The sequence below is a fragment of the Caretta caretta genome, chromosome 6 (genome assembly GCF_965140235.1).
Source record: "Caretta caretta isolate rCarCar2 chromosome 6, rCarCar1.hap1, whole genome shotgun sequence".
Taxonomy (NCBI): Eukaryota; Metazoa; Chordata; order Testudines; family Cheloniidae; genus Caretta; species Caretta caretta.
In genome coordinates, this window is record NC_134211.1 from 85,026,560 (window position 1) to 85,603,275 (window position 576,716).

The 576,716-nt window shown below is 43.6% G+C and overlaps 4 protein-coding genes and 1 long non-coding RNA gene across 13 annotated transcripts; 2 read left to right on the forward strand and 3 right to left on the reverse strand.

The window, feature by feature from the left end:
- Nucleotides 1-52,123: 52,123 nt before the first annotated feature.
- Nucleotides 52,124-56,800, reverse strand: NFKBIA (NFKB inhibitor alpha). Its single transcript, XM_048854843.2, has 6 exons — nt 56,388-56,800; nt 55,716-55,824; nt 54,753-54,963; nt 54,095-54,183; nt 53,711-53,971; nt 52,124-52,861 (listed from the first exon to the last, which is right to left on the reverse strand). Exons 1-6 carry the CDS (start codon nt 56,645-56,647, stop codon nt 52,814-52,816), a joined length of 978 nt encoding a protein of 325 aa, XP_048710800.1. The 5' UTR covers nt 56,648-56,800; the 3' UTR covers nt 52,124-52,813.
- A 108,005-nt stretch (nt 56,801-164,805) lies between these two features.
- Nucleotides 164,806-167,297, forward strand: INSM2 (INSM transcriptional repressor 2). Its single transcript, XM_048855279.2, has one exon. It carries the CDS (start codon nt 164,888-164,890, stop codon nt 166,328-166,330), a length of 1,443 nt encoding a protein of 480 aa, XP_048711236.1. The 5' UTR covers nt 164,806-164,887; the 3' UTR covers nt 166,331-167,297.
- Nucleotides 167,298-169,284: 1,987 nt separating this feature from the next.
- Nucleotides 169,285-407,433, reverse strand: RALGAPA1 (Ral GTPase activating protein catalytic subunit alpha 1). 9 transcript variants are annotated; one of them, XM_048855931.2, is made up of 42 exons: nt 407,083-407,433; nt 389,277-389,387; nt 388,327-388,376; nt 386,846-386,903; nt 384,956-384,999; nt 384,149-384,326; nt 380,697-380,812; nt 373,696-373,834; nt 371,379-371,590; nt 370,190-370,429; nt 367,065-367,256; nt 365,532-365,669; nt 356,405-356,553; nt 354,245-354,374; nt 352,055-352,292; nt 351,582-351,743; nt 343,940-344,080; nt 322,410-323,969; nt 320,326-320,450; nt 314,780-314,996; nt 312,930-313,106; nt 309,704-309,856; nt 307,102-307,295; nt 306,896-306,994; nt 306,625-306,780; nt 287,545-287,673; nt 285,746-285,871; nt 284,691-284,749; nt 274,995-275,103; nt 262,156-262,266; nt 261,653-261,721; nt 259,499-259,630; nt 256,708-256,891; nt 246,058-246,919; nt 243,838-243,909; nt 242,222-242,345; nt 239,991-240,146; nt 222,930-223,088; nt 220,324-220,451; nt 179,969-180,093; nt 174,395-174,459; nt 169,285-170,636 (listed from the first exon to the last, which is right to left on the reverse strand). In XM_048855931.2, the coding sequence occupies exons 1-42, from the start codon at nt 407,186-407,188 to the stop codon at nt 170,568-170,570; spliced, it is 7,764 nt and encodes a 2,587-aa protein (XP_048711888.1). In that variant the 5' UTR covers nt 407,189-407,433; the 3' UTR covers nt 169,285-170,567. The 9 variants fall into 9 exon arrangements, with proteins under 9 accessions (XP_048711888.1, XP_048711887.1, XP_048711892.1 ...); XM_048855933.2 differs by lacking the exon at nt 174,395-174,459 and adding an exon at nt 179,296-179,326 and having other exon boundaries at nt 170,499-170,636; XM_048855934.2 differs by lacking the exon at nt 169,285-170,636 and adding an exon at nt 179,296-179,326.
- Nucleotides 407,434-419,061: 11,628 nt separating this feature from the next.
- On the forward strand, nt 419,062-460,844 carry BRMS1L (BRMS1 like transcriptional repressor). The gene is made up of 10 exons (XM_048853666.2): nt 419,062-419,274; nt 434,671-434,761; nt 436,312-436,439; nt 442,701-442,780; nt 447,616-447,712; nt 449,602-449,685; nt 453,655-453,719; nt 455,778-455,817; nt 457,247-457,373; nt 459,266-460,844. The coding sequence occupies exons 1-10, from the start codon at nt 419,139-419,141 to the stop codon at nt 459,387-459,389; spliced, it is 972 nt and encodes a 323-aa protein (XP_048709623.1). The 5' UTR covers nt 419,062-419,138; the 3' UTR covers nt 459,390-460,844.
- A 21,692-nt stretch (nt 460,845-482,536) lies between these two features.
- Nucleotides 482,537-494,442, reverse strand: LOC142072357 (uncharacterized). The gene is made up of 2 exons (XR_012668754.1): nt 493,919-494,442; nt 482,537-483,496 (listed from the first exon to the last, which is right to left on the reverse strand). It is a non-coding gene; the product is annotated as an uncharacterized LOC142072357 (long non-coding RNA).
- Nucleotides 494,443-576,716: the final 82,274 nt, after the last annotated feature.

The window sequence follows — 576,716 nt, forward strand, 5'->3', positions numbered from 1 at the left end:
TCCTGAAAGAAATCCCTTAGGTGACTAAGCTGCCAGACTCCAAGTGGCAGGTTCCCTGTTCATGGATCACTAAGCAGAGAACCCTGACCAGGGGTATTCTATCTGCTACCCAAGATCCATAAATCTGGAAATCCTGGACGCCCCATCATCTCCGGCATTGGCACCCTGACAGCAGGATTGTCTGGCTATGTAGGCTCCCTCATCAGGCCCTACGCTACCAACACTCCCAGCTATCTTCAAGACACCACTGACTTCCTGAGGAAACTACAATCCATCGGTGATCTTCCTGAAAACACCATCCTGGCTACGATGGATGTAGAAGCCCTCTACACCAACATTCCACACAAAGATAGACTACAAGCCGTCAGGAACTGTATCCCCGATAATGTCACGGCAAACCTAGTGGCTGAACTTTGTGACTTTGTCCTCACCCATCACTGTTTCACATTTGGGGACAATGTATACCTTCAAATGAGCGGCACTGCTATGGGTACCCACATGGCCCCACAGTATGCGAACATTTTTATGGCTGACTTAGACAACGCTTCCTCAGCTCTCGTCCCCTAATGCCCCCACTCTACTTGCGCTACGTTGATGACATCTTCATCATCTGGACCCATGGAAAAGAAGCCCTTGAGGAATTCCACCATGTTTTCAAAAATTTCCATCCCACCATCAACCTCAGTCTGGACCAGTCCACACAAGAGATCCACTTCCTGGACACTACGGTGCTAATAAGCGATGGTCACATAAACACCACCCTATACTGAAAACCTACTGACCGCTATACTTACCTACATGCCTCCAGCTTTCATCCAGACCACACCACACAATCCATTGTCTACAGCCAAGCTCTATGATACAACCGCATTTGCTTCAACCCCTCAGACAGAGACAAACACCTACAAGATCTCTATCAAGCGTTCTTACAACTACAATACCCACCTGCTGAAGTGAAGAAACAGACTGACAGAGCCAGAAGAAAGAAAAGGAGTACTTGTGGCACCTTAGAGACTAACCAATTTATTTGAGCATAAGCTTTCGTGAGCTACAGCTCACTTCATCGGATGAGTGAGCTGTAGCTCACAAAAGCTTATGCTCAAATAAATTGGTTAGTCTCTAAAGAGCCAGAAGAGTACCCAGAAGTTACCTACTACAGGACAGGCCCAACAAAGAAAATAACAGAACGCCACTAGCTGTCACCTTCAGCCCCCAACTAAAACCTCTCCAAAGCATCATCAAGGATCTGCAACTTATCCTGAAGGATGACCCATCACTCTCACAGATCTTGGGAGACAGGCCAGTCCTTGCTTACAGACAGCCCCCCCAGCCTGAAGCAAATACTCACCAGCAACCACACACCACACAACAGAACCACTAACCCAGGAACCGATCCTTGCAACAAAGCCCGTTGCCAACTGTGTCCACATATCTATCCAGGGGACACCATCATACGGCCTAATCACATCAGTCACACTATCAGAGGCTCGTTCACTTGCGCATCTACCAATGTGATATATGCCATCATGTACCAGCAATGCCCCTCTGCCATGTACATTGGCCAAACTGGTCAGTCTCTACGTAAAAGAATAAATGGACACAAATCAGATGTCAAGAATTATAACATTCAAAAACCAGTCGGAGAACACTTCAATCTCTTTGGTCACTCGATTGCAGACCTAAAAGTGGCAATTCTTCAACAAAAAAACTTCAGAAACAGACTCCAATGAGAGACTGCTGAATTGGAATTAATTTGCAAACTGGATACAATTAACTTAGGCTTGAATAAAGACTGGGAGTGGATGTGTTGTTATACCAATAAAATAAAAAACAGCAGGATCTTATTAAAGGGGAAAAGGCAAAATACCACATTTATTGTGGATACAGAAAGAATCTTAGTAAGCAGTTAGTTATAGCTATAACATTCCATTCAATCTCATATTTATTCACACAGTCATTCATACAAACACACACACACAGGTTCTGCAAGGTTGTTATCATAGTTGCCAGCCTTAGAGTTGCTCATGCCAAGCCACTGGCCAGGTGGCCTCGACATAAGGAGGGAGCAGGACCTTGTCAGATGCTCATCTGATGCTCCTGGAAGTTGGTTTGCAGAATCAGACCCCAAAGTTCTCACTTTCTAGAGTCCATTTTTATAGGAATTTCTTCCTATGCCAGTCTATGGGAATTGCTTCATCATGCTGTTGCTGAATCAATCAGCAGACAGCACACTCCTGACGGCTCCGTGCTGCCAGATGTTATCTTGTTCTTTGGTTCTCCCGTTCTTGAGGCTGTTGGGTGGATTCCAGTCTGCCCTCTGCGGGTCCTCTGGTTATTTCCACTTGATGCCTTCTTCAGCCGATAGACACTGGATTCTTAGGCTGGCACCTCCCTGATCATTCAGTTATTATCCACACCAAACATCCATCCACATACATCCTCTATCTCTATTTTAATCACAATTGTTAATACAACAAAAGGGCGGGGAGTCTCTGGGTGCTGTTTCTGTTGTTAGAGTATTGCTTTGAGTCTCTCTCTCTGTGTGAATTGCTTTGAGAACAGACTGTCTTAGAATGTACTAACGCAATTAGCAGCTTGCAAGTTTCACACATAGAGGGAGAGAAACAGTACCGAAAACCAAGAGACCTCTTAATTAGTAATACCCTGGAATTTAAACTACGGGGAATCAAACTCATTTATGATTTTAATACAGAACTTCTTTAATATGATCCAACAGTGTCACTACACAAAGTAAAACTATTTTCCATTGTTTATTTCCCCTCCTACTGTTCTTGTCAACTGCTGGAAATGGCCCACCTTGATTATCACTACAAAAGGTTCCCCTCCCCACCCCCGCTCTACTGCTGGTAATAGCTCACCTTACCTGATCACTCTCGTCACAGTGTGTATGGTAACACCCATTGTTTCATGTTCTCTGTGTATATAAAATCTCCCCACTGTATTTTCCACTGTATGCATCCGATGAAGTGAGCTGTAGCTATGGAAACCTTATGCTCTAATAAATTTGTTAGTCTCTAAGGTGCCACAAGTACTCCTTTTCTTTTTGCGAATACAGACTAACACGGCTGCTACTCTGAAACCTAAGCAGAGATAGGTGTGTCTCCCCCCCTCCCGGCAGCCTGGACTTGGGTGGCTATGTCCAGGAGAAGGGCGGGGCTTAACACAACCCCCTTTCATCAGCATCTCCCATTGGCTAGCTTAGGTGGCTCCCCCCTCAGTGTCCTGGCTGTGGGGCTTGTCTAAGGTGCCTGCCTGGTCCCATTCATTATATAAGGAGCACTTAACTGGGCTTGGTGGAGCTGAAGTGTCGTTCCTGTGATTGTCTAGATGCCTGAAAGTTAGGTGCTATGAGACTCACTGCTGCAATGCCTGGTTTCAGAGGAGCAGCCGTGTTAGTCTGTATTCGCAAAAAGAAAAGGAGTACTTGTGGCACCTTAGAGACTAACCAATTTATCTGAGCATGAGCTTTCGTGAGCTACAGCTCACTTCATCGGATGTTTACCGTGGAAACTGCAGCAGACTTTATATACACACAGAGAATATGAAACAATACCTCCTCCCACCCCACTGTCCTGCTGGTAATAGCTTATCTAAAGTGATCAGCAGGTGGGCCATTTCCAGCACAAATCCAGGTTTTCTCGCCCTCCACCCCCCCACACAAATTCTGAGTCCCTTCGTGGATCCCCTCCAAAGCGTTTAACTGTATGTAGGCTTTGGTGCTGATTCCACGTGGCTGGACAGAAAACCTTTGCAGCATGACCTGGCAACTGCTGCTAGAACTCTTCTTTGAGCTGCTTTAACTGCTATTGTGTATGTGACCTTTCCCCCATTTAGGAGCAGATGCAATCACAAGGTGGGGAGGGTGTGGGAGCACTTGTGCACTGTGGCAAGCAGGAACTTGCATGTATGGCTGCATGGTGTGGTACAGGTACCACACCGTGCAACAGTGCTGGCGGTGCGAAAAAGCTCTAAAAAGAGCCTGATGGGAGTGGAGCATGAGGATGGGTTCATTGTTTCAGCTTCCGGGGTCAGCGTCACTATTTCAGGCTTCTAGAGGACATGCCTGAAGAGTGCTTGCTCAGTGCAGGCTGGATTTTCAGCAGTTGAGGCCTGTCAAAATGTAAAAACATGACCCTGAACTTGTACATGCAAAAAGGGGTCACACACAGCAGATTGCTGAAGTCTGAGGGTATTTTTTTAAAAACTAACTTGAGATGGAAGGCTTCACCTAGGACAAATAGCCACTTTCCCCCTTTTCTCTCCCACCCCACACCAGTATATCGACACTATACTGCAATAGCACTGCCCATCAACAAAAGTAAAATCAGGTTTCATCACTGCAACCGGAGTAAGTGTTCCACGACTTTGGCCCAAATGTTCAGAAACACACATGGAGGAAAAAGTCACATACAAAACGTACCCGCACAGTTATTACACTTGTGTGTAAAACTGGCTCATTAAGGACTAGATTTACCAGTTTATTCTCAGTGGACAGCTGAGTTGCCCCAGGAACACACCAGGGAATTAATTGTGACAACTTCCAGGTTTCCCTTACTCTGGATGGAAGAATTCACCACTGGTCTATACCAATATCAGGTTACCTTGGCTGCTTCGTCAGCTCTGCTGCGTTGGGAGGAGGGGCAGAGTCAAGGTTCTGCCCATTCCCCACCTCTTTCCATCCAGCCTCTTCTGCCAATGGTCTCCTTTGTTGAGGCCTGTAGGGCAAGCCCTAATCTTGCTCAAATCTCTCTCTGGCCCTTTATGTATACTACTACCATGACTGTGCATTTGCAACAACTGTCTATGAGCAAAATTGTGCATTCATTTTTGTTCATCCACTTTTGTAAATCTGGAAAGAAAAATAACCATATCCTAGTTTAGCAGCAGTCCAAGGCTGTTGCCCTAGTCATCCATCAGCGAGCATCCCACCTAGAAACAGCATTTGTGCCTCACTACAGCACTATCAGTGATCCCACTGGCCCCATTTTCATTGGCTGTAGAACAGTGTTTAGAAACAGTGGGTAAACATGGTTGTATAGGGCTACCAACCCTCCAAGATTGTCCTGGAATCTCCAGAAATTAAAGAAAATGAAAGATTAGGTCATAAGATTAGGTGACGAAACCTCCAGGAATACGTCCAACCAAAATTGGCAACCCTATGGCTGCAGCAAAACCTGTTTAGCTTGTTTCAGCTGTATCTGTGCTTGGTTTTGGTGGCAAACATTTCCCATTATTATTAACACTGGTGTAGCTTCCCTGGTGATACCGCTAGCGTGCACAAGGCTCCCACTGGCCTAATACTGTCATCTCACTCTGCTCACTGGCTGCTGCAGGAGCCTTTGGTTATGTCGCCAACTATTGTAACCAGTGGAGAAACTGTGCCCCACTGTTAGCAATTATGGGAACTATTTATCCAAAACACCTACCATTGGCAATGCCAAATATATATTTTTAACATGGTTTGGCTGCTGTCCACATCGGCTGATAAACTGTTATGAACCAGTTTCGATTGTGACCATGTTTGAAACCCTTTATGCACATGTTCTAGATGTGATGCTTTGATATGGATGAGAGGGGATCAACAAAATATTCCTTCACTTGATGTGAAAACTATGATGAACCCAGACAAACTTCGTAGCTGTTGTCTTTAAAGGCATCAAGAAAGTAGTAAAGCAGCAGACCAGCAAAATGATAGAATCAGTCAAACTACCTAAAAGTTAACAGCTAATAGCCACTAAAATGCTAATCATCAGCGGGGTAGCCGTGTTAGTCTGGATCCGTAAAAGAGGCAAAGAGTCCTGTGGCACCTTATAGACTAACAGACGTATTGGAGCATGAGCTTTCGTGGGTGAATACCCACTTCGTCGGATGCATATTCACCCACGAAAGCTTATGCTCCAACACATCTGTTAGTCTATAAGGTGCCACAGGACTCTTTGCCGCTTAAAATGCTAATGACAGGGAGGATTCAAAGCAGGCTTCCCCCACCCTCCAGCCCCCCCAAAGGGAGCAACAAAAGAACTGTGCTTAATCCTATCAGTGTCACGCCCTTTGAAAAGGCAGGACTACACCCTACTGGGAATTCCGATGATCAGCAAGTAGCAACATCAGCATTAGGTTTCAGAGTAGCAGCCGTGTTAGCCTGTATCCGCAAACAGAAAAGGAGTACTTGTGGCACCTTAGAGACTAACACATTTATTAGAGCATAAGCTTTCATGAGCTACAGCTCACTTCATCAGACGCATTCAGTGGTAAATTCAGTGGGGAGATTTTATATACACAGAGAACATGAAACATCAGCATTAGGATACCGAACTCTACGACAGTGCTTAAATGTAAAATAAATACATTAGTGCACACAGCCATCTAGATATCCTTCATGCCTTTGGAGATCCTTTATCCAAATACCTTTTAATCTATCAAAAATGGACTACTCTGAAACCAGTCTGCTTGGAAGTCATCCTAAACTCTGCAGCTATCTCAATATTTATTTCAGTTGCAAGGTGCAAACACTGATACTTCCTCCACCAAAAGTGTAGTCCTGTCCACATACATCGTCTATGTTGTGACCTTGTTAAAATACATTTCTTTTTGGTATTGTAGATAGAACCTCATCATGTTTTAAAAGTGTGGCATTTATAACCAGGTCCTTAACCATAGCTGATCGTGCAGTTTTCAGAGTAGCAGCCATGTTATTCTGTATCCGCAAAAAGAAAAGGAGTACTTGTGGCACCTTAGAGACTAACCAATTTATTTCAGCATAAGCTTTCGTGAGCTATAGCTCACTTCATCGGATGCATGCAGTGGAAAATACAGTGGGGAGATTTTATATACACAGAGAACATGAAACAATGGGTGTTACCATACAGACTGTAACAAGAGTGATCAGGGAGTGGATGTGTCATTACACAAAGTAAAACGATTTCTCCATGTTTACTTCTCCCCCCCCCCCCCCGCTACTGTTCCTCACATGTTCTTGTCAACTGCTGGAAATGGCCCACTTTAATTATCACTATAAAAGGTCCCATCCCTCCCCCACTCTCCTGCTGGTAATAGCTCACCTTACCTGATCACTCTTGTTACAGTCTGTATGGTAACACCCATTGTTTCATGTTCTCTGTGTATATAAAATCTCCCCACTGTATTTTCCACTGCATGCATCTGATGAGCTCACGAAAGCTTATGCTGAAATGAATTTGTTCGTCTCTAAGGTGCCACAAGTCCTCCTTTTTTTTGATCGTGCAGTGTAGATGGAAACACAACTAAGCTCAAACTACATTAGACCACTGTTAGGTTACTGCCACAGTCAAACACTGTAGCTTTTGTCCAAGGTGATTGTGTGATTTGGCAACAATTAAAATGTGGCTAGGTCCTGGTCTACATTGCAAGATGGAACCTGGTTTTGGTTGATTTTGTAAGTAGTCGGGACCAATGTGGGCAGAACCAAACCATGTTATATCCATAGGAAAGAACTGTAGTCTGACCCTAGTCCTGCCGGTAAACTCTTTACTGTAGAAGCATCTGGATTTAAAATTAATTCATTTGCCTGTGGAGGGTGCTTTGTGTGCATTTGTCACCTTTCAATCTTCATCCCATTTAATGCTTTGTGTGAGCCCTCTGGGCTCAGAGTAGGACTCACAAACCCATCTTCCTGTCTGAGGTGGGAGAGGTGTCACAGAACTGGAATCCAAGCTACAGTAGACATCAGTGTGAAGAAAAAAAAGGGGGGGGAAACCCTTCTGGTTTCCATATTTCCAAACTTTCTGCTAGTTCAGAAGCACCCTTTTATGAGACACTTCTGGAGTCTGGGAAATCCCAATTTTACACAGCTTCCTTCCTGATTTCAACTCTGCCTCCTGAGGAAATGCAGTGGCTTTGACAATACAGAACAGTAAAATGTTCTGTTTGCAAAATATGAGAGATCATTATCAGATTTTGCCCTTGGGCTTTGTATTTGGTACTGGCTGGTTTTATGCAAAAGTACACTCTTGTTTTTCAGAGTACGGGTCGTGACCCAGTACTGGGCCATGGAATGTCAGGCACTGGGTCGCCTTGCTGATCCAAATTATAACGGTCATTGCATTGCTGTAGCTCTAAAGGGCCGCACAGCACGGACCTGGAGAGGAGAGAGGTAGGGAGTGGGCAGGAACTGGGGAGGGGAGCAAGTAGGGCCTCTCCCGCAGCCCCAGAGCTCGCTGCTGCAGGCGGGGAGAGCGGGACCCTTCCCCTGGAGCTCCGTGCTGCCTGCCAGCAGGGAGAGAAAGAGGCCCCTTCCCCGTAGCTAGCTGCTGCCAGTGGGGAGAGGGCTGGGGGGAGTCCTCTGGCCCCAGCCCTGGGGCAGTCTGCCTGCACCCTAAACTCCTCATCCCTGGCCCCACCCCAGAGTCCGCACCCACAGCCAGAGCCCTCACACCCCTGCATCCCCACCCTCTGCCCCAGCCCTGAGCCCCCTCCTGCATCCTGAACCCCTCATCCCCAGCTCCACCCTAGAGCCCTCACCCCTGCACCACACCCTCTGCCCTACCTGGGCCACCTCCCACACTCCTTACCATAGTCTTACTAAGGCTAGTGTCTAGTGTTAGTTATGTAAAGTGAGTTAAGCTGGAATGTATTGCAATATTATGATTTTATGAAAACTCTAGTCAAAAGATATAAATATGTTGGATCACAGGCATCAACAATTTTCAACTGGGTCACGAGGAAAAAAGTTTGAAAGCCACTGCCCTATGGGATGCTGGGGTCTGCTGTTGGCTGAGTGTACTATCTGGCTCTTCACTAGCTATACCTACATTTAGGCCAATAAGAAGGGTGCAAGGGAAAGCTGCCTGCAAAGACGAATCTTTGTGGAGGTCTTCAAATTTCCAAAACTGGTCCTGCTTTCAAGCTCAGCTAAATATGCAGGCAAATTAGAAAATAAAAACAAACCAAACTATAGGCTTGATCCTCCCACGCTAGATATTAAAATGCATACTGATGGAATGGCTATCAAGCATTCCATAGCAGTGTCACCATTTTATTTCATTTCTTCCCCAGAGGCCTGAGGTTGGTTTGACTGCAATAAAGGAAGCTGGGTTTTGAGACAATGCTGATCATCTTCCTCTTAAAGTCCCCCTGCAGCAGGAACTGAGTAAGCTGCAAAGAGCCATGTGCACTGAGGTTAAAGCTCATCTTGCTCTTTTCTTGCCCCATCTCTGCCACAGTGGACAGTAAGCCAAAAAAAAAAAAAACAACAACAACCCAAACAAAAAAATAGCCAAGTGAAAAAATAAAGGGAGGGGAAAAACATAACCCTCTTTTGCTAAGTTCAGCTGTGGGGCAAGGCCACTAAAAACTTGGGAGGAATATGCCCCATTTTGGAAAACATTGTGGAGCTGACATTCTGAATTTACAATAGTTAAAAACAAAAATAAAGAAAACCTAACAAGTCAGCAGAAAAATCTGGCTCATTCTTTTCACATTTTCACCACGAAGCTGCAGATTGTTAACTTTTTAACACACACTTTAAAGTACGTAGCATCTTTTGCAGAGGTCCCCTTAAATAAGAGTTACCTGAAACATTGTAGACCTAGTGACCCACCAATTTGGTCATATTTGCAAACATGCCTATTATTTTGTTATTATAGCACTTGGGAGCCTTATACATGGTCCAGGACCCCATTGTGCTAGGTGCTATACAAACACAGAACAAAAATACAATCCGTGCCCCATTCCTAATAATTTTCACATCAGTTCAAATCAGCTAAGAAAGCAGGAGATCCAAGGTGACATTTGGAATTTTGGGACCAGATACTGGCGCTCAGTCTAGCTTCTTTGTGGTAAAGGAAAACTTAATTGCTTAGTAATTAATAAATGGAATAATAAGGTTTAGCACTTGCACACAAGGGTCTACATGCTCCTTAGCAAGCCAGGCCTAAATCCCGCACAGGCTTTCTCGCTGTGACAACACAGCAGTGCAGCAGACTGAAAATTCAGTGGCAGCTTCATTAAAACACAAAAATGAATCAGGAGGCCTGCTGTTACCAGAGCGGAAGCATGGCTGGAATCAGGGAACAGAACCTGGGGTGAAGGGGGACAGACGTTGTCATCTTAGCCAGCACTCCACAGCTGGATCAGCAGTTACAGCATGGGAGAGCAGGTGCTGGGAGATTTCACAGATGGTGTCTGAGTGACACAATGATTGGGGGTGGCGTGTTAAGGATGCACAGCTGCTGAACTAATAAGGTCTACTGGCTGAGGGAGCTGGCAGCTCTCATTTCCCAATAGGATCCCTGTGCATCATTCACACTGTCATGCACTTGGCTGAGTTTACACCAAATCAGGCTACCCTAATTCTTTCTCCTATACAATTTTGGGATAAGTTGTGCTAATTTCTGCTTCCCCCAAAATTAACTGCAGCAGATTTGTATGTGGAAACAAAGTGCGTACTTTGCAATCAATACTGAGCTAGGGAAGGGACCAGTGTAACATCTCCTACCCAGACAAGGTGTAACTCCCCTCTGTAGCATGGCCTTTTACCAGAACTTTGCCCAGCTTGCCTGTCAGGAATTAACTCACCCTTTAGATTGGGCAGAGCTAACCAGTTTTGCCTTAAATTGGCAGTTAAGCAATTGGCAGCTGCTAGCTGCAGTGTTGCCAATTGCCATAATATTTGGTGGTTTTCTTAAAGCCCTACATCAAATCACAGGAATACATGAGGATCTCAGGTTTGGGTTGTTTTTTTTTTTTTTTTTTTTTTTAAAAGCTTGCTAGATCTTATGGTTATGGAGAAACGTGAACTTAAAGGTTCAAAAATAAGAAGGTAAATAAAAAGAACCCTAAAAGTGTTATTTTTAAAAATCTTATGATTGTGGTGGGAGAGGGATTGACTCATGTTTTTTGAACACAGCAGTGCGAGTATTGTTGCTGTTTGTCTGTTCTAGCTGGAACTTACCTGTTTTTCCTTTTTAATTGCTCAGGAAATAGCTTATTCTCACAGAATGCTTGATTAAAACCTCTTTATAGATGTTAACAAATGTGTGTGACCCTCTAACTCAAGCAGTTAGCAGGCAGAGACTGTTCTATTCTTGAAAGGAATCATAACAGCAGACCAGAAAAAAATGGTGACACGGACTGTAAACAGGAACTGGCAAAAGGTATGTGCAAAATAGTCTTTTTAAATAACTATCAAAACTAAAACACAGTCACGTGTTTGGTCTGAAAATTAAGGCAGGAATCCCAGTGGGCCTGGTGACTGGCATTTGGCCAGAGCTTCATATGTTGAAAGCTTTGATTGTATTTCAGAACCCTATCTAAGGTCTGGTTGCAGCCACAGTATGCATCTGATGAAGTGAGCTGTAGCTCACGAAAGCTTATGCTCAAATAAATTGGTTAGTCTCTAAGGCGCCACAAGTACTCCTTTTCTTCTTGTATAGGGAGTTATTTCAGGTCAAACCCCACAGCCTCTGTAGCTATTTCCAGCTGTAAATGCATGGGGCATTTTAGCTCTATGGAAGGCTGGTTGCACCTACCTCCATGTACACCTGCAATAGTGCAGCACCACTTTCAATAAGTGGCTATTGCACTCCCACAATCCTCCTACCCCGCTTCACTAAAAGCATTGACAGCCCAGAGCTCTGGCTCTGCGACACCCCTACTGACTGCAGGTATCCCTAAAACCAGCCCACGCACTTTCAGTTCTGCCTAGCCCCACTTACCCCCTGTTCAAGCAGGCCTGAGAGAATCTGAGGCAACGCTTGTTGTCCCCCGTCCCCCCCCCGCACGCACACACGCCCATCACAAAGTATCAGAGCGGGGCTGACAGCAAGGCTGTATGGAAGGGGCCAGGGCCGAGACCAGACAAGTGTTGCCTCAGATGCTCTCAGGCCTGCACTGAACAGTGTGTAGGTGCGGCTAGGCAGAGCCAAGTGCCAGGGATGCTCTTGGGGGGGATGGGGTGGGGGAAGAACAGTTTAATAAGATTCTTTAACCGTTGTACACTTTTCTGTTTGCTTTGTCCCATGGTGATTCACTTGAAAAACACAATGGACAAAAGCAATGGCTAGTTGGCAGACACTCAGGCGTCACCTCCAGCCACGTACATGCTAGAAGGGGTTGCCATGGCAATGTGTCCATTGCCTCAGCAGTATCTCCCACGCCCCTGAGATCTGTAAGAGAGAAAAACCGAAGAGGGTTGTTAGTTCAGATGCACAGCAAGGCCCTAATCCCACTCCCGCATCCAAACCCCAAAAGCACCTGCTCACCCAGGAGCCCCAGCACGTACTCTGCACTACTTGTCCCCTTGACACAACCCCATGCCTGGTACTGAGTATGGTGTCAGGTGGGGGAATCTCACTGGACTGCATTGAAGGGCCTGGAAGAATGCTCCACCTCCAAATTCTGGTAAGAGGGAGTTTGTCCCAGATTCCTAGAGGGAAATGCAAGCGAGAGGGAAACAATAGTGCAGCTGCAAAATAAAGCATCCAAAAAGAAGAGGAAAAATAACAGCTCAGTTGCACAAATCGCTGACTAATAAAAAGAGAACATGATGCTTCTGATCTCCTTGAGCAGTAAGAGCGTTTGCCATGATGGTCAAATGCCGTGGTCATGTGTCAGTGGGTGCCATAGGAAATGCTGACCCTCTGCCAGAGCATATGTGTCCCCTCAGATGTTCTTGTTAAACCCTGGATTTGTGCTAGAAATGGCCCACATTGTAAGGAGAGTGATCACTTTAGATAAGCTATTACAAGCAGGAGAGTGGGGTGGGGGAGAGAAAACCTTTTGTAGTGGTAAACACCCATTTTTTCATGGTTTGTGTGTATAAAAAGCTCTTCTGTACTTTCCACAGTATGCATCTGATGAAGTGAGCTGTAGCTCACGAAAGCTTATGCTCAAATAAATTGGTTAGTCTCTAAGGTGCCACAAGTACTCCTTTTCTTTTTGCGAATATAGACTAACATGGCTGTTACTCTGAAACCTCTTGTCACAGGAGCAGATCCTGGTGTAGTACAGGACCATTCATAGCAAGGAACAGAACAAACCCAAAATGTGAATAGGTGCAAATATACTGTGAACATTATGGGTGGGATTTTCAAAATGCTCAGAGTTAGCCTAACTGTGCTCCCATTGCAGGCAATGGTAAAATGCCTAGGAAGGACATGGGAGCTGCCTGTAATAGCTTATGAATATTATAGGTTTTGTTAGTCTGATTGTTATTGTGGTGTTTACTGTAGGTCTATAAGGGGTTAATTCATCACAGGCTGATTGCACATTTGGAGGAAGTGGGTACAATGTCCTGATAACAGTTGCACCACAGACACCAGAGAAAGCTTTGAAGTACAACTGAGTCCCTGGGGAGCCACCCAAACTGGTTTAACCAGGCTCAAGCAAGACAAGAGAAAACCAAGGCTTTTGGCTGGTCTTAAAAAGAGCCACACTCCCTGAAGGGGGGAGACAGGGTGAGTGAGCTAATGTATACTCAAGCTTCAAAGATTGCAGTGTCTAGGGTATGACAGGCCAACCTAGGACTATGGGTAAGACAGATGTGTGTGTCGACCTTTTATTGTGTTAAACCCCTTTTCTCTGGTTCTGCTTTATTCCTACTGTTGAGATTAAACAATTCTTTGTTTTAAGAAAAAGCTGTTTGGGTTAGTGCGTCCACCACTGGTCAGAGCTTCCTAAAGGAAGACTGGCAGGTGTTGAATCCAGCTGAACCAATTGAGTAATCACAGTTGGTGCACAGGGGGACCTGGTCTGTGAGTGGGAGAGTCACAGGAGTTCACCCAAGGGCAGGTGAAGGCAAGAAGCCTAACACATTGGGGAGGAGGGGGGCACTCAATGAGACCAGACGGGTACAACTAGCTCTGTAGCATGATGCCCATTGATTTTAATGGAAGCAGAGTTAAACAAATGTTGAGCAATTTTGAAGATCCCAACCCATATGCCTACTGCAGGAGGCAGTGCCTGGACGTGTAGGATGGGGCAACAAGCCACAGACCCTGCATTGCTTGCAGGGAGTGCTGGGGGCATAGGCGCTGAATCTATGGGTGAGCCAGGGCTGGAACAACCACGGGGGGGCGGAAATACTGGGTGCTCAGCAGCCACAGCTGTTTGGCAGCGCCCCTAGTCAGCTGTTTGGCAGCGCCCCCAATGAACTGATTGGAGACACAACCAAACAGCTGATCAGTGGCTAGGGACGAGCTTGCAGGAGGGTAGAGAGCAGTGAGCAGGCAGGGGCTTTGGGGAGGAGTGCAGAGCCGGGGTGGGAAGAGGCGGAGTAGGGGTGGGGTTGCGGGGGAGGGGCAGAGTGTGGCCGGGGGCTCGGTACAGAACAGGGGTGAAACACCCCCGGGGAAAAGAAAATCTCCGTGCCTATGCTGGGAGGATACAATGCACTGTGTGCATTTGAATTGCAATTGCTGGCGTGGGGGGCACTGTACTGTTCCAATCACACTGCAGTGCCAGTTGCAGGAGTGAAAGCCTGGCCAAATGGAACTCTAAACAACAGCTGCCTCCAGCAGAGACCTGCTTTCTGTGTTCTGCATCTCTCAATGTACAGAAAACTAAATCACAAGTGTCGGGGAGCTACACACCCCACACTGATAGGTTCAGAGCCATAACTAAGCATTTTGGCGCCCAGGCTGAGCAATCATATTTGAGCCCCCTAGAGGTGATGCATGAGGTGGGGAGGGGTTGGGTCAAGTACCCCCCCCATATATCTGCCTCCCATTTAGCACAGAGGTTTTCAAACTGTGGGGCACACCATCCTAGGGGGATGTGCGCTACCGTTTGAAAACCATCACCTCCTGCCAGGAGCCGACAGATCGGAAGCTGGTGGGAGCTGCCTGCCCTGCTCGGGCCCTTAGTTCTCCGTGCTGTGGGAACCAGGGTGCTGGTTGGCTGCGCCTGACCGGCAGCTCTTCCTGCCCTGCTACCCGAGCCAGCCGCCTCCACACAGCTGGGCACTCCCCTGGCAGGGCAGGCAGCACAACATTGAGCTGCACCCTGACACGTTCTTGCCTCTGCCCTGAAGGAGCTTGGCACTGGCCAGCAACACCCCCTGGAGCTGGGCTCTGCCCATGGAGCCTGAGATGTTGGGGAGTGGAGGGGCTGGCTTAATGGGAGAGCCCCAGCTGCTGCTACTGCCGATGCTGAGGGGATGCTGCATGGGGGGCCCCTGCTCCCCTCCCTATCCCCTTCTCTTTCCCATCCCTCTTCCCCACTGTCCCTTGCCCCACTTTCCACATCCCCATCTCAGGCCCCTTTCTTCCCCACTGCCTCTTCCTCCCACCTTTGCCCCATAGTCTCCCCTTGCACCTCCCAGCACTCACCCTTGTGCAGTAAACAGGATGCTGGCTGTACAGGGAGCCCAGCACATGTGGGAAGGGACAACAACCAGGGCCAGGAGGCAGCGTCCAGTTGCACAGGCACCAGTGGGCAGGAGAAGCAGCTCCATACTTCACTTCCTATCCAGGCCTCTCTTGGGGGGGGGGGGGGCGGGGCAGCGCCCTACCACCCCAAATTACAGCCATGGACTCCACCTGATGTTGCTAGGCCCAATCCTGCAAGGGGGGAGGAGCTTACGCTGCTGGCCCCGATCCTGCTGCCCCATTTTTGTGCCCTCACCAGCTTGACACCTTGGGCAGCTACACCTCTCGCCCCACCCTAGTTATGGCCCTGGATAGGTTGCTAAGAAAAAGACATTCAGTTTTACAGTAAAACTACCTACTTTTGTCAGTTTCTCTCCATGTTGCATCCCTTTCTCTTAGTCCCCTAGCCATTTGGTTAAGGTGCAGCGTAGCAGCGGATTAAGGTTTGATAAATCTCTGTCAATATCTTTCAAATACAGGCTGGTTTTTCCCTTGGTGCTATTGGACAACAAAACACTACTGCCATCTGCAAACAGTTCAGATGCAGCCCCATTCTGTTGACACTTTCCAGTTACCCTGTTTGATTAAGTCAGTTTTCCCATTAAATTTCTTAAACCCCTCCGCTTAGGATGGGGGGAACACCACATTTTCATTTTCTCAAAATGATCTACCCTTTTGACCACTGGTATGGAAATCACAACACACTTTTTAATATTGGCTGGCTACAGCAAGCCATCTAAACACCTAAACACACACACGGGATGTAAAAAGATGTGCATGCATGGGGCTAACAAGATAACCCTCTAAAAATCAGCTTTAGTAGTTCTCTATAGGTTGAAATTCTGTCTGAGGCTCCAGCATTTTGCTCCGACTACATGGACTATTGTTATATAGGCATGCCTACACAACAAATTTGCGGAGGGGAGCAATTAACTTGTGGAGGAGGCTTGGAAATTCCCAATGTTGACAGCAATGGCTCTATCAGATGGTTTCCTCCCTAAGATAATTGGCTTCCATTTTGTCTCTGTGCCTCCCACTCTCCAGGCTGATGGAAAGCATTCTATGAAGGGACTTGTAAGAACGTCAAGCAGAGCCTGCTTTTATTTGATTAATGGACGGACTGATGAAAAACCCCTGCAGGCTGAGGCTCAGTTCATCTGATATCAGGGGTCTTTTCGAGGTAAACCAGCTTGCCATCTTACCTGAGCTAACTGAGTGCATGGAAGCCCCAACAGTATCATAAATTAACAGTTGAAGGCCGCCCAAACACCAGGAAATAGAAGTCGATGATATGGGACAGAACAGCTTTACATTGGATAAGAATGGCTTACGTCAAGCATAACTAAATTCAAAACACACTCAGGTTTCAGAGTAACAGCCGTGTTAGTCTGTATTCGCGAAAAGGAGTACTTGTGGCACCTTAGAGACTAACCAATTTATTTGAGCATGAGCTTTCGGATGAAGTGAGCTGTAGCTCACGAAAGCTCATGCTCAAATAAATTGGTTAGTTTCTAAGGTGCCACAAGTACTCCTTTTCGTTTTGCGAAAACACACTCACTGTGTCTCTCAGCTGTGATGACACCAAAAGCCAATGGACCCTTCTCCAGTTGTAATTGTTAGTGGCCTTTCCTCAGTTCAGCACAGCAAGTCAAACACACTTTCATGTGATTCAGCCCTTTGTTTGAGTTTTGTGGCCTGACAGCTCCTCATGCCTGCCTACGTTCCCCTGGCACCATTCTCAGCCCTAGCCCTTTTTCCTCCCTGACAGACTCAGCTTCAGGGTTCCCAGCCTCTTCTCTGTTTTCACAAGCTGTTGTGCAGACGGACCTATTGGCTCTCCTCCAGGTGCCCACAACTGTCTTCCAGATAGGCCTACAGAATCCTTACCCCAGCATTCTTCTTGGCTTCTACCATGATACAATGACAGCTTGTTCGATCTAGCATTAGCTGCCAGCAGAGATGAGTTACAACAAAACTCTGGATCCAAAGACACCTGAGCTCTGGGGAAGCTGGGGTCTAAGCCCTGGTCTACACTAGGACTTTAGGTCGAATTTAGCAGCGTTAAATCGATTTAAACCTGCACCCGTCCACACAATGAAGCCCTTTATTTCGACTTAAAGGGCTCTTAAAATCGATTTCCTTACTCCACCCCTGACAAGTGGATTAGCGCTTAAATCGACGTTGCCGGCTCGAATTTGGGGTACTGTGGACACAATTCGATGGTATTGGCCTCCGGGAGCTATCCCAGAGTGCTCCATTCTGACCGCTCTGGACAGCGCTCTCAACTCAGATGCACTGGCCAGGTAGACAGGAAAAGAACCGCGAACTTTTGAATCTCATTTCCTGTTTGGCCAGCGTGGCAAGCTGCAGGTGACCATGCAGAGCTCATCAGCAGAGGTGACCATGATGGAGTCCCAGAATCGCAAAAGAGCTCCAGCATGGACTGAACGGGAGGTACGGGATCTGATCGCTGTTTGGGGAGAGGAATCCGTGCTATCAGAACTCCGTTCCAGTTTTCGAAATGCCAAAACCTTTCTGAAAATCTCCCAGGGCATGAAGGACAGAGGCCATAACAGGGACCCGAAGCAGTGCCGCGTGAAACTGAAGGAGCTGAGGCAAGCCTACCAGAAAACCAGAGAGGCGAACAGCCACTCTGGGTCAGAGCCCCAAACATGCCGCTTCTATGATGAGCTGCATGCCATTTTAGGGGGTTCAGCCACCACTACCCCAGCCGTGTTGTTTGACTCCTTCAATGGAGATGGAGGCAATACAGAAGTAGGTTTTGGGGACGAAGAAGATGATGAGGAGGAGGTTGTAGATAGCTCACAGCAAGCAAGCGGAGAAACCGGTTTTCCCGACAGCCAGGAACTGTTTCTCACCCTAGACCTGGAGCCAGTACCCCCCGAACCCACCCAAGGCTGCCTCCTGGACTCAGCAGGCGGAGAAGGGACCTCTGGTGAGTGTACCTTTTAAAATGCTATACATGGTTTAAAAGCAAGCATGTGAAAGGATTACTTTGCCCTGGCATTTGCGGTTCTGCCTTTGCAAAAGGTTTCTGGGGAGGGCAGCCTTATTTCGTCCTTCATGGTAGGACACTTTACCACTCCAGGACAGCAACACGTACTGGGGAATCACTGTAGAACAAAGCATTGCAGTGTATGTTTGCTGGCATTCAACCAAAATCCGTTCACGCGGTGGGAGGAGGCAAAATGCGACCTTGTAACGAAAGCACATGTGCTATGTATGTAATGTTAACAGCAAGGTTTACCCTGAAAGAGTGTAGCGACTGTTTTATAAAATGTGTCTTTTTAAATACCGCTGTCCCTTTTTTTTTCTCCACCAGCTGCATGTGTTTCAATGATCACAGGATCTTCTCCTTCCCAGAGGCTAGTGAAGCTTAGAAAGAAAAAAAAACGCACTCGCGATGAAATGTTCTCCGAGCTCATGCTGTCCTCCCACACTGACAGAGCACAGACGAATGCGTGGAGGCAAATAATGTCAGAGTGCAGGAAAGCACAAAATGACCGGGAGGAGAGGTGGCGGGCTGAAGAGAGTAAGTGGCGGGCTGAAGAGAGTAAGTGGCGGGCTGAAGACAGGGCTGAAGCTCAAAGGTGGCGGCAGCGTGATGAGAGGAGGCAGGATTCAATGCTGAGGCTGCTGCAGGACCAAACCAGTATGCTCCAGTGTATGGTTGAGCTGCAGCAAAGGCAGCTGGAGCACAGACTGCCACTGCAGCCCCTCTGTAACCAACCGCCCTCCTCCCCAAGTTCCATAGCCTCCACACCCAGACGCCCAAGAACGCGGTGGGGGGGCCTCCGGCCAACCAGCCACTCCACCACAGAGGATTGCCCAAAAAAAAGAAGGCTGTCATTCAATAAATTTTAAAGTTGTAAACTTTTAAAGTGCTGTGCTTAAAGTGCTGTGTGGCATTTTCCTTCCCTCCTCCACCACCCCTCCTGGGATACCTTGGTAGTCATCCCCCTATTTGTGTGATGAATGAATAAAGAATGCATGAATGTGAAGCAACAATGACTTTATTGCCTCTGCAAGCAATGATTAAAGGGAGGAGGGGAGGGTGGTTAGCTTACAGGGAAGTAGAGTGAACCAAGGGGCGGGGGGGTTAATCAAGGAGAAACAAACAGAACTTTCACACCGTAGCCTGGCCAGTCATGAAACTGGTTTTCAAAGCTTCTCTGATGCGTACCGCGCCCTCCTGTGCTCTTCTAACCGCCCTGGTGTCTGGCTGCGCGTAACCAGCAGCCAGGCGATTTGCCTCAACCTCCCACCCCGCCATAAACGTCTCCCCCTTACTCTCACAGATATTGTGGAGCACACAGCAAGCAGTAATAACAGTGGGAATATTGGTTTCGCTGAGGTCTAAGCGAGTCAGTAAACTGCGCCAGCGCGCCTTTAAACGTCCAAATGCACATTCTACCACCATTCTGCACTTGCTCAGCCTGTAGTTGAACAGCTCCTGACCACTGTCCAGGCTGCCTGTGTATGGCTTCATGAGCCATGGCATTAAGGGGTAGGCTGGGTCCCCAAGGATACATATAGGCATTTCAACATCCCCAACAGTTATTTTCTGGTCTGGGAATAAAGTCCCTTCCTGCAGCTTTTGAAACAGACCAGAGTTCCTGAAGATGCGAGCATCATGCACCTTTCCCGGCCATCCCATGTTGATGTTGGTGAAACGTCCCTTGTGATCCACCAGAGCTTGCAGCACTATCGAAAAGTACCCCTTGCGGTTTATGTACTCGGCGGCTTGGTGCTCCGGTGCCAAGATAGGGATATGGGTTCCGTCTATAGCCCCACCACAGTTAGGGAATCCCATTGCAGCAAAGCCATCCACTATGACCTGCACATTTCCCAGGGTCACTACCCTTGATATCAGCAGATCTTTGATTGCGTGGGCTACTTGCATCACAGCAGCCCCCACAGTAGATTTGCCCACTCCAAATTGATTCCCAACTGACCGGTAGCTGTCTGGCGTTGCAAGCTTCCACAGGGCTATCGCCACTCGCTTCTCAACTGTGAGGGCTGCTCTCATCTTGGTATTCATGCGCTTCAGGGCAGGGGAAAGCAAGTCACAAAGTTCCATGAAAGTGCCCTTACGCATGCGAAAGTTTCGTAGCCACTGGGAATCGTCCCAGACCTGCAACACTATGCGGTCCCACCAGTCTGTGCTTGTTTCCCGAGCCCAGAATCGGCGTTCCACAGCATGAACCTGCCCCATTAGCACCATGATGCATGCATTGTCAGGGCCCATGCTTTCAGAGAAATCTGTGTCCATGTCCTGATCACTCACGGGACCGCGCTGACGTCGCCTCCTCGCCCGGTATCGCGTTGCCATGTTCTGGTGCTGCATATACTGCTGAATAATGCGTGTGGTGGTTAATGTGCTCCTAATTGCCAAAGTGAGCTGAGCAGGCTCCATGCTTGCCGTGGTATGGCGTCCGCACAGAAAAAAGGCGCGGAACGATTGTCTGCCGTTGCTCTGACGGAGGGAGGGGCGACTGACGACACGGCTTACAGGGTTGGCTTCAGGGAGCTAAAATCAACAAAGGGGGTGCCTGTACATCAAGTATTTCAGGCAGGACTGCACGGAGGGTTCCAATAAGAAATGGTGCACCTAAGTTATCGTTGTTATTGGAACAAGGAGGTTAGCCTGGCCTCTGATTGATACATGGCTAGATTTACCTCACTGCACCTTCTCTGTGAGTGACTGCAGTGTGACCTAGAGGAATGAGTCCCCTAGACAGGGGAGGAGGCAAATGAGTACAAAACAAATCTGGTCTATTTCTTGTTTTGACCCACTCCATCTATCTTTTACATCTTTGGCTGGCAGCAGACGGTGCAGAAGGACTGCATGCCATCCACATCTCATGGCTGCTCGGCAGAAGATGGTACAGTACGACTGCTAGCCATCCCCATCTCTTGCCTGCCTGGCAGAAGATGGTGCAATACGACTGCTAGCAATCCTCATCTCTTGCCTGCCTGGCAGAAGATGGTACAGTACGACTGCTAGCAGTCCGTATCGCCTGCCCGCTCACCATAAGACGGTTCAATAGGACTGACTGCAGGACTAAAGAGAATGACCTGGTCAAGTCACTCCAAATTTAGTCCCTGCGCCCATGTCTGCCCAGGCGCTCCCAGCCGACGTGGCCAGGAGCACCTCGGACACGATGAGGACGACTACCAATCGTATTGCACCGTCTGCTGCCAGAAGGCAAGGGGTTGCTGCTACTGTGCAGCAAAGCCGTACCGCGTCTGCCAGCACCCAGGAGACATAGGGTGACGGTTACCTGAGCGGGCTCCATGCTTGCTGTGGTATGGCGTCTGCACAGGTAACTCAGGAAAAAAGGCGCGAAATGATTGTCTGCCCTTGCTTTCACGGAGGGAGGGAGGGAACGGGGGCCTGACGACACGTACCCAGAACCACCCGCGACAATGTTTTAGCCCCATCAGGCATTGGGATCTCAACCCAGAATTCCAATGGGCAGCGGAGACTGCGGGAACTGTGGGATAGCTACCCACAGTGCAACGCTCCGGAAGTCGACGGTTGCCTCGGTACTGTGGAAGCACTCCGCCGAGTTAATGCACTTAATGCACTTAGAGCATTTTCTGTGGGGACACACACACTCGAATTTATAAAACCGATTTCTAAAAAACCGACTTCTATAAATTCGACCTTATTCCGTAGTGTAGACATACCCTAAATCAAATGGTATAAGGGCCCTAGCAGTAAACTATGCAGAGTTTCTGGACTCAAACAGACTTATCTCTGTGGGGGTTTCTGCCTTCTTGGGCAAAATGCTTTAACGCTAGATACTTCCATGTATTTTGACACAACTACAGGCCTAACAGTATAAAGAATTAAAATGGAACAGAAAAGCTTTAGAAAACACTTAGTGATGCCCTTGCAGTCCGAAGAGGAAAACACTGTTCAGTATGTTCCTGTGGTGAAGTCACCCTGTCCGCTCTCTGCCGCAGAAGTCTCTGGTTGGTGTCAACTTCATGTGCATGAATCTCTGGCTTTCTAGGAGGAATCTCTGAATCACATAAGCCACAGTAATTCTCACTAACGTCTCATGAATACATTACGGAATTTACGCTCTGAATGGCAGAGACTGTTTGACATCATGGTTGCTAGTTTCCTTGTGTACTTAATCCACCTGCCTATCTAATCTTAGGGTTTTTTTTATAGCTCCCAGCACTCTGGTATCTAAGTGCTGACTTACCCTGTGTAACTAATGAATAAATGCAGGGTTTTTTTTGTTTTGTTTTGTTTTTTGGAGCAAAGACAGAATGACAGAGGCATTTCAGTGGCATTGCAGATTCATCCTACAGTAGCTACACTAGTGAGGATCAAATTACAGAGGCTGATAATCCTTCTGCTGCAGGATACAAGAGAGTCACCAGCTGGGTTCAGGAAGAAATCCCTCCCTGTTAGTTCTGTACAATTAGTTGCGATTAGTAATTAGTACAATTAGTTATGCCTTCCTCTGAAGCTTGTAACATCGGTCACTACTTGAGACACGATGCCAGGATAGGTGCTGGAACTAAGGGTGTGGGGGTGCTCCTGCACCCCCTGGCTTGAAGTGGTTTCCATCATATACAGGGTTTACAATGGCTGTCAGCATCCGCAATGTACAAATTGTTTCACCAGCCTCTAGATACCAGATTAGATAGATCATTGCTCTGGCAATTCCAAAATCCCTATGAAGTGCTGAAATCCAAGTCCTTTGCAAAATGTTCTGTCTTGTTCATGCAATCCATTCACCCTGAAGCTGCTTGAAATGGCTTGTGTAGCACATAGAGTTCAGTAGCAGTTCAATGTGACTGATGCACTTTGTGATTCAAAGTGCTCCCAATATTGGGTATCCCCAGGTTTGCTAACCTTTGAGACACAGGTGAATAGGCCATTAGTTTGCTATACAAGTAACAGCAACTTTGACCTCAGAAGGTGCTAGGCAAAGTGCTGGTTCTGATGTTGTGCAAAGATTCATACTAATCGTGTGAGTCTGTATTCGCAAAAAGAAAAGGAGGACTTGTGGCACCTTAGAGACTAACCAATTTATTTGAGCATAAGCTTTCGTGAGCTACAGCTCACTTCATCAGATGCACTGAATGCCACAAGGCGCCACAAGTACTCCTTTTCTTTATACTAATGAAAGCAGCTCCTTGTGGAACTGCTCGAGGACAAACTGAAGATGAATGGAGAAGAGAGGCTGTGGAAGCTGTAGTCAAAGTGCTGTTTTATTGGAGATGATGTTGCAAATAGTAGTGACATAAGGTTCCCTGCATGTATAAATATGGGCACCACATCCATATATATCTCCAATGGCTGGAGATGGGACTCTAGATGAGGAGGGCTCTGAGTTACTACAGAGAATTCTTTCCCAGGTATCTGCCTGGCGGGTCTTGCCCACATGCTCAGGGTCTAACTGATCACCATACTTGGGGTCTGGAATGAATTTTCCCTGGGTCAGATTGACAGAGACCCTGTATTTATTTTTATTTTTATTTTGCCTTTCTCTTCAGCATGGGGCACAGCCGGGTCACTTTCAGGTTTAAACTAGTGTAAATGAGGGATGCTCTGTAACTTGACATCTTTAAACCATGATTTGAAGACTACAAAGAATTCTTTCCTGGGTATCTGGCTGGTGAATATTGCCCATATGCTCAGGGTTTAGCTGATGGCCATATTTGGGGTCGGGAAGGAATTTTCCTCCAGGGCAGATTGGAAGAGGCCCTGGAGGTTTTTCGCCTTCCTCTGTAGCATGGGGCATGGGTCACTTGCTGGAGGATCCTCTGGTCCCTGAAGTCTTTAAACCACGATTTGAGGACTTCAATAGCTCAGGCATAGGTGACAGACGTTTTTCGCAGGAGTGGGCGGGTAAGATTCTGTGGCCTGCGTTGTGCAGGAGGTCAGACTAGATGATCATAATGGTCCCTTCTGACCCTAATGTCTATGAATCTATTACTTCACTAACTCAGCCAGAGGTCAGGTTCTAGTAGAGGAGTGGGTGGGTGAGGGTCTGTGGTCTGCAATGTGCAGGAGGTCAGACTAGATGATCATGATGGTTCCTTCTGACTTTAAAGTCTATGAGTTCTCTCAAATGACCAAATGAAGGGTTGGCAGTTCCTGCTACAAAGGTTGTAAGAAACTGGCTTGGTTATCCCCTAATCTTCCAGATCTAATCATGCGAAACAAAAGGGCAGACAGGCTCCTAAATACTCCTTTGAGGGAGCCAATGTGCTAAGTATGCGAGCTTCCATTTGGCAAGGCTTTTCACTTTCTCAACAGCTGGAAGCTGTTCCATAGAGCTGGCTGCTGCTCCCTGAGTAGAAGGAAACTGCAAAGAGGCATTATAATTAGATCAATGGCTCTCAAACTTTTTTACTGGTGTTGCTGGTGTAACACCAACAGATCCTGGTGGTTGATAGGTGGGTGGGATCGAACCTGGGACCTCTGAAGCTTAGTGTATGAGTCTCTACAGCAGGGGTGGGCAAACTTTTTGGGCTGAGGGCCACATCTGGGTGGGGAAATTGTATGCAGGGCTGGAGCAGGGGGTTGGGGTGCGGGAGGGAGTGTGGACTGTGGGACAGAGCTCAGGGCAGGGGGTTGGGGTGCAGGAGGCATGCAGGGTGCAACAGGGGGCTCAGGGCAGGGAGTTGGGATGCATGGGGGTGCGGCGGGGGCTCAGGGCATGGGTGCAAGAGGGGTGCGGGGTGCAGCAGGGGGCTCAGGGCAGGGGGTTGGGGTGCAGGAGGGGTGCGAGGTGCAGGCAGGGGGCTTAGGGTGGGGAGTTGGGGGGCAGGGTGCAGGAGGGGTTCGGGCTCCGGCCCAGGGCTGCTTACCCAAAGCGGCTCTGGGGTGGCAGCGGTGTGCACTGGGGCCAGGGCAGGTTCCCACACAGCCAGAACCACATCCCTGCACAGCCCCTGGTGGGGGGGCGGGGCACAGGGCTCCACGTGCTGCCCTTGCCACCAGGTACCTCCCCCGAAATTCCCATTGGTTCCCCGTTCTCGGCCAATGGGAGCTGTTGGGGTGGTGCCTGGAGGCAAGGGCAATGCACCGAGCCCTCTGCCCTGCGGGGACATGGTGCCGGCCGCTTCTGAAAGCAGCATGGGGCCTGCAGCACCACAGGGGCAATCCCGCGGGCCAGATCCAAAGCCCTGATGGGCCAGATCCAGCCCGCGGGCCGTAGTTTGCCCACCCCTGCTCTACAGCAAGAGCTAAAAGTCACATGGCTCTTAGCTCAGGCTGTAGCAGACTCATCAATCTCTAGCTGGGTTAGGTGCCACTAGAGGGGGATAGAGTGCCCCACCAAGCAGGCATGGGTTACACTGGGAAAGGGAAAGATTGTACTAAAACTCTGAGGCTGGCTGTTGACTCGGCAAGCAACACTGTGCAGAAAGTCACCAGTATCAGCCAGCCTTGCCTAGAGTATCACAGGGTGTATTGACATTGCTGCGGGGCGTGAGCCTCCCAGCCCAGGTGAGACAGACTCGCACCCGCAGGGCTAGTGCACTAAAAGTAGGAATGTGGACATTGCGACCTGGGCTGCAGCTCAGGCTCTCAAGCCTTGGGGTTGGGTGGCTTTAGGCCAGTGGAGTCTCTGTAGAGCAGCTCCAGAGGCTGTCTGAGAGGATTCCTCCAATCCTTCCCGTTATGGAGATCTTTAGAGCGCAGCCCAGTGACCTAGGCTGGGTGCTGAGATTTCGCCTTTGGGAGGAAATTGTGGCTTGGACATTCATTGCATTAAATAGTTTGTCACATTACTTTTCCTTGCAACGGAGAAGCCCTCATGCTAGAGTGCCCAGCACTACAACTGGGAGGTGGGGCTTTTGGGTGACTTGCATATATGGGACCCTGCATTGTGTTGACTTGGATTTGTGAGAACTGGCTAAAGTGGGGCAGGTGCAATACCCGCAGTGTCCTATCTATGCAGTAGAAGGAATGGTCTAAACTAGCAATTGTCTTGAAATTTCTCATGGTTGTATTAGCACTGGTGTGGGTGGGAGCATAGGTGTAGACCAGCCACTAGTGTTTTTACCACAGTACCATCTAACCCTGCTCAGAGCAGGTGTAGGCATTGTGGTGGTAAAAATACCAGAGTCCTCTTTACATTATAGCTTCTGCTGCTCACTAATGGAGCTGCACCAGTAGTGAATTGTGGTTATGAATGTGCTAGTAGTGTAGACAGAGCTAATGTATTCCAGCCAAGCTTTCTTTTTGCAATGTTTTTTTACCTTGGGTACACAGGGCTCTGATGATGAGTATTAGAGAATGTTACATTCACACACACAAAGAAGCTAAATAAAACATAAATACTTACACTGCAAACCTCCAGTAGAACACTGCTTTATTTTTTAGACTTCAGAACAATAACAAACAAGAACCCCAAAACAGAGAGAGAGAAAGCAGGCTGCTTCCTAAAACACAGCAGCTCAGCTCATCCCTCCTTACTCTATGCTGGCTCTGTGCAAACTGACTCTGATTACACACTTCCCTACAGAGCTTCCTAGCCTGCAAGCAGGACCAGGAAACCCCCCTGAGCATTTAAAGCCATAGCTTATAGTTCTAACACAGTTTTCTATACACCACAGAGAAGGACTGTAATATTGTAGTAAGAGGTGGAAAAAGCACATCTCTATATGAGGGCAGTGCAAATCTTGTCCCTCCTCTGTTTGTGGAAGCCCTTCTGCTGTATAAGAGAGGCAGGCTGCACAGGCCCCATGTTATGCATATCCCAGTTCTGTTGAGAACTGATCTCTGTGTGGCTGACATCAGGGATATAAGGATGGGCCAGGAGTGGGGTGGGGCTGGAGCGGAGGATCTTTTGCTATGTAGCTCTCCAAATCTTCTCTTCTTCATGAAGGGGTATGTGTGTGCTGGGGCCATAGAGGTAACAGACACAGCAGCTTCCACAGAATAACTCCTCTCAGCTCCATCACCTGATTCTTCTCTCCTTCCCACCATAGAGCTCCCCAGCCTCCAGCTGAGTTATTCATGATGGGCACTAGAGAGAAAATGTATCCCTTAAAGCCACATCCTGCTTCCCATACTCACAGGAGCAACCCAACTGACTCTGATGGACTACTCAGATGAGGAAGAGAAGGGTTTTTTGTCTGGACAACGTCATTGACTTTAACCCACTCCTTAATGCTGGAAAACAACTAATGGTGCTGCAGTCAGTCATGTGATAACAGCTCACTGAGGCGTAGCTTTAAATAGACTAGGCTTTGTCCCGCTGACAGAGCTAAGGAGCAGGAAGTGGAGGCCCAACCAATGGGAAGGAAGCCTCACCAGCGCTTTATGGATTTTACCATCATGCTAGCATTACAATTGTGCATTTCTCTTTTTAAACCCGATGCAAGGATGATTCATGTGATGTTTCCCAGCTCAGCCCCAAGCACTGTTAGAGTAGGTCCCTAGATAAATCATTTCTTTCTCCCTCTGATGCTGAGATAGGTGGGAGTGAGGCAGGGGGTGATTAAGTGGGCAATTCTCAGCCTCAAAAGAAATTTGAACCTGGTCCTGGGTGATTAATAAAGCGACCTAAGGGGCTGTAGGAAAATCTGATCCTTTGATTTTCGAAGAGAGTGAGCCTCTCGAAAGCTGCATGTATTAAAAGTTAAAGATTCGCATTTGTATGCAATGCCTTCCTGAGCAGGGCTGAGCAAAGCTGAAACCTACTGATGTGCAAGGCCCCGGTTTGACGAGAAATCCTGCCAAATTTCCAAATGACTGGGGCATTCTGAATGACTTGGTTTACGTGAATCCTAAGGCTTTTTCCCCTTTACATTATTCTAGGTTTAAAAAATCATTGATGGAGAACTATCAATTATGATTATTCTTTATTGATATTGCACTGCTGCTTAAAGCTCCTAACTGAGATCAAGGCCCATTGTGCTAGGTACCGTGGAAACACACATTTACAACCAGTCCCTGTCTCAATGAGCTTACACTTTAAATACACAAAGCATGGGAAAGGAGAAAGACTCTGCCAAGGTCACACAGCAGGTTTGTTGCAGAGTTGGGAACAGAACACGACTCTCCTGAGTGCAGGCCAGTGCCCTGTCCAGTAGACCAGGCTGCTGCTTCTCTGTTGGGAGCTGCCTTTTTAAATAAACATTTTGACTCTCTATACGGTCTTGAGAAATGGTGTCCTGCTTCTCGGAACTCCTCTTTGATCACCAGTCCTTGTTCTCTCTGAGCGCATGGGAAGAATGAGGAAAACCTGCCTTTTAGTGAGATTAAATGGATTTAGACTATTTGGTGTTTATAGTGATTTAAATCTACACTCTCCAAACTGTTCGGTTCAATTTGTTTAAAAAAGATGGGAGTGGCATCCTGCTTCAGTGGACCAAGCCCATGACTGGAAGCCAGGGCTCTCTTTGGTCTCATCCTAACTCTGCCACTGGCTTGGCTGTGTGGCCTTGGGCAAATCACTTCACCTTTCTGCATCAGTTTCCCCCAGCGGAGTATAATAGTACCTTGAGTGCTGAGAGAATTTTATGCAGTGCTCTGAACATACTAACTAGTACTACTACAGGTCCTAGCTAAAATTGCCTACTATTTATCAGTAAAAGATTTTTTTCATGCTTTTAATAAAACTGAATAAAGAGCTCAATTCTGTCACTTCTCCTTCTAGTTGGGTTTGACCGTCAGCTTTCATCAAAGTCAATGGGAGCTTAGGTAACCTTCGGGGCCGGGGGGGACCAAACACCCTTCAGAACTGAGCCACATAACTCTACTCTTGGTAGCCCACACACCTTTAAATATTATACAGAAACTTAAGGCTTGATTCTCCTCTCACCCACTATACATCCACTGACTACACCTGAGTGCCTCTTGATTTACACAGGATCGTGCTTAGCTCCAGAGTTACAACTGTGCAGCCAAAAGCCAAGGGAAGCGAAGATTTGTAAGCAAGACAGGTGGTTACAACACAGCGTCTTATGAGAAGGGGCTAGTGTGTTGTTTCACGCAGCTTGGGCAGCATACGCACGGCTCAAAAATAATTTCCTCTTTTTACATTGTTGCTTACGTCTAAGGCAGCTGGGTGTATCCAGCTCTCACTTTTCAGCGTGCATCTTCGTTGCACGGTTCTTCCCCATCTCATGACTGACTGCTGGAAAAAGGATCCTTATGGAACTAAAGAGACATGTAGAACCATGCTTCTGGACAAGAAAAATTGCTTTCAGTACTAGATCCATGCAGTCAATGAAGTGTCATGATCAAATGGTATATGTACTCAGATGCTGCAGTGCTGCACATGCTAGAAATGCCTTACATGTTGGGACTTTGCTGTGCTTCAAATATTTGCATTTACCACCACTTCCTGCTTTCCTCCACTTCCTTCTTTCCTGTCCTGGACTTTCCATCTAGTAAAAGAAAGGAATCTGCTATCCAGGCAAAGTGGGTCAGTCACTTGAAGCCTGGCTGTGCATTCTAACAAAGCCAAACCCCTAAAAGCTAAGGGTTTGTCTATATTCAGAGTTAGTGCCCAGCAAGCTGGGAGTATAAATCTACAGCATTCTAACCTTCTGCACACTAAGGCGTGGGCTACAGTAGAAAAGTAAGTCAGTTTAACTGACAGTCAGTGGTGTGAAAAACCTATACCCATGAATGGTGTTATTAAGCTGAACTAAGTCCCTGTGTAGATAGCGCTATAGCGACGGAAGAATTCTTCCATCGACCTAGCTACTGTCTCTTGGGGAGGTAGGTTACCTATACCAGTGTGAGATCCCTCCCCTCCACATTGGTGTAGGTAGTGTCTACACTGAAGCACTACAGTGGCGGTAGTGTTTTAAGTGTAGACATACCCTAGTCACTGTGTGGATCCTGCTGCCATGCACTAAAAGTTCCCTTCTGCTGTTTGAAACAGTCCTACTAGTTACTGCTCACTCCAGAACTTTTAGCATGTGGTAGCAGGGTCCACATGGTGACTTAGTGCACAGCAGGCTAGAGTGACGTAGATTTACATCTCAGCTTGCTGGGAACTAAGGCCAGGTCTATGTCACTCAGGGTGTGAAAAATCCATGTGCCCTGAGTGATGTTATCAAGATGATCTAATCTTCGATGTAGACAGTGGTAGGTTGCGGGAAGAATTCTAGCTGCCACCTCTTGGGGAGGTGGATTACTTATGCCGACAAGAGAATCCCTTCTGTAGCCCCCAAACCTGAAGCAAATACTCACCAGCAACCACACAACAAAAACACTAACCCATGAACCTATCCTTGCAACAAAGCCCATTGCCAACTGTGTCCACATATCTATTCAGGGGACACCATCATAGGGCCTAATCACATCAGCCACACTATCAGAGGCTCGTTCACCTGCACATCTACCAATGTGATATATGCCATCATGTGCCAGCAATGCCCCTCTGCCATGTACACTGGCCGAACCGGACAGTCTCTATGTAAAAGAATAAATGGACACAAATCATACGTCAAGAATTATAACATTCTAAAACCAATCGGAGAATACTTCAATCTCTCAGGTCACTCGATTACAGACCTAAAAGTGGCAATTCTTCAACAAAAAAAACTTCAAAAACAGACTACAACAAGAGACTGCTGAATTAGAATTAATTTGCAAATTGGACACCATTAAATTAGGCTTGAATAAAGACTGGGAGTGGATGTGTCATTACACAAAGTAAAACTATTTCCTCATGTTTATTTCTTCCCCCCCCCCCCCCACCTACTATTCCTCACACATTCTTGTCAACTGCTGGAAATGGCCCACCTTGATTATCACTACAAAAGGTTTTTTTCCCCTCTCCTTACCTGATCACTCTCCTTACAGTTTTCAGAGTAGCAGCCGTGTTAGTGTGTATTCGCAAAAAGAAAAGGAGTACTAGTGGCACCTTAGAGACTAACAAATTTATTTGAGCATAAGCTTTCGTGAGCTACAGCTCTCGTTACAGTGTGTATGGTAACACCCATTGTTTCATGTTCTCTGTGTATATAAAATCCCCCTACTGTATTTTCCACTGAATGAATCCGATGAAGTGAGCTGTAGCTCACGAAAGCTTATGCTCAAATAAATTTATTAGTCTCTAAGGTGCCACAAGTACTCCTTTTCTTTTTGCTGTAGTGAGTGTCTCAAGTGTGGACAATCTCTAACTCTGCAAATCGACAATCCCTGAGAGGTGCTGAGCACCCACTGATTTCAGTGGAATTTGTAGGCACTTAGCATCTCTCAGGATCAAACCCTTTAACAGTGATGTTTCAATGACTACTCTCATTTTGTGCTTTCCTTTCTCCTGATTATCATTATCACTGTGTGTCCTCAGCTCAGTATAAGACTTACAAATCCTGTTTACACGACTGAGTGTGTTAACAAAGAGGACAATTCTCTACAGCACTCCTCTGATCTCAAGACATCTACTCTTTGGCTTCCTGTTGTGCACCAAAGCAGGCTCCTTCCAGTTAACAGGGTCTGGGCCTCCATAGATGGACAAAGAGGCTTTGATCTTGGAGTATGTTAGTGGCTGTGAGGCCTACTGGTCTGAGCACAGCACTGGAAGCCAGGAGCACCTGTGATCTAATGTCAGTTCTGACAGTGACTCACCGTCTGACCCAAGACAAGTCACTTAAACTCTCCTCCTCGGTTTCCCAATTTGTAAAACCATCGGAACAATTTATCAAGTGTTGTGGATTCTCCGTCACTGAAAATTTTAGAATCAAGATTGGATGTTTTTCTACAAGATTTGCTCTAGGGATATTTTGGGAAAGACCTATGGCCTGTGTTTTACAGGAGGTCACACCAGACACAATGGTCCCTTCTGGGCTTGGAATCTGTGAACACAAATAGCAATTACTTCCCTACATCATAAACCTGTTGGGAGGATCCATGTGCGGGGAAGAGATGTATTATGATAGCACGGTGCATTTTCTCAGCCTGTTGGGCCCCCAGGGGAATTCTTTTCTGATGGAGCACAGCAGTGCCTCATTGTTACTCGTAAAAAGAAAAGGAGTACTTGTGGCACCTTAGAGACTAACCAATTTATTTGAGCATAAGCTTTTGTGAGCTACAGCTCACTTCATTCTAGTTTCTCCCTTTATTTGGCTTGTGCCAGGTGGCATCTGTTGCTTTGGACAGAACCAAATTCTCTTCAAATCACAGCTTCCCAGCTCTAGTCAGGGCCAACAGCGGAAAGAGAAATAAAGTGCTCCTGCTCACCAACAGCATGAATGTCAGAGTCAGGGTTCAACCTGGATCCTCATTTGTCAGTGAAATTTATTCCAACTGCTAGGCAAACTGTGGAGGGAGGGTTGTTCTTAGAGCGGTTCCTCTCTGTTTTCAGCATTCAGTAAACACAGGATTTGAGGGTCCTCAACCTTTTACAGGCTACAGATTATACTTCATAAAACATTGAGCAAAATATTTGGCTGACCTAAAGTGACCATGTCAAGGTTCCTCCCCCACTCTGAACTCTAGGGTACAGATGTGGGGACCTGCATGAAAACCTCCTAAGCTTATCTTTACCAGCTTAGGTCAAAACTTTCCCAAGGTACAAAATATTCCCCCCGTTGTCCTTGGACTGGCCGCTACCACCACCAAACTAATACTGGTTACTGGGGAAGAGCTGTTTGGACGCGTCCTTCCCCCCAAAAACTTCCCAAAACCTTGCACCCCACTTCCTGGACAAGGTTTGGTAAAAAGCCTCACCAATTTGCCTAGGTGACTACAGACCCAGACCCTTGGATCTTAAAAACAATGAACAATCCTCCCAACACTTGCACCCCCCCTTTCCTGGGAAATGTTGGATAAAAAGCCTCACCAATTTGCATAGGTGACCACAGACCCAAACCCTTGGATCTGAGAACAATGAAAAAGCATTCAGTTTTTTACAAGAAGACTTTTAATAAAAAATAAAAGTAAATAGAAATAAAGAAATCCCCCCTGTAAAATCAGGATGGTAGATATCTTACAGGGTAATTAGATTCAAAAACATAGAGAACCCCTCTAGGCAAAACCTTAAGTTACAAAAAAGATACACAGACAGAAATAGTTATTCTATTCAGCACAATTCTTTTCTCAGCCATTTAAAGAATTCATAATCTAACACATACCTAGCTAGATTACTTACTAAAAGTTCTAAGACTCCATTCCTGTTCTGTCCCTGGCAAGAGCAGCATACAGACAGACACAGACCCTTTGTTTCTCTCCCTCCTCCCAGCTTTTGAAAGTATCTTGTCTCCTCATTGGTCATTTTGGTCAGGTGCCAGCGAGGTTACCTTTAGCTTCTTAACCCTTTACAGGTGAGAGGAGCTTTCCCCTGGCCAGGAGGGATTTCAAAGGGGTTTACCCTTCCCTTTATATTTATGACAGACCATATGTCCTGGTTTTTTTCATACAAAGTCCTATCAACTTCTTTCAGGACGCCTGAAATGCCCCGGTTTTATGTGTCATCAATCTTTTTTTTTTTATAACTACAAAATGTATGTTTAAGACATCCTGTTACACAGACCAGTGTTTATTTTACCAGGTTGAAGTAGTTCAGTGGAATAAGACTTCACGCTGATGAATGTTGTTTGTAGTGAAGAGAAAAGGTGAATGGGTACAGATATCAGAGCTGCTTTCTTGCTTCAGATGAATGTGAACTCACTGGTTCAACTTTTCATGAAAAACTCACTCAGGGCACTAAATTATGGAGAAAATCTTCTACTCTGAGAAATATGCCGCTTTTGACTCAAGCTGGAAGGACTGATAAAGGTTCACATTTAAAAGAACAAATGTAGGTTGGCTCTAGAAGGACTGTTTGGCAACCAGAAAAAAATTTCACCCACCCAGGTTTTGATTTTGAAAATAGGGTCCCCTTCTGCTGACTGGGTCTGTCTTTATTCTTGTGTGCAGGGTACTTATGACAGCTAGGACATGCATACATTTCTCTGTGTGACAGGTTTTCTGCATGAAATCACTTTATCCATTTCTTGGAACAAGAGGTGACCAGTGCTAAAATTCTTGGTCACCGTGGGCCAGATTTTCAGATCTGGGCTTTGATTTTGATTTTGTACAACCACTTTTGTGCATGCAACTAGTACTGTGCACTTGTTTTGTGTGTGCAAACCCTGTATTAGCATATGCAGGTCAGGTGAACAGGAAATGTGGGGTATGTGTGTGTGAGGTGGGTGGGTGCCTTTCATTAGGAGGTGCAGTCTGTCACCCACAGTTGAAGACCATGTTGAGGCTGGCTGAAAATTTGGCTCTTCACAAAACCAGGGATTTTCATAATAGGCTAACCATCTATGAAATACAAAATATGTGACAAATAGAGGGGAATTCTGGGGATATCACTCCACTGAGGTGACACCATAATCCCTCAGACAGGAACAAGCCCAGTTCTCAAGACCATGAAGTGGAATTATAGTTCCCAAAGTCAAAATGGCCTTTCTTTCACTTTATATAATACATGGGTCTCACTGACTCTCTTGCTTTCCTGTTCCAGCAAGGCTATTTTTAGGGATAGGCAAAAAGGATTCCTAGATCACCACATCTACAGGGAGTGTCTGTCAGTGTTTCCCTCCACTTGCTTTTCAAAGGTTTCAGAGGAACAGCCGTGTTAGTCTGTATTTGCAAAAAGAAAAGGAGTACTTGTGGCACCTTAGAGACTAACCAATTTATTTGAGCATGAGCTTTCGTGAGCTACAGCTCACTTCATCAGATGTTTACCGTGGAAACTGCAGTAAACATCTGATGAAGTGAGCTGTAGCTCACGAAAGCTCATGCTCAAATAAATTGGTTAGTCTCTAAGGTGCCACAAGTACTCCTTTTCTTTTTGCTTTTCAAAGGGAGTTGGTTGCAAAGTAACTTAGTCAGTTTCCCTTTCCAACTGTGTAAAGCCTTTGATGCAAAACAAAATGAAGTTCCTGTCTTCGTAAAGCTCTTTAGCCATAGAACTGACTTACAAAGGGGAGCTGAGAAGGGCTATTCAATCCTAGTCAGCTCACTTTGGCATTGAACTCCCGTCAAAGAGCTTGATGCAGAAAGGAAACTGACACAGCACTTTGAGATCCTGAGATGAAGGCACTATATACGTACGTGTAATAGTTATTATAAATTTCCCATTGAAGCATGGGCAGAAGCTGAGTATGACCATGAGAGATGATGCAGTGGGGAAAGTTTAAGCCCTTTGCATATATAAAGTGCTGAGCTGTTGACGCTGCAGAGATGAAATAAAATTTGAAATGGAAAAGGGACTAGCCAGTATAATCTGTACCTACTCAGTGACATGGAACTTGCATACCCATGTGAAAACAATATTATAAATGTCCATGATTTTCCTATGTGTGCTATGAAATTTCCCTCACCATCCTGCAGTTTAATTGCCTATTTAAACAAAGCTGACTGAGGGCTAAGCCGGCCAGGTTTGTTGCCTGCCCTTCCTGCAGGGTTGCCATGTGCCCTGATTTCCACAGAAAAGTCTCAGTTTCCCCTGAGCTGCTAAAATAGTTTGCAAGAAATGAAATATGCAAGGGTACTTCAGGCGCAGGAGGGAGATATCCCTCTTTTTTTCCCTTTATGATGCGACATTGCAACATCTCAGTGTCACATTTTTTCCCCCTGCAGGGCAAAATTACAAAGTTGGGAGCAAGTGCACCTCTAAGCCAGACAGCTGCTGTGGGATGTTGTACTAGGCCATCAGGAAATGCCACAGGCCACTAGACAGGAGGCAGAACTCAAATATGTCTGAATGTTTGGGGCAAGTGGGTGGTGTGAATCCCCCTCTGCAGAAGGGTTTTCCCCAGACTGAGGTCAGCAAAGGTCCAGCAGATCTAGGCTTCATGTAGTTTGTTTGGGCAAAGTCTCAGTGAAGATGCTATTACTAGTCAGATATGACTAGTAGACTAAATCCAAAAACCAAATATGACTATCAGCCTTGATGTATACTTGAATGGACACCCATTGGCCAGGAAGAATTGGAATGAAACCAGCCACTGCTTTCACATACTGTACATCTCTGAACAGCCATCAGATGATTCTGACTTCCAGTCCCTACCAATCGGAGATATATTCAGACCTGTGACTTGGCACTGCAAGGTTCAGGATCCCTTTAACAGGGACACTGAAAAATTGCAGGGAATATTGCCATTTTCCAGTAGAGTACCTCACATACTGTATAACTGAACAACACAGCTTCTTGAGTAAAACTCATCAGCTCTTTGAGGCAGGGTCTGTATCTCGCTTTATGTTGGGGGCAGCACCTGGCAGCAAATAAGTAATAATAATAAAGCATGACTGCACAGTCAGCAACGGTTTTCTTCCAGGGATGGGGTCAGGGTGCTGGGGACTTCCCCTGCTGCCCTGTGGCTTCTGCCCAGAACGTGGTCGGGGGACCTGGGGGCTTCCTTTGCCACCCTGCAGCTTCTGTCAGGGACAGGGTTGGGGGGCACTGAAGCTTCCCTTGCCACCCTGTGGCTTCTGCTGGGGAGCGGGGTCAGGGCATGGGGGCTTCGCCTGCCCCGCCTGCTTGGCGCTGCTGCCGGGGAGCGGGTTGGAGCGTGGGGGCTTTACCTGCCCTGGCCGCCTGCCCAGTGGCTGGGGCTCCGGGCTTCCGCTGCTGGGCAGTGGACTTTTTCCGGGGCCCCCCAGTTGACTGGGGTCCCTGGGCATGGGCCCTGTTGGCCCAGGGGCTAATCTGCCACTGCCAGCAGGTTGTGGCCTGCTGGGGCTGAAGGCTTTAGATCCACAGCGGGATGGTGGGGCTAGAGGCTTCTGCTCTGTGGCAAGGGGAATCTCGGGGCTTCAGCCCCATAGGAAGCACCTACTGGGGCCTGGGGCTTCTGCCCTGTGGGGAGGGAGGTCTCAGGGCTTCAGCCTTGTGGGAGGTGACTGCCCAGTCTTGGGGCTTCAGCCCTGCTCCTGTTGAGGCCCCGAGCCCCGGCGGGTGCGCCCCACGGAGCTGAAGCCCTGTGACCCCCCCCCCCACTCTGCTGGTCAGAAGCCAGAGGAGACCCGTGTGTGTGGGGGCCACGTGAGGGTCATGTGTCCTCCCAGATTTTTGCCAGGGTTTGCCGGTGTCCTTGGTCACATGCTGCCGCCAGGCCCTGTCCCTGCACAGCAGCTGCTGGATAGGGTTGCCAGGTGTTCAGTTTTTGACCAGAACGCCAGGTCAAAAAGGGACTCTGGTGGCTCTGGTCAGCATCGCTGACTAGGCTGTTAAGTCTGGTTGGCGGTGCTGCGGGTCTAAGGCAGGCTAGTCCCTACCTGTCCTGGCACCACGCTGTGTCTCGGAAGTGGCCAGCAGGTCTGGCTCCTAGGCGGGGGGACCATGGGGCTCTGCGTACTGCCCTCGCCCTGAGCACTGGCTCAGCACTCCCATTGGCCAGGAACCGCAGCCAGGGGGAGCTGCGGCGAGCGGTGCTTGTGGGCGAGAGCAGCATGCGGAGCCTCCTGGCCCCCCCCGCCTAGGAGATGGACCCGCCGCTGGCCGCTTCTGGGGCACAGCGGGGTGCCATGACAGGCTCCCCACTGTGCTGCTGAGAGCCTCCCGAGGTAACCCCCTGCCCCAACCCTGAGCTCCAACCCCCTGCCCCAGCCCTAAACCTTCCCAAACCCAGGGCCCTCTCCCACACTCCGAACCCCTCAGCCACAGTGCGGAGAACTCTCCTGCACCCTGAATCCCGCACCCCCAGCCCCACACCAGAGCCTGTACCCCCACCCAGAACCCCCCCTGCACCCTAACCCCCTGCACCAGCCCAGATCACCCTCCCGCAGCCTGAACCAGTCATTTCTGGCCCCACCCTAGAACCTGCACCCCCAGCCCAGAGCCCATACTTCCTCCCACACCCCAACCGCCTGCCTCAGCCCAGAGCCCCCTCCCATACTCTGATCTCCTCAGCTCCACCCCCCCAGCCTGGAGCCCCCTCCTGCACTCCCCCTCTGAACCCACCCAATGAAAATGAGCGAGTGAGTGGGGCTGGAGAGTGAGCAATAGGGGGTGTGGGGGTGTGTTTGTGAAGTGAGTGGGAGGAGGGGCTCAGAGAAGGGGAAGGGCATGGGCAGGGGCTCAGAGGAGGGGCAGGGCAGGGGTGTTCAGTTTTGAGAGAGTAGAAAGTTGGCAACCCTACTGCTGGAGCCGCAAGCTGGGAGCTGTGGGGAGAGGAAGCAGCAAACAATTGGGAGCTGCAGGGAGAGCTGCTGCCGCTTTCTGCTGAGCTAAAGCTTTTGCCCCTCCCTGCAGGTCCCAGCTCTTTGCCACCGCCTTTCCAGGAGGAGTAATACCTGGGAGCTGCAGGGAGGGGCCGCTGAAGGCAAAAGGGGGGGCATGTCTGGGGGATGTGTGACTCAGGCTGTTGGGGGAGGTCTTTAAATTGTGCCCCCCCCCCCATTCTCAGCAGGTACCAGTCGTCTCTGACAGAAGCCACAGGGCAAAAAACCTGAGCTGCTCCCCCCCTCCCAGTCAGCTGCACTGTAACTGTAAAAGAGCCGCATGCAGCTTGCGAGCCCTAGTTTGGCCACCCCCGCTCTAGAACATGGTAGTTAAGGCAAGATGTTTTGGGCTCCAGTGTTTGCTTCCACCCCAAGCCAATTCTCTTCCTTTGGTTTTGCCTCACTAAGCTGTACAAAATGGATAACTCTGAAACCTCCTTTGCAGATGTGCTGTGAAGGTGGCTGCATGTTCATGTAGCATTTTAACTCTACAGATCCATTCTTAGTGCCACATTTAGCAGAATCAGCCAGTAACGCAATGAGTAGTCAGCAAAATGGGAGCCCCATCTGGATTCTGTTTTCCACCCCCCCAGGCCTATGGGATGGTTCTTGTCAAAGTTTCAGGGCTGATCTCTTAACAGCTCACCACGCCCACTAGGAATTTTACCAGGAAATTCCCACTACTGCTATCAGTCGTTCAGCTGCGCTGGTGGGAGCCCTAGGCTACATCAGGCTCTGGTGGCTCCTGGCTTTTGTACCAACATGTCAATTAAATCTGCAGTTCAGTGTAGACTGTATGCAGAATCTTATGACAGTAGCTAGACAAAGAAGTCATGTGCCTGTTAGCTAGAGATGTAATGAATGGACCATGTTGCAACTGCTGCTGGGCTGTCTAAACTGGGAAATAAAATGGAAAAATCCCAAGCATGGCTGAGTGGGGAAAACCCCAATCGCCTTCCTGTAGAGACAGCTTGACTGGAAAGTCCTGTTTGGAAAATGTGGGGAAGGAAACAGTCCTGGGAAAATGTGAGTGGTGGGGCCAGGGGAAGGGAGACAAACCAAGGTAAAGCCAGAATGGGGGCTTTTGCGTTCAGCCCGGAGTGGGTGGTTTGTTTCTTACACTGCTCTTACTTGATAAATGTGTCAGCATTTAAATGGGCCCATCTAAACTCTGATGTGAATGTAGAGAGGGGAGTAGGCGAGAATTCACACGTTAGTGCTGTGACAGAGATTAGCTGAGGACTGTTTCCTGAATATCTGGGTTAAGCCAGCAACAGGGTATCAGTTCACACCTTGAATGCCTTTTGAGCTGAAGGAGATGATGGGGGCTTTCCTGCCTCATTCTCTCTCCCTGCATCCTACACAACCCCTGCCAGGGCTGATTTTTAGCCTGGGCTCACACGAGACTTGCAAAGTGTTTTTTGCCTTGCCTGGATCAGATTTCACTGGGAGAGGATACTCCTCCTGCTCTGTCCCCAACATTGGGACCATCGACAACAATGTCCCTCCTTCCCACTGTTTTTCACACCAGAAAGGGCCAAACATTTAATGTGAATTAATACACAAATTGAAGTGTCTTCAGAAGTACTGTTTTGTTTGATTTCAGAGTAACAGCCGTATTAGTCTGTATTCGCAAAAAGACAAGGAGTACTTGTGGCACCTTAGAGACTAACCAATTTATTTGAGCATAAGCTTTCGTGAGCTACAGCTCACTTCATCGGATGCTCACGAAAGCTTATGCTCAAATAAATTGGTTAGTCTCTAAGGTGCCACAAGTACTCCTTTTCTTTTTGTTTTTTTTTAATACAACACCTAGCATGATGGGGCCCTGATTGGTGCTCTATACTATAAATACTATTAATTAATAGAGAGCATAGAAAATATTTGCTCACCACTCAGCCTCCAAAATCACAGTGTCCTTGCCCATTCATTGCTGGTTCCCTTGAGGCATCTAGCCCCTAATGCTGATCTCACTTATATAAGTACAGGAAGTGGGTGGCAACCCTTTAAATAGTCTGTGAGCTCTCTGGCAGCCCTCTCTGTCTTCTACACTCCAGAAGCCACCAGAACCCTGCAGAGCAGCAGTGTACATATTTCAGGAGGCATTGCATGTTGTGTATACAGTAGATTCTGCTTTCTAACAGCCCCTTGGTGGACAGCAAAAAGTTGCCAATAAGCAGGTTTGAGGGCCTGCAGCCAGGGATGGAAGTGCTGGGTCATTCCAATCCTGGGCCCCAGGATAGACTTCAGGCCAGGTAGCAATGGGGAGGGGGAGATGCTACTTGTGCGGCGCTGCACTGTACTTCTCCCTGCAAGCTCCAGGCTGTGTCCTGCCCTGGAACTAGGGGCCTGGGCTCAACTCATCCCAGTGCCCTCACTGCCCATGGAAAGCCACAGCCAGAGGTGGTTCACAGGGCTGCAGCCGGGGAAGAAGGACTTTGATGTGTCGAGCCCAGCACTGCTTCCCCCCGCCCCCAGCCCCGGTGGCAGGGCAGGATGTAGCCCAGAGAGCGCAAGGAGATGTATTGTGCAGTCCCAGAGCTTCCTTCCCTGGCTGCAGCCCCAGAAGGAAGCACTGTGGTGTGTGGAGCACCGGCTGCAGGTTGATTTAGGGGGCTTGCAGCCAGCAAAGGAGGCGCTGGGATGTGCCGAGCACTGGCCACAGATAAGTTTGGGGCTACAGCCAGGGAAGGCACGTCCCAGCACTTCCTTCCCTGGCTGCAGCCCCACAAACCTGCTTGCACGCACAACTGCGGCTTTCTACAAATAGCGGCATGCCTGTTGCTCACATCTGGAGCAATTAACATTACACTAAGTTTGAAAGTATTGGTTCCAGACAAAATGTTTCTATTACTGAAAGTTGTTGTTATCTAGGTGTTCTATTGTAGATGGGGTCTATTGTAGATAGTAAACACAGTTATCAGGACCACAGTGTGCCTTTGTGGTCCTTTGGTATTCCATTTGTTGCATAAAGAGTGAAAATCCCAACAGGGAGTAGCTCCATTGAAGTCAACAGGCCTGATTATTATTATCAGCATTTAAGTAGTGCCTAGAGCAGGGGTGGGCAAACTTTTTGGCCCGAGGGCCACATCTGGGTATGGAAATTGTATGGTGGGCCATGAATGCTCACACAACTGGGGGTTGAGGTGCAGGTGGGGGTGAGGGGTCCAGCTCAGGGTACAGGCTCTGGGGTGGGGCTGGAGATGAGGGGTTGGGGATGGAGGAGGGTGCTCTGGGCTGGGACCGAGGGGTTCGGAGGATGGGAGGGGGATCAGGGCTGGGGCAGGGGGCTGGGGCACAGGAGGGGGTTGAGGTGCAGGCTCTGGGTGGCACTTACCTCAAGCTGCTCCCAGAAGCAGCGGCATGTCCCCCATCCAGCTCCTATGTGGAGGCACTGCCAGGCAGCACAGCACCCTGTCCCATTCTCAGGCGCTGCCCCACTGCGGTTCCCAGCCAATGGGCGCTACGGGGCAGCGCTTGGGGCGGGGACAGCCTGTGGAGCCCTCTGGCTGCTCTTACGCATAGGAGTCAGAGGGGGGACATGCCACTACTTCCAGGAGCCACACAGAGTGGGGCAAGTCCCCAACCCTGCTTCCTGGCTGGAGTGCAGGAGAGGGATAAACCCCGGACTCCACGCCCCGGTGAGAGTTCGAGGGCCAGATTAAAATGTCTGGAGTACTGGATGCGGCCCCCAGGCCATAGTTTGCCCACCCCTGGCCTAGAGGCCCCAACTGAGATAGGTCTGCATCATGCTAGGCCCTGTATGACATCATTTCAGTTTGGCTCTTTGTGGCTCTGTGTAGGGTTGTGATTTTCTTATGTCTGTTTTCAGGAAATGTCATGAGGCGGAAAGGGGAAAGGGACAAAGGTTGTGATAACAAACAAAGAACTAAAAAGTCACAGCCATGATTTTCTGCTCAGAAACCCTGTTCTCTGTGTCTCAGTAAGAGCACAGCATGTGCCATAATAACAGTTCTGAATACAAGGGTTGCCGTACTGGAGACATCCCCTATTCACCCAGTCTGATTCTCCAAACTAAGGGCCAGATTTTGGCTACTCCTCCATGGGTGTGTAAGGGAGGTGAGAGGGTAAGGGTAGCCCTTCCTGCCACCTTGCACACCTGCATGGAAGGCAGCCAGAATGTTGATGCCACCCCAAAGCACAGGAGTCAAGAGCATGATCTGTCTTTATCTTTTGCCATCCTCAAAAGTCACCCTGCTATATAGCTGACCTGCAGCTGATTATGAGTTTCTTCTTTTCTTGATAGACTGATCAAATTATATTATCAGACACCATTCTAAAGAACTGCCTTGAATTTCAGTGCGTTAACAGCAGATACATGACAACTGCAAACAAATGACATTCCAGACACCTATCGTAGGACATGTCTACACTTGAAATTTGTTGTGGGTTTTGTGTATCAGGGTCAAGTGATCCACAACAATTGTTGAATAAGCAGTGTGTCCACTCCACATTGTTATCCAGGGATTAAGGCACTTTTGCCTCATATCATTGTGGCCACACAGCACTGCAATGTTCTGAAAGAAATGCTCAGCATTCTGGTCAGACGTTCCATGGTGCATTGCTCCATTGCTGTGTTGTCTGCATTCTGGGATTTCTCATGCTGTGCATTGTGGGATACCTACCAGAAAGTGATGGAATTCTGGCACTTGGGGCCAAACGAAATAATTCCTTTGAGTCCTCTTCTTTCATCCCATCAGCCATCAGTTTTTTATGAGGCATCCAGGCCCATTTTCGAAGTGCTGCCAGGCAGCATGGAGGAAAAAATGGGACATGCTGCAATCCTCCTGGTGATGAACATAAGCAGCCTGCTGCAAGCATATCTAAATGAATGCAATGACTTCAGAACCAAGGAAATGAGGGTGCCAAAGGAGGAGGAGGTGGAAATTGAGCACATGCTTCTCCTAGATCTTTTTCCTAGAGCAGCTTTACTTGGTGGAGTGCACATGGGCAGCACATGGCCCTGGCATTTGGGGAGGCTGGCCTGAGCATCAGAAGCTCCCCTGGCACCTGGACCATGGCCCACCCCCTTAGTAGTCTGCAGTGATCCGCTCAAGGTCATTCTTGGCAGTATCATTGGTGCCCACGTGGAGAAGCAGGAAGGGGTAGCGATCCGAGGGCTTGATGAGTCTCGACAGTCTCTCCGTCACATCTTGAATCCTAGCTCCTGGCAAGCAGCAGACTTCTTGGTTTTCCCGGTCGGGGCGGCAGATAGATGACTCAGTCCCCCTGAGGAGAGAGTCCCTGACCAGCACCACCCGCCTCCTTCTTTTGGGAGTGGTGGTCGTGGAACCCTCAACCCTAGGACAGTGCATCTCATGCCTTCCAATCGGCGGAGTCTCCTTCTGTTCCCTTCCCTCAGATGTATCATCTAGTCCACTCTCCGCATTAGTACCTGTGGAGAGAACATGAAAACGGTTACTTACCTATATCTGCATTGCTGGTATATGGAGGCTCCCCTTTCTTCTTCTGGCGGTCACATGCTGCCAAATTTCTTCACCGTCCTCCTGTCCCCGCTGCGCAGCCTGCTCTGAACCTTCAGAACGTTGTGTCTGTAGAAGCATATCCTGATGTCTGTCCAGGAAATCTTCAGTTTCTCTCATGCAACGCAGGGTCGATACCTGTTGCTCCAGACCTTGAAACTTCTCTTCCAATATGGAGACCAGCTTGCACTTTGTACAGACAAAGTCGCTTTTGTCCTGTGGAAGAAAGACAAACATGGCACATCCAGTGCAGGTCACAACAGCTGAACACCCCCCATCCATATTACCTTCCTTCTACGAGCTTCCTCAGGAGTTGTAGTAACTACTCAGAGAAGCCGGCAAGATGTAAGCCTCAGCGGGCTCTCCCCAGGCGAACTCCCAGGCAAACTCCCTCTGTTAGCCGCTCTGCTGTTTGCTGCTCAGCTGTCCCTCCTCTTCACCACCCCCTGAGACCCCACTGCCTGCCAAGTTGATCCAGCCCCTTCCCCCGACACCCCCATCACCCGCTGCTTGCTGCATCTCTCCTTTCCTCCACCCTGCCACTCACCGTGTCCCTCCTCTCCTTCACCCTCCCTCCTCCCTAGAACTCCCACCCACTGAGACAGTCCACCCTTCCTCCCCTGAGACTCCCACTGCCCGCCGCTCACTGAGTCCCTCCTCTCTTCCTCTCCTTCACCAGCTCTTTACCAGGGTGGAGGAGAGGAGGGACTCAGTAAGCGACGGGTGGTGGGCATCTTGAGGGAAGAGGAGAGGAGCAGGGACAGGAAGAGGTGGCGCATGGGTGGGGCAAAGCAGGAAGGGGCCTCGGGGCAGAGCGCAGGCAGGGCCATCATGGTCCAGGTGTCCACACTCAAAGGCGACAGGTTGGCGGCTGCACTGTAGGGGAGACTTAGCTTCCCCTGGCCTATTATACCTGCCATCTACGAGACCACAGCTTTTGGGATTAGCCAACTAGCCCTAACTGGTGGGACAGGATAAAGCCACTTTCCTAGAAATCATTGCAGCGCTCGCCCAGAGCTGCAGTGGTGGAAGACCTTCATGAGAGCTCCCCTCCGTGTGGAGAAGCATGTAGTCATCACCATCCAGAAGCTCACCTCCCTGACTGCTACAAGTAAGTCGCTAACCAGTTTAGTATTGGAGCTGTCAGAGCTGTTGTCATGGAGGTGTGCGCTACTGGCAAAGTAGCCATAAGGCTGGACAATGCTCAAGAAGTAATTGATGGGCTTGCATGGTTGGGGTTCCTGAATTGTACTGGGGCCATTGATGGGACATATGAACCTGGTTGATCTCCGTGGAAGGGTCACCAGTATTAACATGAGATAATCTGGAAAGGCCCATGATGCCAATTCCCTTTGGAAACTCTGGACAATGACAAACGGTACTTTGGCTCCAATAATCATTATGGACATTGATGGTGTTGCCATTTCTTCTGGCATTCTGGGAGACCCAGCTTATCCTCTGCTCCTGCGGCTTATGAAGCCTTTTATTGGACACTTGGGCAGAAGAATGGAGCTGTTTATCTATACCTTGAGTAGTTTCAGAATGACAGTGAAATATGCAATTGGAAGATCGAAAGGTAGGTGGAGAAGCCTGAGGCTGGAGGCTGTTGAGAGACACATGTTTTTCATGGTCTGTGTGTATATATAAAATCTCCTCACTGTACTTTCCACTTTATGCATCCGATGAAGTGAGCTGTAGCTCACGAAAGCTTATGCTCAAATAAATTGGTTAGTCTCTAAGGTGCCACAAGTCCTCCTTTTCTTTCTGCCTCTTATGGTAATTGCCTGCTGTGTTTTGCACATTTGTGAGAACAAGGGAGACAGCCTGGCTGAAGGGTGGAGGGGGGCAGGCTTGCTGAACATTTTGCACAGCTAGAGAGGAGATGTCCACAGAATGCTGCAACTACTCAAGGGCAGAGTCAGGGCTGCACTGTTTGAGTCTAGAGGCCATTTGTGAACAATGTACATACTTTCATATAAGGCTGTAATCATGATGACTGCACTTATCTTCATATATATTAGTGCAAGGATTTTAACATACTTAATGTGTGGCTTTTAGTATAGTGCATGTGTGGATTTTATGACAGTGAAACTGGGCATTTCAATGAATTGTGCAGGACTCACACCATGATTATAAAGACCCTTTCAATGGTTTCTTAAGAAATAACAATGGACACGCTGATACCAGTTCAATGTTTTGACCAGTAAAATGTTCTTGAACATGCATAATGCTGTGCAAAGCTAAAAGCCATTTAAAAGTTAAACCAGTTGTGGGCAGACAAGTTTGGGCTTTCAAGGTCAGGAGAGGTGTATGCCTCTCCATTATCGTCAGCTACTGTATTTGTGTCATCATCTTCCTCGGTTGTCTAGAACCCCTGGGCCTGTGGTAGAGGAGTGTGGCTGTGGTTGTTGTGGCAACTTGGGAAAAGGGCTAACAGATGCCAGATGGCCTATGTTGTTCGGGGAAGATGGCTAGCTAGAGAGTGCTTTGGAGGCTGTTACCCTGAACTGTGTCCCCCAAAATAGAGAAGGATTCTGATTAAAAAAGGCAATGGGCAAACGAGGAAGAGATGCCGTGCTACTGTTTGCCCAGGTGGTGCTCCCGGGCTGGTGCAGATGCTGGTGGGTCAACCAGGCAGAAGAGAGAGCAGTAAGCATCAAGGCGGAGTGGAGCATTGGTACATTCTCTGGCGTGGCCACCATTTTGAGCAACTGGTGGTGGCGTGTGTAGCCCAGGAGGCAGAGAGAGGATAGACCAACATGGCAATACCCTGATGATACCTGAAACTAAGTTGTTTATATCCCACTGTACAGTTGCACTGTAATATATTGCACAATTCTTACTGGATGTGGTCTCCTCCCCAGTTTGGGTTTCAGGTTGATCCTCTGGCTGTGATTCAGGTAGGTCCTGGGTTTCCACATCTGTGTCTGGGGAGTCAGACTAGAATCTGGATTTCAGGCAGAGGTGAAAGTAAGCTGGTACGCCCCGGTATGGTGTACCAGCAAGAGCCGGTGCACCGTACCGGGGTTGGGTCGGCTTCCCCATGAGCAATTTAAAGGGCCTGTGGCTCCCAGCAGTGGCTGGAACCCCCGGTCCTTTACATTGCTGCCGGAGCCCTGCTGCTGGAGCCCTGGGGTAGCGGAGGCGGGGCTGGGATTTAAAGGGCCCGGGGTGGTAGCGGCGGCTGAGCCCTGGGCCCTTTAAATCATCCCCGGAGCTCCGCCGCCGCTTCTCCAGGGCTCCAGCAGGCTCCAGGGACGATTTAAAGGGCCCAGGGCAGTAGTGGCGGCTGGAGCCCCATCCCCGGAGCCCTGCTGCCAGAGCCCTGGGGAAGCGGTTTCAGGGCTCCGGGGACGATTTAAAGGGCCCAGGGTTCCAGTCACCACTACCGCCCAGGGCCCTTTAAACCACTGCCAGAGCCCCCCGGCTACTGCTGTTACCCTTGGGAGGGGGAAGGAGGCACTTGCCGGTACAGGGTGGGCCGGGGCTGGCTCTGACCCCAAGCCCCGCCCCTTCTGCCTGAGGCCCTGCCCCTTTCGGGCACGCCTCATCTCAGTCAGTGAATATTTTTATTTAATATGATTTCTCACATTAAATTAAGTGCTTTTGATGATGCTTTGGAGAAATTAACAAATGCTTTTGTAACTTGGCAGTGATTTGTTTAGTAGCATAACTTCCTTATATGATGAAGTAATTTCATTGGCACATTTATTACAAGGAAATACGATCTCATTGATAGGTAAATTATATTTGTCCACATGTTCAACTCTGTAGCACGGAATACTTCATTGCTTCCAAAAACTTCCTGAATAGCATAGTACCACTGTAATTTTTCTGAATTGTCCTTTTAAGTTCTTTTCATTTGCCCTTGTAATAATTATACTTTACAATTACATTGTAGCTATGTAGTTTTTTTATATCATGCCCATCACTGGTATCTGAGCACCTGTAGAATACTTTCCAGCTGTAGATTTCAGATGTCTACAAAGCATTTTTATCCACATTTTATAGATGGAAAAACTGAGGCAGAGAGAGGTTGAAGAAACAAATCAACTTTTTTGTTATAGGCCATTATTCTGGAATCAAGAAAAATTGCAAGTCATGTGGATACTTTCCTGTGCAAGGCCTGAGGGGAGGCAGGGAGGGCATGTGAGTTTATATTTATATTTCACCACTGCTGTGTAGTTCACTTGCCCACTGACAATGCTGTATCGCTCTAGTGGATTTTGCTTTTTAAATTTATGATTACAGGCCTGATTCTGCATTCTTTGTGCACCTGAATCTTCCATTGGATTCACTAGAAGTTTTGGATACACAAGAGATTGGACTCAAAGGCCATCAATGAATCTCATGACCAAGTGTGTGAGATGGACTGTACCCGCATATTCACCCCTTGCACACTATTTTAATAATCTTTGTGCAAAGAATGCCTTATAAGGTATCATTTGAAAATGCATAATTTTCTGGTCGTTATTGTCCTGGTAAAATAGGTGTGGCAACATGTAAAGTTGTATGGTGTTACTAACACATGTTCCAAGTCTGGGGAGTGGCCAAACCAGTTTATCAGAGACAAAGGGCATGCTGACACCTCAGCCAGGTGTAGACAAGGCTGATGAACCATTACCAGCTAACTGGCCATTCTTTGGCAGGAAAGTGGGCTTGGGTGAAAAATTCCACATTTTAACAAAGAAACAGCATGGGGTTCCTGTCCACACAGACTGCCTGAGACTGCCTGTTGCCAGGCTCTCAGCTGGAGATGCTTCTGAAAGTGGAGAGAGGACTATAAAAAAGAAAGGGGAGGCACCCCTCTCTTTCTGTCCACTGCATCCACGGCACTGACAGGACAAAAGCAGCGGTGTTGGACTCGGGGAGGGGACCCTGATGTAAGAGGTTGGCCAGTAATCTGCTAAAGCATGTGGTGAGAAAACTTTGCTTTGAATTTAACACAGTTGAAGTTAGGCACTAGTTGCATTTTCTCTTTTTTTAACTTGTAACCATTTCTGGCTTTCATGCCTCATTACTTGTACTCATTTAAAATCTCTCTCTGTAGTTAATAAACTTATTTTATTTCAACCCAGTGTGCCTGAATTGATGTGTCTGGGAAAGGCTATTTGGGGTAACTAGACATGTACAGCATTTCTATTAATTAAACAACGGAGTTTATATAAACTTGTATTGGCCAGGAAAGAGCTGGGCAGTACAGGATATACGTTTCTGAAGGAAAATCTAAAAGTGGGAGTGTGTTGGGGGGAGTGTCACGCTGCAGTATAAACAAGGCTAATAAGAGCCAATACATGACTGGCTGCCTGCAGCACACACAGACATAGCTGGGAGGGACTTACATGCTGCAGCATAGGCACGGGACGTAGGGATGCTGCAGCACCCCCAGATTTTATGCGAGGTGCTGGCTCCTGGCCTCACTCCAGGCTATGGCCAGGGTCCCGGCTGCTGGCCACGCTCACGGCAGCACATGCAGGGGTCCTGGCTGCTGGCCCCGCACGCGGGGTTCTGGTACTGGCCCCGCACCTGCCTCCAGCCTTGGCTCCTAATCCCTGTCCATGTCCCCCCTTCCTGGAGACACGGCCCTACTCTTGGCCTCAGCTGGGAGTGGGGGTGGGGGTGTTGGCACGAGATAAAAAGTTTGGGGATAGTTTTGCTGGGTTTCAGCACCCCCCCACTATAAAAAGCGTTCCAGTGCCACTGTGCAGCAGGCTGTTTATGAGCAGTCTAGACTGGAAGTTACAGCAGCAAAGTAGTGTAAAAGGTAGGCGGACACAGCTACTCACTAGTCTGGATTGTACCCTTGGTGTGTCACTGTCAAGTTCTCAGCCTTTCCTCAGAAAGGAAGCTCACACAGGCTTGATGCTCAATAATGACCTTTTCTGCCAACAGGAAGTTTCAAAGCATGCACCTTAGAAAAAAGGGTGGAAGAGAAAAAACACTGACTCAGGATGACAATTTCCATGTAATCATTTCCACACTGGCCTTTGGATCCAATGCAAATCAGCAAGAGCCTAGCCCTTTGAGCCATTCTTCTCCATGCAAAGCAGTCACTGGACCAGGGGGCATGTCTTGAAACAGTTCTTGTTCCATGAAGCCCAGAGTGGAGATGCAGGTCCCTTCTTAAAGTTAATGGGCCAGATGCTCCAATACAATCCAGCTCCTTTGTGCCTCTCAGGTGGTGCAAAGGAGATGGAGTCTGGCTGTAAGTGGCCAGCTGAGAATTCCCCAGGTAAGAGGGGAATGCCTTGCTGGCATAAAGGTAGCAAAGCAGGCTCCTGCTGGAGATAGCAGGCATGTTGGAGGTGAGGAGGGACCCCTATATCAGTGACTTAAGTTAAAGCAGCCTACCATCCTCTGAGCCAAGAGGTGCTCATCTGCAGAGGAGAATTTGGTCTAGATGATTTTTGCCTCTGCAGATGCTGAAGAGAACAGGCTGATGAACTCTCGAGCGGATGAGACCCTCTTTCCCTCTATGAACTGAGAAGAACCAAAACCTGCTGTGGCTCACAGCTTAGGGAGCCAGAGATGGGGCCATGAGAGAGGGATGGAAGAAGGCAGTGCTCACTTCATTGCTCTCCCTAACCCTGCAGAAGCCCCCGCCATGAAAACTCTGCAGGTACATGGATTCATAGGATGAGGGAGGGTTGGCTGTGCTCCGTAGAATTAGCCTCACTCTAAACCCACCGGACAAGCCAGTGCAAAGTACTGCTGATTGAGTGGCCACTCTTTCATGAGTTTCCCTTTTCTGCTGTGACACCCACCAAGAGACGGGTTCTGTGGGTGCTTAGCTATGCTACTGAGGGGGCCACAGGCATCTGAGGGTTAGGGCAGAATGTAATGTGAATGCACAAGGGCTCCAGACAATCCCATCTCAAGGGGACCGGGTCTGTGTGTTCTGTTGGCTGAACTGTCTGACTCTTCTGTGAGGAGAAAACCAGATCTATACATAGTTGTAAAATTAGTTGCAAGTTTCTAGAAGATGACTAAGGCCCCCAAAATATTAGGAGCATAAAGCTGCTGATAGGCAAACATGGGGTCAAATACCCAATTGGCTTAATGGAGAGCAGGGACTTGAACCAGGTCTTCTGCTTGCTACACAAGAGAACCTAAGCAGTGGGCTATGGGATATTCTAGTGTGTCTTGTTCTCAAGCTATCCTGTTAAAGCTGTTCCATCGTGTATAAATAATTAGCTATGCCTCAGCACCGAGACTGGCCTCTGGGCCTCCTACATCCCTGAACCCCCAGCATAGAGAGTCAATGTCATTCTTTTGCACCCTCTATTATTCCCACAAACCCTGGTTTTAAATCCTGGCTGGTCTGGCTTAGCCCTGCAACCTCCTGAAGTAAATCATGTGCCGGATGGGTCGCTATGCACAGGTCTATTGCCTGAGATCTTGAAACACGCATTAAGGAGGCCATGGCACATTTTCCAAAGCAATGCTCTGCTCTGGCATCTTTGGCCAAAATTCCCCAGCCCACCCTGTTGTCCAGAGTGCTGGATGCAGGTAGTACTCTTGTCTGCTGCTTTCTAACCCCACTACAGCACCATTTCAGCAATGAGGCTGCACAACGTATCTAGTTTGTGAAGCCCTTGGGATACAGAGTCATATACAATATTATTATATTTATAAACACATTCTTAGCTGGTCCACAATCAGCATAATTAACTTTGGCCTGGTGGACTTAGGAACAATTCAGGTGGGACCTCTAGGGACTTCATAAGTGAAGGGGGGGACTGGAGAAAATGATGTATTAGGGCTACACCTTCTGACAATTCATGTAGTGGATTTGGTTGGCTCTGGAGCAGGTGTCTCTATTCTTGTGGGAGAGGAAAAATATTTACTATCAGATTTGTAAGGCAGGAAGAGGAACTGAAGATGGTAGAAATGTTGTTCCCAGAAAGAAAGTTAACTGAAGGCTCTTGTCCAGCAGAGATTCACTGCATTAATATCTCTGGAGTTAGGGTCTGAATAAACTTTCCTCCTCACAGCTGCAGATGAGAGATGGATGGATTGGTAGGCTAGCTCTCCTCTAAAAGACAGGACTATAAACCAGTCCAATGACAAACCAAGAACTTGACATTTTTTTAATAAATATACATCTCTCAGGTACCAAAATAATTATAAACAAAATATACAATATATACATGATATACAACCGCTAAAAGTGAAGCAATTATGCCACATATATAGGGAAATACACTGTTTCCAATGCACACAGTTAACATTATTGCTACCTTTCCCATAAAAGCTGAGAGGTCATTCTTTTGTTTCAATTCCTCTCTCTGCATTACAGTACGAAGAACAGCTGAGGTCAGTCATTAGGAGCAATTATAATCAGCCCAACAGAAATCTATGCAAGTTCTTCCAGCGGATGGGATACTCATGTGAACCTGTCCAGCCATGTAGGGGGAAGCAACTCCACAGAAAAACTCACTAGTCATCTCTCAAATGCATTCTTTCACCCAAAATGAATATTCAGGTGGATCCAGTAGTCTGTTGTCCTCATACTGTTCATACATTTTGACAACCAGTTATGGATTAACTGGCACAAATAAACAGAGTTCTACTGATGTTACACATCCAACTCCTGTTAGTAAAAGTATGGGTCGGAATGCGAAACCTGCTGTTATAATGATGTAGTCCATGGTGTGCAGTGTAGTATTTCAACTTTTTTTTCACATTTTATTATTTTTTTAAGAAAATATGTCAGCTTCCTATACATATATATATAGTCATGTCCTTTATGAGAAACCTCTTCTTCAAAACGCCAACTGTTGTCCTCCAATTACACAGTCATCATACATTATCTGGAAGGAAAAAAAAAATATATATATATAGGTTAATGCAAAGCTGTACAAGTAGCACTCAAGTTCACCTTGGGGAATATCAGGCCAAATTCTGCCTGCCTTGACTTCAACAACACTGCTCACAAGAGTAAGGCAAGCAGGATGTGAAATGATCTCTTTAGTAGTATTCAATAATAAATGATAATATAGATTCTTAAGAGGAAAAAATTTGAAGGTCATGTGGAGAAATATATACTTGAGAAGGAAACAAACCAAAACCTTGCATCACAAAAATGCGGTAGATAAACTAGCTATCTCCAACAGAAGACTATGGAGAGAGAGGCACATACTGTGACACTAGTTTTAGCAACCTTCTTTCCCTTATATATTTATATATGCCATCTGTGTGCTTTTATATTTGAATTTCTAATGCTCATTCAATAAAATCCTGATAACAGAGTGCTAGATTTCATGTTCCTTAAATGAACAAATTTCTCTTTGAAATAATGGGATAACGCTAGAAGAAGGTTTGCTTCATTTACACCTGCAAAAATTGGCCCAGAGTAAGAGGAAAAGCTGTCTAATTTACACTTGGATTTTGTAAGTAAATGTTATAGAATAGCTCTGGGTGTCCAATGCTTGGGTCTTGTACTGTATTCCCAATGCTTGCTATTTAAATTTTTTAGTTTACTTTGAGTTTGTAGGTGAATTATATGTAATACAGTTAATAGGCCATTAAAGCATCAGGAAAAAACGCAACCTAAGAGTTGTGTGCGTGTTTCCCCAACAACTTTAATGGGAGCCATGTAGATGCATATAAGGGAAAAATGTAGTCCTTCCTTATATAAAAGGGTGAAAATAACTACTTACTTCATCCTCTGTGAATTCTGATTCTGATTCACAGCTCTCCTCATCCTCACTTTCTGGTAGCATCTGTAGGTCAGCCGTGGTTAAGTGCTTCAGCTGTTCCTGTATGCTGAAGCTGTCTCTTCCCCACGTGAGCTGGTATGGAGAATAGCCCTGGTAGGTCACTTTGTTCACATCAGCCCCATGTTTTACCAGAAGCGACACCAGTTCTGAATTCTGCAGGTCTACAGCTAAGTGGAGGGCAGTTCTGCCGTTACAAGGCTCCTGGTTAGTAAAAATAAAACAGGCCATTTAATGTCAGGATAGTTAGGCTTGGTACTACCAAAACTGTACATTCCTACTCTAGCACTATCATGTTTGGATAAACAAAGAGCTTCAAATACACACCTGAGCATTGACATCTGCTCCCAAGCACAGCAAATATTCTACTATAGCCAGATACCCATGAATAGATGCCAAATGGAGACATGTGTGCCCTGTAGAACAAGAACATAGGTAAAAATTAAGTACTTCTGCTCTAATGCATTATCAGTCACTTTAGCCTAAATACTCTTCTAACACACTATCATATCTTCAGTTTGAAATACAATCACCATTATCCAAACTGAATATAAATTGTCCTATATGAACTTTATACTGTACATGGATGAACAGATAAATTAAAAGGCATCTTTATTTCTTAGATGCTATGTCTTTTTTTCCCACCCAGTGTTAAACTGGAACTTGTTTTAACAAAAAGAAACAGAAAAATGTAAAAATGTCTACACCAAAAAACCCCCAAATAAATAGCTAAACAGTGCTACCTAAAAAACAGAGGATAAAGTTGAAGAGCGTGAGAGCCTGAGTAAAGCACTGGCAGTTAGGAGGCTGGGACTTATTCAGCTCCAGCACTGACTGCAGTATGATTTCAGGAAAGTCACTTTACTGCTAGGCCTCAACCTCCCCATCTGTAAAATGGGAATGATAATGCTTATCCTCCTTTATAAAGCTCTCTGAGATCTATGTCACAAAAGCACGAGATGCTAAGAATTATATTTATGCATACCATTATAGTTGGCAGACTGTAGGACTGAATATAGGTGGTGCTGCGGGCAGTACTGAGTGAGGATGCCGACAGCTCTGAGAGAGCCCTGCTCACAGGCAATATGAAGTGGTGTATTTCCTCGGAAGTCTCTGATCTCTGGGTCACATCCGGCCTTGAGAAGAATCTCAGCAATTTCAACCTGATCTGTGATTACTGCCAGGTGAAGTGGAGTCTACAATAAAAAAAAAGAAAAACAAAACTATTGTAAAGTACATTACAAACAGGAAATACATTAGAGGCAGCATCTGAACACACAGCCCTTCAACCACTTGGTTATTCTAAAAAGAAAAGGAGTACTTGTGGCACCTTAGAGACTAACCAATTTATTTGAGCATAAGCTTTCGTGAGCTACAGCTCACTTCTGTAGCTCACGAAAGCTTATGCTCAAATAAATTGGTTAGTCTCTAAGGTGCCACAAGTACTCCTTTTCTTTTTGCGAATACAGACTAACACGGCTGTTCCTCTGAAACCTTGGTTATTCTAGCTCAACTTCTTAAAAATAACATAAGCATTTGCTTAATATTGTGTGCTCACCAGGAACACTGTATTCAAGAATCAACAGAGTTCCCTTTTAGCCTGGGAGTGACTGATTTAAGGCTCTCTTGATAGCAGAAGGACAATATAAATAAAAGGTATCTTTTGTATGGCAAACAATGGATTAGTGGAACCCACCAGAGTATATTTAAAAGCAATTGTGCTTTAAAATGTCAGTGTCAAGGAGGAGAGTATTGGCTGTACACAAGCACAAGTTTGTCCCCAGGGCAGTCTTGTGCCTTTTTTTGAGGGGTGTGTGTGTGTGTGTCATATATGAGTTGATTAAATATCTGTCAATTGTAAACATTTGTTTTAGAAAGTTACTGAAGTCACCAAGGGGGTCGGGGCCGCCTGGCTTATTTGGGCTGGAAGGTGGATGGTTTAAAGTACCTGGTTTAGGTTATTCTGAAAGTTCAGGAAGGCAGGATTGGCAGCTACCTGGCGAATAACCTCCACGCTCCAGGACTTTTCTTCGTGAATAATTGCCAAGTGGAGAAATCTACAAGAGGGAAAAGAAAAAACACAACCCCTCAAAGTCGGTCCGTGAACGAGGAGCGGTGGGGTGGGGGGATCCCATCAGGCCATGGTTCCAGCAGCCAGCCCCGGGCAATGCCCCAGCAGTCACGTGCGCAGGCAGCAGGCGGCTTTCGCAAGCCCGGGGTTTTCAGAGGCCGCTGCCGGGTGTTTTCCGCGGGGTTGTTATGAGCTGAGTGTTCCTGGCAGCGGGCCAGGGACTTTCCACGGCACCTTCCCCCTCCGCCCAGCCGGGCGCCGGCCCCGCCCCGCCCCGCGCCGCCAGCACACTCTGTACTTCCCCCTCCCGGCCGGCCTGGCGGGCGGCCAGCCGCGGACACCAACCTCTACGGCCAAAAGCCCGCAGCCCCGCGCGCCCGCCTGGGTGCACACGGCGGCGAGCAGGGCCGGGCCAGGGTCTCCGCGCAGGGCACACACCGCCCCGGAGGGGGCTGCCCCCCCCCCCACAGCTCCACATGTTCCCCTCGTAACGCCCCGGGCCCGGGGGGGGGTCGTCTCCGTACAACCGGCGCAGGACACACAACTTACGTGTCTCCGTCTTCAGTCACTTGCTGTTGCCAAGGCTGGGCCGGCTGGTGCGTCGCCCCCGGCTCCTCCTGGGGCTGGAGCCTGATGTCCGTCAGCTCCTTCACCAGCAGCTCGTACTCCTCCTCCTTCATGGAGCCCAGCCCGCTGTCGTGCCGGTCGTCCTGCAGCAAGCCGAGCTGCCGCTCCTTCTTCAGCGGCTCGGCGCGGCTCTCCATCGCCAAGTCCCGCCGGCCCCCCGGGCTGCAGCTGGGGTGCAACATGGCTCGGCCTCCGCTAGCACAGGGCGCGCAGCGCAAGATCCCCTTCGGCTCCTTCGCAAGCGACCCACGCCCGCGGCTCAGCGGCGGCAGGCGAGCACCCGTGTGAGAGCGGCGGCGGGCGGCAGCGCGGGATATAAGCCCTCTGCTGAGGGGATTTCTGCAAGGGGCGGAGCCGAGCCGCTGGGAATTTCCAGGCAAGTCAAACGGCAAGAGCCAGCCTGTGCCTGTCTGCGGCGTTACATAAAAGCCCAGGCGGGGCTCGCAGCGGAGGAATCCCCTGACTTGCCCGCCCCACCTTCCCTCCCATTTTTTCAATCACAAGAGGGAAAGTACTTGGTGCAGTACAGCTCTGTGACTAAGCCCCCGCCCCCCAGGTACTTCCCTGGGGAGCCGGCCTTAGGGAGCTTGCCGTCTTTTCCCCACCCTGGGGTTTCCCTTCACCTCTTCTCGTGACCCCGGCCTCACACATCCTCTCTTTGGGGCTAATAATACACCCCGCGCAGCTGGGGGCGGGAGGGGGGTGCAATTACTCCCGCCACTAGGCTGCTCCCCCGCCAGTCCCCCTTCCCTGCTCGCCTCGGGATGGGCTGCACACAAGCCAGGTTCCAACCTGCTGGCATTCATGAAGATCCCGCGGGGATCTGGGTGTGCGCAAGGAGTAGGGTGGTCGTGGCCACATCACAGCTCACATGCTGCTTACCTAAAGGCCCCTGGAGTTGCAGCTGGATACTGTAGCGGTCCTGATGTGGCACTGGTGCAAGGCAGCCGCTGTATTTCACTCCCGTGCTGGGTGGGTCCCCCTCTCTCTCATATGCCCGTTTGCTGTGGTGCAAAGCACTATTTAAATGGAAGACCTAGCATTAATAGTCAATAGCAGTAACACTACATACATCTAAACCCGAGATGAGTTTGGAATATGACAATCTTTTAACTATTCGGAAGCCCTAATTTGCACAACTGTAGCCCATAAACACTTCTTTAAGCGTAAAACCTACTCTGTACCAGTGACTATAGGACTTTCTCCAGCACCCATTGAAATTAATGGTAAATCTCCCATTAACTTTTCCGGGGCAGGATCAGGTTCCCTTTCCAGCCCAGTTGAGACAGTACCTGTCAAAGATTAATTCACTTTTTTCCCCTCCCAAAAATGTAAGTATTTAAATAATTTTCCTCAGGAAAAGTGACTCATTTTGCCAATGGGTATGCTGTTTATTGTTACCCATTATCTAGATATCCCTCTCTGATAATTCCTATTGAGTGCAATGACATCCACTGATAAAGATCAAATGAAAAATTGAAAGCACCTAGACTGATAAAAAACACCTCTAGGTCAATGTGTGGATTCAACAAGCTAAACTAAGATGAATTTTACTTTTTCTCCTCAGACATGGGGGATTTCCCCATGAAGAATTTTTTCCTGCAACTACACTGAGTAATAATGTCTGAGAAATTTTCTTGTCTTCCTCCCCTGGGATGGTGCCGCTGAGAAAAAAAATTATGAGAAAATCCAAAGATAGAGGAAGAGGTAGAGGGGAAAGAGATGGTGCTCGTTGGGCAGATGGTCCAAATTTTTTCAGGCTAGCTGCAATATTACTGGACTTTCTTATAAAAAGTAACTATATTAATTGCTAGGCCTGGAAGAACAAAGTAGTGCCTTTTGGAAGGGTCCATAAAAGCTCCACAACTGTTTCTTTCAAAATTTCAGGGTCATGGAATTTTCATGTGTTTGCCCTTTTTGGTTAAATCATTGTCTTTCAAGGGGTGAAGTGTAATTTAATAAATCCATCTCTTTCTCACTAACTGGAAGCCTGTGCTGTACAAACAGCAATGATTTTTTGTTCTTGTCCTTATTGCTATGGCAACCAGAGGAATAAAATATAACAAGAATCCTGCAGCCTGCAACCAGTGCTTTGCTGGAGCCAAACAGAAATTAAACTTCAAAACTTCCCATTCTGGTTTAAATGGGTGGGTTCTCCAGTGCCTTCCATGCTTCCAACACTTGGAGTTGTCAGTAGTAAACACTGAGTTACTTTTAAAAAAATAGGTTTCAGAGTAGCAGCCGTGTTAGTCTGTATCCGCAAAAAGAAAAGGAGTACTTGTGGCACCTTAGAGATTAACCAATTTATTTGAGCATAAGCTTTCGTGAGCTACAGCTCACTTCTGTAGGTCATGAAAGTTTATGCTCAAATAAATTTGTTAGTCTCTAAGGTGCCACAAGTCCTCCTTTTCTTCTTAAAAAAATATTCTCCCAACAGAAAGACATTTTCAGATGTATCAGCATTTAGATTTGCCTATTTTAAGTTTTTATGTTAGTATAGTCAAGATTAAAAAGTGTAGGTGGCAGCAGAAGGATGGAAAATGACACCAGGGTCAACCCACTTCCTGACCAATGGGAATGGAAGTGCCAGGCTTTCACAGCCATTTCATGCTTTCATATACACTCTTCAGCAAGCAGCAGTTTAGGTTTTGGAGGCTACAGTACCTCAGAAGCAGAGCATCACATTACTTAATCATAAATAAAGACAAATCATATAAAGTTAGATGTTTTGATCTCCCCAAAAGTGCATGTACAATAGCAAAGCTTCTCTGATAACTTGGTTCATTTGTCTCAGTGGTTTGACAGCTGTTACACAGACTGCCTTTAGCTTTGGTAGCAACCTTAAGACTTGTGTCTGCCAAGCTCGTGAAAGGTGGGTATGATGCAGCAGCCTCTACCTAAAGAGGCAGCTAGTCAATGTCTACAGTGACATCTGCTGGGCGTTTGTGGAATATCATTGCTCAGACCCTAGATAAGTTTCAGAGTAACAGCCGTGTTAGTCTGTATTCGCAAAAAGAAAAGGAGTACTTGTGGCACCTTAGAGACTAACCAATTTATTTGAGCATGAGCTTTCGTGAGCTACAGCTCACTTCATCGGTGCCACAAGTACTCCTTTTCTTTTTACCCTAGATAAGGTTTGTTAAGGCAGGGGAGAGAGGAGTGTGCAGTACATCATATAGCGTGACCCACGATGGTCTTGCATTTAAGTAGTCAGATGGGAAACCAGCCAGGTAGTTGGAATATGGGGAACTTATTTTTTGAGGAGCAGGAAGTGTTCTAACTTGTACATCTACAAGACATATGGACCAGACTAGATGGTTGAAGCATCAGTTACATTTTGCTAGCGAAAAGAAAAGGAGTACTTGTGGCACCTTAGAGACTAACAAATTTATTTGAGCATAAGCTTTCGTGAGCTACAGCTCGCTTCATCGGATGCATGCAGTGGAAAATACAGTGGGGAGATTTATATACACAGAGAACATGAAACAATGGGTGTTACCATACATACTGTAACGAGAGTGATCAGTTAAGGTGAGCTATTACTAGCAGGAGAGCGGGGGGAAAAAACCTTTTGTAGTGATAATCAAGGTGCACCATTTCCAGCAGTTGACAAGAACATCTGAGGAACAGTGGGGGAAGGGGCGGAATAAATATGGGGAAATAGTTTTACTTTGTGTAATGACCCATCCACTCCTAGCCCTGGTCTACACTAGGACTTTAGGTCGAATTTAGCAGCGTTAAATCGATTTAAACCTGCACCCGTCCACACAATGAAGCCCTTTATTTCGACTTAAAGGGCTCTTAAAATCGATTTCCTTACTCCACCCCTGACAAGTGGATTAGCGCTTAAATCGACGTTGCCGGCTCGAATTTGGGGTACTGTGGACACAATTCGATGGTATTGGCCTCCGGGAGCTATCCCAGAGTGCTCCATTATGACCGCTCTGGACAGCACTCTCAACTCAGATGCACTGGCCAGGTAGACAGGAAAAGAACCGCGAACTTTTGAATCTCATTTCCTGTTTGGCCAGCGTGGCAAGCTGCAGGTGACCATGCAGAGCTCATCAGCACAGGTGACCATGATGGAGTCCCAGAATCGCAAAAGAGCTCCAGCATGGACCGAACGGGAGGTACGGGATCTGATCGCTGTTTGGGGAGAGGAATCCGTGCTATCAGAACTCCGTTCCAGTTTTCGAAATGCCAAAACCTTTGTGAAAATCTCCCAGGGCATGAAGGACAGAGGCCATAACAGGGACCCGAAGCAGTGCCGCGTGAAACTGAAGGAGCTGAGGCAAGCCTACCAGAAAACCAGAGAGGCGAACAGCCGCTCTGGGTCAGAGCCCCAAACATGCCGCTTCTATGATGAGCTGCATGCCATTTTAGGGGGTTCAGCCACCACTACCCCAGCCGTGTTGTTTGACTCCTTCAATGGAGATGGAGGCAATACGGAAGTAGGTTTTGGGGACGAAGAAGATGATGAGGAGGAGGTTGTAGATAGCTCACAGCAAGCAAGCGGAGAAACCGGTTTTCCCGACAGCCAGGAACTGTTTCTCACCCTAGACCTGGAGCCAGTACCCCCCGAACCCACCCAAGGCTGCCTCCTGGACTCAGCAGGCGGAGAAGGGACGTCTGGTGAGTGTACCTTTTAAAATGCTATACATGGTTTAAAAGCAAGCATGTGAAAGGATTACTTTGCCCTGGCATTTGCGGTTCTGCCTTTGCAAAAGGTTTCTGGGGAGGGCAGCCTTATTTCGTCCTTCATGGTAGGACACTTTACCACTCCAGGCCAGCAACACGTACTGGGGAATCACTGTAGAACAAAGCATTGCAGTGTATGTTTGCTGGCATTCAACCAAAATCCGTTCACGCGGTGGGAGGAGGCAAAATGCAACCTTGTAACGAAAGCACATGTGCTATGTATGTAATGTTAACAGCAAGGTTTACCCTGAAAGAGTGTAGCGACTGTTTTATAAAATGTGTCTTTTTAAATACCGCTGTCCCTTTTTTTTTCTCCACGAGCTGCATGTGTTTCAATGATCACAGGATCTTCTCCTTCCCAGAGGCTAGTGAAGCTTAGAAAGAAAAAAAAACGCACTCGCGATGAAATGTTCTCCGAGCTCATGCTGTCCTCCCACACTGACAGAGCACAGACGAATGCGTGGAGGCAAATAATGTCGGAGTGCAGGAAAGCACAAAATGACCGGGAGGAGAGGTGGCGGGTTGAAGAGAGTAAGTGGCGGGCTGAAGAGAGTAAGTGGTGGGCTGAAGACAGGGCTGAAGCTCAAAGGTGGCGGCAGCGTGATGAGAGGAGGCAGGATTCAATGCTGAGGCTGCTGCAGGACCAAACCAGTATGCTCCAGTGTATGGTTGAGCTGCAGCAAAGGCAGCTGGAGCACAGACTGCCACTGCAGCCCCTCTGTAACCAACCGCCCTCCTCCCCAAGTTCCATAGCCTCCACACCCAGACGCCCAAGAACGCGGTGGGGGGGCCTCCGGCCAACCAGCCACTCCACCACAGAGGATTGCCCAAAAAAAAGAAGGCTGTCATTCAATAAATTTTAAAGTTGTAAACTTTTAAAGTGCTGTGCTTAAAGTGCTGTGTGGCATTTTCCTTCCCTCCTCCACCACCCCTCCTGGGATACCTTGGTAGTCATCCCCCTATTTGTATGATGAATGAATAACGAATGAATGACTGTGAAGCAGCAATGACTTTATTGGCTCTGCAAGCAATGATTAAAGGGAGGAGGGGAGGGTGGTTAGCTTACAGGGAAGTAGAGTGAACCAAGGGGCGGGGGGGTTAATCAAGGAGAAACAAACAGAACTTTCACACCGTAGCCTGACCAGTCATGAAACTGGTTTTCAAAGCTTCTCTGATGCGTACCGTGCCCTCCTGTGCTCTTCTAACCGCCCTGGTGTCTGGCTGCGCGTAACCAGCAGCTAGGCGATTTGCCTCAACCTCCCACCCCGCCATAAACGTCTCCCCCTTACTCTCACAGATATTGTGGAGCACACAGCAAGCAGTAATAACAGTGGGAATATTGGTTTCGCTGAGGTCTAAGCGAGTCAGTAAACTGCGCCAGCGCGCCTTTAAACGTCCAAATGCACATTCTACCACCATTCTGCACTTGCTCAGCCTGTAGTTGAACAGCTCCTGACCACTGTCCAGGCTGCCTGTGTATGGCTTCATGAGCCATGGCATTAAGGGGTAGGCTGGGTCCCCAAGGATACATATAGGCATTTCAACATCCCCAACAGTTATTTTCTGGTCTGGGAATAAAGTCCCTTCCTGCAGCTTTTGAAACAGACCAGAGTTCCTGAAGATGCGAGCATCATGCACATTTCCCGGCCATCCCACGTTGATGTTGGTGAAACGTCCCTTGTGATCCACCAGAGCTTGCAGCACTATCGAAAAGTACCCCTTGCGGTTTATGTACTCGGCGGCTTGGTGCTCCGGTGCCAATATAGGGATATGGGTTCCGTCTATAGCCCCACCACAGTTAGGGAATCCCATTGCAGCAAAGCCATCCACTATGACCTGCACATTTCCCAGGGTCACTACCCTTGATATCAGCAGATCTTTGATTGCGTGGGCTACTTGCATCACAGCAGCCCCCACAGTAGATTTGCCCACTCCAAATTGATTCCCAACTGACCGGTAGCTGTCTGGCATTGCAAGCTTCCACAGGGCTATCGCCACTCGCTTCTCAACTGTGAGGGCTGCTCTCATCTTGGTATTCATGCGCTTCAGGGCAGGGGAAAGCAAGTCACAAAGTTCCATGAAAGTGCCCCTATGCATGCGAAAGTTTCGCAGCCACTGGGAATCGTCCCAGACCCGCAACACTATGCGGTCCCACCAGTCTGTGCTTGTTTCCCGAGCCCAGAATCGGCGTTCCACAGCATGAACCTGCCCCATTAGCACCATGATGCATGCATTGGCAGGGTCCATGCTTTCAGAGAAATCTGTGTCCATGTCCTGATCACTCACGGGACCGCGCTGACGTCGCCTCCTCGCCCGGTATCGCGTTGCCATGTTCTGGTGCTGCATATACTGCTGAATAATGCGTGTGGTGGTTAATGTGCTCCTAATTGCCAAAGTGAGCTGAGCGGGCTCCATGCTTGCCGTGGTATGGCGTCTGCACAGGTAACTCAGGAAAAAAGGCGCAAAATGATTGTCTGCCCTTGCTTTCACGGGGGGGGGGGGGGGAAGGAACGGGGGGCTGACGATATGTACCCAGAACCACCCGCGACAATGTTTTAGCCCCATCAGGCATTGGGATCTCAACCCAGAATTCCAATGGGCAGCGAAGACTGCGGGAACTGTGGGATAGCTACCCACAGTGCAATGCTCCGGAAGTCGACGCTTGCCTCGGTACTGTGGAAGCGCTCCGCCGAGTTAATGCACTTAATGCACTTAGAGCATTTTCTGTGGGGACACACACACTCGAATATATAAAACCGATTTCTAAAAAACCGACTTCTATAAATTCGACTTAATTTCATAGTGTAGACATACCACTAGTCTTTATTCAAGCCTAAGTTAATTGTATCCAGTTTGCAAAATTAATTCCAATTCAGCAGTCTCTCATTGGAGTCTGTTTCTGAAGTTTTTTTGTTGAAGAATTACCACTTTTAGGTCTGTAATCAAGTGACCAAAGAGATTGAAGTGCTCTCCGACTGGTTTTTGAGTGTTATAATTCTTGATGTCTGATTTGTGTCCATTTATTCTTTTACGTAGAGACTGTCCAGTTTGGCCAATGTACATGGCAGAGGGGCATTGCTGGCACATGATGGCATATATCACATTGGTAGATGATATATTGTAGAGGTTGGCTGTAGACAATGGATTGTGTGGTGTGGTCTGGATGAAATCTGGAGGCATGTAGGTAAGCATAGTGGTCAGTAGGTTTCTGGTATAGGGTGGTGTTTATGTGACCATCTGCTACCCAAGATCCATAAACCTGGAAATCCTGGACGCCCTATCATCTCAGGCATTGTTACCCTGACAGCAGGATTGTCTGGCTATGTAGACTCTCTCCTCAAGCCCTACACTACCGCCACTCCCAGCTATCTTCAAGACACCACTGACTTCCACTGATGGAAACTACAGTCCATCAGTGATCTTCCTGAAAACACCATCCTAGCCACTATGGATGTGGAAGCCCTCTACACCAACATTCCACACGAAGATGGACTACAAGCCGTCAGGAACAGTATTCCCGATAATGTCACGGCAAACCTAGTGGCTGAACTTTGTGACTTTGTCCTCACCCATCACTATTTCACATTTGGGGACAATGTATACCTTCAAATCAGCGGCACTGCTATGGGTACCCGCATGGCCCCACAGTATGCCAACATCTTTATGGCTGACTTAGAACAATGCTTCCTCAGCTCTCGTCCCCTAATGCCCCTACTCTACTTGCACTACATTGATGACATCTTCATCATCTGGACCCATGGAAAAGAAGCCCTTGAGGAATTCCACCATGATCTCAACAATTTCCATCCCCCCATCAACCTCATCCTGGACCAGTCCACACAAGAGATCCACTTCCTGGACACTACTGTGCTAATAAGCTATGGTCACATAAACACCACCCTATACCGGAAACCTACTGACCTCTATGCCTGCCTACATGCCTCCAGCTTTCATCCAGACCACACCACACGATCCATTGTCTACAGCCAAGCTCTAAGATACAACCGCATTTACTCCAACCCCTCAGACAGAGACAAACACCTACAAGATCTCTATCAAGCATTCTTACAACTACAATACCCACCTGCTGAAGTGAAGAAACAGATTGATAGAGCCAGAAGAGTACCCAGAAGTTACCTACTACAGGACAGGTCCAACAAAGAAAATAACAGAATGCCACTAGCCATCACCTTCAGCCCCCAACTAAAACCTCTCCAATGCATCATCAAGGATCTACAACCTATCCTGAAGGAAGACCCATCACTCTCACAGATCTTGGGAGACAGGCCAGTCCTTGCTTAGAGACAGCCCCCCAACCTGAAGCGAATACTCACCAGCAACCACACACCACACAACAGAACCACTAACCCAGGAACCTAGCCTTGCAACAAAGCCCGTTGCCAACTGTGTCCACATATCTATTCAGGGGACACCATCATAGGGCCTTATAACATCAGCCACACTATCAGAAGCTCCTTCACCTGCACATCTACCAATGTGATATATGCCATCATGTGCCAGCAATGCCCCTCTGCCATGTACATTGGCCAAACTGGGCAGTCTCTACGTAAAAGAATAAATGGACACAAATCAGATGTCAAGAATTATAACATTCAAAAACCAGTTGGAGAACACTTCAGTCTCTCTGGTCACTTGATTACAGACCTAAAAGTGGCAGTTCTTCAACAAAAAAACTTCAAAAACAGACTCCAACAAGAGACTGATGAATTTTGGAATTAATTTGCAAACTGGACACCAACTTAGGCTTGAATAAAGACTGGGAATGGATGTGTCATTACACAAAGTAAAACTATTTCCTCATGTTTATTTCCTCCCCTCCCACCTACTGTTCCTCACACATTCTTGTCAACTGCTGGAAATGGCCCACCTTGATTATCACTACAAAAGGTTTTTTTTCTCTCCTGCTGGTAATAGCTCACCTTACCTGATCACTCCCCTTACAGTGTGTATGGTAACACCCATTGTTTCATGTTCTCTGTGTATATAAAATCTCCCCACTGTATTTTCCACTGCATGCATCCAATGAAGTGAGCTGTAGCTCACGAAAGCTTATGCTCAAATAAATTTGTTAGTCTCTAAGGTGCCACAAGTACTCCTTTTCTTTTTGCGGATACAGACTAACACGGCTGCTACCCTGAAACCTGACATTTTGCTAGTGATTTGTGATTAAAAAAATTAAATATACACTGTAAACATGTACATCCTACATACTTTTATATTGTAACTGACACAGATGCCAGGTCAGTCTGGGTAGAACTCCCAGACAAAAGTCATTAGGATGGAGCTGAGGTTTTTTTAAAGGAGAGAATCAACCCTCAAGAATGTCAACATTTTAAAATAACGAAATACTGGAAAGTTATTTTATAGCCTCTTCATTTCCGTCCAATCCAGTCCTCAGGATAGTCAGTGGAAAGACTCCTCCTTGACTTTAGTGGGAATTGGCCTGAGTCCATACAATATTGTACATTTATTGGAGTCAGATTTGTTTATACTGAGAGAAGTTGCAATTATTATTATTTATTCATTTATTACTGTAGCACCTTATCACAGACCAAGACCCCATTGTGCTAGGTGCTGTACAAACATAGAACATAAAGACAGTCCCAGCCCCAAAGAGTTTACAGTGAAAGTAAATGACAAGAGACATACATGCAGATACAGACAGACAGCTGGATGTATATTTAAAACAAAGTAGTTCTCTTCTGTATCTCATGACTTCACCCACCACAGCATACACAATGGATAAAATAATGTCGGTGTTAAGGCAGAAGCAGCCAAAGAAGGAACTGCTGCAGTGGAATAGAGGGGGTAAAGTGGGGTCCAGCTGGACTGAGAACTGTGCAGGGGAGACCCCCATGCTGTGGGTGCATAAGTAGCTAGGTGGTGCCTCCCCTCCCCACCTCAGGCCACGTGGTCTTGAGAGAAAACTGCTGTGGAGTTTCCAAGCAATAGAAGAAGAAGAAGAAGCAGCAGTCAAAGCCGTGGCCTTTGGTCATTCAGATAACATTCTGCTGATTTGACTGGACTTTCTCTTCTCTGTGCTGATTGGCTGCTTGCTCCAACCCTCCCCCTTCGTCACAATCTCTTCACTTCAGTTTCACTCCACACTCTCTTCACCCCTGACCTGCCCCCTTCCCTTTCCTTTAAGAACATAAGAATGGCCATACTGGGTCAGACCAAAGGTCCATCCAGCCCAGTATCCTGTCTGCTGACAGTGGCCAATGCCAGGTGCTCCAGAGGGAGTGAACCTAACAGGTAATGATCTAGTGATCTCTCTCCTGCCATCCATCCCCACCCTCTGACAAACAGAGACTAGGGACACAATTCCTTACCCATCCTGGCTAATAGCCATTCATGGACTTAACCTCCAAGAATTTATTTAGTTCTCTTTTAAACCCTATTATAGTCCTAGCCTTCACAACCTCCTCAGGCAAGGAGTTCCACAGGTTGACTGTGCACTGTGTGAAGAACTTCCTTTTATTTGTTTTAAACCTGCTGCCCATTAATTTCATTTGGTGGCCCCTAGTTCTTATATTATGGGAACAAGTAAATAACTTTTCCTTATTCATTTTCTCCTTACCACTCATTATTTTATATGCCTCTATCATATCCCCCCTTAGTCTCTTCTTTTCCAAGCTGAAAAGTCCTAGTCTCTTTAATCTCTCCTCATATGGGACCTGTTCCAAACCCTAATAATTTTAGTTGTCCATTTCCATTTAGCTGATCACCTCCTAGTAAACCCACCAAAAAACCCTGAAACCAAAACCATGGAACTGATGTGCCATATGCTGCCATCACGTTGCTCACTCCGTTTGTGTGTTCTATCCCTTTCCCCACCCTGTGTCTGTCTCGTCTATTTGGAATGTAAACTCTTTGGGGAAGAGACTAGCTCCTTTTTTTTGTTTGTACAGCATCTAGCACAGTTGGCCCTTAGGTACCACCATAATGATTATTAATAATAATAATAATAACAGTACAAAATGATAGAAAAGAAAGGAGTTTAAGTAGTAATGCAAGTTATTGGCACTACTTTTATATTATTGTAAACATTACTTTTAGAAATTGTTAGACCAGTCTAAACTGATTATTCATGAGTTTTCTATGAAAGCAGCAAGATTAATTAATACAAATGGAAACAAAAACCAACTTGATCAGCTTTTGATTATATGTTTTTTGCCCTTTTAGCTATGTACACTATATCACATTTGTTTTCATAGGCAATCCACCAACAGAATGTAAAAGTTGTGTCAGAGGCTTGGATGCACTTTCATAGAGTTCAAATGAAACTGAGCGTGTGGACCCAAGGACAGAATTTGGCCCACAGTTCATAAGATAACATTAAAAATCAAATTTAGTCCCGGTATAAGTGAGTATAACACCCATTAAAATCAATGAGAGTTGCAACCATTTACAGCAAACTAAATTTGTCCTAGGGGCCTGATTCTCCTTTCACTTAATCCAGTTTAACACCGGTGAAACCCTATTTACTTCACTGGAATTACTCCTGATTTACACTAGTGTGAGAGGAGAATCAGTCACTATATCTTTTTTATCTCAGACCACTGAAGTCCCCCCACAATGAAGTGTGTGAAGGCTGGCATGGCATTCAGTACTGAAAAGGGTGAATTTGCCTGCGTTTTCCTTATTACATGGAGATAATAATACAGGGGCTGTATTGCTTATACAACCCTTTGAACATATAAAGGGCTATATCCATGAGAAGTAATATTATGTATAAGGTCGGAAACATATTTTTGACACCGGAGAGCTAGATTCAGTAAAAGTCTGTTCAGCTCTGGCTAGCCTGGGAACTCAATTTTCAGCACTGCTGTGCCACAGAAACCATATATTTGTATCAGCTCTAACTTCCGTAAAACAGGTGAGAGAGATTTTAAAAGCAGCCCTGAGTACTGTAGCACTGAAAAGAGGCAGCATGATTGTCATCAGTTTTAAGGAAGATGAAATGTTCTCGTGCCACTTCCATAAGCAGAAGCATTAGACTGTGATGTCCTGATTTCCATCCTAATAGACAGAACTGTCTAGTGCTGTGCCTGTGATTTACCAGAATTGGTCCCCCAGCTGCATCCCTGCTGAGGCCTTTGTGATTATCATTGCACAGACCTGTTAACTGTTTCCTTCCACTTCATCTTAAGGACTGTGCAGGTAAGCAACAAACATAGCAGGAAAAGGCAATTTATACCACTCATCCTGACCCCAGATAGTGTAGTGAAACCAAAAACAAAGGAGCCCCTCAAAAAAAGGTTCAGCTAAAGCTGAATCACTTGGTCAGCATGGCAATCTGAAATTTTACATGGGGAGATGCATTTACAGATGCACTTGTTTAGACTATGCTCTTTAGGACAGGCCCTCATCTCCTGACTGTCTGCAAAGCACTGAGCACATTGCTGCGTGCAATGTAAATAATAATACAATAAAAATTGTGTTCAGATGACATTTTCAATTAAAATCAACATTCCTGAGCCTGCCAATTTCAGCCAGCCCCGCACCCCTTTGCCAGCCAACCCCACACCCTCCTGTCTCCAGCCAGCTCCGCACCCCCTGCCCTGCCTGCAGCCAGCCCCTGCTGCACCCCCTGCCCTGCCCACAGCCAGCCCGTCTCCAGCCACCCCCGCACCCCCTGCCCGCAGCCAGCCTCTGCCGCACCCCCTGCCCTGCCCGCACCAGCCCCTGCCGTACCCCCTGCCCTGCCCGCAGCCAGCCCTGCACCCCCCTGCCCTGTCTGCAGCCAGCCCCTACCTCCAGTCAGCCGCTGCCCTGTCTCCAGCCAGCCCCACACCCTCTTGCCAGCCAACCTCACACCCTCCTGTCTCCAGCCAGCTCCGCACCCCCTGCCCTGCCCGCAGTCAGCCCTGCACCCCCTGCCTCCAGCTATCCCTGCCCCACGCCCCTGTCTGCAGCTGGCCCCACGTCCACTGGTGCCCTGCACTTCCCAGGGCAGTAACCCTGCACAACTGCTTCAATGAGGGGGGCAGGGAGCAGCTGGGACCCACAAATGTGCACACCCTAGGGTGACCAGACAGCAAGTGTGAAAAATCAGGACGGGATGGGGGGTAATAGAATAGCTATATAATAAAAAGACCCCAAAATTGGGATTGTCCCTATAAAATTGGGACATATGGTCACCCTAGCACACCCCCAGGGAGTGGCGGGGACCCACACATGTGAAACGGAGCTCATTTCTAGTTCAGTGCTTATAGTTTGCCCTCTGCAAGGAGCACGTGAGTACATAAACCACAAAAACCACAAAGGGTCCTACTCCATTATTATGTAGGTCATTGTTGACCACAGGGGCAGATCCATGGAAGCTAATTTGGGATGCACTGGGACCCTACCTTCATGGACAAGCTGTAACATTATTCCTACTGACTGACGTTGTTATAAATGAAGTCACTGTTCTTCTAAGGGACCCCGCTTAACCCTAGTTCCCCTGTTTTCAGAGGATCTGGTAAAAGGAGATTTGGTTACACACTCAGTAACAGTAGGATAGTGATGGAATGTGCATTTGACAGATTGAAGTCCCATTGGTACTGTCTTCAAAACTGTTTGGATACCAGTGTCATCAATGCAGAAAGACCTTTCTGTTGGGAGAATATTTTTTTTAAAAGGTAACTCATCAATGCAGTCTGCATTATTGTGGCCTGCTGTGTTCTGCACAATGTCTGCTGGATTTCTGAATTGGTACACACAGCCAGAAAGTGCACCTAACATGACTGGCACCGGATCCACATGCGCAATGGAAATCAGGCATGCTTTGTGTCCCCACATAATGAGTTTGCATGGTTCCATGCCTGAGGGGGAATGAAATGGTATTTGAGGTTGTGCTGGGTATGGATGTGGGGCAGTTGTGGGATTAAAAAAAATGTATTGGTATTATGGATTATGAATTTTGTAAACACACTTTATCAATACTGGCCATGTAATTCAACTCACAGTTTATAGATTATTGTGGAGGAGAGTTTGTAAGTTTTTATTATGAAATCTTTGAGAATGGGCATGTGATGCCATTCATTACAGTTTGTGCCACTTTTAACATTACATATAATAAAACTTGCTATGTATCCATGTGTGCAAATCCAACACTTTATTTTACAACTGTATTTACATATCAATGTAAGATCCAGAAAGGTAGAGCTGCTCCCAGAAAAACTTGCAACACAATAACCAAACTCAGTGCCAAAACAGGGGAAGATGCATGTTCTGAAATGATATGGACAACTGCGGGTCCCCTGTCCCTTTGTTCTCCTTGGCTTTTCTGGTGCATTTTACATGTGCTGGCTGAGACTGGACTGAAGTGGATGAATGCACAGAGTATATTTGTCTGTGCCATGTGCCACTGTTCATTGCCTGTGACATGATCCAGCGCCGAACTGTCCAAAGGCTGCATAGTCTGCAGGGCATGAACAGCACAGAGGGGAATGAGGGCATGAGGCTGGAGCAGGAGCTGAAGGTGGCAGTGGGTTCTGCAGTCTGGTAGCCATGACTGCAAGTCATTACTCAAACAGCTCCTTCTGCTGCACTGGGTCTTCCTCTCTCAGCCTGTGGTTATGCTCCATGAATCTGTCACCTCGTTCTGTGCAGCCTCTGTGTCTTTCTACCCTTCTTGAATCCTTATCTGTTTGATATTCCATTTGGTCTTTCTGGAACTCTGTCTGCTGATTCATTTTATCTAGAATCTCTCCCATCAACTCATCTCAGACTCTTTCTTCTTGCCTGCAGCAGGTGGGTCTGCCCCCCTATCCCTGGCTCCTGGTGCTGTGTGTTTGCCCTGAGGAGGCAGTAGGGCCTTGAATGTGTTCTTTCATTTTCCTTTATTGTCTGACCATGATAAAAAATTACATCTTCCACTCTATCAAAGGCCTGCTTTAATTCAGGGTCAAAAGGTGATACTTTTTATTAATGGACTTTATTTTATTCACATAAAAACCACCAGTCACTTCAGATGTCCTTTGGGGCGGCACTGAGAGCCATCATGTATTATGCAAAAAGAAAAAGGAGTACTTGTGGCACCTTAGAGACTAACCAATTTATTTGAGCATAAGCTTTCGTGAACTACAGCTTCATCGGATGTAGCTCACGAAAGCTTATGCTCAAATAAATTGGTTAGTCTCTAAGGTGCCACAAGTACTCCTTTTCTTTTTGCGAATACAGACTAACACGGCTGTTACTCTAAATCATGTATTATGGAATATACATACAAAATTCAATTGAAGTGATTTGTACACGCTTTTCATTTTTTTTCTGGGGTGGATGAGAAGGGGAATTTCTGAGTGTTCTAATCACTAGCTATGGTTTTTCAGTCCTTTCAGGCAGGGTAAGCACTGGAGAACATTTATATTCTGGCAGTCCCTGAGTGGAAATGTGAACCTCTGTATATTAAGGAGTTGTTTAGACGTCTTGTGACTGACCAGCATATCTCGGGATGTAGGGCCTTGTGAATTCCAGAGGTGGCCCTAATAAATATGCCCTGCTTCAGAACATAAACCAACCATCTGGAGTTCCTACTACTTGAGAAGTTCACTTTTATCACATGGCAGCAGAAACTCACCATTCTCCAGTTCTGGCTCTTGCTCTGATGTCAGTTTTGCAGTTAGCTGTTCCCCAGGGCTGTCCCCAAACTCCTAAGAGTATGGACCCAGAATGTGCTGTAGCTGCTTCTGTGGCATAGCCTCTTCAGTTACTAGCCTTAGCACCACCAGGGTCATCTCTTGCCATTCATCCAGTGGCTGGCCAGCTCTCCATCACAGGTACCGCCGTGCTGGCCCTATCTATACACTTGAGTGCTAATGGTGTTTCCAGTTGAGCAGACTGCATGGAAATGAAGGGTTAAATGCCAAGCAGCTGTATTTGCACCAGAAGGTTGCTTCCAGTCCTTGGGAAGTGTTCAGATGGAAGGGCTTGGAAGCACAGGCCTGGTGAATTGTGGGATAGCATTGGTGCACTGTCCAGACCTGAGTCTGGCAACCTGGATTTGAGCTGTGTCCATGCTGCAAAATGCCTGGGCTTTGACCCATGTTACAATAGCACTCTGACCCACCTACCAGGCTCCAGGGGCCTGAGTCCAGAAGGATCCTTGGACCAAGTCAGGATGATTTCTATATGGATGGAAGCAGGGGCTTGGGCTAAACTGATTCAGAGCTCAGGCTTAGCGTGCTGTGCAGTCATGTACTCTGAAGCACCTGGATGTCAAAGGGGGTGAGTGGTTCAGTAGGTGGCATTCATCGTAATGAGTCAGGACTGAAGTAACATCTGAGCATAATGGTGGAAGGTACTATTTTGCTAGAAGTACCATCTTTTGGTCCTAACCCCTTGTGGTCACTAAAACCCCATTGCAATTGCCACAGAAGTATAGAAGTTGCTAATGCAGATGTCTTGGCCAAATTCCACCTAGATTGGTCACATTTCCCCTACCTAAATTCACCTCTCTGGTTTCAATTGGATATCCTGTTCTCCTTCACTTTCAGTCCAATATGGTTGCACAGTGTTTGTATAATTGCCATATGCCATCCGAGGGAAGATTTGCATTTCAGGGAGTGAAGAGATCCTTATGCATTGTTTGTGTTTCAGTTGGTTATATTTTTAGAGTCTTTGGAATCCCTCAAGACTAAATGCATCTTATAAATGTAAGGTTTCAGAGTAGCAGTGGTGTTAGACTGTATCCACAAAAAGAACAGGAGGACTTGTGGCACCTTAGAGACTAACAAATTTATTAGAGCATAAGCTTTCGTGGGCTACAGCCTACTTAATCGGATGCATAGAATGGAACATACAGTAAGTATATATTGTGGCAAACTGCCGGCACTACTATGATGGGTCTCACCCTTCCTTTGCTGGGGAGGGGGGTGGGAAGGGAAGGAGGGGGAGTTCAGGGCACTGTTTCTTGCCCCTGAACTGGGGTATTAACTGCCCCACTAGTGTCCTAGAGGAGGGGAGTGGAGAGGGAGGGACCCGGGCCCACCCTCTACTCCGGATCCCAGCGGTTCCTTCCCCTGGGCTACTTCCCTCTCCTGCCCTTCATCTTGTGGGGCTTCCTGCCCTCCCTCTGCACAAACCAGGTGTCCCTTTACCTAGGGTCTTGGTCTTCTTAGCCCACTGCAGCACTTCTCCAAACTCTCCTCTGCTTCCCTCCAAACTGCTCTCTGTTCCAACACCAAACCACTCTGCTTCAACTCCTCCTCTTGTCTGATTGAAGCCGGGGTTTTTTTAATCAGGTGACCGGCTTCAGGTGCTTCAATTAATCTATAGCAAACTTTCTTCCCTCTACAGGGAAGAAGGCTCCCTTCTTACACTCTCCTGCTGCCCTCTGGCCTGGGCTTTCCTTGCTTTTTGCCCCGCTTTAGTTCCCCGCCCCCCAACCAGGCCAGACGCTTTTTCTTCATTTTTTTTTTGCTGTTTTTTTTTTTGCTGCCGTTCGAGTGCCGGTCGGTTGCCAGCTTGCCTGCCAGCCCCCCCACGCCTGCCCTCTGACGCTGCTACTGCTTCAGCTGCAACCCCTGGAGGAGGGGGGGAGAACTGCCGACCCGCTCCCCGGAGGAGGAGAGTGGACGCCCCCAGACCCAACCGTTTTGCTGTTTGTTTGTGGATCCGTAATTAATAGTCTTCTTAGCTGCTTGGCATTTATGGAATGCTCTACAAAGCCCGGGAGAGAAGACAGCCGACAAAGACATCACCCAGGGAAGCTACAAATCATCGTGGAGGGGGCCGTAAGACTGAGTAACTTTTGAACTGTACTCTCGTGTGGGGGGAGTTTGACTGTGTTTTAACTGCGTTTGTAGGGGCACAGGAGGTGTGGCACGGAGCTGCCCCCTGATCCATCGGTGCCCCCTCCCCAACACTACTACAACCATCATGGCCCCCCCGCCGTCCGTCCCTGCTGGCAACTTGCCATCTGCCTCTAGACTCAACTGCTTGTTCTGAATTTCATCATCCGGACCAGACACAACAGCCGACCAAACGAGACTCTTTGGACAAACGCGCGTGGGTCCATGTCCCAACCCCGGACTGCCCACCCCACAGTTTGTCCCTACTACCTGACCCCAACTCTTGTTCCTTTCCCCTGTCCAGTCGGACCCATTTGCCCCCCCCCCCGCCCCCCGCCTGCAGCCCAACAGGGAGAAGTGGTTAATCTGCTTCCCCCTCCCCCTCTTCCTTCTGGTGTCTCCCCCTCTCTCCTTGCTCACGATGGTGGGGAATGAGAGGGGTGAGGCCCCTCTAACAACCTCAGTTGCCCCTCCCCCACCTACCCCCTGCCCAACCCCCAAGCCTCCCCCCCCCCCCACTGCTGCCAAAACACCTGCGACCGCCCCTGCTGGGGCATCGGCAGCCGGAGGCACCGGGGCAACTATTGCCGCTGCTATGCCCACCGCCCCCCAAGATTCTAGAAAAGCCCCCCTGGTTAGCCGGAAAGGCCAGGGTGCGAAGAAGGGGAAGGGCCCCGCCACAACCACCAAGCCCTCCATGGCAGGTGCTGCCCCCACCGCTGTGGCCTCATCAATCGACCATGGCGTCCCCCCTTGCTGTTCCCTCCACCAGCTCTGCGAGCGTCCCTCCCCCGGCCCCCAGGGCATATGCCCGGGCAGTGGCAGCCCCTCCCCCCCGCCTGCCGCCTCGTCATCTCACTGTGGAAGTATAACATTGTATAAGTATAACGTTGTATAAGGGGACATGCTGGATACATTGTATATGAGAGGGCATGCCAAAACATGTTACAAAGTATCTGAGGGAGCACACATAGGGACAGTTAGCTTTTGAATGGAGAAGCAATTAAGATAGAGCCAGCACGTCTAAGAAGCAGGCATCAGAATGGAAGGTGTGAAGGGCAATTAGTTAAGTTAACTGGAAGCTGTTAAAGGAGATTGTTAAGGGTGGCAGGTAATTGAAGATACGTGACTGGTCTCAGGGATCTCGAAGGGTGGTGACTAAAATCTTTTTCTTCTTTTGTCTGTAATTTCTCTGTAACTTGTTCTCCAAACAACTGTATAAATTAAAAGACACAAGCCCCACTTGGGGGGCTCACTTCTAAATGTATTAGCAGAGCAGCTTTGCTAATAAAACAGAGTGGTCTGATAAATTGTGAGTCTGAGTCAAACTTTGACAATTTGGAGGTTCCACCGAGATGGCAAGCGGCTTCACTGAGGCTGTGTGATCCCTGACTGCCTTGCAGGACGATCGTGGCAGCCGGCGCCTGGACGCTTAGTCCAAGTGATCCTCCACAAGACAGAAAGGTATACAGCAGCAGCGCAGTCTACGCCATTGAACTTGTTGGTTCCCACTCTGTTCGGGTAGGGGTCTTTGGATCCAGCTTCTGGAATCAGACGTCTCAGGTAATTATTATTTTTGTGCTTTAACCGGTTTGAGGACTGTCTTGTCTTTGTGTCTATCCGTCTTCCCCGTGGTGTGTGTGTGAATCTGGGAGCCATCTCTGTCCGGAGACTGGCTGACCAAGGGGTCCCCGTCCCCACTGTCTGAATAAGTGGAATCTGCACAGCTGCAGCCGCACCACGCCTTGGGTATAACCCTTGGTGTGAAAGCAAGGGCAGTTGAGGCAGTAGCCTGTGGGCTCCTTTCTGTGTGTTGCACCGGGTACTGCTCTGCTGAGCCCAAATTTCCTTCTTGTGTGAGTGCTGTGTGAAGTCCTCCTGGATGGGTAATCAGAAGTCTAAGGTAGAACAGTTCCCTAAGGGAACTCCAGCTTATTTTATGTATTTTAGGAGGGGTCCGGACTCTTGTAGGTTTCTTGAAAAATGGTCCATATTAGCTCTAGAGAACCCCAAATTACAGTGGCCACTGTTAGGTTCTTGGGACAAGGATCGAATGGACGCTTTAAAAAGCAAACTCATCCTCCCAAAAACCAAATTGGAGAGAGGAGAAGTAGACTGCTTCATGCAGTGGTGGGAAGAGGCAAATCGTAGATGGACTGAGTCAAAACTCACCTCTCTCAAAAATTCTATCAAAAAACTAACAGTTCAATTGGATGCAGTCTCTCCCACCACTAGTCCGAGCGCTCCCTTTGCCCAGTCCTGTGCAATGATCCGGATCAAACCCGACCCCCACCATACTCCTGCGCAAATAAGAAATCAGAAAAGGAAAAATCTTCAGTGACTACAGATAATGAAAGTGAAGAAGATACCCTCATTGGCCTCGCAGCTCTGCAAAATATTATGAAGAAGAAATCCAAAGCAGACTGCAAAGATTCTCTTGACATCTCTTCTTGGAAAAGAGAACCTGATGGGAGGTTAATGAGAGACTCTGATCAAACTGTTGTGGCACCCTTACGAGTCCTTAAGATGGGAGAAAGTGAGTCCATATGGGTTTATAAGCCCTGGACTCGTACGGAACTTTTATCTATAGTTAAAGGTTTTCCCAAACCACAGGAAAACTGTCAAATTTGCTGAGGAGTTTCTGTTAATCTGTGAAACCTATGAACCCTCTGAGACAGATCTCCTCCAACTGTGTAAATTGTTAGCTCCTGCCAGTTATTATGAAAAATGGTTGGCTACCGCAGACTGGCCAGCTGAGGCACGCCACTCAACCATAAAAAGTACTGGCCCAGATTCAGCATACAGAGTCCGGTGTATGGCTCTTTGGAAGCGCCTGCATCAAGCCATTCCCAAAGTGTGGTCTCCTAAAACAAACTGGACAGCAATACGTTGCTGTAAGCAAGGGCAAGGAGAAAGCCCAGGCGACTATAGGTCCTGGCTAACTGATATTTTCCTACAACATTCAGGAATACAAGAGCCCGATGTAAATGGGCAGGGGGCCTTGGCACATGCATTTGTTGATGGTCTTCTCCCTGCCACAGGCAGCATGTTAAAATGAATAAGTGTGGGATGGGAGACTGAAACCATGGACAAATTGCTGGCAGTAGCAGAGCATTGCCACCGCACTTTAAAAGGAAAGGAGGAACAGTCCTCCCAAAAGTTAATGGCTCTGCAGATACAGCATTATTCAGGACTCAGCAGACCACACCGGGGACAGGGACGGGGTTGCGGAAGGGGGCGGGGGGCTGGATTAACTGGGGTTTGTAACTACTGTAAACAGCCTGGACACTGGAAAAAAGAGTGTCCAAGACGACCTAATAATTGTATGGGAAATCAAGTGAACCCCCCGCTGGTTCCTCCAGCTGATCCCCAACCCTATTTTTCACTCCAACAATGACAGGATGCTGGGGAACCTCACAAAGTTTTAGCTCCCTTATTACCTCTGTCCCCTACTAGAGAATGTGTCCTGACTGTAAATGATCTCTCTCTCCCTTTCCTTGTTGATATTGGAGCTTCTCTTTCTACAATCCGCACCACTGACTTGCCTGAGGTTCCCCGATCTGGAAAATCTGTGTCTGCTGTTGGCATTACAGGGATCCCTACCTCTTTTCCCCTCTCAAAACCTTTGTCTGTTCAGGTCGGTCCCCTCTCTGAGGAGCATGCATTCCTCCTCTCTGATTCCGCCCCTGCAAACCTTCTGGGACGGGACTTGCTATGCAAACTTGGCTGTTCTATTTACTGCTCCCCAGATGGTGTCTATCTGCAAATCCCTCAGTCTTCCTTATGTGATTCTGTAGCCTCCCTGCTGTCTGAAACTTCCCTCTCCACTCCGGTCCCTCGCTGTCCCTTAACTCCGTCCCTAGAGCACCTAATCTCTCAGGTTCCTTCCTCCCTATGGCCATCTCACCCATCTGAAGTGGGCCGATTAAATACTGACCCAGTTCAGATTACTGTAGACAATTCCAAACCTCTGCCTCGCCTGTCTCAGTATCCTTTGAATCCTGAGGCAGAGGCTGGGATTGCTCCAGTTATATCTGCATTAAAAGAACAAGGAATTATTGTCCCTTGTTCCAGCCCCTGTAACACCCCTATCCTCCCAGTTCAAAAGGCTGATGGCAAATCGTGGCGATTTGTTCAAGACCGTCGAGCTATTAACCGTATTGTCGTACCTTCTTTCCAATGGTTCCTAACCCTGCTACAATACTAACATCTATTCCTCCAAATGCAACCCACTTTACTGTTGTAGATTTGTGCTCCGCTTTCTTCTCTGTCCCAGTTCACTCTGAATCCCAGTATCTCTTTGGCTTCTCCTACAAGGGTCAGCAATATACATGGACTACCCTTCCCCAGGGGTATACAGAGAGTCCATCCTATTTTTCTCAAGCCCTATCCAGGGATCTCGCTGATCTGGTTTTCCCATCAGGATCCACACTGATCCAATATGTGGACAACTTATGCCTGTGCTCCCCCTCTCTGTCTGCCTCAGAAACTGATTCACTAACACTTCTCACAGCTTTAGCAAACAAGGGTCATAAGGCTTCTCGCACAAAATTGCAGCTCTGCCAAACCTCTGTCACATACCTAGGCTTCCTTCTCTCCCAGGGCTCCCGTACACTCTCTCCAGCCCGGGTACAAGCCATCCTTAGCTTTCCCCAGCCTTGCTCTCCACGCCAGGTCAGAAAATTCTTAGGCATGACAGGGTTCTGTAGGCAATGGATTCCCCAATATGCTTCTCTGGCTAAACCACTCCAAGAACTCACTCGATCCTCTGTACCTAACCCCATGCCATGGCCACTTGAAGCAAATGCTGCTTTCATCTCCCTTAAGCAGAATTTAGCCTCTGCCCCTGCTTTAGGGTTACCTAACTATGACAAGCCTTTTACCCTTTTCTGTCACGAACAATCTGCTTGTGCCCTCGGGGTTCTTACTCAGGAGCACGGTGACAGAAATCGCCCGGTGGCCTATTTTTCTGCAACCTTGGACCCTGTAGCCCAGGGTTTACCCCCTTGCCTACACACTGTAGCTGCTGCGGCGCACCTGGTCGAGATGTCTGAGTCCCTTGTCCTCTGCTCTCCTCTCACTCTCATGGTTCCCCATTCTGTGGAAACTCTCCTTCTGCAACGCAACACTGCTCACCTCTCCTCTGCTCGCCTCACTAGGTATGAACTTTTGCTGCTATCAGCCTCACATATCACTATTAAGCGCTGTTCCCAGTTAAACCCTGTTACCCTCCTTCCTTTACCTAGTGATGATGAACCCCATGACTGCCTTGCAACTGTTTCCGCTATCACTGTCCCGCGCCCCGACCTTTCAGATGTACCTCTCCCTAACTCTGACCTGGTATTATTCACTGATGGGTCCTGTTATAGAAATGACCAAGGCCACCTTCTTGCAGGGTAAGCTGTGGTCTCTCTCTCTGAGACCATAGAAGCTGCGCCCTTACCCTCTGTGACCTCTGCCCAGGTGGCTGAACTGATTGCTCTAACTCGTGCCTGCTTTCTAGCCGAGGGGCTCTCTGCCACTATTTTTACTGATTCTCGGTATGCCTTTGGGGTTGTGCATGACTTTGGCACCCTCTGGCAGGCTTGAGGTTTTCTTACCTCTACTGGTACCCCTATCAAGATGGGCCCCTACATTGCCACCCTCCTGTATGCAGCTTTACTACCGTCTGCCTTGGCAATTGTTAAGTGTACTGGCCACTCAGCGGCAGACACCGAGGTGGCAAAAGGTAATGCACTTGCTGATGCTGCTGCAAAACATGCCGCCACTATAAAACCTTCACCAGAAGCGTTTCTTGGTCCTCTCTCTGTCTCTGTAATGCCACCATCCCTGTCTCATCTCGCTCAGCTCCAGGATTCTGCCCCAGAAACAGAGAAAGACTCCTGGAGTGCTTTGGGTTGCTCTTTGCATTCTGATTCCCTTTGGCGATCGCCCACTGGTACCTTTGTAGCCCCCCTCTCACTCTACCCATCTCTAGCCGCCCTGCTACATGGTGTTTCGCATGTCGGCAAGGAGGGGATGGTCTCTGCTATGAGTAAGGCGGGGTGGTGGGCTCCCCATTTCAGCTCCTTTGCAACCCGCCACTGTGCTGCTTGTGTTACTTGTCAAAGCCACAATGTAGGCAAATCTGTAAAAGTAACACAAGGGTTCTGGGGTTTGCCTCAAGCACCTTTCCTACACTGGCAACTTGATGTTGTACAAATGCCAAAGTGTCAGAAATATGAATTCATTTTAGTTATAATATGTCTGTTTTCGGGTTGGATTGAAGCCTTTCCCTGTCGCAAAGCTGATTCATTGTCCGTTGCAAAATGTCTGTTAAACCACATTATCCCTACCAAGAGAATTCCTGCCACTTTGTCTAGTGACTGGGGAACACATTTTACTGGAAAAATTGTTCAACATCTAAACCAGGTATTACATGTCACCCACCTGTTGCACTGCCCTTACCATCCACAGAGTGCAGGGGCAGTTGAAAGGCGAAATGGTGCGCTTAAAAATAAGCTGGCAAAAATCTGTAGTTCCACAGGGTTAAACTGGCCAGCTGCTTTACCACTGGACCTTATGGAAATTCGGTCATCCCCATCCCAGAGACACAAATTGAGTCCATTTGAAATCATCATGGGACGCCCTATGCGAACAATGGCTACTATTACCCCAGCCCCAGACCTAAACCTAACTCACAGCATGCTCCTCCAGTACTGCAAAGGGTTAATGCAAGCTGTGAGCTCCTTCCATTCGCAGGTGCGAGCAGCTTGGCCGACAGAACCCACCTCTGCTGCCTGTCACACTCTTGAGCCTGGTGATTGGGTCTACCTGCGGCACCACCTTCGGAAGCAAGCCTTGGAACCCCGGTGGAAGGGTCCATACCAGGTACTGCTCACCACCCAGACAGCAGTGAAATTATCCGGCATCGCTGCATGGATCCACGCCTCACAGTGTAAGCCAGCGCCACCTCAAGGGGACCAAGCACCTCTGCAAGACCACGCAGAACCAGCTTCAACCCCAGAAGACAAAGAGGAACAGCCTGCAATACCTTACAATCTGCGCTCTCATAAGGGTTGCCAGAAGCAGAGGGTAAGCAGACAGCAGGACCCAACAAACAAGAAGCAGTAGTGAGCCTAGCACCTGCTGCCTGGTGGACATAAAACCGTGACTGCGGTTCCCTCGAAAAGGGTTGTCGGAACCAGAAAGGGTCCTGCTTCCAACATGCGTCCTTTGAGAAGCTTAATCCTCAGCTACTGTGTCCTGAGGGTCTGGGGAATCCAGAGTGACAGTGACAATTCTTTCATCCAACAACAGGTGCAGAGAGCCCAGATCCTGAATATTTCTAATTGCTGGGTCTGCAGCCACATCCCAGCTCACTCACAAGCTAGTATCCCCACCATGGCAATCCCTTTGAATTCCTCAGAGCTTGCTGGAGAACCCTATCCACTTAAAAGGACATGGAAGGAAAATGACACTTGGGGGCTGGGAAAAACATATGTTCCTAAACTTATAAGTGTGGTGAAAGGAAAGGGCCACTGGTGCTGGGTGTGTAATGGGACAGGGCTGAATCTAGGGAGGAGCAGCCGTCTCCAATACATCGTGTCCCATGGTGTATGGGACTATTCAAACAAGGTTGGAGAATGGCAAACCGGGTATGGAAAGATAAACTTCCTCTCAACCTGGGATCAAACCAAAGATTCAGTCTCTTGCTCCCCCTACAGCCTCCCTGAGAAAAACAGCACCATCTACAAATGTCATGTGAATGCTACCTCTTCTCCCAGTGAAAATCATCCTGTGCCCTTTGGGGGATACTAGTCCTCCTTCGTAAATTCTTACATGTCAAAGGGTTGCAGTCAACCCTTCCCAGCTTTAATGGGACATCATTGCGTTTGTGGGGAAAATGCTTACACTGTGTTACCAGCAAATTGGTCAGGTATCTGTTATCCTGCTCAGCTTTTCCCACAATTCCGGGTGCTTCAATCCCTCCCACGAAATCGCCTCCGTAATTTCAGGCGAAAAAGGAGGGACTTGCCAGATGCTAAATGGTATGTGAATAACATAAACCCCCTAATTTGGGAAGAAGCTGTTGGCATTTCTTTAGTCCCAGTAGGGGGGGTAATCCACCATGCAAAAAGGCTTTTAAGGTTACAAGCGGTGGTTGAGATCATGGCCAATGAAACAGGAGAGAGCTTAAAAGCTCTAGCCAAAGAAGCAGGAGCAGTCCGACAAGTGGCCCTCCAAAACCGTCGGGCATTAGATATAATACTGGCAGCCAAAGGAGGGACCTGTGCTCTAATTGGAACAGAATGCTGTGTATACATACCTGATAATACTAATGAGGTAATAAATCGTGCTAGCCATCTGGAGCAAATTGCATACCTTCCCCACGAAGAACCAAGTTCCTTGTGGAAATGGATAAGTAACTTATTCAGTTTCTCTAGTCTGGGAAACTGGTTGTTTCAAGGAATCCTGACTATCTTATTTGGAATTCTAATAATCTTTGTGTGTTTTCAATTGATTTCTTGTTGTATCCAAAACTGCACAAGACACACCATCCATCAGGTTACCCCTAACCAGAGTGCTAATCTAATGTTGTTAAATGTCACCAGTGAAAGTAATGAAAAAGAATGATTGATGTATGGAATCCAGTAAGTCATTGGTCATGGGCGTAGCCTTGACCAAAAGGGGGGATTGTGGAAGTATAACATTGTATAACATTGTATAAAGGAACATGCTGGATACATTGTATATAAGAGGGCATGCCAAAACATGTTACAAAGTATCTGAGGCAGCACACGTAGGGACAGTTAGCTTTTGAATGGAGAAGCAATTAAGATAGAGCCAGCACGTCTAAGAAGCAGGCATCAGAATGGAAGGTATGAAGGGCAATTAGTTAAGTTAACTGGAAGCTGTTAAAGGAGATTGTTAAGGGTGGCAGGTAATTGAAGATACGTGACTGGTCTCAGGGATCTCGAAGGGTGGTGACTAAAATCTTTTTCTTCTTTTGTCTGTAACTTCTCTGTAACTTGTTCTCCAAACAACTGTATAAATTAAAAGACACAAGCCCCACTTGGGGGGCTCACTTCTAAATGTATTAGCAGAGCAGCTTTGCTAATAAAACAGAGTGGTCTGATAAATTGTGAGTCTGAGTCAAACTTTGACAATTCGCCCACCCACCGCCTCCGCTACCATCAATAGCGGCCGAGGCCCCTTTCCCACCATGACCAGGAAGCATGGCATCCGTTGCCTCCTGGTGCCCGCCTCGCCCCACGTGGAGACATACGTGCAGGCGTTGGCGAAGGTGGTAGGACCCACGGCTATTGTGGCGGCCTCCAAAATGTATGGGAAGGTCGTCTTTTTCTTAGCATCAGAGGCTGCTGCCCAGACGGCGGTGGAGAAGGGCCTGGTGTGGGGGGGGATGTTTGTCCCCCTGGAGCCGCTAGAGGACCTGGGCGTCCACCTCATCCTGACCTCCGTCCCTCCTTTTCTACCCAATGCCACCCTGTTACCCGCTCTCTCCACCCTGGGGAAACCCGTTTCTGTCATCAGCCCTCTCCCGTTGGGCTGCAAGGACCCCACCCTCTGTCACGTCCTTTTGTTCCACTGGCAAGTGCAGCTTCTACCACCACCGGCGGCGCGTGACGGAGAGGCGCTCGAGGGGTCCTTCCTAGTCCCCTACCAGGGAGCCCGCTATCGGGTCTTTTACTCCACGGGAGAGGCCCGGTGCTACCTCTGCCGATCAGTGGGGCATCTCCACAGAGACTGCCCCTTGGTCCGGCGGGGAGGGGCACCCGAGACCCGGCAGGACAGCGGCTCCGTCGTTGCCGACACCCCTGGCCGCCCGACATCTGAAACCACCTTTCCTCCTGCTCGATCCACTGCTGCTCCTGCCTGGGCCCAAGAGACACCTCCCCTACAACGCCCAGACGAGCGAGGGAGCCCCGCCCTTGCTGTTAACAATCCAGCAGAGCCTATGGAGGAGGGGGCAGCAAAGATATAACCGGGCATCGGAGAGGGCCCGCCCCAAGAAGAACCCCCCCCCATGCTGCCTTACCGTTACCCCCCTGAGCCCCTGAACCATCGCCTCTTCCCCCCGACACGACCCCTGCTAACCAGCCCCCAGACGATGCTATGGCGGGCTGGACCCTAGTCCGGGGAAAGCGAGGCAAGCGGAAGGCTCGAGCTCTGCTGCACCCATCCGATGCGGAGGACCCCCGGAAGACCAGGAAGGGAGGCACTGACACTGAGCCTTCCGCTGTGCCCATGAGTGAGATCCATCTGCCGGTGTTGGGAGGGGGAAGACAAAATAGCACTGGAAGGTAGAATCTCCCCTCCACGGGAGACCCTCCCCTCCGAGACCCCTGAGGAAGCCCCTTCTGCCCGAATATCACCCGAACCCCCCGTGAACCCCGAAGTGACTGTCGTAGCGGGCGCCAGAGGGGAGACCCCCGGGGTGGCAGAAGACGACCTCTCCTCCATGTATGAGGAGATCGAGGCCCTAGCTTTGACCCCGGTCACCCAGGGAGAGAATGACCTACTGCTGGCTGGCCTCGATCCGGGCAACCTTACCCCAGTCCCCCTTTCCCCATGCTCCCTCCCCCTAACCGCCTTCCCGGGCGAGCACCCTGCAGAAGGTGGTCCACCACCTGAGGCCATGGCTGCCAAATCCACCACAGAGCCTGCGCCTAGCATCACCCTCCCCACCCCCTTAACCCTCGAATCTGTTCGGGAGGCACCACCTCTCAGCTGCTTGCCTCCCGAAGCCCAGAGCCTTGCCTCTGCCCCCGCCCCCACCCCTGTCCGTGCCCAATCCACCTCCTCCTGCAATGCCGCCCCTGGGGTTATTTCTTTCCCATTTTTTGCGGATCCCCCCCAAGGAGCAGCCTTTGCATTTTCCTGCCGCAACCCATTAGGAGCTGCAATTTTCCCTCTGCCATCCTCTTCTACCCCAAGGCTTGAGACGGACCTAATAACTTTAGCCTGTCAGACGCCCCGTCGGTGGTCTGCACCCTGTCTGCCCGCCTCAGCGGACCACGAGGCTGCACCAAGAGCCCCACCAGGGAATAACCCGGAAATCACAACCCCCTCCCCCCGAGCTGCGAAAAGCGTTGCGACAGTTTTTAGAAGACATCCGTGGCTCCCGCAACAGGGTACAGCTAACTCTCCAGCTATGGGGGGGACTTTGATCAAATCCTCGAGGTCACAAGGGCCCTTATAAAGGAGGGTAAAGGGAAAGGAAGGCACGGTCCCGCGGCCTGCGGGCGGGCCCGCAGCTTCTGTGACGATTTACTCACTTACGGGATGGGTCACGGATTGTTGCGTGACCTGCCGGGGGCTGCGAACGCCCCTGCCAACAAGGAACCCCCACCCTCCCAGCCCTCCGCATGACGCCCCTTATTATTGCAACTTTGAACACCAGGGGCTGTAGGATGGCTCTCCGCAGGTCCCAGGTACTCTCTTACCTTTGGGAAGGGGGATACTCTGTGGTTTTCCTGCAGGAGACCCATACGGATCCGACCGCCAAGGACAGCTAGCGGCTGGAGTGGGGGGACGGGGTCTACTTCAGCCACTTCACGATTCGAAAAGCTGGAGTGGCGACCCTGTTCTCCCCCAACCTACGGCCCAAGGTGCTAGGGGTCACCGAGGCCGTGCCAGGCCACCTGCTGCATCTCCGAGTCCGTATGGAGGGGCTTGTTGTCAACCTCGTTAACATCTATGCCCCGACAACGAGCCCAAAGCGGCCGCAATTTTATCAGCAGGTGTCTGACTTCCTCAGCACCCTAGATTCTCACGAGTGCTTAGTCCTGGGAGGGGACTTTAACACCACCCTTGAGGAACAGGACTGCTCAGGGGCCGAGCTGAGCCCGGCCGCTGCGAACATTCTCCGAGAAATAGTCGAACATCACTCCCTAGTAGACATCTGGCGTGACCACCACCCAGATGACACTTCCACGTTCACCTTTGTCCGGGTGGAGGCCCATCGGTCACACAACTCTCGGTTGGACCGTATTTATTTATCCCGTTTCCATCTTTCACAGGCCCACTCCTCCAACATTCGGCCGGCCCCATTTTCCGACCATCATCTAGCCACCATAACAGCCTCCCTCCGTGCAGAGAGGCCGGGGCTGGCCTATTGGCACTTTAACGACAGCCTGTTGGAGGATGAGGGCTTCATGACGTCCTTCTGGGAGTTTTGGCTGGCCTGGCGAGAGCAGCGGCGTGCCTTTCCCTTGGTGCGGCGATGATGGGATCTAGGGAAGGTGTGCGCCAAGCTCTTCTGCCATGACTACACCCGGGGCACTAGCCGACAGAGAAATGCAGCAATAGAGCAGTTGGAACGGGAGGTCTTAGAGATGGAGAGGTGTCTGGCTGCCAGCCCCGAGGACCCGTTCCACTGCGGAGTGTGCCGAGAGAAGCGGGAGGAGCTCCGGGCCCTCGAGGACCATCGGGCCCGAGGTGCCTTTGTTCGATCCCGCGTCCGCCTTCTTCGGGAGATGGATCGCGGCTCCCGTTTCTTCTATGCCCTGGAGAAAACGAGGGGGGCCAAGAAACACGTGACCTGCCTTCTAGCAGAAGATGGCGCCCCCCTCACGGATCTGGAGGAGATGTGTGGGAGGGCCTGTGACTTCTACACAAGCCTTTTCTCCCCGGATCCGACTGATCCTGGCGCTTGCAGGGTGCTCTGGGAGGAACTCCCCACGGTCTTCGTGGGTGACCGAGACCGACTAGAGCTGCCTCTCACCCTGGCAGAGTTCTCGGAAGCCCTCCGTCGCATGCCCACCAATAAATCTCCAGGCATGGACGGGCTGACCGTGGAGTTCTACCGCGCGTCCTGGGACATCCTTGGCCCAGACCTAGCCACTGTCTGGGCTGAGTCTTTGCAGGGTGGGGTCCTCCCTCTTTTGTGTAGGCGAGCAGTGCTCGCCTTGTTGTCGAAGAAGGGGGACCTCCGCGATTTATGAAACCGGCATCCTGTCTCGCTCCTTAGCACGAACTACAAAATTGTAGTGAAAGCAATCTTGCTGCGGCTAGGGTCCATGATGGCGGACGTGATCCACCCAGACCAGACCTATACTGTCCCGGGTCGCAGCATTTTTGACAACCTATTTCTAGTCCGAGATCTTTTGGAACTCGGGCATAGAGACCGTCTGTCGTTCGCCCTCCTGTCTCTCGATCAGGAGAAGGCGTTCGATAGAGTGGACCATGGGTACCTCCTGGGCACTCTGCAGGCGTTTGGATTTGGACCTCAGTTTGTGAGTTTTCTCCAGGTGCTGTATGCTTCCGCGGAGTGTCTGGTTAGGCTCAACTGGACCCTGACTGAACCGGTCAGCTTCGGGCGAGGAGTACGGCAGGGGTGTCCTCTCTCGGGCCAGCTGTACACTCTAGCGATTGAGCCCTTCCTCTGTCTCCTCCGCAGGAAGTTGACGGGGTTGGTGCTGCGGGAGCCGGAGCTGCGGCTGGTCCTGTCAGCGTATGCCGATGACGTGCTCCTCGTGGTCCAGGACCCGGGCGACTTGGCGCGAGTGGAGGCATGCCAGGCCATCTATTCGGCAGCCTCCTTCACCCGAGTCAACTGGGTCAAGAGCTCTGGCTTGGCGGTGGGGGACTGGCAGCAGGTGAGCTCCCTCTCACCTGCACTTCAGACCATCCGGTGGAGCGCGGGTCCACTGCTCTACCTAGGCATTTACCTTTCTGCCACGCACCCTTCTCCGCCAGAGAACTGGCAAAATTTAGAAGGCAGGGTGATAGAGCGGCTCCGGAAATGGACGAGGCTACTCTGATGTCTCTCCCTCTGAGGGAGAGTACTGGTGCTTAACCAACTAGTCCTGTCCACGCTCTGGTACCGGCTCAACACCCTGGTCCCGGCCCCGGGTTTCCTGACCAACCTCCAGACATCGTTTCTAGACTTCTTTTGGTCAGGAACGCACTGGGCCCCTGTTGGGATTCTTCATCTACCCCTGAAGGAAGGAGGGCAGGGCTTGAAGTGTCTGCACACTCAGGTCCTTGTCTTCCGCCTCCAGGCCCTCCAGAGGCTCCTTTATAGTGCAGGTAGTTCGACATGGAGCATATTGGCGCACGCCTTCCTGCGCCGCTTCCAAGGGGTCCGATATGACTGGCAGCTCTTTTATCTTTGTCCGAGAGGTTTTCCGCGAGACCTCTCCGGGCTGCTGGTCTTCTACCAGGACCTCCTCCGGACCTGGAAACTGTTTTCAACGACCAGGTCCGGGGCGGTCACCGTGGGAGCAGATCTCTTCGCGGAGCCCCTGCTACACAACCCCCAGCTCTGTGTGCAGGCGGCGGAGTCCCGCTCGGTGCGCCAGAGTTTGGTCCTGGCGGAAGCCACGAGAGTCAGAGACCTCCTGGACTACGACCAGGGAATCATAGAAGGTTAGGGTTGGAAGGGACCTCAGGAGGTCATCTAGTCCAACCCCCTGCTTGAAGCAGGACCAATCCCCAATTTTTGCCCCAGATCCCTAAATGGCCCCCTCAAGGATTGATCTCACAATCCTGGGTTTAGCAGGCCAATGCTCAAACCACTGAGCTATCTCTCCCCCTAGCTGCGGCTAGGGTCCGTGATGGCGGACGTGATCCACCCAGACCACACCTATACTGTCCCGGGTCACAGCATTTTTGACAACCTATTTCTAGTCCGAGATCTTACTATATGTTCCATTCTATGCATCTGATGAAGTGGGCTGTAGCCCACGAAAGTTTATGCTCTAATAAATTTGTTAGTCTCTAAGGTGCCACAAGTACTCCTGTTCTTTTTATAAATGTAAGATATCTGAAGGGTAAAACTGTATATCATTTCATTTTGGTCAATCTAATTGAAATCTGAAAATTTCTGGCTGGTCCTGTTCACTTTCCCCATATACTAAGTTGTCTAAGGGTTATTTTGAATGTATGATGGCCACTAATTTGTCAGAATGTATTGATGATACCCATTAACATGTGGAAGGAGTATTGGTCTGTGTATCATGTCGTAAAGCAAAGCTTAGGGGGTGGAGAAGAGCCAGCTGCAAAGGGAAGCAGATGCAAGTCTGTTGAGCTTCCAGCAGAGTACTCACTTTGTGTTAAATATAGTGTCTTTAGCTGGCAATACAAGGCTCCTTTTTGGCTGAAAAAGAGCGGAAGAACCTGGCAGGGAATAATGAACCTGAAACACGCCAAAAATTAAAACAAAAAAGGGACTTTCACCTATTTTGTGTGGTATTGCTAACTTCTCCAGCTTCTCTCAGCCTGTGTCTTATGAAGCTATTACAATCACTTTATACAAATTGTTGAATCATTGCAGGAAACCCACTTCAGTAGAATCTAAAATGAACAGTTCTGTTAAATGGATGGTTAATATGGAGCAGCAAGTAGAAGAAATTGAGGTGAAGCTCCAAGCAAGAGGTGAGACTGACTCGCAACATTTATATTTTGGATCTGAATTTAAACTTCTCTGAAGTTCTGGGGTACATATATAAGCTTGCTTACATCATATAAACTACCAGTGGCTGACAGTGTATGTCAGCAACAGCAGCAGCCTAACTGGTGCTAAATAGGGCTTAGGGTCAAGTATAGGCCAGGACAAACCATGTTCAGCAGTGTTCAGACTTTCGTTGAGCAGATTTTAACCACAGTTTCTTGAAGCTAAGGCCTGTTCAATATCAGTTAAACTGCACCAGCTGCTTACAGACGTTTTCAGCAGCAAGTGGTTTATGCAGAAGTGCTCACTGCTAGGTGTGTTTCAGATTCAGTGTCATGTTCAGGCCCATCCTCTCTCTATGAAAAAGGAGATTAGTGAAAATAAAGCTGCAGCTCATATGGTGGCTAAAAATTACTTTCTGATGGAACAGAGTTTGAAAATGCTGGAGGATATAATAGCAGTTACACCAGTATAATTCTGGAACAAATCCACTAAATCCCAGATTATACACAAGAATAGCTTCAGGTCCACTACATGAAATAAAGAGTGCAGCACTGGTTGTAGGCTGAAACAATAGGAATGTTAGACATGTTTTTAATTTATAGTTACTAAAAACGCCATCGCGTGCTCTGGGTGTCCCTAAATCTCTATCTGCCAGAAGCTGGGACTAGATGACAAGGGATGGATCACTCAATTCCCTTGTTCTGTTCTTTCCTTCTGAAGCATCTGGCACTGGCCACTGTTAGAGACAAGCTACTAGGCTACATGGACCATTGGTCTGACTCAGTATTGCTCTTCTTATATTCTCATCTGTGTGCATTTTAAAAATTTCCCTGCACATCTGTGTACCACAGCACTCTTTTAGAGCCCTGGCATACAAGTAACCCATGTGAGGCGGCTCTGTTTAAAATACAGAAATATTTAAAGAGACACCAAGACATCTTCTGCTGTTAGTTACACCAGCGTAAATCTGAAGTAACTTCAGTGGTTTCGACAGAGACACTCTGGATTTACACAGGTGTCCTAGCAGAAGTTATGTACAGGCTTATTGTCCAGGACCCTCAAACTACACACTGCAGATGTGTTTAAGAGCAAATCACTTGCTTTTCTTTAGGATGCAGATACACTGACTGCTCTGGGAGTTGAAAGACATTATAAAGATATAGACTTGCCAGGCTGGGTTTTGATAAATCTATAATTTTCACATAAACTTCTTACTGCTTTCATAGCTTAGTTTACCCTGTTGCTGCTGAATATTTATTCTGTACATAGTGTTACTTTCCTAGCCCATGGACAGTTTAAAAACTGGAGCGTTATTAAACTTAGTATCAAAAACCAAATAAACAGCTTGCACAAACCCTACTGCTGCTGAGTCCTTTCAGATCACACCAAAGTCTGTTGCTGCAACCACACACTGCTCCCCAGAACTGCCCCCTTTGACATCTTCAGCAGAGCTCCAATCCTCAAAGGGACAGGGCGCAGGTAAACATAACTGACGTTCCCTTATAAATGTGCCAATAATCTGCCAAAGTGGAGTTGTGCCATTGTCAACAGGCCATTGCATTTCACCCTCTTCGCTGAGCAAACTGAACAGTGACATCAAATAGCGCCACCTTGTGTTGATGTGTATTTCTTGTTTGCTGAAAATGGTTCCTATGTTATACAGGCTTAGAGAGTTGTGCTAGGATCTCAGCTATGGGAGATACAGTAAAGAGGAACTGGAAGCAACACTCCTGCCCTCTCAAGGGACACTGGAACTGATGATTCATAAATAGAATTGTATCAGTTAGAGAGAAGAACAAAAAGAAACAGAAGAGGGAGGACAGAGCAGGCTTTCACAATATGGACTTGGGCTGTAAAATGGGTGGGCACTGCAGGGAAATGAAGAGGTTTTTTGTGATTTCTTCCCCTCCAGACGCTGATGCATACATCTACAGGATGATTTCCTAACAGAGAGAGAAACCCTTCTCCCCAAGCCATGTATTATTCTTCTCCTTAAAACAAGGAGTACTCATATTGTTATACCAATAAAATAAAAACCAGCAGGATCTTATTAAAGGGGAAAAGGCAAAATACCACATTTATTGTGAATACAGAAAGAATCATAGTAAGCAGTTAGTTATAGCTATAACATTCCATTCAATCTCATATTTATTCACACAGTCATTCATACAAACACACACACAGGTTCTGCAAGGTTGTTATCATAGTTACCAGCCTTAGAGTTGCTCATGCCAAGCCACTGGCTAGGTGGCCTGGACATGAGGAGGGAGCAGGGCCTTGTCAGATGCTCACCTGATGCTCCTGGAAGTTGGTTTGCAGAATCAGACCCCCAAAGTTCTCACTTTTTAGAGTCTATTTTTATAGGAATTTCTTCCTATGCCAGTTTATGGGAATTGCTTCATCATGCTGTTGCTGAATCAATCAGCAGATAGCACATTCCTGACGGCTCCAAGATGTTATCTTGTTCTTTGGTTCTCCCATTCTTGAGGCTGTTGGGTGGATTCCAGTCTGCCCTCCGGGGGGTCCTCTGGTTATTTCCACTTGACGCCTTCTTCAGCCGATGGACACTGGATTCTTAGGCTAGCGCCTCCCTGATCAGTTATTATCCACACCAAGCATCCATCCACATACATCCTCTATCTCTATTTTAATCACAATTGTTAATACAACAAAAGGGCGGGGAGTCTCTGGGTGCTGTTTCTGTTGTTAGAGTATTGCTTTGAGTCTCTCTCTCTGTGTGAATTGCTTTGAGAACAGACTCTGTCTTAGAATGTACTAACACAATTAGCAGCTTGCAAGTTTCACACATAGAGGGAGAGAAACAGTACCAAAAACCAAGAGACCTCTTAATTAGTAATACCCTGGAATTTAAACTATGGGGAATCAAACTCATTTGTGATTTTAATACAGAACTTCTTTAATATGATCCAACAATATTCAACAATTACATTATTTTATTCTTACTTAACATGTATCTAACTCAAGAAAAAACAGAACCTGCTCTTAGCTGCAGTCCTGTGCCGTGCTGAGGCCTGCGTTCCAATACGGAACTGTTTGGCCTTTGCAAACTTCCTCTCCCCCCCACCCCCCGGCAATAACAGCTGCTCCTCACAACTGTGCAGGATGCTAGGCATCTTTAGGAGTTAAGTGCCCCCCAACTCCCATTGAAGTCAGTGGGAATTGAGGGCATTTGGTACTGTGCAGGATACATCCTCTTACCCTTTGCATACAAAGCAAAAATCTGTCCTTATCCATTCTTTAGTGGTCAAGGACCATGTTATTTTCATCTTACCTTCTAAATACAATTCTGTCTCCCACCAAAAAGAAAAGGAGTACTTGTGGCACCTTAGAGACTAACCAATTTATTTGAGCATAAGCTTTCGTGAGCTACAGCTCACTTCATCACCAGTAGCTACTATTCATCCACAAGTCACAATGCTGCATGTCTCCTACAACCATCTCTGTTCTTTCTTCCACATCACCTGCTCTGCATGGGGGTACTATCCCTATGCTGCTCTGCAAGGCCACAGACCTTTCCACATTAGGATCCCTCCTTAAGACCCATGTCTACTGTGATGCCTACAAGGGATTAGCCAACTAATAATAGTTAAATAGAGGATCATGGGGATAGTTTATATACACATAGCTCAAAACTCCCCTCTCCCCCAATGGAGCTAACAAGCTGCATGCCTTTCTTTACCCTGATCACTTAGCTTGTATGTTGTATCCCTTTCCCCAGCCTTCAGCATTTTTGTTTTGTTTTAGATTATAAGCTTTTGGAGCAGAGACTTCCTGTGTGTCTGTTTGGTTGTTAGCATAGTTTGAGTGCTATTGTGATATAAATAATAATACATGGTATAGCCAAGACCCGAGAAATTCAGATCTATCCTGTCACAGCTGTCAGTATAGAGATAAGAATATCACTATATTTATTATATCACTGAATGTGGGTTGGAGAGCCAGTCATGCGCATATGACTAGCTAGTTACCCTAACCCCATTCATTGTATGAATACAAACCACAAGCCACAGAGTATCTCATTCTGTAAAACAGACTGGATAGTCTAGACAGGCCCTATTGCTCACAGAGAAAGGAGAGGAGTTAACAGTAGAAATGTATAACTTTTTTGTTGGAGCAGAATTCAGTTTGTTTATGGAACATCATCTTTGAATTTCCAGATACTTGTATTTTCCCCTCCCAGCCCCCCAAACTTTAACTTTAACTCTGAATTTTCTGGCTTTTCAACTTTTGTTGCTTTATTATATAACTGGAATGTCCTGATAAGGGTCACTTCTGAGTGTAGTGGCATCATGCAGAGGGTAAAATAGTTCCTAAATTGTTCCAAAGAACAGCCTGAGAGCCAACATGTCCCCTCTCAAAGTACTAGGAGTTGGATAAGGCCCAGAAACATGTCTATAGAATCCACAGCTGCAAACAAGTTTCACCTGCATTCTCCAAATGAATTCATTCAATAAAAACCATTAGCTAAAGAAATATCACTAGACAGCAATACTTATCCAAATATCCTACCATTAGCCATTTAAATGACTAAATCCAAACAATCAATTGTGTTAATGAATGCTAATTAAAATCTAATAACCTTCAGGTTCATCTGATTATGTATAAAGGATTCATCTGCAGTTATAGTGCATGGAATCATGGCCGGCCAGTCAGGTGTTCCAGTGGCAGCTGCCCAGTAGTGCATCTGGCCTCACATTTATGACTTAGCCCTGGATTCGCTAGCTCATCTGGATCTGCAAACAGTACAGCAGCAGTGCACTCAAGCTCTGGATCGGGAGAGAGAGCTTTGTGTCATCCCTCTCTAGTGACCCCTTCCTCCTGTTCTAAAAGCAGCAATAACAGTCGCTGGAAGGAGTTTAACCCAGTCAGAAAGATGGGATCTCGGCATGATAAGCTTTTTAGGAGGGAAAGGGGAAGACTCCACTAGATTTTTTTCTTCTGCCTCCTCCCTAAAAAAAAAGGTTTCAGAGTAGCAGCCGTGTTAGTCTGTATTCGCAAAAAGAAAAGGAGGACTTGTGGCACCTTAGAGACTAACAAATTTATTTGAGCATAAGCTTTTGTGAGCTACAGCCCGCTTCATCGGATGCATTCAGTGGAAAATACAGTGGGGAGATTTATATACACAGAGAACATGAAACAATGGGTGTTACCATACACACTGTAAGGAGAGTGATCACTTAAGATGAGCTAATACCAGCAGGAGAGCGTGCGGGGGGGGGGGGGGGGGGGGGGAGGGAGAGCGAAAGAAAACCTTTTGTAGTGATAATCAAGGTGGGCCATTTCCAGCAGCTGACAAGAACATCTGAGGAATGGGGGGGGAATAAACATAGGGAAATAGTTTTACTTTGTGTAATGACCCATTCCACTCCCAGTCTCTATTCAAGCCTAAGTTAATTGTATCCAGTTTGCAAATTAATTCCAATTCAGCAGTCTCTCATTGGAGTCTGTTTTTGAAGTCTTTTTGTTGTAATATTGCGACTTTTAGGTCTGTAATTGAGTGACCAGAGACATTGAAGTGTTCTCCGACTGGTTTATGAATGTTATAATTCTTGACATCTGATTTGCGTCCATTTATTCTTTTATGTAGAGACTGTCCAGTTTGACCAATGTACATGGCAGAGGGGCATTGCTGGCACATATCACATTGGTAGATGTGCAGGTGAAGGAGCCTCTGATAGTGTGGCTGATGTGATTAGGCCCTATGATGGTGTCCCCTGAATAGATATGTGGACACAGTTGGCAACGGGCTTTGTTGCAAGGCTAGGTTCCTGGTTAGTGGTTCTGTTGTGTGGTGTGTGGTTGCTCGTGAGTATTTGCTTCAGGTTGGGGGGCAGTCTTGTTCCAGGGGTGTGTCTGTGCAGATTTGTTCTTGTGCTTTTGCAGCGAGTTTCTTGATCAAATGGTGTAGTTTCTTTCGGTAACCCTCAGTGGGATCAGAGGGTAATGGCTTGTAGAAAGTGGCGTTGGAGAGCTGCCTAGCAGCCTCTTGTTCATATTCCGACCTATTCATGATGACGACAGCACCTCCTTTGTCAGCCTTTTTGATTATGATGTCAAGAGTTGTTTCTGAGGCTGTGGATGGCATTGTGTTCTGCACAGCTGAGGTTATGGGGCAAGTGATGCTGCTTTTCCACAATTTCAGCCTGTGCACGTTGGCGGAAGCATTCTATGTAGAAGTCCAGTCTGTTGTTTCGACCTTCAGGAGGAGTCCACCCAGAATCTTTCTTTTTGTAGTGTTGGTAGGAAGGTCTCTGTGGATTAGTATGTTGTTCAGAGGTGTGTTGGAAATATTCCTTGAGTCGGAGACGTCGAAAATAGGATTCTAGGTCATCACAGAACTGTATCATGTTCGTGGAGTTGGAGGGGCAGAAGGAGAGGCCCAGAGATAGGACAGATTCTTCTGTTGGGCTAAGAGTATAGTTTCATATGGGGCTGCATCACATAAATTGACCGATGGTGCTAAATCACAAAAAACAGAATGCCATGAAATCAGTTTGAATATAACTGACAAACAGAGAAAGAGATCTCTTTTATTTAAGAGTCAGTATTATTTCAACCAAGAGCAATACACATCAAATACACTTATATGACTAAGCTAGACCTTTATTCTAGGCTTATCACTGTGGTATCTGGATGCTGGACATTATATTTTTGCAAGGTACTAATTAATTATATGAATGGAGTAAAATCCCTGTCTTGATTACGTTCTAACTAGATATTTATCCTGTGTCATCACCACATTATATCATGGAAATTATATATTCATCAGGATTCAACCTGGTTCCAGAGTTCCACCGCGACTTCTCCCAAAGGTGCTGTACACACATTCATTCTAGTCCAATACACTTCAGTGCATGTGGCTCATGATGTACAAGATTAGTATTTTGACCCTGGCTATGTTCTTGCCATTTATTTTGCAAGAATGAAGAAGCCTGAACCCATATACTACAGCTCTAGTATAACCGTTTACAAAATCTTTTATCTTAAAAATTCTTTCCTTACAAATAGTTGCTAAAATATTGTCCTATAAAAGGTGATGGGATTACCATGCCTCCTCTTGACACACCTGTGGGAAGCATGTGATATCTGTGGGTAGCTAGTTACTGTTTGTGCAGGGCTTTGAAGGTGTAAGGTGCTAGCTAAAGGCTGAATATTAACCATGCATTTTTACATTTCAAATGTAGGGCTCAGGGAAGGTACCAAATCAAATGACCTGAAAACTGCAATTCTACAGCTTTTTTTTTTTTGGTAGATCTCATAGCACTTTTACAAAGGTGGGTAAGAATTGGCATCCTTATTTTAAAGATGAGGAAACTATGACACAGGTTAATTTTACTAGTCCAGGTTCACACACACACACAAGCTGAAATCCTGGTCCCATTGAACTTTATGGCAGAACAGGGAATACAACTCAGCTCCACCAACTCCCATACCAGTGCTCTATTCACTGAATTTTGTGGCCTCTTTTAGAAGAGGTACAGCACCGGAATCAGCAGTGAAAACTGCCACACTACTCACTGTCAGTTCCCACCGTGATGTTCCTGGCTCTGCCAGGTGAAGATGGCTAGAACATGGCATGAATTATTGCTCCCTGTCTTTAAGCGTTGCAGAAAGTGTGATTATTTTATTCCCCTTTCATAGCAGCTTATGGCTATAAATGGTCATCCTCATAGCTACATTTGTGGGGCACACATTAAAATGCAGCATCAGTAGCTTCATTCAGTTCACTGGCACAGTATCCTGACAGTTTAGCAAAACAGCAGGTCACTTAGCTCAGCTAGAAGCAAGAAAGGTTATACCAAGGCAGATCCTTCACACTCCACTAGGTGCCACCAGTACACATGTACACAAGCTACTTCATCACAACTTTTATAGATTGGAATAACAACAATTACAAAAAGGACAGGTCTCTTCGGCTTGTCCGTCAATGTTAGAATTAATTTTCTCTGGTTCAGGCTATGGTTTTTTTAAAAAGTCATTCTGTGTAATATAATCATATTGGAGTGGAATTCTTATAGCTAATCAAATGAAACTAAATGTTGTTAGTTTGTAATTAGCATTCACTAACAAATTTAATTGTGAGGATTTAGTCTCTCACATGGTTAATAGGAAGGCATTTAGATAATTGCAGCTGTCTAGTGTCATTCCATTGCTAATTGTTTTTACTGAGTGATTCACTTCAAGGCTGCAAGTGAAACTTTGTTTTACAGTTGTGAGGGGAGAATGGTCTCATGGTTAAGACATGTGTGTGATCCCCAATTAGATGTGAGTTAGGTGGTCTTAATTCCATCAGTACCACCCTCTCTTATTTACTCATATTACATGCCTTTTCTTTACACTGGTTAGTACAACAGCCACCTGTTTTTATAGTTAGTTATAATACTGTCAACATGCAGCTGCATATAGGATAGAGCTAATGAATTTCAGCCCAGGAGTTCCTGGTTGGATTGCATATTTAAAGCCTCTTTCCAGTGTCTTCCATGCAAGTTTACTTACTGGCCTGAAGCTCAGATTAAGTACTTGATTTCTTTACTCATATGCCACCATTCACTTTATATATCTGTATATTGTATATGTAACCCGTTTGATATGGCAGGCACTCTGTCCTCTTCTGGTAGTTGCTGGGCCACAGGTAGAGGTTGATGAACTTGCTGCAGCCATAGCTGAGAGCTTTGTCTGTTTGCTTAAGCAGTTGAGGCTCCTGTCTTCAGATGCAGAAGTTACAGGTTCAATTCCCATGACAGTAGTGTCATGTACGTGTGTGTCATGTGGTAGGTACACCTCGTCATGGGGTGTCAGCTCATGTATGGTCAAAAACAAGGGTGATGCTGGTGCTGGCTAGATTCTACACTGGTGACCCTGACTATAGAGCAGGGTAGTATGGTCTAGTGGCCAGAGTCCCTGGGACTGCCCTCACTCTCAGGGTAGTGTTGCCTGATGGCCCAAGTCAATAGGCGGCCCTTCCTTACAGGGCTGTGTGGCCCAGTGGCTGGGGTCAATAAAGTTGCTCACCTTTGTGGGGTTGTGTGGCCTATTGGCCCATCAGGGAAGAGGGACGTCACCTAGGGGAGAGTGGCATCAGGGGTAGGGGGACTCAGACCCTCCCTGCTCCTCTGAGTCCTAGCCCAGGGCCCTGGCAGGGGCAAGGGTACTCGCTGCTAAGTCAGTGGGGATCCCCCAGAAACACGCTGACCTGTTCCCTGGAGCAAGGTATAAGTCTCCTGGGCTGCTTCCTACCCTGTCTTCCGCTGCGGTGGTCCACGGTTCCCCTGGGTTTCTGGGGTCCTTGGCAGGTGCAGCTCCTGATGGCTTGGTCTCCTCTCTGCATTCTGTAGGCAGCCTGGGATCTGTCTGTGGCTCAGCACGCCTTGGCTCTGTGGTCAGGGGGCTGTAGCAGCTCCAAGGAAAGGGCCTACAATCTGCATCCTTCCCCTTCAGCAGCCTGCCCAGACTGAGCTGGGCTGCTTCTTTTTACATCCTGTCTCCAGGCTGAGCGTGCCCAGCAGGGATGGAGGGGCTTGGCCTCCTCAGCCTCCAATGCACAGTTAACCCTTTCTGGGCCAGGGTGGGATAGGTACACCCCATCACAGTGTGCTTTTCTCAGCTGAGTCCCAAAGTATGTGATATATTTTGTATTACATAAAATGCTAAAGAATATCTCATCTGTCTATAAAAAAGAAAAGGAGTACTTGTGGCACCTTAGAGACTAACCAATTTATTTGAGCATGAGCTTTCGTGAGCTACAGCTCACTTCATCGGATGCATACAGTATGCATCCGATGAAGTGAGCTGTAGCTCACGAAAGCTCATGCTCAAATAAATTGGTTAGTCTCTAAGGTGCCACAAGTACTCCTTTTCTTTTTGCGAATACAGACTAACACGGCTGTTACTCTGAAACTCATCTGTCTATGTATTCATAAAGTGCCCATTCACAATGAGATCTAGCTAGACAGTATAACTGACATGGCTGGTGTTTATGTAATGCCAACAGTCTCCAGTCATCATCAGGATCAAACACCTCTGAAGCTTAGTGTATGAGCCTGTATGGCATGAGGTAAAAACCACATGCCTCTTAGCATGTAGTAGGCTCATCAATTTCTAGCTGGGCTAGGTGCCACTAGAGAGGGACAGAGCGCCACACCAAGCAGGCCTGGGTTACATTTGCACACCCAAAATCTTGTCATCAATAATCCTTATTTTGTTTGGATACAGTGCTCAGGCCTAAGGGTTGTCCCTGATCCCTCTAGGAGGTTACAATAATGTCTTTGGAGAATGTTAAAATTGGACTACTTCCTTCTCTCAGGAGAGTGAAGTGGGGGGAGAGAAAACCTTTTGTAGTGGTAAACACCCATTTTTTTATGGTTTGTGTGTATAAAAAGATCTTTTGTACTTTCCACAGTATGCATCTGATGAAGTGAGCTGTAGCTCACGAAAGCTTATGCTCAAATAAATTGGTTAGTCTCTAAGGTGCCACAAGTACTCCTTTTCTTTTTCCTTCTCTCATTAATTTGCTGTTCCTTAGAGCAATAGGCACAAGTCAAGGGAAAATGACAAAAATAAATGTGTTCTTAACTCTACACAACACATTTCAGGTTATAAGGTATGACCGCCTGCTAGGCGTTATTAAAAAAAGAGACTAACTATAAACATACTAAAATAGAGGTAAAATGCATTCTATAGACAATAAAAATACTTTACAAATAACATAACCAACAGTGTTAATTAGACCTTATCAAGACCTCTTCCAATAAATACCTTACCTCCAGCCGCTCATAGGGATGTATGTGACCCTGACAATATCTTTGTTTTTTTAAACTCTTGGAGAATGCACCCTTTATCTTTCAGGAAGGAGAGGGTTATCTAAATATTTCAGCTCCTTCATAGGCTGTTCAACATGTCCCAACTTTTCCCATGAACATTATTTGATTTGGACATAGTTTTGTTACCAAACTTTAAAAAAATGAACAGAATTAGACATACTTGATCTTAAATATTATATGTTCGGATATAAATGTTCTTTTGTATTCTGTAATGTGAAACATTAGTCAGACCAAAGCTCAGATTCCAACACTGCACGATTCAAGACCCATTCATCTGCTGGGCCTAAACCTCCTGCGGTTGTGCTTGCTCTGTGGTCTGCCCCTCAAGCTCCCAGCCTATTCTCCTCTGTCACCCTGTTTCATAGTCACCCTTTCAAGTCTCTCCCCTTGCTCACGCTAATTGTAGACTTCTAATACACTTTTATTTTTTTGGGCAGCCTGTTGCTCCTCCACGTCACAGTTGGCTTAGCCATCACATGATCCTCACATTGGCAATCTCATTTAGATCCTTCTGCATAACCCTTGCCCACACTTCCTCATTATACACTTTCTCCTGATAATATATATCAAGAACTCTTCTTCAGCATCTGTTGGAAACAATTGAATCTTCTAATCAGTATTTTGGTCTGGATCCAACTTCCTACACCACACAGCACTAACTGCTTTGTTGTAAATCCTCCCTTGGATTTTATTACGCACATGATGTTTTGGAGAGGTTGTCAAAAGTGCTCCTAAAAACACCTAACACATGACTCCTTCTTAATGCCTCTTTTCCCAAAAGGACCACAGTTTGGAGGAGGGAACATGGCACGGATCCTTCATTTTGGCAGATGAGTATGTGAAAATATTGACTCTCTCTGATAGGGAGACCTGATTATTGTTTTGCTCCCTGACAGCTAGTAGATAAAACTTCCAGTCCTATGATTCTATTTTTTCCATAGGACCCCTGCTTCTTTCCATACATAGAATAGACCTGCTCTGGGGATGAATCTGGCTGTGTAGTAAATGTGGGTAGGATCCCTGTCTCATTTTCTGGGTGCCCAACTTGAGACACCTTGGGGCTGGTTTGAAGAAATGCTGAGTGCTCACAGCTAGAACTGAAGTCCCTGAGAGTTGTGCATTGCCGACAGCTCCATCTGTTATTCTCTTGAATTTCTCCTGAAGGGTGTGTTTCCACTAGACACCCACCTCTGGCCTGTGCTAGCTGGCTCGGACTTGCGGGGCTCAGGCTGCAGGGCTGTTTCATTGCTGTGTAGACTGCTGGGCTCAAGCTGGAGCCCAGGCTCTAGGACCCTCTGGGATGAGGGGGTCCCAGAGCTTGGGCTCCAGCCTGAGCCCAGAAGTCTACACAGCAATGAAACAGCCCTACAGCACACAGTACCAGACTTACTAAGGCGCCATAGCGCCGGGCCCAAGCTCAGAAGGGGGCCCATAGCACTGGCTTCCTCCCCTCTCGCAGCGTTGCAGAAGCTGAGGCTCTGAGAGCAAGTGCAGCAGCAGGGATCCAGCATGGGAGCTGAGAACGCAAGGGGCACTGGGAGCTGTAGTTCCTTAGCCAGCTCCCTGCCTAGAGAGCCAGTGCTGGAGCAGGGACAGAACTATATTTCCCAGCATTCCCTTGGCCACGATCAACAGGAAAGGGAGGGGGAAAGAGTGGGGAAGCTGTGAGACCCCATGTGCTCCAGCTTGCTGTGAATGATCTGGCTGCTAGATGGAGGTAGCACTGTGAATGGGGAACAAGTATTCCCAAGGAGTAGAAAGCTTTGGCCCAGATATCACTGTTAGAAAACTTCCCCAGACTGGCTTAGGGATGGTGGTGTGACCTCACCTGGCAGTCCCCAAAGAAGGAACTGGGTGGAATGAATGGACAGTGCACTTCTCTATCTGAAGCCTAGCAGGAGAAGTTAAAATGAAAAGTAAGGGAGGAGAGGCTCTACTAGAGGACTGGGCAGTTTTAGATACAGTACCAGGCACACAGGAGGATTTCCACTTCTGAGCCATGGAAGCAGAAATTGACATTTCCTTTCCAGATTTATCCAGTATTCAGAAAGGGAATCTAGAACATGTCTTCCAGATTGGAACACCCTCAGAATTCAGGAGTGCTCAAGCTCAATTTGGGCAGCTGTTACTTCATTTCTCCCAAATCAAATATACTGATCCACTGTAATTTGCTGTAGAAAAAGTAGGATAAAATTGAGCAACAAATGCTGGGGTCTTCCCAGTGTGAACTAGGACTGGAATTGCTATTTTCAATAGCCATTGCCATTTTTTTTAGTTTTGTTTGTTTAAAAAGAAGACCATGATATTGCATTGGCAAATTCCTCACAGAAATGAAGAGTGGAAGAAAAGAATAACGAAGGCACCTCAACTTTTCCTCATTTATGTAGGACAGTCTTACAATATGGATCAGATATCCTCCAATCACACAAGCTGAAAATTGTTCCACATGACTGCAGTTCTGTAACCAGACGGGAACCATTCCTGTCTGTGTTCTGTGCACATCCAAAATTCCTGCTGAATTCAGAAGTGCCTGGCTTTTGTGACCATACTACCTGATATTTTCAGCCCTGGTAAGCTAAGCAGGAGGCCTCTCAGAAAAGGTTAGGTGCTGTGGGAAGTGTTGCTTATTCACTAGGTAACGTGAGACCTTCCTGGTACAATAGTAAACCAGTGCAGCATAGAATGCACTTTGCTTCTACACGCAGCCCATTGAAGACAATGAAAAGACTCCCACCTACTTCAACAGGCTTTGGACAGAACTGGTTATACACGGTAACTCCACTGTCTTCACAGGGTCCTGGTCCCACAGCGGAGGGGGACCATGTGAGCTTGTTGCAGAGCTGCTGCTCAGGGATGGGAACCTCCTGGCACTCCAGCCTCCAAAATCATTCAGGCTGCACTTTCTGCATGACTATGTGCTAGCTGAGAGGTGCATGGGAATTGGTGGCCTCTGCTGCAGGTGATGGGCATCTCAGGTCCTTAAAGCCATAGCCTAGAAGAGGGAAGCGCTTAACTCCAGAGTCTGCAGCTGCCTAGGGCCAGTGCTGAGAATTTAGAATCCCCTAGTGCTGCCATTGCAAGGTTCAAGCATGCTCAGCCTTGGAATTGCCACCCCTCCCTTGCTAGCAGCTGCAGCAATCTAAGGCTGGCCTCTGACAATTGGCCCCATGGCTGTAGCCAGAGAAGTTGCAGGTGGCTCTGTGACTACTGGGGGCCATTAAGCTAGGAGCAGATAAAGAAACTGGAGTTAACCTCAAGGAACAGAGGTCTCCAATAGGAAAGGAATGTCAAGGGGAGCAGGGAAAGAGGAAGCAGATCAGGCTTGCAGGAGGAGAATAGCCCCAGCTGGCAAGGGAGCATGTCCAAGGTAGAAGGGAAACAAGCATAGGGAGAGGTGGTGGTGACCAAGTAGTAGACTAGCATGTAGATGGGAGCAGAGGGAGAAAGGCTGGTGACTTCAGGTTCCCAGGGACTAAGTCCTCACTTTGGGGAAATGGTGTTTGCAAGTGGCTTGCCCAAATGGCAGGATGAGCACTGAGGGAGGGATTTGTCAGAATTGATCAGGTATCTGCTGGCTGTGAAACTTTTATTGAGCTGAGACAAGAACCACATACAGTAACAGGTGACATAGGGTGGTACTGGAGACATGGCTATTGAAGGTCTGAATGAGGAAGGAGATAAATCTGTGGGGAGTTTCCCCTGATCACTGTGAAATTACTGCTCACTGTGGACACTGGTAAACCCACATGGATATACAGCTTAATGAGAAAAACTGGGGGCTGAGGGAGCTGTGTATGGCAATGCATATAGTCATGCAGAGGTGTGTGATCAAAATGAAAAATGTCTCTGAGATTCAGTACTGGGTATACTATGGCACCAATGGCACTGCTGCACCAGGCCCACACTCGGAGCCCACAACGACTACATGTTTGGTGCCAGGGCCCACAAAAGGTTAATCTGGCCCTGAAAGCACAAGCCCCACAAGCCTGAGTCGGCTGGCAGAGGACAGCCCTGGGTTTTTCTTTGCTGTGTACACATACCCTAAGGGCCCAATTCTACAACCCTTACTCATGTTGAATAGCACTGGCTCTGTTAAGTGCTATCAGAATAAGTGAAGAGTTGAAGAACTGGGTCCTTCAGCGCCAAACAGCACGTTATTCCATGTAGGCAGAAGCCTGTACCAATGCAGAGCAGAATCAGAGCCTAAAGCAAGAAATGAATTCTCTTTCCTTGTATTTCACTGATATGCAAAATACAGACATCCAGAATATTCCTACACCAGAGGGAAAACATTCTTCTGTTAACTTTAATTTAAAAAAAAACCTGTTACTGACTTCCCTTCATTTCCTGCCTTTCTTGAGAAGTGTCTAGCACACTTATGGATAGTATAAACTAAGTATTAATACTGTAAATATTAATTAATATTAATTAAGGAGCTATAGGGACTTTGTGGGTGCTGACGTGTTGTACGGGGGGGAATAATTCTGAATATAAGCTAATAAATATTTTCAAGGTTATATCTTTTATATAATAGTAACTGTGTAATATCTATTAGTATTGGACTTTTTACCAGTATTTGAATAATACAAAAGTGACGTGAACAACTTTTAAAATGTAGACAATGGCTGTAACCACAATATGGACTAATCTTGGAAGAGCTTTTTACAGCTAATGGTGAAGAGTTTCCTTACAAAATGGTACATTCCTATGTAACCTATTGTGTGTATACATGTTTCTGCAGGTAACTTTTGTTAATCTAACTGGAATTTCCTGTGCAAATCCTATGCCGTGACATAGGACATACACATTAACTCTCCAATATATAATCTGTGTTCCCTGAATCTTGAACTGGCATTCAGTTACTGTGGCAACAAAGGTAAAAAGAAAATGCCAATATTGTAACCAATTAAAGGATGCTTCAGGACCAAGAAAAAAACCCTGCTTTTGTAGTGCTCTACTTTAAGGCAGCATTGTATATAAAAAAGAAGATTCTTTGTCATCCTTTAGAGGAGGAAAATGGTCTCACCTAAAGAAATTGGTGACACATGAAGTTGCCACCATCTTGTTCAATTAAGTTAAAACATAGATATGCGAGCAGCTAAGATGGAAATTTGGTTATAAAGCTTTGGAAAGCAAAGTCCATCTACAGTGCAGCTGTTATAATATGATTACATAGTTCATCTACACTGTGGCTGACAGAAAGTAGTCCCTCAGACTGCTATAGGGAGCCATCCATAGATCAAATGTGTTAAATGAGATGCACAAAATGTAACATTTTTGAGGCATTCATTGTAAAATCTTGGTTGTTATTACGACAGTGTCAGCTGGAGGGGTTGGTATTTGGAGGACCATAGTCAACTGACCTGAAAATAGATGACAAACAAGCAGACTGGAGAGATAGTTAGCTAAAATAGTACTTGTGATCTGACTGATTTACAAGTTAGGAAGGAATTAAATCTAAGCAGATTATTTTTTGAGGGGTGGGTAGACAGTTAGTGCATGATAAGATGTTCTATGAGATGTAAAGCAGGGAGCAGGAAAGATAGCTGTATTTATTTATTCTTGTTTCCAGTCTCAGTTATTGTAATTAAAATGACTGGAAGCTAAGTCTTTTAGCACCATTAAAAAACAAAACAAAACAACCCTGCATAGGTGTTGACACATCTTATCATCAGGTGTAGAAGATAAGTTCAAGAAAAACGATTGTTATCAGGTGTAAATTAACATATTGTGGGTTTGCTTGTAGCTGAGGAAGGTGACAAAAATAACACATGCATTAATAAAACTCCAAATGAAAGGTAGGAGTGTCATTAGGGATGGTAGTTGGACAACTAATATTGATTCCAGAAATTTAATTTGATTTGATGTATTTTTACTATAATTAACATAAGGATTTGTACCCACACAGAACTCTTAACATTATTATCTAAGGAGATAAATTATGAAATTAACTGTGGATTTAAAATGTAATTCAAATTTTATAAAGAGTTTCTACAGTAAATGGGTCTTAGTTAATTTCCTTAAACCTAAGAGACCTGAATTTCCTCTCATAGTGGTTTTACACCATTAACTTCAGTGGCGCTATTCCTGATTTACACCAGTGCATGAATCAGGGTAATGTATACAAATGAAGCAGAAATAGATTTTGAGGAAAACTTGATAGGCTGCTAGCATGTATATTGTGCAAGCTTGAAATATATTTTCTTTGTAGAATTACATTTTAAAGGCATTGACTAAAACTGGCAAATATAATAATAATGGCCAATTATATAGTGCTTTTCATATGTTCACACATTTTAGCCTGTCAAACATCTGCTAGACCCAGGGCCTCAGTCTCTTTTCACTTACACCTGTTTCACACTAGGGCCAGTGCAATTACTTCAGTGGAAAGAAAAGGAGTACTTGTGGCACCTTAGAGACTAACCAATTTATTTGAGCATGAGCTTTCGTGAGCTACAGCTCACTTCATCAGATGTATACCGTGGAAACTATTCCATGGTATACATCTGATGAAGTGAGCTGTAGCTCACGAAAGCTCATGCTCAAATAAATTGGTTAGTCTCTAAGGTGCCACAAGTACTCCTTTTCTTTTGCGAATACAGACTAACACGGCTGTTCCTCTGAGGCAGTTTCCACGGTATACATCTGATGAAGTGAGCTGTAGCTCACGAAAGCTCATGCTCAAATAAATTGGTTAGTCTCTAAGGTGCCACAAGTACTCCTTTTCTTTTTGCGAATACAGACTAAACACGGCTGTTCCTCTGAAACCTGTCATTACTTCAGTGGAGTTACCCATGTTTTACACCAGTGCAAATGAGAGGACAATTTAGTCCCCAGAGTTTAAAACAGTGCTTTGAACCAAGCCTGCTCTTCTTAGGACCTACCATCAATGTCAAAGCCTGGGCATGTGTTTTTTTTCTTTATGAAGACACAGGCATGAGGAGTAGCCCAGGTGTTTCCACTGTGTATGTTCAGACTGTAAATTTGATAGAGTCTGTCCTGAAAGTTGGTGGTGGGTGGTGTATTTAGGTATTTATCTGCTCTCCATTGCCAGAGTTTTTGAACACCTCAAAAACATTAATATATTTATCCCCACAACGTGCTATGAGGCAGGGAAATGCTATTATCCCTATTTTACAGAGAGACCGAGGGCCAGCTTTCCAAAAGATTTAGGTTCCAAAAAATGCAGATAGGCGCCTAATGGGATTTGCAAAAGCACCAGAAACCTGACTCCAATTAACTTCATTGGTTTTTGGATCAGGCCCATAGTTCATATAATCACAGAAGCAAAGACACGTTAACCCAGGAAAAGTTACCCTCAGAGCTGGACATTCTACATGTCCCAGATCTGGCCCACCTGAAGGCCCAAAGCAATGCTAACACTTGGGTGCTGCCCAAGCCTGACCTTGCTCTTTCAAACATCTCCCCAGGAAACTAATTAACAGAGCAGTAAAAAAGGCAGGATCATCCCTTGCCTCCCTTGTTAGGGTGTTTAAAAAATCCAGAGTAGTTCTAATTAGCAATAATTAAAATTTAATTAAGAAACTCTCTGTAATTCCCCCCTCCCCACGCGCCTGGTAGCTCAGCGTTGCAGGAGCTGTTCTTGTCCCTGTGGTGCTGAATCATGGTTTAATCACAAAGCCTTAGATCACGGCTAATCCACACACCAGCCTTGAGGTCTAATCACTGCCGCCCTCCAGCAGAGACGAGTAAGTACTCGGGACATTAAGAACAAGGGCCAATTAATTTTTAAAGTACATGATCACACATATAGATTGCAATCCCTCCTTATTTATCGGCTGATGATAGATGTAATTGCTTTGCTATTTATCCTTGCAATAGCTTCCCCCTGTAATGGGGGATAACAGCATTAGCAGGCCTCAAGAAGAATACTAATTACTTAAACCCAAAACTTCAAGTTTCAGGTCTTAAAGGCAAACAGGGGAATTAAGGCAAAAAGAAGATTCAAGCCAGGATAAATGTCGAATGTACTGATTCAATAAATATATACACACAGCTGCCTCCTTTAACAACAGTCTTTAAATGTGACAACAGCAATAATACGATTTTATGGAACTAAATGAATATATATCTACCTATATCTATATCTATATCTCTATCTCTATAGCTATAGCTATCTATATCTATCTATATCTATCTATATCTCTCTCTCTATCTATCTATCTATAGATCTATCTATAGATAGATATATAAATATATATAGATATATCTTAAAGTAAACACACAAGTACATATCACACTTTGGGATGCTAGTGTAATGTGAATTAGTAAAGAAGAAGACTAGCTACTCTGGAAACTGGAGCATTTCTTTAAGTTATAAAAACTGAAAACTAAACTTTAGTCCCAGTATTGGACATTAAGGTTTAATCATATAATTTTCAGGGGCCAGAAAGGAATATATAAAATAAATAATAAATTACATTATAGCAGGGCCCCAAACTATGTTGCGATGAATAAAATAGTAATAACCAGAGAAAACAAAACATTCAGAAAAGGGTTGTGGAATATTTTTTAAATGACTAAGAAATCTTATCCTACTGTATGTCAGTAATTGTTAAAGGAAGGGCCCCCATTATCTTAATTATGTTTCTGGAGCAAACATTATTTCAATGCGATAAAAGATGACATGACACTAAAGGTAAAGCTAGAGCAGATGTTCCATGAGTAACAAGCCAATATGCCCACATGCTGGTAATTTCTCCCCCACTAGACATGTTCTCATTAATCTGTGATTAATAGGATTTGAGTATAGTAAATGATGATGATCTATTGTCTGTCTTTGTCCAACACCATGGAGAGAGCAATTTGTCAGCTCAGCTTTTGTGTGACTATTTAATAGCAAAGAGGGAGAGAGAAAAGACGCTAATCTTCTAATTGGCATCTATAGAGAAAGGTCTAAGAACAGTGCCTGCCTGGAAACAGCTAGTATGCAATTCCTATGCCTGTGAGGCCGAGACAGACAGATAGAGGGAATTGCATGGATCTTTTACATAAACACATCCTATAAAAAAAACAGAATGAAAAGAAAGAAGCACCATAAACCAATGCATAATTGCGTAACTCTTCAAAGTCTGTTATGTTTCAGCCTGTTACACGTCAAGAAAGCACTTCTTGACTGGTGTGATTTTAATAATGACAGGAAGGTTCTTCATGTACAGAGCAGAGAACAGAACAAGGGTTGGGGGACCAGTCACTTTGGTACGAAAATAAAAATCACCTGAGTGACAAAGAAGAAAGAGAACAGAGGGTCCAAAAGCCTAGCCACAGAGTCAAGTGCAACCCCAGATTCAGACAAAAACATAGTGTTATTTATTATATAACTGTGATTTGGGTGCTAAAGTTTATTAATAAAGTGATTGTCCCCTGCCCACAATAAAATACAAACAATAAAGTGATTATGGTTCCAATTCAGCAAAGAATTTAAGCATGTTCTTAAAACTAAAAATGTGCTTAAGTGTTTTGCTGAATCAGAGCCTATATAATATTTTGCCTCAAGGTCCTCCACTGGTCTCTATATGATACCCTCCAAAGTGTTTAGAATCCAAACTTAATTTTGGAGTGGAAACAATGAATAGTCTGATCCTGAGCCATACACAGTTGTTTATGCACATACTTCTCTCATATAAAGAGTGTATAGATAAAATTCAGAGTCATTGTTTTAGAATTAGGTAATTTTTGGCTAAATCCAGTGGCATCTGGTAAGTGGTACAGATTGGGTGTGGAAACAGGTCACTGTGGGAACAGCAATGCTATAGACAAATAGATTGAAACATAAAATGGAGTCTAGTTTAGATTACCAATGATAGACATAAACTGGATATCCAGCCAGACCACCTTAAAGACCTTAATGACCACCCAGACCACATTAAGGAGATTGATTCTTATGGTGCTTGATCTGCAAGGAGGCTACATCACTTTGGGATTTGCCATGATGACGATGATGATGATTGATGGTAAAGAAATGGGGGAATGACTTAATGGGCCAAGTGCTCAAAAAGTGGCCTCCATTTGTGTGTATGTAATTTTATATGCAAAATGCCTACAAATGCACTTCTCAAGCAATAATACCCATGCATAAAGCCACTAGAACCCACTACTCAAGTATATCTGTTACAGACTCCGTGTGTGGAAAAGCCATTATGACAAATGGGTTTCATTGCAAAAATGCTGTCAGAACTGAAAGAGTGCACAGACAGTGTTGTGTGCACGCAAATGGAGGTTGTGTTGGCCCATTTGGAAAGTCTGGTCCATTAGCTCTTTTCCATCTCCAGTTTCTGATTCTGTGAGTAGATCTGCATTTGGAATTTTTCCTAACAACAGTGACAGAGAAAGACCGGCACATCTCTTGCGCAATACGTTTTGACATTCAATAGGCTTCACTCTTGGGGGCGGAGTGGTGATATTCTCAGCTCCAAGTTCAAACAGAGCTCAACCAACTGCACATACTGAATTGTAAAATAGTTCCTCCTGGTGACTTTCTGTCATCAAGCACACTCCAGCCTTGATATAATGCTAAACCTCTGTGTACAACATGAGGGGGCCAAAAGACAAAGGTGTGGTTATTGAAGATAGTAATAACAACAGGCTCCATTCATGAGTAACAATTGCCTTTGTATGGTAGGAAGCCAGCAAGAATCATGAAGCCTGGCTCTGCAGCATGCAGAACTGTTTACAGGCAGGATGGCTGGCCAACCGGGAGCCTCATCTACAGCTCATGGAAGCCAAAAGAAAGGCTGCTATTGACTTCAAAGGGCTTTGGATCAAACCCAGAGTTATATTCATCAGTAATGTGAGAGCAGGGGGATGAAGAAGTCAAACGGTTCCATTACATTTGTATTTATTCGTACATTTAAGCTGAACACTGCTCCTCTCTGGTATAATAGCCCAGTGCCTCAGACACCTTTTAACATTCACTGATTTCCCCCCTTAATGATGGTTCCCATCAAACACTCTGAAGATCCCCTGTTTCCCCCACCCTGGACCATAGCAACCACCATCACTCCAGCAGAAGCAGCCTGGCTCGGACTCACTTTGGAGCCAAGCAGCATTGCTCCTTAATTGGCAGGAGGAGCCTGTATCAAGTGATGCAAGGTTCTCTTCTGCCTGCAGGTGATGAAAGCACTGCTACCACAGTACCTCTTCTCAGAGAGCAGAACATTAACCTCAGAATGGAAGCCAGCGCATTGCACTAATGCCTCCCTTCTGGGTGCAGAGGAGCTCTAGAATGACTTTATTTCCATTCATAATAAAAATATCAAGCCCAAGTCAGGATCTTTTCCTAATGCCCCAAACACTATAATGTCTAGGCAACAAGTACCTGAATACTTAACAGAAGTGGAAGCGCACCTCGGCTTGAATGAATTATGGACTCCAGAGTGCTTTGCTATCCTCACAACCATATGTTATTCACCTGCCCCTGTGCTCTACATACATGATTGGACAACACATTTGCTTCCAATGTAGGACACTCCCAGGTTAAATGCTTACTTTCTCTCCTTTAGTCTCTGATATTTTCTTGTGTGAGAGTTTTCTCATTTTGTGAACACATGGTGTAAAATAAATGAACACCAGTATCTAACTGCTATATGTAAAACCACTAATGACGGGCACCTGCTGTGAGAAGAGAAATTACTCTCCCCACAGATGACTAAAGTTAAAAACAAAAGTATTCATATTTATATACGAGCCAGACTGCCTCCTTCCACATGTAACCAATGGCTCCCACATCATTTTAAACCTATATGTATTTACAAAAGGAAACATTTCAGTAGTGCTCAATGACCTTTGTTCTGGATGTGCATGCCACACCAGCTTACAGCATCCAGGGAACATGGCATTTTTCTTTTTGGGGTTACAATGCCAGGTAAGAACATCACATTTATCTTCCCATTTTGCTACACCAAATTCAAAAGCCAGCTATTATGATCAGTCTTCCTCTAATCAAAGCCTATCAGTGCCAACCACAGGAGGTCAGTCAAAGGAAACACAAACACTTCCTCTCTGCAGGGCCCAAGAGAAGTGCTTACACTGTGTCTTCAGCTCCTGCCAGCCCTGGTGTCTCCAAACTCTGATTGCCTGGCCTGACAGTGTTGCTATTACACCAGGTCATCCTAACCCGTGTAGCTCTAAGATGGCACACATATGCATCCACACTCATTGTCTGTTGAGTGCTGGTATACAAAAGAATGAATAACCTTTTAAGGAGTTGTGACATCTCTTTTGTTTAATCCAAGATACATGCTAGGTCAAAGGTAAGAAGGATGGTTTAGAGGCGAGTGCACTGGCCTGGAACTCTGGACTGATGGGGAAAGCTGGGCTGAGTTCATGGCTTGGGCACAGATTTCTTGTATGAGATTTAAGCAAATCACTTCATCTACCCTATGCCTCGGATTCCCACCTGTGAAGTAGTGATAAGGCTTCCCCTCCTACTGAGCATAAAACCCATTAAGGATTGTGCTGTGCTCAGATGCTATGGTGATGAGGGCCATATAAGTAGACAGCAATTTGCCTTTGGCATAAGCAGTGGCCATTCTACTGATGCCAGTGAAGTTGTGACTGTTTATGCCAGCAATGAATTTGACCTGATGACTGTATTATATATGGATAATTGCTTCCAGAGATATCTCATGAGATAAGGGTGACACTGTGTGAGCACTGTGGGTGGGAACCGAAGGGCTGCCAAACCAATCCAGGAACACCCTGAAATGGAAAGATATGTGGTTGGGACCAGTTATGAAGAGCATATAGAAGTATTCAGAGATTTTAGTGTTAAATATCTAAAAATGGAGATGGGGGTGGGGAAACTACACCTTCCCGGACACTGACTACTAACATGTCAACAAACAGGGATTTGATTGATTGGGTATGAAATTATTTATTTATGTTTTATTTATGTCTCAGGCGAGAGCACCTTTCCCTGACCTTGCCGGGTACTCACCAGATTGTTCTGTATACCCTGCCTCCAGTGATCAGGGAGGGAGGGAGGGAGGGAGTTAGTCCTTCTAGAACTTGCAGATTCTGGGGGATCCACTGGAGGCCAGAGCCATCTCTACAGCAGCCATAGATGAGCCGACCACCTCCAGCTCCCTGCATGGAGGGGCTCTGCTTAAAAATACAGCCTCAGTTTGCATTAACTTTTACACAGATTGCCCATAAAGTTGGCTGTGGGGAGGAAAGAGAACATTCATCACTAATCCACATCCTTCCTGGCCCCACAGAGAGTTCTTTGTGGAGGCCAGAGACAGTGCCACAGAGGTAATGCCACCCCTAACCACCACCCCTCACACAAATAATAACACATACTATTTGTTAAGTGCCAAATGTGATCTGTCTGAGTCACAGAGGAAGACAGAATCCCAGCCCCTCGGTGTTTACAGTCTAAATACATGCTAATTTATATAAATACTGAAATCTAAGACTTGTAGACTAAGGATTTGCAAACATATGTACTTTGGCCAGTTCCAAACTTCACAGATTGTTTTTAACAGGCTAGAATTTTATTTTTAAAATGTTCAGAATCATGACAATGTAAAGGGTTGTTAAGCTCTCAAATGCACAGACTGCCCTCAAATACACACAGAAAGCTCACACTGTAATGGAAGCCACTGGGCAGCCAAGAGGGGGATTTAGCTCAGATGCTTTTCTGTGGTCTGGAGTTCAGTGAGGAAGTTCTCTTCGTCTTAGAGCATGAATACATTGCAGCCATCCATCAAAGCCACTCATTATACGGAACTTGAATTTAAGTTGTCACATATTTTCCAATTCATTCCCCTCTATCTAGCATGTGAAGTTGTTGTTAGCATTATCTGTTATTTGATATTTCATGCTTTCATAATGTTCAAAAGATGCTGACTTAAGGAAGATCAAAACCTGGAGTGACATTTTGCCGTAAAGAAACTATTATCGTAGAAAGACTCCATGGCTGTTGCAATGTGATACTAGAAAGTGTTAGAAAAATGTTATTTAGAAACATGATCTACTTTATACCTGCCCTCTTAAAATCATCTAGTTTAGAGAGAGAAAGGCTGCATTTGAAGCAGTTATCTCCTGTGTAGGCAATAGCATCTGGTGATATTAAAATGTCATCAGATGAGAATATATGCAACAGTGTCAGCCTCATTTGAATATGAAACACAGCAACAATTCAGGGTCAGACAATTGCTTGTCTCGTATTAAATCTGAATCCAAAAGCTGGCTCATCAATAATAGATTAAGATTTTGCTTGTTGTAAATTAGAGATTGGTCTTGTGTCTTGTTGTTTTGTTTTTCTAAATTATTTATACAGTTAGCAAGACTGACTGTTACAAAACACTGTATATAGTAAAAAATGTAAAACTATGGAGTGGGGAGAATTAATTTTAAAATCTGGTACTAGAGTAAAACTACAAAACCTTGCATCAGCTACACTGAAAATTAGATGGTAACATTCTGGTAGTTCTGTCAAAGTCAAATACAAAAGCAATTGTTAAGTGTTGATAGGCAGTGGGTAGAAGGTGTAATCTACTGGGAAGGTTTTGATCCAGAATGAAACAGTTTTCTACCCCTGCTAGTCAGGCAGAAATCTAATTACTCCCTTTTGATTTCTATGGAGAGGTAAACCAAAGAGTTGTATGTTATGGACAGTTTTATTGATTTTTACCTCAGAAATCAACAAGTGCAGGCTTTACACTTTACACATACTTGCTTAACTGGTGTTAGGAATGAAACATTTCAAACTGGCTTTCCCTGCTACCAAGTCAATAAGCATTTTGGTTGTTTTGTTCAAGTTGTATTGTTGATGGTAATATTACAGAACTTTCTTTGTGCTTGGAAGCTTTGAAAAAAAAAGAGGTTGGTTTATATTTGGGCATTTTAAAGTAAACTATCTAGGCTTTTATTTTTCATGCTTTCTCTTCAGAACTAGAGCAAACATACATTTTATACACACACATACACAAGTTTCTATCTATATTTCAGTGGCAATTCTTGCAGCAACGATACTCATTGTGAGTAAGGACAGAAGACCTGCAGTTTTCAGAGGAACAGCCGTGTTAGTCTGTATTCGCAAAAAGAAAAGGAGTACTTGTGGCACCTTAGAGACTAACCAATTTATTTGAGCATGAGCTTTCGTGAGCTACAGCTCACTTCATCAGATGTTCATCAGACCTGCAGTGTGAGTGGAGAGGGAAGGTTGATTCTCAGCATCCCATCGCCTCTCTCTTGTGCTGATGGAGAGCTTCAGCTCAAGTTACCCCATCATTTTTCAGGTTCTTCCACGATCTTGCTATGGTTCTCTATAGCAGAGAGGGAAGGGAAAGCTCATATTCCTAGTGTTAGCAGTTCTCCTTTAAAACACACCAGCTCTAGTATATCATCATGACTGAAGTGGTCTATGTTCAGATGTCTGAAATACACTATACAATTCCCTTTTGCCCCATCTCTACTTGGTGCAGATGCCCCCACAAACCCCTATATTCTCATCAGTCCCCGTTTATTGAAATATTTAATCTTAAAACTATTAGTCCTCTCTCTTCCAAGCTGACTACCATAAACCCAATGCAATATTGTAGGGCAAGTTCGACATGAGTGTAATGGGCCAAATTGGGAGGTAAGTCTATGTTTTTCATGTGAGCCTCCCATATGCATGTTAAGCAAGTTTAAAATTTTGGGAAACCACTCAGTACTGCTCTAATAAAATCCTGGGATGAACCCTGGTCTCATTAAGGTCAATAGGAGTTTTGGCATTAAGTTCAATAGGCTCAGGATTGCACCCCAGATATTAAGAGTCAGGGGTGTTGGAACAATTTGTATAGTGGAGGTGCTAAGAGCCTTTGAACCAAAGTGTAAACCCTGTCTATGATGGAAACCACTTCAAGCCAGGGGTGCTGCAGCACCCCTAGCACTCCTAGTTCCAGCACTTATGTTGAGTGCTATAAATAGTTTGGTTCAGTTCTTGGCAATTACACATTTTCATGCAATGTAATCAGCCTTCAAGAATGTGCATAGAGTCATGTCGTTTTGTTCATTCCCACAAGAAAGCCAGCAGCTTGTATATAACTCAGCTGTCAGTTCCATAGACATAGACATATAAACTGGAAAGAGTATAGTCTTGAGAGTATTTTGATAGCTGCTCTTCCTTGTGTCCTGGGAGATAAAGCCATTTCTCCCACAGCTGCATTTTTCCTGAGTGACTGACAACCCCTTTAGAGGAGATCAACCCCTCTGTGTGCCCTTTCACTCACTTGGAGGTTATCAGCTAAAAGTGCACTCAGCATTCAATCACATTTTCCCCTTGTGGCCGTAACTCCTGTTAACACAATTAACCTTCTGATGGGAACATAAAATGAATCTAGGGAGGGGAAAAGAGCAGAAATGCATTCCCATATTATGGATTAAATGGCTATGTTTCTTGTATCTGTGATTTTTTTCACTTCTTTCTCCTGCATCGTACTGTACAAAAGAGGTGCTTAGAGAAAGATACCTGTCACAGAATTCTTTCTATTTGAACCAGCACCCCTCATTTTCCCAGTAATTGTTTGTGTTTAGGACTGATCAAAAATTTTACATTGAAACTTTTTTGGGATCGAAAATTCAGTTTTCAATTAAGTGATTTTTTGCGTGGAAAGTATCTGTTTTCCTTGAAAATTTTCATTTTTTTGTTGGAAAATCCAAAAATCCAAAACCTGAAAAATTTTTGGTTGACAACTGAAAAGCTTCCAGTCTGGGGCCAAAAATATCATTTTCAGTTGTTTGTTTCTGTTTGTTTTTTGACAAAAGGTCAAAATATTCCATGGTAAAGGAAACCATTTTCTGACCAGTCTATTTGTGTTTACTTGGAAAAGATTCTGTCTAAACATGGTATTTCTTTACATATGTGTCTCCACACTGACTACATCCTACCACATTGCATAGGTTATTTTTGTTATAACATGTGAGACATTCAGCTGTTAGCAGCATTGTTTTTTTGTTTTTTTTTTTTAAATAGAGATCTCCAAGCACATATTCTTCCCAAAACTGAAATACAGTAAGAGGCAGGGTCATGAGAAAGCCCAACATTCCTCCCTTTTAAAGTCTGCCCTCTGCAATGTCCTAAATAACTGCCACACCTCATAGCCCTTGGGCAATAGGATGAGATTCCCTTTGGAATTGTGCAACACTGCTCCTTGATTGGCAGTCAGATATGTACACAGTGTGGTCCAGGAAGCGGAGAACAGGACTAGTACTGAGGAAAATCTGTGTTCTATTTCTGACTCTGCCACAGACTCATTGTATAACCCTGGGCAAATCAGTTCTCTGAGCCTCCAGATTCTCTAACTAAAAATAGGTCTGATCCTTCGCCACCTTTGTGAAGTGCTTTAAGAGCCACTGATGAAAAGTGCTATGGCAGTGGTAAGTAGTTGTTGATATAAAGCATGTTGAAGCTCCCCTTTCCTGTTATTAAAGCCATTGGGAATTTTGTCATGCAGCACTTTTGAAAATCAGGCCCATGATGTCAAGTGGGGCAATCAAAACCAGAGGCCACTTGTGAAAACTTTGGTCTAAGTGAGTTGTCAGGACAATGCAATGAGTGAAGTAAGAGCTGGGACTAGCACTCAGAAGGTTCCTGCCTCTTAGTCCTGTTCTCAGACCTATATGCCGAAATACATTTTCCCATTGTAATGAAATCATTGCCATACTTATTTTCATGTACCTAACTAAATAGTAAATAATTCTCTCTGAGGTGTAGGGCCTTTGCTAAGGTTGAATAAAAATATCTAACAAACATTTAAATATTTTAAAATTGCCTTCTGAGTATACACCTTCACAAAATCTGGGCATACTGTCAACTAAAAGGGCAGATATCAGCCATGATAAGGTTTCTGTTAAGCAAGAGAGTGAAGATCTCTAGGTGAGAAACATTTTTGTTAAGTATTATTGACTTACAAAGTTAAAATCTCATCCAGGTTAATTTAACTGGCCCTGTTTGATCCTGAAATGTAATATGAAGAGCTGAATAAATAATTTACTACATGAATTTGGCCTCTTTTCCAGTTTATTGCAATGCATTTTTGGCATATTCTTGTTTATTCTATGGATTGATTGTTGTGAACAATTTGCTGTATTTGAAACTCTATATTGAAAATTCAAGCTGTGTTGGTTATTAAGGATTGGTCACTTAAGTCACATGATATTGTCTCTGTTCCCTGACTGGTTGAGTATAATCATTTTCATTTGCAGGAGCCTTTCATTGAAGAAGCCAGTGTGGCTTTGATTCTCTCAGGCCTGTCTACACTAAAATGTCTTGTACCTGTTGTCCAGCATCAGGTTAGCTGCAGCAGTGCTGGTAACAGGGTGAGTGTTAGTGTAAACAGGGATCTGGCGCTTTCATCACCATGTGTTAAAAACCAGCTTTGAGTGGGCTGCACCAAGGCAGCAGCACCATTGATGGAAAACAGGTAGCACATTTTCTAGCATAGGCACATCCTAGGGCAGAGGTAATGGTTTTAGAAGAAGCAGCAGCAGATAAACAGGATTATGACATTTTAAGCCTTTCCCCCTCTGGGTTACATATATGTTTCCCAAGGCATCATTCCCCATAAAATTAGGCTACTGTAAGATTAGCTGGGTGCTGATTTTAAATGAAATTCTTTTGTCAGATTTGAATAAAGTAATTGAGTTTCCAGTCCTAGCTGTTAAGGGTGCAGTTGGATGCTGCCTTGCTGGTTTAATTATCTTTGTGCAAGGCCTCTGGTGAGGGATTTTGGGTCCCCGGCCCTGTATTGTGTCACATAGCTTCCCAGACCTATAAAATATCCACAAGTACTTGCCCTTCCCACAAGTAAAGCTGATTGCCTCAATGGTAACAAAAAGCAAATACAAAAGGGGCATGAACCATTTTAAAATCTGGGCAAATACTCATGCAAATGGTTCTGCAGTAGTTACCCAGTTCTAGTTATTTGTTTACATGCAGTGACATGGGGAACAGAATTATGATGTACCTTATATTTTGAAAGCAAGTGAATATGGGTAAAGACTATAATTTAGAATTTGGGGATAGAATTCAGTTACTTTTAGATTATTCAGTTTTAATTCCGAGTTTCTTCCCTTACTCTTTTGATCACTGTTCTGCTCTTCTCTACAAAGGGGCAGGAAAGACGTTTGAAGGCCTACAGTGCATTGTCAGACTCTTTTGTGCTGTTGCTGTGGATTTGGAAAAGCCCTGCCAGTGCAAAACTTACACTGAAAAACTATAGTTAATAATACTGGAACTTTTCCCAGATAGAAAGGACTTTACAACAGATTCCAAGTGTCTGGTGTTGCTGGCTGGGAAGAGCTGGACCTTGGTAAATATGAAGAGCTAACAAGATGCGGCCACCCTGTCAGTTTCTAGAAGAGTTACCATCTAGCTGGATGTCCAAGAGAAGAAGAATAAGAAAACAAAATGTATGGGAGAAGGAGGAAGCTCAACTAACAGCCAAAGGCTGAACTCATTGTAATAGTTTTGGGGGCAAAGTCAAAAAACAACAAGTAAACCTAAACTAAAGAGAGAAACAAAAGGAAGAAACTAAATGAAATAAAAAAAACAGACTCACATCCCTGGAAAACGGTTGGGATGAAGAAGACCTTTACTGTAGTTAAAGAGGGAAAGGCTGACTTTCTTGCGTGTCCATTTCCCTTCCGCTTGCAAAAGAACCAAGAACTTAAACAACCACAGAACAGGTTGATTTCAAAGTAATTTGCATTACACTGCAGCATATGAACCATACTGACAATTAAAATATGACCTGTCATAGAGATAAAATGCCTACGGCTCCAGAGAGTTGGAGAGAGCACAGCTACTGAGCTCAGTTTGGAAGACGCACCTTTAAAAGCTGGGTAAGAGGTATAACAAAGGTATAACACAATGATGGGCTGGTGGGAGATTGGTCTTTATTTCTTGGCAACAGACACCTGTCATCAGTCAAGATTACCACAGGTTAATGCCCCCTGGCATGGGTCAGTATTCATTGATGCCAGTCTCACAAAAGATACCAATTAGCTTGTCTCCTTTCCCATGCCGCTGCCTCTGCCTGCCCACTCGTCTGACTATTTCTCATTCCTGTCTCTGTACAGTTTAGAAAACACCTGGCTATTGAAGAAAGAATGTACCATAAAATGATGGGACTTGCGCCAGGACAGGGAGTTGTGTCCAATACATTTGGCATGGCCTGCTTTCCCGTGGCTTGAACTGGCCATGAAGTCCATAACATGCTGTGATGGCAGACAGAGGATACCAGTTTGCATTTCAGTAAAACAATTTTCCTCATTGGTGAGAAGTACCACAGATATAAAAAGGATTGCTGTAAAAATATGAATTCAGGACAAGCTAAGTGGCTCTTATCCTTCCAAAAGACATATGTGTTTGAGTTTTATATAAATCCTGAAAGGATACGATTCCCAGCTCATCCCATTGTTGAAAGAGATTACCTTCTGAGAGCTCTGGGCCTTCGGGGATTATGGATCAGAGTCCAGAGAGGGATGCACCCTGGTGTGATATACAGTGTTTAAGGTCTTTGTGCCAGATAATAGTGCAATTCAAACAGCACTTAGTGCTAGTAAGATGTCTTTTACTTGGGTTTTAGTGATCATAGATAATATATTCTTAACTTATTATGGTTCCATTAACTCTTGAAATATAGAAAAGTGTGGATCCTTTCTCTCCTCCTGGAGCTGCACCACCAGCAAATGTGACACTCGAGAGTAGTATTTAGAAGAAGGAACTACCATTCCTCTGCTTAACATACCTGAGCTGTTCACAGATTGAAGATAACAGTGAAAGGTTGCTCCTCCTTCCCTGGGCTCAGACAAAACCAAAACCAGTTGGAGCTATTAAAACTCAGGCTAATCCACTGCCTCACAATATTCTAACCATCCGGGGCATCTCATGAATACATTTCTATGTAAGAGATCAGTGCTGTAGCCCAATCCCGGAGAATTACAATGCCTTAGGTAGCTCTCCTGTACAGGATACTGTGGTTATCAATCCTTCAGATAAGGCTGGAGCAGTTGCTATTTGGTATGGAGGCTTGAATATTACTGCATCATGCATCAAACCTCTTGCACTGCTTTCTGCTGTAGCTAGTTCTAAAGAGCAGATAAATTCTCCACTGACATCTCAAATGCTAACAAGCCAGAACTTTTCTCCTGCTTAGGACTCCCCTACACTATAGTAAGAATTATGTCAGGGGACCTGGCTACAAAGTTGTTTCCAAACAATCATTTGGGGATTGGTTAAAATATGATTAGATCCCATATAGTTTACAAGACAGACCTATGTTTTAAGTAGGTGGGGTGACAATAACCATGTTGGAAATGAGTCTCTTGATACAGTTCTTGTAGTAAAGTAGATATGCCTTAACTGGGAAATAAAAATCTCAATGAAAAAGAGGTAGATAAATCTCTCACCCGTTCTCCTGGTGGAGGCAGCATGGCAGTCTTTTACATTGGCAGCTGAATGGGGAAAGCCATGCCTTCACTAGGTCTTTTATTTTTTTATTCACCCCTGTTGCTACCACCCATGACAATAATAGTGGCTGTGTGAATATAGGCTGGGCCTTGGAGTTTTATCCACTGTTTTGTTTAACCTCATCAGAGCACATCAAGGTGACATGGTAGTTAAAATGCTGGTGGCCAGTCTATGCTAATTAAGGCTAAGATTTTGGCATGGTTATTTTTAGTAAAAGTCATGGACAGGTCACAGGCAATAAGCAAAAATTCACAGAAGCCGTGACCTGTCTGTGACTTTTGCTGCTGCGGCTCCATGGTTTCACCCACCACCATGGTGGCTGGGAGCTGTGGGGTTCCCCCTCCGCTCACCGCAGCTGGGAGCTGCAGGGTGACCCTATTTCCCAAAGAGAAAATGGGACACCCCCAGCCACTTGCCTGAGGCATCCCCCTCTTCCATGTGCGAGGCTGTCGCCCGTCGCTGGAACCCTGAGGAAGGCCCCCTCAGAAGTCTGTCACCTGTGGCTGGAACTTTGCAGGGGCCCCCCTGTGGCTTGTCGCTGCTGCTGTCGCCTGTCTCTGGAACCTTGCCAGGGCCCCACTGGCTGTCTGCTCCAGAGTCCTGCAGCCCCTTGGGGCTGAAGCAGAGAATGTCACGGAGGTCTCTGGAAGTCACAGATTTCGTGACTTCCATGACCTTCATGACATAAATGTAGCCTTAATCACCATTGCTAGAACTGGTAGGAAATGTTAAGAAAAAAAGACTGGTGACTACCAGGCCGATATAATTCAGTTTTGCTATGTAGAAAGAGTGTCCAAAGCTCATGCCTTCTGCTCCTCCCCTTCCATTAGGATTTTCAAAATTAAACAAAAGAAAAACATATTGGGATGCATTTTTAAAAGTAACCTTTACACTTGCAATACCAATGATGTATGTGCATTTTTTTCACCTCTATTTTACATGAACAAAAGCAGGATGTGAAACAATATTAGACCAGAATTGCTGGTGCGCATTTAGCAGTCTCTTTGAAAATCTGATCCATTCTATCAAATCTATTTTACCCTCTGTCTTAAATAACAGATTTCCGCTCAAGGCCAATTTCTACAGTAATCTTCAGTTCTTTTACTTTTTTTTATTAGCTATTTTCCTTTCTTGAGCTCTTATTCATTTCCATTTACTTCAGCAAAATTTTTCTCAGTTGCAAAAACCATTACAGATCTACCAGCTACTCCCTTTTTAAGTGCTCTGTTCTTTATCTTTTGATCACTAATTATAGTTGTCTTTTTGACCTCTTTTTTGTTAGCCTCCTCATCATATTTCTGCCTGGTATCCCTTGATCCCATTCAAAACTTTTTTTTTTTCACCTTTCCTCTCTGAATACCTTTGTTCTTGTTTTTTAGTCATTTCTGAGAATGGCCACAAAGCCGAACCTTTGCCCTTTATCTCATTTTCTGGATTTAGGGCCTATTGTATCAAGGACTTTAAAAATATATATATTTTATGGAACACTGAAACCACACCACCCTCAAGCTTTATAATCATGTTGACTACAATTTAGGTAGTCATCTCCATATGCTTTCAGTCTGACTATGAGGCAGTTAGCGCCTCTGGAAGCCATTCAGTTTCTGCTGTTGGGATGTAGCTTGGTAGAAACAGAGAAGGTGCCCAAGACTGATTTTGGGGTTAGGAGGGTGGAATGTGAGTATATACTGGAATAGCACAAATCCAACTGCAAGCATATTGTACTGGAGGAGGCATGTTGTAGAGTTGAAAACTTTTCTGCAGAAGGCTGGTATGACAAGGTGTGCAAGACTTTCAGGAGTAATGGGAAGAACTTTATTAGGACAGGGACATTCCAGTCTATTCTTATACACAGGGCTCTACCAAATTCACAGCCAGGAAAAATGTGTCACAGATCATGAAATCTGGTCTTCCCCCTGACATCTGGCTGTTGTAGGGGGGGTTGTGGTATTGCCACCCTTACTGCTGCACTGCCTTCAGAGCTGGGAGACTAGAGAGTGGTGGCTGCTGGCCAGGTGCCCCGCTCTGAAGGCGGTGCCGCTGCCAGCAGTAGTGCAGAAGTGAGGGTGGCATGGTTTGGGGGGTGATACTTTTTTGGGGGGACAGGACCAGCCTTATGGGTGGGCGACATGGGCCACCACCCAGGTTGCTGTGGTTGGGATGTGTGTGAGTGTGGTGTGGTCACCCCCCCATACACATACATCCAGCCCAAGGCCTCTTTAACCCCCCAGCGCTGGCCCTGGAGCCGGGGAGGGGCAGAGCGAGGGACATCTCTGCCGGGGGCACCTACTGCACGCTGGGCTCCAGCTGCTAGTCCAGGCTGGGCTGGGAGGGATGGGACTTCCTCTTCCCTAGCATTGGTCACTCCCAGGGCTGGGTCCGACCTATCTCTGGGAAACTCCCCCAGCTGCAGGCTGGGAGTGAAGCTCTGAAGGCAGCGCCGCCACCAGCAGCAGCACAGAAGTGAGGGTGGCATAGTAGGGTATTGGTGCCCTTACTTCTGCATTGTTGCTGGCGGTGGAGCAGAAGGATTGCAATACTGCAACCCCCCTTACAATAGCCTTGCAACCCCCCCCCACCCCGCCAGCCCCCCTTTGTTTTGGGACCCCCATGGTTACAACACGTGAAATTTCAGATTTTAATTTCTGAAACCGTGAAATTTAAGATTTTTAATATACTATTACCATGAAATTTACCAAAATGGAGTGTGAATTTGGTAGGGCCTTACTTATTCATTGGAATTCCTCCTGTTTGACTGTTCCAAATGCACCACTTTTCTGTGCTTTACAGTAGCTGCCTCATTTGCTTCTCTCCTTTTAATGGTACCTGGTAGGTTAATAAACTTTTTTATAAAGGTTTGACAAATGTCATATATTTCATATTATATGTTAAATATTTCTCTCATTGCTGAAAGCTCCCATTAACTTCTATGCGGTTCCATGCATGGAGTAAGGATAGACGATAGCATGGTTTTCACATATATGTTTTTCCTCAGTCAGGGGTGATGGTTATGAAGAGAGGTCAGTTTTTCTTTTGAACCCTTCACAACAGAATTCAAGTCTTTACATTGAAATACATCTTACAAATATGTGAATGAAATCATGATAAATTCAAGGGGCAAGGTCTGCTACAGGATTTTGGTGCCTAACATCTGCTTTACGTGCCTAAATCTAAAATTTAGATCCTCAACCCCCCCCCCACTCCCCAGCTGCCATCTAACCCTGTAGGTGCCAAAAGTCCCAAGAGGCCTAAGTTTCCATCATTAAAGTCTCCAACATGCCTAAAAATCTGCCAGTGAGTATGTACATAGCTGCCTAAATTGAGACACCTATCTCATGCCTAAGTAGACTCCTCAAACTAGGCATACCCCAAATCTACCTTGCCTACGGGCTCCACCCCGCTCCTCAGCATTTCCTATTGGCTGCTGTGGTTGGCTCCCTGATCAGGTTGCTGGTTTTTGTGGATTCCATTTTTGCCTCACTCCCCCATGCATTGTGTGAGGAGCCTGGGCACTTAACTCAGGTCTGTGGATTCCATTAGGCAGCAGGGTACCTACAGTTAGGCAGTGTAACACTCAGCCTAAGTCAGTCCCCTTTGTGATCTAGCCCAAAATGTCTACCTGTATTTTGTTCTTCTAAACAAATGACTGAATAAAACAAGAGTCTCAGGCACAAAGCAAATATAGTGAACCTCCAAAAGAGTTAGTATTTGGGTGCAATATTTACTACTGAGGTTGGGATTGCTACAGAAACAAAAATTGCTTTGACTTCAGTGGGTGAGATAAGAATCCATTAAATGAATTAATAGCTAAGATGATTCATCACACAATTCTACTTATTTGTAAGAGACACATGAAAGACAGAGATTGCAAAACATTTGTGCTAGAAAAACATCAATAACAAAGCCTGCTGATTTAATTTTTCAATCCCTCAGGCTTCAAAAGAAGTTGTGACTTGTCCACATTTGCCCTAGGATAAAAAAATACTGTACTGTAAATTACCAATGGCTTTAATTTGCCCGGATGCTTTTAATTTTTAATTTAGTCATATATGCATGATATTTACATGCATCTTTTATGCTAAAAAATCTAGCAATTATTATTCATTTTGGTGTGAATCAGATTTCTGATGAATCAGTTTTACAAAGGAGGGAAAAGTTTCTCTGAATGCAACCATTAGCACTGCTGTGGCTTGAGAAAGGTAAAGCATGTGTCGTACTTCTTTCTGCTTCTCATTCACCTGTTTGCACACAGTGTAATTCTCAGTTTCACAAACTGCTTTTCAGTCTGAAGCTTTGACAGACAATAAAACATCTACTTATTACAAATGTTAGTGTAGTCATTCAGATGCATAAGCTTGGAACAAAGAACATACTTTGGGGCAACAGATTTTGCTTTCCACTGTTATTTGTTTGAGACCATTTCAGTGAATTATTGCATAGATTTTGGTATACTGTGCTGAAATGCATTCATTTTACAGGTTATTCTTATAACAAGTAAAAGGAGTATTGTGGTAATGGCTTATAGCATAACTATTGTTATGTAATATTTTTATTAAGGTGTTATTTATACAGAATGAAAATAGCACTGACCTCTAAAAAGCTGCACATGACTGATAAGATTTGTATATCCATGTATGTTCCAGGAGTGCAGAGGCAAATATAATAAAAATACAAGAGAGAGAAGAAAAAGAAAAGGAAACAAATACCTGTAAAGATGTAAATAGAGAAGAAACTATTATGTAGAGCACTCACTATGTTAGAAAAAATAGGAATTACAGCTTATCAATTTGAAATACCTTTTGTTATAGAATCATAGAATCGTAGGGTTCGAAGAGACCTCAAGGGTCATCTAGTCCAGTGGCTCTTAACCTTTCCAGACTACTGTATCTCTTTCAGGAGTCTGATTTGTCTTGCATACCCCCAAGTTTCACTTCACTTAAAAAGTACTTGCTTACAAAATCAGACATAAAAATAGAAAAGCTTCACCATACCCTATTACTGAAAAATTGCTTACTTTCTCGTTTTTATTATATAATTATAAAATAAATCAATTGGAATATAAATATTGTACTTACATTTCGGTATATAGTATATAGAGCAGTATAAACAAGTCATTGTCTCTACGAAATTTTAGTTTGTACTGACTTTGCTAGTGCTTTTTATGTAGCCTATTGTAAAACGAGGCAAATATCTAGATGAGTTGATGTACCCCCTGGAAGACCTCTGCATAACTCCAGGGGTACGTGTACTTCTGGTTGAGAACAACTGATCTAGTCTAACCCCCTGCCAAGATGCAGGATTAGAGTCTGGATTTTTTTTTTTGGTGCCATATTGGTGCCAAATCATGGTCCATCCTGCCCAGTAGCCTGTCTCCAACAGGAGCCCATACCATTGCTTCAGGGGGATTGTACAGAACAGGGCACTTATGGAGTGATCCACCCATCTTCTAAGCCTGGCTTCTGGTACTCAGAGATTTAGGGTTGCCCAAAGCATGGGGTTGCGTCCCTGACCATGTTGGCTAATAGCCATGGATTGAACTATCCTCCATGAACTTATCTAGTTATTTTTTAACCCAGTTATATTTTTGGCCATCACAACATCCCAGGGCAATGAATTCTACAGGTTAATTGTCCACTGTGTAAAAAACTACTTCCTCTTGTTTGTATTAAACATGCTGCCTTTTAATTTCATTGGGTGATACCTGGTTTTTGTATTGTGAGAAAGAGTAAATAACACTCTCTATTTACTTTTTCCACACCATTGATGATTTTATTGACCTCTCTTGTATTCCCCCTTTGTTGTCTCTTTTTTTAAAAACAAACAGCTTTGATCTTTTTAGTTTCTCATATGGAAGCCATTCCATACCCTTGATCATCTTGGTTGCCCTTTTCTGAACTTTTCCAGTTCCATTATATCCTTTTTGAGATGGGATGACCAGAACTGGATGCAGTATTCAAAGTGTGGAATTACCATGTATTTATACAGTGGCATTATGATATTTTCTGTCTTATTTTTTATCCCTTTTCTAATGGTTACTAACATTCTGTTAGTCTTTTTGACAGCTGCTGCACACTGAGCAGAAGATTTCAGAGAACCATCCACGGTAACTCCAAGATCTCTTTCTTGGGTGATAACAGCTAATTTATAACCCATCATTCTAAATGTATAGTTGGGATTATTTTTTCCAATGTGTATTACTTTGCATTTATCAATGTTAAATATCATCTGCCATTGTGTAGCCCAGTCACCCACTTTTGTGAGATCCCTCTGTAACCCCTCACAGTCTACTTTGGACTTAACTATCTTGAATAATTTTGTATTGTCTGCAAACTTTGCCACTTCTCTATTCAGTCCACTCGTCAAATCATTAATGAATATGTTGAACAGCACTGGTCCCAATACAGATCCTTGAGGGATCTCGCTGTTCACGTCTTTCCATTGTGAAAACAGACCACTTATTCTGACCCTTTGTTTCCTATCTTTCAACCAGTTACTGATCCATGAGAGGACTTTCCCTCTTATCCCATGACTACTTAGTTTCCTGAAGAGCCTTTGGCTTACCTTTATCCACATGCTTGTTGACCCCCTCAAAGAATTCTAATAGATTGGTGATGGTGAGGCATGACTTCCTTTTACAAAAGCCGTGTTGATTCTTCCCTAACAAATCATGTTTATCTATGTTTCTGACAATTCTGTGATTTACTATAGTTTCTACCAATTTGCCCAGTACTGAAATTAGGCTTACCAGCCTGTAATTGCCAGGATCTCTTCTGGAACCCTTTTTAAAAATTGGGATTACATTAACTACCTTGCAGTCATCTGATACAGAGGCTGATTTCAGTGATAGGTTACATACTACAGTTAGTAGTTCTGCAATTTGAGTTTGTTCTAAAATCTCTATTATTAACACATCAAAAAAGAATAGCTCTTATGTGGATATCTCCTCCACATCCTCTGCAGGAAAACCAAAGCAAAGAATTCCTATTAGCTTCTCTGCAATGGCCTTGTCTTCCTTGGGTGCTCCTTTAGCATCTTTGTTGTCTAATGGCCCCACTGCCTGTTTGGCAGGCTTCCTGCTTCTGATGTACTTAAAGAAATTTTACAGTTAGTTTTTGCATCTGTAGCAAGTTGCTTCTCAAATTCTTTCTAGGATCTACCTTACCATACTTTTACATTTTGCATGCCAGAGTTTGTGCTTCCTCCTATTTTCCTTATTAGGATTTGACTTCCTAATTTTAAAGGATGCATTTTTACCTCTAAGGGCCTCCATTACTCTGCTGTTTAGCCCGGCTGGCATTTTTTTGGGTCATACTACTGTCTTTTTGGATTTGAGGTATACAGTTAGTTTGAGCCTCTATTATGGTGTTTTTAAGTAGTCTCCAACATGCTTTCAGGCATTTTACCCTGGTGACTGGTCTTTTTAATTTCCATCTAACTAGCAACCTCATTCTTGTATAGTTCCCGTTTTAAAAATTTAATGTTACTTTCGTGATTTTTTGTGGGGATTTCCCCCTAGAAAGATGCGAAAGTTAATTACATCATAGCCACTAGTAGTGAGCAGTTTTTGAGTTATCTTTTAGACCAGATCCTGTGCGCCACCTTGGACTAAATGAAAAATTGCCTCTCCCCATGGGCGGCGCATTGCATAGGCTGGGGGAGGTGGTGCCTATCCAAACAGCCTGGCGTGGCCCTGCCCATGCTCCTCCCCGAAGCCCTGCTTGCCCTTCCCTGCTTGGCCCCAGCCCAGGCAGGCTGCTGCCTGCTCCTCTTCAGGGAAGCACTGTGCTGGGGCTGGGGCTGGGGCTGGGGCTGGGGCGGCCAGGACTTGGGGTGGCTGGGGTTGCCCAATCCTCGGGGTGGGGCTGGAGGCACTGGGGATGCTTCCCTGTGCTTGGGGGTTCGGAGGGGGTGCGCAATGGGCGGCCACCCACTGCCCACCCGCCCTGTGCTTTGGGCCGGGGTGGGGAGGGCTGGTGGCCATGTTGGGGGAGGAGGGCCTCGGGTGGGGGAAGGAGGGCAGGTCCTCGGGTCAGGGGCGGGGCTGGCTGGGGGCTAGCCTCCCCCAGCTGGTGTTAACCCACTGCCCAGGCCTCTCCCCTAAAGGGTTCCAAGACTAACTGCTCCAAGAAGCAGTCATTTTATCTCTGCATATCTAGAAATATCATCCCTGAGGTGACATTTACTCAGACAATATGAGGATAGTTGAAATCACCCATTATTATTGTGTTTTTTGATTCTGTAGCCTCTCTAACCTCCCTTAATATTTCAGTCACTGTCACCAGGCTGGTCAGGTGGTCGGCAGTATATTCCTACTGCTATATTTTTATTATTCAAGCATGGAATTACTATCCATAGTGATTCCATGGTACAGTTTGAGTCATTTAAGATTTTCACCTTATTTGACTCTATTCTTTTTTTAACATATGCTCCCCCACCCATGCAACCTACTCTGTCATTCCTATATATTTTGTACCCTGGTATTTCCACATCCTATTGATTATCCTCATTCCACCAAGTTTCCATGATATATTATATTATATCATATTATATCAACACCCTCATTTAATGCCAGGCACTCTGGTTCACTCAACTTGGTATTTAGACTTCTACCATTTGTATAGAAGCACTTGTACATTTTGTCAATATACAGTTGCTTGCCTTCATGTGTTAGATTTAAATGGGACTCTTTTACATTTGACTGTTCCTCACTAGCTCCTACCTCTACTTTACCTCTTTCCTATCTTCTATACTAGGATATAGAGTTCCCCCTTTAATAAATTCCTCACTAAGGGATGTCTCCACCCAAACTGTGTGCTGTTCCTCACTTGTTGGCTTCCCCCAGCCCTTAGTTTGAAAAATCCTCTAAATTCTTTTTATTCTACGTGCCAGTAGTCTGGTTCCATTTTGGTTAAGGAGGAGACCATCTGTCCTGTATAGGATACTCCTCCCCCAAAAGGCATTTTAACATACAATTTTGAATGTTTCCAGAGAGAAAAGCACCTATTACACCTATACAGCAGAGCCTCACTGTCCATTGTTTGCACCAGCTTCTGCTATCTGAACCAGGTGGAAGGGTCCCTGGTACTGAAAAGTCTTTCAGTTGGAAGACTGCAATAGTGAAAAGCAGCTGCAAGCTTCCCACAGCTGGAGGTTGCAGTACCTCTTCAAGGAGCTTGCACAGCTGCAGTATGGATGGACTGATTCAGCATGTCCCTTCTGGTGGAGACTGCAAAAGTGTTCCCATGGAGCACACAGTGGAACTAAAGCAGCCCCCTGAACTTCACAGGAGAAAGGCTCCATAGTATTGAGTAGTCTTGAGACATTAGGATCTGGGCAGGAGCTTAACTGAAGGAGTAAAGCTCTGACTCAGCACAGCACATTAGTATTTGTGTAACTCTAAATGTATGTTTAAATCTTGGTGATTTCAATGGGACAAAATACATTCTCAAATGAGGAATATGTTTAAGAACTGTGTTCAGTTGGGGGTTTCAATTCTGAGAAGTTTCTAAGCTTCACAGGGTCAGCGTTAAACTTCTGCAGAGTTTCTACATGCTTCAAGAGTAGAGCTGGCAGAGGAGCTGCAAGCCACCCTGTCTCCCAGCCCTATGCACATTCCCCAAGGATTTTGGTGGGGGAAGCAGCAGGAACAAGGAAGATTTTAGAGCAACTGGGAGATCTCAGCAGTTTACTGCAAAGCTAAGTTAGTTACACATGCATGTATAGCACAGCATTCCTCAGGTATGCACTTCACAAACTCAAATATCTGCTGCACTTGCTCTCTATATAATTTACAAACAGTGAAATCAAACCCAATTCCTCTGAGCCAAAGCTATGCACTGCTCTGCAGTAAAGACTTTCCCTTCCAAATTGCAACTTACACAAACATATAAACAAAAATAAATAACAACAACAAATCCCAAACAATCCTTCAACCCAACCCCAAAACCAGAACCAAACCAAACCAAAAAACCCTAAATAAATTAACAAATACACAAACCAAACTTCAGCAGCTATTTTGACTGTGATGCTGTTTACAATAATCCTTTTTTATAATGGTGAAATGTATATTTTCCATAGCTCCTGTCATTGAAAAATGGTGGTGCCATTTTTGCTCAAACTGTAGAGGAAAATCATATCTTCATGCAGAGACCAGGCCTGGGAAATTTCAGCCCAAAAGGTGAATATTTTGAGAATCATAACTGTCTGAAAAAAGACCCTCAGAATAGAAAATGCCAAGCAGCCTTCAGCTGCAATGGTCACTGCCTTGCCCGCTATAATACCTAATTCTTATGTTAAGTATTAGCTCTGCTATTTTTTATTTCTATTTCCATTTCAAATATATTTCTGTCTGTGTATCTTCTAGCTGAACACACTGTACCTCTGTTTAACTATCTATTTATAGTCATAAAAGAAATAAACATATAAAATAAATGCATCTTGATGCATAGCTGTGCAGGAGTACAGATGTTTTATTAATGAAAATGAATCCAGCTTTTTGTAAGTCATGGCAGCAATATAACATATCATTGTTTGGTTCTCTGCTAGACAGTCCCTGCTGTTTTTACATAGAAATTCCTGTAATACTTAATGGACATCTGGAAGAATTCAGCCAATTAATCGAATTCACGCAGGAGCTAGGCTAATGGCTGTCTGAAAGGCAGATTACATTAAATCAAACTTGCAATATGAATGAAAGTACTTAATCATACATGCAACATTCATTAGATGCGGCACAGCAAGTGTTTTGATTACTTTAATGAAAGATCAGGTAAAGTGCATCAACTGAACAGATTGAAGAGACAGCATGCTTACAAATGTTTGATTATACTGACTATCAACAGAAACAGTGCCAGTAATTTATAGCAAAACATATTTGTATGAGGAGAAGTATGGAGCTAGTGAACTTGGTAGGGATAAGTGATATTTGGGCCTCGCCTCCAAACACTTTAATTAAGAGACAGGATAGCAACACTTTAATCAGATGTCAAGAAAGAAGCTAAACCGATGTATTTGGAGATGCGTGCATGGCAACTGCCAGTGAGCATTTTTGCCTGCAAGTCTAATGACTTGATTTCTTGTTGAAACTCCATGTTTTCTTTTCCTTTGCAATAAAAAGGTATTTTTTTGGTTGAAAAGACATTTTTCAGAAAGATGAGATTAATACTGGATATCTGGGTTTGAGAAAGATAATTTGTGATTTGGGGTGACCTCCCCTTCATGCAACTGGGAGAGATTCCTTCATCCCCTTGTGAATTGCCCCAGATATTTGTTCATTTAAAGCAGAGACCAATCCCCAGGAAGGAAATGGATTTTGGGACTGAATTGAGGAGGGGAGCTGGGCCCAAATCTCCAGAGGTATTTAGGTGCCTAACTCCCACTGAAATCATTGATAATTAGGCATCTAATACCTTTGAGGACCTGGGCCTTAAGCTTAAACCTTAGACCTTCCTGAAATACCATCACATTTTCCCTGTCCTTTAGGAAGGTGTTCCAACTCTCTGGATGGAGTATCATCACAGCATCACTGCACAACCCTGGACACAAGACCCCTATATTTCCTGTGCCATACACCAAGAACTTAGGCAGAACTTCTGTTTTGATGGAACCACAAGAGTCCAATGGTGTAGCAGGAGAAATCCTCCAGCCTCATCTGTCTGGTATTCCCAACGATTAGTGCATAATGGGAGTTTGTAGGGTCTGGCCCTCCCTCTAGGCCACCAGGTTGGCTTAGCAAAACTTTGGAAGTGTTAATTTTTTTAAAAAGAAGCAGGTCACTCCACCAGAGCTCGCTTTAAGTCACCATGCCCCAGATTCTTTGAACAATGGTTTATACAGCAAAATGAATTACATCTGTTATTTTCTTTCTAAATCTAAAGGTTTCACTTTTCCCTCTCTGCTACTTTTGTGATTCATGCAGTCACACAATCTTCTGCATGCGTTTTACAGTATTATTTTTTATGATTTATAGTTTTCTGGATAGTTTTTATATGATGCACACTAATCTGCTTCCTACACTGGTTTCCTCCTCTTCTTCTTGTCCTCCCCTTCCCTTCCACTTTTTCCCATCCCCCTGTCTCTCTCTCCATCTGCCCCCCACTCCTATTACATTTGAGTTTGTGTCTTTGCTCCTGTGCTCCCATCTGTTCTGAAGCTCACTTCTTTGCAGCTTATTTCAAAATGTGGATGAGAACCCTCTGCATGAGAAACCAAAGCCTAGGTGATATTTTCCCAGCAGGAGTTATGTACGTCTCAGGCAGGAGAGAGATTTCTGAGGATGATGAAAATGTGGAGAAACTGGGGGGATATGGTCACAAGTTAGGTGGGTGGGAGAAATCATGGATGACTGCCCTGCTGCTGTGTGCTTGCCCTGCAAATCAGAGGAGCTTTTGTTAGAAAAATCAGTGCTAGTTAATCCTGACAGTTTCCATATTAACTCTCCCTCCTTGAGAGGGGGTAGGAACACAGAACAGCCAAAGGAACCAGCTGACAGCAGCACAGCACAGAAAAAAATAAAACAAAACTGCTAGCATTGGGAGGCTGGGAACCACATGTAGACAGCTGGGATATGCTCAGTTTTCCCTTGCACAAAGAGCAAAGCCTGATGACTTACTTCAGTTTCTGTGAAACAATGGAGGGAAAGAACAAATATAAAGTCTCCATGTGTGAGAGAGTACAGTGACTCAGTACCTTTCTGTATCTGAAAGTAAACACAAAATGGCAGCTCAAAGTCACCTCTGCAGCTCTCCATTTAAAGGTGCAGTACACAGAAACACCTCTCCTTTCAATTTCATAGCTACAAGCACCACAGATAGCAATCATACTGTATGAAATCCCTAAGGATAAGGAGATCGTAGCTGTGGCCAGGGCCTAGGGTTTGTCAGCAAGGAAACAGATACACTAAAGATCCAGGGTTACGTAACAATGGCAACATAGTCTATTCTGCTATAACCTTTATAGGATGAAAGACTCACAGAGACACAGGAAGGTCAGGCCCTAAAAAAGACACCCACACAGTACACACAAAGAGATTTGCACTGCATCTTTTCCAGATGACTTCCCCTCCTACTCTGAGCATCACTAGACCCCCTTCCCCAAAGTATGGCAAGAAATATGCATTATCCTGGTGATAATCCCACAGATATTCAAATATTCTTCTCTTCCTTGCACTATTACATGGGAGGAGAGCATAAATATTTTAAATGAGGAAGTAACTATTATTATGGCACTACTGAGTGGTGTCAGCTCTACTTGCTACTCTCACAATATCCTGTGTGTGCTATGTGGCTGGCTGGTATGAGCAACACACTGGCACATTTCATGGCTGTCTCAGGTGTGTAAATCATGTCTCTGTGAAGAGACTATATTTCCAAGCAGCAGGGCTACACTGTGGGATAAAGCATTAGCTGCTAGTACTGGGGCCCTATGAGTTAAAATCCTGCTGTGAGCCTTAATTAATTAATTTTGAATTGTTTAATTACTTAAGATGAGATGAGGGAGTGGGGAGCAGTTTGATGTGTGTGTGTCGTGTGAGAAGCAAGAGGAAGAGAATGTGTGCTAATTCAAGGTAGTGGGGAAAGAGAAATTCTTTCCCCCCATGTACAGGGGCCAGCAATAGATGAAGGGAAAGACTGTCCTACTATAATAAAAGATATAGAATGTAATTAATAATAATGACAGCAGAGGAGGGAAGGCGAGGGAGACCAGAGATGGAGCTCATTGCAGGATTGATACCCCAGGGTCCAATCCTACAAAAGGATGCATGAGAGTGGACTTTTCTGCTTGCACTAGAAAGAAAGGGTTAATCCCTTTCTTGCATCAGGTCCTAAATTAGACCAATGATAAAATTTTCCAAAGCACCTAACACCCAGCTCCTCAGAGATATTTAGGCACCTAACTCCCTTTGAAACCAGTCTGATTTAGGCTCCTAAAGGCTAGACCCACAAAAGGATTTAGGCATCACCACACCTAACATTTATATGCCCTGCCACCAAATGGAATACACAGCCCTGAGTCAGGCACCTAGGCTCCATATACAATTCATGGGGAGAGTGAGGTGCCTACAAATGAGGGGATTCACAGAAGCCAGTGAGCTGAGTGGGGAGCTGCCTAAGCTAGTCAATGAGAAATGCTGAGAAAAGTTGGGCTTAGGCCCTGCCCCCCAAAGGTAGTTAAGCGCTTAACTGAAGGCAGGAAGGGGGCACATACCTCTACTCAGGGTTCACAGGCATGAAGTCTCTCCTGGAGTTAAGCACCAGGTCAGTCCTTTCTTGAAAAACTATGGTGATGACACTGCTGTTCCCTTATAACCAACAGCCCAGTAGTTAGGGTACTCATGTAGGTTGTGAGAGACCCAGGTTCAAATCCCCGTGCTTTCTGATTTAGAAAAAGGATTTGAGCACAGATTTCCTGCATCCCAAGTGAGTGCCCTAACCACTGCCTATGGAAGACTTCAGTATTCATTGAGCCAGGTAGTTAGGGCACACACTTGGGAGTCCAGGGTTCCAGCCCCTACACCAAAAAATATTTAATTATTTATACAAAGTGAACAGCTTCAACAGAAGAGATTGAGAAAATCCATCACCGAAATATCCCATAGTTCAGTGACTAGGGCCATGAAAAACACATCACAGATCATGAAATTTGGTCTTCCGTGTGCTTTTACCCTATACTATACAGATTTCATGGGAGAGACGAGCGTTTCTCAAATTTGGGGTCCAAAAGGGAGTTGCAGGGGGCAGGGTTGCAAGATTATTTCATGGGGGGGGGGGTCATAGTATTGCCACCCTTACTTCTGAACTACCTTCAGAGCTGGGCGGCCAGAGAGTGGCAGCTGTTGGCCGGGCACCCAGCTCTGAAGGCAGAGCCCTGCTAGCAGCAGTGCAGAAGTAAGGGTGGCAAAACCATACCATGCCTACAGAGCTGGGCGGCCAGAGCATGGCAGCTGCTGATTGAGGGCCCAGCTCTGCAGGCAGCAGCGCAGACAAAGGATGGCAATACCTTGCTGCTCTCCAGCTGCCCAGCTCTGAGGGCAGCACTGCTGCCAGCAGCAGCACAGAAGTAAGGGTTGCAGTACCGAAAGCCCCCCTACAATAACCTTGAACCCCCAGCCACCCCACAACTCCTTTTTGGGTCAGGATCCCTACAATTACAACATTGTGAAATTTCAGATTTAAATAGCTGAAATCATGAAATGTACGATTTTAAAAATCCTATGACTATGAAATTGACCAAAATGGACCATGAATTTGGGAGAGCCCAAGGCATACTGGGAACTTGAAGCTGCATCTCCTACATCCCAGGGAATGCCTTGGGCATAAGAGCACCATCTCCTCCTCCCTTTGTGAATCACTAATGGACTGGGCCCCAAAGGTGAGATAGTTGGAGAAACGTTTAGCTTTAGAATCCCATTCGGGCTTAGGGGTAACTGCACTAGATACAGAGCAGGTCGGAGGCATCAGGATTTAGGAAGTGTTGAGCTTGCTCACTGGTGGAAATTTACCTGCCTTGGGGACTTTACTGTTAGAAACATAGATGCCTCCAGGGTTAGGCAACAGCTGAGTGAGGGTTTTGAAGATTTCAGTGGCACCTAAATATTGTATTTAGGCACCTACGGCCCAGAACCACAAAGGTATTTTGGTTCCTAACTTCCACTGAAATCAATGAATGTTAGGAGTCTAACTACCTTTGTGAATCTGGGCCCTAAAGTAGCAGTGAGATGCCTAAATCCCTTTGTGGATCTAAGCTGTAAGTCACCTTTGAGAATGGGACTTAGGGTATGTCTACACTACGAAATTAGGTCGAATTTATAGAAGTCGGTTTTGTAGAAAGCGTTCTTATGCAGTTGATTGTGTGTGTCCCCACACAAATGCTCTAAGTGCATGTAGTCGGCGGAGTGTGTCCACCGTACCGAGGCAACCGTTGACTTCCGGAGTGTTGCACTGTGGATGGCTATCCCACAGTTCCCACAGTCTCTGCCACCCATTTGAATTCTGGGTAGAAATCCCAGTGCCTGATGGGGCTAAAACATTGTCGCGGCTGGTTCTGGGTACATATCGTCTGGCCCCCGTTCCCTCCCTCCCTCCATGAAAGCAAGGGCAGACAATCGTTTTGCACCTTTTTTCTTGAGTTACCTGTGCAGACGCCATACCACGGCAAGCATGGAGCCCGCTCAGCTAACTGTCACCGTATGTCTCCTGGGTGCTGGCAGACATGGTACTGCATTGCTACACAGCAGCAGTTTATTGCCTTTTGGCAGCACACAGTGCAGTATGACTGGTAGCCGTCATCGACATAGTCCTGGGTGCTCTTTTAACCAGGCGCCTGGGCAAACATGGGAGTGACTCAGCCAGGTCATTTCCCTTGTTTCGTCTCATGGCAATTGAGTCCTACCGGCAGTGCACTGTCTTTTAATCTGCAGCTAGCAGAAGATGATGGCTAGTCATCATTCTGCACCGCCTTCTGCCGAGCACCCAGGAGATGATGATGGCTAGTGGTCGTACTGCACAGTCTGCTGCCAGCAAGATGTATAAAGATAGATGAAGTGGCTCAAAACAAGAAATAGACCAGATTTGTTTTGTATTCATTTTCTCCTCCCTCCCTCCCTCTATGAAATCAACAGCCTGCTAAACACAGTTTTGAGTTCTGTCCTTGAGGTTTTGAGTTCTATCCTTGAGGGGGCCATTCAGTTTCTCGCAAAGCCACCCGCTTTGTTGATTTTAATTCCCTGTAAGCCAAACCTGTAAGCCATGTTGTCAGTCGCCCCTCCCTCCGTCAGGGCAACGGCAGACAATCGTTCCACGCCTTTATTCTGTGCAGACGCCATACCACGGCAAGCATGGAGCCCGCTCAGATCACTTTGGCAATTAGGAGCACATTAAACACCACGTGCATTATCCAGCAGTATATGCAGCACCAGAACCTGTCAAAGCGATACCGGGCGAGTAGGCAATGGCATCATGGTGCTAATGGGGCAGGTTCATGCAGTGGAACACAGATTCTGGGCTCGGGAAACAAGCACAGACTGGTGGGACTGCATAGTGTTGCAGGTCTGGGATGATTCCCAATGGTTGCGAAACTTTCGCATGCGTAAGGGCACTTTCATGGAACTTTGTGACTTGCTTTCCCCTGTCCTGAGGTGCAAGAATACCAAGATGAGAGTAGCCCTCACAGTTGAGAAGCGAGTGGCAATAGCCCTGTGGAAGCTTGCAACACCAGACAGCTACCGGTCAGACAGGAATCAATTTGGAGTGGGCAAATCTACTGTGGGGGCTGCTGTGATGCAAGTAGCCAACGCAGTCAAAGATCTGCTGATATCAAGGGTAGTGACCCTGGGAAATGTGCAGGTCATAGTGGATGGCTTTGCTGCAATGGGATTCCCTAACTGTGGTGGGGCCATAGACGGAACCCATATCCCTATCTTGGCACCGGAGCACCAAGCCAGCGAGTACATAAACCGCAAGGGGTACTTTTTAATAGTGCTGCAAGCACTGGTGGATCACAAGGGACGTTTCACCAGCATCAACATGGCATGGCTGGGAAAGGTACATGACACTCGCATCTTCAGAAACTCTGGTCTGTTTCAAAGGCTGCAAGAAGGCACTTTATTCCCAGACCAGAAAATAACCGTTGGGGATGTTGAAATGCCTATAGTTATCCTTGGGGACCCAGCCTACCCCTTAATGCCATGGCTCATGAAGCCATACACAGGCTCCCTGGACAGTAGTCAGGAGCTGTTCAACTATAGACTGAGCAAGTGCAGAATGGTGGTAGAATGTGCATTTGGACGTTTAAAAGCGTGCTGGCGCAGTTTACTGACTCGGTTAGACCTCAGCGAAACCAATATCCCCACTGTTATTACTGCTTGCTGTGAGATATCTGTGAGAGTAAGGGGGAGACGTTTATGGTGGGGTGGGAGGTTGAGGCAAATTGCCCGGCTGCTGGTTTCGCACAGCCAGACACCAGGGTGGTTACAAGAGCACAGGAGGGCGTGGTGCGCATCAGAGAAGCTTTGAAAACCAGTTTCATGACTGGACAGGCTACGGTGTGAAAGTTCTGTTTGTTTCTCCTTGATGAAACCCCCCGTCCCTTGCTTCACTCTACTTCTCTGTAAGCTAACCACCCTCCCCTCCTCCCTTTGATCACCGCTTGCAGAGGCAATAAAGTCATTGTTGCTTCACATTCATGCATTCTTTATTCATTCATCACACAAATACGGGGATAATTACCAAGGTAGCCCAGGAAGGGTGGTGGAGGAGAGAAGCACCAGGAGGGGTGGTGGAGGAGGGAAGGACAAGGCCACACAGCACTTTAAAAGTTTAAAACTTTAAAACTTTTTGAATGCCAGCCTTCTGTTGCTTGTGCAATCCTCTGGGGTGGAGTGGCCAGGTGGCCGGAGGCCCCCGCATCGCGCTCTTGGGCGTCTTGGGTGAGGAGGCTATGGAACTTGGGGAGGAGGGTGGTTGGTTACACAGGGGCTGTAGCAGCTCTAGTGGTGGTCTGTGCTCCTGCTGCCTTTCCTGCAGCTCAACCATATGCTGGAGCATATTGGTTTGATCCTCCAGCAGCCTCAGCTTTGAATCCTGCCTCCTCTCATCATGCTGCCGCCACCTTTCAGCTTCAGCCCTCTCTTCAGCCCGCCACTTACTCTCTTCAGCCTGCCACTTACTCTCTTCAGCCTGCCATCTCTCCTCCTGGTCATTTTGTGCTTTCCTGCACTCTGACATTGTCTGCCTCCACGCATTTGTCTGTGCTCTGTCAGTGTGGGAGGACAGCATGAGTTCAGAGAACATTTCATTGCGAATGCGTTTTTTTCGCCTTCTAATCTTCACTAGCCTCTGGGAAGGAGAAGATCCTGTTATCCTTGAAACACATGCAGCTGGTGGAGAAAAAAAAAAGAGACAGTGGTATTTAAAAAGGACACATTTTCTAGAACAATGGCTACACTCTTTCACGGTAAAGCTTGCTGTTAACATTACATACACAGCACATGTGCTTTCGTTCCAAGGTCGCATTTTGCCTCCCCCCACCACGTGGCTAGCCCCTCCCCTCTCCCCGTGGCTAACAGTGGGGAACATTTCTGTTCAGCCATAGGCAAACAGCCCAGCAGGAACGGGCACCTCTGAGTGTCCCCTGAAGAAAAGCACCCTATTTCAACGAGGTGACCATGAATGATATCACTCTCCTGAGGATAACACAGAGAGATAAAGAACGGATGTTGTTTGAATGCCAGCAAACATACACTGCAATGCTTTGTTCTAAAGTGATTCCCGAGTACGTGCTACTGGCCTGGTGTGGTAAAGTGTCCTACCATGGTGGACGGAATAAGGCTGCCCTCCCCAGAAACCTTTTGCAAAGGCTTTGGGAGTACATCCAGGAGAGCCAGGGCAAATTAATCATTAAACATGCTTGCTTTTAAACCATGTATAGTATTTTAAAAGGTACACTCACCAGAGATCCCTTATCCGCCTGGCGGGTCCGGGAGGCAGCCTTGGGTGGGTTCGGGGGGTACTGGCTCCAGGTCCAGGGTGAGAAACAGTTCCTGGCTGTTGGGAAAACTGGTTTCTCTGCTTGCTTGCTGTGAGCTATCTACAACTTCATCATCATCATCTTCCTTGTCCCCAAAACCTGCCTCTGTGTTGCCTCCATCTCCATTGAAGGAGTCAAACAACACGGCTAGGGTAGTGGTGGCTGAACCCCCTAAAATGGCATGCAGCTCATCATAGAAGTGGCATGTTTGGGGGTCTGACCCGGAGCAGCCATTTGCCTCTCTGGTTTTCTGGTAGGTTTGCCTCAACTCCTTAAGTTTCACGTGGCATTACTTCGGATCCCTGTTATGGCCTCTGTCCTTCATGCCCTGGGAGATTTTGACCAATGTTTTGGCATTCAAAAACTGGAACGAAGTTCTGATACCATGGATTCCTCTCCCCATACAGTGATCAGATCCCGTACCTCCAGTTTGGTCCATGCTGGAGCTCTTTTGCGATTCTGGGACTCCATCCTGGTCACCTCTGCTGATGAGCTCTGGCCAGCGTGGCAAGCTGCAGGTGACCATGCAAACAGGAAATTGAAATTCAAAAGTTTGCGGGCCTTTTCCTGTCTACCTGGCCAGTGCATCTGAGTTGAGAGTGCTGTCCAGAGTGGTCACAATAGAGCACTCTGGGTTAGCTCCCGGAGGCCAATACCATCTAATTGCGTCCACAGTACCCCAAATTCGACCCGGCAAGGCCGATTTAAGCGCTAATTCCCTTGTCGGGGGTGGAGTAAGGAAATCGATTTTAAGAGCCCTTTAAGTCGAAAAAAAGGGCTTCATCATGTGGACGGGTGCAGGTTTACATCGATTTAACGCTGCTAAATTCAACCTAAACTCCTAGTGTAGACCAGGTCTTAGACTCCTAAATCACTTAAATGTTTTTGAAAATTTTAGTCCAAAAATACACAAAGTGACAGTATATGAAGGTGGGAAGGGAATTGAGGTTGAGGACAGAAAACAGTAAGGCCTGGAAGACATGTACTGCTGTTGGGAGCATATATTGTCGAAGTTGTTTCATATATTTCTTGTTAGTTATGCTTTATAATTATTTTATTTAGACTTTTTTCCCTCTTTTAGGACATTTGCCTTTCAGAAATATTGATCAGTTAGGATTTTTTTTTTTTAAATAAATCTCATCTATTGAGAGGAAAGATGATCTCTGGTTATGCACTGGACTGGAACTCAGGAGATCCGGTTCAGTTCTCACCGCTGACCACCAGCAAGTCATTTAATCTCTCTGTGCCTCTGTTCCCCATCTATACAATGGAGAGTTCTTTTCTTCCACCTTTTATCTATTTTGTCTTTTTGTCTTTTCTGTTATGTTTTTAGACTGGAAATTCTTCAGGGCAGAGAATTCTCTTATGTGTATATCAGCATCTAGCATAACTGGGCCCTGATCTTGATTGAGGCCTTCAGTGGCCATTAACTTTACTTTAGAAGGAAAAACAAAAACACTGGAAAACCATGCAAAATGTTTTAAAAGTATTTTAAAATCCCTTTGTCCTGTAGCCTGAATATCTTCACAGAACAAAGAGTTTCACATCCTGTACTAAGCAAGCCTTTTTTTTTTTTTTTTTTAAACATTTGTATTTGAGCAATAAGGAAAACAAAGCAGCTGTTAGCATAATTTCCCCCCTGAAATAAAGTGTCCTCAATTAAAACAAAACACAATTAATTTACCAGAAAGGTCAGCTATACTAGATAATATATAGTCTCAGACTGCAGATATTTCCTTCAACCTCTGTCACCAACCCCTATCCCCACGTGTAGCAAGATAACTAGCAGCCTACTGCAAGAAAGAAGAGTAAATGTTTCATGCTGCCACTAAAACAATCTGTATTTTGTTTGCATAAAGTGCTCTGGCCTAGGGGCTGTATCTCTGATCTAACTATGTTGTTATAGAGGCATGAATCATACAAGGCTGCTTCCCTCTTGCCTCCATTTACTGTTCCTTTAATTATAAAACAGATGACAGATGGTGAGAGAAGATTGAAAAGTCAAGTTTATTCTGAATTCTAACACATAAAAAAGCTTGTGGGGTAAGAATTCACAATAACACCACACTATGACGGGGAGGAAAATGAGGTGAAGGAGGGAGATTGTTCTTTAGTTCTTTGCCTATATTCGTCTTCTACTTTATTTTTAGTGATCACCTTTTTTAGCCCATAGCTACTTTCTCTTTGATGAAGTAGCCACAGGAGCTCACCTCTCCCCCATCTAAGTCTAGCAAGGAGTTTTCAATCTTTCCTCTTAGATCCAGACCTCACCATAGTTATTCAAACCTTTGACATCTCCAGCCTGGATTACTGTAATGCATTCTCATTCATTTTTATCCCTGAGGACCATTCAGAAACATGAAATGCAGCTGCCCACTTAGTGGTGGTTTCATTCAGAAAGCATATTACACGTGTCCTCCAAAGCCTGCACTGGCTTCCAATTAATTTCCAGGTACAAATCAAGATATTGGTGTTGATCTATAGAGCCCTATATGGCTTAATTCCAGACCCTTTGGAACTGCCTCTCCCTTAGTGCTCTGTTCTGACAGCTGAGATGCTTGAGTTAACAAATCCCAAAGTTAAGCATAAGGGCTGGAACAACACATTCCTGTCCTCAGGAGCTTGCAGTCAAATGGTACCAGTGGTACAACATTTAACTCTGAAACTCAGAGCCGGATTAACTCTCCTGTGGGCTCAGGGCTATTAGATTTTGTGGGGCTCTTGTGTACAAGACTTTTTCCTGGGAGGGAGTTTGGGTGCAGGAGGGGGCTTCAGGCTGGAGCAGAGTGTTGGGGTGCAGGAGAGGGTGAGGGCTCTGGGAGGGAGTTTGGTGCAGGAGGGGATTCTGATCTGGGGCAGGGGGTTGGGGTGCAGGAGGGGGTGTGGGCTGGTGCAGAGTGTTGGGGTGCAGGAGAGGGTGAGGGGTGTGGGCTCTGGGAGGGAGTTCGGTGCAGGAGGGGGCTCCGGGTTAGGGCAGGGGATTGGGGTGCAGGAGGGAATGCGGGGTCTGGGAGGGAGTTTGGTGCAGGAGGCGATTCTGACCTGGGGCAGGAGATGGGGTGCAGGAGGGGGTGTGGGCTGGTGCAGAGTGTTGGGGTGCAGGAGAGGGTGTGGGCTGGTGCAGAGTGTTGGGGTGCAGGAGAGGGTGAGGACTCTGGGAGGGAGTTTGGTACAGGAGGGGATTCTGATCTGGGGCAGGGGGTTGGGGTGCAGGAGGGGGTGTGGGCTGGTGCAGAGTGTTGGGGTGCAGGAGAGGGTGAGGGGTGTGGGCTCTGGGAGGGAGTTCGGTGCAGGAGGGGGCTCCGGGTTAGGGCAGGGGATTGGGGTGCAGGAGGGAATGCGGGGTCTGGGAGGGAGTTTGGTGCAGGAGGCGATTCTGACCTGGGGCAGGGGATTGGGGTGCAGGAGGGAATGCGGGGTCTGGGAGGGAGTTTGGTGCAGGAGGCGATTCTGACCTGGGGCAGGGGTTTGGAGTGCAGGAGGGAATGCGGGGTCTGGGAGGGAGTTTGGTGCAGGAGGGGATTCTGACCTGGGGCAGGGAGTTGGGGTGCAGGAGGGAATGCGGGGTCTGGGAGGGAGTTTGGTGCAGGAGGCGATTCTGACCTGGGGCAGGGGGTTGGGGTGCAGGAGGGAATGCGGGGTCTGGGAGGGAGTTTGGTGCAGGAGGCGATTCTGACCTGGGGCAGGGGGTTGGAGTGCAGGAGGGAATGCGGGGTCTGGGAGGGAGTTTGGTGCAGGAGGCGATTCTGACCTGGGGCAGGGGGTTGGGGTGCAGGAGGGAATGCGGGGTCTGGGAGGGAGTTTGGTGCAGGAGGCGATTCTGACCTGGGGCAGGGGGTTGGGGTGCAGGAGGGAATGCGGGGTCTGGGAGGGAGTTTGGTGCAGGAGGCGATTCTGACCTGGGGCAGGGGGTTGGGGTGCAGGAGGGAATGCGGGGTCTGGGAGGGAGTTTGGTGCAGGAGGCGATTCTGACCTGGGGCAGGGGGTTGGGGTGCAGGAGGGAATGCGGGGTCTGGGAGGGAGTTTGGTGCAGGAGGCGATTCTGACCTGGGGCAGGGGGTTGGGGTGCAGGAGGGAATGCGAGGTCTGGGAGGGAGTTTGGTGCAGGAGGCGATTCTGACCTGGGGCAGGGAGTTGGGGTGCAGGAGGGAATGCGGGGTCTGGGAGGGAGTTTGGTGCAGGAGGCGATTCTGACCTGGGGCAGGGGGTTGGGGTGCAGGAGGGAATGCGGGGTCTGGGAGGGAGTTTGGTGCAGGAGGCGATTCTGACCTGGGGCAGGGGGTTGGGGTGCAGGAGGGAATGCGGGGTCTGGGAGGGAGTTTGGTGCAGGAGGCGATTCTCACCTGGTGCAGGGGGTTGGGGTGCAGGAGGGAATGCGGGGTCTGGGAGGGAGTTTGGTGCAGGAGGCGATTCTGACCTGGGGCAGGGGGTTGGGGTGCAGGAGGGAATGCGGGGTCTGGGAGGGAGTTTGGTGCAGGAGGTGATTCTGACCTGGGGCAGGCGGTTGGGGTGCAGGAGGGAATGCGGGGTCTGGGAGGGAGTTTGGTGCAGGAGGCGATTCTGACCTGGGGCAGGGAGTTGGGGTGCAGGAGGGAATGCGGGGTCTGGGAGGGAGTTTGGTGCAGGAGGCGATTGTGACCTGGGGCAGGGGGTTGGGGTGCAGGAGGGAATGCGGGGTCTGGGAGGGAGTTTGGTGCAGGAGGCGATTCTGACCAGGGGCAGGGGGTTGGGGTGCAGGAGGGAATGCGGGGTCTGGGAGGGAGTTTGGTGCAGGAGGCGATTGTGACCTGGGGCAGGGGGTTGGGGTGCAGGAGGGAATGCGGGGTCTGGGAGGGAGTTTGGTGCAGGAGGTGATTCTGACCTGGGGCAGGGGGTTGGGGTGCAGGAGGGAATGCGGGGTCTGGGAGGGAGTTTGGTGCAGGAGGCGATTCTGACCTGGGGCAGGGAGTTGGGGTGCAGGAGGGAATGCGGGGTCTGGGAGGGAGTTTGGTGCAGGAGGCAATTCTGACCTGGGGCAGGGGGTTGGGGTGCAGGAGGGGGTTTGAGGTCTGGCCAGGAGGTGCTTACCGCAGGGGGCTCCCAGCCGGTGGTGCAACAGGGCTCAGGCAGGCTGACTGCTTGCCTGCCATCGCCCCACGCTGCTGCTGGAAGTGGATGGTTGCTGGCACGTCTTTGTGGCCCCTGGCGGGAGGAGGACAGCGTGTCTCTGTGCGTTGCCCGCACCCGCAAGTGCCGCTGGGGATGGTGCTGGGGGTGGGGGCAGCACGCAGAGCTGCCTCCCCCTGTGCCAGGTGCCGCAGAGATGTGCCAGCAGCTAGCCACTTCCAGGAGCAAGGTGGGGACATGGCATGCAGGCAGCCACCCTGAGCTCTGCTGTGCTGCAGAGAGATATCCCTGCCAGTGATTTATTTTTGTGGGGCCCCTCCTTGAGCCAGGGCCCAGGGCTGCAGCTCCTAAAGCCCCTGCCTTAATCCAGCCCTGATGAAACTCACTCCCCTCAGTGGTCTAACTTAGTTTGTTGACCTTCAGAGAAAACTGCAAGGCATGTCTATTTGCACGGGGCATTTGCTAGGGGAATCTAAAGTTCTTGTTTTCTTTGGGTGGTCATGAAGACAGCTGACTGAATTATCATTGAGTCAACTTGTTTTGAATCCTGTACATGTGCTTAGGGAGCCCAACAGGCATGTTGTATCTATAAAATAATAACCAGTGGTTAAAGTACATCTGTCGAGGAGGGAAAGCTCACCAATATTGGTGGCTGTTGTCACAGGTTTCAACATCAGCTGGTGATGAGGTTTTGCATTATCTCGCGGTTGCAGGAGAAAACAAATGGAACAGAAGAAGTGTATCTGAAAGGAGCTGCTGTCCTCAAACAGGCACACAGCAGACGTCAGAGTGACAGAGTGTATGCAGAGCTGGGTAGTGGCACATGGATCGTTTCCAATGCATAGTATGATAAATGTCAAATGTTTAGATTTTGTATGCAGTGTAGTTGTAGCTGTGTCGGTCCAGGATATTAAAGAGACAAGGTGGGTGAAGTAATATCTTTTATTGGACCAACTTCTGTTGGTGAGAGAGACAAGCTTTTGAGCCACACAGAGCTCTTCTTCACCTGGGAAAGGTACTCTGAGCGTCACAGCCAAATGCAAGGTGAAACAGATCGTTTAGCATAAGCAATTAGCACATATTGTAAGGAACCATTCAAGGTAGAGTGGCCTGTTAAAACCTACCTGCCACTCTACCTTGAATGTCCCTTACAGTATGTGCTACTTATGCTAAACAATATGTTCCATCTTGCATTTTGCTGCGATGCTTGGAGTAACTTTCTCAAACCTGAAGAAGGTTAGGCTCAAAAACTTGTCTGTAGCATGGGTCAGGGAGTGTGACAGGGTCAGGCCAGATGGCTCCAGGAGAGTGATAGAAGGCAGATATATTAGCCCCAGGTGAAGTAGGTCCCTTTTTCCTGGGTAAGGTGACAGAGAAGGTTTTTTTTTTTTTTTTTTTTTTTTAATTGAAACAGAAAAAAAATTTGTTTGTAACAGTTACAGAGAGTACAAAAGGATAAAGAAAAACTTAGCAACAAAACAACGCAATCAGAAGGTATAACACAACAGCTTTCAGGAGGGAGAGGTGTTCAGGTTAGCCCAGGCCCAGAGCGGGGGGGCTTCCTCGACACTCGTGGTCTTCCACCCTCCTGAGTTACCTGGTGGCCTAGAGCGGGGGGGCTTCCTCGACACTCGTGGTCTTCCACCCTCTCGAGTTACCTAGTGCCACACCCAGGGTCACCGACCCTCCCTCTCCTGAGAGTGCCCGACAAGATGGGCACGGCTGCGGGGTGGGTGGTTGGGAGGGAGGGGGGTACACCCATGTATTATAGGACCCCTCCTAGAAGACAGTAATGATGGTATTCACAGCAACTAACGGCTGTCGCTGGCGGCTCTCGCTCTTTCCCTCAACCAGAGGGTCAGACGGAGGGAACCGGACGGGGTCACCGAGCAGAGAACCCCGGACAGCGCCCACCGCTCCTCAAAGGTGTCAAGGGAGTCGGTGGACGCTGCCCAGAGGAACTCCGCCCGGATACGTGAATGTACTGAGAGTCGGAAAACGGCCTCACAATCGCAGGACGCCTCATGAGCCAACCTCCGCTCTCTGGTCTTATAAATGGCTGTTTTAGCCAAGGCTAGGAGGAGGTTAACCAGGAGATCCCGCGACTTGGTGGGGCCACGGATGGGGAGTGTATAGATAAAGAGGTGGGGGGAGAAATGAAGCCAAAAGCGCAAAAGAATATTTGTGAGGAGCCGAAAAAGAGGCTGCAATCTGGCACACTCTAAATAGACGTGCGCCAGGGTTTCCCTCACATTGCAAAAAGGGCAAGTCTCCGGTAGGGAGGTAAAACGTGTCAAAAACACGCCCGTGCTCACAGCCCCGTGAAGGAGCCGCCAACTGATGTCCCCGACGGGCCTCGGGACCAAGGTGGAGTACAGGCTGGCCCACCGAGGTTGCTCACCCTCCAAAGGTGGTAAGAGATCTCGCCACTTTGTATCGGGGCGGGACACCAGGGTGCGGGCATGAAGGGTATGAAGCGTGAGTGTATATAAATATTGCCGTGATGCAACTTGAAAACCGACCGGTTGCAGTTCATGCAGCCGGCTCGCAGTGAAAGGATGAGGGGTGTGTTGGGATCGGCAGGGTAGGGGCCCGATGGAAAGGTCCGGCGGGCCTGGGGTAAGGGATGGGCGGGGCGCGCCCTCGCGCAAGGCTCGGCTAACATAAGCCCGAGCGGCGGGGGTCAGAGCGGCCTCCACCTCCTGAAGCACGCGCCGGGGGGAGCGAAGGCTGGAGAGCCCCATGCGTCGAGCGAGCGTCAGGGGATCCAGCCAGTCCCCCCGGTCGTAGTCCAGGAGGTCCCCGACCCTCGTAACTCCCGCCAGGACCAACCTCTGGCGCACCGTGCGGGACTCCGCCGCCTGCACACAAAGTTGGGGGTTGTGTAGCAGGGGCTCCGTGAGGAGATCTGCCCCCACGATGGCCGCCACGGACCTGGTCGTTGAAAACAATTTCCAGGCCCGGAGGAGGTCCTGGTAGAAATCCGGCAGCCCGGAGAGGTCTCGCGGAAAACCTCTCGGACAAAGATAAAAGAGCTGTCGGTCATATCGGAGCCCATGGAAGCGGCGTAAAAAGGCATGCGCCAATATACTCCACGTCGAACTACCTGCACTATAAAGGAGCCTCTGCAGGGCCTGGAGGCGGAAAACGCGGACCTGAGTGTACAGACACTTCAGGCCCTGCCCTCCTTCCTTCAGGGGCAAGTGGAGAACTCCAACAGGGGCCCAGTGCAATCCCGACCAAAAGAACTCCAGAATCAATCTCCGGAGGTGGGACAGGAAACCCGGGGCCGGGGCTAGGGTGTTGAGCCGGTACCAGAGCGTGGACAGGACTAGTTGGTTAAGCACCAGTGCTCTCCCCCGAAGGGAGAGACATCGGAGTAGCCTCGTCCATTTCCTGATCCGCTCAATCACGCCGCCTTCCAAATTTTGCCAGTTCTCCGGCGGAGAAGGGTGCGTGGCAGAAAGGTAAACGCCGAGATAGAGCAGAGGGCCGGCACTCCACCGGATGGTCTGAAGCGCGGGTGGGAGGGAGCTTACCTGCCGCCAGCCCCCCACCGCCAAGCCAGAGCTCTTGACCCAGTTGACTCGGGCGGAGGAGGCTGCCGAAAAGATGGTTTGGCATGCCTCCACTCGCGCCAAGTCGCCCGGGTCCTGGACCACGAGGAGGACGTCATCGGCGTACGCCGACAGGACCAGCCGCAGCTCCGGCTCCCGCAGCACCAACCCCGTCAACCTCCTGCGGAGGAGACAGAGGAAAGGCTCGATCGCCAGAGCGTACAGCTGGCCTGAGAGGGGGCACCCCTGCCGCACCCCTCGCCCGAAGCTGACCGGTTCAGTCAGGGTCCAGTTGAGCCTAACCAGACACTCTGCGGAGGCGTACAGCACCCGGAGAAAACTCACAAACTGAGGTCCGAATCCAAACGCTCGCAGGGTGCTCAGGAGGTACCCATGATCTACCCTATCGAACGCCTTCTCCTGATCGAGAGACAGGAGGGCGAACGACAGACCGTCTCTCCGCCCGAGTTCCAAAAGGTCTCGGACTAAAAAGAGGTTGTCAAAAATGCTGCGACCCGGGACAGTATAGGTCTGGTCTGGGTGAATCACGTCCGCCATCACGGACCCTAGCCGCAGCGAGATTGCTTTCGCTACGATTTTGTAATCCGTGCTGAGGAGTGAGAGGGGACGCCAGTTTCGTAAGTCGCGGAGGTCCCCCTTCTTCGGCAGCAAGGCGAGCACCGCTCGTCTGCACGAGAGGGGGAGGACCCCGCCCTGCAAGGACTCAGCCCAGACAGTGACTAGGTCTGGGCCAAGGATGTCCCAGAACGCGCGGTAAAACTCCACGGTCAGCCCGTCCATGCCCGGAGATTTATTGGTGGGCATGCGACGGAGGGCTTCCGAGAACTCGGCCAGGGTGAGAGGCAGCTCTAGCCGGTCTCGGTCGCCCACGCTGACCGTGGGGAGTTCCTCCCAGAGCACCCCGCAAGCGCCAGGATCGGTCGGATCCGGGGAGAAAAGGTTTGCGTAGAAGTCACGGGCCCTCCCACACATCTCCTCCGGATCCGTGAGGGGGGTGCCGTCTTCCGCTAGAAGGCAGGTGACGTGTTTTTTGGCCCCCCTCGTTTTCTCCAGGGCGTAGAAGAAGCGGGAGCCGCGATCCATCTCCTGAAGGAGGCGGATGCGGGACCGGACAAAGGCACCTCGGGCCCGGTGGTCCTCGAGGGCTCGAAGTTCCTCCCGCTTCTCCCGGCACGCTCCGCAGAGGGACGGGTCCCCGGGGCTGGCGGCCAGGCGCCTCTCCAGCTCTAAGACCTCCCGTTCCAACTGCTCTATCGCCGCATTTCTCCGTCGGCTGGTGCCCCGAGTGTAGTTGCGGCAGAAGAGCTTGGCGCGTACCTTCCCTAAATCCCACCAGCGCCGCACCGAGGGAAAGGCACGCCACTGCTCCCGCCAGGCCAGCCAAAACTCCCGGAAGGACATCACAAAGCTCTCGTCCTCCAACAGGCTGTTGTTAAAATGCCAGTAAGCCGGCCCCGGTCCCTCTGCACGGAGGGAGACCGTGACGGCAACCAAATGATGGTCGGAAAAAGGGGCCGGCCGAATGGTGGAGGAGTGGGCCTGTGAAAGATGGAGACGGGATAAATAAATACGGTCTAACCGAGAGCGGTGTGACCGACGGGCCTCCACCCGAACGAAGGTAAACGTGGAAGTATCATCTGGGTGATGGTCACGCCAGACGTCCACTAGGGAGTGATAGTCGACTATGTCTCGGAGAATGGTCGCGGCGGCCGGGCTCGGCTCGGCCCCCGAGCGGTCCCGTTCCTCGAGGGTGGTGTTAAAGTCCCCTCCCAGGATCAGGCACTCGTGTGAATCTAGGGTGTCGAGAAATTCGGACACCTGCTGGTAAAATTGTGGCTGCTGTGAACTCACTTGCGGGGCATAGATATTAACAAAATTGACCACGAGCCCCTCCAGACGAACTCGGAGGTGCAACAAGTGGCCCGGCACGGCCTCAGTGACTCCTAGCACCTCGGGCCGCAGGGTGGGGGAGAACAGGGTCACCACTCCAGCTTGCCAAGCCGTGCAGTGGCTGAAGTATACCCCGTCCCCCCACTCCAGCCGCCACCTATCCTCGGCGGTCGGGTCAGTGTGGGTCTCCTGCAGGAAAACCACAGAGTACCCCCCCTCCCGAAGGTAGGAGAGCACCTGGGACCTGCGGAGAGCCATCCTACAGCCCCTGGTATTCAGGGTTACAATAATGAGAGGTGTCATACGGAGGGCTGGGGGGGTGGGGAGTTCTCATTGGTGGGGGTATTCAAGGCCCCCGGCGGGTCGCGTAGCAACCCGTGTCCCATCCCGTGAGTAAGTAAATCTTTCCGGAAGCTGCGGGCCCGCTCGTAGGCCGCGGCACCGCCCTTCCCTTGCCCTCTACCCTCCCTCATAAGGGCTCTCGCGGCCCGAAGGAGTTGGTCAAAGTCCCCCCACTGCTGGAGAGCCAGCTGTGCCCTATCGCGGGCACCACGGCATTGTTTTAAGAACTCCCGTAGTGCATGCTGCAGCTCATGGGGGGGTAGGGTTACAATTCCCAGAGCAGTCCCTGGTGGGGCTTTTGATACAGCCTCGTGGTCCGCTAAGGCGGGTAGGCAGGGTGCGGACCGCCGACGGGGTGTCTGACAGGCTGGGGTTATTAACTCCATCTCGTGCCTTGGGGCGGACGGGGATGGCAGGGGGAAAGGTGCAACTCCTGGGGAGTCGCAACTAGAAAACGTAAAGACTGCTCCCTGGGGGGAATCTGCAAAAGGCGGAAAAGAAATAACCCCAGGGGCGGCGGTAGCCTTGCAGGAGGAGGGAAACTGAACCGAAATAGGGGTGGGGGCAGGGGCAGAGGTAAGGCCCTGGGCTTCAGGAGGCGAGCAACGAAAAGAAGGTGCCTCCCGAGCAGGGTCGGGGGTTAAGGGGCAAGGGAGGGGGCTCCGAGGAATGCTAGGTACTGGCTCCGGGGTGGTCGTGGCAGCCATGGCCTCAGGTGGTAAACCACTTTCCGTGGGGTGCTCACCCGGAAAGGCGGTCAGGGGGAAAGAACATGGGGAGAGGGGGCCTGGGGTGAGATTGCCCAAATCAAGGCCGGCCGGCAATAAATCATCCCCTCCCTGGGTGACCGGGGTCAAATCAAGGGCTTCAATCTCTGCGTACACAGAGGAGAGGCCAACTCCCACCACCCCAGGGGCCTCTCCGCTAGGGCCCGCCTCGACGATCACGTCGGGGTTCGTTGGGAGTTCAGGTGGTATCCGGTTAGAAGGGGCTTCCCCCGGGGCTTCGGAGGGGAGGGTCCCCCGCGGAGGGGGGATTCCACCCTCCAATTCTGGTCTATCTTCACCTCCCGACACCAGCGAATGGATCTCACTCGTGGCCGAGGCGGGAGGCTCAAGGTCGGTACCTCCCTTCCTGGTCTTCCGGGGGGCTTCCGCGTCAGATGAATGCAGCGGAGCTCGAGCCCTCCGCTTGCCTCGCTTCCCCTGGACTACAGTCCAGCCCTCCATGGCGTCGTCCGGGGGTTGAGTAGCAGGGGACGGAGCGGGGCGCGGAGGTAGAGGTTCAGGGGTTTGGGGGGGTAGCGGTAAGGCAGCATTAGGGGCGGGGGGTTCTCCTTGGGGCGAGCCCTCTCCTGCACCCGGTAAAAGCTTTGCCACACCCCCCTCCATAGGCTCTGCCGAGGTGGTTACGGCAAGAGTGGGACTCCCGTGGTCGCCCGGGCGTTGTTGGAGGGGTGCCTCTTGGGCCCGGACGGGGGCAGCGGTGGATCGGGTGGGAGGGGGGGTGGTGTCGGGTGCCGGGTGGCCAGGGGTGTCGGCAACAGCAGGGCCAATATCCCGCCGGGTCTCGGGGGTCTCAGGTGCCCCTCTCCCCCGGGCCAAAGGGCAGTCCCTGCGGACATGCCCTGCCGAGCGGCAGAGGTAGCACCGGGCCTCTCCGGTGGAATAAAAGACCCTATAGCGGGCTCCCTGGTAGGGAACTTGGAAGGACCCCTCGAGCGCCTCTCCGTCACGCACCCCCGCCGGCAGTAAAATCTGCACTTGCCGGCGGAACGAAAGGACGTGACGGAGGGCGGGGTCCTTGCAGCCTAACGGGAGAGGGCTAATAACAGAGACAAGCTTCCCCAGGGCAGAGAGAGCAGGTAACAGGGCAACATTAGGCAAAAAGGGAGGAACGGAGGTGAGGACGAAGCGAACGCCCAAATCGTCTAGCGGTTCTAGGGGGAGAAACACCCCCCCCACCACTAGGCCCTTCTCCACCGCCTCCTGGGCGGCAGTCTCCGAGGCCAGAAAGAGAACGACCTTCCCATACATCTTGGAGGCCGCCACAATGGCCATGGGTCCTACCACTTTCGCCAACGCCTGCACGTATGCCTCCACGTGGGGCGAGGCGGGCACTAGGAGGCAACGGACACCGTGCTTCCTGGTCAGGGCGGGAAGAGGGCCCCGATTGCTAGTGATGGCAGCGGAGGCAGTGGGTGGGCGAGTTGAGGAGGCGGCAGGTGAGGGGGGGCCTGTCGCCACCCGGGCATACGTCCTGGGGGCCGGGGGAGGGATGGTCGCAGAGCTGGTGGAGGGAACAGCTGGGAGGGGTGCCGCGATCGATGACGAGGCCACTGTGGTGGGGGCGGCCTCTGCCACGGAGGGTCCAGCGGCATTAGCGGGGCCCTTCCCTTTTGGCCCGCTTCGATTTTTCCGTCTAACTGGGGGGGGGTTCCTAGAATCTAATGGGGCAAGAACCAGAGCAGCAGTAGTAAGCGCCCCGGTGCCGCCCACTGCCGATGCCCCAGCGGGGGCGGTGGCAGGGGTTCTAACAATGGAGGCGGTGGGGAAATCTTGAGGGGTGGGCAGGAGGGTAGATGGGGAAGGGGCAACCAATTTCGGTGGAGGGGCCTTGCGTCCCTCCTTCTCTGCCATTGTAAGCAGGGAGAGACAGGGAGACACTGGGAGGGGGAGGGGGGGCAAAAATCGGGGTCCGGTAGTAGGGGTAGGCTATGGGGTAAACAATCCGGGGGGGGGGGGGTGGAGGGAGGACAACCCACCACAAGTGTCCAAAGAGTCTCGCTTGGTTGGTTATTATGCCGGTCCAAAAGGCAAAGTCCAAAGCAAACAGCTGGATCCGAAGGCAGATGGCAGATTGCCAGCAGGGACGAAGCAGCGGGGGCCGTGATAGTCGTAGTAGTGGTGGGGGGGTTGGGGGCACCGATGGATCTGGGGGTAGCTCCCTGCTACACCCCTGTGCCGCCGCAGACGCAGCTGAAATGCAGTCAACTCCCCCCCCCCGAGGGTAGAAATTCAAAAGAAATCCCTCAGTCTTACGGCCTCTCTCCACGATGATTCGTAGCTGCCCGGGCGAATTCTCCGGCCTCTGGCGTCTGCTACAGCTGTTGGCTCTGTCCCAAGGCTCTCGGCAGCTAGGAATGTTGTAATGATAGGAGAAAAGTCCAGGCAAAAAACAAAACAGCTGGGTCTGGGGGGGTCCACTCCCCTCTCCGGACAGCAGGTCGGCAGTCCTCCCCCCCTCCTCCGGGGGTTTCAAATAAGCAAAGAACAAAATCCAAAAGCAGGCATCGGGGGGGGGGGGGTGCTGGCAACCGGCCAGCACACTAACGCAGCTCAGAAAAACGGGAAAAAACGAAACCAAAAAAACAAAGCGTCCGGCCCAAACGCGGGGGGGGAAACTAAGCAAAAGGAAAAGTGTGAAAAATCCGGGCCGGGGGGCTTTAGGAAAGAAAGGAAAGCAGATAGCTCAGGAGCGAGTGAAGAACGATTCCGGCTCCTTAACAGGGAAGGGTCCAGAACAATCAGGAACTTTCTGGAAACAATTAAGGCAGACAGGCTGATTAGAACACCTGCAGCCAATCAAGAAGCTGCTAGAATCAATTAAGGCAGGTTAATCAGGGCACCTGGGTTTAAAAAGGAGCTCACTTCAGTTTGTGATGCGTGTGCGAGGAGCTGGGAGCAAGAGGCGCAAAAAGTTGAGAGTGAGAAGGCTTACTACTGGAAGACTGACAAGTACAAGCATTATCAGACAGCAGGAGGAAGGTTCTATGGTGAGGATAAAGAAGATGTTGGGAGGAGGCCATGGGGAAGTAGCCCAGGGAGTTGTAGCTGTCACACAGCTGTTACAGGAGCCACTGTAGACAGCTACAATCCACAGGGCCCTGGGCTGGAACCCGGAGTAGAGGGCGGGCCTGGGTTCCCCCCATCCCTCCATCCCCCACAACTCCCTACTTGATACCAGAGGAGTTGACCTGGACTGTGGGTTCATGAAAACAGCCAAACTGAGGGCTGCCGTGAATCTCCGAGGTGAGCAAATCCTCCAATAAGCGCAAGACCCACCAAGGTAGAGGAGGAACTTTGTCACAGGAGCTATACTCCCTCTTATTTTAACTCCCACTATTACCCTTATAGTGAGGATACACCTCCTGTCAAACTCATGAGATGTACTCCTTTTCAGCTTTGTACTGAAGGTTGGTTAATCCCCAAGGAAAAGGCATCTCTGCTATATCAGCAATAACAATGGAGACAATTTTACAGGTCCAACAGCACCTAGATGAAATCTTCTTCCACTATATTCAATACATATCTTGGGTTTACACATATTTATCATGTTTCTTTCATTTTCCCTTACTTTCTGCTAGCTGTAGAATTTACAGAGGCATCAAAACTCAAACAAAAGCCTTCTATGCAGATTCTGATGGTTATTTTTGTCCACATCGGGAGAGAAACTACCACGTGTGCCCTTCCTACCTGTAATCGCTCCCCTGTAATACTCATTCCTGATTCTGGATCACAGGATGCCATTCAAACTGACTTCCAGTACTAAAGCAAATATCATCCTAAAAAATCCCCACAGAGTCTACAGACAACACAAAGGGATCATCGCTTGCCTATCACAGAAATGCAACACCTGTGAGTTGGTACATACAAGCCTTTCTGAATCAGTAGTACCACAGAATTTTCAAGAAATGAAGAATAATTTATCAATTTGAAACCATGGGAGGAATTTCTGAAAAGAAGAATTATTACCCAAGTTGGCAGTAAGTGAACAGATCTCTAAATGCTTCGACAATCATAACTTGATGGGCAGCGGCATGTGTTAATAGCATCATGATAGGTTTATAAATACAGGTCATACCAGGCAAATCTATTTTTAAAAATTTTTTTAATTAAATAAATTAAAAGTAGATAATGGGAACATAATGCATATACTATATTGTAGGCCAAATCTTGAGATCATTATGCAGGCAAACTCCCATTTAATTTACGTGGAACCTGGATTTCAGTTCTGCCTTTGAAAAGTTCTTGCATGAGATATTATCATCATTTATTGTTGGTAGCACCCACCATGTGCTAAACACTTTGTAGACATTCAAAAGAGGATTGTCCCCAACTTGAGGAGCTTACAGTTGCAATTTGAAAAACTGGAAAGATGTCTAGATAAAGTAAAAGCATGAATATAAAACTGAAAAACAGATGAAAACAGTCAATAGCCATAAATGGCACATCAAACTTGGATGAAGTATCAAAGAAGTTTCTATAGGATTCTTTATTGTAGCTAATACTATTAAATATTTTAATAAATTATCTGAGATTTGCTGATGGTACAAAAAAATTAGGAAGGGTTATAAACAGAAGACCATAAAATAAAACTGTAGAACAATTTAAAGAGCTTAGAAATTCAACAGAACTCAATGTAACAAGAATCAATATGGATAAATTCAAAATAATTTACTTAGAGATGGGTGGTGAAATAATATACTGCAAACATATAAAATTGGAAACAGCTGGCTAGAAACCAGCAATGCAAAAAGGGGACAGGGTGGGAGATAATAGGAGATATTGAATTAAGCATAGGCATGATACATAATGTAGTTGCAACACCCAGACACAAATTTCACCCATGTATTTGTAGAATTCTTTTATAAGACCACTGGAAGTAACAATTCCTCCCTACACTGTTATGATGAGACCAAAGGTAGAACAAATGTGTTGGGTTTTGGGTCCCACAACATAATACACATTCATAAACTCCTTGGGAGACCCTTAAAATTCTGCCCCCAGATTAACAGAAAGATTGACATGAATTCCCTGTCTCTAACAGAATCACTTCCTCTTAAAATACTGCAAAATCACTCCTGCCAGAGGTGATTTATTCCTAGCGCTCATAAAAGTACCTTTGAAGAATAATTTTTTGCCTTTGGAACGGGCCACATTACACTGAGCATACTCTGCTCCTGGGGGAATTTTGCACTACTGCGCGAGCACAGAATTCATGTCCCCTGCAGATGTCTTTGCTTCCTCACAGAAAAATGACGTTCTGACAGGGAAGCAAAGGGAAGCTGCAAGAGCAGTCATGCACAACTCCCTAGCAGCACATGTACATCATTCCAGGCATCCGGAGCAGCTGGCAGAGAGGTAAATCACCATGGGGCTGGGGACACCCCAGCCACTGGCTCCTACGCTGAGCTGGGATCAGCTGCTAGTCCTGGCTGGGCTGAAGGCAAGAGAGGATGGGACTTCCTTTTCCTCTGCAAGGAGTTACTGAGGCTGTGTCAGAACCATCCCCAGAAACCTCCCACAGCCGCAGGAAGCTCAGCAGCGTCTCCTGCTTCCTGCCCCCATTGCTCTTCAGCAGTGGGAGGAGGAGTCACTGTACAGGGAGCTGTTCCCCCATCCACCCAACCCCAGTGCATCTGGACCTCCCATACCCAGACACCCCTGCTAAGCCTCACATGATACATCCAGAACCCCCCATGCCCTCCATACCTGAAACCCACCACACTGAACCTCAACCCCTGTATCTGGAGCCCCCTGCACCCAGACCCCCTACGTCCGGACCCAGACCACCCCCTACTGAGCTCCCTGCACTCAACCCCTCACCCCCTGCCCCACACCCAAGCCACTGACCCCCAACTAGCTGCACCCAGACCCCCACCTCACCAAGCCCCACTTCCCCAGCACCCAGACCCCCCACACCAAGACCTGTCCACTGAGCCCCAACCACCTTCATCTGGAAGCCCCTGCAGAGTCTCATTGCCCCTGCACGTGAAACCCCCTCAACAAGCCTCTGTGTATCCAGATCCCCCCACACGCCACACCTAGACCCCCTCACTGAGCTGCCTGCACCCAGATTGTCCCACACAGAATCCTCTCACCCCACATCTGGATCCCCCCACACTGAGCCCCTCCACACTTGGATCCTGCCGGGGTGAACCTGCCTGCCTCACAACTGGTGTGCCTAGCACAGAAAGGCAGGGGGCCAGGCCTTCTGCTGTGTCAGGGTCGGGTGCAGCCACAGCACTGAGTCCATGTCGTGGGGGCTGCAGGGTGACCTCCCACCTTCGTGCAGCCAGTAGCCTGTGCCCCCCACTGCCATGCTGGAGCCTCTGCATTTATTTATTAACAAATAAAACTTGCAGAATTTTAAAATATTGTGTGCAGAATTTTTAGGCATAGAATGCCCTCAGGAGTAATACTCTAGACATTTCCATTGGGAGGATAACTCCAGATAGGGTGACCAGACAGCAAAAGTGAAAAATCTGGTGGGGGGTGGGGGGTAATAGGAGCCTATATAAGAAAAAGACCCCAAAATCAGGACTGTCCCTATAAAATCAGGACATCTGGTCACCCTAACTCCAGACCTACGCCTCTGTAAGATTTTCAACTCCTGCTTCCACTGCAAGTAATACTAGTTGAACATTGAGTTACATTATCAATAGAATCAGTATAGTTTTCGGGAAAAAAATGATAGATTTACAGCAAGTGCACTTACTATATTTGTTTTCCAACTGGTGTTAGCTCCATCCTTGCTTATTGATGGGGAAACTTTTGTTGTTAAATAGAAAAACACATTATTAGATTTCCCAGTCCTCACCCCTGCTGTCTGTAGCATCTATACCTAAAATGGACATATGTATGACAATCCTTTGTTTAAATACTGGTAGCACACAACTGGTTTAAAAGAGTGAATGAATGATAAGAGAGGCTATTTATAAGGAGAAATTGAAAGAATTCTATATGTACAGTTTAGAAGAGAGGTATAACATGGGGACACAATATCAAAGAGGCATATTTATTCAGTAACAAGTACAATGGGAAAGTGCTAATTACAATGACCAAAGGAAGCAATGGCAGCTAAGAAAAGGAAAAGTCAAACCAGATATCATGAAAAATTTCCTATCAGATCAATTAATGGAATAATCTATTTGTATTATAGCAGAGATGACAGGTCTCACTTAGGACCATGCTGGGTGTTGTAAAAAACATAGGAAGATATGGTCTCTGCCCCTCACAGTTTTCAATCCCATTTAAGACAAGATGCCACAAGTGGCAGTAATAAACAGTGGAGGGGAAAGAGAGAAGGAGAAAGAATCTAACACTAAGAAGTACTCATCATGGTACCATCACCACATGTATTCAAGAGAAATATGAAATTAGTGTTATGAATCAGCATAGGAAAGCTTTGAATTTGCACCAGGGCCCTGACCAAAAGACCTCATCCTTTCTGCTATTCGTCATAAGTTCTTGATTTAAAGGCACTGCTTGCACTAGTCCCCTTCTTCTCCACATGCCCCATACAATTTTTTTTCCGGGCTAAAGAACATTCAGCAGGGGATCATTTGTATTTTACTGTATTGACAAGCTATGTTATTCCATAATTTAATTAGAAATACATGTACAACCCTTCATTTTGCCATACTCTGACATATGTTATGCTGCACATAGATTATACAGTATTCACACACACTAGATCTACATACAATTCACCTCTCATTGTGGATGTCATAGACTCTTAGGGTATGTCTACACAGCAAAGAAAAACCCAGACCCCCCACAGCTGACCTGTGCCAGCTGACTCAGGCTTGCAGGGGTCAGGCTACGGGGCTGTTTCATTGCTGTGTAGACTTCTGGGCTTGGGCTGGGGCTGAAGCTCTGGGATGCTCCCATCTCGCAGGGTCTGAGAGCCTGGGCTCCAGCCTGAGCTGAGAAGTCTACACAGCAATGAAACAGCCCTGCAGCCTAAGCCCAGTGAGCCTGAGTCAGCTGGTACAGGCCAGCTGCAGGTGCTTAGTTGCTGAGTAGATATATTCATAGAGTTTGAGGCCAGAAAGGACCACCAGATCATCTAGTCTGACCTCTTGTATATCACAGGCTACTAACACCCTATGTCTTTTTTAAAAATTATTTTAGATAAATGAGTCAATTCCAGTGTTCAAGAATGTGAGAAACTGATAGCATGGGCTGAAGCCAGGGAGAATTTAAACAATTCTTCCCCATATAATTCTATCATTGCACTTTTACCTTGTTCTATTCTCAGACAACAGCATTTCTAAGGGAAAATGATTACTGAATTATTAAACAGCACCACCACTCTATTTGCTATACTCACAAACTGTCCACCACACATACAGGGCCATGAATAAGGTGTGTGAGTATGTATGGGAAATGTATTGCAAAAGAACCAACCTGATGTGGATGAAATGAAGCAACTCAATTCTGCATAATTCTCCTCTTCTCCCCTCAACACACAGATAGTCTAGGAACTCCCTAGAACTTGAGGAGTGTTATACTCTTGCAGTTATGCATACAGCCTCTCTCTTTAATCACAGATGAATTCTCATGTTAGGACAGATATACAGAATTTCAATCACGGCTAGACACAGGTTGACTGTGCATTGTGTGAAAAAATACTTTCTTTTGTTTGTTTTAAACCTGCTTCCTATTAATTTCATTTGGTAACCCCTAGTTCTTGTGTTATGAGAAGGAGTAAATAACACTTCCTTATTTACTTTCTCCACATCAGTCATGATTTTACAGATCTCTATCATATCCCCCCTTAGTCATCTCTTTTCCAAGCTAAAAAGTCTCAGTTTTATTAATCTCTCCTCAGACAGAAGCTGTTCCATACTCCAAATTATTTTTGTTGCCCTTTTCTGAACCTATTCCAATTCCAGTGTATCTTTTTTTGAGGTGGGGCAACCACATCTGTATGCAGTATTCAAGATGTGGGCATACCATGGATTTATATAGAGGCAACATGATATTTTATGTTTTATTATCTATCCCTTTCTGAATGATTCCCAACATTCTGTTCGCTTTTTGAACTGCCACTGCACATTGAGTGGATATTTTCAAAGAACTATCCACAATGACTCCAAGATCTCTTTCTTGAGTAGTAACAGCTAATTTAGATCCTATCATTTTATATGTATAGTTGGGATTATGTTTTCCAATGTGCATTACTTTGCATTTATCAACACTGAATTTCATCTGCCATTTTGTTAGCCAGCCACCCAGTTTTGAGAGATCCTTTTGTAGCTCTTTGCAGTCTGCTTGGGACTTAACTTACCAAGGTGCGGTAGCTGGCAGACAAAAGCCCTTTCCCCTGGAGCTTTTAGGAGGCACAGTTTGAAATGCAAACACAAGCCAATGGTTCAGTGCAGTAAATTGTCCCGTGTCTCCATCCCTCTCTCTCTCCAACAGTGTGAAGCTGCAGCAAGCAGCTGTATGGTAATGAGAGTGCTGGTGCCTGGCAGTAGAGGAAGTACCCCTAAAGAGAAACACAGTGACAGACACACAGCCCCAATTCCATCCCAAAGTGCAACTGCAGACACCTTAGATCATTTCAAACTAGACTGGACAAAGCTCTAACAAATGTACAATAGGGACCACCAACCCTGCACTGACAAGTGGGATGGACCTGATAGGAGCTACAGAAGGAAAAACCTATGATTCACTTGCTGAACAAGTCAAGTGTAGCTTGACACACATAGAAGCCAATCTCCCACCTTTACAAAGTTCTGGTGCTTCTTTTCCCAAGGAGCCCTGGAATGGGGAGAGGCTGTAAGTGCATGTGCTTTCTGTTGCCTTTTTTCGGGTAGGAATAAAAACCTAATTTAGCAAACTATATCAAGACTAGACACATGTCATTTAGATGGGAGATAACCTGGTAATTAAATAGAAAACGACCCTTACATTGATATATTTCACCTACCTTCACAGGAGGAGGACATCTTCTAAGGCTGGGAGCGGACGACTTCCTGTTAAGTTTATCCCTTTTCTTGATGTGATGGATTAAATTCACCTCACAGGATTCACTTCATGACGGGGGATATGAATTTGATCCATTGCTATAAGAAGATCTAAAACGTCTTAGTCCATGAGGCAAACGCCTTGCAGAAGAGGGAGTAAGTGATGGTGGGGCCCCGAGGAGGGAGGAAATAGCGAGACAGATACACTGAAGAACCAGCTACAGTCAGGACATAAACACGTGCAATACATTAATTCAGATCAATCTCCAGAATTTTAGAGGGAAGAGAAATTGCTTCTTTCACTTTACCAACCTCCCTAGCTTTAAAGAACGGTCATTCCAGGAGAAGCTCCCCTAAGGTAACTCCCTAGACTCCCATGGTCTTGGGAACTGTAGGGTAAGCATCGCCGAGAGCCTGCCTGGAACTCCCAGGGTGGGTCTCTAGTCAAGATCACATTTGGTAGCCGTCAGACCAGACACCTGGGGTTTCTGTGGCAGCCCATACCCAGCGCTGGGCTGGGGGGAGCTAAATTGGTCTAGCTACAGAGTGGTCAGAAGGGGGTACTCCCCGTTGGATGGGTGTATTGGTTGGTGTTATTCCAAACCCCAGGCAGGGACCATGAAGATCCAAGGGCAGAGTCTGCGTGGGCCCTGACCTGCGTGGGACGCCTTGTGCCTGCTCAGACCCTCTGTCCCTAGCGGGAAGGATGTTCAGAGGAGCCGGAGGGGCCCACCAGCTAGGACTCAGAGGGCCCCCCGCCGCCCACACACTTGAAGCTCCTTCCCTTCCCAGCCCATCCTCCTCCCCTCCCTCATCCAGCGGCGGCTTCAACTCCTCATTGGCCGCCCTCTGCTGAAGGGAGGATGACGCCTTGGCAAACAATAGGCGCCTTTAGGTATAAATGCACCTCGGGCAGGCGGCGCCGCGATGCTCAGCGCTCCTGGGGGGCTGCAGGCTCAGCCCGGTGCCCTGGCCCGCGCCACCGCCCCGCACGCGGGAAGATGCCCCGGGGGTTTCTGGTAAAGCGGAGCAGGAGGGCGGGCGGCTCCTACAGGGTGCGCCGCCAGGAGAGGGACCTCCAGCAGCCTCTGCAGGTGCCCCCCGCCCAGAAGCCCCCGCCCCCGCCGGCGGCTGAGGCCGGCCCAGCCTTGTCCCCGCTCCCCAAAGCCGCCCGGGAGGAAAGGGAGCCGGTCGCCCCGCCGCCGAGCCCAGAGCCTGCTCCTGGGATAGCCACTTGCCGGCCAACTCCGCCCGGGGGCCCGGCCGCCTGGGCTGCGGGGGGCGCCTGCAGCGCGACGGGGCTGAGGAAGGCTTTCTTCGAGCGCTGCCTCAGCTCGCCCGCCCCCGCCGAGTCCTTGCCGCCCGCCGAGAGGCTCCTGCTGCCGCCCCGCACGCCCCTCCCCGCCCCGGGCGGCCGGCTGGCCCAGGAGCCGCTCTGCCCGGCGCTGAAGCGGCCGCCCCGGGCCAAGGCGCCGGCCAAGAAGCCCAAGGCCCTGCGGAAGCTCAGCTTCGCCGACGAGGTGACCACGTCGCCCGTGCTGGGGCTGCGGATCAAGGCGGAAGGGCCGGAGGGCAGGGCCGGGCCCCCCGCGGGCGGGCGCACGCCGCTGGGCGAGTTCATCTGCCAGCTGTGCAAGGAGCAGTACGCCGACCCGCTGGCGCTGGCCCAGCACCGCTGCTCGCGCATCGTGCGCGTCGAGTACCGCTGCCCCGAGTGCCACAAGATCTTCAGCTGCCCCGCCAACCTGGCCTCGCACCGCCGCTGGCACAAGCCCCGCCCCGCCGCCAGCGCCGACGGCCCGGGCGCCAAGAAGCCCCCGGGCGCCCCGTGCCCCTCTGAGGGGAAGGAGAACAGCAGCGAGCCGCGCCCCGCAGCCCCGGAGGGGCCGCGCCAGCCGCCGCCGCCGCCCGAGCAGGATCAGCACCCCAGCGCCGCGGACAGCTCCTGCTGCCGAGACCTGAAGCCCGCCGGCCAGAGCGCCCTGTGCGGGGCGGGCGGCGAGGGGCTGAGGGAGGCGGCCCCTCCGGGCCCGATCCCCGGCGACAACGAGGTCTTCGTCTGCCCCTACTGCCACAAGAAGTTCCGCCGCCAGGCTTACCTGCGCAAGCACCTCAGCACCCACGAGGCGCCCCGGCCGGCGGCCTACAGCCCCCTGGAGCGGGGCCAGATCACCTTCCCCTGCCACCTGTGCGGGGCTCACTTCCCCTCGGCGGACACCAGGGACAAGCACCGGCTGTGGCACGCCGTGCGCGAGGAGCTGCTGCTGCCCATGGGGCAGCCCGAGAGCAGTGCCGCGGAAGGGGAGCAGCAGATCTTCTCCTGCAAGCACTGCCCTGCTACCTTCTTCAGCTCGCCGGGGCTCACCAGGCACATCAACAAGTGCCACCCCACGGAGAACAGGCAGGTCTTTCTGCTCCAGATGGCGGTCAGACCTGGCTGCTAATGAGTAAGAGGGCATGGGAAGGCACGGGCGCCGACAGGGGACTCTCGTTCATAGGCATTGAGCGGTCACCTTTCCGAGTCCCTTTAAACTGGTGTTTGAAATGTGTAGTGCTCCCGGGGGAAGGGGTGGATTTGGTTGTAGTCTGCAGTGTTAATGACTCTCCTATAGTTTAAATAGTTGATTTGATAGGATTCTTCAAAACCACCAGTAAACTAAACGAATCCTATCCAAACTGTAATTCCTATGGAAAGTCGCAGTGTGTGCATACATGTCTACGAAGGAAAAATCAGGAAGGGGCAGGGGAGAGGCTGCCAAGTGGCAGCGAACGAAAAGGCCCGTTGCCATCATGCCAAAAGTTTAATAAGTCAACCCCAAGTTGACTACGAATTATCCTTGCTGCCTTAATGGACTTAGACTGCAATGTGTGTTCTGTAAATCCAAGAAGTGAGAGAGAATTAGTGACAAGAGTCATATTTTCAGTAAAATTGGGGCGTTGGTTCTAGGCACGCCCCCCGTCCCCTTACCACTGAAAGTTAGTAACAGTATTTTGAAGAGCTCTTATACAATGCTTGAAAAGACGAAAACTATCCCAACATAAAAACCTCGGGCTGGCTGTGGGCTTTGGGGAGTGCTGGGGAAGCGGCTACTGACAAAGTGAAAGTAAATAATCTCCTGTCCCCTCTCCCCCAGGATAGAAGTAAATATCCTATTTAAAAAGAGTATTATTTTTCGTTAAAAAGGGAGACTGGCTTAGTTAAACTGTTTTAATAGAAGCCCCGGCTCCTCAATTTTAATAATTTATTATGAAGTGTTTTCTTCGCTGTATCCTGTATTAAAAGTACATAAAGTTAAATGTTCATATTAAGTCAGTGTCAAGTCCTATATAACTAGCAATACTTATGGAGAATTAACCGTACTGTCTGCTGTTGGTTATTATTGGCTATTAAAATATGAAGTGTTAACTGCTTGTTAGCTATTTGCGCATTTTCTGATCACTCTATGTTGTATATTCTAGAAAATGTAGTGTAAGCGAAACGCTCCCCTCTAACAAGTGGAAAGCTTTTGCGATTTTAGTGGGTTGCTAGTTTAGCTACGACACTACACAGAAATGGGTACATTCCTTGCATTGTGTTTTATCCAGAACTAGGGCAAAGAGCACCAGTACAAAACCACCACATAGGATGCCTGTAAACGATCCATTTCAGCGCCCAGGATTCCAAGCGGCTACGATCCCGAATCCCCTCTTTCTCAATTAACTCACACTCCAGCCCCTCCACTGCTTTTGTGAACACTAGCTATGTTTAGAAGACACAATCCTTCTACCATGTTGCTAAAGAGCAGATGTGATAGGCGCCCCTTCTATACTGACACGCAATATTAAGTTTCCAGTATTATGGCCATTGGGACCCAGGGTATTAGAGAGACAAGGTGGATGAAGTAGTATCTTTTATTAGACCGACTTCTGTTGGTGAGACACAAGCTTTTGAGCCCCAAAGAGCTCTTCTTCAGGTCTGGGAAAGGTACTCCATGTCACAGTTAAGCTAAACAATCTGTTTCAACTTGTATTTAAGTAGTTAACACACATTCTAAGGGACCATTCAAGGTGAAGAGAGGCCTGTTGAAAAATAAGATTCTCTCACCCACCTTGTCTCTCTCTACATTAATAAGTGCATTGACTATATATTTCCCCACATTGTAGGGCTCTGTCTAAAAGTTTTAGAATATCATATTCAGAGTGCAAAGATAGTGATGTTTCCTCCTGAATCTCTACATACAAAAACTTATTTCAAAATAGGATGGTAAAACTTAGGCAAAAATGATATTTTAATAAAGGACTTAAAACTAATCCTTTTCCTGAAGCTAGCTGATAGGAATGGGTTAGCAGGTGATTTTGTATAGACTAATGGATTAAAATAATCAACACCTGTACCCTCTCAAATGAGCAGAAGAATCAATTTAAAATAGCTGGATTGGCATCCTCTACAGTAATTATTTCTTCACAGTTTAGCATCTATACACAAATAAAAGTACGAAGACAGAGTAGTGAGACTTATATAACACAAGATTAAAGAGACAATATTAGTTTCCTGAGTACAATTATGAATGAGAAGGGTGTTTCTCTTGTTTGGCTCAAGAACTCAGAAGAGTCAATCTATAAACGGGGGAAAACCTTCACACAAAACTCCTGCTGAAGCAAAAGTTTCAGCTCAATAACACCGTTTTGTCAGAACTTATCTGAAGAGTGCTATTATTTCAGAAGTGCATCTTTGCAGTGATCTGTTGAGAAACCAAAATGGCTTTTTTCAGAGTAACAGCCGTGTTAGTCTGTATTCGCAAAAAGAAAAGGAGTACTTGTGGCACCTTAGAGACTAACCAATTTATTTGAGCATGAGCTTTCGTGAGCTAAGTGAGCTGTAGCTCACGAAAGCTCATGCTCAAATAAATTGGTTAGTCTCTAAGGTGCCACAAGTACTCCTTTTCTTTTTGCAAAATGGCTTGTAATTTGGTATTCCAGGAAGGCTTTTAAAAAGTACCAAAAGTCTAAAGGGAGGTTTTACACAAATCTAATTAATTTCCTTAAAGTAAATTCTCCCTTGGAGAAACTCAATGAATGAGACTATCGCACCGCCAGCCTTAATCTTTGCTCTTACAATCAAACAGAATGAACTAAGAACAGACTAAAACCATATAATGACCATCAAATGCTGTTCCTGCAACTAGGTAAGAGCACATAGCTCACACAGCAAGATGTTCTCATGTTTTCAGAGGATCTGTGCTGGAAGCACTATGAGGGGCTAAGGCTAGAGATGTAAGAATTTACACCAAATTTAATAAGGATGAAAACAAAATCACATATTACACCAACCCTTCCCAAACCCTCTAATATATCTGATAACAGACTAAGCCACTCATTGATTTGAATAACAAGAGTCCAATCTTTGCAGAGGAATGGATAATATAAAGAAGGTGGTAAGAATAATTTTATTGTATTATTAAATAGCATGTCTTCTCTTTAACCATTACAAATTTGTAGATACTACATGAATGACAATACATAATTTATACTTCTATTGTTGCCTTATGGTATATTTACACATGCAGTTAGTACCAATGCCATGCTACATTTCGTTATAACAGAATATGCCCAACTCAAAACAAATGTGAGCATTTCATCGCCTGTAGGAAAATAACTCTGGGTGGGTGGTATGTGTACTAATCTGCACCTATATGGTTAGAAAACCTCCCCAGCATTTCAGGTCAGACTCCTGGAGAATGTTCCCTTTTCTTCAAAAGTACACATCACTGTAGCAATGAATTTACATCAGAAAAGTGCTTTTATGTAAGAAAGAGTAATATAGATCTAAACTCTGCAGCCTGATGATAAAGGCCACAGCTTCAGAAAAGAATTGACTATTGATACCACTCAGAAAAACAAACGTTATAAAAATATTTGGAAGCCAAGCATAAATAGAATTTCAGCACAGTGATTTTTCTTGTATTTGGGCATAGGTTATGGCATCACCTGCGCAGTTATGAAATGATACATTACATTGTGAAGGAGTTGGTGCTGCTAGCAAATTCTCTTATTTGAACTCTGAAATGCTAAAAGACCATTTATTTTAAGTATTTTATTCTTATAACATAAATAATCTGTACACATCCTGTGCATTAACACTACCTGTGACATTTGATGAGGACGTTACAAATGCATTTTCAATTTAAAATTGTACATTCATTTTCAAATTGTACATATTTATTTATTTCTGTTACAAAGAAAATTTCAATGGGGGCACAATAAATATAATGTAATAAGACTGCAGTCTCCAATTCTGTGTGTGCCTTGAGATTAACAACAGGGTTAAAAGTGGCTATGTTAGACATCATCATCCTGGAAGGTAAAAAGTGCAGAGAAGAAACTACACTGAAAATAATATGGCAGCCTGGAGTTTTATTAAAAAAATAACAAAAGCTAAAATATTAAATTACAAATAAAATTCCAGTGTCGCTGTCTAAAATAAATGTACAGGAAAAGGCTGTGCTAGCTATGGGAGACACACATATCAGGGACATTTTCCTTTAACTGAAAGCAGAGAGTCAGTGCGTTAGGGGGTTGCTGATCACTGTTTATTAGAAAGCTGCAAGTTTCTCAATGTTTAGGATTTGTTGGCTGAGCCAGAGGAGCGACGAAGTTTCATGGACATTCGGCTCTTGCTAGTCCGAGGAGACATTGGAGAGGCTAAATCGGTCCCGTCCACCTGCACTGCTGCTGCTGGAATTTCGCCTGGCTGGGTCTCTGGGCAGAAGCCTGCAGAGGACACCAAGCTTGTTAGTACAGTCTTCCTCACTCACAGCAAGGAAATCTACAGACACGGAACAGATGGGAACTGGAGCTCCGCCATCAGTGCGCAGCATATACTAACCCTTTACCAACTGTGGGAGACTTCACTGCACATGAAAGTAGCAACAGAACACATTAACCTCGAGAGAAAAGACTATACCAAAAACTCTGACTAGTCTACAAGGTACTGTAAACCTCAATCTCTGCAATGAGACAGGGTTGAAATGGGCAATACCCCCATTCCCCTCACCATGAGGGCAAGCACCACAGCTTTCTTCAAGGATGGAGAGTTATTATTCCTACTATAACCAGAGAGAAAGCGAGTTCACTTGGCAGTCAGAATGTGAAGGCTTAACAGCTTGGTGAGCATGCAGTGAATTCTAGGAAAGCAACTGAAAAGGCAGAACTGGGGGAAGGGGATCAGTAAGGAGCCCTTTTTGATAGGACCTAATCTTTAGTAAAAAGCACCAGAAGAGAGATTCCTCCAGATGCACAAGGCAGAAGCTTGAACAGATCTTACTAATTGGATGTGGTACATGTTTTATTTTCTTTATTAAAGGAACAAGATGAATTTAAGATTACAGAAGGCAACTCATTACCTGAGCACCCTCAGTGGGCCCAGAGCCTTTTTTTGAGAGCTAATTATGAAAACCACACCACCCAACTCTTCTGTCCTCAACATCCTTTCCCACAAAAAGATGCCAAAGGAAAAGTAACAAACGTGATATCAAATTTGCGTTCTCTCTAATTATTTCTGCGTGCAGAGATTTATAACTGTGTTCATCAGTCCCTCTTGAGCATCTACAATAAACAGGGTTGGGTGAATTTTTTTCCTTGAATAGTTTATTAGCCAAAAAATGCAGTTTCAGCTGACCTGAAACTATCAGTAATGTGTTGAATTTGCTAAATAGTTTTGACCAAACTGAAGAACTTGAAATGTTTAGATAATGTCAGAACTAAGCATTTCATCTTGAAATATTTTGTTTTGATTTCAGGCATTTTCATGTAAACAAAGTAACAGATTAACAAAACATGTACAGGGGTGGGGAAGACGGTGTCCCTTATAACCTTTAGTCCAGTGGTTCTCAACCTGTTTATCATTGTGGGCTGCAGGTTGAGAACCACAGCACACTCCTCCCATCCTTCCCCCCCACAGTCCCTATGCCCAGTGCCCCCCTGTCCAGAGACCTCTCCACAGAGCGGGGTCAGGAGCGAAGCCCTGGGTGTGGGACCAGACAGCTGGGACCCAGACCCGCTGCATGGTGCTGGGCAGCTGCACTGGAGACCCTACAGCGTGAGGCTGGACCCTGCCAGCCATACCCTACCGCGTGGGGCCGGGCAGCCAGACCCGGACCCCGCCATGGGGGGGGCTAGGCAGCCGGGACCTGAGTTCCACTGTGCCTGGCAGCTAGGACCCCTGGCGCCAGACCAGGAACGGAGCGCCAGCAGCCAGACCCGAGGCATTGGGCCAGAAGTGGAGCCCCACCTAAAACCTGGGGGTGTTGCAGCACTCCTGCAAACCGCTAGTTCCAGTGCTCAACCCCCTCACTGCCCAGAGCACCCCCAAACCTGCCCAAAGACCCACTCTCCCCCGACAGCAATGCTCCTGTAGGCTGCCTTATGTGGTCTTCCCCTCAGCCAGCCCCACCCCGTGCCAGACCAGAGCAGCACATTTTGAATTTCTTTTAGCGCACAGCTGGTCCACATGCAGCCTGCGGGTTGAGAACTGCTGCTTTAGCCAGTGCTTAGAATACTCTCCTGGCATGTGGGAAACCCAGGTTCAATTCCCCCGATGAAGCAAAGGGATTTGAACTTGCACCTCCCACACTGCAGGTGACTGTCCTAGTCACCAGCCTATGGGACATTCTGGTGCGGGTCTTTCTCAATCTGTCCTGTTAAAGCTGTTCTACTTAAAAACAAAACAACACACACAAAAAGTTAAAGCAGTCATTGAAGCAGGAACTTGAACTTGCGTCTCCTACATTCTAGGTCTAATCACTTGGCTTATCAGGTCACTCTCACGCTCTTTCCCTGGCCCAATGACTATGGATTGCTCCTATGAATGACAATGAACAGGTCAACAGACTCTATAGCAGAGGTTCCCAAACTTTTTACCTCATGCCCCCCCTTACCCTGGTCTGTGCCCCTCTCCCTCCCCGAGCTGGGGCCGGGAGCAAGGTCGTGGCTCTGGTGGGAGGTGTGGATAAGGATAAGGGGGCTGATGCTGGGGGCAGGGGTGGGAGCGGAGCCTTGGCTGGGGCTGTGGTGGGGTGGCATTTCCTCCCCATCCTCCGTGGATGCTGGCCTGAACCCTAGCCATACCCCTGAACATTCCTCCCCTCCCGCAAGGGGCATGCCCCACAGTTTGGGGACCTCTGCTCTATAGCCTGGTAGTTAGGGGACTCACTAGGATGTGGGAGATGACCGAAGTTTAAGTCCCCACTCCCGTAACTATTTATAATAAATGGAACAGCTTCAACAGAACAGATTGAGAAAGATCCACAGCAGAATATCCCATAGCTCAGAGACTAGGACACTCTCCTGCACTGTGGAGATGATGAAATTCAAATGCCTTTTCTATGCCAGGCAGAGGGGAGAATTGAACCTGGGTCTCCCACATCCCATATGAGTAACCCTAACCACTGAACTAAGTAGTATAAAAGAGGGCCTTTCCTTCCCCCCGCACATTTTATGAATCTAAGCCTTTGCTACTGTGAAAATGCCTGAAATCAAAAAAATTGAAGTTGAAATTAAACATTTAGTTTTTGATCCAATTCATTTCCCCCCCAATTTTTCTGATTACAAAACAAAAAAAAACAATGCCCCCCCAAGAATCAAGGAATTCTATTTTCATTTCAACTCAAAACCATTTTTTCCTGAATTTTCAGAATTGCCATCAAACCACAAACTATTATTCACTCAACTCTAACAGATAAACTTAACTAATTATAATTAACTTGTAGCACAGCCAGGCCGATTGATTTAGCTCATTACCTGAATCCTTTCTGATCACTTTGACCTGTAGAAACTATGGGTGAAAACCTGATCCCTCTTAAATCAAAGGTAAAACTTCAATAGGCTTCAATGGGACCAGAATTTCAACCTATATTTTTCCTGTACCCTGGCCTCTTCTGTACAACATAGATGTAACAATCAAAACTGAGGCTACCACTCCTCAGCGTAAGCTCAATGCACGGAGCGTATCACTTCATTACACATATACATCTCTGAATATAATTTATTCTGATGATGCCCTAAAGTGGCCAGTGAAATCACATACTCAAGTCAGAAGTATGCACCTAAAACATATTGCCATAAACCAAACTGATTAAACAACTCAGATGTTCTATTTGACCACAGTACTTCCCATGTTGTTCAAACTGACATGACTCACCCAAGTGACAGGGGGAGGAAAAGGCACTGTGTTATTTGTTCCCCAGCTGGTGACAGTAATTCTGTTCATGAACTAGGTACTGCACTGCCAAAGAATCTGGAATGGTACTATAGTGCCTAACTCACTATGCCTTATAAAAAATGCAAGTGGGGAAACACTCCCCCCCCCACCTTTTCATTTTCTGAAATTCTATCTTGCTCTAATTTTATAAGGAATTAAAGTACTTCAAATCATGGGAATTAGAGAACAGAAAACAACCACGGATGTTTTGCACAGCATGCCATTCACAGCTAGCATGGAAGACTTTCCGTTTCAAGCCTTTGCCCTTTACCTTGATGTGGCCAGTGCTTTCTAGTGGAGGTTTTAGAAGGAGAAGAAATATCACAGCATTTCTTTCTTTGTTGAGAATGAAGAAGTGATGAGGAAGGAGTGGACACAAGTGGGGGGGAGGGGGAGAAAAGATAAAAGTAACAGGTGTGAGACACTAGACACAAACCGCAAAGATTGAAGGGCATTAACAGATGAGCACAGATGACAGAATAGATAGAATTTCATTATGTAACTGCTGTTCATGCTACAGGTTAAAGAGAATGACAGGTTAGTATGCATAATGAAGCAATAGCTCTGAAATCAGGAGTTCTACTTACCAACTAAAGGTTACAAGGAAAAAGAAAGAAAAAAAAAGAGTTCTATAAAATAACCTAGATCCAGCAGCCTTATTTACTACAAATGCAATACATGCCAATCATCTATCTTAAGCTCTTTTAAAAAGTTTGTGAAAACAGTTAAATACTTCCCTAAAAAAACCTAGAAGGAAAAACAAAAATGGAAGTTTGATATTTGGTTTCTGTTCACCATCACTGTTTCACATTTTTAATATGCTCAGAATTACACCTAGCATAAAAAAGGAATGAGCTGAAAAGATGAAATAGGGAAAAATATCAGTGTAACATTTGAGCTGTATTGTGAAAGTCAAAGGGTAAATCAGCGCATGGTGTTTTACCTATAGTGTCAAGAGAATTCTAACATTCACCAACTTTCAAAGAAAAACCACCAATTATATTGGATAAAGAAATACTTCAAAAATAACATAATTTTGATGGAAGTATTACTCCAGTATTGCATCATATTTTGTTTACAGTTCTTAAACAGAATTTTTTCCCCAAAATTCTCTTTTCTAGGAAAGATTTTGCATTTCTGGTCTTTTGCTCAGATTTCGAATGAAAAAATCAAAGATTAAAAATTTTCTGTAGGATGGAAATTCCAGTAATGCACAGCCATAATTATGATCCTTGCAAGTACCTTGACCTAAAGCAGGGATAGGCAGGGGAATTCCTGAGTTCTCTCCCCAGCCCTGCCAGCCATGCAGCCTTAATAATGAACCTTTACAGTTCTACAGTACCTTTGCTACTGAATTTCAAACATCACAATCCATTGTAATTTTCAATCCCCTCCCACAGAGAGGTGAGCATCTTTATTCCCATTTATAAGTGGGAAATAGAAGGGAAGAGAGAGAGATTAAGTTACATTGAATTAATGAAAGAACTGAGATTAAAACTCAGTCCCCTCCATCATAATCCCCGGTACCAAAACTAAACTACTAAATCTCACGGCCTTCTGTCAGGTGGACAAGTCACAACTTTGATGTTCCCCAGTTCCTCTACCTGTAAATTGGGATACATACCTACTGCACAGGAGGCCGGAAGAACTGTGTGAATATTGTTTTGAAATGTTCAGTCACTAAACTATTCTCTATGGGATCAAAAGGCTCCTGCCCTGTTCAGGGATGGGCTAAATGGTTATAGGATCCAGACTGATCTCATGACACAATATTGTGACTAAATGAACTGTGCTAGAGGAACACTTTGTTTATAGGAATCAGCATAATTATCTACGGTGGTCCGCGGCATTGGAGTGAAAAACAGGAAAGGGAAAAAGCTCTTCAGTAACAAGCTAAGGATCTGAGCCTCACTTTGTCAATAAGCCCTTCCACAGCCATGATTTTAACATTGACAAGTATCCTGGCCTGCTCTGCATCAGAGAAAGCTGTCTTACTTTGGGGACTGGTATTAGCTCACCTCAGGTTACTGTTACAACCTCCCAGGTTACTGTATTCAAAGATATATTACAGGTTACTGTATTCAAAGATACAGGCAGGACAAGCATGAAGGCAAAATAGCCATTCTATTCTGTTTGTCTCAAACACACGGTAAAGCTCACTTAAAACAAAATCATTTTAGCGTGTCCACCTATTCTGCAAGTCCAGCTCCTATTAAGATAAACAAGCTATTTCTCCTATAGGCAGAGAGAGAGAGAGAGAGATATTACTTCAATTTTTAAACACCTGGGAAGTGCTCAGATACTATCATCTTCTAAGAAACAACTGTAGTGACCAAAATGAAGGTAACAGCTCTTTCTAAGGTTTGCATCTTCAGTAAAGTTAACCAGTGTGTTGAAGCACAATGTTGAAAACATTCAACAGTGTTTAATTTGCCTGTTTTTCAAATATGGTCAAAACATTGGCACATCAAAACTAAACAACAGACGGTCAGGGACAAATGTATTTACAACAGTTGGTGATTTTGTCTTAGCTTCACACTTTCTGTAAGTTTAATCTTCCCCTAAAAGGTGAAATTCTATGTACTGCTTCCTTATAAAGCCTATATTCATCAGCTGTACTAACATATGACTGGTCTTGGAGATCATGGTTAGATTTAAGAAGACATTTGCCATAAGGTTATTAAAATAATGAATTGGGGGCCCAGAACACTGAAAACCTAAAAATATTTTGCGCCCCTCTTCAGCCACCCCTATTTCTAGTCAAGAATGGCCATAAACTGTGGAATTAGTGAGCATTTTAAAAAAATCAGATATCCCCATTATATATCTTGAATTACCAAGCATATCAAATTTAACAAATATCCCACATGGTTAAGTAGAATTTAGACCTGTCAATATATTTTAAAATGAATGTAAAAACTCCAAAAGAAATCTAATACAATAATATTTTAACCCAATTTCTAAAAAATACAACAGTTAGTGAGACAGGATGCATCCTTAAGGTTGTTGAGAAATTAGATGTAAAAATGGTTCAACCCATGGGACCAATTCTCCACTCTGTTATGATGGTTTTAACTCTCATATAACTCCATTGGCTTTAATGGTGTGTAAATGGCATAACAACATAGTGTAGGCCTTATATTTGTATCAGTGCTTTTTATAGAATCCTTTTGAGAAAGCATTTTGAAATCCAAGTTTAGGATTTCAATATTTACCTGGAACAGTGATATTTATTTCTGTCAGACAAGAGAGGGTTCAGTAAGTTTGTTAATTTACTTGGAATAAAGAGGAGAAAATCCGAATTTAGTTTTAGCCATCTGCCCTCAAATTGGTACCTGGTAATTTTCCAGATTTCAAAACCAATTGATTTAAAAAAGTGATTTCTTCATTGTTTCTCTTATAATTTATAGATTACTCTGCACACGTGAAGCTAGCAAAAATAAGTAACTGCTGTGTAAGATGTACTCATTTTCATTCAATGACCACTAATATTTAGACAATGATTGCATAATTTAATCTATTCGATTTTTTAATAATAAAAGAACCAAGTACTCAGGGCTCTGATCAGGGATGGCAATACTTCTTTATCATATTTGTATTAACATAGCTTTTATCCATGTAAATATGTAACATTTATAAAAAGACACTTGTTTAATGTAAGTTATTTGCAGAAATTAAACTGTGTCTATAACTTTTTTTTTAATGAAGTCTATAATAGATACAGTACATACATGGTTTATATATTCATATGTAAGAATAATTATAATATTCCTGTTGAGATTGCCATTGAAAAATAGTTCATTTGGTAGAACTGTTTAACCTAAAATAAAGTTTTAAAAGTATTTGTTCAAACTGCAGTTAGAGAAAATCAAGAAAGATTATTTTAAAAGGAATACAGGAATTGCCATTCCAGAACAGACCACTGGTCTAACTAACCAAGTGTTTGATAATCGATGCTTCAGAGGAAGGTGGCTTTGCTCCACTTCTCCCCAAAAATACACCAGACAAATTGTGCATACTATACCCTCTAGTGCAGGGAGGTAACTGAAAGCGAATAGATACAATTGAAACAAATATCTGAGTAAGTACAAAAAAAAAAAAAAAAAAAAGAAGAGAGAGAGAAGGCAACTCCAACCATGTGGAATAACTACTGAATACCATTAGGAAGGAGGAAGCACAGGTATTTTTCCTTTAAATAAACACTAGTAGTGTAAATATAAATGTTATTTCTAAATTTCTTAGGAATCCTGTTTTGAATCTCAAATAGGTCAATATCCTGTAGCAATCAAGTCTGCTGATTAAGAGATGTGTAAAAAACATGTTACTTTAACATATTTCTTGTATTTAGCTTATTTGTTCAGTTTAACATTTATTGTCTTTAAATTTAGCTTCCACTTGTTCTTGAGCACTTGTGCTAGATTTCACTATCCAATTTCCAATCCTATATACCTCTATTACATTCCTACTTCCTGTCACATTTTCAAACAAAGTAATCTCAGTGTTTTTAAGCTTTTCCAGTATTTTTAAGATGTCCTTAATCTTTTCTCGACCAACGTAGCCCATGTGTTTTAGAATGTATTTATGTAGATCTTAGACATTTTTGCAATCAGAAAACCAAATATAAAGAAGTACCAATTTACCAATTCTAATCTCATTTGATTTCCATCTATTGTTTTAAGAAGAAAACTGAACTGATTTTACTCAACTGCAAATGTGTGAATCATGGCATTTTGATTTGCTTTGCATTAAAATTACACAAGTTTATCAAAAAAATTTCAAGTGTTATACATTCTTCTCCTCTTCCTCTCCTACAGCACCATTATGGAACATCAACGCAAGACAGTACAGGGTACAAAACACACCACTGCCATTCAGTACTACTTGTTCATGCTGAGAAACAAAAGGTCAACACAATAAAGTGTTACTAGTTCAACAACTGTGTCTACCATTAGTTGCTTTAATCCCATAACCCCTGTTAGTGTTTCATGCAGACCTGGGATTAGTAAAAGACTAAAACTTGAAGAAAATGTAGTGGTAATTTCTCAATCAATGTGAAATTCTTTTTAGAGTGAACAAGGGTAACAAGAAAAGTTTGCATATAACTTGGTTACAAGTTTAGTGCTTTAGTAAAAGTAGTAAGAACAGAGGGTGTTTTTGGACATTTTGTCTTACCTTCAGATAAACAGAACTGATATTTAATGATCTAAAAAGAGGGGAAATAAAATAAATGAAATAATCATAAGGAGTCACAAAATCATCATCAGAACAGGAAGGCCCTGAGTTTCTCATTTTCTTAGTGATTATTATTTTTATTAGTAACTGAAAATGCAGTACCTTCTTATAAAACAGATTCCTAAAGATAAAAAATGGATCTGAAACAATTTTGTTGCTTCTTAATATTTTGAAAATATAAAGTTGGTGAATGTAAAATTTTCTTGGCATTTTAATTGACCTTTTACATTACAGTAAGATAGCAATCTAAAGCTGTCTTAGAGAAGGTCTAGGAATAATACTTGAGGATTCATCAGCCCGCAGCCCAGAGATTTAGTTTGAGCATGTGATAAACATTCATTGTAAAAATACAGAACTTGGTTGCTCTACTAAAATGTTTTGCCAAATCATAGTGCCAGGCAACAAACTAAGGAATTAAAGGCAACTCTTCTGTGGTTATGAATTACACAGTTGCTCAAATATGAAAATATAACATCACTTTGTACATTTTCAGATTAATGATCAGTCTTCATAATACATAAAAGTTTGGAATTTACAGATTTTATAAGTAAGGATACTGCATTTTAAGTGTCATTAAACACTATGGAAAGAATTTCTTTATTGAATTTCTTACCTGAATCAGAGGGCAAATGGTGATAGGGTGCTGGACAGAAAACCTGAGCAGCAAAGTCCTCAAAAGTTGTGGGTTCTAGATGGTGTTGAACAATTGTTTGCAGATATCGAGCTCTCTCCTCATAACTGGTTTACCCAAGAGTTAAGGATCAACTTTAAATCACAGCACACATTTGCTAAACACTAAAGCTTACTCAGTAATTCAGCTATGTTATTCCCTTTAACAAATTTATTCATGTATGTGCATATTATAAATTTCAATGACCATTTGCAGTTTACTAACACTGAAAGTATGGCATTTTTGGATTAAATTAAATTATTCTCAAATCTTTATATAACATTATTTTAGTTAGCCAATAAAAATGATAGTTAAATAGTGCAACATACATTAATTAGAGATGGGTCTGAACCTAAACTCTGGATCTGAACCCCTTCTGAACACTGGGATAGGTTATGTACCTGATGTGTACCTCATGGCTCAGGCTATTTCAGTTATAATACTGTTCCAACAGCTGGATGCAGCTAAAGTAAAATATCTTTGAATAAGGCTACACACTGCCTTCAGGTCAATTTTACTTTCTTTTCTTATGCACCTCAAAATTGTTTCAATCAACCTAAGATTACAGATTATTTTCTAAAGCAGCAAACTGACTTGGTCATAACACTGTTTAAAATTAGGTTTTAAAAATTCTGTAATTGTAATTTGTAGGGGTATAGTGTGAAAAATAACTATCATTAACAAACAACAAACTAGAATCCTTCTCTCAAAAAAAATCCTAGTTATTTTCAGTGAAAAATAACTGTTTCCATAATCCCTAAACAAATTCATGTAGTTAAGATAAATACATAGCTTAAAATGAGTATCAGAAAAAAAATACATAGTCAATTATGCCATTAAAAAAAGCAGACATATTTGTAAAGAATCTGCAGGACCCCTAAATACTGGCTAACAGAGTGTCGGAGGGCACTGACAGCAAAATACCGTACTTCCTTTTCACCACATTCTCCCTCTCTGATATTATTGACTGGAGACCAGTATCTTGAAGTGTTGTTGCTTTAGAAGAACCCTCTCCAGGTTTCTTGTTCCAGCAGGCCTGATTGTGCTGTTAGCACAGAGAAAGCGAGAAAAAAAAAAAGAATATTTCTGCTGTTCATGAAAGCAAGTATGGAAATGGCTGTCAAAATGTAGAGCAGCAGGTAGCAACATACAATTATCAAGAAAAACGACCATGCTGACTTCATGTTGTATAGATCCTGAACTGAGAAATCAGTTAACCTTTTCTTCCACAACTTTTAAAGTTGTCCAGCTGGACTCAGTGTGTTGAGTTAGGCAGGCCATATTTAAATATCTTACATGAGCATAAAAGAAAAAAAACACACTCCTACAGTATATTCTCATTAACATGTGTATTTTTAACAAATGATTTACTCTTTGCAAGTATTAACATTTTCCATGAACATATTTTTGTTTTCATATTTTAGTAAGAGGCCTCACAGAGTGGAAGAACAATCTGAGGGTTGGCAGTTCGGAAGTCCTGAGTTCTAAGCCTGGTTGTGCTGGTGACTTGCCATGTATTTTTAGGGAAGTTATTTTACCTTTTTTGGTCTCAGTTTCCCTTTCTGTAAAATGGGGATAATAGCTACCTATCTTTCTCATTGGTGTGTTGTGAGAAGTAGGCTGAACATGTAAAATACTATATATAAGCACTAAATACTATTAAGTAGATGAGCCTGCCATTTTCAATTAGGATGAGCAATAAAATTTCAGCCCTGAATTAGGACTGAAGATAATACATTTTAGGTACTCTTCTGGCTTTCACGATTATATTTCAGCAATTAAAAGGGATATGTAGTGATAATCCTTATATGTAACTATAGCACAGGAAGCGATTACAACAAACGAAGTATATTTGAGTAAATTACTCTAAGAAAAAATGTGGCCAAAATCAATAAATACAATATACTTTGTCTAAAATAATTTTCCATCAAAAAATAGACACCATAGTATTCTTTGCTTATACCACAACTTGAGTATATATAAATATTGAAATCAACTGTCTCTCTGGAATTTTTGAAATTCTTTCTGAATACTGAGATAGTTGAACCTCAGAAGAATTCTACTCCGAAAACATTATAATGGAAACACTAGGAAAAGAAGAAATAAAAAACCCTCCATATAAAGTTCTTAAGTTGGGGGACATACACAGTACTGAGCCTTAACACAGGAGACTAATATAGCACAGTTTTTAAGAGGCTATATATAAGTGACAGGGGATGAAACTGATGGTTGAAGTCTAAATAATACTACATATCTCACAACTTGTTGAAAAGCACTTTTTTCATTGGGGGAGATTCACAGCTGCTGAATTTTCTGCAGTTAATAGAGTCCTTTGATTCACAGCAGTGCCCCTTACACAAAAAATACTGGCCTTTATGTATTACCAGAAGCTAATTTTCTATTTGGCTGAAAAGAGAAAAATGGGGTTATTGCTTCTCCCTCCTACGGAGCTTTTCATTATGCCTGATGCACTCAACTTCTAAGCTCTTCTGAGAAAAAAAAATAACTGAAGAGGCAAGAGGTAGAAAAATGAGCTTGTTAGCACATTAGAAGTGAAGTATCTTGGTGGGCCCTAGAAATTCCCAGTGGTGTGTTAACTTATCACTCTATGCATGCTGGCACTGATAGTCTCCCAATTGATCACTCTCTTTTCGCACCAAAGGTGCTGCCAGGAAGCAAAGGCTGAAGGCCCACAGGAGAACAAGCTGCTATCAAAACAAGCTGTTTTTAAAAGTCTGCTTGAATGGATAAAATGTTTCATGGAAAACTAGGGTAGAGACACTTACCTGCTTTAAAAATGCTCTACTTTAAGAGGTCTCTAAATGAAACCTTTTAGTTTATCTTGTTACATCTGAAGCTTATACATAAATAAGGCAGAAATTAGGCAAAAATTAATATTTCGAAAGTAACCAGGACATTCCCAATCTAAATACATACCTCCAAGTCTAAGGGGAAAAAAGTCCTGGTACAGTTTCTGATTTAGTAGGGCAGTACTTGTTTTTATTATATTATCTCAATACTGCAAGACTAATATAAACCTTCACTTAGCAAACCCAGCAAAATCATCCAATTAGCAAACTTGCTCATTTTAGCAACATTTAATAGAATTTTTAATAGCTGGCTGAAAACAGCATCCTGTGTCAAGCTTTTTTTAAAACATGAAAGCCAAGGCCAGAATTACCAATATTTCATATTGTATGGATACAATGCTCAATTCTTTAAAACAAACAGCTTTCATATATTAAGAACAGAATAACTGAGTGTTTGGGTTTTATGTAGACTAACATGGCAGAATTTTGAGATTTACTAATTCACAACCCAAGAGTAATTTTATTTTTTAAACCTAAAAACAAGTTGATTTTCATGGTTGAAATGCTCTGATTATAAATTGCGTATGGATCTGAATATCTGCAATAGCAACTATAAGATACAGTAGTTAATTTCTACATCTATTCATAATAGGCTAGATATTTATCCTTTAAAAGGCTGCTCTCTAGGGAAGAGTTATTAGCACCTATAAATTGAGTGGCACATATAAACTCAATGGCTAATAATAATAGGCCAACTCAAGCTGTACTCTCATTGTGAATGGATGTTGCCACTAGCATTGGGAGGATGCAAGAATGGACCAAAAGAGAAAGAATCTGGGACAAGAAGTGTCGACATAGACAAGCAGACAAATCTAAATCTGGAATTCTTTCAAGTGAAGCAAATGAAGATTCACAGGTCTAAAGCAAAATCTACAGATTTTGCAGAAACTACTAAGCTTTATTTATTGCAGGAACAGTTATTCTTCAAAATTTTATCAATACAAGGAAGAAAACAGTAGCAGTACCCTTACACATTTTAAATGCCACTCACACTTCAATCATTGCAATTAACAACACTGGTATTCATTAACTAAATCATTTTACACATGTATTCATTATCTTTCAATTACATCAATACTGTAAATATGGAAGCAGTTTTAGGACTACTGATTTGCACAGGGGAACCACCACTGAACTCTTGGTTGTCACATTAAATATGAGTAGGCAATCTTCTCCCTCCTCTATCACTGTTGACAATCTTAGTATCTTTATCTTCAACTTGGACTACTCATTAGGTCCTCACATCCAGGCTGCGTCTAAATTTTGCAGATTCTTTCTGCATCACATCTCTAAGATACAGCCTTTCACATTCATCCACCCAGCTAAAACTCTCATCCAAGCTCTCATCACATAGTATATTGATTACTGCCTTTTCTCTGGCTTTGGCAAATGCAGTCTTACCCCATTCATATCCACTCAGAATGCTGCTGCAAAGATCATTCTAGACCACTGCTTTCAACCATGTCACCACTCTCTTTGCATCCCTCCACTGGCTCCCCATTTTCTATTGCATAAAACATAAGCTGCTGGTCTTCATTTTTCTGGTCTTTCATGGCTTACTACCACCCTTTCTATAATCTCTTTTTCACTATCAAAATGTTGGCTCCCATCTCTGATTGCCCAACGATATCAGCCTCCATCAGCCACTTGTCAAATTTTCCAGCAAGCACTTTTGTGCTTTTTCCCATACTGCTCCTCGTGAGTGGAAGAAGCTCCCCGTAAGCATCTGTAAAACTACAGAATTGTTCTCCTTAAAATCTCTTTAAAACTTTTGCTGTGATGACTACAAAAATATTGATCACAGTTAGCCATTCATGCACTAATACTACTGCCTATCATGCTGACCAGCATTGTCTCAATGTTTCCTTATACTAACCTGTGTCTGTCTCCATGTGTTGTCTCGTCTTATACTTTGATTGTAAGCTTTTGAGCAGGGACTGTCTTTTTGTTCTGTGTTTGTATGGCACCTAGCACAATGGTGTCCTGGTCCATGACTAGGGTTCCTAAGTGCTATGGTAATACAAATAAATCGTACCCTAGATGTTTTGTGAATTTTAGGTTTTCTTCCTTTGTATCGTAACTAATTCCTCTACATTCATCCTTTCTACCCTCTCTTTACTACTACTTAAACTTCTAACCATGGTGTTCTCATCTTTCAACTTCATTAGTACAACCTATCCTCTCTGGCCTCCCCACTTCTCACCTCGGTCTCTCACATTAACAAAATGCTGCTGCTAAAAACATCTTCATCTCCTGCACTTTTGAACATGAACTCCTCCTCCATAAACACCTTCACTGACTTCGTTCCCACTACATTAAACGCATCTCCTCAAATTCACTTTCATTTATTTAAATAACTTGAACTTTGCCTATATCTTTTCTCAGTAACAGCTCCCCCAAAACTTCTAGAAACAGGCCAGACTCCATCGCTGTAGCATATGAATACAATTCACTATTTATCTATATAACCTTATTTTACAGATAAGAGAGAACTTGGATTTTATATCCCCACAATAAGCTGGGAAGACCTATGGTAAGTACTAGTTTGACTGAGGTAGTAATATGCATCCTATTTTGTAGGTCAAATAAGTATTAATTTCAAGTGAGAAAAAATAAAGAAAAAACAATATCAACATCTAGCTATGAATATTAATATTATAGCTAATATTTCATTTGACAGCTTTATAATCTATACATCATTACCATAATCTCAAAGTACTTGCAAGATGTTGGAAGAAACAAAGAAAGAGAATAGTTTGGTTGAGATGGAATTCCCAAACAACCTGTGTTGTGGAGACCTGATTCCCATTTATGAAAGTTCATACTGAGGGAGTCAGCTGAGAGACGTGTGTCCACTAATTCAAATTGAAATGCTAACTCAAATAGTTGAAATATATGAATAAACATCTCCTGAAAAAGAGCATGTGAAACTACATTAGTATAAGAGTTCAAGAGAACTTACAGGGAACAAATTTAAATGGTGCACTTGAATCACAAATGATAGTTAATCTATAGTATTTTTCTAAGGAACAGAAAAAGTGACCCATCATTTCAGAGACTTGACATCAATAAGATGTTTATGTTCAAGCCTATGCATTATCAGATGATTTTGTAGTCTTTGAGAACATTTGAAAATAAGTCAAAGACCAATTTGAACTCCTGAAATATCCTAGGCTCACACAAAGGTTCCAAGATTTTGGCTCAACAGTGTTATGATACTGGAGGAGCAAAATTTGCCTACAAGAGAGGAGATCCATGCTGACAGAAAGGTATCTCTGGGAAGACACCAAAAAGCTGTTTTTCCATCACTGAGATGATCTCCAGTTAAGAGGAAAGGCACTTGCAATGTAACACTGCTTTCTACAGTCCTCTGAGTTGATTCACCAATCCTTTGTCATATGAAGTGGGAGCTCCAATCTGTACTTAATTTTTAAATCATGCCAACTGTTTAAACCAGGGTTTCTCAACCCATGGGTTGAGAGAAAAAATTTTGGTCACCAAAATGTTTCAAAGGATTAAGTGACAGCTCCTGTCCCATGGAGCTGTCTGGGCTCGCCTCCCTGCTCCAGGCACAGCAAGCTGTGGGGTCCCAGCGCCACTATGGTTTAGCCCAGCTGTCATGACGACGAGTCCGGGTAGGCCAAATTTGATTGAGTGGCACTCCAATCCTATGAGCTAGGTCACAACTCCGCTCACACAAATTTGAGTCAGGGCCAAACCTGAGCCGTGCTGCAATCCCAGAAATTGCAACACCTGGAGTGGAGAGCAAAGCCCAGCCAGCCTCATAGCACAGGAGCTGCAGGAGCCGCCACTGTGGGGTGAGTGCTGGGCAGGACCCAACCCCCCCATGGGGGGGCAAGATCTGACTGAAACCACCCCAGGGCCTCCACCCCCAGATTATTTACTGGGTTGCCACAGGCCAAAAATATTTACAAATGGGTCTTGAGCATCTCTGTATAACTATCAATTTATCTAGACATTTGTACTGCAACATCACCGTATTGCATGAAAGTAGAACCTTTGAGCACCTATGAGCACATTGCCTCAGGCGAAAGAGGCTCTTTTAAGGGTAGGCTAAAATTACTCCCTGTGACCAAAACATAGCTTAGAGGACATTTTTAAGAAACAAGAGAAACTCAAAATGTGGACATTACGAATGATCATCAGAAATACAGGTACCGCTGCCTCTCTGGATGCTGTGATTTGATTGTAGATGGCATGGCTATGACTGAGCCCTAGTCTAACCTACGAGGTTAGGTCGAATTTAGCAGCGTAGATTGATTTAACCCTGCACCCGTCCACATGATGAAGCCATTTTTGTCGACTTAAAGGGCTCTTAAAATCGATTTCTGTACTCCTCCCTGACGAGGGGATTAACGCCGAAATCGACATCGCTGGGTCGAATTTGGGGTAGTGTGGACACAATTCGATGGTATTGGCCTCCAGGAGCTATCCCAGAGTGCTCCATTGTGACTACTCTGGACAGCACTTTCAACTCAGATGCACTAGCCAGGTACACAGGAAAAGCACCAGGAACTTTTGAATTTCATTTCCTGTTTGGCCAGCGTGGCGAGGTCATCAGCAGAGGTGACCATGCAGAGCTCATCAGCACAGGTGACCATGCAGTCCCAGAATTGCAAAAGAGCTCCAGCATGGACCGAATGGAAGGTACTGGATCTGATCGCTGTATGGGGAGACGAATCCGTGCTATCAGAACTCTGTTCTAAAAGACGAAATGCCAAAATATTTGAAAAAATCTCCAAGGGCATGAAGGAGAGAGGCTATAACAGGGACCCGCAGCAGTGCCATGTGAAACTTAAGGAGCTCAGGCAAGCCTACCAAAAATCCAAAGAGGTAAATGGCCGCTCCGGGTCAGACCCCAAGACATGCCGCTTCTATGATGAGCTGCATGCAATTCTAGGTGGTGTCCCTACCACTACCCCACCTCTGTGCATTGACTCCTGCAAGAGGGGAGTCTCACGCAACAGGGATGAGGATTTTGGGGACAAGGAAGATGATGAGGAGGAGAAGGATGAAACCGTTCTCCCCGACAACCAGGAACCGATTATCACCTTGGAGCCAATACCCTTCCAAGGAGGGCTCCTGGACCTTGAAGGCGGAGAAGGCACCTGGTGAGTGTACCTTTGTAAATATAATACAGGGTTTAAAAGCAAGCATGTTTAATGATTAATTTGTCCTGAAGACTTGGGATGCATTCACGGCCAGTACAGCTACTGGAAAATTCTGTTAATGTGTCTGGGGATGGAGTGGAAATCCTCCAGGGACATCTCAATGAAGCTCTCCTGGGGGTACTCCCAAAGCCTTTGCAAAAGGTTTCTGGGGAGGGCAGCCTTATTTCATCCTCCATGGTAGGACACTTTACCATGCCAGGCCAGTAGCACGTGGTCTGGAATCACTGCAATACAAAGCATGGCAGCGTATGGTCCCGGTGTTTGCTGGCATTCAAGCAACATCTATTCTTTATCTCTCTGTGTTATCCTCAGGAGAGTGATATCATTCATGGTCACGTGGTTGAAACAGGGGAATTTTATTAAGGGGACATTCAGAGGTGGCTGTTCCTGCTGGGCTGTTTGCCTGTGGCTGAAAAGAAGTCATCCCTGCTGTTAGCCACGTGGTGGGGGGAGGGGTGAAGCGATCATCCCAGAAAATTGTGCATGTGTGTGGGGGTGACCTTGTACCGAAAGCACATGTGCTATGTAATGTTAACAGCTTGGTTCACCATGAAAGAAAGTCTACCCATTGTTCTCTAAAATGTGTCTTTTTAAATACTACTCTCCTTTTTTCCCTCCCGCAGCTGCAAATGTGTCAACGCTCCCCCATCATCTCTGTCCCAGAAGCTAGCGCAGATAAGAAGGCAAAAAAACCGCACTCGCGATGAAATATTCTGAGCTCATGCAGTCCTCCCACACTGAAAGTGCTCAGCAGAATGCGAGGAGTCAGAGTCCAGGAGAGCACAAAATGAATGCGAGGACAGGAGGGATGCGCGAGAGGAGAGATGGCGGCAGCATGATGAGAGGAGGCAGGAGGCAATGCTGAGGCTATTGGAGGATCAAACTGATATGCTCAGCGTATGGTTGAGCTGCAGGAAAGGCAGCAGGAGCACAGAGCGCCGCTGCAGCCCCTGTATAACCAACTGCCCTCCTCCCCAAGTTCTATAGCCTCCTCACTCAGACGGCCAAGAACGCGGGGGGTCCGGGCACACAACCACTCCACTCCAGAGGACTGCCCAAGCAACAGAAGGCAAGCATTCAATAAGTTTTGAAGTGCAGCATGGCCTTGTCCTTCCCTCCTCCCGCATCCCACCTGGTACTTCCCTCCTCACCCACCCCTCCCGGGCTACCTTGGCAGTTATCCCCCTATTTGTGTGACGAATTAATAAAGAATGCATGAATTTGAAACAATAATGACTTTATTGTCTCTGCAAGCAGTGATCGAAGGGGGGAGGTCGATTGGCTTACAGGCAGTGGTGAGCTGGAGCCGGTTCGCACCGGTTCACTAGAACCGGTTGTTAAATTTAGAAGCCCTTTTAGAACTGGTTCTTCCAGGAGGAACAACCAGTTCTAAAAGTGCTTCTAAATTTAACCAGCCCAAAGTGGCGCCTTAGGCACCGACTCCATGGGTGCTCCAGCCCTGGAGCACCCAAGGGGAAAATTTGGTGGGTGCAGAGCACCCACCGGCAGCTCCCTGCCCGAGCTCACCTCTGCTCCACCTCCTCTCCTGAACGCGCCACCCTCTCCTGCTTCTCCGCCCTCCCAGGCTTCCCGCGAATCAGCTGTTTGGCGGGAAGCCTGGGAGGGCTGAGAAGCAGGCGGCAGCTTCCCGCTCAGGCCGAGGGTGGCGGAGGTGAGCTGGGGTGGGGGGGCGCAAGAAGGGCCGCCCATGCCGCAGCGGGTAACCCGGGGGGGGGCATGCAGGGGAACCGCTCCCCACCCCAGCTCACCTCCGCCACCCTTGGCCTGAGTGGAAAGCTGCCGTCTGCTTCTCAGCCCTCCAAGGTTTCCTGCTGAACAGCTGATTCGCGGGAAGCTGGGGGAGGGGGCAGGGAAGCAGAGCGGGGCAGCGTGTTCAGCGGAGGAGGTGGAGCGGAGGGGAGGTGATCTGGGGCTGGGCGCAGGGTGGGGAAGCTGCCCGGGGGGTTCTGCACCCTCCAAATTTTCCCCGTGGGGGCTCCAGCCCAGGAGCACCCAGGGAGTCTGTGTCTAAGGCACCCCTTTTGATGTGATCAGTGGGGGGAGCGGCTGCTCCCCCTGCTCCCCCCCTAGCTACACACCCCCACCCCTAGGAGCCAAGGGACCTGCCGGATGCTTCCTGGGAGCTGCCCCAGGTAAGCACTGCCGGGACTCCCCACCTTGCCCCCTGGCAGGTGCCTCTGGCTCTGAGGGGTGGGCACCCACTATGGTGGCCCACGAGACCCTCCTGCCCAGTTCTGGGGGCAGTCAGGGGACGGGGAGGGGGGTGGATGGGACAGGGGTCCTGGGGGGGGCATCAAGGAACGCAGGGGGGTTGGATGAGGCAGGAGTCCCGGAGGCAGGCAACGACCCCCTCATGGGGTGAAGAGGGAACCCGTTGTTAAGATTTTGGCAGCTCATCACTGCTTACAGGGAAGTAGAGTGAACCAAGTGGGCGGGTTTTCATCAAAGAGAAACAAACAGAACTGTCACACCGTAGCCTGGCCAGTCATGAAACTTGTTTTCAAAGCTTCTCTGATGCGCACCGCGCCCTCCTGTGCTCTTCTAACTGCCCTGGAGTCTCGCTGTGCTTAATCAGTGGCCAGGCGATTTGCCTCAACCTCCCATCCTGCCATAAATGTCTCCCCCTTACTCTCACAGATATTGTGGAGTGCACAGCAAGCAATAATAACAGTGGGAATATTGGTTTCACTGAGGTCTAAGCGAGTCAGTAAACTATGCCAGCGTGCTTTTAAACGTCCAAATGCACATTTTACCACCATTCTGCACTTGCTCAGCCTACAGCTGAACAGCTCCTGACTACTGTCCAGGGTGCCTGTGTATGGCTTCATGAGTCATGGTATTAAGGGGTAGGCTGGGTCCCCAAGGATAACTATAGGCATTTCAACATCCCCAATGGTTATTTTATGATCTGGAAAGTAAGTCCCTTCCTGCAGCTGTTCAAACAGACCAGAGTTCCTGAAGATACAAGCGTCATGTACCTTTCCCGGCCACCCCATGCTGATGTCGGTGAAACGTCCCTTGTGATCCACCAGTGCTTGCAGCACCCTTTCGGTTTATGTACTGGCTGCCAAGGTGGTCCGGTTCCAAGGTAGGGATATGCGTTCCGTCTATCGCCCCACCACAGTTAGGGAAATCCCACTGCAGTAAAGCCATCCACTATGACCTGCACATTTCCCAGAGTCACTACCCTTGATAGCAGCAGCTCAGGGATTGCGTTGGCTACTTGGATCCCAGCAGCCCCCACAATAGATTTGTCCACTCCAAATTGATTCTCGACTGACTGGTAGCTGTCTGGCATTGCAAGCTTCCAGAGGGCTACTGTCACTCGCTTGAGAACTGTGAGGGCTGCTCTCATCTTGGTATTCCTGTGCTTTAGGGCAGGGGAAAGCAAGTCACAAAGTTCCATGAAAGTGCCCTTACGCACGCAAAAAAGTTTCACAGCCACTGGGAATCATCCCAGACCTGCAACACTATGCGGTCCCACCAGTCTGTGCTTGTTTCCTGGGCCCAGAATTGGCGTTCCACGGCATGAGCCTGCCCCACTGCCACCAGGATGTCCAAATTGCCGGGGCCCGTGCTTTGAGAGAAGTCTGTGTCCACGTCCTCATCACTCATCACTGCACTGCCGTCACCTCCTCGCCTGCTTTTGCAGGTTCTGGTTTTGAACATACTGCAGGATAATGTGTGAGGTGCTTACAATGCTCATAACTGCCACAGTGATCTGAGCGGGCTCCATGCTTGCCGTAGTAGAAGAACACTTCAACCTCTCTGGCCACTAGGTAAAAGACTTATGGGTGGCAATTTTGCAACAGAAAAGCTTCAAAAACAGGCTCCAACTGAGAAACTGCTAAGCTTGAATTAATATGCAAACTAGATACCAGTAACTTGGGTTTGAATAGAGACTGAGAGTGGCTGGGTCATTACACATATTGAATCTATTTCCCTATGTTAAGTATCCTCACACCTTCTTGTCAACTGTCTAAATGGGCCATCTTGATTATCACTACAAAAGTTTTTTTCTCCTGTTGATAATAGCTCATCTTAATTAATTAGCCTCTTACGGTTTGTATGGCAACTTCCACCTTCTCTGTATATATTATATCTATCTTCTTACTATATGTTCCATTCTATGCATCCGATGAAGTGGGCTGTAGCCCACGAAAGCTGATGCTCTAATAAATTTGTTAGTCTCTGAGGTGCCACAAGTACTCCTGTTCTTTTTGCTGTGGTATAGCATCTGCAGGAGAGCAGAGTTGCAGCGGAAGCGGTAGCCCTGACAGCCAACATAGAGAAATTCGCTCTCGAGACAAGAGCAGAGTTGCAGTGGAAGCGGTGGTTCGATGACAACAGTTAGCAGTACTGCGCTATCTGCTGAAAGCAGTATGGCGTCCATACGGAAAAAAGGGGTGAAATGATTGTCTGCCGTTGCTTTCACGGAAGGAGGGGCAACTGACGACATGTACCCAAAACCACCCACGACAATGTTTTTGCCCCATCAGGCATTGGGAGCTTAACCCAGAATTCCAATGGGTGGCGGAGACTACGGGAACTGTGGGATAACTACCCACAGTGCAACGCTCCAAAAGTCGACGCTAGCCGCGGTACTGTGGACGCACTCTGCCAACTTAATGTGCTTAGTGGGGATACACACAATCGACTGTATCAAATCGCTTCCTAAAAAATCAACTTCTATAAATTTGACTTAATTTCATAGCGTAGACACACCCTGAAAAACATTTGCAGACTACTTTAGGGGCAAAGGAACAAAGTTTCATTTCACTGCTAACTGGAAAATGGGAATCCTCAACTTGCAAATACTTTCTAGTAGAATGAATGGACTAGGACGCTGGTAGGCTGGATGTCAGCTCTTGCAGGCATTAACTAAAAACTGACACCCTCATAGTTGGAGACCAGTTGAGGTCACCCATATGTTAGTTTTGCTCAAAATTGGTATTCATATTAAAAAAATGTATTTAGTGTTTAGACTCTATGAAATGCTTGTATGGTGCTGCATGCATTAATGACTTATAATATCGATATCCCATGTTATAAAGCAATACGTTTGCTCTTTAACTGTAAAAGTGTTTGCTCTGAAACTATAAACTCCCATAGTCAGGACAGAAACATTACCAAGTGTGAAATGCTAGTTTGCCACAGGTGTTGTCTCCTGCCCAACAAAAGCAGGTCCATAGACACCAGACAAACCATTGTGGAACATCATAGGACAAAAGACTTTGTTGATTGCTTCTCCCCCACACACCCACGAAGAGGAGACATTCAGGTGAACTCATCCCATTATCTTGAACCCTTGGGAAAGGGAAGGGAATAAAAATCCCTGATAAGAAGAAAAGGAATCTTTTGGCTGTCTGAACTCTGAAGGGCCAGAAACTCTACACCAGCGGTTCTTAACTTGCGGCCCAATCAGCACACAGCTGTAGCCCATGTGACAACCGCAGGGCCATACAGTAGTATATATATTGTGTGGATGTGGCCCACATAACACGGATTGCTGCATCTGTTGTTCACAATGGTAAGTAAGTTGAGAACCACTGCTCTAAACTCCTCACCCTCCTGGGTCTGCCCCGAAAGACACTTTGAATAGACGGATCACTACAACTCTTACGATTTAGATGGTAACTCATTTTTGTGTTTATGTTTGCTTGCTTTAACTTGTAAATAACTCTCATTCCTTCTTCCTAGTTAATAAACTTTTAGACAGTCAATTACAGGATTGGCTTTATGCATTGTCTTTGGTATAGGACCTAGAGCAGTGTTTCTTAACCTGGGGTGCACACACCGCCTGGGGGTGCGAGACATGCCAGATTTTTTTAGAAGGTAAATCATTGAAAACACAAATTAAGCACAGGCACGTAAGTACAACTACTTTGTTTCATCAAACCTATGTATTTATGAACATTATACATTTTTAACGATTACTGTAATATACAAACAGGTTTAAAGAACTGACCTACTTCAACAATTTTTGATAAGGGGGGCGAGAACATATTTTGATTTTTGATAAGGGGGGTGAGAACATATTTTGAGAACCAAAGGGGTTCAGGCTGCAGTAAAGGTTAAGAACCACTGATCTAGCGTACCAGTTGATCTGGGGTAAATGACAGGTCTCTTGGTACCAGAAGCAATATGGATGTGGTATGATTTTTGGTGTAACTGACCATTTATCACTAAGTCCAGTTTGACTGGGTGGCAAGATAGACTGGAGAGTTTAAGGGGACAGTCTGTGACTCTATGGTAAAACTGTTAAAGTAATCTAGGAATTCACATGTGTTACTGGCTTGGTGAAATCTAATTACAGAACACTACCAGTTTGGAGTGTTTGCCCTGAGGTTGTGAGCCACTCCAAACAGTGTGATATAGGCATTTAGAATTTCTTTTAACTGCATAAAGTCAATTTCTATAAAGCATGGTTACAGTTAGAAGAGCAACTATGAGAAATGGCACCTTCTTCATCAACATATCTGCTCCTCATGAGTCTTGGGAGTCATATTTGCCTACTTTACGGCTAGAAACAAGTTTACAGTATTGACAGTGTACAGCGAATATAATTAAACAACCTGCTAAAAATGCTATTTGACATCACAAGTCAAAGAAAAGAAAAAGATCACCCTGTTGGTTTACTGGCAGCATATGTTGGGGATCAGAGTTTTGGCTTTTTGCTCCCTGGCTCGGAAGAGGCAGCAAGAAGCACAGAGGCAGTTATTAAACAGAAGATATACTACAATTTGGGGCCCTGAGAATGATGGTGGTGACAGATATTTTTGGATAGATTCCCCCAAGTAAGTTGTGATTTTTACGGTCAAGGGGATAAGGATGAGTCCATATGGAAACAGGACAAGACTTTTGTAGTAGGTAAAGATTTCTGTGGAGGATCGTGGAAAAACATTGCCATAATAGAATTTGACTCTTGAAGGAAGCCAAGACAAAAAATTTAATAAATATTTCTCGACGTGAGAAATCTCTCTCTGAAAGAGAGGATTGGCCAGCGGCTGTCAAAACAGCTGAAGTCACTTTGAGTCATTGGAATTTGTGCTCCTTATTGGCTCTGAGAATTAAAGATGTAGGATGGACAGCTACTGATCCAGTGTTGGAAGCTCTACAACTAAAACCATTTCATCTGTGGGTGGGTGACCAGTATCAACCAAACACACTGAGATGCATAGGTGAAGGTCTTCTGTATTCTGAAAAGTGATTCTGTTGAAGAGGCATTATGGCATTCCCTATTTGTTCTGCAAGGATTTCCAGATCTAATTTGCACAGTTTACAAATAAAGAAGTATTTTCCCCCTAACTGCCACTCCTGCTAACTCAAATCAATCTGGCATCTGAAAGTCAAGCTGGGTTCTTTTCTGCTTATCTTTAACCATTAATGAAAATGTGTATGACAAATTCTGCATTGTGTATCTGTGTTTTCTGTGGGGCTGCACAGATGTACTGTAACTGAGTGGAGAATCTGTATCTGCAACTGAAAGTTATTAACAACTCTGCTGATGCATAAAATAGAATCCAATTCATTCTCCCATTTTTGTGTGCCAGCTCTGAAACGCTGACAGAAGTAAAAAGGTAATTTTGTCACTAACGCAAGCACATAAGGAGTCAATCTATGGAGTAAGACCACCCTATTTTCAAATGGATCAATCATCAGAGTAGAAACTCACTTTCAAACAAGAAATCTTGTCTTGACCACACTGGACAGTGACGGTCAAAGGTTTAATAATTTTATAGTGCTATGTTTTTTCCACATGAACTGAGCTTGCAGTATTGGGGACAATAGCTTTGCCATAACATGCAATAATTTCTTTCCTTATGTCATGTACCTCAGCCAGAGGTTAGGGATCTATTACAGGAGGTGATAGGTGAGGTTCTATGGTCTGCAATATGCAGGAAGTCAGACTAGATGATCAGATGGTCCCTTCTAGCCTTAAAGTCTTTGAGAGCTGAGCAAAAAAACACAGAGAATTCAATGTTGGCTGATGGTCAATTTCTCTTATCCACATTTTATAAATATTCTATTTAAAATGCTACAAAATATATTAAATAAGTTATCCAAAAAGATCTTAAAAATAAATGTGCATATTATATAAGCATCTGTATTCATTAACCTAAATATCTCATGTTTTAATAAAACATTCACATGTAAAACAAAATTATCCAAGAATAAAAACTCTATAAAACAACTGAGTATTAAAAACAGTATCACATAGTATCAGGTAGGCGCACTACTGATACAAACAAGTTAGCCTTTGGTGTAAATCTTCTATAATTAAAGGCTGCTAGTATCAGGAGATGCTCTCTGATGTAACCTCCAGGAAAATGTAAGTATGCCTCCCCGAGGATAAAGTAATATATATGATAGCTTTCACATATGTGGTTAAATATCAGTTCCAATATTACTAATTTTTTATGTTGGCTCATTTACTTTTTTTTTTTTTTAAAATCAAAACATTTATGTTAATTATACCTTAGGAAAATGAAAAAGGAGAAAGCATCTGGGCCAGATGTGCTGAAGTCATTGGGAAGGCATCAAGTATTTTACAAATTTCTTCAATGATATTCTTAAGAAAAAGAAAATGTTGGATGAATGGCATAAAAGCTTTGGAGTGGCTATTTTTTAACAAAGGAAATATTAGACTGTTCTAATTATTGCCCAATTAAGCTGATGTCACATGTTATGAAAACATGGGAGACAATTATTGAAAAGTGTCTGCGTGGAATAATTGAAATTTGGATGGGTCAACATGGATTTATGGTGGGAAGGAGCATAGCTGATGCCACATTTGTACATAAATCCTTATAAAAAATTCAAAGGAAAGACAGCAACTTGACATGGTCTTTGTGGATATGGAGAAGGTATGTGATCACACACCAACAGAATTAGTTTGGTGAAGTTTGTCTTCTTCAGGATATGATGGAGTGACTACTGTAGTCAGAACTAACTGGGACTATAGTAGAGAATTTCCAGTAAACACTGGCCTGCATTAAGGGTAAGAGTTAAATGCCTTTTTGTTTGCAGTTGTCACGGATGTAATAAATGAGAATATATGAAGGGAGCTACCTGGAAACATGCTGTTTGCTGATGTTTTAGTGATAGGTGCAGAAGACTGTGAGTCCTTGTCAGTCAACTCTGAATTATGGAAACATAATTTTGAGCAGACTGGACAGAGTGAACGCTGGTACGACCAAGGCTATGATAACTGGGGGAGAAGGATTCATCATAAAGGAGATCACAGGCAGATAGCTTAGAAAAGCAAAATAACTTAAATACCTAGGATCAATGGTGCCCTCCTGAACGATGCCTGGCATCATTCTAAAGCTGCTTGGTAGAAATAGCAGGAGCTGACCCCAGTTCTTTGTGACAAATGATGTCAATAAATTTAAAAGACAGAATGTTTAAAACTGTAATGCACCCATTCTAATGTATGGAACAGAGACTTGGCCAGCCACTAGAAAAGAAACTAGTACACACACTGAGACAAAAATGAAGATGTTGAGATGGTCAAATAGTTGGACACTATGTGAGAACAAATGAAATGAGGCTGTAAAGGGTTTAATACAGGTAGCTCCAATTAAAGACAAGTTGCGGGAGGCTAGGCTATGTTGGTATGGGCATATTTAGTGGAGACCTGAGAGCTAGATTGATAGGACGGCTATTGCAATGATCATGGATGGAAGATGACCAAGCAAGAGACCAAAGTCTCGGTACGCGGATAGGATATCACCAGACCTCAGACCGATCAATCTGCATGACAGCCTGGCATACGATCATGAATTTTGGAAGAAGGCTATGAAACTCACCACTCCCAAATAGGGAATTGTCAAGAAAGAAGAGGACACCTAATGGTTACTTTTTGTTCCAAAAAAGGAGTTCAATTTATTTTCAATTACTTTAAAAAGCCTTTATGAGACCTATAATATAACAAAATGCACATCTGCCATTGCAGGGGGGTTCACTTATTTCCATTTAGTGATAGGAGGCCATGAGGTCACAACAAGGACAGTAAGCTAACGATGTAAAAGGTTGAAAATACTGCAAAACAAGCACAGTGTAAATAAAGTTATATCCATTGGACCAGGGGTGGCCAACCTGTGGCTCCGGAGCTGCATGTGGCTCTTTATAGGTTAATATGCAGCTTGTTGCATAGGCACTGACTCCAGGGCTGGAGCTATAGATGCTAACTTTCCAATGTGCTGGGGAGTACTCAGTGCTCAACCCGCTGCTCTGTCCCAGTCCCTGTTCCCACTCCACCTCTTCCCCCAAGCCTGCCATGCCCGCGCTCTTCACCCCCTCCCCACCAGAGCCTCCTGCACACCGCGTAACAACTGATCGCAGTGGGTGAGAGGTGTGGGGAGGGAGTGAGGCACTGATTGGTGGGGCTGCCGACGGGCAGGAGGCGCTGCAGGTTGGAGTTGGGGGAGCTGATGGCGGGTTGCTGACACATTAGTGTGGCTCTTTGGCAATGTACATTGGTAAATTCCGGCTCAGGTTGGCCACCCCTGCATTGGGCTTTTCCAAGGAAATGATATTATAATTATCTGATTTATTGACAAATAATATATTAATAGACATTTTCTTAACATATACATTCATTTTACATGAACTTAGGCTTAATAGGAGGAGTGTTCACTTATACAAAGTAAGTACTTGCCACAAGTGCTATATTTTTGTCAGAAACTGTAAATGGAGCACGCATCAGCAGCAGTACAGTATATTTAATATACTGTTGTACAATCCTTCTAGAAACACTCTAGATATAGTACAGGCTGGGGCACAGTGTTTATTTTTTATGTTGTTCCATCAGATTTTATCACTAAATTCTTCAGTGGTTTATGATATCTTCCATGAAGGAAAAGCAGTGACTTGTCAGAGCAGACAAAGCTGAGCTTTAATCCATCCCTATAACCATATTGCCAAGTCTATATTGTTTACAATGCGTCTCAATTAAGAGACAAGCAGGACACCTGGTACTTCTTTATCTAAGTCTCACGGGCTGCCAGATGACTCAAAATCCATAACAGGTGCTAAGGCAGTGTGAGTGTAGGCACATTAATACAAGCTGGGTAGGATAAAATTTGGACCATACTTAACCACTTACAACACTCAATTACTAAATGAAAAATGTCAGAAAAACTGCAGCAAGCTACAACTCATTCTCTTCTAAAGTTCATATGAAAACATTTTAACAGATTAACTGTATCTGTGGAGAATTCTAAATTGAGGATTTAGGGTCACTCCTGTGGACTTACATTTGTAATTAATATTTTCAGAGTATTAAATAACAAAACATCAAAATTGTATAAAATTTTATATAAATATTAAAATAAGAATATATTCAATATACTTAACTGTTGATTTGGTTAGTTCCTTAGGTAACAAATATTGCAAATATTTTAAGCACCAGTTCTGTCAATTTTGCAGTAAAAAAATAGCCATTGATTCAGCAACAATGTAAAACAATACTTCTACCCTTTAGAATTCTGAAGTAATTTTATTAAGCTCACAGAAAAAATGCAAACATCAACCAATTCTGTTCTTAAATATTTTTAAAACAAACATGGGTTTCAAGTGAGAAAAGCTAAGGGATAAGGGAGATTACTTGCACGGAAAAAAAAAAGTAGAGTTCTTTTCAGCACAAAGATGTTTTAGTTCAGCTAACAAATAAAGCAAGCATCTGGAGTTAGTATTAAACTTAGACACTGACAGACCTAAAAAAAATAAATTTCAGAAATTTTACAGTGGGCAATTACTTAAGAGCTATCTGTATCTAAATGTGCAGTAATCAAATTAAGTTTCTACTTAATATTGTAATTATCAAGAACACAAAATAGTGATTTTATTATGAGAGTACGCAGTAACAAAGTACAGTAAACTGTCATTTAAGACAGTGTCATAGTATCTATGATAAGCAGCATACTGGCTTAAACTAATGCACTATATGCCTCTAGGGAATGACAGGCTCAGAGACTGGATTTTAACATTAAAATCTATCCATTAATCTTGACTTAAATATAATCTACTCTACAGTAAGAGGAAGAATGGGCATTCAATGAATTATCTTTTTGAAATACAGCAGGGGCATATTTACTAAATCATGTTAGTAGAAACTCTAAATTTTACTATAGTTTGCTGGTTCTATGTTTCTCATTCTATAAATCTTGCAGAGCTGAGGATTCCCATTTTTGGTATACTCGCCATTGGATCTCCATACCACAAAGACCAATTTCTCATGTCTATAATGGACTACCGATTAAATTCATGAGTAGAGAGGTTGAGACACTAATGGTTGTGTTTATAGATACTTCAAAGTTTGTATTTTAGTAACAGACTATAGGAGGTGAAAACAAAACAGTGAGATAGACTTGGATAAAAATGGTCCAGTCCTGAAGTCCTTATTCAGGCAAATTTCCTATTTTGACTTGAGTAGAATCTGTCTTATTAAAGACTTCAATATAGGGATCAGTGTGACTATAGGACAGTATGTGTTAATTATTAGAACTAGCACCACATAAGCTCCTCTTTGGGACTTATGCTGGCAAAAGCAGGCACAGTGTCTGCACACAGGCAGCCTCTTGCATGTCTATGTGAGACCCACAGAAGCAGCTCTGGAGGACAGGGATGGGGCAGGCCAGTAGACTGATGCTTAAACTGGTGGCTGAACTTTGTGACTTTGTCCTCACCCATAACTATTTCACATTTGGGGACAATGTACACCTTCAAATCAGCGGCACTGCTATGGGTACCCGCATGGCCCCACAGTAAGCCAACATTTTTATGGCTGACTTAGAACAACGCTTCGTCAGCTCTCGTCCCCTAATGCCCTTACTCTACTTGCGCTACACTGATGACATCATCATCATCTGGACCCATGGAAAAGAAGCCCCTGAGGAATTCCACCATGATTTCAACAATTTCTATCTCACCATCAACCTCAGCCTGGACCAGTCTACACAAGAGATCCACTTCCTGGACACTATTGTGCTAATAAGCGATGGTCGCATAAACACCACCCTATACTGGAAACCTACTGACTGCTATGCTTACCTATATACCTTCAGCTTTCATCCAGACCACACCACATGATCCATTGTCTACAGCCAAGCTCTACAATACAACCGCATTTGCTCCAACTCCTCAGACAGAGACAAACACCTACAAGATCTCTATCAAGCGTTCTTACAACTACAATACCCACCTGCTGAAGTGAAGAAACAGACTGACAGAGCCAGAAGAGTACCCAAAAGTCACCTACTACAGGACAGGCCCAACCAAGAAAATAACAGAACGCCACTAGCTGTCACCTTCAGCCCCCAACTAAAACCTCTCCAATGCATCATCAAGGATCTACAACCTATCCTGAAGGATGACCCATCACTCTCACAGATCTTGGGAGACAGGCCTGTCCTTGCTTACAGACAGCCCCCCAACCTGAAGCAAATACTCACCAGCAACCACACAACAGAACCACTAACCCAGGAACCTATCCTTGCAACACAGCCCATTGCCAACTGTGTCCACATATCTATTCAGGGGACACCATCATAGGGCCTAATCACATCAGTCACACTATCAGAGGCTCGTTCACCTGCACATCTACCAATGTGATATATGCCATCATGTGCCAGCAATGCCCCTCTGCCATGTACATTGGTCAAACTGGAAAGTCTCTACGTAAAAGAATAAATGGACACAAATTAGACGTCAAGAAGTAGAACGTTCAAAAACCAGTTGGAGAACACTTCAATCTCTTTGGTCACTTGATTACAGACCTAAAAGTGGCAATTCTTCAACAAAGAAACCTTCAAAAACAGACTCCAATGAGAAACTGCTGAATTGGAATTAATTTGCAAACTGGATACAATTAACTTAGGCTTGAATAAAGACTGGGAGTGGATGGGTCATTACACAAAGTAAAACTATTTCCCCATGTTTATTCCTCCCCCACCCCTGTTCCTCAGACATTCTTGTCAACTGCTGGAAATGGCCCACCTTGATTATCACTACACAAGGTTTTTCTCCACCCCCCCCCCCCGCTCTCCTGCTGGTAACAGCTCACCTTACCTGATCACTCTTGTTACAGTGTGTATGGTAACACCCACTGGTTCATGTTCTCTGTGTATATAAAATCTCCCTACTGTATTTTCCACTGCATGCATCCGATGAAGTGTGCTGTAGCTCACGAAAGCTTATGCTCAAATAAATTTGTTAGTCTCTAAGGTGCCACAAGTACTCCTTTTCTTTTTAAAAGGATCCAGTTGCTCTAATCACTTCACTGCACAGGCAGTGCAGAGGGATTGCAATTGCTTCTCTACTCCAGAGGCTGGTGTAGATAGAATGGGGGGGTGCGCTGCTGCCCAATACCCTGATTCTAGATACGGAGAGGTGAATTTCATCTCCCCAAACTCCTTGCACTTTATCTGTGTAAAGCTTATGTATGTGAAATGATCTTCACTCTACCCTGTTTTTCTTTTAAAAAAATCCTTAAAGATTTTGCTTGGTAACAGTAGGATTGGATCACTGATGTAAATCTTGTACTCTTTGCAGAGACTACATTTTTAGCTAAGGTTAACTGTCTGGAAGCAAACTGACTGTTTACCCTGTGGCTCTAACATGAATGTAGAGTTCAAATGTTTTCATATCATCAGAAGTATAAGCTTATATTGTACATATATACAGACAGATAGGGACAAGAAGAAAAGTATTAAAAAGTTTCCTGTGAAGACACCACTACAAAGGATAGGACTTTATAGAAGTAAATTAGAAATACTGAAAATATGCCAAAGTGCCCAGTAGAAATAATATTACATTTATACACACATAAATGAATTAACTGTTTTCAATACAACACCAGTACAGAATAAGTAAACTTCTAACAAGAGAAATTTTGTTACTAAGTCCAATCGACTATATTTTCTTCATGCTTTTGCTTCTCCCATCACAGGAGAAGAAAATATTTTTCCTTTCACAGGCAAACTCTTGTGCAGATATTAGATTATCAAGTATTAAGCATGAAATTATGTAAAGGCAGCTGTGTAATTATGCCATTTCTGTTTGATTTTTGTAACAAAGTTCTTTTATGCAAAAAACCTTGAAATAAGTATCAGTTCTCAGCTATTTTCCCCTTCCTTATTTTGAGCAGCAATTAGCAAAGCAAGCCTTTTACCCCTCCTTCCTTGTGCTGTCAAGCTGTTCAGAGCAGTTTGCAACCCTACAATAGTACTATTGTGAACAATGTCTGAGCTTCCTTCCCACAGAGAGTTAAATGGGCAGTTCCTGCTGCCCATGATTGGTGTCCAGTGAAACAATACTCAACAGCCGGGTTTTATCTGCTCCACGCCAAAGAAGTGAAGCCAGGGAACCAAAGCCTTCATATCATGCTGAACCATATGCCAACCCTGCTGGCCCCAAAGGTTTATCACTAAGAATCAGGATCCATCATGTCCCCTGTGAAATTTCACTTCACATAGCTTCTGTGAAATGCATGGCTTTGCTGAAAATTGAACCTTTTTCACAATTGGCAAGAACAGATGGATGGTAACTGTGGCTTGTCAAATGGAAATTAAAAGATTTTTAATAGCCTGCATTCTTATATGTTTGAGAGGAGAAACATTCAGAAGGAAAGAGATAAATTTGTGACCCACATTTGTCAGATGGAATTAATCAGCAATTAAAATATTTTTAAAGTATTCCTAAAAAGAGTCTAAAAATGTATTGGGTATTAATTTTATTAGCAGGGCCAAGATTAGGATTCATGATCTCCTGAGTCTTATATGGTAATTCCCAATTATTGCAAAACTGATTTTTAATACTTGTTTTATAATGACTTCTTGAGTTTTTCTGTAAAATACGTGGCATAATACACAATGGTGTGTATATGGTTTTACTGGTACCACTTCAGGATGGCCCGATCACTTAATCAGCACTGTTACATCAACAAATCTATCTCTAAATAGTTACATGCGCGCGCGCACACACACACAGGTTTAGATATATAGTTTTTTTTTCCTTAACAGTTGCAAAACACAGAAGACAAGTGGGCATGTAGATACTACCTTTTTTCCAGATTTCTTAGTAATATATATTTTTAAATCTCTCAGCTGGTGCAGGATAGTATGATCTAACTGTTTTGATGACCATATGTAAACACATGCAGAAATAGATTTGACAATATTCTCAACCAACTCTTTTGAACAGGGCCGGCTCTAGGTTTTTTGCCACCCCAAGCAAAAAAATTTTTGGCTGCCCTCCTTCCCCCCGCCCCTTTTTTTTGGCTTTTACACGTTTGCACTTTGCAATTTTTTTTGACTGTTTAAAATAAAAAAAAATGAAAAAAGAATTTGTAGTTAGTGAAATAAAACAAATTTCCTACTAGTGTACTCATTTAATTTTTAAAAAATCACAATTACAAACAATTTGGGTTTAACTATACACTGTAATGAAAAAAGTTCGTGTCTTCCAGTGCGCCCCGTTTCTCATAAATTAAAAGAATTTATATGAACTGAATTTTTCTGGTTTTTATACTTGCATAGACCTTTAATAATTCAGTGAAATCTAAATTTTTTGCAACGGTACTTTCAACTGAAATTAATGAGAGTCCTAACAAATGATTTTGAGACATGGTGGACCTCAAATAATTTTTTGGTAATTTCAGTTTTGAGAAACTGTGCTCACCAGAAGCCACTGATACTGGTAATGTTAAAAGAATGCGGAATGCTATAGCAGGGTTTGGAGTGAAAAAATAATTTCTTGCTATAAATTCTAATACTTTTAGAGGAGAAGTTTTAGGACTTATTAGCTCAGATAAAGCTATTAATTCATTATACAATTCTACTGCATCAATGTCAGCAGCGTTATCAGTACTGAGCGCTAAATGTAGGTCTTGGCAGTGCTTCATGAGGTCTTCTTTGGAAAACTGATTTTTAATGTTTCTAATACTGTATATAAATTCAAAAGTTTCACAATGACCATGCAACTGATAAAATCTTTCTTCAGTGGAAATTATAGCTACATCCAAAATACAATAGAAACATTTAACTTTAAACCTTTCTTTTGGATCGAGAATAGGATCATCATGAGCCTCATAACAAAACTGTCTTGTTTTTTTCGAGAACAAATGAATTGTTGAGGTGTAAACGTTGGTTCCAAATCAAGATAATTTGCTATTGTTGTTGCTTCTTTGACCGTATCGTCAAATCCTTCATCTGAATGGTATTTTTTTAAATATTCCAGCGTTTTATTCAAAATCGTCTTTGCCTCGGATACGTCTATGGTTATATCCTGCATAACTTTGCTGGTCAAATTAATTTGATTTAGAATATTATGACAAATAACTGCAACATGAAAATTGAAACTGCATCATTTTCTGAGCCAATGTTTCAGCTTCATGTCGAAATAAAGGATCATACGACAAGTCCTGGCTTATTTCGAATAGTGCATCGTAAATCTCTCCTGATGAACATCGGAATGGTCTAATAGCATCTATCCTACTTTCCCATCTCGTTTGACTTAGAGGTTTGTGTGTGAGTTTTTGTTCAAGATGCTTCTTCAAGACTGCCCAACAGTGTGTGGAACCACTAAAAAAGTTGTAAATTGCTTGCACTGTGGTAAAATACGAAACGGCATCTTTAGATGATTTGGCAGCATCACTGACAACCAGATTGAGCGAATGCGCATGGCAAGGAACGAAAAAAGCTCGATTTAAATTCAATATTCTTTGCTGTACACCTGCATGTCGTCTTCGCATGTTTGAGCCGTTATCGTACCCTTGGCCACATATTTTCTAAAGGTATTCCATAGTGTTCCAGTCTCTGTAGAATTACATCTGAGAGGGCTTTCCCAGTAGTTTCGTTCACTGGTATAAATTCTAGAAAGCGTTCACAAATTTTCACTTCTGCATTTTCATCAATTTTCACAAATTGTAAAACTATTGACATTTGCTTGGTTTTGCTCAGATCTTGAGTACAATCAACTATAATTGAGTAATATTTGGCATGTTTCAAATCCGATAAAATTTCATTACACACTCCATTAGAAATTAATTGTATTCTCATTTTGTGTATTTTTACCCAAATAATGGGTGTGAATCTGTCCATCTTTCACTCTTCATACATGCTCAGCCAAAACACTATCAAAATTTTGCCAATAACTCAACCAATTTCAAGAAATTTCCATTGTTATTCTCATATAAAATATCCGAGGATCCACAGAACGCAAGATACTGTTTGGCTAGGAAATTAATGATTGCCAGTAAACGTTCCAACATAGCTTGACTACGTAGAATTTCTGAATTTAGCAGACATTGCTGTACCGCAATCGATTGTTGTACCGGAACGTAATCTGTTTGACAGCTCAATCCAATTTGTCAATGAGTGTAAATGATTTTTTGATGTTTCATGTTCTTTCAAAAGCTGATGCAAATTTCACCAGTCATTAAAACTTGCAGTTGCTAGAAGAGTTGTCCAAGTTACAGAACAGTTTGCAGAAAAAAAACCAAAAACTACATCTTTGGTCTGTGAATACACTAACCACAATCTATTAATTTGTTCCCCATTTTTCATTTTTTTCTTCATACTGGATGACATAAATCGACGATTCGACTCATTTAATGGATACTCAAATGTAGGATCTAGTTTTGAAGGACCATTTTTCACAGTAATCATTTGCATTGCATCAGTAATTATTGTTGGCCATGTACTTGGATCCGATCCTATGTCAGTCTCTCCACCTTCCAATAATTGTACTTCAGTTTTACATTTGGATAACAGTTCTTTGTTTCTGGACTCTTCAGCTGAAGTAGTAAACCTTTGGATGGATTGTGATTGTTCGTCTTTCTCAGTTAGTGAAGATAATCTTTGGTCGGACTGTTGTTCATCTTTATCAGTTGATAAAGATAATCTTTGGTTCGATTGGTCTTCATCAGTTGATGAATAACCACTTTTAATGCATTGCTTGGAGCTTTCTCCTTGATTGTCGACTTTTTAAAAATACTTATATGAAGTACGAGAGAGTTTTTCTAATTCTTTTTGCTATTTCTCTCTTTGTTGCCGGTAGGCAGCACCGGAAAGTCGTTTTCGTTTCTGTCCGGGAAATTTAGCCCTATAACCACTGGCACTGATGCGACACGGAGTTGGCACAAATGGCGCCGATATGGTGGTACAGTACACACAAGTAATCATGATTCCTGATTTAATCAATCAATAACCCTTAACATTAACACAATTACGCATGTTCAAATTGAGTGACCATGTCACAGCGTGACACGATATTTTTCACGTCTCCTATCGCACTACTGTACTTGGCCGTAGGTAAGGCACTAGTCATTGGGGCGAGAGTGCTCCCTACGAGCTGGGACACACACTGGACCCAGCCCTGCCTGGCATTTTCCCAGAGCTGAGGCCGCCCAGCTGGAACTCTGAGCTTGAGGGGCATGCAATAGAGAGAGCTCCGGGGCTGGGCTTCGGCCAAAGAAGAGGCGCTGGGCTAGCTGGCTAGATGCTGTCCCTCTCTGCCCAGTCACTTGCCCCCTGCAGGGGGGAGGCAGGAGGAGACCCCAGGCACCGGCGCGCTGTGCGGGGCTGGGGAGGTATGCGGCAGCCTCTGGGGCTCCAACAGGCAGAAGCTCCCCAGGTATCCTGGGGACCATCCTGCCCAGCCCGGCTCTTACCTTGCAGCAGATATGGCCTGTGGTGGACACTTTCTGGACGAGTTTCTGGGGGCCCTCATGCTCCCCCCTCACTGTCCGAGGACTCATCTCCCGCCACCAACACTCCCGACGCTGGCGGTTGGGGCTGCTGCTGGATCCCGGCCCCGCTCATTCTTGCCTTGGCCCTGGCCATCTTCTCGGACTCCTGCCGAGAGAGAGCACATAAGTTCGGCTCAGCCCTCCCCTTCCCAGATAGGAGGCGGCGGCTGGGACAAACTGAGGAGGAGCCCGCAGCCACTATGTTCCCACCCAGCCACTATGTTCTGCCGCCACCTCATGCGCTCTGCGGCCGGGGCAGGGCCGTGCTACCGGCTCCCACCTGAGGGGGTGTGGCTGCTGCCCGTGGGAGAGCGACGGGGACACCCCCCCCACTGAGCTGGCTTCTCCTGCCCTGCCGCACAGCCAATCAGAGCACCCAATCAGAGCAACAGGCTGGTTACCGCCCCCCGGGGCAGTCAGGATCCAGCCCAGAACACTGCCTCAGGTCAGAGCTGGGGCCCCAGCATTATGCTGCCTCTGGTAATTTTCTGCCCCAAGCACCTGCTTGCTTTGCTGGTGCCTAGAGCTGCCCCTACTTCTGAAACCACTGTTATATTCTACCAGACTGCTGTCTGTTAATTTTGCTTGTAAAAAACAAAAAAAAAAGCCATGATTCATAGAATCATACAAAACAGGACACACACATCTTTTGCATACCCATAACTTTTCTAATTTTTACCATATTAATCCATATTTGAATTGTATGTGAAGTCCACATCTATTATTGCTGATGAAGATGACCTGCAAAGGATTAAATCAATATTTATACTGTTTTTTGCTTCTCTATGATGTGTAAAAGAAGGCCTCTTTTTTTTTTTTCATTTTTTTATTTTTACATTCTGATTGGGTTTGTTTTAAACCTTAAAAATATCACGAATATCAAGTCTAGTTTTCCCTGGTTTTGTTGGAGAACTTCTGGGAGGCATCAGGGATGTTTGTACAAGCTATAACATTTAAAAAGGACAAGAATGTTAAAACTTGAAACAGAAGGCTTTTGTTACCCCAAAATGTTAAATTAATGAGGTTAAACAGGTATCAACAAAAACTGTAATTTCCTGCTAGCTATGATGAGATCATACTTCATAAGATTGAATTAGTCATCTTGTCTTACAGCAAGAGAAAATCCCATATTTGTTTTTATAAAACCATTTCAAGTATATTTTACAATGGTGTAATTAAATATTGATTACGCCACCGAGTTCAAGAACAGTATATTTAAATTTCAGGCTTTAAAACAGGAGTGAGAGACTAACAGGTATAAATGAGACCTCTCCAAGGCAAGCACTAACTCCTCACTATTAAGCCTATATATGCAGTTATAATTCCAGAACTTGTATGGGGGTCCCAGAGAACAATAGGATTCAGAACTACCTTACTGCTTTTCAGGGCACGCCACAGAAATTCTGTTTAAACAGAAATTCTCCTGACATAAAACAGTAAATACATTGAAGGAATTCTGTGTGTTGAATAATATATATCAGATATAGGCAGGTAGATATGGGAATGAACTGAAATATTCATTTCATTTTGTAGGGGGGCAAAGTCAATCCATACAAAAATTGAGACAAGAACAATCTACAGTACAACACTCTATCAACGATATGAAAAAGTATGTGGCTCTGAAATATTTTTTTCTGTAATAGAAAGTGACCAGTGATGCCAGTAGCCCACCTTGAAAGAGTTTCATAATACAGCTTTATGAGCGGCAAATTATGCTAGCACAGACAGGTCACTTTTGCCTCATTTATATTTAGCTCTTTCATCTCTTTCCAACATGTCTCCTGAAACTGGATAACAGAAGAATTGATAACAAAGCTGTGTTACTAATTCAGCAACAATTATTGACAACCTGTGTTTTTGATGCTAAAATTGTTATACTAAACTAATACTGATCTAGCTAATGAAAAGAAACAAAAGCTTGTGAAAAAAAGTCAGCATTTTTGAGTTTGGGGAGGGGCAGAATTTTTAGCTTTTGATAATTTCACTTACTGTTACCATTCTAATATCCTTTGTTCTGAAGAAAGAAATACGCAATGAAGAAAGTGAAGTAAAGTACTTATGTGTCCTTACAAAAATACACATATGCTTGATACACACATCCCCAACACAGCTATTGCAGTTATTTGAAGTGTTTATGTGACAAACACCAAGATAAGAGTTTAAAAAACAATCACAAATGCTGGTTCAATCAGTGGTCTCTAGTGGTTAAAATCAAGGCATTTAAAGTGATGCTCTGGAATTATTCATTGCAAAAAAATTCTATCCTTTCAACAGGTTACTAATAGATGATGTCTGAGAACAAGCTTGTACTACCCTTAAGGTCCAGTTGTTACTCAGAACACTGCCTAATCTTGCTCCCCAGTGTTGCATTTTAACGCTAATTGCATGATCAAGCCAATAAATTGGACTCAAGGGACAAAAAACACTATCAAGTACCTACCCTGACAAAACTAGAGGTTGCAAGAAAATGCACTTCAAATACAAGTAAGGCAAGACATGATAAGCGAGGGAGAGGCTATCAAAGCTTGAAAGACAGTCATCAATACTGACAGATTACTGTAATTCTGGCTGTCAGGATGATCGATTTAAGCAGCATATGCCAATCAATACTCTCCTCATTTACTGAACAACATTAGATATATAGTTAGGTAAGATGTCCCTGAGATAAGACTCAAACTACATTTAATGAACATAAATAGCACAATTTATGCTTTGGAATTTTAGTCTTTTTTTAAAAAAATGGGAATAAAACATCTTACATAGCAGTACAATTATCCATACAAAATTTAGTTTACATAGTTTTATCGTTTTGAATTTTCACTCTTTATAGGACTACATTATCATCTGTAATATATTTTAGAAATAGCTGAGTTTATAACATAAAATCCTAAAATGATTTGTTTGATTTTAAAATTTTTAAATATATGATTTCTTATGAATTAAAAGACATTTTCTTGGGTTTTCAAGAGGTTTGCTGTTCTGAGTACTTGAGCTGACTTTAGTTTACAGAAATCAAAATCCTTCTGATATATTTCCTTCAGTATTCTTTTTATAACTACTCATTATTGTTTAAATGTCCTTCTGAAATCAGTGACAAATGCATACATTAAACCAGTTTGCTCATAATAAAAAAACTATACAAAAATGGTTTGAACTTTTATTAGAGTTAAATGTAAAACAATTTTAACCCCACCTCTGCTCTCTAATATTTAGGTAATCTTACTTTAATGTAGAAAGTTGTACACTATGCTCGTTGCTTTGAAACTGGAATACCTGAATAAACTATTAAAAATAATCTGATATAAAATTAGCATACATCTCCAGATACTCCCAATTTTTAAGGGTAAATAAATTCTTATATTTCACATGCGAAACTAACTTATTTAATCTTGAACTGGTTAGAAGATGAGAGTTTTTAGTACAATTTAGTTCTGCAATAATTGTCAAATCTATCCATGAAAATGTGCTAGTGAGTCTGGATAGAAAATGCATAACTGTTGTGATTTTTTCTTTGGACTTGGGAAGCAATTTCCTTCATGGCACAGTGGGAGGGACTTTGGACATCCGGCCTTCCTTTGGCGCACTCAGCAGGGATCATCTGTTTGGATCATGTAGCATAAATCTACATACACAATCTCTTATGGTTAGGGATGGTGTGAATATTCACCTAAAATAACAGTATTGGAAATGCCCAGATATCTGTCTGGGGCAAAAAATCATCAACACTGAACACCTAAAATTAGCTTTGTTGTCCATTCCTCCCCATCTGTGCAGTGCCAGATCTACATTTTTTGCCGCCCCAAGCAGTGAAGCAAAAAACAAACAAACAAAAAAAACCCGAACAGTTGCCGCAGAAGTGCCGCTGAGGAAGTAGTGCCACTCCAAGAATGGCTGAAGTGCCGCCCCTTCTGATTTGCTGCCCTAGGCACCAGCTTCCTTAGCTGGTGCCTAGAGCCGGCCCTGCATCTGTGGTAGGGGAGAGTCAGAGATGTACATTTTACCCCAGGTATTTATGCCCTAAACTACATTGTACTTCTGAAATCCCACAGCCAAATCTTGGATGCTCTGGGTTTTCAGAAATATGGTGCAATATGATGAGTGTCCTAGAGGTGTAAGGTAGTTTGAACAAAACTGCAGCAGCAAAATTCAGTGCAGGGGCAACGACAAGAGGATGTATATTTCCCCATTTTCAGGAGAGGCCACAGTGATCAGTGGTAGCCTGCAAAGCTATCCCTAGGCTATGACGAATGTGGGCAACCGCCCCGAGCTCTGCGCTTTGGGGGTCCCCGTGCTTCCCGAGGAAGCGGGAGGGGAGGCAGGCAGGAAGGAGCCACCCCTACCAACCTCCCACTCTCCCCAGCACCTCCGGCCTGCCGACAGGCCCCACTGATCAGCCCTTCCCCTTCCTCCCGGTGCCTACAGCTGATCAACTGTTTCGCGGCATTAGGAGGCACTGGGGGGGAGGGAGCAAGGGTGCAGCATGCTCGGTGGAGGGGGTGGAACTGGGCGGGGAAGAGACGGGGCAGGGGCCTTGGGGAATGGGTGGAGTGGGGGCAGGACCTGGGCAGAACTGGGGGGAGTTCCCCCCAGCAGACAGCAACTCGCACCTATGTCCCGGGCCCCACACCTCCCTAGGGACAGCCCTGGTAGCCTGGAAACTCTTCTGTCACTATTTGGGGATATATATATTATATATATATATATATGTGAGAAAAAGAGAGAGAGAGAGAGAGAGAGAGAGAGCGCGAGCGCGCACGCAAGCACCGCTTATGACATTTATATTGGGTATTCAACGACTGATGCAAAATATATGATATTAATTGAATACAAAATGCTGATATTTTTCTTTTCTAGACTTGAGAAATATGGTGGTTGGGGTAGGAGGAAAAAAGAAACTGGCATTAGTGAACCAGTTTCCTGCCTTCTACTTTTATATTTCTATGTTAGCAGTACCCATGTTTAAGAAGAAACCTATGATTAGAATTGTGAATAATAAGCAATTCCAGATCATACAAGACAAAAAAACCTCAGATTATTGCAAGTTGTACTTAAAGTTGTTCAATTCGTGAATTAAAAATACAACACGCAGAAAAAAATAAAGTGCTATAATATATCTTTGTTAAAAGGTTATTGAAGATACTAATTTAAGACCCATTATTCCCCCTACTTTGGTTTCTCTGGCATAGAGGACTTTCCTGTGTTGTGTCATGGCCTAAACGCACAGATTTCTCATTATCCAGCTAAATCAAGGCAATCCAATGTTGTCTATGTTCAGCTCTCTGTAGTCTCCTGACAGAATGGCTCCTCATGGAGCCGGATTCACAGTGCAAAGGAAGAACCTCAAACTCAGTCTGCAATAACCTGAACCATTTTGCACAGAAGTATGCCATGTTGTGTAGCTGGCTACTTCGCTCACCAGCTCCCAATCTGTGGATTTAGATTGCTGCAGAGATTCTGCAGGATCTAGGAAAAAGGAGAGAGCATCCTGTGGAGCTTGCACGAACCCAGTGGTTCTCAAAAACTTTAGCAACCCGAGGACCCCCATTTTGATTTAAATTTTTTTGCGGACCCCAAGTCCCCTGCTCAGCCCCAGGCCCCACCTCCACCCCCCCTCTTCCCCCAAGGCTCCACCCCCACCCCACCTCTTCCTGCCCCTGCTCCACCCCTGCTCCTCCTGTTCCCCACCTTTTTCCACCCCATCCCCCAAGTGCACCCCATCCTCCTGCACACCGGGGAACAGCTGTTCTGCAGCATGCAGGAGGCACTGGGAGGAAGGGAGAGGAGCTGATCCTTGGTGGCCCCGGACATGATTCCACCCACTTCCCTGAGTGCACCCCCTTCCCACTCCTTCCCACCACCTCCTGCATGCCGCTGAACAGCTGTTCCCCGGCGTGCAGGAGGCGCTGGGAGAGAGAGGGAGGAGTTGATCAGCAGGGCCTGCAGACCCCCTGGAGTACTCTCATGGACCCCAGTTTGAGAAACGCTGCACTAACCTTGATCTGTTGGTTTCAGTTCCACTTGTGGAAGCAGAAGAGCTCTTACTCACTATTTTCTCCCCCCAGACATTTTTCCAGAGCTTGAGAATCTTTTATTTTTATATTCTGATTTAAAAATACACATCTTAGAAGTGACAAGATTAAAAAGAATTGGCTGTAGAAAGCAGAAAAGGATAACATTGCTCTCTAATACTTTTACTTTAGTAATAAAGACAATTAAAGTATCAAGTCTGGTGGAAGAGGAATACCTCTATGAGCCACTAACGTTCATTTGGTATAATACCCTTCAGTTCACTGTTCAAATAACTACCTTAAGGTTATTTTTTAAATCTCCCTTCTGACTACTCACAAATCACAACCTGAAAACTTAACAGATCAATATGAACTTTTCTTAATTAAATGAAAAAAATCTGCCCCAGAACTTGAATGGTACAAAATTTCTCAGTTTACGATATATTGTTACTTCACACCATTTTTAATTTTAAGATAAAAATAAGATGGAATTTCAAACATGGAAAGATTATCTGAAGGCAGATGTTAGTCTAAGAGGCACAACAAATATGAGCTCTGTTTTCCTGTAAAGCCCTTTTCTGGGCAAATCAGTAGAAAGCATATCAAATAAATCAAGTAAGCCCCTCTTCATTAGAAGTTTGAATTTTACAAGTAACTTCAAAGTATTTTCAACCTTTAAGTGAAACCTCAAAACTATCTCATGAATAAAACAAGTGATGGAAACTATAAAGACTCAAAATGAATATGAAAAACAAAAGATGTAGGGAGAAGAGTAATGTGTTGGTGTACAAGGAAGATTTTTTCCATTCTCATTAAAACAAATATGTTGAAAGGCTAAAGGTTTGATCACAATGTTTCAACTACTAACTCTTCAGGAATATACTATAAAGAAAATGTAAGACCAGTTAGTGTCCAGGCAGAAACCAGGTGTTTATAAATAGAAAGGCTAGGAAACACTATTTTCCTAACTATTTAGCAACCCTGCTTTATATATCTTAGTTTATTGATATTGCCTCCTTTTCCTTTAAATTTTAGGCAGAATTCTTAATGGACATTAGCCCATATTACAAAATCTCCAAAAACATTTTTCATGATTGTCACTCTCTCCTAGCAGAGAGCTGCAAGAGCAAGATCATGTTATAGTTCAAGACCTATATGCACTGGCAGAATGGTGTGGAAAGATTCATACAGTGCCTATTTCCAACACACTTAGAGTTGCTAGCACTGCAAGCCTCTTACGAAAAAGTTTATCAAAGTAAACAAATTATTTATATTGAATGGCAAAGTTTTTGAGTCAAGAATAGAACTACCCCCTTTTCTGTAAACCTACATGCATGTTTTCTGAAACATTTTCTCCATGAAAGCTTATTTTTAAATAATGGAGGCCCCCACCTTTCCTCTTCTAAGCAAGCAGGTGAGTTATGGGCTAACTCAGCAATCCAACAGCATTACATGTACTACCCCACGGATATAAAGATCCTAGATTGATCATTTGCTCTGATGGTGGCTGTAGCATACTAACAGTATGCTTAGCTGTTGGAGAGAGAGTGCCTTTCATTATTTTGCCAGCAACTCTTTTGGTGGGTCCAAGAATGGCATTAGTGGCACTAGAAGGTGCTATAACAAGTCTTACTTATCCAAAAGACTGACTTTTTGACACAAGGATTTGTGGATTGGGCAATAAAGCATGGAAATTCAGGGAACCAAGGATTTTTGAGATCTAAGAAATTGAGGGGGATTGAGGGAACAACTGTAAAATAAGATTCTAAATTCCTGATTGACCCAAAATGAGATTTTTAAAGGCTTCTGTATTGGTACTATGAATTAGAACAAACATCCTCTGACTTTACCAAATTCAGATTAGCTCACTGAACTGTATGGAAATCCCTGATCACATATTCTCACTAAAAATCCACAAATGAGCAAGACCACTTAATATCATCACATTCTATGTACTGAACCTACCTACTGATAGGAAAATCAGAAATGGTGGAGAGTTTGAACATTCCATTGTTCATGAGACATAAGCTGAACACCAGAAGAAAAAATGATCTACACTTGTATCATGCAAATACTGAAGCCACGTGGACTGAGAGCATCTTGCTGGGCTGAGGGGTTAGCGGGTGGTGTCTCCTGCAGCTGCTGCTGCCGCTGGCACCTTGCACACTGGAAGGCAGATACATTAGTCCTAGAATATTAAAGGCCCTCTTCCCTACTAGCTGAGAAGGGGCTACCTCAGGTCAATTAGGGACACCCGAGTCCAATTAAGGGCTGCCTGAGACCATTTAAAACCCCTCCTTTGGTGAGAGAAAGGGGGAAGAGAGAGAAGCAAGCTCCTTCCAGGCTAGTGGCAGCAGAGAAATAAGCTGCTCCAGGAGAGGCTGTGCTCCTTCCCATATGGGAAATAGCCAAATCTGAGTGCCTGCTAGGGGAAGGACTGACACCCCAAGGCAACCAGCAGGACGACACCCTGCACCAGTGAGGAGACAGCGAAAGGTGCCCCCCTGAGTTTTTGTGTTTATGAGACTGTTTCCTTTTTGTTTGGTGGAGGATCACCCCCTCAGGCTGATGCTGAGGCCTATCCTGAAAATATGACCAAAGGAGCACAGAAGGGGGAAGACAAACCCTGCCCTGAGTGGGGCTGATTACCTGAGGACCCACCAACACCAAAAGGGGAAGTGCTAAGTCTGGCGAGACGAAGGACGTGCCATGCCACACTGACCCAAGATTGTGTCTCTAATCCTGAGACCAACACAGCTATAACAATACTGTAAATTACAATGGTAGTTATTTATAGACTGTGCTCAAGTCACCTCTTAATCTTTTCTTGAAGCTGAATAGACTACTGAGCTCCTGTAGTTTCTCACTACAAACATATTTTCCAGACCCTGAATCATTCTTGTAGCTCTTTTCTGAACCCTTCCCAGTTCTTAAAAAATATATATATTTTTTTAAGTGTGGACACCAGAACTGGAGACAGTATTCTAGTAATAGTCTCATAAATGCCACACACAAAGGTAGTACCAGCTTCCAGCTCTTGCTTGATATTCCTGTGATTACACATTTAAGGATCATGTTCATGCTCTTAGTTACAGCACTATACTGGGAATTCCTGTATAGTTGGTTATCTTCCAATAGAATAGCAAAAACATTTTCAAGGGTGATATCTATAATAAAATTCCAATTGCAAAGCAGTTACAGAAATCTACACGCACACACACAAGAGCCATAACATTTTGAAACAGTAAAACACAAAGTTAATGAAATCAAACTACATGCACCTAGACAGCGACACCAGACTCTTCCCTTCAGTCACCATTACTCTTTCAGGTTCAAATCCTGCAAAGACTTGCAGATAGTAAGTAGTCCCAGCAAGCATGTATGTGGTTGAATAACTGGGGCTCTCGAGATCTCCACCTTGGCTTTTTATATCACTAAAAAGCCCCTTCCGGAGACGGAGAAGTACACAGCTGGGTATCACCTGACCAACAGTAATCCAAAAATGTCTTCCAGGTAGCATATACTACATACTGAATGATGGTATGGCATGGTGGGATGAATATCAGACTGGAGTCAGACTCCTGTGTTCTAATCATGGCTTTGAAATCAACTACTACAGTGGTTTTGAACAACTTTACCCTCTCTCAATTTCTCCAGCTTCAAAAAGGAGAGAATACTCAACTACAGGGCACAGCTGCCAACTTTCACGTGGTAAATAAGCACCCCGACTTTCACAATAAGCCAAAAATCAAGCAAATCCCATTTCAAAACAAGGCCAAAACAAGCCAATCCCTAAAAACCCCAACACTCTATATGACTAGATCCCCCCAGCGTGCAGTCTGGGCCTGTGGTGAGCCTGCTATGCACCCGTGACTCTCTCCCTCTCTTTGCCCCCCCTTTCCCATGTTTGCCAGGAGCGGAGCAAAAAAACAAGCAACAAGCTACAAGACACACAAGCAAAACCTACAGGCCAAAAAGTAGCCAACAAGCAACTCACAAGCCAATTAAGCCAAAACCAAGCCCAATTTCTGCGTTTTTTTCGCAGGTTAGGCATGTCTGCTACAGGGTTTGAAGAATGTCTCTGACACTCATTTTCCAGAACACTCATCTAATCTGTCATGACTTGTCCCCTCAAAACCCAGTCTAATTTAATTACTATTGCCCCATCTTCAGTGTCATTAATAAATCACAATGCTGCTCACAATTAAATCTGCCCTCCTGTCCAAATAAACAAACAAATATAAATAAATAAAAATCAATTTGGTTCCTGCTACTTCTTTGTAGGGTTCTGTTGTGCTGCAACTGCCCCACTGCTGGACATTCAGAAGGTCCTTGACCTATCATAAACCTCTCCACCTGGGCCCTCTGCTCCTCCCTCCTGATTACCCTCTGAAAAGTCAAGGCTCCAACTACTCTGGTCTCTTTCATCCTCTCCCCTCCTAAAAATGGACTAGTATGCCTGAGCCACTGTACTCCCTCTTTCTCCTTTTCCCTCCTTCTAAAGGAGCAGCAACAGGGCTATTCTGTCCTCCTCTTCTCCACAGGAGCAAGCAGGGGATTCTCAGCCCAATTCACCAGGGCAAACATTTTATTCATCCTGGGAAGGAAGATATTTGAAGCCCTGCTCACATCCTTCACAGAGATATCATGAAGATTAGATAATGCAAGTGTTTGCATTTACAGTAGTTAAAAACTTTTATCGTCAAAGTATTATGAAGAGCAGTGAACACAACACATAATCTGAGCATAGGCAGATGACAATTCACACTATGTCACCAATTAATAATGCAGTCATTTAAAACTGGTACCCAGTACAGTACATTGACACTTAATGTGCATGCTAAATGGGGTCACAAATTCCAACAACATACAGAGGATATCTTTCATACCAAAGCAATGCTAATGATTTAAAATGATAAATGTCCATATTTTAATGATGACCACTGTATATAATAATGATGTATGATAATATGTAGATAAGCAACTACAATTAGGAGCACAGAATCTGCAATCTTTGCAGGATTTCTTGCAGTATATACAACCTTCAGGTCCTGGACAAATTCAGGGCACAGAATTTAAAACCTGCAGATTACATCTCTGGGATTTGTTACATGCAAAAGTACTCCTCACAAAAGCTCAGATACACTGCTACTTTGCATAGCACATAGAAGGTTATTTCAAGGCAAGTAACTTTCAACTGTCCACCCTGCATGGTTCAGTACACACGTAAACCCCAGATCTTTCTGAGGTCAAATGACGACAACACATTTGAAATTCCGAGTGCAAGCCACTTTGAGAGAGAGCCAAAAAACAAAAACCCATCAAACAAAAATTCAAACAAAACTCAGACCTCTCCAAAAGTGAAATAATGGTGCATCTGCATATCTGTCAACAAAAAGAGACTGCAGAAATGTCATTAAATGTGATCAATGTGATACCATCATCCATCTATAAATCTATATCATCATATCAAATGGGACAATAAAAGCAAAATTACACAACTACTACAAAGTCAATTTCTGAAAGAATACAGAACATTTAAGTAATAGTCTATCGGCTGACAAATGCAAGGCAATAAATCTACACTGCAGGTAGAAGTTAACATACAGAGTTGAAAAAAAATCTTAATTCAAATTTAACTCTCCTGTTCATTACTTAAAATAGATACAAGAGCATACATTTACTTGGTCAAAAACAATAATAGGAGAAGTCAATCTTAGAAAGGGGAGAAATGTAAAAAACAACAAACCATTTACTATGTAATGATATATATGGATAAAAGTATGTAGCTATATTACATCAAGTGGTATTAATTTTTTTCTTTTCTTAAAGTGGACTAGTTTACCTCATGTTTTTATTTTCACTTCATGCTGTTCTGTAATTTTATTTTCTTGGGAGCGCCTAGTTCTGAAGTTTACAGAAATATAAAATTCCAACAGGAAAAGGCTATAAACTTTTCAGGCATCTCTATAAAGACATGCCTATGTAACTCTGATGATGGCCTGGTGCTCTTAACTGTATTATACAACTATGTATCGGGTACCACAATAATCAAGCTAATAAGCAGCAATAATAGAAAGTAATTTTTCTCTTTTTGAAACAAAAACAATCCTACTGGGATTGAAAAACAAAATTACACAATGTTAATGAATAAATATCTACTTTCACTAAAGGAACAAGCTGCTAATAATACCACAAATCAGCTATTTTTGGAAAAATCTGTATATGAAATGGACTTGTATGTGAAACCATCATTCCTTATTTAAAAGCATAAAAGGGTCTTCATTTGGGCAATTTTAAAGCATTAATATGAAGTTTCTTAAAAAATATCAGTTTAAAATATATTCCCTTAATTAAGTTGATAGAAATCTAAGATTTAAACAAAAACATGAGAAAAATGTCTTTAGCCCTAAAAAGTCAATGTATGTGAAAACTGTACAGGTGAAAAGGATACAAGTTTTGGTATAATGGAATCAGTGATTTCAGCGCTCGGCTTGCATTTATAGCTGTTGCACGAACCATAATCGGAAGAATTTTTCCATTAACAATAGCGCCATCGAAGAGTGGACCAAAGAATGGAACCTGAATCAGAAATTAATAAATTCAACCCTCATATGAAATCTCTGCTATAACAATTGGAAATCAACATTAACAATGGAGAGCGCATCATTTTTTCCCCTCCTCCTCATCTCTGGTTAATCAGAACAATTATTTGTGATAGACCTATTATTTCATGAAAATACACAGCCATATAACTACATCATATCCTTGGTAACAGGTAATTTTTCTGCACATTCTGTTTTAAGTAACCATTTGAGTATTGTGTCTCATAAAGGCTTATTTTCAACACTTTCTGCCAAAAGCCTAATAGTACGTCATGTATGTGACACTTGTGAAGTTCAAAGGCTAGGTGAGGGGAAATGACTACCCACTTTAAAAACAATTACATCTTCAGATACAGCATGCATCTATAGCGTGGAACCATCTAAATGTGCACATAACGGTCATCTGACTATTATTAGATCTTCATTCACCACTCTTTCCCCCCATTTGTTGCTCTCATTTTTTATATCACATCTACAATTAGACCTGTATGCTTTTTGAAGCAGAAACCACACATGAAATCTTGATCCCCCACTGAAGTCAATGGGAGTTTTGCTGTTGATTTGAAAAGGGCAAGGATTTTACCTCCATGTCTACTTTGGGTGCGTAATGTATTTTAGCACACTTTGGGAGCCAAGTACCTGAATAATAAAATCAGTCTGAATGCTTTTTGCTTATATGTTAAACAAATTGAAAATAAAAAAGTACGATTACAGGTGGAAGGCCTGATTCCCTATTTGCTCTCATGTGTTTCCTTCACTGCAGTATTAATTATGATAACTTCATGTGAAACTCACTGATGTCAAATCTTGCATTTGTGTGTACATGATGAATTGATATCAGATATGTCTGCAAATTCAGGAGTTGCATACACAAACTTATAAGCACAGTTTTAGAAGTTAGGCTGAGACTAGCAGAAAGTTTGATCCTTAATATAGGTATATCCCCAAAAGTCCACAGAATTATCTGGCTCTAATATTTTGACATCGTATTTTTCACTGACCAGTTAGCATCTGGGACTCTCCCATCACTCTGGAGCAGCTGTGTGTGGACCTCTGGGGATCTGTGGAGCACTTGCTGGTGTTTCACAGATAGAGGGCTTGTTACACAGTACTGGGTCTCTACTTTGTTTTTAGCTACTAAATAGCATCAAAAAAGTAAAAATATATGAAATACCTTCCTTTTTGCATATGTAAACAATTGCTGTAGTTACCACCACAAGGATTTTATATGACTACAAAAAGGAAGAGAAGTTGTCTATATGGTGGTCATGAAGGGGAGAGGTACCCAATAGGCAATCTGCTAAGATGTGATCCATTCTACAAAAGAGTTTTAGTTCACTATTTTTGCCATTACTCTTGCCATTACTCAATTTTGAGAATCTTGAAGTTATCTAGTTTGATTGGTGAAGTCATTCATTTTCCATGTAATGGAAGATGCTATTAGAGCGGGATGTTCCCTTCTTAGTTAAAGCAATTAAAATAATAATAATAAAACATGGCAATAATGCAACCCCTCATACTTTCTAGTAAGAAAAAAATGTAGTTTTAATTAAAATGTGTGCTTCCTTGGTAGTACCATACCATTTATGGCATTAGTGTTATACTGAATGCCATATGAATGCCACTACCATGCCACATTCAGTGCCATATGGTTGACTTCCCATTTCTCTCATGTAGCATATTAGTATTAATATTTATAGTAAACAAAATCCAGTGTAGTGAAATATAAATCTGTAAATCCATGCCACTGCCATCACACCTATGAATTAAGCGATCCAACCATTCATTGCTGCTTCTATTCCAACAGCTGCTCAATCCACATTGAATGGTTGATCTGGTGCCGTTAAAGAGTACTGCTATGAGAAAGACAGGGAGGCAACCACACTAAGTCCCCAGTTCAACAAAATATTTAAGCATATGCCTTACTTTAAGCAAGGCAAATAGTCCCATTAAAGCTAACATGCTTAAATACTTTCTGGGCCTGAATTCCTGTGTGGCAGTCTAAAGGAAAGGTAGAAATGGCTGAGAGAGTAAGGCAAGGAAACCGGTAATAGTGAATGGAGCAAGGAGGAAGAGGTAGCCAGCTCAGGACATAGATCTAGGATTTGGATTCATGTGCTAATACAATACAATAAAAATCTAACAAACCAGACTAATTTAATTTAATCTAATCTCAGAGTTAAAGTGACTACATAAAATACTCTAACCTTTGTTCTTGCAGTTTATATTAGTTATCAGAACTGCTTGATGGGATTATGGCCCTTTTGTTCACAGTTGCTTATTTTCCTCTCTACACTGCACCCAGTATACATGACTTCTATCTTGTAGCTATTACTACTGTCATTATTAAAGGAGGATTACCTTGTTGGATTAATATATCACACCATAAAAAACAGCAACATATCTAGACAACCCAAAAGTTAGTCAACACATGAGGGAAAACAAAAAATTTTACCTCTGGTTTTTTCATGATCTGGATACTGAACATGTGGTTTTTCATTGGATAGATAACAATAAGAACATCACCGAATTCTGTAGGAATTATTCCTCTTCTGTAGTCTCGAGTATGCTCTGACCAGACAATGTGCACTTCATCATTTCCTAAATGTCTTAGCTGGAAAAAGAAGGGAAAAACAAAATTATTTTTAACAGCTGAGTACACAGTACTGCAGCTGTACAGATATAGCCAAGGCTTGTATTCCAAATGACAATGAACTGAAGAAGAATTTGTGGGGTGCAGAGAGAGGACACATCCAAACCACATTGCAATGTCCCTGATTTAAATGCAAGTCAAAGCAAACATTCACAATTAGGTCTGTGTTTAGTATGTTGATGTTAGGTATGACTTTTTAAAAATGAACAGCTGTGACAATATAGAATATTTCCAAGTTAAATCTACTATTTTCCCTAATAAAATTGGTAGAAGATGCTTAGTGGCTTGTATTTGATTTACCAAAATACCTTCAATCCTCACACCTAGATTAATAGGGACTAAGTTTGTAAGTGTGAAACCTTTCTATATCAATTCTCAAAGCAGTTTGAATGCATCTGTGGCTACAAGATTTGTATTTGAGGAATTTGGAACTTTGCTCCTCTTGTCAGATTGGAAATGGGCTACCATCAAATAAAATAATCATAGAGAAGAATGTAATCTGGATTTTCCATGGCCCCAAAACCACTGAAACTAAGTATGTATTTTTTCTTGAAACCTGAATACCTTTGCAAATTTTCAATGGCCAGAAGTTTTGTGATAAACAACTTATTCAAAATGTGCACCACTGAAATCATTCTGAACAATAATATACTAGGTCAAAAGAAATACTTTTAACTCATTTAGGGTATGACTTTTAAAACTGCTCAAGATTGGCTGAATTCTTCCATTAAGTCAGTGGTAAACTCCCATCATCTTTCGTGAAAGTAGAATTAGGCCAATGATGATCCGATGAAGTGATCTGTAGCTCACGAAAGCTCATCTTCAAATAAATTGGTTAGTCTCTAAGGTGCCACAAGTACTCCGTTTCTTTTTGCGAATACAGACTAACACGGCTGTTACTCTGAAACTTTTGAAAATCTCAACCTTATGCTCCAAAATTCATCTTCTGTTAAAATGTATTCTTTCCTGAAAAGTCATTGCAAAAATGGCATGAGGTGGCTCCATGTTATTATTTCTCAATTGATTTCCTGATCCAATGAGTTCAGTGTACAGATAAAATGATGTTTCCTTCCACTAAGTGACAGCCCTGAAAACTCAACCTGGCATCTGAAAAAGCAAACTGCTTTCCCTCTCATACTTCATCACCAATAACAAAGGTTGTATGTGGCAAATTAAGTCTCCAGTTACACCTGTTCTATCCCAAAGTATTCCACAGATGACATCTCTGTTGGCCCATTGCCTTCAGTTAGCTTACACAGCATTACATGATTGGAATTTAGTAAACTATTCTGTTGATACTCAAGGAACAGAATCCAACTCACTCTTTGAACTGTGCCGGCTCTGCATTGATAATAAGAGTAAGAAGTAGTCAGCAGACACTACCCTGAAAACACCCCCCCCCCCCGTTAAATAAGAAAGGGCCTCTTTTACAGTCATTTTAAGAGCATATCTGTACTTTTATTTAAAGTAAAACCTATGCAGCATCTCTGGATAATAAACAGATACCTCTGAGTATAGGATGATTTAACAATATAACCTACAAACCTTCTAGAATACTATTTAGGATTTACTTAAAAGGGAGTAAATTTTAGGGCCTAAACAGGTTGTTAGTGGCCTTCTTTGCATTATTACAAGTTTGTGCTGTTCTCTGTTGGTTTGTAATGGGATACAAGAGTTTTTAAAATAAAGACTCAGTGAAAAGAGACTCTCACATTTCTAGCAGACAAGGAGGATGTTCTTGTGGCCCCATACTGTACTGAACCTACATCTCCTGAGTCTCAATTCCTGACTCAGGCACAGACTTCTTGTATGATCCTGAACAAGTCAATTCTCTCTCAGGGCCACATAAAACAGTTACTTACACTACAGTGACTGGTTCTTCGGGATGTGGTGTCCACACAGAGTTGCACTCTGATGTGCGTGTGCCCCATGCACACAAGAGGATTTTTTTTTGTTCATGGGGGCCACACCTGCACCCTAGCACTCTTTATAACAGAGTGTATAAAGGGTCAGGTAGCTGAAAACCACATTCAGTTCCTTTAGTCAGAATCCCATAGGATCAGGACTCTGATTAGCAGGGAAGGAAGGCAGGCTATGGAATCTGTGTGAACATATCTTGAAGCAGCACAGTTACTGTAGGGTAAGCTACGGTTCTCTCTTCTTCTAGTGAGTCTCCACACAGATTCCACTCTTGGTGACCTACAAGCAATTGCCTATTGCCTGGAAGTGGATTAGAAGAGTTCTATTTGAATGAAGATTGTAAGAATGCCCTACCAAAGCTAGCATCTGATCTGGACTGCTTGTACCAGGCAATAGTGAATGGTAAATCATAGAAATGTAGGACTGGAAGGGACCTCACTAGGTCATCTAGTCCAGACCCCTGCACTAAGGTAGGACTAAGTATTATCTAGACCATCCCTGATAGCAGTTTGTCTAACCTGTTCTTAAAAATCTCTAATGAGGGAGATTCCACAACCTCCCTCGGCAATTTGTTCTAGGGTTTAACTACCTTTACAGTTAGGAAGTTTTTTCTAATGCCTGACATTGCTGCAATTTAAGCCTCATCACTCCTTGTCCTGTCCTCAGCAGGTAAGGGGAACAATTTATCACCGTTTCTTTCTAACAACCTTTTATGTACTTGAACGCTGCTGTCATATCCCCTCCCCCGGGTCTGACGGGGGACAGGAGGAGCTGGATAGGTGTGGGAGTCCTGGGGGGCCTGTCAGGGAGCAGGGGTGTGGATAGGTCAGGGCAGTCAGGGGACGGGGGGGCTGGATAGGGGGTGGGGAACTGAGGCCAGGGGGTCCTGGGAAGGGGCAGTCAGGGGACAAGGAGTAGCAGAGGTTGGATGGGTTGGAGGTTCTGAGGGGGGCGGTCAGGGGGTAGGAAGTGGGAGGGGGCGGGGGACCAGGCTGTTTGGGAGGAACAGCCTTCCATACCTGGTCCTCGATACAGTTTCGCAACCCCGACGTGGCCCTCGGGCCAAAAAGTTTGCCCACCCCTGTAATTACAGTCTGAGACCCACTTAGTCTCTGAGGTGACACGCGTTGTCCCTTAATCCTCTCAACAAATGCCATAAAGAGTAAAGGCATACACCTGAATGGCCTAGTCCTATGCAAATAAAAGGACAACGCTCTTACAACATTGAGCTTGTGGAGTTTAATTTCTTCTCGGAAAGAGAGCAGTTTATGGAAGAAAATGGGGAGATGAACGGACTGATTGATGTGAAAATTCTAAACTACCGTAGGCAGAAAAGTTGGGTGAGGACTCAGAGTGTCTCTGTCTTTGTGAAAGATCATATATGGGTGACCTGCCATGAAAGCCTAGATCTCTTCCATCTTCCTACCTGATATGATGGCTACCAGAAAAACGGTCTTCATTAACAGGTGGTAGAAAAAGCAGGTAGCATAGGCTCGAATGTGGACCCATCAGTCCTGTTAAGGTCCCAGAAAGAAGAGGGTGGGAAAGCATGAGTTGAGGTCTCTTAGAAATTTCATCCATGTGGGATGTGAGAAGACTGTGATCGTGGGCAGACAGATTATCACAGATTGCTGCCAGGTGCATGCTTATTGAGCTGAAGGACAATCCCAATTGCTTTAGTTAAAGTAGATAGTCCAATACTGATGTAATTAAAGCTTCAATGGTGAGTTGCTGCTGAAATGCCAAAATAGAATCTGATTGCCAAAATAGAATTTGCAATCTGGTTGAAGGTTTTCTGCTTTCCAGCAAAATGTCTTGAACAGCAGCAGAACAGTTTCTCTGTGTATATTCATCCATCTAACATCCAGGCTGTCAGGTCTAGGGACACTGGGTCAAGGTGTAGGATCCAAGCACTATCCTAGGAAACCAGGTTGCGGCAGTACAGATAGGTGACCTGTCTTCATAGCGACAGTCAGTACATCTGAATACCAGAATTGTGTGGTCCATACCAGAACTATCATGATGGAAGATGTATATTATATCTGGAGCCCATGGTATGAGAAAGGTGTCCATGAGGGAGCCCAGGGTTGGGCACTCTCTCGAATAGAACATGAGAAATTTGTTTTTCTAAAATATTGCAAATGAGTCCAGATTTTGGAAACCCCCACCTGCAAAAGACCCTCAAGTGGTCCCTCCACAGGGGGTCTTCAGGGAGCACTCATGGTTCTTAGATAAGTCTCTGCTGAGTTGGACTGCCAGGATGTTCTGGAGACCAGGGAGATGTAGCATTTCTGGTGTGATGTGAAGTCTGATGCACCCGTGCCAGAGCTGCATGGCTTTCTAGCAGAGTGGAGATCTGGCTCCCCCTTCCTTACTGATGTGCACTGCCAGTGTTGACCATAACACCTGGATTGTCAGGTCCTGAAATAAGGGGTAGGAACATCCTGCATGCCAGCCAAATGGCTCTGAGTCTCAATATATTTGTATGCAGTACTGCCTCCTGAGGACATCATTTCTCTTGGATATGCAGTTGTTCAGGTGCATGCCTTACCCATGGATGGAGACATCTGTTACTAGAGTTTTTGAGAGTAGTGGTTCAGAGAAGGGCACCCCACTCCACACCTGTGTTGGATGCATCCACCAATTTAATGAAAGAACTTCTTGTGGGACCATCATTCAATGTTCCATGCTGTAACTGTTGGATAGATACACGGATCTCAACCACCTTTGTAAATGTCAAGAGATAAAGTCTGGCACACATTATGACATAGGTACAAGCCATGATGTGCCTCAAGAGTTTGAGGTAGATCCTCACTGGTGTACTGGGATTAGCCTGAAATCTTTATGGGGAGAGGTATGCTCTTGCTGACCTGGAATCTAACACTGCCCCAATAAACTCTATGCTCTGGGTTGTGGTCAGTATGGATTTTTCTACTCAGTGCCAGTGCAGCAAAGACATTTAGTGTCCACTGAAATGATTCAGTCACTTGCTGTGGGGATTTCTCCCATACCAGCCAGTCATCCAGATAGGGATATGCCAGGACTTCTTGCTTTCTCAGGTAGGTGGCCACCATTGCCAGAATGTTGGTGGCCTTGGATAGGCCAAAGGGTAGGACTTTGTACTGACAGTATGATGTTCGTATCCAGAATATCTGATAATTCCTGTAAGGTGGATGTACTCAAATGTGGAAGTGGACATTTTGTAAGTCAAGAGCTGTGAACCAGTCCATAGGATCCAAATATGGGATAACAGAAGACAGGGTAACCATAAAGAATTTGAAACTACAGACGAAGGTGTTCAGATGTTGAAGACTGAGGAAGGGTCTCCATCCCCCTTTCTTCTTTTGGATTAAGTAGCAGTGGAATAAATGCTTCAGACTCTTATCACTGCAGGCATTTCTTCCACTACTGTCATGGTATAAAGGAGTGTACCCCTTGCTTCAGTAGTATCCCATGAGAGGGGTATCACATTCTGGGGTGAAATTCAGACCAGTGAGGGGTTGTGTCACTGATTGCCTTTGTCAAGGTTCCTCCCCGACTCTGAACTCTAGGGTACAGATGTGGGGACCTGCATGAAAAACCTCCTAAGCTTATCTTTACCAGCTTAGGTCAAAACTTCCCCAAGGTACAAAATATTCCACCCTTTGTCCTTGGATTGGCCGCTACCACCACCAAACTAATACTGGTTACTGGGGAAGAGCTGTTTGGACGAGTCTTTCTCCCCAAAATACTTCCCAAAACCTTGCACCCCACTTCCTGGACAAGATTTGGTAAAAAGCCTCACCAATTTGCCTAGGTGACTACAGACCCAGACCCTTGGATCTTAAGAACAATGAACAATCCTCCCAACACTTGCACCCCCCCTTTCCTAGGAAATGTTGGATAAAAAGCCTCACCAATTTTCATAGGTGACCACAGACCCAAACCCTTGGATCTGAGAACAATGAAAAAGCATTCAGTTTTCTTACAAGAAGACTTTTAATAAAAATAGAAGTAAATAGAAATAAAGAAATCCCCCTGTAAAATCAGGATGGTAGATACCTTACAGGGTAATTAGATTCAAAACATAGAGAACCCCTCTAGGCAAAACCTTAAGTTACAAAAAAGATACACAGACAGAAATAGTTATTCTATTCAGCACAGTTCTTTTCTCAGCCATTTAAAGAAATCATAATCTAACACGTACCTAGCTAGATTACTTATTAAAAGTTCTAAGACTCCATTCCTGGTCTATCCCCGGCCAAGACAGAATATAGACAGACACACAGACCCTTTGTTTCTCTCCCTCCTCCCAGCTTTTGAAAGTATCTTGTCTCCTCATTGGTCATTTTGGTCAGGTGCCAGCGAGGTTACCTTTAGCTTCTTAACCCTTTACAGGTGAGAGGAGCTTTCCCCTGGCCAGGAGGGATTTCAAAGGGGTTTACCCTTCCCTTTATATTTATGACAGCCTTGTAGCCTTGAGCGACTCAAAATGCTCTGCTGCTTTAGTTCTCTTCTGGACGCTTCCAGCCAGCATACAAGCAAGCAATATCTTGAGTGTCTGTGTGCTATGCAGCCCTGGTTCACTGCTCTGCCTACAATACAACAGCCCGACTCTGGTCTCTACCATCCAGTTACCTTATGCAGGCGTGACCCCAACACACTCCCAGTCCTGAATTTTCCCCAAACTGTGTTTTCTGCAATGTCCAGCTCTCTCCTGGACCATTCAGAGAGATAATAAGGTTCATTTGTTCCTTTAAAAAGGTACAATACCCAGCAGCTTACATATTAATTGGAGTTAACATTCCTTTATATCAAAACACAGCACTGGGATGGTTTAGAAAAAGTAAAACAAGTTTATTAACAAACGGAGATAGGATTTTAAGTGAGTTCAAGTATAAGGGATAGAGTTAGAAACGGGTACAAGCAAATAAAAATGAAAAATGCTTTCTATAAGCTAAAACTTAATCGAAGAAGCTACAGCCTTTGTTCAAAGTAGTTTTCTCACCAATCTACCTTTCAGCAAGATGGCTGACCACCCGTCTACTCAGGATCACCCACAAAATCCAAAGTGCTCTGTTGCTTTGTCTTCTAGATGAAAGATAACTTGGAGTTCTTTGTCCCTCTCTTTACAGTTCAATGAAGGTTTGAAATGGATTCTTCTGAAGATTACCTCCCAAAATAAAGTTCATTCAAGTTGTGAGGAAGGCAACATGGAGTCTCCTGGTGAAGGAAGTTCCATACGGGTTTCTTGCCCTGCTGGTGTTTGCTAAAATACAAATTGATCAGTCTCCTGCAATCTCCTTCCACTACTGTCTTGATGGTTGTAAGCAGGCATGGCTGTCCCTCCATGTCTGTCTCTGAGGGATGCCACACCTCCTAACAGTCTGGTCTGCTAGAATCATAGAATATCAGGGTTGGAAGGGACCCCTGAAGGTCATCTAGTCCAACCCCCTGCTCAAAGCAGGACCAATTCCCAGTTACATCATCCCAGCCAGGGCTTTGTCAAGCCTGACCTTAAAAACCTCTAAGGAAGGAGATTCTACCACCTCCCTAGGTAACGCATTCCAGTGTTTCACCACCCTCTTAGTGAAAAAGTTTTTCCTAATATCCAATCTAAACCTCCCCCACTGCAACTTTGAGTATGCTCAAAACAAAGAAAGGGGGAATTAGCAGTACTCAATGGGCCTTGAAGCATGGAGGGGCCGCAAACAGTCTGGGCTCTGGCCAGTGGTCAAGACAGAGCAATACTAAGTTATAAGCCCAGTCCTCAAGCAGGGTGGGGCAATAAACAATCAGGGTTCTGGCTTGCAGTCAGGCAGAGCTGTACTCCCAAACACAGTGTCTATGAGGCTCCGGCAGGGGTGAGCACCCAAACACACAGCCTATGGGGCACAGGCATAAGGAGCACAGACCTCCTGGCCTAAGGAGGGGGGAGTACTGTCACCCCATGGGTGGGATGGCAGGGGTAGGGGGACTTGGGCCCACCCAACTTCACCGAATCCCAGCCCAGGGCCCTAACAGTTGCTGAGTGGTCTGCCACTGGATCAACGGGGAATCCACCTGCAACATGCTGACTGTGTTTCCGGTGGCACCACAGACAGATGGTAGTCTGGTTCCCCATAGCTGCTTCCTACTCTCCCCCCAGGGTGTACCTGCATCCAGGGGTCACCATCACTCTCTCCAGGATATATTGCCAAGGATAGCAGTAACAGCTCCTCAGTGTTGGGAGTGGCAGGGCTCTTTGGAAGGTTGGGCTGGTACTTGGGGCAACAGGAGTTCTCCTTAGCACCCCGCTCCAGCAGTGGGGAAGAAGCATCTGTCTCCCTCAGCAGCTCCCTCCCAACTGAGCTGCTGAGCCAGCCTTTTATACTTCCTCTTTCTGTCCTGCCCCTCTGCTTCCACCCACCAAGCAGCTTGCGGCGTTCCCTCCGCGTCCGCCTCGAGGGAGGCCACACCTCCTCGCTACAATGGTCCTATTTACCTATTATGTAATCTGCATTCCCATTGTCTCTGAGTGTACCTTAGAGATGCCTTCCAGGTGGCAGAACCACATTCCGTTGTCTATGGTGGAGTAACTTCAGCCCGGCCTGGCAGACACACTTGGATAACAATTTCCAATATTTTTGTAATTTTGAATTTGTCCTATGTACATATACCACACAAGATATTAATGATCAGTATGTTATTAGCTTTCTATTGATATCTGACGTGACACCTTTTAGATACAAGTTATGCCAGTACTGAGTTGGGGTACATTAACTAGTCAGATCAGCTGAAACTCACTACCATATACCAATGAGCCCCTTGTCCTCGTGCACTGGGATGCTGTCAGGGTCACAAGGAGTCTCTGAAGAGGAATGGAGCAGACTAAAACTGGATGGGATACCCCATGCTGATTCTCTTGAGGACTCTAACAGTCCAAAGTTATTCCAGTTCAAGCCTACTGGAATTATGAAAGACAGTTACAAAAAGATGACTTGGAAGTGGATCCCACGGTGTTCCAGCCAAATTCTCGATATGAGAGTCAAAACTGGATCTTGCCTGGGGCCTTAGATTGTGGGGCAAGCCAAAGACAAGGCAGAGGGTCACCTCAAGTGAAATCATTAACTTTCTTAGGGGCTCCGAGGACCATTTCCGTGGCTAATATTGAGACAGTAGTCTCCGTCTTAAAATGGTTGTTTGCCTTTGATGTTTCCTCTTTGGGGCTGTGACATATAGCCCTAAGGACCTTATGAATGTCCTGGAGTCTTTTAGTATATGGAGTGCTTCATCCATGCCACTATTAAAGAGCTCACTGCCCTCAAACGGGTGGTCTCCTATAATCGCTTGGACCTCCCTCCAAGACCGTTGCAATCTTCTCATTTGCTGCAGCAGAGCCCATTGTCTTGTCTGCAGCATCTGATGCATCAAGTGCAGCCTCTAACACTGTTCAGGCTGTGAGCTGGCCCTCAGCCATGAGGGATTTCAGTTCCTCATTCTGGTCCTTCAGAAGCCTCTCTATGAAAATTAGAAAGTCTGCCCAAAGCAGGAAATTGTATTTCAAAAGCAGTGATAATTTGCTACCTCTATTTGTAGACTTGCTGAGAAATATATTTTCCTCCCAAAGAGATCTAATTTCTTTGGGTTGTTCTCCCAAGAAGTAGATTTGGGTTGTTCTGGTTGCTATGATTCTTCTTGAGTTGCTTGAACCACGAGAATATTGGGGTAAAGATGTTGACAGAAATATTCATCTGGTGCAGATACAGAGTCCTCAAATGACCGCGGTCAAAGTCTCAGCTGGTGCCAAAGATGTGGCCAGTATTGTAGTGATGGGCCTTGGTACAGAGGTACTCAGTACCATGGTTCTCAGTGCAGAGGCAGACAGTACCAAAGTACTCTGTGCTAGGAGATTTGGTGTCATGGTCAGTGACTTGCTGATGGTACTGGAGGCAGTACGGTTCTTGGCGTGGGAGAGACCACCGGTGCTGACTTGGGTTTCAGTGCAGGTACACAGAGATGGGACACCATTTCTTTAGGCATTTAGAATAGTAAGCTTCAGGGGAGGCTTTTCGTCCCCCATTTACAGAGGGGATTTGGTGTCTGTTCTGATCCCTAGTGCAATGCTCCTTACAGACCCTTTCCAAAGACGTCACCAATGTCACTGATGAATGGTGCTTATGAGGTTTCACAGGAACCAGGGGTGGTGTCTTTGCTCACCAGGTCACTCAGTGCATGGGATGAGCCTGGTACCTAGAGCTTCTTGGAAGGTCTGCTGGGGTCCAGTAGGGCTTGCATGGACACTTCCAGGAGGAAGAGTTTCAGTTTTGCCTCCCTCGCAGCAGTTTAACACACACAAAGGACCCAAGGCACAGTAAACCTGTAGAACTCATTGCGAGGGAATATTGTGAAGGCAAAAGCATAACTGGGTTCACAGAATAATTAGATAAGTTCTTGGAGAATTGGTCCATCAATGACTGTTAGCCAAGATGGTCAGGGATGCAACGCCATGCTCTGAGTATCCTAGCCTCTGCCTGCCAGAAGCTGGGATTGGACGAAAGGGGATGGGTCACTTGATAATTGCCCTGTTCTGTTCATTCCCTCTGAAGCACCTGGCATTGGCCACTGTTGGAAGATAGGATACTGTGTTAGATGGACCACTGGGGTCTGACCCAGTATGGCCATTCTTATGCTTTTTGAATCCTCTTGGAAAAGGACTTGTAAACTGGGCAGTGCTCCAAAGCACAACCCTCTTCCAGGCAGTATAGACATTGGGAATGCCCATCATTTACCAACATTGCTGCTTCAGAGGAGAGGCAAACCTTGAACCCCTGCAACTTGAAGTCAAACATTTTAAGTTCTTGTAGGGAGGTGCACTTGTACAGGGGAGTGGGCCCTTGTACAAGAAAAGAAAACCTATCACTACTCTGAATAAATCTAAAGTTTTGGAGTTTTTTTAAGCCAGTAGGCAAAGAAAATTTATTTAAGTTAACAACTAACTACAGAAATGAACCAGCTCAGAGCAAGGGATGTGGACACTACAAGGTTTTGTCTTGCTGCCACACGTGGTAAGAAGGAAATTAGTGAGAGTTGAGGCTGCCCCACCCTTTATACTCTCTGGTGTAGGGAGCGAGAGGATGCCCAGGGTGAATGTGTGGCCCCCACAGACACAGCTATTTAAAATAATCCAATCTTGTGTGCCTGGGATGCAAACACACCAAGAGTGGAATCCGTGTGGATAATCACTCAAAGATTATGTTTATAAATTGTCATAGCATAATTGAAGTTGACGGAGCTATGACAATTTACACCAGATGAGGATGTGGCCCTTTGTGCCTCAGTTCCCCACCTGAAAATCAGGGTAACAACACTTTCTTTTTTCCATGCTTTGTCTTGTCCATTTAGATCATAAGCTCTTCAGGACTGAGACTGTCTCTTCTTATGTGCATGAACAGTGGCTAGCATAACGGATCCCCAATCTGAGTTGGGAATTTAAGGCATGACCATATATAAATGATAAACAATAGAAAGATAATTTACCCCTTTCAGCTACAGTATATGCTTTGAACCTCTTCTTCATTGTTAAAAATAAGTAAAAACACTCAAAAATTTGGAAAAGCCAAGTTATCTGCAATTTTAAATCAAAATGCTTTAAAATATTCTTACTATACAGCCATCACCATGTGTCAGCTTTCCTAATATGTTTATGTTAACTGAATACAAAAGAAATGTGAAATAAATATAACCAGGAGGGATGATCAAATCTAATTTTGATACATTAGTGTCATATGCTGTACATGTTACAATACCAGCCAGACTTAATACTAAGCTGCAGGCTACAATGAGATTTCCAAATGGCAGATTGTTTTAAGTGATACCAAGTATAATTGAAGTAATAAACGATAGAAAAAGCAAAGCACACTGTCAGGAAAAATTTAAGTATTTACTTTTTAAAATTAAATGAGTTAGGTTTGGAAAGGCAAGACAACTGAAATAATGCAGGGCTCAATTTACAGAAAATTCCTTTTATTTATCTCTTGCATTAACCCTTGAACTCTTGCCAAAATTATTTGTAATTTCTAGTACCCACTTATCTAAAGAAGGAAAGGGAAAAAAACTATTTCCTTTTATAACGAAAGCTAGTCTTCAAATTTTATTTTGTTTACTTCAAAAATAAAGTTCACTAGAGAGGTACAGCAGGAACACAACACAGCAGAAAAATTTAGGAAGCAGCTTCTTATTGCAAAAAGAAAAGGAGTATTTGTGGCACCTTAGAGGCTAACAAATTTATTTGAGCATAAGCTTTCGTGAGCTACAGCTCACTTCATCAGATGCATTTAGTGGAAAATACAGTGGGGAGATTTATATACATAGAGAACATGAAACAATGGGTGTTACCATACACACTGTAACGAGAGTGATCACTTAAGGTGAGCTATTACCAGAAGGAGAGCGGGGCGGGGGTGGGGGGAAAAACCTTTTGTAGTGATAATCAAGGTGGGCCATTTCCAGCAGTTGACAAGAATGTGTGAGGAACAGTGGGGGGGTGGGGGTGGGGAACAAACATGGGGAAATAGTTTTACTTTGTGTAATGACCCATCCACTCCCAGTCTCTATTCAAGCCTAAGTTAATTGTTTCCAGTTTGCAAATTCATTCCAAGTCAGCAGTCTCTCGTTGGACTCTGTTTCTGAAGTTTTTTTTTTGTTGAAGAATTGCAACTTTTAGGTCTGTAATCGAGTGACCAGAGAGATTGAAGTGTTCTCCAGCTGGTTTTTTAATGTTATAAATCTTGACGTCTGATTTGTGTCCATTTATTCTTTTACGTAGAGACTGTCCAATTTGACCAATGTACATGGCAGAGGGGCATTGCTGGCACATATCACTTTGGTAGATGTGCAGGTGAACGAGCCTCTGATAATGTGGCTGATGTGATTAGGCCTATGATGGTGTCCCCTGAATAGATATGTGGGCACAGCTGGCAACGGGGCTTTGTTGCAAGGATAGGTTCCTGGGTTAGTGGTTCTGTTGTGTGGTTGCTGGTGAGTATTTGCTTCAGGTTGGGGGGCTGTCTGTAAGCAAGGACTGGCCTGTCTCCCAAGATCTGTGAGCGTGATGGGTCGTCCTTCAGGATAGGTTGCAGATCCTTGAGGATGTGTTGGAGGGGTTTTAGTTGGGGGCTGAAGGTGATGGCTAGTGGTGTTCTGTTATTTTCTTTGTTCTCTGGGCCTGTCCTGTAGTAGGTGACTTCTGGGTACTCCTCTGTCTCTGTCAATCTGTTTCTTCACTTCAGCAGGTGGGTATTGTAGTTGTAATTAGTTGTTATTGCAGCTACTTTTGGCAAAGTTACATGTTTTTAGCGTCTATCTAACGCACCTTCAGACATTTGGTTAAGTTCTTCATAAAATGTTGTTTTAACATTAATTTTTTTACTCCTGTAAAATAATGGATGTGATTAATTGCAATTTTATAAAAATATTAATATTGCACTAATGGCCATGCTTTATGGTCTTATGCCTTTAACCATCCAGTTTGTATTAAAATCAAAGCAAAACAATTAGCTATGAATTATGGGTCTATAATTCTTTTGAAGGGCTTTGACAATGTCAAACTAAGCTTGAGCCATTTATGTAATCACCAAAAGTTTCAGTTGGATTAATAAGCTGCTAATTAGAAAATGACCTCTTTTGTTTTAACACCATATGTATAATATATTAATTAAGACACTTTCACACCCTCCCCCTCCAAATTTCCTCAAAGTGCTAGCAGTAGCTAGATAAGGGGGTAAGCTGCATGGGTGAATGTGATATCACTCCCATGGTGAATTGTGAGATTTTATAATTCTTTCTTAATTTTGACACTTTCATCATAATGTTACCTTTGTAACTGTATTTAAAATATTTTCTATTTTGACAAATCCTTTCACTTAGAAAAATTCAAAGATGAAGGATACATATGCATTAAAAATTTTATTTTTAATTCATCGTTTAAATTTTAATCCGATCTCTAAAGCATTCCCTTCTCTTCCTTTTCAATTCATCTTTTTTTCTGCTCTCTAACTGTTCTCTTTTGACTCCAGTGTTTCTAAGGTATCTAAGATACTTAAAATTTTATTTACTATTCAGAAAGATTGATAGAAAATAAGTTTTAAATTGGCCTAGCATCTGAAGCACTAGAATCTTGATACTGCAGTGGTTGGGCTGGCAGGAAGAAGTTTTATTTTAATTAAATTTAATTTCCATTTATAAGATGAACCTATCATCTACCTCTAGGCACATTACAATATAGAAACCAGCAACAATTCTTCAGCCAACCAAAGTACAATAAATAAATTGTTCAAATTATAGAAATAAAACACACACTTAAAAACATGGCTAAACACATTCAAAACCCTCAGTGAGTTCAAGATCCAAGGTCTTCTTCCACACAATTAGAATATGTCTATGCTGTAAAAACAAAAATAAACAAAAAACCACAGCAGTAAGTCTTAGACCCTGGGTCAATTGACTTGGGCTCAGTAGCAGTGTAGACATCCCTGATAGGGCTGGAGTTTGGGCTCTGAACCCCAGAGACAGGGATGGGTCTTAGAGACTGTGCAGAAACGTCTACACTTCTATTTTTAGCTGTGTAGTGCAAGCCTGAGTCGATTGACCAGGGCTCTGAGACATGTTGCTGCAGGGTTTGGGGTTTTTTTCAGTGTAGACATACCCTTTTTTATCTCCCTTCATTTCCTCCCCTTATATCACCATTTCTGTGACCTCAGTAGCGACAGTTTATTTTTATTTCACATTTTATATAATCTTCTGCTGTAAAAGGTCACATGCTGCACACTGTATTTAGCACGTCTTAATAATAAAGAATAATATTGCGGATTACTACTGTGAGTACTGCTGAAGTGTCTAAAGGTTCCAACTGGAATCAGAGGCCCAGTGTGCTGAGCACTGTAAAAACACATGAGACATTCTCTCCCCTGAAGAGTTTAAAATCTAAATAGACAGACAGAAGATGGGAGGAAAAATAGAGGCAAATAGAGGTAAAGTGACACGACCAAAGTTACACAGCAAGTCAGTGGCGGAGGCCTGGTCTACACTGGGGGGTGGTGGGGGAGGGGAAGGCGGAATCGATATAAGTTATGCAACTTCAGCTACATGAATAACATAGCTGAAGTCTATGTACTTAGATCTACTCACCGTGGTGTCTCCACTGCGGTGAGTTGACTGCTGCCGCTTCCCCGTCGACTCTGCCTGCGCCTCTTGTGGCAGTGGAGTACACGAGTCGACGGGAGAGCGCTCAGGGGTCGACTTATAGACATACCCTGAGTTAGGAATGGAATCCAGGTCTCCGGACTCACAGTGTAGTACCCTATTCATTAAGACCATACTGCCTCTCAGAATAGTCTAAATCATTGAAGAATGTGATTACAGGTGAAAGTGGAAACAAATGGGGTTTAGGTGAGAATATCAAACTGTAACTGTGAAAATGGTGACTGATTTGTACTTTTAAAAAAAAATTTATATCACCAAAGGACTGGACCAACTCTGAAATGTGGCTAAAGGTATTAGCTATGTGGAAAGGACTGAATTCTCTTGAAAACAGATATAAGATTCAGACTGCGCTTTCTGCTGAAACCTGTAACGTTTAAAATGTTGGGGTTTTTTAGTTATCTAACGAATAGTGGAAACAAATTTTCATTATGTTTTCCCCACATCACTTTTTAATCACTCTAATCCAAAAAGGTTATTGATACATATTTCTGTATGCAAAGTACACTGGTTTCTTCAAAAAGGCTGAGACAGGAATCATATCGTTACTTTAGTTATACTCATTAAAAAATTATGTTGTTTTTGCTCTTAAGATACTTTAATAATTTGGTTAGGAACCTAAATACATTGACTGCACTTTATGAAATAGAAGAGTAGAGTAGGAAGTACCCATCTTAGGCATGCAAGAAAAATATTTTAAATAGTTTAAAAAAATTGTATAATACCACTTTTAGAATTAAAAGTCAGTTTATAACAACAATAATGATAATAAAAAGATATAAATTATTTTCTTCAAGTTGAACAAAAAGAACAAAAAAAGTCATTAATAATTGAAGTTGCCAGAGGCATGGCTATTTCTCTCTATACTGTCAACTATCTAATTTAATTACAAGTATTAAACTCCATGCTGAGGTCAACCAGCCTCACTTCCTCCAATATTACACTTCAGCCAGTGCTCATTAATGTGTCTACTGAATGGATTAGCACATCTGAAGATATATGTACAGAGGATAGGGGGACAGTCTAATGATAGCCAATTGTTCATTTGTAATAGGACACATGTTTGAGGCCTCAACTTATTATCACTAATGTGGAATTTATTAAATTCTAAAGAAAAAATACCAATACAGAAAGCCATTTTTCCCTTAAGGTGGATATAAGAGAGCAGACTTCTGCTGAACATTTGTGTCATCACCAAAGCTATACAACTAAATTCACTAAATGTTGTCAAGTTCCGAACGTTTTGATTTTCTTTTAAAGGCAAATGTTCTATGAACATGCTTAGCTGCAAGACTTGCAGAACAACAAACATTCATCTTTGGACTATGTATTCATCAGCTATTTCGAGAAGTTAACAGTTCACGTCCAGAAGTCTCAAAGCACTAGAACATGTCATTCAGATTTGGAGCTTTTTCTTCCACATAGACTATTAACTCTGTTCCTTTTCCTTTCCTTACATCACCATTCCTGTGACCTCAGTAGCAATAAGATGTACAAATGTGACAAAATGTGACATCTTCTGTGTCAAAATAATTGGTTGGTAGAAAGTAATTTAATAACACTATAGTCCACCCACCCAACCAGCTTTAATAATATATAAACTGTTAGAGGCACAAGCATTGTATTCTTTTTAGAAAAAACCTACAAATTATTTTAAAGGAATGATTTCTAAAATCCCGTGATATACTGTTACCTAAGGGAAAAGCTGTATTCAAAATCACCTACCTTTTTTGTTAGAGAGTCATCTGAATCAGAAGGCATTCTTGTTGACACATGAAACATTACTTCCACTGTAGAGGTAGCAAAATATGGAGTGGTCAATCCAGTGCTTTTGTTTTTTTGCAATCCTCCCATAAAGCCACAATGGTTTGTGAGATTCACCTAAGATCAAAGCCCATGTAACATTAGGGGGGGGAAAGTAATATCCGGTGACAAAGATACTCTTCAGAGAAAGCCTTTTCAAGCATCATCATATACATTTAAAAAACCCATAATTCTCTGCTGATGCTAATCCTTTTGTACTATTAAGTTTATCTAAAGGAGCAGAGACTTCCTCATTAGAACAGGTTTCAGAGTAGCAGCCGTGTTAGTCTGTATCCATAAAAAGAAAAGGAGTACTTGTGGCACCTTAGAGACTAACAAATTTATTAGAGCATAAGCTTTTGTGAAGCTCACAAAAGCTTATACTCTAATAAATTTGTTAGTCTCTAAGGTGCCACAAGTACTCCTTTTCTTTTTACTAATTAGAAGGATTTAATTAGAAAAGAAACTAACTGCAGTGAAGGAACATCTGTATTTATTGGCACAAGAGGGTAGAACAACAATCTCAGAGACTGGTGGGAGGTAAAGGTTAAAGGGAAAAAAGCAAGAGTGGTGTCTTGACACTCTCCTGGGAGCCAGTACTAGCAGTTGCTTTTCTTCTCCTCAGAAGACATGGGGAACCACCAAACAGAGAATCGATGGTGATTGTTCTGGCTTTCCAACAGGAAGGAAGGGCAACTGCTATAGTGCTGCTGGCCCCATCACAAACTCAGATATTGCTGTCCCATATTTTTTCCCATTCCTGAACACTGAGGAGGGAAGTAAGCAGTAATCCTTTTGCAGTGGGTTATTTCTCTTTGCATTATAAATCTAAATTAAATGCCTTTTTAAGTCGGGATTACTTTCCTTAACTGCATATTAAATGTTTTAGCCTCTTGGCATGAAATTCTGGATTTTTTTGTTGGTATAATAGCAAATACATTATTGCCTAGTGTGAGATTAAATATGTTTGAATCTGCTTGATTTAACTTTGTAAAAATGTTGCTGCAGAACTGCAATAATACATTATAATACGTACCAGGTTTACAAAACTTCTTTAATTGTAAAAAAGTGTGTTTCCATCAAATTTAAGACTTATTTGCAAATTTCCATCATATTTGCAAATTTTCAGTTATGGCTTTGAATTTCAATTTTCCATTCTTATAAAGTGAAAATTGATGCTTTCTGATAAGAAAAATTCCCTACACTTAGAATGTGTGTGGAAAGTCACTAAGCAAGCCAAAATTTGCCAGCTTTGGTCAAAGCTTTTTCATAGCTCAAGTCAGGAGCTGATATATTGCCTTGGAATTAACATACAAATTCAAAAAGCAAGCGTTAGTCATCTAAGCTACTACTGTTTCTTGATCATTAAGCAAACTATTAAATATTAATTTCAGGTGGCACTTCCAAGAAAGCCAGAAGCAGTGATGATTCCTGCACTTCCGTGGGACAGGTCTGTGCCTGAAGCTTCTTCTTATTGGTGCTAGTGGGGGATCTGTCTTGAGCAGCCAGAAAGAGATGGTGATGAGTGTAGAAAAGAGAATTTGGACCAGGGGAGAGTCAGTAGAATAGAACTACACTGAACTAATGCTCTAATGGTGGTAGTGGTACTTATATGATTATGCCATACCATCCACTTCCGACTGGTGAAAGAGATGGGGGTGTGTGTGTGTGTGTGTGGGTGTCGCTCTCCAGTAGGCAGGGAGAAAAGGAGAGAGAAGCAGCATGCCATTATTTCTCCAACTCTCAAATCTGAGCAATGTGCAGGATCTTAAATGAATTTAACACCTTTCAGGCCTACACAGCAATACAGACATAGTTTAGTTAGTGTATAAAAGTCAGGAACAGGGTGGCTTATTGCACACTATTGAACAGCCTCTGATTATGTAGAAGCTTCCACAGGTTCCCCTTTCAAAGCCAGTAAAGCTTTGCTGTGTCAACAGTTTATCTACATAGCATCACTGACATAAGTATAACCAGAATTTCCCTCTTAGTGTCCTATTTTCAGGATAGGATGTTTCAGTAATTGTGAGCAGTAATAAGGAATAATAGAGATGGAAGATTAGAGAGAAAAACAATAAGCCTCCCGTTCTATATTTGTTTTCTACAATCTAACACAAAACTCAGAAGTTATAAATAAAACTTAAAACACACACCTCCCAACCCAGGCCTGCTACAAAATCCTCATAGGCTTGGCTTCCTCCAGTGTTAGTGAGGATGGAGTGTTTATCTTCTTGTCCCTCAGCAACATAAAATACTGCAATCTTGTGTGTCTCTCGGCTGTAAAACATAGGGTTGTCATTGGATTGTCACAGAGTATGAGTTCACTTTCAAGTCTTAACACAGACAGAAAATAAAAGCACTATGCACAGATCACAGCTTTCAGAATCAAAAAGGCAGTGAAAGTGTAGTATAATTAAAAAAGTTTTTCTTTCTATTCTTTGACCATCTTCTATCTTTTCATGTTCTTATCCTCTTCTATTCCTTTGCCTTCCCTTTTACAGTTTGCTAATAGGAACTTTCACGCGTGAAGGACCAATTCAGCATAGTGGGACATCGGCTGAAATCAGCAGCAACAAATGGTATAATAATGTAGTCAGAAAGTTGAATACGAGTTTTACAGCTGAAGACATGAAATAAACAAAACCTATGGGTTGGGCATTATTTTACATTATGAAGAAGACCCCTCATTACCATTAATAGTGGTAATCCTTGCGAATGATAAATGTGTCTCAGGAAGATGAATTTAATATCCTCAAGTAGCAAGTTAACTACTTGTTTCCCTGGACTGCTGATTGGTGGATACAGAGTTGAGCAACTTAACACAGTTTCCCACAACTGCCCTACTAATTCTGATACTACTAATTCTATAGCTGTTGAGACAGTCTCTTGATCCTTGGAGGACAACTGACAAAATGAAGAGTAGCCAGCAAATTGTAAATTCCTTGGCCCACTCTTTAATGTATTAAATACAGTCTTTCATATTCAAAAATACCCTTCCAATAAAGAGAAAGAGCACTGAACAAAATTTAAGATCTTTTAAAAACTAAATGCATCTCCAAAACTTGCACTTACTCATCTTGAAGCTAACCTACTGATGGGAATAAATACTGAGATCTCAACAATGATACTTGTGTACTAGATTATATTTCTCTGACATTCACTACTGAGAGCAGATGCTACTTTGGCGTCCATTCATAAAAGATTTAATAAAACATCTTAAAAGAGAAACTACAAGCTTGAAAAAGTGGCTTGCAATGGACAGTGACTGAAACCTTTGTTGGTCACGATTTCATCCTGAAATAGCTTTAGCTCTCCATGAGAACCTCAACTCTAATCACTTTCATTCATCCTCAGATATTGATGGCTTTGATCCACAGCTATAAAATTAGTTTCAAAGCTACTGTAACTGAATTTTAGTATGTTTCCCTTTTATTAGATATGTAAGTACAGCATTTGGGCATTATAGCACGTTTTGCATAAGGATTTTCATGGAACACAACAAAAATAGTATTTGACAAATGAATTACTTGTTTTGGGGGTGCAGGGTTTATTCTCTTTTATGATAATCTATTAATTAAATTTTCATTTCATTTTAGTTTCACTTAATTTTTAGCATGTACTGCTTCCAAAATTTAGTGAACATGAATCACTTATTGGAATATAAACTAGTCTCCAATTCCATATAAACAATAGTTCAAACCCACTTTGAAAAATAAAATGATTAAATAAATTAGTAAGGTAATTAGGCAATTTTTAAAAGATAACTTACCATTGTCTTGAGTCCAAATTTCTAAGTTCTCGAAGTAACTTTTCATTTTTTTTCAGGAGATGAAAGCTCCTTCTAAATAGAGAAAATTAATAACATTTGTATTACTTGTCCAGTAATGGGTATAGGACAATACAAAAACATATTTCAGTTCCATTCATGCAATCACCCACAATTTTCTTGCCTTCTCAAATTTCCTTTAAAAATAAATTATACACATTGTCAATTTTATGCCAGAAGGTCTTCTGCATCCTTCTTGAAGTCCTCTGTGTAACTCTACTTTTGCCAACTTTCCCCTCTCAACCTAGTGACTTCAGCTCTCTGCCGAAGGCTGGACAGGACTCCCTTTGGAGCCCACACAATTTACTACATAGTAGGCCTGAGGATAGCTGCTTAGTGATACATGACAGATTCATAGATCTCAAGGCCAGAAGGGACCATTTGTGATCATCTAGCCTGACCTCCTGTATAACACAGGCTATAGACAGGTTTCAGAGTAGCAGCTGTGTTAGTCTGTATCCGCAAAAAGAAAAGGAGTACTTGTGGCACCTCAGAGACTAAAATTTATTTGAGCATAAGCTTTCGTGAGCTACAGCTCACTTCATCCGAATAAATAAATTTGTTAGTCTCTAACGTGCCACAAGTACTCCTTTTCTTTTTACAGGCCATAGAATTTACCCAAAATAATTCCTAGAGCATATCTTGCAGAAAACCAACCAAACTTTATTTAAAAATGGTTAGTGATAGAGACTTCACCATGAGCCTTGGAAAATTGCTCCAATGGTTAACTAGTTTCACTGTTAAAAATTTACACCTTATTTCCAGTCCGAATTTGTGTAGCTTTAACTTCCAGCCATCGGATTGTGTTATATTTTTCTCTACTGGATTGAAGAGCCCATAACAAAATATTTGTTCACCGTGTAGACACTTATAGACTATATCCAAGTCAACCCTTAACCTTCTCTTTGTAAAAATAGATTGAGTCTACCACTATAAAAACTGAACTCTACATTCCTGAATTGCAGAGCAAAGCAGAGTATATCAGCCCACCTAGTCATCTGTAATTCTTTTTGTCTTTTAAGAAACAGTTATGTTTCAGTAAAATAACCACTATTCAATTTTTAAACCTTCTTGATATTACCCATAAAATACACCGAAGTGAGGTTAAGAGCAGTACCCATTGGAAAACAGGCTGCTTTGGCAAACTAAAGGCCCACTTAAGTATTAAGAATGGTTGCAACACATTTGCTACCAAAGTTCTTTGTGATCAAAATGTTTCACTCATATGACTGCAATATTATTTTATTGATCCAGACTTATTCTAGGTCTATAGAATATCCATTTTCCCTTCACAGCAGGTAAGTATCTTGATGCTTAACCCTGATCTTCTAATTATGAGTTCCAGATTTCACTCAGAGATATGATTTTAGAAAGGCCCTTACATTCTGAAATACTAATTCTATATTAAAAAAAAAGGTACAGTCAACACAAAAAGTACCTTTCTTTCTCACAGAATTTTTTTCACCCTCTATTGTTATTTGCAACATTCAAGATTATCCAAACTGAGAGAAATGAGTGGAAAAAAATCCCTCTACTTTTCAGATTTACATTTGTGCACTTTTCTAGGGAGAGGATATGTGCATCCCCTTTCCTCAGGCAGGGCAAGAGAATGTTTACCAGTAACCCAGCAACAACAAACTTGCTGCTATTCCACAGCTTGGGTCTGGTAGGGAAAGGTGCCTCGTCTTCCCCATATTCCTACAGACGCATAGAAGGACAGCAGAGAGGAGGCAGTAAGGGTGTCTTTCTCCACCAATCTAAGGCTTCTTAATGGAGCTGCTGAGGAGAGCAGAGTAGGGAGAGAGAGCATTCTCCCACCAATAGCATCCCTGCACTGAGCTGGAAAGGACCTGTCTTCAATCCCGTCTGCATGGATTTTAGGGAGCAATAAGATCATCAAGCTGTTCCCTCCTCTCCCCAGTTTCTCCACACAGTGGGTTGAAAGTAATAAAAAAAGTTTCTTCCCCGTTAGTAGATGCCCACTCCCCCATCTCAAAAACTCTGCTGTCAATTGGCCAAAGGCATTCTTGGCCTAACCAGTTCTACTGCCTAAAGTTAGGAGGATTAATAAAATGATGAAGGAGAGTTACATAAATTGTTACCAAACACTGTACTTTTAAACAAACAGTAATTTGTGTTAAACAGTTTTTTTTTTTTTTTTACCTTTTATCCCACGAATTCATTCCCAATATACTGAGAAGTAATCTGCAATAGTAAAATGCTGATTGGGGCTTTTGTGGAGTTGGCTCATCCTGTTCCACAGCCTTCATGTTTAAGTCACTGAAGTGTTTTTCAACAAATTCTCTCTCTTCTGTGTGTTGTTTAAGAATTGCATTGATGACGTCATTTTCCTGTTTCTCTGAGATACAGACAGGTTGAGGAGCAGGTATGTTCAGTGAGACTCCTGCTCTCTGTAAGCATTCAGGACTAGTGACACCTAAATAATGTAACAGCTCATCAAGAGCATCTTCTTCATCCCTAATTGTATCCCAAGTTGGCACAGTTTCTCTAAATTTCCTTTTTACTTCAAGTGCAATTCCATCCCTTACACATACAGCCTCTACATGATCAGATGATGGGGCATCTTCTGGTTTCTCTTGCTGAAATACAGAAAGCGCCAAAAAAGTATGTTCTGATAATCCACATAAAGACGATGGCCCATACAAAATGGCAGAATCCCATGAGTATTTACCAGACAGATCACGCACTATAATTCTGACATTCGAATTAGCAGATGCAAGTCCAGCAGACAAACCTCCTCCAGGCATATTCTCTTCTGCTTGGATTTGTATACAAGAGACTAAAGTAGTGTTGTTTAATACGAAGAACTGGAGGTTTGGGCTCTCAAAAAGTTCAGGAGAAAGCTCAGGACTTTCGCTGTAAGGATTGTCATTGTTCTCACAAACTTGGCTGGTTAGCATAGCAGGGCCTCCACTCATTGGATAGTGGCCTAAATGGTTCACCAGATGTGTTATCACAGTACGAGCAGCAATGGAGATTAAGCCTTGTTGCATGTGAGTTTTCACTGTAAGACAAAGAACACTGTATTTAAAATTAAATTTTGGGGAAGCAACATGGAGATTTAAATATTTATTTTGGATTTTTATTGCCTAGATTTTTCAACAAAGAATGAGCTTTATGAGACTAGGACACACCTAAAACAACCAGGGAAAATATGGATTTCCAGGAACTTTAGTTCTAAGTGTGAAGAAAAAAGTGAAATAATCACCACAGTTATAGAAAGAATAAACATTCTATAATTGTAGAGCGTAGCCCATTTTCTCACCACAGCTTTTATGAAGAGCATAGGTCCACTTAGATATACAATAGTGATTCTTAAACTATTGAAAACAGATCTTAAGCTGCTGCTGAAGTAGAAGCTATTGCATGATAAGCAGTCCAACATCCAAAATTGCAACAGATTTTTGTATTTTGGCACAGTAGTACTTTGATGAGGAAAAACACAGATATAAGTGTGTGCAAAAAAAATCTAATCACCCTAATTGCCCAAGGGAGTATACAGCTGCAGGTTAATTTAAGAATGACAGTGGATCATTGGAAAACATTGATCAAAGTTCAGGCTATTTATATACAGGAAACTCTAGCAGTAGCAAAACAGAAAATAAAAATCTCACATTGAAACTGAAAAAAATATGTACATATAAAAAATTTCAGTCTGAAAAATTTCTGGGAAAATCAGCAGGGAAAAGAGGTAAGTTAATCCTGTCAATTCTGCCTAAGTTTCATTTTGCTAAAGGTACTCGAGAAAATTCTTACTTCTTTGCCAAAGATTTTCCACTCTTATGGAAATTATATTAATTTGTAACAAAGGTTTCATAATTTTTATAACAAGCCAAGCATGCCTAAGAATTATTTTTTAAACCACACTCTGGGCTGGATTTTCTGGTCCATTAAGTCTATACTCATACAGTGCAAAGTGGCCTTAAACCCGTTGAAGATAACTGGTGGAGAATTCTTCCTGCAGAGGGGAGCTCTCCAATGGTACTACTAACCCCTTTCCTCTCTCCCTGCCCCCTCCACAGTGTAAATGGAAGGAGTGGGTACATTGGGAGCAGAGAACAGGGAGTGGAGGGAGTGTGCCAGAGCAAAGCTTTAAGCCACAGCTTGCACCAGAGAGGCTGAGGCTGAGTAGTCCTGAGCAAATCATACCTGGACTCCCTGCAGAAAAGAAACAAGGCTCCATTTCTCAGAATTAGGTAGTCTATACATGATTGTAAAATATTACTAGAAAGTGTGGGTTTCTTTGGATTTTTAGTAAAAGTCTATTGGACTGCCTATTTCATTTCTAGCCTCTTCCTCTTTCCATGCAAAATTTAAGAGAATATATACCCAATGTCCAGTTTATGGTATAAACTGGAGTAAACCAAACCATTTCCTTTTATACTATACAAGTTACAGTAATTTTTATACTAAGCAATAAATATTGCTTAGTAGATATAAAACAGTTTAAGGCACAAGGTTTCTTGAGCGCTTTGGCAAAATAAGGGTAAAATGCATAACCTATAATGAATTTATGTGAAAATGATTTAATGCCTGAATTTAGCAAAGTGTTGAGTGCACGTTGCTCTAACTGTTGACAGTAATTACTGATACATATATCTTTGTCTTCTGAGTGCAACAGAAAGCATAAATACGACAATGTTTAAAGTATCTAAAAATCATTTGAGAATGTTAATTTACACAAATCTTCACAAAAGCAAAGTCTGAGTTTGGAATAGCTGTACAGCATCACCCAGATGTTAACTATTTAAATAATTTAACAAATTCTACTACATGCCAAAAAAATAGGCAAAATTCAAGCTCCTAGTTAATGTTTACAAAATGATTTCAAAACAGCTGAAAATATAGTATCATTACATATTAAGTGGATTTGACAATGTAGACAAGAGAACAAGAAAAAATATTCTGGCTTCTCTAGTCTCTCTCATGGTTGAAAACAGAGACTCTTTGAAAACAATCAGCTAAGGTGAATTCCATGCCCAGATATGGAAAGCAAGCAAGCAAATTAAGTTATAGTGCCCTCTGCTGAAAAGTAGCAAGGACTTGCAAGCAAGTTTGTACAAGTCTTCTAGTGAAAATGAATGGGAGACTCTGAAAGTGAAATTTATCAAAGATTGTACTACCCATACTTCTGGGGGAATTCTGCACCAAAAAATTAAAAAATCTGCACACAGTATTTTCACATTCTGCAAAATTCTGCATATTTTATATGTAAAAATAACACAATATAATCACACCAGTTTCAATTATTTTTGGTCATTTATTTCAAAATACCTGTCAGCCAGTATGTCTATAATAATACAGACAACAAAAAAGATTCAGAAAATGTTTTTTGACAAATAGATCCTTACTAGGCATATTAATACAGAACCCTGAGTAATAATTCATTTAAACTACAATACGGAACCATATTTCCTGCACCTCTCAGAAGGAGTGCAAAGGCTTGGGGGAGTCAGGGATAACAGAGGAGCTGAAGGAGAGGGAAGTAATTGCTGGGTAGGAGCCTGGATGTGAACTTGAAAGATTATTGGGTATTGGTGGGAAAAGTATGGAACAGGATTTTTGGGGGTGCGGGGAGGAACTGTTAGGTAGCTTCCCCCATGCAGACCTTGGCTGACACCTAGCCTCTACCCTTTAGTCAGGCACATCTGCCCCTGCACCCCCTTGTGTCCTTGCAATCCCTGGCCACATGTGTCCATTCACCCCCACTCAGCCATCTCCCTTCACCCTGTAGATCTGCACCTCCTTCCCCCCTCTGCCCATGTGGCCCTGCACCTCCACTCCCATTCAGCCCCTGCCACAGTTTGTCGTCCCCCATGAGCCCCTGTCTGAGCCCCCCAGCAGCTCCACGCTGTCTGTCTCCCCATAGCCCCCCGTCTCCTGACCTGGCCCAACAGGCACTGTGAAGACGACAGGCTCTTTCTCTTCCCTAGCTGGCTGGGAGCAGCTGCTGTGTTCTAGTGCCAGAGTGCCCTCTGGTGGGCAAAAGACAGAACTGCAGCAAAATTCCAGCAGAAGCTTTTTTCTGTGCAAATTATTAAAAATATGCACAGCTCATTAATTATGCACATGCGCAGTGGCACAGAATTCCCCCAGAAGTATAACCAGTAAAGGAAGCTCTGCTATTGGATCACCTTTGCTGCAGATATTTACTCTAAGTGACTAGTACACTGTTGGTATTGTACAAACAAATAATATACTACTACTACTTTTGGGTTCCCAGGAGCACAGCAACTTTAGGCTTCCAATTTGTTGGCATTTCAAATTTGAGTCACCCTTAAGTGCTTTAGTTGATGCATCTCTGAAGGGTCAATCCATCCTTGTCTGTATACATGTCACCATAGAGTAAAAACAGATCTACTGAAAACTTTCAAAAGAAATGAAAGCTTGATAATGAGATGAGCAAGTGATTGCTGCTCTGTGAATTGATTATTAGTAATTTCTATATGGTATTGCCTAAAGACCCCAAATGAGATCAAGGTTGCATTGTACTAGACATTATACACACTTATGCATGCACATGCTGCACAGAGAGTAACTTGTGCCATGAAGAGCTTACAGTTTAAACAGACAAGACAGAAAAGTGTGGCGGGGTACCACAGAGAGGTGAAGTGACTTGCCCAAGGTCATGCAGCAGTTCAATGGCAAAACCAAGAATAGAATTCAGGTCTACTGACTTCCAGAGCAGTGTCCTATTTTTTTGAGCACCCTGCCTTTCAAGAATGCCACTTATTGGAAACCCATTAACTTCCTCTCCAAACTTCGAATTTCTTTCTTAGAGTTCCCACTCTTTCTAGAAAAGAAAGAGTTCCCTGAAGAGGGAAGGAGGGGCTGAGGGTTCACTATAATTTTAGTCAAAGTGTATTTTAAGAATTGCTCTACCAAAACGAAATGTCCAAAACAAAAACAGTTACATATTACAAAAAAAGTATGCAGAACACTCCAAATGGCTGTTTAGCATATATCTGACAAAAATTAGCTTAGTATATATTGCTCTGGCCCACCTACAATTTGTAGTTAGCTCCCTTCAAACCATCTTTACTGTAAGTGTGTAATAACTGATCTACTCTGATAAGTTATTAATCCTTTTAGAACATAAACACCAAATTATATAAACTGAGAGATGAGAAACCACCTTAATGAATACATTCCAGTTCCTTCTCTCCCTTAGACCATTGTACTCTGTTTTTTTTCCCTTTATTCTGCCCACTTCATTGATCTACATAGGAACATTGGACATGTGACCAGAAAGGACCTCCTAAATCATCAAGTCCTGTCCTTTGCTATCACACACAACTTCATCATATAATTCCATCATAAACTTCTGAAGCTTCATCTTAAAACTCTTCTAATGGTTAGACATCTACTTCTAATTTCCATCCTAAATTTATTCACATCCAGTTTATACCCATTTGTTCTTGTGCCAACATTTTCCTTTAGCTTAAATAGAGCAGTCATATCCCCTTTCAGCTTTTGTTTTGCTAGGCTAACCAAGCCAAGTTCTTTTAGACTCCTCTTGTAAGATAAGCTTTCTTCATTCCCAATATCATCCTAGTAGCCCTTCTCTGCACATGTTCCAGTTTGAATTCACTTTCTTGAACATGCGTGACTGGAATTTTTCACGGACACATAAGATTGGTGGCTATTAGTCAGACTGTGATCTATTAATACCCCCAAGTCTTTCTCCTCTTTTGTTTCCAACTGAGAAGCCCCCAGATCTGCCTTTGTGGTTTACACTGCCGCTCTCACTATTGTTAATATCAGTGGAATTGCACCAGTACTACAGCAACAGTGGGAGAATTTGACAAAAACAGTGAAGACAAAATCCAAATTTAAAACTCACCATTCTTTCTGGGAGAAAAGACTGGACATGATTCGCAGGAACAGAGGAGGTGCCAAATCAAGAAGTAGGAATATCAGATCTGGTAAGCCAATTTCATGGTGCCCAGAAAAGGGAAGTAGTACAGGAGGGATTAACTGCATTGTAGACGGGACACAGCTTTCATTTCTATAGTCACCACCCAAAATCTGATCCTCATGAGAAACTTGTTGAACCTTTTCAGGCAGTTTACTGGTGCAGAAAGGACTCCAGACTTCTTTAGAGTGAGAAAATACTAAAAGTAAACAACTCTTGCTAATATGAAGGAACTGTATGTGTTCTACTGCTCCCGTTTCCAGAAGGGAGGCAATTGCCTATCTCAAACTCACAAGGCCCCTTAAAGCAATATGGAGGAGGATGCAGCACAGTGGTCTTGTGAAGAGAAAAGCTGGTGTAGTGGGTAAAGCACTGGACTGGGACTGCTATTCCTAGCTCTCTCTCAGACTTCCTGTTTGAATCATGTCCTTCATTTCAAAAGGGAGCTGGACTGTGCCATAACTCTCTCTGTGCCTTATCTGTAAAATGGGAATATTTCCCAACCTCACAAGGTTTCTGTAGGGATAAATTCATTAATATTGGTGAGATGCTGAGACAAGTGCCATAGAAAAACTTAAATATACACATTAAATAATAGAAAAATAACGTCAGGCTATAGCCCTTCTCTATTGTACCAAGGAACCGGATGTATAAAGTGATACATGGTAAAGTGATATGCTGGGGAAAACTAAATCTATTGAACCCAACAGTCTTTATAAAGGAGACCCACACAGCAGTTCTGATTGGTTCTCTTTAGGATCGCTTCTTAGAAGAAGTAGCAGAGACTAAATTGTTTTGAGATCACGGGATAAAATTTACTTTCTTAAATATAAGTATTATGATGTTATTAAAGAAACCTGTTTTCTACTGAGGCTGAAAGGATGACTGTTGATGCTCTCCTGAATATTGTGAATGACCCCAAGAACAGTAAAGTGGTTGGATGCCATGATATTGTTTCCTTCAGTCTCCTTGTTTAGCATCAGTCTACTGTTAAATAAATTAGGACCCTTTAAGCACAAATCCAGTATCTTACCCTCTCTTTCATGAATGGACCAAAGTATGTAACCATGAAAACCTCCATAGCATTACCACAACTACTATTGGCTGATCACAGTGTCAACCTAAAATTCCACATTAAGGGACACATGCCCAGAGTACACCTTTTTGTTCTATGTATTTATGGCTCAATAGCAGGCAGCATCTTAGTTAGTGATTATAATCATACTTGCTCATGATCACTTGGTAGTTTGCCAGGAGATTACCCTAGCTATTTTTTCCAGACTCTGAGATTCCTTCTTTTATGGGAAGGCTTGATGGTCTTTCACCAATGATCTAACAGAGGCTGCAGAATCTAAGACAATGCATGGAATGGAGGATTCCATGTCCTCTTTATGATATTTTGATAATCTTGGATCAGCAGGTGGCCATGTGGGCTTATCGCTATTGCAGTGGTGCAGCTGAGTGGGAAAATAATGACTGAGTGTCTCTCCTACTCCCTTTGAACCTCCTGGGCAGATAAAGACATAAGCTAGCTGTACACAGTCTAAAGAAACATCCTTTCCCTAGGCATGCTAAGCGCAAGTCGTTCTGGTCTAACTGCAGCCTGTCAGAAGTGAATTAAGTGCTTTCTCTCCACCCACCCCCAGAAAAGATACATGTTACACCTTCAACTGTAATAGCAGATGGTGGCAAGACTTTAAGGAAAAAATAAGTTCTATTATTTTATTAATTTTAAATAAAAGAACGAACTCAAAAAAAGTTGAGGAAACCTTTAGTTAATTTTAGAACCTAAAATCTACAAGGAAAGATATCTACAGTAGGTTGAATATTTGTTGAGAGGAATACGAAGAAGAGAATAGAAAAATATTCCAGAACAGTGTAAAAGCTGAGCACCTTTTAATAATTTTGACCCTGGAGTACAGTTCTGTGTGTGCAGTGGCTCTCAGCCTTATGTCCCAAGCACCAGCCTGTAAGAAGGTCTGAGGTCCAAGAGACCCAGTACACAGATCCCAAAAGTGGGGTCTGTGGATGCAGTTTTGTAAGAGAAAATGATTTTGCCTGCAGCTGTGGAAGAAGTCCCCCCTTTGAAGGTTTTATACAATTGTCTGATTTTTGCCAGCAAGCGACACTGCAATAGCTATGTAATATTTAGTATGGGTTTTTTTTGTCTTAGCCTAAATACATATTGCTTTCACACACTTATCATAGGAAAAAAATCCTGCAACAAAAGTTGAAAGATCAGGACTAGGTAAACAAACAGATTTTTCCCCCCACTTTTAACATTTAGAATGCTACAAACTCTTGACCCTGGAAAAATAATACAAATTGATTTAACTTTGCAAGATCTGTTAATATAGGAAAAGCCTTCCTACTATTTTTTTTTATAGATTTGTATCTTGTAATTCCAGTGGTATTTAAACAAAACTCGAATATAGATTTTCATTTAATTTCAGAACTGTTTCTTGTAAAGGTCAGCTATACTACCACTTTGCCACAGACACATGGAAGGGAGGACATGGACACAGATTAACAAATTCTATATACCTCCTTAATCCCTACTCTTGCCTGCTTCCTAGGGAATTCAACAAGACTTTGCCTACTCCCTCATTGGGATGCCTGTATCAGTCTCTGAGCAGATGCTGACTCTAGTGCATACCAACATGTAGAGGGTTGCTCTGTGGATAAGCCTCCACAAGTCCCTTAATGGTGGACTTGTCCCTGAACAATGGGAGAAGTAATATGTCCCATCTCCCAATCACAGCGGTCAAACCTGCAAGGACTATCCTGCCTTTAAAATGCTAAACACATGACAACTGCTTATCTGATACAACAGACTCATGAATGAGCTTTCGTCCTAAGTAGAGTTTGGCACACTTTCTCCTTCTCCTTGTACATTTTCCCCACTAATACGCCTGCCCATTCTACCTATGTCCCCCAACGGAGTTGTATGAAAGCACCTGTACACTGCTAAGCCTATGTCTAGTGAGAGGAGTGTTGTGTGGTTTGGCTTCATTGTAATTCAAATAGTGTGCTTCTGCTCCAAATACAGCCAACCAGCATGCTCCTTTGCAGCTGAGATGCACTACTTGGCCCCCTATTTGACCTGGGTTCTGACTACTCTAATCCAAAAACTTTGCTTCTATCACATCCACCACAATGCAAACAAGAGAATATGCTGTGGGATGGGTAAAACAGTGCTTGGTACTGTTCCCTGGGTGATGGCACAGGCAAGGAGTACCAGGGGGCAATTAAATCTATATTATGGTTTGTCAATTACATTTGGTAATCTAGCCTACTCAGATTTACAAAGCCTTGAAACTTTAAAGAAAACATATAAGGTTACCATATCTCATCTAAAGAGACATAAGGAACACGGGGAATTACCTTTATTTAGAAATTTAACAAGAAATCAGAAAAGAACCAATCATGTGAGGAAATGCAAAATGAAGAAATCGATGCTAAGGCTTTGTGCAACTGGCATTCATTTAAAAAAAGTCTATTCAGGGTTGTCTTTTCAGATTGTCAGATTAAACAAGCCACATAGCGTTTGTTGCAAACCCATAATTACAGATTATTATAGTATACAAAAGATGCAAGGCATAAAAAGCTGCTGCAATTCACTACACTGTAATAGAACATGCAGTGGAAGTTAATTCTGGCAAATGCTTTAAATATTAGCTTTACATAATACGTATAGGTGAAACTGTAATTAGGACAGAATGAATCCTTCAAAGCTGCTTTCATTCTGACCCTGCAGATGATTACTTTTTGCTAATAAGACCACTGCCATTTGACAAAAAGCCAAATACAGTACCTTTCTTCATTCTTCAGTAAATTTAATAATTACAGCTCCTCCTGCCAATAGTTCTCAAATCAGACTTGTTCAATCCAATACTGAGCTTATTAGGGGGCAGCTCTATGTTTAGAATTCTTTGGCCAAAAAAGTACTTGAGGATGATGAAGCGTGTCTTAGACAAGGGCACAATGATTAGCCATTTTCCCCACATAAAAAAACAGCACGTAGTCACTACAGACCACAAAATCACCTGCTGTTAGCACACAGCTGCTACAAAAAGGTTCTGCATTTATCTGGCTCTTAATATCTTTAAGGAAGCCTACAGGGAACAACTTAATATGGAGGAAGAATAGCATTACAGAGAGTATTTGGTATCAATATTAAACTCATCTTTTTCAATTTTCTTTCCATTGAGGCCATTTGATAGATACATTTTACAAGAAATGTGTCACTACTTTAAATCTTAGTTTCTCGTGTCTGCTGTCTTTATTTCAGAAGAAAGTGTTCTTAATTTCGGACTCTGATAAAGTTTGAAGTAGATGACATAAAACTGTATTCTAGAAATTAACTCTTTTTTTTACAAATGTGTAAAATAGGCACAGAATGAATTATGATAGGTTTCAATAATCCATTTTTAAATATGGAAAACTTTCAACAGTCTTTCAAATTCTGTCATGTCAGTTTAGTGATATTATAAAATCACATTAGGAAGATCATAAAAAACAAAATTATAAAAAAAAAGAGCAAAATTAAGACTTAAGTGCACTCATTTACCTAAAACAAAATGAGAAATAAAACACTTACACATCACATTGCAGTATTTTACACTTTTAATACACATGAACAGAAGGATCCGTATAAGACTGATTTCCATGTTGTAAAGGATCTATTCATTTTAGTTAACTGAGTTGTAATTGTTCAAAATTACACTGTTTCATTCTATATTGATGAACACTACGTATTGTCTAAAATGACATTAAATATAATTTAAAATTCATTATGTAGACACACTTCAGTATTGGAAACCAAGAGACTGTCTATTCTCTTTTAAATAAGAGTTCATCCAGACAATTTGACATACCTTCTGTGACAGGCTGGAGCTTAGAAGATCGCTCTGAATCAGGGGAATGTAGTGGTTCTGGTTCTTTCAGGCTTTCTAAATGCATAAAAGGATCATAATCCACAGATGCCAAATCAGAAAGGCTTAAAGGAAAATATTTTGGGTTGCTGAAACACTGAGCTCCATAGACACATCCATGCAGAACCTAGAACAAGATCAGGATTTCAAGACCAATTACTAACTTTATTTCATTTTCTGATTAATTTGTTAAAAACAGAAAACCTACGACCAAACAATGAAACCTACTCAACAGGGTAAAAAAAAAATGTGGGCTAGTTTTAGACATTGTATGTTCATGGATCTGAACTCCTGTCTGCAAGTGCTATATTTAAGGAGGCTTCGTAAAAACAGCAGCATGTGTAAAAGGGATATGTAATAAAAATACAGTAAATATATAACTTATCATAAACCAGTAAGCAACCTCTACCTCTAGATTTCCTATTCTCTATGTATGTACATTTCAAATGTAAGATTTTTGGGGGGTAAAGTCTGTCTTTGTTTTGTACTTAATGTGTGGTGTAAATATATGGTCAGTGCCAAATTAAACAAAGGTTAAAATAATTCAATCTGTAAGGGTTACATTCCAATCTACATACATTGTCTTGTTTGTAGGGTTGACCTTCACCACGGCCCAGGGCCAGCTCTAGGTTTTTTGCTGCCTCAAGCAAAAAAATTTGTGCCCCCCCCCCCTTTTTTTTGGCTTTTAAACAAGTTTTCACTTTGCAATGTTTAAGTTTGGTTTTTTTTGACTGTTTAAAATAAAAAAAAAATGAAAACAGAGAATTTGTAGTTAGTGAAATAAAACAAATTTCCTACTAGTGTACTCATTTAATTTTAACATTACAATTACAAACAATTTGGGTTCAACTATACACTGTTATGAAAAACGTTAGTGTCTTCCGGTGTGCCCAGTTTCTCATAAATTAAAAGAATTTATATGAACTGAATTTTTCTGTTTTTATACTTGCATAGACCTTTAATAATTCAGTGAAATCTAAATTTTTTGCAATGGTACTTGCAACTGAAATTAATGCAAGTCCTGACAAACGATTTTGAGACATGGTGGACCTCAAATAATTTTTTGGTAATTTCAGTTTTGAGAAACTGTGCTCACCAGAAGCCACTGATACTAGTAATGTTAAAAGAATGCGGAATGCTATAGCAGGGTTTGGAGTGAAAAAATAATTTCTTGCTATAAATTCTAATACTTTTAGAGGAGAAATTTTAGGACTTATTAGCTCAGATAAAGCTATTAATTCATTATACAATTCTACTCCATCAATGTCAGCAGCATTATCAGTACTGAGCGCTAAATGTAGGTCTTGGCAGTGCTTCATGAGGTCTTCTTTGGAAAACTGATTTTTAATATTTCCAATATCGTATACATAAATTCAAAAATTTTACAGTAACCATGCAACTGATAAAATCTTTCTTCAATGGAAGCTATAGCTACATCCAAAACCAAAAAACTACATCTTTGGTCTGTGAATACACTAACCACGATCGATTAATTTGTTCCTCATTTTTCATTTTTTTCTTCATACTGGATGGCATAAATCGACGATTCGACTCCTTAAATGGATATTCAAATGTAGACTCTAGTTTTGAAGGACCTTTTCTCACAATAATCACTCGCATTGCATCAGTAATTATTGTCGGCCATGTACTCGGATCCGATCCAATGTCAGCTCCACCATCCAATAATTGTTCTTCAGTTTTAGATTTGGATAACAGTTCTTCGTTTCTGAACTCTTCAGCTGAAGTAGTAAACCTTTGCATGGATTGTGATTGTTCGTCTTTCTCAGTTAGCGAAGATAATCTTTGGTCGCATTGTTGTTCATCTTTATCAGTTGATAAAGATAATCTTTGGTTTGATTAGTCTTCATCAGTTGATGAATAATCACTTTCAATGCATTGCTTAGAGCTTTCTCCTTGATTGTCGACTTTTTAAAAATACTTATTTGAGATACGAGATAGTTTTTCTAATTCTTTTGCTGTTTCTCTCTTTGTTGCCAGTAGACAGCACCGGAAAGTCATTTTCGTTTTTGTCCCGGCATTTTAGCCCTATAACCACTGGCACTGACGTGACACGGAGATTGGTGTGAATGGTGCTGTTAGGGTGGCACAGTACACACAAGTAATCGTGATTCCTGATTTAATCAAACAATAACCATTAACGATTACACATTTACACACATACACATTATGAGTGACCGTGTCACGATGTGATACGATATTTTTCACGTCATGCTCCTATCACACTACTGGAGTGTTTTTTGATCTTCATGTATTATTTTTTTTTCAAACATTGGTGGATTTTTCTGAAAAAAAGAAGAAGAAGAAGAAAAAAAAGAAGGATGGCCGGAATGCCGCCCCTGCTTGCTTTGCTGGTGCCTAGAGCCGGTCCTAGGCACTGCCCCTGAAATGTAAACCCTTTGAGTAGTATTCTATTATTTGTTTGGCACTGACCTTCTCCTGGACCAACATTATCTACAGCACTATATGAATGATTAAACTTCTTTAGATCAAACATCACAAAATGAGGCAAAACTAACTATTTAGGATACATCCCAAGATTAAGTAGTTCTGGGTAAAATGCATAAGTTTACAGGCAGAAGACGCCTATAGTACAGTCACAGAATTTGAGTCAAATGAACAGAAGGGTTCTGTCTTCATTCCCCATAACTGACATCACCTTCAGCTTTACAAGTTTTCATTAAAAACAAAACAAAACAATGTAAAGCACAAGTACCTTATACACACTATTAAGAACAGATTGTTCGGTCTTATTTTCAGCTCCTGTGGTGTGAAGAGGTTGCAGTAAGGTCTTTAAAGGCAAGGCCATTATCCAGTCCAATAAACAGAGAAGTAAAGAAACCACCAGCTGTAACAACAGTATTTTTAGTTATAATTCACTTAAAATAGCAGCCTGCGACTTTACATTTTTGACTGTATTTTGTTTTCCTGCTTTAGACTCTCTTCCATACAGGTAATCAACCTTAGGCAATACCACCACATTAAAGTTACTTAAAAGCTATTGTATGCCTAAACTCCATATTATAGGTGAAAGCTCTAGCTGCTGAGACCCCAACTTATATTCTGTCCAAGGACTATCAATATGAATAGCTTTTCATTAACATCATCGTGATAGGTGGGTGAATAGATGTGCCTGTGCTGATAAATTTCCATGATTTTGCAAAGTTCGTTGAAAAACAAATTTGTTTAAAATGACAGATCAACAACATGTAAGTGGAGCTGGTGGAATGTTTGCACTTGAGCCTCATGGTAAAGAATAAAAGATCATGCAAGAGTAAACTATCTGAATTGCCTTTACTACTTCATAAATATGGTTATTATTCCTTCATAATCTGCTACTATAACTATACAGCACCATATATTCATTGAAGGATATCCAAATGCTTTCCCATCTCAACAACTATTTTACTCTATAATACACCCATCTTCCTCTAGTGGCTATTTTTACATTGTCCATTACACAACAAACACTCCAAGGTTTCAAACACGGATCAGACTACTAGTTCAATAATAATGGTAAATTCATGTCAAACAGCTCTCTCATAACACAATTAAACTTATTTGTAGTTTAAAAACCTAAGGAAGTGGCCATCATGAAATAAATAAAACTGAGTTCAAATAAACAGCAACAAAATTCTTCAAAATACTTTAAATATGTTTTAGAGAGTCTTTATCAATGTGACAACAAAAAAACCCCTAACGCGATTTCTGAAACTATATTTTATTATAAGACATATAAGCATAATACCCATTTCGCAGCAATAATCTTAACTTTGCCCCACAGTGACATCATGCAATAAACACATGACGATTAAGGGATTTTAGTGTTTATGGTCCCAGATTTAGATGACAGAACATAGCTTGAGAAGAAATCTCCTTAAATAGAGGAATCACCTGCCAGCGTAAACTTGGTGGAGGTGGAGCTCTGCCGTGCCTTACACCAGTTGCTGCCCAGCCCCAGCATAAGGGTTCTATTATTAGCATAAGGAGAAGGAGGTGGCATCTTATGTGTGTTTTGGGTCTGAGTGTGGAAAGAGGAAGGAATAGCTGTGGGGGAGGAGAGGAACTCTATGATCTTCCACGGCTATGAGGACTGATGGAGCTTACGACAGTGGCAGAAGTTAAAGCAAGTCCCCTACTACTCTGCTTTCCACCAGGGCCAGGTGACCAAGGACAAGAGAACCACAATCAACCACATACTGCCCTGAGTTGAGATGCCCCTTTCAAAAATGGCCATTGCCTTTCATTGCTCCCAATAGAAGTGGAGCCAAACTGCCCTTAGGGGATGGTAATCCACTATGTTATGAAGAGGCAGAAAGGAGCACTGACGAGCAGCTGAATGAAAGCAGAGGCCATCTTTGTTAAGGGCCTCAGGCCCACTCAGAACAACAGGAGATTGCCATCTTCAGAGAATTAATGAAGAATTATGTGCTACTCCTAAAGAATGCACTTTAAATTGTTCTTGGTAGCAATACAAAATGATAATTAATCCTAAAGTGGTCTTCAAACGTAGTCTATGCACAAGGTTTCAATACATTAACTATATAGAAAGTTTGAAAAGTCTACAATACTCCAGTATTAGGATCTTTAGGGACAAGAAGAAAAGGCCTGACACAGGGTGCTAAGTTTATTAATGGAAAAATTTTAAGATTAATTTTAACTCTAATAGCTCTACTCGTAAATTCTGAGAAAACTCATTTTATTCTCAAAGAATAAATGCTGTAATTTTGCGGAGAATATACTATATTTTACATACAAAGAGTCTGAATCCTTAAGGCAAAAGTCAACCGTAATCATGGAGCCATGACTGGCAATTCCATAGTTATATTAACAGTAGCATATAAAAAAAGCATGATTAATGTCTAATTACCCTTTTGTCCTGTTCATAAGAGGAAGCTTCTGTATTGGGTAAAAGCTGAGTAATAGTTGCTATCAGGATCTGTGGACAATAAGTAGTTTTCTTTAAAAGTTACAGTTCTTTTAAACTTAAATATCTTATCAGGCAAATGTGATACAATACCATACCTATGGCTAAATTCTTCTAAAATTATGTCAAACTGTAGCATTCAGTTGGGTTGTTGCTTGTAAAACTATTTTTATTGAACTTCAAAAAGACACTACCTAATGAACATTAGGGGCTAAGTTATATGTGCCTCATGCAGGTGTGCAAGGAGGTAACAGAGGCCTTCCTCCACCTACCTAGTACATCCATGAGGGCAGCAAACTTAATTTGACTAAAAGCACGCTTTATACTTAACATCTATAAAAACACTCACATCACAATCTTCAGTTTGCTACTTCAATTTCAATTATATGATTTCCTAAAATCCCTAGAAAACTGCAAATTGTTTAAAACATTTTGTAATTACTTACTTGAATAATTTTTAAAGGTGAATCAGCTTGGTATGTTTGAAGCCTATATACATAATGAATCAGCATGTTAAGCATATTGCAGGCAACATGTGCAACTGTTTTATTTGGAAACTGTAAAAAAGAGAAATGAGTGATAATTACTTTATGACTCTCCATGGTTTCAAGCTATGACACACTGAATATGATGGACAAACATCTCATTAATAGTATTACAGATTTAGAAAGAGATTAGCAGGACCTGTGGAATGAGTCCATTGCTTTATACTTACTGATCTTCAATTTAACATGAATTACTTTATGATCAGAGACATAAATGGAGTCACTTGATTTCATAGGAGAGGAAGAAAAGACCCATGGGCTGCACATCAAAGGGAAAAAACCTTAAGATTTATATTTAGGCTGGCTAATAGTCCCTAGTTCAGAATTGAAGCAGATGACAAGTAGCTGTGCCTTCTTAGAGATTCTGTCAAAACCAAAAATGAATGAAGCAGTAAGCTTTTGTGGGTAAAAACCCCACTCTTCAGATGCATGAAATGGGTTTTTTTACCCACGAAAGCTTATACCCAAATAAATCTGTTAGTCTTTAAGGCGCCACCAGACTCCTCGTTATTTCTGTGGATACAGACTAACACGGCTACCCCTCTGGTACTCAGTAAGCAACAGGATCATGCAAGTAAACTGGTAGATGAAGAGAGAAAAGATTCAGATTTACAGAACATTCATTTTCCTTTTGTTGGAGAGGTGGTGGCATGGATTGAACAGACTTTTTATGAACAGGTGGGAAGCCAGTTTTCAGAGTACCAGGACAGCAGGGCTGACGAGGAAAGCTTTAAACAAGGAAGCAAAGACAGAGAGCTCAGGTAAAAAAAAGCAGGACCTAGAGTAGCAAATGGGAAGACTATCAGAAGAGGGAGAGAGTGGAGGGAACCAAATGGTGCTGAGCAGACAGTTTCAAAAGGAACTCAGGGATACTGAGAGATGAGAGAGAGAACGGGTAAAAATGTAACATGGGGAATTGAGAGGCAGGGGAGAAATGTATTTTTTTTTTTAAAAAAAAACCTAAGGTGACTATAAAGAAAAAAGTACAACATAATGAATAAGTATTTCTTTTACTTAGGACACTCAGGTATAAAGGATGTTTTCCAAATCTTTTACATAGTTAAAGTGGCAAGTGTTGAAGCAGATAATGTTAGAATCTCTTCATCGAAAAATACTCAATGAGGAAAAAACTTCAGGGACTTCACAACATAAAGGAGATGCAGACAGCTGACCAGGATACACAAGGACAGCAGACCCTTACTTGTACCCGAGCCTAGGCGACATCTGATGGTATGGGAAGGATTGAGACTGAGAACCATGTTAGGCTATTTCCCTTCCTATACATTTTACTGTTCCTTAAACTATTAACTGCGGACACAGGCTTTGGAAATTTAAGAGAAATAAAATTTAAGAGAAATAAAAATTTAAATTTAATTAAATGAAATTTAATTTCATTCTTAATTCTAACATACCTCTCTCTCCCCAAACCTAAGCTAGATATACACAAAAAGCACAGTGTTATTAACACGAATGCAACTGTAGACAACCATTTACAGAGAGCATAAACTGCACAGAAGAAAAACATTTATACATAATATACAGGAAAAAGCACGCAAAGGAATTCTTACTCAACAATATAAACTTTCTGCATCCTTAATTAAACCGAGTACTCTAATCCATATTATCTCTGAATCACAGATCACCCAGAAAATCATTTTAAGTGATTCATGGATGAACTATATAGAAATAACAGGGCTGTAGTTTATGTTACTGACATACAGAATGAGCTCAGACATGACTTAAGGATTTTACATTTTTCTTCTTCATAGTTGTTTAATGTTGAAGATCTAGAAAATAAATCAGTTCAGAGTGTCTTTTATTAAAAGATTAAGCAGAAAGTTACAGAACAAATATTACTTTAAGCGAAATATGCCACTAGCTAGGTGAAGTTGGTTCTCCTGACAATTTACAAGGAATACAATACAATGGTCAAACTGATATTACAGTTGGAATACAATCTATAAGTCAATGGTCTGACTTATCTGGCTTGCCAATTAGTAATGAAATAATACTAAGTTAAGAAAAACAATCCTCAAGATTTTACAGAAAGGTTGATGGGAGAATCCCTTTACCTTAACTTGCTTAAATAACTCAAAGTCTGCTGAAAGTAACAGCTGTTATTTTGTCTTGATTCTAAAGACATACAATTCAAAATAATTTCCTGGTAGCCTCCCTTTTGGCTACCTGTCTCCCATTAAACTTTGCTGTTCACAAGGATTATATTAATCTTGGTTTGTCTAATATATTTCCCTCCCTATATAAACATTGTCTATAGTTTGCTGAAAGTCTGGCACAAACACCAAATATTTTCTAAAACTCCAGACTAACAGCAGCTTTAGAATAACACTGGTTTAACCCAGGGAGCCCTCACTGTATCAACACTTAAAACACAAAAACATATGTATACATACACACACGCACGCGCTGGTGGGCACTGGAATGATTTGAGGGCCCTCTAATTGTTCTACAGAAGGATCTTCACACTTTCTTCTCTTTATAGTCTCTAACTACGTGGTTGGTCCTAGTTGATATTTACCGGTATCTTTGTTGACAAGATGTGATCTGTGCTTTTGCATGCAGTGGGGCTGTGATCTTTACCTTTCTTGGTTATACTTCAGACTTGGCTTAGTTGTTCCAGTGCTCTTCACTTCTCCTTCCCTGGGTGGCCAGTCCACAGAATAGAGCAGGATACAGCTCAGGTATCTTGTTGGTGAGAGAGAAAGTTACCCCCCCTTTTTCTGCAAATGGTAAGCATCTTTTGTAGGGATCAAGGATTCTTCTACTCTGCCCTAATAGATATTCTTGCTTAATTAGCAGTTCCAGGCTGGTATAGATCATCAGGGACTAATGACTTGACACCTTTGTCTTGGAGTTACATGGAAGGTTTCCAGACTAGGATGTATAGATTGTAACCCAAATCATTACTAAATGCAAACAGAAGTCTCCTGAAATCAGCACACAAGAAGTTGTCATGTGATAAGAAACTGTTAGGCAAGCTTCCACTTTAGGCTCCAGATTCAAATGTCTTGATTGTTTAAATATAATTAACGACTTATTCAAGGATATGCATTCACTCATTTCCACACATTCTCATGACAGTGAGTTAGTTCTGACACTGGGAAAATAGTTTAAGAAGTGGGGTAGTGGCTAGGACAACTATACAGCCTTTATCCTAATAACCCTTTGCCTATGTACAAAAAACTGCTTTAAACATCTCTTAGCAGTGCTAACCTTTGTTATATATTTGGTCAAACAAAGTCACTCACAGGCCTAAGTCCATATACAGCCTATGTTCCTTACGTATCCCTCCCCTCTTTCGAATAAGGGGGGGCGGGGGGGACATTGTAACACCGTAGTCTGGAGGGGAGACCTACGCTAGAGAACTTTAGGATCAATCAGTTGTCTTTACATTATTCATAAATTAACTATAATTTTAATAATAAAGCTGTTTATAAACTTATAATTTTAGAATAAAGCTAAAATAATTTAAAACATTATAAAAGTAAGGATTACATCATCTTAATGCGTGTTAATTTTCATTTGATCATCAGTTCCACCAGGTGAACTTTGTATGTCATTCTGAAACCAACAGAACTCCACTGGCCATCACATACAGTCCTCAGCTAAAACCTCTCCAACGCATCATCAGTCTTCTACAACCCATCCTGGACAACGATCCCTCACTTTCACAGGCCTTGGGAGACAGGCCAGTCCTCGCCCACAGACAACCTGAACCATATTCTCACCAGCAACGACACACCACACCATAGTAACTAACTCAGGAACCAATCCATGCAACAATCCTCGATGCCAACTCTGCCCACATATCTACACCAGCGACACCATCACAGGACCTAACCAGATCAGCCACACCATCACCGGTTCATTCACCTGCCCGTCCACCAATGTAATATACGTCATCATGTGCCAGCAACACCCCTCTGCTATGTACATCGGCCAAACTGGACAGTCCCTACATAAAAGGATAAATGTACACACATCAGATATCAGGAATGGCAATATACAAAAATCTGTAGGAGAAAACTTCAATTTCCCTGGACACCCAATAGCAGATTTAAAGGTAGCCATCCTGCAGCAAAAAAATTTCAGGACCAGACTTCAAAGAGAAGCTGCTGAGCTTCAGTTCATTTGCAATTTTGACACCATCAGCTCAGGATTAAACAAAGACTGTGAATGGCTAGCCAACTACAGAAGCAGTTTCTCCTCCCTCGGTGTTCACACCTCAACTGCTAGAAGAGGGCCTCATCCTCCCTGATTGAACTAACCTTGTTATCCCTAGCCTGATTCTTGCTTGCATATTTGTACCTGCCTCTGGAAATTTCCACTACATGCATCTGACGAAGTGGGTATTCACTCACGAAAGCTCATGCTCCAGTACGTCTGTTAGTCTAGAAGGTGCCACAGGACTCTTCGCTGCTTTTACAGATCCAGACAAACACGGCTACCCCTCTGATACTCGTATGTCATTGTGGTTTTAAAATATCAAAAATTTTCCACTTTTGTTCTTTGACCTTTTGAATTTTTACCTAAGTAGTAGGGGTCAAGAGGAAAGAACTTTTATTCCACTTCTATGTTTCACAGTTTTGTGGGATAATAAAAGAAAAGTTATAAGTGTAGTGCTCAAGTTTCCCAGTATGTTTAGAATTACATATTTTGATGTTTCACAACCTAAAATTTGAATTTATTACATTTGATTTTTATTATTTCTGTTTATTGGATACCCTTAGTTTCACAGCATGGAAGTTCCTATGATCCAACAATAGCCAAATGTAGTTTAAAAAATAATTGTTTCAAAGAATTCTACAGTTGCTCTTTGAACCTTGGTATCCAATTATAAAAGACTATAGCTTTTAAATTTAGTTAAAACACATGGTTAGGATTACAGTCAACATCAGGAAATTTGGGAATGGTATCTTATGGGGGAGGGATAGCTCTAGTGGTTTGAGCATTGGCCTGCTAAACCCAGGGTTGTGAGTTCAATCCTTGAGGGGGCCATTTAGGGATCTAGGGCAAAAATTGGGGATTGGTCCTGCTTTGAACAGGGGGTTGGACTAGATCTCCTGATGTCCCTTCCAACCCTGATATTCTATGATTCTAATCTGTGTTTTTGCCAATCTTGGCCATCTAATTGAATTTGATGGAAATGCCACTTCTGTTTTCTTGTATCTAGTGTGACAGACCCAGACCAGTGGGGTACAGGAGTCTGGTAGAAGGCAAATATACTGGCCACTTGATGAATAGTTTTCTGTTCCCTGAGTAACCAGAGCAGGGGCTGCACTAGAGCAATCAGGAACCTGCTAGAACCAATTAAGACAAGCAAGCTAAGTAAGACACCTGAAGCTAATTAAGAACATACGAGAATCAATTATGGCAGGTAGACTAATCAGGACACATGGTTTAAAAAGGACCTCCCATCAGTCAATGGAGGGCATGCAAGGAGCAAGGAGTGAGAAGACATGTTGCTAGAGGACTGAGGAGTACAAGCGTGATCAGTCTTCAGGAGGAAGATCCTGCAGTGAGGATAAAGAAGGTGCTGGGGGGAGGCCACAGGGAAGTAGCCCAGGGAGCTGTACCTGTCATGCAGCTGATACAGGAGATATTGTAGACAGCTGCTATCCACAGGGCCCTGGGCTGGAACCTGGTGTAGAGGGTGGGCCCAGGTTCCCCACATCCCCCCAACTCCTGATCGGACACAGGAGGACTTGACCTGATCTGTGAGCAACACCAGAAAGGAAGGTCTAATTTGGAAAGGGATCTGGCCTGTTCCCGACCCTTTAGGTGGGACATCAGAGACTGCAGAGATTGTTCTCAGTTTCCCCCATGCTGGCCAGTGATGAGGTTAGCTGAGTGAACGGCAGGTTTGAGTCTCTAGCAGAAGGAAGCCAAACTGAGGGCTGCCGTGAACCTCTGAGGTGAGCAAGTCCGCCAAAAAGCACAGGAACCACCAAGGCAGAGGAGGAACTTTGTCACACTAGTACCACTATAATTTTTTGGCTTTATATTCAATAGTCTGAGGTAACTTCCTCCTATTGACCTGACCACATGTGAATTTTCTTGGTCATTACTTTACTTAGAGTATCACTGTGACTTGCACTGGAAATTAAGCTAAATCATGTATTAGTTATATGTTAACAAGGACTTAATTACCATCATGACTGGGTTTTTTTTTTTTTTTTTTTTTTTTACACCTTTCCTGTGTGGTACGTGAATGATTCCATAACACTAATATTTTCACCACCATAACTTTCTAACAAAGCAACAAGGCATTCTATGCATATGCTTAGCACTCTAATTTATTTGAAATTTTACTTCTGCTTTCTCCTCCACTCCCCACCTTGCCACACTTTGCCAGGCAGAAGGGTGGCGAGTAGCGTTTTGTTCCATATTGCCCCCACCTTCCCCTTGCTGTACCTGTAAGACAGCTTTGTGTGAAATTTCCTTCAGAGGAATTTTATTTTAAAGGATTTATTTTAGAGGATTCTGACATTTTTAATAAACTTCAAATACTTATAGACTGCAGCAATATGATGAACTGCGCATCATCCTGCCTGAGAATCAAGAGATCTTACTTGGTTAGCTTCTTCTAAATAATCTTGTTTATCTAGGTTCCCTTCCTCAATTTCTGCTTCATCATCACCACCTCAAGTTATTTTCTAGATCACCTGAGTCTGTCCAAGTCTGTTAATAATTCTTGTACCTTTTCCTTACATTGCATATTAAATCCTTTTAACTTTTTCACTCTTCAGTTTTCTTACTCAGGGCTTGTCCACACTTACTGGGGAATTGATGTGTGGTGATCGACGGTCAATTTAGCGGGTCTAGTGAAGACCCGCTAAATCGACCTCAGATCACTCTCCCGTCGACTCCTGTACTCCACCGGATTGAGAAGAGTAAGGAGTCAATGGGAGAGCGTCTCCCATTGACATCACGTAGTGTGGACCCCATAGTAAGTAGATCTAAGCTATGTCGACTTGAGTTACGCTATTCACGTAACTCAAATTGCGTAGCTTAGATCAACTTTTCCCTGTTGTGTAGACAAGGCCTTACTCTCTTATGTGCCTCATCCAAGCACTGACTGAGTACTCTATTTTTATATTACAGAGAGTTTATTACTAATGCAGCAAGTTCAACATCAGAGAGCAAAGAGAGTGATGGTTGACCGCACGACTAAAATTGTCTGGAATAAGAATGGAAGCGTTGGATGTAAATGTCACTAGTTGGAACTGTGACTAAAAGAAAATTTGCACTTAAAAATATTTTTTTTGTCCCAATATAAACCGATTGTTTCTCTCCTGTAGCTCTACCTTGGGACCTCCGTGAGACAATGATAGCAGTTCTAACAATGGGTTTCTTCTTGGGCATAAGTCTCTGAAGCTTAGTTTAGGGAACTTTAATAGTTCCCTAAACAAAGCACTCAAATTCAATTAGTTTGAATAGCAACAAGAACCACTGCTTTTTCCTTAGCAAGAAACTTCACCTCTGATCTATTAACAGTAACTCCTAATTGGAGACATCCTCTTTTTCCTTTGGCTGAAAGCAGACATTTGCAATTGTGCTGGCGGAGTACAAACTGGACCAGATTTTTCTTCAGGCTACAGGTCCGATATACACTATTCAAAAACACATTTTAAAAGGTTTATTTCTCAAAAATTCCAACAATTCGACTCCTGGTTGGCTCACCATAAGACTCAGTTAATTATGACACTCGAATAATAGCCTAAGCAATAGGGTAGCAGCTAAGACAATATTATAGCCTAATAACCCTTTGCCTATATACAAAAAGCTGCTTTAAGTATCTCTTAGCAATGCTAACTTTTGTAATACATTTGGTCAACCTAAGTCACTCAAAAGCCTAAATGGCCTATGTTCTTTACAACTAGGAAAAATCCCCAGGCTCACTGTGCTTATTTTTTTTGCAGTATGGAGGGGAACAGTCATTTAGCATAGGTTTCCAACACTGTCAAAAGGCTATCAGATAGGTTTAGATCTTTCATTTACTTTCCTTTTACTTACCAGTGAACTAGAATACACCTTCTCTCAAATTCAGGGGATGCACTTCCATGTGGTTACGCGTCCAGCTCTGAACTGAACCTAGGGTCAATTACCCCAGTTGTAAAAGACGCTTAGAGAGACAGCATCTTTGATTTCCAGGAGATCCCATGAGGTCATTAGTCCTGTTCTATGACTCCTTGTTGGAATGCTATACCTTACAAACTTCAAAAAGGCAGACTTAAAAATGAAAGTTAAGAGTCGGTAAGGGAATACAGGTAGAGAATTAAGAGGAAGAGGAATTTAGGGTAGCTGTAACTTTCTGAATAGCAAAATATTCATGACAGAAAAGAACTACATTGCAAAAGAAAATAGTAGTAAAATAAATTATGGTTGTCACAATGGCTTTTTGGAAACAATATGAAAAGGAAATTACAGTGCACAATAAAACAAGGAGTTAGACATTTCATGTGGCATAAGTAAAACAGCAGATGCTCTGAGAGGAAGCTGTATCCTGGGCCAGCTTCTTACCGCCACAGATGCTGCATTTTGAATTTTTCATATCTTCAATATGACTGGGAAGAATGGGTGAAGTTATACACTTTGATGAAGCACAAGAAAAGGTGCTGATTGCAAACTTTAATTTTCTTTATCTGCATCAGAATCAAGAGATCTCGTGGATGACTCTTGTGAGTCAGTCAGAGGGATCCAAATGAGCGAGCAGATATAAGCAGTTACTTCTCTTCTTCTGTCTCTCAAACTATTTAGTTTTGCACTTTTGTTTATAAGTGGCTACAGATTCTGCCACCTTTTTGCATTTGACTGAAAGAAGGCAGACATTTGCAAAAGAAAATTTAAAATCTGCAGGAGAAGCTTCAGAGGTTAAGTCTAAAACAGAACTCTCTTCTATTCCTGATGAAATAATCTCTTCTGATCTGCTAAACAATAATGCAGAAGTGGTTGAGAGTACAATAAGCAGACTACAGATTCTCTACTTATGTGCCTGGGTGACCTTCATAGTACCTTAACATAAAAAAACCCTGAAAGCTTGACAACTGGCTTACAGAATTTGAAATTAAATCCAGACTGCTGGAAGTATCTTTAAAAACCTGCATGACTACCCATCAAGAAACTCATTAATACTATGTGAGACAGACAGTGGGGTGGAGGAACTTGGGGACTGTATGGACATCCTGAATGTCCAGATTATTGAATTTAAGAATCCTTCCTGACCTCTGCTGGCAACTAACTGAAGCCCTGAAGCATGAGATTCAATTATGGTTATTGCTTTAATGCAGAGTTGCAAGTGCTAAGAGTATGCTGCAGGCAATGCAAGCATTCCTGTTCTCCCCACTGCCCAGGAAGAAAGGGGATGAACAGGGGGCACTCAGTCACAGATTTTAAGGCCAGAAGGGAGCACCATGACCACCCAGCCCAACCCCCTGCACACATACAGGCAATACAATTTATCCAAGAAACTGAATTAAAGCACATCTGATTAAAAAAATAATAATCTAATCTTGTCTTCAAGACTCCAAGCCATGGTGAGTCCACCACCACCCTGGTAAGCTGTTCCAATGTTCAAGTGCTCTCTCAGCCAGGAAACTGCATTTTATTTCAGAGCTGAATTTGTCTAGCTTCAACTTCCAGCCCTTGGATCTTGTTGTGCCTTTGCCAGCAAGGTTGAAAAATCCCCTCGCTATCAGATACATTTTTTCCATGTGTAAGCACTTATGCACAGTGACCAAGCCACCTCTTAACCATCTCTTCAATAAACTAAATATATTGAGTTCCTTAAGCCTCACACTGTATGATACATTCAACACTGGTTCAGCTGAACCCATTTCTGATAACTGGTGTCAGCAACAGGTATTTTTTGGAAGGCTTTGAAGTCACTCCAAGCCCAAAATATTATTGAGTCGTACATAACCTCTAGCTGCAGTGGTACAGATGGCCAATTAGCATCTTTCATGCTGAGACTTTCAGTGTGGTTAAGAGAGAGAGCAGCATCTTCATAGTGTTTACAGAAAAACTGCTGGCTACAGTTGGACATAGCTTATTGGCTGGAGTTCTGAATGAGTTTCTGCATCCGAGTTATAAGCAAGCAATTTGCTTTTGACATCTACACTCCTGTTCAATGGTGTCCATACTGTACTTGTCAATACTTTAGACTAGAAATATAGCTTCCTGTATCTGTAGCCATTCATTCCTCTCCCAACAAGAAAATAACCCACTCTGGGAGTCCAAATCCTTGACGATGTGGAAGCCAAGACATTATTGATGTACCAATCTACATCTGGCTTGTTTCTCCATGACGCAAAACTGTATTTAAGAACTTTTCATATTAGACAGTACATTTGCAAATATTTTACCCCAGTGTTCAAGGTGACAGAAAAGGTGGCATGCTCCAAAGTTTTTGCCAACTTGCAGCAGTGTTTTTCAATTCAAGCACCAACTGGTCCATACTTAATAAGTGCACTTATTACAAGATACTGGTTTAAAATAATTGTTAATAAAAAGAATGGGAGAACAAACGGGAAAACAAATTATTTTGGATGACAGGATTAAAATATTGCACAAGTTTGATAAATTGGAGAGATGAGTTAAAATCAATTGTGACATTTGTCTAATATCAAATTCACACAGAAATTGGCTCAAACCATCAAATGTACAAGCTATAGGATACTGGAGAGACTATCAGGTCACTGAGAAGGTGTCACACCTAAAACGTGATGTGGCAAAACAGGCAATGGCAATATGGTGTTTAATTACTAAAAGAACAGTGCTGAAAACATCAGAATTATTTAGCTCCACTTGGCAAGGGTTAGCCTCCAAAGGTGCACCACCATTCTGTTTACCACAGACAAAAAAGACCATCTGTAGAGAGTTCAGGTGAGAATAAGGAAAATTAAGAAAGGTTTTGAAAATAAGACTTATTAAGAAAGGTTAAGAAAACAGAGCATGCTGTTGAGAAATATACCAGTCTGCAAAATGTTTAGGTAATAAAGATGCTATGAAGTGGGTAGGAGCCAGGTATTCTGATTATTCAATAAATGACAGAATAGTAAGGAATGGTTTTTAATAGGGAAAAATATAGTTTACATATTTGAGTTGGAAGGTGGGGGGGAGAAGGAAGATTGGCTAAAGAACAAGCTTGGCAATGGACAAGATTGTCAAGGAAGCTATAGAATACCATCATTAAGGCTGCAAGTCTTTCACAGAGGTCACAGAAGCCGTGACTTTCCATGACTTCTGTGACTTTTGCAGCTGACCCCAGGGCTGCCCAACCAGGCAACTAGTCCCAGGCTGCCCCGGAGCAGCATCCCCCCAGCATCTAAGACTGAGTTAGGGGTATTTTTAGTAAAGTCATGGACATGTCACTGACTGTGACTTTTTGGTTATTGCCCATGACTTTTACTAAAAATACCAGTGACTAAGTGTTAGTCTCTAAGGTGCCACAAGTATTCCTCGTTCTTTTTTCAGTGACTAAATCGTAGCCTTAATGATCACTACAGAAACTTAAGGCTGTTTCAGAATAATGAGGGTCCTACCACTCCCAAAGGAAAGGACAAGATCACTCCACAATAAATCTCCTCCATCAAGTAGTAATGCGGTGATATTGGTCCACAATTGCTACTAGCTATATTTGAATATAGTGCTTTTCAAAATATTTGTGTATAGCACCCATGTCTAAATAAGGTACAAATGAGTGAACAAATGCCAAAATAGCAATCACATGGACAATAATCCTTCACCCCACCTGGCTATCCAGAACACATGAAAATCTAGAGGTTTTTATAACAAACATCCACACAACCTAAAATTGTAAAAGTTTTAGTTTTATAAATTACCCAGATCATATTGAGGGGGAAGTGAAAAACTTTGTGAACAAACTGTAAAATTCCTCATCATTAACAAAATGTACTTGATAATTTTACAAATATATTCTAAAGTAAGACAGTAGTAAAATCAATTCTTCCTTTACTTTTTTGCCAAAATTAGAGTTCTGTTATTCCTTTCCTATAGATGATTTCATCATAAACTACAACAGTGCAAAGTTGTGACCTGCTTTAGGTTCATATTATACGTTGTGCTGCACTGCCCCAATGTGAGCTCTGAGAGGCACTTTGCCCCAGAAAGGCATAATACCTCTTGGAGCTCTCAAGTGCACAGGTAACACATCCCTTAGGATGGTACAGCATACTCCGCTTGCACATCTCATCAGAGCTGCTGACTGGTCAAGAGTAGAGACAGAGCTATTGTTCTGCCTCCTCTGCTCCATTTAGGGTGGCTTGCACTATGAAGAAGAAGTTCCTGAGGCTCAGTCCGCAGGGACTATAAATGTGACTGGCACTTGTGCAAGTGTGTAAGGAAGGGATACTCCTTGTGCCTTCCCCTTCAGCACACAATCTGGCCTTTAGATATTAAGCAATGACTTGCTTTGGCAGGTAATAAAAATGTTAGTTTCATCTTTAAAATGAATTAATTCTTTTGCTTCAGAGTGAACACAGGACTGGAAGCCAGGGACTTCTGTATGTAACCCTGTCTGACACTAAATCACTAAACTGCGTAGGGCAAGTCACTTAACTTGTATCTCACTCTCATCATCTGTAAAATGACACTTGACAAATTCAGAGTTGAGGATTAACTAGTTAATTTGCACACTGGACTTTGATGTAAATAATTTTTAATTTAAGTTGTAACAGATTGCAGTACACCTAGTCTCTTACCTTCAAAGAGACACAAATCACATTCAGTGCTTCCTTGATCTGAGGATGATGTGATTCATGAACCAGTTCCTCACAGATCCAAATGCCAAGGCTGCAAAGAGCAACACATCTGCAAAACAAGGTTAGATAACAAAAAACAGATAAGGAATGGTTACTTACCCTGCATTAACTGTAGTTTTTTGAGATGTTGCAGTCAGTGTGGTTCTCTCTATGCGCATGAGCTCACAATCTTTTGAATAGCAGTGTCCGTTGGGACTGCACATGCATCCTCTGCTTTCTCATGCTCCTGTATAAGAGCATAAATAGCAGAGTGGCCGCAACACTCCCTAGAAAGCTTGTGTTAGCCAAAAGCTCCTAACGCGGGGATGAAAGACAGGTTGCGGGATCCATGCATTACCACATCTCAAAGAACCACAGGAGTATGGGTCAGCATGGATCCCACTGTAGGTGACTGGCAAGTAATATCCTCCCTGGATGGTTGGAATGAGGAACATCAGCAGAATCAGTTGCACAGAATTTGGAGTACCGCTCTCCCAAATTTGGAATCTGACCTAGTAGCTAAGTCCAGTGTATAATGCTTGACAAATTTGAGTTTATTGCTCCAGGTAATAGCCTTTCAAATTCCTGATATCTGTATGTTTTGGAAACAAGCCAAGGATACTACATGGGCACTGGTGGAAAGGGCCTTAGTAGTTGGTGGGAGAGGTACAGCAGCTAACTGGTACTACAGTGAGATAATGACTTACCCATTTTGTAAGTCTTTGTGACACAATGGCCTGATCCTTTGGAGCAGTCAACAATAGCCACAATAGATTTGGTCCTGTTGATGCAGTATTGAAGAGGTCTGGATATTTCTAGGGTGTGAAGTTTCTTCTCCGCTTGTATGGAATGTGGCTTTCAGAAGAACACAAGTAAGTTGATTGACTGGTTTAAGTGGAACTTAGAAACCACTTTGGGGATAAATTTTGCAAGAGGTCTCAGTACAACCTTGTTTGTTGAAACAAAGTGCATGGGGGCTCTACCACAAGTGCCTGAAGCTTGCTCATTCTTCTGAGGTGACAACTACTAGAAAGACTATTTATAGTGTAAGATGATCGATGGAGCGCCCCAAGAGGGGCTTTAGAAAGACAATGTTGATTTCCTGTGCTAGAGTAGATACTCTAAATGATGAATATGCATGTAGAAAACCCTTAAGGAATCTGAATACTGTTGGATGAGAGAGGACTGAGAATGACTGTATTAGAGGAAGATACTGCTGCAACATGAACCTTGACTGAATTAAATGGAAGCCCAGAGTGTTAGTTACAGCAAATAGTCCAGAATCCTCAATATCGGAGTGGCTGCAGTGGGTTTTGGCCACCGTGAGTCTGTTCTATTTGAAGATGTATGTCTCATGAACAGTTTTCTGCTTTGTATTAGGATTTCCTGAACATGTGAGGTGCGGTTCTTTCCAGGCACTCAGCCAGCCAACATTCTCGCCAACAGTGGCAACAGTTTCAGTTCTGGGTGCAATTTTTGACCCTGATCTTGGAAAAACAGGTCTGGGCAATCTGGGAGCCTGATCAGTGGTTGCATGAACATCTGCTACAGGTCCATCAGCCTGAAATGTCTCAGCCAGTAACGAGCTATGAGAATAAGCCTGGGCTAGTCTCATCTGCCTGTAGCAATCAACCTGGAGATTAGGAGAATCAGTGGGAAGGCATAAAGAATGTCCCAATTTCAATGCAGATGGGTGTCCAGCAAGCATCCCAGGCTCATGTCTCCTGTGGAACAGAAGTCTAGGCAATTGATGTTGTCCTTGGTGGCAAACAGGTCTATCACTGGATCCTCCCATTGGTGGAATATCAAGTAGGTGATGGATTTCAGCAGTGTCCACTCATGGCTGGTGAGAGATTGTCTACTTAGAAAGTCTGTCAAGTCACTGTTCGCTCCCAAGAGGTGCATGGCTAGTGGGCATGTCATGCAGGTAGCACCAGTTCCAGAGTTATTGTTTTCTGGCAGTTACTGCTTCAGAGCAGGTACCCCCTCATGTATGTCATTTTACATCCTCTGAGGACCACATCTCTTGTATTTGCAGATGATTCAGGTGGGATTCTCAGCCTGTTCCACATGCTTCTGTGATTAATGCCTTGGGTGGTGATGGGTCACAGACAGTACCCCATTTTTAAACACTGTTGGGATGCAGGTACCAAATCAGCTCTGCAAAGACACAAGATAGAACTGAAGCTCTCGCTCATCTGATTCTTCGCAGGAGAGTACACTGATCTGAGCCAGAGCTGTAGAGGTGTGAGATGAAGTCTGGCAAGCAATGTCCCATATGTACATACAGACATATGGCCTAATAATGTGAGGCAAGGCCATACTGTTACAGCCAGGTGCAATACCACCATGTTTATTAACAACTCCAGTGAGAGGATTCAGTCCTAAGATAAGCATGCCCTCACCCTCATGGAATATATCCTGTCCCATATGAATTCTATCATGAGATGATTTCTTGTAGTTTGCCAGGAGGCCCAGCTGGCAAACAGAGGTAGCACATAGTTGAGGTTTGTCAGAGAACTTCCTGATGTGATCTGCTTCTGATCAGCTAGTCGTCTAGATATGGATATACATGGATGATTTTTTTCCTTAGGTGTGCATGTACAATGAGGCACTTTTGTAAAGACTCTCGATGCTGCAGAGAGTCCAAAGGGCAGTCCCGTGTACTGATAATGGCTTGGCCCCACCGTAAATCTCAGGTACTTCCTGCAGGCAAGGTGGATGGCAGTGTGGAAGTATGTTTTCTATAAGTCAAGAGCCATTAACTACTCCTGAGCCTGCAATGACTGGATAATGGAGTTAAGTGTTACCATCCTGAATCTCAGGCAGTATATGTATCTGTCAGTTTCTTCAGGTCTATGATAGGATGAAGATCCCCTTTCTTCTTTGGAGTAAGGAAATACCAGGAACAGAAGCCTGCCCCTCTCTCTCTCTGAACTTCTGCAGAACCTCTTCTATGGCTCCTAGATGAAGCACTGAGGCCACCTTTAGTAATAGGCTCCTGCGAGAAGAGTTCCAGAAGAGGAATGGGTGGTGATGTTTAGCACTCCTGTGTTGGCCATAATCTCCAATCATGCTCAATAGAAAGGGGAAAGATGGCTTCCAAAGGTCAACTCTGGGATGGTTGTGAGGTAGCTCTCAACTGTCTTGTCAAACCTGCCTTTGGGAGGAAATTTGATATGACAAAGAAGACTAAAATGGTGTTTTGTCTTTAAGGGGGCTGGTACCAGAAGGACATACAGGATGGTACTGGAGTGTAAACACTTAAGACTTCAGCACTGCCCTCAAAATCATTCTCTTTAGGGTATCACTCCTGTCTTTGAAGAAGGTTCCCTGCTTGTAGCAGGTTCCTCAGAGACAGTGAGGAAAAGTGTATCTCTGGGGATGGCAGTGTCACAGGCTAGGATTCTAGCATGGATATTGCTGGTGCCAGTGAAAAGAGGACGGTGGTGGTGTCTCCTTGAAGGCATACCTGAGTTGTCAAAGGGCTTGCTGGTTGGTGCCAGGATCTGTATTGGGTTGGATCTTGCCGTCAATATTTATACCAGTGTGACAGTTGCTCAAGCCTTCTTCGCTGACTTTGCCTTCAACATCATAGACAGTTGAGCACTTATCTCTCGGCCTCAAGTCCTTGAAGGATGGTTGTTTGACCACTGTGAGTTGTATTTGCACTCAGTGTTGGTACCTTACTTGTCAAATCACTTTCCCTGGATGTTGGTGCCAATGTGGTCAGCTTCGGGAAACCCAGCCCTGATGTTGATCGTCTTGGAACCCTTTTAGATTTCTTCTCTCTTCTGGAATCAAAGATGTAGGCACTTGCAAACCTCAGCTCTGGTTTGGAGGACGTTTCAATGCCTGGATCAAATGCAACTTCATGGATTGCTCCATGAAGTGTAGTTTGAGTCCTGGTCTCAAGATTTTCCAGTGTGAGATGAGAAGGACAGGCATATGAAAATCTGTTAGGGATATTACCTTCCCCAAGGCAGAAGAGGCATCTGCTGTGTCCACCAATTAAGGGCATCAGACCATTGCAAGTAGTACAGCATTTAAACCCCGTTGGCTTAGAATCTGCCATTACCAATGGTTGGTGCAAAGTATTTCACCCTGGTATATCTGAATGTATAGGAGGGTCTCACCTTGCTTATTCACTTCCTTTGGGAGGGAAGGGAGGGGCGAAGAATGCCCAACTAAAAAAAATCTCAATAAGGGGAAAAGAGATTTCGTCATGACTTGGAATTGGGTCAGACAGTCAGAGTTCTGTCTTGCGGCCACAGGTGGTAAGAGGGAACTGAAGGAGGGTTGTGGCCACTCCGCCCTTTATGCCCTCAAACAGGGCACATGAGAAGCCCTGACAAACACCGCTATTCAAAAGAGTCCAAGCCCATGTGCATGAGGCACATGCACACCTACAGCAGGATCTACACTGACACATTAAAAGAAGAACTCAAGATTCTAAGAATGCTCAGCTACCTGCAATAAAAACTATATAATATATGACATTTGTGATTTCTGGACTGCCTTCCAAGATACATTAAATACATAACTACAGTTTCCAAAACAAAAACCTTAATTTATGATGCTATATAAATGATTTTTAAAATTACAAGAATCTCAATTCCTCACCCCAGAGGCTAGAATAGGGTAAAAGTGGCGTTCCCTGCCAAGCAGTTGAAGGCCGGGGGAAAAGGAAGGACACCTGCAATTGTGCATATACTTTTCAGATTAAAAATTCAATCTGCAATTAGCACACACAATTTGTGGGTTAGGGCTACCCTCTACAGGTTAAAAAAAAATAATCAAGAAACAGACCAAAACCAAACAGATCAGTATTTTTAAAAATCTCATGATTTTTAAGACATCCTATTTATTACTATTTGCATCATAATAGCACCTAGGAGTCTCAGTCATGGACCAGTACCCCACTGTACAAACACAGAACAAAAAGACAACCCCATGGGTTTAGTTTTGTGTTTTGGGTCTTGCTCATGGATGTTTTAATACTTTATATTTGCAATAAAGAGGAGATGGTGAATCTTAGTGGAAGAAATCTACATTGATTTTCTTTAGTGCATGAGTAGAGCAAACAGATGTGAGGTACAAGACAGGACAGGAATTTGGAAGGGTGGACTTTATGGTAGGAGAAGTCTAAGGAGTTGATTACAGAGTCAGTGTGGATGAAGGAGAGAATCAAGGGCAGTGGAGAGGAGAAGATGGTGGTCAGAGAAAGAATTCAGCAATTGATAGGTCAGGGAGAGAATATTGCTGAGTGAAGATAAAGTCCAAGGAGTGGCCATTTTCACATGTGCAAGACATGACTCAGAGATGAAGGCTAAACATGAAGATGAAGGAGAGGAAATGGGAGAAGAAATGATTGAATGGGAAGTTAACATGAAAAGTTGCAGTTGCAAGGCTAATGTGGGAAATTGAAAGACAATGAAGAGATAGTACAGAGTCAAAATAAGTAAGGTGAGAAGGAGAGAAGTGGGTAGCAATTGACAGGTACATCAAGGGAAGGGGAAGAGTACAGTATGATAGATAGAAGTTCAAAGGCAGGAAGGGGGTTGGATCGCAGTGGGGGAGATATGTGGAAGCTGCAAGAATAGGAGTGCACTGAATCCCTGAGGGAAGCAAAGAGCTGGAGAGTCTGCTGAATAGAGTCAATGAGGAGACTTGCCTCAGGTGAGCCAGTTACTGATCTATGGGTAAAGTATGACTCATCGATTACTCAAGTAGGTTGTTACTACAGCCAGGCATTTGGTGAATGCCCTCGGTGTCCCTGACAGTCCAAATTGCAATTCCTGGTACTGATAATGGGAACTGACCACTTGAAATCTTAGATATTTTCTGTAGGTATGATGGACATCTATACAGAAGTAGGAATCTTGAAGGTCAAGAGCTGAGTATGACTCCTGTGGATCTAGGGAGAGAATTATGGAGGCCAGGGTTACCATCTTTAACTTGAATCTGCAGATGAAAGTATTCAGCTGTCTCAAATCCAGAATTAGTCAGGAGACCCCCTTTTCCTTTGCTATCAGAAAATATTGGGAGTAAACCCCTTTCCTTCTGAATTCTGTTGGAATCTCTTATTGCACCAAAAGTTACAAGTGATTCAACTTCTTGATGCAGCATGCTCTAATGGGGAGGGGATCCCCTGGAGAAGGAGGGGGAAGATTCAAGTGGAAAGGGTGGGTATTTAATGGAGTATCCTGGTTTTACTACCTCCATAGCCCCATGGTCTGTTATGGTTCTCCACATGCGATGAAAATAAAAAAGATGGTTTCCAAAAGGGGGGAAATAACAGAGTGAGCAACTAGAAGTCATACATAGCTCTTGGCAAATTTTCTTCCTCTAGGATGTAGATGAATGTGAAGATGATATAGAGGATGCTGATGGTTTTTTCCTCTGGAACTTCTGATGCTTTCTTGGGGGCTGAGGTGGTCTGTATTGAGGGTAATATGAGTGTGTAAGGTAAGACTGAGGCCTACCTGCTTTCCTCTTCAAAGCAGATGAATACACTCCTAAAGAATGCAAGGCCTCATTAGTCTTCTGAGTAAGATGATCTTTTTTTCCCCTGCAGTCCTGTGGGATTTTATTAGCAATTTGGAGAGGTTATCATAATTCAAATAGTCAAATGTTGCCAGTAATGCTAGCAAATTGGCTATTCTCATCTGTAGGCTTGCAAAGAAGCAATTTTTGCACTTAATTAAGTCTACTTCTTAAGTGCCTTATCTCAAGTGGTAGATTTGGAAGGACCTTGATTCATCTTTTCATGGACTGCTAACACTATGAGAATCTTGGAGCAGGATGTATATAAAACTGTATGAAACCTGTAGATGGTACTTGATATTGTTGCTGTAAATGCTTGCAAGTTGAAGCTAGAGAGGCCAGTTTCTGCCAGAGCAATTTCACAAGGTGCCTTCATTAGCAGGCATCACTAGACCACCTGGCATGGTTGTATCCAAGCTATCACAGAGCTTGTATGACTTCCCTTTGACAACTTCTACTAGGATCTCTAGCACATCTGCCATTCTGCTGAGAAATGCCCAAAAAGATGCTTTGCCCTCTGGCTATGAAGAAGGCATTAACAAAACTATAGCCATATGAGGAGATGGCAAGGTTATGTGAGCTAGAATAATGAGATCATCATTTTAACTTCTTCAGAGCCTTAGTCTAGATGTTCAGCAGAAGCATCTGGTTCTTGAATAGTTAAAAGTGCTATTCTTTGCGACAACAGAAGTGGAGATATAGGTCTGGAACATGTTGCAAATGCTGACCAACTGGCACACTGAAAGCCTTATCGAGCCCAATAGGGCAAAGGGTTCTGTAAAACATAGGGAGCAGGGGACCATGGTGGAAGATACCAAGAAATAGGGTTCATGTGAACTTCAGAACGAGGGTAATGATAATGAGACCTAGACTCCCTATCAGAGATGTATGTAATTAATTCCCAGGGAATGAGAGGGAGAGGGCTCTCCACCATCATCAGAAGCTGAGAAGGAGAAGCAGCACTCCTCCTTTAGTAGTGGAGACATTGTGACAGAGATGCTAGACAGACCCTCTATGCAACTTCTGGCTGGTACTACAGGTGTGCTCTGTACCAGGGTCTAATAAGCAGTCAGTACCACTATGGGGTACCTTAGTGAATGCTAATAGTGAGACCACTATCAAAGAGACAGATTACTCTCTAGGTGCCATGTAAGTCCTCAGTACCAAGAACTCTGGTACCAAAGGTAAGTGAACAGACTGCATTGGTACAGGGATAGTGAGTACTATGCGCTTTGGTGTGGGCAATTTCTTATGCACTGAAGAGATTGGTACTAAGGATTGGTGACAAGAGTCTGCATGTGTTGCAGAAGGACCCTTTCTGGGCTTTGCATTACTCTTCTCCAAGGGTAAATGTGGAGTTTTACACTTTTTAGGGTTAGAATCTTCCTTTCCTCCCCTGCTAGGACAGCTATTATCAGCTGAGAAGGAAGATCCTTAGGCTATGTTTACACTATAGCCTATGCTGGCATAACTTCTGCTGCTCAGGGGTGAGAGTATCCCCCCTTCTCCCGAGTGACATAAGTTACACCGACATAAGCACTTGGTGCGCAGCACTATGTTGGTGGGAGAGCTTCTCCTGCTGACATAGCTTCTGCCATTCATGGAGGTGGTTTTATTAGGCCGATGGAAGAGCTCTCTCTTGCTAGCACAGAGCTTCTTCACCTGATGCGCTGCAGCAGCACAGCTACATATGGACAGTTGCACCGCTGTAGGCATGCCCTTTGTTACTTGCACATCAAAGCAGTGCGCTGATGAGATGATGGGAGTATTTTTAAAAGATAATTGCTCTAGGTTTTCAGCCTTCGTTGCTCCTGGATCTGAGGAGGGATGCATTGATCTTTCCATAAACCCATTGGTGAGTGTGGCTCCCTAGCTTTTTGTGTTCTTTTTGAGAAGGACTTACAAATTGAGTGCCTATCAACAATATGCCCTTCTCCCAAATACATTTAGCATCTGGTGTTCTTATCATTGAGGGGCATTATTCACATGAAGGACAGTTCTTAAACCCCAGACACTTCTACTCTGATACAGCAGAGGCAGGATAAACTAAAGGAATGAATTAAAAAGCAACACTGCACTAAACTATTCACTAAATCGGGGTGGGCAAACTTTTTGGCCTGAGGGCCGCATCTGGGTATGGAAATTGTATGGTGGGCCATGACTGCCTGGTGGGGGAGGGGGGCTCTATAAGGAATGTTACTGAGGTGGGGAGAGGGGGGACTCGGAGTGTGGCGGGGGGTAGGGGGAGAAAATGCTCTACAAGGGCAGTATCAGGGACTCCTAGGGGCCCTGCCAGGAGCGACACCAAGGCGGCCGTACCAGGCACCGCCATGGAATGCTAGCTGGGACGGTTGCGGTCCCTGGGTGGTTTCGAGGCTGTTGAGGGTGGGGCCGTAGGAGACTGGGAAGGGATTGGGTGCGCTGCTGCATGGGGCGGGACTGCCACGTAGCAGCGGGGTTACGATCCTGGAAAAAGCATGGTGAAGTCACGCCTACGCAGCATGGCTATGCATGCCAGAAGATGATACTCATCAAGGGAATTGAGAGTCGGGGAGCGCCGAGCGGAGCGGGGCAAGCCCCTGACCCCGCTCTCTGGCAGGAGCTTGAGGGCCAGATAAAAACGTCTGATAGGACAGAAGCGGTCTGTGGGCCTTAGTTTGCCCACCCCTGCACTAAACTAACAACTACCTAACAATCACTACCTAGAGCTATTTACAAACTATTAGGAGGCTGTCCGGTGAGCAAGAGTTCAAACACTGCAAAGTTCAGTGAGGGCTCAGATATTACGAAGTTCTGACCCAAAGCCACAGGGTGTGAGAAAGAACTGAGGAGCAGTTGGGGTCATCCTGCCCTTTATGTCCTTGGACAGAGGCATGAGGGCTCTCAGGGTACAGACGCAGTCCCCAACAGATACTGCTGGCAAAAGTGTGCAGGGTGCATGTGCACCATTAGTGGACTATATGGATAAGCACTAAAAGGAGAACATACCTACTTGAATATACTGTAATTATACAAGAACTATGGGGTACCTTAGTGAATGCTAATAGTTATTATTATAGAAATTATCTAATAATATGGCAGCCTTTCATCACTTGTTAAAGTATGACCTACCGTGCAGGGCCCGATGGCTCCTCTCTTGCAGAACTTAATACAGTTTTGATTGTGAGTTCCTAAAACAGAAGATGAAAATGTTCAAACTCAGTTGCCAGAAATGTCTCCACAAAAATCTTTAGAAAAAAATAACGGCCCTGCTATAAAATACACGGGCATATTCTTTTTTTTCTGTTGCACGAATAAGTCAACAATCCATTGTAATAAGAGCAAAAGCAAAACTGTAATTGTGGTCAATGCGTACAATTAAATGTGCACACTTCATTGTAGCAAATGGTTTAGGGTACAGATGGCAATGACCTTGTATAACGCTATACAAGCTTACTAGAAATCCATCAAAATGCACAGTGCCATCTAGAGTCAAATACATAACACTTTCTGAGGACTTGATGTGTCTGAAGGAATCAGCCTTGGTAATTATTCATTGCTGTGGGTAAAATGTGCAGCAAGTTTTTTTTCCTAAAGCTTCTCACAACCTGCCCCAGAATACATTCCGCGACCCCCAGTTTAAGAACTTCAGAAGTACACAGATCCATGACCCAGACTGCCTTCAGCTATGCTAAACTGTCACAGAGCCAAAACTTCATGTGCTGGAGTCTCCCTGATTTTATGTATTGTGGCCACCATGAAGGTGCACATTGGGGCTTTTGGCAGCCCCTAAGAAAATAAACCGCAAGTGGAATAAATAGTGCATCTAGAAACTTCAAGTCTTTCTCTTCTCTTTCTGAGCTGTTTAAAGCTGAGAAACTTTTCAAGTGATCACAATGACCAAGCATCAAAATGGTCAAAATAATGCATATTTACTTTTAGGAACATATGCAGAGACTTTTGATGGTTTTTGTTGATCAACAATAATTTCAAAATAACTACATGTTTAGAAGTTTAAAGCCTATTTTGACAAATTTTATGGACGTAAATCTTGTTTTCTACACACAAAGATCTAAAAAGAATATTAGAATGTCTAAATATTAGTAAAAATTACCTGGAACACTATACTACTAAAAAAAGACAGCTTGGTAGCTGCAGTACCATACACATATTCTCAATATTCCCACCTTAACATCTGTGAAATGAGACACAACTATGCCAGGAGTGTTTGGGTGTAGAGCTGGCAATTCACAATATAAGTTGGGAAAGCAGACCAGAGATCCCAACAGAACTTGTGCTTCTACTCTTGGTGCCTATGGATGGGGAAAAACAAAAATATTTACTCATGTTGCACTAAGAATGTGAAATATACAGCTACTTTACCTAAGGTTGAATTTTTGTTAAGTTTATCCTGGTGACAATATGGAGGCCAGAGAGAAACTCAAGCAGTTTGTATTTATCACAAAAAGTACAGCTGTGTGATATACACTAAGACTGCTTAAATAAGCTGCTGTGTTGAAACGGATAAGTCAAATTTCCATTACCACGTACTGGCTCTACATCCCGTATTACCACAAGAGAGAATAATTTAAATAGCCTTCGTGATGAAACACTGTTTCTATATATTTTTCTTACAAACACAAAATAGAAAATTTAAAAGGATAAATAATGCCTCTGCCAATCAAGCTGATCAGAAATAATGGAAAGGTATAAACATTTAAAAGTACAAACGCAAAAGCTAGCAATTTTAAGAGCCACCAGCCCCATTCTTGGAAGTCACTGTACAGCAACAACATTGAAGAATTTCAAGTATAACCCACTTTTAAGAAGAAAACACTGTAAAAATGAAAACATAATCCACCGTGTAATTTAAATTAATCCAATTTAAAACATTGAAAGAATTATTAAATTGTCTGCACTGGAAGCAGAAATGCTTCTCCCAATACAAACTAACAATTATGTAAATAACTGTACATGGCAGTCATTATAATTTTAAAAGGTGAAGGTTTGAGCTTTTAGTAATTGGGTAACCATAGCAAACTCCACAGAGATTATACTGGATGGTCCAAAAACTAAGCTGACATCATCTCAACCAATATACAGGGGAAATTATTTACCTTCAGTAGTTGTTTTCTAAGCTTTTTGCCAAGTATTTTGCCAAGAACCCCATTCTTGAGGCAAGAGGTCTCCAACATACACCACCAACAGAGCTCTGAATATTTCAAGATTTTGAAGAGAGCCAACCTTGCTCAGTTAAAAATTAAATATCTCAGGGTGTATACAGAGCAAGATGACACCGACTCATGGTGAGCATTAATTGAAGGTTGTAGTATTATATGAACATCCCTGGCTAAAAGGTATTTAATTGCTTCTGTGGATCATGGAGTGTTTTGTATAATTACAATGTAATATCTATGGTATACAATGCACTTCTCCTAAAATGGAGGATTATCAACACAAACGCCAACTGCAACATTTTTACTTCTTAGTAGTCCCAAAGGATACATTGCAACATCAGTACAAAACCTACTACATTTAAATTGCCATGTATAGGATAAGCAGCTATGGACCAATAAAAAGCTTTCCTTCCCCTTAAAAGTTTGTTAATGTCACGTCTTCTAGAAATTAAAACAAAACAAAACAAAACCTCTGGATATGCATGTGGGTGATGACAGATGAAATAAACACCTTTATGTGTGGTCTCTTAGTTAAGAGTTATCTCATAATTGTTCCTGAAATTCTGAGGCTAAACAGACATCAGGAATAAACAGCAAATTTTTGCATTCTTTATATTATACCTGCTATATAGGATTTTTATAATGTCATGTATTAATGAACTGCTTGGTGATTTCAATAATAAAGCATTAAGTTCTCTCTTTGGGACAGGTCAATACACACTAGCTGAAGAACAATGTTGCATAGTATTCTATTAAACTTCTCATGATTACATATAATCACAAAAGAGAATGAACTGATGAACACTTACATTGAGAAAAGAGGAAGAAGCCACTCTACCAGCTGCAATAATGAAATCCATAATAAGCATGGTAGCACCAGGCAAACCAAGTGAAAAGAACTGAGGAGAGCAGTGCTTGATGATTGTATTAACAATATCCTTGGAGAGGAGAAGGGAAAGAAGTATATCACATTCATTAGATAAACAAAAAAGCACACTGACAATGGTAATTATGCTCACTACTGAGCAAAATCTGCATAATTTAAAAATTTACTAATCAACTGTAGAGTTCAACAGGTTGCTTATAACCATTCATTACACTTTCTACTGAGGTACTTATAATCAACTATAGCAAGTACTGCTTATGACTGTAACATGCTTATAATACCTATTAAGCATTTATTAATCCATTATAAATTATTTGTAAATGGAATCTTAATATAAAGAATGACATATTAAAGTGTCTTGAAATGATTTTGTTTGCAGCTGTACATGACATGCTATATTAAGTGAATGCAGATTTAGTGAACCCATGAAATATATCATTAATAAAGATTTTAAATTTCTAAGTGTGACAAAGTTCCTCCTCTGCCTTGGTGGGTCCTGCGCTTATTGGTGGATTTGCTCACCTCAGAGGTTCACGGCAGCCCTCAGTTTGGCCACTTTCGTGGCTCAAATCTGCCGTTCACTCAGTTAGCCTCATCACTGGCCAGCATGGGGAAAGGAAGAACAATCCCCGAAGTCTCTGCTGATTCACCTAGTGGATCAGGGAACAGGCCAGAGACCTTCCCCTCTGGTGGAACCCACAGTCCAGTTCAACTCCTCCAGTATCAAGTGGGAGTTGGAGGGTTGGGGGGGGGGGGAACCCAGGCCCGCCCTCTACTCTGGGTTCCAGCCCAGGGCCCTGTGGATTGCAGCTGTCTACAGTGGCTCCTGTAACAGCTGCATGACAGCTACAACTCCCTGGGCTACTTCCCCATGGCCTCCTCCCAACACCTTCTTTATTCTCACCACAGGACCTTCCTCCTGATGTTTGATAATGCTTGTACTCCTCAGTGTTCCCGTAGTACGCCTTCTCACTCTCAGCTTCTAGCGCCCCTTGCTCCCAGCTCCTCACACACAGGCCGCAAACTGAAGTGTGCTCCATTTTAAACCCAGGTGCCCTGATTAGCCTGCCTTAATTGATTCTAGCAGCTTCTTGATTGGCTGCAGGTGTTCTAATCAGCCTGTCTGCCTTAATTGTTTCCAGAAAGTTCCTGATTGTTCTGGAACCTTCTCTGTCACCTTACCCAGGAAAAAGGGACCTACTTCACCTGGGGCTAATATATCTGCCTTCTATCACTCTCCTGGAGCCATCTGGCCTGGAGGGAGAGGGAGGGCGAGGGGTGCTGTTCCTGCTGCTAGGCTCTGGGCTCTCCCTTCTGCTGTTGCTGCTCTAGCTGCTCCCCTGGCTGGGCCAGATGTCACGCCCGCTTCTCTGCCACCTGTTTGCTGGCTGGCTGCTGGACCCCCCCACCCTCGGGTGCTGCTACTGCCCCAACTGCAGCCCCTGGGGGGGGGGGGGAGCCTGCTGGTCCGCTCCCCAGAGGAGGGGAGTGAGGGACCCCAGCCCCAGCCGTTGCTGCCATGGACATCACCACCTGAGAGGGGTCCTTTCTGCCTGCCTGGACCACCACCTGGAATTCCTGGAGCTGCTGCTGCGGAGTTTGCTGCCTGGAGCTGCTGAAGCCCCGAGGAGAAGAAGAGGACCATCTACCAGTGGAGGAGCACCTAGAGACTTCGCAGACCACTGTGGAGGGGGCCTTTTGAACTGAATAACTTTCAAACTGTGCTCTTGTGGTGGGGGCTTTGACTGTGTTGGTGGGGACACAGGGGGTGTGGCGTGGAGCTGCCCCCCGATCCATCCGTGTCCCCTCCCCAACTCCCACCACTACCACCACCGTTGACCCCTCCACCACCTTCCCTGGCTATTTACCATCTGCCTCAGCTCCTGCCTCTGGACTCAGCTGCTTGCTTGGCTTGCCATGCAATGATTCCACCATTTGGGCCAGAAGCAACAGCCAGCCTAAACAGACTCTTTGTGCAAGCGCACGTGGGCACACATGCCTCCCCCGGACTGCCCACCTCACAGCTTTGCCCTTTGCTACCTGCCCCATTTGCCCTTTGCAGCCTTTTGCTCCCCCTTTTGCCCCAGCCCCCCTTTTTAGCTTCAGATGGCTTGTCTGCCCACCCATTTCCCTCTGCAATCTTTGTTTTGTTTGCCCCGCCCCAGCCTCTGAAGCTAGCCCCTTGGTTTTCCTGTCCTACCTCCAGCCCGCTTAGCCCCTTGCTCCGTGCGCCCATGTCCCCTCCCATGCGCTTGTGCCACTCCCCATTTTAGTTTAGTCCCTCTTCACTGCACCCTCAATGCTGTTGTATCCCCCCTCCTCTAGTGCAGCTAGAGGAGCCGGAATCCCAACTTATGTCGGTAACTGACCCCTAGCCCCTTTTTCCCCTCCCATCCAGCCCACCCCTTTTGGCACCTTCCTCCCCTGCCTGCAGCCTCGCGGGACAAAGTGGTCGACCTGCTTCCTCTTTCCCCTCCTCCTTCCAGTGTCTCCTCTTCCCTCCCTGCTCATGATGGCGAGGAATGAGACAGGTGGGGCCCCTTCAGAAAACCCCACCGCCCCCCCACCTGCCGCCCCATTGCCCCCCCGAGCCTCTACCTCCGCTGCCACAGCCGAACCACCTGCTACTGCCCCCGCTGGGGCACCAGCAGCGGTGGACACCGGGATGACCTCCGCTACTGCCACGTCCCTCACCCCCTCTGACCTTGGGGAAGCCCCCCAGCTGGCAGCAAGGGCCAGGGTAAAAAGAAGGGTAAAGGCCCCGCAAAAAAGACCAAGCCCTCCATGGCAAGGGCTGCCCCCACTGCCGCGGCCCCACCACTGGCCGCAGCGTCCCTCCCCGCTGTTCCCTCCACCAGCTTGGTGGGTGCCCCTCCTCCGGCTCCCAGGGCGTACACCCAGCTGGCGGCAGCCCCCCTGCTTGCCGCTATATCATCTTTCCCGCCCACCGCCTCTTCTACCATCTATAGCGGCTGGGGCCCCTTCCTGACCTTGACCAGGAAGCATGGCGTCCGTTGTCTCCTGGTGCCCGCCTCGGCCCAAGTAGAGACCTATGTGTGGGCGTTGGCGAGGTTGGCGTGTGAGGGAGAGGCGCTCAAGAGGTCATTCCTGGTTCCCTACCAGGGGGCCCGTTACCGGGTGCACTACTCCACGAGGGAGGCCCGGTGCTACCTCTGCCGGGCGATGGGGCACGTCTGGAGGAACTGCCCCTTGGCCTGGCAAGGAGGCGCATCCGGGACCCCTGAGCCCCGGCAGGGCGCCGGCCCCATCATTGCCAGCGCCCCTGGCTGCCTGGCGCCCGAAGCCACCACTCCTCCTTCCCAGTCCACCACTGCTCCTGCTCGGGCCCAAGGGGCACCTCCCCCACTATGCCCAGACGAGCAGGAGAGTCCCGCCTCCACTGCACGCAATCTGGCAGGGCCTGTAGAGGAGGGTGCGGCAGGGACAACGCCAGGCATGGGAGAGGGCACGCCCAAGGGGGAATCTTCCCTCCCTCGTGCTGCCCCACTGTTACCCCCCTGAGTCCCTGACCTGACCCCTGAGAGCCAGCCCCCAGATGATGCCATGGAGGACTGGGCCTTAGTACAGGGGAAGTGGGGCAAGCGGAAAGCTCAAGCTCTGCTCCTTCCATCTGATGCGGAGGCCCCCCGGAAGACCAGGATGCGTGGCACCGATGCCGAGCCTTCCGCTTTGCCCATGGGTGTGTTTCATCCACCAGTGCCAGCTGGGGAAGACTTGGCAGCACCGGAAGGTAGTATCTCCCCTCCACGGGAGTCCCTCCCCTCCAGGGAGCCCATCCTGCCCTGGTACCCTCTGAAGCCCCTGTGAGCACCGAGGCGACCATCGCTTCGGGTGCCAGCGGGGACAAACCCGGGGTGGTGGAAAGCGATCTCCTCTCCATATATGAGGAGACCGAGGCCCTGGGTCTGACCCCGGTCGCCCAGGGGGAGGATGACACTTTGCCAGCGGGCCTCGATCTGGGCAACCTCACTCTAGCCCCCCTTTCCCCATGCTTCCTCCCCCTAACAGAGGGTCCCACCTCTGAGGAGCCCCTGTACTCCTCCATCAACCCAGCCACAGAAGGCACCCCGCTGATGGCCACCAAGCCTGTTGAGACGACAGCCAGTGGCACGCGACCGGGACCCAAGCCACCAGGGGCACCCCTCGTTGGTGTGGAGCAATCAACCTCCTTCCCAGGCGTGGCCTCTACAGAAGACAGTCCACCTCCTGATGCCGTGGCTACCAAACCCACCAAAAAGCCTGAGCCCGGCATCGCTGAGAGCCCCCTTCCCACCCCCCCAACCCTTGAGCCTGACTGAAAAGTGCCACCGCCCAGTTGCTCGGCTTCTGGAGCTCAGAATCTCGCCTCTGCCCCATCCAGTTCCGGACTGCAGCCCTGCCCCTGATGCCGACCCCGTCCCTATCTCCTCCACCTCCCGTGATGTTACTGCCACCCCTAGGGCTGTCTCCTTCCCATTTGCGGTAAATGACCCCCAGGGAGCGGTCTTTGTGTTTCCCTGTCCCGACCCACTAGGGGCTGCTATCTTCCCTCCGTTGCCCCCTACTGCCCCAGAGTTCGAGGCGGGCCGCTTGGTGCCAACCCATCGGGCGCCACGTTGGTGATCCGCACCTTGCCTGACCATCTCGGTGGGCCACGGGGCCGTGCCAGGGGCCCGGTCCGGGGATAACCAGGAGTCAGTAATCCCACCCCCCCATGCGCTGCGAGAGGAGCTGCAGGAGTTTTTAGAAGATGTCTGTGGCTCCCACAACAAGGTACAGCTTGCTCTCCAGCAATGGGGGGACTTTCATCAGATCTTCTGGGCTGCGAGGGCCCTTATGGGGGAGGGTAAAAGGACCGAGAAGCAGGCCGCCGCGGCCTACCAGCAGGTCCACGGCTTCCATGACTCGTTGCTCACCTACGGGGTAGGTCACGGTTTGCTGCATAGCCCAGTGGGGGCCGCGAGCGTCCCTGCCAGCTAGGATCCCCCCCAGCCCTCCTCATGGCACCATTGGTCATCGTAACATTGAACACCCGGGGCTGTAGGATGGGTCTCCGCAGGTCCCAAGTGCTCTGCTTCCTTTGGGAGGGGGGATACTCTGTGGTTTTCCTGCAGGAAACCCATACGGATCCGGCTGCAGAAGACAGTTGGCGGCTGGACTAGGGGGACAGGGTCTACTTCAGTCCTATGAACCGTGAGATAGCTAGAGTGGCAACCCTGTTCTCCCCCGACCTACGGCCCGAGGTGCTGGGGGTCGCCGAGGCTGTGCCGGGCCGCCTGCTGCACCTGCGGGTCTGTATGGAGGGGCTTGTGGTCAACCTCGTTAACGTCTATATCCCGACATCGAGCCTGGAGCGGCTGCAATTCTATCAGCAGGTGTCCGCCTTCCTCGGCGCCCTGGAGCCTCATGAGTGCCTGGTCCTGGGCGGGGACTTCAACACCACCCTCGAGGAGCGGGACCGCTCACGGACCGAGCAGTGCCCGGCCGCCACGGACGTCCTCTGGGAGATAGTGGAACATCACTCCCTGGTGGACATCTCGCTCGACCACCACCCAGATGACATTTCCACGTTCACCTTTGTCCGGGTGGAGGCCCATCGGTCGCGCCACTCCCAACTGGACCGCATTTATTTATCACGCTTCCACCTTTCATGAGCACACTCCTCCAGCATCCAGCTGGCTCCATTCTCTGACCATTGTTTAGCCACCATGATGGCCTTCCTCTGCACGGGGAGGCCAGGGACGGCCTATTGGCATTTCAACAACAGCTTGTTGGAGGATGTGGGCTTCGTGACGTCCTTCCGGGAGTTCTGGCTGGCCTGGCGAGGGCAGCGGCGTACCTTTCCCTCAGCGCAGTGGTAGTGGGACCTGGGGAAGGTGCGCGCCCGGCTTTTCTGCCATGACTATACCTGGAGCGCCAGCCAATGGAGGGATGCGGCGATAGAGCAGTTGGAAAGGGAGGTCTTAGAGCTGGAGAGGCGTCTGGCCGCCAGCCCTGAGGATCTGCCCCTCTGCGAAGCATGCCGGGAGAAGCGGGAGGAGCTCCGGGCCCTCGAAGATCATCGGGCCCGGAGCGCCTTTGTTCGATCCCACATCTGTCTTCTTCAGGAGATGGATTGCAGCTCCTGCTTCTTCTATGCCCCGGAGAAGAGGAGGGGGACCAAGAAACACGTCACCTGCCTTCTGGCAGAAGACAGCACCCCCATCACGGATCTGGTGGAGACGTGCAGGAGGGCGAGAGCCTTCTACGCAAGCCTTTTCTCCCCAGATCCGACCGATCCTAACGCTTTCAGAGTGCTCTGTGAGGAGCTCCCTAAGGTCAGTGCGGGCGACCGAGACTGGCTAGAGCTGTCTCTCACTCTGGCCGAGTTCTCGGAAGCCCTCCATCGCATGCCCACCAATAAATCTCCGGGCATGGACAGGCTGATCGTGGAGTTCTACCACGTGTTCTGGGACGTCCTCGGCCCAGACCTAGTCACCGTCTGGGCCGAGTCTTTGCAGAGCGGGGTCCTCCCTCTTTCGTGCAGGGGAGCCATGCTCGCCCTATTGCCAAAGAAAGGGGACCTCCGCGATTTACGAAATTGGCATCCCGTCTTGCTCCTCAGCACGGACTACAAAGTTGCGGCAAAAGCAATCTCGCTCTGGCTAGGGTCCGTGCTGGCGGACGTGGTCCACCCAGACCAGACCTACACTGTCCCGGGCCGCAGCATCTTTGACAACCTATATCTGGTCCGGGACCTTTTGGAACTTGGGTGTAGGGAGGGTCTGTCGTTCGCCCTCCTGTCCTTGGATCAGGAGAAGGCATTTGACAGGGTGGACCACGGGTATCTCCTGAGCACTCTGCAAGCATTTGGCTTCCGATCCCAGTTTGCGGGTTTTCTCTGGGTGCTGTACGCCTCCACAGAGAGTGTGTGGTCAGGCTCAACTGGACCCTGACCGAACCGGTCAGCTTCAGGCGAGGAGTACGGCAGGGGTGCCCCCTCTCGGGCCAGCTGTATGCTCTGGCGATCGAGCCCTTCCTCTGTCTCATCCGCAGGAGGTTGACAGGGTTGGTGCTGCAGGAGCCAGAGCTGCGGCTGGTCCTGTCGGTGTATGCCAATGATGTGCTCCTCGTGGTCCAGGACCCGGGCGACTTGGCGCGGGTGGAGGCTTGCAAGGCTATCTATTCGGCAGCCTCCTCCGCCCGGGTCAACTTGGTCAAGAGCTCTGGCCTGGTGGTTGGGGACGGCTGGCAGGCGAGCTCCCTCCCACCCGCGCTTCAGGCCATCCAGTGGAGCGCGGGTCTGCTGCTCTATCTCGGCGTTTACCTTTCTGTGACACATCCCTCTCCGCTGGAGAACTGGCACGATTTAGAGGGCAGGGTGATAGACCGGCTCCGGAAATGGACAGAACTATTCCGGCGCCTCTCTCTTCGAGGGAGAGTGCTGGTTTTAAATCAACTAGTCCTGTCCATGCTCTGGTACCGGCTCAACACACTGGTCCCAGCTCCGGGTTTCCTGGCCAACCTCTGGACATCGATTCTGGAGTTCTTTTGGTCAAGACTGCACTGGGTCCCTGCAGGAGTTCTCCATCTACTGCTGGAGGAGGGAGGGCAAGGCCTGAAGTGTCTGCACACTCAGGTCCATGTCTTCCGCCTCCAGGCCCTGCAGAGGCTCCTTTATGGTGCAGGTAGTCCGGCGTGGAGCATACTGGCGCATGCCTTCCTGCACTGCTTCCGAGGGCTCCGATGCAACTGGCAGCTCCTTTATCTCCATCCAAGAGGTCTTCTGCGAGACCTCTCCGGTCTGCCGGTCTTCTACCAGGACCTCCTCCGGACCTGGAAACTGCTTTCAATGACCAGGTCCGTGGTGGCCACTGAGGGGGCAGATCTCCTCGCGGAGCCCCTGCTACACAACCCCAGCTCCGTGTGCAGGTGGCGGAGTCCCCCTTGGTGCGCCAGAGGTTGGTCCTGGCAGAAGTCACAAGAGTCGGAGAACTCCTGGACTACGACCGGGGAGACTGGCTAGATCCCCTGACGCTCGCTCAGCGCATGGGGCTCTCCAGACCTCGTACTCCCCGGAGCGTACTTCAGGAGGTGAGGGCTGCTTTGCCGCCCACTGCTCGGGTTTACCTCGACCGGGTCCTGCACGATAGCACGCCCTGCCCACCCTCCACCGCAGGCCCACCGGAGCTTTCCATCGGGCCCCTGCCCTGTGGACTCAACCGACCTCCCCGCCCCTTCACCGTGAGCTGGCTGCACTAGCTGCAGCTGGTCTGCTTCCAGACCGCGCCAAGGAAACATCTATACACGCTCATGCTCCATATGCTTCACGTCCTCATCCTCACGTCCCACACCGATACAAAATGGCGGGACCTCCTGCCACCTCTGGAGGGCAAGGAGCCCCAGTGGGCCAGCCTATATTCCACCTTGGTCCCAAGGCCCGCCGGGGATACCAGTTGGCAGCTCCTTCATGGAGCCGTGAGCACGGGCGTGTACTTGGTGTGGTTCACCCCTATTCCAGACACCTGCCCCTTTTGCGGCGTGAGGGAAACCCTGGCACACACATATTTGGAGTGTGCCAGGCTACAGCCCCTATTCCGGCTCCTCACGAATATTTTATTACGTTTCTGGTTGCACTTTTCCCCTCACCTTATTTATGCACTCCCTATCCGCAGCTTCACAAAGTCACGGGATCTCCTGGTCAACCTCCTCCTGGCCCTAGCTAAAATGGTCATCTATAAAACTAGGATGAGGAGGTTGGCCGATGGAGTCTCCTGTGACTGTGGGGCCTATCGCTGATCCTCTGTCTGTTCACATATCCGGGCAGAGTTTCTCTGTACAGTGTCCACTGACTCCCTTGACGCCTTTGAGGAGCAGTGGGCACTGTCCGGGGTTCTGTGCTCAGTGTCCCCGGCCGGTTCCCTTCGTTTGACCCTTTGACCACACTCCTGTCCCTGTTATTTCATTAGTTGTCCCCCGTATTTATTTGGTGTCCAGGTCCATTAAATCCCCCTATTAGGCTGGGGGGATCCTTTAGCAGAAAGCCCGCCCACTTCCCAGATCCCAATAGGATCACTCTCCTGTAGCCATCTGGCCCGACCCTGTCACATAAGGTACATATTGTGATTTCTCTAAGAATCTATGAATTGCTTAAATCTATGAATCTGCATGTGGACAAGATACAGTCAGTATAAAAAACTCCCCAGTTCACATGCAAATAAAGAATATAATCCTTCTCTGAAAAAATTCTCTAAGAGACAGACTTTGTAGCATACCTTGATGATCAATCTTAACATGCAAATTTGCAATTCAGTAGGAGAGAAAATGTAGTTTAGTGGTTAGAGGAGGGGAAAACTGGAAGTTAGGTCTCTTCAGTTCAATTCCTAGCTACATGCTGACTGTCGTCTTCAGCAAGTCTTATTCTGCCTCCATTCAAATCAGTTAAAATTCTACCATTGACTTTCATGGGAGCAGAGTTGTTCAGGCCTTTAACCTCTGTGGGATAGATCCACAAAGGGATTTAGACACCTAACTGCTACTTTAGATGCCTAAATCCAATATTTTAGCTCCACTGAGATCTCAAAACCCCCACTCAGTTGCTGCCTAAACCTGGAGGTGCCTAAATTCTCTAGGTGCCTAACTTGCTGATGGTGGGCATGTGAAAAGCTGCCATGCTCCCAGGGACAGTGGACTGAATATCTACCAGTCTCTGTGTGCTCTCCTGAAGGAACTCTGCCTGGATGCCCAGTGATGTGGCTATGTGGAGTAAAAGGTCCTGGAACACCTTAAAGCCCTTCAGAAGAGAAGGGGAGGATGAACCAGGCAGCACGGCATCATCCAGTAATGAGGAAGAGGGTCTTGGCTGAGCAAAAATTGGCTCTCGCCCGCCCCCCAAAAAGATGTATCTGGAAGTGATGACTCCGGTGGCTTCTCAGGGAGGAAGACAGCTGATGCCTGGGCTTTTGGCTGATCCAAAGTCACCACCGTTGACCAGGCAGGTGACTTCAACTTTGAATAAGATGAAGAGTGGGATCTCTGCAAGCGAGGAATGTCCCACTGAGTCCAAGGTGGCCACTGATATGGGTAGGACATTGGTGACCAGTAGAAGCCTGGCGAAGGACCTCTGTCCTGGCCACATGCCAATTCTGGGAGCCACATTGGGCCATTGGCAGCCCCCGGAGTTCATTAGGAGATGCGTAGCAGGAGGGTGACAATTGACTTGGAATCAGAGCCCCTGGATCTCGGAGACATGAGTGGAGCAATGCCTGAGGGAGCCAATAGGAAGTCCAATTCATCCACTGTCCAAAACACGGCAAGAATCAGCTCCCCCGATGAATGCAGTGCTGTCAGTATCGAGCATGTCAGTGCCGCAGGCAGCACTGGTCCTGGAACAAACAGTGATACCAAAGCATCCAAATGCATCGATGTCCAGGATGATGAGAGCCCCCATGGGAACAGCCGAGGTGTCAAATGTAACAGAGCTAAAGAGAACCCCGGTTCCAATGTCCCCCGCACTGATTCCAGTACCAGCTCCATGCCCACCACCAGGAGGAAGTGTCTAGGTGCAGTGCTGAGGGGCACAAAGGTTCAGCGGGGCGCTCCACTGGAGGGCTGCTGAAGGCGCGAGCATCGCAAAGTCCTGGACCAGCGGTGAGGACAGAATGGAAAGGTAGAGCAGGTCTGCTAGACTGGTACTGGCATCACCCTCCTCGGGACCTGGAGGCCAGCACTGTAGTCAATGATACAGGGTTTATGCCCTTCCCACTTGGTATCTGTGCCATCCCACATGCCAGAACTGGTCCCATGCCGGTCTGTGCTTTTCTTGGGTGAGGCAGAGGAGTTGCCCCGCGACCTGGAGTAGTCCTGATTGGTCTTATGAGACCTCTTCCTTGGCACCAATAATGGAGAGCAGCTCCTTTGCCTCTTCGGAGAAGCACTTGCTCTGGAATGAGAGCCTGAGGGCCATCTTCAGCCTGAGGAGGGCTTCAGTACTGGATCAGGATGCATGGCTTGTTCAAGCAGATGCTGCTTGAGGGGAAGGTCCCTGCGCCACCCGAGTACACTTCTTGAATGATCTACAGATTGAACAATGCTCTGTAAGGTGGGCCTTGCCAAGACAAAGCAAGCACCTCATGGGGGGGGTCACTGTTAGGGATCGCCCCTCCACATGAAGGACATTTAAACTCTGGTGTGGGCATCAGCAGGGCACACTATCAAATAACACTCTCTACTAACCACTAACACTGAGTATATACAATAAACTAGTCTAAAACTAATGGTGCCGCCCCTCTATGGGTACTGCTAGGCAAAAGTCTCTGGTTATGGAGCGCTGGCCACGCATACACCTAAGTGCAATACATGTCTGCATCTACTCACGCAAATATGAGCCACTAAGAAAAAAATTTAAGCCACGAAATGTCTTTAGTTTCTTTCATGCATTTTAACACTAACTGATCTGTTCTATATTTCCTTTCTCTAAAAGGAAGAACATAAGGGGAAAATTTACTTCATTTAATTCCTACAGCACAGCTAAGGGAGAGGATTTCAACTGTCAGCTAAAGAATCACACTAAATGGTTCCCTGGAAATACAGTAAATTCTGAAAAAATAGCAGTGTTGCCCAGTCTCACAATATTTGGTGTTTTTCTAAAAAGCACCCCCTGCTCTCCTGGGTCCTCCTATTTCATGAGAACCTCAGCTTTCATAAAACAGTAAGTTTATAGACTTCATGGGTGTGGAGAAAAGCTTGAAACCATGACCCACATGTGTCCTAAAGGCTCAGAAACAAGAAAAAACTGCCAATTTTTTTTTTTTAAATCCTATGGACTTTGGGGCCTGACCCATGACTTTTGAACACTTGGATGGCAACACTGAATAATAGTTAAAAAGACTCTAAATACTGTAGCATATAATTGCTTTAATATTTCTTCAGCCTTCTGTTTACTTTGTGAAGATAATTTCAAAGTTCTTCTGTCATATGGAAGACCTAAGATTGGAAACGAACCGTTTTGCTGTTGCACAGGAACAAGTGAAATTTCATTTTTTACAAAGCTCACAAGTGATATCTCAATAAGGCAGAAATAGCATCAGGGAATGAGGGAAAGAGAAATTAAGACAGAGGAAAAGAAAGGTAATCAAAAGCAGCACAATATATGAAAAAAATGTAGATAGGTTCCTTTTGTAAAAATGTAAGATCACTGCTAAATCACTCATAGGAAGATTCTGATTTGAATAGGTTTACCAGAACTAACATCTTCCTTACTGTGATGGGTTTTACCAACCCCACACTGAGGAGGAGAGGGTTAGGGAGCTTCTATGGATGCAGGAAGCTTTGCTCCCTCACCTCAGCTGGGCATGCTCCCAGTGGAGGGAGCATTCAAAAGGGAGCAGCTCAGTTCAGTCTGGGCAGATGGAGCAGGAGAGCAGTTGGATGCAGCAGCCTCCTGTACAGGGCTCCAAGAAGCCAGGACTGGGCCTCACAGCTAAGCCACTGCAGACCTTCAACTACAGGGACTGCGGGTGATGAGTCACTGCCAGCAGGAAAAGGTGCTCCACAGACAGACCTGAGAGGACATCAAGTGGGATCCCAAGGCAGATCAGTGGCACTGAGAAGAACAGAAGTTGGGGGTAGGAAATGACTCAGGGAACTGGAGTAAGGGTGCCAGTCCCTAAGTCACCTGTATGACAATTATTTTGAAGTCAGAACACAGTGGAGCAAGGTGGGCTTGGGTTCCCCTACTCCTTCCCCATCCATACTGTAGCCACTAGGCAATGTGACCGTTCACTCTCACCATTGGGTGATATTATCTTGAACTGTAGCTGCTAGGCAAGGCAGCCATTGACTCTCACCATGGGGCAGCAGTGCCTCAGACTGTAGCCACTAGGCAAGGAGGATCCTGGCTCTTGCCATTAAGTGACATAGTGGCAATATTCTGGGCTAAGTGCTACTGCTGGCCTTGGACACCCCCCACCTGCCCGACACTCACCATCTGCCATTGAATCACATATGTCTGGGAACAATCTTAGCCCTGGTCTACACTAGGAGTTGAGGTCGAATTTAGCAGCGTTAAATCGATTTAACCCTGCACCCTTTTTTTGACTTAAAGGGCTCTTAAAATTGATTTCCTTACTCCACCCCCGACAAGGGGATTAGCGCTGAAATCGGCCTTGCTAGATGGAATTTGGGGTACTGTGGACACAATTAGACAGTATCGGCCTCGGGGAGGTATCACAGAGTGCTCCATTGTGACTGCTCTGGACAGTGCTCCCAACTCAGATGGACTGGGCAGGTAGACGGGAAAAGGCCCGCGAACTTTTGAATTTCAATTTCCTGTTTGGCCAGCATGGCAAGCTGCAGGTGACCATGCAGAGCTCATCAGCAGAGGTGACCATGATAGAGTCCCAGAAGAGTAAAAGAGCTCCAGCATGGACCGAAAGGGAGGTATGGGATCTGATCGCTGTATGGGGAGAGGAATACGTGCTATCAGAACTACGTTCCAGTTTTCGAAATGCCAAAACATTTGTCAAAATCTCCCAGGGCATGAAGGAAAGAGGCCATAACAGGGACCAGAAGCAGTGCCGCGTGAAACTTAAGGAGCTGAGGCAAGCCTACCAGAAAACCAGAGAGGCGAACGGCCGCTCCGGGTCAGAGCCCAAAACATGCCGCTTCTATGATGAGTTGCATGCCATTTTAGGGGGTTCAGCCACCACTACCCCAGCCGTGTTGTTTGACTCCTTCAATGGAGATGGAGGCAACATGGAAGCAGGTTTGGGAACGAGGAAGATGATGATGATGAGGTTGTAGATAGCTCACAGCAAGCAAGTGGAGAAACTGGTTTTCCCGACAGCCAGGAACTGTTTCTTACCCTGGACCTGGAGCTAGTACCCCCGAACCCACCCAAGGCTGCCTCCCAGACCCGCCAGGCGGATAAGGGTCCTCTGGTGAGAGTACCTTTTAAAATAGTATACATGGTTTAAAAGCAAGCATGTTTAATGATTAATTTGCCCTGGCATTCGTGGTTCTCCTGGATATACTCCCAAAGCCTTTGCAAAAGGTTTCTGGGGAGGGCAGCCTTATTCCATCCACCATGGTAGGACACTTTACCACACCAGGCCAGTAGCATGTACTCGGGAATAATTGTAGAACAAAGCATTGCAGTGTATGTTTGCTGGCGTTCAAACAACATCCGTTCTTTCTCTCTCTGTGTTATCCTCAGGAGAGTGTGATCATTCATGTCACCTGGTTGAAATAGGGTGCTTTTCTTAAGGGGACATTCAGAGGTGCCCGTTCCTGCTGGGCTGTTAGCCACGGGGAGGAGGGAGAGGCTAGCCAGGTACCGGGGGGAGGCAAAATGCGACCTTGGAAGGAAAGCACATGAGCTATGTATGTAATGTTAACAGCAAGGTTTACCATGAAAGAGTGTACCCATTGTTCTAGAAAATGTGACTTTTTAAATATCACTGTCCCTTTTTTTTTCTCCACCAGCTGCATGTGTTTCAAAGACAACAGGATCTTCTCCTTCCCAGAGGCTAGTGAAGATTAGAAGGCGAAAAAAACGCATTCGCAATGAAATGTTCTCTGAGCTCATGCTGTCCTCCCACACTGACAGAACACAGACGAACGCATGGAGGCAGACAATGTCAGAGTGCAGGAAATCACAAAATGACCGGGAGAAGAGGTGGCGGGCTGAAGAGAGGGCTGAAGCTGAAAGGCGGCGGCAGTGTGATGACTGGAGGCAGGATTCAATGCTGAGGCTGCTGGAGGATCAAACTAATATGCTCCAGCATATGGCTGAGCTGCAGGAAAGGCAGCTGGAGCACAGACCGCCGCTACAGCCCCTGTGTAACCAACCGCCCTCTTCCCCAAGTTCCATAGCCTCCTCACCCAGACGCCCAAGAATGCGGTGGGGGGGCTCCGACCACCCAGCCACTCCACCCCAGAGGATTGCCCAAGCAACAGAAGGCTGGCATTCAATAAATTTTAAACTTTTCAAGTGCTGTGTGGCCTTGTCCTTCCCTCCTCCACCATCCCTCCTGGGATACCTTGGCAGTTATCCCCCTATTTGTGTGATGAATTAATAAAGAATGCATGAATGTGAAGCAACAATGACTTTATTGCCTCTGCAAGTGGTGATCAAAGGGAGGAGGGGAAGGTGGTTAGCTTACAGGGAAGTAGAGTGAAGCAAGGGGCCGGGGGTTTCATCAAGGAGAAACAAACAGAACTTTCACACCATAGCCTGGACAGTCATGAAACTGGTTTTCAAAGCTTCTCTGATGCGCACCGCACCCTCCTGTGCTCTTCTAACCGCCCTGGTGTCTGGCTGTGCAGAACCAGCAGACAGGCGATTTGCCTCAACCTCCCACCCCACCATAAACGTCTCCCCCTTACTCTCACAGAGATTGTGGAGTGCACAGCAAGCACTAATAACAGTGGGAATATTGGTTTTGCTGAGGTCTAACCGAGTCAGTAAACTGCGCCAGTGCGCTTTTAAACATCCAAATGCACATTCTACCACCATTCTGCACTTGCTCAGTCTATAGCTGAACAGCTCCTGACTACTGTCCAGGGTGCCTGTGTAGGGCTTCAGGTGCCAGGGCATTAAGGGGTAGGCTGGGTCCCCAAGTATAACTATAGGCATTTCAACATCCCCAACTGTTATTTTCTGGTCTGGGAAGAAAGTCCCTTCTTGTAGCTTTTGAAACAGACCAGAGTTCCTGAAGATGCGAGCATCATGTATCTTTCCCGGCCATGCCACGTTGATGTTGGTGAAACGTCCCTTGTGATCCACCAGTGCTTGCAGCACTATTGAAAAGTACCCCTTGCGGTTTATGTACGCGCCGGCTTGGTGCTCCGGTGCCAAGATAGGGATATGGGTTCCGTCTATGGCCCCACCACAGTTAGGGAATCCCATTGCAGCAAAGCCATCCACTATGACCTGCACATTTCCCAGGGTCACTACCCTGGATAGCAGCAGATCTTTGATTGCGTTGGCTATTTGCTTCACAGCAGCCCCCACAGTAGATTTACCCACTCCAAATTGATTCCCGACTAACTGGTAGCTGTCTGGCATTGCAAGCTTCCACAGGGCTATTGCCACTCGCTTCTAAACTGTGAGGGCTGCTTTCATCTTGGTATTCTTGCACCTCAGGGCAGGAGAAAGCAAGTCACAAAGTTCCATGAAAGTGCCCTTACGCATGTCGAAGTTTTGCAGCCACTGGGAATCATCCCAGACCTCCAACACTATGTGGTCCCACCAGTCTGTGCTTGTTTCCTCGGTCCAGAATCGGCGTTCCACCGCATGAGCCTGCCCCATTAGCACCACGATGCCCGCATTGCCAGGGCCCGTGCTTTCAGAGAAGTCTGTGTCCATGTCCTCATCACTCTCGTCACCGCGCTGACGTCGCCTACTCACCCGGTTTCGCTTTGCCAGGTTCTGGTGCTGCATATACTGCTGGATAATGCACGTGGTGTTTTATGTGCTCCTAATGGCCAAAGTGATCTGAGCGGGCTCCATGCTTGCCGTGGTATGGCGTCTGCACAGGTAACTCAAGAAAAAAGGCACAAAATGATTGCCTGCCCTTGCTTTCACGGAGGGTGGGAGGGAACGGTGGCCTGACGATATGTACCCAGAACCACCCGCAACAATGATTTAGCCCCATCAGGCACTGGGATTTCTACCCAGAATTCAAATGGGCGGCGGAGACTGCGGGAACTGTGGGATAGCTACCCACAGTGCAATGCTCCAGAAGTCGACAGTTGCCTCGGTACTGTGGACACACTCCACTGACTACATGCACTTAGAGCATTTGTGTGGGGGGGACACACAATCGACTGTATAAAAACGCTTTCTACAAAACCGACTTCTAGAAATTTGACCTAATTTTGTAGTGTAGACATACCCTTGGTTGTATTAATTACTACAACAAGGTCTTGAAAATTATGCTGACGAGGCACTCTCTTACCAGAACTTTTCTAAATTAGCTATTAGATTGCTTTGTGAGCAAGAGAAACTACTGGAACTTACATCTCTCTACAAGAAGCAAAATAACCAAAAACGTATAGCTGTCTGCTGTAGCCTGGACTCACTGTTCACACGTATTATAGTTACATAGCACCAGAGGTTTCTATGCCATTTTACAGGCAAATGAAGACTGCCCCGAGGAATTAAATCTAAATTACATTGAAAATACTCAGATAGCGACAAAATCAGAAGATTAAAAGTGAGGTCAGAAAAGAGGAAACTGGAAAACAAGTTCAAACAAAGGAATGATGTGGTCTGAGTGGCAAGGGATGAAGATGATTTTCACGGCAGTATTTTGCCTTCAATTTCTTTACACCTCTCAACTAATTATCAACTACATTTAACTCTGCAAGATTGCTTCTTCCAGTATTTTCAGAGAGGTATGGGGCTTGATATTGCTCCTACCAAAGTCACTGGCAAAACTGTAACTGACTCCAATGGAGGTAGGATTGTGTTACTGGTGAAACTCAGAAAAAGTACCAAAATGTTTTGGATTTGTAAGCTCCTACTTACACTTCTCTAATAGCTCCGGAATGAAAAATTTTTATTTGACTGAAAGACTGCTAATAAAAATCAAATCTGATCTTTAACTTCTCCTACCTACTTTTTCGGAAAGAATTCAGTCTTCACTCTGATCAGCTCATAGGCCTTCATTTGTTTGTAAAAAAAACCTAACAGTTACCCACCTTTTCGTTCTTCAAGGATGTGTTGCTCATGTCCATTCCATTACCCATCCTCCTGCCCCTTAGTCAGAGTTGTCAAGAAGGAACCAAGAGGGCGTAGAGCTGGCAGTGCCTGATATACCAGCGTATGAGCGCAGCACTCAAGGGGGTGACACAACCAGCCCTATGGATACCGCTAAGGCAAAAATCTCAGATGGCCATGCATGTGGGCGTGTGCACACTTACAATGGAATTGACATGAGCAAGTACTTGAAGAGTGGGAGTTTGCCTATATTACCGATCTGACAGGTATAAGGAAAAAGCTTGACCTTCACTGAAGGGATCCTGACCAGAAAAAGAAAGAAAGAAGAAAAAAAAAAAGATGCTAATCACTTCAAGTTTTAAAAAAATACTCCAACAAAACCAGCATTCTAAATTGGCTTGGATTACCATATGGAAATAGGACAATGGTATCTTGGGCAAAGATCATACTTTCTTTATGCATTTGAATAAGTTAATATGATGTATGGTTTGTTAACTGTTTCCTTTTGTACGGTATACTTTCCATGGGTCAGCGATGTGGTCTATATATAGAATGGGGAGCTGGCAGCATCAGGGGTCTCAACCCAGCTCTGACAGTCACTTAACCTTTTCATAAAAGGTTCCTCCACTGAAAATTAGGGACAATACTACCTATCAAATGGAAGTTAATACTGTGAAAATTAGCTAATTATTTCTATCAAAGTAGTGAAGATTTATATTATGTATACTAAGATAGATTTTGGTTTTACTACAAGCACTAGGTATGGCGCAGCATGTAATTGCACCAACCAAGTAACAGACCAAGAACCATGTTGTGACTCAGAGCCAATATGGTCCTTTGTTCCTACTTTGCTCCTGGGATGGGAGGAAAGGGAAGTAGCAATCTGAACCAATTTTGTACTTGGCACAATTTCTTTCCCACCAGCCCAACTGCAAAGGTCGGTGCAGTGAAGGGAGGAAGGGAAGTCTCCCAGAAGTTGCTTGTTTCTCCTTCCTCCATGCTGCAACCTTTAATATGGATAGCACAGCCTGTGCAGATGAAAAACGGGGCACCTTTTGCCTCCTTACACCCCTGCACAAATGTGTATAGCAGGTTATGATTGTGCTCATTACTATGAGCATGATTTACCAAGGCAATTGCTCAGCAATAGGATATAAGCCAAAGTACTGATTTTTAATTACCAACTTATTTTAATTGAAAATCCACCCAGTATTTTCTGATAGAGAAGTGACTCCATTTCAGTTATACTGTACATCCTCATCTGAATTTAAAAAATATATATATAAAAAATCTACTTACCTGATCAACATGAAGAAGTCCACAGTGCATTATATTGTAAAAATGAGTTAAAAAATCCCTGTTTGGGGAAACATCTTGTCTTCGCTTCATTGTATTACAAATAAGCTTATAAGCATGTAGCTTGCCTTGTTTGTATTTATCAGTCAACATGGTTGCCTACAGTTTTTTACAAAAAAAGTACTTATTACACAAACGAAGTAACAGGTTAATATTAGCATTGTTCTATATTATATGAATGTCTCTTATCTACTGAATGGTTTATTGTATTTACCTTGAAAAGCCATGGAGTTAGAATTCTCAGTGGTGGAATTAAAACTGGTGGAGAGGGTGAAGTCAAGTTATCAGCTGAAATACCAAGATTATCTCTGATCTGTAATTATTTAAGAACACAGAGGCAGTATGTCAGAAATTTATAGTTTTTGATCCATTCTCAAGCTCTTGCCCTATCAAGCTGGTTTATAGAGAAGGTTCTTGTACCTTAGCCAGGTTCTGCCAGAGTTCACACAAGTAATCAAAAACTTGCGCATGAATTTCAGGATCCATAATGGTGTTTACATCTCCCAGAATCCCTAGCATTCGTCTCCACATTACAGTAGCAACATCTGCATGCCATCCTGTAAGGGTGCCCCCTGCCATCACACTGCAACATTCTGATGGGAATTCACTAGTTTCTGTAATAGGAGAAAAAACATACAATAAGAACGACCTTTGGTAAAGTAGGATAAGGTCTTATATTTAAATCCTGAATAGTTTCCTTAAAACAAGTAATAAATGGATAAGGCATGTATGTAGACTAAGTACAATAAAGATATTTCTTATAGAGCTGGCCACCTTAGCACTGTGTCATCTGATCTTGCTATTAAATTAACTACACAAGTCTACTCTTCCTTACTAAAAGACATTTATGCTTTTGCTTCAATGAAGATGCAAATCTCCAACATTCCCTGTGCAAAGGATCGTCAGAAAATTAGCTTTTGGCTTTAAATCTTACTCACTAAAGCAGTTGGACCTTTTTCTTTAGCATTTACCACGATCGACTCTTACTTGCAAATTAGGGAAGAGAACAGAGAAGAAAGTGTGAACTGCTGTATCTTGCCACTAGTCCCTCCTTAGTCAGCTAGTGAGGTGGCAATATTCAGTAACTCAGCCCAGGAGCCTGAAAGCATCAGACAAGATGCAGTTCTCTCCACTTCAAAATAGAGCAAACAAAATTTACTTTTCCAGCTGGCAGATAGTTTATCTGCTTTTCTTAGCCCCCCCCAAAAGCCTAAATAAGTTAAGAATGGTAAATATCTATCAACTGATATTAAACATTAAAAACTGTCAATTATAAATATTATGCACAAGCACTTGAAAGTCAGGATAGTCAATGCTGTAGTTTCTCCAAAAACAAAAAAAACCACACTTCACTATTATCCCATATCTCAGCTGCCATCCATATGTAATATTTTATGGTACAGTATCTAAACTCTTATTACAAACAGAGGATATATTTTTTGGAGAGAGAATGAGGTTAGATTTGAATTTTTGATACATAGGATTAGTTTTTCAAAATACCTAGGATTTTAAAGTGCTCAGCACACACAACTGGAGACATATTTTAAACAAAAACACCCAACCCCACCCCACACTGGAGCTGGCTGGAAACCAGAATTTCCACAATTTCATAAACAAACTAAACAATGCTCTGAAATGGAAAAAAATAAAATTTTGAAATTTCCTGCAGAATGGGAATTCCAAAATTGTGTTTTGAAAAAGTTAAAAAATTTCCACCCTTTCAAAACATTTCTGAGGCTCTCCAAGCTGGCCAGAGCCTTGGGTAGCCTGGCATGTGGGGAGAGTCAGGGCTTCCAGGACTTAGCCAAAAGCCTAGAACCCCTGAGCAAACACTGGGGAGGCAAGCTAGAAGGAAACTGAAAGAAACCTGCCTCTCTGGAAGGCAGGGTTTTGAAAGAAACGTGCTTGATTTCCATTGGAATTTTGTGAAAATCAACATGCTCCCACGGAATGTTTTGATTTTGACAAGTTTGCATTTTTTGACAGAAATATGTTCCATCAAAAAATTTCCAATCCTCTCTACTCAGTTCACATTTAGGCAATTATATAAGGGCGAGACCGTCAAAAGTGTTGGCGCACCACAGCTCCAATTGTGACACTTATGGTCAGATTTTCAAAACATTTCACAGCACCAGAACATATTGAACTCTTCTGAAAATCTGGCCACTTATTTAGATGCCTAAATAGGATCTGCGTTCTCTTGAAAATCTGGCCCCAACTGGATACTGTGCTTTTAAAAAAAATCTCGCACATAGTGGTTATGAGAAAACACTATTAAGATAAAATAAAAGGATATATATATTTATTTCTGTCTGTCAGTGAGTTGTAGAGGAGGGTCTGGAATTTGGGTCAGTGGTTCATCTATGATATGTGGGAGGAAAATGCAGCTATGTACAATAGGGTAGATATTCTCTATATACCTTTACTGCATTTACACCATAGTAGTTAAGGGTTTGTTGTGCATGAAGTTTGGCAGTTAGGTATAGTTGATCCACATAGGGTCAGAGAAAAAGTTACCTTTCCATAAACTATCAATTTCTAGACTTCCAAACATTTCAACAAAGCAAGTGTGCCACACGATTAAATGGGTACCATTTATCCCCAACTAAGAGTTTGTATAAATCAGAAGAGAAAAACAACAGATATTCTAATATTACATTATAGCATCATATAAATGTAATGATGCTTCATTACTTATGTATTAGTGAAGATGCAGTTCTGGATAATTCTGCACATTAAATTGAACTGCTGCGATTTTAAACATAAAAAGAACCATTAAAAGGTTTTTTGGACTGATAATCCAAATAATCCACTGATAAGCACCTGCAGTGATATACAAAAAACACAGGGCTTTCTGTAACTTTAAGGAACTTATTTTCATTCAAAAATTTCAAAATCTATCAATGTAAATTAATATAAAAGCCTTGTATGAGACTGTTCCATACTGAAGGGATATTAGCTATTAATTATATTGCATTGAAAAAGAAAGAACAATTTTAAAGTTTTCTATTCCAGATATTGCCTAGGTCATCTGGCGTCTGTAAAACTGAGTGGTGGAGCTTCTCATCCAGCTGCAGATCCTTCTGCTCAATATGATCTGCATTCAGAGTGGCAGGAGAAGGTGTCTGTGATCGGGATCCAAGAGCAGACTGGACTGGAGAAGCACTTTCAGAGCCTGTAAATGCAATTTTTTAAAAGTTACCTTAAAAATCTTTTCTATTTCTTAGAACTTCTGAAAAGCTTTCTAAACATAACATTAAAAAAACCTGAGCTCTTTTTATAATCATATTTGGCCAAGAAAAGAAATACACAACAAGCAGATGTCCATGTGAATAGTGCTGTGAAAGAAGTCATCAGGCAAGTGATAACCTGATACCAAAATATGTAAATGGATTAATTGGCAAATGTCTACATTAAGTACAAATAGTTTTAAAGTACTTATTTTCTCTGATAATACTTTCAGTGTTCTCAGCCAAACAAGTTTCTTCCCACCTTCCTTCACCAAGATCCCAATTCAGTAAAAGCATTTAAGCATGTGTTTAAGTCCCAATGAAGTGAATATTTTTCTCAACAGGTATAGATTTTACATATATGCTTAAGTCATGATTTAATTGGTGCCCAAATCCCTGAATGTGAAAAATAGGGCCAGAGAAAATTCAAAGAACAAGCAAACTGTAGTTAAATGAAAATTCTTATTCCTTCAACTACCAAGGGAAGTAAAATTCTGTGCTGGGGAAGCAATGCTGCAAAGACACCTCCTGATATTTTATTATTTCTTGGTATCCTTGTCAGGTCTCCATTACCAGCAGGCCTGGGAAAGGAGAGCAGGTTTCTGCTTCTCTTGCCTCACAGTTCACCTTGCCTCTGAGTCAGGGGCTGGCTAGAGATCCCCATAAGCAGCAGAGCTCAGGCAGCTTATTTAGTAAAGTAGCAGAGAACATGGGAGATCAGTGGTTAAATCATGTGCTTCCCTAAGCATAAATAAAGTTGTTACAATGAAAAGGCTGAAACTTCTGAATTTTAAAATTTACACAAATGTAGCCTATATTTGAGATGTCAAGATAAACGTGTATGTATGTGAAGTTCCAAAAGTAACTAATTTAGCTACCAGAACAAAAAAAAAGAAAGAAAGAAAGATAAGGCTAACTTTCAAAACAATGATTTTTAATTAATTGTTCTCTCTTGAAAAGTTAGATTGATCATATCCAGAAAGCATTAAAGTAAATTCAATTGTTGTCTGAACAGTAATTATGTTAAATCAGGAAACTACATTAAATTGCTCAATTGTGAAATACTGGGATTTCTATCCTGCTTCAAGTGAAAACCTCAACACAACTTTAAATATGGAATTATAATTAATGCCCTTATAATAAAAAGATAGTAGCAGTTCACGAAAGTGGACATTAAATAAAAAAAGTCTGAAGAACACCACTGATATACCATGGGGAAGTATTTTTCCCCCTTTCAGCACTGCTCTGCAACTGTTTCCCTCTGGTAGTTAAAAGGTAAAGGATTTTTATTAGCTACTGATTGCTTGTTCTCCATCTTTTCCTCAGACCTTATTTAAAATGCACATTTCAAGCTAATAAGCTCCAGGACTTCTCCAAAAAGGACATGTACAACTTTCCACACAGAAGCAGAAAATACTTATTTTAGTGCGAGGGAGGCATGGGGAAGAGAGTACATTAAGTACTGTATTTAAAACCTCTTAAAATAAACTTTATTTTATTTCTTCTCCTGTTTTCTGCTCTCTCCACATAGAAAGATATAGTGACCAAAACAATTCTGTATAGGAGTTGGAAAGGAAGGGGCAGATTAATTATGCAGAATATGATAAGCCATTGGGTTCTTTTGAGAAAACTGAAGGATACTCCTTCACAGTTGCCTCTAATTCTTACAAAGCGTACTGCAGAATCACTTTGCTCTAATGCAACTGAATGAACAATAATTGACAAACTCATTCATTTCCTGTTAATTTTCCGGTAAGAAAATTTCCCACTAAAACTGGAAAGCAGAGCTAAAAACAACAAAAATAACTATCTCTGAAACAAAAATTGCCTATTCCTGAAACGTTGGCCCAACAAATATCCAAAATGTCAACAATTTCAAGGAAACAAGGGCAGTAAGATTAATCCTCATAACACTTCCATGCCAAAGAAAGAATTAAGACTGCAAGAGTACAACTGAACAAAGCCACTTCAGTTTATAAATATGGAGGGAACTAAGAAAAAAATGTCTAAGGAAGCTAATACCATGCTTCTCTGAGTATAAAGACAGCTTCAGGAAAGGAAAATAGAGTATTTCTATGGCTCATCTGCCAAAAGTAGAGATGTCTTCAATATGTCTGAAAATGCAGGCGTTTGATTTGTTATAGGACCCCCCGCCCCCAACAGCCCAGGGTACAGATGTCCTGTCACAAAGAAGAAACTTCAAAGTAGCAAGCGTGTTTGATCCTTGGCTTGCAACTAGCACAGCATTACACAAAACAGCTAGAGAACAAGGGATGTGAACCTGGCTGTGGAATCCATAAAACCTGGCCCTAGTAAACTCAACAGACACCTCCTCAGGACGCACCTTGGAGAAGCTTCTTTCCTACAAAAGGGAGTCTACTCACTTTAGGCTCACAATCTAGTTCTTAAGAGGTTGATTTTTACCATGTTAAAAAGGGTGGGGAGAAGAGAAAAATGTAATAACTCAACATTCAAATGAACATGGATTGTATGCAGCACATATGTTAACGTTTTACATATCAAAAGCATCAAGCTCCATAACAAATCACACCGAGAGAACGTTAAGAGACAGGAGTGTCTCAGGCATCCCATGATGTAGCTGTAAGTTGATCTGAAAAAGTACTGTATACCAGAGTACTTTAAAGAGTTATTTATATAAAAAAATTAGTTGTTTTTCTAGTAATGATAAAAGTAGTTGGTAACACTTCATCGGTGAGATACAGTATATTACGTGCTCACAGTTTTGCACGATAAATCTGTCAGTTTTTCCAGAGAAGACTAAACATATACGTAGCACTCTATGTCAATATTTGCTGATCATGTAAGTCAACAGGAAGTTTTTCCTAGTCATGTTATTTCACTCAGTTTTCATAAGGATTTCAATAAACACAATACCTGAATTTCAAATATCACTGCACACAGAAAATATACTAAATTGCAAAGTTGCTACCTGTATTCTTCAGCATAAATAGGAAAATATTTGAAATTAAAATATATTTATTTTTACAACGACTTTACCAGTAATAGTTGTAGCTTCAGCAGACAATGGTTGCTGGTTAAGACTGCTTGTTTCAGAATCAATGTGGAGTGTAGTTAGACTAGCCACTTCCTGTTCCTCGGCACTGTGTTGATGTCCTGAAATTGCATCAATCTCACTGGAAGCTGGTGTCCCAGCATCAGTGCCAAAACTGAAATCTACAGTAAGGAAAGAGCTATGTGGTTAATTAAACCATTGTTGATGAACACGAACTTAAAGAACATTGCCAACCAAAGACACTTCCAAAATGGCCTATGTAAAAATGTATACACCCCTTTATGTTAACAACAAACAGCTCAAGAAAATTACTCCAAAATCCAACCATTTAAGTAGGAAACCATTTACTATTTCAAATGATTCTCCAGTTTCAGTCACAAAACTGAGTTATGTAAAACACACCGCTATTGCAATTCTATTTAGTTGGCAAGGTCAAATATTTTTACTTCGTTCTCACCATTTAGGTATAATATAATGCACAAATTATGGAATCTCCTCTCAACAACACTGATGGCTTTTCTACATGGAGACAGTATGCAGCAAACCAGGGTGTGAATATATGCCACACCAGTTTGCCCAGTGCTAACTGGCCATGTGGATTCTGCTACTGTGTACTGAAAGTTCCACAGTGCACTCGAAGTACTACAGAAATTTTAGGGCATCATAGTATGGTCCACACAGCATGCTGTGCGATGTAGATTTACATCCTGGCTTGCCGAGCACTAAGTCTCCACGTAAACAAGCCCTATGGTGCCTAAAAGACAAACATTTAAGTATTAACTTTAATTGATAATATTATGGCAAATGACAGTTTTCTGCAAATAGCACTAAATCGATTGTTTTGTATCCTGAATTTTAGATTTAACGCTGAAGACAAAATTTCATGCTCAAATCAGTTTGGCCAACATAGCTTTTGTTGCTCTGCTATAGTTAAGGCTATACAGTAAGATTCCAGGATTGTCATTCCACGTGTCGCTCTGAAGCCTACAATGTCTGTTGAATCAGTGTAAAGCGATGGAACAGCTACAAGCATCGTTTAGGGCTCTTTTTGTTGTAAGCATCACCAGGTTCAATCATTACTGAGATTCACAATCTCTCTTTGTAATTTTAAAGTTCTCACCCATTTTTGGCTTTTTTACACTTTACAAAGTACACCAGTAAGACAGCACAGGTTTTATCTGGTAGTTATTTAACTTCTAAAGTGAATAATTAATTCCCATGCTTTACGTAGATTTTCCAAAGAAAACCCATCACATCTCGCTTGTACAAGCTGTGAAGTCATAGTCCTCAGTGACACCTGAAGCCTCTTTCCATTAACAAGAATGGGAGTGGCATGAATAAAAAAATGCAAAAAAAATGGTTTAATAATTACCTATGTCTTATCAGGTAGTATTTTGCTTCACTATTCCTAACTACATAGTCAAATAGATTGCTATACTAAGAAAGGTTTTACTTTTTTATATTTAAACCGATGTTTCGAGGAAGTAAAAAAAGACTTCCAAAATGAATGCATGAAGATGTGTCAGTGTAGGGACCATATCTTCCTAGGTATGTCGTGTGGTGTTTTAGGGGGAGGGAGGTTGTTCAACACATTACACAGTAAGGCTCCATTTCTGCTTTGGGCTCTACTACAATACAAATAGTGAATAAAGCTATTTTAATAAGAATTACTGCATGTTTCAAGAACTATATTACTTCACTAACTAAACTACTGATAACATCAATGGATGTTCATATGAAATCCTCTTCATGAGACAGCTGTATACAACCTATTTTAAAATGGAAATGAATACACAGATAAAAAACACTACTACTTTCGGAAAAATATACTTGCTTTCAAATTTGCGGCCATCATACTGGAAAGCACTGAATGAGTCAGAATGGCTATCTGAACTGATCAAGTCACTGCTTCCTGCACTGGCAGGAGATGTCCATTCAGAAGGCACACCTGGATCATCTATAGGGCGCATTTGGCTCTGCTTGTTTAATATATCAGGAAGGTCTTTTGGAACTTCCAGGCTGCCAGGACTGCTCCCTCTTCTTGTCACATTCTATTAATTGAAGAATTATAAAGTATTTTACAATCTAATAACGTTTCCTTATTCACAACAAGCAGTTATCACACATTTACAAATGTCAATATTCAGGGAAATAGTTCACAAATAACCAAATTTAAAATGTCTAAATATTATGAAGTATATAAATATTTTTTAAAAGTATATTTCTTTTTAGAAAATGCACTTTAGTTTATTGAAAGTATTCAAGTTACAATGTTTTGATTAGAAATTACCTCCTTTATTAAAATAATTCAAAAGTAATATTAAAAAATAATTGAACCCATTCTTCCAGTATTTACAGCTGTATCAAAAAAAATGCTCAGTGCAGAGAATTCTAGGGCCTACATTTTGTGAGTGCCTAACTTGTGTGTGCAAAAAACCCAATGAGCCAATAATAAATGTGGATCTTGCACATACATATAACATTGTGCACACAAATCCCTTACCCACACTTGTTCATTGGGCTTTTTGCGCACCAAAAATAGGGAACAAACAAATGTGCATGCACTTCAAAAGACTGGGAATGAGGCCAATATGTGAAACATATTTGCTAAAACTAGAGAGATGCAAATAATATGGAGAGAGAATATTTTTAAAATTATCTCCAAAATACTAAACAAATTTTTTAACCTTAGATTTCTTTAAGTATTTGTGAGAAAAAACTCCATAAAACCTTGAGAAATTTTGACTTGCAGCCTACAAAACTGAAAGCAAAATCTCAATATGCACCAAGACTCAAATCCTATGTATATCTTAATGCCCTAGACACTAAACATAATACTCAATATTCACTTGAATACCTTTTCAGTGTATTGTGACAATGGAACCTACAGATCCTTCCTTATCCAGAAGAGACTAAAGTATGTGAAACCTTGTGTGTGTGTTCCTGGACTCTCACAACTGCCCTTTTAACAAGTTTTTATGAAACATCCTGAACTTTTCTATGAACTAAAAGTTAAGAGACTAAAGGTAACTGGTGACAGGATTTTTTTGTTTTGTTTTTTAAACACTAGACCTGATCTGTTCTTTCCTTTGTCCTTTCCTTATTACTATCTGATCTTAAATTACAGGTTTCACTAGGTTGGTATAGTTTTCATGACGTAAGTTTGATGTTTCTTGTATCTCCAACTACCTGAATGGGGGTTCCAAAGAGGATGGCGCTAGGCTGTTCTCAGTGGTGGCAGATGACAGAAAAGGAAAAAAGATCTCAAGTTGCAGTGGAGGAAGTTTAGGTTGGATATTAGGAAAAACTATTTCACTAGGAGGGTGGTGAAGCACTGGAATGGGTTACCTAGGGAGGTGGTGGAATCTCCATCCTCAGAGGTTTTTAAGGCCCGGCTTGACGAAGCCCTGGCTTGGATGATTTAGTTGGGGTTGGTCTTGCTTTAAGCAGGGGGTTGGACTAGATGATCTCCTGAGGTTTCTTCCAACCCTACTATTCTATGATTCTATGGATCTAACAATGTAACACTTGTTGGGCTAACGATCTGGACCTTGCCTGACATTCCCTTTATGAATCTGCCATAAGGTCAAGGGGGAATTCCATCCAGCAACTGGGTCTCAGTTCCTCATTCCAGCTGACCTCAGCAGGGACCACAACTTTCTATAACACTGAGGTAAGAGCCATGTTTGCTGCCTGAACTGATAACAGGTACAGCCAACATGTTTGACCCCCTACTTATAAAAGAAAGTTTTTTCCTCACTCATCTGTCCTCTGTGTCTATTTCTGTTTTGTTTGAGTAAACTGATTTACCAAAAACACAGAGTGAGTTTATGACGTTGATATAATCCAGTTAACATTTTCCATTTTATAATAAGGGTTCATTTGATTTTATGAATAGAAGGTTATTCATTCCTTAGTAACACCACATGATGTTCAACTTTGAATCATATAGAGCAGGGGTGGCCAACCTGTGGCTCCGGAGCCACATGTGGCTCTCCAGATATTAACATGCGGCTCCTTGTATAGGCACTGACTCTGGGGCTGGAGCTACGGGTGCCAACTTTCCAACGTGCTGGAGGGTGCTCACTGCTCAGCCCCTGGCTCTGCCCACACTCCACTCCCCCCTCCCCAAGCCCGCCATGACCTCGCTCCTCCCCGCTCCCCCCAAAGCCTCCTGCACGCCACAAAACAGCTGATTGGGAGGTGTAGGGAGGAAGGGGGAGGCGCTGATCAGCGGGGCTGCCAGGGGGTGGGAGGCACTGGGAGCAGGGTGTGGGGAGCTAATGGGGGGGGCTGCTGACGTATTACTGTGGCTCTTTGGCAACGTACATTGGTAAATTCTGGCTCCTTCTCCGGCTCAGGTTGGCCGCCCCGATATAGAGAAAGAACCAGATCCTTTTTAAGAATGGAGGTGCATAAGTAACATCTGAGTCAAATGATTTTGACTCAGCCCTCTGTGGAGATAGAGGTGGTTAGGGACTATTTAGAAAAGCTGGACGTGCACAAGTCCATGGGGCCGGACGAGTTGCATCCGAGAGTGCTGAAGGAATTGGCGGCTGTGATTGCAGAGCCATTGGCCATTATCTTTGAAAACTCGTGGCGAACCGGGGAAGTCCTGGATGACTGGAAAAAGGCTAATGTAGTGCCAATCTTTAAAAAAGGGAAGAAGGACGATCCTGGGAACTCCAGGCCAGTCAGCCTCACTTCAGTCCCTGGAAAAATCATGGAGCAGGTCCTCAAAGAATCAATCCTGAAGCACTTGCATGAGAGGAAAGTGATCAGGAACAGCCAGCATGGATTCACCAAGGGAAGGTCATGCCTGACTAATCTAATCGCCTTTTATGATGAGATTACTGGTTCTGTGGATGAAGGGAAAGCAGTGGATGTATTGTTTCTTGACTTTAGCAAAGCTTTTGACACGGTCTCCCACAGTATTCTTGTCAGCAAGTTAAGGAAGTATGGGCTGGATGAATGCACTACAAGGTGGGTAGAAAGTTGGCTAGATTGTCGGGCTCAACGGGTAGTGATCAATGGCTCCATATCTAGTTGGCAGCCGGTATCAAGTGGAGTACCCCAAGGGTCGGTCCTGGGGCCGGTTTTGTTCAATATCTTCATAAATGATCTGGAGGATGGTGTGGATTGCACTCTCAGCAAATTTGCGGATGATACTAAACTGGGAGGAGTGGTAGATACGCTGGGAGGAGTGGTAGATACGCTGGAGGGGAGGGATAGAATACAGAAAGACCTAGACAAATTGGAGGATTGGGCCAAAAGAAATCTGATGAGGTTCAATAAGGATAAGTGCAGGGTCCTGCACTTAGGACGGAAGAACCCAATGCACAGCTACAGACTAGGGACCGAATGGCTAGGCAGCAGTTCTGCGGAAAAGGACCTAGGGGTGACAGTGGACGAGAAGCTGGATATGAGTCAGCAGTGTGCCCTTGTTGCCAAGAAGGCCAATGGCATTTTGGGATGTATAAGTAGGGGCATAGCGAGCAGATCGAGGGACGTGATCGTTCCCCTCTATTCGACATTGGTGAGGCCTCATCTGGAGTACTGTGTCCAGTTTTGGGCTCCACACTTCAAGAAGGATGTGGATAAATTGGAGAGAGTCCAGCGAAGGGCAACAAAAATGATTAGGGGACTGGAACACATGAGTTATGAGGAGAGGCTGAGGGAGCTGGGATTGTTTAGCCTGCAGAAGAGAAGAATGAGGGGGGATTTGATAGCTGCTTTCAACTTCCTGAAAGGGGGGTTTCAAAGAGGATGGCTCTAGACTGTTCTCAATGGTAGCAGATGACAGAACGAGGAGTAATGGTCTCAAGTTGCAGTGGGGGAGGTTTAGATTGGATATTAGGAAAAACTTTTTCACTAAGAGGGTGGTGAAACACTGGAATGCGTTACCTAGGGAGGTGGTAGAATCTCCTTCCTTAGAGGTTTTTAAGGTCAGGCTTGACAAAGCCCTGGCTGGGATGATTTAACTGGGAATTGGTCCTTCTTTGAGCAGGGGGTTGGACTAGATGACCTTCTGGGGTCCCTTCCAACCCTGATATTCTATGATTCTATGATTTTGGATGGTGTAATTAAAAAAAAAGACATCTTTAAATACACACAGAGAATGGCCAAAAATTCAGTGGTTTTGGAATTGAATAATGGAACATGGCAACAAGATAAAGGATTGGCAATTTGTTCTATACATGCTGTAGGCTGTATTGGGACTATGCAATATACTGTGCACCAACAGTTAAAATCTGATAAACATGGGATGTACTTTTGAAGGCAAAAAGAACCAGCATTTGAACAGATATTTAAGGCAAATCACCTGCCACTTATCTATCATTCATCAGATATGAAGATAAATCAATCCAAACGAACTACATGGAAATTGTTCCTCTTTTACCCCATACTATTAAGGAGCCCGACTACTCTTTGCAAACTTTATATGTGAGCAAACCTTAGAACGGCATTGGATACATCCACCACCTACTGAAAAGGAATTTGCTAGCCACACAAAATTGGAGTGATCAGTAAGTCTGAAATAATAATAAATTTAAATTGCTTCCCATTCTGTCTCTTCGTTGACAGAAAAACTTGCAATAAAATAGTAATTTTATATTTTTCCTTTCCCATCGCTGTCAATTCATAAAACATTTATCTTCTCCAATCAGCTGCCTCTTTTCATAATTCTTCAGTGACAACTCAATCCAATGCTTGTAATACAGAACTGCCTACATGATTATGAATGAGGACATCTCAAACATTGCATTACTGATCAAAGATGACAAGAGTGAAAAAGTCAGGCTCTAGAGCAGAAAGCTATTGATACAAAAATATATTGATAAGAAGTGAAATGAAAAGAAGTGAAGGCAAACTATATACCATTTAAAAATATTTAGTCTTCTAGATTGTGCCAATGAATACACCTTCACAGAACAATATACAATATCACACTGTGTATGTTAATACACACATTCAGGCTTTGATCGTGCAAACACTTATGCATACAAGTAACTGTGCCCAGGATTAGTGCCATTCAACTTGGAGACGATGCAACAGAATACTCATTTGCGTGAAGTGACATATATTGTTTGCAGAATCAATAATAATGAATAATGAAGAATTTTAGCATAAAAGAGTGTGTGTGCATATTATGTCACTGCCCCTTAGATTGTAAACTCTGTTTTTTAAGTCATGGTGTGCGACATAATATGCATGCAACATGACTTAAAAAACAGGATTTACAATCTAATGGGCAGTGATTTTCATATAATTTATTTCTGGTTCTTAAATCCAGAATAAAGTATTTCTGTAACTTGAACAATAATTTTATAAATGTGTTTGCATATTGTTTTTACATGTAAAAAAGTCGTAAAAGCTTACCAATGCACTACCACTGCGGAGTCTCTCAGCTATAAACTCATCCATGAGGTCAGGAACATTTGTATTGCTACTGCCAATATCGCTAGCAAGAGGGTGCAGCTTTTGACTCATGTCCTCTCTATTGGCTAAAAGCAAATGAATGACTACATATAGTAAGGGATACTTTTAAAAATACATTTTAGAAAACAGAAGTCAAATCAAGAAACCTAGTCAGTAAAAAAAAATTACTACCCAAACATGCATTTATGAGTTTTCTCCTCTTGAATAGGTTCAATTTTAAGAATTAGTAAATCTCCTTTTTCCTCCCCACTAAGCAGGTGTTAGTCAATTTCCACTATAACCTTAAAGAGCAAGAAAGCTTACAGATAAGCACTACTCAAAGTTGTTAATGCTTGCTTTAAGGATACAGCATACACCCCTCCTCCCTTCCTCCACATTACCCTCCCCCCCAAAAAAAACCCTAGGAATTTTTATTATTTCTAATGAGGAACAATGTTGGTGAAGAAAGTACACTAGATAAAGAAATATGATAAATGTCAATGTAGTACTGTATACAGTTAGTATACTTGCAAATAAAATGTTATGTAACAAAAATAATGTATGGTGCAACATGGAATACAAACTCAAAAAACTCTTTAAATGGTCAGTGATTTATGAACAATTAATTAATTGCTATATTTTTTAGTTTCCACATTATATAGAATTACGTTGCCTTAATTATACTATGAATGTTATACCTAATTATAGCATTTTAGCCTTTAAGGAGCAATTTGTTCAAGTTCATATTCCTACATAAAAATTATCCCTCAGGAGACTACAATGAAACTTATTATATGAATTTAACATAAGACCTTCATATCAAAATTTCAAATAAAATGATATTTTGGAATCATTTGTGTCTCAATACTTTTGCAAATGTAAACAGTTTCTCTTGGAGAAACTACATAAAATATGTTAAAACAAATGATACAGAAATAATCTTTTTTTCTGAGACATTATGATAATAGTACCACTGCCCAGACTGTTGTGCTACGCCTAAAAGACTGCCCTCAGGTGGCATTAACATCTCAATGCAGGATGCATGACAGAACATTCTGTTAATCATGCTAGCATAACAGTGTAAAAAGGAAAACCTACCTTACTGCTGAAAGTTAATTTATTGTTCATTTAAGGTTATTTAAGATGTAAACTAAGATGATGAATATTATAATGATAGCCTTGTTCTGTCTGATCGATCAAGTCCACAGAGGTCCCATATTCAGCTGACAGAAGACTACCATGAGACCTTTATGCACATCCATGATCCCAAGAAAAAGAAAGCAATGATAGAGATTGCCGAGATGTTACTGCATCCACTTCAGTGAATGCATACAGAAAGGCCTAAAGCATGTTTTGAAATGGTTCAAACAAAAAATTACGAAAGCCATATCGGATTGTTCTAATGAAGCCATCCAAATAAGAGGAAATTTCTCTGTTTTACTTAATGTTAAAAATATTCTGTATGCGTTACATAACTGATTAAAAGCCAGGTCTCAACTTCAAAGCCTAATTTTGGGAGAATTTTTTGTTTTGGAGGAGAGGAGGAAGAAAACATACTAAATGAACTAGCAATTTTAATAGCTCAGTTTAACTGGCTGACAGCAGAGTCTTTTTTCCCAGACAGACAAACTATAGGTACCAGGACTTACTATTCCACTAGAAATAAAAAAAAAAAAAAAATATCTGAAAGCCATACAGTAGGCTGAATTTCAAAGCCCTCTAGCGTAGGCTATGATACAGGGAGACTTGCATTTGATCCCTTGGTAGGTCATTTACTGTCTCTTCCTCTTCCCTAACTTGATGGTCTTCAGCAGCAAAGAGGTTCAACTAAGTATCTTTAAAAGGGAAATTAGTAATTTAAAGTACATAAACATAACTTATGCTGGGAAAAATTTCAGCTTGCTAAAGGCGCATGCATAACCAAACAGGGAAAGCAGTGATCATCCCAAAGCCTTTTGATTGCTTATAAGAGCTTGCTTCAGTTGCATTAAGCCAAACTGGTGCTGCCTTTCTCCTTTTGCACTGTGCACACTGTTAGTGCTCACCTGCAGCTTTCCTTCCAAAATAGCCCATTACATGACTGTACAGATCCCTCAGTGGAGCCTCTGCTGGTATTCTGTTCTGCCTCTGTGGGGAAACATTTGCCTTCGGCTTCGAAAGAGCATGTACAACAGTTTTATAAACACCACCCAGGGAGCCCTGTTGTGGTCCTGACTCCTGACCTGATGACCTAGGTGCACTACGATTATGCAACTGATTAGCTGCAATACCTTCTTTCTGCAACACGGGTGTTCGAGCTTCTGTGGATTCCTTAGTCTGTTTACTACTAACTGAAGCTGCATTGGCTGCATCTAGAGGTCTATACATTCCTGGTCTGACTAGCTCCAAGACCGCAGATGAGCCGGTGCTTGTGTTGCTACTGCTGCTGCTGCTACCGCTACTACTACCACTACTGAAGCCACCGAGTTTGCGAAGTCTTGCCCTCCAGGGGGCCTCTTTGTTTTCTAAAGGGTTATAAAATTGAACAGATTCAGTGGATGGTCTAAAAGTAACATGAACGCTATTTCGTTTCTTAGCCGTTATTTTCATAATTTTGGCCTTATGGGTTACTGTTTCAGATATACTCCTTTTAGTTGGTAAAAGTTTGCCTGGAGCATGAGGCATTTCAGGGTTAACTGGTGCTTTAGGTAGAACTTTCTTTGCATGCATAACACGTGTGTTGGTTATTTTTTCGTTAAACTGGGCACTTCTAGGCTTCTCAGCTAAAGCTAGTTCCACAGCTATATCTACATCAACTTCAGTGGCTGTTTGTCTGTACAGGTATCGCTTTCTTCCTTTGTTATCAGGGCTACTTGACCCATACTCAAATAAGCTTTCATTTGGTTTATCAATATTTAACGGTTTGGCTTTTTCGATCGCTTGATTTCTTGTAAAACTCTCTACCCGGGTAGGTGCAATGTTACTTATAAAGCCACTTTGGTTTTGTTCTAGTTCTACATGTTCAGCTCTTTCGGCAACAGTGTTGCTACCTGCACATTTAACAGTCTGATCTCTATGCTCTAATTCATCCAGTTGTAAACTATCATTTCTATTTTCTGTTGTATTGACTTCAGGAGGAGAAGCCTCAAATTTATCTATCTCATAGTGACTGCAAGGTTCTTCTTTTTCCTTAAGATATTCTCTCAGAGAGGAAAGAAGATCATCTTCACCTTCAAGGTCAACATACTGGCTTTGTTCAAAAGATGTATTTGCAAGATCTACCGGCCCTATCAAATGACAGAGATGGTCATAAATACTATCCCCAACTTCCAAGGAGGACTCTCTGCTATTCGTATCAGTAATATGACCGTCAGTGGATCTATATATTGAAGAGGTCTCAGTGGAACTCTGTAAGCTTGGCGCATGATGGGATGAACTGTCAATGACAGGAACTGCACCTTTGGCTCGTTCAACTGTGAATGGTTCCAGGATGTCAGACGTGCTGCTACTTCTTGGCAGTGGCTGTTCCTCATTCAGTGCACCAAAAACTTCGCTTGGAGGGTCCTCGCTCTGTGAAAAATGTCTGACTCGAGATGGACGTGGAAGAATTTGAACATCATCAATGTCTGTAGAAAAAAATTATAGGTAATGTGCACAAGGTAAGTCTATTCAGATTATTATTATTATTTTTATTCACTGCTATATCCTAATTATAGGCTTTTAAGAAAAAGCCCAGAAGAGCACAGAGCCTTGTTTCTTAAGTACAAAGATATTTTATCCAATATTAAATGTTGTTAAAAATACATACACAATATTCACTACAGAATATGTTATAAATGAGTTAGACCATCAGAACACAGTTTAAACGTTAACATGCATGGAAATGGACAGTGAGATCATGGAACATTTGGAAGTACAGTTAAAGCTAGAGCTGTGCCAATAAGTTAAATAATTTAAGCAAATTATTTTAACTAACGTTCAAAAGAGAAAAAGGTACTTGTAATATTAATTATCTCAACAACAGAACTCTTCATGGATTTAAACTCTTGAGAAATATATAATTCAAGAGGAGAACATGGCAGTTATCTGGAAAAATAAGAATGTTCAGTACACATGGGTGACACCTAATATTTATCAGTCTAGTAATTTTTTTTTTTAATCTAACACATAATGCATACACAAAGGCTTAAGTTTTAAAAAAAGAAGATGTGGACGAGTTTGGGTCTCTGGGACGCACATGTACAAATGAAGCACAAGTTAAACCAACTTAATTCTTTATTGTTAAAAGGACATTTCTTAATATTTCTAGTCTTCAAGAATGCAAAACTAAAGGGATATCCGTTATCTATGTATCAGTTATTACCACACTAACTGTTAAAAAAATCCCATTTTGGGAAGCCAAAAAAAACAGACCAGGACCGGTACCAGACCAAAAGACAAAACAAAAAAACTTCCTTCGAAAAACAAAAAAAAACAACAAAACACCACCACCACAACAAAACCCTTGCCCGCTCCCAAAAAACAAAAAACAAACAAAACAAAAAAACCAACCCCCCTAACAAAACTGTTTTATTCAATTAAATTTAAACTTTGTGAGAGTTACCAAACCTAATGACCTAGAAACTGAAAGCTTACATCCACAGAACAGTTAATACAGTTAAACAGTATACAAGAAAAAACTATCTTTAACAGTGAAAGGAGAAAGCACTCTATGCCCGTTCAATTATTAGTTCTTGGCCCCATTGCTGAGCCTGCTAATAAAGTGAAAGTTAGTACTAACTGAAGTGCAGGGCTGCTGCAGGTCTAATATATATCCCCGAGCAAATGGGCAGAGATCACACCAATTCATTTCACATAATCCATTGAATTGAGAAACTATAACTTCATCCCTCAAATTTCCTAAAAATCTAAAGGAAACACTAACATTACAACATATATACTATGAAATCAGCAAGGTAAGATACAGAAAAATGGATAACAGCAAGTCTGTTGCAGATGCTCAGATAGTATCAGTTTCCTGAGAGGAATTACAGCTATTCGAGGCAGTATTTTTAATGGAATGTGTAAGAATTTTATTATAAAAATATCTGCCTCATTTTTGTTAGAATCACTCACTTCCTGGTTATGTTTTTTAATTGCAGATTCTTTTTAAAAGCCAGAAACAATATTAACGAGGTTGAAGGAACACCATTAAGGTTACGTGATCATAAAAATGGAGGAATTATTAAGGTTAAATTAATTAAAACAGTCATCTTCAGGACTGCAATGGTTTATTTGAAACCAGGATATATTCCACCCCAAAATTTAACAAGAGAGAATCTGACATGTTACTGCCAGATTAACCGTCCTATGTTAAAGAAAGTGGGCTGGCTTCACTTTAAAATTTTCTGAATTACTAGTTCCTAGTCACCTAAAACGATGACAGCAACATTTAGTTAAGACTGAGGCTGAAAAGACAGTCACCTTTTCAGTAACTGGTGTTCTTCGAGATGCGTTGCTCATGTCTATTCCACAATAGGTGTGTGTGCTTGCCACATGTACTGGTGCTGGAAGTTTTTCTTCTAGCAGTACCCGTAGGGGGGAGCGCCCCCCCCCCCGTGACCCCTGGAGTGGAACCTGCCTGGCAGGGTATAAGGGGAGCTGCGCACTCCTCCCACCCTCAGTTCCTTCTTGCCAGACAACTCCGACAGAGGGGAAGGAGGGTGGGATGTGGAATGGACATAAGCAACACATCTCGAAAAACACCAGTTACAGAAAAGCTAACTGTCTTTTCTTCAAGTGATTGCTCATGTGTATTCCACAATAGATGATTCCAAGCTATATCTGTTGGAGGTGGGTAGGAGTTCACAAGTTCCCAGGATGGAGGACAGCCCTGCCGAACCCAGCGTCATCCCTGGTTTGGGGGACGATCACATAGTCCGAGGTGAACGTGTGAACGGAAGACCACATGGTGGCCCTACAAATCTCCTGGACGGGGACGTGGGCCATCAAGGCAGCCGATGAGGCCTGCGCCCAAGTCGCGTGTGCACTCACAATAGGTGGTTGGGGGACACCCACCAGCTCATAGCAGGAAATGGGCTGGCCCCTTGCACACTCAGCCGAGGTGACAAACAGTTGCGAGAAGTCTCTGAACGGCTTGGTCCGCTCGAGTTAGAAAGCCAGAGCCTGCTGCACATCGAGCGTGTGGAGACAGCGCTCCTCACTGGACATGTGAGGCTTGGGGCAGAGGACCGGTAGAAAAATGTCCTGACCCATGTGGTAGGCGGAGACCACCTTCGGGAGGAACGCAGGGCGTGGGCGGAGCTGGACCTGGTCCTGAGAGAGCAGGTCCGGGCGGAGCGACAACAGCCACAGCGGAACTACCGCCAGGCCTGTGAAGGTCCCGTACCAATGCTGCCTGGGCCATGCCAGGGCAATCAGGAGGACCCAGGCCTTGTCCATCTTTATCTTCTCCAGGACACTGCTGATTAGACGGAATGGGGGAAAAGATGTAGAGAAGCCGGCCTGACCAGGACAGGAGAAAGGCGTCGGAGATAGCGCCCCTCCCCAGACCCCTTCTGGAGCAGAACGGTGGGCATCACTGGTTCTGCCGAGTCGCGAATAGGTCCACCGGGGAGCTCCCCACCTTCGGAAGAGCCAGTGGGCACTTCTGGGTGGAGGGACCACTCGTGTTGCGAGGAAAAGTCCCTGCTCAAGCAATCCACCCTCTCATTTCGGGTGCCTGGTAGGTGGAAGACCTTCAGGTGGATGTTATGGGCTATAGAGAAGTCCCACAGCCTGAGGGCTTCGTGGCAGAGGGCAGAAAATTGGGCCCCGCCTTACCTGTTGACATAGAACATCGAGGCAGTGTTGTCCTTGAGGACCCTGACTACCTTGCCCTCCAGGTGCGAGCGGAAGGCCATGCACGCCAGCCGCACAACCCTGAGCTCCTTGACATTTATATGTAGGGTCAGGTCTTGAGCCGACCACAGGCCTTGGGTCTGAAAGTTCCCCACATGGGCCCCCCAACCTAGGTCCGATGCATCGGACACCAGCTCCAACAACGGTGCCCTGTCCCTGAATGGGACCCCTTGGAGCATGTTGTTTGGGGCGGACCACCACCGTAGAGAGGTGATCAGAGTCCAGCATGGTGAGGACCTTATCCATCCTGTCCGTGGCCTGGGAGAAATTTGAGGCCAACCAGACCTGGAGGGGGCCTCATCCTGAGTCTGGCATGATGGACAACGTACTTGCACGCCGACATGTGACCCAAGAGTTGCAGGCAAACCCTGGCTGTTGTCACTGGGAACCTTGTGACCAAGTCGATGAGACCTTTCAGGGACTCGAATCTGTCTGGTGGGAGAGAGGCGCTGGCCGACACTGCGTCCAGGAGTGCCCCGATAAACTCTATGCATTGGACTGGGACCAACATGGACATGGTGTTGTTTACCAACAGGCCCAAGGTGCACGTGGACAGGAGGAGCACCACGTGATCCCTCACCTGCGACCGGGAGGTGCCCTTGACAAGCCAATTGTCCAGATAGAGAAATATCTGGACCCCACACCGTCTGAGGTAGGCCGCTATCACCAACATGCATTTTGTAAACACCCTGGGGGGCAGTGGACAGACCAACCAGGAGGACTGTGAATTGGTAATGATTCTGTCCCACCACGAAACGGAGGAAGCACCTGTGCCCCTCGAATATGTGGCTGTGGAAGTACGCGTCCTGGAGATCGAGGGCAGCATACCAGTCCCCGGGATCCAGGGAGGGGATGATGGAGGCCAGGGAGACCTCACGGACCTTGAGTTTCACAATATACTGGTTCAGACCTCGCAGGTCCAGGATAGGCCTGAGCCCCACCTCAGCTTTCGAGGTAAGAAAATAAAAGGAGCAATACTCCTTGCCCACGAACTTCTCGGGCACCACCTCTATCGCTTCTAGTCCTAGGAGCTGCCCCACCTCCTGCTTGAGCAGAGCTTCGTGCGAGGGGTCCCCCAAGAGGGACAGGAGTCGGGGGTGGTTGGGCGGGGAGGAAGTAAACTGGAGGGTGTAACCCTGGGAGATGGTGTTGAGGACCCATCAGTCCGAGGTTAGCTGCAACCATTCTGGGAGGAAAGCACACAACTGGCTGGAGAAGGGTAGCTTTATTAGGGGTGGATCTTTGGCGAGGACTGGCAGGGTGCCCACGAGCATCCCGTCAAAAATGCCTTTTCCCCGCCTGCTTGCCCTTGGAGGACCCAGGCTGGGGGGCAGGCCGAGACTGCCTCTGAGGGCATCTCTTACAGTCCCGCTGCTTCTTATGGGTGGCCTCGTACTTCGGGAGGGTAGCCTGTGCAGGAGTCTGCTGCGGCTTGAACTTAGGTTTTGCCGGAGCCGGGACAGAGAGGCCCAGAGTCTGGAGGGTCATGCAGGAGTCCTTCATGCCATGCAGCCTTGTATCTGTTTCCTCCGCAAACAGAGCCTTCCCATCAAATGGGAGATCCTGCATGGAAGATTGCGCCTCGCTGGACAGCCCAGAGAGCAGGAGCCATGTTGCCAGTCTCACGGACACCACGGAGGCCATTGTTCATGCAGCCGAGGCTGCCTGCAGGGATGCCCTAGCGGCCGCTACCCCTTCCTCCACTAGCGCCCTGAATTCCTTCCTATCGCGCTCCTAGAGGGAGTCCTTAAACATGGGCAGAGAGCCCCACAGATTGAATTGGTACCGGCCCAGGAGAGCCTGATGGTTTGACACTTGTAACTGGAAGCTTGAAGATGAATAAATTTTCCTTCTGAAAGAGTCCAGTCTCCGAGAGTCTTTGTTCTTTGGGGTCGGGGCTGGCTGACCCTGCCATTCCCTATGGTTGACTGACTCGACCACCAGGGAGTTGGGCGCCAGGTGGGTATATAGGTACTCATGTCCCTTAGTGGATACAAAGTACTTGTGTTCCGCCTTTTTAGAGATGGGGGCCAAAGAGGCCAGTGTTTGCACAGGGCATTTGAAATCTTAGCCACCCCTTCATGGAGAGGCAAGACCACCCTGTCCGATGCGGACAACATGTTAAACAGGAAGTCTGAGGATTCCTCCATCTCCTCGGCTTGGAGGCTTGCTGCCACCCTCTTTAAGAGTTCTTAGTAGGCCCTGAAGTCCTCCTGCGGAGTGGAGAGGGGCGGGGCCGCAATCGCCTCCTCTGGGCAGGGCGAGGAGGCTGGTGCAGTGCTGGGGTGTCGGCTGGCACTGGAGGGTCCATCACCTGGTTGGACTCCGGGCATGGTGCCAAGGATGTACATCCCACTGATTCCTTTCTCAGGGGTCTGGAGAGGGAGGCCAATGGTGCTTCTGATGCTCCGGCCGCCGAGCGAGCTCCCACCCGGGGCTGCGCCAGAGGCCACGGTGCCCACTGGTACCATTGGGCCGGCCACGACGCTCTGTGCCACTGCATCTGCTGTGGCACCGCCGGGGCAGGCTGTTCGGGTTGGCTGGTCTGGCCCATTGAAGGACGGCTACGAATGGAAAGCAGGATAGCGTAAGATCTGCTGCTATCTCTGGACCGGGAGGAGTGGCAGTGCTGGGATCTATAGTGGCCATGGGGCCGCGATATCGACGTGGAGAACCAGTACGGACAGTAACAGCTGCTCCGCGAACAGCCTCGATGGGCGGACCCGCAACGGCGAGACGCCGGCAATCGACACCCAGGGCTGCGGTGCCTTGGCGGAGACTTGGAGCGGGAGTCCGAGCAGGAACGGCATCGACGACTGTGCCGTGACCGACTGCGGTACCCTCTCCGAGGATCATTGGCGATGTCCGCCGCGGCCCCGTCGATATTCGCTCCTTGAGGACAAGTGGTGCCGAGAGTTCCGGCCGGACAGAACCCAGCCAGACAGTCTAGTCGGTGTCGAGGGCGATCCACATGGACTCTGCCCCAAGCGGTGAATGGTGTCGGGAAATGTTCCCTCAACCTAGGCCAGTAGCAGGCCAGAGACGACTGCCGAGATCCCACGGCAGCTTGCCTCTGGAACATGGGGCCAATATCGGTGGCGCTCCGGGCACCAGCATGGTCCCTTTCTCTTTTGGTCTGAGGCTTAAACGACTTGCAAATCTTGCACCTTTCGCTGATATGGGTTTCTCCCAAACAGCGCAAACACTTCTTGGCATAGAACGCCTACAAGAGCCACACAACTAAACAGCTAACTAACTACAGATACTAACACTGAATGATGAACAGTTCTGGGGACAAACTACAGCAAAGCTGGAGCAGAGCAGTTCCGATGCACCTTCACTGGCGGCAAGAAGGAACTGAGGCTGCGGGGAGCGCGCAGCTCCCCTTATACCACGCCAGGCAGGCGCCACTCCAGGCTTTGCGGGGGGCGTTCCCCCCTACAGGTACTGCTATAGGAAAAACTTCCAGCACTGGTGCACGTGGCAAGCACGCACACCTATTGTGGAATACACATGAGCAATCACTCGAAGAAGTTACCTTACAAACCTCCAGTTTAAGAGCTTGTATGCAGAGCAATTTAACCTTTGAGCTGAAATTTCGTTTGTTATTCAACCACAGGTGAATATTTTGGAGAAGTTAGATACACTTCCATGTAGCCATTTCTGAGATATACGAGTGTGTCCATTTGTGGGGTGGTGGTGGAAAAAGAAAGTAGGTATTTTCATGCTAAAAGTAATTGCGGGGGAGGGGTGGGAGAAGAGGGTGTGGTTGTGATAAATTTGTTTTTATTAAAAAAATTCTATCATGGGCTTAATACTTTGGGGCAGATCTAGAACCCACTGACATCAATGGGCATCTTCAATTACTTCAATGGATTTTGGATTAGGCAATTCATGAGAAGAAGCAGGGGGCAAATTAGAAAAAGGTTTATTGGTACTCATCCAAGCTCTGCGCTGTCCATAAAATAAGCTGCACCCACTTGAGTGACTAAAATGAGATTCCCCTCACAGGAGAGGGTGCAGTTCTTCATAATATGCTCACCTTACTTCTTTCTTCCCCACTTTGATTAGCAGTGCATTAGTTAATGATAATAAAAATATCAACATCTTTAAGTACCTGAGTTAACACCTTATTGAGATGAAGCAATAGTCTCAGGTTTCAGTGGGGGAGGTCTAGGTTGGATATTAGGAAAAACTATTTCACTAGGAGGGTGGTGAAGCATTGGAATGGGTTATCAAGGGAGGAGATGGAATCTCCATCCTTTGAGGTTTTTAAGGCCCGGCTTGACAAAGCCCTGGCTGGGATGATTTAGTTGGGGATTGGTCCTGCTTTGAGCAGGGGGCTGGACTGGATGACCTCCTGAGGTCTCTTCAAACCCTAATCTTTTATGATTCTATGTTCAGAAACAAAGTTATGGTTTCCTAGCAACTGTAATTCATCTTTGTTGCACACTGGCATAAATTCAATTTTGGACACTATTTATTCGGGGGAGGAGGGTGCGTTTCTTATTAATTGCATTGCAGAAACACCTACTTGGGCTTTGAATCAAGTGGTGTACAAAACATACACAAAAATACAGGTTTAACCCTTCCTAAGATTGACCCAGGATTGACCCGTTCCTAAGATTCTGGGAGGGGGGTGCTGCAGGACCGGAAGAGTCTGTAGTTAGGCAAAGGAAGGAAAGGCTGCAACTCAGGGCTCTTAGATGCGCCAATGTGACCCAATCACATCTCTCCTTCCTCTGACCTCCCTATCCCCATCTGCTGGGCCCACCCATTGCTTCATGCTGAGAGACAGGACAAGACGACTACTTCATAGCAGCTGGTGGGGTGCATGAAGGAATAGGCACATAGCCATGCTCAGAGATCAAACAGCAGCAGATGGGCAAAAAGCAGGAGATTTTCCACAAAAGTTTATGGGGAGAGGTCCAGCTTCAATATCTGCAGAAGGGTCACAGAAGTCAGGGAAGGCTTGTTCAGAGGGTGGAGAGAAAGAAGCAGATTTTTTGGCTCTCATCTATCATCTTAGAGCTCTTAAAGACAAATATTTTCATTCGGAAGATTTCTAGGATTGACTGTATGATGTATAAGAAAATATAAAACATGCGCAGAGATAGGGTTGAATTATAGTTACTGAGATTATAAAAAATAGATTTGTCTACATTTCAATTCTCAGTCATAATATTGTTTCATCAGAGTTTTGCACTGAACTTGGAGGAAAGCTGTAAAGGCACAATATTAAGCATCTCCCTCTGCTCCTCCCTACTCTCTCAATTTATGGCTTCCTTTGCCTCTTCATCCCAATCCGTGGAAAATTTCCCACTTCCTATTCAGTAAGCCTGTTCTCTGCCCAACACCTTCAAATCCATTTCTTCCAGGCATCTTTGCTTCCTTTGCTTCATCAATAACATTGCCTCACTCTCCCTTCTCTGAAGTGTCCTGTATGTTTTAGTTACCACAGTGTGTCCCAAATGGTTATGGAGCCATGTATAATTATTTTAAAAGATTCTAATTTAAAAATTTTCTTTGATAGAAGACTGCAGATATGCCTCCAAAGAAAGTAGACTGTACTAATCACATTTCTAACTACAAGGATCAATTTGCAAATCCTCATTTTTATTTTGTGGATTAAATTTGGAAAGTTTACTGCTATTCTATTCATGGAGCTATAGCACAATTTAGAAGCACCTGAAAGGTGTAGAAATGACAGACTTATATTCAATAACTACAACCATAATAAAAAAAAGTGTCCTATATGTAAAAAGAAAAGGAGTACTTGTGGCACCTTAGAGACTAACCAATTTATTTGAGCATGAGCTTTCGTGAGCTACAGCTCACTTCATCGGATGCATACCGTGGAAACTGCAGCAGACTTTATATACACACAGAGAATATGAAAAAATACCTCCTCCCAGCAGGACAGTTAGTCTCTAAGGTGCCACAAGTACTCCTTTTCTTTTTGCGAATACAGACTAACACGGCTGTTACTCTGAAACCTGTCCTATATGTATAATCCAGAGTAAACTCGAGATTCAGATGTTCAGTTTTTGCCACAAGTCTGTCAGCTGATTGACTTTCAAAGAGAAATGTCACATTTTCCCCCACCAGAAAAAGTGAGATCTCAGACTCTGGATTGGAGCTAGTCATTTTCTTTCTGAAAGCTAGTGTATTACAGTGCACATGCAGCAAAGGTTTTGGAAGTGTTTCTTTCTTTTGAGCCTTCTTAACTTGTGAACTCTGGCTGGTGGTCAACTACTTTTTTCCTTAAGTGTGAATTTTCAAAGGACTGAAAGTGAGTTGGGTGGCTAACTCTCACACAATATGAACAGGATTGGCACCCAATTCCCTTAGAGTCCTTTGAAAATCTTAAACTCAAAGTCCAGTGGTGCTGAAAGCCAGTTTTGATAAAAAGATTACTAACATTCTAATATGCACCCTTGTGAACAAGGGGGCGGAAGAGCTGTCACAGCCAATTTAGCCAGTCTCACCTTCTGTTATGTAGAAGTAAGGCATGGTGGACAGCCCGATCAGGCCCTGATTGCTTCTCCACTCTGTGCTCAGGCACTTGGGCAAGGAAAGCCCGGAGAAAAAGATGGTCATATGCATTTGAGCTGACATTTGAAGAATGCAGAGATACCAGAAACGTCTGGGCTATTTGGGAGCAATCATGACAACCCATGCTCTGTCATGCTTCATCTTTCTCAGTGCTCATAGTAAGAGTGGGACAGGTGGAGAGTGGTACATCAGCTGCCGTGATGCAGTAGAAAGGTCTTCCCTTTGGGGCCTTTACTCTGGGTTTCCCTAAAGCAATAGCTACTACATTTTGTGTTGTCCTGAATTGTAAACAAGTCACATGTCAGGGTCCGCATTGCTGGAATGTCGATTGAACCAGAAAGTTCTGTAGTTCCAATTCTTGATTCCCAGATAGGAATCTGCTGAGGCTGTCCACAAGCATATCGTGTATCCCTGAAAAGTGCACTGCTGATAGAATGATGTGGTGACTGATTCACCAATTTCACAGGTTGATGGCTGGGTTGGATTTCATGCTGCCTTGCTTGTTGATATAGAATACTACCATCATATTGTTTGACTGTACTTGAACATGTCCTGTTTTTATGTTCTTTTTATGGAAGAAACCTTTCGCAAACTGAGGACTGCTTACAAGTCCAAAATGTTTAGACATTTGTAGAGTTCATATGTCTCATGCATGCTGTGTGTTCACCCAGATGAGTACCCCATCTCAACAAGCAGGTTTCTGTGATGATTATTTTCTCACATGGAGGGGAAATGAATGGGAGTCCCACACACACAGTTGATAACTGTTTATTTCCACCAATTTAGTGAGTCTCACGCTCTCTGGGAGATAGATTCATGTTTTTCCATGCTCTCTCTGCTTGGGACATATACTATATTGAGCCAGACTTATAGGCTGTGAAGTTGAAGCCTTGAAAACTTTGTTACATATGCACAGGCAGCCAAGTGGCTTAAGAGACTAAGCTCTGCCGTCAACTCTGGAACTCCACTATGGCGAGAGGCGGAAGTGGAGTCGACGGGGGAGTGGCAGCCGTCGATCCCACACTGCGATGACGCGAAGTAAGTGATTCTAAGTCGATGTAAGGTATGTCGACTTCAGCTATGCTATTCTCATAGCTGAAGTTGCGTATCTTAGATCAATCCCCCCCCAGTGTAGACCAGGCCTAAGACATGACCCAACCAATGTCTGTGAACTGGCTTGAAGCTTTGCGACTAGTGCCTTCATGATCAGGAGTCTGTCCTTTGGGAGATATGCCCTGACTCTGATAGAGTTCAGTGATGACAGAACTTTATCAGAGCATCTATGTAGGGACCAACATGGATTTCTCTTTGTTTACACAGATGCCCAGTGATTGCAGCAGCTTGAGAAGAGCTGTTGTTGCTGAATGGACCTCTTGATGAGATCTTCATGTCAACAGCCAATCATTGAGGTATGGAAAGATAGAAATTCTGTTGTGTTAGAGGTGAGCTGCCACAACTGACATCACCTTTGTAAACACCCTTGGGGTTGTAAGAAATCCAAAAGAAGCACCTTGTAGGGATAGTGTTTTGGACCTACAGCAACTCTGAGAAATTTCTTGTATGCTGGGTGGATATCTATATAAAAATAGGGATCTCATGTTGAGAACTGTGAACCAATCTCCTTTGTTTAATGGAGAGAACTGTTGCTGCCAACATTCCCATTCCAAAATGTACTGCTCGAATGTAGACAGTGAGTCACCATAGATCTAGGATAGGTTTCCATTCTCCCCTTTTTTGGGGGGGTCAGGGGGGAAGAGGGGAAATCAGGAATCTTGAATAGAACCCTTTTCCTTGTTATTGAGGAGTGTACGGCTCCCAGATGCAGAAGGAACCTTTTTCCTGAATGAGCATCTCCTCATGTCAGTGGTCGCTGAAGAGAAAGAGGGCTGGACATTGTAAAGGGGGAAGGGAGAGGAACTGTATCATGTATCCCGCATGAACAATGTCGAGGACCCATCTGTTGGATGTTTGATCCACCAGTTGTTGAAGAAATAGACTAGATGGCCTCCAAATCGGGTATAGGAAGACAAGTTTAGCAGCAGACTTGGTTCACAGCTCTAGACAATCTTGTCATAATTGTTTCCTTATAGATGGCTGGGTTCCAAAGGTGAAAGCAAGAGGAGCAGTCTGTCTAGTTCTTTGCAGCCTCTGACACTGCCTTGGAGGCTCATAAGTTCTGCGGTGGAAAAATGGTTGGGAAGTAGATCTTTGCTTGTATGATTGCAGCCTACGGAACTCTCTCTTGGGTGCTGGTGTATAAACCCCAAGCAAACGGTGAGCACCTACTGTTATTCACACCTTCTTGTCAACTGTTTGAAATGGGCCATCCTGATTATCACTATAAAAGCTTTTTTTCCCTCTTGCTGATAACAGCCCACCTTAATCGATTGGTCTCGTTAAGAGTTGGCATGGCATCCCCCATTTTTGCATGTTCTCTGTATATATCTATAGCTATATATCTTCTTACTGTATTTTCCGCTGCATGCATCTGATGAAGCTGGCTTTAGCCCACGAAAGCTTGTGCTCAAATAAATTTTTTAGTCTCTAAGGTGCCACAAGTACTCCTCGTTCTTTCTGCTGATACAGACTACCACTCTGAAACCTATAATTTTTTTGCTAAGCGTAGGGACTTCTGTCTTCTCACTAATGAGACTGCTCTCCTCAAAGGGCAAGCCCTCTACCGTGGATTGGACCTCTCCCAGGAACCCAGAGGCCTGAAGCCACAATGCTCTCCCCATGACCACTGCCATGGCCATTGAATGGGAGGCTGTGTCAGCTACAGCAAGTGCAGTCTGCGGTGATGATCTCACAATCAGCTTTTCTTCCTCGATAAGCACTTCAAACTGTCCACTAAATTCCTGTGGGAGTTGATCTGAAATTCTGTGAATTTCTTATAGTTACAAACTTGAATTTGGCCATTCTGATAGTTTGTTATTCTGAATTGCAGGCTAGTGGAGGAAAAGACTTTTCTACTGAACAAGTCCAAACGCTTAGCCTCTTTATCAGAATGGGTTAATTTTGGCTGGTGTCTGTTCCTTTCTGACGCTGCCTGGTCCACCAAATTTTGGAGTCGAGTGAGTAAATAAAAATTCTGCTCCCTTGGCACCAATATTCATGCTTTCTGAGATCTAAAGGAAGCCCATTAGATTCTGGACTCTCAACACCAGGACTGCATTGGCATGCTGGTGGAGGAGGAGATATCCTTTCACCAATGTCTGAGACATCAGATAAAAAAGTTGGATTATGTTCCATGAGCGGTGCTGATGGTACTGTATGCTTCATAGTATCTCTTCTTGTAAAGTGTACCAGAGACCAAATCTCTGCATACACTGACAATACTGTTGGTTTAGCCACACCTTGATTAGTAGAAGGTCTAGTGGAAGGACTTCCCCCATTGTGCCACTCCTGGACAGATCAAGTCAGAATATCTCTAGAGATGGTAGGGCCTGAAAGAATGGGCAAAACTTAGAATCCTGCACGATGAGGATGTCTTGCTGAGCACTGTATTTTTCTCTCAATGAGGGGGGAAATGAGTGCTCCTCTCCACCTGCACCATCAGAGTCAGCTTAGTGAGAGCTCTTGGCAACGAGGACTCCTAAGTCAAAAATCCTGGTACCATCTGTGCTGGCTGTGGCCAATAGTCTTCTTTCAACAGTGCCTTGGACAGTAGCGGGGTAGCCGTTGGTGCCAGTTTCAAAGCAGTCTTGCTTTTCAGAGCCAGGGTTTTAGTGCTATGCTCTGAAAGTGCTGTGGTACCATCCCCAAGGACTTATAAAAAGGGCTTTCCTTCTTAGGAGAGAGCTCAAATGGAGATTTATCCCTCTTCTTATGATAGGATCTTCCCTCTTGTTTCTGCTTAAGAGGCTGCGGAGGACTTATTCCCACCTTTCTTGGTAGCTGTAGTGTAGTCTACAGAGCCTGGCGGAGCATTGTCCCCCCCAAGGGGTTCTTCTGGGTCTGGTCCATTAGGACTCTCTTCAGTCGATAGGTACTCATGTACCTTGCAGGTTCTTGGAGGAAAGGATTGGCAAATTGAACTCTTGGAGTAAACATGAGCTTCTCCAATGGAGTAGACTGGTCGTGGTGGTCACTGAACTGGGAAGGATCAGCGACAAAAGATGTAGTTCTTAAAGCCCAGGATTCCGGGGGGGAATATCGCCAAATTTAGCAACACTGTATAAGCTATTACCCTAAGGAAACTAATAAATATTTACAGATAAAATCACTGAAGGAAGTAAGTGCTGGACCCTGGAGCATTCTGTTTCACACTATGGGCAGTAGAAAGGAACTGGAGAGGTGATCGGTCCATGCTGCCATTTATACCCTTGGTCTGAAGCACCAGGAAGATGACTGTGCAGATGCGGAACAACAGCCATTGCTATAAAAAATTTTCTGGTCTCAGATGCATTGAATGCATGTGCACCCCACAGTACAAATAGGAACCATTGCTCAAAGAACACTCCACCCCCAATTTGGAAGACATTTGAAGGTGAGGTGAAAGAACAAGGAAGAAGCAGAGACAACATTATTGGTATGAGATGATGAGGGACTCGAACCAGCTGACTGAAGCCTGTGAAGAGGTATAAAAACTGCCATCTGAGCACACAAACCATAACAGAGGGGTCCTTCTTTGGTTGGGAGCCAAAGGTAACAAAACAGGGAGAAACTGTTCCTTAGCAGAAATAAGCTTTCCAGCTCACTGCTGATAATGTAAGCTAGGTCCCCTGGCTCTGGGGTCAGAATCAGAGCCAATGCCGGGGGGTGGATAGACTGACCAGATGTTTGGTATGGCTACTGGCTCCAGTGTCCACTCAGCTGCAAAAGTGGGATCGCTTGTGGCTTTAGTCATCTGCAACTCTCCTCCTACAGAATTTAGCATTATAAGGCTCTCTCAGTAGATACTGTAGTTGCCTAATCTAGTCAGATACTCTTCATACTAGCAGTATATGGCATTTGCCACATGCACCTGGGTTGGCAGTTTTAGAGGCATGGGAGAATGCACATGGTATGGAACTCAGGGACAGAGAGAAGCAGTGGCCAGGTAGTGAAGGCAGACAATGAGCTTTCAACATAGGTTTATGTATAGCTATACTTTCCAATCCAGTTCAATTGGCTCTGGTTACACCATTGGGTAGTTTTCTCCCACACCGTTAGAAACCTATACCAAGGCCTATGACGATATTTTATGTCAATAAACTGAAGCCTGCATCAGACCACCCTCACATGGTAGAAATTAGAACAAGTGAGGTTCTTAGGAAAGGTTTTGAGTCCCTGCCAGTCCCATTTAATACAAAAATAGGCGATCTTACCTTTAGGAAAATTTATTCACCATCTACCCTGCACAAAGGGGCAGTCATGAAAGCAGTATTTTTCTAGCTTATCTAGCTGTGCATTCTGAAATGTATTCAGTCTTATGAACATGCTAAGGATTCAGAACAAGCACATGTGAAAAGAATACTAAAAGAAAAAAGTGTAATGGGATGTGAAATCCCTGTTCACTCAGATTATCTTTAAATTTTGGCCTCTATTCATTGCTATTACTTACCATAACATGGACCTGCTAATATACGTGTTTCCTGTAAGACCTTACAAAAATTAAGGTTGTATGAAGAGTGAATCACTATAAATACAGCCTCTATAAGATTCTTTCCAAAAGTATTAAAGAATTAGCAACCCCAGTGGGAGAACAGTTCAGGGATGCTAAGATGCTCTTCTACATGGACTGGCTGTAGTCAACAGCCTAAACTGACAGAACGCAGAAGGTTAATGGTATTGGCCTGGGCATCTATGCTGCAACATTAAAGTTTAACATCCTCTCAAGAGCAGGCCAAGTTGCTGCTTCCTTATCCTATCAGGTAAAGAGATTTAGAGCTTTCATGCCAGATTTTAAATGTGGTGCCCATTCAGGTTACCAGTTCTCTGCCCTTGATCACTAGAAACACTGTGTTGGACATATAAATTGCCACAAACATTCAAATATTATCAGAATCTAGAATTTTACTTGGTTCTTGGAGAAAATTGATCTGCCAGGTGATTAGACAGAACCCTCTGGTATCCACCAAACATGCCACCATCTCACTGCCTGATGTTCCTGAATGCAAGGCTAGAGCCTGACAACACGGAACCTTAGGGCCCAACAGAATAACCCTTAAGAACATGGATGCTTGTAAAACTGAAAGACAGAATGAGCATCAAGAATTCTCCACCATTCATCATATTATATCAAGCAAGCAGAAATGTGATTTAATAAAGCTGCAGCTCATGGCCACTATAAAGAGGTGTCCATCTTTTCATTATAAGAGTGTTGTAGTAGGAACTACATTTTTCATATTTTTCTGACAGACATTAATTTCTCTTGCTCCCCACTTCATGCTAGGAGATAGGAGCAGGTATCCTCATAGCAGCTGGAGCACACAACAGAAAAGGCATAAATCCAGGAGGATTATCTTTCAATGAACTAACTCAGGTCAAATGGTGACCTGCACTACATGAAGATGGTGTAAGGATACGAGGGGGCACATTGTGCCCCCTTATGCCCATGTACCAGCTATCTGCATCACAGATAGCAGCACTGCAACTAATGCAGTCTCCATAAAACTGCTCCAACTACCTCCAAACAAGTGGAAAGAAAGCTGCTGAAAGTATGGAGCCCTAACTCACTGGATCGCAGCTTCCCTCTCAGGCTGTTATGGGCAATGCTGGCTCTAACAGAGGGCTTACTGCCAGAAGCACGATTGACTCTCAATAGCGTCAAATGAACTAATTTTATGGAGTACAAAGTATACTGAATACTTACTCGCTGGGTGTATTCGGAAAAAAAAGTAGAAAAATGCTTGCTTATCTTAAATATTAGATGATTTCAACATAATTATAATTGCACTTATTACTTTCATACCAAAGGAAATATCCTTTTAAAGCAAGAGGCCCACTGCAGAAAAAAGATCTTTCAAAGTAATATTTTTAGAAAATCCAGTCTCCAGTTCTGAGCACCATTAAAGGAATTCAGTAATCAGTTTTCAAATTCATAACTCCTAAGAATGCGTAGGAGGCAAATTAGCAGCCTTCATTCTCTGATAGCAGCTAATAACTTTTGAGTGGGTCCTTCCATTATGGGGAATAGCATTCAGCATATTTTTTCCTTTCTTTTTTAAATGACCTCTCAAACGCTATACACCACAAAACAGAATCCGGAAGGTGTAATTTTTTCTCAGCGCAATTCAAGATGTACTATCAGGGAGAGGGAGGTAAAAGCCTTCTGTTTCCCTTTTTAAATACTAAGGCTGATCTACAGTGATTTCTGTTCATTTAATTAAAACAACAACAAAACCCAAGGTATTCCAAGCCCATGTTAGTCACTTTAGAGCAGGGGTGGGCAAACTTTTTGGCCTGAGGGCCACATCGGGGTTCCGAAACTGTATGGAGGGCTGGGTAGGGAAGGCTGTGCCTCCCCAAACAGCCTGGTCTCTGCCCCCGCCCCCTATCCACACCCTCTCACTTCCCGACCCCGACTGCCCCTCGGAACTCCCGAACCATCCAACCCCCCTCCTCCGTTCCTTGTGCCCTGACCGCCCCCTCCCAGGACCCCCCGTCCCTAACCACCCCCAGGACCCCTTGCCCCTTATCCAACGCCCCTGCTCCCTGCCTCCTTACCATACCGCTTAGAGCACCAGGACTGGCAGTCGCACTGCCCGGCCAGAGCCGGCCACGCTACCGCACAGTCTAGTGCACCGGGGCAGGCCGGCGGCTCTTGCAGCTGCACTGTCTGGCAGGAGCTCGCAGCCCCACCACCCAGAGTGCGGGCGATACAGAGAGCTGAAGCTGCGCAGGCGGGGGGACTGCATGGGAGAGGCTGGAGACCAGCCTCTGTGGTTGGGGGCTCAAGGGCAAGGCAGGACGGTCCCGAGGGCCGGCTGTGGCCTGCAGGCCATAGTTTGCCCACCTCTGCTTTAGAGCCTCAGTTATTTTTGTGGGAGAGGAGGATGATATAGGAAAAAGTATCAATTGTTCTGAAGTCAAAAGTGTTTGTTTGATTTTAAGATGTACAGGCACTTAAGGATCTTTATCACTACATCTTAGTCACTTCCACTGCTCTTTATTACATATGTATGTGTGCATACAGTGTTTGGTGCTTCATCTACCAGTATACTGATGCTGTACTGAATGCATTTTATTCTTTACCAAGGAGAATATTTAATCAAGATTTACAGATTAAAAGATCAATATACATCAGAATAAGGCTACTAGATGTCTTATAGTGCTAATTAATCTTCCTAATTCCATTCTACCCGCTGGCGTATTTAGAAGCTCTTTTAGATTAGCCCAATCTTTCATGAAACAGATTTTAGAATAGCGTGGTATTAGCAAGCAACATTGAGTCTATAACAAAAAATATTACATTTAAATTCTGCACAAAAACCTCAATGCATTATTTTCAAACACTAGGGTAAAGCACCACAGTTGGGCTATGAGAGAACACCAGGGAAAACACCAGTGGGCACAAGGCCCCACCATTAACTTTCTTCCTGTCCTAGAAACCTTAAATTCTCTAACCCCACTTTTTTTAGATCTACAACTGACTGAATAAATAAATAAATAATAAAATAATAAAATAAATAATAAAATAAAATAAAAAAATAATGCTTTCCTTCTGTAAGAATCATATCTGTCCCAAAAGATTTGATTTTTATAAGCGGTTGATTCTTACAAGCAGAGTATAGGTTAGTACAGGGAATTATTTTGTCCCCGTGGTTTTGATCACTATATGGCGCTTGATTCTTTTATCAGCTATTCTTATAAATGGGAGTACACTGGCACCATCTAGTTTTTAATCTATTTTCACCCACACATCTCAAAGCACTTTACAAAGAATGTTACAGATGCAGAAACTGAGGCACAGTGAGGCAAACTGACTTGCTCATGGTCACCTAGCAGACTAATGGCCGAGACAGGAAGCCTCAATCCCAGTCCAGTTCTCTATCGACTATACCATATTGCCCCCCTAAAGCCCCCTCCCCCCAAATTATTCAGAGACCCAAATCCAACCATTCTTTACACATAAAAGATTGCAGGATACGGTGGGTTGTGGATTTAAAAAAAAAAAAAAAAACAGGTTGAAACCCATTTGTTCTAGTCCAACCTGCTTCCCAGAGTAGAATACCTTGGAATGCTGATAGGGTTAGCCAGGAATGCACATTTTAGAGGAAAGGTAACAAGTTGTCAGGTTGCTTCATGAAGACCTTGTTAGGCAGGGGATAATAAGGAGGTATGTTAGCAGAAAAGAAACTAACAGCTTAATGAAGGTACTTACAAAACAGCAGGAAAAAACCCGACACATCTAGCACAACCGGCTAGTTACTTTTAAAATGTGTTTGTGCTAATTCTAAATTTTACTTATTTGTTGACAAACTAAATACTCCAGAAGAAGCTATTGTCAAACTTCCAGCCAACCATCCTGCAGCACCAACCATGTTTTCATAAAACTCCAGCTCTGTACAGAAAACATTATCCTCTTTAAAAAACAAACAAACAAACAAACAAACTGTTTGGGGATTTCCAACTATGTATTTTCCACTTTTTATATATTTTAAAGGAGGAAGGTATATTGTAGAATATATTTTGCCATGCTACATGGCTTTTCTGAAGATAATCTCTTTATAGATATTCAATCACAAATTACTTTTCTATTACAGTTGCCATAATGTTGACAATACAATGTCTGTGGACAGCATGCTCAAAAACTCTTATGCTGAAAGACTGCCTATGGCAAGCCAAACAAACAAACAATCTGTTCTTTTTCTTCTCCTTCCCCCTCCACCACAAATAAAGCTTTAGAGCAATTCTATCCCCCAGCCTATGGATGTTAAATTACCCTTATTGAGTAAACTGAAAAAGCAGAAAAGTTCCATTATTTTCACATTAATAATAAAAATTGGCACAGCACTAACTTCTAACAGCTCCAGAATGGGTTGCAAATATAGCATGATATTTCACATAACTCAAAATGTTTATTCTTAATCTCTTCCCTTCTCCTCCCCCTGCCCCATATTTTACTTTGAAGAATTTATTGATTTAGCAGAATTTGAAAGCAGAAGAATTAAAAAAGTGATAAAGGGGGTGCAGAAATTAGCAGAGGTGGCACTACCTGAAAGCTCATCAGAAAGGGGAGTGAGAACAATATCAGGCAAGAAGGGTTTGGAAGTATGGATCAGAACAGGAGCACTTTTAGCACTGCGTATATAGGCCGATGGCAGAGCACATTCACCAATGGATCGGCTTCTCATGGCTTCAAAAAAGGAAAAGAAAGAAGTGGGGAAGGAAAAAAAGAAGAGTGACTATAATGAAAGGCTTGTGTCACAGAAAAAGCAGCAACAGAGAAAACAAAGAAAGGAAGAAAACTTTACAAATTAAAACATTTCAGCACGGCAGATATTGGCAGAGCTGTAAGAAAAAAAAAATCAGTGGACACATAAGACATTTTGAGTTTTAAACTTTTTATGTAAAGCAGCAATAATGCCTTTAGTCTAACAGTTACAATGATTTTCCATCCCAAACTGATAAACTAATTAAATAGCATTATTTTCCACTGCATCAGGGGTTGAAAAATCAGCAAGTTCAACACCATTCCAAAACCAATCAGAATTTGTGCAATTTTAATCTAAAAAGTAATTTACACTCTTAGTTATATTTTTCTAGACTAGCTTTAGTGTTGAACAAGAGTATCCTAATTTTGAAATAAACCAACAATTTTCAATTCAAGAATTTCCAATGGGTTTAAAATACTAAAAGAAAATTAATTTGTCAGAGATTCACAGTTTACACACAATACTAATAAAAACTACGAATAAATAGTTCACAAAAATCTAGTTGAAGTTCATTAACAATTTCTTATTTGTAGAGAAAATTTCAATAGTAAGTTCTGAACATAAATGGATATTTGATAAATCTTCCCAGATATGAATATTTTCTTTCTTCAGTTTATTCGACTAGCTCAGTTCAATGACAGGTTCAAAGTTGAGAAACCAACTGAGAGCTGAAAAGGCTGAAAAGATTGTTTTCCACTTCCAATTTATGAATAAAAATGAGGTGTGTGAAAGGAGATCTACTAGTTCTAAAATCTTGAAGGACATAGTGACCAGAAACAACCAGTTCAGTTTGCTAACTACAGATAAAATACTTCCTTTGTCTAATAAATTAGTTTTAAATGAAAAATTAGTTTGATGCAATGGAAAAGTAAGTTTATTTCCAGCTCATTTAGTTTGATTTTAGTTAATTAATAAACAATTTTGAATTGCAGTTTGTGTATTCTTATTTTAAATTCTAGTTTCCATCCAAATGCAGCTTGACACAAATCACAAGTAAAAGTTAATCTAATAAATCAGAAATGTGCCATTCAAGATTTTCTAACAATTTTAAAAAATGCAAAAATTAAGAACCTCAATAAATGGGTTAGTCTTAAATAAATAGATATAGATGTAGTGTTTCCTCCTGGTTATCGAAAGGTATCAAATTAAGTGTAAAAGCTGCATGTTTTAGTCACTAATCAACAAGTTTTATTGGATACCAGGCAACAAGAATCAACCACTCTTTAGGAAAATAATTAAAACTACAAATGCAAAACAAGATTAAAAACAGATTATTTATATAAGGATTCCTGCTGGTTGATTCTGAATTAGTCAATTAAATCACTTTGATTTAAATCAATCCATCCTGATTGGTGGGATTATTTATATAAGGGTTGCAAGATAGGAATTATATTTGCCATATTCCCAATAATCTTTTAACAGTTCCTTGGATAATATTGGTTTGTTTCCATTTTGCAGTATATCAGCAAGAACATATACTACAATTTATTTCTGGCAGTATAACTAAAGCTTATAAAGATACAATTCATGATCTTCCAGTAGTTTTCTCCTTCGCATTTTCATGATGGAAATCTTAATTAAATGATTTCAAAAACCACTATACACTGACATTTTTTTCCATGGGAATTTCAGTGCTTTTTTTAAAAAAAGCAAAGCTTGATTAGTAAATACAATATCTATAGACTTGTTACTCAGTTGCATGTATCTTCAAAACATCTTGAAATAAAATATGGGAGTCTGATTCTGCATGGGAATCAGAAGTACATGGAAGTGGTACAAGTTGGAATTAGTCACATCACACTTATCACTCCAATTAAAGGGATGCCTCTAACATAGCAACATGCAGAAAAAAAATGGTGAGTCAATGTATGTGGAGCAGGAAACACATGGAACAAGTGGAGTATACAAATTATACAGTTCTAAAAGCACTTTGAAGAGAGTCTGGTAAGACATCTTTTAAATCAAAACAGCTTCTTATTAAACATAGGGCTTCTCTATACAAACATTTAACTGGAGGCAAGTTGGGGTATGAATCTCCTCTGCATTAGCCCACTACACACTAAGGGCTAGTCTACACTGGCAACGTTAAAGTGCTAAACATTAAACAAAAACCACAAGGGGCGTGGACTATCTACACTGGTGCTTTACAGTGCTAAAACTTGCTGTGCTTGGTGGGTGAGGGTGTTCACACCCCTGAGTGAGAAAGCTGCAGTGCTGTAAAGTGCCAGTGTAGACAAGCCCTAAGTGTCTGTTAGTGTCAGTTCATTTGTGTACTTTGCTCTAGTCCTGTTTCAAAGTCCTTGATAGATCAAAATGCACTAGGGAACTGTTAGTGCATATCATCAGGGTCCATAAAGACAGAGAGTGTATAGCAAGCTAGCGCGGGGTCAATTCACACAAACTCAGTACTGTATAGACAAGCCCTCTGCTTATGAAAGAGAAACTGACTAGAAGTAGCTTTGCCGCAAAGTCTACAAGTAACCGTAAGTGCACAGCTCCAGCTTCCTTTATTTTCAAAATCTACAGTATTAAAATATAGGCCATATTCTATTATTAGATGCACAGCATGCATTATTGTGTATCTTAAAATAAATCAAATGAACATGGATATTAGAAGATTTTTTAAACTACAGAGCATGTACCTAACTTTTATTATAAGATACTAGACCTAACACAAATCTTAAAATGAAGTGTTCCTTGTAATCAGGAGCTTGTCTCCTCAACTCAGTGCCCTGGAATAGTGTTTCACAGCCTTCTGAACATTCCAGCCCATTTGCAATTGAGATGATGGAAATGTAAACTGCCTTTCCAAGATAAAAATGCAAATCAATATTAAGACAACTGCCTATGAGGTGCTGTGAAATACATTAGCCAGTCTAGCTCAAAATTTTAAAATTATTTTAGTTTAAATAAGATGCGCTATATTACTATCAATAGTCAAGTAAGGGGAGTCTTATTACCAGGATTTGAGGTTTTCAAAATGAGTGAAGGTTGTATAGCAATATTTTTTTTACAATAAATTGTACCAGATAATTCTGAAAGTTCACAAGGAAAAGTCTTGATTTTTTTCTCTTTCTAAATAGAGTAATAATAAAATTAAAAATATTTATTCTCCTTCCATATCATGATTTGGGGGTGGGGGGAGGGAGTAGAGGAGGCAGATGGATATGCCATACTTGCTGCTTTCATTGTATGCCTATTTTACCCTGACCTGTTGACTATTTGGGGCCACATTCTCACCTAAGATATGCATCAGTAAATATCTCACATCATTCACTATTGTTCTTGCAGACATGTGTAGTGATTAGTGGATTTTTCATGTTATGATATACCTCTAGGATTAGAATCTGCTGCTTAGGCTACGAATCCTGGACTCTAGCCCAACAAAGATTTTTCAACCCATATGCATACAAAGTTAAAAGGCCCTTTTTGAAAAAATACTTTACATAAGATCAGGCTAATAAATGTACACACTGCATATCAGAGAAGCTGTGAATTTTACTCGAGTCAAACATACACAAAAATTTGGTGTGCAACTAATGGGTGCTGGCATGAGGATGGCTCAAAACAGAGGTGACACAGACGTACACAAAACATACAGATAGAAAAATAACCCCATCTTTTTCTTACCATAAAAATATTCGACATATACTTCCCCTACTCAAACATATAAGGAGTATATTACCAACAATCAAAGGAAATCTACTGTATATCAAAGACCAAACATCACGTCTAAGGACTGACTCCATTCCAAACCTAAATTCAGGTCTGTTTGCAGAGTCAATATAGAATTTAAAGAGGATCTGATAGCCAAATATTGTGTAGGAGAATATATATTCTACCCCTGGACACCAAGGTCTTACAATTACAACCATGGTCATAATCAATTTATGTTCTGTTTATTTCAAATAAGAAACCAAGCAATGCCTTCCTAGTGCTTTACGATATTAGCAATTGGTTAAGATCTTGGTCTCCCTCTCCTCACCTGATGAGAACTATGCTTATGAGGGAGAAGAAAATAAAGCACAGGATTAAAATATGGCAGGGTTCAATTAACTCACCAGAGCCAGCCTTACATATTTAGAGTGGGAAGGGGAACCTTGACGTTCTCAAACCAATTTATTGCTAATGCTACACATCACCACCAGCCGCAGAAGTCTTTAAAGTGAACTCTGGCTACTAAAAATCATTAACTCTCTGTATTTAAAAACTGAAGAAGGAAACTCATTACACATTTTACTTAATTTATTGTATGTCAAGTAGAACAGTAATAGTTTGATAAAGATGTGAATAGTTTGCAGAAAAATTTAGCTAATATCGGAGTAAAATTTTTTAAATTATCTGATTACTTATTCCAAACAAAGTAAATTGTAAATATATGAGAAAAATTTAGTAGCCAAAAGGATATTGGAGTATGTTACTGTAGATCACAAATAGACCATTTATCACTTCATAATTTTTTTTAAAACATAGGAATTTGGGGGGCTGGCTCTGGCACCTATTTTTGGTGTTTCCACCTTATAACTGTAACATTAATGCTAGGAAACTTGTGCACAGAAAATATATTCCCATGTAAGCATGGAGATTTATGATTTTTTTTTAAAACGGTTACATTAATAAAAAAAGTGTCCTGTTAAGATTCCTTCATGCAAAAGGATTGTTTGGGAGAGAAAAAACAAACAGATGATATGTTACAATGAGACTAAAATCAGATTCATTTGTTACTGATTAGGTCAATATATAGCTTAACCTGGATAAGTTTCAGTGATTTAGGAATGAAACCATACAACATCTACCTTTTGAAATGTTAATAATTAGAGACAGCAAAAATGTAACAGGATCTTTAATTTGGAATCACCTTGTTAAGGCACTTAAGGTTAACAGAAAACTCTCATACAAGGATAATCACAAATGAACTAGAGAGAGAGACAATAATTACATTTTAAAAATCTGAACCATAAGGAAGAATACTTAGTCAAACTAGAAGCGGTCAACTTATCAGCATGAGAGATAGGAAATGCATATTAGCGTTTGAATGCATGAGAAAGGCAGACATTTGAACTTGTATTTAAGCTTTTTGTGGCAGAGATTGTGTCTTCCCACACATTTGCACAATGGATTCCCAGCCCTGATGGAGGCTTTAGGTGCTACCATTAAATAAATAATCACAGAATCATAGAAATGTTGAGAGGTCATCTAGTCCAGTCCTAGTGCTAAGGTAGAACCAAGTATATGCTAACCATCTCTGGCAGGTGTTTAAGATGCTCTTAAAAACCTCTAACAGGGATTCCTACTCCAGTGCTCAACTACACTTTTAGTTAGAAAGTTTTTCCTAATATCTAACCTAAATCTCCTTTGCTGCAAATTAAGAACATTACTTCTTATCCTACCTTCACTGGACATGAGAAAAACTGATCACTGTCCTCTTTGTAACAGCCCTTAACATATCTGAAGACTTATCAGGTCCCCCTCAGATTTCTTTTCTCAAGATTAAACTAGTCCAATTTTTTTAAGCTTTCCTCATAGGTCACATTTTCTAAACTTTTTTTCTCCAATTTATCCACATCTTCCTTAAAAAGCGTGACACCCAAAACTGGACACAGTATTCCAGGTGAAGATTCATCAGTACCAAGCAAAAAGGGACAACTATCTCCTGCATTTTAAATACAACACTCCTATTAATACACCCCAGAACGTTAACCTTTTTTACAACTGCATCACATTGCTGATTCATATGCAATTTGCAATCCACTATAACTCCTGGATCCTTTTCAGGAGTACATACTGTCATTCCCCATTTTGTAGTTAGGAAGAAAAATATTAAATGCACAAGTGTAGTACTTTGCACTTGCCTTTATTGAATTTCATCTTGTTGATTTCAGACCAACTCTCTAATTTGTCGAAGTCATTTTGAATTCTCATCCTGTCCTCCAAAGTGCTAGCAGACCCTTCCAGCTTGGTATCATCCACAAATTTTATAAGCATTTGCTTCACTCCATTATCAAAGTCTTCATTAATGAAAACACTGAATTGCACTGGACCCAGAACAGACCCCACTAATAATAAATAGCAGAAACTAATAGTGTTGTAAAAAGAAAAGGAGTACTTGTGGCACCGTAGAGACTAACCAATTTATTTGAGCATAAGCTTTCGTGAGCTACAGCTCACTTCATTGGATGCATACTGTGGAAAATACAGAAGATGTTTTTATACACAGACCAGTAAAAAATGGGTGTTTATCACTACAAAAGGTTTTCTCTCCCCCCACCCCACTCTCCTGCTGGTAATAGCTTATCTAAAGTGATCACTCTCCTTACAATGTGTATGATAATCAAGGTGGGCCATTTCCAGCACAAATCCAGGTTTTCTTAAGAAAAATAACATGGTTAATTTAAACACTGAATTAAAAATTTAAAAATTCTCTTCCCCCCCAGAAATTCTGGAAGGTTAGAAATACTTTCTGAAAGTCTACGTCAATTATATATTCAACTGCTGACATGCATTCCCTGTGTCTCAAAATGTGTTAAAACATACCAGCTGTTAGGCAGTATCAGTAAAATTTCTTCTCTCACTGAATGAGGCTAACATCATTTACCATTATGGAGATATTGAAACAGCAACAGACATTTCTAAAAAAACAATTTCTCTTTTGAATTTAAACAACTGCAATTTTCCTTCAAGCAATGGAGAAAAACGGAGATCACTTTAGGAGATAACCCATAATAAGTAAGTTTTTAGTCCAAGTCATACAAGCATGAATGAGACCTCCATTAAGTAATCCATCTAAAATACTGTCTAGCATGACTCATTTTTAAAACAGGAAAAAAAAATGTCTTCAAGGATACAGTAGTGGCATTGATCACTGTAGGAAGTTAGCGTTGCACATGTTTGTGCCTATTTATAGTTACCAGAGGTTTTAGGATATGTCCAAGAAGACAAAACACTTCAAAATACTTCTAGCTGATTCACATACTTTACATGGCTCATTGCTCTACTTTGGAAATCCACTGCATATTTTGTACAAAATGTATCCAAATAGCATTACTTAGAGAGCCTCATACTAATCCCCTATGCATATTATTCTTGACATGCCTACTCTTGTCATCACCTCTTTCTAACACATAAAACAACAGCAAAAAAACTTTTTAGTACAGCTAAACTGTGCCTAAGCAACTGGGTAAAACATTAAGCATGAATACATCATTTGCATGACCTGTATTTGTTAAAAATCTATGTATAAGTTATGAAATGCTATTCACTTACCCCAAAAAACACCACATAAGATTGCATAATATATATTTACATACATTACTAATTACCACACACGAAACTTGTGTGGGAAAGTTCACTATGTAGATACAAAAATGTTCAGTTATGAATCCCCCCCCCATCACATGTCTCATAGTTTGTACAGATACATACCAACTGTTTTCTGCCGTACTATGCTTCTTGCCTTTTCTGTCCCTGGAGATCCAGTCGTCGTAGCACTGCGCTGTCTCATTGGTGCCTGTCCAGGCTGATCACGGCTCCAACCTCTAGAAAAGGACTTATCAACAGATGATTTTTGGAACTCATGCCCAACTCCTGCAAAAAATATAAATTTTGAATCCATTCACTTAGTCACCTGAAATGTTCATATATTAAACGTTTGCAGTGGTCACCTTTTCAAATATTTTCCACTTAGCTTCAAATGTACAAAGTCAAAAACCAGGGACTGAGGTGAGGCTGACTGGCCTGTAATTCCCCAGATCCTTCCCTTTTGAGTTGACAGACACAGCTAATTAGACATACACTAGGGCCCACCTCCCTCTTTCCCCTCATCCCCTCCAGGACTCAATGCCTCACCTTCTCAGCTTGACCTATATAATTAAATTATATAATGCAGGATGTCTTACCTTTGCCTTTGTGCTTTTTCTGTTTCTGCTCACTTAATTTATCCAGTGGTAAGTCATTGAGGTCCAGGCTGTACAGGTTTCTAGCTAATACTTTTGTTAGTGTCTCCATAGTCAGTGACCACTCAGTGGCCAGCTCTTCCCAATATGTCAGTGATGACATTACAGACAGCAAATCATCCCAAAGCTCTCGAGAGATGTACACGTTTAGATTTGCTTTGATCCAGGCTACTATAAGAGTCTAAAAGAATAAGTAATTTAAGTGACAATAGTTGGCTTGTTAACATAAGCCAACAGAAGAGTATTCGAGCATCAGATTTTACTGTCTAAAACAAAAACAGAAATATCCATATAGCGTCCACAACGCACACACACATATACCCCCACCATCTCTACCTCACACAAATCTTACATGAATTTTCATGTGATGATTAAGCCTTAATGTTTTTGTTTTCACTCATAGTTGTGTGGTATGTTTGGTCATTTACCTGTGGAAACAAATTGGTTTGATAAAAGATTTCTTCAGCTCTTAACATAGTTTAGTCTGGATTACATCCCATGCACTTTGTTTCTTTTTTTTTTTTTTTTTTTAAAAAGCAGCTGGAGATTCTCCAGACCCCGGAGAAGCTGTCAAAAGACCAACTTGGGGCTATCTACTTTGAATGCCTACTACTAGCCCTTTCCCATAAAACAATATTTTTTGCACAGGTAGGGCACTCCCTACAAGGGGAAAAGGTGGGACTGCAGTTTTCCAGCTAAGCACATGGCAAAAGGAGAAAGACTACTTAAGAAGGGTGTTTCTCTGAAGCAGGAGGGGCCTTACCATTGCCACATGAAAAACAGGATATGCAGGAACGAAGCCATGAGGGACTTTGCCCTGCTGGAAATACTGGCGATCTTTGTATGCACAGAAGGGATGAGATCAGACTAGAGGGTATTTTCCCAAAGATCTGTAACTCTCAAATGCTTTAACAGTAACATGATTACAGTTCAGAAACTCCTTTCTTAAGCCTGTATTCCTTGTTTTCTTGCCATGTTGTCCCCAAAATGGGCTTCTAACTTAACCTGAGTGCCCACAGCATCAGTGGAACTCTGGGAAAGCATATGTAAATTAGTGGGGGGCTCAGGAGGTCTGAGGCATTTGGTTTAAGGGTTTAAGCTGGCTGAACAGCAGAGTCCCATGTCCCAACCCCAGCCTCGTGTCCCCATCCCCGAGCCCCCAACCTGGCCCTCCCCACCGCTTGTCCTTCGGGGCCAGTCCCCGGAGCCCCAAGTAGCCTCTTTCCCTCCACTGTCCGCCTCCAATCACCTGCTTCTACCACATCCCGGCCTCCTACCATCTCCCCAGGGCTGCTATCTGGAGTCTCATTGGTCCCTCCCACTACCCAGAGCCTCCTTCCTGCCCCTCTACTGTCCCAGCCCCCAGAGGGGCATCGTACCTCTAGCTGATTAGAGTCCAACAGCTTCACCTCCTCAGTCCAAGCTCAAAAGTACTCTCACATTCACAGCTTGTTTTGCTGCCCAGATCCCAGCCCACACCCATTCCTCTCCCCCCACCCTCCCGGCCCATTTCTGCTAATTGGCTCCATTGGAGGCACAGAGGAATGGTTGGGAGGAGGAGCAATGCCAGCCTTGTGCATCCTGTTTTCAGTAAAGGAAAATAAGGTCACCTTACTCTCTGGGCAGGGTGGGCATAGAGCCGGCAGGAAACCAGGGGGTTAGGGGAGGGGAGCTGGACCTTGACAAAAATAATTATCCCCAACTTAAACAAAGAGTTGTCAGCATGTTGTTATACAGAATAATGCTACTATTAGATGCAACTAGCCCTTTAACATGTAGTGGTCTCAATATTTAGGCAATATGCTTAATATTAAAAATTCTAGTCTCACAGATGAAAGAGAAACAAGGTGGGTGATGTAATATCTTTTATTAGACCAACTTCTGTTAGTGAGAGAGACAAGCTTTTGAACTCTCAGAGATCTTCTTCTGTCCTGAAGCTATGTAAGCTCAAATGCTTGTCTCTCTCACCAACAGAAGTTGGTCCAACAAAAGATATTACATCACCTACCTTGTCCCCAATACTCTGACCGACACAGCTACAATACCACTGCAGATGACAAACAAGTCAACTGCTTTTGTTGCAACCAGCCTCATAGCCAAAGTTAAACTCATATTAAAGTTATATTTAATTGCCTGAAAAAGAGGTCCTGCAAGCCTTCCTGCTAAAGTGGAGTTCTTTCTTCCTTGATACTGCAGGAAAGCCTGGGATGGCATCTTCAGCACAGATTCTGTGACCCTGAGCAACACAAGTAACATCTGCTCCCTGCAAAGCAATATTAAATTGAGTTACTTTTTCAGTATATATTTGGGACGTGACACTTAATAAATGATCATTGTCTATGTTTCTCCGCTTACACAAACATTTTTAAAAACACAGAAAGAGTAGGGTCAGAAACAGCCCAACATCGGTCTATTTTTAAAAAGTTTATCACTCCTGCCCCTTATTGCCTGTCTCTCTCCACTGCCACAACAAGGAACCCCTGCAGGATTCCCTTTCATATGTCATATAAGCCTTTCTACCTGCTCTCTTGAGGAAGCATGGCTCTCAGGAGTCCCAAATGGCAGCAAAGTTATTTTTAATTAGATCACTATTTCTGATCCTAACCTACACTTTTTTTTTAAAGCACCAAGTGAGAGTATTTGGCAGGGGACTGGTGTCATAACAGAAGATAACTTTCTAAATATACTCTACCAGGTCTAAAAGGGTGGCAAGAAAGAAATGTCTTCACAGTCACAACTGAATAACATTGGTTGAAGGTTTGTTTAAAGTTATATGAGGCCTGTGAAGGCATTACATTTAAAATTATCTATTGGAATTTGCTAGAAATTCCCATTTTGCTCCCAAGTCTCCACTAGATAGCAGAGAACCAAGTCTGACTACTTTTGTTTTTCCACATATGGATACATAGTGATGGCAGCCCTACTTACGAAGAACTCAGGAGACATCAGTAAGGGACAATGAAATTTAGATTACGACGAAAGAAGTTGGAAATTTAAAGATTTGCTGCTGCTCTCTGCTGCAGCAGACCATGGTGGCATTCTACTATTCCATTAGAACAAGGCGGCCGGGGGGGGTGGGGGGGGTGGGGAGAAGGGAGGAAAGAGAAGAGAAGAGAAAGAAGGGACGAGACTGACTGACTACAGAAATGGCTCAGCTTTGGAGCTGGGTTTTGCCTCATGTACCTGGTTCATTAGAAAATAATAAACTGGTTAAAGCGTGGATGGATTTTTGCATAAAAAAAATCCTGACACCAGAATAAGTTGCAGACAGGGATCAGTATAGACCTTTAAACATTAAATTACTGAACTTGTATACACCCACTACCTTTAAGCTAGCCCTACTCCAACACAGATCTCTGAAAAGAATCTTCCTATAGCTTTCCTAGGTGGGTGGACAAGTACCCCTGGGTCACAGAGAGTGGGACAAAGTAGAACAAAAACAGGTCAATGCACCTCCCCCCCACAAAAACAAACTGAAGTGGTCACAGGTACCACCATGGGGGGATGAAGTGGGGGGGAAGAAATACCCACAGACAGGAAGTGGTAGAATGGGCATTCAACCCCAACATCCCTCCTCCAAAAGTAGTAGAGCTTGGCTTCCCCAGCTCTTGGCTCTCAAGCACTATTCCCCCCAATGGGTAGTACTGAACCCAGCTTTTAATAGGGTTGAGGCCAGGAAAGGGGATGGCGATATTCACCACCCTCCCAAAAGCTGATAAGACTGGTCCTGCCCTTGGAATAGAAGCCATCAGTGGCCACACAGGAGGCATATAGTTTATCTATTTCTCTTTCCTCTCCCCACATCCCAAATGAACATTCAGCACTGGCCACTCAGAAAAGGTGCCTGTCTATGACCCTTTCAGTAGCTCTGGAGAAATGACAATTGCAGCTGCTGATCTTTGCCTCACAGGTCCACTGACCATCACTGATGCTGTCTTTTAGTGCTGAGGGTGTCTATTTCTATCCCTTCCACTAAGCAATCCCCTTCCAGCTAGGATGGAGGTGTCCACGTGTGCCTGTTGTAAGAGTTATCTAGATTTATTTAAAGGGGTTTTTTTTTTGCAGGGGGAAGGCAGGCGGTGGTCCATGTGTACTTTATACCCCCAACTCCATCAAAATGATACTTTAAAGTAAACCTGGATACCCATCACTCTTAAAAAGACTGACTAATTGAGAGAAATTGACTCACTTAGTAGAAACCATCCCATTGGACTTCCTGGGTATTAAAAAGTTTTTAAAATATTTGGTCCAGTTCATTAAAAATCTTAAAGATAAAAGCATAAGCTTTTTTACCAAGTTTTCTTGTCCATTGTTACTTGCACCACCATGTGACGGTAGATATTAAGAATGCGTTTACACATATCAGTGTGTTCATCCAAAAGAGTTTTAATTTCATTTGAAGGCTCAAGAAGGAATATATTTGAAGAGTTTATTATAAAAACCTATAAACAAAAGAAGTGGCAATTAAAATTATTAGCCTGAGAAGCTAGCCAGTTTTAGCTCTGATTAAAACAACCCTACAGATAACTGTAGAAAATAAAAGTAAAGTAGTGATGTAAATTTCCATAGGTACATCACTGGTTTATCCGGCTTTAATGAGTGACAAATTCAAGAATAAAATTGGTTTAAGTTTCAGTTTAGCAGAAGAGAGAATTTTTCATGTTTTCTATATAACATTTGTACAAGTTTCTAAAGATATATTATATGGAGAATTACTCAAGGCTGTGTTAAAACTGGAGAACATTCAACAGCATAAATCCACTGCTGTCCTCTGTAACACTACAACCACAAAGTAACATTTGATAAAACCATGATAGTGTATCGATATATACACACACGCTGTGCCTGACAATGACTGTGGAATTTCTATATTTTGGGACTTGAATTTTTATCCCACAGTGTGTAGCACGGCTTGCTAAGAGTAGGGTATCTGGGATATTTACCAAAGAGGCTGCCCTCACACTTAGCTATACAAAACTCCCAGAATGCTGCTCTCTCAAGTTTCCAACACCCTAGTCCATACTGCCACAATGAACTCTACGTATCAGAGTTAGCCATGTACAGTTATCCATTTCCTTACAGAATTTAAGGTATCAAACAAGTCTTGCTTAGCATTAAAAAAAACAAAACACAAAACAGCAATGGGGACAATTTAGAACAAAGAAAGGTGATTGCAATCTTTGAATCATCATGTATGAGACAATGCTCCAAGATGAGCATCCTGACATTAATGTCTGCTGTGCTTGGGTCCTGGTCAAACTCGCCCAAGCCGAGTGCCAATGTTGAGACTTGGTCCAGTCTCGAGTGGTGGCAGGACTGCGCTGAGAATCTAAAATGAGTGGGTGAAAATCTTTCAGATAAAGACACACCTTTTGTTCTTTCTGTATGCAACTTAGCCTAATAGGACAGCTAGAATCTCAGTGAGCATGAGAATAGCTATACACATTTTGGAGACTGGCCACAAATAAAGATTAAAGACCACTGGAACACATACGTGTGCCAATGTCTTGGAGAGACTATTGCATTCAGGGTAAGCAATGAAATATATACAACCCTAGAGAGGCCTCTTATCGCTAGTAAGCATTCCTCTAAGGTAAGAAGTGTTTGTAGATAGGCTTCCCAGCTGAAATGGATCTACTGATGGAACTCTACTGCCCATTCTCCGTCTACTAGACAAAGCACCAAGCAAATCAACCAGAAAGGGTACTAAATCTACTATGTTGTAAGCATTCGTTGATCACAAATGTGATGTCCTGGATATTTACTTTAGCTGGCCTGCTAAAGCGCATTATGTTTAGAGCTTCAGGAACTCCAGCTTGTACCAGATGGGACACTATTTTTATCATGCACACCAGAAGTTAGAGTGCAACTACAGGGATTCTTGGGACTCTGCCTATTCTTTGCTTCCTGGGTAATGAAATTATACCTGGATTATCCCAGGAGCAAGACATTGCTTTAAATACTGCCTCCAAAAGAGTTGAATATGCCTCTATGAGGCTGAAGGGGAGATAAGACATCTTTTGAAATGTTATATTGTATGTCCCAATACCATTTTGGGATGCTGTAGTTTATACAACAACTATGTGACAAAAATGGGGAGGTTTTCCCCACAGACAGACAGAATAATTTGGAGACAAAGTTAATATATCTCAGCATCCTCCAATTACTGATATACAGGAGACCATGTCAGGAAAGCTAACAATGCAAAAAGTGTTCTCTGCCAATACAGCGGCAAATGGGAAACAGAAAAGAAAAATAACTAATCAAGTCTCAACAGCTGTAGGCTACAAACTGATCTGTGCACTGACTTTGAATATCTACCTCTTGGATATGGATAATGCTCAAACTGATTAAGTATGGGAGTGTTCTCCCCCCCCCCCTTTTTTTTTCTAAAGCAACTATAATTTTTGACTAATTTGTCTGTTTCAAATTCGAAGACAAAACATTTCAGGTATAAATGTCTTTATTTCTCATTCTTTAGGAAACCATGAAACATATGGTATGTTGTAAAATACAGCTTTTAATAAACAATCACACCCCAACTGAAAATAATATAGTTTGTAAGACTGACTGTACGTTTGGTTAGCGTCTGAGTTACTACACTGAGGAAAACCTTAGGTTTAGGGCCTGATCCAGGGCTCATTTAAGTCAACGGGAATTCTTCCATTGATTTCAATAGGCATTCAACCAGGTCACTGGGGACAGTGTTAGTAAGAAAGAGTACAGAGTAGGATAACAGGTAGGACAAGAACAATGTGGAGATTAAAGGAACCTCTACTAGAATGAATGATTCCAGAGTGAGGTTGGTGGACACTACATTAATACTCCAGTGTAAGTTCTCACTCTTCCTTTTTCATGGTGGGAATAGAGGCCTCAAATATTTGCCTCAGAAGTTGAGTCTGGCTTTCTGATTCTTCGGATTTGCATCTTTTGGCCTATACACACATGAAGTCATTGGTTATATATCTGCAGTTTTATTTTTTTGTCTGCTTTGGGTATCTGCAGCTCAATATTTAGTCCTTTGCCGGCTTTTTCCTCTTCAAGTTTTAGAAGGGGATCTGGTAATTTTCCTTTTCTGTTCCACTGAAATGCAAGCAGCTGCAACGGAAGGGGGCTCTCAGCACCTTCTAGACTCAGCACGGCAGCTGTGCCTTCCTGGCCTGTGGAAGAAGCAGAGCAGAGATTAGTTGTATTTGGCAGCAGGAATTTATTCCTGTTGCAGGACTGGAATGCTGCTGTGTGCTGGACTTCAAAGAATGTAGAGTTCCCACTGTTAAGATCAGCCTCAGGAAGTCACTGGTAAAATACTATGTATTCTAAAGAATGTGCGCCATTAGTTTCAGAAATGTTTATTCTTGCTTAGTGCTTTTAGAAGCAAATAGTAAGGAACTGAACAAATAATCACCATAATATACTTTTCCAAAATTTCTAACGCTTTGTATGTTTCTGCCCTTGAATGTTGTCTTTATTATAAGGAGAAAGAACAGAGGGTGAATATCCGTACTAAATAATTGTCCTTATCCTGCCTGCAAATGAGGAATTCTGGGCTTCATGTACCAACTACTTTATTACTGCTTGGGATTTTGGTCCCCAATAAAACAAAGCCTTAAATCAATCTGGTGTTCTATTTGGCTTTAATAAGTTTACATAAGAGACTGTGTTAAATGGGTACGATTGCTATTTAGCTCCTTATGATAATAAGCTACACTGACAACTAGAAGCTTATAGAAAAAAGCAAATTTGGTTGCAAAGGCAGCAGGAATGGGAGTCTGGTTATGCCACATTAACTTGGGGGGTTTTGGGCAGAGAACGAAGCAGCACCAGAGATATTCTAGGCTCCATTTGCAGCTTTGTTCATCTCTGGGAAATGGTAAGCTTACTTTTTTACTGGCAGCTATCATTGTCCTTATAACATCAGCATCTTACAATGCTGACTCAATAAACCCCCTTCTATTTTCAAGCACACACCAGAAATAAGATTCAGTAAATGTAGAGAGAGCACAATACCTTGCATGAATGTCTGCCTCTTGATTGCTCTGGTTTGTCTCCTCTGCCAGCTGTGCTTCATGCGGTAAGATACGTTGTTCTGGACTCAAAGCATATTCATCTTACTCACTTGTCGAGGTGGCTCTGATAAACTGAGGAGGCTTGATCAGTGGCCTGGCCTGGGCCAAGAATAATGTACATCACATCAAAAAAAGGGCAGGTTATTCCTGCTGAACCAATACTACTGTTTTTGTCTCAGGACTTACTATACCAGAGGCTTTAATGTTCTCCCAACAATGCTTAGCATTTCATCCAATCCACAGTTTAGCTAATCTCTGACACTGTGTTGTAAATTTCCTTGTTGTTGTCAAAGAGAACTCAATCTGGATGCAGTTATCACTTCAGATCTTGATGATAGCATCACAGAAACGTAGTGGAAGGGACCTCGAGAGGGCACCTAGTCGATCCCGCTGCACTGAAGCAGGACCAAGTAAACCTAGGCCATTCCTGAGAGGTGTCTGTCCAACCTGTTAAAAACCTCCAATGATGGATTCCATACAACCTTCCTTGGAAGCCTATTCCAGAGCTTAAATTACCGTTATAGTTGGAAAGCGTTTCCTAATATCTAACACAAACCTCCTTTGCTTCAGATTAAGCCCATTACTTCTTGTCCTACCTTCAGCAGACACAGAACAATTGATCACTACCCCCTTTACAACAGCCCTTAACATATCTTGTTTTCTCAAGATTAAACATGCCACTTTTTTTTTTAAAAAAACCTTTCCTCATAGGTCAGATTTTCTAAACCTTTTACCATTTTTGTTGCTCTCCTCTGGACTCTCACCAGTTTATCCTCATCTTTCCTAAACTGTGGCACCCAGAACTGGACGCAGTATTCTAGCTGAGGCCTCAGAAATGCAGAGTAGAAAGGGAAAATTACCTCGTGTCTGGCATATGACATACCAGTTAATACATCCCAGAATAATATTAGCCTTTTTTTGAAACTCCGTCACATTGCTGATTCTTTCAATTTGTGATCCACTATAACCCCCAAATCCTTTTCAGCACCACTACCACGTAGTTATTCCCCATTTTGTGCTTTATTATTTGTATTTCTGTAGCACTTACATGCTTTAGTCAAGGGCCACGACCCTCCTGCAGCATTGTAAGAGGGAAGGGTGTGACCACAGGAACCCTTCAGTGGCCACTGGCAGAGCCCCCCCACTTCCACCCCCATACTGTAACTTACATCAGGCCTGACGCACATTGCCCCAACACACTGTTGTCACTATCTCTCTCTCTCAAAGGTGTCATCTAAGGTATCGTATGTAAACAGGCAACATGCTGGTTCTGAAAATAATTGTGTAATGTATGCATAGATCGTGTACAAAGAGTTGTAGATGTGTGCTGGAAATACGATTTTAAAACTTATTTGGGAGGCACAGCATGAACCCAGACTTGTGCATTTACCTACGTGATTAGTTTGGTTACAGGCAAAAGGACAACAAATACATTTACAAATAAAGTAAACAGACATCAAGCTAAACAAGTGGGGGAGAAGGCTATTTAACAACCATGTTGGGGGAAAGAATCTGCACCCCAAGAGACCTTTCTGAGATTGACAATGGACTTTGAAGTACTAAAAAGGGGAAGCAAAGAGACAGTTTAGTTACCCTTCACCTAAAGGTTGATAGGGTACAGCACCTGTTGTGTCTATTAAATCCGATCCTTTTGGCCTGGAAGGCAAGAATTGGTGGAAACTTTACTGTAAGCGAGAAACTTGCTTACACAAAGATTGTAACTTGCTGAAATTAAGTTTTAGACACTAGAAAGTGTTGTTTGCTTTGTAACCATACTTGCCTTCTACTCATATTCAGTATCACTTCAATCTTTGTTTTTTTAATCAACTGATTCTTGTTTTATTACAAAACTATCTCTGTGCGGTGTATTAAACTGGAAGGTGAGTCCTCAGCGAGCTATACAGGCTGGTGTGTACATTCCCTGTTTGGAGGCAGTGAACTACATTTCTGTGAATGTCCATGTGATGTTGCACTCCATATGTTTATGGAAATATGCTTATGAGTGTAAATATAATGTAACTGGAATGCGCTTTATGCAAAAGGTCTCTAAGGTATCATTACAAAGCTTATAATCTACTGAGTGTGTTCATCCTATTTGTATGAATATCATTCTTGTATCTGAAGCTAGAAATATGAAGTATTACTCTGAAGTCTTATTGTAACTATGCAAAGTGTGGGCCATTAATGGAGCTTGGAATCTTGATGGCTCCCATTAATTAGGACAATTGGTGGTAAGTGGCTGTGTTTACTTGTAAGCCTTCCTGTATACCTGTGTGCCAGCCAGTGGGTAATGAAGTCTCAAGGACATGTGAACATGTCACAGGATACTGAAATACATCTTAAACCTGGTGCTTTTCTATTTAGAAGGAAGGGTGGGAACCCAGAGAGAGAGAGACAAAGGATTCCTACCTTGTGCCAAAGATATAAAAGGGGGTGGAAGAGAACAAAGGGGGCCAGTCATGAGAAATCCCCTAGTTATCACCTGAGCTGGAACTGACAAGGACTGTATCAGGGGAAAGGACTGGGCCCAGGCTAAGGAGTCTAGTCTGTGACAGAAGCTTATTGGAACATCTCTGAGGGTGATATTTACCTGTATTCAGTTTCTTAAACATATTAGGCTTAGACTTGCGTGTTGTGTTTTATTTTGCTTGGTAACTTACTTTGTTCTGTCTGCTATTACCTGAAACCACTTGAAACCTGCTTTTTATACTTCATAAAATCCCTTTTGTTTATTAACAAACCCAGAGTAAGTGATTAATACCTGGGCAAGCAAACAGCTGTGCATCTCTCTCTATCAGTGTTATAGAGGGCGGACAATTTATTTGTTTACCCTATATAAGCTTTATACAGAATAAAACTTATTTATTTGGGGTTTGGATCCCATTGGCAACTGGGTGTCTGAGTGCTGGAGACAGGAGCACTTGCTGAGCTGTTTTCAGTTTAGTCTGCAGCTTTGGGGGTGTGGTTCAGACTCTGGATCTGTGTTGCAGCAGGCTTGCATATCTGGCTCAACAAGACAGGGTTCTGGAGTCCCAAGCTGGCAAAGAAAATGTGCTCAGAGGTAGTTTCAGCACATCAGGGGACAGTCCCAAAGGGGTCTCTGTGACCAAACCGAATGTACTAGTATATTCCCTAGTAAAGCTCACAGTCCAGTGAGGAGGGACTGGACACTGCAGAGGAACATCTCTGGGTAACTCAGGAGTTGGATTCACAGATTGTTATCTGTGAGGCAAGATTTGGACTAAGAGTCCTGAAGAGTTTGCTGGCAAGGCAGACAAGCTAATGTCTCATGGAGCTCATACCTCGTTTGGGAGCAGCAAAATACCTCACTTGTTGAGGCTGAGAGGAGTTACACAGGGGTTCAAAATTCAGGGTACCCCAAGCAGGAGGTCACACATCTGACTACACATTCTACATTACAGGAACAGTTTTTCTTAAAATCCTCTTGGGTGTCTTTGTTAACTATTTGTACTACCGTAGTGCCTAGAAGCTGTAATCATAAACCAGGACGCCATTGCAGTAGGCATTGTACAAACACAGTAGTGACCCATGTGAAAGGTTAATGGGGTGGAGGGAGGAGCAAATGCACATCTCTGCTGCTATTATTGTTTGGTTGGATTCTGACAGAAGTGCATAGGATAAAACAGTAAAGGCTAGCTTCATGCCAGAACAGCCTAGCCTGCTACTCACTAAGGCCTTGTCTACACTACAGCAGTACAGCTATGGCACTGCAGCTGTGCCACAGTAGCATCATAGTGTAGACACTTCCTACAGCAATGGCAGGGGTGTTTCTGTCAATGTAGTTAATTCACCTCTCCAAGAGGTGGTAGCTAGGTTGAAAGAAGAATGCTACCATTGACCTTGCCATGTTTACACTGAAGGGATTAGGTCAACCTAACAATGGGACTCAAGGTGCAAAAAATGCCGAGTGACATCAATTTAATTTTTAAGTGCAGACCCAGGCCTGAGTATCTGTGTGGACACTGCTGCCACACTCTACTCCTGTTTCAAAGAGGGGTAGCTCTTGGGCACTGTTCATGAATGGCAGCAAGGTCTATCCATACAATTTGCATAGACAAGCCCGATGAGACTTGCAGTCTCCTCCCTGCAAAAGTTTCCCGGTAACAGCCAAGAACAGCAGCCTCTATGTCTGCTAGGGAGAAAGCATCCCTATTCCCTAGTACATCACATAAGCAGAGACTCACTAGACTCAGCTATCATATAGCCTACAATTTCAAAAAACTTATGCTCAGGTTGCCTGCTGAGCTCAGGAAAGCTCAAGGATTTTTTCATTCAACTTAAAAAAGAATGGGGTTTTTTTGCTCAACAACTAAAAAGTGACTAAGCATGCTCAGTGATCATCTAAGTGCTAATACAGTACTACTAAGACCTGTGCTCATAAACAATATTATGCACATGAATAATCTCATGGTCAGACTCCAATGTACACTGAACACACTCAAAAAAAAAAATTCAAGGTAAAAAAAAATCTCCAGTGTCTTATAATATAAGAACAAGGCATTTTGCTCAAAATATCCAAAATAACTGACCTCAGTGCTGAGACCAGTTATAGAAAATTTCAACTCCAAAAGCAGAATTTTCAGGAAGTTACAAATAAATGGGGGGAAAAAAAATAAGGCTATACAAATAACTCCAGCTAATCTTTACTACAGCATTTGCAACTTATTCAATACTAGTGTTGCGAGTTATTTCCAATTAAAATGCACCCATGCAAAGTTCCACAAATCCTCATATTTGATAAACACCTAATTACATTTTAAAATGTAAATAAACTGTTAATACAATATGATTTAAATAAGTTAGGAAGATCTAATAAGTGTTTATCTCCAGCTATAAAATTAAGCCACCACATGTATTCTAATATAGATAAAATTTCATAAAGTAAACAGGAGAGCACTCATCAATTCATACAAAACCAAACAAACCAAACAAACCGCGTGGATTAGTTTAGATAATTTTTTCTGTAACACCCTATAGAACAGAGTACACTTTCGGATGTAGTAATGAAGGTATGAAATAAAGATTTTTTTTTCATTGTGTGACCCAACAGTAGTAAATGCAGTCCTGTTATACTATATGTTAAATTATATCAAAAATGGAGAAAGAATGCAGGAAGTCACTAAGAACACAGTAAACTATCATTATAGCTTTATTATCCATCCCCTTAATTAAATCTACAATCATTTAGCAAAGCTGAGATGTTATAGAATAGCAGACTCATTCTGTAATCATGTTTCATTTTATCCATTAACATTTTATTTACACAATATTAAAGAAAACAAGTTAAACATGAAAGAATAAAACTGAGGTGGGAAGAGGAGTGCATTCCATACCTGTAACACTGATTGTACTCCGGCTCGTATATTTTGCTCAGTGATATCTATTTCAGATGTTTTATGGGAAGCATCTTGGTAGCAGCCATCTCTTGTCCAACTTGAATTTCGAACATGACCAGAGTTTGTTATTTTTTCCTGAAGCATAAAAATATTTTGTTTCTTAAACTCCCAGAGAAAAAACACATGAGAATTAGGTTTTTGGCCCCCCCTTTTTTTTTTTAAATAAAGGAGAAAATAAGAGCTGAAAATGACTACTGAAAGAGCAGCCTCCCTCCCAGAGACTGAGAAATGGAAGAAGAAGGTGTATGTCTAGGCACCTTAAAAAAAGGATACAATTTAAAAGTCTCAGAACAAATATTCAAAATAATAGGGGGGAAATTAATTGCTACTTTGTCTCATTCTGCGTGGAACACTTTTCGTATAGTGCAAGGATATAGTGCATAAGCCATCTCCCTAAGGTAGTTTATAGTTTATGGTTCATTGCTAACTAATAAGTATGGATACAATTTTGTCACAGTAAAAATTATGCAAAATGTACAGAGCAATCATGGTAAAAAAGTACAAAATCAGGGTATGCCCAAGCCAGAGCCAAAGAAGTCTCTGAATCCGTGACCAAATCACATTCTTACTAATAAGCCATATTAGAGAGTACACTAGACTATTAATGCAGTCGTAGTCCTCAGTGTCCTGAAGTCATTGGGGAATTTTGCAGTTGACTTAAAATGTGCAATGTCAGGCCTCAAGGGCATTTGCCTTTCACCCTGTGCATCTAAGGTATATTTTATATGATATAAAACCAATGAAAACGCTTACAGCTATTCTGAAGGGAATTGAAAAAAATAACCACAGCATTTAAAGATGGTAAAGGTCTGCCTATTAGAGAAAAACTCAATTTTGTTTTGGTCCCCAAACTGAGGCATTTTCTCTTAGGAAGCTCTTGGTAGGAGAATACACAGTGTCAAGTTCTAAATATATACATAATCACTAACATTAAATTACACTATTATAAATTTAGAGTAGGATTAGGTTTTCAAAAGGCATATGAGCAGTTAGGTGCCTGGCTTCCCATTGAAAGTTAATGGGACTGTCTGTGACTTTGAAAATCTCCCCCTTAAAATTTAATTTAAAATAGGATTTTTCTGTATTTGGTTCATTTCATTTAATGCCAGCCCCTAGAAGTCAGTTACTGCTGGGTTAAATATTTTTTCTGGTCATTTGCATAAACAATCTGAACAGAGAACTGATATGAAGGTGAGGTGCAGGCATGAATTGAATGATTTGGCAGCATAGCTTTTATGGGTGGCAGGCACCTTCACTGGGCTGCTGCTCTATTTACTCATACCTGAAGGGACAGATTTGTGCCCTTCACAGTTTTCATCTCAATATTTCCTTTCATTCCTCTTTCCCAGCTCCTGCACCAACCAGACTGCTATGTGGAAAAGACGTACATATGCTAAATAGTTCAGAAAATGAGACATCTATTTAACAATGGTCTTTTTAAATTTTAAGGAGGTCTTTTATTTTTTTTACCTCATCTCTCTCTTTTCCCTTCTCTGCTGAATTATGTTCTGCAACATTTTCATCACAATCTATATTTACAGATGTCAATATTTCTTCAGATTCTTTCATAAATAAAGGCTTATCTTCCTGTTGGATCCACTCCTGGTAAACCTTCACCACTTTCCTCATAGCAGCTGCTTCGCAAATTGGCAACAAAAATGCCTAGTTGGGGGGGGGGGGAAAAAGTTATAACATTTGAGACACTTTATCTATGTTCTCACGATACTGCTAGTAGTAAACAATTTCAGGAGCATGCATTTCAATTTATGGATGTGATATGAAAATAGAAAGTGGACAACACGACTTAATTTTATTTTAAAAAATTTAGGACTCACTATACTATCCATTCTGTCTCTTCGGGGCAAAATAGTGGATTTTTATTGGGGGAAAGGAAAAGTGAGAAACATCCAACCCACTTCTTTGAACTCTAGGAAAGCTCCTACCCAAGCATCAGGCTCTACAGATGGAGAAACAGCTGCAGCCACTCTGCAGGAATTTAAACTAAATGCTGATTTCCATCAGTATTAGTTTATTAACTTTTCCCAACACCACTCTGGAACACCCTGAAAGTCGGGGGGGGGAGGGGGGAAGGGCAGGAAAAAAGTCTGAAAGGAAAAAGTGACACCTGGCAAAAAAGCTTTACTGTTAGGGACCTGGATGTAGTTAGCATGGAAGGGGAACAGCAAGCAGTGAGACTCCATGCAGATCTGTTCCTGCATAGATCTTAGGGTCCCACTGATATTTGAACAACAAACTCTCATTAAAAGAAAGAAAACTCAGTGGAAGCTACTGCTGCATCCAGTCACATACATGGGGGGAGAAAGAGTATGGGGCAATAGGATATTATATTAGCCATTTGAATTTGTATTGATAACAAAGAGCCATGTTTTACTGCTGCTATGAATGAGTGGCGCAAAACAGATGACAGAGAAAAGGCATTTTTCATAACTAGAGTTATGAAAAAAATGCATTTCAGGAAGCCAGTTTGCTTGCAAGATGCTGCTCTCTTCAGGAAGTATTATGTAACTGTGGGGCTAATACAAAAGTGCTCTCAGATCAGCAGTCTCCAACGTTAAGTTTTGGGCTTCTGCTAAACTTAACTATGTTCAAAGACAGCCTACATTAATGCAATACACTTGTTGGAAATTTCACTCTCTTTTAAATTCACAATTTTACCAGCTTGTGCACTTTTACTGTATTAAAAAGAATAAAATAAACTGAACCAGTGTGCATTTTCCAAGAACCACTGGATATACCAATATCCCAAAGAAATGCATGATTCTTGCTATGAACAACACATTCTCAACTTCAGGACTGAACACTTCAAAGGAGTATCAGAATGGGACGCAGCTATTCTATGACTTCCAAAGTCAGCTAAAGAGTAGGATAGGCAACTGCTACCTTTTAGAGAGTTTCTTATGCTTTGGCTTTGTAACATAGAATGCTCTACAGCTTTCACAGTACAGGAAATATGATGTAGCTGAGGGAATGCTGCCACACCTGCTGGGCCATGGTTATTAATGAATTCACAGATTCCAAAGCCAGAAGGGATCACTAGGATAATCCAGTCTGATCTGTGTGCACAGGCTGTAAATTTTTTTCTAGAAGCTGGATTAATTTTAGCAAGTCTTTTAGAAAGGTACCTAATCTCATTCTAAAGATTCCAAGGGATGGTGATTCCATCATCTCCCCTGGGGTAAGATCCTCTGATGTTTAATTACCCTCAGAGCAAGAAAATTGAGTCTTATTTCAAAGTTGAGTTAGTGTACCTTCATCTTCCAGCCACTGGATCTTGTTATGCCTTTGTCAGCAAGACTGAGAAGCCCCTCACTATCAGATATTTTCCACATGTAAATATTCATACACAGTGATCAAGTCACCTCTCAACCTTCTCTGATAAGCTAAGCAGATGGAGCTCCTTAAGCTTCACATCACATTCATAGAATATTAGGGTTGGAAGGGACCTCAGGAGGTTATCTAGTCCAAACCCCCTGCTCAAAGCAGGACCAATCCCCAACTAAATCACCCCAACCAGGGCTTTGTCAAGCCCAACCTTAAAAATCTCAAAGGAAGAAGATTCCACCACCTCCCTAGGTAACGCATTCCAGTGCTTCACCCCCCTCCTAGTGAAAGTTTTTCCTAATATCCAACCTAAATTATTGTTTTCCAGCCCCTGAAACATTTTTGTGACCTTTCTTCAAACTCCCTCCAGCATTGCCACATCATTCTTCAACTGTGGACACCGGATCTGGGTACAGCATTCTTGCAGCTGTTTTACCAATGCTGTGTACAGAGGCAAGGTCAGTTCTCGACACCCATTTAATAGTCCCCTTTTATACATCCAAGGACCACATTAGCCCTTTCTGCCACAGTAGTACACTGAGTGCTCACTGAGGCAGTCATCTACAACAATCCCCAAATCCTTTTCCGAATTACTGATTCCCAAGACAGTATCCCATCCCATAGGTATAGCCTGCATTCTTTGTTCCCAGATGTATTAACCTTGCATTCACCTGTATTAACACACATTGTATAGGACTGTTACCATTTAACTAGGAGATTCAGATCACTCTGTAGCAGTAACCAGTTCTCATTATTTACTACCTCACCACACAGCATGTTATCTGCTAACTGTATCTTTTCCAGATTCATAATTAGACAGGCAACAATTCATAATTAGCTAGGCAATCCAGATGGAGGATTTTTGGCTCCCAATATAGTTAACCCAGATAACTTTGCTAAAATTGTCCACATTACATGAAGTCAAAGTTATGTCCCTCAAGTGATGAACAAAACAAAACCAGGAAGCAGGGGCAGATTTTTCATACTAGTTGTTTTAAATTAGCTTTTGCTTTCTACACACAAGGGAGAGAGTGTGAGGTGAAAAAAACAGATGGAAAACTTTGCTGAACAAAAACCAACGTGTTTACCATTGGCCTAAATTTAAAATGAACAGTGTAAATAAAAACACAATCAAAGCTTTTACACTTATGTACACTCTTACTTAACACAACCTATTTGAAACAAAAATCATCAATATTATCAGGGTTTAAACTAAAAACAAAAAAATCTTCTACACTTGATGGCTTCTTTACCTGTCGAAATATCTCTGTAAGAAAGTTAACATTACTTCTTTTAGAAGAAAAGACTTTGCGGACTATTTCAATATCAGTTAGATGCTCTTCATCAATACTACAAAGGCTGGAGGAACTTGGTTCTCTCTCTGTTAGGGTGCTTGTATTAGAATGAGATTGTTCTGGCTCTGTATTTCTATCGGGTCTATCAACAGTGTCATTTTTACTGTCTTCTCTAGAAGCCATGCTAGCAGCTGCTCTCTGAAACAAAAGAGCAAGAAAATAGTTCTAGTAATATAATTTAAATACAATTCTTAAAACAGCACAGAGAATTCTGCAGACAATGTGAGAAATAAGTATCTCAAAGCGCTACATATCTACTAGATAATGTAGAAAGTTAGTGGTTGTCTGAAGCCAGTTAAAGTACAGATCTCAAGCACAAGGGAAGTCCAGTTATTGTCCAGTCAGATCAATGACCTTCACTAAGAATTCTAATCTGTGTTGCCTTTATTCAGTTTGCTAACCTATAATCAGACATTTCTTGGGAGTATTTAGAAGTGTTATCACAAACAACCCAGTCTTACAAAACCTCAGCAAACAGAGCCACGGAAGTCAAAAAGAATTTGGATTGCTGGATTGGGCTTTAAGGGAAACTGAGCATATCACTCTATGCAGAGAAGTAAATGTAGATTTACTTCAACAATTCACCAAAAAGTAATTTATAGATCAAAACATTTTGTTAGGTGAATGAAAACAGTACTTCACAGTATATTTCTATTATTTTGGTATAAGATTTAAATATTTGGCGATTCTTTCCATATTGGATTCAGGCCTGGAGATTTCATTTAAAGACAAATAGTCTTTCTTCAATTAGCTAAAACTAAGGAGATGTCTACACAGCGCTTTAATGTGGCTGTGTAATCGTGGCTCCAGCTCTCCCAGTGCTGTAATAAAACCACCTCTGTGAGGGGCTCCCAGCACTGTAGCACTATCTACACTGTCACTTTACAGGGCTGAAATTTGCATCCATCAGGGGTGTGTTTTTCCACACCCCTGAGCAAAGAAAGTTTCGGTGCTGTAAGTGGCAGTGTAGACAAGGCCTAAGAGAAACATACAGTGGTAGAATTTCAGTGTTGACATCACAACAGAAGACTACTAAGAAATCTTTCAAAATAGAGAAAATCTATTTGAAATGTGCGTTTGGTGATACCTGAATATTCTTTGGCACAATTTCACCACCTTCCATCCCAGGAATATGAGGTCCTGTATGAGGTTTTGGCTCAAGCCAGAAAGACACCAGCCATCGAATGACAATAACACGAGCCTTAAGGAAAGGTTCCTTTGTGCAATATATTGCTTCATTGGTTTCAGCATCTTTCTTTACCATTACATAGTGTGGCTTTGGTCTCATTTGTGGTATCTCTGTGATGAAAAGCAAGCATTTTAAAATTAGTGTCAGAAGAAAGGCTTACCACCTCAAAGCCCTATCCAACCCAATTGAAATCCCAGGACTTCTGGGTTTTTGAAACTCCCAGGATAGCACAGTCATTAATTCCACAAGGGCATGGGACAGACATTCTCTCAATAGCAATAAAAGAGAAGAGCATTAAGCTTCAAAAGGCAGCCCCTGGAAATTGTATTTGTGGCCTAGAAGGCTGCAAACATTTTCTACTGGATGAACCGCTCCATTTACCCCTTCTTTATGCTCTCGTTTGTGGGGTAACAAACAATTCTTAACAAGTAAAGTTTAATTTATAAAGTACCTTTTTATCAGATGATCCCCTAAGCTGTTTTAAAATTATGTACTATACTGAGGAATTACATAGCCTGCCACTGATATGGAGTGAAACCCAGCAAAATTTTGACAGCGAACAGCAACACTACGCCACTGTTCAGAACAAAAAAGTAAAGGAAGCCACCTTTCAGTTAAAACTACATGAGCAATTTTAAGTGGCAGAATGTAATTACCCAAACTGGACTTTGGCCCAAACAAGCACAGCATTTTCATTTAGGGTGGGAAGAAACTGTTGTAGGTTTATTTAGAAATGAAAATTTGTTTATAATTGATCAAATAGGTTATTGAGCAACAATTCACAGATGAAGTAATTCACCCATTTTGCAGAGGATCATATCATACCACTTAAACCCTGTGGTTGAACCTCTAGGGGTTGTGGGGGGGGAGAATGTAGGTGAATCAGATGCAAAGTGATGTCAACACACTAAGTGGGACAGAAAAGCTATACTTGCTGATCTATGTGGGTCTAGTGTGGAAGGTCATGAAGGGAACAGGCAGTGAGCATACTAAAACAAGTGTCATGAAATCTATGTTGATGTAGATCCATGGTTTCAGCACCCCTGGCATGGTGGGTTCAGGGCCTCTATTCCAATCCACAGGCTTTAACAGCAGTTTTGAGGAACATACAACAGCCCTTGCTGGCTTTTGTGGAGGCCAGCAAGTGGGAGGAAAGTGTGTGGCATGAATTTCACCTGCCCAACCACTCTATCCTTATAGGCTTTGTTTAAATTAGGATGGAAAGGTGTGTTAAATTGTGTTAGCTAGCTTAATCTAACCAACCCCTTTTAAAACTCTAACACAAGGCAAGTTATATTTTAACATATGCAAAACTTGTTAATTTAGAGCTTGGGAGATGCCACGGTCTTAACATGACCAGCCTAGCACATGCTAACATATAATTTGCCTGGTCTTGACTAAACTTTAGAAGGTATTATGGAGTCTAACTGATCTGGCTCTGTGTCAATGGAGTGGATATTACCCAATGAGCAACACCGCTAATTTCTTTTGGATCCACAGAACTAACAGTTTTTTTCTCTTCTAAATGTAATTTAATCCATGATATAGGGTGCATTACGTTTGGTTTTTTTTTTTTTTAAACTTGGTTCTTAGAGCAGTGAGTGTATCCAAATGACTAATATGGTTTAGATAGAACAGCAGACTGCCTCCTGGGATAGAAGCTTGGCACTACGATTGGCTCACCTAGAAGCTAAAGAGCGAGTAACATTTTGGAGAAGAGGAACCTAAGAAACTTGAAAAGATCTTGTCTAATTTTTTAGAAACCTTCGATTAATTCTTAAGTGGATGGAAACAGATAATGCTTTCTTTTCCCCTCCCTGCCCTTGTTCCTTCTGCTCCTTTTCCTCCCACCCCATTCCTTTATATATTTTTCTTTAAGTTATTCCTTTCTGTTGTCCCCTGATTTTAGGAATGTGGGATGAAATCAAAACTATAAATTTAAAAAAATGATTTTAAGTATGTAAGAGTTAAATTTATTTAAAGTGAATCAGAGCAATACAGCATCCTGACTGTTAAATAATTAAAAAGAGAGGTCAAGTGGTGTTTCCATCAATACAGGTGAACTCAGTAGAATTGAAACCATACATCATAGATAAAGGCCATATTTCTTAACAGTAAGGGAAATGTTTTTGATCCAAGTTCTCTGCAAGCAGCATCTCTATACTGTAAGTTGCAAAATGTTTAAGCATCTGTACAATCATTAAACACCACTTACCAAGTACAGGATTATACAAACTGGTCTCCTTACAGATGTTTGGGAAAATATAAGGCAAGTAATATTTTTTAAAATATGAAAACAAGAATGAAAATCCCTTTTCTTGGTTTTCCTTGTTCTTCCATTCTAAACTCTTGACCTTAAAGAAAAAAAAATTACTTTTTGAGGCTGAAACATGGAATATTTGTTTCAATATTTCCCAAGTATATCAAATGTTTCAGAAGTTTGCTGTAGTTTTTTGTTTTTTTAAGTTGTCAAAAGTCAAACAAATTTCAGTTTTAATTAAACGTCAAATGTACTTTAAAGATTTGCTAAACGGAGCAAAGATAAAGTAAGAGGAAAGATTCTATTGCTTAATTATACAAGAGAAATTACTACATTAGGACTGGATTGTACGCATTTTAATAATTATAATGTTACATTTTCAAAATGGTGGGAGGGACTGGCTATCTGAGAGATTAGTAAAACTATGCAAATCTTTTCCTCTAAGCTCTGGATTCAGCAGAATACTTAACCATATATGTAATTTTAAGCACATGCAGAATCCCACTGAAATCAGAGATTTTAAGAATATCAAGCCTGAGGTGGCCCCTCCAGAAGTGGGTTTAATTTGTAGTAAATCATCCTGCTTTGTTTCAAAGTTACTTTATAAAATATAAAAGTATATTTGTGCTTACCTGAAAGATTCCTTTCTTTTTTGTGTAAAAATGTCCAGAGATCTGTTACAATAGGTACTTCAGCCTGCCTGCAGCTCAAGAGCAGAACCAGACCTGTCAATCACTGACAGCCGGGGTATGCTCTGCTTTCTGAAGTTCCTTCCAGTTCACGTAACTTCTAGGGACGGCATAATTCAAATATACTTTCTTAAATTAGAGATTGATTTGTTTTTCCTCAAAGCATATTGACTGCAGAATATGGTAAATTCAACCTACTGACAACATACCCAAATCCTTGAATGTCAGTTTACATCTCTGTCCTGGGTAATCCACTTGTCTCCAGAATGGGCTGGATCTGTGGACCTTAGTACTCAAAAGTAGGAAAATTTTCAGGTAAGCACTGAGAAGTTTTCCTATTCTTTTTCATGCTAAGGTCCAAAGACCCATTAGAATGGGATTTTCAGAGCAGTGCCCTCTCAGGGATTATCCTTCAAATATGGACTTCCAAAACAAGATAAAGGAGATACCTGTATATAATCTATCTAGTCGAGGGCACTAAGATACCGAGAACTCTTCTCCAAAAGAAGAGAAGTAGCATTGGCTATGACTGGATGACCAATATGCAGAATTTGGTCAACTAATGGCCATCTGCAGATCTCAGTACAGGACTGCTCTGCAATTGTGAGTGAGCCTAAGAACTAGACTCTGATGCTTAATTGAAGTAGGAACAGTTCTTGAATTTACTCATGGAATGGATGCTACGACACAGTTATGAAGAGTACCCGTCTGAATTAAAAAGTATAATAATGGTACTTTGTTAGAGAAAGCTCCCAAACTCAGATAAAAAACATCTGATTATAGATAGTAGCCACTGGGAAGCCTACTCTAATGGACAGGAAATATAATGACACTTTCCTTCAGAGATTCAATCTGGGTAGTGCTGGAATATGCAGAACGAGGTTCCAAGAATGTACTGAATGACCTTGCAGAGTTGGAATAAGGTGGATGCCCAAATGAAGCATTTAATATTGGATTGTACAAAACTTCCTTTTCTTTAAAATGTTGAGAACATTATACCGAATCTTAGCAGAATTTGATTTTTATAATTTCTACAGATAAAAGTAAACATTCATGTTAGCATCTTTTTTTTCTTATGGATTTTAAATGTTCACAGTTGTGGAAAATTATGGGGAGGATAGTTAATGAGATGATTAGACAATGAACGTTGAAAGATTGTTAACAAGATGAAGATGGCCCTAATGGTGTGGTGTCACAGAAACAATCTTCTCATACGATACTTTGTTCCCAACAGTATTCATCCTCCCCAGCCCTATGACTGACTTCCCTGGCACCATGTGTCTATTTGACCTGAATCAAAAGACAGAGTGATTTGGTTCCTGAACTATGTATTCTTCAGTCTTATCTCTTCCTGGAAAATGTTTTTGATCAGGGTTCTGTAGAGAGAAGTGAACTTCAATCTTCTCTAAAGCCATTAATATTGCTACTATGATCCCAGAGAGACACCCTGGAATCACACGTCAGTTCAAATGATAATGATCAAATCTGGGAAAAGAAAAAGGCTGCCATCTGTCTCCAAAACATAAGAATTGTCCGAGGATGGTAAAATGGGAATTCTTGAAGAAAAATCTCCTTTAGGAACTTATTTAGATGATTCAGCTAAGGCTGTGCGCTGTTCTCAATTCCCAGAGTATAGAAATAGGATGGGGAGAGGGTTTTAATGCTCTGATCTGAAGAAAGATTATGGATGATTTCATTCATGTAGTGGCCTTTCCGTGGGTTGTTGAGACTGGGAGTGGGACAGAGCGGTTTCTAAAATTCTTGCACAGCTCCACAGGGTCTCTCCTCTGGACAATATCCAATGATCCCATCTGATCAAAGCTATACATGTAGCCCTAGTATTCCCAAACTGAGAAAGCCTGGCATCACATGGGGTCTTACTCCACATGCAGCTGGTTAAGAGGCCTGCATATATCTCTGAATAGAGATGAGCAATAGAGATCAGATAGTGACCATGCACTTGTTCTAGATACCTCTTGCAAAGAGATATTTTCTCATGTTGTACTTCAGAGTGCTTCTAATTTCCCATATCACCAATATTCATTTCCACAGTGCCTGGCAGGACTCCGGATTGTAAGCTGACTTTACTGATGACTGAATAGTCTCAGCTTTCCATAAAAGTTTTCCCATCGTATCACTTACACAGCTGGGAACTGCTTTGTCTGAGTTTCTTACCCCAAGAACCAGAGACCCACTATACATGAAACAGGATTTGAATCCCATTTCCCCCTCACTCACTTTTTATCCAGGGAGAAGCTCTTGGTCACACAATTTTAAGTCCCAAAAAGGCCATATTCCTTACAATTAGGGTTGTCAATCGAAGTTAACTCATGCGATTAACTAAAAAAAAATTGTGATTAATCGCACTGTTAAATAATAGAATACCAATTGAAATTTATTAAATATTTTCAGATGTTTTTCTACATTTTCAAATGTTGATTTCTATTACAACACAGAATACAAAGTCTACAGTGCTCACTATTATTTTTATTACAAATATTTGCATTAAAATTATAAACAAAAGAAATAGTATTTTTCAATTCACCTCCTACAAGTACTGTAGTGCAATCTCTATCATGAAAGGTTTCAGAGTAGCAGCCGTGTTAGTCTGTATTCACAAAAAGAAAAGGAGTACTTGTGGCACCTTAGAGACTAACCAATTTATCTGAGCACAAGCTTTCGTGAGCTACAAATAAATTTATTTATGCTCAAATAAATTTGTTAGTCTCTAAGGTGCCACAAGTACTTCTTTTCTATCATGAAAGTGCAACTTATATATGTAACAAAAATCTCCGTATCTGCTCTCAAAAACAAAATGTAAAACTTTACAAGTCCACTCAGTCCTACTTCTTGTTCAGCCAAATTGCTAAGACAAACAAGTTTGTTTACATTTACAGGAGATGCTGCTGCCTGCTTCTTATTTACAATGTCCCCTGAAAGTGAAAACAGGCATTTGCATGGCACTTTTGTAACTGGCGTTGCAAGGTATTTATGTGACAGATATACTAAACATTCGTATGCCCCTTCATGCTTCGGCCACCATTCCAGAGGATATGCTTCCATGCTGATGATGCTCATTAAAAAATAATTAAATTTGTGACTGAACTCCTTGGGAGAAGAACTGTATGTCTTCGGCTCTGTTTTACCCGCTTTCTGCCATATATTTTATGTTAGAGCCGTCTCAGATGATGACCCAGCACATTTATTTTAAGAACGCTTCCACAGCAGATTTGACAAAATGCAAAGATACCAATGTGAGTTTTCTAAAAATAGCTACAGCACTTGACTCAAGATATAAGAATCAGAAGTGCCTTCCAAAATCTGAGAGGGATGAGGTGTGGAGCATGCTTTCAGAAGTCTTAAAAGAGCAACTCTCAGATGCTGAAACTATAGACTCCAAACCACCAAAAAAGAAAATCAACCTTCTGCTGGTGGCATCTGAATCAGATGATGAAAATGAACAGTCTGCACTGCTTTGGATTGTTATCAAGCAGAACCCATCATCAGCATGGATGCATGTCCTCTGGAATGGTGGTTGAAGAGGAAGGGACATATGAATCTTTAGCGCATCTGGCACGTAAATATCTTGCCACACCAGCTACAACAGTGCCATGCAAACACCTGTTCTCACTTTCAAGTGACATTGTAAACAAGAAGCAGGCAGCATTATCTCCTGCAAATTGTAACCAAGTTTGTTTGACTGAATGACTGGCTGAAGTAGGACTGAGTGGACTTTTGGCTCTAAAGTTTTACACTGAAAAATAAAACAATTCAGTTATTTTTTGTGCATAATTCTACATTTGTAAGTTCAGCTTTCATGATAAAGAGATTTCACTACAGTACTTGTATGAGGTGAATTGAAAAATACTATTTCTTTTGATTTTTTACAGTGCAAATATTTGTAATCAAATATATAAAGTGAGCACTATATTGTCTGTATTCTGTGTAATTGAAACCAATATATTTGAAAATGTAGAAAACATCCAAAAATATTTAAATAAATGGTATTCCATTTTATTTTTTTTAATGGTGCAATTAATCGCTATTAATTTTTTTTAATTGCTTGACAGCCCTACTTGCAATATTATCCACCCACATTAGCACTGCTTGTAAAAGTATGCAGGGGCACTTAGGGAGTCACAGAACAGTTTTTGTTTATTTTTGTTGTACTAATGACACCTGGAAGTTTTCATGCCCTAGGGAGGGGACTGAAATGATGCCAGCCCACACATGGCTAACTTTGAAAGGCCTGTATAGTGAAGAGACCAGTCTTTCAGGTAAAAATCTCCCCAGTTAAAAATCCTAAGTCACTGATCAGGATAGCCACATTTATATGCAGTAGTGATACCACATTAAATTTTAACTAGTACACTATTGGGAGCCTACTGGCCTCATAAATGGAAGCTGGGAAAGAATGAAAAAAAATGGTGAGCCATGAAAACCCTTTACTGCCTGCTGACTCTTCCAGATCTGGGATGCTGCCCCTCTCATCACTCCGTAACCATCTGCCCCAGGGAGGAAGTAGAGGCAGTGGAGAGGCAGGGTAGCTGGGAACAATTATCTGGACATTAGGCCATGGTGACTGGGAATGATAGCCCAATACTTTCCCATTCTTTTAGGTATGGCAGGAAATTCCTATCCCACTATTAGATCCTTCAAGGCTACATGAGAAGGAATATATAGCTACAGGTTGCCTTGGGCTGCTGTACACCTCCTAAGCTTAGTTTTACAGTGAACTCTTGCCTCACAATCTATCCTCTGGTGTTTAGATATATTATTTGATTCGCAACTGATTTGGACTGGAGGTCTTCTTCCCCTTAGGAGAAAGAATTTCCTTGGGAGGTTCAGGGAGGGGTGCACACCGACAGGCATCAGCATATGTTTATGGCCTGGTCTTTTCTGCTCTGATTTGCCATGCTGCAGTCTGTGGAGCTGAGCAGGGGAAACAGGCACTGAGGATTATCTGCTCTGCTGCACTCAGTAAGGTGAGCAGGGAAAACAGAACTAATTAACTTTCCCTTTCAGAGTCTTTTCCCATAAGCCTGCTTCAGAGGCAGTATGAAATCAGGCTCAGAAGACTCCAAAAATATGTCAAGAGGCTAGTGATCTCCCTGTCCTCCAAGCGGCTTGGTTTATGCGTTTTCCCTCCCACAAACGGGCCTCTCCCGAGTTCCTCAAGAAAGGTACTGACTCCCCAGAACTAGATCCCTCTCTGTTGAATGGAATTTACATGCATCAGATAAGTCTGTTTTCCCAGGAGGTTTGAGCCTCGGCCATGAGTTGGGATTGCCAGGGGAGTAGAGTTAGAGGTGGCAGCTGAGCCCAAAAGCCCCTTACTGCATTCACTGGCATCAGCAGTGTCCAGTGCCCTCCATCCTTGGTTCAGTGAGAGGAAGCGGCGGCAGCAGCTGCTGAGCTCCACAGTCAGAGGTCTGGTTGATGGGCCATAGGACTCAGGTGTGATCTTCCATCTGGCAGTCTGCCCTTCTCGCTTCACTTTCCTCATGTACTATGGGGAGAAAAGGGCTGGCTGCCCCAGAGAAAATTCTTTTCCATTCCTGCCTGGCTCATTTCCTGCCCTGGGAAAGGAAGGGAGCTAAGGGGACCCTACCCAGCTTGTGCTGGGAGGGTGAAACTGCATCCTGCCTGCAGAGCCAGCAGATCTCCCCAACATGCTTCATCCCCTTTTTGAGTAAGGCCCTTTTGCCTCTGGGTTTTCCTCAACCTAGCACACTTCCTCAAGCCTGCAAGAGCATCAGCTGCTAAAAACACCTCACTAGCAAAAGTGGATTTTTGGGGAGACTGTTCCCTCAGCTCCAATGACGCCCTAGGGATGTACTTGGGAATTAGACAGACATATTATTGGATTAAACTGTTAGTCTAAACATTTGAAATAAAGTTTGAAATTTTTCCTCACTAAAGCTTGGCAGCAGGTAAAGTTGGGTTGAGCCCATCAGCCGCATGGGGGCAGAAAAAACTGGAGGTAACTTCCAGAGGCCAGGCTTTCCCCTCCTATCAGTGACTGACAGGTCTGGTTCTGCTCCCAAGCTTTAAGCAGGCTGAAGTATCCACTACGATTGATCTGTGGACCTTGGCACAAACGAGAAATAGACACTTTCTGAAAGTATATTTTCTATAAGATACACTCTTGGAAGGTGAAACAAAATAATTAGTCATTCCTGTGTATGTTTACAGTGCTGTTGGTCCATTACAGTAGATGGATCAAAAATAATTACTCTTCTTCTGTTTGCAACCTATGGAACATACCTGAATTACTATGTATTTCAAAAGTGCTTCTAGAAAGTAGCTTGTAAGATCTTCTTGTCCTTTATCTCCTGATTGTGGAGGGACAAGTGGAGTAATTTCCTCTACAGTCACTTGCGCTGTCCAAAAATAAAAAATAAATTTATTAACATACTGGAACAAATTATTAAACAATCAATTTGTAAGCACCTAGAAGGTAAAAGGGAGATATATAATAGCCAACATAGATTTGTCAAAAACAAACCATGACAAACTAATTTGATTTCCTTTTTACCAGCCAGGTGGATAGGAGGGAAGCAGCAAATGTGATTTATCTTGATTTCAGTAAATTCTTTGACAGTCCCACATGACATTCTCATAAGCCTACAAGTGAAATGTGGTCTATATGAAATTATTATAAGGCTGGTGCGCAAATAGTTGAAAAACTATACCCAAAGAATAGTTATCAGTGGTTCACTAGCTGGGAGGATGTATCTACAGGAGTTCCACAGGAGTCTGTCCTGAGTCTGGTACTACTTAATATTTTCATTAATTATATGGATAATGGGATAGAGAGTATACTTATTAAATTGCTAATGACACCAACCTAGAAGGGCTTGAAAGCCTTAGGAGGACAGGATTAGAATTCAACACACCTTGACAAATTGGGGAATTGGTCTGAAATCAACAAGATCAAATTCAATAAAGACAAAGTGCAAAGTACTAAACTTCAGAAGGAAAAATCAAATGTAACAAATACAAATTGGAGAATAGCTGGCTAGGAAATAGTACTGCAGAAAAAAAATCTAGGAATTATAGGGGATCACAAATTGAATAAGTGATGCATTTGTGAATAAGGCTAATATAATTCTGGGGTGTATTAACAGAAGGGTTGTATGCAATACACAGGAGATAACTACTCTGCTCTACTTGGCACTGGTGAGGTCTCAGCTGGAGTAGCGTGTCCAGTTTTGGATACCCACTTTAGGAAAGGTAAGGAAAAAATGGAAAGAGTCCAGAAGAGAGCTACAAAAATTATAAAAGGTTTAGAAAACCTGACCTATGAAGATGGATGAAAAAAATGGGCATATTTAGTCTTGAGAAAAAGACGACAGAGGGGATTAGATATCAGTCTTCAAATATATTAAGGGCTATTATAAAGAGGATGGTGATCAACTGTTGTCCTATCTTCAGTGGACATGGACAAGTAATAATGGGCTTAATGTGCAGCAAGGGAGATTTAGGTTAGATATTGGGAAAAACTTTCTAACTACGAGGAAAGTTAAGATCTAGGATACATGCTACAAGGGAGATTGAGGAATCCCCACCATTGGAGGTTTTTAAGAATAGGACAGAAACACCTATCAGGCATAGATTAGGTATATCTGGTCCTGCCTCAGCGCAGGGGAATGGATGAAGTGACCTTCAATGGTCTCTTCCAGCACTATATTCCTATAGTACATTTCATCAATACATAAAAATATATTGTTTCCCTTAATTTGTGTTTGTCTGCAAAATTACAACAAACACGTGTTGGAAAATTGGCTGCTCAAAACAAAATCAAATACAAATTATAACCAAAAACCCTACCCTTAGAGGAATTCAAATTTAAAAGACTTTGCCAATAAGTCCCCACAAGTTGCCTTATCCCCTTTGTACTTTTTTCACTTTTATGTGGTAAGCACACATCAGTCATTATCATCAAGGCTATCTGTGCTTACCTTTGAATACTTCTTTTACTAAATCTGTCTGCTGAGTTCCTATTTTAAAAATGTTATTGTTCCATTTTCCTCATTTGTCTTGATTTTATGGATTTCACACTTTTGTTTTAAGGAATTAAAATATCTATCCTATGGTTCTTTCAGTTCCTTTTTCATTAGTCAGTAATCTTAAACCTGTTTTATCATTATTGTTGCTGCTTTTAGATTTTAGTTACATGTTTATTTAAACTCTCCAATTACATTAGTTCAGTGCTTCTCTATTTTGTACTCTCTTGTAATTGGCGCTTGGAATTTTTTCCAGCTCCTCGTCCTCTAATTCTTTGCTGCCTAACAGCATATGAAGTCCTGCCCTGTTTATTCCTCCTTTCCTATTGTCCTGGACACTGTAGCATGATAGACAAGACAACAAGAACCTCTAGGGTCCCTAGCACAATCCTCACAATGGGGCTGCTCTGAAGCTGTGAACCCTGGAAGCCCCGGTGTCCCCAGCAGCCCACCAGGACAGCTGCTGGGAAACCAAGCATGGCCTGTGGTGATTCACTGGAAGTTCACTGAAGTGAATATTGACAGGTTTCAGAGTAGCAGCAGTGTTAGTCTGTATCCGCAAAAAGAAAAGGAGTACTTGTGGTACGTTAGAGACTAACATTTATTTGAGCATAAGCTTTCGTGAGCTACATCTCACTTCATCCACAAAGTAAAACTATTTCTTATGTTTATTCCCCCCCTCCCCGCTACTGTTCCTCACACGTTCTTTTCAACTGCTGGAAATGGCCCACCTTGATTATCACTACAAAAGGTTTTTCCCTCCTCCCCTGCTGGTAACAGCTCACCTTACCTGATCACTCTCCTTACAGTGTGTATGGCAACACCCATTGTTTCGTGTTCTGTGTATATATAAATCTCTCCACTGTATTTTCCACTGAAATCTTCTGCTCAAATAAATTTGTTAGTCTCTAAGGTGCCAAAAGTACTTTTTTTTTTTAAATGAATATGTTTCCACAAAATATTTTACATTTTGACAAATCAACAGTTTCTAATAAAAGCCTGTTTTGTCAGAAAATACTGACCAGCTCTAGTTATGATAACCAATATGAGAGGAGATGATGCTATGAATCCGTTTGCTTTTTTTTAAAAGGTGAAGTTGAAATAAATCTTCATACAGGGGTCTTATGGAGATAGTGATACAGCCGCAGGTATAAATGTTGCTCCGAGTGACCTGCAGAACTCATTGTCCCAAGAAATCATTGAGACTAAGAATCTAGTAGGAATCAAAGGCTCATCCATATGGATAATGAAAATATCCAGTTGCATTAGCTAGTATAAAAATTAAGTCATAAGAGGATATAAGCCCTTATGCCTCAGGGCATAAGGCCCCAATTAGAGGTTACAGTTTCTCCTATAGGCAAGTTATTCTATAAATTGTTCACTATGGTGGTTCATAAATCTTTCACTTGAATATCAGGTACTGGCCACTGTCAAGATACTGGATTAGTTGGACCACTGCTCTGCTGCAGTAAAGCAACATGTATGTTCCTAAGAGATGTGGGAAGAGAAATAAGGGTCAGGGTCAATGATAACACCAGGATCCTAGAAGCCCTGAGCACAGCTGCACTCATTAGTGGTTCCAAAATCCCCATGGGTAACAGAAAGCATGTCAGACTACTTACTTTAGTTATTTCTACAGTACCTGAGCAATGGAAAAGTTAGTGAAATGGGACCATGTAAAGAACTGGGTAATGTTACTAAATTACTTACTTTCTTGTACATTAAGTGGAGGGTTAATGAGATTATCTAGTGTTCGAGGTCCATACTCAGATTGTGGTGATGAAAATCCAGGAATTAAGCAAGAAAACATACACAGCTGTTCTTTACTACAGTTATTCTGAAGTGCTTGCAACCACAAGAGGAAGAGACGCACACCTTCTCGACGGATCTTAAAAGGGGAAAAAAGGAGGAGTTTTTTGTTTCTCAGACTCTTTTCTTTTTACGCTGCATTACACTCTAGTGTGTACACTTGCAAATAGCTTCCTTACATATGTATACGAATAAGCAAAAGGACCAGGTCTGGAGAATACAAAAGTGCTATTTTTGCACACTCCCTGGCACAATCTCCCTTTCAGTAAAGAACTACAACAGAGGGCATGTCAACAATACCACTCTTTTTTCCTCAAAAGTAATCAGTGTTACAAAATATATTTCTTAAAAAATTATTAGATATTTCTGCTCATAATCAAAACTATGATAGAAAAAGATTGAAGTCTCATATTATATAAATGAGCCATAAACTATTCCTCTCCCCATATAAAGTAAAAATTAGGACTTCTTTCCTCTTGAAAGCAAAAACTAAAGCGCCACTCCTGCAAACACTATGCACCTGCTTACCTCTATGGGACTTCTCAAGGTACTAAACCAGGTGCACAGAAGTTGACAGGTTTGGGGCCTATTATGAACGTAATCAATCTTGTTAGTCAGTGTTACTGGTTTTGTGCCAGTGATTATTCTAAGAAATACAATATACACATCAAAAATGCAAAAGCAAAGATATATATTTATTTTTCTTACCTTTAAGGAATTTCCGGTGTGAAGCAGTTTCTTTAAAATCAAGCCTAAAAGGAAAATATATTTTAAAGATGTTCTTTGCTCTTTATTTAACTTCAGATGTCAGAGTTCTCGGTCAGACTTGATAATCTTTTAAGCAAGTCCTTGGCAATCTCCAATTTACTCTTGGTGAACTTGATATCCTCTGACAATCACCTCAATGCCAGAAGGGGGGAAAAAAGATCACCTTCTACAAGATCTGTTCTTTTTCTCATAATCAATACAAAAAAAATTATAGAAACGTAGGATGGTGTAAATAAAAGCACAAGTGGGCAAATCCCCCCAATTCATCAATGTTGTTGCTATTCGAATGCCTAGTTTAGGGTTATACTGGATAGCTTGTGTTCCAGTGTTTCTCTTTTTTACATTAAATCATTACCAGACAGGAAAAGGACTTCCTGGGTCATCTACTTTAACTTGTGGCATAGAGCAGGATTTTCCATCTACACTATCTTTATGTTTTCTCTAATATTGTTCTTTTATACAAAACTCCAGTAATGTGCCTATGACAATCAGGGTCCAATTATTGTGTTAAAAAAGTATGTCAAGTAATGTCTTTTATGAAACCTTGTAATGTTCTGAACTTAATGGTCTTTAGGAGATATGTATACAGACTGTGGTTTTGAATTTATACAGAGAAAACTGTGCTAATAATCTGTGCTACAACATTCAGCTCCACCTCACAACAAGGTGGTAAGTAGTGAAGACTGGGAAGGGATGCCTCACCAAGTAGACGAGACTAGCTCCAAGCACCTAGCACTGTACAATCCTAAAAAAGATAACTAATGAACCATTAACATTAGTAGGAAGAAACTAAAACACCCCAGCTATAAAGTCAAGAGGGGACTTCCCCCACCCTGAATCACTAATCTGACAGAAAACAAAAAAAAACCCTGTAAACCCTTTTTAAAAGGGAAAAGGTTTGAAGTGAAGTCTATCCAGAATCAGAGGGACAGTCTTGAAGGTGGGAGGCTGTCTGAACGCTGGATCCCCACTGTGGCAGTGGGCATGATTGGAAACTTTTCAGAGACAATAGTAAGCTTTATTAGAAATGGGAGTTTAATTTGAAAGCAGAGAGCTTGTGGTTGCATCTTTATGTTTATCTTCTGTGTAACTTGTATGCGTTTGCTTCCCCTTATAATTATTCTTTGAATCTATGGTTTTTCTATCAAATAAAATGTTTTGTTTATTTTTAACCCAAGCAGGTCTCCAGTGCGCGAACTATGTGGAGTGTGTGTGCCAAAGCAAGCTGCTGTCTTGGGGGGGGAGGGGGGGAAGCAGGTTTCGTGCATTTCAGGGTGATGAACCAGATGGGAAAAGTGCAGTTGTCCGGTAGTTAAGAACTCGGGGTAGACTAATTTGGGGGAGACTCGGAACTGCAAGGGTCACCTTGAAAGGAGTAACTATTCTGGTGGAAGCCAGGGTGAGACTTTATACTTGCGTGCTGGCTCCTGGTATCAGGGTCCTGAGCCATCACAGTAAGGCACCTAAAGTTACAAGGCAGGCAGTGACAGAAGCCCTTGCTTGTCTGAGTGATCTCCAAATGTCACAATGCCTTAACTATCTCTCTAGAAAAAACATTTCATAATATCATTTACCTTATTGTTAAGAAGCTTAAGAACATCGAGACTAAGTTTCTTTTTTAAAAGTTGCAGATGTTTCAAGTCCTTGCTCCTTATTATGCCACTTTAAGTAATCCCTATCCCCTCCTTTATATTATCACGCAAATAAAACTGTCAAACTTAAGACATTAAAGAACTCAATTACACTTTATATAGTATCTTGTTTGATTCTATTTTTTTAAACCACTTATAATAAAAAAAAACAGGATTTCTTTTTTAAATACAAACTCACCTATACTATGAAACTGCCACCTCTGGTGAATCCTTTCTGGAAGAAGCTGTAAAATTTTCTACAAAAGCAAAAGCCAACAATCCACACTACACAGTTATTACTTAAAAAACGTATGCGAGAATTACCAAAGATTAACAGCCGTTATCAAGGAGAAAATGTAAGTTTTCTTAATTAATAATGCTGTCTTTTTGCGGCATCCACCCACCCCAAAAAAACAGCCACCCGCAGGAAGAAGATAAGCAAATGTTTAGAAAATTATTTTTATCTGCATCCAAGATTCAAGTTAAATATACATATGCAGCATTTCTCTGTAATTATATAAATGAACAAGTATTTCTATAGTGTCTTCCCACGTATCTGACCACCTCCAGTATATAACAAGCTAGAAATAGCTTGATTCACCATTGAATTACATTCTTTGTGGGGACACAAGGTAGGTAAGGTAATATCTTTTATTGGACCAACTTCTGTTGAGAGAGAGAAGCTTTTGAGCCACACAGAGCTCTTCTTCAAGCCTGGGAAAGCTGCATCATAGCTAAATCCAATGTGGAACAGATTGTTTAGCATAAGTAGCTAGCACAGTCTAAAGGCACCATTCAAGGTAGAGTGGCCCATTAACATCTCTACAGTCATAGGACAAAAAGAGAGGGTTAGCGGGTTACAGATTGTTGTAATAAGCCATATATACAGTGTCTCTCTTCAGCCCATGATTTTTAGTACCTAGCAGAGTGATCAATTTAATCCCAAGCTTGTCTTCTGAAAAAGTGTTGTGCAGGTTTCCTTTGAGGGTGAGGGCTGATCGATCACTCTATATCTGACCTCTTTGTGAAGTGTTCACCCACAGGTGATAGGAAAATGATAAAAAGACAAAAATATCCTGTGAGAGTTCATTTGAGAGCACAGCAATTGTCTGATTTCACTCACATAGTTATTGGGGCATTTAGTGCACTGGATGAGGTATGCCACATGTTGTGTTAGGCATGTGTAGGATCCAGGGATGACTGCAGAGGTGTTAATAACAATCTGCCTTGAATGGTCCCTTACAATACATGCTAACTACTTACCCTAAACTATCAGCTCAACTTTGCATTTTGCTGTGATGCTGGAAGTACCCTTTCCAGAATTGAAGAGCTGTGTGTGGCTTCTCTCTCACCAACAGAAGTTGGTCCTATAAAAGCTATTACCTCATCCACCTGGTCTCTCTAATATCCTGGAACTGACACAGTTACAACTACACTGAATACATTATTTTTTGAGCAGTTAATGTTTAACCTGTGTAGTTGCATCCAAAGAAGCAGGCAACGGCCCTACCAAAACCATATTCACTGATCCTCCCCATGAAATTACATGATTTGCTCTCTCCAGGTTTGCTCCAATTTCTAACAGCCTAATCTTACAGTTCCATTGTGTTAAAACTCAAAAACTTTTCTGGCAAATTATCCGAGTCAAAAAACAATACTGGAAGATTCAAAACATCTTACCTCAAAAATAAAAAGTATAGCATCTAATTCTTCCCTCTGAGACTTGTGACCTAAATTTAATTTAAAAAGAATCCTTAAATTATGTAGTTTTCATTATGAAAAGTCATTTAAGGGCCCATTGACTAAAAATATAAATACACAAAACATCTATACTTCTACAGACACAGAAAGTAGATTTACATTCCTTCTATTGCAAGGATTTAGACTGGTTGAAAACAGTACCCTATATTTTGACATTATATTTAGAGTCTACAGATGAACACACCTGAAACCAACTGTAACTATGGAGCTAATGACTAGTGTAGTCACTAAAAATATAAAATGCACAATATTTTGCAGGGATAACAATACAAAACCTAGATGTAAGTGGAATTTATTTAGGTTTCAGAGCAAACTTAGATTTCACTTTTTAAATTGGATTAAAATGTGAAACCGCACTATTAGATGAAAAGGTTTTGAGTTCTGGTTTATATTTTTCTCTCACAGAATATTAAAGCAAACTCTGGAATGGAGTTATAACATTCAACAAGAGAGAATTAAAGAACTTTTTAACAAAGGTGACTTTTTTGACTTGCCCCACTCTCCAGATCAAATTATACCACACACTTTATAAAACATGCAGTATATTTTGGGAAATAAAAACTATTTCTTTAAATCTACAGTACACAGCTAGCCTTAAAATTTGAGTCTCCTCAAATCTGCATGAAGATTAGAAGGGCTAGCAGGCGAGCTTGTCTCTCCTTGCCCAATCTGAGTGTCAGTAGCTTCTCCCTTTGTATCTTGCTAAGAATGATCCAACTGGTGAACCTGCCTTGGATCTCACAGCCCACACAGATGGTAACAAACAGTTGAGCACAAATGATGCAATCAAGGCCAACCCTGATTCAAGGTGTCAATAAACAGCTGCAGAGAAAGAAATTTCAAATTTGAAAGACATCTGAAATTCTTACCTTTTTGTTTGAGACCTACTTCAATAGTCACAAAATTTTCAAAGAACACATAATATATATGTGAAAAGTGTAGGTCAAAAAACTGTTTAAGATCATTGGACTCTGCATTCTCTGAAACATAAACAAAAGGTTATTTTTCTCTCTCATTTATCTAGCCTTATGCTTCAACAAGTTATATCAATGTTTAATAATAATACCGGAAGGTGTTTAGGATGACTAATATATTCAATACAGAAGTCAAAGCACATTTACAATTCCAGCTAATGAAATTCAAGTCGGTGGGATTGGATTGCTTAGTATAGATTTATGGCTAAGCAAGACAAACAATGACCATTCTTTCTTAAATTTGTTTTGCATGCAAGACATCAAAGGTGTCACACCAATTCTATCTTAAGCATTCCTTGAGTTCAGGACACTTTAGTACAGTGGTCCCCAAAGAAGTGCCCGCAGGCGGCATGGCGCCTGCCGGAGCATTTTTGTGCACCTGCAGGACACTGTGCTGCCTAAATGCCGCCGTCGAACCACCTCCCGCCGAGAAGTGTTGCTGTTTCTCGGCTGCAGCGCTTCTCGCCGCTACAGCTTCTCGGTGGCATTTCGGCAGAGGGGTGTCCGGCGCCCACCACAGCCTTCTGGGAATAGCAATATGCTATTGCCACAGAAAGGTTGGGGCCCACTGCTCTAGTACCTAGAAACCAAGTACTTCCACCCCTACCCCCACCAAAAAAAAAAAAAATTAAATTAAATACTTTACACAACTAACCAAAATGTAGACACATACTTCACAATTAACATCATTAAATTATATGGGCCAAATGCGTCAGTATACAAACTTCACTATATTGTTATACATTCGTTCCACCTTAAATAAAGGCCTTTTTAATTATCAGTCTGACCATAATCTCCTAATGACAGTCCTCCTCACACCATTGTTCTTCTGATCCTTTTGTTTAAAACCAATGACTTCACAACTACCTGCATTCATGATAAGCTATAAGTGACAAAGTGTAAATGACAGATGCCAAATGCTTGTGCTTCAAAGCAGCACCCTGGAATCCCCATATTCACCATGGTCAAAGAATTATTATATATTTTGTGCAGAGTACGCCTTCTAAGGTATCATTTTAAAAGTCTTGATCTGTTGAACATTAATATCCTGTTGGATTGTATGTGCTATCATTGTAGGGAAATTATGAAGTTTTGCTATGTGTGTGTTACTAAAATATGTTGTGAGGTTGGGAACAACCACAACCAGCCTTTTAGGTGCAACAATGGAGGAGCCAGACGTGCTGATGGCCCGTTTTAGGAATCCACATTCCCAAGGACTATCCCAAGAACTGTATACAATTGAAACTTCTCAGAGATAGCACATAAACAATGGAGACATAACCAAGGATCTTTCCAGCAAGCTGATGAAGTGGGTTATATCCCACGAAAGCTTGTACCCAAAAAATTTGTTAGTCTCTAAGGTGCCACAAGGATTCCTCGTTGTTTTTATAAAAGAGAAGTGACATCATCACTTGTCCTCATTCCCCACACAACTCAACACCTGAAAACATGTCTGGAGAACAAAGATAGAACTGCGAAGGTGGTCCCAGGCTGAAGGAGAGTTCCAGCCTGTGTATAGAAGATTTGTAACCTGCACGTATTACCTATCAGGGTGAGACACTGCTTGATTCAAATCCTGTCCAGTTTATAGAACTCACATTGTGAATTTACTTTTATTTCTTACATAACCAACTTTTATCTGTATGCTTACTACTTATAATCACTGAAAATCTTTCTGTAATTAATAAACCTGTTTTATTTTTTTACCTAGAACAGCGTTTTGGTTGAAGTGCTTGGGAAATCTGCAGGACAGTAGAGCCTTGGGGTCCTAGGCTGGGGGAATTGGATGGAACCTATTATTGGTTCATGAGTGGCTGGCAAAAGCATTCATGTAACTCATTTGGGTATGTTCCTGTTTGTGTAAGTGCAGTACCTGCTGCAGAATCACAGTGCGAGAGGGAGCCCAGGTTGGTAAGACAGAGTACTCAGCGGTACCCAGCTCCAGGTTGCATCCCGGGGAATCCGTCACAACAGTAATGAGTAACAACTAATTAAAGAGGATGGCTCTAAGTACAGCAAGTTACCAGTTGTTTTTTCTGCCGCCTAAGTCTGCAATATTGCCATCTCTCACAATGTCATTCCAAGTATTGCCATTTATTTTTAAAGGATTCTCATGAACATCTGATTTCTTCAATCTTTTTCAACATCAAAACTTCAACTGTACAAAGTTTTGCTCCTACCCAAAGTGACTATCTCCGATCATCAACAATGGGGCTAACACCAGATTGCTCTCAGGGAAGATGGTGGCCCTTTAATCATCACGTGAGGAGCAGGAATGGCACGGGTAATTTTTACCAGGTTAAATCATGGTTTTAATCACACTAGAAAAAGCTAGGTAGTCTGAGTTTAAGGCATTTTCTATATTAAAACGATTTTGTTAATGCACAACACAACACTTTTTAGCTGCATATTCAAATTTTGGTTACATAGGCAGTACATAAGTAGATTAATTTGGGGTTGTACAAATAGACTACAGTGGGCTTAATACTAATGTGTAATTGTAATACTGAACACTAGAATGTCTACACATTTTGGTTTGGTATTTTCTCAATGAAGTTATACATATGGCTCATATTTCAGTTTTCAATATTTATAAACTGAAAAGTCAAAAACATTGTATTACATAAAAAGAACAGGAGTACTTGCGGCACCTTACAGACTAACAAATTTATTTGAGCATAAGATTTCGTGGGCTACAGCCCACTTCAGTAAGATTATTATATCTACACACACACACCCACCCACCATGAAAAGGTGGAAGTAGCCATACCAACTGTAAGAGGCTAATTAAGAGGAGCTATCATCAGCAGGAGAAAAAAAAAAAAAGCTTTTGTAGTAAAAAGAAAAGGAGTACTTGTAGTGATAATCAAGATGGCCCATTTAGACAGTCGACAAGCAGGTGTGAGGATACTTAACATGGGGAAATATATTCAATATGTGTAAATACCCAGCCACTCCCAGTCTCTATTCAAACCCAAGTTAATGGTATCTAGTTTGCATATTAATTCAAGCTCAGCAGTTTCTCCTTGTGAAGCTTTTCTGCTGCAAAATTGCCTCCTTTAAGTCTAAAGAGAAAAGGAGTACTTGTGGCACCTTAGAGACTAACCAATTTATTTGAGCATAAGCTTTCGTGAGCTACAGCTCACTTCATCGGATGCATACTGTGGAAAGTGTAGAAGATCTTTTTATACACACAAAGCATGAAAAAATACATCCCCCCACCCCACTCTCCTGCTGGTAATAGCTTATCTAAAGTGACCACTCTCCTTACAATGTGCATGATAATCAAGGTGGGCCATTTCCAGCACAAATCCAGGGTTTAACAAGAACATTGGGGGGGGGCGGGGGGAGGAAAAAACAAGGGGAAATAGGCTTGAATAGAGACTGGGAGTGGCTAAGTCATTATGCAAGGTAACCTAAGTTAATTGTATCCAATTTGCAAATGAATTCCAATTCAACAGTTTCTCGCTGGAGTCTGGATTTGAAGTTTTTTTGTTGTAATATTGCAACTTTCATATCTTTATCGCGTGACCAGAGAGATTGAAGTGTTCTCTGACTGGTTTATGAACGTTATAATTCTTGATATCTGATTTGTGTCCATTTATTCTTTTACGTAGAGACTGTCCAGTTTGACCAATGTACATGGCAGAGGGGCATTGCTGGCACATGATGGCATATATCACATTGGTAGATGTGCTGGTGAACGAGCCTGTGATGGCATGGCTAATGTGATTAGGTCCTATGATGGTGTCACTTGAATAAATATGTGGACATAGTTGGCATCAGTCTTTGTTGCAAGGACAGGTTCCTGGGTTAGTGTTTTTGTTGTGTGGTTGCTGGAGAGCATGCGCTTCAGGTTGGGGGCTGTCTGTAAACAAGGACTGCTCTGTCTCCCAAGATCTGTGAGAATGAGGGATCATTTTTCAGGATCAGCTGTAGATCTTTGATGATGCGCTGGAGAGGTTTTAGTTGGGGGCTGAAGGTGATGGCTAGTGGTGTTCTGTTATTATCTTTGTTGGGCCTGTCCTGTAGTAGATGACTTCTGGGTACTCTTCTGGCTCTGTCAATCTGTTTCTTCACTTCAGCAGGTGGGTATTATAGTTTTAAGAATGCTTGATAGAGATCTTGTAGGTGTTTGTCTCTGTCTGAGGGGTTGAAGCAAATGTGGTTGATCAAGTCACCTCTCAATCTTCTTTTTGATAAACAAAGTCTCTCATGGGAAGGAATTTTTTCCTGCCCTCAAATCATTTTTGTGGCTTTTCTCTGCACCCTCTTCAGTTTTTCAGTATTCTTTTTCAAATGTGCAACACCACAACTGGATGCAATATTACGCTATCAGTCTCATCGAGTTGTATAGAAAGGTAAAATTACCTCCTTCCTCTTCCATTTATACATCCAAAGACATCAGCCCTTTTTCCCCCCCACTACATCGCACTGGGAGCTCATGTTGAATTGCTTGTCTACTATGATCTCTAATCCTTTTCAGAGTCACTGCTTTCCAGAATACAGTCCACCATTCTGTCGGTATGACCTGCATTCTTTGTTCCTAGAATGTATAACCTAGCTTCCTCATGTTGTGCCACCATCAGCACGTCTCAACCCTACACAGAGATGTTGACCACCTTTGGAGTAAAGAGGCAGTTCAGTCTCATGGAAGCTCAATCGTTTTCTTCGCCAAGATGACATAACAAAGTTGAAAGTTGTGGTGGGGATTTCTGTGACATGAGCACCCGTTCATTACGAACTGCACCAAGACCACCAGCTTATTTTATGTAGGCTGAACAGCTACTGGATATTAATGGCCAGATGTGACTTTCTACAAGACTTTAATAATGGATTTCCACCACCATATTTTTTGAAATTTTAAGGGGTCAAGATGCAATGGGTGAGGAAAGTTGAGTAGGGTGACAATGATTAAGAAAAGGTTATGTAGCAGTGGGAAACGAGAGGAATCCTTCAATGGTCATTTCCAGACACTTTAGTGTTTGGATTTTTAAAAAGGTAGTTTGTGTAATCTTGGTTGTGGACGTTATTGGGATTATAATGAAACACACCTTCAATCTTAACTAACAAAGTTAGTTTACAAATAGATCTCTGTATCTTTGATCTGCAGCTACATACTTCCAACACAACCCAATTTATTCCTTGTTTTCTTGGTAACTTATGCTCTAATGGAAATAAAACTCTCAGAAATAAATCTGGCACCATGTAATTCAGTCAGAAAAGTTTGTCCCGGGGGGCAGGGGAGAGGAAGGAAGGGGATAATGTACAGTACTTCTATATTTAGAGGCTAGAAGGCCAAAGCTTGAACTGTATAAAAATAGCTCTACCATAGTAAAGTTCACTTTCCCATCATCATTAAAAAATTCTGAGTGTATATTAGGAAAATACAGTTCACTTAACACCTTGCTATAGCATAAAACATAAGAATGAAGTACTTAAGCAGATAATTAACTCTGGAAATACTTTTTCAAATTGCTGAATCTCAAATTTCAGAATACTGCTTTAATATTCTACTTTAAACAAATACCTTGTAACAGAAAAATTGGTTTAGAACCTGTAATATCTAGTCACTAGTATGCCTTGTGTATGGTATATGCAACTTTTCCTTAACACTTTTCCCCCATTTCTCCAACCTAGTCTTTATGTTCTTCTAGATTTATTAGAAAGAAGATTTTAAAATTAGTTTGTCTTTGTTTAACTAAAAACGTTAAATAGGTGAGCATTTTCCAAGTTCATTTTACGACAAAATGAGTGTCTTATTTTTGTTAACCTGAGAGAAAGCAAGGAGAAATACAAAGAAAGTAACAACTATAATTTTATTTTTTTTCTTAAACCATGAAAGAAATCCTCAATTGGTATGCAAATACTATTGGATAGTCACATTACTTTAAAAAAAAGGACTAAAAAAACCCTTTGAATTACAAAGGTTTAGTGTATTTTAAAAAAAAGTAGAGCCTGAAATACACTGAATTACACACACACTAAAAAAAAAAAAAAAGATACACGTACTTCACAAGCCCTATTATAAAGGTGCCAAAGGAAGACAGCCACTACCCACCATTGGCGACTGTTCACTGGTAAAGCAACTTTACATGGCCACATGAATGGGTACCAAATGCCTGAAATCTACTTACCTACTTAATATTTTTATAGTGGCCAGAGACAAGTAAATATAAGATGGCCATTTTTAAGTTTACTTCAAACTGTTAGGGGGAGAGAATTTTCTTGTGCATTTCATGCATTTCTAAAGTTGATACTTCCATCCTCAAATATATATAAAACCCATAATAGGCAGATTGAAAGATCCAGCTGCATCATCCAGCACAGTTAAATACAGTTTAGCTTACTGAACCTCCCACCTCTCATTTGTATTTATATGCAAGTTGGATTTAGCAAAACAGTCAGACATTATAAAGAGGGATCTTTCTGTGTTTTAAAGATTTATTATTTGTATTTCATTTAGCTTTTTAATGCCTTATTTTAGGGTTTTTAGACTGACAGTCCTGAACATCTAAGATCTCTACTGATTCACAGAATCACTACTGCAGACTCAGTGGCAGTGCAAGCTTCTCTCATACACCCCTGCTGAACAGGAATGTGGCTCACTGGTGGAGATTATCTACTGTTGCAAGAGGATCGTTCACACACTCCGTCTCCTACACTATAAGCAAAATAGCAATTTGATAACAGCCTTGTGGGTTATGGACACTTTGTCTTTAGAAACTGCACTGATATTACCAAGCCCTTACAGTCACACCACCAATCATGAAATGGCAACAACTTCTGATCACTATGATGGACACAGGTTCCATTCAAGTCAGTGACCTATTTATCTACAGTACTTATATGGCCTCCATTACCACAGTATCTGAGTATCTCTCAAGTTTTAAATGCATTTATCCTCAACAACCTTATAAGATATGGATGTCCTATTATCCCCATTTTACAGATGGGAAATTGAGGCACACCGACATTAAAACCAAGACTTTAAAAAGTGACTAATGATGATTTTGGATACCTACATTTTCAGGAACCTAACTTCACACACTTTAAAGGGGCTTGATTTTCAGAGGGTTGGTGCACAATGTTTTCAGAAAAAAATTACCCCCTATGGTGGACACCCAAAAAACAGGTGCCCAAAATCTGTGGTCTTTTTCAAAAGTCTTGTTAAGCCAGTTCCCCAAGGTCACACAGGATTTCTGGCAAAGGAAGGACCTGAATTCAGACATTTAGGATTTGCAATTACCCATTGACCACTGGATCATCTTTCCTCTCAACCAATATGCAAGAAATTTTGTATCCACAATACCAATCCTGCTAAGAAAAACATCTTAGCACTACAAATGTCACAAAATACAATTTGTTACGCAGAATATCAATTTAAGTTTATAAATCAAAAGTGAGATAAATCACAACTTGTTGCTTCAAACACCTTAACACAGTGACCCTGAAACAGATGTGCAGCATAGAGTGAAGGAAAATGATTTTTGCTGTGTACCTAATCCTGTAAAAGGGAGTCACGTGGGCAGCTCCTTATACCCATGAAGCATCCCAATAAGTGAAAGTCTGCACAGGCTTAAAGAGTCCACCCATCCATGCACACCTGTTTGTAGGATCAGGAACTTGGGGAGCTTTTTTTTTTTAAAATAAAGTTAAACTGTTTTAGTATAATTTGTTTTTATTCATTTTACCCAATTTCTATGTATTATAGAGTGCAATCACAGATTTTTATACCACATTGATAAGTTAAATTACATATAATTTTAAGTTTCAGAGTAACAGCCGTGTTAGCCTGTATTCGCAAAAAGAAAAGGAGTACTTGTGGCACCTTAGAGACTAACCAATTTATTTCAGCATGAGCTTTCGTGAGCTACAGCTCACTTCGCTATGTCACCAGAAACCATCAAGGGAAGTTCACCCATGTTACTTAGAATTATTAGTTTCCATGTTAAATGCATTTTGCTTTCTTGACTAGATTATCTACTAAGTAATAGTAGTAATTTAATTTTATTTTAAAATAAAATAATAGTCTCTGCATAGGACAGAGGACTCAATGGTGAACAATAAAACTCACTTAACAAAACTTTAAATTTAAAAAAAGAAAAAGACCAAATATCTCCTCTACAATCACGGTATATATTCAAGGTAAGGTAGAAACAATCAATGTAGGACTAGAGTTTACACTACAAAGAGTTATCGCTACTAAATGCTATACATGTAATGCTGTAAGATATTATAAGCTTACATATCAAACCATAGTTTCTTTTACATATGATTTTGACTGTTTATTGTTGAAAACTATTTAGTTCTTTATTTAAAGATAACGAAAAATTATGGGTGAACACAAAGTATGTGGCAACACTAACATCAAAAAAAATTCTCACTTTAAGGCAGGTTATACCATCTTAACAAAGATACCCAAAGATACTGCTATATAACTAGAAAACTTACAGAGGGCTAGATTTATATTGAGACTTTATACTATAAGGACTTCAAATGCAATTTTTGTAATGATCTGTGCAACCAATAGGAAAACATTTCAGTGTCCAAAATTCCTCTACGCATCTGATCAAGAAGGTAAATGGTACCTATATATATATATATTATTCCAGACTTCAAGTCCAGTAATCTGCTTGCTGCCCTTTCAGTAGGTTACAGTAAACTGCACAGAGCACCAATATTTATAGTGACAGTTCTCTTTGAATTAAATAAAGGAACTAATCATTTGGAGAAGTTCATTAGAAAATTCTCAGAACTTAAAGTTCTGATAAAAGTTAACAAAAAACGTTAAAATAAGACGACAAAACATTTGATAAGCCATATTGCTTAAATTACTATACTCCAAATACAACAGGGGGAAGGTAGCATTGTTATTCAGTAAGGAGTTTCCCAGCTCACTTGATGCTTGACTGTTAACATGGTGCAAGGGTTTTTTAAATCCCATTTAACTCCAACATTTAACTAAATGTTGGGAGAAGGGTGGCTTTGTTAAAGATACAACACCTGTGTCCCTTTAATTAGGGTGTGAAAACATACAATACACATCCTCAGAGACTTCAACGGACTTTGGATCAGGCCCAAAAGTGTATACCACTCTGTGCATACTATAAATAAGTCTGTATCCTATATGGTACATCAGACCTAAATTACACAGCATGAGCCCAAGAATAAAAGTCCTTCCAATATAAAATGATCCATTTTGGTTTCTTTATGTTAATCTTTTTTAATGCTGCCGCAGATTATTTGAGTGCAACCAGACTTCCGTATGGAGCAGGTCCTCAAAGAATCAATCCTGAAGCACTTGCATGAGAGGAAAGTGATCAGGAACAGCCAGCATGGATTCACCAAGGGAAGGTCATGCCTGACTAATCTAATCGCCTTTTATGATGAGATTACTGGTTCTGTGGATGAAGGGAAAGCAGTGGATGTACTGTTTCTTGACTTTAGCAAAGCTTTTGACACGGTCTCCCACAGTATTCTTGTCAGCAAGTTAAAGAAGTATGGGCTGGATGAATGCACTATAAGGTGGGTAGAAAGCTGGCTAGATTGTCGGGCTCAACGGGTAGTGATCAATGGCTCCATATCTAGTTGGCAGCCGGTATCAAGTGGAGTGCCCCAAGGGTCGGTCCTGGGGCCGGTTTTGTTCAATATCTTCATAAATGATCTGGAGGATGGTGTGGATTGCACTCTCAGCAAATTTGCGGATGATACTAAACTGGGAGGAGTGGTAGATACGCTGGAGGGGAGGGATAGGATACAGAAAGACCTAGACAAATTGGAGGATTGGGCCAAAAGAAATCTGATGAGGTTCAATAAGGATAAGTGCAGGGTCCTGCACTTAGGACGGAAGAACCCAATGCACAGCTACAGACTAGGGACCGAATGGCTTGGCAGCAGTTCTGCGGAAAAGGACCTAGGGGTGACAGTGGACGAGAAGCTGGATATGAGTCAGCAGTGTGCCCTTGTTGCCAAGAAGGCCAATGGCATTTTGGGATGTATAAGTAGGGGCATAGCGAGCAGATCGAGGGACGTGATCGTTCCCCTCTATTCGACATTGGTGAGGCCTCATCTGGAGTACTGTGTCCAGTTTGGGCCCCACACTTCAAGAAGGATGTGACTAAATTGGAGAGAGTCCAGCGAAGGGCAACAAAAATGATTAGGGGACTGGAACACATGACTTATGAGGAGAGGCTGAGGGAGCTGGGATTGTTTAGCCTGCAGAAGAGAAGAATGAGGGGGGATTTGATAACTGCTTTCAACTACCTGAAAGGGGGTTCCAAAGAGGATGGCTCTAGACTGTTCTCAATGGTAGCAGATGACAGAACGAGGAGTAATGGTCTCAAGTTGCAGTGGGGGAGGTTTAGATTGGATATTAGGAAAAACTTTTTCACTAAGAGGGTGGTGAAACACTGGAATGCGTTACCTAGGGAGGTGGTAGAATCTCCTTCCTTAGAGGTTTTTAAGGTCAGGCTTGACAAAGCCCTGGCTGGGATGATTTAACTGGGAATTGGTCCTGCTTTGAGCAGGGGGTTGGACTAGATGACCTTCTGGGGTCCCTTCCAACCCTGATATTCTATGATTCTATGAAAATTCATTACTGCTTTATAGGAGTTGCCAGGGGAAAGCAGCTGGAGGTTTTGACATCTGGGATGTTCAGCCTTCAACATTCCAAAAATTAATGAACAAGCACATTTGCTGGATGTTTTTGCTAAACTGAACAGCAGTAAAATAGTGAACATTGACATTTACATTGTCATCAGGTTTAAATTTTGACATTCCATTGAGATGAAATAGAGTACCCGAAAGCTGTCAAACCTAAGTTGTTTCAGGTTACCAGCAAACTCAGGAGGAATCAACACTTGTTTACATTTATTCAATTTTTAAGGTTCTCTTTGTAACCATACAAACTGGAGTCTTAAAACTTATTTTAATGAGAACTTTGGCTCAGGGGGTGGGGGTGGGGTTAAATTACATTACCTTTACATTAGCAGCTATTAAGTTGGTCTTAGTTTTAAATATTAGATGCAAAATATTCAGCAAAAAAACAAAAACTATTCTTTCCCCATTACATTTTTACTATGGAATAAAACTATCAGGACCAGAAAATAAAATCTTAATTTAATCAGAATTTTGTGTATTCTTAAAGGACCTAGTTTACAGCAATGTACATTTATTTAACTTATTCCATAAAGCAAACAGAACTCACAGAAATTTTAGGGAGTATTTACTTTTTAGCACATTTACACAGCCTAACTTAAAAAAAATATTTCTTATGCCTTCTGCTTCAGCAAGTGGAAGCATCAGTTCAGGTACTGACGGCATGGCAGCACAGCAAGTCTACATCGTTAAAGTTCACTTTCATGAAAGGGTTAATGATCTACCTCAGAACTAAATTTGCTCATGAAAGCTTATGCTCAAATAAATTGGTTAGTCTCTAAGGTGCCACAAGTACTCCTTTTCTTTTTAATTAAATTAGTGTAACCTGAAAATTTTCCCCAACCCCTTGTTCTAAAAAAAGCTTTCATGTATTATTTGTGTTACCACAGAAAATAGGGGCCCCAGCCAGTACAGTATTTAAAGGACCCCTAGAGTTTGTTTTTTCTTAGCACTACGTTATAGTATCATGTAACTTTTTCTGCAGTTGATTCACTAACTGTTCATCGTTTGTGTATGTGTGCACACACACTTCACTAAAAGCATCTTTTGATTAAGAATGCTGTGACTAGTCATGGCAATTTTTATCAATTATCATGGGGGGGGCGGGAAGTCATGGAAATATTGCAGAGAAGTGATAGCTTCGCTGTTGTTAAGGTTGCAGCCAACTACTATCATAACACCCAATTTTAGCATCTGTAAAGTTTTCCGCACCAACATTAGTCTGGAAAATTGCCTTATTTATTCTGAAGGCAAGACCCACCTCAATAATAAGGAGCATGAAGCACACCTCTGCCCCTCCCGTTAAAGCAGTCTCAGTTGCTGCCCCTGGATTGAACAACTAGCAGCCTTCCCCAACAGATGGAACTCATCTCCAAAGACATGGCCCATTAGCAATCAAGTCACTTCACACAGGCCATGAGAGATAACACTAGGAGGTATTTACATATGAATAACTTCCTTTCTCCTACACAGGGAGAAAGCAAAAACAAGGAGGAGTCCTTGTGGCACCTTAGAGACTAACAAATTTATCTGGGCATAAGCTTCCGTGGCCTAAAACTCACTACCAGACGCATGGAGTGAAAAATACAGTAAGCAGTATAGATATATTACAGCACATGAAACGATGGGAGTTGCCTTACCAAGTGCGGGGGTCAGTGCTAACAAGGCCAATTCAATTAAGGTGGAAGTAGCCTATTCTCAACAGTTGACAAGAAGCAGTAAATATCAAGACAGGGAAAATTATTTTTGTAGTGCTAATGAGGCCAATGCAATGTCCCTGCTTCAGGTTGCTGTGTTAAAGCATGTGGAGTTGGATGTCCTCTAAAAACCCAAGGTTTCAGAGCAGCAGCCGTGTTAGTCTGTATCCACAAAAAGAAAAGGAGTACTTGTGGCACCTTAGAGACGAACAAATTTAATTGAGCATAAGCTTTCGTGAGCTACAGCTCACTTCTTACTATATGTTCCATTCTATGCATTTGATGAAGATATATATATAAACCCAAGGTGGCTCACATTAAATAAAACTATGCGACTGCCTTTAACAGCATACATCAGGTAGCCACAGATAAGCACCCTAGCTCAGTAAAATCATACTGAAATATAGCGATACCATTAAGAAAGCATATGCCACACACAGAAGTTCCTGATGACTACAGAAAAAATTTCCACATGAACATAGGAACTGCCATACTGGATCAAGCTAGTGGTCTATCTAGTCCAGAATCCTGTTTCCAACCATGGCCAGTACCAGCTGCTTCAGAGAAAGAAAACACTACAGTAGGCAATTATGGGAAAACTTGACCAAGGGAAAGTTGCAACCTAACCCCCTGCCAAGAGACCGATATGCCCCAACACTTAAGGATTTCTATCCCTTCCTACTTTAAATATATAATTTACTATTGTAATTCTGGATATTATTGTTATCCACAGAAATGTTTAAAATTCTTTTTAGGATGCTGCCAAGGTCGTGGCCTCCATACAAAATCTTGTCACAATGATATGGATATCTTGATTGTGTGAAAAATAATATTTCCTTTTATCAGTTTTGAATTTGCCACTTTTCAATTTCAATGCATTTCCCCTGGTTCTTGTAGAATGAGAAAAAGTGAACAGACATTTTTACTTTCCCTGTGTCATTTATTATTTTGTGTATTTATAGGCCCTCTCTGAAGTCAGTCTCAATCCTTTTAATTTCTCTTCATAGCAGAGGTTTTCCAGATTGGAATCACTTTCATCTCCCATCTTTGAACCTTTTCTACCTTCTGTTATAGTCTTTTTGTGATGGGGGTTAGTAGAACTGAACACTGTATTCAATGTGATGGCATATCATTGTTTATACGGCATATTTTCCTATTAGTCTTCATCCTGTTCTTTATGCATCATTACACTGTTTGCATTTTTGACTGCTACTGCACAGTGAGCAGAAGTCTCAATTGAGCTGTCCACAACGATGCCACGGTAGTTCTCAAGATGATGCAGTTACTTTAGAACAAACAGAGCTGTAAAACTAATTCAAATGATTCCTTCCAATGTCTATTACTTTGCGTTTGTCAACAATAAATTTCATCTGTCATTGTGTGGTCCATTCATCTAGTTTGGTTAGGTCTTCCAAAGTTCGTCTCTTCTGGTTTTGACCAACATAAACAATATTGTGTCATCTATGTGTTTTGACACCTCATTGCTTGCCTCCTCCGCTTTTAAATATATTTAAACACTGGTCCTAATACAGAACCTTGTAGCACCCAACTGTTAATCCTTTATAATGATGAAAGCTGACAATTCCTATTCTTTGTTTTCTATTTCTGATCCATGCCAGCACTCTGCCTCTCCTACCAGGACTACTGAACGTCACTATTTTAGTAGCCTCCTATGAGGGACTTTGTCAGAGGCCTTTTGAAAAACCTAAACAAGTTAAGTCAGCCGATTCTCCTTTTTTCATTATTTTATTAACACATGCAAAGAGTTCTAATAAAGCAGTGACTGTCCAGGGCTTGGATCTGTGGTCACACAATCACCTACTGGACCAAACTTTAAGTGTACAGCAGACATTCAGATTCCAAGTAGGTTACCTTAAGTGTACTTTGCAACTCCATTAAGGGGTTTTAAGTTTATGAAGGGAGGTAAACTCTTATCTTCTCTGATGGATATGAAATGCCTAGAGGATTCTCCTTTTGCTACAACTTGCTGATATGCAGGGGTTGGGAAAGAAGTGATCTGACAGGTACAAAAGTCAGTCTTCACATAGAGCGGAAGCAAAATAGAGTAGAGATTGGGAAAAGCTTTCCCCAGAGACTACGCTGGAGCGGTTGGGTTGGCTCCCCTGGAGCACATGGCAGAGTGCCCGCTATTACAATGTGGTGGAGTAGTCACAGAAGATGGTAAACAGGAAGATACAATACTTCACTGCTCAGACTAGGAGACAGCTCCTGGTGTACCAAATAAATGCAGACAGTTATCCTTATCTATTGCTACCAGACATCTATCTGATACTGGCACCAATATTTATAAATTTGGTCGTGCAGACCAATCATGAAAGGAAGATGGGAGAAGAGGCAGGGGTCTTGTAAACAAGCAGCAGATTTGCTTGCAGTGTGTGTTTGCACCATGTTTTTAAGGAGTGAAGGGAAGGAGTAATCCTTATAGAACAGAAGGTTACAGACAGACCATCAGCAATCCATTTTGTTTATTGTCAAGTGTGTATGTGGGAGGTGCCAATAGGAGCATACGGAATAAGTCCTGTCATTTTTCCAATTCACGGATATGTAGGAGAGCACATCCACAAGGCGGCACAATTTTGTAGCCAGATCATGGCAAAAAAGGAAACGATGCGAGACAGATTCACGCCCAGCAATCTGCCTTTGTCTACATAGTCATGCACTGGACTGTACTCTAAGGCTATGTCTACACTGGCAATTGAGCAACAAATTTTTTGTCTTTTAGAGGTGTTTAAAAAAAAACCCCAAAAGACAAAAAAGTCTTGCCAATGACAAGCGCCAGCGTGAACAGCATTTTGTCAGCAGGAGCGCTCTCCTGCCAACAACGCAAACGCCACTTCTCGGGGGTGGAAGTTTTTGGCAGCAGGAGAGTCAATAAACTGCAGTTACACTGCCTGACTTTTAGTGGCATGGCTGGTAGTGACACAGCCATGTCAGTAAAAGTTGTGCAGTGTAGACATAGCCTAAGACTGTGGCAGAGGGAATAGGCAGGTGCGGTGTTTCTAAGGATGCGGTGTGGGGAGGAAAAGTCATAGGAAAACATGCTCCAGTAGATTTAATCTGTTTTAAAGTCATTGCAAAAACCTCAGAGTAACTAAGGACAATTAGCTTGACACTGTGATGATGTTCCTAACAGAGCTGCAGCCCTTGTTTCTTATCAACCACATCTGACTTCCAAAGGAGTGGAAGTAAATACTGGAAGTTCAAACCAAACAATACACAGACTAAAGGTAACCAAATAATGTAAATTCAGAATTGCATTTTGTTCCTTTGTGAGGCTGGTTCCTATTGCAGACCTCTTCAAACGCTGGAGAAGATGAGGTTGCTTGTCTTCTGCCTCTTTTGCATAAAAGTAGAGGGTAGAATGTGCAAATGCATAACCTCCTGGGCAGTATACTAGTCCCAGTTACTAGACTGAAGATTTGTATTGGGAGATATCAGAAATGCCAGTTAATAGAGCTTTCTGGCTCATAAAGTGCCGGATAACACAGCTTTTACTGTATTTATACAGAACGCAAGCCACAATTGGTCCAATATAAACAGGTAAGAACTGTTCAATGATTTCAAGGATGGGGAGATAGCTGTTCCAGCCCATCCCAGCAGTAAGAGAAGTTAATTACAAGGATGTAGTATCCTCTTTTGAGACAGCGTAATTATAATTGCTGTAAACGATAAGGCTACCACATGTTACTTGCATTGGCATTTAGTGGAACAAGTACCAATAGCAATAACCATTTTTCTTAGCAGTTTGGAACTGTAAGCTGAGAAACTTATATACCCCCAAATAAGAACAGCTGGGAGCATTGATTCCTACCCAAAAACTAAGAAATGCAGTTGCACCAAAGTCACTCTTCTTGACCCAGCTCTAATCACACGTACAGAAAGTGACCGACACTACAATTGCACCTAGTGTATTTCAGGGCAGAAAAAACAGGACACAGAATTATTTGCAGTGAAAGCAATCACTTTTTCTCTTCTCCAAGTATCCTTGAACAAACTTGGATTTTTACAAATGTATTTGTTATTTCAACCTACTGACCTTTAACAAAATTATCACCATGACTACTGTGTCATGTATTCATTACCTATCATTCACTATTTGTACTAAGCTACTGCTTAGTGCTGATTCCACTCCCTGACTGAAGGACTCCCAAATCCAAGAGCGCTTTCAGGATGGTCACATGAACACGTCCAACATGAATACACATATGAATACATTTTAACAAGTATTTGTGATGCTGTTACTGTGAAAATTCTTACGAACAAAATTTGCTAATACAAGCATTAGTGAAAAATGGATGAGGGGTTACAAATGCCATTAAAGCTCATTAGCAGTTTTTATTCAACAAAGATATCAAACAATTTTGTAGTATTTATACAGATCTAGCATATATTTCTTTCACAGGACAAATTAAACACATGAACGTCTCCCTTTTTATCACAACTTCCAATAAATTTCAACTTCCAAAAAACTCAGCATTACTGGAGTCTTTCATATTACACAGGCTTCGTGGGGGGTAAAAAGAGGTGGCATGAACTTGATTAACCCTTCACTCCACCTCAAAAATTGCCTCAGCAAATGGCAGAGCCATGGTCAAGGACCAAAGGAATCAAATCTCAGGCACTCCTGCAAAGCCCTTTTCCAAACAGATGTTCCATGACCTGAGCTACTTAGGAACACTCAATGTTAATGTCATTTACACTTAATCAACACCGTGTAGACTATCATGCCAACAAAGAGGTTTGGTTGAGGCTCTGGGCCTGCCCTCCTATTTTTGGGTGCAGATCCACCCACCCCTCACAGGCAACACCGCCCATCCTCCCCCTTCTCTCTCCCCCTCACTCATGCAGCGGGGCAGACACAAGCCTCTAAGTTTTGTCTCTCTCTAAACCAAGAACCTGGGCCAAGAAGCCCTGCCGCCAGCCGAGGGAGGAAGCACCCAGCCAGGGCTCACCAGGAGGAGCCCACAAGCCTGGGTCCCCGAGCACAGAGCACACTGTAACACACCCCAGACTGGAGTGACCCCACCTCTCTGCCCCACCGGGGCCAGGCCCCCTCTCGCTCCCCACGCCCCCCGGGCCGGGGCACCGTCCCCGCCTGGGCCCCCTCTCGCTCCCCACGCCCCCCGGGCCGGGGCACCGTCCCCGCCTGGGCCCCCTCTCGCTCCCCACGCCCCCCGGGCCGGGGCACCGTCCCCGCCTGGGCCCCCTCTCGCTCCCCACGCCGGGGCACCGTCCCCGCCTGGGCCCCCTCTCGCTCCCCACTCCCCCCGGGCCGGGGCACCGTCCTCGCCTGGGGCCCCTCTCGCTCCCACTCTGGGCCTCACCGATGAGGACGCGCAGGTGCTTAAGGCGGGTTAGCGGGTCCTTGCGGGTGTCCAGCACCTTCTGCATGGATTTCCGCACATCCCCGTGCGGCTTCTTGGAGAACATGCCGCCGGACCCCCCTGGCCCGGCAGTCGGGGGCCTCTCCGCTCAAGAGGCGGACAGCGGCCTCCGGATGCGCCCGCACCAGGCCCCCTACATAGCAAACAGCGGCAGCACCACCGCCTCCTCCGGGTGCGATGCGGCGGGGGAGGGGGAGTGTCGCGGAGTCAGTGCCCCAGAAGAGGGCGGAGGCAGGGCCCGGGCTCCTCGCACAGCTCTAGTGCTCTCGTCGTTTCACGACAGCCGTCAGGCACACCCCTGTGTTCCCGTGGCAACCGCGCCGTTACGTCACAGCGGGTCTGAAACGCAAGTCGAGGCGCAACGTTCAATTCTGCCTTAGGGGTCAGCGCCCAGCGTGGTGGCAAAGGGGTGGGACTTGGGGAGGCGCATGGGGAGGATAGTGCACAGGACTGGTCTGGGTCAGTAGCTGACGCAGAAGGAGCCGTGGGCTGGTTGGGGTGAGAGCAGGCATTGGCGTCAATGGAGAGTGCCCCCAGCCCTGGGATAACCCTCACCAAGAGAGTCAGGAAATAAAGTTTCAGTTTCTTGCTAACACTTCTCTGTGTCACACCCTTCTTATGATCAGTAACAAAATCAGTTTTTTTGACACTACACCTACCAGGCAGGAGCAGGAAGGGAAGACATTTGATATAAGGACTCAGTGCTGGGTCTCCTTCAGGGCACCAAAATGACAATAGCCAGAGAAGGAAAATATCAATATTCCAAATATTTTAAAAGTCCCCAAAAGTTAAGGTTGCCAGTATAGCCAACACCTGGCATTCAAAAATCATGTCACCTGCCAACATCAAGTCTGACTTAAAAGTAATGAGTTGTAACCCTTCCCCCCATTTTTTGTCTTTTCATTTGACTTTTGGTGCATTTAGTGTTCGTGTTTTCAAGCATTTCTCTGCAACCGTGAGTAAAGCTGTGATTTTGACACAGAGGTCATGATGTTCATGGTAATATGAATTTGAATAAAGTCTGTGAGAAGTCTGTCCTGCACTCACTCTGCAGTGGCAGTTGCTGTCCTGCATGTCTGGTTTCAGCTCACCGCTCTAGATGTTGTGACCTCGCACAGGCCGATCTGTCCTCCATAGATGGAGGCAAAAGGGACAGACACATCAAACCTGAGTGCAATCTTGTGTGCTGGGTTGCAATGCCCAGAGAGCAGGGAACTAGACAGAGCATCGCAGTACATGTATCTCTGCTGTGGTGTGAGTGCAGGGTGGACTCTCATAGCCACTTTTGTGACTTACAGGCTTTTTTCCACACCTCTGCCATGAAATTTACTAAAAATGTATGTGCCAAAATCATGACCTTAAGTATGAATGCTAAAAGGTTACTTTTTTTAAAATGAAAGCTGAGGTTCTCAGGAGATAATGTGATCCCAGCAGCTGGAGCTTTATGAAATATACCAACTGTTGCAAGATTCATGGTAAAATTGCGAGAATTGGCAACATTATGTTGCTGGTATAATAAAAGAACACATATTTCATTACAACACAATAACTTTAACTCTGAAGGTTGATTCTTTAAGATTAAATATATATTACTTTATACTTAATTAGAATAATTTATCCAATCAGCTGACAGTGCAAGATTTATGATATCCTTAACAATTAATTTCTTTATTTTTAAGTGCTTGGTTTTCTAAATTGTGTGACAAGTAAATACACTTTGTAATTCCATAATCTTAATTTTTTTAAATATGTTTGTTTTGAGAATTTGCCAGGCCTTATCTTTCTTTTATTTTTAGGTAACTAAAATGAAGGCATAGTTTTAGAAATTTTAAATAAATAGAATGGGACTGTAACAGGGAGGTTTGGAGGGCCAAGCAGCCTAGTGGTTAGAGCACTCAACTTCCAGCCCCTTGTTTGGTCAAGGTGCCCCAGGCTTTAAGGCTGAGGGGGAGGTAGGAGAACCCAGGCCCTCCCACTCCACCAGGTCCCAGCCCAGGGCCTCGTGTAAGTCAACTCTTGGGTAGGGGGCCTCCCAGCAGGGAGTCTACATTCACTGCACTTAGCTACTTCCTATCTCCATTCCTTCAGCCCCTATAGTCCAAGTTGCAGTAGTGACTTATCTCTAATATTATTCCCTCATAGCCATTGGGTGGTATCCTGTTGTGGTCCCAGGTTCCTCTGGGCAGGGCAGCCGTGTGTTTGGCGGGGTCAGAACTCTACATGGTCCCTGTGCTTTGGTCACACAGTTCTGTCTTAGGCAGGGTGCTCCTAAGCCTCTTCCTCTGGCCAGGGAGATGGTGCTTGTCATAGGTGCCGGCTTCCTCTTTGCCCTGGGGGTGCTCAACCCCAGCTCTGCCCAAGGCCTTGCCCCCACTCTGCCCCTTCCCCGAAGGCCCCACCACCTGCCCCGAGCGCGCCCTGTCCATGCTACCCCCTCTTCACCAGTCAGCCCCAAAGTGAGCCAGGTTTCCCTCTTTTCTCTCCACTCCTGGCCTGGCATTGGCTCCTGGTATAACAGGACAGGGCTAACTGGCCCGAAAGGCTCTCTTTAACCCCTTCCGTGCTGTGAGCGGTTTCTCTGATTCATCACAGGGACATATCAACAAATTATTAGAGTAAAGGAGAGAGTGATGCTGGCCAAGCTAATAATGACTCCTGCAGAGCCATGCTTCATTCAAAGCAAAACTGGCAAGATATGCCTGTTCATTATGTAGCTAAAGCTGTGATCTTACAAACATGTTAGCACATGGGGTGGGATTTACGAAGGGACATAGGTGTTGCAATACTGAGTGTCACAACATTAGCAAATCACAGGAACAAGACTGCAATCCACAAAGCTGTTAGACACCTAGGCTCCCTATACGATGAATGGGGAGAGATAGGCACGTCAGAACAGGATCCACAAAGCCAGCACACTAGGCCCAGAGCTGCCTAAATTAGCCAATGGGAGATGCTGACTACAAGGGTTTATGCTAAGCTCTACTTCTCTTTTAGAGATAGGTGCCCAAGTCTGGTCTGCAGGGAGGCACTTATATCTGCTTGTGATCCACAAACAGGAACCCGCTGCCTGGAAAGTCAGATAGCTTAGATGCCTAAGGCATTTTTTGAGGGAATAAGTTAGGCACCTGCCTCCCGCTATAGAAAATAGCCAGAGGCAGTGGAGTTGCCCATGTTATAACTTTTAGCCCAGTAGTTAGAGCAGTGATTGCCTGGGATATGGGAGATCCAGGTTCAGTTCCCCCCTGTCTGCCAGACGGGGAGAAAGAATTTAAATAGGAGTCTCCTACCTTGAACCATGGGATGTTCAGATGCAGGGTTCCCTCAGTCTCTCCTGGTGAAGCTGTTCCACATTGGATAAATAATGAAAGAGTGATTGGACCAAGGGGACTGGATGCTGGCATTCCTGCCTGCCAAATGAGTGCCCTAAAAACTGGACCACAGAATCATTCTCTCTCTCTGGCGCAATAACTGTTCCACTCTGGATAAATACTTAAATAGTCATTGGGCCAGAGACAGACAGCGTATGAGAATGGCTCTGTGATCCAGTGTTTAGGGAACCCAGGTGGGATACCCTGGGTCCAGTCTCCCTCTGCTCAGGGGCAGATCAATGATATAGATTTTATTAGGATCAGGGCCACAGTTTTTCCCTAGCTCGCTGTAAAAAGCATTATAAGAGAATGAAAATGTTAAAATCAGATAAATTTTTGAAGGGCTTTACATCAGGAACACTTGGACCAAATGATCCCAAAGTCTCTAAGGTGCCACAAGTACTCCTTTTCTTTTTGCGAATACAGACTAACACGGCTGTTCCTCTGAAATTTACACCACTAACTCTGCCTTCAACCTGCATAACAATTTTCAGGTAAATCTGACTTTGCATGTGGAGTGACAGGTTCAGTTACAGAGACCCCCTTGGGACTGTCACCTGATGTGCTGAAACTACCTCTGAGCTCATTTTCTTTGCCAGCTTCACTTACAGAACCCTGTCTTGTTGAGCCAGACACGCTACTCCGCTCCTGCACAGACCCAGGGTCTGAACCATATCCGCAAAGCTGCAGGCTTTAACTGAAAACCACTCAACAGGTACGCTTGTCTCCAGCACACAGACACCCAGCTCTCAATGGGATCCAAACCTCAAATAAATCCATTTTACTCTGTATAAAGCCTATAGAGGGTAAACTCATAAATTGTCCGCCCTCTATAACACTGATAGAGAGAGATGCACAGCTGTTTGCTCCCGCAGATATTAATCACTTACTCTGGGTTTAATAATAAAAGTGATTTTATTAAGTATAAAAGTAGGATTTAAATGGTTTCAAGTAATAACAGAACAAAGTCAGTCACCAAGTAAAATAAAGCAAAAACACGCAAGTCTAAGCCTGATACATTAAGAAACTGAATACAGGTAAATCTCACCCTCAGAGATGTTCCAATAAGCTTCTTTCACAGACTAAACTCCTTCCTAGTCTGGGCCCAATCCTTTCCCCTGTACAGTTCTTGTTAGTTCCAGCTTAGGGGATTTCTCATGACTGCCACAGCCTTTGTTCTGTTCCACCCCCTTTTATAGCTTTGGCACAAAGCAGGAATCCTTTGTCTCTCTCTGGGTTCCCACTCTTCCTTCTAAATGGAAAAGCACCAGGTTTAAGATGGATTCCAGTACCAGGTGACATGATCACATGTCACTGTAAGACCCCATTCTCCATTCTTTCAGGGTTGGCCTACACGTACCCAGGAAGGTTTGCGAGTAAACACCCATTTACAACCAATTGTCCTGGTTAATGGGAGCCATCAAGAGTCCAAGCCACCATTAATAGCCCACACTTTGCATAGTTACAATAGGACATCAGAGTAATACTTTATATTTCTAGCTTCAGATACAAGAATGATACATTCATGCAAATAGGATGAACACACTTAGTAGATTATAAGCTTTGCAATGATACCTTACAAGAGACCTTTTGCATAAAACATATTCCAGTTATATTATATTCACACTCATAAGCATATTTCCATAAATATATGGAGTGCCACATCACTTGTGGATTTTAGAGCACTTTGAAGAATCAGTTCTAAACAGAAAGTTCCACTCAATCTTAACAATGATATGACTAAGGCTATTCCATAACTGGGTCTGATACTGCTCTCACTGAAGTCAATTGCAAAAAAAAAACCCTATTAGCGTCAATGGGAGCAGAACTGGACAAAAATGTTCCTTTATCACAGAATGGCTACCACACATCTACATATTCCCAGTATCTGACTGCATAAACCACAGAACATATATAACTATTTTTCTCATTATCATCAGTAAACACAGTAAAGAACAGGTAGCCGATGAGTAGATATTGTTCCTGGGGTGATGCAGCCTTGCAAAGTTGTCACGAAATTGTAACAGGACCTAAGAAATGACATATAGTCTATCCTATGCAGATCTTTTCAACATCTGTGGTTTGAGTATATTGGATCTATCTGACCTAGATTAGAGACACTATTTTTCGTATTTTTACATGTACTTTTGAGCTGTGATTCTTGCAGCACTCTGCAATAATCATCATCATCATCTCCTTGTGAATTGCGCGAGTCATGAATACACTCACAAACCATCAAACTAACATTTTGTAGTTATCAGGTGACAGTCATCACTCTAAAAATATTGCCCTATTCTATAGTAATAGCTCCAAACTCTAATACTGTATTGTTATAGTAGGGTATAGTTGTTTTTATTTTCTTTACAGGGATGTCATTGGAGAACTCATGGAGGATGGGAGAGAGAGCAGAGAACTGGAAAAGGGCAAATATATAGCATCTATCTATAAAAAGGGGAATAAGGACAACTCAGGGAATTATAGACCCGTCAGCTTAACTTTAGTACCTGGAAAGATAATTAAACAAATAATCAATCAATCAGTTTGAAAGTAAGGTGATAAGTAACAGTCAACATGGATTTGTCAAGAGCAAATCATATCAAAGCAACTTAATATCCATCTTTGACAAGCAGGGATGGGCGGAAGCAGTAGAGGAGATATATCTTGACATTAGTAAGGCTGTTGATAGTCTCATATGAGATTTTCAAAAAACAAATTAGAGAAATAAAGTCTAAATGAACCTGCTATAAGGTGAGTACACAACTTTTTGGAAAAGCAAAATTGGAGAGTAATTACCAATGGTTCACAATCAAGCTGGTAGGACATATTTGTCGGGGTCCCGCAGATATCTGTCCTGGGTGTGGTTCTGTTCAATATCTTCATAAATTATTCGGATAATGACATAGAAAGTACACATATAAAGTTTGTGGAGGATACCAAATTCAGAGGGGTTGCAAGCATTTTTGCAGAACAGGACTAGAGTTCAAAATAATCTTGACAAACTGGAGAAATGGTCTGAAATCAATATGATGAAATTCAGTAAGGACAAATGCAAAGTACTACACTTAAAAATAATCAATTGCACAAATATGCAATGGGAAATGACTGCTAAGGAAGGAGGACTGCAGAAAAGGTTCTGGGGGCTATAGTGGATCAGAACTAAATATGAGTGAACAGTGTAACACTGTTGCAAAAAAAGTGAACATCATTCTGGAATGTGTTAACAGGAGTGTTGTAAGTAAGGCATGAAAAGTAATTCTTCCATGCTACTCTGCATTGATCAGGCCTCAACTGGAGTATTGTGTCAATTCTGGGTGCCACATTTCAGGAAAGATGTGGACAAATTGGAGAAAGTCCAGAGGAGAGCAACAGAAATGATTAAAGGTCTAGAAAATGTGACCTATGAGGAAAGATAGTAAACACTGGGTTTGATTAGTATGGAGAAGAGAAGATTGAGGGGGGGACAAGATAACAATTTTCAAGTACATAAAAGGTTGTTACAAAGAGGAGGGAGAAAAATCGTTCTCATTACCTCTGAGGACAGGACAAGAAGTTATAGGCTTAAATGGCAGCAAAGGAGATTTGGGTTAGAGATGAGGAAAGGCTTTCTTACTATAGGGGTAATGAAGCGCTGGAACAAATTATCTAGGGAGGTTGCGAAATCTCTGTCAATTGAGGGTTTTAAGAACAGGTTAGACCAGTGGTTCTCAGCATATTTACCATTGTGGGCTGCACATGTCGCTCTCTATATGTTATGTGGGCCGCATCCACACAATATATATACTACCTATACATAAAAAAAAAAAAGGTTTAGTATTTGTTATTTGACAGCAATACAATTCAACTCGATATAGTACCTTTCATTTCAACACTGGTAAATGTCTACGAAGAGATTTTAAATTAGCAAAATAAGTCAAAACATTAACTGTTAAAATTAATTAATTTACTATAAGTGGGCCTTGGCATGGCATATTGCAACCCGCACTTCCACGTTGCTGCTGGTGGCACAGCTGATCTGAGTGCCCACAGAGCACGGCTGCGGAGCCTGCCTTACAAAGATGGGAGCCCTGCCAAGTGTGGGACACACACACACCCTGCTAAGGACTACCCCTACATATACCCAGCCCCCCAGCCAGGGGCTGCCCCTCAGCCCCTACCCAGACTTCCTCCCCCACAGCCAGGGAATGCCCCCCCATCACGCAACTCTCCTGGAACTATCCCCACAGCATCCAGACCCCACCCCCACACCGGGCTGGCACACATGCTAGCCCTGCAGGGAAAGGGTGCCCTGTCCTGGGCAGAAAGGACCCCCCAGGGATTTCCCCCAATGCACCCAGACCCCCCACCTAGGGACTGCCCCCCAGCAACTTCCTCCAGTGCCCAGCCCCCATATGGACTGCCCCTTAGCACTCAATCCCCCCACCCCATTTACGTACTGTCCCCCAGTATCTAGACCCCCACCCAGGGACTTTCCCCAGCCACCAGTCCCACCACCTAGAGTCTATCCCGCATGCACCGGCTGCACCCCTCTCCCCATGGCCCTAGCCCCCTGCATCTCCTCCCCATGCACCAGCCTCCTGCGCCCCCCACAGTCCTATCCCTCTGTACTACCCTCCCTGCACCCGCTAGTCTCCCACCTCAGCTCTTGCAGGTGGCTTAGCCATGCAGCGTGCCCTGCCTGCCTGCTGCTGTGGTCCTAGTGCTAGAGAGTCTGCTCCAGCCAGGGTCACTGGAACCTCAGTCCTGCGGGGTGAAGGGATGTTGAGCACCCTGACCTCCTGCCAATGCTGCCGGGCCCGATCCTGCCAGGGTGGGGGCTGATGTCACTGGGCCTGACCGTGTCAGGAGGGCTGATGCTGGGCCTGATTCTGCACCACCCCATTTTTGCACCTCCTCACCACCTCTGCGACCAGGGCAGGTGCCCCTTCCGCTGTGCCCTAGTTATGATCTTTAGGATGTCATGTGGGCCGCAGCTTTGTGCTAACTGGGCCGCAGGTTGAGAACACTGGGTTAGACAAACACCTATAAGGGATGGCCTATATAACACTTAGTTCTGCTTCAGTGCAGGGGACTGGACTAGATAACCTAGCGTGGTCCCTTCCAGTCCTACATTTCTATGATTATACATATAAAACTGGAAGCATCACAGAAACGCCTTCTCAAATTTGCAGCACTCAACATGTACAGGTATGTTTCTTCTCCTACTTTCTGAGGTTGGCAATGGACATATTTTTCATTTGATCTTTTGTCATTTTTTTTAGGCCACAAAGCTTGTTCTTCCCACGGAGGTGGTTTAACTAGTCCTTCCTTTAACCAAAATCATGTAATTAGTAATAGTCCAAAACACTGCAGTAACAGTTTTGTAAGATGTAGTGTCCTGGAGCATTATTGTGGAACGTTTTTATTAACAAGCCAGGACCGGTAACTAATTGGCTCCTGGATACATGGTCTTCGATACTATAATGCCCCATACTGACCCCAGTCAAGACTTGCTGGTGTAGGCTGTTAGACTGGCAGCAGTTGGGTTGGGCTTGTGGGAGAAGACAATGCACCATGTATAAGGGGGAATATTTAAAAAGTAAGAATGCTTTAGGTGAGACATCACTGGCAATGCAACAGGGGACCCAATTATGAGGTTTTAGATTCTGAGCAGTTGACTGCTCCTGGTTGAGAGGATGAGCTGCTTTCAGAGGATCCCATAGGGGGAACAGAGAAGCTGCAGATTTCTAATTACAAAGCAACAAAATGTAGTTTTTCATGGTGTTTTGTAACCATTAATGAGTATTTTATGTAGACCTTGTCTTTGCTAGGCGGGTTTTGCCAATATTATTTAACTAATAGTTAAATTGCAAAAAAACCCTGGCTCTTATCTGCACTTGAAAGGTTTGCTGGTATAGCTACATCTGCACTAGGGCTTTTGCCAGCCTAGTAATGTTGGCAAAAATTACACCGCTAATTTATAGCTATGTTGGGAAAACTTTTAAGTACAGATCAGGCCTATTAAGTTTATTTTTAGTTTCATTAGGCTGTTCACAAGTACACAGAATAAGGTATTTTTGAAACGTGATTTTTTTCATATTATCAAATCCCTTGTTATGTAGCAGTCTAAATAAAATAGGAAAATGTCTGGTGAATGGAAGGATTAGTCTCCACAGCACTTCAGATTTCTCCAAGGCATCCAGGTGTTCAGTTCAGTTTCTAGATATCTATATCTACATAGATATCCTGACACTATGCCCACATAGAGGGAATAAGTAACCTGACTTTCTTCTTAAAATAAATGAGGAAACTTAATTGTAAACTGACAACAGCATGGGGCCATAATTATGCTGAAGATTTTTAATTTAAGTTCTGGCAAAAAGGGTTTATTGCTGTTCATGTATTGTTCAGCATGGATATGATTTAGTAGACTATCAAGAAAAATGATTGCTAAATAATCTGTTATTGATTTGAAGTATAGCAATCAATGTGATTTTTATTATTTTTAAATTTCCTTGTGTTTAGTACCATACAAGACACCAATAAGGACCATCCCAGTCCAAAGGATATACAGACAAGACAAGAAGTACTAAGCGACCCAGAATATGGTTGTATTATTTGTGTGTGTTTGTTATTTTTCCTTGTCCTCCCCAGATGAGAATGGGTAACTGATTTATGTGGTCCAGTGTATTTGGGCCTCATTAATATATGTAATAATTTACATTCTATGACAGCTCTTTCTAGCTACAGTTTAATAAAAGAGCTGTTAGTAAGTCTGTCTCATACTTAAACCTCAGTTTCCTATTCACTACTCATCCCACCTCCTTGTGATTCAGCTGTGATTTGAAATTCCCAATGTAAGAACCCCTGCAATACTCCAGTTAGTGCTAAACACTTCATGCGCTATCTTTGAATACATCCCAACCCAATCTCATCTAAAGAAACGTTCATGCTGTCATATCCAACTTTCAGTCCACACCTTAAATGAATAGAGAAATTTTGTGTTGTGGATTCTTACATGCACCCCATCGTTACAAAACTATTTTGAAGCCTTCCTTTATTAGTGTTTATTCTGAAAGTAGGAGAGGGAAGTCTATTATACAGTTATAAGATCTGACTGAGCAATACGTTTCTCTGCTATGTATAAAAAGATATAAGGTAGTCACTAATTCACAATTTTGTGGTTAATGATTTTAAAGAGCTGTGAAATACATAATTGCTAATACGGCTAAAGGAGCAGTGCTCCACATTAAGGTAAATAGGTGAAGGCGAGTTACAATTTATTCATAAGTTTCAGAGTAGCAGCTGTGAATCTGAATCTGCAAAAAGAACAGGAGTACTTGTGGCACCTTAGAGACTGTAGACCACGAAAGCTTATGCTCTAATAAATTTGTTAGTCTCTAAGATGCCACAAGTACTCCTATTTATTCATAATTATTAATTAATAATTTAACCAAGAACGCTTGAAGCCTTGTCCAAGGATGGTTTTGTCAGCAGGAGGGAAGCCAGTGAAACTCTTGGGCCTGACTATCCCCACAGATGCAACTCATCTCCCATTGAAAAGTTGCGTGCATGCATTTCTGGAAAAAAATACGGACCTCTTATATGTTTAACAGCAAACATAAAACATTATAGTCAGGGAAGGAAGAATAGACAGCTCCTTGCTCCCCTTCCTGCTTCTCATCTGCCTAAAAAGTTTTGTCTTCTGAAGCCCTCTTAAGAGCTTAAAGATTTCAGTCATCTGCTTCCTCCCTGTGCTGTCCTTCCTTGCTACCTTTGCTGCTTCCTTCCTATGGAGTTTATCAGCTTTGAGCAAACCACCTGGACACCTCCATTATTCAAGCTTCTCTTAGCTGAACCCCGATTGGAAGCTGGAGAGATTTAATCCTATGGTAAATGAATCAGCATAGGGTGAACCATAAATGTTTGTGGTCTGTCCAGACCAAGGTACAAACGTGTTAGCTAATATGAGGTAAATGGTAATTGAGTAATTCCAGTTAAAAGACAAAACAAAAAACCTCTAAGCATTTTGGAGAATTGCGTTTTGAATAAATTGAAGTGGCACTGAAACTCAGTATTCAGATGTAGGGTTCTGATGTCCAGGCCAGGAGGTACCAGGTGCCAGCCAGCCAGCCTGTCCGTCCATCCCTCCCTGGCCCCATCTCGCGCTGCACAAGACCTACAGGAGGAGATGGAGCCAGGTCTGGCATATATTCCTAGCTCTATCTCATAAACTGTAACCATCAAGGAGCCCTTCAATTAGATCAGCACCCTTGGTGCCAGAGGGATTGCAGGAGACGGTAGGAATTCCCTGCCTCCCCAGCCCCAGTGCTCATCACAAACCTGGCACCTCCCCTATCTAATCCATGGCCGTGAAACTACAGTCCCCTCCAGACGAACTACAATTACCAAGATGCTTTGCGCAGCGGCCAACGACGCTTGCTGAGTTTGGCGGGGGAGCCGCCACTCGGCCCAGTATCCACCAATAAGCGGCGAAAAGGGCCATGCGGTAGGGGCTTGGGTTGCGTTGTGTCGCGTGCGAGAATGGCGCGGTTTTCTTGAGGGGCGGGCAGGAGGAGGAGCCGCCGGTGGTGGTGGCGGCGGCGGAGGAGGGAAGGGCGGTCCCGCGGCTCGGCGGCATCTCCGGGGAGGATGCCGGTCCATTCCCGGGAGAAGAAGGAGAACAACCACGATGAGATGGAGGTGGATTACGGGGAGAACGAGGGGAGCTCCTCGGAGGAGGAGGAGACCGAGAGCTCGTCCGTGTCCGAGGAGGGGGACAGCTCAGGTAACCGGGAAGCGGGTTCGCGGGCGACGGCACCAGGGGCCGCTTGCAAATGCCGGGGGAGGGTGGCCGCTCGCGCAATTTCACTGCACGGGGAGGGGGCGTTAACGCCTTCCCCCGCTGTGTGTGTGTGTGTGTGTGTGTGTGGGGGGGGGGGGGCAGTCCTCCCCAGCCTCCGCACGGCAGCATCTGACCCCGCCCCTCCGCACGGCAGCATCTGACCACCACCCTCTTCAGCCCTCTCCCTTCCCCTTGCACGGCTGCGTCTGCCCCCTTCTCCCCTGTACGGCAGCTTCTGAATCCCCTTCTTCTTGGTGGGGTTGGGGGTGACAGCCCACAGTCTCCCCTGCTGGGCAACTTGTAAAACCCCCTTTACTGGGGGTACGGCCTTCCCGCTCTGCATGGCAGCTTGTGGACACAGCCCTTCTTCCTCTGCCTGGCACCTTTTGAGCCTCCTCTTCCCAAGGGGATATGTCTCACCCCCTCCTTGTTCATGGCAGCTTTTTGCTTTACCCCAGGGGACCACAGCCTGTGCCACCACGCTCCCTCTGCATGTCTATTTCTTCTTGCCCTGTTGCCTGATGTGGGGGCCACAGCCCCCTTCACCTATCTGGTAGTTTCTCCTTTTCTGCCCTTGGGGGGGCACATCCCTTCTCTCCTTCCCTTATGTGGAAGATTTCATCCTGCTCCCTTCTTACATGGCAGCTTCTCCTTATCTGTCTTTCCTTGACTTGAGTTACTATTTTTTTCCTCCCTATACACAGTATTGTAGTATCTTGTCCCTTGCCAGGAGTGTGGCGTACAGTTGCCAACTCTTACAAGACAATATTATGCATCTCAGATAAAGCTTTTTAAATAAACTATGAGTATTTAAAGAAACTGCAGAGAATTTCTTGTCAAAAGTTCCATAGAAAAGACTTTCCAAGGAATAAATATAATTTTTAAAATACTACATATCACTTACAAGAAATTATCTGTTGGTAGTGTTGTTGGTCCCAGGATATGATACACACAAGGTAGGTGAGGTAATGTCTTTTATTGGACCAACTTCAGTTATGTCAGTTTGTTGATGTTTGGCATTAGTGACAGAGCAGTTGAAACCTTCAGGATTGCAGCAAGGGGTGCATCAGGTAGTTATGTTCAGTATTTTGACTTGTTTATATTCATTGTGGGGAAAAAAGTGACGCTGCCTCCATGTCTGACTCTGCCCGGCGACTAGTGATGGTCCTCTATCCCTCTCCCACAGCCAGTGGGAGCTGCGGGGGGCGGCACCTGCAGCATACATTTCGAGCAGCATGGTTGCATGCATCTCTCCTCTGTGGGCTGCAGTGGGGAGGTTCTCCAGCTGCAGATGGCCCGTGGGCCAGGACTTTGAGACCCCTGCTGTTAAGCATAAGGGTTAATGCATAATATATACCTTCCACGAAGTTGGTCCAATAAAAGAAATTACTTTAGTGTCAATATTAATGTGGCTGTGAACTCAGTTGAAGCTACTATATTGCTTCAAACCGGCAAAAAGTGAGGTTGAGTTGGATAGGGAATTATTCTGCTTTAAATCAAGGGAAGAAGCTTTGGATGGAATAAAGTTTTGATAAGTACTGAAAATAATTGGTGAGCTTACCTTTAACATATTTAACTCCACTTGGTTTATTTTATCAACAGGTGTTGTCCAGAAGTTTTAGATATAGTTAGGCAACCAATACAGTCTGCCCTTGAGAATCAAGACTCCTCCAGTCCCACTCCCCTGAGTTTAGAAATGCCATATTAGTAGGGACCTACCAAATTCATGGTCTATTTTGGTCAATTTCACGGTCATAGGATTTTAAAAATTGTAAATTTCATGATTTCAGCTATTTAAATCTGAAATTGCTCCGTGTAACTTTAGGGGGCCTGACCCAAAAAAGAGTTGGGGGGGGTCCAACAAGGTTATTATAGGGGAGGTTGTGGTACTGCTACCCTTCTGCTCTGCCTCCAGACCTGTGCTGCTGGAGAGCAGCAGCTGCTGGCAGGGAGTCCAGCTCTGAAGGCCGAGTCGCCACCAGCAGCAGCACAGAAGTAAGGATGGCAATGGCAAGGTATGGTATTGCCACCCTTACTTCTGTGCTGCTACATACTGAACTAGGCCCTTACTTTGCCGCCACTCTCAGCCTGCCCACCTCTGAAGACAGCGGCACAGAAGTAAGGGTGGCAAGCTATGGTGTTGCCACCCTTACTTCCGAGCTGTTGCTGGTGGGGCACTACAGTCAGAGCTGGGCACCCAGTCAACAGCCATCACTCTCCGGCCACCCAACTCTGAAGGCAGCGCAAAAGTAAGGGTAGTAATACTGTGATCCCCTTAAAATAACCTTGTGACCTCCCCCTGCAACTCCTTTTTGGGTCAGCCACTCCAATTTGAGAAATGCTGGTCGGTCGCCCTCCCCCTCCCCCCCCCGTGAAATCTGTATAGTATAGGGTAAAAGCACACAAGGCCAGTTTCATGGGGGAAGACCAGATCTCCTGGTCCGTGACGTGTTTTCATGGCTGTGAATTTGGTAGGGCCTTACATATTAGTGATGAATGTCAAAGCCACAAGTTATGCTCATCATCTCAGATGAGAAAGACATTTTGTAGGACACCTTGGTATATCTGTATTGGCCACATCTTAGAGCAAATTCAGAAATTTACTTGAAATACTATTTTTTCTATCTCTACCTTTAAGGCAGGCTGCCCTAATTACCACAAGTCCTGCCCTTCAGGCTTTAGAGGAAGAAGAAATTGTAATACATTTTAGAAACATACCAAAATTACCTAAAACAATTCTCCCATACATAAAGTTGTGATTTTTTTTTTAATACCTTGAGGCATCCCAGGTCTAGAAACGAGTGATCTTTTGGGAAGTGGGGGATTTGATATCTCTGTCTCTATAAATCCTAGCCTGAAGGGCAGTGAGATATCTGACTTCTAACCAGTTACTTTTCCAGGACTATTACCCATCATGCTTCTCAAGTTTGTGTAACTTTAGGGAAGAAATACCAAATTTTTGGAGATAGGGAATATAGTAAACTACTGGCAGATACTTTAAAGCTATTTGGAGGTTGGAAATGTTACAAATAATCCTAGTGGAGATGGATTAGTGGGCAGAGTGCAGGTGAGGCAGTCGGAGGTACATGATAAATCCAGTTGATCATGAAGGTGTGCTATTCCATATGTGTTATGTATACATGAAATACTACCTTCTGCTAGGTGGAAGGTGAGTCTGGCTTGTGTGTGTATGTATGTACACAACTGTAGACATGGAGGGTCTATGGTTGTGCTAGCTGCAGCTGGAAGATGGCATTATTCTCTCATACTTTGAGATAGTGCATTCCGCATTGTAGCAGATGACAAGAGTACACATCCACACTACCCAGTATGTTGTGCAGGGGGGAAAGGGTCCAGAGGACCACTGATTCTCAAGGAGGATTGGGGTTGAGGTTGCTTATATTGATTTAAAATCTCTTGATATTGGTTTATGAAGTAAACTAATACTAATTAATTTGAAACAAAGCATTAGCTACAAAAATTACTTACTGAAACATGTCTAGAACCTGAAACATAGCTGAGACCCACTGAACTGTGGAACAAAGTAGAAGAAACTTTAGGATCCTGTGTGCCTTCCTGCCTTGTGTGAGGCAGACATCCTGAGGAGTAAATTGTTGGGGTAATTATGTAAGGGAGCTAAAGGTAAGAGTAGGAGGGTTTTTTCTTCCTCATATTTATACTGTCTGCAATGCAAGCCATTAACAGGCTATAACTGTTGCAAATATTCACGTCGAGCAATGGGTTATGGCTAGACAGGATATTTTACAAAACAACTAAATTATTTGGAGCCAGTAAGTTATGCACATTTTCAGTCCATATAACTTTCTGATTTTATTACTACACCTCTACCCTGATATAACGCCACCCGATATAACACGAATTCAGATATAACAAGGTAAAGCAGCACTCTGGGGGGCAGGGCTGCGTTTGCCGGCGGGTCAGCGTGTCTGGCTCCGACATGCTGCTCTGAGCAGTGTGTTAAGGGTGCCGGGCTGGGGCCGAGTGGTTGGATAAGGGGCAGAGGGTCTCAGGGGGGAGGGGGGGTTGGTCAGGGAGCAGGGGGGGTTGGATGGTTCTGAGGTTCTGGAGGTGAGGCGGTCAGGGGACAGGGAACGGGGGCATTGGATAGGGCGTGGGAGTCCCGGGGGACCTGTCAGGGCACGGGGGTGTGGATAGGGGTTGGGGCAGTCAGGGGACAGGGAGCAGGGTGGTTGGATAGGAGGTGGAGTCCTGGGGGTGATTAGGGACAGGTGGGGGTCTCTGGAGGGGGCAGTCAGGGGACAAGGAGCAGGGGAGCTTAGGGGCTGGGAGTCTTAGGAGGGGTGGTTGGGGCAGGGGGTCTCTGGAGGGGGTAGTCAGGGGACAAGGAGTGGGGTGGGGTTGCATGGGTCGGGGGTTCTGAGCGGTCAGTCATGGGGCAGGAAGTGACTATTAATAACTGAAATGCTCAAGGCCAAAGCAAGTTCAATATAACGCGGTTTCACCTATAACACGATAAGATTTTTTTGGCTCCCAAGGACCTCATTATATCGGGGTAGAGGTGTATTACCCTTGTCTATATTGCCTCTTCCCCTTATTGTTTACTTGTTACATCTAGTCTTTAGTCAATAATGAATAATTTGTCCCATCCTACTGTTGCTTCTTGCCTGTTAACAGTAAAATAATATTTTAATCAACAGAAGTAATCTTCTGTGTTAAATATAACTTAATTTGAAATTGTAATTTCTGATCTAATAGTACTTCTGTTCTCTGAGTGTGTGTGTGTGTGTCTGTGAGTGTGTATGCAAACTATGGAGTCCGATACAGAATTCCCTGCCTACCTCTCAGAAGCTGCTGTGGTGAATGGAAACTCCCTGAAATGGCTGATGTCCTTTCTTTCAGAAGGAGCCCAAAAGTTCACTGTGACCTGCTCTTGTTCACCACCAAAGCGCTCCTCACTTGTGGACTACCAATGTTCAATCATTCCACCATGCTGTTCAACTGTATGAGCCAGTGGCAGAGCTAGTGAGACAGCATAGTTTGAGGTGCCGACAGCATGTGGACAACCCAGCTGTCGTCAAATGTAAACTGTACCATTGTGATGCTGGCAGACCAGATGCCTGCTCGTCCCTAGGCCTCACTGAACACTGACAAATGCATAGCTGGAAGCCATTCTGGCTCACCTGTATGTTAGTATTGTTAAAATAGATCTTAAGTTTATTAGAATGTGTTTAGACTTGATGAAATGCTTGTAGGATGCTGCATGTATTGATCTCATTTATAACATCTATATCTTGTGGTATGAAGTTATATTGAATGTTTGCATTATAAACCTCTAACTGTGTAACTCACCAAACAGGAAAGGAGCATTAATTAGTATGTAAAATGCTTGTCCTGTACACAAGAAGCCCCGTTGCACCCAAATGAACCATTGTGAAACATCAAAGGACAAAGACTTTGACTGATTGCACCCATCTCCTCTTCATGAGTGTGGGGAGAGGAGGGAGAAGGCAAACGCTTGTCCCGTGAGTTTGAAGTCTGGGGGAAGGGAATAAAAATTCCTGATCAGAAGGAACTGTATCACTGTGCTGCTTGGAATTTGGAGAGGGCAGTATTTCTAAGAATAAGTGTGGGGAGATCCCCATGCTGTTTAGCTTGGATTAGCTGTAAAGGATGTAGAATGCTTGCATGATGCATCAGCTTCTGTTACCTTTTGGAACCGAAGACTGTAACTCATTTGTGTGTGTATGTTTACCTGCATTAACCTTGTAAATAACTTATTTCTTTTTCTTAGTTAATCTTTAGTTTGTTATAGGATTGGCTACAAGTATCTTTGGTGTGAGGTCTAAGGTGCAGGTGACCTCATGTAAGGGACTGGCCCTTTGGGACTGGGAGTAACCTGGTTTGTAACAGTCTGCCCTGAGGCTGGTATTCACATTTGTGAGCTACTCTAGACAGCTGGGCAACCATCTTCCATCTTTAATGCCTATCCGAAATCAGCACCTGGCTAAGAATCTCCTCATTAGTCTTCCCTGTTGCATCTACATTGAAGTTAAGTTGGTAGCAGCCTTATGAGGGAGTAGAGCTAATTTCTACTCATATTGTCTGATGCCTTCTGTGGTAACAGAGGAACACACAATTCCATATAGGACTGTCTACGAGATTGCGCCCCATCTTATTGGACACAGATTCCACTGTACTGATGATGGGTACAGGAACTCAAGACTTGCTTACTGAAACTCATATGGAGGAATTAGGATTCATTGTGTAGCTAGAGCTCTTTCAGGCAATGAAACAGCCACTCTGCTTAACAACACAGTTTGATGCAGCTTTCTGACACAAGATGGCTTTCCATTAGTCCCTATGTGAACAGCGTTCTTAATCAAGTTGAACTGAAGCTAAACTTTCAGATAGTCAAAAACAAAGAAAGAAACTATGATGCCGAACTTCTTTATTATCTGTACAGTGATCAGGTGAACAAAATTTACCTGACTTTTCTATGTCCAAACCTGCAGGAAGCCTGGAGGATAAACCAAATGTTTCAGTTGGAAAGAACTAATGCAGGAAAGCTGCTGCAGGAATTGATGACATTCTACCAGAGCCTTGTGGTGAGAGTTGTGAAACCGTGTGTTTTTTTGAGAACTGGACTGCTGTGTTAAACTAAGACATCACCTTTAAGTCAAATTACTTACCACTTTGTGCAGTCTATTTTGGAGTCGCTTTTCAGCTGGAACTTTCAAAATACGCACAAAGTGTTCCTGTTGTCAAAGACATCAAAAGTAGGTGTCAAGATTTCATGTTGGAGTTCGTGAAATGGAGATTGCCATCAAATGTTCAGTGATTAAATCCCTTTCAGTACTAAGTCTTTCTATTGTGTTCCACCCTGCACGAGCTAGATGAAATATCAATCATTGTTTTGTAGAGACCTTGGACAGCTGAAGTAGTGGTAAAGAGTTTTGCTGGTTCACTGGCATACTCAAGACAACTGAGCAGAGTAGATTTTGGGTTGAAGTTCTCAAACACACTGCTGCTGGGGACAAACACTTTAGTGGACTTGACTTATTTTCTCTTTTGTTGCTGTCGCTACCTTTTAGCAACACTGCAGTTGAAAGATTTTTCTCAGATGAATTTGATAAAAACAAAACTGTGCAACAAGATACAAGAGGAACTTTTAGAAAACATTCTTTGAGTTAGGGCATATATGCAGTGACACAATCTGTTGTGAACAGTTTGCACCAATGAAATTATTGCATTGGTCACTGGTGTTATGTATTACCACCAGCAGAAGCATTCTACTTCCGATGAAGACTGCGAGGATGAAATGTTGCCTTTTAGAGACTAACAGTAACAAACCAATTGAACAGAAAATATGGACATTGACTGCCATCATTTAATGCAGTTAGAAATAAATGTTTTTTTTGTACAACATACGTGTGGGCTATTTTTAATGCTGTCATTAGCCATATTTTGTTTGAAACATCTGCCAACCCTCTATTGGGATACAGGTACCAGACTGGGGGTGGGGGGGTGGGTTGATTTTTGAATTTGATTGCCATCTCATAGCTTTGTTGCTAATGTGGATGAACTCCTGCTGGGGCTTGTAGCTTTTTTTATCAGACCTCTACTAGGTATCTAATTAAAGCTTTTGTTTGGTCTATACATCAAATAACAATGTATTTAATAAAAAATCTTCACTTCATTATACAGATTGGGCTATTTTTTAAGTGACTTTGGGTTATTAATAAAGTAGAAATCTGGCAAATCTGGTGATTCTTCACCCTTCTATATAGTTCATTGTATTAGCGTGGTATGACACGTCAACCTCAATTTGCCTCAATTTTTGTAGGAAAATTCTGTCTGCTCTAAACTAACCTGCCAGTTTTCAGGCTGAGGTGACTAGACTTCTGAGCAAACTCAGGTTTATAGGGGAAAATGAGCTGCAATAACCACACAGTTACTTGTTGCGCTCCATAATAAGGTATGCATATTGAGTTTAAACATTTTTAATCACCAAATTTGCAGGGTCAGGAGCATCTTGCAAGGGAAAAATGTAAAAAATCAAAGGAATTTTTCACCAGCTTTTGCAGAGTAGTCCAGATTTTGCTGGATTTCTTTCAATTTGAGAGGTTTTGTTTTTTGTTTGTTTTTTAACCAAGTTGTGGTAGTCACTGTTACTTACTCAATACTGAGGTATTATTGCCTCTTTAAATTAGTATAAATATGTATATGTGGGTAACTTTTTTGGCTTAGAAAATTAGTTTATACAGCTATCAAGCAGGAAAGTAAGAGATTCAGTGTTTCATCTGTTTTGTCTTACTCTGCTAATCTGTATTGCTGTGTGCACAATACATTTTTTTTTTAATAAAGCTATGCTATGTAAAGTAATAAACTTTGAACAGGCCTGACTTTTTCAGAGTTGTTTAGCACCCACAACTTCCATTAACTTCAGTTGGACTTTTGGGTGCCCAGTACCTTTGAGAATGAAGATGTGTGATGCTCTGCTACATCTTATAACCCTGAAAGGAACAACTTTTTGCTAGGCACTGTATGAACACATAGCATTATGGGGTCCTGGTCCTTGACTGAGGCTCCTAGGGGCAGATGGAATGCAAATAATAAATTGTTCCTCTCCTCCCTTGTGTCATGTCTCCAGGCACAAAAAAGCTAGCACCAAGGTTTGCTCCCCACCTGCAAAAGTTCCCAGTTATAGTGTAGTTGCAGAAGATTCCATCCAGCCGAGAAGCCTAGGTGTGGAAGAAACCAGCAAGCACTATAATTATCACCACATGACAACTGTTGATATGCCGGCATTGGAGCTCTTCCTTTCATGTCATTACCCGTGCAGATTGCCATGTTTAACAAAAAATAAGGAGGCTGAAGACTTGAGTGGTACTTGTATAAATCAGTCTGATACAGACACTTTGTTAAAATTCCCCATGGTAGACTTATGCTGGAATTAAGGAGGAGGCAAAAGAGCTTAGTATGGTCGCACCTAGCAGAGCTCTTTGGGACCGTAACTGGTGTTTTAAATCCAGACTGTCTCCATCTGGATATCTGTGAGGAATTGTCACTGTACTTCACAGAGATGAGAACTCATATCTGAAGTGGCCTCATGGGGACATCAAGAACAATGAGTCTAAGACAGCTTCCTCACAACCAATGCAGCCTGTTTGTCCAAGTAGTAGTCACGGAAATACTAACAGCAACTGGAACAGTCACGTGTGTCTTTGACCCTTCCTAGCTAATAAAAGAGCTGAAAACACTTGGAACCATTCCTAAAGGATGGTAGCATGTCTTTCAAATGGGGAATTCTCCTTCCTAACCAAGAAACAGATAATAGCCTGACCAGTGCTAAAGATGCTGCTGCCACTACCGCTACTGCTAAATACTAGTGACCTTGCCAGTTACCATCTGATACAGCCTCCTGAAGAAAAGCATCTCTCTTTCACGAAGAGAAGTTGGAACCAAAAAAAAGTGGTATTATCAAACCCACCTTGTCTCTGTTTTCTAGGCAAGCCAATCAAGAAGCTAGTCCAAAAAAGCTCCAGTATCAACAATGCTCCGCTGGTATCCTGGTTATTTTTAGTTTAGAGACAAGGCATTGTTTAGAGACAGCACCAATTGCTCTAGGGGATGACCTGTCTATGTACAAGAGAATTATATCCAGCCTCATTAATAGATCTGTGACATTCAGTGCTAATGAAATTATCTTGTCTCCCCTCCATGATATTGTAGGGGTGAACAGAAATGTCCTTTAAATAACTCTTAGGGTATGTCTACACTACAAAATTAGGTCGATTTTATAGAAGTCAATTTTTAGAAACCGATTTTATACAGTCGATTGCATATGTCCACACTAAGCACATTAAGTCGGCGGGGTGCATCCTCACTACCGTGGGTAGCATCGACTTACAGAGCAGTGCACTGTGGGTAGCTATCCTACAGTTCCTGCAGTCTCCACCACCCATTGGAATTCTGGATTAAGCTCCCAATACCTGATGGGGCAAAAACATTGTCGTGGGTGGTTTTGGGTACATGTCGTCGTCAGTCGCCCCTCCCTCCGTGAAAGCAAAGGCTGACAACCATTTCGTGCCTTTTCTGTGCAGATACTATACCACAGCAAGCATGGAGCCTGCTCAGCTCACCGTCACCACTGCTGTTGTGTCCTGGGTGCTGCCGTCAGCAGACGGTGCAGTTGGACTGCTAACCATAGTCATCCACTGCTTCCGCTGCAACTCTGCTCTCCTGGTGCCATGAATCCACCTCACAGGTCCTCTCGTCGTTCTGTAGAAATATCTATTCTCGTGGCATCTGTCGTCATCCACTGCTTCCGCTGCAACTCTGTTCTCCTGCAGATGCCATACCATGGCAAGCATGGAGCCCACTCAGCTCACCACTGCTGTTGTGAGCATTGTAAACACCTCGCGCATTATCCTATAGTATGTGCAGAACCTGCAAAAGCAGGTGAGGAGGCGACGACAGTGCGATCACAATAGTGATGAGGACATGGACACAGACTTCTCTCAAAGCACGGGCCCTGGCAATTTGGACATCATGATGGTAATGGGGCAGGTTCCTGCTGTGGAATGCTGATTCTGGGCCCGAGAAATGACCACAGACTGGTGGGACCGAATAGTGTTGCAGGTCTTGGATGATTCCCAGTGGCTGTAAAACTTTCGCATGCGTAAGGGCACTTTCATGGAACTTTGTGACTTGCTTTCCCCTGCCCTGAAGTGCAAGAATACCAAGATGAGAGCAGCCCTCGCAGTTGAGAAGCAAGTGGCGATAGCCCTGTGGAAGCTTGCAACGCCAGACAGCTACCGATCAGTCAGGAATCAGTATGGAGTGGGTAAATCTACTGTGGGGGCTGCTGTGATCCAAGTAGCCAACACAATCACTGAGCTGCTGCTATCAAGGGTAGTGACTCTGGGAAATGTGCAGGTCATAGTGGATGGCTTTGCTGCAGTGGGGTTCCCTAACTGTGGTGGGGCGATAGACGGAACATATATCCCTATCTTGGGACCGGACCACCTTGGCAGCCAGTAGGTAAACCACAAGGGGTACTTTTAAATGGTGCTGCAAGCACTGGTGGATCACAAGGGACATTTCACCCACATCAATGTGGGATGGCTGGGAAAGGTGCATGACGCTCGCATCTTCAGGAACTCTGGTCTGTTTGAACAGCTGCAGGAAGGAACTTACTTCCCAGACCAGAAAATTACTGGTGGAGATGTTGACATGCCTATAGTTATCCTTGGGGACTCAGCCTACCCCTTAATGCCAAGGCTCATGAAGCCATACACAGGCACCCTGGACAGTAGTAAGGAGCAGTTCAACTATAGACTGAACAAGTGCAGAATGGTGGTAGAATGTGCATTTGGACGTTTAAAAGCACGCTGGCGCAGTTTACTGAGTAGGTTAGACCTCAGCGAAACCAGTGTTCCCATTGTTATTGCTGCTTGCTGTGTGCTCCACAATACCTGTGAGAGTAAGGGGGAGACGTTTATGGCGGGGTGGGAGGTTGAGGCAAATTGCCTGGCGGCCGATTACACACAGCCAAACACCAGGATGATTAGAAGAGCACAGCTGGGCGCCCTGCGCATCAGAGAAGCTTTGAAAACCAGTCTCATGACTGTCCAGGCTGCGTTGTGACAGTTCTGTTTGTTTCTCCTTCATGAAAACCTGCCCCCTTGGTTCACTCTACTTCCCTGTAAGCCAACCAACCTCCCACCTTCGATCACCACTTTCAGAGGCAATAAAGTCATTGTTGTTTCAAAATCATGTATTCTTTATTAATTCATCACACAAATGGGGGAAAACTCGCAAGGTAGCCCAGGAGGGGTAGGTGAGGAGGGAAGCACCGGGGGTGGTGGTGGAGGAGGAAAGGACAAGGCCACACTAAAGTTCAAAACTTACTGAATGCCAGCCTTCTGTTCCTTGGGCAGTCCTCTGGGGTGGAGTGGCTGGGTGCTCATAGCCTCCCCTGCCCGCGTTCTTGGACGTCTGGGTGAGGAGGCTATGGAACTTGGGGAGGCGGTTACACAGGGGCTGCAGCAGCGGTCTGTGCGCCTGCTGCCTTTCCTGCAGCTCCACCAGACACCTGAGCATGTCAGTTTGCTCCTCCATTAGCCTCAGCATTGCATCCTGCCTCCTCTCATCATGCTCCTCCTTCCTCTCATCGCATTCATTTAATGCTTTCCTGGACTCTGCCATTGTTTGCCTCCATGCATTCTGCTGAGCTCTTTCAGTGCTGGAGGACTGCATGAGCTCTGAGAACATGTCATCGCGAGTGCAGTTTTTTTCTGCCTTCTAATCTGCGCTAGCTGCTGGAACGGAGATGATAGGGGGAGCGTAGAAACATTTGCAGCTGTTGGAGGAAAAAAAGGGAGAGTAGTTTTTAAAAAGATACATTTTAGAGAACAAAGGGAAGATTATTTCACCCTGAATCAAGCGATTCACATTACATAGCACATGTGCTTTTGGTACAAGGTTGCATTTTACCTCTCATGAGTGCCTGCCGGTCACATCACACATGCTTGGCTGGGCAACAGAATTCGGCGTGCAGGCAGCCATGGTAAGGCAAAAGGTTTCAGCTTCTTCAACCTTCATAACATCTGGGAATGGTTTCAAACAGCAGCACCCTCCTTTCCCATACCAAGCAAAGCCCATTGGGTTGGCCGTTTAAAAGGAGGGGCTGCGGTTTTAGGGTGAGTGTGCAGCACAACCCAACCCATGCCCCAATACTCTGGGATGATCACTTCAGACCCCGCCCCCTATGTGGCTATGTGGCCTATGTGGGAAGATCCCTGTCAGCAAAGTGCGAACAGCTCAGCATGAACGGGTCTCCCCCCCACTGCGGGGCTAACACTGGGGATGATTTCTTTTCAGCCAAAGGCAAACAGCACAGCAGGAATAAGCGCCTCTGAATGTCCCCTTAAACAAATTTCCCGTATTTCAACCAGGTGACCATGAATGATATCACTCTCCTGAGGCTAACACAAAGAGATAAAGAATGGATGTTGCTTGAATGCCACCAAAGCCTGGGCCCATTCGCTGCAATGCTTTGTTCTGCAATAATTCCAGGCTACTTGTTACTGGCTTGGCATGGTAAAGGCTTTTAGAGTACCCCCAGAAGAGCTTCATGGAGATGTCCCTGGAGGATTTCTGCTCCATCCCCAGACAAGTTAACAGACTTTTCCAGTAGCTATACTGGCCGCGAATGCATCCCAAGTCTTTAGGGAAAATTAATCATTAAACACGCTTGCTTTTAAACCCTGTATTATATTTACAAAGGTACACTCACCAGAGGTTCCTTCTCCGGCTTCATGGTACGGGAGCCCACCTTGGGAGGGTTGGGAGGGTATTGGCTACAGGGTGATGAACAGTTCCTAGCTGCCGGGGAGAAGGGATTCTGCGCTTGCCTGCTGCTTGCCGCTATCCTCAACCACCTCCTCATCTTCCTCATCCACAAAATCCTCATCCCTGTTGCGTGAGACTCCCCCCTTGCAGGTGTCCACGGACAGTGGTGGGGTAGTGGTAGGGGACCCCCTTAGAATTGCATGCAGCTCATCATAGAAGCAGCATGTGTAGAGCTCTCACCCGGAGCGACCGTTTGCCTCCTTTGTTTTTTGAAAAGCTTGCCTGAGCTCCTTAATTTTCATGCGGCACTGCTGTGTGTCCCTGTTGTAGCCTCTGTCCATCATGCCCTTGGAGATTTTGACATATATATTGGCATCTCGTCTTTTGGAATGGAGTTCTGCCTGCACAGATTCTTCTCCCCATACAGCGATCAGATCCAGTACCTCCCATTCCGGCCATGCTGGAGCTCTTTTGCGATTCTGGGACTGCATGGTCACCTGTGCTGATCAGCTCGCCACGCTGGCCAAACAGGAAATGAAATTCAAAAGTTCCCGGGGGCTTTTCCTGTCTACCTGGCCAGTGCATCTGAGTTGAGAGCGCTGTCCAGAGCGGTCACAATGAGCACTCTGGGATAGCTCCCGGAGGCCAATACTGTCGAATTGTGTCCACACTACCCCAAATTCGACCCAGCAAGGTCGACTTTAGCACTAAACCCCTCGCCGGGGAGTACAGAAATAGATTTTAAGAGCCCTTTAAGTCAACAAAACAGGCTTCGTCGTGTGGATGGGTGCATGGTTAAATAGACCTAACTCTGCTAAAGTCGACCTAAACTCGTAGTGTAGACCAGGGCTTAGTGTCCCCATTTAAAATTTTGTTTTGTTAATGTTTGCTGAACTCTGGTGCATCCAGCTAACTTTCTTCTGACTCCCCTGCCTTTGAGTGGTGAGAGCTCACAATACGCGTCTCTTGAGACGCCTTGCCTTCTCTTCTACCGAGAAGTCCTCTGGGAAAGATTTGGGAGAAACTCCTAAAAGAGGGTGGGGGAAAAACAAAGCAGAAACTCTTGTGGAAAAACACTTTTCAAGTTCTCTTGTACATCATAGAGAACAAAAAAGCAAATTCCACCCTGAAAAACGATAAGATTTACATTCAATATTTTGGAGCACGTACCCAATACCATCGAGGATTCTCTCCATTTCTAGGACATTTAACATTTATCTGCATCTGAATTAAGAAAGCAACTAAGCCTCTGTGTACCTCTATAATAATAGGAGATGTCAAGCAAAGTTTTTAGGGAAAGGCTAAAGAGAGCAGAAGAGCTTTGCCAAAATCCAACATTCCTTGCTTTTTTTTTTAGTTTTTTAAAAAAGGTACTTTGATCTCTAAATGCAAGTATATTTAAGGAAATATTCAGAAATGTCAATAAAATAACTCTGGCAATGGTGATGAATCTGTTTTTATTGCATTGCTTTAAAATATTTATTTAAATAGTCACTAAGATAGATGAGGGAGATTCCTATACTTGAGCTCTTTGGCTGCAAAACCAAGAAAGCAATTTAATATAATGAAAATAGTCTTCAAAACTGAAGAACTACAACTTTCTTTTTTTAGTGGAGGTTAATCTATACAAAATATCAGTCTATGGATAACCAATATAACTCCATGGACTATGCACTCATTTTGTGTGGATTGCTATTGCTTCAACTAACTAAACTGATCTCCATTTCTTCTAATTCTAGAAGAAACCCAATTAGGTTAGTTAATTTTATATACCACAGCAAATGTAAGGTAGCTTTGAAATTTGGAATTGTCTTCAGCAGGGGACTAGTATCTCTTAAACCTTTAGCTTACAGAACACCAGTAGCTGGCTCAGTTTTTCATAAATTGTTTATGGTTAGCTTGGTCTTAAGTTGTATAAAACTGGTAAGTTAATTTCCAGTACATTTATTCTCAGATATAGTTGTCAAAACCTTACCCGCTCCCCCTTTTTTTTTCTTCCAGAAATGGATGATGAGGACTGTGAAAGAAGAAGAATGGAATGCTTAGATGAAATGTCCAATCTTGAAAAACAATTTACAGACCTCAAAGATCAGTAAGTAGTCAAACATTTTTAAAAAGTGTCTCTTCCTTGGCGGGCTCATTCTTTCAGTAGTGCTGTAAGTGACCACGAACAGTCAAGTCTTTCCTTTCCTGTGTTGCAGGAATTACTCTCATCTGGATTCTACCATTACAGCAGCTGTTGACTCTTTAAAGAGCATGGTGTTAAATTGGCGTTCTGAGATGAAATAATTGTGCGAGTAGCCAAATTTCTGCTTTCTTCTCATTAGAATTTTTAGGGGGAAGATAAATGTAGTTTTTAGAGTAAGAAAGGGGATCGCAAATGCAGTTGCTGGGTGGAAGTGCCTGCATGAGTCTCCTGTCCAAAAATGCTGAGGGGATATATGTGGACTTGCATTCTTGTGCCATCAGGACTTCTTTTCCTTCCTTATGTCATATGCAACCAGAGGCATTCCCCCAGCATTAATTAAAAGTGTGTCTAGAATTAAGTTTTCGACATCAGTGTAGCAGACTGCAAAATTTGACTTCTCCCTTAGCTGATAGTCTCACCAATAAAGTATGTTTTGAATTGTCATTTAGATTTTGTTTTCAGAAATAATTCTGTAAGGTCAAAAATTTGTGCTTTAGCAGCAATTAATACCTATCAGCCTACTTCACTGTCTTTAGATAGGTTTATCTTTAATAGACATGAAGTGAAAACTAAAACAAGCAGGTGAGCTACACCCTACAGCTTTCAACTTAACTTTTAAAAAGTGTATTGCATATCAGTTATCACTATTGAACCCAGAGGCTCCACTTGAAAATGGGGCTCTGTTGTCTTACTAACTCTAAAAACTGTTCATGATACTACATTGTAATCTTTAGACTTAACCTGTCTGTTCTGTAGGTAAAGGATTTTTCCCACATCACTCTGCCAATTAATATCAACTTGTTCAGAAGGGAACAATTTTAGAGGTTTTAAAATATCAGCTCACTTTCTATGCCAGTTGAGTATGCGATATCTTAGCTGAAGGTGCCAGTTAGTGTTCATTGTCATGGTGGGAATATTTTGTGTGGATGCAGAATCTGTCCACTGAGAACTGATATGAAGGCTCATCTCATTCCATTTAGATTGCTCATCTTTTTGCATGTAGTGTCATCTGATGATTCAGTTGCTGCCAATCTGGGTAATCTTCGTAAAAGTTTCTGTATACCATCCCCAGTTCCTAGTCACTTTCCCTTTGGTGTTTTTTGTTTATTTTTAAAGTGAAGAGATCATATTCTGCCATTAATATCTGTGATTCCATCTTCAGAAAGAAGGGATAGAAAATAAGAAGGGATAGAAATGCTACGCTTGTACATCTTTCCTAGAAGGGTGAAGTATACAAAAAGAAAATAGTTTACTTTAAAAGTGACTTTTTTGTCTTGGAATTTAGAGTGGCAACAGATGTAAATTTCTAGGTTTTAATAGATCTGTCATGAGATTATTAAATTTTATGATTGTAGATATGGGATTGTCTAAAGAATTCTTGCATATGAAACTGTCATTTCTGCTATTCTGCTTGTGTTGGCTCTTAAGTAATAAACTACATTTTTTATTTTAAGACTTTACAAAGAAAGATTAAGCCAAGTGGATGCAAAACTACAGGAGGTCATAGCTGGAAAGGCACAAGAATACTTGGAACCATTGGCAGCTTTACAAGAAAACATGCAAATCCGAACAAAGGTGGCAGGTAGGAATGTGACATGATTGTTGCTGTTTAACAGTGTAGATCTACTATGCAACTTTAAAGTCAGGTGACTCCTTCTAGAACAGGGGCGGGCAAACCTTTTGGCCTGAGGGCCACATCGGGTTTCCAAAATTGTATGGAGGGCCGGTTAGGGGAGGCTGTGTCTCCCCAAACAGCCAGACGTGGCCCGGCCCCCGCCTCCTATCCGACACCTCCCCCCGCCACTTCTCGCCCCCTGATGGCTTCCCTTAACTCCTGCCCCATCCAACCCCCGTACCCAATGGCCCCCCCAGGACTCCTACTCCATCCACCACTCCCTGTCCCCTGACCACCCACCACCCCTGCCTGCCCCCTGCCGCCCCATGCAACCCCCCCTCTCATTCCTGACTTGCCCCCTGGGACCCCTACCCCATCCAACCCCCTGTTCCCCGCCCTCTGACCGCCCCGACCCCTATCCACACCCCCGCCCCCTGACCACCACCCCCAACTCCCCTGCCCCCTTACCACGCTACCTGGAGCACTGGTGGCTGGCGGCACTACAGCTGCACTGCCTGGAGCACCGGGTCAGGCTGCGGCTCTGCAGCTGCGCTGCCTGGCTGCCCAGAGTGTTGCGCCGGAGGCGCGGCGTGCTAAGACTGTGGGGGTGGGGCCGGGGGCTAGGGGCCTGGCAGGAGGGTCCTGCGGGCTGTAGTTTGCCCACCTCTGTTCTAGAACATGTGACTATTACAAATTTTGAAATATCTCTGAAGAGAAATCTAATGGACACTTTTTTAGCAGAAGCCAACATTGTAATAGGTTGTCTGTCTTCTCAAAGTACTGTCTAATTAAACTCTAGGCAGTGTGATGTTATCTTGTGCTGCATCTGTTCTCTGTCTCTGTAGCATTGTACAAAATGATTACATTTCTGCATTAATAAGGGCTACTATTTCTATTAGTGTCAGAGGATTTCAAAAATAAAGGATATGAAAATGTGAAGGAGACTTTTGCCACTTAGATTAATCTTAAATGGATCAAATTTTGAGTTCAAACTACTTGATACTTTTTTACGGCTTTAAAAATCTTGTTTTGAGTTGTGATGTGAGTTGTCTTTTACAAACTTTAAAATTGCTACTGTATTTTATTGGAACTTGTTAGATCCCTTAACATACAGTGCTAGAAGACAATATGACACACATGCACACTTAAGCTTGTAATTTTTAACATCTAGCACACTGAATATATTCTAACACTGTCTAGTTTCTAGTTATAGTTTTGTATAACCAGTTCAGCTGCCTTGTAATCCATGTCTCCAGATCTTACTACGCAGAGGTTATAGGGCATGTATATTCCGTAACAATGGGTCTACAGCAGGTGTTCAATTCTGACCCCAAAAAAAGAAAAACCAAACAATTCCAGGAATTTTAAATTCCTAGAATTTAGCTAAATTGAATCTTAACATCTGGATACAGTTTTAATAAGAACTCTTGTCAACTCCATTTTGTCAGCTGAGGTAGAGTATTAATCATGCCGCATGGCAGTTACATGGAACGCTGACATGACAAAAAAATCGAAAACAAAGATCTGCTCCTCCTGTTCTACCGCAGTACTAAGTTTTTTGGATGGTGATCTCTTCAACCAGATTAATCCACGGATGCTCAACCTGTCTGTGATAGGAGCGGGGTTTCCCCTAACACAGGTTAGAAAAGAGCCTATGAGGAGACTTCCTACCAAAGAACTTGATGTACATGAACTCCTCCCTGAGGGGAAATAATGAAGTAAGCTCCAGCAGCTTCACTTGGGCTATGCTAATGTGGACAGACTCCATGTTCACTTTTTGGGTTTCTTACTGTCACTCAGGAAGCCATGGCCTCTAGAACAGTGGTTCTGAATCTTCTCAGACTACTGTACCCCTTTCAGGACTCTGATTTGTCTAGTGTACCCCCAAGTTTCACCTCACTTAAACTACTTGCTTACAAAATCAGACATAAAAATACAAAACTGTCATAGCACACAATTACTGAAAAATTGCTTACTTTCTTGTTTTTACCATGTAATTATAAAATCAATTGGAATATAAATATTGGACCTACGTTACCGTGTATAGTATATCGAGCAGTATAAACAAATCATTGTATGAAATTTTAGTTTGTACTGATTTTGCTAGTGATTTTTATGTAGCTTGTTGTAAAACTAGGCAAGTATCTAGATGAGTTGATGTACCCCTGGAATACCTCTGAGTATACCCAGGGGTATGCGTGCCCCTGGTTGAGAACCACTGTTCTAGAAGAAACTCTTGCAATCTACTTTTCCTGCATTCCCTGCACAAGTTATGTTATCAGGCCATGTCTACCCTACAAAATTATGTTGATCTAACTTACATCAGAATACAACCACTGCAATTATCAAGTTTCAGAGTAGCAGCCATGTTAGTTTGTATCTGCAAAAAGAAAAGGAGTACTTTTGGCACCTTAGAGACTAACAAATTTATTTGAGCATAAGGTTTTTTTTTCCTGATCACTCTTGTTACAGCGTGTATGGTAACACCCATTGTTTCATGTTCTCTGTGTATATAAAATCTCCCTACTGTATTTTCCACTGCATGCATCTGATGCAGTGAGCTGTAGCTCATGAAAGCTTATGCTCAAATAAATTTGTTAGTCTCTAAGGTCCTTTTCTTTTTGCAATTATCAAATCACTTGTGTGTGTATGCACGCTTGGCTACTTGTGTTGGCAGTGTGTGTCCTTACTAGGAGTGCTTGTACCAATATTATTGTCAGTGTGAGACATTGTGGGATGGTTCCTGAAAGCCAGTAGCAGTTGATGTAAACAACACAGTATCCACACTGACACTGCATCAATGGTGACTCTCTGGGAGGGGGCAGGAGGTTGGGATGCAGGATGGGATCAGGGGGTCGGCACTTACCTGGGGCGGTGCCAGCTCCTGAAAGCGAGCTGCACACCCCTCTGGCAGTGGCTCAGTGGTCGGGGCAGGGACAGCACATGAGGACACCCCCACACACACCTCCCGGGGCTGCAGGGATATGCTGCCCACTTCTTGGAGCAGCGTGGAGTGGGCAGGCAGGAAGCCGCCTTAGGCTATGTCTACACTGCCACTTTCAGCGCTAAAACTTTAGTTGTTCATGGGTGTGAAAAAACACCCCCCTGAGCAACAAAAATTTTAGCGCTGAAAAGCACCAGTATAGACAGCGCATACCGCTCATTCTGGGTGGTTATTTTTTATTGCTGGGAGAGCTCTACCCCGGCGATAAAGCATGACTGCACTGCCCACAGTGTGGCCAGTCCCGCTGAGCTGCTGGTGGTGGCGGCAGCAGCTCGGGACCCCCTGGCCCTTTTAAATCGCCCAGGGGCTGGGTGGTGTATGGGGGTGGCAGGCGGGGTCGGGGGAGAGATCCGGCACTGAATATTCATGGAGCCTGGGCACCACAGGCCCATGCAACTCGCTGCCCCTGGCTGGGATCATAGAAAACTGACATAGCAACTCAGATACTATGAAAGGTGCTGACATAAAGCAATATATTAGACCTCATTCTTGAACAAATTCTTTGAAGAGGAAAGCTGCTCAGTTCATTTGCATTATAATACTGTGATTTGTCCTCTGAAAAGTGGAAGATCTTCCATACATGCACATACCAACGTTTTCCAGGGTTAGGATATTTAGCATACAGCCAGTAGTCTTGTTCTCAGTGTTAAGGAACACCACCCTTATATGAATCATCCAAATACAGGTACACATAGTTCTACTTCTTGGAGAGGAAAACTTGGATAATTTTGAGAAGCTTTTCATGTTTAATACATTAAACAGGTTGTTACATTCTCTGCTACAGAAGTTTTCTAAATTGTCATGGTACTTGGCATACAGCTCAACAGTTTTTTGGTTGTTCGAACCAAATCCCCTACTGTTATATCTATTGCGGTTGTACAAGAATAGGGTTTGGAGAACTCGGCTTGAGATTCCTCAGTGTGCTTTGTGTTGTGTGCCAGCCTGTGGTCACCTCAGACAAGACCTGCTCAGACGAACCACCAGAAACAAAGCTTTATTTTGTAAGGAAACATAAGGATTGCTTGCTTCAGGCTCCCTGCTTCAGTGCTAAAATTTCCTGCTGGGAAGGCAGAGGGTACTTCTGGCAGGACCCAGGAAGTTTTCCCAACATGCAGTAGTTTGTAGTCCACTTATAGTTATTACTGCTGCCGCTGAAATAAACTGGACCTTGGGCTACACAGCCATCAGTCAGTTAGGAACCAGAGAGATTATAAACAAATGGTAAAAGATTTAAAACAAATAGCCCAAATCTTTTCTCAGCACACTTTATCAGCCTCTTCACTTCTTTAGCCAACTTGCTGAGATGCTGTTTCACACCGGTATGCAGGTGACCTCCGCTAACTTGGAGTTTTAATTCGAGCCTGAATCAGAAGGGCTATAAGAAGTGCTGTATTATCATGCCCCATTAATCAGTAATAGCATTTATTTCAGTTTTATTTTATAGTAACGCTATTTCTTAAACTCTAAACTTAATATCTGAAACTGTTACCCATACTATATTCTCATTACCCAAAAGTGAGTTGAAAAGATGTTTTGTTGGTAAATAGTTCACTGATCATGAGAAGATAATTTTAAGAAACATGATGATTTGTCTTCTAACATCTTAACTCTTCAGTGTTAGATGGGGATATAATTCAGTGATAGAAATTGTTCATTCTAGGTCCATTATTGCTAGATTAAGATGTTAATCTGACATTATCTGTTGTGTAGGGAGGGTTGGAGAAGCAGGCTGCAAGAGTTTTTAGAAGCTAATATTTGCTGACACAGTAAGGAATTTTTTTAAAAAAATAAAAGTGGTTATTCAAATCAGCATGTAAAATGCCCTTTTAATTTTTAAAAGTGACTGTTTTTCTTGGCAGTAGAGAAATTGCTAATTTGTACTCATTAATTGGGGAAGTGCTTTGTGAAAGACCAACTGAATTTGCAAACAAATGTACTGGCATAAGACAGTTTTTACTTCTATTTTAACTATTCAGACCCCTTAATTGAAAACTTATATGAGCAGAAATGGATGCAAATAGAATTTGAGGTTACAGAGAATTCAGTGATTTTTGAAAACCACAAGAGACTATCCAGGAGATTCAAGTTCTCCATTTAGAGAAGAGATACAACATGGACCACTAATAGGAATTGAAGGGCACTTCAGTTTCTGTGCTTTTCAAGCAAGAAGCTTGTCCTCCTAGGTCACATAGGTGAACACACGAAAAGCCATCCTGGGTTGGACCATTGGTCCATCTAGCCCAGTAACCTGTCTTCCTATAGTGGTTGCTGCCAGATGCTTCAAGGGAATGAACAGAACAGGGCAATTTCTCAGGTGATCCATCCCCTGTTGTCCAGTTCCATTTCTGGCAGTCAGCAGTTTAAGGAGCATGGTGTTTGTTCCTGACTATCTTGGCTAATAGCCATTGATGGAACTATCTATCCACCATGAACTCATCTAATTCTTTTTTGGACCCCATTATACTTTAAGCATGGTATGTTGTGAAGGCCAAAGATTGAATTGGCCTATCTCATAAGGTTGCCCACAAGATTGGTGGTTCTGGCGGCTTGTGATGTGGCCCCTGTCTCTTGACAACAGCCTAGAGACCACCAAACGGATAGTCATACCCAAGAATTACTGACTTTGGCTGGGTACATTTTGCCCTCTTCTCCTGCCTTATTAATTACTGTATTATTGTTAGCCTCCCATTCATTACTATTAAACATAATACTGAAGTAGCACTTAGAGACCTCAGCCAGGTTGTGGCCTCATTATGTTAGTGCACTGCATGCACATACATGTGCTTTTTTTTTTTTTTTTTTTAAATGTTGCGCTCTCTGCTTGAAACTGTCTTCCTCCAATGCACCAAGTTATCTCAGCCAGAAGTGGCAAAGCTGTAACATAGTAAGTCTATCTTGTGTTGCACTGACAGAATTTTACATTAGTTTCTTTTCCACCTATATTGCCAGCAAGATAAACTTTTAGTCTGCATAAATACAGAAGTGAACAAAATTGAGAACAGTTTTCTCTGCAGCCTCTTGAGTTCAGTCAGTTATTTTTCCATACAAGTTTTATACTCTGTGTACTGTCTGAACACTGTCAATATGTAAAATAGGTTTTGGGGGTTTTTTTGCATATGTGCATTACTGTAGGACTAGCAATAGTGATCTTAACAGATAATTTTGAAATCCGTTACTCCTATTTTTTTAAAAAAGTAATAACGCTGTAATTTGTCTGGTTGCAGGTATCTATAGAGAGCTCTGTTTAGAGTCTGTAAAGAACAAATATGAATGTGAAATTCAAGCGTCTCGCCAACACTGTGAGGTATTGTCAACTTATTTAAACGAGTGGCTAATCAAGTCTGTCCTTAATGGGTGTGCAACAGTTTCCAAGATCGGTACATTTTAAGTTTGTAGTTCTGCTATAACTTCAATATTTTGATGTATTTCTTTTGAAACGATAAAGAAAGTTACATCCTTAACAACTTAAAGAAATGAGACCTCAGCTAGGTGTCAGTTTGGTTTACATAAACAATATTAATCTTACCTTCATTAACAGGGCCTGTCTAAGATTGAAAAGACCTCCGATCATTTTTGGAATCTCTCTTATATACTAGGCATCCGAGAAAATAGTTAGTGGTATTCTGCCATAAATATAGTAGTCACATTTTGCAATAATTATATTTTTAAAAACAGCTTATGGGAAGAAAATAATGTCACTATTCAAAAATTGATACAGTACTAGAGAAATAGACATCTGTTTCTATTTCAGTAGAATCTCTGATCATTTCAGCAATAGATAGAAAAGTATTTGCATAGACCAAGTTGTAAAATAATTAATTCTATTGATCCTTGTTCAGGTGGAAAAAAGTATCAAAACCTTTAAACCCAGAGATAGAAATTCTGCTTGTAAAAACAAAAGCTTATTTCTGTGAGTGCATATAATATTTGAAATGTCTGGACTAATATGGATCCTCATATTTGGATACTATAGCCTGTTTACCTGGATGTAAATTGTCACAGCCTGATCTCGTCCATCTCTGAATAGACATCAGTCTACTGAGATTGAATCCCATGTGCTTCTAAGCTTCCTGGGTCTGGATAGTGACTGATCACTGCTCCGAGCTCTGTATCTCTGAAGCATACTCCCTCATGTCTGCCACCATTCTTGAGCAGTGGGACCCTCAGTCTTGCTGCCTACACTCCAAACCCAGTGCCTTAGCCCTCCTGACCCTCCAGTTGTTAGACAAGTCTTTGTTTCCTCCCCCCACACCTAGCTATAGGTGCTCCAATTTCCTTGTTATACCCTTCAGGGATAACATGGCAGTAAAGCACAGGCTTAGCAAAGAAATCTGACACGCTTCACCTAAGTCACAGGAGTTACAAACCCATTGAAAACAAATTCCCAAATCCAGTCCCCTTCAGTCTCCTTGCCACCCCTGAGAGCCTTGCCTTTGGTTAATCCAGGCCTGTCCTAAAGCACTCAAAATGCACACAGTGCGCTTGCACAAGGCCCCCATCTCAGTCATGGCCCCAGTCACTGGATGGGTAGTGTTATGATGTGGTGCACAGGGTCGCAAAGCCACTCATCACTCAAATTTGGCCTGCTCCATGGAGTGCGGGGTGGGTGATGATAGTGAGCAGAGCTGCTGGAATTGGGCAGAGCCTCCCTAGCCCGGGATGGGAGCGGAGCGCTGAGCTGGGAGGACACTGGTGAGTGTCTGGGGAGGTCCTGGGGAGGGGTTGGGGGTGAGTTGGTGACCGGTTGTTAGATGAGTGGGAGTGTTTGCGCGCGGGGGGGGGCGCGGCGGCGGCTGCAGGGTGAGTGGCAATGAGTGGCAGATGTTGGGAGCTGTGACAGGAATGGGGGATGTTGGGGGATGTAGGTGGAGCTGCCATGAGTAGGATGTATGTCACGGATGCTGGGATGTTTGTGGGGGCTCTCAGGATAAGTGGGGGCTGGTAGAGGGTTCTAGGGGGATGGCTACTCATGCATTCCCAGAATATCAGCGTTTCCAGTACTTCCGAGAATGATGTGGGTCTGTCCCAGCTGGCATGACCACACGCCGCACAAGGGGAAGGGGACATTTCTAAGAGCGTGCTGCTCTGCCCCCACCAGCAGGAGCTTAAATGCACTGTAGGTTATTAACATTAACCGACATAAGTCCTTAATCTCTTTCATTCACCGATATAGAAATTACAATAGAAAGTTGTGAAACAGACTTACTGTGTTCACATAAATTTAACCCCCATTTAGAATTATAAGTATTTTTGTATAATTAAAAGTGATGGTAAAGATAACTTTTTTCCTTTTCTAAGAGATTTTATCTACATCTTTGCAATTTATCCTTAATAAGGACTTGAGCAAACATCTTGGTGATTTCTTCTTGAATTTCCAAAGCCTCCAACTTTTCTTGTATTTCCTTCATATTTTTTTCTGGTTCATCTGTTTTTTCTTTACATTTTGGATATCTTTGACAACAGGGAATCTGATATAGTCTCATAAATCAAATCAGGCAATCCAAGCCTTTATATTACAGAAGAAATGAACTCCACTGAAATTTTAGGTACAGCTGTAGAAACTGATCGTTTGATACCAGATAATTTCTCAGCCAACTGAACTGCCTCAAGTGCTATTGTAGATAAAGGAGAACATGACTAGTGAGTGTTTCCTCTTTGTTAATGACTTGTAGAAGGACTGAGATTTCAGATACTGTTTTAAATGTCTTTAAAAGTCTAATTGCTATATCTAAGCAGTTTATAATTATTGTGTCAGATATGTACTATTCTGTAAATAAAATCCATGGTATGACCTTTAAATAAATTAACTTAAAAAACTTTAAAGCCAGCAACCTTGAGGGATGGGAAAGCAGCTGAAGTATTTGTTGGATTATGTAGAGAATCCAGGGTTGTGTATGTATCTGCTTCTGTTTGTCGATGAAGGAAGGAGCTAGTATAATATCTATAACTAAAGATAAGCCATTAATATATTTGGAACCAAATGATGATAGAGTTTTTATATCCCCTTTGAAAAGTGCTAATTAAATTACGTTTTAAACTATTGTATGGTTATGTCACTGCAGATTTAGGACTGTTTTAGTTCAACACGTTTAAATCTAGGTTGCATTATTCTGGACACAAAATATTTCTATTGTAGCAGTCATTTTTTCATTTGCACACAAAGTACAGAGGACAATTGTTACTACAATTCTATAAGAGAATCTAGCTGTTACTAGTACTTTAGTTAACAAAGATTAAGGGTGGATTTGATTTAACTCACTAGTCAGGAAGACTCAATTTAATCATGGTTTTCTACATAAAAGTGCATTCTTGTATATATGCTTCACAACTCAGAGATGTAGGTTTCATTTTTAGAAGGTACACACTATACATTTTTAAATTGTTGGTTTTTTTAAACTTTTCAGATTAGTTTTACAGCTATATCAGAAAATGAATGATTTTTGGTTATTTCATTTACCAAAGATAATTGAAGCAGATAGTTCACCTCCCAGTGACTTCATAAATATTTCCAATTCAACAGGTTAATCATTAATATTTGGAAGATTTTCTTGCCATGCTGTATTAGGAGGAGAGCATCACCAGACAGACATTTAAATTGTTTTATTTAACTAAAACAACAATGTTATGTATTCTGGATTTTTTTCTCAACAGCAAACATATAATATTTTAACAAAACAAGCATATGGTCCTCGCTTCTCACATTTATCTCCAGACTTCTTCTCCTTGTCCAGATCTATTCCACCCCCAACAATCTTCTATTCATTGAACTTTTTGAAACTTTGCACTTTTAGAGAGAGGTAAGGGATTGACTCTGTGTACACAAATTTGCAGAGGGACAATAGAGTTGAGGTCTGTTATTTCTCACCTCTTTTATTTATTTAAAACATTTTTGCTGTTTAACAAGTATGTTACCTCTGGAGACACAAATCCACAGTTTGAGTACAGCAAAACTAAGCATCTCTGATAGTGCTCAGTCTAGAAGATACCCAGTCCCATTGGGTAGATAGAAAAATTAACCTAAATAATCTATACAGAAGCCTGTGGACCCTAATAAGATTGGGTCCTTAATCCATGAAGTATTGGAACTCTTTACAAAACTTTTCTTAAACATTACATGAATATATTGTCTCCTACTATAGAATTAGAATTTGTAATCCCTATTCCATGTTGAGATATTTTGAGCTATAATATATCTTTATCTTTAGATAAAATGCTTTTTGAGGAAAAAAATCTATCAAAAAATCTGATTTTTTTTAAAATAATTGATTTTTATCCACCCTGCAAAGATTAGACCTTGCTGAAAAATGGGGACGTTTTAATAAAACTTACTTACAAATTTGGAAAACTTGACCAGGTCTAAAATAGACAGTTGAATCTGCACACCGCTACAGAGTACATTCTGAATATGAAGTTCACAGTGAATTTGGTTGGAGATAGGATACCGGACTATAATGACCATGTATTTGATCCAGTCTGGTATTTCCTGTGTTCCTGGATGTGACTTTATATGACTGAAGGAGTGGGCAAGTCTTGACCAATGCACACGATCCACGTCCTTGACCCACAGCCTAAGCTCCTCCAATTTGGTAAGAACTACCATTCATTCAGGTTTATTCTTCATTATCCTGACCTAATCAATAGATTCTTTTCAGTGCTCCTTGTGTTCCATTTTTGCTTTAGATCTACTTCATATCTTGAGAAGAGCATGAGTGATGGGTGTACCATCTTCTCTATTTTCCATTGTGAGTCTTTCATCAGACAGTCATGAGGGGAGATAATGTCCAACTAGAGAACATTCTGGTGGAGATCTAGCTGCTTCCTTTACATCTTCTTATTATGGTCCCACTCAAATCCTCAGCACATGCACCCATATTTGATATCTGTATATCTTGCATCCACATGAAATATCTGGAATAAGTGTAAGCTTTAAGGGGCTGGGACATCACACTGAAAAAGCAGGTGGATGAGGGACTCGGAATCAGGTTCAAAATGTGGCTTATGTTTCAAGGCTGTATCTAAATGCATAAGAAGCTACTTTTATCATGTTGCACCTGAGCTTCTAAACTAGTCGATGTCAAGTGCATTTAGTTGATAAACATGCATGAATGCATAAGTTATAATTTCTTGCTTTTGTTTCAGAGTGAGAAGCTCTTGTTGTATGATACTGTACAAAGTGAACTAGAAGAGAAGATCAGAAGGTTAGAAGAAGACAGGCATAGCATTGACATTACCTCAGGTAAATAGGATTTGAAAGATTTTTAATGACTTGCTGTCACAATTCAGGGCAGCTGCATCTGTACTGTCCCTCCATGGGCCATTAAGAGCACCCACTCTAGGCTCCTCAGCCATCACCTCTCTTGGGCAAATACCCACATCTCTCTCTCCCTCCTGACTGGGTTTTTTCCCTTCTGCAGAGTTCCCTGTCTACACTATGATTTCCCCATCAATCCAGACTACCTAAGCAGGTCTCTTTCTCTGCTTTGCTTTCTCTACAAAGACTACGAGCAACTGTAATTGCCAGTAGTCACAATTTACCACACAGTCATTTATAAGCAATCACATCTATTCTTAAAGTGAGGGCATTACAGAGAAAACATTACAGAAAAGAAAAGAACTTGCACGTATACCAATAAGCTTACCAGAAATCTCCCCCATCTCCAACCAGGGCTATGGTAGGAGTCAATCCTTCATACTTCACAAAGGCATTTTTTCTGCGGTCACAAGTTCATAGCAGCCTTACCTTAGAACTAGCACACCCATGAATAGGTTAGTCTTTTCTTTTATATCAATTGGGCCTTTGATCTTTGGGTTCTGGGAACAGGTAATCAGTAGACAATGGTCCCCTCTTCAGGATGTAATTTCAACAGACTGGATTTTTGCATAACTGCAAGTGGGAAATTGCATTCATCTGTAGAGATTCCACAGGCAAACACTTGATACTGTTTGTCCCAAAAGTCCATTCTTGTCTGGTACATTGCTCAACATAGTCCTTTTGAAGTTCATAATGTGCCTGGGTTCACATCCCATCTCACTCACCCCTCTCCTCCCCCCGTGTGAAAAGTTACATGTAATCCTGACCTATAATAATACATACCTTTGCATTTAATACAATGGACTCCAAAGATAGTTAAATTTGATTCAATAAGGCTGTTCAAGGATATTGCAGAAAATTGTCATGTCTGTCATCTGGTAGCTAACTGAAAAGGAGTACTTGTGGCACCTCAGAGACTAACCAATTTATTTGAGCATAAGCTTTCGTGAGCTACAGCTCACTTCATCGGATGCATACTGTGGAAAGTGTAGAAGATCTTTTTATACACACAAAGCATGAAAAAATACCTCCCCCCACCCCACTCTCCTGCTGGTAATAGCTTATCTAAAGTGACCACTCTCCTTACAATGTGTATGATAATCAAGTTGGGCCATTTCCAGCACAAATCCAGGTTTTCTCACCCCCCCCCCTACACACACACACAAACCCACTCTCCTGTGGGCCTATCATACACATTGTAAGGAGAGTGGTCACTTTAGATAAGGTATTACCAGCAGGAGAGTGGGGTTGAGGGAGGTATTTTTTCATGCTTTGTGTGTATAAAAAGATCTGCTACACTTTCCACAGTATGCATCTGATGAAGTGAGCTGTAGCTCACAAAAGCTTATGCTCAAATAAATTGGTTAGTCTCTAAGGTGCCACAAGTACTCCTTTTCTTTTTGCGAATACAGACTAACACGGCTGTTACTCTGAAACCTGGAAGCTAACTGTTGGGTCAATTATATGCAAGTACTGCATCTATAGAGCCTTTCATCACATTGTGGAATGCTGTTAATTGTATTTTAGACTTTATTCTAAGCCTCAATGAACTTAAAGTAGATACAATCTGCTGTCAGAGCTAATGTCACCATGCCTTGTCTGCTATGGTGAAAATCTGTTAATTTTATCTGTCTGCCAAAATTAAAGGCCTACAAAATATAGGCACATTAAAATGTGACAATTACCATTCTTCTCACAAAGAGCATATATCAAGAAAATTTGATTTATATCATTGTCAATTTTTTTTTTACTGTAAAAGAGTTAAACATCAAATTAATGAATGTAATTGTAACATTCTTATTATACTTTTTCAGAGTTATGGAATGATGAACTACAGTCCAGGAAAAAAAGGAAGGATCCATTTAGTCCAGATAAAAAGAAACCCGTTGTCATATCAGATATCCTTTTTCTATCGTTCTTGTCTGTGCAACATTTTGTTTTTTATAGCCTTCTTACCACATGTTCTCCTGTTATATTGTCTGCTAAAGCAATAATATATTTTTTTACTATGTTTAGGAAGTCTTAACAGGCTTGCAAATCCTTGCTATGTAAATATCAGTAACAAACCATTTACAACAGCAAACTTTTGTTTAGAGGGACATTATCCAGTTATATAGTTGTCATATCCCTGTATTTAACAAATTCCTACCATATCAGAGTGAGCATGATTACAAATTCCATGGCATGTCACTTCCAGTGATTTTTATTAAATACAGTGAAGTCTCTGAATACACATTTAACAGACCAAGCATGTATATCAAATGTTAATATTTCAAAAGAATTGGACAGGTGTGCTGGGTTTTTTTGCAGGTGACTGTATCTTGTCTGAGTATTGAATAAATGGTAATCAAATATGCAAGTATTTGTCCTTTGTCTATTTTTTGGGTACATAATTGGTGTATTAGTTTTTCCATAACAATCTCTGATCTCCTAGTAGCTGCTAGGCTGCTGATAGCCTCTCACTGAAAAAGAAAGATAGCTCAACTCTAGAGGCATGCTTAATAAATACTTTTTTACTGCTGTTCTTGGCAGACAGATTTTGTTCTAATTGTGGTGACGGAAATCTAGTTGAAAGGTCACCTTCTGAGATCTTGAAAATCCAGATTAAGATCACTGTTTTTAAAATACTAGTTTCACTATTGAATAATTGCAAAAGTGACTGGTTTTTAATTCCATCTAATTTTCCACTTCCAGAATAGAAGAGATTGAATTCTTGCACGTCACCCGGGTTTCTGCTGTGACTTTGTTTCAATACACTGATCCATGGCATCAGTTCCAAGCAGCAAAAACAGAGGAAGGAAGTTGTTACATAGTAGCAATCATAACAGTGAGAGTAACGCAGACCAAAAAGAGGAAAAGCATTTTCTAAACATGCTTACAGAACAATTTGGGAGTGAAGGGAGAGGATTCAAGGAAAGGTTTAAGGGAAAGTAAGCAAAAAGTAAGCGAGAAGGCACAGAGAATACTCTAAATTAGATAAAATTTGGAAACTAATTCTACTGGCCATTGACAGTAATCTTGTAAAATAAGAGGGATTTAATCCCAAATTCTAGTCTTTTAAAAACTCTGCCTAAACTTTTTCTGGTAAGATAGCAAAGCATTTTTTTATATGTCTAGTAAGTAGTGTCATTAGTTTGCAATCTTTAATTTAAAAAACATACAGTTCCATGCACATTCTATGCAAGATGATGGGACAATGGATACATCATCTCCAAGAAATGGAGAACCATTTTTCTGATAATGTTAAGCCACTAAAGTCCAAGGTTGATATGCTTCAGAAGTTTAAGAAATTGATAAATTTGAATGAAAATGGTAGCTTCCTAGGATGCAAGGATAAGTAAGGAGTTAAAAGCATAAGGATGGCATGATACAAGGCTCAGGAGATAGAGGATGAAATGAATGATTCTGGAGGACGGCTTTGGAGATGTAGGTAAAAGGAAGATGAAATGAATGTAGGTGGAGTTGTAGTTGGTGTTTCGAAGGTGAAGATTAGAAACTTGAATTTGTGAATAGTAGAGAAGCAATCTGAAGACTGACATGATCAATAGTAGTATTTTTGGGGGGCTGCAAGGTAGTCCTGTCAGAAGCAGGAAAACTAGAGAAAGAGGTTGCAGTAATTAAGGTAAAATGACCAACATCTGGACTTTGCTTTAGAAGTAGAAGGTTGGGATTTTTGTGGAGATGTCAGAGGTGGAACCTTCAGAGGCAAAGATTTGTATTTGTTTTGTACAGTGCCAAACACACTTCTAGTTCCAGTGAAATAAAATGACAGAATTTGGCAGTAGGGGGAGAGAGAAGGCTTAATATGACATTGCGGTTGAGTTTGGATGATAGTAGAATGTTCAACTGTGGAGTAAAAATGGGGTAAAACTTGGACAAAAGATGCCCCTCTTCAGGTAACTTTTTGAAAGGGAGTTACACTATGCAGAAAGTAACTTACTTGTTGACCTTTTCTTGTACTATGTTCTGTAGCTTGTGCAATTTAACTCCATATCTTGAGTGTTCTTTACCTTGTTTACTGACTGCGTCTAATTCTTAAGGCTTAAGAGCCCTCTGTTTTATCAGTTTTTGATTGCATATTTTAAATTCCAGAGGTCAGGATTGCTAATGTTTGCAGGCTTTAGGTTAATAAGGAGTAAGGACAAGATTCAAAAGCAGTGAATTCATAATTTTGTCACAGTTTACAGCTGATGTCCAATGCAAGCTTCCAGAAGTAAACGCAAAACCCAGGAGATGATTGGTAGACCCTCTTAGCCTGGAGGAATGGGAGAAGGTCTAATGTCTTTGTACTACCCTTCAGATGCACCCTCACTTCCCCCTTGCAGGGGAGGATGAGAGAATTCAAAGGTGGGCTGAATCCTAGGAGTTAGGTCTAAGGGAATCAACCCTAAATATTTTTTTTAGCATGGAGGCCATTTAACCATCAGACTCAAAACGCATGATATTTGAGGTATTTAGGTCCCTCTATTAAAATTAAAAGCAAAGTGAAGTTAAAGTTGTGGCTTTCTTTTTTAAAGTCTCTTGCTGTCTGTTTCATTCTGTATGTCTCTAATTGGGACACACCACATCAAGACTACTGTTTTATTGGAATATTTCCCAGAAAGATGACCTGTCGTAATGACAGTGGATAGTAATAAATGTTACTCAGTTAGGATGGCATTATCATAAATTCAGCTTAGTGGAGATGCTTTTAGCTAGTGCCAGAAATTTAAGTGGTGGTTATTCAGTTGTTTGGATGTAACGCTATCATCTGGTCTTCTAATACAGGAATTACTAAAAGAAATTAGGGGGTATAAATTTCCAAGTATTCATGTGCAGGATGGCTGTGTGCTGGAGTCGTCAAGCCAAGTAGATTCAAATTACAAGATACACTGGCAGTTCTTTCTTATTTTTATAGACAGAGAGAGATCCATGTTAATTTGCTGTCTGGTGCTTATTTCTTAAAGTTTAGTTAAATTTGTCTAACACAATATATAATGCATATTGGAATTTCTTAGTCTTTCAGTAAGTTACAATCTTTGAACTTGACTTGACTTGAATGAGAACTACAAAATAAAGTTTTTTTTAAAAGTGTTAATTAGTAACGAATGTTTAATTTCAACAATTTAAACTTTTTCTTCCAGTTTCTCAAACTGCTTCAAAACTAATGTGTTTTTCAAAGTCAGGGCGATTTAACTTTAAACGTTCATAATTTATCCACTTTTTCAAACTTGCCTTGTGTTATAGAGCTTGCTGGGGTTGAAAAAACAAGACACATCTGAAGACTTTTGTAAAGTAGTGTGTATAAAATTCTGTTTTGTATTTGTGTATATTGTAGTAATTAACAACTTATGGTACAGAGTTGATATTTTAAGGTAGAGCTTTCAAACCTTTTTAACTCAGTATTTCCAGTCTTTCAGATACTTGATTTCTCAATCTTAACATTTTTTCTATGTAATAGTATATGATTTAGAATCACTAAGAAACTGCACTGGAGATGTTAATTTAGATGCTTGCTTTCAGTATTGTAGAAAAATAAGCTGCCAGGATTGATTTATTCTGATTGGAGTACAAGAAACAAGGATTGTTTTGGTGTCTGTCAAGTACAGAATGGGTATATAATGTCTGTTGTAGTCTTGTATCCCTGTGGTGTGCTGCAGTAACAACCTTAATGTAATTGTAAATATGATAGCTTCTAGGAAACTTAAGTGACACTTGTACACTGTGTGTCTCTCTCGACCTAATTTTTGCAGTGCTCTTTCACTTCATTTGGAATTCTGTGTGTGGAGCAGTTGCAGAATAGAGTCACTAAGTCACTTCAAATTATGAAGATTGTAGACCTTTTATGCTAATTTCAATGTTAAAAGTGATTCCCTTAACTTTTCAACGTCCCTATATAGTTTATATGTTACAGGACCTCGATATACTTGAAGATTGGACAACAATAAGGAAGGTATGATTGGAGGATGAATGTCAAAAGCATTGTTTTGTTGCCCTGTTCTCATACATTTTACAGATATGTAGGTAAGCTTCCATTAAAATAATCGAGAGCATAAATATTGCTAAATAGTATTTTTGCAATGAAGTCTGATAGTTATGGCATGGGAATAGAGTGATGTGCATTCTAAACTTAGTTCTGATACTGAGTAGTCTTACCTTGGCTATGTCTCTTAGGGTAGGTCTTCACAGCAAAGAACGGGGTGGGATCGGGAACAGAGAACCCTGCAGCAGGGAGTCTCATATCCTGGGTCAACTGACTTGGGCTCCTGGGGGCTCTCTGTAGGGGGCTAAAAATAGCAGTGTAGACATTCTTGCTTGGGCTGGTGCCTGGGTTCTGAGACCCACCCCTCCTTGCTGGGTTTCAGAGCCCAGGCGCCAGCCCAAGCGGGAACATCTAAACTGCCATGTTTAGCCCGACACTGTGAGCCCAAGTCAGCTGACCTGGGTTCTGAGACTCGCTGCTGCAGGGTGGGTATGTGTCATCGTTGCAGTGTAGGCATACCCTTAGCCTTTTCACTTCAGTTCCTAATCTGTAAAATGGGGAATGCCATAGTGAAGGCCTGGCTTACTCTACAACAAGCTGGACCTAAATTCTGTTTTACTCTGGTACACTATGCTGGAAAATCTGCAGCAGCTTCTTTAAAAATTTCAAAAACATTTTATAATTGTGAAAATGAATGAAAGTAAATTCAGTTTATTTTGCTCTGTCACAACATATTTCATCGTGCCATAGATGTTGGTAAGGTGGTGTGGCAGTTGGGACTCTAGGCAGGAGTCTAACCCAGTGGTTTTCAACCTGCAGCCTGTGGGCTGCTTGCGGCCCAATCAGCACAGAGCTGAAGCCCATGTGACATCCTCAGGGCACAGAGGTAGTATTGGATGCGGCCCACATAACGCATTGTGGGCCTCACATATGGCCCACAGTGGTAAATAGATTGAGAACCACTTGTCTAACCTGACTGTACTTCCCCAGTAGCTAGAAAACCTCCTTCCTGCCATAATGTCCTGGGACCTAATAAAACCTAGAACCAGCTAGTCACCAGGCCGTATAAGCAGTATTTCCCATCTTGTAGAACCCCAAACTAGTTCAAGGGGAAGTGGGCTGGAGAAGAGAATCGGGACAGGGACACCTTCATGACATTGGAACCACCTCACTTCCTAACTGTAAAGTATTCCCTAGACTGCACATAAAACTGGATGGCTACTTGAAAGCCAACCTGTCTTCCTCCTCTTCTGTGGCACCAGAGGAGGGGAAGCAAAATAGAAAAATATACAGCTAAGAAATATACAGAAAAGACACTGAAGGTGGGTGTGGGTAGGAGATAAACATGTGCAAGAAGGTGAACAAAGCAGAAATGTCCACTGTGCTCCTGAATGGTAGAAGGGAACATGGGCAAATCCATCACAATTGAGGGTCCAACACATAAAGTTGGAAATTGCTTTGCTTGACCTACAGCAGGAATTATGCCGAACAAATATCAGACCATAGACACAATTTCACCCTAGTAGCTCTTAAGTATGGCCGAGAGAAAATAAAGCTGATTATTATACACACAACTGTAGAATGTACTTGGATACAACTGTGAGCTAAACAGAGGCTTGTTTCTATAGCTTTTTGAATGAGCTTTTCATTTTCCAAAATCTTTATCTGGCAGCTATTGATTCGTGCGATCTTTGGTTTGGTTGGCAACCTGCAGAGTGACGTAACACCAGCTATAAAATATTGTATAAATAATTGCTCCTGATTTATTTAAAATCAAAGCCCATTAAAGCAGATAATGGATCGGTTTCTCTGCATGCTTTTATTCAGCTAATCGGTGGCGTTCAATGTTAGAAAATACTTTGGTTTTTTTTTTTTTTTTTTTTTAGAACAAGCATTTAAACATGTATATGTAAATGCTAATATATTAAAGAGCTGCACTGCAATTAAGCTTTCCTTAAGGCATTTTAAATAAATATTCAACAAGTAAGCTCTCTTAACTTTCTCGTTTTTCCTTTTTTGTACTTTAAGGCAATGGCTACGCTGGGGCCACACAGAGTAAAGCCGGAACGTAAGTCATAAAAACCTCACTGCTTAATACATTCTGTTTTCATAAAACAAAACTCATTAAGCACAACAGCATAGATTTTTATCTAGATAGAACAGAGATTTGTCAGACACAACAGGGACTGCAGTGGTTGAGGAGGGGAAAGGAAACCAGAGACCTTTAAGGGTATGTCTGTACTTCAAAAAGAAAAAACAAACATGGTCAGCTGACTCAGGTTTGCACCATAGGGCTGCAAACAGCAGTGTAGATACTCTTGCTTGGTCTGGGTCCTAGTCTCTGAGACCCAGTGAGTGGCATGGATCTCAGTGCCCAGGCTTCAGCCTGAGTGGGAACATCTACACTGCTGTTTTTAGCACTGCTACACAAGCCCTCATTAGTTGATCTGGGCTCTGAGACTCACTGCTGTGTGTGTCTTTGTGTTTGCTGCAGTGTAGAAATACCCTAAGCTGCTTTCTAGCTCTCAGGCCTTGGTTGAGGCACTGTTGTGCTCTGTGCTTTTCAATAGGGTTGATCTCTCCACTGACAGACTGACTTTCTTACATATATTTGATGAAATAGTTATTTTCATTATAGTCTCAGTATCTTCTAAATGGTGCAATGTTTTTAAAATCAAGGTTAATATTTAAATGGTGAAAGAATACCAGAAGAAGGAGTAGACCCATAGAGAAATGGCTTGGATTGGCTTGATACATGTCAGTGCAGCATATTAATGCTTTTTCTCTAGCTTCTACCTCCCCCAGCAGAGCTTCGGGTAGTGTTTTGAGAGCGTCCCCATTTCACTATGCTCTGCTACTCTGAGTCAGTGAAGAGCAACTTGGGGGAGAGGAAGGGGACAATGTCTGGATACCAAGGTGATATTCACCTTAGATGCCCAAGTTAGGCAGAAAGGGAAATGAGGAGGAAGTGGTTGGGGCACAAGAGAAGAGGAAGCAAGTAGGTGTTGCTTTTGTTAGTGACAAATTTCTGTTGGAGTATTGTGGTTAATGACATAGTACACTGACACAATTGTATTGGGGAGGAGGAGAGTTGAGGGGTGTGGGGGGGGGAGAAAGAGGAAGAAATCTGATCAATGGTTGATACTTAGACTTGCCCCATATACCACAGTTACCATGGTGTTTGTAAACTTTCCCATTATTGATATAGGAATACGGCAGATACTGTGGTCAATGTTAATTTTACCTGAAAATGGAAATTGAGTTTTTAATGGACCCCACTACATAAGGAGATAAAAGAAAAAAGCATCTCTTCTCTTAACTATCTTAGATTTTAGTTTGATTGTTGCCCAAAGTAGCAATCCCCCCCCCTTTTTTTAATAACTAAACACTTAGCATATATGCATGTGCTGATGTAGCTAAGTATTTGAAAATAAGTTTATAAACCTGACTGTAATATCTGCATGGTCAGTGATAAATATTTCTGTTGATCATTTTAGCACCTGTCAAATTAGAAAAGCATCTGCACAGTGCTAGGTCTGAAGAAGGAAGACTATATTATGATGGAGAGTGGTATGGACGTGGACAGACAATATGTATTGATAAGAAAGATGAGTGCCCTACAAGGTAAAGGTCATTATAGCCTTCTCCCATTTACAATAGCATACATTGTACAATTGTGTACAGTGATTGAAAAGCCCAGCCTTACAATTTCAGTCAGCTGTTGCCATGTCAGTTACTTATCGGTATTTTCTATCTTAAAAGATAACCAGCTACTGTCTTCTAGATATCTATTTTTACCTTCCTCTAGCATAAGTACCAAATGACATAAATGTAGGGGCTTAGTTATCTTAATATTAAAATACTTAAAATTTGACAGCTGATGTATATGTCTGAAATAATAGCCTAAAACTAGGGCTGTCAATTAATCGCAGTTAATTCGTGTGATTAACTCAAATTAATCGTGATTAAAAAATTAACCTTGATTAATTCACTTATAACAATAGAATACCAATTTAAATTTATTAAATGTAAAGTCCTTCACTTAAGAAGGGAAAAGCAAATGCATAAATTTAAAATGGGGAATAACTGGCTAGGCAATAGTACTGTAGAAAAGGATCTGGGGGTTATAGTGGATCACAAATTGAATATGAGTAAAAAATGTTATGCAGTTGTGAAAAAGACTAATATCATTCTGGGGTATATTAACAGGAATGTCGTATGTAAGACATGGGAGGTAATTGTCCAACTTTACTCAGTACTGAGCCCTCAGCTGGAGTACTGAGTCCACTACTGAATGTCACCCTTTAAGAAAGATGTGGACAAACTGGGGGGAATCCAAAGGAGAGCAAGAAAAATGAAAAAAGGTTTAGAAAATGTGACATATGAGGAAAAGTTTTTAAAAAACTGGGCATGTTTAGTCTTGAGACCTGATGATAGTCTTCATATATGTAGAGAGGATGGTAATCAATTGTTCTCCAGGTCCACTGAAGTTAGGACAAGAAGTAATGGTCTTAATCTGCAGCAAGGGAGATCTATGTTAGATATTGGGAAAAACTTGCTAACTATAAAAATTAAGTACTGAAATTGTTACCTAGGGAAGTTGTGCAATCCCCATCTTTGTCTAAGAACAGGTTAGACAAACACCCATCAGAGATGGTTTAGGTATATTTGGTCCTGCTGCTGTTCAGGGAGATGGACTAGATATCCTCTGGAGGTCCCTTCCATTCCTACATTTTCATGATTCCGTGAATTCTCTTCAGCTGATTGTCAAAGTAATAATGACTGAACTGGCACACCACTAGCAATCAAGTATCAAATTATATTTATATGTATATATTTTAATCCTTAAAGCAGGTGGTCCAAAGGAAAGTATGGAATGTGCCTTGAAACTGCTTTCTAGTAATGAACAGTGAGGAAAAACAACTCCAAAAGTGTTTGCATTAATGTTTAACTAAGTAATCAATGTAAGAAAAGTTCAATTAGCCAAACAATTCAGTTTTTTCTTTACATATATGTACTGGCTAACAGTTAAATACAAGTTCTTCCGAACTTTCTCTATGCTGGAGAGCAATTTCTTTTGACCTGTTGGGTTTTTTTTCAGGAAGCCCACTTCAGATTGGTGGATTGATAAGGTTTTCTCAATAGGTACTATGAGACAAATTTGTATTTTATATTATAGACCCTATAAATTAAAAGGGAAGATGAAAGCTTTATTTAACCAAATTAAATGTTTGAGATTCATTAGAACTATCATTTTTATTACATTCAAGAGATGCTTGGATGAAAAATTATTTGTGAAGATATCGTGTTCCTAGATATGTCCATGTATCTTTAGTGTCAGCTACAGAATTCTGTTGTTAAAATATCAACATAATCAGGAAGGAGGCAGTAGCTGTCTGGGCCTAGTACTACTTAATGCAAATATTTAGTATTCCAAAAGAGCACCCTACTTGGGGGGCTGATCCTTTGGTTTATAAGATCATTTGTTTCTAAATTCTATTTTTTTTTCTTTTCAGTGCCATAATTACAACAATTAACCATGATGAAGTGTGGTTTAAGAGGCCTGATGGAAGTAAATCCAAACTGTATATTTCTCAGTTACAGAAAGGAAAGTATTCAATAAAACATAACCACAATTGACCATTACTAATCAGATGTGTAACAAGTGGTGTTACCATGCTTGATGTGCCATGAGGTGAAAGATGTATTTAATAATGTTTTGTATTCTTATTAAATTTATGGCAGTATCTGATGTATTTGTAGTACTGTAGGTAAACTTCATGTGGATGTCCTTGAATAGGTGATGACTCTTAATCATGTTGACCAAGACATTTTACCTCTAAGTTGGGTCTAGTGCCTAAGATATGAAGTATGCCTTCACAGATAATGGCTGAACTTCTGATTTAAAAATATCTGTAAAATGCAAAACATTTGCTTTTATTATTGGTGACTAGATTGTGTGGTAATTGTGCAATTATTTTTACCAGCAGTTCACTCCATATATTAAGTGAATTGTCATGTTTATCTTGGGAGTGTAAGTTAGTCTGCACAAATGTTGCTTCTGAATAGTCTAATGACTTAAGTATTCTTTTATCCAAAGTGAACAGAATTTTTTAAACTTGAGACCCTGGACAGCTCTGACTTTTATAAGGTTTACCATGCCACTTGTAACAAAACAAAGCCAACATTAAGAAATTTTTGAGGAGCACTTCCTGGTACCCCATAATAAATTTAAAATGTTGGTGGCTTTCTTTTCTAGGTTATGCAAGAACATCACTAGCAAAGCCAATGTAAAATTAGGTACACTACAGGTAGAGGCAGTGCTATGTGGCCCATAGAGGGTATGAGTGCCTGGCAATAGTACGATGTAAATGGTAAATAACTGAAAGTATTATATTGCATGCTGTACTTGTATGATCTATAGTCTTATGAAACAAATATTCTAAAAACACTTTGTCAAAAGTAAAATGTACCCTCAGAAATGGTATATCTGGGACATATTAACAGTGACCTACTCACCATATGCCAGCTTTCCAAATTTCCCATATTTTACTCTCTTCTTAATGGAATTGTTTCATGTAGTTTAAAGAAAGTTAAGCTTGCACAGAAGTTATATTTCAAGACATCAGAGGCAGAGTCTGAAATCCTTAATGTTATAGTACATGTTTGGAGCGTGTAGAATAACATGGGATTGGATTGGATTGGTGGGATTGGAGAAAAGTCAGGGTTTTTTTTTCCTGGTGGTTGTGTGCACTTTATTGTCCATTATGATGACACTTCTTGGAGCAAGGAAAACATGCATTTGCTTAAATTGATCCTGGCAATGCAAAACTCTTTTGCCCTACATAATACTTAACTGCTTTACCTCTGAAATGTCATTGCTGGTGCAGGATGGTCACTACTTGACTGTTGCCAAAAGTCTAAAAGATTGGAACTTTACAGTGATAGAAAAGCATTGCTCAGGATAAACTGCATGTCACATTAACATTAGCCAACTGTACATAAAATGACAGTTGATGTGTTGGCTTTTGACAGTACTTACTGTATGTACACAGTTTGATAAAAAATTTGTAATAAAATATTTGTATTTTTTAACGTAGTGTATAAGTGATCTGTGATAGTGGACACTTTGTACAGTTGTGTTACTCTTTTTATTTTTCCTTGAGAGTTGCAGATGTTTAATTCTAAAGAGAGCTAAAAATATTGTAGTTTTTAATGTTGCCTAGAAATGTTTGTCTTCCACAGAACCTAAAAAGGTGAATACAGATATTTTACTGAAAAATCACTTTTAAATCCGATATCTTTGCAATAAACTAAAATGTAGAAGTCCATATTTCAGTATACGTATGGACTTGTGTAACCAGAGATGTAACACAAGTCTCTGTCTTTCTGGCTTCTTTACCCCGAGGTCTTTATAATATGTGAAAGCTTAAACCCTACAGAAGTATAAATCATACACATGTACTAAACAAGGTTTGTTTAGAAAATTGTAGAAATATACAGTTGTTAATTTGAAAGTTAACACTTTTTTAGTTTTTTCAAAATCTTTGAAGAAGGAACTGCACAAGTTACTCACAAATGCTATCTAAGTGTGTAAATGTGCAACTTTAAGTTGTGGAAGTGAATTTGGGCATTACTGTAATATGGACACTATGCATTACTCAAGCATTTTTAACAGCTGGCCACAGTAACATTAATATACACTTTTGCCTGCAAGAGAGAGGAATGAGTGCAAAGCAAACTTAAGCATTGTGGAAAATAGTTCACAGTCTAGAATAGAATAGAAACTGCTGCAGTTTCCACGGTATGCATCTGATGAAGTGAGCTGTAGCTCACGAAAGCTCATGCTCAAATAAATTGGTTAGTCTCTAAGGTGCCACAAGTCCTCCTTTTCTTTTAGTCTAGAATAGGTGTGCAGGGGAATGTTAGTTTATATTGGGCATGTATCTTGAGAGTATAGTCTTTGTACACAAGCTCAGTATTTGCTGCTTTGTCTCCATGCTATCCCTTGTTACTGGTACCAAGCCAGTATTACACTCTTCAGACCTGCTCTACACTAACAAATGTGATTGTCAACTAACCCTTTAACACTGTTCAGACACTATATAGACAAGTAAGGGCTTGCTTAGCATTTGTAACTAAACAGTCTTCAACCCCAGTTCAGATAGCACAATTGCTGCCCTTAAATTTTGTAGTGTAGAGCAAGCATGAACCCTGGGTACAAAGAAATGCCTGTCTGCAACTGATATGAATGGGACAGAATTGAGTTTGGGGGCTGGGGAAGGAAATTAGAAGTCTATATTGAAAGAGTGGGTTTTAAAAGCACATTGCTTACTTTTTGACTTGCCTAATTTACTCAATAAATCATTTAAAGGGTATGTCTGCACTGTAGCTGGGAGGTGAGATTCCCAGCACAAGTAAACAGACTCCGCTCGAGCTAGCATGCATAAAAAATAGCAATGCGGATGCTATGGCATGGGCGGCGGCTCAGACTATCTATCTACACTCAAACCCAGGGAGTTGGCCAGGCTTGGGGATGGGTGACTAGCCCGAATTGCCATCTGTGCAGCACAGTCCTTACGGCTGTTTTTAGTGCACTACCTCAAGCAGTACTAGCATGAAGCTTTCTACCTGTGCTAGCAATCGCACCTCCCAGCTGCAGTGTAGACAGACTAAGCAACTCTTTGATTTTCCTGGCAAGTAAGAGGCTAAGACAGATTCTGAACTTTTGCATTAGATACAAGTTAACTACTTTTTTTTAATTTGGAATTTTTAAAATTGGCATTCCAAGTCCAGTGCTTTTCCCATTAATTTCAATACAGAATTACCTTATATTCTGTCAAAATTATTTTACTCCTGCATGTTCAGCAGAAAAGGGACATGTCCATGGAGTAAACATGGATAATGGTTGCCTAAGAAAAGCTGAAACTTCAAGAGGAGTTGATTTGTTTTGGTAGTGCTCCCTATTTATTAGTGATCAGGAAAAAGGAGGGCGCTGTACTGTGACAAAATTTGTAGACTCAATTACTTAGTCAAATGAAGAGAACATCCAGAACTTTATAGGGACTTGGCTAAGCTGCATAAAAGGGAGAGGTCTACGATAGACCACCCAAATCAGGAAGAGGAGATGGATGAGGCATTTTTAGAACAAATAACAAATATCCAAAACACAAGAGCTGATAGTAATGGGTGACTCTACCTCTCCAGAACAGCCGTTAGAAAAATAATCTAACAAAACATAATATCTTCAAATGTACTGGGGACAACTTTGTTTCAGAAAGTTGAGGAAATAACCTGGAGAAAGCCATTTTAGAGTTGACTCTGACCAACGGGAGGAATAAGTTGCCAGTCTGAAGGAAGAAGGCAATTTGAGTGAAATTGATAGGTTTCATGATTCTTAAGAAAGGAAGGAGTGAGAGCAGCAGAATAAGGACAATGTACTTCAAAACAGACTTTAACAAACTCAGGGCTGCTAGGTAAGGTCCCTGGGAAGAAAATCTAAGGGGAAAAGAAGTACAGGAAAGCTGGCAGTTTCTCAAGGAGACCATATTAAAGGCATAATTGCCAACTATTCCAATGTAAGAGAAAGATAGGAAGAGGCCAGTATTGCTCCATCAAGAGCTCTTTAATTACCTGAAAATCAAAAAGGAATCCTACAAAAAGTGGAAACATGGATGAACTGCTGAGGAATACAAAAGAATAGTACAACCATGTAGGGACAAAATGAGAAAGGATAAAGCCTAAAATATGATACACCTAGCAAAGGACATAAAAGACAATCTGAGGTTCTTCAAATACATTAGGAGCAACAGAAAGATGAAGAAAAGTGTAGGTCCTCTAGTTAGTGGGGAAGGAGAGCTAATAGCAGATGCCAAGAAGGCTGAGGTGTTTAATCCCTATTTTGCTTCAGTTTTCGGTAACAAGGTTAATGGTGACCAGATACTCAACACAATTAGAGGTTAAAGAATATTTAGATAAATTAGATGTATTCAAGCTGGCAAGGCCTGATGAAATTCATCCTATGATACTTAAGGAATTATATGACTCAACTTTGGAACGGTTAGCAGTTCTTTGAGAACTGATGGGGAATGGGTGAGTTCCCAGAGGATGAGAGAAAGGTACTATGTTTTCCTATCTTTAAAAAGGGGGACAAACAGGACCTGGGGAACATAAGACCAGTTTGATACCTGGAGATACTGGAATGAATTATTAACCAATCTAGAGGATTACAGTGTTATAAGGAATAGCCAACATGATTTTGTCAAGAATAAATCATGCCAAACGAACCTAGCTTGCTTCTTTGACAGTGTTACTGTCCTAGTGGATAAGGGGAAGCAGCAGTCCTGATATCTTGAGTTTAGTAAGGCTTTTGATGCAATCCCACATGACATTGTCATAAACAAACTAGGGAAATGGGGTCAAGATAAAATTACTATAAAATGAGTGCACAGCTGGTTGAAACACTATATTGAAAGAATAATTGTGATGCTGGCAGACCAGGTGCCAGCTCTTGCCAAGGCTTTAGGCCTCAGCTGAGCACTGACAGATTCACTGCTGGAAACCACTCTGTTTCACCTGTGCTGGTATAATTAAGATGGGTCTTTGAATTTATTAACAATGTGTTTAGTCTTTATGAAATGCTTGTAAGTTGCTGCTTACATTAATCTCACTTATAACATCTTTATCACATGCTATAAGGCAATACAATTTTTTGCTTTATAACTGTAAAAAATGTTTGCTCTGAAACAGTGAACCCAGTCAGGAGGAATTCTCTTCTAACCATCAAGGTGGCCTGTCAAAAGTAAATGGGCCACTGTGGGACATCACTATACAAAGACTTTATTTGCCCCTTCATACCCATAAAGAGGCTACATGCAAAAGGGCTTGTGTCATCAGCTTGAATTCTAGAAGAAGGAAATAAAAATAGCTGACATTTTTTCATCTCTTTTGCTATCTAGAGTCTTTCAGGTCCACAGCTGCTATGAACCAGAAGCAGAGATCTCCAGAATCAACCTGGGTTAGCCCTGAAAGACATTCAGAGCTGACAGATTACTACAGCACTGTCACCTTTTAAAACCAGAGACTAACTCATTTGTGTATATGCTTGCCTGCTTTAAACCTTGTAATTAATTTTTTCCCTAGTTAATAAACTAACTGAAAATTTATTACAAGTTTGGCTACAAGCGTTGTCTTTGCTGAGAGATTTAATAGATAGATTAAATAGACCTGGGGTAAGTGAATGGTCTCTTGGGACTGGGGGCAACCTGAAAATACTGTGATCTTTGGTTTATAGCAACCAACTATCATATCACGAAGTTCAGCTTCCCTGGGTGGCAAGATAGACTGGAAGGCCCATGGGGACTGCCTGTGACTCCATGGTAAGACAGTTATAGTGCTTCAGCAGTTAACATTTGTTACTGGATTGGTGAAATCTACTTACAGAACACACAACGAATTTGGGGTCTCTGTCCTGCTTCATGACAATCTGCCCTGAGGTTAGCACTCACGGTCATGAACCACTCCAGACAGCATGACAGTTGGCCTAGTCTTGGCAGTATTCACATGCCACAGGTCAAATTGGGTTTATAGATCATAATCCCAGCACTGTTAAAAGTTTAAACTTGATATTGAGAGTTTTAAGAGCTAAAGATTAGTCACAATGAGTGAATCACAGTCATTTGAGAGTCTTGACCCAAAAGCCATTAAACTTATGTAAAGAGAGGGGAATACTCCCTAAAAAAGAGCCCCAGATCAGGAACTGAAAATCACTCCAGACAGTATGACAGTAATCAATGGCTTGCTGTCAAACTGGGAGGATGTATCTAGTGAGAACCTACAGGGATCAGACCTGGGTCCAGTACTATTTAATATTTTCATTAATGATTTGGATAATGGAGTGCAGACGGGGGCATGCACAGAAATAAAAATGTGGCTGCTTTTGGAGGGGCACTTTCTGTGCCCCTTGTGGCTGGAGGAGTTGCCTCCTTCCTCCTCTCCCCCATAGCCAATGGAGGTGTCATCTGCCCCTGCCCTACAAAATTCCCAGATTGACACCAAACTGGGAGGGGTTGCAAGCTCTTTCGAGAACAGTATTAGCATTCAAAATGATCTTGACAAATTAGAGAATTGGTCTGAATTCAACAAGATGAAATTCAGAAGTCCATTTCATTTAGGAAGGAAAAATCAAATGCACAAATTCATAATGGGGAATAACTGGCTAGATGCTAGTACTGCTGAGAAGAATGTGGGGCTTATAGGGGATCAAAAGTTAAATGAGTCAAAAATACAGTTGGGAAAAAAAACTAATCTGATATATCTTTTAACAGAAGCGTCATATATAAAACATGGGAAGTAACTGTCCTGCTCTACTCAGCCCCGGTGAGGCTTCAGCTGGAGTAGTGTGTCCAATGCTGGGTGCCACGCTTTACAAAGATGGAGAGTCCAGAGGAGAGCAACAACAATGAGAAAGGGTTTATAAAACTGACCTATGAAGAAAAGTAAAAAAACTGGGCATATTTAGTCTTGAGAAAAGAAGACTGAGAGGGGACCAGATCACAGTCTTGATATATGTTTAAGGACCATTAAAGGTAACAATTGTTCTGCACATTCACGGAAGGTAGGACAAGAAGTAATTAATCTGCAACAAGGAAGATTTAGGTTAGATATTAGGGGGGGAAATCGAAGTATAAGGATAGTTAAGGACTGGAACAGTTACCTAGGGACGTTGTGGAATCCCTGTCACTGCAGTTTTTTTAAGAACAGGGTAGATTAAACACCTCTCAGCTGATGAGGGGCGGGCACCAGCACTGCTTCCCAACAGCTGGTGGGGGTTGGGCTGCTGACAAACAGCTGATAGAGGGCAGCATCACCACCAAACAGTTTGATGGCTCAGAAGGGCTTTAGGGGAGGGCAGAAGCAGTGGGCAGGGGCCTCAGGAAGGGGATGGAGGGGGTAAGGGGCGGAGCAAGGCCAGGGCCTTGAGGGAGGGGCAGAGCAGGGGCAGGAAGAGGCAGAGTGAAGGCAGGACCATGGGGGTGGGGCCTCGGGGCAAAGCGGATGTGGGACATTACTGGGGAAAAGTAAAAATTGGCGCTTGTGAATGACCTGGTTTAAATCATCACTGATAAAGATTGCAGGTGACAAAAATTGGGGGAGTGGTAAATAATGAAGAGGACTGGACACTGATACAAAGGGATCTGAATACCTTGATAAGATGGATGCAAGCAAACAATGTGCCTTTTGAACCAGCTAAATGTACATGTATACATTTAGGAGCAAAGAAGGTAGGCCATGCTTACAGGCTAGCCGACTCTTCTGAAAAGCAGTGATTCTGAAAAAGATTTGGGGGTGGATAACGAGCTGAAAACAAACTCCTAGCGTGACATTGTGACCAAATGGGCTAATACAATCCTTGGGTGCATAAACGGGAATCTTGAGTATGAATAGAGAGGTTATTTTACCTCTGTGCTTGGTAATGTTGGGACTGCTGCTGGAATACTCTTGTCTGGTTCTGGTGTCCACAGTTCAAGAAGGATGTTGATCAGCTGGAGATGGTTCAGAAAAGAGCCCCAAGAATCATTAAAGGATTAGAAAGCATGCCTTATAGTGATAGACTCAGGGAGCTCAACATATTTGGCTTAACAAAGAGAAGGTTAAAGGGTGACTTGATCACAGTCTGTAAGTACCTAAATGTGGAACAAATATTTGATCAGGGGCTCCTCAGTCTAGCAGAGAAAAGTATAACACAATTCAATGGTCAGAAGTTGATGCTAGCCAAGTTCAAACTGGAAATAAGGCATACATTTTTAACAGTGAAGGTAATTAACAATTGGAACAATTTTTCAAAGGTGGTGGTGGATTCTCTATCACTGACCATTTTTAAATCAAGATTGGATTTTCTAATCTTTCTAAAAGATTTTCTAAAAGATATGCTCCAGGAATTTTTTTGGGCAAGTTTTATGGCCTGTGTTATGCAGAAGGTCAGGCCAGATAATCACAATGGTCCCTTCTGACCTTGGAATCTATCAATCTATATGCATTTCCTGCCTCACTTTCCTCTCTGCTCTGCAAAGTTATTTGGACTTAGGACAGTCAACTGGGGTATCCAGGATGCTTCTGCACAAGGCTTCTCTCAATCATGGAGCGTCTCTCTCCTGCACGTCAGTTTTCTTTTACTTTGACTAGTCCCACAGTTAAATAGGAAAACTCCCCCATCCCAGCTACAAAAACATACCCCTCTCTTCCTCAGTCCTGCTCATACCTTTATCTATGAGTCTCTTGAGTTTATGAGTCTATATCTACACTAGCACTTTTGTCAGTATCACTTTATGTTGCTCAGGGGTGGGAACTCTCTCCTCCCCCTCAAGTAAACCTCCCCCCCCCCCAAGTGACGTAAGTTACACTGACAGACACGCTGGTGTGGACAGCGCTATGTTGGCAGGTAACCTCTCACTGACATAGCTACTGCCGCTTGTTGCCAGTGGTTTAATTATGTCGGCGGGAGAGCTCTCTCCCATCAGCATAGAGCAGTTACACAGGAGATTGTTAGGGGGCTTATTCCTTCACCCGCTTCCTTCCCTGGTCCTTCTCGCATGAACAGAGAGCAACAATACCCGAAGTCCAAAGGTGCAAACAATTCGATGTCTATTGGGGTGAACTTCCAGCAAGCATGATTCCAGTTTCCTTCCTTAGTGTCCCCCTTCCCAGCTCTGACACCACAGAGCCTTACACCTGTGTCCTTGTTCCCATTCCTGCCCTTAGCCAAACATGATTCCAATTTCCTCACCCACATTCCCTGTTCCCATCTCCCCCTTTAGCAAAACATGATTCCAATTTCCTCACCCACATTCCCTGTTCCCATCTCCCCCACCCCTCCCACCCACACCCACTCACTTCCTCATTGACTACAGATTATACAGTAAAACTTGAGTTCTGCTTAGCTATACCTTAACCAATCATTTTCCTGAAATTTAACTAACCAATCCTAACATATTGTAACATGATTATGTAACCAATTATATCCCACCACCTTAATTAGTTTACACCCAGCAAAATTAATTATACAGCAGACAGGAACAATCACAGAACCAGACAGAGATTATACAGACAAACAATAGCAAAGTGGGAACTATAATGACAAAAGAATACAGAAGTGAGGATTTCACATCCCAGCTATTGATAAGCGAGTTCTTGCCAGACAGGATGCTATCAAACTAAGTTTCCTTTTACATTTTTTAGGCACTTCCCTTTCTCTGGAGGTGATAGGCACTATCAGGACAGGATTGTATTCCTAACAGCCCAATAGCACCTTCTTTCAATGTGACTAGTTTGGAATGTGAGGATGTGAACGTTTGCTTCCCAGTTTATGGCTGCCTCTGTTGCTTAGCCAAAGGCCTTAGCCTAAGAACAGGGCCTCAGACTGTCACAGTAAGAGAAGGCCCTTATACCGGCAGACAGTGATTTTGATTCTCTTTTGTACCTCTATAACTAGCCAAGTGATAAGAATACACCTAAATTCTTAGAGTATAGGCCTTTACAGACAGGCCTGAATATCTATATCCTAACAGAGATCTTACAGCAGCATAGCTGCATCGGTACAGCTATGCCGCTGTAAGGTCTCAAGTGTACGCATGAGTTAAATCTTCCCGCTGGTTCCTTTGTTCTGTTCTCATTCTCTGTAGAGAAACTGGAGGAACTACTTTCTCCTATTGCCTCCTGAATGGACAACCATTAAGATTTAATGACCCACTGTTGTCCCAGATTTGGCAGATACTTGCTATAGCCCTTGTCAGTTCATGGCTGACACACTGCGCACTGAGGCACTCCATGACACAGCAATTTCATAATATCAGCCAGGAGTCATAAGCTGTATGTAGACAGATTTCCAAATTGTTAGACAGCTTCTTAGTGTGTGTCTACATGGCAATTGAAAACCACAGTTGGTCCCTGCCAGCTGATTCAGGCTCCTGGGGCTCGGGCTAAGGGCCTGTGTAATTAGGATATAGATATTCAGACTTGTGCTGTAGCCCAAGCTCTGGGACCATCCCACCTCACCTGTCCCATTCGGCCTGAATCTCTACACCTCAATTAAACATCCCCTTAGCCCAAACCCCAGTCAGTTGCTACGTAACAGCCACAGATTTTTAGTTGCAGTGTAGACATACCAATAGAGGCCAATCTGAGGGCTGACAGAAGGCAAGGATGCCTGCACATCAAAGGCTGGATATCTAGTCCTCAAGGAACTTTAGTGCCTGAGATCAGAAAGAAGCAGTCTTTTGGCCACTCAGTGTATCTAAAATAGCACATTTATGCTTTATCTACACTACAGAGTTAAGCCAACAAGTTACATCAATGATCATAAGCTGCTTTAATTACATTGGTTGTGTACGTCCACACAATGTTCCTTGTGTCAGCGGAGCACGTCCACAGTCATTGCTCTTGCACTGACAGAGAACATTGCATCATGGGTAGCTATCCCACTGTGCAACTCGCCACCCTCTGGCAGCCTCTGCTGCTGGGAGCTCTGGGAATGGATAGCAGTGCATCATGGGGGTGTGCTCGCCATTCCATGATGCAGTTATTTCCGTGCCATCATTCCATAGGCTTCCAACTTCATTTTGCACCATTTTTCAACAGTCCTTGTAAACTGTGCCCACCATCTCTGCCTGACACCATGGATCCTGAATTGCTGACCAGTCTGGTGATGAGAGTTATGAACACAACATGCCCGGTCCTGCAGTATTTCATGGGCTGCGAAACAGAAAATGAATCGGTGATGCCTGCCCTTCTGTCTGCCATGGAAACAAATAATTCAAGATTGCTGCTGGCATTCACAGAACAGCTGCACATGGCGGACCATCGGCACTGGGCTCAGGAAACAAGCACTGAATGGTAGGATTGCATTGTGATGCATGTATGAGATGACGAGCAATGGCTGCAGAACTTTTGGATGAGCAAATCCACCTTTCTAGACCTGTGTGCAGAGTTCGTCCCAGCACTGCAGCACAAGGACACCAGAATGAGAGTTGCCCTTACTGTTGAAAAGCAAGTAGCTGTCTGTGACTGGCTATACCAGACCCTGCTAGGCCCCCTGCTGGAGACTTCATGGCCCTGCCACACCATGCTCCAAAAAGGGCAGTGGAGAGGGTCCTCCAAGCTGCCTAGAGTGGCTGTGTGGGACACAGCCAATCAGAGCCCAGCAGCCTAGTATAAGAAGAGCTGCAGGGCCAGAGGGAGTTCAGTTCCTTGTTGGGGTTGTAGGAGTGTGGCTGTCTGATGGAGTGCCCAGCCCAGCCGCTGGGGAGAGTGAGAAGGAGCCTTGAGCTGGTTGCTGGAACTCTATTAGGATAAGGCCCTTAGGTAAGGGTGAAGACAATGCAGGGCTATGGGAAGTGATCCAGAGAATTAGTGAAGTTGTATGACATAGTTAAAGGTACACAGCATACAGCTGTTATCTACAGGGTACCTGGGGTGGGATCCAGAGTTGTGGGTGAGCCTGGGTCCCTTTCCCCCCAGCCCCATGAGCCACTATAGGAAAGTGGCCCAGATATTGAGGCATTCCAGCGGGGGAACTGAACTATGGTGGCCCAGTTGAAGAACAGTAGCCAGGAAGCCCCAAGAGAACAAAGACATTACATCAGGGAGGGAGCCCTGGGACACTGCTCTATCCTAGAGCACAGACAATCAGAGAGAATGCAGGCATGCACACTCAGACAAAGGGGCACTCACGAGAGGTGAGTGCACCCTGTTACACCATTGCTGCGTGGAAGCTGGCAACTCCAGATTGCTGTCAGTCAGTCACTAATCAGTTTGGAGTTGGAAAGTCCACTGTGGGGGTTGCAGTCATGTATGTGTGCTGGGCCAGTAATTGCCTGCTGCTACAAAGGACTGTGACTGTTGGTAATGTGCAGGAAATAATTGGTGGCTTTGAGGCAATGGGATTCCCTAACTGCGGGAGCGGGATAGATGGAACAAATATCCCTATTTTGGCCTGACCACTTTGTGATGGAGTACCTCAACCAAAAGGGCTTGCAGACACTGGTGGATCACAGTGGATGTTTCACTGATGTCAATGCAGGGTGGTCAGGGAAGGTATATGATGCATGCATCTTTTGGAACACTGGACTGTATAGAAAGCTGCACACTGGGACTTTCCTTCCAGACCAGAAGATTCCCATGGGGGATGTGCAAATGCCCATAGTGATCCTTGGAGACCCAGCCTACCCTTGCTCATGAAGTCTTACACTGGGAACCTAGATAGCAGCAAGGAGTGCTTCAACAAGAAGCTTAGCAGGCGCAGAATAATTGTTTAATGTGCCTTTGGCCAATGAAAAGGATGCTGGTGCTGCCTCTTTGGCTGGTTAGACCTCAATGAGGAAAATATTCGCATGGTCATTGTGGCCTGTTGTACTTCGCGTAATATTTGTGAAGCGAAGGGGGAAAAGTTTCTCCAGGGTTGGAGCGCTGAGGTTGATTGGCTGACTGCTGATTTTGAGCAGCCAGATACCAGAGCAATTAGAGGGGCACAGCAGGAGGCTATTCAAATCAAGGAGGCTTTGAAGGAGCATTTTGACAGTGATTCCCAGTAATGTGTCTAAGCATTTGGCCAGGCAATGTTTACTTGCTGTTTTGAATAACCCCTGTAGTGCTTGCTTCCTGAACTTTAATTGTAGTGAGCAAATGTTCCTGCCTATAGCCACTGTTTATTTGTGTCAGACACATGTTAGTTGGTGCAAACATTTAAGAGTCAATTTGTATCAAAGAATAAAGTTTAATACTGGAAAAAACACATTTTTTTAATCAAACCGGGGACATGGAAATGAGGAATGGCCTTTTGGTTACAGCTCTCACAGCTGAGTGTAACTCCAAATTTCACTGTGAAACCAGTCCCACTGGGTGGAGTGCAAGGGGTACTGTGAGGGACTGGAAACATGCACGGAATGTGGTTGGGGAGTTTGGGGAGGGCATAGAATGGACTTCTGTATTGGCTGCAGGGGGACTCATGCTCGGATGTTCTCTGACTGCAGCATGATGAGGGACTTGAGCATCTCTGTCCTCCAGTAGTTTAATCATCTGTTCCTTTCTTTTCCAGACTATCCAGCCTGAGTTTTTTTTATTGTCTCCCTCCACACTCTTATTTTGCTATGTGCTGTATCTGTTGACTGCAGCATTTCATGAAACATATGCTTCTTACTCCTCCAGGTTCGCTGCCTTATCATACGGAGGTGTTCACCAGTGTGGGGAAGTGGGTCTGCAGGGGCACATCTGCAGAAGCCAAAGAAGCAATGAATAGAGACAGTACTGTGAGTGTGCTCACAGCCGTAAATCATACAATTTACACACACACACACACACACACCTTTTTTGGGTAGCACACAGGTGGGTGTGAGTCCCAAATATGGTGCATTTGCTGCGGGGGAGGGATGGGTAAGGGGGAATTGGTAAGAAGGGACAAAGGGTCTGGCTGGTTTGCAAAGGGGGTTAGTACAAGCACCTAGGGAGACTATTCTGAACATTGGTACCCTTTTCCACATACTAAGGTAATCAAACCCAATATTTCACTCCTAAGGGTAACCCAGGATGCAAGGATACCTCTTCTGCATGCGTGTGGCTTCAGAGCAGCTCCGTATGCTGCTCGCCTGTGTTCTGCTCTGGTCCCTGCAGAAATAATTGCTGGGTGGCACAGCAAAGTTGCCTACAACTGGTGGAGAAACAAGGTAGCTCTGCTAAGGAACCTTTGGTAGAGGATTGCAGAATACCTACAGGAAAGTTTCCTAGAGATCACTATGGAGGATTCCTGGGCCATCCTAGTGTACACGAACCAACTTTTCCACGGGGCCCCCACTGCATAGATGCAAAAGCTCAGTTAATTTCTGTTCCTTATTCCTCCTATACCACATCTCAAAGTAAATGAGAGCACCATGCAGAATCAAAGCAAAATGAGCACTTTCCCCAATGAGCATTTACCAGAGCTCCCCACTCCTGCCTCATGTGTACTAGTGCCAGGACTGTCTAGACCCCTCCAGAGTCACAAAGAGGTTCTGACTCGCCTCGCCACGCCACCGGACGACCCTCCACGTGCTCCACATCCTCCTTCAGTTCTACTGCCTCATCCACCACTTCCTTCGCAGGGTTAGGTCTGCTGGCTGCTGCCTGCAGTCCCCCTGAAGTATCCACAAGGCTCTTGGCGATGGAGGTGGGGTTGCTGCTGAGGATGGTGTGCAGCTTGTTGTAGCAGTGGCATGTCTTTGGTGCCGCACCAAAGCGACAGTTGGCCTCCCTTGCCTTCTGGTATGCCTGTTTCAGCTCCTTGATTTTAGCATGACATTGCTGTGTGTTCCTTTTGTGCTCCTTCTCCTGTATGCTACCAGCAATCAGCCTGTAGGTATCGAAATTCCTATGGCTGGGGCGAAGCTGAGACTGCACAGTCTTCTCTCCCCATAGACCCATCAAAGGGTGGCAGAGTCTGCCCCAAAGTGAGGGGGGCAGGGACCCCTGCCCTTCCTCTTCTGCCCAAAGCCCTGCCTGTGGCCAAGCCAGAAGCCAGAGTGGGCTAGGAGCCATGGACTCTTCACCTCCCTACAGCTGCCCCCGTGTGGCTCTTACCTGAACCTGGCTCTGTCTGGGAGGCGGCAGCCCAGTCATGGTAAGAGCTGCGTGGGCAGCTGTGGGAAGCTGTACCACGGCCCTTCCACCTGCCCAGGATGAGGGGGTTGAGAACAGCCCCTGGACTGTGTCTTCACCCCATGGGCCCCCTGCCCACGGCAGATGGAGGGTCCATGGTGCAGCTGGCCAGGTGACTTTACCATAGCCTGGGTCCAGGTAAGAGCCGCGCACAGCACACAAGGAGCTGTGGGGAACCATGGACCCTCCTGCCCTAGACAGGGGGTCCGCAAGGCAGGGACATGGGCGAGGGGCTGCTCTTGATCCACCCCACCACCACCCTGGGCGGGTGGAGGGTCTGTGATGCGGTGCCCCACAGCTGCCCGGGCTTCCTGGCTGAGCTCCAGCTGCTGGTCTGGTCGGTGAGAGCTGGACCTTGCCCGGGGGGGGGGGGGGGAGAAGAGGAGGGTTGGGGTCAGGGCCCCTCCTGAAAAATGGCCAGGCCTGTCCACTTTCAAAAAGTGGGAGGGCTCTGACCACCCCCTGTTCTGGTGCCACTGCCATCAGATCCAACAACTCCAGTGCGCTCCACGAGGGAGCGCATCTCTTGCATAAAGCCGGCATGGTCAGCTGGGAGGATGCTGTGTTAACTGTCCATGCTGAGTAACCAGGAAGAGAAATTTTAAAAATTTCTGGGCCTTTAGAAGTGGGAGGAACACATACCTGTATACCTTCAGGGCAGTGGGATTCAAACTGCTGACCAGAGCAGTCAGGATGGACATGGGGGACATCGCCTGGTGGCCAGTTAGGGTCGCATAACCAAGCACACTGTCTACACTGATGCTGTGTCACTCTAACTACATCGCAAAAATCCCTATGCTGCTCACTCAGGTGGTGGTGGTATGTCGGCGTAGCAGGGGAGTTACAGCGGCGGGAGGAGCATTTCAGTGTGTACGCTTCCACTGTTTTGTCCATGAAAGCTGGCTGTTGTCAGCAAAACTGTAGTGTGTAGACAAGTGTAGTCTTACTTGTCTACACACTAGTAGGTGTCTCGTGAGAGGGACACAAAGGGGGAACCAGGTAAAGGGGAGGACATGTGACCTCCCCATGTGTCTCCTCCCAGCCCAGGTCCCCCAAGCTCTCCCTGTCCCCACCCCATCCCATGTTACCTGGGGGGCTTTGTCCTCCCTCTGCGGTGGCTCCCCCGGCATGTTCAGCTGCTCTTCCTGGCAGCCAGGCTCTGGAGCCACTTCTGGATGCTGCCCAGTGCAGCACAGCAGCTGCCTGGGAGAGCACCTGGCTGTGTCAGCAGCGGGCTCAGCTTCTGGGGACAGTGGCCAATTCTGAGCATGCCAGAGGTGTGGAGGGTCTCCAGCTTGCTCAGCCACTGAGCCCCAGAAGCTGAGTCTGGGCGGGGGGCAGCCCACTGCTGCTGCAGCCAGGCACTCTCCCAGTCAGCCGCTACGCTGCACTGGGCAGCCTCCAAGGCAGCGTGGCTGGAAGAGGAGAGGTTCTGGCCTTGCCTCTTCCCATCCAGCTCTGGCCCTGCCCCACCCGGGACAGCTGCCGGAGGGTCACTTGACTCTTTGTACCCCACCCACAAGTCACCCTCTGGCTGTGGAAACTGATGTTAGCAGGCAGATAAATTTTGCAGGAAAACTTCCCTAGGGTTATATGACAGGGAGGCAGTGTTACCTAATAGATAGAGCATTGGATTGGGAATCAGAGTTCTATTTCTGGGTCAGCTACTGCTTGCTGGGTGACCCCAGGCTAGTTACTACAGCTGTGTGCCTCAGTTTCCCCATCAGTAAAACAGGGATAATAATACTTAAACCTCCTTGGTAAATTGCTTTAATATCTGTGGATGAAAAGTGCTATATATATGGGCTAGGTATTATTATGATGACAGGAAGTTGTGGTGGAGAAAGCAGCATGGAAAAGTATGTAACTGAAACTTCTAAATGCAAGTGATGATGTCCTGAGAATAAAATCAGGGAAATGTCCTGAGAATAAAATCCCTGTTTTTTATTCCAATTGGATTTATCCAGTTAGGATCTGATTCTGCCAACCTTATAATGGGTAGCCTTATTACACAGGACTATAGGCAGAATATAATACTCAACATGAGTCAGGGTGACAAGACTCTGTTACTGCTGTATGTATTTAAAGATTGCTGATCCCGATTCAAAGCCCACTGAAGTCAATGAGGGTCTTTCTATTGACTTCAACATGCTTTTGATCATGCCCTTACTTCAGGAAGGCAAGAGATGAGTCAGCGTATTTACACTCAATTGGATTATTATGTTTTAAGAACAGGTGATAACTGAATAACCCAGGAAAAGAGATCTACAGTCTCCTAAAGGTAGTAAATGGCTATAGTAAAGCCTCTAAGCTTTATTTAAGGAAGAGGAGCAACAGTACCTCTCTAGTTAAGAGACTCCTATTATCTGCTATGGACAGTATGGCCTAGTGGTCAGAGCAGGAGTCAGGTCTAGGGGGTAGAGTCGGCATCTAGGTTGGGGAACAATGCCAAGGGTCAGCACCAGAGTTAACTGCCAATTCCCAGAGCCAGGGGTCAAGCCAGGAATTGAAGCTGAGGGTCAGAGCCAAGATCAGATGCCAAAGCCAAGGGTCATGCCAGGACTAGGCATAAGGGCAGGAACCAGAGAAGAGGCAAGGACCAAGCCTGGAGCAGGAGCACATTGGGAACAGGAGTGAAGACAGAGGTGAGGCAGGAGTAGAGCAGGAACAGGCTTAGGTGCAAGAAGCAGGCAGGGACCAACAGAGCCACAACAGGAAATCACCTAGTTGCTCAGACAACTTCCTGGGCCTCCTCTGGCTTAAATAGTGTGATTGGACCGATTGGTTAAAGTGACTTGTCGTCACACAAGAACAGGCAGGGATAGAATCCAGATCTCCAACAGTCAATTGTCTTCCCTTAACAATGAGACCCTCCTTTCTCTTCCTGCAATCAATTCCCTGCCTCCTTCACATTTACTGCACAACTGCCAACTTCTGCAACAAATGAGGCAGGAGTCTTACAGAGAATAGCCCCCTTTACTACACAGCCTTGATTCATCCCCAGCACAGATCCATCCTGTGCACTGAATAAGGCAGGGGATTTTTTTCTGAGGGGTCGTGTGGAAAAATAGATTTTAAGTAGGTAAATTTATTAATGTTTGTGAAGTACTCTGATACTACAGTGGTAAACACCATAGAAAAGCCCATAAGGGAATTAATAATTCTGTCTTCAGGACTGGGTGTCAATAGTATGCAGTAAACAATGCATGAGGTCACACACTGAACAATGAGGATAAAAGAAAATGCTGAATATCTGCTCATTCACTGAGCACCATCCATCCTGTGCACTGAATGAGGCAGGAGTCCTATGGAAAAAGTAGTATAAGATCAGGTATTAAAGACTGTTTCATAATGCACATGCACAAGGGGCCAAGGACACCTTAATTCTGGAATTTCCTAACTTTTAAGTATTAGATTTTGCAACATTAATATTGTTCTTGTAATGTAGTTTTGTGTGTGTGTGTGTGTGTATATATATATAATCTCAAGGACACCAGCTTAGACAGTTTAATGAAGGTTGTACTGTTCCAATTCTGCTCTTAAACACCCTTGTTTTGTAAAACTTGTTCTTTATTGAGTTTAAGAGATTTCCTATTTTAAAACTAAATATCTCTAAGGACTCGAGGTATTGTGGAATAATGCTATAGCAGAGGTTACAGACTTTAAATTACAGACATTACTCATGCTACAAGAACTAACTTTCTTAGTCTGAATCTGGATATACTTTAAGAACCTTCTCTATATTTCTACAGATAATGTTTTGTTTTGTTTTTCTGAACAGAAGAGAAAACAGAGGAAGTGCCCAATATTTAGCATTAACATTTGGCTAGCTGTACTGGATTTTGTGTTCTTGTCCAACAGAGCAGTGCAATGGGAAAATCTTCAAACAATCTAACTGCCTTTATTTTTCCAATTGCTCAGTGGCAAATGACAGAAAAAGAGGAAGACCTAGTGAAAAAGCAAGTTTATGAAGGAGATATGGAATTTCTCTTCATACTGTGTGTAAATTAACCAGGCTACATACTTTTTCTGAAACCAAAAAAACTCTGATGGTTCATTTAGAACTTCCCCTAAGGAAATTAAATCCAAAACAGTCAGTGATGCTTGGAAAAGTTAAATCTGCCTCAAGCAAATAATTTGACCAGAAGACACATGAAAGCTATACCAGAGATGCATTTTGATGAAAGCCTGAAGGTGGCAGTAAATTCATGCAGGAGTTAGTTAGCAATAGTTTTTGAATTTTCTATTTCAGTATAATATTAGTTATATTGTTCGGTTTCTTGTAGTTGCAATAGAACTACTTTTGGATTTAATCCTATTGCATGTTAATTAAAGGATATTCAGAAAGAGCAGATAGTGTCTAGAGTTGTAAAGAAGGATTTTTTTTTTTACTACTGTATGTTGAAAGCAAAATCACTGTGTAAAGACTCAGGAATTGAAACTGATTATATGCTTTCTAGTTGCTATAGAAACAAAGTATGTAATTAAACAAAAGGAAACATATAACATGGGTTATCCTGATGAAAGTACTTAGAAAGGATTGAACAATGAATTAATGTTTTATATGGGAAACTAAACCAACAACAAGGCTGGGTTGGCTTTTTTTTTTTTTTTTTAAAGAAATGAAAATTCACCCACTCAATTTTTTGCTCTCAGCTGACAAATCCTCAAATGGATTTATAAAAAGGAACATCAAGAATAATACAAAATGAGAAGTGGTGACACTATGAAAACTCATTTCAGTGTGCTTGCAAGCTAATGACATTAAATATAATATTTTTATCATAGGATGGAAAAATATCAAAAGTAAATTTAAACAATTGGGGCAAAAATAAAAGAATAATGTTCCCCTATTAACATAGTGTTCAATAGAATTAATTTCAAATCAATAATTTTAGTCTAAGCCAAATACTTATTCTATACAAGTGCAATATTATTTACAGTTTCAAATACTTGCTCTGAGGTTTTCAGATGATATTCATAGTATCAGTTCTGTGAAGGGTTCCTTCAAAGAAGGGACATTTCTGTAACATAAAGGCCATGCATAAGAATTTCCCTCTGTTAAATAATATTTTAAATATACAGATTAATATGTCAAACTATTATGCGATAATCTGAGAACAGAAATAATGTATAGTGTCAGAAAAAATGTACATCGTAATCACAAACAAGAAATGCTGTGGTTTTAACAAATATTTCAAATTAACTTGCTGTTAGTGACAGCTTCCAGAAGAGGGCACTTTGAGTTTTCTTATATTATCAATACTATTCATTTTCAAAGTTTCACTTCAGTTCCCAGAACTTTCTATTTCTTTATTTTTTTTTTAAATAAGAGAGTCAATTAGAATTCAATGTTGATTAAAAAGCAACAATTATATTGTCTCCCCGCTCCCTGAAATACTTTCACAGATACCTGTTCTTGGGGATGTGAGGTGACTACAGTAGTTTAACATACCTCTTTATTGGAAAAGAGGTTATGATTGTATTATCCCAATTCTGCTCATACTGTCTTAGAACCTTTTCATCAGCTTGAACCTGGTTTTGACCAAGTTTGTCACTGAAAAATCTAGAAAGGAGAGCTTTTCACGGAAGGGACTCTGCTTAGCACATGCCTCACAGCATCCCTCAGAGCAGACTTCCACCAATGGCTCTCCAGACCAGAGTCTTTTGTAGAGCAATGGGTGCTTTGAATGATGCCATCTGCTTCTCCAGCAGTAACTGTCACAGTGCTTTATGGACTGGGAAGTGCAGGGAGGTAAATAAAAACCCTGTTCAGTGTAAGATTCTGTGTTTGGGTGACTTTATTACAAAATGTGGTTAAAGTGAAAGAACATGCACCCCCGAAATAACGTCAATTAGCTCAAGGAAAACAAGTACTTTACCTTGTCTCTCTGTCTCCTTTCCAAGGTTCTGTGTAAAATGGGCCTTTCTCCCTCCCCACTTGTATAATCCCTGCTATGGGAGAGGATTACCCTATAAATCAAACAATCTCCATTTTGGATCCCTCCAATTCCCTCTCAGTGCAGCACAATTGTTGATACAAACAGGCCACAAAAAAGCAGGTAACTTTAAATAAAACAGGGGAAGGGCATAGAGCTGGCAAGTGCTGTTACAGAGGCTGCGTACATCTTGTCTCTAGACTGCCTACTTTCACTTTGAAAATAAAATGGGCGGGGGGGGGGGGAGAGAAAATGAAACAAAACGTGACTTCTTGGAATTGTCTGGGAGAGGAAGCCATGTCAGACCTTCCTACTCACCAGTTAGCCCTAGCATCAGCTAGTGTTTTACTATTTTTGTACTGATTCATAAAGTGAATTGTACCTTAGACCAGACATCCAACAGCATCAGCACAAGCATCTCTGAACAAAAATTAACTAGAAAAACTTGCTGATTCCCACTGACTTTCTGTTAAGCTCATTTGAGTCTGCCATACTTTTAGGCCATGTCTATACTACAAACTTCAGTTGATGCAAGTTACATTGTTGTACAGCTGCCAAAGCTTGTATGTCGCTTGTGTGCATGCATACCTGTTTGCTTGTGTCAGCTCTGCATGTACTCACCATGAGTACGTGTGTCAATGTAAAGTGCATTGTGCTGGGCAGGCAATCCAGTGTCCCAGGAAGTTCCTTTGGGGACATTTTTGTAGTGTTTTGTGGGGCAGTAATGATTTGCCCAGGGATTTCTGGGAGCCCACAGAGCTCAGCACTATTCCCTAGGAATATTGCAAATGCAGGATGTATGATTTTCCTGTACTTTCAGATTTCAGGAAATTCCACAACTGAAAACACAATGAGGAAGATGAAGATATATTTGAGGAGAGTTTTTTGGTGGACATAGAGGAAAAAAATTCCAGATTGCTGGTGATGTTCACGGAGCAAGTGGAGACAGTGGCATGCTGCTTCTGGGCCCGAGAAATGAGCATTGACAGGTGGGATCACATCGTAATGCGGGTCTGGGACAACGAGCAGTAGCGTCAGAACTTTCAGAAGTGAAAGGTCATGTTCCTGGATCTCTGTGCAGAGCTCACCCCATCCCTCTGTTGGAGGGATACCAATAACAGACCTGGATTGACAGTGGAGAAGCAAGTGGCAATCAAGCTCTGAAAGCTTGCAATGCTGGATTGCTACTAGTCAGTGGGAAATCATTTTGGAGTTGGAAACTCTACATGATGGCTGTTGTCGTGAAAGTGTATGGGGCATTAATCATCTCCTGCTACTGCAGGACTGTGACTCTAGGCAACATGCAAGACATTTGCAGCAATGGGGCTCCTGAACTGCAGTGGAGAAATACATAGCATGCATAATGTTATCTTGGCACCAGCCCACCCTGCTACTGAGTGCATCAGTGTCAAGGGTTACTTTGCTCTGGTTATACAAACACTAGCGATCACCAGGAATGTTTCATTGATATCAGTGTGGGTTGGTCAGGGAAGCTGCATGATGCATGCATCTGTAAGAACACAGGACCGTTCAGAAAGCGGCAATCAGGGATATTCCCTCCCAACTGGCAGATTACCATTGGTGATGTGGAAATGCCAGTAATGATTCTGGGGTACCCAGCCTACCCCTTGCTCCCTTGGTTCATGAAGCTGGTACACTGGCTATCCTGACAGTGCCAAAGAAATATTCATCTACAGGTTCAGTAGGTGCAGAATGATTGTGCAATGCGCTTGTGGTAGATTTAAGGGTTGCTGGGTTGTTCACTCATTAGATTAGAGGCAAAAGGGGAATAGCTGCCATCAGTAAGGAGGGCTGAGGTGGGGTGGCTGTCTGCTGGCTTTGAACAGCAAGACAGCAGAGCTATTACACAAACCCAATGTGGAGCTATGCTTTTGAGGGAGGCGTTAAAAGCTTATTTTCACAATCAGCCATAGTTGTGTTCTGTCTTGGGATAGTGTCTGTCTTGTGTAATTTACATTGTGTGTGTTTTAGGTTTGGCTGCTGGTATCCTGTTGTGCTTCCTGCAAATTATAAATACTGCTCGGCTTGGGGCATTTGCCTACTGCTATGAATTGGGTGGTGCTTGGTGTGCATTTATAAGTACTGTTCGATTTCTTGACGGCCGCTGTGCATTCTGTAGCATTTATTGTGAACTAATCAAGATACTTTAATTCTCCAAATGTAGACCTTTATTGAGTTCAAAAATTCTGTGCACAAAATCAAAGTGCCAACAAACACGTACAATGTCATACAAACTTCTAACATAATTTAACAGGTTAAAACTTTTAAAATTCCTTTTGAAAAGGAAGTAAACATTTATGTCCATTGGTGTAAACAAAATGTAGTTTTGTTGCCCCCACAGCTGGGGGCAGGGCAGGGAGCAGAGCCTTGGCTGGGGGCCAAGGCCAGCAGCTGGGGCCCCAGGCATCGACATAGGTGCTGGAACTAGGAGTGCTGGAGATGTTGCTGCACCCACCTAGTTTGAAGTGGTTTCCATGATAAACAGTGTTTACTGTTTGGTTCAATGGCTCTCAGCACCCCCGCTATACAAATTGTTTGAGCGCCCCTCAGTGCGGGGCTGGCAGCTAGGGCTGGGAGCAGAGCCCCAGGTGTGGGGCTGGCAGCTGGGGCTAGCAACCCAGGGCCAGGAGTGGAACTGGGTGGCACTCCCTCCCTGCCCCCCCGTAGGGGCTGGCCTGGGCCCCAGCCACTCCCCTTGAATGTTCTTCTGTGCCCCCCCCCAAGGGGGGCGTGTCCCACAATTTGGGGACCTAAAACCCAGCTAGGGCAGAAGACTTGGGTCCTGAGTGCTATTGACCCAAGTCATAGATTTGTGTGTGGACAGTAGGGGGGTTGGGCTCAACCCTGAGTCTGAACCCCAGTTTACAATGCAGTGCAGCCATTTCCCACTCCTTATCCTGCTGGAACTCCCAGGCCCTCTGCTTGTGCTCTCTGTTTTTCTCCATGCTCTTAATCATATTGGCTCTTTGTTCGTGATGTGATGCTGCACTGTCTTGTAGGATTTCACAGAACACGTCCTCCCTAGTCCTCTTCCTTGTCCTCATCAGGCTAAGACATTCTGCAGGGTTGAGGAGTCTCCCCTCAAAGCCATCGTGCTAGAAGCTGCTGATAAAAACAGACGTATGCCCCATTAGATTTACAGTCACAATGAAAGGGCAAAGATAAGTTTCAAAACTTCTTTCCCATATTCCCATGAATACTTTTAATAAGAAATGTTTATTGACACTTCGGCTTTGGAGTGCCTCAGCACAGCACTGCTCTCCAGCTTAGGGTTGCCAACTCTCCAGGATTGTCCCGCAGGCTCCAGGAATTAAATATTAATCTTTAATGAAAGATTATGTCATGTGATCCAACCTCCAGGAATATGTCCAACCAAAATTGGCAACCGTACTCCAGCTCAAACCATGGTGAGTATTGCCAGGAAGTGAGGAGGTGGGAGGGAGGGAGAAGATTTTCTGTTGCATGAAGCTATAAAATTCTGGCCTCTATTCCATGGATATGAGTACAGAGCAATGGAAGTGAATATTGGCAACATTTTCCACAGGTGGTGGTGATTTTGGCTGATATCTTACTCCTGAGGGTCACAAAGGGACAGAGAACCCAGCTGCTACTGGTGTCCTGAAGCCATCTGGGCCCATATGCCGCTAGCCTGTTTGCTGCCATGGTGACAGCTGGATGCACAGCAGAGCGGCCTGGGAAAGTGTCCTATCATGGAGGAAGAAATAAGGACATCATCCCGAGAAGCCTTCTGAAGAGGATTGCAAGGTATCCCCACGAAAGTTTCATCAAGATCTCTCAGGAGGATAAAAGACATAAACAAAGTGTTCCACATACTCCTCCTCCCTCTGTCTAGCCTAGCATGGGAATGAAAAGCAGATGGCAGTGTGCCCCTTTGGGGTCCATCCAGATCAATAAGGATTTCTGTTACCACCTGCCTTGTAACCTTGGGTGCTTCTGTGCTGTGCAGCTTTGGCCCAGAGCCCTGACATCGGCGGCCTGCACACAGTGGCCCCACCTGGACTTCCACCAGCCTGGTTATTCCTTGCAGGGTGAAACCAATAGCCCTTCCAATTCTGAATCTTCCCCAAACTGTCTCTCCTGCAGTGTCCAGTCCCTCTCACTGGATGCTCACAGAGGTTGTTAAATTTGTTACCTCCAAAGATACAGAGCAGCCTTAGTTTAACTGAGGACTTCCTCTTTCAGTTTAATACACAGCACTGAGATGGTTTTGTAATAAAACAAAACAAAACAAGAGTAATTTTTTAGCAAAGAACAAAGTGATAAGTAAGAATAGGGGATAGATACAGCTACAAGTAAAACAGAATAAAACACACTTCCTAGTGGCTAAAACTTAATTTCAACAAGTTACAATCTTTGTCTAAGCAGGTTTCTCACCTATACTCAATTCCACTATTCTTGGTTTTCAGGCCAAGAAAATCCACTCCTCTTCCTTTGTTTCCTAGGTATTGGATGCCTAAATGGCTTTCTGTTTCTGCTTATATTTCCCAATATCTGTTGTCTCTGTTTCAAGAGCCAGGAAATCTTCCTGGGGGGTGTAGGCTTTATCCCCCAACATGATCATTAAGTAGTCTTCCTTCCTGCTCATTCAGCTTGATTCTATGCAGATGTACTTGTCATTGTCCGCTGAGTTATTACCTGGCTCAATTTACACTGGAGACACAGGAAAACAGGCAAAACAACATGCCTTTATCTAGGACAGGTTGGGCTTATGCTCTTAAAAGGTGTTTTGCAAGCAGTACATATTTCCAGCATACATCTGTAATTCTTTATACACCACAGCATAATACTGATGACCAGTGTGTTACTGGTTTTCATATGATGCCTTACATGGCTCACGAAAGCTTATGCTCAAATAAATTTGTTAGTCTCTAAGGTGCCACAAGTACTCCTTTTCTTTTTGTGGATACAGACTAACACGGCTGCTACTCTGAAACCCGTCTTACTATTAATGTATATCATGCAGTATGGTGAAACTCAGTAGTTTTCCTCTCTGATGTGATTGCATTTTCCCCAGTGTAAAATTTCACCATGCTAACAGGTAAGAAGAAGCATTTCTTTCATTATAAGTAACAAATTCAGTGTTATCTTGAGAACTCTTTTGTATTATCTCACAATAATGGAAAAGTGTCAGAAATGGCCTACCCTCTTCAATGATGAATGGCATTTTTTGTGCTATGCCCTTACAGTGTGTAACAGAGGTCTATGAAATAGAAAACCTGGATGAAGAATACTAGCAATTCCTAATTTTCTTTTGCAAGCACTAGTTATCTGAATGCTGAAGGGAACCAATAAGTTATGGAATGTGAGTTCAATAAAAGCCATTTGCTGCTGTCAAGGTCCTATTTCTGCACCTTTTTTCATTATGTTACCACCATTATATTAAATTCCTTGACCTCTGATACCTTCTACAACTCTCTAAAATCTAGTACTGTCCACTCTTTTCTTTATAAGCTACCCTTGACCCTTGATTCTCTTTCATACTACCAGACCATATCTAACCTTCCCCTTCTTAGTAAATTGCTTGTAGAGGTTGCCTTCCCCCATCTCTTTAGTCATTTCTCACACAATTGTGCAGAGCGGTGAGTGCTTTCAATAGAAAATTTCAATCAGTGTAGCTATTGGTCAATAGCATGGCCATCTCACTTCTATGTATGTAATAATCTCCCCCTTTTTGATGATGGCCACTTCTTTCCCCACCCCTTTTTATCTCTTTGACATAGTTGCCTTTGATTCTGTGGCACGCTTCATCCTTCAGGATCATCTCCATATCTATACAGGAATCTGTGGTTCCCCCTGTGCCACTTTTCCACTCAGAAATATCTAATAGTTAAGGCCCTACTGAATTTGTGATATTGCGGAAATTGCAGATCCTGCAATATTAGGCTACCACTGCAATTTTGTCAGCTGGGGGCTGACAGCAGGAGCCCCAGCTGTCAGCCGCCTGGGGCTGAGAGTGGGAGCCCTGCCATGGGGCTCCTGCTGTCAGCCTGGGGTGGCTGGCGGCTGGGGCTTCTGCTGTCAGCCCCGCACATTAATTATTACAATATAGGTGAAGCAAAATGACTGGTTATAAAAAAAATTAGCAGGCATGACATAATACTTGTGTTTATATTGTTCCATCAAACTTTTCTTAAACTAATAGCTCTGGCTTTTCCAAATTACTGCAATTAATAAAGTTCCGTTATTACTTTTTTGTGATTTTCCATGTCTTGTCTGCAACTCAGCTGCAATTATTTGATAATCATCCTGCAATTCAAGTAGGGCCTTACTAATAGTGTTTTCTTCTGGTGCTCTTTTGCACCAATACCATGGAGTCTCTAAGCGCTGAAAATCATCAGGGTAGACATGGTAGTTTATATAAAAGACTGAAATAAATTGACTAAAGAAAAAATAATAAAGAATAGAGGGCTAACATTTTTCTCTACTACCTTACCACTTCTACCCTGATAATACTCAAATGGACGTATCTTTTGACACCTCTAACGCACCCTTCATGGTGCCTTCCCCCTGCTTCTCCTGTGAGGCAGCCCTAGATGACTCCCCCTAGGCCTTCATAGGAGAAGGTAGAGTTTATTTCATTTTTGGAAGAAACGGGGACTTCCTGGGGCTCCTTACCCCCTGAAAATGATCAAATTTTTGCTGCAAATCTCGCATATGCCTTCATCTTGAGTATTGTTTTTCTCAGTGCCCCTCCTAATGCCAGCTGCGTAGGCCCTAGCATGTGCAGGCTGAATGGTGCAGGCTGTCTCTTCCCCAGTGTGCTGTCTCCTCCATTCGTTTCTGACTACACCACATGATCCATTGTCTACAGCCAAGCTCTGCGATACAACCGCATTTGCTCCAACCCCTCAGACAGAGACAAACACCTACAAGATCTCTATCAAGCATTCTTACAACTACAATACCCACCTGTGGAAGTGAAGAAACAGACTGATAGAGCCAGAAGAGTTCCCAGAAGTCACCTACTACAGGACAGGCCTAACAAAGAAAATAACAGAACGCCACTAGCCGTCACCTTCAGCCCCCAACTAAAACCCCTCCAACGCATTATTAAGGATCTACAACCTATCCTGAAGGATGACCCAACACTCTCACAAATCTTGGGAGACAGGCCAGTCCTTGCCTACAGACAGCCCCCCAACCTGAAGCAAATACTCACCAGCAACCACATACCACACAACAGAGCTGCTAACCCAGAAACCTATCCTTGCAACAAAGTCCGTTGCCAACTGTGCCCACATATCTATTCAGGGGACACCATCACAGGGCTTAATAACATCAGCCACACTATCAGAGGCTCGTTCACCTGCACATCCACCAATATGATATACGCCATCATGTGCCAGCAATGCCCCTCTGCCATGTACATTGGTCAAACTGGACAGTCTCTACGTAAAAGAATAAATGGACACAAATCAGATGTCAAGAATTATAACATTCATAAACCAGTCGGAGAACACTTCAATCTCTCTGGTCACGTGATTACAGACATGAGAGTTGAGATATTACCACAAAAAAACTTCAAATCCAGACTCCAGCGAGAGACTGCTGAATTGGAATTCATTTGCAAATTGGATACAATTAACTTAGGCTTGAATAGAGACTGGGAGTGGCTAAGTCATTATGCAAGGTAACCTATTTCCCCTTTTTTTTTCCTACCCCCCACTCCCCCCTGCCCGACGTTCTTGTTAAACCCTGGATTTGTGCTGGAAATGGCCCACCTTGTTTATCATACACATTGTAAGGAGAGTGATCACTTTAGATAAGCTATTACCAGCAGGAGAGTGGGGTGGGGGGAGGTATTTTTTCATGCTTTGTGTGTATAAAAAGATCTTCTACACTTTCCACAGTATGCATCCGATGAAGTGAGCTGTAGCTCACGAAAGCTTATGCTCAAATAAATTGGTTAGTCTCTGAGGTGCCACAAGTACTCCTTTTCTTCATTCATTTCTGGATCCACTTCAGAATTGCCCTTCTTGTTTTCAACTGGTTCTCACAGTTTCTAGAATTTGTGAGGTATGTTTCTGATGGTTCTAATGAAGACTTGCTCATTTGTATATTGCTGTGTCACGATATTGTCTGGTACATGAGTTCTCCTTTCCTCTCAACTGCAGACATATTCTGGAACCAGAAGAAAATATTGAATATACTTGTGCACCATGATTCTTTTTTTAAAAAGTGTATATATAGAGCTTATGAGACTTTACATTTTGAAAATCAACTAGATTATGAGTTTTAAATGTTTGATCTTTAGTTCCGAATGTGTTTAGCGGTGAGAGGCTGTATATTTGACGGGCCAGATTCAGCATTTTGCTATGGACCCTCTGCGGCAGGTAGGCTAGCACAAAGGAGCCATAAAACAGATGCAAGGCCCTCCAGGAATACTCCTGTCTCAGAATGCTCCTATAGTAGGAGCAGAGTCAACTCTCCACCACCTATGTAGGAGCCACTAGCACAGGAGACGTTCTGGAATGGGAGAGGGAGCACAGACAGGCCAGAAGAGGGAGGGGAAGCATCAGGGGAAGGAAGATAACATAGCTGCTCAAGTGGACTCCAGAGAGGCTTTTGAAAGAGGGGCCCAAGTTAGGGTCACCTTGCACCAGCTCTTTCAAGCCCTATATAGGAAAGGCGCAAGCTGCCAGGAGCGCCATTTCAGATTTTGAAAGGGGAGGGGCAACTTTAATCCTGATTCCAGGGGCTACTTTGGCTCAGAACTCAAGGTTTTTTTTTGCAGGTAACTTAGGAATTAGTTGACCAGAGCACTATATCTAATTCCTGTATAAAGAAAGAAAAAAAAATATACAAACACGAATTAAAGCCGTATTTTAAATTTATATGTAAATTTAGAACAATCAGGCGATAATACAGAAAAATATTCCCAATCTCAAGCCTTGATGTGGAGTCAGAACTGTTTGGCTGCATCTTGCCATTAAACCATTAAGACGCTCGTTCAGCACAGTTGGTGTTGGGGAGGAGCCTGTGCTTTGGGAATGAGAGGAGTCCATTTAAATCCCCATGGCCAGGATAAAGTCTCCATATGAGGAGGGGATGCTGCAGTCCCAGAGGGACCTGTTGCTCTCAGGGGAGAATTCTGGATTTGGAAATGACTGGTCCCAAGATCCCATCTCAGACAAGCCTAAGCAAAGACTGGAAATTACAGGGTGGAAGAGTAATGCTGACGGACCCCAGTCGTCGGCAGGTAGGATCGAAGCTGGGGCCTCTGGAGCTTAGTGCATGAGCCTCTACTGCATGAGCTGAAAGCCAACTGGCTCTTAACTAAGGCTGTAGAGCAGACTCATTTTACCTTTTCTCACTAAGTGGTCTTGGTGCCACTAGAGGGGACAGAACACCGCACCCAGGAGGTGTGTGGGTTACAGAAACACTTGGTGTACAGAGATTTCTTATGCTGATGTCAGAAGTAAGAACTGAACAGCTGGTTCTGAGGGCAAGCTTTGTCTATCTAGGCAAGTGTGTAATGAACAGGCTGGTGTGTATGTGTATCCTGTGCTTCCCGGGGTTCCCCTGGTTGTCATGGGCCCTACACTGCTAACAGATAGCAGAGATTCTCCGCTAGCTCAGGCATCGGAGCCCTGTGCTTTGGTGCAGGTGTTGGGGGATCTGCCCCAGCCAGTGCTATGAAGCTCTCCAAAGCTGTTGTGTGCAGCATAGTGGCATGTGGCAGTTCCAACTGACTACGGCACTGTCACAACAGAGCAATACCTCCTTGAAGAAAAGGAGGACTTGTGGCACCTTAGAGACTAACCAATTTATTTGAGCACGAGCTTTCGTGAGCTACAGCTCACTTCATCGGATGCATACCGTGGAAACTGCAGCAGACTTTATATACACACAGAGATCATGAAACAATACCTCCTCCCACCCCATGGCTCGTTCACCTGCACATCCACCAAGGTGATATATGCCATCATGTGCCAGCAATGCCCCTCTGCCATGTACATTGGTCAAACTGGACAGTCTCTACGTAAAAGAATAAATGGACACAAATCAGATGTCAAGAATTATAACATTCATAAACCAGTCGGAGAGCACTTCAATCTCTCTGGTCACGCAATCACAGACATGAAGGTCGCTATCTTAAAACAAAAAAACTTCAAATCCAGACTCCAGCAAGAAACTGCTGAATTGGAATTCATTTGCAAATTGGATACTATTAATTTAGGCTTAAATAGAGACTGGGAGTGGCTAAGTCATTATGCAAGGTAGCCTATTTCCCCTTGTTTTTTCCTCCCCCCCCCCCCCCCCGACGTTCTGGTTAAACTTGGATTTAAACTTGGAGAGTGGTCAGTTTGGATGAGCTATTGCCAGCAGGAGTGTGAGTTTGTGTGTGTGTGTCCCCGGGAAAGGGGGGGGGGGTGAGAGAGCCTGGATTCGTGCTGGAAATGGCCCACCTTGATTACCATGCACATTGTAGGGAGAGTGGTCACTTTGGATAAGCTATTACCAGCAGGAGAGTGAGTTTGTGTGTGTGGTTTTTGGAGGGGGGTGAGGGGGTGAGAGAACCTGGATTTGTGCAGGAAATGGCCCACCTTGATTATCATACACATTGTGAAGAGAGTTGTCACTTTGGATGGGCTATTACCAGCAGGAGAGTGAGTTTGTGTGTGGGGGGGGCGGAGGGTGAGAAAACCTGGATTTGTGCTGGAAATGGCCCAACTTGATGATCACTTTAGATAAGCTATTACCAGCAGGACAGTGGGGTGGGAGGAGGTATTGTTTCATGATCTCTGTGTGTATATAATGTCTGCTGCAGTTTCCACGGTATGCATCCGATGAAGTGAGCTGTAGCTCACGAAAGCTCATGCTCAAATAAATTGGTTAGTCTCTAAGGTGCCACAAGTACTCCTTTTCTTTTTGCGAATACAGACTAACATGGCTGTTACTCTGAAACCTGTCATACCTCCTTGAGTTACTCCTTTGCCACCCAAGTGCCCAGTGAGCTGTTCAGTGCAGTGAAAAAGTTGTTACAGAATAGAACAAGGTCAAGTAAAAGCTGGCCCCTATAATTTGAAATCCATGTGTGAGTGATTTCATCAGCAGCTGTGGAAAACTTGAGTCTCCAGACCCCTCAGCTGGAATTCCAGCCTGGGACTCCCCAGTTCTAGGAGGCCTTTCCTCCTTACTCCTGCCATGCAGTTGTTTCAGGCTCAAAGCAAGGGCAGAGGTCAGCCCTGTGTGTGGCAAAGGCCCCACGACAGCACTGACCCTGTGAGTGGTCTGAGCAGTGCCCTGTGGGTGTGTATCAGTGCAATGTTCAGCCAGGCTTCCCAAGAGCCATGGTTGTGCAGTTCAGCCTGCTGGCTTGTGCTCAGAGAAACCTTGGCCGGGGAGGAGTTGGTGTAAATTGCAAACACCCTCTAATGGGTACAACTGGTGATTAGCAATGTTAATGAGAGCCTTAACCCCAGGTGCCCTCTCTCCCCCAGCGCTGGGAAGGGCCAGGCCCCAGGCTGGTGGCACTGCTCTGCCAGGCCTCAGCCCTGCACAGAGGTTAGGGAGCATGAGCAGAGCAAGTGTTGCATGGCCAGACAGTGGGTCTGGAGAATGCAACAGCTTCATTCTGAACTAATCGCCCAAACAGTCCCTTATGGCACAGATCCGTATAGCTTAGCACGTTTCATGTATGCTTCATCACATGGCCCCACTTGTGCACCCCTTATCCTCCTAGTGCTTATGCTGACGCTCATGTATCCCCTAACGCCTTCTGTGTCACCTTCTCTGCTCACCCCTGCACTCCCCTCCTGCACCCTTTCTCACCAACCTCTCCTGTGCGCCTTCTTCCCTAACCCTGGCACTCCCTCGTGGCCCTAGCCCTCTGCACTACTTCTCTGCCCCCCCAGGCACACAGTGCGGCCGGTCTTCTACTTCCAGTAGCTGCATGTAGCTCCTTCTACCCTTCACATCAGACACCATCCGGCATCTGCAGCATTGTGATCGGCTCCCCCGCCATTAAGCACAGCTCTTGCTGGTGCTGCTTTCTGGAGAAGGGGTACAGAGTCTGCCCGCGTGAGCTCAACATGCTGTGCTGGGGAGGGCAGTGGGGTACCCCTACCAAAATCTGAAATGGCAACCCTGCTCCGCTGTGATACATAACTTGGGGGGGGGGAAGGTGCCCCCTGTCACTGCTAAATAGTGCCCCTGCAAGCTGCTACCCCTTTTTCCTGAGTCTGCTACTTGTGTCAGTACAGGAATGAATCTGTCTCAGAGGAAATGGTACACACACAAAGATAAGAATAGGGATTATCACTTTCTACCTTTAAAGAATTATATTGTTCCTTGTAGTGTGTTATATAAGTATCTGGGGGTGGCCTAGCTGTTTTGCTGGCCAGGTTGGAAGATGTTTCCAGTCACCATCTTCCTCTGACCAAGCCCTCTCCCCACCCCCCAAAGCCAAGTGACCCAGCAGTCCAGCACTCCCTGGAAGAGACTGCCCTGCTCTCATGTCCCTAGAATCAGCCCTGTGCATTGAATATGTTGCCTCAGAAGTAACTAAGCCTTGATAACCATTATTTTATGATATTTTAATCTGTGTTCCAGATGCTGAGAGATACAGCACAGAAAATATACATACAAACCTTTCCCTTTTTTATCAGGTCCTGACAGTGGCAATTAAGACTATAATAAACCATTTATGCTTCATTGTATGGATCTACTTGACTGTAAAATAAAGCAGGGAGAATATAAATGACATAACTTGGCTTGATTATTTTGTGTCCCTTTTTTCAAGGTTAGCTGGAATAAATATTAAGGTAAGAACTCAGCAAACATTGACATAGTCTCTTCTTGAACCTACATACAGGATCAGATGCCTGATGAGAATTCCAATTCTAAATTTGCTGACTATAATGCAGACTCTAGGTATACGAGAGAGAAGAGAAATTTCTCATAATCACTATTTACTAAAAACAAGACAGCTTTTAAAGGAACTGTATGTTTTCAATTTTTACCAGAAGGGAACTTTAAGTGAAAGTTAAGAAATGTTGAAAAACAGTATGAAAGTATCAAAACTGAACTTTCTTTTAATTTTTTAAATTCATACATATTATATATATATATAATAAATAAAGTATGTGTGAGTGCGCATACTCAACTACCAAACCAGGTAGCTATGATAGGATACAATATTTCCCCCATTGAAATCAATTGTAAAATATCCTAGCAGCAGGATAGGACCTCAAATTAGGAAATATGTAATATGGTATTAATCAAGCTGAGATCATAGCAGAGAGGACGGTTGGTCCAGGAGTTAGAACCTCTCTGAGTATCTTCTCCCTGTCTGTAATGTGGGGGTACTAGCACTTCTCTACCTCATAGGAGTTTTGTTAGTATAAATATATTAAATTGTGAGGTACACAGATACTGTGGTAATGGGAGCCATATAAGTAACTGAGCTCTTGTCTACACTGTGGGGGGAGGGATTGATGTAAGTTAAGCAACTTCAGCTACATGAATAACGTAGCTGAAGTCAACATACTTAGATCTACTTACCGCGTTGTCTTCACTGTGGTAAGTCGATGGCTGACGCGCCCCCCGTCGATTCTGCTTCCCTGTCTCGCTCTGGTGGAGTACCAGAGTTGACGAGAGAGTGCTCGGCGGTCAATTTATCGCATCTAGACTTGATAAATCGACCCCCGCTGGATCGATCGCTGCCCGTTGATCCAGCGGGTAATGTAGACAAGCCCTAAGGCTATGTCTACACTACACACTACTGGCTGTGGCATGTAGAACATGTGGAGCTACATGTCACAGTGAAAAGCCTGCTGCGTCCATACTGTGATGCGTATACACGTTGCAGTGAAAGTGTCCTGCCGTAGAGTGGTGGTGGAGAAAAGCTTCAGCAGCTCCATATTGCCGGAGCCTTTCCCTACTACCAGCATCTTTCCTTGCTGTAGGGAAAAGGTCCAGCAACAGGGAGCAGGCAGAGCCTTCCTCTGTTGCCAGAGTCTTTCCATACCATGTGGAAAGGCACCAGCAGTGAGGTCCTTTCCCTGATGTCTCCCTGCTGCTGGAATCTTTCCGTGCTGTCAGAGTCTTTTCCTGCAGAGGGGAAAGCCTCCAGCACGGGGGAAGGGGAGGTAGCAGGACATTACACTGCTAAATTTAGCAGTTTGGATGGGGAGGCAAGGCTTGGGCAAGTAGAGAGACATGTAGGGTATGTATTCACATACCAACAAAGTGTCTTTACTCTACTTGCCAAAGCTGCGTGCCTCACTGGCTACACTGCTATTTATACCAATGCTTGGAGGAGCCGGGGCAATGCATGTACTTGCTCTACATGCCACCGAAAGAAGAGTGGCATGTAGATGTACCTTAAGATAGACAGCTAGTACAATATGATTAAATGCAATATATTTTCAACACAGTTATGCTTGCATATCACAAGGTTATAGCTCAGTTAAATGTAAAGTAACCCAACATTCAAGATTAGGTTAAAAAACAATGTGATAAAATGATGTTCAGATCACAGACCAAATCCTGCTCCCCTGATTCAGACAGATAATGGGATTACTTGTAATAGTAAAGTTCGCAAAATATGGCTCTAGATGTATTTACTAATCCAGTGATCAGACTGTCAGATATATATATATAGTATATACTATCTGAATACAAAAATTAAAACAAATCATGCCTTTCTTTCAACAGTTTCATTTCTTGCAGAGGTAGTGCAAGTGTAATGCATCAGTCTGAAGAAGACTGAGATGCTGTGATGAAAGGTGCTATATAAGTACAAAGTATTCTTAATTCCTTAACTATCTTTATTTTTTTAACCAGGTTGCACCACTTCTACAGCATACCTTGCTGCCTGTTTATTTGATACGTTCATGAAGCATCCCCTTCCTCCAAAAATATTTGCATCTATGTGTGTTTTAATTTTCCCATGAAATGTTTCTTTTTAAAAAAAAAAATTGAGATGTGACTAAGTGTTCCTGTAATTTGGCAATAAAATCAGGAATTTCCAGCACGCCTTTAGATGAACCACTTTTAAGTCATGCTTCATCAGAACTGGGGACTATAATGAAAATCTCTGATACAACCTAGAGGCAGCTGTTTCTCATTTTAAATAATGGTTTTTATTTGTTTCCGTCCTTTCAGCTCTAATGATATATAAATAGCTTGGTATCGTTTGGATTAACAGAGAACAAAGATATGACTGGTTAGTTAGGCAGGGTGCAAGATATGGGTATTCACTTTTTGTCTGTGTTACATGAAGGGTTTTATTATAGACAACTCACCAGATAGTGCATTTATATTTTTATTGAGTGAAGGGAGCCTCAATAGCCAGTCTTATCTCCTGGAATCTGGCATTAGGCTATTCCCATTATCTCTGATGTTAACTTGGCTTCCCCCTACCCCCCAAAAAATATAATGAATGAGACAGTTGGTGTAGTGAGGCAGATTGGCTGCTCACAGATGTGGAGGGGGAGGGGCCCCTCACTGAACCCAGGTGGGCAGAGCCACACCATGCTCAACCCTCCTGCTGGAAGTCAGTGGGTGGGACAGGAAGTACAAAAGGTGGGCAGGAGAACTCAGTTGGGGCCCAGCTGGCAGAGGAGCTAGACAGCTCCTGCAAGCTCCTGAACTGGGAGGATGCTGCAGACTCCGAGGAAGCTGAGGACTGGCCAGGTCCACCAGTGCCATTTACAGACCTGAACACACAGGTGCTGCAAGCCCTGATAGAGGCCCTTTTCTCTGACAACCAGGATGACCTTCTACAGAGCCAGGTAAACCCTGAGGGGGAGTTAGGAAGTGGCCCAAGGGTAGCGGACCCCTGTCTGGCTGCAACGCTGCCAGTGAGTGAGTCTGCGTGTTGCAGTCAGGATCCCTCCTGACCCAGTGGCAGATCATTCTGCCACTTCTAGGGCCCCGGCTGGGATGCAGTGGAGTGGGTGGGCCTGTGTCCACCCTGCCATTCCAATCCATGGGTGGCAGCCTCCCTCCTCTCTTAGGCAAGAATCCTGCACTTGTTGGCCCTCCACTAGAGCTAGGAGGCCCGACTGTTGGCTGCTCAACCTGAGTGCAGGCCTGAGCCCACAGACTCTCTACTGCCCCTCCCACCCAGGGCTTGGGCTCCCTAACAGTTTATTTGCTCAGCCTGAGTACAGGCCTGAGCCAGCAACACTTTGCTGCCCTGTCCTGACCAGGGGCTGGGCTCTGTAACTGCGTTTGATCATTCGGCCCTGATCACAGACCCACTCTCGCGTCTCACTGCTGATTCCCCATGCCAGGCGACCTCCCAGAGATGTAGTGAGGCGGATTGGCTGCCCACACACCCGGAAGGGAAGGGGCCATTCTCCCCTATGGACTATACTTGGTGGAGAATGTGGGCATTGGCCCAACCCCCAACAGCCCGCCACCGGGAACCCTAAAAGAAAGGGGGGAAAAATGGAGTTTGAGACGCTTATTAAATATCTGGCTGAGAGCCAGCAACAGCAACTGGTGCAGCAGCTGGGGGCCCAGCAGCAGAAGTTACTCCGGGAGTTGGGGGCCCAGCACTGAGAGCAACAGTGTTTCCAGCAACTTGCGACCCTGCTGCCTTGACCTAGTCCAGCCGCGGCTGGGGCCGCAGGGAATCCCCCTGATCCCTCAGTGCCATAAGACTCTCCAAGATGGGACCCAAAGACAACCCTGTGGCGTTCCTTGTCACCTTTGAGTGGGTCGCGGCAGTGGCGTGGTGGCCCCAAGAGCAGTGGGCCACTCTCCTGGCCCCCTACTTGACCAGGACTGCGCAGACCACCTATCAGGGGCTTCCTCTGGATGAGGTGCAAGACTATGGGCAGGTGAAGTCTGCCATCTTAGATGCCCTTGACATCATGCCAGAGACCTTCTATTGGCAGTTCCGGATGACCTACCTGCGAGGCGCCCAGCCCCACATCGTAGACCAGGAAATTAAAGATCTCTGCTGGGGATGGCTTCTTCCAGAGCGATACTTGGCGAGTGAACTTGCCAAACAGGTCGCCCTAGAGCAGTTCATCCAGGTGCTCCCTCCCCACGATAGGGCTTGGGTACTCCGCCACTGTCCGATGACCTCGAATGCGGTGGTCACCTCGATGGAAGACTTCCTGGCTGCACAGATCCATATCAGTCCAGGAACCCAGACCATGGGCCCTGCGCCGACCTGAAGACCCGGACCCAAGATGGAACACCTGATCACAGACCCACACATACGTCTCCCGTCACCCCACTGATTTCCCACGCCAGGCGACCTCCCAGAGACTTAGGGAGGCAGATTGGCCGCCCACAGACCCAGAGGGGGCGGGGCCATTTCCTCCCAATGGACTACAGTTGATTATGACTGTAGTCATTTGGAGATACTTCATGGGTGGAAGGATAGTCTTGAGGTTAAAGCAGAGGACTAGGCAACACTGGACCTGGTTTCTATTCCTAGCTGTACCATAAACTTCCTACGTGATCTTGAGTAACTTGCTTAACATCTTGGGGTCTCAGTTTTCCTTAATTCATGGGTGGGCGGGGGGTGTGTGTTTAAGGATAAACTAATTGTTTGTAAAGTGTGTTGAGGGCCTTGTAAAGGGTGTTGAGGATCTTGAATGAAAGGTGCCATAAATTAGATTCCTCCATTCTTCCATTTAGTTAAGGGACTTTCTCTAGGGCCTATTCGGGAAGCAAATGCTGCAAATAGAGATAATTTTGTCCTTTGTTAGCTGGTCTGGTCTAGCCATACTTTGGGCACAAAGATCAACGTTTTGAGGTGGCTGAATAGCCCACTAATTTGTAGCATGCCTTTTATGCAGGCATATAGCACTATTTGTTTGTTAAGGTATATGTATAATGCAAGATATTTTGCTGCTGGAACAAAATAGTACACTCTGCAGGAAAACATTTGGAAGCAAAAAACGTGATAAGCAAAATATGATAAATAACTTAAATAGTGGCAAGATTTGGCCTGCTTTTCAAGGGCTTCCTTCTGGATTCACTCCTTGGTGAGAACCCTGTGACAGAGCTTGTGGTCCTGAGCCCAAGCAGCTGCTCATGGTTGGAGGGGTCAGAGTTGAAACTTCATGGGCAGATTCAAATAATCCCAAATCAGAGCCCAGCCAGTTGGGTTGGCAGTAGCTCAGTCGATGTTTGTGCAGTCTAATTAGTTGTGAGCTTCCTCTGCTGGGCTATGTAAGGAGCCTTCCAAGGTGCACAGGTCCGTTTCTGCTCTCTACATGTTGGAGTTCCATCTTGTTTCTTCACCTGAGGACTCAAAAGCCACAGGTTCACCTGTGCTCATATCAGGAAGGGGAATTATTTCTAATTCTGAGTCCAACCACATTTGATACCTGAAGTTTTACAGTTTCCCTAAGAAATGTACTTTTTAAAATTTTGGTTTAATCTGTACTGATTAAAAATGTGAAAAGGACATTCTAATTCTGACCTCCTTTAATGTTCTCACTAACTTACTTGTTATATGGCAGGAAGGCAGCACACTCATCACTACAGCTCCATATTAGATGGTGACCCATAATTATTTCTTTTGTAGAGGATTTGGGAGGCGGTAGATACACACAGACCAAGCTCGGAGTGACTTATTTGCTGGAGGCTGTTTGTGAGCAGTCCTGACTGGAGGTTACAGCAGCAAAACAGTGTAAAGGGCACCCCAGGTTAGAGGCAGGGGAGCCATAGCTACTCACTTACCTAGATTGTATGCTAGGTATGTCATTGAAAGGTTTCTCAGCTCAGCTGCACCTTTGACCCCTGTTAGTGTCTGAGTGTAACTCCTCTAGGTGACGGATCCTGAGCCTTCACAGGCTCAATTGCCCTGTAAAACTTCCTTCTGGGAGCTGTGACCAGCAGGTAAATACAATTATATAAAAGTCTTTTCAAAACAAAGTATTGTTTAATCTTAAGAGTAGGAGTCAAGCCACAAAAAGAAAAGGGTTTTCAGCACAAAAGTCTATACATCTGTGTTTTACGCAAAGCTTAGGTAGGTCTATCTTATCTCAAGTACCCCAATCTCAGCAACTGGGGTTCGGTCTGCTCCCAGCAGACTGACTCTCTCTCCTGAGATTTCAGGAGTTGTCTATGTATCAGTCCCAAAGCTTTTTTTGTCTCCAAGGATCTCTTGAACCTGGTCAAAACCAGTTTGTATGGCTCTTGGGGGGACCAGCCAGACACTATACTTCAGCATGGCTGGAGGTAAACTTCAAAGGAATTGACACCAGCATTGTCCTTTTGAGTATTGGTGAATGGGTGGCTGTCAGAAGCGTTTGTCTGCTTCCCTGTCTACATGCTGGTCAGCTCATGCCTGAATTATTCCCTTCAAACCATACAGAAGCAATACCATGACAATCAAAGAGAGAGAGAGACATATAACATTCATAAAATATTCCAAGCCCTTCCTAAGGGGTATATGGGAGGATGCCATGTGTCAAGGTTCCTCCCCCACTCTGAACTCTAGGGTACAGATGTGGGGACCTGCATGAAAAACCTCCTAAGCTTATCTTTACCAGCTTAGGTCAAAACTTCCCCAAGGTACAAAATATTACACCCGTTATCCTTGGACTGGCCGCTACCACCACCAAACTAATACTGGTTACTGGGGAAGAGCTGTTTGGACGTGTCCTTCCCCCCAAAATACTTCCCAAAACCTTGCACCCCACTTCCTGGCCAAGGTTTGGTAAAAAGCCTCACCAATTTGCCTAGGTGACTACAGACCCAGACCCTTGGATCTTAAGAACAATGAACAATCCTCCCAACACTTGCACCCCCCCTTTCCTGGGAAATGTTGGGTAAAAAAGCCTCATCAATTTGCATAGGTGACCACAGACCCAAACCCTTGGATCTGAGAACAATGAAAAAAGCATTCAGTTTTTTACAAGAAGACTTTTAATAAAAAATAGGAGTAAATAGAAATAAAGAAATCCCCCCTGTAAAATCAGGATGGTAGATATCTTACAGGGTAATTAGATTCAAAAACATAGAGAACCCCTCTAGGCAAAACCTTAAGTTACAAAAAAGATACACAGACAGAAATAGTTATTCTATTCAGCACAATTCTTTTCTCAGCCATTTAAAGAAATCATAATCTAACACATACCTAGCTAGATTACTTACTAAAAGTTCTAAGACTCCATTCCTGTTCTGTCCCTGGCAAGAGCAGCATACAGACAGACACAGACCCTTTGTTTCTCTCCCTCCTCCCAGCTTTTGAAAGTATCTTGTCTCCTCATTGGTCATTTTGGTCAGGTGCCAGCGAGGTTACCTTTAGCTTCTTAACCCTTTACAGGTGAGAGGAGCTTTCCCCTGGCCAGGAGGGATTTCAAAGGGGTTTACCCTTCCCTTTATATTTATGACACCATGCAAGTACTTTCAGTCCACAATGTATAGGAGTAGGTAGTGGTTCTGGCCTCTATCAAACACATCCCCGTTGTGATTCCACAGGAAATAAAGAATGACCCATATGACTGCAGAGCAGCTGGGAGCACTGAATGTAGGTGACCTTGGCAAGCATGGGCCCAGACATTACAGAGAACTCCAGGAGCGGTCTCCATAGTGCAGGCAGATTTGCCTGAGTACAGTGCATCTTGCATGTGGGTGCCTGGGGAAGTATAGTACTTTTTGTGACCTCCCTGTTTTGTTTTGTTTTTGTTATTTTTAATTTTACTTGAGTTTCCATAGCAGCACAGATTTCCCTGTCTGGGCGTATGCTGCTGCTCATCACCCAACCCTGGACAGCCAGTCTGGCCTTGACAATGGTCATCCTAGCATCTCAGTATATGTCAAGATATTGTACAGACCACCCTAGAGCCTGGCTTGATGAGATCCACAGCTGGCTCCCCTTTTCCTCCTCCCCCAGGTCCCATGGAGTTGCTTTATTCTTATAATCCTTTGTAGCAATATGTGTCACGATTTAGGCAAATTAAGTCCCAACAAACACTCCATCAACTGCCACCCTAACCCCAGGGTCCCCAAACACCCTGCCTCCCTGATGGGCTATTCATGAACTGTCCTCTCAGCAGACTCAGAACCTTCCCCTCCATGCAGACCTGTCACCTTCCAGTTAGGGAAGAGAAGAGCAGCAGATGCGCTACTTGGCCAATTCATCACACCACCTTCTGCTGACCTAGGCTCAGTGGATTAATTGCAGCATATACAGCTGTACCGATGAGAATCTGCCTGTCATGTTCTACAGCAGATTTATGGGGTGGGGGGCGGGGGAAGAAGGAAGATTGGAGTACCTTCTAGTCCTTGATTTGAAGATTTTTCTCTGAGTCGTTAAACGGGGGAACTGAAACATTAAAAAGAAAACTATTTTGGGTCCAAAATCATTAATAGAACATGCATAAGATTACATTTTGCAATAAAGTTTACCTCTAGAGGACTCTCACAAACACTGTATTTTATTCTCTCCATTGTATATTGTTCATGCATTGTACTAATTCTTTGTGTGCTAATTGTCATCTTAACATGTAAAAATTAATGCTGTTGCCTTACTGACCTTATTTCTGTTTCCTTAGTATTTAGTAGTCTGGAAGTTACTATAGAATAGATCATATATTTTCTTTTCCAGGACACTCAGAAATGGAACCAACTGATCATTGAGAAAATGCCGGACGAAACCTAATATAACTGGATGAAGAGTGTGACAAGTTTCCGTCTCGGTCTTGTTCTAGGATCTTATATATAACACCACATTTGGGAATTTAAACTTAGTGTGCTAACTATAAAAATAAACATATGTGATTAATAGAGACTGATTCCCTGTGGAAGGTTTTTAAATGGCTTTGGGACAGGAAGGAATTGTTTAGAACAATAAAAGAATGAAGGAACTTATTGGCACATTGGCCAGTATCCTTGTTGGAGGAAGCAGCTTATTTCTACAGGCATCAAGAATGCTAGCAGTCATCCTGCATACTACCCTGAATCTGAGAGAGAAAGGTAAGGCCAAATAATGTGATGGTGCTGGTTTGTTTTATGGGGAGGGGGGAGTGTGATGGGGCAGGGTAGAAGGGAAGAGTAAAGAAAGGGGAGTGCTATGTTAATTACTGTGAATGCTTTTTACTAAATCCCTGAGGTTTAGCTGTTTTATACAATCTGGATAAGTAAAGTCTTGTGTTCTTGGTTGGTATGTACTTTGGATGCTGTAAATTAGATAGTGCTGTCTTGGTCCCTGATCCTGTACTGAGAGCCCTGCATGTGAACCCTTGCACACACATGGGGTCTCATTGAAGTCAACAGGTCATGGTGTGAGTACAAAGATCTGCCTACAAAGATCTGCCTATGCTGTTGTCATGGCGGGAGCAATGTCTTTGTTGCTACTTATTATAGATGCTGTAGTTAAATAATTGTTATCTTTGGGGCTGATCTTGAAGTCAATGGGACTAATCATTACTTGTGTGTGGAATTGTTTGCAGGATCGGGCTGTGGCTTCTAGATAAGAGATCAAAGAATTAACAGGTACAGGGTATTTGTATGTGGGGATAGAGAAGACTTTGTCTAGTTTTCGCTGCTTTCAGTGGTAAAGGTACTGCTGTCGTCTCTGTCCCTGATATTATTCTCTGCAAATATATGTAGGCACCAGTATTGGATTAGGGCATTGATGGAAGTGACTTGATTCTTCTCAATAAGTAATTTTCTTTTTTTAAAGTGTTTTTAAATATTCTAAAGGTTCTAACATGCTTTTAGAAAGTTCTAGAATCCAAAATATGGAAACCAAATTGTCCAAAAGTGGCCTGTGATTTAACACACAGCAACAATTCATATCCACACATTTGCACATGTTAAAGCGTTTGTACCCAAAAAGCAGGCAGATGGGCACCTAACTACCTGATTAGTATGTGCAAATGCATGTTTTGTGTGGATTAATAGTTATGCATTCAAAATTTGTGCAAGTAAATTTAGAGGATGGGTTGAGCCCTGTTGACAATTTGGCCTCTAAAGTTTTAGAGGCTTTGTGGAACCTCAGACTTCTCTAGTTTCTGCAATCTCTAGGAGAAAAGCCAAGAGGGAGAGATAAGTGACTGTATCCAATGCTATGTATAGCAAGCTGGACTGAAATTCTGTGGCAAGTTCTGAGTTTGTGGAAGTTCTGCAACAGCTTCACTTAAATTACCAAACAGAGGCATTTACTGAATTAAATATAAAAATAAATAATACAACCAGTACTTTGGCACCTGTATGATGATTTTGCCATTAAGTCCAGTTTTTTACTATGTTTTAACAATTCAATTTTCAGCATGCTGCAGGTTTTTGTATTGACAATGAATAAGAGCGTTAAAAGGTGAGGAAGAGAGGTTGGAGCAAACTGGAGGCTTTGGTACTTCGGAAGGTGTGGGAGTTGGTTTGGGAGTGCAGGATGATTACATTAGCTAGATGTTGCTGCTGAAAGGTTAGTGTGAAATTGTTGATGTCATTTTTCAATGGGGGCGGTACACTCTTTCAGAGCCTTTGTTTCAGGGTGTCTGCAGAATGTGGAAAACAACTGCACATCAGATTACACTCGGTTCATGGTTTTAAGCTCTATGCAGTCATGAGGAATGAACAATCTTTTTTTAGAAATTAAAGCTGGAGCACAATTGTAGTAGAATTTACTCAGTCTGGCTTTGGTGCCTCATTTCCACTTCCTTCCTAGTTAAGACCACTTCACACTGCAGGTGTTCTTAATAATGCCCCCTTTTTTGGGAGCCTGATTTATTAACACAAAGTTCAAAAGAACACAAACACCCATCCAGCCTTCCTAGCTGGCGCATACTGTTGGTTCAGAGTTGTTAGTTCTGAACCTAATGAGGTGTTCCTCCAGCAAGGCTTACCCCAGCCTTCCTCTCAGACTCTGAAAGCTCACATAGGACTAGTATTTCTTTCTCACTGAATGCAGGCTATCCTTCATATTGCACAGCAGGAATGGTTCTAAGTCACATGACCCCCTGCTTATCTCAGACACATTCCCTTCACCTGGGGAGGCAGTCTGTACCTGGTACAGGTGAGGTTGAGCCCCAACCCTCTGAAAGGGCCAGCTCACCCTGTGACAGAAATTTTCTAGCAAAGGTTAGAGTCCATGACATTCTGCAGCTGTGGAAAATATGGGACCCTGAGTATGGTCCTGGTTCTGCACGTGTGTGCAGCTATACACACACACAAATTTTACTCATGTTCCATTGAAATCAAGGAGAATCTGTGTTTGCCATCTGATACTAAAGAAGTGAAGATGCTATGATTATTAATGTGGGAAACAATTTTAAAGCTAATTTTTAAGTTAAGCATGTAACCATTTTCTGGATAGGTGAAAGTAAGCAAAGCGCAGCACTGTTGTTGTACAATCCTCCCATGGTTATGCACTGACTGCTTGTAATGTACTCAATTAGTAAAAGACTTCCCCAACCCATTCATAATAGTGATAAATATTTTCTAGCTTTTGCCTGATAACATCTGAAGATGTCTGACATGGGCTGATTATCTAACAACCTCTTTTTTTAAAGACACTTTCAGATGAGGGACATTTGTGTGGTTCACAGGAACAAACACCTTAGTGTTCATGAGAATTCATTCTGCTGTAATTTCATGAAGTTTTCACTAAGTTCTATAGAAGCCTGTGAATGCACTGGCATTGAAATATCTTCTAGTTGCATCTGTCTTTTCCCTCGGTGTACACAGCATGATGGCTTTTCAAGATGTCTGATTTTAAAATGCTTGTATACTCAGGTTTTGGGAAATATTAGAGAGATATTCTTGATGTCTAATGAAGCTTACTTTTGTAGAGTTTTATTATTTAGCAGATTTTCCTTTTGGTAACTGCTAACTAGGGCTGTCAAGTGCTTAAAAAAAATTAATTGCGTGATTACTTGCTCTGTTAAACAATAATAGAATACCATTTATTTAAATATTTTTGGAGGTTTTCTGTGTTTTTCAAATATATTGATTTGAATTACAACACAGAATACAAAGTGTACAGTGCTCTGTTTATATTTTGATTACAAATATTTGCACTGTAAAAAAACAAAAGAAATAGTAAAAAGAAAAGGAGTACTAGTGGCACCTTAGAGACTAACCAATTTATTTGAGCATGAGCTTTCATGAACTACAGCTCACTTCATCGGATGCATTCAGTGGAAAATACAGTGAGGAGATTTATATACACTCAGAACATGAAAAAATGGGTGTTATCATACACACTGTAAGGAGAGTGATCACTTAAGATGAGCTATTACCAGCAGGAGAGCGGGGGAGGGGGTGGGGAAGAGAACCTTTTGTGGTGATAATCAAGGTGGGCAATTTCCAGCAGTTAACAGGAATGTCTGAGGAACAGTGGGGGTGGGGGGAATAAACATGTGGAAATAGTTTTACTTTGGGTAATGACCCATCCACTCTCAGTCTCTATTAAACCTGAAGCAATCATACACCACACAACAGAACCACTAACCCAGGAACCTATCCTTGCAACAAAGCCTGTTGCCAACTGTGTCCACATATCTATCCAGGGGACACCATCATAGGGCCTAATCACATCAGCCACACTATCAGAGGCTCCTTCACCTGCACATCTACCAATGTGATATATGCCATCATGTGCCAGCAATGCCCCTCTGCCATGTACATTGGCCAAACTGGACAGTCTCTACGTAAAAGAATAAATGGATATAAATCAGACGTCAAGAATTATAACATTCATAAACCAGTCGGAGAACACTTCAGTCTCTCTGGTCACTCGATTACAGACCTAAAGGTCACAATATTACAACAAAAAGACTTCAAAACCAGACTCCAATGAGAGACTGCTGAATTGGAATTAATTTGCGAACTGGATACAATTAACTTAGGCTTGAATAGAGACTGGGAGTGGATGGGTCATTACACAAAGTAAAACTATTTTCCTCCACCCCCACCGTTCCTTAGGCATTCCTGTTAACTACTGGAAATGGCCCACCTTGATTATCACTGTAAAAGGTTCACCCTCCCCCCCCCGCTCCCTGCGGGTAATAGCTCATCTTAAGTGATCACTCTCCTTACAGTGTGTATGATAACACCTATTTTTTCATGTTCTGTGTGTATATAAATCTCCTCACTGTCATTTCCACTGAATGCATCCGATGAAGTGGGCTGTAGCTCACGAAAGCTTATGCTCAAATAAATTGGTTAGTCTCTAAGGTGCCACTAGTACTCCTTTTCTTTTTGCGAATACAGACTAACACGGCTGCTACTCTGAAAAGAAATCATATTTTTCAATTCACTTAATACAAGAACTGAAGTGCAATCTCTGTATCATGAAAGTTGAACTTACAAATGTAGAATTATGTAAAAAAACCTGCATTGAAAAATAAAACAATGTAAATCTTTAGAGCCTGCATGTCCACTCAGTCCTACTTCAGCCAATCACTCAGACAAACAAGTTTGGTTACAATTTGCAGGAAATAATGCTGCCTGCTTGTTTACAATGTCACCTGAAAGTGAGAACAGGCATTTGCATGCCACTGTTGTAGCTGGTGTTGCAAGATATTTACATGCCAGATGAACTAAAGGTTCATATGCCCCTTTGTTGGGGACACTGGGCATGGCCACTAGGTAACTCGAGGGGATGGAAGACCACGAGTGTCGATGAAGCCCCCTCACACTAGGCCCAAGTGTCCTTGGCCCACCCGCCCGGAGGCACTCGCAGCAGTCATGCTGGGGATTTCGCAACAAGGGTCGGTCCTGGGGCCGGTTTTGTTCAATATCTTCATAAATGATCTGGAGGATGGTGTGGATTGCACTCTCAGCAAATTTGCGGATGATACTAAACTGGGAGGAGTGGTAGATACGCTGGAGGGGAGGGATAGGATACAGAAGAACCTAGACAAATTGGAGAACTGGGCCAAAAGAAATCTGATGAGGTTCAATAAGGATAAGTGCAGGGTCCTGCACTTAGGATGGAAGAACCCAATGCACAGCTACAGACTAGGGACCGAATGACTAGGCAGCAGTTCTGCGGAAAAGGACCTAGGGGTGACAGTGGACAAGAAGCTGGATATGAGTCAGCAGTGTGCCCTTGTTGCCAAGAAGGCCAATGGCATTTTGGGATGTATACGTAGGGGCATAGTGAGCAGATCGAGGGACGTGATCATTCCCCTCTATTCGACATTGGTGAGGCCTCATCTGGAGTACTGTGTCCAGTTTTGGGCCCCACACTACAAGAAGGATGTGGATAAATTGGAGAGAGTCCAGCAAAGGGCAACAAAAATGATTAGGGGTCTGGAACACATGACTTATGAGGAGAGGCTGAGGGAGCTGGGATTGTTTAGCCTGCAGAAGAGAAGAATGAGGGGGGATGTGATAGCTGCTTTCAACTACCTGAAAGGGGGTTCCAAAGAGGATGGCTCTAGACTGTTCTCAATGGTAGCAGATGACAGAACGAGGAGTAATGGTCTCAAGTTGCAGTGGGGGAGGTTTAGATTGGATATTAGGAAAAACTTTTTCACTAAGAGGGTGGTGAAACACTGGAATGCGTTACCTAGGGAGGTGGTAGAATCTCCTTCCTTAGAGGTTTTTAAGGTCAGGCTTGACAAAGCCCTGGCTGGGATGATTTAACTGGGAATTGGTCCTTCTTTGAGCAGGGGGTTGGACTAGATGACCTTCTGGGGTTCCTTCCAACCCTGATATTCTATGATTCTATGAATATGTTGCAAAGTCAGACTGCCTGAAACTAAACAAGGCCAAACAGGGCAGATATGGCAAAACAATGCTGAACAAAGCAGCTTTATATCTATAGTTTAATAGATGGTACAGAGAACAAGGGAACTAGCTGGTATCTGGGTTGGCCGGCTATATGGATACTTAGGGCAGCTTGCTATTGGATAAGTATGGATTTGAGGTGAATATCTCCCTGTACCATATTGAAGCTTCAAATAAACTTTTCTGCTTCTCCACTGCGTTGTGATTATTGGGTGACGCACACCGGGCAACGAACCTTGCTGTTGTTTGCATTGGGCACTCTGTGCTGGCAACACCTTCATGCTTCAACCAGCATTCCAGAGGACATGCGTTCATGCTGATGACGGGTTCTGCTCAATAACAGTCCAAAGCAGTGCGGACCGACGCATGTTCATTTTAATCATTTGAATCAGATGCCACCAGTGGAAAGTTGATTTTTTTATTTGGTGGTTTGGGTTCTGTAGTTTCCACATCTGAGTATTGCTCTTTCAAGACTTCTGAAAGCATGCTCCACCCCTCGTCCCTCTCAGATTTTGGACAGCACTTCAGATTCTTAAACCTTGAGTCGAGTGCTGTAGCTATTTTTAGAAATCTCACGTTGGCACTTTTTGGCATTTTGTCAAATCTGCTGTGAAAGTGTTCTTAAAACGAACATGTGCTGGGTCATCATCTGAGACGGTTATAACATGAAATATATGGCAGAATGTGGGTAAAACAGAACAGGAGACATACAATTCTGCCCCAAGGAGTTCAGTCACAAATTTAATTAATGCTTTTTTTTGACGAGCATCATCAGCATGGAATCATGTCCTCTGAAATGGTGGCGAAAACATGAAGGGGCATACAAATGGTTAGCCTATCTGGCACGTAAATACCTTTCAACGCCAGCTACAAAAGTGCCACGTGAATGTCTGTTTACAGTGTCTTCTGAAAGTGAAAAGCATGCAGCAGTATCTCTCATAAATGTAAACAAACTTGTTTGTCTTAGCGATTGGCTGAACAAGAAGTAGGACTGAGTGGACTTGTTTCTGAGTGCAGTTATGGAACTAAAAATCTACATTTGTAAGTTACACTTTCACATTAAAGAGATTGCACTACAATGCTTGTATGAGGTGAATTGAAAAATACTATTTCTTTTGTTTATCATTTACAGTGCAAATAGTTGTAATAAAAATATCAAGTCAGCACTGTATACTTTGTATTCTGTGTTGTAATAGAAATGAATTGTTTGAAAATGCAGAAAAACATCACATACTTAACACATTTCAATTGGTATGCTATTGTTTAACAGTGTGATTAATTGCAATTCATTTTTTAATGACAATTTTTTTTGAGTTAATCACTTGAGTTAACTGCAATTAATTGACAGCTGTACTGATAACTGATTTATTTTGTCCAGAGAACTAGTGATTGTAACTTCTATTTACGCAAAACTATTTGTGGGTTCTCAACTGATGCTTTTGAGAGCTACATGAAGAGACCCCACCCTCTTTTTGGAATGAGATTCAGGGTCCTTTCTTCAGCCCTGGCCCTCCATGACTGTCAATTGTCTCCAATTTCAGCTGCACTATCTGGAGGCTGACATGTTATCTAAAGTAATTGCATTTGAAGAATGTGTGTTTAGGAAGATCTACAAAGGAGAAACAGGGTAGTAGGTATATAGACATCAGTGAACATTATTTCTTTTCCTTTTCCCCCCCATAACTTTGAATTAAGTACATTTTACTACTCATGAACCTAAGAGGTTGACATTGATAGCTAGAGTTAATATGAGCAGGCCCTTTGTAGCTTTCCAAGATGACTATGACAGTGCACCTCTATCCTGATCTGCAACATTCTTGATATTCCTGTTCTGAGTTTCTAAAAGGTCTAAACTGACATCATTCAATAACCTGAACAGGAGCTGTGTAAGCTGAAAGCTTGTCTCTTTCACCAACAGAAGTTGGTCCAATAAAAGATATTACCTCACCTACCTCGTATCACTAAATTAATTTTGCTACTAATTTAACCGGACATTGAATCTGGGCTCTAAAACTTAAATTCAGGGTGTCTTCTCAATATCACTGCAAAAAGAGAGAACATACTCAATTGGAAAACTATGGTAAATGTTCCGAGAGCACTGCAGTTTAAAATATTAATCCTGATCACTGCAAATTAGAGAGAAAAATATTAATTATTACATTCTGATCAGCTTTTAAAGTCATGGATTATTCTTTCTCTGCATCAGATTTCTAAAGTAAAATTTTTATTTTACAGCTCAAACATAACTAGGGCGAAAGTTTCAGATTTTGTTTTGCATGATTTATCTGTGCCCCAATAGCCTTATCACAATTTTTTGGCAAAGGGATGTAAAATTCTTTAGCTGTATGACCCCTTCTGTACTTTGATCCAGATTCTTAAAGATAGGACTTGCAAAACCGAGCAGAAGAATGCCAGACTAAGTCCCATTTTCAAAAATGACTTAGGGCTTGTCTACACTTAGTGCGGGATTGACGAGCAGCAATCGATGCATCGGCGGTCAATTTAGCGGGTCCAGTCGACTCCTGTACTCCACTGGATCGAGAAGAGTAAGGGGAGTTGACAGGAGAGCGTCTCCCAGCGACATTGGATAGTGTGGACCCCTCGGTAACTAGCTCTAAGCTATGTTGACTTGAGTTACGCTATTCACGTAACTCAAATTGCATAGCTTAGATCGACTTTTCTCTGTAGTTTAGACAAGGGCTTAGGCATTTAGGAACATAAGTGTCATTGAAATCAATGGAACTTAGATATCTAAGTGCTGGATCCACAAAGAGGACTTGGATGCCCCGCCATCCAGTGGAGTTCACAAACTTGAAGTATGCACTCAGGCGCCCCATGCATCTGCTAGAAAGGTTAGCAGGGAGCTGCCTAAGCTAAGCAATAGGAAAAGCTAAGGAGAGGGTTGGGGCCTAAACCCCATCCCTCTAAGTTACTTAGATGCCTAACTTTGGGCCAGAGGGAGATGACAATTTATCGTTCAAGATTCACAGCCATGAACCCTCTCCCGGAGTTAGATGCCTCAGCCATTGCTTATGAAAAATCAGATGAGAGAGTGAGACACACACCATTATAGCCAATAACCTAATGGTTAGGGTGCTCCATGGAAAACCAAAGTTCAAATGCCTGTTTTGGAGCAGGGACTTGAATCCAAGTCTCCCATATTCCAGGAAAGTGCCCTAATCACCAGGCTATTGGATATTCTGGGGGAGTCTCTCTCGTTTTGGAACTGTTCCACTTTGTGTTTGTTAAATATCCTTTGGGCCACCAAGAAAAAGCAAGGGATTGACTCTATATGCCAGTGGTTAGGGCCCTCTCTTGGGATATGGGAGAATCAAGTTTAAGACCCTGCTCCAATTAATATTTTATTATTTAAACACTTAATTGCTCTGAGCACACCTAGTGGATTTGGCCCTGCAGGTGGGAGACAGATTGATTTAACTGGGGCTCGGGAATCAGGCAGCTTGGTTTTATGCATGCCCAGCAGCAGACACTTATGTACCTGGGGAATTTAGGCACCTGTTGAGTTAAACAGCAGCTGAGTGGCGGATTTGAGGCATTTAGGTGCCTACAGTGGCCATGCTTAAGTCCCTTTGTGGATCTAGCTCTACTTAGCATTGCAAGGCATACGTCATTTAGTCTTGGTCTACACTAGGAGTTGAGGTCAAATTTAGCAGCGTTAAATTGATTTAACCCTGCACCTTTCCACACGATGAAGCCCTTTTTTTCAACTTAAAGGGCTCTTAAAATCCATTTCCTTACTCCACCCCTGACAAGGGGATTAGTGCTGAAATCGGCCTTGCCAGGTCGAATTTGGGGTACTGTGGACACAATTAGATGGTATTGGCCTCCGGGAGCTATCCCAGAGTGCTCCATTGTGACCGCTCTGGACAGCACTCTCAACTCAGATGCACTGGCCAGGTAGACGGGAAAAAGCCCGCGAACTTTTGAATTTCAATTTCCTGTTTGGCCAGTGTGGCAAGCTGCAGGTGACCATGCAGAGCTCATCAGCAGAGGTGACCATGATGGAATCCCAGAATTGCAAAAGAGCTCCAGCATGGACCGAACGGGAAGTACAGGATCTGATCGCTTTATGGGGAGAGGAATCCATGCTATCAGAACTCCGTTCCAGTTTTCGAAATGCCAGAACATTTGTCAAAATCTCCCAGGGCATGAAGGAAAGAGGCCATAACAGGGACCAGAAGCAGTGCCGCGTGAAACTTAAGGAGCTGAGGCAAGCCTACCAGAAAACCAGAGAGGCAAACGGCTGCTTCGGGTCAGAGCCCCAAACATGCCGCTTCTATGATGAGCTGCATGCCATTTTAGGGGGTTCAGCCACCACTACCCCAGCCTTGTTGTTTCCATCCTTCGATGGAGATGGAGGCAACACGGAAGCAGGTTTTGGGGACGAGGAAGATAGCTCACAGCAAGCAAGTGGAGAAACCAGTTTTCCCGACAGCCAGGAACTGTTTCTCACCCCGGACCTGGAGCCGGTACCCCCCCAAACCCACCCAAGGCTGCCTCCCGGACCCGCCAGGCAGAGAAGGGACCTTTCATGAGTGTACCTTTTAAAATAGTATACATTGGTTTAAAAGCAAGCATGTTAATGATTAATTTTCCCTGGCATTCGTGGCTCTCCTGGATGTACTCCCAAAGCCTTTGCAAAAGGTTTCTGGGGAGGGCAGCCTTATTCCGTCCACCATGGTAGGACACTTTACCATTCCAGGCCAGTAGCACGTACTCAGGAATCATTGTAGAACAAAGCATTGCAGTGTATGTTTGCTGGCATTCAAACAACATCCATTTTTTCTCTCTCTGTGTTATCCTCAGGAGAGTGTGATTATTCATGGTTGAAATAAGGTGCTTTTCTTCAGGGGACATTCAGAGGTGCCTATTCCTGCTGGGCTGTTTGCCTGTGGCTGAACAGAAATGTTCCACGCTGTTGGCCACGGGGAGGGGGGAGGGGCTAGTCACGTGGTGGGGGGAAGCAAAATGCGACCTTGGAACGGAAGCACATGTGCTATGTATGTAATGTTAACAGCAAGGTTTACTTTGAAAGAGTGTACCCATTGTTCTATAAAATGTGTCTCTTTAAATACCACTGTCCCTTTTTTTTTTTTCTCCACCAGCTGCATGTGTTTCAAGGATCACAGGATCTTCTCCTTCCCAGAGGCTCGTGAAGATTAGAAGGTGAAAAAAACACACTCGTGATGAAATGTTCTCTGAGCTCATGCTGTCCTCCCACACTGACAGAGCACAGACAAATGCGTGGAGGCAGACAATGTCAGAGTGCAGGAAAGCACAAGATGACCAGGAGGAGAGGTGGCGGGCTGAAGAGGGGGCTGAAGCTGAAAGGTGGCTGCAGCGTGATGAGAGGAGGCAGAATTCAATGCTGAGGCTGTTGGAGGATCAAACTAATATGCTCCAGCATATGGTTGAGCTGCAGGAAAGGCAGCTGGAGCACAGACTGCCACTACAGCCCCTGTGTAACCAACCACCCTCCTCCCCAAGTTCCATAGCCTCCTCACCCAGATGCCCAAGAATGCGGTGTGGGGGCCTCTGGCCACCCATCCACTCCACCCCAGAGGATTGCCCAAGCAACAGAAGGCTGGCATTCAATAAGTTTTAAACTTTTAAAGTGCTGTGTGGCCTTGTACTTCCCTCCTCCACCACCCCTCCCGGTGCTTCTCTCCTCTACCACCTCTCCCGGGCTACCTTAGCAGTTATCTCCCTATTTGTGTGATGAATTAATAAAGAATGCATGAATTTGAAGCAACAATGACTTTATTGCCTCTGCAAGCGGTGATAGAAGGGAGGAGGGGAGGGTGGTTAGCTTACAGGGAAGTAGAGTGAAGCAAGGGGCGGGGGGTTTCATCAAGGAGAAACAAACAGAACTTTCACACCGTAGCCTGGACAGTCCTGAAACTTGTTTTCAAAGTTTCTCTGATGCATACCGTGCCCTCCTGTGCTCTTCTAACCGCCCTGGTGTCTGGCTGCACGTGGCCAGGTGATTTGCCTCAATCTCCCACCCTGCCATAAACGTCTTCCCCCTTACTCTCACAGATATTATGGAGCACACAGCAAGCAGTAATAACAGTGGGGATATTGGTTTCACTGAGGTCTAACCGAGTCAGTAAACTGCGCCAGCGCGCCTTTAAACGTCCAAATGCACATTCTATCACCATTCTGCACTTGCTCAGCCTGTAGTTGAACAGCTCCTGACTACTGTCCAGGGTGCCTGTGTATGGCTTCATGAGCCATGGCATTAAGGGGTAGGCTTGGTCCCCAAGGATAACTATAGGCATTTCAACATCCCCAACGGTTATTTTCTGGTCTGGGAAGAAAGTCCCTTCCTGCAGCTTTTGAAACAGACCAGAATTCCTGAAGATGCGAACATCATGTACCTTTCCTGGCCATGCCACATTGATGTGGGTGAAATGTCCCTTGTGATCCACCAGTGCTTGCAGCACCATTTAAAAGTACCACTTGTGGTTTACATACTGGCTGCCAAGGTGGTCCGGTCCCAAGATAGACAGAACGAATATCCCTATCGCCCCACCACAGTTAGGGAATCCCATTGCAGCAAAGCCATCCACTATGACCTGCACATTTCCCAGGGTGACTACCCTTGATATCAGCAGATCTTTGATTGACTTGGCTACTTGGATCACAGCAGCCCCCACAGTAGATTTGCCCACTCCAAACTGATTCCCGACTGACCGGTAGCTGTCTGGCGTTGCAAGCTTCCACAGGGCTATTGCCACTCGCTTCTCAACTGTGAAGGCTGCTCTCATCTTGGTAGTTATGTGCTTCAGGGCAGGGGAAAGCAAGTCACAAAGTTCCATGAAAGTGCCCTGATGCATGCAAAAGTTTCGCAGCCTCTGGGAATCGTCCCAGACCCGCAACATTATGCGGTCCCACCAGTCTGTGCTTGTTTCCCAGGCCCCAGAATTGGAGTTCCACCATATGAACCTGCCCCATTAGCACCATGATGCCCGCATTGCCAGGACCCGTGCTTTGAGAGAAGTCTGTGTCCATGTTCTCATCACTCTCGTCACCGCGCTGATGTCGCCTACTTGCCCAGTTTCGCTTTGCGAGGTTCTGGTGCCGCATATACTGCTAGATAATGCGCATGATGTTCAATGAGCTCCTAATTGCCAAAGTGATCTAAGCAGCCTCCATACTTGCCGTGGTATGGCGTCTGCACAGAAAAAAGGCGCGGAACGATTGTCTGCCATTGCTCTGATGGAGGGAGGGGCGACTGATGACATGGCTTAGAATCATAGAATCATAGAATATCAGGGTTGGAAGGGACCTCAGGAGATTATCTAGTCCAACCCCCTGCTCAAAGCAGGACCAATCCCCAACTAAATCATCCCAGCCAGGGCTTTGACAAGCCTGACCTTAAAAATATCTAAGGAAGGAGATTCCACCATCTCCCTAGGTAACGCATTCCAGTGTTTCACCACCCTCCTAGTGAAAAAGTTTTTCCTAATATCCAACCTAAACCTCCCCCACTGCAACTTGAGACCATTACTCCTTGTTCTGTCATCAGCTACCACTGAGAACAGTCTATATCCATCCTCTTTGGAACCCCCTTTCAGGTAGTTGAAAGCAGCTATCAAATCCCCCCTCATTCTTCTCTTCCGCAGACTAAACAATCTGAGTTCTCTCAGCCTCTCCTCATAAGTCATGTGTTCCAGTCCCCTAATAATTTTTGTTGCCCTCCGCTGGACGTTTTCCAATTTTTCTACATCCTTGTAGTGTGGGGCCCAAAACTGGACACAGTACTCCAGATGAGGCCTCACCAATGTCGACTAGAGGGGAACGATCACGTCCCTCAATCTGCTGGCAGTGCCCCTACGTATACATCCCAAAATGCCATTGGCCTTCTTGGCAACAAGGGCACACTGTTGACTCATATCCAGCTTTTCATCCACTGTAACCCCTAGGTCCTTTTCTGCAGAACTGCTGCCGAGCCATTCTGTCCCTAGTCTGTAGCGGTGCATGGGATTCCTCTGTCCTAAGTGCAGGACTGTGCACTTGTCCTTGTTGAACCTCATCAGATTTCTTTTGGCTCAATCCTCTAATTTGTCTAGGTCCCTCTGTATCCTCTCCCTACCCTCCAGCGTATCTACCTCTCCTCCCAGTTTAGTGTCATCTGCAAACTTGCTGAGGGTGCAATCCACACCATCCTCCAGATCATTAATGAAGGTATTGAACAAAACTGGCCCCAGGACTGACCCTTGGGGCACTCCACTTGATACCGGCTGCCAACTAGACATGGAGCCATTGATCACTATCCGTTGAGCCCGACAATCTAGCCAACTTAGTAGAGGAAGCAAAAGTGGATGGGAATCTGGGAGGCAGTGACCATGAGTTGGTTGAGTTCAGGATCCTGACACAGGGAAGAAAAGTAAGCAGCAGGATACGGACCCTGGACTTCAGGAAAGCAGACTTCGACTCCCTCAGGGAATGGATGGGTAGGTTCCCCTGGGGGACTAACATGAAGGGGAAAGGAGTCCAGGAGAGCTGGCTGTATTTCAAGGAATCCCTGTTGAGGTTACAGGGACAAACCATCCTGATGTGTTGAAAGAATAGTAAATATGGCAGGCGACCAGCTTGGCTTAACGGTGAAATCCTAGCGGATCTTAAGCATAAAAAAGAAGCTCACAAGAAGTGGAAGGTTGGACATATGACCAGGGAAGAGTATAAAAATATTGCTCGGGCATGTAGGAATGAAATTAGGAGGGCCAAATCGCACCTGGAGCTGCAGCTAGCGAGAGATGTTAAGAGTAACAAAAAGGGTTTCTTCAGGTATGTTGGCAACAAGAAGAAAGCCAAGGAAAATGTGGGCCCCTTACTGAATGAGGGAGGCAACCTAGTGACAGAGGATGTGGAAAAAACTCCTGTACTCAATGCTTTTTTTGCCTCTGTCTTCACGAACAAGGTCAGCTCCCAGACTGCTGCGCTGGGCATCACAACATGGGGAATAGATGGCCAGCCCTCTGTGGAGAAAGAGGTGGTTAGGGACTATTGGTTAGGGCCAGCCCTCTGTGGAGAAAGAGGTGGTTAGGGACTTGTGCACGTCCAGAAAAGCTGGACGTGCACAAGTCCATGGGGCCGGACGAGTTGCATCCGAGAGTGCTAAAGGAACTGGCGGCTGTGATTGCAGAGCCATTGGCCATTATCTTTGAAAACTCGTGGCGAATGGGGGAAGTCCCGGATGACTGGAAAAAGGCTAATGTAGTGCCAATCTTTAAAAAAGGGAAGAAGGAGGATCCTGGGAACTACAGGCCGGTGAGCCTCACTTCAGTCCCCGGAAAAATCATGGAGCAGGTCCTCAAAGAATCAATCCTGAAGCACTTACATGAGAGGAAAGTGATCAGGAACAGTCAGCATGGATTCACCAAGGGAAGGTCATGCCTGACCTTCTAATCTAATCGCCTTCTATGATGAGATTACTGGTTCTGTGGATGAAGGGAAAGCAGTGGATGTATTGTATCTTGACTTTAGCAAAGCTTTTGACACGGTCTCCCACAGTATTCTTGTCAGCAAGTTAAAGAAGTATGGGCTGGATGAATGCACTATAAGGTGGGTAGAAAGTTGGCTAGGTTGTCAGGCTCACTGGGTAGTGATCAATGGCTCCATGTCTAGTTGGCAGCCGGTGTCAAGTGGAGTGCCCCAGGGGTTGGTCCTGGGGCCGGTTTTGTTCAATATCTTCATAAATGATCTGGAGGATGGTCTGGATTGCACTCTCAGCAAATTTGCGGAAGATACTAAACTGGGAGGAGTGGTAGATACGCTGGAGGGCAGGGATAGGATACAGAGGGACCTAGACAAATTGGAGGATTGGGCCAAAAGAAATCTGATGAGGTTCAATAAGGATAAGTGCAGGGTCCTGCACTTAGGACGGAAGAACCCAATGCACAGCTACAGACTAGGGACTGAATGGCTAGGCAGCAGTTCTGCGGAAAAGGACCTAGGGGTGACAGTGGACGAGAAGCTGGATATGAGTCAGCAGTGTGCCCTTGTTGCCAAGAAGGCCAATGGCATTTTGGGATGTATAAGTAGGGGCATAGCCAGCAGATCGAGGCATGTGATCGTCCCCCTCTATTCGACATTGGTGAGGCCTCATCTGGAGTACTGTGTCCAGTTTGGGCCCCACACTACAAGAAGGATGTGGATAAATTGGAGAGAGTCCAGCGAAGGGCAGCAAAAATGATTAGGGGTCTGGAACACATGACTTATGAGGAGAGGCTGAGGGAACTGGGATTGTTTAGTCTCCAGAAGAGAAGAATGAGGGGGGATTTGATAGCTGCTTTCAACTACCTGAGAGGTGGTTCCAGAGAGGATGGTTCTAGACTATTCTCAGTGGTGGAAGAAGACAGGACAAGGAGTAATGGTCTCAAGTTGCAGTGGGGGAGGTTTAGGTTGGATATTAGGAAAAACTTTTTCACTAGGAGGGTGGTGAAACACTGGAATGCGTTGCCTAGGGAGGTGGTGGAATCTCCTTCCTTAGAAGTTTTTAAGGTCAGGCTTGACAAAGCCCTGGCTGGGATGATTTAATTGGGGATGGGTCCTGCTTTTGAGCAGGGGGTTTGGACTAGATGACCTCCTGAGGTCCCTTCCAACCCTGATATTCTATGATTCTATGAACTTTCTTTCCACCTTATAATCCATTCATCCAGCCCATACTTCTTTAACTTGCTGGCAAGAACACTGTGGGAGACCATGTCAAAAGCTTTGCTAAAGTCAAGGAACAACATGTGCACCGCTTTCCCCTCATCCACAGAGCCAGTTATCTCGTCATAGAAAGCAATTAGATTAGTCAGGCATGACTTGCCCCTGGTGAATCCATGCTGACTGTTCCTGATCACTTTCCTCTCCTCTAAGTGCTTCAGAATTGATTCCTTGAGGACCTGCTCCATGATTTTTCCAGGGACTGAGGTGAGGCTGACTGGCCTGTAGTTCCCAGGATATTCCTTCTTCCCTTTTTTAAAGATGGGCACTACATTAGCCTTTTTCCAGTCGTCCGGGACTTCCCTGGATCGCCATGAGTTTTCAAAGATAATGGCCAATGGCTCTGCAATCACATCCGCCAACTCCTTTAGCACTCTCGGATGCAGTACATCCGGCCCCATGGACTTGTGCTCGTCCAGCTTTTCTAAATAGTCCCGAACCACTTCTTTCTTCACAGAGGGCTGGTCACCTCCTCCCCATGCAGTGCTGCCCAGTGCAGTAGTCTGGGAACTGACCTTGTTCGTGAAGACAGAGGGAAAAAAAGCACTGAGTACATTAGCTTTTTCCACATCCTCTGTCACTAGGTTGCCTCCCTCATTCAGTAAGGGGCCCACACTTTCCTTGACTTTCTTCTTGTTGCTAACATACCTGAAGAAACCCTTCTTGTTACTCTTAACATCTCTTGCTAGCTGCAACTCCAGGTGTGATTTGGCCTTCCTGATTTCACTCCTGCATCCCCACTCAATATTTTTATATTCTTCCGTGGTCATTTGTCCAATCTTCCACTTCTTGTAAGCTTCTTTTCTGTGTTCAAGATCAGCAAGGATTTCACTGTTAAGCCAAGCTGGTCGCCTGCCATATTTACTATTCTTTCTACACGTCGGGATGGTTTGTCCCTGTAACCTCAATAAGGATTCTTTAAAATACAGCCAGCTCTCCTGGACTCCTTTCCCCCTCATGTTATTCTCCCAGGGGATCTTGCCCATCAGTTCCCTGAGGGAGTCAAAGTCTGCTTTTCTGAAGTCCAGGGTCCGTATTCTGCTGCTCTCCTTTCTTCCCTGTGTCAGGATCCTGAACTCGACCATCTCATGGTCACTGCCTCCCAGGTTCCCATCCACTTTTGCTTCTATTAATTCTTCCTGGTTTGTGAGCAGCAGGTCAAGAAGAGCTCTGCCCCTAGTTGGTTCCTCCAGCACTTGCACCAGGAAATTGTCCCCTACGCTTTCCAAAAACTTCCTGGATTGTCTGTGCACCACTGTATTGCTCTCCCAGCAGATATCAGGGTGATTGAAGTCTCCCATGAGAACCAGGGCCTGCGACCTAGTAACTTCTGTGAGTTGCTGGAAGAAAGCCTCGTCCACCTCATCCCCCTGGTCCGGTGGTCTATAGCAGACTCCCACCACAACATCACCCTTATTGCTCACGCTTCTAAACTTAATCCAGAGACACTCAGGTTTTTCTGCAGTTTCATACTTGAGCTCTGAGCAGTCATACTGCTCCCTTACGTACAGTGCAACTCCCCCACCTTTTCTGCCCTGCCTCTCCTTCCTGAACAGTTTATATCCATCCATGACAGTACTCCAGCCATGTGAGTTATCCCACCAAGTCTCTGTTATTCCAATTACATCATAATTCCTTGACTGTGCCAGGACTTCCAGTTCTCCCTGCTTGTTTCCCAGGCTTCTTGCATTTGTGTATAGGCACTTGAGATAACTCGCTGATCGTCCCTCTTTCTCAGTATGAGGCAGGAGCCCTCTCGCGCGCTCCTGCTCATGCTTCCTCCCGGTATCCTACTTCCCCACTTACCTCAGAGCTTTGGTCTCCTTTCCCCGGTGAACCTAGTTTAAAGCTCTCCTCACTAGGTTAGCCAGCCTGCTTGCAAAGATGCTCTTCCCTCTCTTTGTTAGGTGGAGCCCGTCTCTGCCTAGCACTCCTCCTTCTTGGAACACTGTCCCATGGTCAAAGAATCCAAAACCTTCTCTCCGACACCACCTGCATAGCCATTCATTGACTTCCACGATTCGACGGTCTCTATCCAGGCCTTTTCCTTCCACGGGGAGGATGGACGAGAAGACCACTTGCACCTCAAACTCCTTTATCCTTCTTCCCAGAGCCACATAGTCAGCAGTGATCTGCTCAAGGTCATTCTTGGCAGTATCATTGGTGCCCATGTGGAGAAGCAGGAAGGGGTAGCGATCCGAGGGCTTGATGAGTCTCGGCAGTCTCTCCGTCACATCGTGAATCCTAGCTCCTGGCAAGCAGCAGACTTCTCGGTTTTCCCAGTCGGGGCGGCAGATAGATAACTCAGTCCCCCTGAGGAGAGAGTCCCGAACCACCACCACCCGCCTCCTTCTCTTGGGAGCGGTGGTCGTGGAACACACAACCCTGGGGCAGTGCATCTCATGCCTTCCAATCGGAGTCTCCTTCTGTTCCCTTCCTTCAGATGTATCATCTAGTCCACTCTCTGCATTAGTACCTGTGGAGAGAACATGAAAACGGTTACTTACCTGTATCTGCGTTGCTGGTACATGGACACTCCCCTTTCTTCTTCTGGAGGTCACATGCTGCCAAATTTCTTCACCGTCCTCCTGTCCCCGCTGCGCAGCCTGCTCTGAATCTTCAGAACATTGTGCCCGTAGAAGCATAACCTGACGTCTGCCCAGGAAATCTTCAGTTTCTCTTATGCAACGCAGGGTCGATACCTGTTGCTCCAGACCTTGAACCTTCTCTTCCAATATGGAGACCAGCTTGCACTTTGTACAGACAAAGGCTTACAGAGTTGGCTTACAGGGAATTAAAATCAACAAAGGGGCTGGCTTTACATCAAGGAGAAACAAAAACAACTGCCACACAGAATGGCCCCCTCAAGGATTGAACTCAAAACCCTGGGTTTAGCAGGCCAGTGCTCAACCCACTAAGCTATCCCTCACTCTGGTATTTCATGTGGGACTGAATCTCTATTAAAGTTTTCAAGGTGCCCCTGACAGACCTCACCAAAATGATTGTCGGCCGTTGATTTCACAGAGGGAGGGAAGGGGGAACAAATGAATATAAAACAAATCTGGTCTATTTCTTGTTTTTATCCACTCCATCTATCTTTTACATCTTTGGCTGGCAGCAGGCGGTGCAGTAGGACTGCAAGCCATCCACATCTCCTGACTGCTCAGCAGAAGATGGTACAATAGGACTGCCTGCAGGACTAAAGGGAATGGCCTGGTCAAGTCACTCCTAATTTAGTCCCTGCGCCCATGTCTTCCCAGGCACTCCTGACCGACCTTACCGAGGCGGCCAGGAGCACCTCGGACATGATGAGGATGGTTTTCAGGCCTATTGCACCGTCTGCTGCCACAAGGCACTGGGTTGCTGCTGCTGTGTAGCAATGCAGTACCACGTCTGCCAGCACCCAGGAGACATACGGTGACAATGAGCTGAGCGGGCTCCATGCTTGCCGTGGTATGGCGTCTGCACAAGTAACTCAGGAAAAAAGGCGCGAAACGATTGTCTGCCGTTGCTTTCACGGAGGGAAGGAGGGAGGGCCTGATGACATGTACCCAGAACCACCCGCGACAATGTTTTTTGCCCCATTGGGCATTGGGATCTCAACCCAGAATTCTAATGGGCAGCGGAGACTGCGGGAACTGTGGGATAGCTACCCACAGTGCAACACTCCGGAAGTCGACGCTAACCTCGGTACTGTGGAAGCACTCCGCCGAGTTAATGCACTTAATGGGGACACACACACAATTGACTATATAAAAACAATTTCTAAAAAAACGACTTCTATAAATTCGACCTAATTTTGTAGTGTAGACATACCCTTAGATGGCTACATCCCATTTTCAAAAATGACTTAAGCATTCAGGGCATCACCCATATATCTTTAAAATCTGTGCCTTTGTCATTTTCAGAAAAGCAAATAAACATGTTATGGTCTTTGTGTATAAAATTTCCTAATCATATGATCAGAAATCAAAGGATGTTTATATCAGAAATGATTTGCTAGTAACTTCAAAAATTAGTAGTCATTATTAGTCACTCATTTTATTCATTGTATCATATGATGATTAACCCTCTCTTATTTTATTGGTCACTTGCTTTAAACCCAACTTCCTATAAATGAAAAATGCATAGTATTTAAGAATTACATTTAAAATTTGTGAATAACAGTATTTTTACTTTGTGTATGCAGAAGAAAATGTGTTCAGAATGTTTGTAATAAAACAATCAAATTGAGTGGCTTGACATTAAGATGAGAATAGGTGCTTTAGAAATGCATACAAGAAAAATGAGCTCAATAAAATAATATAGAAAATGTACACTTTAAAAAGCCAACCTTATTGCATTTACCACAGTTACATTACTTCTGTTTCAGAGAATCCAACATTATCTGTATTAAATCTAGAGAGACAATTGTTCCTTGCTGTTGCAGCTCTAAAAGTATCTGCAGATAATACTCTCAATGACTACTTTTTAACTCATTCTAGAAAATCTGTTCCAACTCTTTTAGACTAAAATTGCAATCTAGTTAAAACTAAGTATCCCTTTTAGAAACAGAATATAAAAGTAAAAAGATTAAGAGAAAACTGTCCAGAGATCGAATTGTTTGTCTAGTGTGAGGTTTTTAAAAAGAGAAATAGAAGAAAGAGCAGAATATAGATTTTTATTTTTTTGAGTGAGAAATTACCTTTGTATTGGAGTGGCTACCATTTAGCATGAAATACTACAATTTCTTGTAAGAGTAATTTGAAAACTTTTTGATTGTTAGCAAAGTTCACATCAACTTTTTTTTAATAAAAGAAAGATTACCCTTTCTGTACTCCAAATTGGAGAAAATAAAAGATAAATTTTAAAAAATGGAAAAGCTTTAATCTTACCACTAGTGACTATACACATTTGTCATTTTGCATTTTTTCCCCACTATACTGCTTATAGTTTTCTTTATTTCTGTTTTAGTTAAAAGAAGTGACTAACTTTCTCCATAGTCAATTTCTATAACTATATTGTATCTGATGACTACAGTTAAAGACCTTATCAGAGGCCTTTCATACAGGATGTCTATAGGAAATTAGAATCTACAATATAGGATTTCTGCTAAGAAATCTCTTCTAAGCAGTATGAATGACTTATTTCCAAAAGAGGGCTCAACAGCCACCTTAATGCTTTCATTGTCAGCTTTAATAGGAAGAGGTTTAAGATATTCTGACAATGAATACTGCTTGTGTTGTCCATTATCTGAATGGAACATTACAGCAAGGTTAAGTATATATGTTCTATCTAATAAGAGCCCAATTCCCATCTCAGATATGTGGCTTAAAGACTGTGTAAATTATACCAGTATAATAATGCATTGGGTACATTATAATTACTATGGTCCTGATACACCAGTTTTTCATTATTGTAACTCCATTGATTTCAGTGAACTACTCCCGTATTTCATCACTGTGAGATCAGAATCAAGCTTTATATAAACTGTACATATGAACAACCGTTAGCAATATTGCTTTTTTTAAAAAAAATTCAACAGTGGTACAATTATTACTGATATTTAAATTACTAGACACTTTCATTTTTTATAATAGCACTACATCTGCACTGGCTTTCTTTGTATAACAGAGACAGCACGGGATGGTTGATAAGTAATTAAATTAAATTGCCTGTCATGTCATGTACTTGATAGCTCAGCACGGAAGAGACCCATTTGTTTTGGTATGTAGTACTAATTCTCATTTTATACAATGAGGTACTCGTGCCTTAACTCACATTCATGAGGAAAGGTTCTTTAGGAGAACCTTAGAAAACTGTGGAGAAAAAGCCTTTCATTTAAAACCCAGGTATATATTTCTGTTTTCTCCAGCAGAGCATGTTTTCTTTTTGGGTGGGTTATTACATGTAATGACAACTGAATAGTGAAAAAAGAATTATGATGGGCTGTAGAAGAGAAAATTACTTTGAATTACATTAGCTTTTTCTTCTAACTAAAGGCTGGGAATTACGCGTAAAGACCATACCATGTACAAGCAGTGCTCTGTTTACTCACCAACAACCACATACCACACAACAGAACCACTAACCCAGGAACTTATCCTTGCACCAAAGCCCGTTGCCAACTGTGCCCACATATCTATTCAGGGGACACCATCACAGGGCCTAATAACATCAGCCACACTATCAGAGGCTCGTTCACCTGCACATCCACCAATGTGATATATGCCATCATGTGCCAGCAATGCCCCTCTGCCATTTACATTGGTCAAACTGGACAGTCTCTATGTAAAAGAATAAATGGACACAAATCAGATGTCAAGAATTATAACATTCATAAACCAGTCAGAGAACACTTCAATCTCTCTGGTCACGCAATCACAGACATGAAGGTCGCTATCTTAAAACAAAAAATCTTCAAATCCAGACTCCAGCGAGAAACTGCTGAATTGGAATTCATTTGCAAATTGGATACTATTAATTTAGGCTTAAATAGAGACTGGGAGTGGCTAAGTCATTATGCAAGGTAGCCTATTTCCCCTTGTTTTTTCCTCCCCCCCCCCCCACCCGACGTTCTGGTTAAACTTGGATTTAAACTTGGAGAGTGGTCAGTTTGGATGAGCTATTGCCAGCAGGAGAGTGAGTTTGTGTGTGTGTGTGTGTCCCCAGGGAAAAAAAAGGGGTGGGGTGGGGTGAGAAAGCCTGGATTTGTGCTGGACATGGCCCACCTTGATTACCATGCACATTGTAGGGAGAGTGGTCACTTTGGATGAGCTATTACCAGCAGGAGAGTGAGTTTGTGTGTGTATGGGAGTATGGGGGTGAGAAAACCTGGATTTGTGCTGGAAATGGCCCACCTTGATTATCATGCACATTGTAGGGAGAGTGGTCACTTTGGATGAGCTATTACCAGCAGGATAGTGAGTTTGTTTTTGTGTGTGTTTTTTGGAGGGGGGTGAGGGGGTGAGAGAACCTGGATTTGTGCAGGAAATGGCCCACCTTGATTATCATGCACATTGTGTAGAGAGTTGTCACTTTGGATGGGCTATTACCAGCAGGAGAGTAAGTTTGTGTGTGTGGGGGTAGAGGGTGAGAAAACCTGGATTTGTGCTGGAAATGGCCCAACTTGATGATCACTTTAGATAAGCTATTACCAGCAGGACAGTGGGGTGGCAGGAGGTATTGTTTTATGATCTCTGTGTGTATATAAAGTCTGCTGCAGTTTCCACGGTATGCATCCGATGAAGTGAGCTGTAGCTCACGAAAGCTCATGCTCAAATAAATTGGTTAGTCTCTAAGGTGCCACAAGTACTCCTTTTCTGTTTACAGTGGTATCAACAATGCAACTTGCTGTGCAGGTTCCCATTCCTGCAATATGTTATGAAACTCTTTTGCATCTAGCATTATGTAATCCCTTAAATTCTGTATGTGAGGTTTTCGAAATACTAAAAATGTATAGAAATGCATGGATGAAAAACTGCATTGTGGTGGTAAACATTTTGTAGGAATGGGTCAGATCCTGCATGGACTTAATCACCCGAATAAGGTGTGCAAGGACCAGCCCCCGTGTTCTTTCCTACTTGGAAGTGTTTGTGTGTGCTTTTAATATTCACACAATGGGATTGTAGTCAGTGATGAGCTGCCAAAATCTTAACAACAGGTTCCTTCCTTACTCCATGAGGGGGTCGTTGCCCACCCCCGCCCCCTGGGACTCCTGCCTCATCCAACCCCCCGCGTTCCTTGACGCCCCCCCCCGCGCAGGACCCCTGCCCCATCCACCCCCCTCCCCTGACTGCCCCCAGAACCAGGCAGGAGGGTCTCGTGGGCCACCGTAGTGGGTGCCCTCCCCACCCCTGAGAGCCAGAGGGACCTGCCGGGGGGGAGGGGTGCGGAGTCCCGGCAGTGCTTACCTGGGGCAGCTCCCAGGAAGCATCTGGCAGGTCCCTCTGGCTCCTAGGGGTGGGGAAGCGTAGCTGGGGGGGGGGAGTGGCCGCTTCCCCCCCACTGATCACATCAAAAGTGGTGCCTTAGGCGCCGACTCCGTGGGTGCTCCGGGGCTGGAGCACCCACGGGGAAAATTTGGTGGGTGCAGAGCACCCACCAGCAGCTCCCTGCCCTGTGTCTGGCCCCAGCTCACCTCCACTCCGCCTCCTCCCCTGAACGCACCACCCTGCTTTACTTCTCCACACCCCCACCCCCCACGGCTTCCCGCGAATCAGCTGTTTGGCGGGAAGCCGGGGAGGGCTGAGAAGCAGGACGCGGCTTCCCGCTTAGGCTGAGGGTGGCGGAGGTGAGCTGGGGCAGGGAGCGGTTCCCTTGTGCCCCCGCACCCGGGTTACCTGCTGTGGCGTGGGCGGCCCTCCTCGCGCCCCCCCCAGCCCAAGCTCACCTCCGCCTCCCTGGGCCTGAGCGGGAAGCCGCGGACTGCTTCTCAGCCTGCCCCAGCTTCCCGCGCGAACAGCTGATTCGTGGAAAGCCGGGGGGGGGGGGGCAGAGGAGCAGAGCAGGGCGGCGCGTTCAGGGGAGGAGGCGGAGTGGAGGTGAGCTGGGGCCGGGGGTGGGGTGGGGAGCTGCAGGTGGGTGCTCTGCACCCACCAAATTTTCCCCTTGGGTGCTCCAGGCCTGGAACACCCATGGAGTCGGTGCCTAAGGCGCCACTTTTGGTCAGTTCAGTTTAGAAGCCCTTTTAGAACTGGTTGTCCCTCTTGGAACAACCGGTTCTAAAAGGGCTTCTAAATTTAACAACCGGTTTTAGCGATCCAGTGCAAACTGGCTCCAGCTCACCACTCATTGTAGTGTTATAACCATTTGAAAATGTTCTTCAAACTCCAGCCTTTAGAGAATACAATGCCATTTTTTGGAACAGTTAAGGCTCCATTATTGGATGAGTAAATTTTATGAGATTTCCTGAAAGACTTAATATTTTACACTAAGGTGCTTTGCTTTTTTTTTTTTTTTTTCCTAGAATGAAATGGAGTTCCTTGCCAGAAGGTAAAAATCTCTGATATGTTGGAAATAATCTATAAACCACTGAGGGAGAAATGTTTGTTCCTATCTAAAATCTTTCAGAAATATATATTTATGAAATTAACTTTTCAATTTTCAGGCACACAGTAGCTTTAATTTTGGCATCCAGTTGGAGAAGAAAAAGTGAGGATATGTTAATTGCAGTTGAATAAATTAACACATTTCCATTACTTCGGGAGGAATGAAATGAATGAATCCAAAATCTTTATGGAAACAAGGTGCATATATGTAACACTCTTATTATCCCATTCTGATTTAATGCACATTGTTTATGAATGGCTTCCCTCTAATTAGATATTTAACTTAAAGCAGAATTTGTCCATAAAAAGTAAAAATATGGGTCATTAACTATTTGGAGTTCCCCAGAATCTTTCAGCCGCTAGTATACAATTGATTGATTGTATATCACATGAAAGAATTTTTTCATTATTTTATAGGATTGTTAGGACAGTTTTATTGGAAACAGCTTCAGTCACTAAACAAAAATCCAGTTTCTGTTTCCAAAGATTTTTCTCAGGTTGCAGTATGGAAAGTTTGAATTTGCTCCATGTTGAGGGGAAAAAAACCCACCACCCTACAGTAATGAGCTCATTTCTTTTTGCAAGAAAGAAGGGGCACTGTTCATTAAGAAAACTGTGTGCCCAACATATTGTCTTCATTTAGACTGCTCGCAGAAATAAAGATCCACACATGATACGGTTAAACCGAACAAGGTTTTATTTACACGGCTTTCAAATACACCTAATATGAGAAAATGTACAGTCTAGGGGTAGACATATCTATATATATGACATCTATAAACAATGGAGATAAAAGTGCTAAGCATTGTTATATAAAGTAGCAGTGCTAATTGTCAGTCTTTTATAAACATGGGGCCATATCCTCTGGTGCAATGTGGCTGCAGCTGGAGAGATGACAGGAATGAATTATTGTATACTATTTACCCACCCTCTAAAGGAGAGTGTAAAATGGAATTTTAACACCGTTATAAAGAGGGTAAGGGGGATTCTATCCACACTGGTTAGGGAAACCAGGCTAGAAATGTGGTGATTTGGGCCCTACTTTCTGCAATTTTCCTCATGCAGGCCCATCCCCCTTTCCTATCCAATGGTAAAAGTTGAAACCCATGCGAGGGGGATAAAGAGGAGTAAATCTCTGAGGAAGTTGTGGAGATTTGTCCACATTATCATTCTATCAGGGCTGGGGCTTGGCCATCTAGAACAAGGATGGGGGCCAACTCTCAGATCCAAGCAATCATCAGGTAGGGTCCTGTACCTCCACACTGGCTCTCTGGGCCCTGCTGCTCCCTAGTATTTTCGACCCCAAATATATTCAAAAATTGGGACCCAGAAATTAGAAGATTGTCTTAAAAACAATGAATTTTAAAAAACAATAGAAACTATTTTAAAATGTCCTCATTTTTATATATATGAACAAACCCCAGCATTACAGAACCAGCAATATGTGCACATGTATAAACTGGGACTGAGGACCCATTGTGCCAGGGTGCTGTACATACACCTGGCAAGAGGCTGTCTCTCCCCACACTGAAGAGCTTACTGTCTAATTATATAAGAGGGACAAAAGATGAGGGAAGAGGAAGTATTATCATCTGTATTTTACACCTGGAGAGCTGAGGCGCAGAGACATTGAGGTCCTGAGCCTGTAACCAGCTCCATGTGGGAGGACCCTGGCACCTGCGTTCAGCCAGGTGCAGAATCAGGCCCTGCACAACTCGTCCAAGATTACACAGAAACAGGAATTGAGCATCTATCTTTTGAGTCCCAGTCCAGTGCTTAACCACCAGACTGTGCTTCCTGCTTATGAAATTGCATGACTGTATTGCTCTAACCCTTGCCACTCCTCACCCCACTCCCTCCTTACTTTCTTACCTTGAATTATGTCAGAGCTAAAATTTGCTTGTAAGCTGTCTGAAGCTGAGGCCACATCTCTTTATGCCTTCTGTGAAGTACTGTAACATGCTGCTGAGCTACAAGCCACTGTGTTACCTCTTTGCCACAGCAAGAGAGCATTTTGCAGGCGATTAGACTGCCTATCAGCTCCCTGCCACATCAGTCCGTCTTTTTCACCAGCAAACTCCTCAAGGCTCTCCCGGACCAAACTTCACCTAGCAGGTAACAATTAGTGAACGCCAGCCCTGAAGCTCGTCAGAGATGTTTCTCTGCAATATACAGCTCCAATATCATCTGTGAATGCACAGACGATATTAAGTTCTTCTAAGATGGAGTCTGCTTCTGTATATTATATTCCCAAAGGGATGTTTTTGTCATACAAGTCAGAAAGGCCTCCTGGGGATTCAGTCTCCTGTGTCTCTCAGGCGCAGGAGCTATGTTCATTCTCTAAAAAAAGAACAGGAGTACTTGTGGCACCTTAGAGACTAACAAATTTATTTGAGCATAAGCTTTCATGGGCATCCGATGAAGTGGGCTGTAGCCTACGAAAGCTTATGCTCAAATAAATTTGTTAGTCTCTAAGGTGCCACAAGTACTCCTGTTCTTTTTGCGGATACAGACTAACACGGCTGCTACTCTGAAACTTTAAATAAATGTATGGACAGAGTTGGCATCGGGCTTTGTTGCAAGGATAGGTTCCTGGGTTAGTGTTTTTGTTGTGTGGTGCTTGGTTGCTGGAGAGTATTTGCTTCAGGTTGTGGGGCTGTCTGTAAGCAAGGACTGGGCTGTCTCCCAAGATCAGTGAGAATGAGGGATCATTTTTCAGGATAGGCTGTAGTTCTTTGATGATGCGCTGGAGAGATTTTAGTTCGGGGCTGAAGGTGACAGCTCGTGGCGTTCTGTTATTTTCTTCGTTGGGCCTGTCCTGTAGTAGGTGACTTCTGGGTACTCTTCTGGCTCTGTCAATCTGTTTTTTCACTTCAGCAGATGGGTATTGTAGTTGTAAGAACGCTTGATAGAGATCTTGTAGGTGTTTGTCTCTGTCTGAGGGATTGGAGCAAATGCGGTTGTATCTTAGAGCTTGGCTGTAGACAGTGGATCATGTGGTGTGTCCTGGATGGAAGCTGGAGGCATGTAGGTAAGTATAGTGATCAGTAGGTTTCCGGTATAGGGTGGTGTTTATGTGACCATCGCTTATTAGCACAGTAGTGTCCAGGAAGTGGACCGCTTGTGTGGATTGGTCTAGGCCAGGGGTCCCCAACGCAGTGCCCGTGAGTGCCATGGCACCCGCCGGGGCATTTTTGTGCGCCCGCAGAACACCCCACCTCCGAAATGCCGCCGAGAAGCGTTGCTGTTTCTTGGTGGCATTTCGGCGGCAGTGCTTCTTGCCACTTCTCGGCGGTGGCATTTCAGTGGCGGGGTGTCCAGCGCCCGCCACAGTCTTGTGGGAATAGCAATATGCTATTCCCACAAGAAAGGTTGGGGACCACTGGTCTAGGCTGAGGTTGATGGTGGGATGGAAATTGTTGTCCACATTATCATTCATGGTGGAATTCCTGAAGGGCTTCTTTTCCATGGGTCCAGATGATGAAGATGTCATCAATGTAGTGCAAGTAGAGTAGGGGCGTCAGGGGACGAGAGCTAAGGAAGCGTTGTTCTAAGTCAGCCATAAAAATGTTGGCATACTGTGGGGCCATGTGGGTACTCATAGCAGTGCCGCTGACTTGAAGGTATGTGAAATAGTTGTGGGTGAGGACAAAGTCACAAAGGTCAGCCACCAGGTTTGCCGTGACATTATCGGGGATACTGTTTCTGCTAGCTTGTAGTCCATCTTTGTGTGGAATGTTGGTGTAGAGGGCTTCTACATCCATAGTGGCTAGGATGGTGTTTTCTGGAAGATCACCGATGGATTGTAGAGTCCTCAGGAAGTCAGTGGTGTCTCTCAAGGTCAGGAGCAGGATAACCCTAGCTGGTTTAGCTCGATAGCTTTGTTTAGTGTAAACTGAGGTAAATCCATATTTCTTTGTCTGGGACAGACCTGTTTATCACCTTTACCTAGGCTAGGTAATCTTGTCTTAAAGATGTTCTAGTAACATCATACAGAGGAAATTCTTAACTTCACATAAAAGGCTAGCACATCTGCATTTTACAATGATATTAATAAACAGTTTTATTAGCTTTCATGTGATACCTCACAAGGTATATTTTGTACAAATATGATTAAGGTAGGGTGTGAATACAAGGGTGCCTAGGGTCCCAAATGCCAATAACACTTTTGGATGGTGGAGAATAACATAGAACAAATCCATATCAGGTGCTTAATCCTGCACTAAGAGCATCAGTCTATGGCAGCTTTAGGTTTTATGGGTTCACAGCAAAAGAAAATATTATGTTATCCTTATATTACAAATATGTGCAGCCCAAGCTTTTAAAAATCAATATATTTAGCCTCTCGGCACTATGGTAATACAGAATAGTAAACAACCATAAAAATGTTATTAGAATCAGGAGAACACTTCTGTTATGAGGGCAGCTTGTGCCTCTGTAGCTGATGGAATGAAGGCAAACGTTGCAAGCAAACTTTAAGTAGGAATGTTTTTCTTTTGGTAGACAAGATAGTTTCCATTAGAAATAGGAACCAAATTTTGCAGACATGCACAAGCTAACCTTTACACACATGTGTAAAGCTACTCGTGTCTAAGAGCTTGCATGATTAGGGCACAATGTTAACAATGAAATGTCACTTCTGTGTGATTCCTCTCCTTAGTATCTGATCTGGAAACCAATGTTGTCTTTGCTGTGGATTGCAGTGTCCGAAAGCTCTGCTTATTTTTCAGGAAGCAAGGAATTACAGATGTGCAGGCGTGGAGACTGGAAGCCTGATCAGACTCTCAGAAGGAATACAGGAAATAGTAAAAACAGGTGCTTGAGCTATAGAGTGGGAAGGTTTTTGTGAAGGTATGGATTTGTACCCTGTTATTATGGGTGATGTTTTCAGTTTGCTTTCATGTAAAGCTATTTTTGTTTTTCTTTTTATAACTGATATACTCTAAAGCCTTGAGGAGGAATACTTGTTGACTAAAAGACTAATTTTGGTTCTTCTAGTAGCTGATCTTCACCAGTTTACAATTATTTTTTTCTTTCACCTTTGGCTACCATGGACCTATGAAATCCAAAATAAGTATGCCTATGGAACTACCGTTCTTTGATTTTATATAGTGAGGATGATATATTCCCAGAGTCCTCATAGATTAAGTGTTCAAAATATTTATGCATGTATCAGATCATCTAATCTTGCAAATTGTGTAGTAGGTCTGAAAAATGTGTCTGTTATAAAACTCTGTGTATCAGTCTTGTATGCAATTTCTCTCACTCTTTCTCAGACACATGCTCACACCATTTAATGTTGTTCATTGTTCAAAACCACCTTAAATGTGTCATTATTTGTATACAAAAGACATTTTAAAGTTGAATTATACAGTTATTGTACTGGATGACCTTTGCCATGCTTTGTTTATTGGATGTCACATTTTCATTTGTATTACAGCTGTGTACTACAGTAGTTTCATTTTTCTATGAAGGGCAACTAATGCACAAAACAGTCAAACACAGAGCAGTAATTAGTCTGGGAAAGATCAAAGTGAGCTTTTCTAAATCCAGCCAATTTGCTGTGGGTGTGCAAAACCAATAGTCTTTCTTTTACCTTGGTTTCTTATTAATTTCCACTTTCATTTGTTGCAGTGCAGCTGCTTTTCTGTCAATCCAGTGTACTACTTCAAAAAATCCATTTTGATGTCACAAATGCAATTTCAGTTGGTTTAGGAATAATACCTAGCTTTTTCTTTTTTTTTTTTAAACCCTACCTTTCCGAAATGGAAACTCCAAAATGAAGAAATTCCTTGCGTGACAGCATCTACAAAGTGAAAGAATCTTACAGTACTGGGACAATATTGGGCTACTCAGCTCAGTGGGTCACCTTTTACCCCTTGCCTCCAGCCTGAAGGTGTCTTTCTTGCGGAAGCTGGTGGTGTTAGCTCCCTCTCACCACCAGCCTTTCAGCCACTCAAGAGCTCTCCTCTGGGCTTTGCCAGACCTGTTTTTACTTGCAGGTTAACAAGAGGCACATGCAAGTCCCCTTGAAGCATTTTGCTGTGATATCCAGCCCCTGACACTGGCTACTCATAGGAATCTCAGATCCTCTGCTCCCAGAGGAGCAGTGTATCCCAGTTTAACCATAAACCACTGTTCCTATATAACACACAGCCCTTGTAATGAAACAAAAGGAGGTTTATTTAAGAAGGAATAGAGATTCCACTAGAAACAAGAGAGATTGAAGGAAAAAAATGGTTACAATACAAAACAAAGTAATCAGATGTGAACTATGATCTAGCCTTATTGATAGTTACCTTTCTCATCGAATAAAGTAGGTTTTCCCCTCAAAGTTCAGTCTGTTGCAGATCTGGCTGGCTTAAAGGAACCAGGATACAATCTTTCATGGAAAACCACCCAGCTCAACAGATATCTCCTCAGTGAATGGAGCCAAAGTACCTCTTCCCACTCTGTATTAGGCTATGGCTACACTACAGCTTAAGTTGACTGTTCTATGATGGGTCAATGGTAGACAATAGAACCTTCCGTTACTTCACTGGCTGACCAGGGCAGGGTGGAAATGCCCTCCTGAATGAACTGACCATCACTAAGGCTATGTCTACACTAGCACTTTTGTCGGTATAACTTATGTTGCTCAGGAGTATGAAGAACACTTCCCTGAGCGACGTAAGTTACACCAACAGAAGCACCAGTGTGGACAGCGCTGTGTTGGTGGGAGACACTCTCCCACCAACATAGCTACTGCCGCTTGTTGGGGGTAGTTTAATTATGTCGATGGGAGAGCTCTCTCCTGTTGGCATAGAGTGGCTACACCGGAGATCTTACAGCAGTGCAGCTGCATAGGTACAGCTGTGCTGTTGTAAGCTTTCTAGTGTAGACATGGCCTTAGTAGTATTACTTCTTGGTGACTCCTCTTCACCTTAAGATCAATATAGTTACATTATTCCTTAGATACTATTTGGACATATGTTGTGCCATGATTATGAACATTGATAAGTTGCAAGCTCTCAATAGAGACCTTACATGTTACTCTCTATGGCCAATATCCTGTAAGCAATGTGTTTGGTGTAGTGAGTTTCTCAGGTATGAGATGAGAATTGTTTGCAAAGAACTGGGGACCCTTTGCCAAAGAACTGGGGGCCCTTTGCCAAGGGGCCTTTAGGGTCACAAGCAGATCACAGAAGAAGAGTACCACATGAAGATTAAGTACCAAGAACTGGGAAATGTTGCTTGGTGGGCCACTGTCTTGATTCACAGGCAAAATATAGGGGATCGTAAATGAAAAATGAGTGAGTCCTGGTTAAATATGACATAAAGGCCCAGGGTCTCAAAGATATTTAGTGCCTAGCTCCCACTGAAATCAAGGGGACATAGGTGCCTAGATGCCTTTAAAGATTGGGCCAAAGTCATTGAAGTGGAATAGCACTACTTGTAGGCAGCTGTTAGTAGTGCCAATAGAGCAATGCTATTGACAGCATGCTTGCTATTTTGGGTAAGACTGCCTTAGTTTTTTGGCTATTGTTCAAAGTCTCCCTCTCCTTTCCTTCCCCCCCCCCCACCTCTTCTCAAGTAGCTTAGGACAAAAATTCTCTTGATTGCAGTTCCCTGCCCTAGTCTGGAACCCAGAGGCCACTGCTTTGCATGCTCCTGATCAGTCAGTTGCAACTGATGTTCACTTCTTCCCCTGCTGCTTCCCACAAGCAAGAAACAAGTATCAGCAAATTTTAGCTCAGGCATCAGGTGGAGGGAGTGTGGTGTGACAGGAGAGAGGAAAACAACATGATAGAGGGTAGGAAAAGATACGAGAACCCCAGGGTGAATAGGAAAGAAAAATTCCACAGCTGGGGTGGGGAGCAGAAATGCACTAAAGACTGGGGAGAGAGTATAAAATGATCTGGAGGTAGGAATGCTTGGGGGGGTGGGCAAGAGAAAAGAAGAATGTCCCATAAATATGCCAGAGAAAGCAACCAGGCCTAATGGTTTCTCCAGTCACATCAAAAGTGGGGAAGAGAGTAATGGTGACTCTGCTTCCCCTGCCCCGTGCAGATCACAATAGGGAGGGAGGGAGCCAGGGCCTAACTGGTGAAAGCTGATTTTATGGCACAGTCATGGTACCTGGTGGAACCTTTGTATAAATTCAGGTAAGGATCCCAACTGGAGGATGCTTCTATACACCATAAACTCATGGGGTTCACCCTATTGCTAGTTTCCTATAATTAGTACTTAAAATAGATTGAAACAGGAAAAGGTGGGAAGGGGAATCTGAATCTTTGCGTCTTCCACTAGTGGTGTGGAAGTTGTGGGGGAGCAGTGCTTGCCCAAGCCAGGAGGCAATGTAGTTATGAATTCTTATGGAGTGTGTGCACTCAGATCCCCACAGAAATAATCTGTCACAATTAGCTCTGTAGTTTACACTGTTTTAGTTAGAACAGGTTATGTCATTTTTAACTAAAAATGAGCAACCTATTAACGTTTAAAGCCTTAACTAATGACACTGCATGATAAAAACCCCTATTTTAGGAAGCTGTAGTGCAGATGTTTCATTAACATGCTGAAGACTCTTGAAACTTTAAAAGGGAAACACAACACATTTTTGCATTAAGGAATGGGAACTTTTTTCCCCATCCTGCTTTTGTTCTGATACTCTTTGAAGTGATCACATCTCAGATTCAATAGAAAGCAAGAGAGCTGTATATCAATATAAGCATGATACTAAATGGTAGATCTGCTTATTATAGAACTTAGAAGACACTGAGAATATTTTTATTTAAAAAATGGCAAATCTCATATAATAGACATCTTAATCTGCCATTTATTTGTAAAAACAGAACCACAAGCATTAGACCATCTAGAATATTGAAGAGGCAAGTGCTTTCTAGCCTGCCAAACAAGCAAGAGAGAAATGAAACTAGATACTTTCTTTGAAGGCTGGTACCCACCAGTATTTCATAAAATGAAGTGTCTTATGGGCCAGTTTTATATTTGGATCCATCCATCCATAACAGAGAGAAGTGGCTTGGATGGCCTTTGTCTTGTTCTAATCCAAAAGAGTCAACTTAGGGTCTGTGACATTCTGCCATCTTTCCAAAACACGCCTCAATTCATATCTGAATGTCTTGTATTCTGCGTTTTTGACCCCCCAAAGGGTGCGTAATTTAGACCAAAAGGAATGTGTAGTGGTACAATGCTCAACACCAAAAAACATCAGGCAAGTAATTTCGAGACATCTTGCAGGACAGGAGAAGACAGGGAGAAAACCTGGGCCTCAATCCTACAAACACATCTGTGTTTTAACTTTATTCATTGGGACCACTCTTGTGAGTAATGAAAAGCATATGCTTACGTGTGTGTGCATGGCATCCAGATCTGAAAGCCTAAGAGCCTCCCTTGCCCACTACACATTCCTACATCAGAAAGAGGATGAAAACACCTGGAAAAGAAGGAGAGAGAGATCAACTTTATAACCCTAAATTGATAGAAAAATTGAAAAAAAAAATCACACCCAGTAGTTTTTATTTAAGAAAAGTTCTTTTATTTTAAAATTAAATATAATTTTCCCTAAGATCATTTGGGAATTTTTTTGTCTTTTCATGCACTAAGGAGGGAGAAATTATACTGCCTAGGCATGTGCCCCCCTGATCAGTATCACTGGAATGTGCCACAACACTCTGAAAGTAATAGCTGCAGGGTAGCGGAGTGAAAGTGTTACTTTTAGAGGTGGAGTATTTGGGGTTCAGAAGGAAAAAACTAGTTGTGTGTTGGACAATATTGTTTGCTTCTTGGGCCTCCATTTCATTGCTGGTTTATAAAAGCATAAACAAGCGAGAGCGTGAAGCAAAGCGATTACGCTGATCTGCATGCTGCAGCTGGATGGCAAGCCTGATGTGACTACCACTTCTGAGTTCCTGTAATGAAGAAGCGACAGTTCATACCTAAAAAGAACAGGAGTACCTGTGGCACCGTAGAGACTAACAAATTTATTTGAGCATAAGCTTTGGTGAGCTACAACTCACTTCATCGGATGCATGCAGTGGAAAATACAGTGGGGAGATCTACTCCGCTTGACTTAGTGAAGAGGAATGTTGTGTTTCAGAGACTAAAATAAAGGATTTTTTTCCAGTAAAAAAAACAAACAAAAAACCCCCAAAACCCCCAAAAACCAAGCGAGCTACTAAGTCATGCAAATCAGCAGGCATTTCTTCCCCACTTTACAATTTAAGGTTCCAGAGAGGTCTGCTGAGCCTTTAAGGTCATAGGCATACAGAATAAAGAAAAGGGAAATAATGAAAAACAGGTGGCTCTGCACTAACCAAAAGCAGCTTTTGCTCTAACCAAATTAGAGAAGAATTTTTAAGGAGCGGTTAGCTTCCTCTTGGGGTACTATGCTCAAGGAGTTCTAAAGGAGCCTTTTGAAACTGTGCAGTACAGTACCAGTTAGAGGTGGAAAGACAGAAAAGGTTCTTACTATTAATTCTGGGACACAGACCCAAGTTGGTTCTAATGTATGTGAAGAAATTAGCATCTTATGATGAAATACAAAATTAATTAAATAACTTCATAAAAATCATTTTGCGTGAGGCCTCAAAATGTATTGGTTTAGCTGGATTGCTGAAGTATGCCAACATAGGGCTCAATATTGCAGCCCTTATACTCAGGAAAAACTTCCATTGACTTCATGGGATCTGTCTCATGTGGGGGGAGGGGGAAGAGGAGGGGGAGGGAATGAAACTAGTAGTAACATAATGAAACTTAATAGTAGTGGAAAAAATTAAATGGAAGCACTTGATTTATCTGGATATTCCTCACTTTTTTTCTTCCTTCTTTCACAAACTCCCACACTCAGACATGAGAGAGAGAGAATACATGATGCTGTGGTACTATATAAATCCTTATGGAAAAATTCTATATAATAGAATTCTATAGAATTTAAATAGTATCTGATAGAAATTGCTCTTAAACACTTGTAGAATTTAATATAGAAGATCCTTTCTACAGTGTTTTAGTGTTATTTTAGATCATTCAAAAAATAACTATAGCCCAGCTCTAGGTTGGCTTAAGGATTCTAAGCAAAGTTATCACTCTGTCTTATAGCCATAGGATTTTTCATATGGGATGGTATTGTCAACCCGCATCTGGGATAGCTGTGGTATTAAAGAATGTTGAAGCCACAAATTAGTTATGTAGGTCAAGGCTTAGAGATACCAAACACCATTTTCACACTATCATGTATTCTGTGAATATCACATAATTAGCAGAAAAGTGTTTCAGAGACTTTGTTCTGTGCTAGGCCGTAGGCCTATCAGGAGTGCTCCGAAAGAACGAGGCCTACACGCAGCAAAGCAGCGAGTTATTGGCTTTATTGAAGGTAAGTGACACACTCGCAACGGGGAGTCACGGAGGCGGGGAACCCAGCGCACCGGAGCTCTGCCTGGGACGGAGTCCGACGAAGGGGTGACCAGCGAGCCATAATAAGCAGTACACGGAAACAGCTCATGAATATATAATTAGGTACTTTCCTAAAGGGGCTTTCCGCTAACTGGCAAAGGGCCATGCAGGGCAGACAGAACCGGCCTAAAGCTGGTTATAGCTGGTTTTCCATGTCCTACAGTGACCCGTCGGCTCCGAGAAAGCGGAAGTTCCCTAGCTAGGCCGTAACAAAGTCTTTCGCAGTCCCTTACAGACTTGAAGAAAATCAGTACTTTTTTTTTAATCCTTCTGCCAGTCAGGCAAGATGACATAGCACCACAACTGCATAGGGGAAACTATAGCTAATAAACTTTAGACCCTCTTTACTAACTACATGTACTGTTAAAATGGTTTTTGTATACATAATGTGAGAGAGACTGAATGTTAAACCTTTTGCTGGTGCACGACTGAATGTTGCTCATAATGAGTTTCCAGTCTGTAATTTCTCCATGTCTAGTAAAAAGTACCTCTCGTGGAGCAACACACACAGGATGAGAGAAACATCTGTACAGTGATAAACAAACACTCCAAGACAAACTTTTCTTAGGCGGTTAGGGGACATGTGCATCTTTATCAAATCCTTGCAGTCCCAGCTGATTCTACACCAGTTAAACTCAAATGCCTATATTGCAACTGCTATGTTTCTGGCTGCATAGCATTGAATGCTGCCATTCTCTCTCCCCTCAGGAGCAATCCCAGCTGCAAGGAGAAAGGAAGTAAGATTTGAAACCAAACTATCCTGCATGGCACTATACCTACACTACCAAATCTTTTAAGCGTGGGCATCAGGGTCACCAATAACATCTAGAACACATTTGTATCATAGACAGTAATTTGCTATGCTTCACATCTGCTCTCCAAGGCTTACCATTTTTTGAGTAACTTGTTCTGTAGGTGGAGTCCTCCAGTGCTAGCCCTGGGAAAATGTTTGGAATTTCCACTTGATGGTGGTTCTTTACTGTTTTCTGTCTCATTCACCTCTGTCCCATAAGAATGGTCTTAAAATGACCTATGTTATTAAGTCTTCAAGTATGACATAGTGGAATGATCCCATTTTGTCTGGAAGAAGTATTTTATGATGGTGGCTGTTTCCCTTCTTATATGATTGCTAACTGAGGGATGCCTCTGTTTCTCCTCTAGCAACATACTACTGTACTAGCAAAGAAATGGAAATCTAATGCAGAAATCTGAGTTGTTTTTATGTGCTAGGACAGTCTCCTCCACTTCTGTGAATGCCCATAATGTACTTTACAAACAAATTTAGTCTTTTCACACACATTCCTCATAATTGTTGTGAACGCTTTTTTTCCTATTCCCTATTTTCCTCAAAAAATTCTTGAAGAAAAAAATAAGCGTAGTCAAGTGAGATGAGAAGAGGTTGCATGGTTTGGTAATTTAAGACAAATCAAGACAGTTTAATGAGCATTCTGACAATTAGCAAATTGATGTAACAGTGTGGCAAGTCTTGTGAATAACAAAATTGTTTCCTGTTTGTACTGAAATGTTCTCTTTGAGCTGCTTGAATAAACTGGAGAAAATTATTTATCTGTAGTTTAAAAATCTAAGATTTTTTCTTTGCTGTAGATGAGACTTTAGCATTGCCTACAGTTTGTGCGAATAGTAAAAGGAACAGGAAACAAAAAAAGTCTTTAGGAACTCAGTTCAAGGGGGTCTGACACAGCACAAGAGAGGGAGACATGACATCTGCACGCTTATCTGTACGTTAGAACTGGAAAGAGGATAGAATTACCAGTAAATGTTGCCCTGTGATTTCTGTATTGAAGTGGCTGCATCTGTGCCACCTGTTGGTGACATGATTGGAGCATTAGTTCTTGCTCTGCCTTAGCAGTATTGATAACTCTGCTTAACATCACCACAGGGGAGGCTTTGTTGGAAGCTGCAGTCACTTTTCCTGAGCAATGGTGTACATTGGTTCCTCCATTCAACCCTTTATTCTGACATTAGCACATTTGAATGGGCCACCAGTGAAGCCATTCAGTGAGAACATGCACCAAGGCTTCTGGGTGGCCTAGGGCTGAGCTGAGAACTCTTGTTAATGGACTGCAAGTCTCAGCCTATTGAGGTACATGAACTCAGTGACCAAAGAAAAATGAGACAAAGATGTCCCTCATAGGAACACGTAGGTCAGAACCGGACAAAAGCAGACGTTGACCAGTCAAAGCTATTTGATTATTGAACTGAGAAGGGGGACACTTATTACTATGGCAGAGCTTTTCTGACTAGTTTTGTACTGAAATATCTGTTCTGTGGCATTTACCTGTGTGTTCAGAAATGCATCTTTTGTATAACCTTATTTAAAGATTTAACCGATTTTGTTCTAATCATGATTTAAATTCTATTTAAGCATGCACTTATATAGTATCTGTGGTAGCAGATTGTTATATGTTTATTCAAATATAAATTTGTAGATATGTATTATATATTTATATACTGTATGTGTGTGACTGCACTTAATATAAGATTAGCTAGTTTAAATTTTTGCACCAGGGTTTTCGTGCATCTTTTTCTTACGTGGATAGAAACTTTTATTCAGGCATTGCAAACAGTTGGTCGAATTTCAGATTGAAAATAGCACAGATTTTGTTCTTGTTATGTGTGTTGGTAACAAATATAAATGCATATCATCGAATGTATGTTCTGTTAAAAGAGAATTTTTGACTACAGTTTACTAACACTTACAAAGCATGTATCTTCCACATTTTATTTTGCTTCTAATTATATCTGTAGGAAGCAACAACTGTTGCTTGCAATCATTAAAAGTACTCCAAATCAGAGCCATCAACCAGGTAGAGAGGTCCTTTTCATTCTCAAGGTTAAGGAGAAAGAATTTGGAAGAGGGGTGGGGAAAGAGAGAGAAACTGCTGTTAGTTCTATCTAAGCTCTTTACCATACTGTAGCTCAGACACATAGATTTGGCTCAATGATCTGAACTCCCCTTGGTTGCTTTTGAATAGGGTTACTATGCAAGACTACCCCCCTGTCCTTTCTTCTTTTTGTGCTCTCCCTGGATTTCTTTGCCCAACAGATTAGGCTTTTCCATGAAGATTAATTGGAGAGCTGTGAGAAACTTTCTTAACTCCATGTACCTCTTGTGTGTTCGCTTATGAAATTTGCGGTTTGCATGTGCAAATGTGGGTGCACTTTGCATTCTGCCTCCACCTTTGTGAAAATGGCACCCTAAAAGTTGTACAGGTGTTAAATCCACTCTGCAATGAGGGGCAGGACAGGAAGATCTGCATATCAGAGGCTCCTTTGGCCTCAGTCCTCCTGCATCCTGTCCCCACTGTGCATGCCGGGAAAACCCCTGGAACTGAGGTCTGTGATGCACAGACATTGCATACCTGCAATGTAAGATCCCCCAAATCCAGCATTGCCTTCTGCCCATCACTTTCCTTGTTGGAGGAACTTCTGCACCTGTCAAAGACCAGAGTCTGCTGTCAGTGCTGCTATAAAAAAAAACCTTTTTTTGTTTGGACTGAGGATGATGACATGAGCGAGAACCTGAAAAGTCATTGCTCTCTGTTCAATTTACCATGCCATACAGCAAAATATTATGTGCTGGTGTGCTTTACAGACAACATGGACCCAGCCTCAAAAGAGCTCATAACTGATGCAGGCAGCATGCAGCTGCAGTGATGGTGAGGGGGAGGCAAAAGCAGTGTGAAGGAGCTGAGAACTATAATTCAGATTTTGTAAATTCTACAGTTTTATTATTTTAAATTTCTCAGATTTTGTCTATTCCACAGTTTATTACATTCTCTAATCTACAACATAGGAGTTGCAGATTAGAGAATGTAGGTTTGATGAAAGCCATGCAGTCTGAGGAGTCACTTGTTGGAGAGGGTCAAGTCAAGGGTTCCATGTGTAGTACGTGGCATGGAGGCAGACAAGAAGGCAGGAGTAGGAAAGGACGTATAGCGAGTGATGAGTCTGGGTGCTGTGGGTAAGAAGCAGAAAAGGAGGAAGGAATGGAGAGGTAGCAGGAACCAGGTTGTTAGTGCTTTGAAAACAATGAGGAGAAACTTGACTCTGATTTTGAAGGGAGGGGAAGGCTGGAGGAATTTGTGATGGGGTCAGAAGTGGTCAAAGTGGTAGGCAAGAAAGGGACTCTTTGCAAACTGGGACTAGAACCCTGGCGGCTCCCAGTCCTGTATTTTAATGACAAAACTACCCTTCCTTCATTAACACAACCTTTTGCAGCTTTTGAGCATCATATGGCTCCATTGCAATGATTCTGCGGAAAAGGACCTAGGGGTGACAGTGGACGAGAAGCTGGATATGAGTCAGCAGTGTGCCCTTGTTGCCAAGAAGGCCAATGGCATTTTGGGATGTATAAGTAGGGGCATAGCGAGCAGATCGAGGGACGTGATCGTTCCCCTCTATTCGACATTGGTGAGGCCTCATCTGGAGTACTGTGTCCAGTTTTGGGCCCCACACTACAAGAAGGATGTGGATAAATTGGAGAGAGTCCAGCGAAGGGCAACAAAAATGATTAGGGGTCTAGAACACATGACTTATGAGGAGAGGCTGAGGGAGCTGGGATTGTTTAACCTGCAGAAGAGAAGAATGAGGGGGGATTTGATAGCTGCTTTCAACTACCTGAAAGGGGGTTCCAAAGAGGATGGCTCTAGACTGTTCTCAATGGTAGCAGATGACAGAACGAGGAGTAATGGTCTCAAGTTGCAGTGGGGGAGGTTTAGATTGGATATTAGGAAAAACTTTTTCACTAAGAGGGTGGTGAAACACTGGAATGCGTTACCTAGGGAGGTGGTAGAATCTCCTTCCTTAGAGGTTTTTAAGGTCAGGCTTGACAAAGCCCTGGCTGGGATGATTTAACTGGGAATTGGTCCTGCTTCGAGCAGGGGGTTGGACTAGATGACCTTCTGGGGTCCCTTCCAACCCTGATATTCTATGATTCTATGATTCTATGAACAACATTTTACAGCTTCTAACAACTTTAAAACATCATTGCCAGTGTTCTTATGGAGAGCTCAGTCATTTGATGGGGCTGGAAGAATGAGTAGAAAGACTTCTCCACCTTGGATAAGCTTTTGACTCCTGAACCGGTGGATCTCCAGGCCAGTCAAACTGCACTAAAACTGGCCAGCTGCTGTCAAGATCTGTGACTTGGTAGGTCTCAGATCTTTTGAGTCTATGTTCTTAAAAATAAGAACATGTGTTAGGTAGAATTTATGTAGAGTATATATGAGTATATGTCTCTGAATATGCAAACTGTAAACATTCACATGATATTTAAATGCCTCCATTTCTTTAGGAAGGTTCAGAGACGCAGTAATAAAACATACAACACTTAGCATTTACCTACAGGCATCTTCCTTCTCTCCCAGAAGTACTTAGAACAAGAATTCTGGTTATAGACATATTTTCAATTTTAAGAGCAAAGGAAAGTATAAAGGCTCATAACAGCTATTGCAGCCCAGCTGCGATGACTATATCAGAGATATTTAGAGCTGGCACAAGGCCAAGTTTCATGATTCTGCTTTCTAATGTTAAAAATTATGATTATGTTAACAAGAAGCCATTAATACACTCTGTGGTAGGCATGGACAGCCTGTGACCACCTCCTGTGTTTATTTATAACAATAACTTTAACTTTACCCATTACCTTAGAAAGGTAATTACTTCTTCAGCTTAGTCTTCAAATAACTGGATTTTGATTTTACTAGGCTTCCTATAGTAGACAAATTACATTTATTTTTACCCTGATTATAGAATCATCTTATTTCAAATCTTGTGACCCTGCACCATTACCAATTTTATAAGTATACAACAATATCTGTTTAATTTCTCTGTTATCCGTGTTCAAATACTCTTTTATCCCATGTGAATTGTTATAAGAGTGAATAAAATTGTGTGATTTTTTTTTAATGGTTTTAGTTATGTCTCCTCTGTTTCCGATCAGAGTGTTGTCACTAATGTGAAAGGCACTGAAATATGGAACCAGTCCTTTAGAAAGAATGATCTCTTCTACTCCTTGGTAGGGGGTTTCTACCATAGTAGCATAGGCCACTGAATCTCCTTTTACCTTTTATTCAAATCTTGAAACACAGAGTTGGAAACTATGTGCCTGATATTCAGAGGTGGTGGGCACTCACAAATCCGGTTAAAGCCACTTGGACTTGCCAGATGTTCAGTGAAAATTTGGCCCTATATGGTCTTCTTTGGGGAACATCACCTTGTTGTGGTGAAGGGGCTTGTGTGTTCCAATGATCCTCAGAGCTAAGTTGTCAGGAGCTTCATGTTCCTAGTAGGGTCTCTGAAGGTGAACAGGTCTGAGGGGAGGTCCCAGACAAAGCACGGTCCGATCCCCTAAGTCCTCAATGGTGGATCAGGCGGAAGAGGGTCCTTGGATCTCAATGGCTGTGAAAGAGGATGACGGCTGCAGCAAGAGATCTTCAGTCATCTCAGACTTTCCCTGCCACTGGGCTCCAGACCTCCAACTTGTCATGACTGTGTAGTCGCTGTAGGTGCACCAGCTTTCCCACATTAAAAGAAATGATGTGCAGACGTCTACCACAGGAAATAATATCTTTGCAAAAGGATTGGACTCCTGCGTAATCTCAGAACCCATATGTAAATCCATGGTAGAGATCATCCTCAAATCGAGGGATCGCCAATCAATCAATCATATGATTATTAATTACTGAACATTATGGAGCATATAAAGGTGGTCAAGGTGCCAACCTTAACTCAGTTTCCTTTGGTCATCAACTGAAATAATAGAGACTTGGGTCAAAGACTGCAAAAGTGTGCTGGAGTTGAAAGGTGTGAGCAGGACAGTGAAGAGCCAAATTTCCTTTCTCACTTTGATAGGCTCTGAGATGTTACCTTTATATGATTAACTATTTATCTGTATTACTAACCAGAGAAAAATGCCTGTGGTGAAGTAGTAAACAGTAGTCTCTTCCTATCTGGAGACAGTATGTTTGTATATTTCTTCAACCGCCTATTTCATTGCTTATGAAATTCAAGTTGAGAATTGTGATGTTGTCCAAACTCTTAGAGTCCAAAAGAGATGAAAGATAAAATGCTGAAGCCTGAGTCAACATTCCCACTCATGGTGGGATACTGTGACCTTCCTTGGAATATTAGATTAATTTATATAAGATTATGAAGGGCAGACTACTTATTAATTGTCATTAGTGTATTGTGGAACAGTAAAAAAAGAGGACATTTATTGAAATGAAAGGACACTCATTTTAAACAAACAAAAGGAAATAATTCTTTACACAGCATATATTAAACCTGTGGAGCTTAGTGAAACAGAAGCTCATTTAGACAAATAGTATGGCAGGATTTAATAATTTTGTGACTATCAGTAACATTTGCAGCTGTGCAAGCTAAAACCAACATTGTAAGACTTCATAGCACATGATTCAGAAAATAGACACTGAACCTTGGTAACAAACAGTTAAAAGAATATTAGTATTATATAGTATTTATATAGCCTATGTATTCTCTTCTCCACTTATATAGCTTGTATTCCTATATATAATTTCATTCCTTTGCTCCACACATCTAGACCATAACCAAATCCCGCCCTTTATTCTTCCTCAATATCTTCAAAATCTGTCCATTTCTTTCTATTTCCACAGCCTCCTTCCTAGATTCCCAGACACACATGTTGTCTCCCTTCAGTCCATACAAAATGTAGCTTCTAAAGTTATTCTTCTTGCATGTCAATTTGATCATGCCTCTGTCTGAATCCCTTTACTGGGTTCATACCTTCTTGAACATCTGGCAAGTGCCTAATATACAATGGGTATTACCAGAAACAAATAACTATGAATAATCGTGACACTTGACAGGGGATGGATCACTTGATGATTACCGGTTCTGTTCATTTCCTCTGGGGTACTTGGCATTGGCCACTGGCAGAAGGCAGGATACTGGGTTTGATGGACCATTCTTATGTTCTTATTTGTAAACCCAATTCAGTTATTAAATGTGTTTGCTAACTAATTATGTCTGTCATTGTGACAGGGTAGTCTGCCCCCTTAAGGATAGTGTGACTTAATGGTCAGATCACCCTGGTCTCAGGTCATGGCCCTTTAAGGTTTTGAGAGGTTTTGATGTATCCAAACAATCTAGGAAATAAGGCAGATTGGTGGAGAAGAAGCAGTTCCAGGACTAAGTAGTGTTTGGGAGAAAGTCACTAACTGTTTCTTTAAGGGCCTGGAACTAGGTGCTTTGTGGAGTGGATGGGGCAAGACTGCAGTCTCACACAACCAATTGGGAATAAGCTGTATATATTCTGCCTCTTCTCTCAGAGCCCAGAGCCACCAATAGGAGCAGGTTGCCTGCTCAGCCTTCTGGACTAATTGGAGAAAGGGACCAGATGAAGAAGTGTTATGAGCAAGCTCAACAAGGGGAGCTGTGGGCCTCCTGTGCCAAGGAGGGAGCAGCTTCACAGAAAACCCCAGCACCAAGAAGGAGGGCTGGGAAGACTTAAGTGATGACAAATAGCAATTGGGGACTAACATGGTGGGGATAGGGATATTATATAGCAAGATCCTGGGGTGACTTGGTTTGTTATGCACAGATCTTGCATTGTTTTTTAAACTGATTAAGCTAAAGTAGCTTTTTAATATATGATCATAAACTAAATTTTTGGGTTTGGAGGCAGAGAATAGGAGAGAATATTAGTGGTGGAAGAAGGAGGTAAAGGTGTGGGCACAGAAGATAGTTGTAGAATGTATCAGAGAGGAAGGAGAAGGGTGAATCAGATGTGGGAAGAGGAAGAAGCTGGGGAAACAATATGAGGAAAATAAGACAGTGTAGTGAGGGAGGGCTCAGGATGGAGGGCGGGCAATTGATGTGACTAGTAAGTGGGGAACAATAGGACAATGCATAGAGAAGTGTTGGCAGTCGTTCTAACAGGTAAGTTTGAAATAGGCAGATGTCATTTGGAAAAAAAATTGCTGCTGAGATGTGCAGCTTTGTGTTACAGTAGAACTAGCCAGGGAATTATTACTGCGGCCTTGGTAAAAACAAGCAAAATTGTGGTGTCAGTGAGCTAGGGTAGAGCCTGAGATCAGCAAGGAGAGCTACTGAGCTAGCAACATTGATATGCTAACCAGAATTTAGACACCACAGTGACCCATAGGAGCCAACTCCATGGGTTCTCCGGGGCTGGAGCTCCCATGGGGAAAAATTAGTGGGTGCTCTGCACTCACCGGCAGCCAAGCTCCCCCCCACCCTACCTCACCTCCACCTCCCCTGAGCGCACCGTGTCCCCACTTCTCCTTCTACCTCCCAGCACTTGCCACTGCAAAACAGCTGTTTCATGATGTAACAAGCTCCGGGAGGGAGTGGGGAGGAGTGGGAACGCGGCACACTCAGGGGAAGAGGCAGGGCCAGGGCAGGGATTTGGGGAAGGGGTTGGAATAGGGGCAGGGAGGGGGTGGAGTTGGGGTGGGGACTTTGGGGAAGGGGTTGGAATGGGTGCGGGGCAGGGGTGGAGTCAGGGCAGAAGGGGGTCAGCACCCACTGGCGCCATCAGAAGTCAGTGCCTATGCAGTGACCTAGAAAAACAGATAGGAGGTAGGTCACACAAATTTCCTGGTGCCCTGCACAGCTGCGTACTGCCTCAGCCCGTGCCCCACCTCTTCCCGCCCCTGCTCCACCCCAGCCCTGCCCCTACTCCACCCCTTCCCCAAAGCCCCACCCATGCTCTGCCCTAGCCCCGCCCCTTCCCCCCCAAGGACTGCAGCAGGGCCGGGCCTCTACTCACCAGTGGGAAGTGCAGAGATCCGGCCCCAGCCATGCCACCAGTGAGTGCTGGGGGGCGGTTCCCCCTTGCCCCCCAAGCCAGCCCCGTCCCCCTCGCAGAGGCCTGCACCCCCCTCACGGGGTTGGGGGGGGGGGCTGTGTAGGGCCCCAGAATAGCTAGGGACGGCCCTGGGAACAGGGAACACCATACTACCATGGTGCCATTCTGGGGACAGGTCAGAGACACCTCTACCTAAAGCAGAAACTTTTAAGTGTGTGTTGCCTGTATAACAACTATTGAGTACATGTTGTATAATTTGATATACTTGAGAAGTTCCCTTTTTATAAGTTGTGAACTACTCTTCAAAGCATGACCTACAGCTGCATAAATGGTGGATTTGGGTACCTTAAATCCATATAACGTGACTCCTTTTTTAAATCTGAGATGTAGGCAACAAACAAGTTACATTATCATCAGAGGATACTGGGAGCAGAGTTCAGTTTTGTTTATTTTGAAGTACTTACTGAAAAAGACACTTATTAGTTGAATACGAGGTGATGGGTTCACTAGAAATATCCCATACAGAACTAATTTAGTCCGCAAATTTGGTTGACCTTAAAATTATGGAATGATATAGAATGCATTCCCTAGTCTAAATAGTTAGTAAAATATACATGAATCTTCTACCAAGAAAATTAATAAAAATACCTACTATTTCTGTATAACCCATGCAGTATTACTTTTACTGTGCTGTTGTAGAACAGGTTGCCACACAGTTAGTAGGGGGAGCACAAGTTAGTGAACAAAAATGTTCCAGTACAACTGGGGTAGTAATTGCTATCAGTTTTCTAGACAGAGACCTTGGTTGTACCAGTTAGTGCATGTTGCTTTCCATTCAGTGCTCCAATCCACAGTGAAAGGTGGGTTGCTCCAAGCTCTTGTTTTGGCATAGTACTCTTTCATTAAAACCTGTGGTACCAATAGGAGAATATGTATCAATAGATGGGAACCATTCTGTTCCCATAACTATGCTCGTATGCTTGAAAGTAAATAATAGGCAAACTGTTGCCTTGAACTCCTTGAGTGTCTGTACACACAGATACCAATAGGTGCAATATAATTATCTATCTATATTTTCAAAAGCACAGGCAGGGGGGATTAATACTTAGCAAAAAGAAAAGCACCAATATAGAGAGATGCTATTTTCAAGTTTGAAATAAGATAACAGAAGCAATGGAAATTTTTAAAGTAGTATTTAATATTATTTTTGTAAACTGTGCTTAATTGTTTCCCAAGCTGTACACAATGGGACATTTCACTGCTGCCAATCATTTAATAAATGACTCTCTCACTCAGCCTCAGAAAGGAAAGCTACTTTCTCTTGCAGCAAAATATCAAGTATAGGTTAGAGAATAAGATTAGGTGCAGTTGTGACATTCTCTTTTCACTTTGTTCTTAGATTTGTGGGAAGTCTCCTTATGACTACACCTACTAGATCAGGACTATTGAAACCCCTCCTGCAATTGTCCTGTTCTTCTCAGAGTGTGGTAGAAGGCAGAGAAACTGCTTACGGAAGTGAACATCATCTTCTGAACAGAGTGACCAGATGTCCGGTTTTGACCGGAAAAACCCATTCGAAAAGGGATCCTGGTGGCTCCAGCACTGCTGACTGTACCGTCGACTGTCCGGTTGGCTTCCTGCTAGCCTCCACGCAGCTACTGGGAAGCAGCCGGCATGTCCAGCTCCTAGGCTTAGGGGCGGCCAGAGAGGGTCCGCGTGCTGCCCCCTCCCGCAGGCGCAGCTCCCATTGGCTGGGTCAGGGCAGGGGATGAACTAGTGCAACTCGTGAGCGCTCAGCAGGCAGCTGTTGAGGGGTCACAGCATGTGCCTCTCCCGCTGCTGCTGGCCCTCTTCTCCTCCTTACACTCCTCCTGTGGCTGGGCTCCAGCTGCGGCACGTGCCCTGCCACGAAGCACGATCTGTTGCCCCATCGCTGGCACCCAGGAGTTCCAGGTATGTATCCCTATCTCTGAGTGCTGGGAATGGGGCTCCTGGAGGGGAGGGGAGGAGAACGAGACAAACCCAGCGCCCAGCCCGGCCTGGCCAACTCGGGGAGTCGGGGGCATGCCCAGCCCGGCAGCACCGCCCCAGCACCACCGTCCCCTGGCCCAGTCCTCCTGAGTCCGCCGCTGGCCCCAGCAGCCCCGGACTCTGGTCAACTCCTCCCCCCCAGCCCTGGACCCCCATCACTCCATCCCTCCCTGTCCCAATCCCCCCTCACTCCCATCCCTCCATCACTGCATCCCTCCCCATCCCACCCTCGTGCCCCCATCCCCCTGTCATTGCATCCCTCCCCTGTCCCATCCCACCCTTCCCCCTGCACCTACCCATCCCAGCACCCCTTACAGCACTCTCCCACCCATCCTTTCCACCTCCCAGAGCTGCCACCCCCATGTCCCTCACCCTCCACCCTATTCACCTCCATACACTGCTGCACTCCCATTATGTCCCTATATACCCTTGTTCCCCCTACATCCTCATGCACCTGTAGCCTTCTGCCTCCCCCTGCATCCCCATCCACCCCACATACCTCCTCCTCTCTCCTTCACTGCTTCCTCTCACCACCACCCTGTTTTCATCCTTGGCCTCTTTCCCTCCCCATCCTCTCTTCTCCATCCTCCATATCTTTTCCCCTCCAGTCACCTGCCTCCCTTCCCAGTTGGGTGATTTAGGCAGCCCCTGGAAGAGTGGAGTCCTCCCAGGCACCATCATAATCAGAGAGAGAAATTAAAAGGCAATAAAACTCAGCCAGCAGCCCGGAGCCCAGGCAGAGCAGAGCCCCCCTCAGTGCCAGGTGGCCAGCCTCCGGCCCCTTCGCTCAGGAGCCCAACCTTCACGCAGGGCACAGCAGGGCTGCAGCCCCCTGGGCAAGGCGCCAGCGGGAACAGGAAGTCTGCTGCAGCTAGCGTGACTAGGTGTCCAGTTTCTATCTCCCACATTCCATCTCCCACATTCAAACTGTTGCAGCTCCTGGCCTTCTCCTGGGGCCTGTTTGAGCCTTGCAGTGAAAATGAGCATGTAAGCGAGGGTGGGGGAGAGCAAGTGATGGAGGAAGGGGGGAATGGAGTGAGTGGGGCGTGGGGCCTCAGGGAAGGGGCAGGGCAGAGGGCAGGGCAAGGGTGTTCGGTTTTCTGGAATTAGAAAGTTGGCAACCCTACTTCTGAAGCTGACAATAAATAACTCAATCAGGAGACACTTGCTAAACAAACAACTTGTGCAATATGTAGTGTGCTTCAGCAGGATCGGCGTGAAAGACATAGGTCCCAGTGTTTACTAACAGTTAATGGTTTGTAATAGCCACCAGGGACTTTTTTGTCCATGATATCACTCAACCAACTTTCTGATCAGCTGCAAGTTATTATGATGCTGATTCTTCTCACTCAGTCATGAGTGCAAGTGTCTTTTCTTCACCATCACAATGCTGAATTTCTTCATCTAACTCCTTATCCGATTTAGCTTGTTGAACTGTTATTGAATCTGTACTATGTAAACATCTGTCTGTGGGACCCACGTCTGGAAGAGAAAACAGTTAAGATGGAAACAAAAAACATACTTCACAACTCTCGAGGGACACTCAGCTATATTTAATATCCATTGTGGGTAGCTGGAGATTGTATAAGGTGACTTCTCCCTGACATCGAGAGTGCATTTACCATTATATCATAACAGGAATATCAGATTACATTTTATTATCTGGCATCATTATAATGTAGGGGGAAAAAGGGTTTATACCTAGTGTAGTTCATGTTTTCTTTAAAATCATTTAAAAATTCTGGGGCTGAAAACAAGGAGCATATTTCAAATATTTTTTATTCTGAAGAGTGAATTTGAGTCAAACAGATTATATTAGGTTCACCATTGTTCACAGAAAGGGTCAGCGCCTTTACCTGATTCCTTGAATTTGCGGCTCACACATAGTGTTCAACTCTATAGAAGAAATATTTTCATTTTAGAATTCAACTTTTGTAACCTTTGGCAACATGTAGTATCAATGTCTCTTTGTTGTTCAAAAAAAGTGAAACTGTAAACTATCGACAAGAATATGCAGGGCATTGCTATAGCAACACAGTCTGCCTTCCAGCACCAAGAGAGAAGTCATGAATAAAAGATTGGGTTCTAAAGGCAACAAAATAGAAAAGGTTGTTTCAACCCTACTAATACCTGACATTTGCAGTTATTGTGTTAAATGCAAAATAAAAAATATCTTGGAAAAGAGCATGTGTTGCTTAAAAGTATGCATTTATATCTAGAAATGTCACCAGGTGGATGTACACTTTCTGCACTTAGCTGCTTAGAAAAGGGAAAATAGTATGCAATTTCTTTACAACACACACAATATTCATCTTAAATAGCCCTGATCTGAAAATGCTTGGAGCTTTACTAGTTAAGTTTATATCATGAAAATATAGTGCATAAAAATGCTCTTAAAAACTGTTTTATATTTATCCTTGTACACATTTTAAATTTAAACGCTTCCTCATTGAAGGGAAAAATCATCCTAAAATGAAGTCACAATATTTTCCTCCAGATTATTGTAAAATTCAATAACAACTTGCTTTTCCCACTGTGTGCTTACTCCACCCAGTGGGCTGTGGTATTTTTAACAGCAATATCTTAAATGAACTTTGAGACTTCAAGAATACCAGTGTAGTTTGAATAGCTGTTTTAAAAGATGCTTTAAAACACATTGTGGGTTGTTACTCTGTCTGTGTTCAGTTTAATAAAGACAGAAGCAACACAACAGGACTGATTGTGGACAGAGGGCACATTTATTACAATCTGTCAGATTTCTTCCTCCCTTATGGACCTATTGATGGACATTTATCTCTCAGGTCTCTAACAATTAATGCTGGTGTCTGGATCTCTGTCACTTTGACACTTGCTGTTTTTAAAGTAGAAACAGTAATGATCTGGACAGAGTTCATGGGGGTTAAAATTTCACTATTAAACTGAAGCAAGACTTGTTATATTTTTCTGCAACTTTTGTAGTTCACTCCTTTCTGGATACTACTAAATGATCCCTAGTAGAAGTGACTTTTGTCCTGATGGTTCATAAAAATAGTTCGAAGATGAAATTGTCTGCCGCAGCGAATGCATGAGATTGTGCTTTGTCAAGCATTATTTAAAAAAGAAAACGCAGGAAAATATCCCCTAACTCCTTCATCTGCTCTCCTATTTTTCAGATTACGTAGACTGACCACCATGCAATGCAATCGGAGCACCAAGGGCCTTTTTGAGGGCAGAGTATAAATATTTCCAGCGAAAAATAATGGTTCATTTAATAAACATTTTTTGTCCAGTGCTTTTGCCTCCCTCTTTATGAGACCATTTTTGTTTAAATGGAGAAACAATTGTAAAAATACCCCAAGTCCCTTAAGCGCATGCACTTCTGGTACGTGAGGCTTATCATAAGCAAAGGGGGAAACTTTTTGTGAGAGCTCCCTGTTAAAATAATTGGCAGAGCATCATTTAGCAGTTTTGTTGATTGCCTTCTTGGCGCTCTGTTAGAAAGCAATTGCTCTCCTCCCCAATAGGCTCTAATCCCATCAAAAATTAAAGATGCTTAAATCACAGAAAATGCAGCAAACATCTGTTGGCTCCTGTGAATATTAGCACACTGAACAGTGAATATCTGCATGTTCATGTAATGGTGTTCATCAGTGGGAAAATTCTGCCTTTAGGTACTTGGTTACAGCTCCCATTGACTTTGCTGAGAGTTACATGAGTATAAAAGGGCAGAATGTTGTCCTTGCAAGTGCTTTTCTATCCCTGTAATTATATTGGCAATAAAAGGCACCCAAACTGAGGAAAAAAAATTCAAAAATTGTGCTATCTGGAGAGTCTTCCTGCCATCCTTCTCAGCAAGCATCTGAGGTAAAATGTTTGCTCCAAGCACTTCTAGGATCATGTCTTCAAGTGTTTCATTGGCATTAATATGGTTCAATATGTATCATAGAATCATAGAATAGCAGGATTGAAAGGGACCTTAGGAGGTCATCTAGTCCAACCCCCTGCTCAAAGCAGGACCAATCCCCAACTAAATCATCCCAGCCAGGGCTTTGTCAAGCCTGACCTTAAAAACCTCAAAGGAAGGAGATTCCACCATCTCCCTAGGTAACGCATTCCAGTGCTTCACCCCCCTCCTAGTGAAAAAGATTTTCCTAATATCCAACCTAAACCTCCCCCATTGCAACTTGAGACCATTACTCCTTGTTCTGTCATCTGCTACCACTGAGAACAGTCTATATCCATCCTCTTTGGAACCCCCTTTCAGGTAGTTGAAAGCAGCTATCAAATCCCCCCTCATTCTTCTCTTCTGCAAACTAAACAATCCCAGTTCCCCCAGCCTCTCCTCATAAGTCATGTGTTCCAGTCCCCTAATCATTTTTGTTGCCCTCCGCTGGACACTTTTCAATTTTTCCACATCCTTCTTGTAGTGTGTGGCCCAAAACTGGACACAGTACTCCAGATGAGGCCTCACCAATGTCGACTAGAGGGGAACGAACACGTCTCTCAATCTGCTGGCAGTGCCCTTACTTATACAGCCCAAAATGCCATTAGCCTTCTTGGCAACAAGGGCACACTGTTGACTCATATCCAGCTTCTCATCCACTGTAACCCCTACATCCTTTTCTGCAGAACTGCTGCCTAGCCACTCGGTCCCTAGTCTGTAGCGGTGCATGGGATTCTTCTGTCCTAAGTGCAGGACTGTGCACTTGTCCTTATTGAACCTCATCAGATTTCTTTTGGCCCAATCCTCTAATTTGTCTAGGTCCCTCTGTATCCTATCCCTGCCATCCAGCATATCTACCACTCCTCCCAGTTTAGTGTCATCTGCAAACTTGCTGAGGATGCAGTCCACGCCATCATCCAAATCATGAAGATATTGAACAAAACCAGCCCCAGGACCGACCTTAGGGCACGCCGCTTGATACTGGCTGCCAACTAGACATGTACCCATTGATCACTACCCGTTGAGCTCAACGATCTAGCCAGCTTTCTATCCACCTTATAGTCCATTCATCCAGCCCTTTTTAAAAGATGGGCACTACATTAGCCTTTTCCCAGTTGTCTGGGATCTCTCCCGATCGCCATGAGTTTTCAAAGGTAATGGCCAATGGCTCTGCAATCGTATCCGCCAACTCCTTTAGCACTCTAGGATGCAGCGAATCCGGCCCCATGGACTTGTGCTCATCCAGCTTTTCTAAGTAGTCCTGAACCACTTCTTTCTCCACAGAGGGCTGGTCACCTCCTCCCCATGCTGTGCTGCCCAGTGCAGTAGTCTGGGAGCTGACCTCGTTCATGAAGACAGAGGCAAAAAAAGCATTGAGTACATTAGCTTTTTCCACATCCTCTGTCACTTATTCAGTAAGGGGCCCACATTTTCCTTGACTTTCTTCTTGTTGCCAACATACCTGAAGTATCATAGAATGCCTTTTATAAAAACACTTTGAATAATTAAACATCACAAGTTAAGTTCATTGGTGTTGTCTGTATAATTGTGAAATAGGATACTCAACAGTTGTATTCCTGCCTTGGCCTTACTTCTCTTATGTTGGTTGCTGTGTTAGGGGCTCAGAGGTGGAGAAAGGGGGCAGGGAGAAACAGAATTAGCACAGGCAATTTTTTTACCTGACAATTTGACAAAATTGGGAACTTTCAAGGCAAAATGTGTGGGTGCAGGGGCGGTGGAATAGGATAATGGCTATCTTCCCTCCACCCCTAGTAAAAAGTTAGCAAATAAGTAGACTTTAAACTATTAGTATTATTTATAAACCCTAACTTAGTGCCAGATTGTAGCAGATCCTTGTTTGAGCACACAGGGCAAAGAGGGTTCCAGGGACCATCCGCAAACCTTTGTGCTCCCTGTACATGGTCCATCCAGTGTGTGCAAATTGCCTCAAAAATGGATTTGGTGGAGGCTGGGACACAGCCAGCAGAGCTGACCAGCCACAGATGTGTGCAACAAGAGAAAGGACAGGAAGGTAGATGAATGAAAGGAGAGATTTAGTGATAGAGAAAGAAGGAGAAGACTCTCTAAAATAGACTGAAGGAAAAAGATAAGCAGATATAGAATACAAGGGAAAATGGTGTGAATGAAGAAAGAGTGGAGGTGGGAAAGGAGGCATGGGGAGTTAATTTTTTTTCTTTTAAAGAAAGGTTGCTCTCAATTTATGATAAAATACAATGCAAATGTGTTTGGTTAGTGTGTGTGTGTATGCGCACATGTGTGTATATATATTTGTAAGCACTTGAATATAACTGGTATTGTCTAAATTTTTTTCTCTTGTGGTTAAGAGCATGAGACAATTTCTACCGTGTTTTCTTGCATTTAAAATGTATTTGAAAAGAAGAATATTGTTTTATATGCTTGAAATGCATACAAGGATTTTGGTTGCAACCCACTTAACTTTACGACTATAAATTCCTTTCCATTGTGGTGTTGATGTTATTCAGTTCCTATTGTTTAGCTATCAGGTGGTTCTGAAAATTGTGGTTATATTCCTCTCCGCTCAAGGAATTGAAATTATATACCTCTGTCGCCTTGACTGACTTCCTCTCCATCTCTGAATTCCATTCAAAATTTACTCCCCTGTATAACTTTTCAAAACGTTTAAGAGATTCCTGCTTTAACCTAGTATCTGCTTTCCCCATTGCTCACCCTATTCCTGCAATCTGGGTCTGCAACCTGACTCCCGCACCTCTACACCTTGGGTTTGCTGTCTCAGTGGTATTGCCCTCACAATACACCACTCTCTTCCTACTAATTTCTTTCCCCTTGTTAAATTTGACCTTAAATCATCCCTTTTCCTTCATGTTTAGTCCAGACTGACACTCACTGAAGTGTTTTCTGACACTGTTTAAAAAATGCTACATCAAAATATAATATATTGTATAATGTACAGCAAATGCAAGTGCTTTGACTTTGCAAGTGAATTCAGTTGTGGCTGTAAGACAGGGAAGGAATTAAAAAGAAAGTGTATATTTATATCCTAAAGTAAACTCATAGTTTTAAGAAATGATTCAAAGTCAAGTGATTAATTTTGTTCCTGCAGAGCTGAGGGTTGTCTTTACAAATTTCTCTGCTGACCTGAATCATTGTTGCCTCTATCTTCAGTAATTTAGAATGATGTATAAAAATGTTATTCAATATGCATATAAAATTGAAGTTTATTAAACTTTTGACCTTCTTACATCATTTAATGAAATAGCATGAACACCAAATTGAAATGTACACTGTCAAAGTGCTGAATTTTGAATTGTGTTGCATCTGTAAGTCTTTGTTCTGCTCCAAATCCACCTAAATTGACTTTTGTCATGCTCATGCATGGCTCAATGTTTTCAAATGACTTGCAATCAGCCACAGTTGTTGGCAAAAACCAGCCCTAGAAGATTGATATTGTTTTGCAGTGTGTGTGTGTGTGTGTGTGTGTGTATAAAATAAAATTCCTATAATCAACAGAAAATAAACTTTCATTCAGTCTGATTTTGGCCAGTACAATGTGGGAATTGCTATGATGCAGTGAAAATATTAGTCTAGTAATTTATTTTATGTTACTTGCCTTCTGATAATTAAAAAAAAATTAGACTGCAATGATAAAGTATTTGTGACAAAAATGCATTGAATTTTCCAAACCATACACAAAGAAAGAAAACAAATTGCTGACAGATTGAAATAATTCCCAAGGGATCACTTATGTCAACAGCAACAAATTGCTATTTTTGAACTGGAAATTTCTTTCATGATATTTACTCACATCTGAAAACCAAGGTTACTTTTTCTTTTCATTGTTAGAATCACTCAAATTGCAACTGGATTGTTCACTGGTGTTACCTGATTCTTTCATTTCAAGAACCTACAATGTTGAAATGACAAAAAGCATCTATTTTTATTAATAAAAATGTTAGATCTTCTGTATATATGTACTGAGTGATAAATTACAGCATCTAACCCCTATCCCCCCCCAAAAATCCTACACTTCTTTATTTAAAGGCAAGTTTAGTGCCAGATCTATTAATTTTATGCTCCATCTAAACAATCAAAAGTTCAGAAGCAAATTATGCTAATCACAATAGCACATTACAGCAAGAATGTGCCAAGGGGACATGTATCTCAGCATTACTCTCTTATTTAAAGGCAATAGTCTAAATTAGAACTGAATGCTAACTGCATGCCACACTTGGTACACAATTGTAAAATCCCCTCAGGCCATTTTCCCAATTCACCAACAAAGACAATCAGAAATCTATACATTCAAGAGGATAAGGAAATGAAAATTAACGTTATTCTCAAAACTGTTGTCCATACGTAGGATCATAATGAAAATATAACTATATGAGGTACACAGTCATAAACATTTAGGTGGTGATTCTGCCAGCCTTACTCTCGTTGAGTAGTACCTTACTGTCTACGCAAGTCAATCAAGATGTCAATGGAGCTACTTGCGTTATATAAGATACCCTAAGTCATGCTGAGGGGTATCAGAGGTGTGATTGCAGCACATGTAGACACACCCAAGCTAGTTTTTATCTAGCTAGTGTGAGTATGAAGAGCAGTGAAACTGTAGCAGCTTGGTTTTCAGCCCAAGCTAGCCTCCTGAGTAAGTACTTAGGATTTCTATGGCCTGTGCTGTGGCTTGACTGCTATTGTTTGAGCTAGCTAGATGAAAACTAGCTTGGGTGTGTCTACAGATGCTCAGTCACACTGCTGATTGCAGTGTCAACGTACCTTCAGAGGGGCAGAATTGGGCCCTTAGAAATTGCCCATCTTTCAACACTTATCTAGTTAAAATGCTTTTATCAAAATTTTATTTAAACACTTTCCACAGTATCCTTTTGTATATCTAATAGTATACAGATGTGGTCAGTATTATTAAAAAATAGCGTTAAAATGGAACATATAACTTGGAAACATGAACAATATGTATAAGGCAGATAAAAGATAAGCATGGGGGTATGTCTCCATACCTTGGCTAAGGACATCAGTTCCATTTCTTTACAGCCTTGCTTAAGTAAAGTGAAAACCAGATCCACTGTAAGAAATCATTCAGCATTTTTCAGTATCTTTGTGTTGTAACATCATATGAGCGGAACTGTAATCCAGGTAAATGTCATCCTCTATTTCCATTTGAAAGTTGAGTCTTCTGTTCATTTGAAGGGCAGCCCCCACTAAATGTATGATTTCTGCGAGCACAAAAAGCAGTGTGGTCAGCGAGAATGTGAGTGTCTTCCTTAACTGGTAGGTAAAGCTAGTACTACAGTGATGAACCTTTTCCCTGTCAAGGCCCAATCTGAACCCTCCCTCTTTCCACCCCACCCCAAATCATAATAATCTGTCCAGAACATGCTCCTTGGAAGCCTGCTAAAGGTTAGAAGGGATTTCCCCCCCTTCTTTGGGTGGTGGGAGAATTAGATGCTACAGGTTCAAAGCTGGACCAATTGTGTGGTGAATTGATCTCTAACTAAGAATTGTCTATTCAAAAGACTCTGAGACAGGATGAAAGCCTTAGGAAACAAGAGAGCAACTAGAGAAAATGCAAAAGGCTGGTTGTGAATATTTCATTCTGAATATCTTTAAAGTTAGTTTAATACTGTGATCTGTAACTTAAAATTTTCAAGACACATGGAAATATGAAACGTGCATGTTCAATTTAGAAGAATAGGCCAAATCCTATGTGCTGTTCTTGGCTCTTTCTTGAGGCGACATAGGGAAAATTATTTAACCTCTCTCTGGCTGGTTCCATTTTTAAAATGAGCATATATTGTTTATCTGTTACATATGTTGCTGAAAAAAATAATCAGTGCTTTAAGATCTTCATGAAAAGTGCTATATAATTGAAGAGTATTAACATTTATTATAAAATACTATTTTATTGCTGGGAATACACATTTCAGAAGGTTTGAGAATAAACATTTATTTTCATACTATTCTTTCTTTTAATTTGAAAACAGATTGTTACCCTCTTCCTAATAAAGCAGAGGCTAGTCCGGGTGTCTTTTGTTTACTTTTGCGGGCATAAATGATGTCCCTGGGAATGTGTGGCTTTCTAGGAATGTGGTCTGTTAGCTGTCAGATGGCTAAAGAATAGCAGCCCAGGAGCTCATCCACTTGTAGTGTTACATCAAATAGTGAACCTTTTAAAAATTCCAGCAGGAATCTCAGTCACTGGGTAGGGTTCATTTTCTTCTCTTCCTCACTCCTCAGTATCAAGTTTCTGCCCTAGCTTATGCACCTCAGATTCTCTGATGGCTTGATAGGAACTTCTACGTTTCTCTCAAGCCATGGGGGATTCATCTCCCTTACCCCACTCCTCAGTGACAGGTTTACCTCTGTTCTTCTTTTGTGGCTTTTTCTGCTGCTTTCTCTCTACTTCACAGCAGAGGATTTTTAATTGCAGTGTAGACATAGACACCTGTGGTAGCTGAGTTGGGCTTTTGGGGCTCAGGCTAACCAACTGTTTAATTGCAGTGTTAATTTTCGGCCTAGAACTGCAGCCCAATCTCTGGGACCCTCTCACCTCACCAGGTCTTAGAGCTTGCATCAGTTTGCACTGGTCAGCTGTGAGTTTTTAACTGCAGTGTAGACATACCATCAATGGCTTGCCTACCACGTACTCCCCAGTCAGGGGATCCTTAACAGACACCTGTGTTGGGCATCTATTACTGCAGCTGTAACCCACACACCTCTTGTGTGTGGTGTTCTGTCCCATAGAATGCCACCAAGACCACTTAGAGAGAGAGATAAAATTGGTCTGCTCTACAGCCTTAGCTAACAGCCAGTTGGCTTTTAGCTCTTGCTGTAGAGGCTTATGCACTAAGCTGAGGTGATGACTGGGATCTGTTGGTGTTACTCGGCAGCATAGTTATATCTCAAAGTTCTCTCTGTACTTTCAATGCCTTCTACTTTAGCCTCAGGCTGTATAGGCACACTGACATGGCTCCTGTCTGCACAGACCATAACCCCTCCTAGGATGCAGCCTAACTTTATATTTCCTTAGTCTGTTGTTGTTCTTTGCTCTTTGCTTCCTGGTACATAGAATCCTATGATAATGTGGGATTTTCTGCATGATGGGAGAAGAGGGTATGCAACAAAGTGACCAGTGAGTTATTTTCCCCATCATTTGGTACCAAAACACTTCAGTTGTCCTCTTAGCTTTGCAATTTTGGGGAGAGATTTCTCCACTCCCCTGTGAGGGGGTGTACCGACCCTGCACCAGCCCTGAAAGGGTTAACTGTGTTTGCAGGCAGAGGAGGCCCCACACACACACACACACACACACACACACTCTCTCTCTTCTCCCCTCCCCCCCCCGGGAGGTGCTACAGGCCCCAACTACAGAGCCATGGCACACAGAGCTCCAGATGGACTCCAGGCTGTCTGATGAGCCTGGAGAAGAGACCACACTGGCAGGAGGACCCCAGAGACCTGGGGGAACTGTGGAGCATCATGGGCTGCTTCATACCCTGCTGTGGGGGGGTGGGGGGCGGAGCCAGAGCTGCCTGACTGTGCCTCCCCAGCAGGGAGGGGGTGGGAGCTGCAGGCAGAGAGAGAGCAGTTGGAGTCTGTCACTGTCAGACACAGATGGGGGGGCGGGAGCATTGTGGGGGCAGACAAACAGATGGAGCTAGGGGCAGGAGAAAGGAGCAGCAATGGGCACTCCAGGGCTGGCATAAAATACATAGTACAGAAAGGGCTTCCTGGGGGGGTGGGATATAGAAACACTCCCTTCCCCCACAGACCGGACCTGGGCTGCAGCTGACTCTGTCCATCACTCCCCCCCCACCCCATAGAGACCCACACAACCCTCTGCCCCCCCCCCCGGAAGATCCCCACCAGCCCCTGTGCCCCCATCACCCCTCTCCTTTGTGCCTGCAGAGACAGCTCCCCTCCCCACTCTCTTCCCTGCTCCCGAGCTCCCTACAATCTTCCCCTTTACCTTCCCCCTCCCGCCCCCAGCTCATTGGCCAGGAGGCTCCCAGACTATTGGCCACCAAGGCCAATGGGAGCTGCACTTGAGGCAGCATGCCTGCTTGCAGATGCAGACCTGCCCGGCATGGGGAGGGAGAGTCACAGGTGAGCAAACCCCGGTCATCATCATCACAGGCACAGCAATTCTCTGGATATTTAATTTCACTGAGGCAAGTAATTTAATCTACTCTTTCTTTCCAGACAGTTTGTGGTTTTTCCTGTAAGAAAACTTACAATTTCTTTGCAGAGAAGTCCAGTTATAGTTTTTCACTTGAGAAGTATATTTTCAGGTTGTTCATAAGCTCATTTATTTTGTTAACTCCAGTTTCATAGCAAGTTTTAAAAGTCACTTGAACTGTAACTGTTTTTTTCCATTGGTCCAAAAACACATGGAAGATGTGCAGATTTTTATTTTTGTGGGCCAAACCATGTAGAAATGTAAATGTCAGAGCTAGAAAAGCTCTGCAAGGGTATTGGTCCCTCAGGAAATTGTCCTCAAGTCATTCATTCTTCTTGGCATTCCATTCTATTGTTCTCTCTTGCAGTGATAGAGATCAGTGTTCCCACCCACAGGGGAGATGCAGAAGACTGGGCCAACCCTGCAGCCACTCTGCCTCTACCCTTGTTCTCTGTCTGCTCCCTCTACCAGCCCTTTGTTCTCCCTGGGATTCCCCCTACTATTACTCCCTCTGGGTCTTCTTTCTCTGGAGCTTCTCATGAAGTAAAGCTGTCATTACAGGTTCTTATCTGTGTAATGTATTCAATTTTGATGTATTTATTAAGTGTTAATACACTATGGGAGTCCCCCTTCACCCCTCTGTATAAATTGGTCCTTTTCTTTCCATATGTTTTGCCCATAGGGTTTTCTGCAGCCCTAGGGCAGCCAGCAATAACACCTGCACCTTTGCAATGGAGTGAAGGAAGGAGACCATGAGATCCCAACTTATGTGATTTGCAAGAAGTGTTATTACTCAGGGTTCCAAATGTGTTTAAATGATATAAGTGCCTTGGAAAATCCCAAAGCAAGCTCATTTTCCCTTCTCATATAATAATCTCATGTACAGTATACACAAATTTTTCATTAATTCTATGAGTTGATTTTATTATTATTAATAATTATTATTAACTAGGTTATTGGGTTTTTTAGGTGTGTAAAATTGTGTGCTAAATGTTCGCCTTTAAAAAAAAATTAATTCCCAGGATGCACGCCCTAATGAAATGTGCTGTGCACGCCTATGGTTGGATACATACAAAATGGGAAATGACTGCCTAGGAAGGAGTACTGTGCAAAGGGATCTGGGGGTCAAAGTGGATCACAAGCTAAATATGAGTGAACATTGTAACACTAATTCTTCCCCTCTACTCCGAGCTGGATAGGTCTCAACTGGAGTATTATGTCCAATTCTGGGCATCACATTTCAGGAAAGATGTGCACAAATTGGAGAAATGCCAGAGAAGAACAACAGAAATTAATAAAGAACTAGAAAACATGACCTATGAGGGAAAATTGAAAACATTTGTTTAGTCTGGAGAAGAGAAGACTAAGAGAGGGGACATGATAACAGTTTTCAAGTGCATCAAAGGTTGTTACAAGGAGGAGGGAGAAAAATTGATCTCCTTAACCTCTGAGGATAGGACAAGAACCAATGGGTTTAAATCGCAGCAAGGGCTGTTTAGGTTGGACATTAGGAAAAACGTCCTAACTGTCAGGGTGGTTAAGCACTGGAATAAATTGCCTAGGGAGGTTGTGGAATCAGCATCATTGGAGATTTTTAAGAGCAGGTTAGACAAAAACCTATCAGGGATGGTCTAGAGATAATACTTAGTCCTGCCATGATGGCCTCTCAAGGTCCCTTCCAGTTCTACAGTTCTATGATTTTATGCTCAGGGTCTAACTGATCACTATATGTCGAATCAGAAAGGAATTTCCCCAAAGTCAGATCGGCAGAGACCTTTCCTCTGCAGCATGGGGCATGGGTCACTTTCAGGTTTAAATTAGTATAAATGATGGGTTCTCTGTAACCTGAAGTCTTTAAATCATGATTTGAGGACTTCAGTAACTCAGCCAGAGGTTAGGGGACTATTACAGGAGTGGGTGGGTGAGGTTCTGTGGCCTGCAATGTGCAGTAATAGATGATCATGATGGTCCCTTCTGGCCCTAAAGTCTATAAGCCTATAATACCAATCTGGAATTTTTGAAACAAACACAAAACCACACAATTATATTTTTAGAGTCCAAATAAAAATAATACTGTTTAGAACTTAAATAGCACTTTTCAACCATAAAGTTAAAGTAATTTACAAAGGAAGATTGTATTCCCATTTAGCAGATGGATGAAGTGAAGCATATAGAAATTAAATGATTTGCCCAAAAATACATGTCTCAAAGGCAGTGCTGGGACTAGAACCTAAGTATTCGGATTCACAGCCCAGTGCCTGATCTACCGGGCTGCATTTAGAGTTAGACTTGTGTAATCACTAGAAAACATATTGTATGAAACAATCGTGCACTGGCACAGTGTGGACTAAATAACCTAATAAGAATTTTCCATTTTGGATAATTACATTAGCAACTACAAGTTCAGATCCCGTTTCCATTCTGACTTCAGACCACTGTCCCACAAGTTCAAAGTTATTGATCCTGTTTGCTGTCTATCATTTTCCATATGTAGCACAGAATATGTCTAAAAACTACAGTTTATTTATCCCAACAGTGCATTAAATGGTGCAACTGTACACAGAACAAAATCTGAAAACATTTGGTACTGCTCCATGGTATTCGTATAAGCGCCAAAGAGGACACGAGCTATTCCTTCTCCCATGGAGACCAGAGCTTCCATGGAGACTAAGTCCATCTGTGAAACTGGGGAACTGAAGTCCACCATCCACTACAAACTTCAAGTCTTCCATGCAGCAACGTGTAGCGTTGCTAGCCAAACTATTAGGCCACCCAGTGTTTTTGTATTGGTCCCTGCTTTAAAAGGTTGCTCTTTCTTGGGTTGTGTGGAAGAGAATATTTTAATGTAGCTTTGATAGAAAGGATGTGCAAAGCAGCCATATTAAATTGGGAATTGAAACCTTTATTTTTTTTATTTGTTGATTTTTGGTTAATTTCACTACAAACAACACTGCATTAACACTTTTTAAAATTATTTTTTGCTTATAATACTTATATCTTAAAACACTTAATCTTTAAGTGTCAAAATTACCACGTGTTATAGCCTGACTCCTTTGTACTTAAGGAAGTTTATACATAAAAATATCTTGTAGCTTTATATGAACACTAGAACTTGTTTTAAGAATTGTCTAAACTTTTTTGAAAAAAAAGAGACTTTTTGGACAAAATTGAATTGAAATTTTCTAGTTCTTCTGAAGAAAAATTAAAATGAAAATTTTTGTTTTGTTTTCCCCATCCCTTTCCAGTGAAAAAAAGAAGAGAAAGGGAAGGGAAAAAAGAACAACTGACCAACCAACCCCCAACAAAGTTACTTTGTTTTGTAAAAAAAATTCATTTTGTTTTAAAATTTTTACAGAAACTATATAGTGTTGGTTTTTTAATCAGCTCTAATAACCATACACAAAAGGTACAGTTCTCTGCTTACTAGGTAATGTTGTAATTTAGTGTCAATCAAATGACACTAAAAACGGGACATGGAGAAACGACAGGGCAGTGTGGCCTAATAGCCTGAGTCAATAAAGTAACCCACCTCTGTGGGATTGCTTGGCCGATTGACCAGTTGGGGAAGTGGGGTGCCACTTAGGGGTATGTGGCACCCAGGCAGTAGAACTCTGGCCCTCCCTGCTCCTCCGAGTCCCAGCCCAGGGTCCTGGCAGTGCTCACTACCAAGTCAGCTGGGATCCTCCCAAAACGCGCTGACTGGTTCTCCAGTTCACTCACCGGAGGAAAGTCTAAGACCCCTCGCCAATGGGCTGGGAAACGGGTCAGCTCTGGGAGTGGGGATGTAGGTACCATGCGGAGCTGCCCTGCCTCTGCCGAGACTCTCCACAGTGCGCAGGGACGCTGGAGAGGGGGGAGCTGCTTCCCTAGGTGAGAGCGCCCCACCTCGCGTTGCCGAACCGTGGAGCATAGTCACCACGGCCCATCTCGCCACCTATGTATCCAACCCACGCTGCTCCCTGTCCCCTGACTGTCCCCGGCACTTATCCAATCCCCCGGCCTCCCTAACCATGAGGCTCCTAGCAGCATTTGTCTCAGTGCAGAGCCAGACACGCTGCCCCCCGGGAGCATGCAGCCCCCCCTTCCCCAGAGCTCTGCCATGCATTAGGGTGTGCCTGGGCACACCCAGCACACCCCATGTGCACGCATATGTGTCCAACTGATTGTTCCTTCCTAAGTGGAGTACTTCGTATTTGTCTTTATTGAATTTCATCCTATTTACTTCAGACCATTTCTCCAGTTTGTCCAGATCATTTTGAATTTTAATCCTATCCTCCAAAGCATCTCCCAGCGTGGTATTGTCTACAAACTTTTATAAGTGTACTCTCTATGTCATTATCTAAATATTGATGAAGATATTGAACAGAACCGGACTCAGAAATGATTCCTGTGGGACCCCATTCAGTATGCCCTGTCAACTTGACCGTGAACCACTGATAACTATTCTCTGGGAGGTTTCAGAGTAACAGCCGTGTTAGTCTGTATTCGCAAAAAGAAAAGGAGTACTTGTGGCACCTTAGAGACTAACCAATTTATTTGAGCATGAGCTTTCGTGAGCTACAGCTCACTTCATCGGATTTTCCAACATACCTTATAATAGCTCCATCTAGGTTGTATTTCCCTAGTTTGTTTATGAGATGGTCAAGCGAGCATGTGAGCAAGACCCAGCAGCCAGACGTCTGGAAAAGTATTCTGTATAGTAACTCAGAGCCCTTCCCATCTAGTGTCCCCTCACCTGCAGTCGAAAATGTTTGCTGATATGTTTTTTTTTCAAATATGTTTTTTTTTCAAACTGCTAGCTCTCATCCTGAACCCTGAAAGTTCAAGCTATGTAGTTTTTCTGGATTGTGCTGTGTCACCAGCAACCTTGACCCAGTTTAGTTGTGTTGTAGGTAAGGTGTACACCCCAATTAAAGATTCTGAAGTTGGAACTCATTTACAATGTTCTTAACAATGTGCAAGCTAGAACAAAATCTCTTCACTTTTCCTTAGCTGCTTCAGTTCTGCTGTGCTAAAAGGAATAAAAAGAAGTAACAATTTATTTTTTGCCAATAAAATAATCAGGTGTGGCTAACCTTTTTTGAGCGTGCCCATACAACAATGACATCTTAAACCATAGACCTGCTCCTTGTGCATTTATAAAACTTTATTTTGTGGTACAATACAAATATACAGTAGAACCTCAGAGTTACAAACACCTTGGAAATGGAGGTTGTTTATAACTCTGAAATGTTTGTTACTCTGAACAAAACATTATGGTCGTTCTTTCAAAAGTTTACAGCTGAACAGTGACTTAATACAGCTTTGAAACTTGACTATTCAAAAGAAAAATGCTGCTTTCCCTTTTTTTTAGCAGTCTACATTTAATACAGTACTGTACTGTATTTGTTTCTGATTTTTTTTGTCTCTGCTGCTGCTTGCTTGCGTACTTCCAGTTCCAAATGAAGTGTGTGGTTCACTGGTCAGTTCATAACTCTGGTGTTCATAACTCTGAGGTTCTACTGTAGTAAAAACGGCATATTAACATGAGTACCTTTCTGTACATAGTACGAACATAAAAGGAAAAAGAGCTAATGTGAAAGGTTTTAAGTATGTGGTGTCTCCTATTTAGAGAAAAGAAAACTCAAAAAAGAGGAGCTGTGAAGAAGCAGTAGCAGTTCTTTCTCAAATGTTCTTACTCACAGAGTCCGGCAGAGCTCAATCTTGTTGATTCTGTTGTTCAAAACATGTGAATTCATTAGGGGAGATTGTCAGATGGTTTGCACTGCAGCGCCATCAGTATGCTGATAACATTCATCTCTACGTCCCTCCAAACAAACACATACAGTGTGGTGCACCCTCTGAGAAAAGCAGGCGTGCCGCACTTTATGTTTGTTAGCAGTGATGTTGAGATGATTGCTCAAGCTCATTCCAAGTCAAATGGAGATGATCATGACTGACAGAGGGAGAAGTGTTTCGAACAACTGGCAGGAGCTGTAACCTCTCTTTCATCTAAGGTGGCTTTGCTGTCCTATTTGATTAATTCTTGCTCCTGGACTCTCATGTAGTGGGGTGGATCAGAAATGATTTTCTACCTTTGGTGAGCCAAGAAACTGCAGCATTTACTCTCCGATGTGGATATAGCTATGGTGATCCATGCTTTGGCACCTGAAAGCTAGATCATGGCAGTATTTTCTCCCTCGGGTTGATGCTGAAGGCCGCTCAAACATCACCTGATTCAAAACATAGTCCTGCCTTTTAGATAGGGCAGACTGGCATGAACACTCACTGACTGCCAATTCAATTCTGGGTCCAGTTCAAGATTCTGATCCTTGCATTTAAAGCCTTAATTGTGCTAGAACCCAGCAAAGTCAGTGACACCGTTTCTGTCTGTCCACATTCCAATGTGACAACTCATATTGTCAGGGACAGCGTTGTCTGTGGGGGCTGGTGAAGCACATTCTCGGCATCAGCTATAGAATTTATTTATGCTGGATGCCTATGCTTTAAGGTACATTGCAAAACTCATTTCTTCATACAGGCTTTATCTTAAACCAGTGTCAGGTGTCACGGACTACCTGTCTTCCCACACACAATTAGATAATATCCCTGTGGTAACTGCAACAATTATAGATGTTGGAGAAACTGACATGAGTATGTTTTGAAAAAAATTAGCTACCACCATAATACTGGCAAGGTCACTGATGAATGGATCATCTGCTATGTACACATGCATGTTTCACGAGTAAAAGCTTCTCTGATGCACTTTAAACATATACACTTGATTATTCAGAAGTTATGTAAGGGTTCAGTTTCTAATATTATGGGGCTGGTTCTCTTCTCATAGTCTTACACTGGTGAAACTCCACTGATTGATAAGCTATTTTTGATATGCTACTGTGAAAGAAGAATCCAAGTTCTGTGGGTTTCTTGATGGATCAATATTATCTATTATCTCTTGATTCATCTCTGGATTGCAAAAGTGCGCACAAGATGCACAAGTGCGCATCTCTGGATTGCAAAAGTGTGCAAAAGTGCGCACACCCAGAATCTGCTCACAAGTTGTTAGTTATATTTCTTTTTTGAGTGATTGCTCATGTGTATTCCACAATAGGTGTGCGTGCTCACCACGTGCACCGGTGCTGGACGTTTTCCCCCTAGCAGTACCCGTAGGGGGGGAGCGCCCCCCGCAACCCCCAAGTGGCGCCTGCCTGGCACAGTATAAGGGGAGCTGCGCCCTCCCCCCACCCTCAGTTCCTTCTTGCTGCCAGTGAAGGTGTGTTGGAACTGCTCTGCTCCAGCTTTGCTGTAGTTCGTCCCCAGAACTGTTCGTTTATTCAGTGTTAGTATCTGTAGTTAGTCAGTTGTTTAGTTAGTTTAGTTAGTCAGTGAGCCCAGGCTGGGGCAAGTTGTGTGGCTCTTGTAGGCGTTCTATGCCAAGAAGTGACCCCGCACACAGACTGTTTGCGCTGTCTGGGAGAAACCCATATCAGTGAAAGGTGCAAGATTTGCAAGTCGTTTAAGCCTCTGACCAAAAGAGAAAGGGACATTAGGCTCTGGGCCATCCTGATGGAGTCGGTGCTGACCCCGACTCCGGCACGCTGCTCCAAACCGGTAGCCAGCACCGCTGTGTCGGTACGCGGAGACCCTCCGGTACCATCGACCAGTCGGCACCGCTCCCCATCCACGGGGCATGCCAAGAGGGCCAGGAAGACTCCCTCTTTGCATCAGCACCGAGGGAAGTCTGGGACAGAGGCCAGGCCCCATGTCAGGCAGTTCTTGATCCCTACCAGGCCTCAGGCCTCCGACTCACTTTGAGCAGAGTAGCCCGGTCCCTTCGGAACAGGCCTCTCTGGATGTCCGGATGCCGTCCACACCTAAAGCCCTCCAGGTGGACCGGGATGTTATGTCCATGCCAGTGCCCAGAGTGCTGCGGGATGTTGGCCCCATGCTCCAGAGGCAAGCCGCCGCTGGGATCTCTGCAGTCGCCTCCGGCCCGGTACCAGTCTTGGTCAAGGGAACGTTTCTGATACCGTTCACCGCCCAGCAACCACTCAGGGTAGAGTCTATGTGGATTGCCCACAACGCCGACCAGACTGTCTGGCTGGGTTTCGTCCATCGGGGACTCTCAGCACTGCTCATCCTCAAGGAGCGAATATTGACGGGACCATGGTGGGCGTCACCAACGGTCCTCATCTCGGAGAGGGTACCGCAGTCGGTCATGGCACGGTCATTGTCGCCATTCCCACTCGGACTCCTGCTCCAAGTCTCCGCCAAGACATCGCAGCCCCGGGCATTGATCGCCGGCGTCTCACCGTCGCGGGTCCACCCATTGAGGCTATTTACGGAGTAGCTGTTACCGTCGGTACCGGTCCTCCACTTTGAGATCCTCCGTCGTAGATCCCGGCACTGCCACTCCTGCTGGTCCAGAGTCAGCAGCAGATCTTACGCTAGCCCGGTCTCCATTCATAGACGTCCTTCGATGGGCCAGGCCAGTCAACTCGAACAGCCAGCCCCACCGGTGCCACAGCAGGTGCAGTGGCACCGAGCGTTGTGGCCAGCCCAATGGTACCACTGGGCACCGTGGCCTCTGGTGCAGCCCCTGGTGGGAGCTCGCTCGGTGGCCAGAGCTTCGGAAGCACTGTCGGCCTCCCTCTCCAGATGCCTGAGAAAGGAATCAGTGGGATGTACGTTCTTGGCACCGTGCCCGGAGTCCGACCAGAGGGTGGACCCTCCAGTGCTGGCTGACATCCAGAGCACTGCACTGGCCTCCTTGCCCTATCCGGAGGACTTCAGTGCCCACCAAGATCTCTTAAAGAGGGTGGCAGTAAGCCTCCACCTCCAAGCAGAGGACATGGAGGAGCCCTCAGACTCCCTGTTTAACGTGTTGTCCCCATCAGCACTGGGTAGAGTGGCCTTGCCTCTCCATGAAGGGGTGGCTAAGATTTCAAATGCCCTGTGGCAAACACTGGCCTCGTTGGCCCCCATCTCTAAAAAGGCGGAATGCAAGGACTTTGTACCCACTAAAGGGCATGAATACTTGTATACCCACCCGGCGCCCAACTCACTGGTGATCAAGTCAGTCAACCACAGGGAACAGAAGGGTCAGCCAGCCCCAACCCCAAAGAACAAAGACTCTTGGAGACTGGACACTTTCGGAAGGAAAGTTTATTCATCTTTGAGCGTCCAGTTACGAGTGTCAAACCATCAGGCTCTCCTGGGCTGGTACCAATTCAATCTGTGGGGCTCCCTGCCCAAGTTTGAGGACTCCCTCCAGGAGCGCGATAGGAAGGAGTGCAAGGTGCTAGTGGAGGAAGGGGCAGAGGCCGCTAGGGCATCCCTGCAGGCATCCTCAGATGCTGCGGACACGGCTGCATGAGCAATGGCCTCCGTGGTGTCCATGAGACGGGCGTCATGGCTGTTGCTCTCTGGGCTGTCCAGCGAGGCGCAGTCTTCCATGCAGGATCTCCTGTTTGACGGGAAGGCTCTGTTTGCGGAGGAAACAGATACAAGGCTGCATGGCATGAAAGACTCCCGCACAACCCTCCAGACTCTGGGCCCCTATGTCCCGGCTCCGGCAAAACCTAAGTTCAAGCCGCAGCAGACTCCTACCCAGGCCGCCCTCCTGAAGTATGAGGCTGCCCATAAGAAGCAGTGGGACTATAAGAGATGCCCTCAGAGGCAGTCTCGGCCTTTCCCCCCAGCCTGGGTCCTCCAAGGGCAAGCAGGCGGGGAAAAGCCATTTTTGACAGGATGCTCGTGGGCACCCCGCCAGTCCTCACCAGGGATCCACCCTCAATAAAGCTACGCTTCTCCAGCCAGTTGTGTGCTTTCCTCCCGGAATGGTTGCGGCTAACCTCAGACTGATGGGTCCTCAACACCATCTCCCAGGAGTACACCCTCCAGTTTACTTCCTCCCCGCCCAACCACCCCCAATTCCTGTCCCTCTTGGGGGACCCCTCACACGAAGTTCTGCTCAAGCAGGAGGTAGGGCGGCTCCTAGGACTAGAAGCGATAGAGGTGGTACCTGAGGAGTTCATGGGCAAGGGGTATTACTCCCGTTATTTCCTTATCCCGAAGGCCAAAGTGGGACTCAGGTCCATCCTAGACCTGCGAGGTCTGAACCAGTACATTGTGGAACTCAAGTTCCGCATGGTCTCCCTGGCCTCCATCATCCCCTCCCTGGATCCTGGGGACTGGTATGCTGCCCTCGATCTACAGGACACGTACTTCCACATCCACATATTCGAGGGGCACAGGCACTTCCTCCGTTTCATGGTAGGACAGAATCATTACCGATTCACGGTCCTCTCATTTGGTCTGTCCACTGCCCCCCCAGGGTGTTTACAAAATGAATGTCGGTGGTAGCAGCCTCAGATGGTGGGGGTCCAGATATTTCCCTATCTGTATGATTGGCACTTTCCCATCGCACTTTCCCATCAAGGGCACTTTCCCATCGCACGTGAGGGATCACATGGTGCTCCTCCTGTCCACGTGCACCGCCTTGGGCCTGTTGGTAAACAACACCAAGTCCACGTTAGTTCCGGTCCAACACATAGAATCTATCAGAGCACTCCTGGATGCAGTGTCGGCCAAGGCCTCTCTCCTGCCAGACAGATTTGAGACTCTGAAAGGTCTCATAGACTCGGTCACAAGGGTCCCAGTGACAACAGCCAGGGTTTGCAGGAAACTCTTGGGTCACATGTTGGTATGCACATACGTGGTCCGTCACGCCAGACTCAGGATGAGGCCCCTCCAGGTCTGGTTGGCCTCAAAGTTCTCCCAGGCCACGGACAGGATGGACAAGGTCCTCACCATGCTGGACTCTGTGATCACCTCCCTATGGTGGTGGTCAGCCCAAACAACATGCTCCAAGGGTCCCATTCACAAACAGGGCCCCATCATTGGAGCTGGTTTCTGATGCGTCAGACCTGGGTTGGGGGGCCCATGTGGGGAACTTTCAGACCCGAGGCCTGTGGTTGGCTCAAGACCTGGCCTTACATATAAATGTCAAAGAGCTCAGGGTGGTGCGGCTGGCGTGCATGGCCTTCCGCTCGCACCTGGAGGGCAAGATAGTCAGAGCCCTCCTGGACAACATGGCCTCCATGTTCTATATCAATAGGCAAGGTTGGGCCCAATCCTCTGCCCTCTGCCATGAAGCCCTCAGGCTGTGGAACTTCTCTATAGCCCACGACATCCACCTGAAGGTCTTCCACCTACCGGGTGCCCGGAACAAGAGGGTGGATTACTTGAGCAGGGACTTTTCCTCGCAACACAAGTGGTCCCTCCACCCAGAAGAGGCCCACTGGCTCTTCCGAAGGTGGGGAACTCCCCAGGTGGACCTATTCGCGACTTGGTAGAACCGGCGATGCCCCCGGTTCTTCTCTCAGAGGGGTCTGGGGTGGGGCGCTATTTGCGATGCCTTTCTCCTGTCCTGGTCAGGCCAGCTTCTCTACACCTTTCCCCCATTCCCTCTAATCAGCAGGGTCCTGGAGAAGATAAAGATGAACAAGGCCTGGGTCCTCCTGATTGCCCCGGCATGGCCCAGGCAGCATTGGTACAGGACCCTCATGGGCCTGGCAGTAGCTCCGCTGTGGAAGTTGTCGCTCCGCCTGGACCTGCTCTCTCAGGACCAGGGCTGCCTCCTCCATCCCAACCTAATGGCTCTTCACCTCAAGGCATGGCTGCTCAGTGGTTAGGTGGAGAGGAAAGGACATGCTCAGAATGGGTTCAGCGCGTCCTCCTCGAAAGTAGAGGGCCCTCCACTCGCCGCGCTTATTTGGCGAAGTGTTCCCGGTTTTCTAGGTGGGTAGAGGACCAGGGTGTCTCCCCGGTGGCTGCCCCGATCCAGCTTATCCTTGATTACCTCCTCCACCTGAGGGCCCAGGGCCTGCACCCTCATCAGTCAAGGTGCACCTGGCAGTTATATTGGGCTTCCATCCACCGGTGCAAGGGCACATGGTATTTTCCCATGCTGTGACTGGCCAGTTCCTTAGGGGTTTGGACTGTCTTTTTCCATATTCTAGACCCCCCTGTCCAACAGTGGGACCTAAATCTGGTGTTGGCTTGTCTCACTGGGTGCCCGTTTGAGCCACTGGCCATGTGCTCCTGGTCTCACCTCTCGTGAAAGGTGACCTTCCTGGTTGCAATCACATTGGCCAGGTGAGTCTCAGAGCTCAGGGCCCTGACTTCTGAGCCACTGTACACGGTCTTTCATAAGGACAAGGTCCAGCTCTGCCTACACCTTGTGTTCCTCCCAAAGGTGGTCTCTGCCTACCACATGGGTCTGGACATTTTTCTACCGGTCCTCTGCCCCAAGCCTCATGCATCCAGTGAGGAGCGCTGTCTCCACACGCTCGATGTGTGGCGGGTTCTGGCTTTCTACCTCGAGCGGACCAAGCCATTCAGAAAGTCCTCGCAACTATTCGTCGCCTTGGTTGAGCGCGTGAGGGGCCAGACAATTTCCACTCAGTGGCTTTCTAATTGGATCATTTCGTGCATCCGCTCCTGCTATGAGCTGGTGGGTGTCCCCCGCCACCCATTGTGAGGGCACACTCAGCTCGGGTGCAGGCCTTGTTGGCTGCCTTCGTGGCCCACGTCCCCATCCAGGACATTTGTAGGGCTGCCATGTGGTCTTCGGTTCACACGTTCACCTTGGACTATGCGATCTTCCCCCAAACCAGGGATGATGCTGGGTTCAGCAGGGCTGTCCTCCATCCTGGGAACTTGTGAACTCCTACCCACCTCCAACAGATATAGCTTGGAATCACCTATTGTGGAATACACATGAGCAATCACTTGAAGAAGAAAAGACAGTTACCTTTTCCATAACTGGTGTTCTTTGAAATGTGTTGCTCATGTCTATTCCACATCCGACCCTCCTTCCCCTCTGTTAGAGTTGTCCAGCAAGAAGGAACTGAGGGTGGGGGGAGCTCGCAGCTCTCCTTATACCGTGCCAGGCAGGTGCCACTCCAGAGGTCGCGAGGGGTGCTCCCCCACTATGGGTACTGCTAGGGGAAAAATGTCGAGCACCAGTACACGTGGCGAGCACACACACCTATTGTGGAATAGACCTGAGTAACACATCTTGAAGAACACCAGTTATGGAAAAGGTAACAATCTTTTTCCTGAAGCAGTCATAATTGTTTGTGATTAGTAGGAACTAGTGCAGTAACCCGCAGTGGTGCTACCATTCAGAAACATGTAAGTTGGTCCATGAACCTCACTCCCAGCGAGGACCTACTTTCAATATGACAACATCCTTGGTTTTCAATTTGGGAATGATTCATTATTTCTATATGTATAAGTTCACCCTTAAATGGAGAGTGAGGTATGGAGAAGAATGGATGGAGGGAATAGCTCATGTATTTATTTATTTATTTATTTATTTATTTTTCTGTTAGTCAAAGAAATGTGTGTTGAACAATCCTAATGTAAACGGAGGTATAAAACTAATATTACAC

Bases quoted from the DNA above. Each gene is read 5' to 3' on its own strand.
- NFKBIA (XM_048854843.2), bottom strand. From the start codon at position 56,647: ATGTTGCACCCCAGCTGCAGCCCGGGGGGCCGGCGGGACTTGGCGATG. The intron at 55,825-56,387 runs GTAAGTTGTGTG...TCCCTCTTGTAG, and splicing joins GTGACTGAAGACGGAGACAC to ATTTCTCCACTTGGCAATTA. The intron at 53,972-54,094 runs GTGTGTATTTGA...TTTACTAACCAG, and splicing joins GAGCAGATGTCAATGCTCAG to GAGCCTTGTAACGGCAGAAC.
- INSM2 (XM_048855279.2), top strand. From the start codon at position 164,888: ATGCCCCGGGGGTTTCTGGTAAAGCGGAGCAGGAGGGCGGGCGGCTCC.
- RALGAPA1 (XM_048855930.2), bottom strand. From the start codon at position 407,188: ATGTTCTCCAAGAAGCCGCACGGGGATGTGCGGAAATCCATGCAGAAG. The intron at 287,674-306,624 runs GTAAGTAGATTT...CTCCTCTCCAAG, and splicing joins GACTTCTTCATGTTGATCAG to GATATTGTTAATACAATCAT. The intron at 242,346-243,837 runs GTAAGTTATCTT...TATGTTTTACAG, and splicing joins AATTTGGACTCAAGACAATG to CCGAGAGACACACAAGATTG.
- BRMS1L (XM_048853666.2), top strand. From the start codon at position 419,139: ATGCCGGTCCATTCCCGGGAGAAGAAGGAGAACAACCACGATGAGATG. The intron at 419,275-434,670 runs GTAACCGGGAAG...TTTTTCTTCCAG, and splicing joins CGAGGAGGGGGACAGCTCAG to AAATGGATGATGAGGACTGT. The intron at 447,713-449,601 runs GTAAATAGGATT...ATACTTTTTCAG, and splicing joins TAGCATTGACATTACCTCAG to AGTTATGGAATGATGAACTA.